Genomic DNA, 448172 nt, shown 5'->3' with positions numbered 1-448172 from the left:
AAACCCAACTTGCCAGATTAAAAGTCCACCTAACCACTATACCAAGCTGGCTCTCATATGATAGGTTATTATTATGTCAATAATAAAACAAGCACAAGTTTCATTTAGCCTGCCTTGATTGACAAAGCTGTATTCAACATTGCTTCAACTTATTTGTTTTCTTCATCTAGTTGCCTAATGGGAACCCAAGGCAGTCTCCATTTTATCTTCACAACAACCCTGTGAAGTAAACTAGACAGTGTGTAAGCAGTCCATGGCCACCCAGCAAGCGTCTGTGGCAGATTGGGGATGTGAACTTGTATTTCCTAGATCTTAGACTGACACTAATGGCTACATCACAGTGGCTCTTATAGGTCAACTTGAGAAATTAAAACGAGAGACTGCCACAGGGTTTAATTTTTTAACAATAGTCTCTTAATCCCAGATATATGATCACAGACTCTACTTATACAGTGGGCAAAAAGAGTACTTTGCACATGCTCAAGGCAGTTTATTATTACGTTGCATGCTCTAAAGACATTCAGAATGAATTCTGGTGATGGGATTTGGCTAAAATTAACTCTTGGGTACTGACGATACAATTTCTCTTTCAGAGTCCTTTTAGATAAGTTCTTTTGATCTCTGTGGGAAATAGACTGCCTAAACTTTAACAAAGAAATTACTGAATCTTTAAAAACTCCCTGACTTTGCTGTTACAATATTTGACTCGTTATTGTATTCAGAAGAAACAAGTACTCTGTTAACGCTAAACTTTTGCCAGGAATTCTCCCCATCTGCTCTTGGGTCCAGCATTTGCACTTCAGAGGTGAAAAAATAACAAGCCTAAACAAAATGTGATCACTCTTCGCTGTCTCACTAAATGTGGTGCATTTGTGTAGAAAGATCACTTGCGCTGATTTAGCATGGCCATTAGTAGCATTGTGCTGTCCCTGAAAGAAAGGAAAATAGCTCCATTTTGGTGTGCTGAGGGATAACTGCAGTAATCATAGAAATTAGAGGTAGGGGAAAATAGGTCATCTTGTCCCTTGCTCTTTCCCAATACCATTATTCTCTTTGGTACATTTTCTAGTGATTTGTAAATGATTTGACCATTTATATTTCACAGAAGTCTATTCCGCATTCTGTCTCCTGGTCAGAAAGTTACAAATTACCTAGTACTGAGGTATTCAGTTTGATAGCTGCAGCCTGGAAACAAAATGACCTTGCCTATGGTTTACCAATGTATCTGTTCTTATCTTTTCCAGGGAAGAATGCAGTAGAAAAACAAAGAAACTGAGATAATTTTCCAATAAATCATACATTTTTTAGGGGCAGAGAATATTATGCTGGACTTCTAATCTTTAAAATATTGCAGCTGGACCACAATATTTCTGCATAGAGTGCTAAACTGGTCGTAAGAAGAAGAGTTGTTTTTTATACACTGCTTTTCTCCACCAGAAGGAGTCTCAGAATGGCTTACAATAGTCTTCCATTCCTCTCCCCACAACAGACACCTTGTGAGGTGGCTGGAGCTTAGAGAATACTGATATAGTTTGCTATATCACCAAACTTTGGTTTGATGTTGCATGAGTAAGCACAACCTTTGCAGCACAGTAACTTTTGACTTAGAGACATATATCAGAAAAAAATGTTTTTCACTCAGAGTAGTTTAGCAGTGGAACCAGCTGCCTAAGAAGGTGGTGAACTCCCCCTCACTGGCAGTCTTCAAGCGCTGGACAGATACTTATCAGGGATGCTTTTGGCTGATCCTGCATTGAGCAAGAGGTTGGACAAAACAGCCTGTAAGGCCCCTTCCAATTCTATGATTCTAAACCATAGTTTGCTATTCCGGGAGGCAGGAAGGAAGTACAAACCAGGGTTGAAACCAGCTTTAAAGTATCATTTGCAGTCTTGGTTTGGAAGAGTAATACAAAACCATAGTTTACTGGTCAGGTGAACTATGGTCTATGCCAGTTGTTCTCAACCTTCCTAATGCTGGGACCCTTTAATACAGTTCCTCATTTTGTGGTGACCCCCAACCATAAAATTATGCAAGTGTTCTTTCACAGAAATTACACCAAAACTGACCTATGGTGTGAAGATCCATTGTTCATGATTGTATATAAATTGGTTATAAATTGTATATAAATTAGCGGGCGCCTTCAGGAGAAATGGCTAAAGTGGTGGTGCCCCCCACTGGCCAAGCTGCCCTCCCTGCCGCAACCCCTGTGAATGGGTTTTTGGGGGCCCCCAAAGGTGTCCTGAACCCCAGGTTGAGAATCACTGGTCTATGCTAAATCACTAGTCACTAATGAAAACTCTGTGAGCAGAGGGCATGCAAATAGTTTCCCCCATGGTTTGGCCTTGCAACTGGACCATTCAGTCCATAGCTTGGTGTGATTCCGTGCTCCTCCATATGCAGCCAGCTGGGTGATCTTGGGCTTGTCACAGTCCTCATAGGGCTGTTCTTTCAGAGCAATAATATACTTGTTTGTTGAGTTTCACTGCAAACCCCTCTAGGGCTTATTCCAGCAACAGACGGACAAATGGACAGACAGAAGGATGGAAAGTGGTATGGAATCATTTCCATATTCTAAATGCTAGAAACATAAGGATATTCCTTCCAACTGTGGTCCTAAGACCAGCTTCTTATCCTATTGCATTTCATGAATACACACAACAGTAACGCAGGTGCTGCTTAGATGCAGCAACTGTTCTCTGATCACCATGTCATAGCACTGCATCCAGGCCCAAAACCACATGGCTGTGGCCAACTGCACAGGTCTTTAACAGCCAAAACTGTCAGGGCAATTACTATATAATAGGAATCATGTCTTTGACCCCACCAATTTTCTGTGGCGGTTAAATTTGGAACTAGAGATTAGTGGGATATATGGAGCGCAGTTTAAAATATATATTTTTAAATTTATTTATGGTTTTACTGTTTTATTTATATTTACTGTTTTATTTATATTTGTTTGGCTCTCCTACATGTTGTTAGCCACTCTGTGACTTCTGTGAGAGAGGGGTGTCCTATAAATCCAATAAATAAATACCAAAAACAAAATTTAGCTTTGGTTAATGTGGCAATGCAATTGCCATAGTATTGGCTGATACTGCTTGAAGTCAAAATTATTAAAGCAGATTGAAACAGCCTGAAACTCGTTGTGTAAAATGAGCAGTGCAAGGTTATACTAGCCATTCTGCTGAGTGCTGTAGTTTAAGGCTCGACCTGCTTCTGATAGGGCAAGAAATGATTGTTTGGCCACGTTTATATGGCTTTCATATGAATTTTTCATATTAAACTATTCTTTACTTCTTTATGGTGGTAGCCATAAAGTTCTTTAATTCTCTGTGCATCATATTAAAGGAAAATAGTATGGGAAAGTTAAAAGTCTCAGTTTCTCAAACTGAGGAGCCAACTGGCAATGTGATTTGCATCAGAACAGATTTGGAGGAAAAGTTAGCAAGAGAGGAGAGGCTTGTGTCTAATAGTTCTTTCCTGCTTCATTAGCTCAGCTTAGGCAACTGAATAACTTGATGTGTGTTAGCCAGTTCACACTGGAAATATGCCAGCTGTGAATGTTCCTGTTGCTCTGTGGGGGTGCTAGCAACAGACTGTGTCCTTTTGGTCTAAGGTGTGAACCCCAAGAATGTAAATGAAAGTACACTGGGTGGCCCTATGCTAATCCAGCACTGTAGAAAAGCAGCCTAAGTTTAAATGTCAGTTTCATTATAATGAAATTAACACTTTAATTTGAACAGAAAAATACTGAACTTCTTATAAATTACTGTCCTTGGAAGGTAAAAAGGTAATGAATCTGGCTCTCTGTAAACAGCCTGAAGCATAATCTGGATTTTGCAGAAGGTTAACCTCTTGCTAAAGAACCTCCCACACCTGAGCCATCAGTACTGTCAGAAAAACAAGTACCCAACTCACCTGAAGCGCACATACCATTAGAGCAAAAAAGCTGCAGCAAAAATTTAAAGAGAAAAGATGTACAGGCTTGCTATTGCAGAAAACTGGAAGGAGGAGGGAGATCTTTGCAGGATGAACACTGAATGTAAAGACCCAGTTGCTGGAAGTAATTGTAGGATCAGGATTTGGGGATTAGGCTGCAGCAGACCAAATATCAGCATTCCTGGATGAAGCTTCAGTCCTAGACCCATCTTATTCAGGCTTCTGATGTGGCCATAGGATAGAAACACTGCTGGTCACCTTGACAGAGGACTTCCAGTGCCAGCTGGACTGAAGCAGGTCAGTGCTGTTCATGCTACTATACCTCACAGCAGCATTTGACAGAATCAACCATGAGCTTCTAGCTCACCTCTTTGTTGATGCCAGGATATGAGGGAAAGCACTCCAATCTCCTTTCTCCGGGGTCACAGACAGAGTGTAGCAATTGGAGAAAGAAAATCAAGTCACTCCCAGCTCACATGTGAAGTTCCACAAGGAATGGTTCTCTCTCCAATCTTATTTAACATCTATATGTATCTTCTTGCTGAAGTGGTACAGAAATTCAGGCTAGGATGCCATCAATATACAGATGACATGCAGCTCTTCTTCCTGATGGACAGCTACCTGGATTCACTCCCAGAATCTTTAGCTACTACAGTTGTTATTATTTGACATTATTATTGAACTATATTATTTTTATGTTCATCCATGTCCTATGTAAACTGCCCTGAGCTGCAAGGGGAGGGTGGTATATAAATAAATATTCATGCTCTATATATGTGGTTTGTAACAGCAGGTCAACGTGGGTGTAACATGAGAATATTGGACCATCTTTGCACAAAGATCATCTGGCCTGCAATCCTAAACATTGTCTGTTGGGCCTTTGTACTTCTTCTGGACCATGACTTGACCTCAATGTTTGGTCCATCCTATGACCATGCTCCTGATTGCTGTCTGCCCTGACCTTGGATTGTAAACAAATGCCATATTATTAAATGCTGCTTGAGTCAAATTCATCCAAAATCATTTGTATGTATGGTGGAGGGAGAACACTTTTCCATTCTGCTCCATCCAAATAAACTGTGTTTGGTTTTTAGCAACTTATCTTCCAGTAGGCATTTCTGGTTACAGAGCCCCACCAGGAATTTTTAAAAATACTTTTAAAATCAGTTTGGGTATGAACTACATGGACTAAAAAAGGGCTGATTTTCCTATGGATTTACTGCCATTAGATCTATCTTAAGTTGTTGGAACAAAATATATTTTATTGCTGCACCCAAAATAACAGGAGATCCTTTGTTGTTGTTGACCATTCAGTCATGTTCAACCTTTGGCTATTCCGTGGTACAGCCATTGCCACAATCCCTGATCCCACACTGCCGCCCTCAGACATTCAATGTTCTGGCAAGTGTCTATTCAGATTGCCTCCAACTACCGTGCCCTTTGTCAGCCTGGTTTCCTTTTTCCACAGACCAATCCTAGCATAATTGCTTTCTCCGCTGAGTTGGATCGCATGATGTGGCCAGAGTAATTGAGCAGAAGTTTCATGATTTTGCCTACCAGTGATATATCAGACTTTATGCGCTCTAGTATTTCCTTGTTTGTGATTTTTGCTGTCCATGGAACCCACAAAATCCATCTCCAACACCAGAGTTCAAATGAATCTATTCTTCTCTTGTCTGATTTTTTCATCATCTAACTTTCATACCCATAAGTGGCTACTGGAAATATGATAGATCTAACTAATCTATATTTGGTAGTCAGGCTTATGTCCTTGCTTTTCCATATTTGGTTCAAGCTCATCATTATTGAGCAATCCAGAGCAATTTAGTGTTCTATTTCCATACTGCAATCGCCACTCACATCAATTTGTGATCCAAGAAAAATTCTTGAATGCATTTGATCTCTTCATCATCGTTATTGTGACATGTATGTTTTTTGCAGTGGTCACTCTTTTTGTCTTTTTTTGTGTTTAAGAAAAAAGATCCTTTATGGTGCTCTAAAAATTAACAAATGTATTACGGCACAAACGTTTGTGAACCAAATAACAATTTGTTCATGAAACATTATGCCATAATAATTGTATTCAGTCTTGAAAGTGCCACAAGACTCAGTTTTTGGTTGCAGCAGGCCGATACAGCCACCCTTGGGGAATTTATCACTGCAGAAACTACAATCTGCTAGTATAATAGTGACACACAGTGGCTGGAGACAACAATACAGTTTCTTCAAGCCACTGCATCTCATATTTAGCTGAACAAAACCACACGGTGAAGGAGTCATATCACGTTAAAGATCAACAGATCAGGCATAAGGAAACACCTCTTATTGGGCTTATTGTTCAAAGTGTTCCAATGTGAGCTCTTAAACTGCAGGGAAGTATTATTCAGTGACAAACATTTGAAGCACAAACTGAAAATACAAGATAACATATGAGGTATACTGAATACAATATTTAAAAAACAAAGAGTCAAAAACAAAGGTATCCAAATCACACAGAGCTGGTAGAGACCACAAAGGGCCATCCTATCCAGCCTCTAACCTTCTCAGGGATTTAAAAATCACAGTCCTGACAGCTGTTCATCCAATCTCCTCCTAAAACCTTCCAACAAAGGAGACTCTACCATCCTCTGAGGCAAAATATTCAAAATGTCTCTCTGCCTCTGCCTGTGCTTGTCTTGTACACCTGTAAATAAAACCACACTACTATAAAGTCACCATAAATCTCCAGCATGCTCTTATCCACCCCCCCCCCCCGCCCTGAAATCTCGGTAGCATGAACTCCTATTACCAAAGAAGTAAGGAGTACAAAATAATATGGTGAATATATGACCTAATTTCAAACTGGTTTTCTAATCTACAAAAGAAAACAGAGAACACTGGTATTACATCAAAGTGTAATACTTTTGGCAGATATGTCCATAGAGAGTGCAAACAATGAGTGAGCAGAAAGAGATGTTACCAAGACAGGCCAGTCTAGAGAAAGATGCAATCAAGAGAGTGATGAATTCAATCCAACTGGACAAGGATCATATCCACTGCTGGATAAACCAAGTAGGATTAACAAACAAGCTAATGTAGGAAAGAGCAGGATGAAAGATGATAAGTGGATCCAATGAGAAGGTCCTAGATGTATAGCTGAACAAGCAAAATATTAGCATCTACAACAAGTCTTTGTTAAGACTAGGGTGAAAGAACTCAACTTCATGAATTACAGGCTGGATTCTTCTTTTGAAGTTCCTTCATAGGAGAATAGTGACTTTTATATCAACAATACAATGGTATGGAAGGTTGAAATATTGTCACTTATATCATATTTGCTTACACTTATTCTTTTTATGCAGACCTATTTGTCTAATGCAGAGAGTAAAATGATACTGTTGACACATGACAGCAGCAATTACCCAGGAGAATATGCAAGTTAAAGAGCCAGATATGATATGGTTTATATTATTTGTTTCTGTGATTATATTGCTTGGATATTTATGAGAACAAAGTTGTATTCTACATTTATTACAAGGCCTGGTAATAGATGTGAGAAGTTGCTTTGGGTTGACTATAAGCAAAAGAAGTCCTATAAGCAAAAGACTTAAGCTTGACTATAAGTGAAAGATACCCAAGGCTCATGAGCAAGACATGTCATTAACTAGGATATGTTGCAGGTGGGACTGGTTTGAGCAGCAAGCTGTAGGTGACGAATCAAACAGTTTTGTTATCTCATTTGGACCTGTCTTCCTGTAGGCCAAGGGTGGCCAAACTATGGCTCTTCAGATGTCCATGAACTACACTTGTAGTAATTGTAGTCCGTGGACATCTGGAGAGCCACAGTTTGGCGATCTCTATTGTGGGCTATTTCTAAACTTCACTTCCTCCAATAAGAACAAAAGGATAGTCCCATGGTACTGATGGGGTTTGCCTTATTGGAAAGCACCTACTTGGCATGCAGAAAGCCCCCATTTCAATCCCCAACATCTATAATTTAAAGGGACACGCAGCACCTAATATCAAAGTTTCACATAGAACACCTGCTCCATAATGGGGGCATAGTGAACTTGGCAGAGATAATGCAAAATGTGTGCTGGTGGCAGCAACTGCGATATCCCTAGTCTTTCTGTAGCACCACATATCTAGCAATTTAAGTTAAGCCTCCTTCAGATAGAGAAAAGCAGCATATAAGGACCAATTCTTCTCTTCTAATGGGAAAGTCAAGTACAAGAGAAAAGGTTAGGCAGGAAAGATGATATCTTGTTGGCATGGGCAGGGTATAAAATGATGCACTGTCATTCTTTAGATTGAAGTGGTCAGTTCCTGAGAATGGCTTGATTTTTTTTTAGAAGAAGAGTTGGTTCTCATATGCCGCTTTTTTCTCTACCCAAAGGAGTCTCAAAGCGGCTTACAATCGCCTTCCCTTTCCTCTCCCCACAACAGACACCCTGTGAGGTGGGTGAGGCTGAGAAAACCCTGATATTACTGCTTGGCCAGAACAGCTTTATCAGTGCTGTGGTTCTTATATGCCGCTTTTTTCTCTACCCAAAGGAGTCTCAAAGCAGCTTACATTTGCCTTCCCTTTCCTCTCCCCACAACAGACACCCTGTGAGGCAGGTGAGGCTGAGAGTGCCCTGATATTACTGCTCGGACAGAACAACTCTCAGTGCTATGGTAAGCCTAAAATCATCGAGCTGGTTACATGTGGAGGAGCTCGGAATCAAACCCGGCATACAAGATTAGAAGTCCGCCCTCCTAACCACTACACCAAGCTGGCTTTAAAAAAGAGCTAGTGGATAGAGAAATAGCCATTGCTTGTTTTCGTATAAATGTACTAGCAAGAAAGCCCATTGCAAGCAGGAATACAATGGGCGCTAGGACCCAGAGGACACTGGGAGGTTCAGATCTCTCTTTGTGTCTCTCTCCCTTTTGCTGCTGATTGTCTCAGTGTGCCTTGCAGCAGGAGGCAGAGCAGGTAATCAAGAGGCTGTTTTGTAGGTGGGAAGCAGTGCTGGTGTGCAGTTTGGGGCAGCTCTCTGTCTCTCTCTCTCCCTCCGTCGTAGCGGCTCTCTCTGTGTCTCTGTCAGCAGCTTGGGGCAGCATTCTCTGTATCTCTCTCTGCCTCCCTCGCAGCAGGAGTGATAGGAGGGAATGAGGGCTCGTGTTCGGCCTGGCAAGGCTCTGTGTGTCTCTCTCTATCTCTGGCATGTCTGAGAGGAACATGGCTAGGGTCCAGGGAGGGAGAGTGGGAGCTGTAGGGGCAGGGCCAATCAGGGTACAGCCAGTGTTGGTGGCTGTACCCTGATTGGCCCTATTCCAACTTTGACAGCTGGACACGTCCCACCCCCCACGCTGTTTCACAAATATAAAGAGGAACCATTGATAAGGATGTGAGTTTAAAATCTCTTGACTTAATATTGAGTCTGAGAAATAAAAAAAAGAAGCAGGTGTCAAAAAAAGTCAGGATTTATGCAAAGTGGCAACTTGACTAAAACCTCTGCAAAATAAGGGCAGACACGCAAGAGACTAGGAAATCCCCTACTTGCAGAAGACAGCCTGGTCTCAGTGCTTTTTGCTTTTTGCGATTTGAGGTTTTCCTGTAGAATGGCAACTGAATAACAACAGGAAATGTATCTGTTCGTGAAACAACACAACTTTTTCATTTGAAATACAGCTTTTTTATTCCTACATGATAAGCAAAACTATTCAAAGTTAAATTCTACCATCATGACACACTACAAGGCTGGAATTGTCCAAGCAGCAGAACACCAAAGTAAACATTTTGTTTGTGATAAGTTTATGGTCAACTAAACTTCATCAGTCCCTGGCAGGATCCCTGGACCTGGGGAACCAGAGCTACACAATGTGTTGACTCAGAAAGACAAAACAGTTGCATTAGAATATACAAGTTTTTAAACCGTTTTGTTCTTATCTTTGAAGATAACATTGAAGATAACACCCACTTGTAGACAGAGTGTTGATCATAATTAATGATTATACAATTAATTTAACAGACTGCAACCGAAAGCAAAATAGCCTGCACATAAGCAGTGCGGAACACATTCATTCACTCTTATCTATCACCTATTATTTGTCAACCTAACAAACCTCATGGGACTGAATGAACTAGGCATCTAAATAAATAATTCTAGTAATTTCAGACAGTACAGGATTTCTAACATGTAAACTAGATAGCGAGTTTCCACATGCCTGGCTCTTTTCCAATCAACCTACAGTCTATGATAGCCCTCTTTAAGTATTTGAAAGGTAGAGGAGGGCAGGATGCTGTTCCCATTGGCTGCAGAGGAAAGGACACGCAGTAATGGGTTTAAACTACAAGTTCAACAATATAGGCTAGATATCAGGAAAAAGTTTTTCACAGTCAGAGTAGTTCAGCAGTGGAATAGGCTGCCTAAGGAGGTGGTGAGCTCCCCCTCACTGGCAGTCTTCAAGCAAAGGCAGTTCACTGTGTGTGTGCCTGCTTCAATGTTTCCCCTTTGACTTTCTATCAGCCTTTGCTGGCAGATAGGAAATTCAGTGTGATTGGATTATGCTGTCTCTCCAACCACAGAGATGCAGCAGCTAAATCCAGATATACATCAACTGAGTAGTGGATCCACTATTACAACCCTACAGTATTATATTGATATTTTAGGGCCATTTTAAAAATACCCTGAAATCATTTATCTTCGGGGCAGGGGAGAGTTGTATAATTATGAAGCTAATCCAGTCACTGAATAGTGAGCTGGAGGTGTATAGGACAAGGAAAATAGAAACTTTATACACTAAAAACTCCCAAAATCGACTTCCAGAAAAACACTGGAGAAAAGTGGTCTCAAAAGGTGCGGGGGGGGGGGGGGACAAAACAACAAGATGAAAGCTAAAGGCAGGAAAATGGATGAGAAAATCAGGAGATAAACTGAAGCAGCATGGGATCAAAATACCCTATGCAAAAAAGAGTTAAATCTGAAGCATGCTGTCTACTAAACAACCTGACAGGGTACCTGAGGTGTCACTTCTTTCTTTTTCTCCAGAACAATTTTTAAAATTAAATGAAACATGTCAAGGAATGGATGTTCAGTGGTATGGATATACATGCTAAGTATTAAAAAGTACAAGTAGATGTCTTGTATCACTGCTAGATGGAGAGGCAAAAAAATAAGGGACTGAATTAACATTCAGTTCACTGATCAGTATGTCTATCACTCACATTCTAAATGTCAGAAGAAGCCAAACTCATTCTAGACAAGAGGGAAACAATACCCATGCAGAATTATCCTCAGACAAAGTGTGCCCAACACTGAAATCCATGCAGAGGAATAGGCACACTCTGAAAATTAAGCATGTTTAATTATGATAGGGGTGTTTTTCTTCATTTCTAATTCAGGAAAAAACTGATTCAATCAAAGTTTGGAAAACTCAGGTCTATAAGAATAAAGCTACCATCCTTTTTAGAGACTAAATCCCATGACTAAATTTGATCTGGAGTTTGTGGTGAAGTCCCATGTCAAAAGTCTTTTGAAAGTCTATGTATATAATGTCTACTGGATCACCATAGTCCACATGCTTGTTCATTTTCTCAAAGAACTCCCAAAGAATGGTGAGGCAGGATTTCCCTTTGCAGAAGCCATGGTGATTTTCACTGGGAACACTTTGTCCCTTTATGTGCCTAACAATTCTAACAATTTCTACTAATTTTCTTGCTTGGCCTATATTTGCCTGGACCCCTTTTTAAAAACTGGTGCAACAATTGCTACTCCAGTCTTCTGGCACAGCAGCTGAATTTAGTTATAAATTACATATACAGGTTAATAGATAAATTATCCAAAGACGCTCAGGACCCTGGGAAAGTCAGTTTTTAATTTTCCCAGTAGGTCTAGAACAACTCTGTTCACCCCCATTTGGCTTCCTTACTGAAAATTGTGTATGGGTATGTGCCTCACTTTCCACAGAAGCAAAAAAGTAATTGAGCTTCTCTGTCATCCGCCTGTCTTCCTTTAGCAATTCCTTGATTTCTTTATCATCCAAAGGTCCCACTACTTCTCTGGCTTGTTTCCTGTTCTGGATATATTTAAAAAATGTTTTGTCCTGATGCTTTTAGCAACTTGCTTCTCAAAATATCTTTCTGCATGCTTACTATTGACTAACATTTCTTTTGCCAGAGCCTCTGGTCCCCCTGTTCTATGTACTGGGGCAGACCTACTTTTTAAAATAAGCCCCTTTACTTTTTATAGCTTTCTTGATTTGCGTTGTTAACCATGCAAGCCTTCTTTTAGATTTGGCAGTGCCTTTCTTAACCCATGGAATCCATTCTATTTAAGCTTCAATTAGTATGGTTTTAAAATGCTTCCAAGCATTGATTCTGTTACCTTTTTATATTAATCTCCACAAGCCCGGTTCCCTTTCAGTTGAAGTGAAGCCCATCACTTTTCCACAGGTTCAGCTAGTCCTAGAAAGTTCCTCAATGCCAAACACATTAAACCCTTCCTCCTAGTACCATTTTCTTATCCACACTTTGAGCCCCATGATCTGTGTATGTTTAGTTGGCCCTGCATGTGGCACTGGCAGCCCTTCTGAGAATGCTGCATTTGATGTCTTGGCCTTTAACTTCCTGCCTAGTAAAATGTGCCAACATGCACCATGGCTGCACCCCCTCAGCACTTATCTATCAACCTATCTAGACAGCACATGGTGTCCCCAACCTTCCCACCAAGCAGACTCGTCACCATACAGTCAAAATACTGATCAAAGACTCCACTCTCTATACTCCTAATGGTTGAATCACCCACATTCCGAAGGCCACCTCCACCCAGGGGTATTCTCCGTATGAGAAGATATCAGTCTATCACCCGCAGAACGGGTCCCTTCCAAGGGATCTCACCCCTCCTTCTCAGACTCACCCACTCTGACCTCAAGATTCTCTCTGCACAGTTCAGCAGAAGAGCTGTCAGCACAGGACTGTTCTGGTACATCCCTGAGGGTCTCTTCCCCAAACATCTCTCTGCCTCTACTTCTCCAGGTTGGCAACCATAGCTCCCTGAGAGTTGAGCTCCATGCTGTGAGTATGCACCCACGATTTCCACCCATGGTAGATGTACATGTGACACTCTGCAAAATCCTGGACAGCTGTCACTCAGCTGCTGGCTTTCTGCCTTCCTAACAGGTTAGCGGTTCCAAAGTATCTAATTTAAATCCTTCGAATTTAAAATTCCTAGTTTTTTTTTTTAAGGTCCAACGCTCCTGCCTCTCTGGCTGTCCCACTCATGCACTATCTGGATGTTAACTGGTGCATGAGGCGGGCAGAAGTTGAGAGGCGTGCGAAGACTACATGGCCAGCCCACGTTGCAGGCTAGCCTCAAAGGTGGGAGCTGCTGGATTTGAAAGACCAAATGCTCACTCTCCCCATACATAACGCGTCGCCTCGCGCTCTTCTACAGTTACAGAGTGGACAGGCGGATGCCAGCCGGTGCAGATCAATCACATCGACGTTGGCAGCAACAAGCTTCGCGGGGCCGACGCTGGCTGTCTTACAAGCGTCTCTTCAGGGAGACGAGGGTCACTCGCTGTGAGGCTTGCCAGCGCCAGGGGGGAGCGAGAGCGGGGCGGGAAGCAGCGCGTCAGGGATCCCTAACGGCCTCCTGAGGTCGCAGTCACGTGGCGCGCGTCCCCGGCCTCGTGAAGGCCTCAGCCACAAACACCCGCGTGACGGAGCTTCCGCGAACTTCGCACGGCGGCTGCGCGGAGCCCGTCTAGGCTCGTTTGGGGGCTATTCCTAGAGTGCGTAATGACGGGGAAGGTGTATGTGTGAGGTGCTGTTCTTGGGGATCTGAAATATAATTATCTTCTCCTTTTGTATTAAAATATATAATAAACTCTCTACAGTTCGCAGTATTATTGTCCAGCCTGAGGACAACTTGTAAGAAAGTCGACCTCTTGGCGTCTAGATGTGTGACCCGTAACAGCATTCGTCTTGAGATGTACTCGTAGACAAAAACAGGAGTTTGTGAGGGGAAGAAGCTAAGGGGCCCTTTAGGGTTGTGGGAAGGCCTATCCGTAGTGCTTCGAAAATTGTGCGTACACTCTTCCTATAAAGTGACAGACACCGGTACTCTTCAGGGGACCTCGAAGGGTGTACTTTTTGTTAGGATTAAGTCATTGACGCTATGGCGGTTCTAGCTCGGTGGGCGGGATTAGCCGGTATAATGACGAAATAAACCACCAATCGTTTTAGAGGAGGAGAGCATGGGCGCGATAAATATGTGCTTTGTTCTGACGGACTGTGCTCTCAGCCAATGATAGGCGAGCTGGGGAGGAACAAGTAAGGGCGAGCGTGACAGGAGGAACACAAGCAGGCGCGCTCACCAATCGAGACTCGTGGTTTACACGTTGTCCAATTATTATCATAAACTTGCGAGGCGGTGCTTCTTTTAACGGGCAGCTCGCGTGCCTAATAGGTCACGAGATGGTTCAAGAGCCGCCCAATGAAAAATGGGAAGGGGATGAAAACGGGAGGCTGTCTCTCGACGGTCAGGTACCTTAGCCAATTGGTAGTACCGTTATTGCAGGAGCACCCAATGAGCGGCGTCGAGGGCGGGACACGGTGTGTTTGGGTTCGTGCTCCTCCAGGGAGTGAGACGGCGGCGACGAGTAAAGTTTATTTTTTTGGTGTGTTTTCTTCCCCCTCCCCTTCCACGAGCTGGCGGCTAGAATCCCCTGGCTGACTTTCCCCGGCGATTAAAACGGGCGGGAAGAGCGGGCCCCGGTTCAGCGTCACCGAGAAAGAAGGTGGGCTCCGCCTGTGCACGGCGGCGGGCGAAAAGGCGACGGCCGCGGCTCCTTGTCGGTGAGTGGCGAAGCGGGCCGCGAGCTCCCTCTCTCGTCGTCGCGCCGCTCAGCGCTCTCCGCACGCGCGCCCGTCCCTTCCCCCTCAGACCGCAGATCCTCTCACAGAAGCCTCCAAGTGGGCCCTTCGGCAGCAGCTCTGCTTAGCGGGAGGAACCGCAATGATCCCGCTGCAGACGGGGCTCTTCGGGGGACACCTTTCCAGCGTTCTTCCTGTGGCTGAGGCCGTAACGCGAAATTACAGCTTCGGTGGGGAGAACGGGGCTCCGGGGAGGGAAGGAGGGGGGAATGGGGCGGGGGGGGGGCTTCCGTTTCTGCGCGTGCGCAGTGGCACTTTCCCTTCTGAGGGAGCCCGCGGGTAAAGAGTCGCGCCGCTTGGAGGAGAAGGGTGGGGGGACGGGTCCCTTGTTCGAGAGTTGCGTGCAGATATCGTTGGGGAGAAGAGGACTTTCCTTTTCCCAGAGAGCCAGTGATCTTTCCGCAGCACGCCCAGATTCTTAGTTCAAACGGGGCGGGGTGCAGAGTGTGACAGGTTGCCTAGTTTGCCAAACCGTTCCGTTCAGTTGCCCGGCGGAGGCAAGGACTTCTTTTCTTCCTTCACCTCCCCCCCCCCGACCTGTGTTGCAAGCAGGAGAGGCCGTGGACTGCTAGTGAAGACTGCCAAGTGCCCAGAGTGTGAGCGCAAAGTCTTATTTATAGTTGCGCTGGCTGTTGCAGTTCCCGACGGTTTGAATGCAGCTTGAAAAATGATCCTAAAGAGTATAAATAAATATAACCGGCTGACTTCCTTCCCCTCCCCAAACGGGACTCTGCAAACGCTAGTGTCTGCCTTCAGCACACCTTCTGCACGTTTTTTTTAAAAATATATATTTGAAGCAGCTAAGGTTAAAAAGACTATTGTGAGGGTTTCCTCCCTTCATATCATCATCATAAGTAATAATAAAATTCCTTCATTCAGGAAAATCGTGGTTGTTTTGATGCAAGATGGTAGGCTCTGTAGAATTAGTGTGTATGTAAAGAGTGGCAAAAGAGGAAAGTCACACACTTTGACAGCACAGATTATTGGTGCTGTAATGAACAGCTGTTTCTGTGAGCAGTCTGTCAGCTAATAAAATATAGGCTGTTGCTCTGAATGCCTTCATGTTCTTTCTCATTTCTAATATTTTTCTGTGTCTTGCCCGTGTAGGATTCTGAACAGGGTGTCATCAAAATGCAAAAAATAAATGCAGGAGTCTAGAGGCACTTAAAGAACTAACACAACTTATTCCAGAGTAATTATCTTTCCTGATGGCTCACTGCATCAGGTGAATTGAGATGTAACTGAAAAGCATCTTACCACCATTTTAACCTATTTTTTGTTCCAAAACTATTTTCTCCTCTCTCCTGGATAATGGTTGATATTTGTGTATCTTTAGAATGAAATCCTAACATAGATTCATGTTGTATATAAAAATTATTGAATATATAAGAAGTTGTAAAGTGTGGAGTAGGAACTGAGAATGCTAAGATTTTTTTTTTATTCCAAGGTTCTACCTATTCTACCTGCTGAAATTAAGCTCTGTTGATTGGCATTATTGCATTCTATGTGTCAGCGGTTATAACACTTACAAAGTAGTGGTAAAAGGATATGCCTATTCTAGAGTAACTGGATTCTCCCGTTTTCACTGGAGAACAGAGGGTTACCCCATGTCATTCATAGGTTCCATAGGAAATGCTTTTGCTAGTTTGGACAAAAGATCTTTATTTTTGAATTATTACCTCCTATATTTTTATTCCAGAGCATGAATGTTAATTAATTTGCTGATTTTTTTTGCTTCGATTTTCTTATTTAAAATATTTTATTTAATCAACTTCAAATGCAGAATGATATTCCATTTTCAAAACTGAAGATGAAGTTTAATAAATAAACATGAGCAATTTTGCAGTGGTGTATTTTGTTGCTTTATATGTGCCAGAAAGAATATGGCTTTATTTATAACTTGATGATATCGTTTAGACCAGTGAAGAAGAAGAAGAGTTGGTTCTTATATGCCGCTTTTCCCTACCTGAAGGAGGCTCAAAGCGGCTTCCCATTCCTCTCCCCACAATAGACACCCTGTGGGGTGGGTGAGGCTGAGAGAGCCCTGATATCACTGCTCGGTCAGAACAGTTTTATCAGTGCCGTGGCAAGCCCAAGGTCAGCCAGCTGGTTGCATGTGGGGGAGCGCAGAATCGAACCTGGCATGCCAGATTAGAAGTCCACACTCCTAACCACTACACCAAATTGGCCTTTCTAAAGCTGCAAACTGGTGGTGGTTGGGGAGGGCAATCGTGCGGCCACGCATGCGCAGCAGGTCCGCACATGCGTGTTTGCGCCATGCGTGGTCGCAAACGCGCATGCATGGCACTGCCGTGCATGCGTGAAACTGCCGTGCATGCGCATTTGAGGCCGGGCATGGCGCAAACGCACATGCGCGGACCCGCTTCCCCCCCCAAACGAAGCTTGCCAGGCTGCAAGCTAGTCGGCCGCTTTTGCGGCCAATTTGCTTGCGGCCTGGGAAGTTTCTTATTGTGGGGTGGGGGCGGGGAGAGGGAGCCGCGGCCCAGTGTTTGGGGACCACTGGTTTAGACCATGCAGCTTTAACTTGTGATTGTGCAGGCTACTGTTTAAATAACAATAATAAAAAATGGCCAAATTATGCTTTTAATGTCATATAAATTGAAAGGCTGTTGCTCAGTGGTAGACTAGCATCTGCTTTGTATGCAGAAAATCTCAGGTTATATCTCCTTCATCTCTGGTTAAAAGCATTGGTTAGTGAAAGACCTTTACTAAGCCTTTGGGAAACTGCGGTTAGTATGAATAGAATTTTTATTTTTAATTTAGAAATTTATATGTTTTCTCTCAGGAAACCAGCTTGAGGTAGCTTACAAATAAGACCAAGATGATGCCATTAAGTCAAGCTAGGACATAACAGCATTGTAACATGTGCATCAAACAGATTAAAACACTGTATATAAGATGATGTGCACAGGCCAGCAACAGGCCATAAAGCATTCCAGATATAAACCACCTTGGCTAGCCTGGGTAAAAAGGTGCCAGGCATTCCAAAGACAAGGCATCACCACTGGCAAAACTCTGTCTCTAGTTGTAAGCATCACATTTCTGAAATAGGGCCTCAGCAGATGATCTTAACTGGCAACATGGGCAGGCTTTCAAGTACCCTGGCCCCAAGCTATTTAGGGCTTTAAAGGTCAGAACCAGCTTTTTGAATTGGACAGAAAGAAATGGGCAGCCAATATGGATCTTTTGGTGCAGGTATAGAATCATAGAATTGGAAGGAACCTCCAGGGTCATGAAGTTCAACCCCCTGCAGAATGCAGAAAACTCACAACTGCCCACCCACCCGCAGTGGCCCCCATTCCATGCCCAGATGATGACCTCCCCAAAAACCCCAGTCAGTCTGGCTTGGAGGAAATTCACCTCCCGACACCAAAGTGGAGATTTGCATTTTCCTAGGCATGCAAGAAAAGGCCACAAGAGCCAAGCCCTGACACAATCCCTTCTGCCCACCCACTTACAATTTGCCTAAGTGATAGATTCCTGCTTCTGACAACAACCTGACTGCTACGTTTTGGCCTAAAGTACTGGCCTGGCTAAACTAGTAGTATGACTTGGCATAATACAGGTTTCATGTGTTTGTAGTAGCGTTTATAAATGGACTCAGAACAATATGTGTGTCTGAATTCTGCTTTTCTGGTTTTTATGACATATTTGTTAATTGATTATATCAGCAGATCACACGAATTATTCTGTTGATTAAACAAGATTGGTTTAAGAAGCTGCTGTTATAATATGTAGCACATTTTGGATGCTACACAAATCTGTTTTTTTTAGACATTAACAGAAGGTATTGCCTTACTTGAAGAATTTGATCTTCATTATCACTTACCATGTCTCATCAAAGATGGTTAAGCACTAGTCACTGCAACTGGTAAACCATCCAGTGACTCTGGTAATTAGGCAGATATATGTTAGATCAGGAATATAACTTTAGATTAATATCTGAAAAGGTAAATGAAGTTTTTTATTAATCATAAAGAAATCTAAAAAGAGCGAATCCAGAGCAGTATGTATCAAGTCTGCACAGCTATTTTGATGAACTATGAAAGACCGTTTTAAGTGGGTAGTCGTGTTGGTCTGAAGTAGCACAATAAAATCAGAGTCCAGTAGACCATGTTGTTTCTGGTCATAACACCACCCAAATTTCATGGCTTTGAAAAGGATGAACCTGAAAAGTTTCTGTCAGAAATTACTTTCTAGTGTACCGAGCTATAAGGAAATTTTTGTTGCTGATGGATTTTCAGATATCAGAGAAGAGGTCATTATAAGACCATGTAATTCCACTCCAATCCAATATATGAGCTAGCAGAGACAAGATTGGTGCTGCATGTTAGAGAAAGTCAATTCAACACAGTTCTGTTTGCAAGAGAGAATGGATGTATGTTAGTATTTTTCATTGTGCACACTGGCCTCTGAATAATGTGTATGTTGCAGAAGAGGCATTGAATTCCCATAAATGAAGTATTCAACAAACTGCCAAATAACTTGGCAACCGCATTTGCTATCCTCTCTTGTACTGACTTGGTGTGACACCGGTGTCCTACATACCAAATACCATTAAACATTCACATTGAAGGGTCTTCAGGTGAACCGTCACCTACTTGATAAGTTGGGGAAAGGAGAGCTCACAGATCAAGGAGTTTGCATGTAAACTATGCAGTGTAAAGGAAACTGAATTAATTGATATGGTAATATATCACATTTCCAAAGCAGAAAATTAAAAGGATTGCCACCAAAAAACAGCTCTTCATTTTCACTTAATGTGCATGTGCTATGAAGCCATGATCTAAAACAATGCTTATTGTGCCATTCCAGAACTTTCAGTGGTATGAGCTGGAAACACTGAAAATCAGTTCTGCAGTTCTTCTGATGTGTTCAAACTCCATTCCAACTAAATGTTTGCTACAAGAAACCAATTACTTCCCATGCAGTATGTAACTCCAAGACTGAAATGCCTTTTTAGTTAATGGTTTTAGTTAATACTTAAAACATTTTAAAGCCTTACAATTATATTCTAATTGTCTTGGTAGTGGCGGAAAGTGCCATCACCAAAAGCTGATTTATGATGACCTCTTAGGGCTCTCAAGAAAGGTGGTTTCCTGGCTGTGCCCTGCCGGCCTTCATGTCACAACCCTGGTATTCCTTGGTGGTCTCCCATCCAAATATTAGCCAGGGCTGATCCTGCTTAGCTTCCAAGAATGGATGAGATTGGGTTAGCCTATCCAGAGCAGGACTAATTATTTTTTATTATGCCGTTCTAGAATTTAGCCTATGCCTGTGTTCAGAGTGGGTTACAGTAAATTAGGTAGACATTAACCACCAAATGCCTTTCAGAAGAAGTGTTGCATCCTTGGGAGAAGCAATCATGGTTGCTTTCAGATCTCTTCCAGACTACATCTCATATCTCACAAATCCTAGTTGTAACAGACTGGAAGTGCCAAATAGAAGGATTCAAAGGCTGTGTTGGGAGATCCAAGTTGGCTCATGAGTTCGTATTGGAGAAAAGTAATCCTTCAGGCATGTAGGTCAGAGATTGTGAAGGGCTTTAAAATAAAATCCAGCACCTTGAATTGTGCCCAAATATTGTCTTAAGACGCACAAGTAAATTAACACTGGCAGGCAGGCTGGCAGAGTTTGCATGAGGTGAAACTTCTGAACTGTTTTAAACAGAAGTCTGTGTGTAAACTGTTACAATAGTCCACCTTAGAAGTTAACAGAAGCCTGGATCATCATGGCTTGCTAGCTGACCAGGGGACAGATGATAAAAAATAATTACAGAGGGTAGTAATGACTTGTAGCAACTGTGCCACCCTATCTCACAACATGGCATTCAAGAGAGAGCCCCCAAGTTTTTACCTGATTTGCTACAGATAAATGTACTAGGTCCAAGATGTGCATGTCAGTCTCTGAAACAGTATCTTTCCCCTCTAGCATTTAAGCTATGTGAGAGCGCACTTAGAAGCTGTTCTGCTTTTTGTTCTACTGACCTCCGTCTTGTTTATATATTAAAATATTTATACCTTGATGCTCTTTCTTGGCTCAAAGTACTTAGAGTAATAATTACTTAGAGTAATAATTAAAACAATGTAAGTTAAAACCCAAACAAAATAACCACAAATATTTATTCCACCGCCAATCATTTTTTTCTTTATTTTTTGTTCAGTTCATACTTGGACTGTATACATTTTGAGAAGAAAATGTAAATCCTTAGGATGGTTTATGTATTACACTGTGCTGGTCCAAGAATCTATATGTGTAGAGGTCATAGAACTTTCCCTTATTCTTTTTTTCCTGGCTATGCCTACCCCTTAAATGTTGATTCTCAGGGTTGGAATACACTGTTGGGTGGATTGGTGTAATGCCAGAAAGATGTCACTGTCAGCATCTTCTACTGACAGATTGCTGTATTCAACTTAAGTTTTTATTCAAATATTTTTATGCTGGAAAATTTTAATGCTTCAATATAAAAATACTGTTAAGCATAACTGGCTTTAGTGACAGACCTGCCTGTTTTTAGTGGCTTTAGTGACAGAGACTTGCTTGCATTACTTTGTGAATTGCCATGCACATTTATGGTGCTGTACTAATAAGGATAACATAAGTACAATATCATCTTATTCAACTCAAAATTCTATCAATTTATATTCAATCAGTTTCTGGTTTTGGTGGAAAAAACCATTTTCCAGGATTAATTAGTACCTGGTATTCTTCAGATCTCTGCTTTGTGTTCATAAAGTTTTGGGTACTTAGATGTGCACAAAAGTTATGTTAGCTTTATGTTCTCTGTGCCTCATTGAATTTTTCAAACTGTGTATGAAATTTTTTTTAATCAGCTGATGCTGCATAACAGGAGTGCTACATGATTTCATATACACGTGTGATATTTTGAATTTGGGACTGTGATTAGATTTACTGAAACTCTTGGAGAAAGATGTTTAAAGCAACTATACTCAGAAAATCATTTGCTGCAGTGACAGTTGAATCTTGATTGTGTGTTTTCTTGATTTAATACACTTGGTGTTCCAAAATTTTCACGGATAATGGTAGTAAATAGGATTGCTATGCCTTTGCCCAGAAAATAGCAGCATTATTATGTAAGGTTGTACCCATGAAATGTCCTTAACTGGTCCCTGCCCGCCTAACTTTGCCACTCTAGTCAGTATATTTCAGCTTCTGACACACAGCAGGAAGGAGAGCCTCTAAACAAGCTGGAGGCTTTGAATCTTAAGTGCTATTTTCTTTGACACATTCCTCACTAACTTAATCTAATAGTGTACATGTGAATACAGTTGATGGTAATTAAGGAAACTACTACTAGTGGGCAATGTAACTATCCCAGGCTTAAACACACATATCCTGAAACTGCTCTGGTTCCTCAGTTTCTGCCTTTATAGTTCAGAAATCTGTTTTTCTCAAACTATCGCTCTGCTAGTGCAGCTGCATTATTTTTAACTGTAGATGTAGATGTAGATAGGGTTTACAGATGAAGAAAACATGACATAAAAAATGACCTGTAAATCCTTTGGTGTGGAGAGTTGAAGTGAGGTCTCTGAATCCTGTTCTATGTTCTAGCCACTGAAGCACATTCCTTAATTACTAATTGGCACCTCCCCAACAAAGTGTAACATTCACAAGCTTATGAGGCTGCCCTGCATGGGCCAGTAACTTGTAACTGCATTTTTTCTTTGTCAGAAAGGTAGGGTCTCTATAGCAAGCCCCCCTTTGGGAACTGATTTAAAATGTGTCTCAGCATAACTTCTTGGATGGAATAACTTAAACCACAGCTTGATTCATGTTTTTCATTAATGTCAGGCTGCTGAATTATATGCCAGTGCCTGCCACCATGGTTTTTCTGCTTCCCTCATTTGACTTTCCCCCCCTTTTTGCTGATTAGGTGCTACAGGGTGTAATTTAGTATTTGATTGAGGAACTGTTTGATCTTAATGGGTAAAATGCATTGTGACTGTAATTTTATTATGCAAATCTGTGAGATAATGTAATAATGCAATATTTCTGTCGATTGCCAGTTCTAAAACAGCACGTGCAATCATGTTACTATTGATTTGCTGTTCAAGATTTTTTATGGTCCTTTTCAAATGCAAAGATACAGACTGCAAAACAATTACCTGCATTGTCTTCCTTTAGAGAAGGCCCTTGAAGGCTTGCATGTCTGCACATTTATGCTTGTATGCTGTGTTACCTGTCATGCTTGTACGTTTTGAACAGTAACACTGTGTTTCTCTCATCTTTTAAACAGGGATTTGACTTATGCACTGAATGTAGCCAGGCTGGATCCTTTTGGGCTTCAATAGCCCTAAGAAGCTGTCAAGGTAAGTGTTGAAGCATAATTACACTTGTTAAATATAGGAATGGGAGTTGAGGGTGAAGGTGATTAGAGAGTAGAGAAAATAAACGTGTACTGTCATTTTACTGTTATTGGCTCTTGTAAGGGATATTATAATCATGAATTTATTTAGAATGATTAATTGGCCTCCTTGAGCAGCTCAGGGAACTCCCCACTCAACGGAGAAGCTGATAATGTCCCTGAGCTGATCTACCTTTTGGCCACCTCCCTTGAGGAGCCAAGACGGGCAGGGATCAAGGGGGCGAGTAGCAGCCCTAACCTTTCCCAGCAACTTGTCCACTTTGGGTAATGAGAACCATCTGAAGCCATCAAACGTCACCTCCAGAGGCGGCCAATTGTTGCAGGAAGGTTGCAGTGGACTTACAAGACTTTATCTGCAAAATAGCTCGCTAATGCCTCACAGCTCCAATTTACTCATATTTTTGCACCCTTCCTCCAGGGTGGTAAGAGACCGAACTACCCTAAAGAATTGAGCTGGGCGAGAGCTTGTGGATGCAATTTCTGTTGCAAACCCCCCCCCCCCCCGTTTTGCCACTTTCACTGCTATCTCATATGCCCTCATAAGTGTGCAATAAGATGTTCTGGCAGCCTTGTCATGAGTCTTCTGCTACACTCGCTCTAGTCGTCTCACTTCCCTCTTCTTCTCCTGGAGCGCCCCAGTATACCAGGTTGCCCATTTGAGTCGAGGGCGGAGAGGACATCTAGGGGCAGTCTTGTCTATAGCAGGTCCGTCAGGCAGGACTGTCAGTCCTCCACCGTTGCTGCCAACGAGACGCCAGGAGGCATCAGAGCATTCCCGCAGAGCATTCCGGAAGCCAATAGGATCCATAAGTCTCCATGGGAGGGAACAAATGGGCCCGCCACCCCTGGGGAGGGGGTGGTATTTTGAGCCAAGCCCGCAGGGTATAGTCATCTGACCATGTTACAGCCAAAGCTCTTTCCAGATCCACCTCTATCCTTGCACCAAAGAGCAAGTTGAGGGTGTGGCCAGCCTGATGAGTGGGCCCGGCAACAAATTGGGAGAGCCCTAGTGTTGCCATGGATGACACCAGGTCCGAACCAAGTCCTGGGGGCGGTGTGTTGGCCATGAACATTGAAGTCCCCAAGGGTTAAAAGCCTGGGGAACTGCAATGCCCAGGCAGCAACTGCCTCCAGCAGTTTTGACGGGGCATCTGGCGGCGAGTTGGGTGAATGGTATCCCAACCAGACAGCCAAGCTCTCTACCGAGTCCCAACTAATACCGACACACTCCACTCCACTAATCTCCAGCGTGGGAAGAGCCCCGTGGGAGAAAGCCTCCTGGGCCACAATAGCCACCCCCCCTACTATGAGATTGGTGCATGACTGAGAAACCAGTTCTCCTATAATGGCCATTGTTCCCTTCCCCTGCATTGCAGTATCCTTTAGTGTTTTTAATTCAGCAGTTGAATATTGTTAATCATTATAATATCATAACAATAACAATATGTGAATCAGTTTCTTAGAATTCCATACTTTCATTTTTAAAAGGCAAGTCTGTAGCCCCCTTTATATATCAAGATGTAAGGGGAAAGACATCTCTGCAACAGAGGTGGCTAGATTATTTTTTTAAATACCGCCGACAACTTACTTGTGGAGTCCCACAGGGAGCGGTCCTCTCTCCTATCCTATTCAACATCTTTATGCGCCCTCTTGCACAACTGGTACGGAAGTTTGGGCTGGGTTGCCATCAATATGCAGATGACACCCAGCTCCTCCTCCTGATGGATGGCCGCCCTGACTCTCCCCCAGAAGCATTAGCCAGCTGCCTAGAAGCAGTGAAGAGATGGCTCAAGCAGAGTCGTCTGAAGCTCAATCCTTCAAAGACGGAGGTTCTGTGGCTGGGTAGAAAGTGCCCATGTGAGGAAGCGTGCCTGCCTGCCCTGGATGGTGTGCAGCTCTCTATGGCTCACTCCGCCAGGAACCTAGGCGTGATTCTGGACACTTCCCTCACAATGGAAGCCCAGATCACAAAGGTAGCACGGCTGGTACAAAGGTATCACAAAGGTAGCACGGCTGGCATTCTACCCCCTCCGCCAAGCCAAGCTACTAGCGCCCTACCTGGCCCCTGAACACCTAGCCACAGTGATCCATGCGACGGTCACCTCTAGACTGGACTTTTGTAACTCGCTCTATGCAGGCCTGCCCTTAGTCTTGACCCAGAAGCTACAGCTGGTTCAAAATGCAGCGGCCAGGATCCTCACTGCAACACCGTGGAGGTCCCACATCCGGCCCATTCTCCATCAACTGCAATAGTTGTCAGTTGAATTCCAGATCAGACTAAAGGTTCTGGTAATTACCTTCAAGGCCATACATGGTCAGGACCCAGTGTACCTGAGGGATCACCTCCCTGCCTACGCCCCCAAAAGAGCCCTGCTTTGTTGTTGTTAGGTGCTAAGTCATGTCCGACCTATCGCGACCCCATGGACAATGATCCTCTTGGCCTTCCTGTCCTCTACCATTCCCTGGAGTCCATTTAAGTTTGCACCTACTGCTTCAGTGACTCCATCCAGCCACCTAATTCTCTGTCGTCCCCTTCTTCTTTTGCCCTCGATCACTCCCAGCATTAGGCTCTTCTCCAGGGCGTCCTTCCTTCTCATGAGGTGGCCAAAGTATTTGAGTTTCATCTTCAGGATCTGGCCTTCTAAAGAGCAGTCAGGGCTGATCTCCTCTAGGACTGACCAGTGTTTGCCTTGCAGTCCAAGGAACTCGCAAGAGTCTTCTCCAGCACCAGAGTTCAAAAGCCTCAATTCTTTGACACTCGGCCTTCCTTATGGTCCAACTTTCGCAGCCATACATTGCAACTAGGAAGACCATAGCCTTGACTAAACGCACTTTTGTTGGCAGGGTGATGTCTCTGCTTTTTAGGATGCTGTCTAGATTTGCCATAGCTTTCCTCCCCAGGAGCAAGCATCTTTTAATTTCTTTGCTGCAGTCTCCATCTGCAGTGATCTTGGAGCCCAGGAAAATAAAATCTGTCACTATCTCCATTTCTTCCCCATCTATTTTCCAGGAATTGAGAGGGCCGGATGCCATGATCTTTGTTTTCTTGATGTTGAGTTTCAAGCCAACTTTTGCACTCTCCTCCTTCACCTGCATCAACAAGCTCTTTAGTTCCTCTTCACTTTCTGCCATTAGAGTGGTATCATCTGCATATCTAAGGTTGTTGATATTTCTCCCTGCAATCTTGATCCCAATTTGTGACTCCTCTAATCCCGCCTTTCTCATGATGTGCTCCGCATACAAGTTAAATAGGCAAGGCGACAGTATACAGCCTTGCCGAACTCCTTTCTCAATTTTGAACCAATCAGTGATTCCATGTTCAGTTCTCACTGTTGCTTCTTGACCTGCATATAAATTTCTCAAGAGACAAATAAGATGCTCTGGTATTCCCATCTCTTTAAGAACTTGCCACAATTTGTTGTGCTCCACACAATCAAAGGCTTTAGCATAGTCAATGAAGCAGAAGTAGATGTTCTTCTGGAACTCCCTAGCTTTCTCCATGATCCAGCGTATGTTAGCAATTTGATCTCTAGTTCCTCTGCCTCTTCAAAATCCTGCCTGTACTTCTGGAAGTTCTCGGTCCACATATTGCTGGATCCTAGCTTGTAGGATCTTGAGCATAACTTTGCTAGCATGAGAAATGAGTGCAATGGTGCGGTTGTTTGAACATTCTTTGGCATTGCCCTTCTTTGGGATTGGAATGTAAACTGACCTTTTCCAATCCTGTGGCCATTGTTGAGTTTTCCAAATTTGCTGGCATATTGAGCATAGCACTTTTACTGCATCGTCCTTTAAGATTTTGAATAGTTCAACTGGAATACTGTCACCACCACTAGCTTTATTGTTGCTCAGACTTCCTAAGGCCCATTTGACTTCACATTCCAGGATGTCTAGCTCCAGATCAGTAACTACCGCATTGTGGTCATCAGGGATGTTAAGCTCGCTCTTGTATAGATCTTCTGTATAATTTTGCCACCTTTGTTTAATCTCTTCTGCTTCTGTGAGGTCCCTACCATTTTGGTCCCTTATCATACCCACCTTTGCATGAAACGTTCACTTCATATCTCCAATTTTCTTGAAAAGATCTCTGGTCCTCCCCATTCTATTGTTTTCTTCTATTTGTTTGCACTGTTCATTTAAGAAGGCATTCTTATCTCTTCTACCAACCAGATAAAGGTCCCTGGCCCTAAAGAAGTCCACCTGGTCTTAACCAGGGCCAGAGCATTCTATGTTCTGGCCCCCACCTGGTGGAACGAGCTCCCGGAAAAGATCAGGGCCCTGACGGAGCTTAAACAGTTCCGCAGGGCCTGCAAGGAGGAGCTCTTCCGCCAGGCATTCGATTGAGACCAGATATATATAACCAACAGTGACCAAAGGGCCCCTACTCCCCGCCCCCCCTCAGAACACCACCTATACACTCTGGACCTGTTTGTATGTTGCACCGTTGTATTGTTTAATGGTTATACAATTATAATGTTATATGTTTACAATTATCAGTTATTGTTGCACGGTTATTCAAATGTTTTATAGACTGTTCCATGTATTGTTCTTGTGTTATTATGTAAACCGCCTTGAGCCCCCGGGGAGGGCGGTATATAAATATAATAAATAAATAAATAAATAAATAAATAAATAAATAAATAAATAAGGAAAGCTGGGAAGTCAGAACAAATTGGTTGAGGGGGGAGGGAGGAAATGGCTGTCACGAGTTCTGGATCAGGGAAAGTGGTTGCTTGACAGTGGGCAAGATCAGGAAAATCAAGTTGCCCCCATTCACATAGCAGCTGTCGAAGCTTTGTTGAGATATTTCCCAAAACTTCACAGCAAATCTGGTTTGAAAAAACATGGAAGGTGTACAAATATGCTATAATGTTGCGTATGCTTTACTCGGACCTTCCCCCCCCCCCCCAAATGGATTGTTCTATAGCCTTTTGTTTTGTTTTTTTTACCTGCTTGACTGAGCCTGTTATTTGGCTGTGGCAAATGTCCCAAACATTTGCTGACTGTGGTCAGTTTAGCCTGCAACCTGTTTCTTTTCTTTTAATTGCCATATATGATTTAAGATACCCCATGCTGGTCTCCTACCACACAGGTGTCAGTCTCACCTCTTCATACCCTTGGGCCTCCATTCTGTCCTCTCTTTTCTTTTTCAATAGCTCAGATCTGACTCCACTACTGCTGGTGAAATCACAGCTTCTGTCCTACATTTGGATAGCAGACTTCAGAAGCAATTATGCATACTCCTTACCTAGTATATCCTTCTGTTTCAGAAAAGACAGTTGAAGCATTTTTTTTGTTCAGTAAACTGTATTACAAGATCTGGAAGTGTTTGTATATGTTCCTCCTGTACAAATGTATTATTTAAAAAAAATGAAATTAGTTGTTTGCGCAACAAGAGATTTTAAATACGTTTTGGTTTCCAGTTCAATTTAATTTATGGTGTGGTGTTTTTCTTGCACTAGCAATGAGTTACATTTACTCATTTATAAAGGAACTGTACATTGATACTGCAATTAGGGTTGGTTTCTCAGGACAGATAACTCCTAAAGATGAAAGGAGTTCATTCACATACAGATCGTGGCTATTCTTGGAAGTTAAAGAGAAGAATCAAACAGTCTAATAAATTATTGAATACTTAGTCTAAGTATTAAATTTAGTAATGCAACAAATTAGTTCTATATACACTTACTCTGGAAGAATCCTAGGATTCTTTCGGTGAGGAAGAACTAGCAATTTTAACTGCTGTACTATACTTGTTCTACTCAACATCCCTTAATCTCTTAATAGCAAATGTTGTATATCAGTTTATCAGCATTTAAACCTACTTTGCTCCTTTTATGGGGAGATACTGCCCCTGATCACAGGTCATATTTGTTATGCTGGATCAAATATTCAATATTTCACTGTGCAATATGACCTCAAATAAAAGCTCAAATTCCAGTATAACTTCTTCAATATTCCTTCCCCTTATTTCTTTTAGGCAGAACTTCATACTTCAGCAGAGTTTTGCACAGATTCTGTTTCCATGCAAATTGATGAGGGAGAAATTTTGGAGGAAGGCAGTTCCAAGGTCAGTGAGACAGTAGGATGAGATTAGGGGAAATAGTCATAAGAATATTAAAGTTAAAATACAGGTTAGAAATTGATGCACAGATAGAAAATGAGAGAGAAACCTGCTTATCATATGCTAAACTTGATGTGCCAATTATTCATAGTGCTTCTTTCACTGGGATAGTTGTATCTTGGAGACTGTGTGTGTGTGTGCTGTAGTAATTCTAGATTAGTGCACATATTAAAATGAGATTATAAATAGCATATTTGCTATAGACAAATACAGCTTGCTTTCAGGCAATTGGGCATGGAACCTTTTGTAAATTTGAACAGATAGATTTTTCCCTTTTGAGGCCATTGATATAGTATAAATGACATGCATATACAGATTAACAGCTGGGTAACTTTTTTGTAGGGTTCTGCCTTTGCTAGATTGACTTAAAATATAAAACATATGTTTATAATTAAGCTGGCAGCAATTACATTGTGCTTGCTTTGTTAAAAACCATTATGTGTAAATGTGGGATAGCTTTAAACATTTTCTGAACTACTTGCTGTATTTGTTCCTACACAAGGGAAGATAAAGTTAGCCATGTTAATATAGTGGGTTTATATGTCCACATGGCATACTGTTTACACCCCTTCTGCATGATTTAGAACTCTTCTTCTCTTGCCTGAGGGACAGATTTCATGTTGCAAATTACTGTAATAACATAATAATTATTTCTGTAGTAATGAATCAGGCCTTTTAAACATGATGATATATGGGAAACTGAAGTCCATTTTAAAAAGTGGTTCAAATTTGTATTGCTGCTACTACTTAAATCAGTTTGTTTTCGTATAAATGTGTAATATACTAAAATGGAACCTTTTTAGGTTCTGTACAAGAAATTGCAAAGCAGTGCCTCTTAATGCTTAATAACTTGTTATAGTTTTCCATCCAAATTTTGGAAGGGCTGTGTAAGACCCTTCCCCTGTTCACCAAGATGTTCCTGTACTTTTCATCCAGCACAGTAGTTTGTTTTCCTGTTCTTTTGGAATGTCTCTTTGTACAAGAGGGATCAGAAGTGGTGTAGAAGAGGTTGGTTGTTGAATCGAAATGTCTTACATTTTTTAATTACAATACTAATTGTTGTACTAGTCTAAATGTCTATAAATAAATGTCTTGGTCTCATATAATGCTTTCCTTTTTACAAAGTTTCATTACGTGTAATTTGTTTCATGTGATTTACACACAGACTCTAAAAATGCATAATAGTGCTCTTACTAAACAGCTGTATCCCTAAATCATGAGTTCTTTAAACCAAATTACTCAATATAGTCTTAACTAGACTGAAGACCGGGACAGTAAGTTTGGGTCCCTCCCTTCCTTTTTGTGATCAGCACCCCATAGGCTGACATCACCTGGGGTCATCTATTGAGGACATAGACTGGGAGCAGAAGAGTGGAAGCTCCATTGGAGAGAATAGGGTATTGTTTTATTGCCGCCATTGACTGTGCTGACTGTACCAAATTGTATTGCCCCCAATTGCATTGGGGTTTTTAATGGTGTTTATATTTTTATTACTGTAAACCGCCACAAGCCAGCCTGGCCGAGAGTGGCAGTCTAGAAATTCAATAAATATATATTTTTTAAATAGAATTACCAGACTCACTAATTGCTTACCCATCACCTATAATATATCTTATAGGCAGCATTCCATTAGACATTGTATGCCCTATAATAATCTTGGACAATTAAATGAGGGTTGGAGCACCTTTGTAATGAGGAAAGGCTGACAAGTCTGGAACTTTTCAGTTTTCAGTGATGACTGAGGGGGGAATATGCTAGAGGCTTATACAGTTATGTAAGGGGTAGAGAGAGGTAAGAGAAATTTTTCTTCCTCTACCAAAATACTAGAACATGAGGGCATCCAATGAAGGTCATGGGCTGTATATTGAGCATGAACAAGAGGAAATATTTGTTTACACAGTGGAATTTGCTGCCATATAGTGATGGAGATTGCATTGAGATTAAAAGATTACAATGATTTGTGGATGATTGTCAGTGGCTACTAGTAATTGTCAATGGTGACTGTGGGAAGCCTCCACATCAGCTGTCCTGAGGAACTGGTTAGCCACTTTGTAAGACAGGATGTTGGATTAGATGGACTATTGCTTTGATCCAGCACGATATACAAGTTATTATTACAAACCAAATAGTTATAGTAAAGAATAAAGATAAAGGTATCCCTTGTGCAAGCACCAAGTCAAGCCTGACCCTTGGGGTGATGCCCTCCAGCATTTTCATGGCAGACTCAATATGCGGTGATTTGCCAGTGCCTTTCCCAATCATTACTGTTTACCCCCCCCTCCCCAGCAAGCTGGGTACTCATTTTACTGACCTTGGAAGGACGGAAGGCTGAGTCAACCTTGAGCCGGCTGCTGGGATCGAACTCCCAACCTCATGGGCAGAGCTTTCAGATTGCATGTCTGCTGCCTTACCACTCTGCGCCACAAGAGGCTCTTATAGTAAAGAATATCTAAAGAAAAACAGGAATGTGGATTACAAACAAGGCTCATTTATAAATATATGAAGCTAAATACAACAGCAGGTCTTACCCTTGGGCATTTTAACAAGGTTATTTACTAATTTATAGAACAAAACCTTAATTTCTTCTTTTAGCATTCTATAGTAGGATATGGATATTCTTCCCATGCCTTAATAGGTTCTCCTTAGTTCTTTTCAAGTGTCAACAGGAACAGCAATACAAAATAGGCTGTTTCACCTATTCAGTTTCCTCTTTTTTCCTCTTCTGTACTCCTTGATCTTTCCAAGTTTTATCAAGAAACTGTATGCTCTGCTGTCTTTCACTAATCAGTTTTCTCAGGTCCCTCTAGGTCAGTGGTTCTCAACCTTCCTAATACCGCAACCCTTTAATACAGTTCCTCATGTTGTGGTGACCCAACCATAAAATTCTTTCACAGAAATTAAACAAAAACTGACCAATGGCATGAAGATCCATTCTACCCCACATGGCTGTTGTGTGGATGGTGCCCTCTCCCCAGCCAAGCTGCTTGCCCTGCTGCGACCCCTGTGAAAGGGTAATTCAATCCTCAAAGGGGTCCCGACCCCCAAGTTGAGAACCACTGCTCTAGGTGATGCGCTAGTACAGTGGTCCCCAACTCCCGGTCCGGGGACTGGTGCCAGTCCGTAGCTCAGTCAGTACCGGGCCGCGGCTCCTCCTCGTCCTCCTCTCTGGCTGCTGCTCATCTTTGATGCTCTCTGGTGGCCGCCATGGCTGAGGCTCCCCCTCGGCATGGCACTGAACAGCTGCTGCTGGCAAGAGCCCCCCAGTGGACAGCGGGAAGTCAGGGGCGCCAGCAGGAAAGCAAGTGGAGCAGGGCTCAGGCGGTGGCAGTAACGTCCCTCGGCAAAAGACTACCCCCCCCCCGGCCTCAGTAAAATTGGCAAGCGTTGACCGGTCCCCGGTGATAAAAAGGTTGGGGACCACTGCTCTAGTAGTAGCATTACAGTCATCTGGGACCCTCTCAGAAGATGGTAAGGGCATGATTTGAGAGAGAGCCATCTTCACCCTAAGAAAGGCCCAAGAAGTCACAGCCATGGCCATTAGGGCTTCCTTGACAATCTAAATAGTCTCAAGAGCATACCCCTTATAACATGTTATAAAATCTTACTGTTTTACTTTGAACAACAAAATGCATAATGTATGACAGCATATAGAATTCCATTTATGGAATTTATCCTGACCCCGCCTGTGGCGCCACGGACTAAATAAAGCCATAAAGCAGGCTCTGTCTGGGATGAGGAAGGGTGCCAATTGGCCCCTTCCTCCGGACAGACCATCGGCGGGGCCAATCGGCAGGCGCAAAGCTCCCTGGCCGGTGTCAGGCTGCCATGTCCCACGTGCCAGTGGCCTGCAGGCTCGCCGGCACCGAGACCATAATCTAGCGCCCGCTGTATTGTGAGTACAGCGGGCTTGATTCTTAGTAAAAGTTATAAATGCTTAATTTTTCTATGAGCAAAATAGGAAATATACATAATACTTGAGAGAAAATGGCAGCAATGCTACCTTATATCAATAAGCTCTTAGTTACCCTGTCTGCAGTATGTATATCATAATTGTTTGAGGGTGAGCTGAAAAGTGAAGAGTCAGGTCAGAAGCACAACAAGAAGCATGCAGCAGTTGAGAAGCTGTGAAAGTCCTACATGTTCCTCTCATGAAGATTAGGTAACCCTCTGCAGATGTGCAGAAGTACATCTTGAAGTGTTATATGTGTCTTTAAAAGCATTTCACTTATAAAAGGTTGGGGTTTTTTTTGACACTTCTGAAAATTTTCTGTTTTTCAATCAGAAAAATGAGGTGTAGAGCTTGGAAAACAAAGTGTATTCTTCAATTTCCTCTCAACATCGAAATCTCTATTTAGGACTGTAGTTCACTTGTATTTCTTCTGCTAAAACAGAGATTCCCAACCAGGGGTCCATGGGAGCTCTGGAGGGGATCCACAGCATTTCATTTCCTGCCTTAATAGACTCAGCCACAAGATAGGGAACTGGCTGCTTCCATTGCTTTTCTTCTCTAGAGTGAGAGGTCTCTCATGGTTTCTGCACCTGGGAGGGGGCAAAGCCTCCATGCCTTCTCCCACCTTAAATTGTGTCCTCTCCCCCCGCCCCCCTCCGGTCCTCCTCAACTCTGTTAACGCAGGTGGTGATGTCTCTTCCAGTGACATGTAACTTCTGAGGGGCATGGCAGGGAGGCTTGGCCAACTGGCATCACTTCTGGGGACTCCTCAAAGTCTGAAAAATTATTTCAAGGGCTCCTCCATGATCAAAAGGCTGCACTAAAGTAATGGCCAATCCTCCCGAGTGAAACACTCAACAAGTTGCTTTTTATAATAGCTTTAAAATGCTGCTATAATCAGATTGTATGGATGACAAGTCTATAATCTTTTGCTTTAAAATCCTATTTAGTCAGACTCCAATTGCTATCCATTTGCTCACCAGGGAAGGCAGGCGGTAGCTTGTTGAGAAACCCTTCTAAAATAAATACTTTTATTAAACAGTTGGAAGTATTTTCTGATTCCTTTGAGCTGTTTTGGGAGAAAATATTTGCCTGAAAAGTAGAATAACAATGACATTGCATCTCTTGACTGGTGAAGTTGCATTTGTCTATGCCAGCAAGATTCTGTTTTCATCATGATAGAGTTAAGCTTCCTTAACCATGCTCTGGCATGCTGTCTGAATTGACTTGCTCTGAAACTATGAATTAAAATAATGCTTAATTCATTGACTTACTTTGCTTTTCAAAGTCAGTGCTGTGGCATCTGATATAATACCGTACTTATTAGAAAGTTTTCAGGTTATGTTTTGTATCCTATTCTTTATTGCTTGAGGAAGAGTGCTTTCATCTCTGGAATTTGTTTAAACAAATTAGAATCTGATTTTTTTTTTAGAGAGTTGTACACCATTTTTACAACCTAAAAGAATCTCAAAGTGGCTTACAATTGCTTTCCCTTCCTCACCTCACAACAGGTACTCTTGTGAGATAGGTGGGGCTGAGAGAGCTCTGAATTGTGACTAGCCTAAAGTTCTTGTCCTCTTCCATGCAAGTTAGTAACACAGGAGAGTTGTAAAATTGGTCATCTTATATTGTGCAGCAAAATACTGAATATCTGCTGGGGGTGATAAGAGTTTATCTCTTAAGCTCAGCAAGGTTTAGGCTCTAACTTCAGCAAAGAGGGAGGGAGGTGTGTGTGTGTGTGCGTTGACTATTCTAGCAATGCACTAAAGATGAAGAGTTAAGAAGTATGGGAAAGCAGACTGAATAAAGTGAAATTTTGAAGGTGAAGATTCTGTTAAGTTCAGTAAACAACTTAGAGCAGGTAAAGAAGTGATCATGTTCTGAATTATCTGTGGCTTAAGAAAGAAATAGTATCATGTGTATTTTCTCATTCCCCTTTAATAAATTGCCTCCCAATTGATTATTTGGGAAGAATTCTAAGTGATGATTTTGACCTATAAAATACAAAATGTTGCAGAATGAGAATATTTTAAGGATTTCCTTCCTAACCAGCAGTTGATCTGTTCGTTCTGATGGCCTAGTGGTAAAAAAAAAATGATTGCAACCTTCTGATTGATCATACAATTATTAGGGATTCGCTATAATTCTATATCCTGGTCCGCCACCTTCGAGACTGGCTTGTGGCAGGTTACAGAATGTCCACCAAAACCACCAATAAAACCCCATTAAAAACCAACAGTACGGCAAAAACATACACTTGAAAAGCAACGTTAAGTTGTAAGCTATAGGGGGGAAATCTAACTCTTCCCGTTATCCATAATTTAAACCATGTCATTAAATATTTGTGTACAGTAGTATTAAAGTAATGAATTTAAAAGAATTTAAAATTTATTTCACTTCTGTTCTAGTAAAATTGTCTAAAAGACATTTGCTATAGTGATACCCAATCCCTTCCCCTTGTGCTTATCTTTAGTCTATGCCCAGTTCTTCCTCCTGTAGTTGCCTTTCTGTCTTCCTTTATATTTCTTTAAAAATGACCTGATTGCTGGTGCTGTGAGTAGGGAGACAGTTTGGAAGGAGAGCTCCACAGGGGCAGCACTTATCCTTTCCATTGTGTTGTGTCCAAACCCTTTCTTCACAGACCTCAGCCAACTGCTTGTCTGGTCCTTTATGATTATCCCACTCACTGCTAGACAATTATAGATAGGAGCCTACTGTTGCAGTATGCGGAACACACAAACTCTGAAGTCTGTATTGGATTCACAGCTTTGCTGAATGTGCTGAAAGTACTTTGGAAATACCTGAACTGGATCTGTATGTCACATGCTGAAACAGGGGAATTCAGACAGGTCAGCGTGAAAGTGGTGTCAGCAGGCAGTGTAGCAGAGACTGTTTCTGGCTGGCCTTATGAATAATACGATAAAAAGTAAATTGGTGCTGTTGCCATAGGGAGTGCATGACATAGGTTCCATGTCTGTTGCATAATATCAAAATTCCAAAATATTCTAGCATTACAAAATGTAGGACAATTTTTCAAAAGTTCAGCTACAGAAAACCTTGAATTTTGAAAATCTCATTCAGAAGCTAAAATAAAGGTGTCCTTTTGATATAAAATTTGTGGTTGAGAATGGGCATACTTTATTGTTAGCTTCCCTTCACTCCATCCCCTTATGTGTATCTGAGATTAAAGATTTTATAAATCATATTTTAAAGGGATTGAATCAGGTTTGTAGTCAGGAAACAGTCCACAGTTTTGGATATCACAACCATTTTGTCTGAGTGTGTCCACACACTAATGTTCACGCCTTGAATAAATCTATGTTGGTCTTGAAAGTGCTATTGGACTCAATTTTTGTTGTACCGCCAATTGAAGTTAGTTTCAAACTTGGAAGTCTTCAGTATTTTATTTTATTATGTCAGCTATCTTTCACACAGTTTTTCAGAATTTTAGACAGCTTGTGCCCCTCCCCAAAGCCACCTTTTAAAAATACCAAATTCCACAATGATAGAATAAATCATTGTAAAAACAGTAATCTTAGTTGATAAAGTAGCACTTTTGTTTTAGAGTTTGGCTTTCTGACTTTTAGAGAAAAAGAAGCCAAAAAAACTCCATCCATATATGTATTTAGTTGTGTATGCCAATTACAGTTCTCATATCTGTTCATTCTTCCCTCTGCTTGCTTTTATCTTAAGAATGGACAAACCTGGGAAAATGTACTTGAATGGTAACGTGAGTCTGAGGATGTGCATTTGTTAACTACAAATGACAATCTCTTGGTTAATAGGGATGAGAAATGACAGTTTGTTAAGTGCTGACAGGGGTAAAAGGACCACTTAGAATGGTGTGTATTTTGCTCCATCAATGCTGACATACAATGCTTGCCTTCGCAGATGGAACATGAGGATTTTGTAATGGAAGGGCATGGCAAGACTCCACCTCCTGGTGAAGAAAACAAACAGTGAGTCACAAGTTTATTTAAAAAGGGCCATAACAAGGGTGTATGATATAAAAAGCACTTGTGAATTAATGTGCTTGAAGCATTGCTTCTTTTCTAAGGCATTCATCCTTTAGTTATTTCAATATTAGATCTTAAGTAGCCAGGATAAGTGTACTGAATATATAATAGGCTCTTTAAATTTAGAATGAAAAATATCAGTTTTGATGGAAATGACTGGAGGTATGATGAAACCGCTCGTAAGTAGGTTTCTACCTCACTGTACTAGAACGAATACAGAAGTATGAAAGTTAAGATCTGCTTGCTGATCTATTCCCCTAGATGGATTTTTGTATTTCAGTCTTAAATAAATTTACCCAACAGTCAGGATCATTAAGTGACAAATGCAGGAGTTTCTGTATTGCCCTGTTCATTCTGATTTACCTATGCAAATATTTTGATGAGAAAGTCTTTTTGTATTAAAAAGTTTTAATTCTTTGTATATACGTATGTTAAAATATGGTTTATTTTATGGTAGGTTTTAGGTTCATAAAAATTGCAGTAGTGTTCTTAAGGATATATTTTATGGATATGACTGTAACTGATAATACCTGGCAGGTAGGGACAGCAAGAAATAGTGCATCAGAAAAATATGGTGGATGACAATGGATTATTTTATTATTGATTTATTTATTTATCATACTTATATACCGCCCTCCCCGGAGGCTCAGGATTATGGGACAATTGGTCCAGGTTTACTGCTAGCATGGCAAAAGGTTAAATGGATAATCCATGGCAAGTAGGTTTGGCTGGAGAAGCTTTGTGGACTACTTGGTATAGTGGTTATGAGTGGCAGCCTCTAATCTGGAGAACCAAGTTTGATTTCAAGATGAATGACACAGTGCCTTACCTAGCTCACAGAGTGTGTGTTGTTGGGAGAGGAAGGGTAGATGATTGAAAGCTGCTATGAGATTCCCTTGTGTAGTAAAAAGTAGGGTACCAAAACCAACTCTTATACTGAGGTAGACAAGATTCTTGGCAATTATAACAAATAAATATATTTATTTATACATTACCCTTCCCCAAACGTTCAGGGCAGATAACAACATATGTGATAAACAACAATAAGTCAATGCAAACAATAAAATCATCAGTAATTTACTGTTAATTTAAAATGAATCATTCTAAGGCTCCTCTTTTCTGGGGGAAAGGGTGATTGAACTAAACATACTTATGTAAATATACTGATCATATAGTGGTTGAGAATCACTGTTCTAGACTACAAAGTCTAGACTACACTTGGAAGGAGGGAAATATGGATGTGCACATGAGACAGTCTCTAAGAATCTGCTACTTTGTATTCAGTGCATTTCTGGCAAGGAAAGATTGCCTTTTATATAATTGCTGTGGGATTGCTGTGGGATGGGAAGGTATGGGAAAGCATTGAATACATACTGAAGTGCAAAATACATGATACTTCTGGATATTCAGTGAATCTAAAAGGCCTTGGACTCAAATGATAGTTCACAAACATTTGAAGACAATCTCCATGTATTGTGTTAATAATGAAATCTTTACAAAATAGTAACAAACAGGGCCAGGATGATTACTTCTACTGTTTGATTTTTGCAGTTTACTGATAGTTACTGAACTAGATTTGAAAAGCAAAAGCTCTAGAATGTCACCCTTAACAGTAACAAATGTCTAGTAGCATGAGCCTTTCTGAGCTTTAAACTGTCATGAAGTAGGCTCAGGCCCATAGAATCATACGTACTACAAATTTGTTTTAAGGTGTAAGAGGGCTATTCCTTTATTTTGGGCACCACAACTAAAGAAAGATGTAGACAAAATGGAGCATGTCCAGAGGAGGGCTATGAAGATGGTGTGGGGTTTGGAGACTAAGTCATATGAGGATAGGTTGAGGGAGCTTGGTCTGTTTAGAGAGAGCCAGTTTGGTGTAGTGGTTAGGAGTGCGGACTTCTAATCTGGCATGCCAGGTTCGATTCTACGCTCCCCCACATGCAGTCAGCTGGGTGACCTTGGGCTTGCCACAGCACTGATAAAACTGTTCTGACTGGGCAGTGATATCAGTGCTCTCTCAGCCTCACCCACCCCACAGGGTGTCTGTTGTGGGGAGAGGAAAGGAAAGGCGACTGTAAGCTGCTTTGATCCTCCTTCGGGTAGGGGAAAGCGGCATATAAGAACCAACTCTTCTTCTTCTTCTTCTAGCCTGGAGAGAAGACAACTAAGAGGTGATATGATAACCATCTTCAAATACTTGAAGGTATAGAAGATGGAGCAGAGTTGTTTTCTGTTGCCTCAGAGGGTCAGAACCAACAAATTGAAATTAAGTCAAAAGAATTTTGAGAGGAAGTCCCTTGCAATTCGAGCGGTTCCTCAATGGAACAGGCTTCCTCGGGAGGTGGTGGGTTCTTCTTTGCTGATTTTATGAATTTAGGCAGATTGTGAGTGAGTGGGCAAGAAGGAATAGTGTTTGTCTCTCGTGGCCCCTCCTTGCATACCCAGGGAATTGCTGGTTACCACTGTGGGATGGTAGGTGAATTTCCTTCAGGCCGGGGTGGATTTTGGAGATTTTTTTTTTGGTGGAGGGATCACTTGGGCATGGAATTGGGGTCACTGTATATGGGCAGGTAGTTGTATGTTCCTGCATTGTGCAGGGGGTTGGACTAGATGACCATGGAGTTACCTTCCAACTATCATTCTATGATTTAGTTTTGAAGAAATATACTATTGCTATTTCACAATTGAAGCTTGGGAGAGGGATATTTTCCCACCTCAAGTGATACTTTTAGAAATGTCATGCCGTTTGCAGTTTTTCATCTTATCCTTTTGGACTACCTTTTGTAAAATGCATACTATTACATGAAAATGCATTATAATTCCTGTAATCCTTCCAGCTACGAGCAGCTATGTGAGTAATGGAGGGATTAATTCTCCTTTCTTTGGTCTGGGGAGAGTAGCTACTTGAAGACAGCCGGACTTTTGTAACGATTTCTTTGAAACATTCGTTTTGGCTATTGAGAAATGCTTTGGAGCTTTGAAATTCAGGTTAAATATTATTGTATGTAGATGTAGATGTGTTGATTGATACATCGAAAGAGCATCTTGGTCAAAGAGTAGCTTTGATTGCAACAAATCAAATCAAGAAATTTAAGCTGTACACCAGGCAAAATATCAACCTATATGTGTGTGTAGAAATACTATTTCTCTTTTAACTTTGCATAATGTTTAGTCTAAGGTGCTGGAATGTTGAATGGCTGTTATCGATAGAACATTAGAACATCCATTGCAGAAAATTGCTAGAAAATGTTTTAAAACAGGTTGAAAGATCTTAATGTGTTTTCCATTACCCTCAATAGTTTCTGCTACGTGTGCAATCCAAAATTGTGGGACTGAATATGCTAGTTTCTATAGGCTTTATAACAGTTAAATCAAGCTAATTCTTATGGATTAGAATTAGATTGTACTAGATGTCATATGAAAATCTAATTTACCTTTTATTTTCATTAGAGATTTAAGCTGTAATCTAGAATTGTGTTAACCAGCAGCAAAGAAGATAGTGCTACAGCTTTAGTCTTTAACTTGTGGTTTGCGGTGAGTACCTGGGTAGTGATGAACAAGAATAATCTGTATTGCCAGTTGCATGACTGTTTATCCTCTTCTCTTTCAGTAAGGGAAAGAACATTGTCACAGATACATAGCCAGGAATATAGGGGAACAAAAGAAAAGAAAAACAATAATTAAAGATGTTTCTGTGTACAGAAACCAAGATTGCCTGATCTTTCAACTCAGTCCACATGAAGAAACACCATTAGTTTCTTGTAGAAATACACCCAAAGCAAACAAAACCAAAATTATTGCAAAATTATTCAGGATTGCATTTAATAAATTTCAAGAAGACACAACTTTTTGCCTTTTGGTTTTGTTTGCTTTGGGTGATCTTTCAACTCAACATAACAAAAAGGGAGTTTAGAGATTCAAAATGTAATAGGCCTAGAAGATGGGCAAGAAACAGAGATACAATTTTATTTTCTGGATTAGAAGCTGCTGAATTTATAGCAGTAGATATTATTTGTTAAGCTGGGTCACCTGGATTGGTGGTATTAAAATCTAAATAATAAATAAGGAAGGACAGATGGACATACCAGGTGCGGAAGTGAATGTCCAATTTCATAGAAATGAAGATGTGGTTCAATGATCCTCTTGGTTGAGAAACGTGTAATCACTATTTGTAACTAGACTTTAATATTTAAAAGAAGCAAGAATCAACTGATATTTTAAATGTATTTTAAGAAGTATGTATAACCTTATTTAACGTTTGAAATAACGAGTTAGCCAAGCATGTATGACCTTGCCAAGTGGGACAGCTAGCTATTGTTAGGAGATGATTTTAAAATCCCTTAAATACAGGAAGTTAAATTGATTGCTCATCCCACTACCAAAAAAGGTGACTCAAAAAACTATTCCAATTATTGTTCAGTAGCCCTAATTTCTCATGCTAGTAAGATTCTGCTCAAAATCATACAACAATGTGTATCAACGACCATTGAAAGAGAATCACCAAATGTTCAAACTGACTTTCAACAAGGGCATGGCACTTGTGATCACATAGCAAGCCTGAACTGGATTTTGGAAAAGTCATAGGAATATCAGAAAGATGTCTACATCTGTTTTATTGACTACAAGAAAGCGTTTGATTATGTGGATCACAAATTGTGGAAAGCCCTGCAAAATTGAAATTTTGTGCCAGTGCATTTGATCAAACTGATGCAGTCACTCTACGCAAACCAAGAAGCCATTATGCATACACCATTTGGTGACACTGACTGGTTCAAAATATAGGAATGCACGAAGGTTGTATTCTTTCCCTCTTCTTGTTTAACTTATATGATGTGATCATTATGAGAGAGATTGAAATAAAAAAATCAAACCCTAGAATTAAGATTGGAGGAAGGATTGGAAATAATTTTCGGGGTGCTGATGACACTGTCCTCCTGTCAGAAACTAAGGAAAGCCTAGAACAGCTGATTACAAAGATCAATGAAGTAAGAAAGCAATTTGGCCTTTTCTTAAACACTAAACAGACAAAAATAATGACCTCTGCAAAAATCCAGATATGTCACAATAACAATTGATGGTGAAGAGATCAAATGCATTCAAGAATTCATTTTTCTTGGATCACAAATTGATGTCAGTGGTGATTGCAGTATGGAAAATGGGTTGCTCAGCAATGATGAGCTTGAACCGAATACAGAAAAGCAAGGATGTAACCCTGGCTACTAAATGTAGATTAGTTAGATATATCATATTTCCAATAGCCACGTATGGGTGTGAAAGTTGGATGATGGAAAAATTGAACAAGAGAAAGATCGATTCATTTGAACTCTGGTGTAGATGGGTTTCGTGGACAGCAAAAGTCACAAACAAGGAAATACTACAGTGCATAAAGTCTTGATATATCACTGGTAGGCAAAAACACAAAACACATGCTCACTTACTTTGGCCCTATCATGCGATCCAACTCAATGGAGAAAGCAATTATCTTAGGATTAGTCAGTGGAAAAAGGAAACTAGGATGACAAAGGGCTCAATAGTTGGACATGATCGGGATGGACACTGGCCAGAACATTGCACGGCTGAGGGAGGCAGTATGGGATGGGGGATCATGGCGACAGCTGTGCTATGGGATCACCAAAAGTCAGACATGACTGAATGGCTGACAACAACAACAAAATTGATTGAGAGCTTCTTGAAAAAGGCTCCTGGCTTGTGACCTGCTTATATTTTGGGTAAGATACTTTTATGGACTCCTGTAATTACTCAAATGTAATTATCTATGTAACAATGCATGATAGTATAATTTTCTTTTGAGTTAGTGGTAATTATGCAAAATGAATGCTTACAATGAAGCGCAGATTCTCTGATAGTGTTAACTTATAACGAACCTAGTAAATCATTATTGAAGGGTACCTCTAGCCTCCAGGAATTGAATGATATGATACAGGAAAGCTAACTAGATGCCTTTGAGTTCTTAAGTGCATGCCTATGCCTGAAAGAGATGGACAGTAAAGTTATCAATAGCAGTGTCAAAGGTGAAATTACTATGTCCTTTGTTGCATGCTGGGGTCATGCGTCAGAAAACCTTGAAGTCTGCATAAGCCTGCACTGTCTGTGGCCTCATATGCACACACAGGAAAATGAGATGGTAGAATATGGAGGAAGATGAAGGGGCTGTACTTCTTCAGACTGCAGGTGGAAGAATTCTAATTTTAAATATGCCTTCTCTTTTTAAACTATTCCCTGATAATTCAAAACTTAAAATCGTAGGTAAAAAGGCAAGGACTGAAAATCTGTGCTGATTTCCCATTTGTAGGAAGTTTCTGATACAACCAGCTTTGAATCACATCATTTCTATGAAGTTGGTCATTCTTGCAACTCTGCCCCTGGCTTTTAACAAATAATATCCATTTGATAGCTATTGCTTCTAATATAGAAACTTTAAAGTTTGAAAATATGATTGTCTCCTTGCAGTGTCCTTGCATTGTGAAGTCATATAGGCCAGGGGTAGTCAACCTGTGGCCCTCCATATGTTAATGGACTACAATTCCCATGAGCCCCTGCCAGTGTTTACCAGCAGGGGCTCATGGGAATTGTAGTCCATTAACATATGGAGGACCACAGGTTGACTACCCCGATATAGGCCATTGGATAATTTTAGAGTACTGCATGAATAGACCAGGCCTATCATAATTTCTATGGCCATTTCTTTGTACAAATACTGATTTCACTCTTAACAATATTGTAAATTATACCAAGAGGGAGATTGTTCAGATGTTTCTGTTCCTCTGCTACAAACAAAAAAAGATGGTTCAAAATTAGAGAGGATCTTTTATCTGGGATTTCTAGGCTGTGTTTTTTTTCCCCATTGTGTTAATGAGATCGGAGCTAGAAATGTGAGTTTGGGACTCATTTTGGGTCTTGGCATGTATAAGAGAGCAAGAGAGTATTATTGAATAGCACTATGGTGATTGTCCAAAGCTATTCTTTTGGTTTTGTGGTGAAGTAGGACTTTGGATTCAAATATGTCACAGCATTAGTTGGCACCCAACATTCTCTCTGATATGCATGAAAAAGCTTTGTATATATATGTTGATTTAAGATAAGTAGAACAAACACAGCATTGAGGTGACCTTAATGGGCAATTGTTGTTCTGATTCATATTTATTTGGTTTTTAGTGACTACTAATGCCAGGAATTAAGACAACTGTCACACATTTAAGATGCTGCTGGAAATAAAGCAAACAAAAAACTCAGTGTCATGCTAGGAGGCAGGCTTTCTTAGCAGAAAGAGCATCTTCCCTGCTTATTTATATATCTCTTGACTGATACAGTTCAGACATTGGTATGTTATTCTGTGATGGGGAAACTGTTTGAATGTGTGCAAGCCTTCCCCCCTTTTTGATTTTAATATCCGGTAAGGTGTTAATTTCTGCAATTTAATTTTAATTAAATAACACAGATGTATTTTGTTAGAGTGATTGCCTCCTTCCACAGCTATTGTACTTACAGATCTCTTTGACAGAATGGGTAATAAACTTGTAGGTTCATATAGGTGCTTGTTCATTGTCTTAGTGGAGGTAGAAGAAACTTGATGCAGTATAGATGATTTCACTTTACAACAAACTGGAACATGTTCAGAGGATGTTAACAAACTGGAACGTGTCCAGAGGAGGGCAACAAAGATGGTGAGGGGTTTGGAGACCAAGACATATGAAGATAGGCTGGGGGAGCTTGGTCTGCTTAGCCTAGAGAGGAGACAACTGAGAGGGGATCTGATAACCAGCTTCAAGTATTTAAAAGGGTGCCATATGGAGGATGGAGCAGAATTGTTCTCTCTTGCCCCAGAGGGACAGACCAGAATGAATGGGACGAAATTAATTCAAAAGAAATTCCATCTAAACATCTGGAAGAAGTTCCTGACAGAGTGATTTCTCAGTGGAACAGGCTTCCTCGGGAGGTGGTGGGTTTTCCATCTTTGGAAAAATTTTAACAGGCTAGATAGCCATCTGACAGAGAGGCTGATTCCGTGAAGGCAAAGGGGTGGCAGGTTACAGTAGATGAGTGATAGGGATGTGAGTGTCCTGCATAGTGCAGGGTGTTGGACTAGATGACCCATGAGGTCCCTTCCAACTCTATGATTCTATGACCCCAGTGAACTGTCCCTTATGACCAGTGTGCTACACCACACCGCAATGATTTTGCAAATAATTTTTCTTTGCTTAAAGAACTGGCTGTTTAAAGGGCTAACATACTTCTGCTTAGCTGATATAAACAAACATAAATGTATTGATTTGTGTGGCAAAATGTCCCCCTCTTGCTATTTCAAAAGGATGCAGGGTTTTTCCTCTGCTGTGGAGAGATAATCTCTTGCTCATCTCCCTTTCAAATATTAATTGGCCTGGCCAGGAAGCAGGTACCTGGAGGGGGGGGGGAGTTTCTTCCCAGAATTCCTAGGAGAGGGACTTCCTGTGGAGAGGTATAGGATACTGACCAGAGAGGAAGGGGTCTTTTGCCTCCTGACCATCAGGATGGGAACTTGCTCTTTGGAGAAGAGGTAAGAAGCCATCTTGGACATGTGGCTTGGGGTAAGCTGATAATGCTATTCAATATTGAGAAGTCTTTAAGCCAGCGGTGCTTGCCCTGTATTTAACATCAGATAGGGAATGTTTTAGCAGAGGTACAGAAGGATTGCATTGCATCCAGTTTCTTTTGCTCCTTTTGCGTAACTCTGTGTTGTGCTAAATATCTGTTTTTGAACCTTGTTCTTTTAACAAGAGAGCCAGTTTGGTGTAGTAGTTAGGAGTGTGGACTTCTAATCTGGTATGCCAGGTTCGATTCTACACTCCTCCACATGCAACCAGCTGGGTGACCTTGGGCTCGCCACGGCACTGATAAAACTGTTCTGGCCGGGCAGTGATATCAGCGCTCTCTCAGCCTCACCCACCGCACAGGATGTTGTGGGGAGAGGATAGGGAAGGCAACTGTAAGCCGCTTTGAGCCTCCTTTGGGGTAGGGAAAAGCGGCATATAAGAACCAACTCTTCTTCTTCTTCAGGGGTCTTCAACCCCCGGTCTGCGGCCCGGTAGCGGGCCAATAAGGCCATGGTACCGGGCCGCCAGCGGCCGCGCCTGCCTCCCCCCCCCCGCAGCAAGAGGGGGGAAGAGGCAGGCGCGGCCGCTGGCACGCCAGCAACGCAAACGCGCGGAGCAGCTGTTCTGCGCATGCACGTTAGTGCCACCTAGTGGCGAAAACGCGCATGCGCGGCAACTGCGCGTGCGTGTTTACGTGCAGGTGCTGTGGCTGGGCCGCCGGCTCTCTCCCACCCTCGGAGGCGGTCCCCGACTACAAGAAGGTTGGGGACTGCTGTTCTTCTTCTTCTTCTTCTTCTTCTTCTTCCTCTTCTTAATAAATCTGTTATACTTTGGAAGCAGACCATGGTTCTCTGATCAATGTAGTGCTCCCCCATCTTGGAAATGGTAGCCCAGTGCAAAAGGAAGACTTAGGGCTAAGGAAGGGAGCTTGGCAAGCAGCTTCCCTTCTAGAGGGGTGTACCCATGGTACTCACGTGTTGGGACTGTGGGAGACCACAGAGGCGAGGCCTCAGGAGGGAAAGGGGTGGCAAGGAGTCCTGGTTTTCCCAGCTGCAGCCCTGTACTACAATCAGGTGGTAGCAGTGTGTTACCCAGAGAGAGTCCCTTTTGCCACCCTCCTGGAGTTGGTTGCAAGGTAGAGTGGGCAAGGCAGAACCAGGACTATAAGGCAAAATCTGGCCAGTTCCATCAGAGCTTGTAATGGCAAATAGTGCCAAGAATTAAGGTAACATATATGTCCATGAGTATCTGTGTAAGGAGAAAGCTTGAACTCCTAACATGCAAATCAGCTTAATATAAAACATATAGTCCTCTCAAATTTTTAGTTATTTAATTTTCATTTTATTATTGGATTGATATGATGCCTCTCCCAGCAAGCTGATTTGGGACAGTTAACATAATAAGAATTGCAGTATAAAACAGTTTTATTATGATAATAGTTGATTAGGGAAAAAGCAATTTAAAACAATTCCTTAAAATTCTATTGCCTAGCAGTTGCCAATCCATAATTACACATTTCCAGGGGAGATCACAGCAGAAAGGGGCTAATATAGATGTTTCTAATCAATGGCCCCAACCAAATCCTGGCAGAAGTGCTCCATCTTGCAGGCCCTTTGAAACTGGGCTAGCTCTTGAAGGGCTCACGGCTCTTCTAGAAGCTCATTCCACCAGGTAGGAGCCAAGACTGAGAAGGTCCTAGCCCTAGTAGGGCCAAATGTCCCTTTTGAAAGCCAGAAATCACCCGCCTGTTTAGTATTAGCTGAGCACAAAGTCCTTCAGCACGTAAATTCAGTCAGGTGGTCCCTCATGTACATAGGGCCCAGGCTGTGTATTGCCTTAAAAGTTAGGACCAGAACCTTGAACCTGATTCAGAATTCAACTAGGAGCCAATGCAGCTGCATAAGGACAGGCCTGATATGGGCTTTCCATGTTCAGAACAGAGACACCCTGGAAGCACACCTGGCCTTGACAGTGGCCAGGGCCTTTTCAGTCCTGGCCCCTACCTGGTGGAATGAGCTCCCTGAAGAGCTGCGGGCCCTGTCAGAGCTCTCTGGGTTCCACAGAGCCTGCAAAAGAGCGCTCTTCTGCCAGGTGTTTGTCTGAGGCCGGATGGTGGCTCGGGCCCTAAGATCAGGCCCCTTCCCGCTAGGGACAGAAGCCAGTACTATACTGGCCTGGATTCTCAGATTGATCTAAAGGTAAAAGTATCCCCTGTGCATGCACCAGGTCATCTCTGACCCTTGGGGTGACGCCCTCTAGCGTTTTCATGGCAGACTCAATACAGGGTGGTTTGCCAGTGCGTGCCCCAGTCATTACCGTTTACTCATTTTACTGACCTCGGAAGGATGGAAGGCTGAGTCAACCTTGAGCCGGCTGCTGGGATTGAACTCCCAGCCTCATGGGCAGAGCTTTCTGACTGCATGTCTGCTGCCTTACCACTCTGTGCCACAAGAGTCTCTAGATTGATCTATCCTATGCCTAATTATCCATCTGCCTGTCTTCCAACCAGTATCCTGTGTGGGTACAGTTATTATATTGTCATCTTTGTAAATATGCATTGTTTTATGGGGGTTTTAATGGGGAATTTTAAGTGGTTTTAATGTATTGATTTGTATTTTAAATATTGTAAACCGCCGTGAGCCGGTTCTCCAAGAGCGGCAGTCATACAAATATTATAATAACAAACATTATTATTATTAATCAAAATAATGTGGTGCTCATAAGCAAAAACTCCATGTAGCAGCTCTCTGAATCGGGAACATGTGTGTTCCTGACTTGATGTGTGAAATAAGTCAAAGTTAAGTGGTAATGACTGGGGAAGGCACTGGCAAACCACCCCGTATTGAGTCTGCCATGAAAACGCTGGAGGGCGTCACCCCAAGGGTCAGACATGACTTGGTGCTTGCACAGGGGATACCTTTACCTTTACCTTTATTTGTTATTCTGATCAGGTGGAAATTCATAGAATAAGATAAATGCAGGTGGAAAACCCCTTACAACTGAAGGCTAGGTTTTTTGTCAGATACCTGGCTCAGTCTACATATCTGCAGGGCTATACATATTTTGGTAGTAGTCCCCCTACTGCTAGTAGTCAGTGAGAATGAAACAAGAGCTACATACTTCCTCTGTTTCTCTCTCATCCTTCAACATCTTCCCCACCACCACCACCATTTTAGCTCTGTCTTTGAGCACTATGATTTAGGATTCTCTGGATGAGAGGTTTGTTTATCCTGCTGAGATCATATATTGAACTGCATGAAGCTGGTGCCATTAAAAGAAATTGTTGGTTTTCTTTTTGAGTTACCTGAGGCAAGTGTGGCAGAGCATGACTCTGACAGGATAATAGAGAATTATTCAAATATTGGGTTTGTGTGTTTGTTTTGGGGGGACACGTGCAGAAAAGTGCCGGTTTTTCTATAATATAAAGAATCTATAAAAGTCCTGCTAAAATTCAAGTAGTAGCACCTCTTTGAGCTAATAACCAATCTAAATAATTTATTATTATTATTATTTATTTGATTTGTATGACCGCCGCTCTCGGAAACCGGCTCGCGGCGGTTCACAACATTTTAATACAAAAACAATATATTAACCATTAAAATTCCCCATTAAAACCCCATTAAAACAATGACTAAGTCACAATGATGGCGATTAAAACTATTCCCGTACAGGCCCACTGGATGAGCAGAAGGGAACGGAGGATAATTGGGCATAGGATGGAACACTCTGGGGAACCAGGTCAGTTTAGTACTGGCCTCCCCCCTCCGGGGAGAGGGGTCCGATCTTAGCCCCGGGCCATCACCCGGCCTTAGACAAACGCCTGGCGGAAGAGCTCCGTTTTGCAGGCTCTGCGGAACTCAGAGAGCTCCGACAGGGCCCGCAGCTCTTCAGGGAGCTCATTCCACCAGGTAGGGGCCAGGACCGAAAAGGCCCTGGCCCTTGTCGAGGCCAGGCGTGCCTCCCGGGGTCCTGGGATCATCAGCAGATTCTTACCCGCAGAGCGAAGTGCCCTGCGGGGGGCATAAGGAGATAGGCGGTCCCTCAAGTATGCAGGACCCAAGCCGCGTATAGTCTTAAAGGTTAGTACCAAAACCTTGAACCTGATCCGGAAACAAACTGGCAACCAGTGCAGCTGCTTCAGCAGAGGCTGAACATGGGACCTCCAAGATGATTTAGTGAGGACCCGTGCAGCTGCATTCTGTACCAGCTGTAACTTCCGGGTTAGAGACAAGGGTAGGCCCGCGTAGAGCGAGTTACAGAAGTCTAATCTAGAAGTAACCGTTGCATGGATCACAGTGGCCAGGTGTTCCGGGGGCAGGTAGGGTGCTAGTAGCCGAGCTTGGCGTAGATGGAGAAACGCCGTCCGGGCTACCTTAGTGACCTGGGCCTCCATGGAAAGTGAGGCATCCAGAATCACTCCCAAATTCCTGGCTTGGGGCACAGATGACAATTGTACCCCGTCCAGGCAGGGAAGACGCGCTTCCTGTTCCTGCTCCCTTCGGCCTAGCCAAAGGACCTCCGTCTTAGAGGGGTTGAGTCTCAGGCGGCTCTTCCTGATCCATCCAGCCACTGCTTCCAAACAACTGGCGAATTTTTCTGGGGGGAGACCTGGCCGGCCATCCATCAAGAGATAGAGCTGGGTATCATCAGCGTACTGGTGACACCCAAGCCCATAACTCCGTACCAGCTGAGCCAGGGGACGCATATAGATGTTAAATAACGTGGGGGAGAGCACCGCTCCCTGTGGCACCCCACATGGGAGTGCAAAGGAGTCGGATAACTCCTCCCCCACAGCGACCCTCTGTGATCTGTTCTCTAGAAAGGAGGATAGCCATTTAAGAGCCACCCTTCCAATCCCAGTATCAGCGAGGCGGTGAACCAAGAGCTCGTGGTCAACCACATCAAATGCGGCTGACAGGTCTAATAGCACGAGAATGGCCGACCCGCCCCGGTCCAGCTGGCGCCGGAGATCATCTGTCAGGGCGACCAGCACAGTCTCCACCCCATGGCCAGGACGGAAGCCAGACTGGTATGGATCAAGGGCCGAAGTTTCCTCCAAAAATGCTAGGAGCTGGTCCGCGGCGGCCCTCTCAACCACCTTGCCCAGGAATGCAAGATGCGATACTGGGCGGTAGCTGGCGGGGTCCCGCGGATTCAGCAATGGTTTTTTCAGAAGAGGGCGAACCACTGCCTCCTTGAGCCGCTGAGGGAATTCTCCCGATGTAAGGGAGAGGTTTATAATCTCCCTCAGGGGAACACCTATCCGTGGGTCGCTGATCTTAAGCAACCACGACGGACAGGGATCAAGGGGGCAAGTGGTCGCCCTCACCGACCCTAGCAATTTGTCCACTTCGGATAAAGAGAGCCGCCTGAAGCCATCAAACCTGATCCCCCGTAACGGCCACGGAGCTTCTAGTTCACGAACTGTATCAACTGTGGCAGTAAGGTCACGACGGAGCGACAAGATCTTATCCGCAAAATAGCTCGCAAAAGCCTCGCAGCCTAGTTCCAATTGACTACTATTTTGATGCCCTCCTTCGAGGGCAGTAAGGGTCCGAACTATCCTAAATAATTGGGCTGGGCGAGAGCTAGCGGACGCGATTTCCGCAGCAAAGTAGTCACACTTTGCCGCTTTCACCGCCATCTCATATGCCCTCATAAGCGTGCGATGAGATGTTCTTGTAGCTTCGTCGCGGGTCTTCCGCCACACTCGCTCTAGCCGTCTCACCTCCCTCTTCCTCTCCCGAAGCTCCGCGGTAAACCACGGGGCCTGCTTGAGGCGAGGGCGGAGAGGGCGCTCAGGAGCTATCTCGTCAATGGCGGCCAACAGGCGGGACTGCCAGTCCTCCACCAAGGCCTCCAACGAGACACCGGAGGGCATCGGGTCCCGCAGAGCATTCAGGAATCCTTCGGATTCCATAAGTCTCCGTGGGCGGACTAAAATGCGTCCGTCACCCAAACAGGGGAGGGGTGGCATCCGTAGGCGAGCCTTCAGGGTATGGTGGTCAGACCACGGAACGATGTTGTTAGCCACCAGATCGATCTCAACACCAGCACCAAAGATCAGATCCAGGGTGTGGCCAGCCTGATGAGTGGGACCAGCAACAAATTGCGAGAACCCCAGTGTCGCCATGGCCGACACCAGGTCCAGGCCAAGTCCTGGAGCCGACGAATCCGCATGGACATTAAAGTCCCCCAAAATTAATAATTTGGGGAACTGCAATGTCCAGGCGGCCGCCGCCTCCAGCAGGCCCAGCAGGGCATCGGGCGGGGCAGTGGGTGAACGGTACACCGCCCAGATGGCCACGTTCTCGACCGATTCCCACGTCAGGCCGACACATTCAACTCCTGGGATCGATGGTGCTGGGAGAGCCCTGAAGGCATAGCTGTCCCGGACTAGGATCGCCACCCCACCCCCCCTACCATGGAGCCGGGGCTGATGGAGGACCGAGAAGCCGGGTGGCGCAAGATCTTTAAGGGCGACTGTTTCACCTTCGCGCACCCAGCTCTCGGTGATGCACGCCAGGTCTACCCCATGCCCTGCGAAATAGTCCCGCAGGGTTGAGGATTTGTTCTTGATCGACCTGGCGTTGCATAGCATCAGCACCGGCTCCGCCCTAGCCCTCTCTCCTACAGATTTGGGGATGGGACGGAGGTTTGAAGGACAGCGAGCACATCGACCAGGCCACCTACCGTGTTTCCACGGTCGGGGCCTTTCTGGACCTGCGTGTGCCGCTCTCCCCCTATTATTGAACCTCCTCCCACCGCCATACCTCCCTTGGCCCAGAAGTGCTGGAATAATTCTCCCAGGTTGGGTTATAACCCCCTCTCCCCTTCCATGCCCACTCTGTCGTTCCTGTCTGGCAGACCATGCCATGTCTAGCCACGTCCAGTAGTGCCCTGTATATTGGCCCCAACCTTATCTAATTACTGCAATACTTTGGGTAGAGCGGCTGTAGCTCCTCCCTCTCACTGGCCCTAACCAATCTAACTAATCTAATTTAACCTAGCTGCTACCAATTCCCTCCCTAACCCACCCTAACCTCACCCTCCCTACACAGCCCCCTACAAAAATCCCCCCTAGCCCACCCAACCCAACCTGACACCTAACAGCTGGTCTAACCTCACAGAGGAGAGGATCTGCCAGATCCCGCCTTTCGGGGCTCTCTAGCTTCCCCTCTCCCCCACAACTCCACTTAAGGCCACTCCAGCCGCCCTAATAATTTTCTCCCAGCATCTCCCACAGCTCCAACAACAGCTATCAGATTTTTTGGCTGTACTAGTTCTTCTTTATCCCAGAAGAATCTTTGTCGCCACAAGAGGGCGCCAAGGAACAAGTTTCTTCCTCAGTTCCTCTCGGTTCCTCTCGGTCTCAAATTGTTTTGGTTTTTCTACATAAATTCTTTGTCTTTAATTATATTGAGAAGTTACAGAAGGTATTTTAGACTGGTACAGACTACCTTAGCATTAGCTATTATGTTTCAATTGATCAAAAGTATTATTTTTCTGCATTTGCAAATAAACTTATACATACAACTTATTACAAAGGAGTAAAGTAGAAGAAGAGATTATTTTTGCTTTTCATAGTCATTGTGGACACAAGGTTTTATATGAGCTTTCACTGGTGGTTGAAAGAGCTCTAGAATACCTTTGTGTAGGAATTTTGATACTGTGGCTATCAACAGAGGCATGGAGTGTGTATCATCTTCTAATACAGTAGGTGCTGTTGTTGTCAACAAAAATTATTAGAATAACCTCTTTGAAATTTTCTTCTGATAAGCTTATTACTGTCAAGGTACTTGTATATTTAAACACTTATATCTTGCCTTCTCCCTCTGAGGGGATGGCATCTACCTCAGGTTGATTCTCATCTGTTGCTAGGGAGGTAGGAGGCAAATCCATAGGCCTGGTAGCTTCATCTTGCCCTGCGGAACTGATTTAGGAACTGGTATCAGCATCAGATCTTGATTTGGGCAAATCTTCTGATGGTCTAACATAATCTATGCTGGTGGACCAAAACCAGCAACCGGAAGCAAGGCAAAATTTAGGAGATGGTAGACAAAGGCTGAATGTTTACAGATGCAGGCCTTTGGAGCTGGTGCCTGACATGACCGGATCTATCAGCCCACAGTCTGTGGGTCCCAGAGGAATCCAAGCTTCCAATAAACCTCTTGGAAATAAGACCCATATTGATTCATTTTGAACAGAAACGCAGGGGGAAGTCTCTGCTGATAAGCACAGACAATACCACAAGCAAGACATATATAAAAAAAATGGGGAATCCAGAGCTACCCTCCTACATCAAGAAGCAACCAAATTTCTGTCTTGGGCACAGAAGAACCTAATATCAATCAGGACCAATCACATAAAAGGAAACCTCAACATCCAGGTAGACTGGCTAAGCCATTGCAGAATAGCAGTGGGGAACTGGTTACTCAAATGAGAATTGTTCCAGGACATCATGCAACACTTTGGGAGATGGGAGTGGACCACTTTGTGACACGCAAAAATAATCAGGTTCCCAGATTTTATTCCAGTTCAATCTCACAAAGCAGAACAACCTGATGCACTCAAATCCCAGTGGCATCCAGGGCTTCTGTTTGTGTTCCCTCCATTTCCCATGTTACCAAGGCTCCTCAAAAAACATTTTCAACAAAAAGCAGCCATTTTGGTAGCTCCATTTTTGGGCAGGAAGACCTTGGTTTTCATCCATTCATCAGATGATGGAGGGCCCTTATGTTGCTCTACCAACAATATTGGACCTGCTCCATCAGGGTCTGATTTGGCATCTAGACCCAGAATTTTTGAGACTAACAACTTGGAAGCTTAACAGGCTCCTCTTCTGACACTTGGTTACAGTTCCCAGCTACAATTCTGGCCTCCAGGTAATAGTCCACCACTCGTATCTATAACTGTTCCTGGAAAGCATTTGTTAGGTGGACTAGATGGAAGAAAGTGGACTACATGCATCCTATGATCAGGGAGATTTTAAACTTTCTCCATGAGAGCCTATAAAGGGGACTACAACCAGCTACTTTGATAAGGCAAATAACAGTTATGGTGACCATCATTCCAACAATCCAATGGTTTCCTATCTCTAGACACCTTCACATTGACCCATTATGCACAGCCGCCGAAACGGCGATTTCGGGTCACATGGAAAACGCGGAGGGGGAAGACGCGAAGCAAACCGGTTATGCATGGGCCGGGGTGCGACGGCGGCAAAACCCAGAGCGGCGGGTGTTGAGGCATCGATGCGGAGCCAAGGGGAAGCGAGGCGAGCGCACCGCTGCATTGGTGAGCGTCGGAGGTGGAGGCCAGGAAGGGCAGAAGCAGCCTGCGCAGGCGCAGCCTTGCTGGGTTTGTCGGGCACAGAGGGGGAGGGAGCATGATTCCCCTTCCCCTTAGCTTACTCCCAGTTCGCCTCTCCCCTTCTTTGCTGCCCCGGTTCCTCTGCCCCATAGGTTTCCCCTACTTTAAGCTTCGTATTGAATTGTATATTTGTGCTTTGTTCATTCACACTGTTTTATAAAGTTTTTGTATTTTCTTAGAGACCTCACCTCTGTTCTCATTTGTGGTTGGGGAGGGGTGTTTGGGAATGGGTGGGAGGTGGGTGGCCAGCCTCTCTGCCTTCCTTAGCCGCGGCGATCCCCTCGCCCCCCTCCACTGTGAGCTCTCCGGCCGCCTTTCCGTCCGTGTTCCCGTGGGTTCCCCCCGGCCTGCACCGCCGTTCGTTCCAGCAGCCCTTGAGCGGTCGCGCCACCTCCGACCCTCCGGCCTCCCCGATTATGCACGCGGTCAATTCGGCGCCGCCTCCGGTAGCACCCTGGTCTCCCGGGAAGCTGAGCTTTCTTCCGCATTCTGCTAACGCTGCTTTTTCGGCGGCGTGCACCAAATCTGCAGCCAGTTGCAGCCGACTCCGTGCGTTATCGGTGATTTTAGTCGCCGCCATTCCACCCCGAACGCGCGCTAAAACCCCCGTGCATAATGGGTCATTGTGAGGTTCCTAAAGGGGATGGCAGCTAGGGCTCCTTCCCAGAGCCATAGATTCTCCTTGTGGAGATAAAGCGTGGTCCTCAAATCCCTACCTCAGCCACCTTTTAAACCATTAAAACAGGTAACATGTCAAATGTTAAAAATGAAAGCTTTATTTTTAGTTGCAATTATGTCAGTTAGATAGGTTTCAAACGGGAAACCTTATCAGTCAGAAAAAAATCTCTGTATCTTTCACAAAGACAGGGTGCTCCTCAGGACCGACCCAACCTTCTATCCAAAGGTCAGGTCATCTTCCTACATTTCACAGGAAATTTACTTACCATTCTTCTATCCTTCTCCAAAAAGTCCCAAGGAGAAGGAATGGCACAAATTAGATGTCGTAAGTGTACTTACTTTCTGTCCTATTTTGGTAGTTTTTATCAGGAAGAAAGAGAGTTTGTTTCAATCAGTCCATCTAACCTGAGTATAAAAATGCCTACAGCACTTATTAGCAGGAGCCTGAGGTCCTGCATTGAGGCTAATAGAATTCAAAGTTTACCTATTCTGCAAGGAATTATGGCTTACTCCTTTAAAAGTGCAGCTACCAACATGGCCTTCAGGAATCAGGCTTCAGTTAAGGAAGTGTGCAGGGTGGCTATTAGTTTTTTTCCACATTCATTAGCCACTACAAGCCATAGTTCTGCTGACCTGCCTTGACAGAAGGGTCTTAAAACATGCCATGAGTCCAGGACACGGTGATTCTCCCAGGATGTAGCCATTGCTTTGAAAAGGCCCAATGCAGATGCCCTCTTTTCAGTGGGAAAACAACCATACACAGAGCACCTTTTACTTTGCAGTCTTCCTTTCTTCTGGTTCTCTGATTCAGTTTCTTTACTGCTGTTGATTTTTTATTGTCATTGTATTTGTTGTTAGTACATGCTCCTTAAGGATTCTAGAATTTCATACACTAGGTTGGTTGATTCCCACCAGGAAACAGGAAGTTAAAGAAAAAAGAATTTGCCTCCTGCCTCCCTAGCAACAGGCAAGAATCAGCTCAACGCAGATGCCCTCCTACCTCAGAGGAGAAGGATCTTTCTCGGTAGGTAACCAATGGTCATTTCCTGCCATGTGTGGTAGCTTACTTGGTTTACAAAACCCTACTAAGCACATTAGTAGCCAGTTTGGTGTCGTGGTTAGGAGTGCGGACTTCTAATCTGGCATGCCAGGTTCGAATCTGCGCTCCCCCACATGCAGCCAGCTGGGTGACCTTGGGCTCGCCACAGCACTGATAAAACTGTTCTGACCGGGCAGTGATATCAGGGCTCTCTCAGCCTCACCCACCTCACAGGGTGTCTGTTGTGGGGAGAGGAATGGGAAGGCAAATGTAAGCCGCTTTGAGCCTCCTTCAGGTAGGGAAAAGCAGCATATAAGAACCAACTCTTCTTCTTCTTCTTCTAATGACACTTGCAACTAGCAAAATAGGCTGGTTCTAAGAAACAAAATAAACCACCTCTATGCCTTCCCTAGCATAAAAACATTTATATTCTTGCCACCAAAGGCACGTCTAAATATCTCAGGCTTACCATATTTATGAAACCAGGCCAATCTATAGGCCTCCGCTCTTCTTCAGTGAGAGCATTCCATAGTCTGGCACTATTATCAAAAGAAAATGTGTCCAAGCAGTGGTTGATGAGTGGACTCTGGCACAATAGAGAATAAGCAGCCCTCTGAGGGAGATGGTCAGCCTCTCCGTGTCTTCCGGGAAGTTCTCAGAGACACTGAAGGGGATGGTAGTTCATCCTCTACTGAAGAAGCCATCACTGGATCTGCAGGATCTGGTCAGCTATTGCCCAGTCTCACATCTTGTATTTCTGGGTAAGAAAATTGAAAGGGCCACCACGGACCAGCTCCCGGCATTCTTGGAAGAAACTTTGGTGCTCAATCCATACCAGTCAGGCTTCTATCCTGGCCATGGAGTAGAGATGGTGCTGGTCGCCTTAAAAGATGATCTCTGGTGCCAGCTGGATAGGGGTGGTTTGGCTATCCTTGTGATGTTGGCCATATTTGACATGGTTGATCAATGCCCACTGCCTTGCCAGGGCCGGGACTTGGGGGACAGCGGCTATGCTCCTTTCTCCAGAACTGAACACAAAGGGTGGTGGGGGAATGTTGTCACATCCCTATCATCTCCCTTGTCAGGGCACAGTCCTTGCCCCTACACTGCTTAACATCTATATGCGTCCTCTGACCCAACTGGTACGGAGCTATAAGCTGGGTTGTCACCAGATGCAGATGACAACCAGCTCTATCTCCTGATGGACAGCCACCCGAACTGCCCCCGGATACATTTGCCAGATGTTTGGAAGCCATAGCTGGATGGATGGAGCAGAGTCACCAAAAACTCAGCCCCTCCAAGGCAAAGGTCCTGTGGCTGAGTAGGAAGGCGTCAGATCAGGAAGTGCACTTGCCTGTCCCAGCCAGGGTGCAGCTTAAGATATCACCCTCAGCCAATAATCTGGGTGTGATCCTGGATGCATCATCAATGGAGGCTCAGGTCACTGAAGTAGCCTGCACAACGTTTTTCCATCGGCACCAGGTGAGGTTACTAGCACCCTATCTGTCCTTGGGCCACTTGACCATATTGATCCATGCAACGATCGCTTCCATGCTTAATTTCTGCAACTCACTCTACGCAGTCCTACCCTTGTCCTTGACCCGTGAATTGCAGCTGGTAGGGTCCTTACATGTACATCATGGAGGATCCATATCCAGCCTATGCTGAGGCAGCTGCACTAGTTGCCAGTTGCAGCTCAGATCAAGTTCACGGTTTTGGTAATAACCTTTAAGGCTATTTGTGGTCTGAGCCCCACAGTTGAGGAACGGCCTACCTCTTTGTGACCCCCACAGGGTACTTCACTCAGTGGGTGTGAATTTGTTGAAGATTCCTGACTCAAGGCAGGTTCGCCTGGCCTTGACCGGGGCCAGGGCCTTTTCTGTCCCAGCTCCAACCTGGTGGAATGAGCTCCCAGAAGAGTTGCGGGCACTGACGGAGCCATCACAGTTTCACAGGGCTCTTCTGTCAGGTCTTCTGTCAGGTCTTCGGTTGAGGCCAGGGCAAGTAAGATCTAGGGCCCCTCCCAGAGTCTATCGGTATATTGGGTTGCTTCCCATTAACCCTGAGGCGAAATGCAGCCTCTTGAGTGGGAGGGGAAGGGGATAATAACGCCCCCAGGATGGGCTGAAGTAAATGGATCTATTGTTTTATGCTTAAGGAAATTTTATTGTGGGGTTTTATGATTGTTCCTGCCACAAGCTGCTTTGTATTGGAGTGTCGGGCTATAAATCAATCAATAAATAAAGTGCAGTGAGTCATGGTGATTTGAACTGGATTTGGAAGCATAAAGATAACTAGAGACCTTTTTTCAAGATAAGAGTAATATGTTCCTCTCTCCAGACTTTAATCAGTAGTCATATCCTTCCGATTGTAATTTTTGAAATGTCTTCAAGGAAGCCCCATGTTGAGTGCAGTACATTAGTCCCAGAGGTTAGCACAACCAACAGCAGAATTGGGGAAGACAAAACTGTCTTAGTGATAAGTGGAGTCAGAAGGATTAATTCTTCACAACTGCTTTTACTTAATCTTCTGGTCTTTTGATAGCAGCATTGAATATAATAAATAATTAAGCAGTCAGATTCAGCCCCATACCACTTGGGGTGGGAAAACAGTATCTTTCAAAGTAAATACTTTACTTTGTCAACATTGCCTGTTTCTACTCTGGATTCATTTTGTTATCCTGCAGCCTCTTCAGCTTTGTATCCAGACTCAGTATGAAAACTGTTACTTGTGGTCATTTGTTGAAAGCAAGGAGTCTTTGGCATACTGATGACATCAACCTCAAAGCTTTGGATGGTTGTGTTGAAAGGTCTTGCATATAAATTAAACAGTATAAGCAAAAGGATCGAACTATGCAGGTTGCTGCAGGACAAGGCTCAAATCCCTGATGCTATCATCCACAATGACCCAAAGTATCACAGTTTTTAATTAGCATTGGAGTATAAATCAGTTGAATTTTAGCACACCTATTGGTTAAACATATTAGTTTTTCATTTTGATGTTGATGTATTCCGATTGCTGGTAGCTTAATCTGGTTCCTCTGATCCTACTTTACAGAAACCTAAGGCCAGTAGGACTTCCCAGCAGGAATAGAACAAAATATTAACTGCAAAATGCCACAAATTACAAGAAATGTGGTGTTAGAACAGTTGCTTTCATTTTAGAGCTATTTGTGGAGGAAGTTTGCCCCCCAAAATTTACTCTTATATTTTGAACTATAAGACTGTTCACTCGGTCTCATTTAATAATTGTTTTAAAAGCAAACATTTATGCGAATATTGTATTGCTGTGCTAGTAGCAGACAAATGTTTCCTTTGCTCCTGGAATGTTGATTGTGTGTGAACAGTCTACAAGGTTAAGCATCTGATAAATGGTGAAACAATTTAAAATTTTTATAGCACACAGCCTGCATATTTTATTGTTTACTCATATGTGGCAAACTTGGCCTGCACATTTACAATCCAAGCCAAAATCCATGGAAACTGACTCATAGAGGAGCATGCTGTGTTTTTATGTAGCCCACACCAACCCGTAACCAATCCATTACTTGCATCCAGCTGCAATAAACTTTTAGCTTTCATTTTTCCACTTAGTGTTCTCTTTTTGGCCTAAATCATACAGATCCTAGTCCAGCACTCTCATCTCTGCCCCATACTGGTTGTCCGTGCAGGCCCACTATCTCGTCAGAGTATGAGGTTTTCTTTTTCAGCAGCTTTTCTTGATTCTGTCAGAAAAAAGTGAGCTCCGTAGGTCTCTTTGCTGCCCTGAAATTAGTGGTTCATTAAAGATAAATGGAATAAACAATAACCTAAAGATGTTGTGAAAGAGACCCGATGTCAAAATTCCTCCTGGTTTTCCTGTTCCTAAAACACCATTTAAGCATTTCTCTCCTGCCTTTTTTCCCACTGGAGACTGTGTAGCTTTCAAAATCTACCTAAAATATAATTTACAAATAAATGTATATAACTCCAACATCTAGAGATGGATCAAGATCTACTGACCTAGCTCAGTGCCACACTCTCCATGCCAGAATCCTTTGGCTGTTGCCCTTCCTACCCAAAGGCTCTCACAAGTTTAAGGGTCTAGACTCTAGGCGTTTAAAAAAAAAATTCCCTCAGAGAGATAACAACTTCTATAGGTCATTTCCTTCCTTAGAGGTCAGATGCAAGGCTGCTACTTGGATGTCTGAACATTCCTTCCTTCACTGGGCACTACAGGATTGATGAATTAGCTTTGGCAGAGACTGCATTTGGTATTGTTGTTGTTGTTATTATTCAGTTTGTTACTTGCCTCTCCCCGGAGGTTCGAGGCGAGTTACAGTACATAAAAGCCCCCAATAAAAAACATACAATAAAATCCATGAAACAAAGTATACAAAAATACACAGTAAAACAGATGCAGCAAAAAAAAAAAACCTCTAACCTTATCTATATCACTCCAAGATTCCCGTTTGGTTTTGTTTTTTTTTTGGGGGGGGGAGAAGAGTTTGCTGGTTGAAGGGTCCTGCAGTATGTCCTCTCATTATGTCCTTCCCTAAGTACACTGCTTTTCTATGTCCCAGAAGTTGAGACTGCCCCACCCCAGACCACTGCTCTGTTCTCACTCCTCTTACATATGACTCCTTTCTCTTCTGTTCCCTCTTCAGGTTGTCTTTCCTCCTTACCTTCCCTGCACCCATCCCTGACTGTGTCTCTCATCTCCGTTTTATTTTCTTCCCCATTCCCACTCCTCCTTCCTTTATCCCCCTCTCCCTGAGCTTTCAGCTGCTCCTTTGTGCCCCACCCTCTCTTTTCCCTCCATGGCTGGCTGTTTTGCGTTTCTGTTTGGCTGGCCTGCTGACACAGTCTTGCCTGACCAGCCTGGGCATTTAGGATGTCAGAGCCAATGTGCTGGCTACAGCCAGCTTTCCCTGGGATCCTGCTTGCTCTGGAGCTGCCTACTGCCTCCTTGAGCTCTACATGGGGGCTGAGCGCTGTAACTCTTACCCGGAGGCTTCTCCCCACGCACACTGGAGAGCCGGGCCTCAACAGTGTCTGCCTTGGCTGTGTGGCAGCAGTGTTTGCCTCCTGCCTCCTGTGGTAGCTATTCCTCTGCCGGGGGTGTATGTGTGGAGTGGCTGCAGCAAGTGGCTACTGAAATGTGGACTTTGGTGATGCTCAGGTGAATCCGAACAGCTTGAGCGGCTCCATGGTCAGGGAAGGGGGGGCCTCCCAGAGTCCCAAGGAGAAGTCTGGGACAGCAGCGGGGAGGCCCAGATAAGGAGGCACTAGTAGTGTGGCTTAGGACCAAGGTGGGCAGCAGGTCCAAAATGTTTGGGAACCATTGTGTTAGAGGTTCTTTTCTGGTCTCATAATTTTCTTCAGTGTGATCAAGGTGGGGGTTGGTGCTTGGATGGTTGCGCCTTTGGAGAATGGGGTACAATTCTGTGGTCAGTTGTTTGATGGTGTCTCGTTTTAATTTAAATGTAAGTGAAATTACACAGCATTCCCTTGATCATCAGAAGGATTAGAACTGTGAATATGCGTAAGCCAGATATTTAAAAATGCGGGGGGGGGGGGTGTTGAAAAGACCAATGACTGACATACTTTCTTAGAAGGTAGCTGTGGTCTACTGCTCATCCACTGCACTATAGTTGCAAGAGACCTCGGGGTGTATTTTTCTGCATGCGCTCTGCTTTTGTAAAGTGATAGTGGATTCTCCTTTTTTGGAAGTTTTTAAACAGTTGCTAGATAACCATCTGACAGAAATGCTGATTCTGGTAATCTGGGCAGATTGTAAATTCGGGGGGCAGAAGGGATTTTGTTGGTGCTTGGCTCTTTTGGCCCGTTTTTTAATGCCCAGGGAAATGCCAGTCACCACTTTGAGGTCAGGAGGTGAATGTCCTCCAGGCCAGACTGGCCAGGGATTCAGGTTTTGGGGGGGCATCATCTGGGCATGGAATGGGGTCACTGTGGGTTGGCAGGCAGTTGTGAATTTCCTGCATTTTGCAGTGGGTCAGACTAGATGATCCTTGGGGATCCATCCCTTCCAACTCTATGATTCTATGATTCCAATAATATGGAGGTCATACTCCTCTGAAGTTCCTAGAACACACCCAGAAATGTTTTGCCACAGTTGGAGCTTCTGTGATGGACAAATTAGTGTAGCTACTATTTAAGGGTGGGTTTTATGAAATGAGGCACTTTCTGAAAGAGTGGGCAGTTTTGTAGGAATAGCAACAGATTGAAAGCTTTTGAAGGTACATGAAACACTGGGGGGGAGGAGTGGAAGATCTTGGGGAGAGGGTTGAATTATACTTTTTGGAGTTTGATTCAGGTGGGTGTTGGTCTGAAGCAGCATAACAAAGTTAGTCCAATGAAGTTGGTCTTAAAGGTGCCGCTGGACTCACACTTGGTTCTGCTCTTTGGAGTTGAGGATGATGTTGCATAATAAACGATTGTGGTTAAAGTTATGGACATATTATACTATTGCTAATGCTGTCTCCATATTTGGTGGCCATGTGTGCTACTAGCAGTGAGAGTAGATTGTAAATTCAGGAAAAAAATGTGGTATTTGGAGCATATTTTCTCCTTTCTCTAAGAGTTTATGATAGTGTATTGTGAAGGTATTGTGTTTCTGCTTTATACATTAGTCCTGTAGAAGAGGTTATGCTTGAGAAGCAGTGATTGACTCAAAGTCACAGTAAGCATCATGACTTTGCATGATTTACACTTAATCTCCCAGGTCCAATTCCAGCATTCTGTCCAGAGAGGTGGTAAAGTTAAGTAGAATGCTTGAAGCCTACTTGCTTTCAAGAAGGCACCCTGGATATTGGGTATTAATCCCCTGTGAAGTCCTGGTTCTGTGCATAATATTCTTGAGTTTTAGGAATGATACATAATCAGAGATTGGTGTAGTGGTTAGGAGCATCAGTTTCTAATCTGGCGAGCCTGGTCTGATTACGTGCTCCCCCACATGCAGTCAGCTGGGGGACCTTGGGCTTGCTACAGCACTGATAAAGCTGTAATAACAGGGCTCTCTCAGCCTCACCTCCATCACAGGGTGTCTGTTGTGGGTGAGGAAAGGAAAGGCAATTGTAAGCTACTTTGAGACTCCTTCCTGTAGAGAAAAGAGGCATATAAGAACCAACTCTTATTTTTTATTATTCATGAATAAAACCATCTAGGTACTTTAATGGGGCTGGTTTTGCATAATAAATACAGTACTTGACCTAGAGGTTCGGTATTAGATCTCAATTTGGCCTTGGGTTCGGTGCTAAAGATAATACTGGTGCAGGGTTTGTTTGATTTGGACAACTTAAACAAATTGTCCATATAAGAAAACTATTTTGGCACTATTTGGAAAGCAGAATTTTTGAAGCTACTTTCTCTGTACAAAAAATAAACTTTCCATTATAATTTACTTTAGAATTAAGTTATTGGTATTGTCTACTTTATATTTCAGTCATTTAAATGTTACATGTGATGACTGTATTTTGTGTTCAATGTTACAGTTAATGCTGTGTGTGAAACTTTTGGGCTCTGAATCCAAATATAAAGTTTGTAAATATGTGTATCAATCTCTGTTCCAGTATAGAAGTAAGATCAAATTTTAGCACAGTTTAAATGTTCCTTTGGATTGCATATTCACACCTGTGTGCATATTATATGGGTGTAATGATAATGATGCCTCTTGTTCACATTTAAATAAAGAGAAGCCTCTGTCTTCTTTCTCTTTTCCTGCCCCTCCTTATTGACAGTTTTATTATATCCTAAGTTTTTAGGTGGAAAATAGGCAGAGGAAAATAGAGAAAATTAAATTCACTGGGGGGGAGTTGGGAACGTTCAGCATTCAGCTAATGTAATTCCAGGAGAAAGAACTTTAAAAGTCTCGCTAGATTTATTTTAAAATGTAGTATACAATTGTATATTTCGCTGAGAGATAATGGAAAAGATATTCTGCTGTAGGTTGCACGTATCAGCGAATAAAGAGCAGAAACGCTGCTTGTTTAAAGAAAAGTTGCGTTCCCTTTAAGATTATAGCTTTCCACCCCCCTTCTGATTGACAGCGTCCTGAGTCACGTGTCCTGCCTCTGTTTGAAGGTCACAAAAACCTGCTTCCTTTATAGAGACTGAGGGGGAAAGCGAACGAGAGGGAGTGTGTGTGCGCGCGCGAGGGAGAGAACGAGTTCAAGTCAAAATGGCCGACGGAGTCTTTCCTGGTTTTTGAACATTTCAAACTGAGAAAATTAGAAATACAGCAAAATTATTCGGGATCTCTTCACTTCCATTTTTACCTTGTATGCCTCAACTTGCTGGATTTTAAGCACTGTTGCACTTTATGAGGTTAGTAATTTTATATCTGTGATCCTTTAAAAACCTTTTTTTTTTGGTACGTTTAATTTGACCGTTTCATCTGATGTTGCATCAGTGATGCATTGCTTCGCATAACGAATAATAATAATCGCTTGAGATCTTGGGTCTAAATCAATCGTTAAGCTTTAGAAAAATCCGTATAAGAATTTAAATCTGTTTTAAATTGCTTGGATGCACTAGCTGTAAAACGCTTGGTTATATTAAAATCTTCGTTTCATTCTAAAGATTCTATTCACATGTTATCGGCTACACAGTCTTCAGGCTTTTAATTCTGCTGCAAAAATTAGCATAAATTAAATGGGCTTGCATTCTTTCTTGATGCTAGGATTGGACAGAGAGGAGGGAGGTGCATATTTTTATAATAAACTGATACTTAACAGAGATTGGGAGCTAAAAATACAGCATTGCAATTTACATCCTTTGAAATCACTGCTTTTTTCAAAGCTGTTTGGGATTCTGGAAGATTTCTGTGGTTTGTAATCCATAATGCGAAATGTATATTGGTGCACAATTTCTTGTGTGCGGGTGTCTCCCCCCCCCCCCCAGACTGCTTCCCCTCCCCCTTTCCCTGTAACCAGATGCATTTCATTTGAATTGCAGCTTGAACTAAATGGTCATACCCTGTAAGCATGGCATTTAATAGTTTTAAAGAGGCTGCCTGAATAATTAGTGCTAGTTTAGAAATGACATTCTCTTATAACATTTTTAAATTTTATAAATCTGGCTTTTCTGTGGAGATGTAAAAGATGAATTTGTTTATACTGATTGGATTAATTATGTTATATATAAATATTCACACAGCTGAATAAAAATGATATATTATATGGATTTCAGATGCTGTTCCTTTAAAATGAAGTCTTGTGTCCCTCCAAAGGAAGCAGAACAGCAGCAGGAGACCATTGTAAAGCTTGCTTTCTATGGGCAAGCCTTTCCCCCTGCATTGTGAGAATGTGATGTAATGCACCTCTCTGTAGGGTGAATTTGAGTTGGACATTGTACATTTTGATTGTCATGTATTTTTCTCTTTCTGAAAGGCCTTGTGTTCAGTTTGTTTTGTGATTCTAATTAGATTTTTTGTGATAAATTATCAGATAAATTATTTCTTTCTTGGTGTATACCTTATTTAAGCTTGCTTGCTTTCATGAACTTACCACTGCATATTTACAGCACAAATTAAGAAAAAATTGCGCCCTTCCATCAATGTTTTTGCATAGCATTAAGTAAATTGTGTCTTTTTAAAAAAATCACTTTCTTTAAATTGTGCTGGGTTATGTGGCATGCAGAAAACTAATCTTTGTGAATCTGAGTGAAAATGACTATTTCATCTTGTGAGCGTCTGTATGCTTATGTAGACACATGTGAGTGTATAAACACATCTTCTGGGTGACCTACTTGAGAAATGCTTTATTGTAATGTTGTTCTTGGGAAACTGGGATTTCTGACCTGTTGTGATCTTCCCTCTGTTGCTTGTTTGCAGCTTTGCCCATACATTTTTCTGCCAGCTGAATGGAATACTTCATGCACCTGACAGCGAGCTCTAGCTAACAAAAGCTTATGCCACAATAAATGTGTTAATACTGTAAGACCCTTTAACACTTGTGTGGTAGCAATAATATAACATGATTGCTCTTCTGCAGCTAAGAAACAATGCCACATTTCCTGAGTCTAGACGAGGCTTAATAGGTGAAGGGTATATTGTCATTCTTGTTGTTGTTGTTGTTGTTTTTGTCTTGTAACTCAGTCATATTCTTCTTATAGCATTAATCATTTTAAAATGATAATTACGCTTTGGGGCCTCAGGAAACATGGTGAGTGTTGCAGGTTAACATGTGCTGGGAGGAAGGTGGATAGATTGGAATGGGAGCATTCACATTTTGAAATCCATCTATGTCCTGAATGAATATTTGTTTGAAAGCAAGCTCAGTGGAACAAGGTGGACATAAATGTGCTAGAGTTGAGTTGTAAATGTTCAGAACTTTCCAAAAGCAAGGTTGGTAAGCAGTAGTTTGAACAATGTTTCTGCACACTGTTATTGGTGTTCGGTAAAGAATATCATAATTATTTTTATTTTTAACTTAAGAACATAAATACATACAATTCTGATAGCTGGACAATGTAAAATAGATGTACAAGATCATTTGTATGGGTTTTGTTGGTACAGTTTTATGTAGTTCACTTAGCGGGGACCCAAGGAGGTTTAAATAATTTTCTATTTTACCTTCAAAACAGACTTGTGAGACAGGTTATGCTAAGAGTATGTGACTGGCCCAAAATCGGTGGTACAGTGGGGATTCAGACTTGGTTTTCCCAGATTCTAGTCCAGCTCATTTGCCCTTACAGCACTGTGGTTCTTTGTGTGGCAGGAGCTCCCAAATCTTTGGCTCTCTAACGGATGTCTACCAGGAAATATGGGACATGACTGTGTCAGTTGTAAAGATACATTTATTTATTGGTTGTTCTTGCAACTTTTAGCTCAGTCTGCTTAATATTCCACAATTCAGTTTTAAGTACCAACCTCTGCATTCATAATGGGCTTAATTAGAGACCCTTTTATGAGTACCAGTGCCAAGAGATGGAAAACTACTAGAGGGAGTTATGGTCTCTGGAATATATACCTATTAAGGAGCACTTAGTATTTCTTTAATGGTGTTTAGGCACTAGGCAAAACCTCTTATGTGGGAACCTGGTCACAAATACCTGTGACACTTCCTGCTGGAGGAACGCTGTTCTGTTATGTGGTTATAATTTGTCACCTGATACAACTTTCCCACTACTCTTGGATTTAATTGTATTGAGATTTTATGATAGTATTTCTTGTGATAACTTCAGTATATGGAGTATAAAGGAGAATTAGAAGAGCAGCTTTTGTTTATTTATGTATTCAGATTTTTACTTAAAGCCTGTTCCAGGGTTGTTGCTTTGGGGCCAGCCTAAGAGTAGCCTTGTGGAATCTTAAATACCCAAAGGGTACTTGTAAATGGTTCAGCATCCTCTTGGAGAAGAGTGACAAGTGGAGTGCCCAGAGACCTGTTCTTGGGCCTGTGTTGTTCAACATATTTATAAATGATTTGGATAAGAGACTAGAGGGGGTACTTATTAAATTTGCAGATGATACTAAACTGGGAGGGGTAACAAACACAACAGAAGACCGAATCAGAATACAAGATGATCTTGACAGGCTCAATAACTGGGCTACACTAAATAACATGTAATTAAATAGGGACAAATGTAAAATTCTGCATTTAGGTGGGAAAAACCATTTACACCAGTATAGGATGGGGGAGACTTGTCTTGGCAGTAGTATGTGCGAAAAGGATCTAGGAGTCTTAGTAGACTATACATTGAACGTGAGTCAGCAGTGTGACTCGGTGGCTAAAAAGGCAAATAGTATTTTGGACTGTATCAAACAGAGTATTGTGTCTAGATCACGGGAGGTGATGGTACTGCTGTACTCTGCTCTGGTTTGGCCTCACTTGGAGCAGTGGTCCCCAACCTTTTTATCACCGGGGACCACTCAATGCTTGATAATTTTACTGAGGCCCGGGGGGGGGGGTAGTTTACTCCTCTACTCTCAACTACTGCCTAACATCCCTTCAAAATAAGATACAGACACGCCACAACAATGAACATAAGGAACATTTTATTTTCATGGAAATTTTAACTCATAACAATGACAAATCAATGGGAACCCTAAGCTTGAGATCGCTTGAGATAGTCCCATCTGGGAGTGATGGGAGACAATGACACCCGAAGTGTGTTGTAAAGGGCTGGGGGGGGGGGATGAAGTAAATGGCCCAGGGAAGGCGTCCTTTGCAACCCATCTCCAATTAGTCGACGGACCACATATGGTCCACGGCCCACAGGTTGGGGATTGCTAACTTGGAGTACTGTGTTCAGTTTTGGGCACCACAGTTGAAGAGGGATGTAGAGAAACTGTAACATATTCAGAGGAGGGCAACAAAGATGGTGAGGGGTTTGGAGACCAAGACATATGAAGAAAGGTGATGGGAGCTTGGTCTGTTTAGCCTGGACAGGAGACGACTGATAGGGGATCTGATAACCAAGTATTTAAAAAAAATGCCACATAGAGGATGGAGCAGAATTGTTCTCTCTTGCCCCGGAGGAACGGACCAGAACCAGTGGGATGAAATTAATACAAAAGAAATTCCATCTAAACATTCGGAAAAAGGTTCCTGACAGTTAGAGCGGTTTCTCAGTGGAACAGGCTTCCTCAGGAGGTAGTGGGTTCTCCAACTTTAGAAATTTTTAAACAGAGGCTGGGTAGCCATCTGGCGGAGAGGCTGATTCTGTGAAGATTCAAGGGGGTGGCAGGTTACAGTGGATGAGCAATAGGGATGTGAGTGTCCTGCATAGTACAGGGGGTTGGACTAGATGACCCAGAAGGTTCCTTCCAATTCTGTGATTCTAAATAACAGCAAACCTGTTCTGGTTCACAAAAGCTTATACATCAAACAAAAGCTTATACATCAAACAAAAGACTTAAATAAGTAATTCAAATAATAATAAGAAGAAGAAGAAGAAGAAGAAGAGTTGGATCTTATATGCCACTTTTCTCTATCCAAAGGAGTCACAAAGCGGCTTACATTCGCCTTCCCTTTCCTCTCCCCACAACAGACACCCTGTGACGTAGATGGGGCTGAGAGAGCCCTGATATTACTGAACAGCTTTATCAGTGCTGTGGTGAGCCCAGGGTTACTCAGCTGGTTGCATGTGGGGGAGTGCAGAATTGAACCCAGCTCACCAGATTAGAAGTCCACACTCCTAACTGCTACACCAAGCTGACTCCTCTGATTTTATCCATCCTGCTAAACATATATCCATTGCCCTGCAATCCCACTGCTTTCTTAGATTATTTACCCATAGGTGGATTTGATGGTTCTTTCGGTATAAAAGTGAATATGAAAAATAGCAGTTTTTGTGCCCCTGCAGGAGATTCAAGAAATCACAATGGATTTTTTAAACCTTACCTGCATTAAAAAGCTCTCTTGAATAAATCAGTGCTGAATAGTTTGCAAAAATTCAGGAGAGTGGGAACATTCTTAACCTCAGGGCAGGCTATTACACAAAGTGGACACACAGTGGAGAAGGCATGTGTATGAACAATGGTGATTTTGCATGTTTACAGATTAGGACTTATAGAAGGCCCTGATCTCACAATTTAAACACAATTTAATCACAAAGGGAGAGGCTGTCTTGCAGGTCCATCGAGGATTTTGTTTGTGATAGCCAATATTTAAGAGTCCAGTAAGGGCAGCAAGTGGAGAGACCATACAATGGGAGTAATATACATGCTTTACCCAGTTCGTTATAATAACCAAGCCGTGACATTCTGCACCAACTGGAATTTCCTAATTGATTTTGAGGGGGAGACAATGTACAATGTGTTATTGTAGTCTAGTCTTATTATCTTCATGGCGTAGTTCCAGGTGGCCAGATCAGCATTCTCAAGGTAAGGCTGTTTTTTGAGGTAGGTTGAGTTGGAAGAACACCTTTTTTGCAACTGTGTTAAGGTTTCTCCAGCAATGAGGGTTTCGCAAGAAAAGTCATGCCAGACCAACCTTATCTCGTTTTTCGAGAAAGTGACTACCTTGCTGGATCTGGGGAATGCTGTGGACATAGTTTATCTGGATTTCAGTAAAACCTTTGATAAGGTTCCACATGATATTCTTGTTGACAAGCTGGTAAAATGCGGTATGGATCCTAATTTTGTCAGGTGGATTGATAACTGGTTGACTGATCACACCCAAAGAGTACTAGTTAATGGTTCAGCATCCTCTTGGAAAACAGTGATAACTGGAGTGCCCCAGGAATCTGTTGTTCAACATATTCATAAATTATTTGGATGAGGGATTAGAAGGGGATACTTATTAAATTTGTAGATGATACTAAACTGGGAGGAGTAACAAACACAACAGAAGACCGAATCAGAATACAGGATGATCTTGATAGGCTCAATAACTGGGCTAAACAATAAAATGAAATTAAATAGGAACAAATGTAAAATTCTGCATTTAGGTAGGAAAAATGAAATACACCAATATATGATGGGGGAGACTTGTCTTGGCAATAGCATGTGCGAAAGACCATATATTGAACATGAGTCAACAGTTTGACTCGCTGGCTAAAAAGGCAAATGGTATTTGGGGCTGTATCAGAGTATCGTATCCAGATCACGGGAGGTGATGGTACCGCTGTGCTCTGGTTCGGCCTCACTTGGAGTACTGTGTTCAGTTTTGGGCACCACAGTTGAAGAGGGATGTAGAGAAACTGGAGTGTATTCAGAGGAGGGCAATAAATGGTGAGGGGTTTGGAGACCAAGACATATGTAGAAAGGTGGTGGGAACTTGGTCTGTTTAGCCTGGAGAGGAGACGACTGATAGGGGATCTGATAACCAAGTATTTTAAAAGGTGCCATATAGAGGATGGAGCAGAGTTGTTCTCTCTTGCCCTGGAGGAACGGACCAGAACCAATGGGATGAAATTAATACAAAAGAAATTCCATCTAAACATTCGGAAAAAGTTCCTGACAGTTAGAGCGGTTTCTCAGTGGAACAGGCTTCCTCAGGAGGTAGTGGGTTCTCCATCTTTGGAAATTTTTAAACAGAGGCTGGATAGCCATCTGGCGGAGAGGCTGATTCTGTGAAGATTCAAGGGGGTGGCAGATTATAGTGGATGAACAATAGGGTGGTGAGTGTCCCATGCTCCAGGAGGTCCCTTCCAACTTTATGATTCTACTAGTAATCAAGCCTGCTGCGACTAATGCAGCGGGCGCTAGGGCAGGCAGCCCCCGGCAGTCTCGCAGAGCGCGGCTGCCGGGGGCTGCCTCGGTCGGCGGACTGACGCGGCGAGAGGCGCTTTGTGCCTCTCGCCGCGCCAGGCGGCCGGGCAGCTCCGCGCGGCTCACAGTTGCTTCCTTGTGGGAAGGGCGGGAATCGGACTTCGCACCTGCCGATTGGCCCGGCCGATGGTCTGTCCGGAGGAAGGGACCAATCAGGCCCCTTCCTCATCACGGACAAAGCCCGCCCTAACTCCTCCCCCAAAGCGCTTAGCGCTTTATTTAGTCTGCGGCGCCCGCACCGCGGGTGTATTAAGGATGAACTAAATAATGTCACAAGTTAGAAGCATCCTCCCAGAGCTCCACCTTTCCATCCAGCATTATTTCTGTCTTTCCAGTATTCAATTTCAGTTTATTCACTCTTAGTCATTTAACCAAGGCTACCAGGTATATTTTTGCCATTTAAGACCTTTATTGCATCATAGATAAGGATATATGTAGTTAACACATAACTACATATAATGATGACAGTCAACTTCAGACAACTGCACACTGATGGCAGCTAAGTTCAAAACAATAAATGATTTGGTCTAAGGCAGGGGTAGTCAAACTGCAGCTCTCCAGATGTCCATGGACTACAATTCCCATGAGCCCCTGCCAGCAAATGCAAATGCTGGCAGGGACTCATGGGAATTGTAGTCCATTGACATTTGGAGGGGTGCAGTTTGACTACCCCTGGTCCAAGGACTAAATGAAGATGGAAGAGCAAGCATTGTGTCCTGTAGGATTCCACATGGTAGGTACAGCACTGATGATAATTTGGGTCCAATGGCAACCTTTTAAGTATGGGCTATGAAGAATGATTTGAACTAGTCTAGTTCTGCCTCTAGGACCCTCTACAAGATGGCATGGTTCACTGTGTTGGAGGCAGCAAATAAATCCAGTAGAAGCAACAGGGAGGTCTGACAGTTGTCTTCAGTTAGATGGAAGTCATCAACTAAAGCTAGCAAGGCTGCCTCTGTCCCAGAGCCTTGTCTGAAATAAAAAAGGTCTAGAGTAGATGAGTTATCCAAGAAGACCTGGAGTTGATCCGCTACTGCTCTCAATCAGTTTGCCTAGGAAAGGCAGTTGATGATGATATTATCCGTTCAGTCATGTCCAACCCTCAGCCATTCTATAGGAAAATTTCTCCATCTCTCTCAATGACTGCTTCTTACAGTTGGTTCATGGTCATCCCTGTATTGACTTTGGTAGTGTCGAATCAGCGGATTTTTTGGCAACCACATTTCCTTTTGCTGCTGACCATGCCGAGCATTAATGATTTTTCTAACAATTCTTATTGCATGATGTGTCCAAAGTAAGTGAGCTTTAGCCGTAATATCTTGCCTTCTAATGACATCATTGGTTTGCTCCTCTCTAAAACGATCTTGTTGGTAATTTTAGCTGTCTATGGTATTCGCAGCAGTTGTCTCCCACACTATAATTCGAAAGCATCTATTCTCCTGTCTTCCTTCTTCAGGGTCCAGCTTTCCCATCCATAGGTTGTTATGGGGAAGACAATGGCATTGACTAGCCGGCACTTTGTATTAAGGCTGATATATTTACTCTTCCATATTCGGTTCATGCCTAACATTGCGTTCTGGCCTAGAGTTATTCGCCAACTGATTTCACGGCTGCATCCACCACTTGGAATGATCATAGAGCCAAGAATGATGAAATCATCAGGATATTCAATGTTCTCATTGTCAGTCATGACTTTGGTGCAAATTTGCAATGTGGTCTCTGGTGCCACGACCATATCGAGAACCAGTCTGGACATCCGGTAGCTGAGCATCAATGGTTGATTTGAGACGGTTCTGGATGGTCTTCAATAAGATTTTAGTCGCGTGGGAGATCAGGGCTTTCTTTTAACCGCTCGGGGAATATAGTATAAATGATTGGTTAAGGGCTAAGTGGGCGGGGCCAGTCTGGGTTCGGGCGCAATCGGAAGGCGTGAAGCGCCTTGTAGTTGGGTATTCACCAGGGCAGGCCAGAGTTCCAGCCAGGCGCAACAGCGTGAGTACAGAGGGAAGCATTCCACCCAGGCCCAGAAGCACACCCGGGGCTTAGAAGAGGCCCCAGGTGTACGTCTAGGCCCAACAGAAAGGCCGTGCCACTGCCGGGGGGAGGGGGGACAGAGGCCTTCCCCCCAGGCCCAGAAGCACACCTGGGGCCTCAAAAAGGCCCCGTGTGTGCTTTTGGACCCAACCGGAAGGCCTGGGGGAGGGGGGCCGGGGGGAAGGCCACACCGCTACCAGGGCTGGGCAGGGGCAAGAAGCCCTCTCAAACCCTTATCTTTCTCTTTCTTTTGTGCCCCCACTCCTCTCCATCTGCTGATACCTTTCTCCCTCTCTTCTCCATTCACTCTTTAACTCAGCCACCTCTGGTCCACCCCCTTACCCTGCGTCTGCCTTCCACCCCCTCTGCATTCTTCCATTCTTTTCTCCCTCCCTGCAGATCTGTCTTCTTTATTCACACAACTCTCTCCTCCCATCCACCCTTTCTAGCGCCTGTTGTATTTACAAGTACAACAGGCTTTAAATCTTGTAGGGCAATAATTGGCAATGTCATTTTTCTTTAGGGGTGTTTTTTTTTTAAATAATGAACAGGTATCTGAGTGGTGTAAAGAGAAGGTGCCCTGAATTAGTGATTGATTTTATAATAGATATACTAAGAATAAGAATTTTTAATGTGGTCTTTATGTGATTTTAGAAGCCAGGATGGGCAATTATCTTAGGCACAAGCAGTGGCCTTCCCAGGAATTTGTAACATCCTTCATGGAAACTGGGTCAAAGTGCTCCCTAAATAGAACATGCAGTGTTATCAGGCAGTTCTTTCAGTGGGCCTGTGTTACAGTAAGAATCAAACTCAGAGCAAATTCTTGATATTTTATCAGCAAGTTTGTTTAGTTGATGACATCTCCAAGCTATGTTAATGCTAAGGCTAAAATGTGCATAAAACAGCTGCTTCAGATACTCCGTTACAGCGTACTTAAAACAGTGTGCTATAAGTGCTGTTGACATCTTCAGGAAAGATACTATGTTTATGAGTTCTTATCTTCATTCATATGAGTTTGAAACAAGATGTCATAAGGTCCCATTCTTGTGCTTGGTTTAATTGAATCTTTAACCATCAACTTCTTTTACAATAATGGCTTGCCATTATTAACAGCGGATTTCTATATTGCCCCATGCAAGTGTTGAAAATTTGCTATAAAGCACTGAAAATATGTTATTAAGTTTTTGAGGTTTTGAGCAAGTAATTTGTAATTTTATTTTTATACATATACACACACACACACACAAGAAATCAAAACCGCTGTATGAGTAATACAGTGGGCAGTAGGTGTCCAGGCCTCTGGCAAAGGGAGCTGTCTGTTTGCCGGGGCTGAAGCCTCCCAGCCCTGTATGGTTGCAGGGCTTTGTGGGCGGGGCTGTTCCTGTGCCGGCTCCCAGGCAGCCATAGTGCTTCGAGGCTAGCGGGGCTGTCCTCTTGCTGGGGGCGAAGCCTCCCCCTGCTGCCACCTCCACCAGGCTGCCCCGGCCTGTCGTTGCACCAGGCAGCCTGGTAATGGCAGTAGTGGGGGGAAGGCTGCCAACGTTGGGGGGTGGGCGGGTCGGGAGGCGCTTTGCACCTCCCAACTTGTCAGGCCGGGGCCAATGGGCACCCTTCCCCATCCCAGACTGGGATGTATAAGCCACCTTTCTCCTGACTGGCACTCAAGGCAGATAACAATAAAAGCTTGCCGTGGTTTGCATACATGCCACTCCCCCCATACAGTTAAAGATTCCTGGTTTTCCATGACAAATGTATACGGTTTCCTGGCTGAATCAATGTACTTGCCACAAGCCAGAACTGCAGTAAAGTTTTTCGGCTTGAAGCTTACATTCATATATTACGGGGAGCTGGAAATGTTTCAAATCCAAAATCCTTAATTGTTATTTGCATTTGAAGAAAAGAGAGAGGTGCATTGGCTGTTATAGTAACAAGTCATGTTACTGTAGTCATGTTATGAACATCTCTCCTTAATTGGAGCCTATTATGTCATCTCCAGCCATAACCGCTTGGATAATCTCTTGCCCTGAAATAGTTTGCTCATTATTTAAAACACCTCCCCTGATTGTCTTTGCAAATGTGCACTGAGTAGCTTGAAGTGCTATTTTTTACCAACATGTTCAAGAGAAGTTACATCAGTTATCAGTTTGTTGAACCATCTGCATCATTCTTACTGTATCCAGCAGATAACTTGGCTACATATCTGGAACCCAATACTATATCTGCTTTTGGCTGCTAAATCTTTTATACCAGTATTTTATACTAAAGCCAGTTTGGTGTAGCGGTTAGGAGTGCGGACTTCTAATCTGGCATGCCAGGTTCGATTCTGCGCTCCCCCACATGCAACCAGCTGGGTGACCTTGGGCTCGCCACGGCACTGATAAAACTGTTCTGACCGAGCAGTGATATCAGGGCTCTCTCAGCCTCACCTACCCCATAGGGTGTCTGTTGTGGGGAGAGGAATGGGAAGGCGACTGTAAGCCGCTTTGAGCCTCCTTCGGGTAGGGAAAAGCAGCATGTAAGAACCAACTCTTCTTCTTCTTCTTAAGTTTAATATCTCAGATTCCTTTTGTGGAGTATTCTGGAACATTTTAAATTTGGAAAATTAAGAAGAAGAGTTGGTTTTTATACCCTGCATTTCACTGCTTGAAAGACTCACAAAGTGGCTTACAATTACCCTTCCTTCCTCTTTCTTCAACAGACACCCAGTGAGGTAGGTGGGGCAGGGAGAGTTCTGAAAGTAGTGCGACCAGCCCAAGGTCACCCAGCTGGCTGCATTTGGAGGGGTGGAGAACCAAACTCCAGATTAGAGGCTGCTGCCCTTCACCACCACACCACGCTGGAACATTTTAGCTTTTGCCTCTCCTAGTATACAAAGCACCTTGACTAATATTCCTAATGGAAGAAAAGAACTATTACAGTTTTTCACCTTAGTTAATGAATGTGTTGTGAATGTGTACTTCACACTGAGGAAAAATATTGGAGTGGAGGGTAAAAGTTGAGTCTCAGCCTTACTGGAAAATGAATGGCCAGCGGTTACTGAAAGTAATAGTCGCAGTGATCTTCAAAATCTGGGAAATTGAGCACCATAGAAACAGGTAATAGAAATGCCATATTTTAAAATTACAGCAATGTAGTACCTGAAAGATGGTGGTATAACTGCAGTGACTCACCTCATTTAGCCCAGCAGCTGTTGAGTTCCTACATTAACTCTACAATAGGTAAAGGAGAATAGCAATGACATGATGGTGCAAAATTTGCCAAAGTTTAGTCTCAGAGGATGAACCTGTTTACTTATAGCCAGCTTGATGTAATGGTTAAGAACAGTGGCCTCTAATCTGGAGAACTAAGTTGGATTCACAAAGATTCCTCCAAATGCAGCCAGCTGTTTGGCCTTGGGCTAGTGACAATTCTGTTATAGCTGTTCTTGCAGAGCGATTCTGTCAGCTCTCTCAATCCCACCTACCTCACAGGATATCTGTTGTGCAGAGAGGAAGGGAAGGCAATTGTAAGTTGCTTTGAGATTCCTTTGAGTAATGAAAAACCAAATCTGTACTGGCATAGTTTACAGGATTAAGTATTGCTTTTTTAAAGATTATCAACCTATGAATACTCTTCAGAAAAGTTTTATTTCTGTTCATCTCTCAGTGTAACATGCTCATCTAGTGTATCTGCATAGATTCCTGAACATAAGTGGCTCAGTGCAACATCCTAGACTTACTCAAAGTAAACACCTTCACGAGAAGTCTTCAGTAGTCACACACTAGGGCAGGGGTAGTCAAGCCGCGGCCCTCCAGATGTCCATGGACTACAGTTCCCATGAGCCCCTGCCAGAGAATGCTCCATGTACTCTATGGACATCTGGAGGGCTGCAGTTTGACTATCCCTGCACTAGAGGATGTGTGTGCATTAAGTGCTGTCAAGTTGCCTCCAACTTCCAACCCTATGAATTAATGACCTCCAAAACATCCTACCATTAACAGTCTTGCTCAGGTAAACTGAGAGTCATAGTTTCTTTTATTGCAGCCTTTCTCAACTTTTTATTTTATTTGATTAGATTTTTAGCCTTGAAAACCCCTTGAAACATTCTTCAGGCTTTGAAAATATGGCGTAAGCATGCAGAATATGGTTGGGACGTATACATGTCCACCAGGTGTTCCTCAGCATTCCATCCCCTCCAGGCCCATCATTGGCCATTTGGGGAGAGGAGAAGGTTGATATGATTATATATGGTCATATCACCCAATAAATGTTTAACAAATTTAAAAAATATGTTTTAAAATTAATTAAATCCCACCCATTTTGGAAACCCAGGGCTGCTAAGAAACCCCGGCTAGTAAGAGAAACAGCTACTTTACCTTGCATTTATTTTCCAATAAAAACCTAGTTGCTCATCCTGATGCCATTGTATAATACTGAAACAAAGAACAAAATAATGCAAATGCACTTAGAATGCCTTTGTAGTATTGTAATTTAACTTTCATTAGCTAGCTAATGAAGTGTAGAAGAAGGTACTTCTGATGAAAGATTGATCTTCAGGGAGACTGAAGAGGTTTCCCTGACATTTGGAATGTTGTGCACTGTCCTCTTAAATGGTGTTTCCATCCAACTTTCTAGAACTACTTTGGGTTTCTGTATCTCTATCAGGTTAAGATATTTTTAGTTAATGCAAATTCTCCAGTATGGAGGTGTTGCTGTAATTAAAAATAACTTTATTATTCTGCTTCTTTCATTTACACAGATCCTTTCTCTTATGAGAGAACATGGTTTCATTTCTGCTTGCAGCAATAATCATTCACATAATTCAAGTCCAGTTATGTCCTGCTTCATCCTTCTCTACTTCTATGACACTGTGTGGGAGCAACATGGGTTGTTGCTAAGGAAACAAGATCCCAGCAGCCTTGATTGCAGGGAGAACAGGGTGCTAACACTGTTGAATGTAATAATTTAATGGATAAAATTATTTAATTTCTACATTACATATAGGAATCAGCCACATACCAAGGGGAGAAAAGTACTTCATACCTAATCAGAATGCAGGCAGTTGCTGGGATGCAGAAGAATCAGAACTATGTATGTACATCCCCAATTTCTGGGCAAGGGCAGCCTGGCTTGGAGCCCTGAGCCAACTGATGTCTAGGGCTTTGTCTTCTCCTTACAAGGCTTTCTGTGGTGTTTGAGGGGATGTGTCATGTTCCTTCCCCTTATTCAGATTCTCTCAAGAGAATGGAACAATAGGACAAACTGTGCTAGTTCAAGTGGAATATCATGATTTGTATTACCTGTTGAACCGCAACACCGGAGAAAAACCAACATTGATGGGAAAGAGTTTTAGAAGGTCTTTTAATTAAAAAACAAGAGTTCTCCCCCAGAGGCAGAAAGACATCTTGGGTGTTTTTATCCCTGATTTTATAACATTTTTCTCCTCTTCCTGCTCTGGTGTGGGTGTGCCTCTTTGCTACTGTTCTTTCCTGCCTCTGACCAAGGGAGGAAAGCTTTTCGCTATGCTAGCAGGCTTTCTCAATTCAATATAAACTTTTCACCTTTTTTCCTATTCCTTTCCCTCCTACTACTTACCTCTCTTCTTCACTCTGTTTGCACTTCTAACTGACCTCTTATTTCAAAGCTATTATCCGAAGGAGACATTTTCCTCTTGATTCCATGACTTCCTGCTGAGACTACAGACCTTCCCAGTAGCCTAGGAGAGATGCAGCAAGATCAAAGGTGGCTTAATGGCTTCATGGAGAGAGGAGGAATTCCTCTCCGAGGAGGATGTTTCGGCAACTGCGTTAGAGGGGAATCTGTGGTTCCCTGGGCCAGTGGGCGCGCTCCCAGAGGCCGTCCCGTGTCTTTGCCATTGTCAACTCCTCCCAAAAAATTGTGTGCAGATATGATTGCAGTGATATTTATCCTGATATCTGTTAGGCTACATCTTTTAACTGAGAAAATTTGGCTAATGTTTTTATTATCTTTTCTGTTAATAAATTTATGCCAACTGAAACTAAGTAAACGTATCATAAGTAAACTAGGTAAATGAATATAGTTAAATACTAGCATTCTCAGGTATTTGTGATCTTAGGGAAGATGTTTGTGATTGAATAGAGTTTTCCCCCACTTTGAACTTGAATTTTTCTGCATTTCAATCATCCATGCTCCTAGAGAACAAAATAGTAGATTTTCCATGAAGGTTCTTTTTACTTGAGGAAGAAGAGGAGACTGACACTTTGGTAGTTTACTACCCATATTCCTGGAAGACTGGAAATGGGTTGATTATTCTGTCTACAATTCAGAGACTTCTGTAGCTAAGAGAGTGGCTTATCAAAAATGAACTGTGGCTGTATAGTTGAAGGCACTTGAAAATTGAGCTTTGTACATAGGGATAATGTGTAGAAAAAACAGTTTTAGGAAGGTATTAACTGTATTCAAAGATTAACAGTAAAGAAGAGAAACAACTGGACTGCCCTTGATCACTCTTCCCAAAATAGATTAGGTCCAGATGTGAATGGGGGGATTTAATTTTTTAATTAGTAATATTTTTATAAGTAGTGGGGAAGAGGGACTAGTTCCTACCTGGTGTTGCAGCCCAGCATTTTGGTCCTAGTATAGGCTGGAGCAGGCTGCTGCTTTCCAGCATGGTGAGTCCATTTGGGGGATTGTTTCAGGTTGTTTTTACTATGGGTGGTTGGGCTGGATGAAGATAAGAGGGAGTGATGTCATCCAGGCTAGGCAAGTACACTTCCTGATCTGACCCCTTCCCATCAAACCACAGGAGCTCCGTCTCCGAGGGGTTGAATTTCAGCCAGGTTTTCCTGCACCATACCACCATTGCTTCCAAACAACTGGCAAATATTTTCTGGTGGGGGAGTCAGGATGATGGTGCATCAAAAGAGAGAGCTGGGTATTATCAGCATACCACTGAGATTCCGGACCAAAACTCTGCCAGGTGGCCCAGAGGGTGCATAAAGATGTTAAACAATGTGGGAGAGAGTATCACCCAATGGAAACCCCACAGGATAGTTGGTGACTATGTGATTGAACCTCCCCCATGCTAACCTCTGTTACCTGTTCTGAAGGAAGGAGATCGTCTGTTGATGGGGCTGTACCTCAAATTCTGGCCCCGGTGAGTTGGTATGAAAATAACTTGTCATCGACAACATCAAACACTGCTGATCTAATGGCACGAGAAGGGCCAAACCACCTCTGTCTAGCTGGTTCATCTATCAGGGCGACCAGCACTGTCTCCACCCCATGGCCAGGACGGAAGCCAGACTGGTATGGGTCAAGGTCTAAAGTTTTATCCAAGTATGCCAAGATCTGATCTGATGTGTCCTTTTCAATCAACTTGCCCAGAAACGCTTAAATGCAAAACTGGGCAGTAACTGGCCAGGTTGTGGGGCTCCTAGACTGGGTATTGTAGCTAAAATCTAAATTTGTTGATGTATTTAAACATTTAAAAAAAAACTAGAATGGGGCAGCTCTGTCTTACTGCTGCCATAATCTTTCCAGTTTAATTTCTGTTTAGCCTCAATCTGAATATCTTCCAGCTGGTCCCCCATGTAGCTTGGAAACCTTGAAGGGTTTCTTCAAAGTAGCTTTTTAAAATCTTTTTGACCATGGAGGAACCCCTGAAAAAAATTCAGGCTTTGAGTAACCCCAGAAGTACTGTCAGCTAGCCACATTTCCCTGCCATGTAACCCAGACATTCCCACTAGATGTGATCAGGCCACTCCCACCACTACATCACAGGAAGCTACATTGCCAGACCTCCCCCTCTTCTCCCCCATCTCTATCTACATTTTACTGTTCTATATTAATGTAATAACTACATTGCTAGAGTTGCTAACCTCCAGATGGGGCCTGAAGAGCTCTGAGAACCACAACTGATCTTCATGACTAGGGTTATCAACCTCTAGGTCTCCCCACAGCCCCAGCATGGGTCCTGCAAGGGTACACCCCTCCAGAAGAGAAGCTGCTTGCCAAGCACCCTCCTTATACTTGGTTTTCCTTTTGTCCTGGGCTAGCATGTCTGAGATGGGGGGGTACTATGTGGATCACAGAACCATAAGCAGCTTCAAACTATAAAAGATTTATTTATATGTATTAAAACAATGTTCATAAGCAGATCTTTAGCACAGCACAGCACAGAGTTAAGCAAAAGGGACAAAAGAAACTGGATAAAATTTGCTTAAGGGGTTCCCAAAGTTTCATTCCATTATCATCCCACCCTCAGCTTCATGATGATGACTCCCAGGCAACTGCCTCATGGCAGGTTAAGTTATCCCCACAATAAAAGCATAAAACCCCCAACCTTTAAAATACAGAGCACACAAACAGATGGGAACAATCCCATCCCCCAAACCCTCCCAAATCCCGAACTCCTGGCACTCCCTTTGAAACCTGTGCTTCAGGGAAAATAGTAGGGAGATCAAATAATTGGATCATATAATCGGATAGTGTTGTAGTTAAGCCAAGGAGGCTCTGGCCTCAAGTTAAGCCAAGGAGGGCCCAACCCTTAATCGCTCTCGCCTCAACCAAATGCCTAGTGAAAGAGCTGTGTCTTGCAAGGCCTGCAGAACTGAGAAAGCTCCTGCAGGGTCCTCAGCTCTTCCAGGAGCTCATCCACTAGGTTGGGGCTTAGAGAAGGCCCTGACCCAAGAACCACTGACTGATTTGTACCTGCCTAGTGATGGGTCCTGCAGGGGGCATGGGGCAATAGGTGGTCTCTCAGACATGTTGGACCCAGACATCGGAACACCACCTGTAGCCAGAGCAGCTGCCTCAACACAGGCTGGATGTGGGTCCTTCAAGATGTCCCTGCAAGGACCCTAACAGCTGCATTCTGTACCAGCTACAATTTCCTGGTCAAGGATCAGGGAGGATGGCTGCCAAGTTGGCTGCTCAACTCTTCTCCCAAGAGCAGACTTCTACGATGATGGTAAGCAGGTAGTAGTCCTCTTCCTCCTCTGGTCAGCATCCTATATACCCTTCTGTCCCCTTCAACTGGAAACTTTGTTCCCAGGAATTCTGGGAAGAATCACACACACACACACACACACACACACACACACACACACAGAGAGAGAGAGAGACTTCTGATTAGAATTCACTTCTTCATTTTAGTTCATATCACCCTTATAAGTTACGGAATGATTTACTATATGGCCAGTTCCTCCATTGCAAGTGGAATAGCAGTTTTATGTTTGCAAGGTTATCCAAAAAGAGTAGTTCAAAAAGCTAGATCTAGAGCTGACACTATTAGCAAGCCATCTCTTTTTCAGACAAAAGTGAGAGATTGGAGGAATAATATAATTTTCTCATTGGAATTTTCCAACATAACCTCTGCTGTTAAAAAGGATTATTTGTAAATATTGTGGATTGATACAGAACATTCCTAGGTGTGAAAATCCCCCTTTCATAGGTCTGAAAGGGCATTTTCTTGTTCACATGGATTTTCAATTGATTAGACATACGGACCATTAAGAGTTGTCATCATGTGGGGCTTGTATAGCCTCTGCATCTTTTGTCCTGTTGGATTCCGAGGAATTTCTCGGAAGAAGAAACATCCCCCCCCCCTTCCAGGTACATTCTTCCTGGCCAGATCAATTAACAATTGAAAGGCAGATGAGCAAGGAATTAGTCTTTTCTTTCCTTCCCTCTCCACAGCACAGGGCGGAAAATATCCATATGAAATAGCCAGGGGGGGGGGTCCGCTACACCATCCATTAGGACCACATGCATAAGTACTGAGGTCTTTTTTATTGGCAGCCTATTAGAATAATGATCTGGAAATGGTAAGGCAAACACCTCCTCTTGAGACGTTCTGTCAAGGCTGTATGACAGCCATAGAAGAGCTTATGGGCCACATTGAATGGGCTCTAGCTTAACTTTTAATATTGATTTTTAAACTGTGTGATTTGTAGATGATTATTTTTGTACTTTGTCACCTACCTTTGGTCCTGACTGTTGGGAGAAGGGTGGGTATAGCTGTTGTGAATAAACCTGCACCGTCACCTTCTCAACTGTAATATCTATATAAATTTAATATGCCAAGAGATCATAGTGTGTCTTTGATTTTTTAATGTGCATTCATGCTTGGGAGTAAATCTTATTGACCTCTGCAATTATATATTCTAATAACATGTGGCCCTATCTGCAGGATATATAAATCAGTGGATCAGGGTCATACTGATAGTAGGCAGATTCTTAGGTAAACTTGGGGAATCACGTGGTTTTATAGAAAAAAATAAAAGCTGTGTTTCCCTAACATATTCATGTGTGTCTAGCTTTTCTTTGTCCTGTTCTTACAATACTCCCGGTTTATTGATGAACTCTACCTCCATCTTATTGTTCCTTTTAATCCCATATTATAAATTGTCATTCTGATACTTCAGTTTGATCTGCAAACAGTGTCACCATCCAGTCACCTTGGTGTAGTGGTTAAGAGCAGTGGCTTTTAATCTGGAGAGCAAGGTTTGATTCCCCACTTTTCCACATGCATCTAGCTGATTGACTTTGGGCTCATCAAAGTTCTGTTAGAGCTTCTGCTAGAGCTCTCTCATCCGCACCTAGCTCACAGGGTATCTGTTGTGAGGAAAGGAAGGAAAGGTGATTGTAAGCCTCTTTGAGACCAATACTACTATTATTCCAATCTGATTTTGTCAGCAAGTCTGGCTTTGCTATATATTCTCCCATTTCTGCTTTTTCTGTGTCCATTGCTGTTCCTGTAGAACCTGGTGAAAATATGCCTCTTGCTCTCCCCCTTCCCCCCTGGTGAAAATTGTAGTTTATGCTTGAATAATTTCCCAGTTAGGCTTTCCATTTTGACAACTTGGCTGTCAGCACTATGCAGAACGCTTCCACTGAAATAATTCAACTTTTGTTACTCATGCTACATGAGATACTATTCTTAAATCACTACCCTGTCTTTTTATTGCTAGTTTGTAAAGTGGCGTGCTCATTAATAGAGGTAATTTAAAGAACACTCTGGCATTTTAAGTAAGCATGCATATCAGTTTTTCTTACAGGATTAAGTTCTATTTTGCAAAGTTTATTGATAACCTTTTATAAAGCTCTTGGGTAGAAAATAATCTTTAGAAAATAGACCCATATGTATAATTATGCTATTTAGTCTAGGGACAGCTATTTTTTGAGAGAAATCACCTAATTGGCAAGAGTTGCATGAGAAGTAGTTAATGCTTAAAACCTTGAAGAATTAATTGTTTAGAAATTGGGCACATATTTTTTCTTTTATTGTGCTCTGCTTTATAACGCAAATATTTAAATTTTAAGTTTGCATTGGATTTTTGCTACTCAAACCTAGTTTCAGAGATCTGCTAATTAATTTTTGCTTTCTTTACAGCTTGGATGTACTATAGAATGCTATTTACAATGCAGCTAACCCCCACACACATACTCTACTCATAAATGCACCATCTTCACAATAAACTTTGTATTAATGTACATGGGTTAAATGAAAATGTTGTGGTTTAATTACAGCAGTTCTAATGCCAGCTGTTTTTGTGGTTCAGTCTCCAGTCTTATAAGGAGATATATGCAGAGCTTTTGTACACTGTCCTGGATTTTACTGGCTAACCTCCTTAAAACTTTCCCTCTGCCCTCTTTATCGTAACAGATTAGATGACCATTTCATAAAATGATCAGGTGTTTTATTTTCCTTTTTTTAATCTGTAGTATCTTTCCTTCAGAGTCTTAACACCTTGCTGTCTACACTTACAAATCACAAGATATAAGGAATTTTGGGAAATAGTGGATTATAACTTTTTACAGTTGTAGCACAAATACTGCTTTTTTATTTGTAATTGAGAATTTTATCTTGTATTTTAGGCAACAAAAACACCTAGCATTGCTAGTATACAAAAATAAACATTAAAACCAATAATAATGTGCATTAAAACTGGAATACAGCAAGCTTTAAAAAAATTAGGACATAGCTTGCAACAGACACATTAAACCAATTTCAAGCCATAATGAATAAGTCATCTCTGGAATTATCTGTGATTTCAGAGGCTGGCATGGATAAGCTCCCCACCCCAACTGACACTTGATTTAGAATCATAGAATTGGAAGGGACCTCCAAGGTCATCTAGTCCAACTCCCTGCAGAATGCAGGAAATTCAGAACTACCTGCCCACCCACAGTGCCCCCAATTCCATGGCCAGATGATTTACATCCCCCCAAAAAATGCAGAATCCCTGACCAGTCTGGCCTAGAGGAAATTCATCTCCCAACCCCTAAGCGGTGATTGGTATTTCCCTGGACATGCAAAAAAGGGCCACAAGAGCCAAGCATGGACACAGTCCCTTCTGCCCAGCTGTTTACAATCTGCCTAAATTCACAAAATCAGCATTTCTGTGAGGTGGCTGTCTGGCCTCCGCTTAAAAACTTCCAAGGAAGGAGAAACTACCACCTTTCAAGGAAGCCTGTTCCGCTGAGGAATATTATGAAGTATTGTGTGGTTCTTCCAAATTTTAGTCATGGTACAGAAAAAAAATACCTGAAAGGAAGAAGAGTATCCTGAAAGGAGGAAAATTGTTTTACATTTTCACCTAATAGAACTGGTGAGATATCAGAGTAAAATCAACCCTCCAGCTGCATGAGCTCAGTCCTGTGTACTGGTGGTTTCTTTGGATCTATGTTTCTATTATGTTTAGTTCAGAGCCACTGTTTAGATACATTCAAAAGTAGGCTCGTGGTTGGATTGCTGTGCTTATTGTAAACAGCCACGAGTCCGCAGGTCTGAGAGCAGCGGTATAAAAAAAATAATAAATAATACATTTCAAATCACAGTGGCTGTACTTAATTAAAATGTTGTTTAGTGTCTTACTGAGTCATGGAGGGAATTATGTATGTTATAGGTGGGCTAAAATGGGATTTTGTATGTTTGTATTTTAAATTTTAATACATTTTAAAATACAAATAATGTTGTGTTCTAAACTTTTAATAGAGAGAAGGAGCAAGAAAAGGAAGAACAGTTAATGGAAGACAAGAAAAGAAAGAAAGAGGATAAGAAGAAGAAAGAATCTACTCAGAAGGTACCCCAAGTTTTTGACTGCCAAATTTAAGATAATTTATTTTTTATGTTGACTAGTACAAACACCAGCCCTTACTTCAAGAGGTACTCTACTTAATACTTCTGTTATCATGCTAGTGCCTGTTCCTCTACCTCCTTCATGATGCTGTGTTTATACATCAGCTTCCTTCTCTGCTAGTCAAAAAGATCTACTAGCTTTTGGATGATAAATAGGAAGAAATATACTGAATTGTACATGCAGTCACATCAGCCATCTTAAACCTGAGTCAGTGCAGGATCCCACTGCACTTGGAAATGGTTCATTCTGGTCATAAAAATTATTCTGGAATGCTTTGCAATCCAATTCTTAGGGTATAATAGCCTAAATGGAATTACAGTGCTTAGCAGTTTTAAGAACTATAAATATTTAGATCTAGGAGGGTTATTATTATTAAATTCAAAAACGCTAACTGTAGCTTGTTTAATCTGATACATTGAACACAAACCAGTAAAAAGGGAGAGAAAGAGATTATTTGTTCAAGGATTACATGTACATATAAGAATATTAATAATTTTCAGTTTATTACTAAGTAGCTTTGAACTGTTTATTGACATATGGTTACAAGAGCTATAGAAAATGTGGTGAAATATGTGCGTCACAGTTGCCTACTAGTTTCAGGTTGGTTACAAAATCATTTTATTGCTGTCACTGAAATATAACTCTGTTGCCCATCATAACAGAAAATTACTGTTTCAAACACTTCTTCAGAAGGATTCAGCAACTAAGTAACATTTGAGAATTTTATGGGGGGGCACAGGTTATTGCTTAACAAAGGCATATTATTGCAGTGATATTTAAAAGTAGCCAAGTGTGGGAGAAATTGACCAGAGCAAGTCTTAGCAGATTAAGCATTTCTATAAATGCTTTCTGAGGGCATTGTACATGAACATTATAAAAGTAAATTCTATAGATTGGCAGGCTGATGTCTGAAGCATTGTTCTTGCAATTTTATTTTTTATGATGTACATTAATGTTATATTAGAACGTTTTTACTATTATGCTCATGTATGAAGAACCTCTGGGGGAGATTTAATTCATAAATTTGGTGAAGTCCATTGGGAAAAGTGATCAGACAAAAAGGAGATGGATAAAAATATAGGGCACTTATTAATAGAAATTACTATTCTTTACTAGGGTTAAGGCTTTTTTCCAGAAAGCATCTTCATGACCGTTTACGCACTGGAAACTTCACTGCCCCAGCTCCCATGCAGGAGCACAAATCGTGGGTGGATGAGGCGCACCAAATGCTCCACCGTGTGGGTGCAAGAAGAGGTGCACCCACAACTAAAACTCCAGCCTGCAGCCTGGCATGAAACCTCCAGTGCATAAACAGTCTATTTGAGCCAAGAGGAAGGGCCAAATTTTTACAGATTGATCAAAGAGGAATAACTTTTTGCCCTCCAGAATTAAAACTATTGAAGAATAGTTCATAATAGATTCTCAACCTTTATAATAAGAAATGCATATACAGCAGCCTGTTAGATGCAGTGGAGCTGATGAGGAAAAACAGGCAAGGCAGAAGGTCATCTCTGCCTATCAAATTTCTTAATCAAATTTGTGAAACATTTGGCACAATTTGCACTATGCAACTCATAATATTGGTCCATAGATAATATCACAACCACAGTGTTGAACACCAGTTGTACAGGTTTCACACTCACTCACACACACACACATACACACCATATCTCATAGTTCTTTATGTTTAGCATTCTCTGTTCTCACTGATGACAGAGACCAAATATTTAGCTGCCGTTAGGGCATGTACCAAAGCTACCTTTTATAATAAAAGTAAAGGTAAAGGTATCCCCTGTGCAAGCACTGACGCCCTCTCGTTTTCATGGCAGACTCAATACAGGGTGGTTTGCCAGTGCTTTCCCCAGTCATTACCGTTTACCCCCCAGCAAACTGGGTACTCATTTTACCAACCTCTGAAGGATGGAAGGCTGAGTCAACCTTGAGCCGGCTGCTGGGACTGAACTCCCAGCCTCATGGGCAGAGCTTTCAGACAGCATATCTGCTGCCTTACCACTCTGCGCCACAAAAGACTTACTTTTGCCTACTTTTTATAAAATTTGAGAGCAAATGTAACATTTGCTTTCTGCTGATCATTGTCTTGACTACTGTTACAAAGTATTCTAAAAGTGTACAGGTACAACTTTTGTTGTGAACCGGTGAAGATATCGTATTACTCTTTTAATGAGAGCATAATGGTCCTGCTGAATTAGATCAGCGTTCTCTATAATGCACCATGTTTTTTTTTCCTGAGGATAACAAACCAGGTATCTCCAAGAACCACTTAAACATGAATGACAGGAATAATCCCTCCCTGTTGTTTGTCCCAAGCATCTGGTATTCAGAGACATACAGTGTCCTTGAATACACAGGTGACACTTAACTATTATGGCAAATACTTCTAAGAACTGGCTTCCATGAATTTTTCTAATCCCGTTTTTAAATCTTCTAAACCAGTAGCAACTGCTAGGTGCTATTGAAATCTGTGTTCATCATGCACTGTGTGAAGTTCTTTCTTTGTCTCACCTGACTCTGACCATCAGTTTAATTGGATGGCCTTTGAATTCTAAACAGCTCTCTTCTGTGCTTTGCCCAGAAAATAAATTTCATAATAATTCATAATTCTTCAATCTCTGTGTCCCCCATAATAAGGTTCTAAACTACCTAATTTCAAACCCTTTAGCCTTTTTCATTGCAAAAATGTTTTATCCCATTGATGATTATTCTTGCCCTTTATTTTCCCCTTTCTAGCTCCCTTCTTGAATCTGGCCCTCTAGGAATTTGTCTTCTGCTATGTTCTAGTGGCTTTAAGAAGGGTGCTGCTGGCCGCAGGGGTGGGGTGGGAATCTGCCTGGAATAGATGCTTCTGATCCATCTCAGCCCTTTTTGCCTCAGATAACCATCTCTCTGTGTGAAAGAGAGCTTTGACGCTAAGGAGCCCCTACAGCTTTGTCCTTCCTGTCACCCAGGATCAACCAAGCCAAGATAATTGTCAGAAGTGTTCCCCGCAAGTATAATCACTGGAACAGTTGTAAGATTACTTTGTAGTTCCTTGGTAGAATCTTGGAACGGGGCCTGCAGGAAATTCACAACTACCTGTCCACCCACAGTGACCCCAATTCCATGCCCAGATAATGTCCCCCCCAAAGAAAACCAGAATCCATGTCCAGTCTGGCCTGAAATAACTTTGCTTCCCTACCCCAAAGTGGCAGTTGGCATTTCCATGGGCATGCAAGAAAGGGAGACAAGAACCAGGGTCACACGAGCTGGGCACCGACAGAATCCCTTCTGTCTACCCATTTACAATCTGCCTAAGTTCACAGAATCAGCATTTCTGCCAGACGGCGATCTAGCCTCTGGTTAAAAACTTCCAAAGAAGGAGAACCCACCACCTCCCAAGGAAGCCTGTCCTACTGAGAACCACTCTGTCAGGAACTTCTTTTGGCTGTTTATCTGAAAATTCTTTTGAATCAATGTATTGCCATTGGTTCTGATCCAACCCTCTGGGGCAAAAGAAAACAACTTTGCTCCATCCTGTATGTGAAAGCCCTTCAAGTACTTGAAGATGGCTACCCTATCACCTCTTGGTCATTTTCTCTTCAGGCTAAACAGACCAAACTTCCTCAACCTTTCCTCATACATCTTGGTGTCCAAACCCTTCACCATTTTCGTTGTCCTCTTCTGGATTCACTCCAGTTTGTCTTTTCTAAAACAAAACACAGTACACTAAGGGAGGTCTAACCAGAACAGAATAAAGCGGTACCATCACTTCACACAATCTCAACACTATAGTTTTGATACAGCCCCAAATTCCATTTGCCTTTTTAGCCACCGAGTCACATTAATGACTCATGTTCAGTCTAAGACTTCTAGATCCTTTTTGCACATACTACTGCCAAGACAGTATAATGATGCATTTGCTTTTTCCTCCCTAAATGCAGAACTCATTGGTTTCCAAACTTTTTGAAATGAACCCACTTCTGAACTTTCTGTATTTCTCATATCTACTAGTAAAGTAGTTTCTCCTTTTTTCAAATTAGAACAAAGGAATCTTTTTAGTTAATATAGGGAAAGTTTATTTATTATATTTATATGTATTGAATTTATTGACTGCCACTCCCAGATCAAGCCAACTCATAGCGGTTTACAATAATAAACCTCTATAAAGTACGATAAAATACAGTGATAAAACCTCTTGCAGTATAATCCCTTTTCCCATCCGGTGCGGGTTGAAATCATTGACTGCCAGTTTGTTGTACTTCTCATGTTTAGTACTTCTAAAGACATAGACTACTTAGTTCATGGAGTTTTTTCACATTATGGAGTAGCAAACTCAAATTTGTCATTGAACTTTCCAAAGTCTTCTTGCAGCTCATTCTGTTCTCTCTCCTCCTTCTTGGCATCACAGTCTGCATGCAAAAAAGTTGTGACCCACTTTTGAATTAAGATTCACAGTTAGAGAACAACTGGCCCAGCTATTATGTCCAGATCTATTGTTTTCCTCCCTGGAATGAACTAAGCAGGAGCCAGATGAACCTTTTAGTTGAGGCATTTGAGGAGGAGGAACTTCACTTGAACATATTATTGCTTATGTTTGGTGTGTCCTTTAAAATTGTTACATTTCTATTTGAATTACTAGTTCCCTTGTAGTATTTTGAGTGCTGCTTGCTTGCTGCTTTGGATTGGAGTCTGCTTTTAAGCTATTTGGAATCTGCTTATAACCTATTTCAGATGGTAACTAGCAAAACCGGTGAGCTTTTGCTAACTAGGGCTCTGTGACTAAAATGCACTCAGTATAGATGTTATTGGGCAGCTCTGTTTCAGATACAAGGGTATGTTCTACTTTGTTTTGCACAGTTGGAAGAAGAGAGGGTTGTTTCTGTGTGTGTTATTGTAAATGAGAGATTTGATTAGGTTGCTTCAAACAACATTGTACTTTCATTATTATAGACTGCAACTCTGCACCAACCAGAATTAGGGACTGGCTCAGCAAATTCTTTTGGGAGTTATCCGGAAGCATGACACATGATGATCTGAGGGATTTCACTTTATTATGTGAAGTACTTGTGACTGGCAGGTTCAGAATTATATAGCTTCATGTTCCTAAACATAGAATGTCAGGGGATCTCCTAGAGGCATATTTGACATTATTATATAGTAACTGTAAAACTTACATAATAATAGCACAAACTGAAGCCATTTCATCTTTAGTTCAATTCCAGTTCATCTGTATCTGAAATTGTCTGTAAATTTTGAACAATAGTTATTCATACTGAGACCAACTTTTATTTCAGATCATATAGATTAACAGTAAAGTTCTGATTTGTAGGGCTTTAAAAAAAAGTAATTATTTTCTTCTATACTATCTATACTTAGAAGCTGTATTTGTATGATTCCCTTTCCTGAGGGTGTGAACAATGGGAAGATACTGTATTTTATGGTGCTTGGTACCTTCCCTGAATAATTAACAACTGACCAAATTGGAACCTTATTGGGGCTAGATTGGACAGTTTAACAGTTTTAGAACTGTTGTACGCCACCCCAAGATGGTCTTTCTGAGAGGGGTGGTATAAAAAGTTATGAATGAATGAACGAACGAACGACCCTAATAGATGCAGTCTTCCTTCAAAGGCTTATTTAAATGATTATGCATTTGCTGAACTTTAGATCAAAGTTTAGAATACCTTAAGGTATCAGTTTATACATCACAGGGAGTAGCTGAGTGTTAGCAGCATGTGGAAAGTATTATGGAATGCATAGTTCTGGCCTGCTTGAGACAATGGAAATATAAACCATGGCTTGAATGACCAGGAACAACCTTGCATGAGTCTCCTTTCCTCATAATGTAATTCCTTCCTCCATCTCCCAGTTCCCTTTGATCAGACTAGGCAAATTATCATTAGTGCTAGCCAAACCATGATTTCCAAACCTATTTCAAACTGTGTCTTAGACATTCTTGTTTTGGGGCTGTTTGTTAAAATTTGCATATGCCTAAACAAGTTACCTTTTCATATATGAATAGTTTCACCTTGAAAACAGGCTGAACTTAACCATAAGAAATCTCTTTTATTTTTTTATTATTTAACTTACAGGTCACAGATCAAAAAACCAAAGGTAAGAGACCTTTATTTTTCTACAATTATAAGAACTTATCTTGGCCCTTGAATAGGCCTTATCAAAATTTATGTACCCTTATTGGGGAAAATATTATTCTATTCTACTAATATGAAGTAACATTGCATGAGCAGAGCATTGGACAAAATAGCTAATCAGAAGCCATGCACAAATATAGGTTAGTCTGTTACAAAGCAGAAACCACAACTCACCAAACTTACTGTAACATAAGCATTCATGATCAGAGCACAGTTCATCAAATGCACTGACCTGGGTCCTATGAACAAATTTCATGCATGCTAGATAACCCTCTACTGTGCATTGTACCTCCTCTCCTGTTAGCTTTTGTGAGAGCATTAGAGCATTAGCAACGGTGGTTTGCAGTCAGCACTTGTATCAATGGAAGTGCTACTAGAAGCACACTCCTCAGCAGAGGCTATGTTATGTACCTGGAAATTATTCATAGGATTCAAGCCATAAGGTGTTACTCTCAGATTGTAAAACTGTGTGCCTACGTATGTATTCACATGTGCGTATATGGCTACACATACAAAAGGGGGCTGTTAAATACAACAAGGAGGATTAGCAACCCAATAGATAGGTGTTGCCATTATTATGTAGAGCACACTTGAAAACAAGATCCAAAGAAGCAAGTCCCTTGTTTAATGGTGTCTGGAGAGAATCTTGACAGATAAACATCATATTCCTGATATATAGAATGTAATGGTGCAATTTCACTTTACCAGTCTCAAAATATACTTAGTGCTGGTTAGGCACCTACATTTTTATTTGATTTATATGAGTACCGGAATTGTGGGGGGGGGGGGGGCAATCCTGGCTCTACTTTGGGGAATTAGTGGTAACTCTTAATTGGTTAATAAAAATTATATTATAATGGAAAATGAATATGTTTAGTGTTCCTACTGATCTATACATTTAGGCCTGCTTTGCAGGAATCATAATCCACACTGAAACATTTTTATTTAGACACAGGCCCTCCAATACTGTAGAGCAGGAATTTCCAGCCAGGGTTCCAGGGAACCTGAAGGTTGTGCAAGAGTTCCCCAGATGTTATATGGCTTTTCCCAGAAGTTCAGGTAGTTACTGACATCACTAGATGCCACTGGAGCCAACTTTCCCTGTTGCTCTCTAGGCCTGGTCTCTTTTTCCACCATCGAAGCAGTAAATGGCTGACTCCTGCATCTTATTTCCATGCCCACTTCTCTGAAGGGGCATGTGACCATTTCCAGGGTTCCTCAAAGCCTGAAAAATATTTCAGGAGTTCCTTCAGTCAAAAGTTTGAAAAAGGCTGTTATAGAGCGGGGGTCATCAACCCCTGGTCTGCGGCCTGGTACCGGGCCGTGGAGGCCTTGTTAACGGGCTGCTGGTGGCCACACCTGCCTCCCCCCCTGCAGCGAGAAGCTCACCAGGCTGTGAGAGAAGCGGCTGCTTCGCTCGCGGCCCAGCTAGCTTCTTGCTGCAAGAGGGGGGGGGGGAGAGGCAGGCACGGCCTCCGGCATGCCGGCAGACACAAATGCATATGCGTGGCGCCCAGGCCACTGGCTCTTCCCCACCCCCGGAGCCGGTCCTCAACCATAAAAAGGTTGGGGACCGCTACGATAGAGGAACCATAACTTAAACACTTGTTTATATTATATATTGATATATGTTGATTTACTTAGCTCCCTTTTAAACTTGTTCTGCAACCCTGTGGCCTTCTATTGTGGTTCTAGAATAAAAGATGAACCGTGTGTTAGCTCCTTGTATAATTCACATATACAAGGTTTCATAAATTTTGGCTTAGCATAGTTTTCAGCTGTTATTTCATTTTTTGATGAAACCTATCCTGGAGAACTCTGGCTCATGGAGATAATTACCGTGTTTGCCGGCGTATAAGATGACCCCCCAACATTTCCACTCAAAATACAGTACTATAGGCCACTATGGGCCTATCCCAACTGAAGTGCACCCGGCGTATAAGACGACCCCCCCACTTGGAGGCGTGTTTTTCAGGGGGGAAAGTAGTCTTATACGCCAGCAAATACTGTAAATAGGAAGATGGGTATCACTTACTTTATTGTAAACTTTGGCTAGTAGGCTTGTGTGATTCGGGCGCTTCGGCAGCCGTTCCCTCCAGGCGCAGCCAGCACTGCACTGTGGGGGGGGGGCTGCGTGGTTCCGCCCGCGGCGCGGCGCTGGCTATGCCCGGAGGGGGCAGCCGAATCGTACAAGCCTATTGGCTAGTGTCATTATTATGTAATAAATTCTTGATATTATAACCATTCCTGTTTGTTTTTTCCTCTTGCTTAATAAATTTGATGCATAACTTCCTAATTTCATTCCACTGATGTTTGCAGTGAACCTTATACTATGACTTAAGATGTAGGTAGTTTAAATCTATTCACTTTATGTGGCTATTATTGAGGTTTTGAAGGAGGGTATGTCTTGTCTGTTGTGCATCACTTTATATTTTAAACCATATTTGCTACCTGTTACTCAGTTTGAGAATAGCTTTTGTTAATTTAGAGTGTCCGCATTGTATGTTCCTGTGCAATTTTGCATCTTCTGTAAACATGACCATCTCTTACTCCAAACTATTTATGATTGAGTATATATTGCTGATTTCTGTTGAGATTCACAGTAGGCATTATACTGTTTGTCTACACTACTTTGTAAAAGCTGCTCTACCTGTTAGCTTTTTAAAGATTGGGTCACACATCCATGTAAATTTCTGTTGATTACCTTACATTTGATGACTTGCACTCTAGTAAAGTGGCTTCATTACAATGTATTGTGTCTGAGTGGTATGAAAGTACTAATTGATGGCGTACAGGAATCAACATTTGATATTATTACAAGTGAGAATATGTATGTGTGAACTAGTTAATATTCAAAAGGGTTTTGAAAGTCACTTCCATTTAAATTTCTCCAAAGTTTATTAAGGCAAGACTTCATTAATGTTTTCCAGTATCGTAGTATGGCCATAGGTTTGGACCACAAGTTTAACTTATCAGATCTGCATCTTCATCTTTCATTACCTCTAATTGACATCATTTGTCAGATGTATTCTTACAAATATCTGGTATTGAACATCATGCTTCCCCCATGCTACCCTCACGAAGGCCTTCCTGTTTTAACGAGGGCCATGGGATTTTTGCCATTAATTAAGATTTTGTGTATTGGGATTGGATTTTAATGGGGGGTTTATTGAATTTAATTGTATGGATTTTCTTTTATGTTACCCGCTGCAAGTCAATTTTCGAGAGCAGCAGGTTATAAATCCAATAAATAAATAAAATGACCAGTGGCTTACCTGTGAGAGGTCCTTCTCCCCAGTGGTGAAGAATGACATCTTTCATGTTTTTCACCCCTCTCTTCAGGATGGCAGGTTTGCTTTTTACCCTTCCTGTTCTGGTAGAGGGTGTGACTTCTTGCCCCAGTTCGAGACTTCCGTGGAATCCTTGAGTTCTGCACAAAAACTAAATACAAACTCTATAACAGGTATTAGAAACATGAGGGATATAATCTTTAACCACTCCGTGTGAGCGGTATAAATAAAGCAGTAAGGGGGGGTGGGCCCAATTTGGCCCAGACTGAAAAGTGGAGGGCCCAATTGTGGCTGCCGATTGGCCCCGGACTGGGCCCACCACATGGCTGCCAACACGGCAGGTAGGCTACCAGCTGGCCCAGCCTGCCCTGTGGGCCTCGGCCAGGAGGCGGGGGGGGGGGGACTTCGGCGCCGGTGAAGGAACTGGCAGGCCTGTCCCTTTGCTGGCCCCGAAGCCAGAAGTTGCCCGGGAGCCGGACGGGAGAGCTTCAGGGCCGGCAAAGAGACAGCTACGTCGCAGATGCGGCGGGGCTGTCCCTTCGCCGGCCCTGAAGCCAGAAGTCGCCCAGGAGCCGGGCGGTGGAGGGAGCTTCGGGGCCGGCAAAGGGACAGCCTTGCCCTGTCGCAGGCACAGCGGTGCTGTCCCTTTGCCGGCCCCAAAGCCAGAAGTCGCCCGGGAGCCGGGCGGGGGGGAGCTTTGGGGCCGGCAAAGGGACAGCCCTGCCGCATCGCAGACGCGGCAGGCCTGTCCCTTTGCTGGTCCCTAACGCAGAAGTCACCTGGGAGCCGGACAGGGGGGGGAGCTTCAGGGCCACCCTCTCATGCCCTGCCGCCCCTTTCAAAACCCATTTTTAAAATGGGCTTTGATACTAGTCATAACTGTATTACAACTCTTGGAATACAATAACAGAAAACTTAAAACAGCATAAGAGAAGATCATGGTAAAAATCTTCTAGGAGGGATGGTCTTCCTGTACCTCTGGGGAGAAGGACCCCTCAAAGATAAGCTACTGGTTGTTCTCCCCCAGAGGCGAAAGACATCTTTGGGACCTCCCTGAGCAGCTCCTCATCAGTAAGGAATCCAATATCAGATCTTATCTTAGTGTCACTGCTGAAGGATGGTCATGCTCACCACAGGGCTGAACCTTCTTTTCCTAGCAGCTTTGGTGGGCCAGGAATGTTTGGAGTGCGCGGTATCAGTATCGTGCCTACAGGGGGGTTGGGGGAGAAGAGTCCAACTTGTTCCTGCCCCTGTGCCTACTTTCTAGTGCTTGTCAAATAGATTGCATATGCTTAGCAATAGCAATAGAAGCATTAATGGCATTAATAATATCAGAGGAAACAGAGGATTGCCCATCTGGCTTTACTGTAGTCTCCCGAGAGGTCTCATCAGTGTTTGGCTGTGAGGCTACTTGAGGAGGAGGAAGATAGGAAAGATAAGAATAAGAGTAAAAAGTAGTAAATGCTGTTAGAGCTCCAAAAAGCCTAACCTCCCTGTTTGCGAGGCAGAAAAGAACTGGGGCGAGAAGTCACGCCCTCTACTGGATCAGGAAGGGGAAAAAGCAAACCTGCCTCCCTGTGGAGAGGGGTGAAAAACACCCAAAGATGTCTTAAGCCTCTGTGGGAGATTACTGGGTCATATATTTGAATTTGTCCCACATCTTCTGTGTTGAAGACTAATGCAAATAATTGCTATAACTTTTCTACAATTTTCTGGGCTATCTTTCTAAACTCCTGTAATAGTCTTATTATCAAGCAATCCTAATACTTACCTGGTTGCCTTATTTTCTTCTTTTGCATTTGAAGAAATTTCTGTTCTGTTTTACATCTTTAGTGCACCAGATTTCTTCTTGGGTTGTTTTACTGGCTGAATTAAGTGAGATCTATGGGTATTTTGTATTGGCATCCAGTATCTCCTTTGAATATTAAGACAGATGTCTTTGAAGGTGATACAGATATTCAGTTCTTTGTTTCAAGTTCCCCTTACCTAATATATCTACCTCTTTGTGATAAAGGACAGGAAATAGTTTGATCGTTATGATTTGATAATTCAGTGCCTGTGATAACCTGACATGACAATACATTCTAAACAAGATAACCCACAAAAAAGTAAAAAGGTCTATCCATTGACACCTATGAGAGAAATTTCAGCATAAACCGAGACTTTGCAGAAGCTCCCTGCCTGAATGCTATTTTGCTTACCATAGGCAAGCAAATGAATACCTGTTTACAAAAGCAAGTTAACTTTAATCACTCTCTTTCTTGCTGTTCTTTTATCAGACTTTAATTTCTCCCTTTCTTTTTGTCTTCTGCATTGATTATATTTATGGTAGGAGCTAGGGAGGAGCTCCTCCATGACACCCTACGGGCATGGTTGTATTCACTTTCCTTTTATTTCTGTCTTGACTGTGCATTGTGATAGAATACCAACCTACTTCCCACTATACAAAACTGCCAAAGATTATCAGAAGTTCTGTTACCTATACGGATTGATGTTGGGGGTTCACCAAGGTGGTTATCTACATTCACAGCCTTCTCTTTTCCAGACATCTTTCCTGAAAGATAACTAGGAACTCCATGGATTAAATAACCATTGGAACCTGGATGGTGCTAATAGCCATCTTTAATTGGTACTAGTGTAAAATTGAGTGTTTTTCTTGATATATTTCTTTCTTATATTTATATATACTGCCCTTACCTCGCATCTCAGGGCAGTTTACAGAGAACATGGAAGTCATAAGACTGATACAATATGGTTCAGTGATAGCATCAGATAACAGCAACAGCAATAATAGTAATAAAAATAATATCCAGTAATAATGATAACATCACTAAGAATTTGAATGTTAACATGATAACTGTAACCCCATAGGTTAGTCAACTCAGGATTGCCCTTTAATGTGCTTAATGGGCATATCTGTATGGGAGAAGGGGTTCTGGGGGCCTGATACATGTTGTTGATTCAGTTGATTTCAAAAATATGGGAAAGTGCCCTATGATAAACTTTTTGCACCTTTTTGAACTCACCTGATAGGGTGTGTGGCCTTTTTCTTTTTAATTCTAACGTACTTTAATGGTAAACAATGGTTTATTATTAAAATGGGAAAATCACAGATCATGTTGGAAAGACAATACATTAAAAGAAAAATCATCCATATCATTTGGTCTGTAGTTATAATTTAGATAATTGTTTCAACAACTTAGAACTCTTTTCCTTTTTCGTTTTAGTGCCCGAAGCGACAAAACCAAGTTTAAGCCAACCATTGACTGCCAGCCCAATTGGCAGTTCTCCATCGCCACCAGTCAACGGTGGCAACAATGCCAAAAGGGTGGCAGTGCCGAACGGTCAACCGCCAAGCGCCGCCCGCTACATGCCTCGGGAGGTGCCGCCGCGATTCCGTTGCCAGCAGGACCACAAAGTGTTACTGAAACGTGGGCAGCCCCCTCCGCCATCCTGTATGCTCCTTGGGAGTGGAGTAGGGCCACCTTCTTCTCCAGCACCTGGAGCAAATCCAAACAACGCACAACCAGTGACGGGAGTGCTGCTGCCGTGTGACAGTGGGACTGCAACCGGTATGAAAGCTTTAATTGGAGAGAACAAGCAAATCAAAACATGAGAAAATATCAGTATCATTTCTTTTTTTTAAAGTTTGCTTCAGTATTCTAATTATGGCTGGCAAAATAATGTGTATAGGCTATTCTTTTGATTACTCCTTTGCCTTGCAAACTGAATATTGGATGATGAGTGGTAGAGTAGGACAACCATTAAATACTTTATCTAAAAAGTTGTACTAGCTGAATGGTAAGCATGTGTCACTATGCAGTTTGATTGAATTGAACCTAGATCAAGGAGTTCCAAAATACTAATGGAGCTTAAATTACCATTGCCACTCCTGCTGTTTTGCTTATGGGGTTACTTGATTGTTAGATTGAGGTTCTAAATTAGAATTCATAAGTTAAATTATTTTTCTATTAATCTGTATTGGCTATGTGAAATTATTGAAAATTCCATCACTTTGGTTGGAACAGAGAAAGGACATGAAGGGACTATACATTTCTTTCCTTCTGCAAGAGTCTTGTCAAAAACAGTTTTCTGATAGAGCCAGTGGCAGCTTTCAAGTTCTATGGGACAAAATAAAAAGATACACTCAGGGATGCCATCAAGATAAGTCCACATCTACAGCTGCTGACTCTAGTTTCTGCGGTAGGGGATACATCCCCTTCCGTTTTAATGGATAAGAATGTAAGTAGTCAAATCCTGTCCCTCTTCCATACACTAATGACTCCAGAATAAAGTACGGTGCAGGTTTTTGTCTTCTAAGTCAGTTGAAGCCTTTTCAGTGTTTTTCAATAGAACCATAGTTCAAAATCGGTTTACTAACCTCTGTTAATCTTAAGTATGGCTTTGAGTGCTGCATGAATGCACAGATAGCCACGCATTGTGACTGAGCTTGTTAGCTAACTATTACTTTCTAGTTAACTATGAAATCCAATCCCAATACCACATGGCCTACAGCAATAAGAATTCTTAGACTGGTTGGACTTTATACTGTGTAAGTTTAGACACTGGTATATCCAGATTAAAGTAGCATGATCTGTAGTTGACTAGGGATGTGCATAAACTGGGAAAATGTCCCAAACCCTATTGCACTGCCAAACCCGTATGAGATGTGGGGGAGGGGTAGCCCCCAATGTCTTAGAAACCCCAGAATCACGGGGCATCTCCAGCTGACTCTCCTCTAATTGTCCACCAAGAAGATTGCCCCCCTCTTCATTGAGCCGATTGGGCTACTATTGGTAGATTAAAGAATACAGATCAGCCCCTCTGCCCAGCCCGGGGCCTTTTAGTGGATAGGATTTGGTTGTTTTCCGCCGCAGAGCACTGGATGGTCTATATTTTCGACTGTATGGCTGATTGGCTGGGTTTAGATTGTTTTAAATTTTTAATGGGATTTTATTGGGGTTTTATGCGTATTATTAGCGGCTACAAGCTTCCGCAGGAGTGGTGGGATATAATAATGGTAGTAATAATAATAATAATAATAATAATAATAATAATAATAATAATAATAATAATAATAATAATAATAGGGGTCAGAATTATGGACACCCGAACAAGTTACCCCTAGGAAAAAGGTTGGGGAGGTGTCAGGCTGCATGTCTATGGCCCACCCTCCCACCACAGTCAAGATAATTACTGGACTTGACCAATCCTCTTGCCCTGACTGGGGCCTGGGATGCACCCGTATTATTGCAGGTGGATGCATCTCCTTGTGCCCACCCTTTAATTGCAGTAAAGGTGACTGCAAGCAGAATCACCTCTAGCCAGGAGCCACCTACACACTTGGGGATGGCTGCTTCCTTGGGTCTACCTACCCTCTGTGGATAGACAATGTTATTACCAGGCAGGACCAACCCTCCAGCCCTGCTTGGGAGCTACCTGCACAGTTTTGGGTGGCTGCATTGCCCTGGGCCCTCCTGGCTTGCACAGACATTTAGTTCGCACATCCTAACTTTTTTTTCTTTTTTTTTTTACACCCAGCTGCATCTGGTCATCTTACAGAAAATACATCACAATTGTAATATCAGGGCTCTCTCAACCTCACCTATCTCACAGGGTGTCTGTTGTGGGGAGCCGTTTTGAGACCCTTTCAGGTAGAGAAAAACAGCATCTAAGAACCAACTCTTCTTCTTGCCAACAGGATGACCTTAGTTGGGCAAGTGATGCGCCCCAACACTGACTAAGCAAAACAAAGCTAGGAATAGTTCTGGAATGCAGCCCAACCCTACCCCCCTCCCAAACAGCCCAGAAGTGTTTGGCCATGTCCTGTAATGACCTTGCCAGTAAATGGACTGAAAGCCATGGAGTCCCCCTGCTATATTGATAGTCCTTGCTGGCCACTGCAGACTAGGACATCACAACATCCCACACCAGAGGTTGCTGTGGCTCAAGCCATCATAACAAGTTGCCACATGCATCAAGTTTTCTTCACTGCTGTCTTGATAGTCTTGGCCTGGTAAGTGCCCTGCCTGTGAAAGGTGAAGATTGCTAGGAGGCCCTCATTACACAAGGGAAGGTAGCTGAGACTTGGGGCCCCAAGGGAGCAAAGGGAGAATGAGGGAAAGAAGAGCAAACAGGAAGAAGTTCCTGACACTGTTTCTCAGTGGAAGAGGCTTCCTCGGGAGGTGGTGGGTTCTCCATCTTTGGAGATTTTTAAACAGAGGCTCAATAGCCATCTGACAGGCTGATTCTGTGAAGGTTCAAGGAGGTGATGGGTTACAGTGGATGAATGATAGGGTTGTGAGTGTCCTGCATAGTGCAGGGGGATGATCCATGAGTTCCCTTCCAACTCTGTGATTCTATGAAAAGTTACCCAAGCTTCAGTACAAGTCATGTGGTCATGGCAATCACAGTGATGACAGTTGGTGCTCTAGTGTAGTGCTGCTGCAACAACCAATGACAAAGGCCCAAGGACAGGAAGAAAAAGGGGCATAGATCCTGAGCCCTGCAAACATTTGCCCTTTGAGCAATGTGGATAAAAGAGGATGGATATGAGAGGACCGTGTGGCCTGGGCAGGGAAAGCATATATGACATATATAACATATATGATGACAACCATAATCAAACAACTCATTATATGCTTGTCTGCATATAAGAATAACTTGTTTAAATTGTTAGTGAAGAATTCTCATGTGATGAATTATCTCATTTATATGTGTAAATTAGTTTTTTTCTAAGTTTTAGTCTCTTTAGGGATTGTACTAATAGATGCTTCCAAGACAACAGTGTTTGACTTGAGAGGGAGCCAGGTGATGGTAGAAAAATCTATACAAATTTAGCTGCCAGGTAGCTACATTTGATGTTTTTGCTACATGAATAAAAATAGATGCTGAGCGACAAGAATTTTGTGCTCCGCAGAAAGTCAGGTCTTGGACAAGACCTCTCTCAAACATCCACTTTTTAGAAATTATAAGTTTTACTGTCTTAACTCAGGTGATAACCCATCTGACAGGTAAGAATGGTGCTTTAGTTGTATGAAAAAAATGTAGTTTTCAGTATGAGCAGTATGGGGATGAATGAATGCCCCATGATATTGTAAATTTAAACTTTTACAGATTTAAGGATTGTTTTTAGTTGGAACAAGTGATCTCTAATGGAGTGTCAGATATGTAATTTTAATAATTGTCCATTTAGAGGTTCTTGTGCAAGATCATTTCAGATCTTGTTGTAGCAGAACAACTAGGTTCAAGTCCAGTAGCACCTTAGAAACCAGCAAGATGTTCAGAGTATAAACCTCCAAGAGTGAAAGCTCAAATCTGTTGAAGAAACTTTTTACTCTTAAAACCTTATATCCTGAAAATCCTGTTGGTCTGTGAGGTTACTACTGGAATTGAATCTAGTTTTTTGATTAAGATATGTAGCTTTAATTCCTAATGGTATTTTTCTACTTTTGAATTGTGGGAACTAAATAGTTCTTTGCCGCCAACTATAATGTTAGCACTATTTTATCTGCTTGTGAATTGATACAAATATAGTTACAAATTAAACTAAATAGTGTTTATTCTAGTGTGCATGTATCTGTGCTAGAGACATGATAATTAATATGATATAAATAAACTTTATTTTTATATCCCATCCAAATCTACAATGTTTTGAGACTTATTTAAATTTTCCTTCTGGGTTTAAGATGCTGTCTGTATGAAACCTTGGACTAGTACTAATGCAGTTCATACCAGACTAGAAAACGTTTTTTTATTATACAGCATTTTTTATATATTACGAAGAAAATAGAAATATAGTAAGAATTAATAAGATTCCCTCCATACAGATACTAATTATTCATCAATAGTAAAACAATGTGTAGCCTTGATAATTATAAGAAACCTGTTGGATCAGACTAAGAATTCTAGTCTTTTTTCCACCAACAAGAAATCTTGTTTCCACCATGTCACTGGGAAGTTTGCAACAGCTGCAAGCAACAGTCCTTTTCAGTTTTGTTTCTCCTGGAATGTGTTCACAGGCTTATGAACTAGCCATTGATGTTCCATTTCATATTCATTCTGTAGAAGTAGCCATTACTCTTCCATGAATTTGTCTAATCCATTTGAAAAAGCATTTTAAAGCTAGTGTATTCCATTTATAATATAAATGACATCTTAGAAATAAACATTCAGATGCTGAATAGAAACAATAGCCTGTTCTGTTGGAGATCATTTGTGTTCTTATGAGTAATTGTGATCATGTTTTGTTTTTAGATTCAACAACTGGAGGTGCTGCTGCTTCAAATTATGCAAATTCCACTTGGGGTCCTGGAGCCTCCTCCAACAGCACCAATGCCAACCCAACTCATGTCTGGGACAAGGTGATTGTAGACGGGTCTGACATGGAAGAGTGGCCTTGTATTGCCAGCAAAGATACTGAGTCTTCTTCCGAAAACACCACAGACAACAACAGTGCCTCGAACCCTGGTTTGGAGAAGAGCACTCTGCCAGGAAGCACCACTAGCAACAAAGGAAAAGGAAACCAGTGCCAGTCTGTAAGCTCTGGTAACGAATGTAATCTTGGGGCCTGGAAATCTGACCCTAAGGCTAAATCTGTTCAATCTTCCAATCCTGCAGCAGACAGTAACAATGGTCTAGCAAGCTGGAGGAACTTAAGTGGGCAGGACAGAATTGGCCCCAGCTCTGGCTTCAGCAACTTTAACCCAAATAGTAACCCATCAGCTTGGCCAGCACTGATTCAAGAGGGAAATTCAAGGAAAGGGATTTCAGAATCTGATAATGGTAGCTCCAATGCACAGATTAGTACAACAGGTCAGACTTCTAGGGAACAGCAGTCAAAGATGGAAAATGCGGGTGTTAACTTTGTCTCTGGCAGAGAGCAGGCTCAAATTCACAACACTGATGGACCAAAAAATGGAAACACTAACTCTTTGAACTTAAGTTCACCAAACCCAATGGAGAATAAGGGAATGTCCTTTGAAATGGGCTTTGGGAACGCCTCCAGGAGCACTGATGCCCCTTCACAAAGCACTGGAGAGAGAAAGACTGGGAGTGTTGGATCTTGGGGTACAGTAAGGGGGCCTTCTGGACTAGACGGTGCCTCTGGTCAAAGCAATTCTGGAAATCATGGGAACAATGGAAAAGATAGGGAGGACTCATGGAAGGGAGCTTCTGTTCAAAAATCAAATGGATCAAGAAATGATTCTTGGGATAATAGCAACAGGTCTACGGGTGATGGGTCTTGGACCTTTGGCCCTCAACACTCTAGTGAAAGCAAATGGAGTGAAGGGAACAAAATGACATCAGGGGTGTCTCAGGGAGAATGGAAACAGCCGTCTGGGTCTGATGAACTGAAGATTGGAGAATGGAGTGGTCCAAACCAACCAAATTCTAGCACTGGAGCATGGGACAATCAAAAGGGCCACCCCCTTCCTGAAAACCAAGGCAACTCCCAGGCTCCCTGTTGGGGAAGATCTTCCAGCTCTACAGGAAGTGAAGTTGGAGGTCAAAGCACTGGAAGCAACCACAAAGCAGGAAGTAGTGACAGTCACAATTCTGGACGTAGATCATACAGGCCTACACATCCTGATTGCCAGGCTGTCTTGCAAACTTTGCTGAGCAGGACTGATCTGGACCCCCGAGTGCTTTCAAATACTGGCTGGGGTCAAACTCAAATCAAACAGGATACTGTTTGGGATATAGAAGAGATGCCAAGGCCTGAGGGAAAGGCTGATAAAGGAACTGAGGGGTGGGAGAATTCTGCCATACAGACAAAGAACTCAGGGGGCTGGGGAGATGCACCCAGCCAAAGCAATCAAATCAAGTCTGGATGGGGGGAGCTCTCTACTCCAACAGAGTGGAAAGAGCCCAAAAACACTGGAGGATGGAATGATTACAAGAACAGCTGTTCTAATTGGGGAGGTGGAAGACCTGATGAAAAGGCAACAACAACTTGGAATGAGAATTCAAGCAAGGATCCAGGATGGAATGGACGACCACCTAATCAAGGGTGGTCTTCTGGAAAAAATGGCTGGGGAGAGGAAGTTGACCAAACAAAAAATAGTAATTGGGAAAGTTCAGGAAACAAGTCAATGTCGGGTTGGGGCGAAGCTAGTCAAAATGAGATTGGAACTTGGGGTAATGGTGCAAATGTAAATTGTTCTTCAAAAGGCGGGTGGGATAATAATAATAAAAGAACTCCAGCGTGGAATGATACTGGTAGACAACCTAATTCCTGGAATAATCCGCAACAACAGCACCATCAACAGTCAGAGGCACCTAGCTCCTGGGGTCCACCTCCACAGCCCCCAGGTAATGGGAGGACACCAAATCCTAACTGGAATAGTGGGCCACAGCCAACTGCCTCAAAGGACGAGGAACCAAGTGGCTGGGAAGAACCATCCCCCCAATCAATTAGTCGGAAAATGGATATTGACGATGGCACTTCAGCATGGGGCGACCCTAACAGTTACAACTACAAGAATGTGAACCTGTGGGACAAGAACTCACAAGGTGGACAACCTCCACGAGAACAGAACCTCCCTACTCCAAGGACTAGTAAATCTGCAACCTCAGGTATTCTATTTTATTTTGCTTTTTATTGTATTGCAAACTATGACTAGTAAAGTAAAGGTAAAAGATATCCCCTGTGCAAGCACCGAGTCATGTCTGACCTTTGGGGTGACGCCCTCTAGCGTTTTCTTTGCAAACTCAATACAGGGTGCTTTGCCATTCCGTTCCCCAGTCATTACCGTTTTACCCCCCAGCAAGCTGGGTACTCATTTTACCGACCTAGGAAGGATGGAAGCCTGAGTCAACCTTGAGCTGGCTGCTGGGATTGAACTCCCAGCCTCATGGTCAGGGCTTCAGACAGCATGTTGGCTGCCTTACCACCCTGCTCCACAAGAGGCTCTTCGTAAAGTATTACCCAGAATTCTAAATATAGTAACGAGACACTTCGAAATCTGTAGGTAGTTCTGCATCATTTAAACATATCATGAAAACCAGCAGTTCTATAGAGCCAATGTTTTGTGCGCATGTGCTCTATGTGAGTTTAAGAACTGAATAATTGCACTGCCTATAGTTATAGCTTTTTCGTTGAAATGTTAACTGTATGTATGACTGATGTGGTAGTCAAATGACTGAGGAAGCTCAAGGTGACTTCCTGTGGCATGAATATTGTGGTAGAGAAGGATCTAGTTAAACTATTGCTCCCACCTTCATCTAGATACCAACCCAGAGCTGGTATTATACCAACCAGAGTGATGTAGCAGCTAGAGTGTGGGAATAAAATCTGGGTGACCTACTTTCAAATTGTCACTTTGTCATGGAATCTTGCTTGGTGGCTTTGGACCTGTCACTCGGTCTCAGTCTACACTATCTGAATCCCTTGCTTTATTTGTGTGTGGTGCATAGTTAGTGCAACCCAACCTGTGCAGATGCCCTTTAAAGAGATATTATTGCAAGCTTCCTTCCTACCTTTCCCTTTAGGCATGTTCATTCATAGGAGATTTGTGCATGGAAGTAGGCTTCTGTATATGGATAACCCACTGGATCAGAAAATGTGTATATACTTTGTATGGATGTAGTCCATGTTTAATCCTCTATGTGTAATCCCTAGTTCATGACCAACTTCTCTGACATGATGCCAGGGATAATAATTTTGTCAGTTTGTCTACTCTTGTTAATATCAGATCAGCTTTTGTCCAGTAAATATAAATGAACAAATTATGTTACTGATAACATGTTTTCCTGGTTTTGGCTTTTCTCAGAGGGGAAAGTATGGTTCTGTATATTTTGTCTCTATATTCTGACAAAATTTGGAGTGAACTGCTTGCATAGTTTTGTATGAAGAGTATTGTATAGGAAACTGTTACGTTGGACATGTAATGAGACTCCACCAGTCACTTCTCTTTGGCATTAGAAATATGAGGTAGTACTTAACCTTTTTCCCTTTTAGCTACTTCGCCCCCTGAAAAACCATCCCACTTGTTTTTACTCCCACCAGTATTCCAGACTCATGTTTTCTTTGCATACTGCAGGTAACAGTATATTAAGTACAGTAGCACAGCTGGCTGTTTCACTTTTATAAAGTCATTTTTCTGATCTTGTTCAGCTATACCTAACAAGAAACATCCACCTAATATGTTCTAATCCTTCAGTATTTTGAACTGTTAATTATTAACTGAAAAATATGTATTGAGTGTAAGATTATAATCAGTGAGATTCAAATGAGTAGCCGTGTTGGTCTGAAGTAGCACAATAAAATCAGAGTCCAGTAGCACCTTTAAGACCAACAAAGATTTATTCGTGAGCTTTCGAGTGAGCTTTCGAGTGCAAGCACACTCTTCGTCAGACTAAGAACTGACCATCATAACAGTAGGAATATATAATCAGTAGTATTTTATCACACTTATTTGAGAGTTGCTTCTTAGTGCTAAGAATCAAGCAGTGTCAAAAGAAATACTAAAGTATGAAATAGCAGGTTAGCTGTATAGGAAGAAGGTAAGAATTCCCCCTCTTCCAGTAATGCTATACTAAGTATTAGAAATCATCAATTTTACTACATGAATTGTGCATAATGAAAACTCTTTCTGTGTGAAGTCTGGAACAAAAGCACACCTCCTGCTCCAGATAATGGTACAGCTGCTTGGGGTGAACCGAATGAAACCAGTCCTGGATGGGGTGAAGTAGATGATGCAGGGGCTTCTACCAGTTGGGGAAATGGACCCTCCGCTGCACCAAATGCCATAAAACCTAGTGAGTACTTGTCAGGTTCCATTTCTGTAACAATCCCATGTAGCTTTGGATAAAATCTATATATTTTGTGATTTCACATTCTTAGGACTAATATGCTAAAAGCAGTATGGGAGCTTTTGATTTCTACAGAAGTCTGTCTTCCTTGCTGGGTTAGTTAATTTTTTAAGAGTAAAACATGATTTTCACTTGAAGGGGGGAGGACACATTGATGATTGGGTATTCACCTATGCACAGTTCCTGGAAGCAGGAAGTAAGTTCTTACTTCAGTCTGTAGTGGGGACAGAACCAACCTCAGTTCTGTTTTCCTGTCCCCTCCTGAGAGCAGGCAAGGAAGGAACCTCCTGTTTCTTCATTGAGCTCTTTGGTTATTTCTTTCTTTATATGCCTTTACTTATTAGATCTGTGGACTCCTCTTCTCTGGCCTACAAATCAAACAAAACACACACACCCAAACATCCTGCTTCTTTTCTATTTTCAGCAGCCTACTTACCTGTTCTGTCAGACACTGCATCATCCTCTATGGGAGAAACAGGTAGCCATCCCCTGGCAGTGAAACAAAAGGCCTGTACAAGCCCAATCCTTTCCCTACTTTTCAGCAAAAATAATACATGTGCAATCCACAAACTCTGAAAGTGACATTGGCAGTCATTTGAACTTTGGCAGCCTTCAAGTTACCTGGAAGTGATGTCAGCTGGCCATACCTCCCCGGAAGTTAAAGGAACCTCAGCCAGCAGAGATTTAAATGGCCGAGATCCCTCCCCTTCCTACCCTTTCCAGGCCCATTATTGGCCACTTTGAGAGAGGGTGAGTCAACCTACCCAGATAAGGGTAGAATTAATTTTTTAATTTTTTTTTCAAACCCTTTCTTTTTTCTTTGCTCAGAGCCAGAAATGACAGTCACCAGGTGGTGCCATTTTGAAAATCCCCTATGCCATAGTACCATTGAACGACTGCCCTGTACAAGAGGCTTTTTAGCTACAAAACCTCTCGGGAGCAGGCCTACACATGTGCAATCCTCATGTGTTTTTGCACAGAAGATACTCAGCAAACAGTTACAGTTAAGCAACCTTGCAGCAGCCTTGGATCGAATGGTTTTAAAAAGGGCTCTTCTTTCTCATGCTTTCACTATGGACACTGCACGTATTCTTACAAAGCTTGACTCAAGCACCTTTAAGTATCTGAAGTTTGTTTGTTTGTTTTTATTTTTTCTTACAATATCCCTTATTCTCAAGATGCTTTTTCTAGTAGCCATAATTTTGGCCAGAAGAGCAGAAATTCGGAGCACCATTTATAATGGAAAAATTCTTTGTTACCACAAGAACACAGTGATTTTGCATATTGATCCCACCTTTATGCTAAAAGTGAATTTGGCTTTCTGTCATTCATACTGTCTTTTTTGTCGCAAACCTGTGTATCTACGTCAGGTACACCTCTCCTTTCAGAAAGCCAGATAGTCTGTGGCTTACCTTTCCGCAGTGAAGGGGAAAATGTTTTTAAAACCCTAAGCTCGTGAGTTACGGAATGTATATCTCTAGCATTGTCTTCTCAAGGTCTACAGAGTCCGCAGCTCAGTCAGAAGTGCAGCATCCTCTGTGGCTTTCAACATTAGTGCTTCAATCTCCAGCACCTGCGAAGCTGTTACCTGGACTTCAGCATGCATGTTCATCTGACATGATAAATAGGTCCTGATGCCTCTGCTGATACAAGAATCCAGAATCCCAAAATATTACAGCAATATAAATGTGCAGCCTAATGCTATGCATATTTTAAAATATTCACAAGTAGAGAAATGCATGTATTTATTACAAAGATAGTTAAAAACACTATAAGGCCTCAGTAATAGCCTCACATAGAATACAAAATCAGTACATAAAATATGAAATGACGACCAAATGACTTAGACCAATGCATTTAGATGCATTAGCCTTGTCAGGCATACATGCATAGATTACAGAATAGTTCCAGACATAATAAGTATGATCAAAATAGAAAAAAATCCAGTAATAGTTGTAAAGGGAGAAGGGGGGGAGAAGAAGGGAGAATTGTCAGTGTTTGATTCAGCACAAAATGATTTTTAAATATATATATGGTATAAAAGAGAAATTGTTTTAAAGTTTGTTTTGAATTTGTTTTAAATAACTTACTAATCTTGTAAACTGTGACTCAGTGCTAGGTTGCAATTGCAGAGGCCTCTTTATAGATGTAGACCCTGGTTCAGTTGTTGTTAGGTGCGAAGTCGTGTCCGACCCATCGCGACCCCATGTACAATGATCCTCCAGGCCTTCCTGTCCTCTGCCATTCCCCGGAGTCTATTTAAGCTTGCACTGACTGCTTCAGTCACTCCATCCAGCCACCTCATTCTCTGTCGTCCCCTTCTTCTTTTGCCCTCAATAGCTCCCAGCATTAGGCTCTTCTCCAGGGAGTCCTTCCTTCTCATGAGGTGGCCAAAGTATTTGAGTTTCATCTTCAGGATCTGGCCTTCTAAGGAGCAGTCAGGGCTGATCTCCTTTAGGACTGACCGGTTTGTTCGCCTCGCAGTCCAAGGGACTCGCAAGAGTCTTCTCCAGCACCAGAGTTCAAAAGCTTCAATTCTTTGACGCTCGGCCTTCCTTATGGTCCAACTTTCACAGCCATACATTGCAACTGGGAAGACCATTGCCTTGACTAAACGCACTTTTGTTCGCAGGCTTCAGTAGTAATTAGATGATGACTTCTCTCTGCACCTAAACAATAGTTTAAATACTAAATTTAGAAAAACCCTGGAAAAAATGACGAAGTATGTGTTTACTTTCCTTGCAAGATCCTGATCAATAAATTATGTTATAGTGTGGTGCCAATAGCATGTAATGTATGCAGAAAAAGTAGTGCTAGGTATATGAACCGTTATATACATGGGACAAAAGTGTGATGCAATTAATCCCCCCCAATTATATAATTATTTCCTTCCTACCTAGTTATTATTGTTGTTAGGTGTGAAGTCATGTCCGACCCATCGCGACCTCATGGACAATGATCCTCCAGGCCTTCCTGTCCTCTACCATTCCCCCGGAGTCCATTTAAGTTTGCACCTACTGCTTCAGTTACTCCATCCAGCCACCTCATTCTCTGTCGTCCCCTTCTTCTTTTGCCCTCGATCACTCCCAGCATTAGGCTCTTCTCCAGGGAGTCCTTCCTTCTCATGAGGTGGCCAAAGTATTTGAGTTTCATCTTCAGGATCTGGCCTTCTAAGGAGCAGTCAGGGCTGATCTCCTCTAGGACTGATCGGTTTGTTCGCCTTGCAGTCCAAGGGACTTGCAAGAGTCTTCTCCAGCACCAGAGTTCAAAAGCCTCAATTCTTTGACGCTCAGCCTTCCTTATGGTCCAACTTTCGCAGCCATACATTGCAACTGGGAATACCATAGCCTTGACTAAACGCACTTTTGTTGGCAGGGTGATGTCTCTGCTTTTTAGGATGCTGTCTAGATTTGCCATAGTTTTCCTCCCGAGGAGCAAGCGCCTTTTAATTTCTTTGCTGCAGTCCCCATCTGCAGTGATCTTGGAGCCAAGGAAAATAAAATCTGTCACTATCTCCATTTCTTCCCCATCTATTTGCCAGGAATTGAGAGGGCCGGATGCCATGATCTTTGTTTTCTTGATGTTGTCCCTACCTAGACAGTATTTTAAAAACAATCTACACATCGCATAGGACGCATTGCCGTAACCCTTTTCGGGTTCTTGATTCAGTTTTTGGGGTTAAGATTTTTTTCTTCTTTTTTCTTTTGGTGGCCTCAGCTGATAACAACATTTGGGCAAAGGGTTCTTCAGCAAGTGGTTTGATTCCTCTGCCTTTCTGACTGGTGGGCATTCTTCATCCCTCCCTGATCGTGGGTATACTGCTTGGTAGTATCCCAGTCATCCAAGTGTCTTCGTTGCTTCAAGTGAAAATGGAACATTAGACTTACTATGAATGTTTCTTTTACTTTAAGAAGAGTGGGACACTGGACCCACCCTGGAGTCTTTTTTGTGGGTGAGGGGGTCACTTGATAAAATTCAGAACTCTTTGAGGGATAAATTAATGCTTGTCCAGCTTTTTTTAATTGGCTGCTGTTCATGACTAAATGTTTTGTTCCAGTTTATGCTTGTCTTTGTTGCCTGAGACCAGTTTTGGTGTAGTGTGGTCTATTTGTGAATACCTTCTCTTACAGAGTTGCGTACTCTGAGCTAGCTATGGAAGAGGTCACACTGAGGATTGTGAACACTTCCCCATCCCCCCAGTGCTGTCATAAGGAATACCAGGAAGATCATTTTTAAATGATAGAAATACAGCCTTATTCACCACGTAGATCAGTAAAGTTGCAATAGGACTCTTAACTCTCTGGAGTAATAATTTGGAAGTTTTAAGACATATCTTGATTAACAAAGTTCAGTAAATTATATTATTTAACATAACTAATAAGATACAGTTTTAAGCATAGGAATAAAAAACAAAATAACGTTTCTAAGCTTAATACTTCCCTTAAATGGCAGACTCGTTCGATTACTAAAATTCCATAGCAAGGAGCAGTCATTTCTGAGGTGTGAAATCCGTTCCTCTCTAGTATCTTGGCAAAAGGCAGAGCATAGAATTCAGCATGAACAGCTTCCTTTCATTCCAGACTGACAACACTTTGTCTAGTTATATTCTTATTAAAAAAAAACTTATCTGAAAACAAGCCACAGAATTCAGCTAAGTGTTACATGAAGGCCAGGGAGACATTCTTTCAGAAAGCTCTCACAAAAGCAAGATCCTCTGTTGCTTCCTTGTCCCAGCATGCCTATAAACAGTATATCATTGCAGAAGTCTCAGAACCAATCCAGTCAAGCCTACACAATTTCCCTCCATTATAGAATTTCCACCAAATCAAAGGCAAGGGCTTAACAGCACTTCATTTTTCATTATGAAACAGCAAACTTCCTGTGGAATTCCTTTAACATGTTACGAGGGGACACTATTATGCTTGGGTCCTCTCCCACCCAAAACCCCTGGAGGCAGGAAGCAGGTTCTAATCACTGACTGCCCATTTGTTTCCATATAGAATCAGAGAGCTTGTTTTAATCTATGAAATCCTAAATCAGACATATCAAACATATGGCCTGGAGGCTGGAATTAACCTGTTCAGGACTCTTATCTGGCCTGCAAACAACTGGGTTGGAAACCAGTCTGAATGTGGACCAGAAGGGCCTACATTAGGGTATTATACCTTCCCCATATGCAAGGACTCCCAAGGATCTTTCCTCAGATGTTCAGGACTTTCCCAACCCAGAATTGGCAGTGGTAAGAGATGAGAAGAACTGGGTTGGCCACAAGCTCGGCACAGCCACTCCCCTTGGGGCCAGTAGGCTGCCCTTCCCACAAGCTAGGGAACTGGCATCCATTGCTCCCTCTCCCAAGCATGTGTTCTCTCTTGGTTTCTGTGCCTAGGAGGGAATAGAGACTGCATGCCTGCTCTCACCTTAAACTGCCTCCTGTCTTTCCTCCCTCAGTCCTCCACGAGCATGTCTGTTAATGCAGGTGGTGATGTCACTTCCAGTGACATGGGACTTTGGGGGGAGGTGTGGTAGGGAGGCGTGGCCAACTGACATCACTTCCAGGGCTCTTTGAAGTCTGAAAATTATTTAAGGGGTTCCTCCATGGTCAGAAGATTGAAAAGGGCTTAGCTAGAGCATGTTGGGCTTCTGCTTGTGCTTATTGGACTGCTGGAGAGGTGGCTGACTGCTCATGTGTAGAAGGCAGAATCTTTGTGGCCTCACCTCCATGAGCCCGGCCAAGCAGCTTACCACATCAAGGCAGCCTGGGAAATGCTCCTCTGGACGCAGACACCCGTAGAAAGCCACTGACCAACTTACCAAACATACCTCATGTGAACATGTGGACAGAACATCTGACCAGGCTGGGCACATTGTGCGCAGCATCCCAGGCAAGAGAAAAATGCTTTGGGGCACAATACACGCAGAACACTGAAAGTTGGGGGCAAAGGTGGCCCGCCATGTTGGATGAGCTTAACCCTACTGACACAAACGTGCACGGCTCATTTCCTGCCTCCCTGCCTTGGCAGTGCATGGAGGATGAATAAATGAAGCTGAAACACATGCTCCCTGGATTCCCTCCTTGCAAGCACTGCCTTATGTAACAGTCTGAATGGAAGCAAAGGAGGAGGTGGGAGGTACGGCGCATGTCAGGGATGGGAGCAAATATGCAGAAAAGCATGATGGATTTGCACATGGCAGAGGCAGGTGCTGGATGTGTGTTTGTGCACTTGCACAGAAGTAATATTTGGAGTGATTGGATAATGCAATTGAGCTGATAGGAAATAATCTGCAAAAGGCAATTAAAGTAGAATTGGCATCTTTTGAGAGTGGCAGCGCTTGGAAGTTTCCTTGTGGGAAGGCTTTGCAGTTCCCCGTTATTCAGGTTTGTTGCTGAATTTGGGACTCTGACAGGGAGGTGTGGGATTGTGCAAGTGTCTCACACACCTGCCCTCTCCAAAACCTATTGACCATAGCAGTTTCTTTAAGATAGGGCTGGTTGAGTTCTCTTGGTTGATGCCACTTGGCCACCTGTCTTTGGCTGCAGCAACAGAATGTATCATTTCATGCTCCAACTACAGTATTTGCTTGCGTATAAGACTACTTTTTCCCCCTGAAAAACATGCCTCCAAGTGGGGGGGTCGTCCTATACGCCGGGTGCACTTCAGTTGGGATAGTCATAGCTGCCCATAGTACTGTAATGTAATGTAACAAACTCTATATTTTGAGTGGAAATGTTGGGGGGTCATCTTATACGCCGGCAAATGCGGTAATCAGAAGCTTCTGAAAAGTGTTAGCCTTTAAAGAGCTACAAGAGTCTCCGGTTGTTGCACGTTGACTATCAGACAATAGCTGTCTGTGCTGTTCAAAATTTCTTGTGTATATCAATCAAAATTTCTTGTGTATATCCCTCAGTTAGATGCTGAAGGAAGGTGTGGGTCATGGTCAGCAGTAAAATACCTTCAGTACCTGACTGGGCCTGATGTTTCTGTTTGATCTGGCCCTTATAACAAAAGTATATATTTGACTCCTATGCCCTAAATGGCTTGGAACTTGAGTACCTGAAGGGTCACTCCTTTCCATACTGTGCAAATCCTTGTCAAAAGCCGTCCTCTTAAATCCATTGACTTCAGTGAATTTGAAAGGGTGTAACCCTGATTAGGATTGCCCTACTTGTTACTTTTGTAGGACTGGTTAGAAGAGGGGTAAAAATTGTGAAGCATGTTGTAGTTCTTGTTTTATTTTTATATTTATTCATTATTATGTTTATATACTGCCCTCCCTCATACGTAGTGCTTCAGGAATATTATACTTCCTTAGAATAAACTCACAGTTCTCTTTGGGATGGAAGGCCTGGGTGACTTTCAGGTATCTAGAATGATATATTTGGGCATAATCATTGGGAGCATTTTTGCTAGTATTTGTTAATGTGCAATTATAGGAAGCTGAGGCTACAGTCTTTTGCATATTTAATTGGGAATAATTCCTCATGGGTCAGAAGGGGACTTGCTTGCAGGCATCCATACAATCAAGCAACATGTAAACCATGGGTCATGTTGTTGTAAACTGTTTTGTTGATCTAGTTTTCTTTTATTAATACTTGGTTTACTTTCAAAGGTAACAAACCATCTCAAGATGGCTGGGGGGAAAATGATGGGCCAGTACCTGGAACACGTCATTCCAGTTGGGAAGAGGAAGAAGAGGGAGGAGTCTGGAACACAGCAGGCTCTCAGGGAAGCAGTTCCTCCCATAATTCAACAAGTTGGGGACAAGGAGGAAAGAAACCACAAATCAAGGTGAGAAGTTTGAGGCTAGATTATAGAATTTCAAGCAGATCAGTGATCATCAAAAACCACCTCTTACGTGTTCAATGAAGTATTTCAATGTATCTAGCGATCAGGGTTCCCATCAACTCCATCACTCCATTTGCTGTCCATCACACTGGCTCCTCGGTGGTTTACAATGCTGTTCTGTACTCACCAGTGCCAGAGAAGTGAGCAGGCCTGGCACTTGACTGTTTGGTGAATCTTTGCCCCTGTGGTGTTCCTCCCTTCAGCCTGACGATGCATCAGCAATGGGCCAGGAAGCCACAAGGGAGTGATAGCCCCAGCACCAAGGCCAGGTGGAAGAGCCTTGGATCATAAGGCCAGAGGACCTTACAAGAAGGGAAAGGGGAAGTCAGAGCCAATGGTGGGTGGTCTGGGGTGTTTCAAGCTTTGCAACGCCAGGTTCTGCTCTCCCACCAAGTGAAGTCCCAGAGAGAGCCAGGAGGCACAGGAGCAGCTTCATAGGAAACAGAGGATCTGGGTGATTTACACCCCACTTCTTTCTGCATCAGTGGCCAGAGCTGGGGTGAAAGGACAAACAGACTTCAGCCCCACCCATTGAAATGTGGGACTTGGGGCTTTTTGAGGCAACACTGTGACCACTGATGGTAGTGAGGTAGTTTTCATCTGGAGTGAAGACAGGGAAGTTTGATTGGTGGGATGCAAAGTACTTTGAAAGCCATAATGGGTCCAACTGATTTCAGTATAATATTTTTCCTTTAGTCCCATGAGCATATTTTTGATTCCTCATTAGTCATTTCAAAAACAGAGAGAAGTTCATCAGCAAAAACACCTCTGTTCAGAGTGCATTCAGTAATTGATGCAGCAAGGAAACACAGCAAGATTTGCCTTCTGTGCTCTTAGTGCCCCATTATGAAAAATAGACAAAAATATAGTGTCTAATAACTGTTAAAACATGAACATAAGCATAACCATCTTATTTCTACTAAGTTACACATGCTTATTTTTATTGAGCTTCGGCCTCAAGGATGCAGTGAAAAACTGATAATTGTCTCTTTGCTTTTAGTGTTCATTAAAAGGGGGCAGTAGTGATTCGTGGATGAATACTTTATCTGATCAGATTTCAAATATGGGATTGCTGGTAAGGCTTATAAAATGTCATAGTTTGGTTGTTTCTCAACATTATATTCTAATATTAAACAGGCTTCTAAGCAGTTGCTTGCCTGGTTGGTTTTAGTAAAGATTTCCTGTAGAAACTTTTGTAAATTGGAAATGAGCGGGTACATCTTTCAAGCCACTAATGTGGTGCAAGTGGCTAGCACAGGCTGGTAATTTTCTGCTGATTTACTTACAGAGCTGATCTGTAAAAGAATTTAGATATGCTCACTTCATTTTGAACTAAAGTGTAGAAAAATAAAAGATTATGGTTATCTTCTATCTGTATTAGCAGCCTAATTTAATACAAAGTATGATCTTGTAATATATGGTCAGTTCTGACCTCGTATGAATTCCTTTTATTTCAGTACCCTAATAGGGGAACTAGGGTAGTAGCATTGTTGGAACGACTATGCTTCATTCAAATGCAGTTGTCTCTACTTGGCACAGACTGTGTTTGCGGAACTTGAATGTTTGAGGAGTGCAGAGATGGTCTCCATATTTGATTTTGTACAAATACTTGGGAAACTTATTGACATACAGAATAATATTTGTATCCATATTTTAGATAGGGAAGCTGAGATATATTGAGACCCATTTTTGAGAGACAGAGAGTGAGAGACAGACAGATAGAGAGCACACACTGAACAGCTGCTCTGAGAAATTAACCTCTATCCTTATGTGATGGTCAAGGGATTATATTCTGAGAAGAGCAGCCAGAATGTTACCTTATCCTCTACTCTTAAAATAAACTGCCAAGTAATTATTCTATTGATAATTTGGGACACTATGTTCCAATAACTTTGAAAAGACATAACTTTGGAAAATGTTAGAGTTTGGATTCAAATCTATGAACAGCTTATTTTCAAATTGACCCTGAACCCGCCTTAAGGGGAGATGGGCAGGTAAAAATCTAAAGAAAGAAATAATAAAATATTACAGTACTACTATTTCTGGTTGTATCTTTTGAGACAATGTTTTCTTGCAGAATTGTCCCATAGTAGTTGGTTAAGCATTAGTGTTCATTTTTTCCCTTTCAGAATCAAACTGAGGATACTCCAGGCAATAAGATGGACTTATCTGTAGGTGTGTATTTGAGATATTTGTCAGGGTTAGTGTGTTGGACTTGACTGAAGAATGTCTGCGGTTGGGACCTCATTGGAAAGAACTGCAAACTGCATAGACCTTGGACTCATCAATCTCTTTTAGCCAAATTTATTTATTTGATTTATAACCCGCCACTCTCAAAGATCAGCTTGCAGTGGGTAACATAAAAGAAAATCCATTCAATAAAATTCATTAAAACCCCCATTAAAACCCAATCACAATACACAAAATCAATGGCAAAAATCCCATGGCCCTCCTTAAAACAGGAAGGTCCTTGCGAGGGCAGCATGGGGGAAGCAAGATGTTCGATACCAGGTGTTCAGGTACCAGTGCCAAGGCCTACTTCATAGGTTGTTGCGTAAATGGGGACTCCATCTACATACACTATCCTAAGGGGAGGAAAAAATGGCATTTTGAGTTGGGATGTTAAGGACAGGCTGGTGATTCAGAGCCAAACTGCACATTGTGTTGAGACTCCATATCCTTCAATGTATATTTGAGCCTTAAAAAGTGAGGGACACGGGAGATGGGGATCAGAGCAGAAACATCAGGGAAAACCAAATTCTTTCTTCCCCCTCTACTGTTCCTCAAAACTCCTACCACACATGCGTCCTCTCCTGAAAGTTCCTATATGACAACTGGGTTTTCCTGTATTGAATAATCCATAAAGATTCATACACAAAAAGATCCACGATTTGTTATAGCTATGCTGTTTTGGTTAATAATATTGCACTGAGAAGGATATTTACGACATTCTCTATGTGTGTATAAATGAGAACACAGTAGTTATACATCAGAAGCCATAATTAGCTCAGTTAAGTCTTCTGTTCAGTGAATATTGTTAAATCCTAGCAAAATTATAGCAATTTGAAGAAGAAACATATGCTGATGTATAAACACATGCTGTCTGAAATCTCAGGATGTTGGGTGTATGTTCTGTTGTGTACATGGTAATAAAAGAAAAATATTTAGATTTAGTAATTTTCCAGCTGTTACCACAAACACATAACCATTGGCATGAGTACTTCATTTTCTCCTTTTTCCATTCAGGTGGCCTTCAGGATAAGAAGTTTGATGTGGACAAACGAGGCATGAATCTTGTGGATTTTAATGACATAATGAGAAAGGGCCGATCTGGTTTTCGTCCTCCTAATTCCAAAGAAATGGGAACCCCAGATAGTGGTCCTTATTTTGAAAAGGTAAAACAAATTTCCTGGCTTAGATTCTACTACAAGAACTGTTTGCATTCTGTAAAGTAGTGCAGAAAGCTGGAAAACAAGAATGCTTTTGTGGATTAAAATAGTATAGCACAGAAAGCTGAAAAATAAGAATACTTCTGAGTTAAAAGTAACTAGCTTCCAGTTTAGATCAGTAAATATGGGCAAAGGAAATTCTATGCCCTTTGGTATTGATAGTTCTGTAATCTTGACAATTCATCTTCTGCCAGAAACTCTTATAAAAACAGGAAAGCATAATCAACCTGATGTAGATAAATATTGTGCATCACATACACAGCTAACAAAATCTGGGAGCACTTTCATAACCCGATTATCTTTAGAGTCTCTATTATACTTGGCTGGTTGCATGACTATTAGCAATAGCAGCTTTTAAAAATATCTAGCAGCCATCTTATAATATAGAAGTTATTTTAATAGTCCTGTTTTGTTTGTTTTTTCATTATAAGTTATTTTTGGAGGACCCAAACAGCAGTGGGGGCTAAACAGAATTCTCATTAAAGGTGCTTCGCTTCAGTCCTATTTGTGTTCTTGTTTAATGGAGTCTCTGGGCGTTAGGGTTCAAACTAAAAATATTAAGGGCAGTTTTATAGATCAGAGCATTCCTCATGTGGAAAGAAAGCACTTCTGTGAAAGAAACACTAGTCTATAAAGCAGCCTTAAACTGTCTTGAATTGGTCTTGATTCTAACCTAAGCAATCGAGAAACTAACCTAAGAAGTAGAAGAAGAAGAAGAGTTGGTTCTTATATGCCACTTTTCTCTACCCGAAGAAGGCTCAAAGCGGCTTACATTCGCCTCCCCTTTCCTCTCCCCACAACATACACCCTGTGAGGTAAGTGAGGCTGAGAGAGCCCTGATATCGCTGCTCAGTCAGAACAGTTTTATCAGTGCCGTGGCGAGCCGAAAGTCACCCAGCTGGCTGCATGTGGGGGAGTGCAGAATTGAATCTGGCATGCCAAATTAGAAGTCTGCACTCCTAACCACTACACCAAACTGACTCCCTAGAGGAACCAGTCATTCAGAACAGATGTCAGTCTTAAGATGAAAGGTATAGAGTTTTCTCAAAATTGAATCCTGGTCTTTGGACTGTCCAGGAGGTGTGCTGTTTCTGTTTCCTGTTAGGACAAGCCTTGTCAGCACCTATGTGCTGGGATATTCTTTTTGTTATTCCAGTAAGCTGTTAGTGACAAAATACTGAACTGTGTGTGTAAGGATATCAGTTCTCTTGCTTTGGATCAGAGGTGTACACCCCTGCTTTCATACTATAAGACAGGGGTAGTCCCATGAGCTCCTGCCAGTGTTTGCTGGCAGGAGCTCATGGGAATTGTAGTCCATGAACATCTGGAGGACCACAGGTTGACTACTCCTGCTATAAGAGATGGAAGGCCAAATCCCTTAAATAGTTAAAAAGCAGGTACTCTTAGCAATTAGTAGAAGTACTTAGATTGAAGAAGGAACTTTTTCTTCATCATAGCTATAATATAATGATAGGTCTCCTGAAGAGGCTGTTCATAAGAAAAAATTCTCATATATTTCAGTCAATATGTTTGCTTTCTTTAAGCAGCCTAGTGATTGTCAGAGAGGGTTTTTAATTAATGTGTGGGTTGTTTTGGCTCTGCTTTCAGGCCACATCTCCAGACATAGCTTAGTCTATCAGAATTACCCTTTTACTGGTTGAAAGTACATAACTAATTTTGCATATGCCTGGTCATTCATAGTCACTCTTTCTCTCTTTGCATTCTCTTGCTTCACTAACCAACTCCTGCTGATTGGCTAACTGCTGCTTCAGCTGACTTTGCCTTTCTCCAATCAAGATGGGTGCCTTGGGGATGAGGCTCCCTGCTCTCCCTTCTCCCCTTCTCCCAACTACAAGCTATCTCCCTCTGGTTCCACACTACCCAACGTCTGCCTTGGGGCAATCGGCTCAGGGCTCAACCCCCAAAACTTCGCTGCTAGACAAGTAAGGAGGTTGCTTCTTGGATATAATGCATCTTGGCTGAACCCTGTGCTTAAATTCTGGTCAGCTTGTTTTCCACAACTTTTTAATTAAAAGAGGTTTTATTCAAGGAACTATACTAATTAAGTCTGCAAGCTTTTCATTCAGGAGTCCACTGGTTTCTCTGTTTCCTTCCAGTCATTCAGTTTGTTGGTTGTAACTGTTACTTTGACCTCTTACTAACACTTTGTAGCAGTCTCTGTGGATGTGTAAATATTGGAATGTCCTGGAAAAAAGCCTGCTTTCTACATTGCTGTAAACTTGACCTTAGAAACCATGCACCAAATTTTCATACAAAAATCTTTGTCTAGATTTCATCCATTGAAATTAGGAGTTCTTTATTTTAAAAAATCCTGTAACAGTTTTGAGAAAGTAAAAAGAGAAGATTAAGAATAATATAAGTTTGGAAATCCCTGGCACAAGCTATGGCTGTGTAGGAAAAAATATTCTTAGAGGATTAACATGTAGAGTGAACTTATGGGTGGCATGGGGTTATTGGAAAAATAAATCACAGTCAGTAATAAGAAACAAAGCATTATACCATGAAATGTAGCCTTGGCTTTTGGGGGCTAGCACTGTTCATGTTCAGTGTATTAGGAAAAATTATACTGCACATAGATATTTCTAAAGGTATTTTTGAATGCAATGTGTAAACTTTTAAATGCTTCAGAATAATTTTTCTTAGAAAAATAATATGTATTATTATATAGCTACACGTCGCATAGAAATAGCTATATATAGTATAGAAATGTTCTCATTCATTTTTCCTGATTTGTTCTGTTACTGAATTTAATTTTTTAAAATTGCCATCTACAGAAAACATATAAAGTACAAAGTGACATGAAAATCAAGTATGAAAATGTTTTTAAGCTTTCCTCTGCATCTTTTACTCTACTCTTTAAATGTGCATTATATGAAAGCAAAACTGTAAGAAGAGATATAATAAAAAAGATGCAAATAAACAATAATTAGTATCTTCTAAATATTAGAGGCACAGTTGAACCTCCATTGAACCATTACTATTTTAATATTATCTGAATCTCTAAGTGTTGAAACAATTATTCTCATCATTTGATTGAATTTTATAGGGTGGCAATCAAGGTCTGTTTGGAAACAGCACAGCACAATCGAGAGGAATGCACCCACCAGTGCAGCCACTAAATCCTTCCCCCAATATCCGGGCACAAGTGCCTCCCCAGTTCCTTTCTCCCCAGGTAAGTAAGAGGTTAACTGTAGATGATGCATTGTAGTCTATTTTGCAGTTTCATGTATTGGGTTGAACTTCTTGAGCAAACCACAATGAAATCTTCTTGAAAACTCTTAACAGAATGAGGCAGAACCAGCCTTTTGCCACAGCTGCCTGTTTTTATGCCCAATTAGGAGCCAAGTGACAGATACAGTACTTTCTTTTGACCATGTCAAGCACAGAAGCATTCTCCGTCTGACTTTGTAATCTCAGTGATAAGAATATGGGTTTATGTTTGAAATTTCAGCTGATGTTATCAATTGGTTTAGGTGATTAAGAAAGTCTTTAGACAGCAGGCACTATCTGCTTTATGGTACTAAGGGGCAGTTTTTAAAAAATTGAATTCCCTATCTTTCCATGGCCATGAATTATATTTTTCCTCCCTGGATGAGGTGTACATTGTAAGAGTCTCCCCAGTACAATGCATATTTATGATTTGCTATGTATGTAACATAGCCAGGAGAGCCAAAGATTGTCTGGCAGCCAGGCAAGAGACCTGATTTGCCATTGCCTGTGCCACAACCCTGGTATTCCTTGGAGGTCATTCTTCCAAATGCTAGCCCAGGGCCAACCCTGTTTAGCTTCCCAGATCTAATAGGGTAGGGCTTGCTTGGGCTATCAAGTTCAATGCAGTATAATTAAGAAGGCTAGTAAGAAGCACACCAACTATCTTAAGACCCTAAGTTAGGAGAAGATGTTGGCTGCTTCATCGTCTGACTGGTCTGTCCTATTCTGCTTCTTCCAGTCCTCCTAAAATGAGATCCAGAGCTGTTGCTCCCCTAATTCTGACTGTTCATTGGATAGCCCATCCAGCAAAGCTTTGCTGAACATGACTGCCACTTTTGAGTAACTATATAGTCATCTGTCCTGTTTGCCTCCCTCCCCTTTGATGGCAGACTGTTGTGAATTAGCAGTAGAAATGGTAATGAGCAGCATGATAATGGCTTCATTCTTCATCCTTTCTAAAGGTGTAAAAGAGTCTGGTTGATGGTATAGATACATAGATTGCCTTAAATGGCATAAAAATTCAAGTAGATACAGATAGCCACAACTCAGATGAACATAGGTAATGTACACTAAAACCTGACACAGTCCACCCCCACATACAAACACACATACACACACTTGAGTTGGGATAGAGAGTCAAGACTTCTCTCTGAATGTCTTCATAATTCTGTCAGTTCTGGATGAAGTATGTGTGTTCTTTTTTTTTTTTTGTACAGGTGTCTGCCTCCATGCTCAAGCAATTTCCTAACAGTGGTCTGAACCCAGGTCTTTTCAATATGACGCCTCAACTTTCTCCTCAACAGATTGCTATGCTGAGCCAGCTTCCACAGATTCCTCAATTTCAGCTTGTAAGTACACGCGATCCTTCTTTTTCAAGCATTTTTAAGTCTCTTTTTGTAGGTTTGAAAAACTTGGGAATGTGTAATGTCTTGTATATATTGTATGATTCCTCCCACCTTTCCCCACATTGCAGCCCCAAATGCCCCTGAAATATTGTTTCTAGTGGTTAGAAAATTGTACTGATGCTCAGTAGGATCCAACCCACAGTAATGAATTCTTTTTTTTTGGGGGGGGGGGGAGAGATTTGCAAACAGTTGGCAAGAAAATTCAGTACAAAGTAGTCAGGTGTTGATAATTCATCTTATTTGTACTTAGAAATGTAGAATTGCTAGAAATTTTGAAGCTCCGGAGGAGTAATGTTTTGGTGGTATTTTGTTTTTGTGGAGGAAAACTGAAATTCAGAGGGAAATTGAAATATATAAAATACGGTCCTCTAAAACCTAAACCTGAGAGTCAGCGTGCTGTACTGGTTAAGAGCAATGCCCTCTAATCTGAGAACCAGGTTTGATTCCCCACTCCTCCACATGCAGACAGCTAGGTGACTTTGGAATAGTCACAGAACTCTCTCAGCCCCACCTACCCCACAGGGTGTCTGTTATGGGGAGAAGAAGGGAAGGTAATTGTAATCCACTTTCAGACTCCTTTGAGTAGTGAAAATTGGGGTATAAAATCCATCACTTCTTTACTGATTTTGCATTATAAAATGCATCATTTATAATTCATGGAATTTAATATATACTCTGGTTTCTCTTCAGATTGCATAAATATAAAGATATGTTTCCTATAAGATGAACTGCAAGTATACCCAGTACTTGTGAAACATATTAAAATGTTTTGCACCATATGTATCAGAACCAAGTTGGTTCTGCCAAATAATTGTGCTTTTACTGTATAAACTTCCATCCTGTTCCCCCCATCCTCTTTGTTCCTATGTGCCTGGGAACAGCCTATGATTGTGAAACTACGGCTGGCCTTGAAACCTATGGCTTGCCTGGCCTGAAATTTCCTGCGTAAATTTATTTCTCATAAATAGTCTTCTAGTTGCCAACCATGACATTGATTTAGTGGTCATGTTTAGTAACAACTCCCTTATTGTTCAGTTGTAAATCTGTACATATCGATACAAATGTGTAGCCCCAGGAGCAAGCGTCTTTTAATTTCTTTGCTGCAGTCCCCATCTGCAGTGATCTTGGAGCCCAGGAAAATAAAATCTGTCACTATCTCCATTTCTTCCCCTTCTATTTGCCAGGAATTGAGAGGGCCGGATGCCATGATCTTTGTTTTCTTGATGTTGAGTTTCAAGCCAACTTTTGCACTCTCCTCCTTCACCCGCATCAACAGGCTCTTTAGTTCCTCTTCACTTTCTGCCATTAGAGTGGTATCATCTGCATATCTGAGGTTGTTGATATTTCTCCCTGCAATCTTGATCCCAATTTGTGACTCCTCTAATCCCGCATTTCTCATGATGTGCTCTGCATACAAGTTAAATAGGCAAGGCGACAGTATACAGCCTTGCCGAACTCCTTTCTCAATTTTGAACCAGTCAGTGATTCCATGTTCAGTTCTCACTGTTGCTTCTTGACCTGCATATAAATTTCTCAAGAGACAAATAAGATGCTCTGGTATTCCCATCTCTTTAAGAACTTGCCACAATTTGTTGTGTTCCACACAATCAAAGGCTTTAGCATAGTCAATGAAGCAGAAGTAGACGTTCTTCTGGTACTCCCTAGCTTTCTCCATGATCCAGCGTATGTTGGCAATTTGATCTCTAGTTCCTCTGCCTCTTCGAAATCCTGCCTGTACTTCTGGAAGTTCTCGGTCCACATATTGCTGGAGCCTAGCTTGTAGGATTTTGAGCATAACTTTGCTAGCATGAGAAATTAGTGCAATGGTGCGGTAGTTTGAACATTCTTTGGCATTGCCCTTCTTTGGAATTGGAATGTAAACTGACCTTTTCCAATGCTGTGGCCATTGTTGAGTTTTCCAAATTTGCTGGCATATTGAGTGTAGCACTTTTACTGCATCGTCCTTTAAGATTTTGAATAGTTCAACTGGAATGCTGTCACCACCACTAGCTTTATTGTTACTCAGACTTCCTAAGGCCCATTTGACTTCACATTCCAGGATGTCTGGCTCCAGGTCAGTAACTACCCCATTGTGGTCATCAGGGATGTTAAACTCGCTCTTGTATAGCTCTTCTGTATAATTTTGCCACCTTTGTTTAATCTCTTCTGCTTCTGTGAGGTCCCTACCATTTTGGTCCCTTATCATACCCATCTTTGCATGAAACGTTCTCTTCATATCTCCAATTTTCTTGAAAAGATCTCTGGTCCTCCCGATTCTATTGTTTTCTTCTATTTGTTTGCACTGTTCATTTAAGAAGGCATTCTTATCTCTTCTAGCTTTTCTCTGGAATTCTGCATTCAGTTGGGTGTATCTTTCTCTTTCTCCCTTGCCTTTCACTTCCCTTCTCTCCTTAGCTATTTGTAAAGCTTCCTCAGACAGCCATTTTGATTTCTTGCATTTCTTTTTCTTTGGGATGGTTTTAGTTGCTACCTCTTGTACAATGTTGCGAACCTCCGTCCATAGTTCTTCAGGCACTCTGTCTATCAGATCTAATTCCTTAAATCTATTTGTCACCTCCACTGTGTATTCGTCGGGGATATGATTTAGTTCATACCTGAGTGGCCTAGTGCTTTTCCCTACTTTCTTCAATTTAAGCCTAAATTTTGCAACAAGAAGCTCATGATCTGAACCACAGTCAGCTCCTGGTCTTGTTTTTATTGACTGGATAGAACTTTTCCATCTTTGGCTGCAGAGCACATAGTCAATCTGATTTCTGTGTTGACCATCTGGTGATGTCCATGTGTAGAGTCGTCTCTTGGGTTGCTGGAAAAGAGTGTTTGCTATGACCATTGTATTCTCTTGACAAAATTCTACCAGCCTGTGCCCTGCTTCATTTTGTACTCCAAGGCCAAACTTGCCTGTTATCCCGGTTATCTTTTGGCTTCCTACTTTAGCATTCCAATCCCCCATGATGATAAGCACATCATTTTTGGGCGTTGCTTCTAGAAGGTGTTGTAGGGCTTCATAGAACTGATCAACTTCATCCTCTTCAGCAGCAGTGGTTGGGGCGTAGACCTGGATCACTGTGATGTTGAATGGTTTGCCTTGGATTCGAACTGAGATCATTCTGTCATTTTGGGGATTGTATCCCAAGACTGCTTTTCCTACTCTCTTATTGATTATGAAGGCTACTCCATTTCTTCTGCGAGATTCTTGTCCACAGTAGTATACCTGATGGTCATCTGAATTAAATTCACCCATTCCTGTCCATTTTAGTTCACTGATTCCTAAAATGTCGATGTTCAATCTTGTCATTTCTTGTTTAACCATGTCCAGCTTGCCTTGATTCATGGATCTGACGTTCCAGGTTCCTATGGAATAAAAATCTTTACAGCATCGGACTGTCTTTTCGCCACCAGTTACTTCCACAACTGAGCGTCCTTTCGGCTTTGGCCCAGCCGCTTCATTCATTCTGGCGCTACTCGTACTAGCCGTCTGCTCATCCCCAGTAGCATATTGGACACCTTCCGACCTGAGGGGCTCATCTTCCAGCGTCATATCGTTATGCCTATTGGAACTGTCCATAGAGTTTTCATGGCAAAGATACTGGAGTGGTTTGCCATTTCCTTCTCCAGTGGATCACCTTTTGTCAGAGCTCTCAGCTATGACCTGTCCGTCTTGGGTGGCCCTGCACGGCATAGCTCATAGCTTCACTGAACTACGCAAGCCCCCTTGCCACAACAAGGCAGCGATCCTTGAAGGGGGTCTCTATTTGTACTTGTATTTATAATAAGCCTGATGCTAGAAAGGCCAGAAGGGAAAAATTATATTCCTCTCGAACCTATACCTTTCACTATAAAAATGTCAGAGCTATTCATATTTGCCAAAATATTATGTATGTTTGTCAGTAGTTAATTCCTTTAAGGGTTGTGGCCAGAATAAGCCAACATCTTTTTGTTACTTGCCTTGCAGGCTTGTCAACTTCTCCTCCAACAGCAGCAGCAACAGCAGCAGCAGCAGCAGCTGTTACAGAACCAGAGAAAGATTTCTCAAGCTGTACGACAACAGCAAGAGCAACAGGTACAGCATTGCCTGATTCATATACTTGGTCTGCACAAGGTGATGTGCATAGTGTAACTTAAGCCCTAATACTAAAATTGTATCTTATAAATCTTATTATATAAAGCTTATTATGGTATGTTTGTTTCCTTGGCTGCAGCTTGCCCGTATGGTGAGTGCCCTTCAGCAGCAGCAGAGGCAGCCTGGCATGAAACATTCTCCATCCCATCCAGTTGGGCCGAAGTCACATTTAGACAACATGGTACCTGGTAGTCTGAATGTAGGTCTCTCAGATTTACAGGCCAAAGGGCAGATTCCTGGATATAGTTCAGGTAAGCATTGCAGATAGCTGTTACTGTTTTCTAGATTTATTTATTATGAATCCAGATTCTGTTAATATTCAAGTGCACCAAAAACCAAGCATTGGATTTGTGGTTTGTTTCAGTTTTCTTTCTGAAACTGGCTTGTAGAACAGAAGTCTAGCTTTGCTTTCTTCCCTACAGAGTGTTGCTCGCTGTTATGCTGATTCACTAGTTTTATTTTAAGTCTTGTAACCTTAATGTTAGATAGTATTTCATAAGTAGTTTATCATAAACCATCCTCACAGTGATACTGGGACTATACTATCACTGTGATTAATAATATTTGACAGCCTAATTGGGAAACCGCTAATTAAACTTGAGTTAATTAATAGAATTCTGGCTGCATTTTCTTAACCATTACATTAGCCCATCACTCATATTTCAATATTTGCAGCCCTTTGTTATATACATTGTAGAGCTGATATACTGCAGTGCTCTGAAATGGAAAAGACTTAAAGTCAAAGCATTTGTTTGGAGATTAGAAAGGTCTTGATTTTTTTTCTGACCAGTAACCTCTGTGGTAGTAGTACTTAGCACTTAGTCTCTCTGAATATTGATTCAAGGAATATTGAACTTTCCTTGCAGTGTAAAAAAATACATATTGGTACCTTATTTACACCAATATTCTATACAGACGTCCTTTATAGTTGTTGCTTGTGCATTTTCAAATACCCTGCCCTCAGCCTATAACAATAAATGGGCCTTTCACAGAAAGCGGACAGTCGTAGCCATGAAAGGCCCTTTAGTTTTGCTATCCAAATTTTATCAGAAGGGAAATAAAAATCTTTGGGCTGCATTTAAAAAATGTGAACTTTATCCCTCAGATCCCTTGGCCATCTTTGGAGAGAACACTGATTAACTTCAGATGACTCACATTGACTGAAGTGAACAGGATGCTAATGGCAGCGAAGCCAGCCACATGCCCTTTAGACCCATGCCTATTATGGCTGTCAAAGACAGCCGATATAAGAATAGCGGGCCCCCTCCAGGAAATAATCACCCTTTCCCTGTTAACGGGAGAATCCCCAGAAGGATTAAAAGAGGCAGTGGTTCGCCCATTGCTTAAGAAACCATCTTGGGACCTATGAGAGCCCAGCAACTATCATCCTGTCTCACAGCATTTCTTGGAAAGATGCTTGAAAGGGCTGTCACAGAACAATTGTCAGCATTCCTGGAAGAAGCCTCAGTCAGGTTTCTGGACCAACTCAGGTCGGCACTGCTTCTGTTACTAGACCTCTCAGCAGTGTTCGACACAGTAGACAATGAACTTTTAGCTACTTGCCGATGCCAGGATACAGGGGACAGCCTTTCAGTGATCGATTTCCTTTCTCCAGGATCATAGACATAGAGTTGCGGAAATCATCAAGCCGCCACCAGCTTTCATGCAGAGCCCCTCAAGGAGCAGTCATCTCTCCAGTCCTATTTAACATCTTCATGTGCCCTCTTGCTCAATCAGTGTGGAAGTCTGGGCTGAGATGTCACCAATATGATGATGACATCTTCCTCTTGATGTATAGCCACCATCATTCTCCTCCAGAAGTATTAGCCAGTTGCCTGGAAGCAGTGACGTGATGGCTCAAGTAGAGTTGTCTGAAGTTCAGCCCTTCAGAGGCTGAGGTCTTCTGGCTGGGCAGGAAGGGTCCAAGCGAGGAAGCATGACTACCCAAACTGGACGGAGTGCAGCTATCAGTGGGTCACTCCGCCATGAACTTGGGCATGATCCTCAATGCCTCTTTAATGGATGCTCAGGTCATGAGAATAGCGTGGCTGGCATTCTGCTACCTTCGCTAAGCAAAACTACTAGTGCCCTACTGTCAGAATCATGTGTGCTATTGTTTAGAATGTTTATGTAACTAGGATATATAGAGTTTCATCCTGTGTAGGAGATGGGAGCAGTTTCTCTCCTTTGCTTTATCTTATGACCCGGATGTTCTTTCCTGCATTTACACACACACCTCTTCTCACCTATAGGCTGGATTCCCATCTGCATGTAAAGACTGTTTGATGTTTCCCTGTCCTCTGTGCTGGCCCTCACCTGGTGCAATGAGCTCCCAGAAGAGATCAGGGCTCTAATGGAACTAGAACAATTCCGTACAGCCTACAAAAGATAACTTTTCCACCAGATATGTGGTCGAGAGCCAGTTTGGTGTAGTGGTTAGGAGTGCAGACGTCTAATCTGGCGAGCCGGGTTTGATTCTGCGCTCCCCCACATGCAACCAGCTAGGTGACCTTGGGCTTGCCATGGCACTGATAAAACTGTTCTGACCGAGCAGTGATATCAGGGCTCTCTCAGTCTCGCCCACCTCACAGGGTGTCTGTTGTGGGGAGAGGAAAGAGAAGGCAATTATAAGCCACTTTGAGCCTCTTTTGGGTAGAGAAAAGCGGCATATAAGAACCAACTCTTCTTGAGGTCAACCAGAACCAGCATCTTCCACTGCCCCACCCCCTGAACCTTCCTCCCATGAAATCAGCATCCTAAACCGACTAATCATGGGTCCATCTAAGTATCGGTTGAAAATCCACTTCTTGGCCAATTTGGGAAGCCTATTATGTGGCCTGTTAAGTGATTCTTATTATTGACTTGGTACAGTATGCAAGCTTAAAAGTATTGGTTTAGACATTGTGTGGCTTTTGAATCACAACAAAAAATATATACTCAAGACAATTGCACAAAGATTAGAGAACATTTAAATTCAAATGCTGAGCTCTACCCTATGTAATACTTGCTGTCCTATGTTCTGGGATATCTGGCCAACATATAAAGCCCTATCTCTGTACTTGTACTCGCTAGACTCAAGTCTATTTAGAAGGGCCTTTTTAGTGGCAAGAGTAAACTCTTTCAAACATGCTGTGTAGTAGGTTCCACCAAAACCCTTCATCAGAAAAATACAGTTTATACATGTAAAGTCCAAGGCACATTAATCCTTAGGGTATTGGCCTAGCCAGCCTTACAAGCTGCAATTCAGGATTACCTCACAGAATCATAGAGTTGGAAGGAGCCATACAGGCCATCTAGTCCAACCCTCTGCTCAACGCAGGATCAGCCCAAAGCATCCTAAAGCATCCAAGAAAAGTGTATATCCAACCTTTGCTTGAAGATTGCCAGTGAGGGGGAGCTCACCACCTCCTTAGGCAGCCTATTCCAAAAGTAGCCTATTAAACTACTTGATGTAGTTCAATTCAAGATGCAATTCCAAGTTCCTTACTATAAAATCAATGTTATGCGAAAGAGATTTTACCAAGCTTGCTAAACTGATTATTATGGTTAATGAGACCTAGATAGCAGACATTGGTTAACTGTTGAACAAAGTGAAATACTGACACAGAGTAAGGTAAGAATCAGAGTAGTAGAATAAACAGAATACTTTACTAAGTTGTTTTGATGTAGTCTTTAAGTTTTATTGACTACTGTAGTCACAGATACACACTTAAGCAGTATTGATGTTCTATGGTATTTTTTCAGGTTTTGGCTCCAGTGGTGTGGATTATGGTATGGTGGGAGGGAAAGAAACTGGAACAGAATCTCGCTTCAAACAGTGGACTTCTATGATGGATGGATTGCCCTCTGTAGCTTCCCAAGATGCTAATATGCACAAAAATGGTGAGAGATTCTATATTACAGTGTCATAAATGGGAACACAAAACACTTTCATAATGTTGCTGTAATAAAACAATTGCTAGAATAAAAACAATTGCTGACCACAGCTGTTGCTCCCTCCTTCCCATGTTTATAATATTTTTTAAATATTACTAATAATAATAAGCACCTGTTTCCTCTCATGGTCAAAATGTTTAAATCCATTTAGCAATTCCTTTTTTTAAAGCATTTATGTTTCTTTTGAGTGTCTTAAATTTGAGTGGCGGGGGGGGGGTCATGTTTGGCATGAGGCCCAGCCAATTAGTTCTCCGCGTGTCCATATTTTTCCCAGTGACAAAAAGAAATAATAGGTCATGGGTTGAGCTTGACATTTGGTACATCTACTTAAACCATGTGAGCATTTGGTTGGGATCTACCCTGATTTTCCTATGTCAAAATGTTTTTCAGGCACGATTGTGCCCCCTGGAAAAGCTCGAGGGGGATCACCCTACAACCAATTTGATATAATCCCTGGTGACCCGCTGGGCAGCCACACAGGTCATGGTGGTGATAGCTGGTTACCTGCCAAATCTCCACCAACAAGTAAGATTGGAAGCAAATCCAGCAATGCCAGTTGGCCTCCAGGTAATTTTACTATGCTGCTTGAAATCCTTTTCTTTAGCTGTCTATCCATCTTGTGTCTGAGGGTGTATCTTTACTACCATTACAAAATTATAAGCAGGGCTGCATCTCCTTTGTGGGTTTAGAAAAATTAAAATAATCCTCCAAGGAAAGTTAAATTATGTGATCTATGTAAATTAAATCTAAATTAGACAGTTTCCTACTGCAGACCAATGCAGCTACCTATCTGAAACAATTTGACTTCCAAGGGTTCACCAAGCATTTGTCTTCCCCGTGTATTTTCAGTACCACAAGAGTTAAAAACTTGATTCAGCTTTCATCTTCTTGTGCAGCCTTACATTGGAACAGCATTTTTGCAGACTGGCTGTGGGATATTTTCTTTCTAGCTCAAAAATTCCAAAGAGGGGATGTCCCACTGTTTTTGGAATTGACACATTTATGGGATTTCTGCCCAGCGAGTCACATACTCCATAGGCAAGCACCCCCTTACCTAAGTTCCATTTTTCGAACGATGAGGATAGGAAGTTTTCTAGCACATTTTGTTGATTTTCTTCGTCATAGTTGTGGATGAAAGAAGACTGCTTTTCATCCACTAAGGACTCGTTTGCATTTCTTCAGTAGTCTATTGGTCTGGGCTGTCCCTGTTTGTCATGCTTGTGGTCCTTTGTCATGGCATTTAAAATGTCCATATGGTGTTTTAAAAAATATGAAACAAAAATTATATACAGTGATGAGCGTGAACTCTGCCTTCTGTGCTTAGAAGAGGCTTACAATGTTGGAGCCTGTTCAGTTTGCCAGTGCTTTACTAGCAAAGGCTCAATCAGAAGACCTATAGGCTGAAAGCTGCACTGTGGGAGAAGGCTTTGTCTTCCTTGGTTCCTTCCAAGGTGACTTTGAGCTCATGTCCCACTATCTTAGGTCCATTTCCCTTGGCTCTGACTACTGAATCCCATTCCAGACCTCCATTGGTTCATTCAGTGCGTCCCAGCTATCAGGACAGCACCAATCCTTCCAAAAAGAGTTACTTTAGTCATTCTGGAGGCAGAATCTAGACACTCTTGTTTGCTTTCTCGGGGACTATTGATCAAGAAAGGTCCAGTCACATTCGGAACCTCCTGCAGGTCGTTCTTGGTATCAGCTTTCTGGTTGGTCTTTTTAAAAAATAAATCTATTTAAAAGGGGACGTTATATGTACAAAAACAATTGAAAGTACACAATACAAGACTCTATTATAACAATAATAAAAATCCTATAATTACATCCTGAAATATTATTGTTGACATTTTTGTATTGCTTTAGATCAGTGGTTCTCAACCTTCCTAATGCCATGATACTTTTAATAGAATTCCTCGTGTTGTGGTGACCCCCAGCCATAAAATTATGCAAGTGTTCTTTCACAGAAATTAAACCTAAGCTGATCAGTGGTGTGAAGATCCATTGTTCATGATTGTATATAAACTGTTTTTTTTTTCTGAGGTTTCTCAGTTCAGTTCTGCTCTTGTCCCGCCATGCCGATCTTGCTCTTTTCCACTGCTCCAGACAGAGGAACACTCTATCTTGATCTACGCTGCAAGGCAGTTTTGTGGATGGTACACTCCCCCCCCTGCCAAGCTGCTTGCCCTGATGCGACCCCCGTGAAAGGGTCATTCGACCCCCAAAGAGGTCCCGACCCCTAGGTTGAGAAACACTGCTTTAGACCATATAGAGCTTTCTGGTCAATCTTACCACTGTTTCACCTGTGTGCCTTCCTAACCTATATTCAAAGTATTGTCTAACCACTTGAATCTCTGTATGGTCAGTAAAGTTGTCACCATTTCAAAACTAAGATAAAGAAAGGCGAATTAGTTGAAGTAAAAAAATTAATAGAATAGTCATGGAATACCACCTATGTAGAATTTTTCATGTTCTGAAGTGGGTTCCTGTTAGTTTCACGGCACAAATCATGTAGCAATTCCAAGGGATTGCAGCCAAGACTGGGTTTATCTTGTTCCAAATCATACAGGTTTTGTATTTAAAATGTAGCATGTTGAAATTCTTTTTCCTTGTAGATAATTCCATTTCTCCCCATAATTGTTTTCCTTACACAAAATTGCGTTTTCCCCATAATAAATTAAAATAATTTGTTAATGCTTGATTGTAATAGGAGGGGGAAGGGCATCTGATTGTTTTGATGAAAATAGGATTGTTTTGATGAAAATGCTATCATATTTTATTTGTATTCCTTCACAGTCTGCATGCTTTCATTCCATAACCCTTCTCTCTGTAAACGTTAAGCTATAAATGCTTACAAAATAATGCTCACTGTACAAAATCCTGAGATTTTTTTTATACCCCAGAGCATACCATAGCCAAGAGTATATGTATAGTAGTAAAATACATGCTAGAAAATTATGTTTGAAATAGCATCTAACAGTTGCTGTTCTGTTTCAGAATTTCAGCCAGGAGTGCCATGGAAAGGTATTCCAAACATTGACCCTGAATCTGACCCCTATGTGACCCCAGGAAGTGTACTGGGGGGTACAGCCACATCCCCCATTGTAGATACTGATCATCAACTTCTGCGGGACAACACCACAGGTTTGTTAGCAATACACATTTTGCAAAAATACAGTATCTTGTTTTGACTAAGGACATTATTATGGTAGTTTTAATAATAATTTGTTAATGGGGGTGGCTGGATCAATATCAAGGGCTCAAGGCTGCTTCTTTTACCTAGCACTGCCATTAAGGTGGCGCTTAATCTCTTTTTGGAATATTGTATAACGATAATTATTATACTTGCTGTGATTTCATTGAATTATTTTTGTAGGAGCTTTGTGCAGGTGTGTGTAGTAGGATGGATATTCTGATACATTTGATTGTTGGTTGGATGTCCTTGGATTAATGGGGATGGTGATGCTTGTTCCTATGTTACAACAGTAGGTCCTAGTGGAGTACTGCACATATGAGGGCCATATGACATTAGGTCATGTATTGTGATAGTGGATTGAACAGAAAAACAAATTCTGGTTTGCTGTCCTTCTATTGCTGGAGGTGTATTGACTTTACTATAACTCTTCTCTTTAAACCTTAATATTGTGTAATGCCAGATCTGTAAAAGAAATAAATCTCAATTTTGCTTGATGATCTTGTAGAGGAGAAAATTGACTGATGGAGGCTTGGCTAGAGTAGCGATCCCCAACCTGTGGGCCACGGACCACATGTGGTCCTTAGACTAATTGGAGGTGGGCCCCAAAGGACGCCTTCTCCCCCCCCCCCCCGCGGCACTTTACTTCATCCCCCCCCCAGCCCTTTACAACACACTTCATTGTTGTGGCGTGTCTGTATCTTATTTTGAAGGGATGTTTAAACATTACCATAGCAATCAGAGAGTGCTACGGCAGTGGTTGAGAGTAGAGGAGTAAACTACCCCCCCCCCCCACCGGGCCTCAGTAAAAGGCGTTGAGTGGTCCCCGGTGACAAAAAGGTTGGGGACCACTGGGCTAGAGGATTCTGAACATGGCTCCTCACTCTAAAGTTAACATTTTTCTGGTTGCTTTCACTTTCCTTGCTACTAAGGACAGAAAGAGTTATAAGTGTTCTTGTACCAAGGCAGGAGAGAATGTTCCGCAGGAACACCATGTCAGTTTATCTCAAGGGTGATTAGCTGTAAATATTAGCACTGACAGGCCAGTAAATAAATATTTCTTTGGTCTCTTTCCTAGCTTTTCCTCAGTGGTGTGACGAGGAAGTGAGGTGTGGGCACTACTCCTCAGTTAATCTCAGAATCTACACAATACCATTGTGAGGAAGGGCAGTGGGTTCAGCCAGGGTTTTCTCACCAAAAAGCCTCAACTCATAAGATGTTGTCACTATGGTGATAACACCCAGCATTATATCTGTTTTTTTAAAAACCTTCCAGAAACTGATGTTTCTCTGCTGTTCCATTGCCTGGGTACTATGGTCAAGTGAATGGGAGCATACTGAATCTAAATGTATTTAAATAAAGGTGGTGCTGATTGTTAAGGTTGATGTTTGTGAGGATATTATGCTACATCCTTTGGACAAGGCCAAAAAATTTTAACAGGCTCAATGAAGAGCTTTAGGGGGCCTTGTTGGATTCAGACTTCTTGTTGCGGAAACAAGCAAATATGGTGGCCAAATATGCTTTTTGTGTTACATCTAGCACTGAAACTCTTTCCATTAGGATTAAGCAACACTGACCCAGGTTACATTAATCCTAAAACCAAGACTGATGCAAGGCTGCCCTTGAAAATAGCACAAGCAGATTCAAAATGTGGCAGCCCAATAATTAATTGAGACCAACTACTGTATACCTGTGCTACCTCACAGCTTCCATGTTCAATTCATATTGGTGGTTCGCAACCTAGAACCCCACATACCTGAAGGGCAGTTTCTCCCTGTATGAACCTGTGTGGCAGCAAAGTCTTTTAAACTTCCTGCCTAGAGATTTTTTAAACCAGGTGCTGCCTAGTACTGGCTTTCTCTATGCCTGCCCCTGTGTTATAGTACAAACTTCTAGAGTTTGTTTGGAAGGCACCTGCCCTCTTGCTCTTTAGGAAACAGAGCATGACAAAAGTATTCAGGAGAACATTTGAGGTAGCATGTAGTTATTTAGAAGGCTGGCTTCCCCGCTCCCCAACTGTTATGATTACTGTTTTTAATATGCTCCCATGTGAATTTTCAGAATTCTCTGTATGTTTTCTTGAGTCTTTTTTGAGGGAAGGGTAAAATAAACCATCCTTAGCCATTGTTGTTCCTCTGTATAGTTCTGAAACAGCCTAGTGGGTGGGACGTGTCCGGTTGTCCAAGTTGGAATAGGGCCAATCAGGGTGCAGCCAGCTTTGCCCTGATTGGCCCTGCCCCTGCAGCTCCCGCCCTCTGTCCCATCTTTGCTCTCAGACGCCTTAGTGCCTGGAGCCAGCAGCAGGTAAGGGGAGAGGCCCTGGGCAAAAGATTGTGGTGGAGGGCCTCCTAACGAGGGCCTCTTGGCCTGCTAGTCTGGCCCTGCTGATTGCTCGTTAAGAACTGCTAAGTTGCTGACTAGCTGACTGGAGCTCTGTCCCAGCCTTGCTAACGAGCTGCCCAGCCCCCGCCCGCCCCACTTGTTCTGGCTGTGAGGTGCTACCCAAGGCCACCTTAAGCTGCCTGGCTGGGGTCCAGGGGAGGGAGCCCTTTCAAGGCCTGTTCTTAGGAACAGGGTTTGAAGCTAGTTTAGAATAAAACCAATAACTACATATAACATTTATGGAATTTTGCAGCTAGGAACTATTTTTCCTATAAGTTTGATGGCCACCTTTTATAACTAGCACACTTTTCTCTTCACTTACTTTATCACAGGGTCTAATTCTTCCCTCAACACCTCGCTGCCTTCACCTGGTGCCTGGCCCTACAGTGCCTCTGACAATTCCTTCACAAATGTTCATAGCACTTCAGGTATGTTAGCTTCCATTTACCACATTTCTGATGATGAAATTTGTGAATTTAAGAACAGCGCACATGACAGAGGCAATAAAAAATCTAAATAAAGAAAGAAATTAAAAATAAAATTCAGTAAATATATGTTACTCTAATTTTACTTCATTTTTTTCTAAAAATACTTTAAGTAATGATTTGTTTGAGACAAATTTATGAATCACAAACCCAGTGTTATAAAGTTGAGTGCAAAGATTTCAGTAGTACCAACATTAATATTTTACACTTCATTAGAAGAGAAGCAGAACTTGTGTTTGAAGTTCAAAGCCAAGTGATGTAACACATCTGCAACAACATATTGTCATTATACACTATTTGCCAAGAGTGACCTGTTAATGATTCTGGCTATTTGTCACATACAGCTTTCTCAGCACCTTAACTGCTCAAATGATAGCTGAGTTTACATACTGGGAAGCCCCAATGTGCACAACTACCTCTGTGAGTGTGCAGGACCTCTGGCAGGCTTATAGCCTTACTGGGAGGATACACTGATACAACATGATATCTACCTGGTGTACACCTGGTGGCTGCAGTGTACATAATCATAGTAGGATCTCTGTGTGATTCTGGCCAGGCTGCCCGTAGCTGTGACAGTTAAAATATTCTTTACCATTTTGTGTCCTTCATAATACTTAATTGGACAGCATCTCCTTGCTGCAGAAAGGATATAGAATAATGTTGGATACTACTTGTGAATTATGTCTAGTCTCAAGTGGGTAGCCATGTTGGTCTGAAGCAGCAGAACAAATTTAGAGGCCAGTGGCACCTTTTAAGACCAACTGACTCAAAAGTTTTGAATAAAACTTTGTTGTTCTTTGCGTGCTAATTTAAATAGCAAATCCTTGTTTGTTTTTATATCCTTTATACGTTTATTTATTTATTTATTATATTTCTATACTGCCTTCCTGTGAGGCTCAGGGATTTGGATTTGATTATCTTTATTAACATAAATGTGACATTATACGGCTTTCAGAAAATAACACATCAGAATGAATTATTTCTCACATGATTGCAACAGATTCCAGAAAATAAGAGATTGCCTCTCTGCCCAGAGAAAGAACTCTAAGAACTCATCAGTAGCCAAAGCTGAAAAGCCACAGCTGTTGACTTTTTTTAGGTTGGATTCCTTGAGACATTGCCCTATTTAAAGGTACTCAGCTAGTAGGCTGTTATAGAAGGCCCAAGTATCAGATTTAGTTAAGTAATTTTAAGTTAAGTTGCATACACTTCAACAGATTTTAATTTCGGTCTTCTAAAAAGACATTGTGCGGCTTGCCTTAGCTACTGTCTTTCTGGAGCAATGACAGACAGTACTTCTGACACACTCCCAAGTTTTTCACAATATGGGCAGCGTCATTGTAAAGCAAGGTTTATTATTGGCTGCCTTCATTCAAATTAAATGGTTTTCAAAGCAGCCATAGCCACTATAGGATTAGGAGGACTAGTAAGCACCCATGCTTTCCTTAATCACTGTATAGTTTTATTCCTCCTTCAGGCTTCCCTTCTTTTTATTATGCCCCTTCTCTGTCTTCCTCCCTTGGGTTTGTTTAATTTCTTTTGCCATTATGGGGTAGAGAATTCCAAAGATAGCTGCAAGCTCAAAAAGGTTTAGGACCCCTGGTATAGTTTTCTCAGTTTCTCTTTGGGAAATGATCTAAAAATTCATGCATTTTCTTGTATAATTTGTGATCAATACACTATTGACAATAGTTCTGTCAACAGCGGTTCTCTGCAACATGCTTTCACATCTAGGAACTATAGTAACAAACTTCATTTAATCAGATCTGTGAAATGTGTTTAGGATGTGAATGAGAATAATTTGTGATAGATACACTATTGACTATCTCCTGGTGGAAAGGAAATGATATAAATCACATTGCGTGTATTAACTAGTTCTAATGACTGCCTTTTTCGTATCTTTAACTTAGCAAAGTTCAGTGATTATAAATCAACATGGTCCCCGGATCCCATAGGACCCAATCCCACTCATCTCTCCAACAAGATGTGGAAAAACCATATTTCCTCAAGAAACACTACAGGGCTGCCCCGCCCACCTCCTGGTCTGAGTAATCCAAAACCATCCTCTCCCTGGAGCAGCACAGCACCCCGCTCAGTCAGGGGGTGGGGGGCACAGGATTCGAGGATGGCCTCCGGTAAGAATGATCTCTTAGTAGTATCATTATTTCACCATAAGGAGAGTATGTGTTCCTCAGGATTAGTTGTGTGGATATGAGACATTATCTACTGAATGTTTTTGCTTAACAAAGAAAGACTTTGGCTTTCATAAATGGACTTGAGTTACCTGAAATATCCTCTGGAGGTTGCTGGGGAAATTTAGTGAAATGTTCTAAATACTATTACTGCAGTAATTGAAAGGATAACAGATGAGGATCATGTATTACTTTATTAAAAAGCAGTCTGAAGAAAACAACATGCATGTCAAATTTGTTGAGTGAAATAATTTCTCTAAAGTGAAGTACTTCTTAGGGTTTTGTATTTAAAATAAGGTTGTGAGGTAGTTCTTAGCCAAATAATTGGCTAAGCACAGATAATTGTCAGAATTTAGATGTCAGTTTCTCATAATACCATTACTTTTGCTGTTTAACAATTTGCAGCCTCTACCTGGAGTGACGGTGGATCAGTTCGCCCTAGCTACTGGCTGGTTCTTCACAATCTCACTCCTCAGGTATTCCTGTCTTTACTTCCAACAGTTGATGGAAATTTTGAACTTTATACAATTTATTTAGTTATTATATGTATATAGCACGCTCCCCTGAGGCTCAGGGCAGTTTACATAAAACTTAGCAGAACAGGCAACAGTACAGATAACTTAGTAGTTATAAATGGTAACACTACAGTGATAAAAATTGGAACAATATGATAGAACAGTGAAACAATAGTGAGAACAGTAATTCAAACTACAACATCCTGACGACCCCTTGGGTTGGAAGAATTCGTGGTGGTTTTCATGGGAGGGAGGCTCAGGGGCCAATGGAAGGTGATTGGTTCAGGTCAACCTCAACCAAATGCCTGGCAAAAGAGCTCCCTTTTGTACGCCCTGCAGAATTGTTCAAGTTCCATTAGGGCACTTATCTCTGGGAGCTCGTTCCACCAGGTGGGGGCCAGAATGGAGAAAGCTCTGGCCCTGGTTGAAGTCAAGTGAGCTTCCTTTGGGTGAGGGATCACCAGGTAAATGGAGATAGCATAAAGCTCTTTGAGGGGTGTAGGCAGAAAGGCAGTCCCTCAAGTACACTGGGCCCAGGCCACATATGATTATTGGAACCTTAAGCCAGATCTAGAATTCAACTGGAAGCCAGCTCAGTTGTTGAAGAATGGCTGAATGTGGAACCTCATTGGGCTTGAGTGGATTCTGGCCACTGTATCCTGGACCAGCTGTAGTTTCTGGATCAAGTTTAATGGCAGGCCTGTGTAGAGCGAGTTGCAGAAGTCCAGTCTAATGGTGGCAGTTGTATGGATCACTGTGGCTAGGTGTTCCGGGGCCAAGTAGGGTGCTAGTGGTTTGGATTGGTGACGGTGATAGAATGCCCGCTTTCGTGACCTGAGCCTCCATCAAGAGGGAAGCATCAAGAATCATGTCTAAATTCATGGTAGAGTGATCCACTGATAGCTGCACTTAGTCCATGTTGGATAGGCGTACTTACTCTCTTGGACCCTTCCTGCACAGCCACAGGACTTCCATCTTTGAAGGGCTGAAATTCAGATAACTCTGCTTGGGCCACCTTGTCACTGCTTCCAGATAGCTGGCTAATGCTGCTGGGGGAGAATCAGGGAGGTTGTTTTGTTTTCCTTGGGTACATGAATACCAAACATAGTGATTATCACCCAAGACTCCAGCTTTTTCAGAACACTTCCAGAACTAGGCAGAACAGCCCTTCAAGTACAGTTTAATTCAGCTGTGATTGAAAGATAATGCTTTTATTTATGCTAGGGAAATTATTGAGTTGAATATTAAACATTCATTTTTCTTGGGAGCACAGAGGCTTTATACAGTATCTCTGATTTGCCATATTTCCTGATTAAGGGGAAAATGCTGTTCAAACACATTACAAAGATGACCTGACCCTAGTGGTCACAAGAGAAAGACATTTTACACGTAAAAATAGAAGGACATCTTACATTATATATTTCAGTTATCGTGAACAGTTTAACTTCAAAGACAGCAGCACAGCTACCGTTCCAAGTCTATGCAAGAGGTAGAAAAAGAGCAGCTGTATATTACAACATCAAATCATAGAGTTGAAAGGGATCTCCAGAGTCATCTAGTCCAACCCCCTGCAGAATGCAGGAAATTCAGAACTACCTGCCCATCCACAGTGACCCCAATTCCATGCCCAGATGATACCCCCCCCCCAAAAAAAAACCCCATAATCCTTGGCCAGTCTGGCCTAGAGGAAATTTATCTCCTGACTCCATAGTGTTGATCAGCATTCCCCTGGACATGCAAGAAAGGACCACAAGAGCCAAGCATGGACACAATCCCTTCTACCCACCCACTGACAATCTGCCTAAATTCAGAGTCGGCATTTCTGTCAGGTGGCTATCTAGCCTCTGCTTTAAAACTTCCAAGGAAGGAGAACCCACCACCTCCCGAGGAAACCTGTTCCATTGAGAAATCGCTTTAACTGTCAGGAACTTCTTCCGGATGTTTAGATGAAAATTCCTTTCATTCGTTGGTTCTGGTCCTGCTCTCTTGGGCAGCAGAAAACAATTCTGTTCCATCCTTTATGTGACAGCCCTTCAAGTACTTGAAGATGACTATCATATCACCTCTTAGTCTCCTCTCGTGGCTACACAGACAAAGCTCTTTCAACCTTTCCTTATATGTCTTGGTCTCCAAACCCCTCACCATTTTTGTTGCCCTGCTCTGGACATGCTCCTGTTTATCTACATCCTACTTCAATTGTGGTGCCCAGAATTGAACACAGTATTCAAAATGAGGTTTAACCAGAGCAGAGTAAAACAGTACCATCACCTTGCATGATCTAGACTTCTTTTGATACAGGCCAAAATCCTATTTGCCTTTTTAGCCACCAAGTCGCACTGCAGACTCATGTTCAGGGTATGGTCTGCTAAGACCTCTAGATCCTTTTTGCGCATATACTACTGACAAGATAAGTCTCCCCCATCCTATAATGATGCATTTGATTTTTCCTACCTGAATGCAGAATGTTACATCTATCATGATTGAAATTCATTTAGCCCAGTTTTCCAGCCTGTCATGATCATTCTGTATCCTGATCCTGTCTTCTGTTGTGCTTGCTACCCCCCCCCCCCAGTTTAATATCTGCAAATTTAATAAGCAACCCCTCTATTCTTTCATCCAAATAGTTTATGAATATGTTGAACAACACAGAGCCCAGGACAAATCCCTGAGGCACTCCACTTTTCACTCCAAGAGGATGATAAATCATCAACAAGCACCCTTTAGATGCAATCTGTCAACCAATTATTAATCCACCTAACAGCAATAGGATCAGTACCACATTTTACCAACTTATCAACAAGAATATTATGAGGAACCTTATCAAAAGCTTTACTGAAATTAAGATAAACTATGTCCACATCTGAACTTCCATGCTCAGATACACGTGCTTCCTTGTAATCATATACATTCTTAACCTATATTTCTACTCTTCTCCCCTTCTTTATTTATCTGTCTCTTTTAAATAAGTTGTAAAGAGATGAAACATTGAACATGAGTCAGTAGTGTGATTTGGTGGCTAAAAAGGCAAATGGGATTTTGGGCTTTATCAAATGGAGTATCGTGTCCAGATCATGGAAGGTGATGGGTACCTCTTTACTCTGCTCTGGTTCAGCCTCACTTGGAATACTGTATTCAGTTTTAGGCACCCCAGTTGAAGAGGGATGTAGACAAACTGGAGAGTGTCCAGAGGAGGGCAACAATATGGTTAAGGATTTGGAGACCAAGACGTATGAGGAAAGGTTGGAGGAGCTTGGTCTGTTTAGCCTGGAGAGGAGGCGACTGAAAGGGGATCTGAAGGCTGCCAGAATAAAGGATGGAGCACTCTCTCTTGCCCCGGAGGGACGGACCAGAACCAGTGGGATGAAATTAATTCAAACGAAATTCCATCTAAACATCTGGAAAGAGTTCCTGACAGAGTGGTTTCTCAGAACAGGCTTCCTCGGGTGGTGGTGGATTCTCCATCTTTCGAAATTTTTAAACAGAGGCTGGATAGCCATCTGACAGAGAGGCTAGATGACCCAGGAGGTCCCTTCCAACTCTCTGATTCTATGAAACAGAAGGTAACCAATGACCAAATAGGCTCAGCATCTAACTGATGAGAGCGTGGGAACAACTGCCAAGTGTACCTCAGTGAGATAATTATTTAACCCTTACCCTCTCAGATCCTCTTGTGAGCAGAGTCCAATAATTTTATGCCAGTAATCCATAAAGAACAAACGTTTGTCGATAGTAAGAAAGCAAATTATTCAGTGATGATAGCCCAAAGAATAGTCAACTAAAGAGAACATTCACATCCAAAGACTATGCAAGGAGTCAAGATTGGGAGAGGTTATGCTCAGTTTGCTGGTGTTTCTAAGAGACTAGTCAGCCACTATTTAAAACAAGATGTTTAACTACATGGATTACTGATCAATCCAGGAGTATCTTATTGTCCTTTTCATGAGATAACTGGCTATAAACAGCTGAAAATAACCTGTAAGAAATTAATGTGAATTCCTGAATTAGTTGAGAGGAAATATGTAAACTAAACAGTGACAACTAAGTTATTTTGTAAAAATTTGCATTTAGAACCGCATCTGACTACTTCTTTTCCCAACACCTCATTGAGTAGTTTACATAGAAATCAAGAGGAAGTCACAGTAGTGCTTAAGATATATTTCTTCTCAACCAACTAAGGAGTTCACATTAATTTCTTACAGAATTTACAATATACTGCTTGATATTACTGTGTATGAGGCATAAGTTTTGGGGCATGGTCTCATGATTTCATAAAATATGCATTACAAAGGAAAAAAACACCTCTCTTTCCTTTTATTTCTAAGATTGATGGGTCAACCCTGAGGACCATCTGCATGCAGCATGGTCCACTGCTGACATTCCATCTGAACCTGACCCAAGGCACCGCCCTTATCCGATACAGTACCAAGCAGGAGGCAGCCAAGGCCCAGACTGCACTGCACATGTGAGTAATATACCTTTTCTCCCTAGTGCTCTAAATCAGTGGTCCCCAACCTGCGGGCCGCGGCCCGGCGCCGGGCCGCGGCTCCCTCTCCCCGCCCCCCCCCCCCCCCCCGCGCAGTAAAAAACTTCCCGGGCCGCAAGCTTGTGGCCCGGGAAGCTACTTACTGCGGGAGGGCGGGGAGAGGGAATCAGGGCCGGGCCGCACCCGCTCGGCCCGATCTGCGGGCGCGGCCCGCGGGTGCGGCCCGATCAGTGGGTGCGGCCTGTGGGCGTGGCTCGCGGGCGTGGCTCGCGGGTGCGGCCCGATCCGCGGGTGCGGCCCGCGGGTGCGGCCGGGCGCAGCCCGAAGTATGGGCGTGGCCCGCGCGGGCGCGACCCAATGCCCTGCCGGTCCCCAGCCTAATAAAGGTTGGGGACCACTGCTCTAAATACAACTGACATTCGAATGCATGTGTTAGTTTCTTTCTTTATGAAAATCATTTTCCAGAGATTGACTCAACTGATCTCATATAGCAACTGTAGCAGAAGTGTACTTTTTAAAATGGGTGGAGTGGGGAACTAGTTGGGACATATTGGCAGATTAGTATCATTTGTTCATGCTCATGAAAATCCATCATTCCAGTAAAATATTAATCTTCAGCCTTCAAAGGTAACCAGTTGTGTTTGACGTTTGATGGTTTTTCCCTCTCTCATGGACATGCATGATCTAAATTGTCTGTGACTGCTTAGGAAATACTAAGGATTCTTAGAGAAGTTGAAAATAAAAAGGGATACCATGGATGTACACAGATTTTTTCTGTTAGTTTTCTCAGCAATTTTTTTGAACCTGTCAGTTCTACTTAAGATGCTTGAATTTGTTTTTTGTTTCTCCTCACTCTATCCCCTTGTTTTTGTAGGTGCGTTTTGGGAAACACTACCATCCTAGCTGAGTTTGCCACAGACGAGGAGGTTAGTCGCTTTCTGACACAAGCTCAGCCTCCTACTCCTGCAGCAACACCCAGCGCACCTGCAGCAGGCTGGCAGTCTCTAGAGACAGGACAGAATCAGACAGATCCAGTTGGACCTGCTTTGAATCTTTTTGGTGGGTCAACAGGGCTTGGGCAGTGGAGCAGCGGTGGTGGCAGCAGCAGTGGGGGTGACCTTGCTGGTGCTTCATTATGGGGCCCCCCAAGCTATTCTTCAAGTTTGTGGGGGGTTCAAAGCGTAGAAGATCCCCACAGGATGGGAAGCCCTGCTCCCTTACTACCTGGAGACCTTCTAGGCGGAGGGTCGGATTCAATCTGAACTTAAAACTTTCAACTCTGACCTCGTGACCTTTTTGGAACAGCAGCAGCACTAACTTGACCTTTTCTTTTTTTTCAACTTGCAATAAATACATTTTAAAAGGAAAAAAGAAAATGGAGAGAGAAAAAAGGTGGGTCATTGACAGGACTGTCTGAGCACATAGTTGCCTCCCTTATAACTTCAGTTTTTTCGTTTGGAATATGAATCCAAAAAGAGAACATATCACTCTTGAAATACTTGAATCATGAACGCCAACTTAGAAAGACAATGTGAAGCAAGTACACATACCATTTAAATCTAAACAAAAAAAAATTAAAAAATTAGTTTCTAGTTTTTCACTTTTTCATGTTATACGGAAGTTGTTGCTAAGAAACATATATACTGAAAAATAGCTTTTTAACTTTGTTTGCACTGGGTGTGTTTCCGTCCTTAGGTCTACCATGTTGGGATGGGACGGGGTGGGATTCAAAAGCATTGGGGGGTGGGGTGGGAGGGGAAGACTTGACGGAGCCTCACTTTAAAAAACAAAAAAGGAAAAAAAAACACTTTGTGATTGGCTGGTTGATATATACCAGTATGTTCTGGCACATGTAACTGCCCATGTATGTGTGTTTCTGTGCATGTGTGTGTGTGTGTGTGAGAGAGAGAGAGAGAGAGAGAGAGAGAGAGAGCACATGATTGTGTGTACGGTTGTATGCATTTGTCTTGGAAAGCTGCATTGCTGTTGGTCAGCAACCTATCTGACTAGATTTAAACTTAATTATGATGGTGCCTGTGACTGATGCAAAATCAAATTGACCTGTTAACAATCTGTCAGTTGGTGGTATTTTTATTTTAGCAGGGCATTCAGTGCAGTATGGATCTTGTCTGACCCTGTCATAGAGCAACACACTGCCATATCCTAAGGATTTGGTGAAAGGGTGCCAGTGTGGGGGTTTCCAGGGATTGGGGGGGGGATGTTTTTGCTGAAGGGAATTCTGTTTTTCCTAGAAGTGTATTCTTGTCTCAAATGAGATTTTTCGTTTGTTTGTGAACCCAGGCTTATGTTTATGACAAAGCCTTTCTCCTTCCAGGGAGACCAGAGGGAAAGGGCATCGCATATTTTTTTGTGACAAAGACCAGTGTAATGGTTGAGGCTTCTATGGTTGTTTAAAAAAAAGCAAATCTTATACCTGTTTCTAAAGTCTGTATATGAAGATTGTTATCTATCTCTGGAAAACCCACCAAAAATCCAGGCTTAACTGTATTTCTTAAATGATCTGCTGTTTGTGTTGAAACTAAAATGTCAGTAGTTTGCTGGCCTGTCTCATATTGTGAAAGCTCATGCAGCAACTTTTGTTCTCTTTCCTCCACGGTGAGCGTTACCTGTGCCAGGCCTAGGTGTATTACAGCACCAGACCATCACTGACAGAAACGTTTACTTATGAATGTTCTTAAACCAGTGTGTACTTTGAGTGTTTTTATTTCTCTGTGTATTTTCCTGTGTATGTCTTGCTTAAGTTTTTCTTAGGCAGGCATATGACTAGCAAAGACTTCTTTTGTTTATAAAGTATTGCACCTTTATTATTTTTACTTTTCCCTGTACTGTTGCTTTTTATTGTCTGTATTTAAAAGAGAGGTTTGTGTTGATTTGTTTTTTGTTTTTTTAAAAAAAACATCAGTGTAGTAGTACTCTGGGCAGGATAGGGAAGATCTATAATTAATTCAGAAGATTTGCCAGTGTGTGCACTGGGAATAGAATTGCTTGTTGTGAAGAAAGTTGTAGCAAACATTGCCTTTACACAAAGCAGTTTGGGGGAAGGGCAGGGAGGAACAGAACAGGAAAGGAAAGGAAAGGAAAGGAAAGGAGATTCAGGCATTCTTCTTTGAAGTGTTAGAACGTAGCTCTGGCTTTTCACTAGCTCTGCTTATGTTTGAATAACTAAGTGCTGCCATATTCTGTACCAGCAGATACTTACCTAATGCAACACTTAGAAGTATCAGATCATATTGTATGGTATCCCAGCAGAAGTGTCTTTCTCCTTTACCGTTTTCACTGTAAAATACAGTAATATCTGGTATATAAATGTAAGGTTGACAGCAGGTACAGCAAAATTCATTACACTCATGTCCAAAGGGAGAAAGAATGTGTGGATTCTGTATGTAATGAACCCAATATCACAAAGACAATTGAATAAGTGGAATGCTACATTTACATCTGCCTGTTTTTGTTTTTTTACATAGTAAGTCCAGGTGGCGATGAATGTAGACAGGTGTGTGTACTTAAATTTCAGCATCTGCAGCACATTATGTGGACCTTTAAAAGCATTTTCCCTTATTTCTGTTTCTGTCATCCAATTTCATTTGTTGAAACAAAATATGTTTTTTCCCAGTTCCTGACAATTGGGTTTCTTCTGGCCATTAAACATGCCTGCTCCTAAAATAGCTGTATTTGTCTCTTGGGCCTCAGTGCTGAAACCATGCAGGATAAATGATAGAAAAAGCCCTGAGCTAGAAGAACATGCAGCACCTCATGGTCTGGATAAGCAGCTATGTGTTCCAACATGTGACTTGACACACAGGCTGGTTCGCAACTGTTACCACTCTCTCCTGCCCTATGGTCCCTTTGCCTGCACTTTGGATCTGTTGAGTTCATTATACTACGGTGAAAGCCGGGTGCTAGAGCCCCTCTTGTTTACAAGACATAATGAGGGATTTGAAATTATTTTTTAAAAATGAAAAGCTAAAATGTTCTTCCATCACAAGCTTAAAGGGAAAAAAATAAAACTTACAAAAAAAGACCAAAAAGTTTGTGTGCGCATATATGTGTGTGTGTGTGTGTGTGTACACTCTCACACACATATATATATATAAAGATGAAGACTAACTCTGGGAGCATTTAACAGTGTTTTTGTGTTTAACATTTATTTTCCTGCTTTAAATTTGCAAGCATTCTCAGGAATTCTAGGGTAGGAAGCCAGTTTTTGAAGATGGTTTATTTAACCTTATCCTAGATAGGTGGCTGTTTCTTTGTTGTTAAACTTTTACAAGTTCCTGAATCTTCAAAAAGTTTAATTTTTTTTCTTTACAAAAAGCAAAAAAAAATTGAAAAACAAAACCTAATACACACAAACTTCAATTGTTGTCAAAACTGGGGATCAAATTTTTAAACATAAGTACAAATTGAGTACAAAAAAATTCTCAATAACAGCAACAAAAAGTCATTATATCCTTAAAAGTCCAAGTTGTGAGAAGATTTATACTTGTAGAGCTTAATCTCAAGTGGGAGTGTGTGTGCAGTTGTATGGAGAAGAGGATTGTGTGTGAATGAAACTGTAATCACCTAGTTATTTCACAGTGAATATTAACATGAAATCTTCCTCCAAGCACCTTTTTTACAAAAGAAAAACAAAACAAAAAAACAATATATATATGTATAAATGCAATTTGGTTTGAATGAATAAGTCAGACACACTTAAGAGGAAGAGGTTTGGAATAAAAGATCGTGTTTCTTGAAACTGCTTTTAAAAGTTATAAGTGCTATATAAAAGCAGTATCTTTATGGCATCCAAGTAATGGAGCAGTTTTAACTTGTATTCATTTTAAACTAGTAAAGGAGAAAGAGAAATTACTATGGAAGAATCCAGTGAAGTGTATGGGGGGTGGGGAATTGGCTACTGGTTAATTTTAATCATTTTGATATTTGTTTTCTTCATTGTTTGGCCAGAGATGCTTAGATAGAAGTTTTGGAATGTGGGGAAGGAAAGGTAGTTAGCCATAGGTGCCGGCCATCAGGACTCCCATCTTTTGAGAACTAGTTTACTAAAGCTCTGTTCTGGGATGGATAGCCCCTAGCTCCCAGCACAGAAAGGGAAGGATTTAATCTGCTTGAAGTTTTTTTTAGATAGAATGAGATCACAAAACCACTTTAGTGCCTTTGTAATATACCCATGCATCCTAAAAAGTTGGAAGGACACATGCAGTCCAGTCATTCCAAGGAAATGACTGAACCCATTTTCCTGTTAAATTTTAAAGATTGCTCTGAGCATTCTCTGTAAATGCCTCAAAGGCCTTTCATGCAATGGGTTACATACAAAGCTGTGTAAATGTTATTTTCTTGGAAACTCTAAGGGCATCCTCATGCATTATCTGTATTTTGTTTTGGAAATTGTAGTTTACCAGAACGTGTCAAGTACAGTTCAAGAGTATTTTCCTCCAATTACATCTACCTGATCGGTGTTCTGATAATTTAAAAAAAAAAACCTCATGCTGCATTCCATTGGTCATTGAATTCATATTTTCTTATCTCAGTATGGGGGGAATTGTAATACAGTGCTCTTTGGTGTTAGCCATTCTTTATAGCTGTCTGTTGTGTTGTTTTCATCAAGTGCACATTAAAAAGATGACCAACTGATTCCAAATGTGGTCAATCAGTGAGAAGGTTCCTTTTTTTCTTTTAGGAAGGAAGCTATTTATAAATGCTATTTATGGCTGATAGACTCTCAGAATTATTTTTTACTAAAATCAGGTCAAATCTGTTACTTGGCAAATACATTAGCTGGCAATTGCTGAAGAAGAGAGAGCCATAAATATCTAGGTATGTCATGCTATATTGAAGAAATCTTTTACCTCTCAAGCATTTCACCCTATGCAGATTAAAGTTGTTGAGTCACATTGTTTTAAAAGTCAACCAATACATTAGAGTAAATCTTGATAACCTTCCATCCCTGGACATCTGAAATGTTTGGTTGTCATCTTGGATCATGCTAGGAACACAGCTTTGAAAATACTGTTTCTGCTTTGTATCTGAAACACACTTTCTGGCCAGTGTGAGGTTTGCAAGAAGCACAAGTAGCAGACTATACTGAAGAACATGGATAGGCAAGTCAAGAAAGAATTTACAGTAAGTGGTTCAATATGGATTCAAGAAGGAATCAGAAACTACACTAATTAGAGAAAAAGTTTTCAGAAGCTATGTGAATGGGTAATGTTAACATATTTTGTTTTTCTCTATTCTCTACATAAAAAGACAAAAGCACTATAGGGGATTATAGACTTGGCAAAATTTTTGCTATATCTGCAGCTTCGTTCACAAAGAAAAACCAGCATAACTGTTGCTCTTCTTTCTCACAGCAACACAGGTTTTTCAGGTGGTTTTCCTCTCTGCTTAAAATATGGCCTACCTTCTCAGGTTCCAGAACTGGATTTGAATGGGTTTGGCCTTCCTATAATAATGTTATGACATACTCCTGTAAGGCTGCTTAATATGGCATCCTGATACACTTGGACAGTCTTTCCTAGCACATCTGTATAAATGGATGCTGTGAGGATTTCCTGGTCCTTGGCTCCTTTTTTTAAAAGAAAGACTTTGAAGCATGTTTTCCCTTGCCATTTCATGTGAAACTAAACCTCACTGTAAACCTTAGCTGCTTTAGCCAAATTAGAACCTGATTTACCATAGGGGTATCCCTTTTCTGCAGTTTTTGAAATATATTTATCAGTATAGGTATACATTTCCATTTTTATTTCAGTTGCAGGCACTTGAACGGATGGATGTGATAAGTGTTATCACTGCTTTAAAGCCAAGTTTCTCTTTTTATGTTCTCCACTGCATAAGCAAGCATTGCCCTATCTTTATCTTACGCCTTTATTGTGCTTCCTAACAGTACTGTATAAATTAGTTTTTTTCTGCTTTGAATCACTCCTTTCATTCTAGGGCCACTTCTGTCAATACCAGAATATAAAATAGAAACTCATAATACCACCCTAATTGAGAACGTAATGTATATATACTTTAACTCTTCTCCCTGGAATCAAATTATAGTTGCTCTCTTAAGAACTATATACATACAGAAAAAGGGGCTTGCAGGTTTGAAGAGAGATGGTGCTATTAATACAAGTACCAGCACACCTGCATTCCATTAAAATGCTCAATTCAATGTAATCTGAGTTTTCATTTAAAATTTTTCAGCATTATTTTAGTAATGACCATTCAAGATACAGACTGTTATTCTCTGGGAAGGTTCCATTTAGCTGGAATTTATTGTTTATTATATACATACAACAATAAGCTGCCTGCAGATCATAAAATGCTACCCAAAATGATGCATGCTTTCTGCAGTGTACATTGATCTGGATTGTATTAGTTGAAGGGAAATGAACAGAATGAAACTATAGATGTCATAATTTGGGGCTGAATCCTAATGTCCTGTTCTGCTACCAATGGAGTCTTCCAGCTCCAGAGGCATCCTAAGCGCAAGGCTCCTTATGTTAAAAGACAGCTCCATAATTCGTAGAAGAGAGATGTTGGATGCAGCTTCAGGTCTCTTTGTCATCTATACAAGATTTGGGCAGCAAAGACCTAATACTGTATAATCTACTTCGCAGGCATTTTGCAAAATCTCGTACTGTAGCAGTCTGTCTCAAAGTCTGAAACCCTGTACAATGAAGTACTGCAAAAATGCAACATCTTTGAATCAGATCCCTACAGTTTTGGTCATGCAACTGTTAAACATACAAGGTTCTGGGAGCCTGCAGTGCTCAAGGCAGGGTGAGAAGACTATTGGTTAAAATCAGTAATAGCCAAACTAAAGGGATGATTCCCTCTCCTGGGCTACAAAGGAGAACGAAGTTCTAACCAGTGCTTTTGACTGGCCTGCTTCACTAAAGTACTTATCAACTGTCAGACTAAGAAAGGTGTTAGCTACATATTAATTCCAACCATGTGGGATTCTTTGGGGAAGACGTACTGTCTGTATTGTCCACACTAGCTGAATGATTTGCTCAATTGTATGGGATCTATTCATTGATAATAAACAGTTTCTGCACCACTGGGAGAGCATTTAGACCATAAACCTTACGATGTGGTCATATCTGATCCTTGTTTCTGTAATATGGGCCATAGAAGGATAAAAAGAATTAACCTCAACTAGGAGCCAGTTTACTCTTCATAGAGTAGTTAATGGGGATAGCTAGAGTTAGTTCCTTGAAGAATCTTACTGTTATTTAATCCATAGAGTTGGAATGTGTTTTTACTTGAGCCTGACAGCCATCCATTTAACACAAGCCAGCACATTCCAGATTCTTAAAGTTAAATATCTGTGCCAGGCAGCCTGTGGGTATATTTTGACACTGAATTGGTTGTGTGTGAAACAGAAGAAAATAGGGAGATGGGGGAACTTCCCATAAATAAACAACACAAATGGGCAGTGTTGAATTAAGAAGTGTTTCATTGAAGCGCTTAGTGCCTCATCTTAGTGTACCAATCAATGCATTCAAAAAACTAAATTCCTCATTTTTACCATTTTAACCAAGAAAAATAAATGGATGTTTTCTGTATTAAACCTTTTTAACTATGGGTTCTCCTTATACAAAAATTGCTTAGCTGGATTTATTTTGTGTATGCGCGCGCGTGTGTGTGTGTGTGTTTGGCATTGGTTGTGGTATCAAGTGCTTTTCTTCTCTTCCCTTATCCCAGCCAGATTGGCTCACCCTCCTTTACTATGTAAAAAGTGCTGAGTACTTTGCAGTTTGGGTGGGAGGGGACAGAGCAAAAGGAAATGAAAGGGAGCCAAGGTAGAGCAGCCTTACTTTAGGGAGTAGCCTTACAACAGAGCTTTATAGTGAGGGTGTGCTGTATTCCAAATTGTGTAAGCCAAAAATGAAAACAAAAAAAATCATTTATGCAAAAAGAGGAGTTAACTTCTTTAAGAAATATATACCTTCTGAAGGTAGAGTAGGGTCTTGCAAAATGATACATTGTGATGCTTTTTGCTGAGTCAGTAGGTATGGGATTCGGGATATAAGCGCTTAACATTCCCTTGTGGGTATTTTGTTTATTTTTGGTCTTTGGTTTTAAACAAGCAGTAAGTTAAATGTGGTATCTCTGAATGTGCCTTTGTGAGTACGTGAATGTCAGTTCAAGATGACTTGAACTGGACAGGGGGGAGATTATGGTCAGTTTATTTTCTCTAAAGGTCAGATGCAAAGATTCCAGCCTGCTGGTACCTTTTGACAAACAGTGTCTTTTGGGGCTGGTCTCTAAGCTGCGCGTTATGCAGTTGTGTATGGCAGATGTATCCAGGTGTAGATGGGATGTAATTTGCATACGTTGACATTATTTAGGCTAGCTTTCAGTTGCTGGTTGAAATTGTTATCTGTATTATGTATCTATTATGTTTGTGTACGTGGCTTGCTTTAACGTTTTTTTTTAAAGCACTGGAAAACTGAAACACAATGATGCTTGAGACACATTTATGCATGTTAACGAAGGTATTTTGTAGCTTCTGCCATTTGTGGGTTTAGGCACACTTTTGCCCTCTGTTAGTGTCCTGGTGATAGAAAAAAAAATTCTACCCTATAACTTCTAGCACACTTAATGTTGCCATTTAAATGAACAGGGTATTACACAAGAAAATAAGATGTTTTTTGAAATGGTGAGGAAGAAGGTTTTTTAAAAATATAAATCTATTCTTTGTTTCTTTGAAACTATTTGTAGCTAAACATGGGAATCTGCAGTGTCTCCTTTCATTGGTTCTGACATATATAGTCCACCTCTTCTCCTCCCCACATCAAATCAAAGGTGTACAAAATCGAGAGCTGCTGTAGCACCTCAGCTCCTTTCTCAAGTGAAAGCTCCAGCAGGCTCTCTTCAGCTCCATTCAGGAAGGGAAAAAAAGAGGAGAGATGCTGCAGCTTTCTTTGCTTTGCTCTCATTCCTCTCTAATGGCCTTGAAATGTATTATTATGCAAATGTGAATTTTGATACTGAACTTTAAGAAGAGGTTGTTTCTTTTTTCAAACAAACAACAAAAAAGGTCCCATATGTGGTCAGCATTGCTTCTTTATCTTGTAAGTGAATTGTAAACTATGCATTCAGCCAGAGAGGGTTCGGGGGAGGAAGAGACAGCCCTGCTTAAACTGCTGAAACTGTTTCTGTGTCCATTGAATTCCCATGTTTGTGTAGGAACAAAGAGTTGATGTCACTGGAGGTCTCTTGGGAACCTGTCTTTTCAGAAGTTGGTTTCTTTCATTGCTAGGTAAATTGGGGATAAAAAGGCATGAGATTGGCTTCAAATGTTCTGCAGGACTATGCATTCTTGCCATGCAGTGTTAGATCAGGACCAGCAGCATGACACGAAATATTCCTGTTTTTTCTAAGGAGAGATTTTACCAACAGCTCCTCCTCCATCCTCTCTTCAACCTCAGGAAATGGCACCTCAAGCACTGTCGTTTGGGACTTGCTCTCTATAACTGCCCTTGGTTCTCAGGAGAGTTGAACTGTGGCTTCTCCCCTTTTGCATTACCAAACTTTATTCCCTAATTTTTTTCTGCCAGTTCCCATGATAGTTGCAACTCTTAATACCGGTACCAGCCAGGAATTTCTGTAGAATATACACTTTACTGACACTGTTAATTTCTCCTTGTCCAAAGCTGTACAACTTACGTGGGCTAGTACTACTACTAATTGAAATAGTGGCAGGCAGTAGTACTAACCATGAGGGTAAATTCATGATTAGTGTAGAATGCAAACAAATTTAAAAAGCCTTCTGGATTTAACTGTCCTGTTTTACCAGCAGGAAGCTGCTGTAAAAGGCAAATATATTTCACATCCTTCTCTCCAGAATATAGAGGTTGCTTTATGGGTTAATGGTGATGTATTGCCTTGACTGTTTCTTTTGTTTGTTGTGAACTGCTTTAGTTCATCTTGGCATTATCTTGAATGCAGTATCACAGCCAAGAGTTTCTCCTACCTGTAAATCAGTGTTCCATACAGCAGTTTTTGTTGGTGTTCACAGTACTGTAATGAACGATAGACTTGATCATTCATTCTCACATGCATACTTGCCTTGTAGATGTGATCTTACTGGGATTCTACTTGGATAGATTGCCTTTAAAAATGTTTCAACTGTTTGTCACAAAATACCTCGTGGTGCATATTTACCTTTAGTGTAACCAGTCTTTCAGAAACATTGTGTTGTTTTTCATCATTAGTGAGATGATACTCTTTCTGGACATTGCCTCTGAAGAGCAGCCTGGAGTAATTTGAAGACTGGATTGAGAGGCTGAAACTCCTAACTCTAGCCTCTTTTAACCTTGGCAAGATAAACTTTGCCTCAGTTTCCCCATCTGTAAAATGAGGATAATAATACTTAACCTACCTCACAGGGGTTTTGTGAGGATTGGCTAATGTTTTTATAAAGTGCTTCAAAGAAAAAGTACTTTTTTATAAGTATTATTATATTATATATATGGAGATGGAAATGTAAATAGCAAGATGCTTCTCTCCCATGCTGTTGGAGAGAGCAAGGAAACTATAATTATTTTAAAGCCATCAGAAACTCATAATTTTTAACTATTTTCAGCAACTAGGAAGGAGTTAAGAGTTGAACTATACACACTACTTTATCATCTCCTTCCCCTTTGTCAGTTGCATTTCATATTGACTTCCACATTTAGCAAATAGAAATGCCAGTCTTTAATAGATGCATTTTCAAGAAGAAAATACTTTGAATTTGTCATCAAAGGCAATCTATATGTGGGATGTAGCATGTCTATTTCCCTTGTTTTTAATTAGCTAGATTTATCCTATACCAGAAGGGGCGGCTTTCTCTTCTTGCCATTGGGAAAGAACAACAAAAAGAAAAGTCACTGTACAGTTTGTATGAGGGTTGTAAAATTACACGATTTGTTCAGTAGTGCTTCAGGAGGGGGAAGGAGGCACTATCCCAGATACCATCCCTGTAAAAATGTGTTAAACATGCTGCCTCAATTTCCCAGTACACACAAGCCATTGTATGCCAACAGAACACAGAAAAAGATAGTGATGTTCATTAATATATGCTGCTTGTGAATATGCCTTACAACCTTCCCAAAATCTTTGGGGCGGTAGTTAAAGAAGAGGTTTTGGTGAAGTCTTACAGTTATCAGGGAGCCTTTGCTACTTTTCTCCCTTTTGTGATCCTGATCATAATGTAGTCATTCTTTATGCTTTCAAGTGCATCTCAGGGATGTGCATATTGATTTCAGGATTTGGATTCTGACCTTGGAAAACCTAAGATTTGGTCCTATTCTTTATTTCAGTCTTAGGATGCTCTCCTGGTCTTTTCTATCCTTTGCTCCTCAGGAAGCAGCCCTGCTGCTTCTGATCCCTGTGTACAACTTCTAGTAATGAAAGATCAAATCTGATGTGATATGCCCATAGGATCTGTGAGTGTGAATGCTCATTCTATATTCTGCCTTCCACCAGCCAGGGAAAACACCTAACACATACAAAACACAGAAATTGCTTTACTAATCATTCTGCACTGCTTCCTTTAGAAAATGTATTAGCATTTTCCAATTTAAAAAGAAACATTTATCTTGAGGTGGGAAGGAGAAAGCCGTAAAGGATTTAGAGCTACTTTAGCTTCTGCTGTTTAGATAGAGACTTGCAATGCTGCTTTCATTTCAGGGCTCCTAGGGGGCTATGTTTACACAGAACTGATCTGGAAAAGGAACAGTCCTATGAATTTTGCTTCATTTCTGATGAGCAAGCCGTGTGGTAGAAAATGTTGAAAGGAAATGGAAGAATGGTGTAACTCCATCTAAGCCTTATCTGTGAAGCAAAATAATTCTTCATGCCCAAAACATCTGGATTAGAAAAGGCAGCTTTCCTACTTTTGCACATAAATAGATAATACGAAGGTACAAGCTTAAATGTCCCTTCACCGAGCAGGCGTACTAGTGGATACATGTATTGAGGCTTTTTTGCAAGATATACCTATAAGTATTTTTCCGTATACTTGAAGTAACTTCCCCATCTCCATTTGTCTGTTGAGCATCCACAAAGTACAGTGCAGTGGAAAATAGGAAAAGGCACAATATGTTTTTTCATACTAGAGCATAATCTTAATTTCCTCCCATATCTACTTTGTTTCAGTTTACTTTTTATCTTATGGATTCACATGGACACAGAAACTCAGCACTTTATGTGCTCTTACGTGGCATGCTGCCCTCCCTTTCTCCCTCTCTTTATTTTTATTTTAGTTTAGTGGTACTTAAAATCACTGGTTCACTTAAAAAGACAATAAAATGTTTAAACTCTACTAATGTACAAATAAGCTGAAACGTTGCATTTATGTGTATTTTGCCATAGCAGGTACTGTATTTCTCATGCTGGATTTCAAACCAACAAAAGGGTGATGTTTTATTGGAGTGTGACAAGTTAAAGAGTAATAAGGAATTAAGTCGTCGTCATTTCATTGAAATTGAGAGATGGTGTAATACATATATTATGTTTTCTGAAGGTTTTTTTTTTTTTGCTTTTAAACGGCTTTTTTGTTTTGTTTTTTTGTTTTTTAAAATATGATTGTATTATGTGCAACTCAGTTGCTTACATTATAACTACAAAATATTTTTTGGGTTCCTGGAAAAAGAAAGACTAATAAATGTGTTTGGCTGCTAAGCATTTAATCCTGTGAGTCCTTGTCAGTTTGTTTATTTCTTGTCTATGCATTATGGTCTTAGTCTTCTGGATTCTGCACCACTATGACAAGTAGTTAATTCCCATTGTTACCAGGTCTCTTAGCAAGTCACATTGATAGTTTTACCTCCTTCCTTCAAGATCTGCTCTGAGACAACCAAATTATACGTGAAAATAGATTTCCCTTTTATCTGCACTGATTGCGTCCAAATAGTGATAACTTTTCAGAACTACAGCTGAGTTCTATGAAGAAGAGCAAAATGGAGCCACATCCTATTTTAAGAACATCTGCAGTTACAATGTACAAGAATTGTTGAACCAACAAAAAACACATTTTGGGTGGGGGGAAAACTGTACGTGTTCCCAAGCCTCAGGATTCTGCTGCTATTTGTATGAGAAAAGTATGCAGTCCACACCATCTCCTGAAATCTGTCATTGTGTTTTCCATTCAAAATCAAATGGTAGTATTTCCACAGCTCTCCTTAGCCATTGTTATGGCCCTATTTTATTAATGGAGTGAATTTGTACTATTGTGCCAGTTAATCTATTTATTTAGAAACACTATTACATTGACCTGTTTTCTTTGACCAGCAACACTTATTAACCAAAATAGAATCATAGAGTTGGAAGGGGCCATACAGGCCATCTACTCCAACCCCCTGATCTACGCAGGATCAACCCTAAGCATCCTAAAGCATCCATTTTTTTCCTGATATCGTTGTACTATATAGCCTATATCGTTGTACTTGAAGTTTAAACCCATTACTGCGTGTCCTCTCCTCTGCAGCCAACAGAAACAGCATCCTGCCCTCCTCCAAGAGGGCTATCATGTCCCCTCTCAACCTCCTTTTCTCCAGGCTGAACATTCCCAAGTCCCTCAACCTATCTTCATAGGGCTTGGTCCCTTGGCCCCAGATCATCCTCGTCGCTCTCCTCTGTACCCTTTCAATTTTATCTACGTCCTTTTTGAAGTGAGGCCTCCAGAACTGCAGAATTTTTGAAGGTGCTTACAAATGAAGGTGCTTACAAACTCTAGGAATAAGCATTTAATTACTGGAAAGTCACAGATATTCATCCAGGACAGCAAGCAACAAAACTAAAATAAAATGCAACTTGTGAAAGTGTGTTACAGCCTTAATTTTGGTCATAGTCTATGTAGTATAATTGTCAAGGGCCTTTTTTTCTATGACTGTTAAGAGAGACAGATAAATTTATTTTTTTGTTAATATGGGGGGGTTCCCTAGGTCCTCAATTTGTCTCTACCACATTCTCTTTTTTCCCTTGTGCATCTCTCCACCACTTCTGATACACATACCTATGTACTTGCTCCTATCACTGTCTCTGCTCCTAAGAAAAATGTTGTCATATTGATTTTGTTGCCTAGGCATATTAAGTGACTTCAAGCATTGTTCTGCTTCCTAAGTGACATTTCCTTAGCTTATCATGGTAGTGTTTGATCATTCCTGTGATAAAGAGTATTCCAGCAGTTTTAAAATTTGACTGATTTTTCTTGGAAGCCAATGACTTCAGACAGTGCACAAATTGAGTGGGTACCATCAGATCACTCTGCCAAGTCCCACTTGACAGTGCAGGCTGTGTAAACTCAAGTACTGTTTAGCATGTATGCTGTTGTATACACTGGAAGGAAATCACCTTCATGCTGCAATAAAATGTATTGGATTTCTATCATGCCCAAAAGAAAATCAACTGGGAATTTCTTCTTCAGCTAGGGAATTCAGAATCCTCTGGTCATCAATAGTTGTGTCATTAAAGCACTAAGATGAGTTAAGAAAGTCCCATTTCCCCCTGTTTAGAAAAAAATTACTGTCCTGGGTAGCATGCAGATTACCATCTCTCATTCTTCAATAAAATACATTCTAAATAATATGTGCAGACAATTTCCGTGAACAATTCTAAGCGATCCCTGTCCCAAGCTATACACAGTTACAACAATGAAACAGAGAATGTAAGTTAGTATGGTACTAATGCTAGATTCAAATCAGTTCAAATAAGGTTCATTAGCAGCACCATATTAAACCAAACTACATGAATGACACTGCTTAGATGTCCTTGTGCTTAGCATGACTGAAATTAAGCAAAAAATTGTTCTGAGCTTGTTGGAGGAATGCAACAGTAATAATGAAAAAGAAGTGATATTTAATTTATGAAACATGTTCATATCAATTGGAAAAGCATGCATGAGTTTAAAACTAAGTTAGCCAAACAAATCTTTTACTGGTCCTTTCCTAAAATCCTCTGTGCTATAAAATCAAACAATAATTGCTGAATCTGCTCAGCCCTTGCAAATAACTTGTGTGCAAAATGATAAATGGTATTTGCAAGAAATCTATTTTACAGAATTGCTTGCTTCATTAGACAAAAGGTCTAACACAGATCTGTCTCTTTTACACCCTTTTTACCTCTACAGCAGTGGTCCCCAACCTTTTTATCACTGGGGACCAGTCAATGCTTGACAATTTTATTGAGGCCCGGGGGGGGATGTAGTCTTTTGCCGAGGGACGTCGCCACCACCTGAACCCCTGTTCCACTTGCATTCCCGCTGGCACCCTTGACTTCCCGCCGTCCGCTGGGGGGCGCTGCCAGCAGCAGCTATGCAGTGCCATGCCGAGGTGGAGCCCCAGCTATGGCGGCCACTGGAGAGCACCAAAGTTGAGCTGGCGGCAGAGTGGCAGGGCAGCCCCCGAGGCAGCAGCCAGGGAGGAGGACGAAGAGCTGCGGCCTGGTACCGACTGATCCACGGACCAGTACCGGTCCACTGCTCTACAGTATCCTGTCGGAGATGAGCAACAAAAAGACTACACCATATTCTTAATTTAAACTATATTTATAGAATAGAATTGTTCTCTTTTAGCCTCTAACTTGGATTGCCCAACGTTGTGGAAGGAGCCAGTTTTCTTCACTGAGATAATTCACTCTCAGTCAGCATGGATGGACAAAATAGTTAATGTTTACTTAAAACAAACACCACTGAAATGATTGGTGTTGAATCCACTTACATTTGTCAATACTTGAACTCTTTATCTTTAACATTCCCGTTCCAGTAGCTTACGGATTTCTCCTATCTGTTTCCCATTCACTCTTCACTCCCTGATGATGACGTCGGCAATTTCAGAGAGCAGACTCTGTTGTATATGAGAGATTCCAAGTGAAATACCTCACCCCCTCCAAAAGCCCCACTTCTAAGTAACCAGAAATGTCATAGTCTAGGTTAAAACATTTCACCCTGGTGATAATTTTTATTTGTAGGGAACTCAGATACGGGGAATTCCCTCACAGCCCATTCCTTCACCTAAAGCCACTTTCCCACACTATTTTCATCCACATCCACACTGTTTCATAAACCATGGAGGGAATGAAGAAGCTATGTTTTAAAATGTCCAGAAGCTCCCAGCACCCTATTTTGGGATGTCTCTTTAGAAACAAAAGACAAACTCTTGGCATCATGACTTCTGAATCACAGAGCTGGAAGAGACCACAAAAGGCCATCCGGTCCAGCCCCCCTCCTTCTCAGGGACTTAAAAATCACATGCTCCTGGTGGGTGCTCATCCAATCTCCTGCTAAAACCTTCCTTTCCTTTGTGGCAGCCTATTCCATCTACAAACAGCCCTCAACATCAGAAAGTGATTTCCAATCTTTAAAACCGGGGTAGTCAAACTGCGGCCCTCCAGATGTCCATGGACTACAATTCCCAGAAGCCCCTGCCAGCATTCGCTGGCAGGGACTTCTGGGAATTGTAGTCCATGGACATCTGGAGGGCCGCAGTTTGACTACCCCTGCCTCATTTGAACCCATTGCTCCTTGTCCTTGTCTGGAAAGCGGCAATAAACAAGCTGGCCACCTCTTCAGCATGTCTACCTTTCATGTACTTAAATGCAGCTACCAGGCAAGACGCGCGTGGGGCTCCAACACCACAAAGCCACTCGGGTGGCCTTCAAGGAGCTGACAAGGCCGGCGGGAAATGAGCGGGCAGGCCAGAGCCTCGGGGGTTACGCTTGACCTACTATTCTTAGTCCCCCTCCTTTCCAGCCCAGAGCAGCGGCTGCCGCAGAGCCTCCGAAGCAGCGGGCGGCGCTGTGAACCAGCCGTGGCCCGCAGCTCGCGTGGAAAGGGGCTGAGACTGAGGCGGCTGGGGCGGGCCTAGGCGAACCTTTGCGTCTCCCTTCGTGCAGTCCTGCCGTGGAGGCTGGCGCGGGCGCTGGAGTCGGCTGCTGGGGGTGAGGAGGAGAAGCCCTTCTTTCGCAGCGTCATTGCCATGGCGACTCCGGCCTCCGCTGGCGAAGAAGATGCTTTCAGCCGCTACCGCTCCCCCCTCGTCTCGCGCTACGCCAGCCCCGAGATGGCTTTTAACTTCAGCGAGAGGAAGAAGTTCGGGACTTGGCGGCGGCTCTGGCTGTACCTGGCTCAGGCGGAAAAGGTGTGTGTGAGAGGGAAGGCTGGAGGGGCCAAAAGGGCCATGCGGACAGGGAAGCTTTGGCGATTTACAGTAGAGCAGGGGTGGCCAAACGGTGGCTCTCCAGATGCCCATGGACTACAATTCCTATGAGCCCCTGCACCGTGCTTCTTCCAGCTAGTTGCCCTGTGCCGGGGGGGGGGGGGAGGCACAGGAGCCTTCTATACCTATGCACCTCCCTGCTGGCCTGATTTTGCTGCCAAAGAGGAGCACCAGACTTTGCCCTATCAATGGCCATGCTTCCTTGCTCAGCCTAGCACTGGCCAAAGCCAGGGACTCCCATGGCCACGGTCCTTGCCAGCAAGGCATCAACTTCCTTCTCTTCACTGATCATATTGTACCTAGGCACATACATGCCTTTGCTATGCTGGTGCTTCTCTATGCACACTCCCCCTGCGCAGGGGAGAGAGGAAGTCCATCCAGCAAGCATTATTACAAAGAGAATGCATCTATATCTTTAACTGCAATACACTGGAGCCAAACGGACTTAATTTGGAATGGGATTTGGCTTGCTTCCTGTAAATAATGTGTAACACCTGTTGGATTAGTTAACTATAATTGGCATGCTCACTGGTGGGGGCAAGGTCTGTTAAAGGAGGATCTCAAAATATGATGAGCACAGAGCCTGTGATAACTAATACGGGATGGTGAAAATATAACTAAGGTAAGTAATAAAGAATAATTGCTGTGGCACAAGATTGGAATTTAGTAGAAGGTTGTTACAAATAGATTTGTTATATTATTATTGTTGTTTTAATAGGGCCACAATCACTGACGAAGATAAGGAAAACGGGGGAGGGTTTACCTGGGAAACCGTTTTGATTGTGTGTAATTATTTTGGATGATTAAGAATATTTACTATTATTAGAATACTATAAGAAGAAATTAAAGAATTCTTTATTGGATTTTGAATAGCCTGGATAATTCCTATTTTTTCACGGGACTGTGATATCACAAGGAATTGACGGTTCGATAGGTGTAACTGATCTCTGTAGGCTGTTATGGGCCACCCTATGCCATCTCCTAAGAGCCTCTTGTGGCGCAGAGTGATAAGGCAGCAGATATGCAGTCTGAAAGCTTTGCCCATGAGGCTGGAAGTTCAATCCCAGCAGCTGGCTCACGGTTGACTCAGCCTTCCATCCTTCCGAGGTTGGTAAAATGAGTACCCAGCTTGCTGGGGGATAAACGGTAATGACTGGGGAAGGCACTGGCAAACCACCCCGTATTGAGTCTGCCATGAAAACGCTAGAGGGTGTCACCCCAAGGGTCAGACATAACTCGGTGCTTGCACAGGGGATACCTTTACCTTTATGCCATCTCCTACTATGATACAGGCAGCATGTTTCACCATCCTAAGGGGCATTAACCAGTGTGGCTTTGTGATGTTGCAGCCCTACACTGTCTCACCTGGGATTGTAAACAGTTGATGTCAGGGGGATTTATTTATGCATAAATAGATGTAAGTATACTAGTTATACAGAACAGGCCACTAGGTAGGGTGCAACTGTTAGCTCATGCAATGATAGGAACCCTATCCCCTGGACACCCATGCTCAGTTCCATGTCATACACACCAACCTGTTTCTGCAGTAGCCAAGCTGGTGCTTCTGAAAAGTTCCTAAGCAATGTCTCCTCCCCAAATTGTTTTTATGGTGGACTTAAAGGAGTTGCAGGAGACATCTTATTCACACACACACTATTTTCTTTCTCCTTTCCCTTGAAGCTCCTATGACCTCTCCTCTTTTCCTGGCCCCTCTTTTTCCCAACCACCACCCAACTTATATTTGTTTCCCTATCTTAATCTTTTCCTTCTTGCTTCCCTGTTGTAACCTCTACCCAGGAAAACTATGGCCCAGTTATTCAGTGCCAGAAGCCAAGCCAGGCCCAGTTGCAGTGGGGGACTTGCTAGGATTTGCAAAGGGACCTTTGTTTTCCCCGTGTCCCCTTTCTCCACATCATGTATTATCCTTCCATCTTTCTGGTGACCCCCCCATATCCTCATCTTCCCCTGATCCTCCTTCCCATTCACCCACCTTCTATCTGCTCCCAATCTTTAGCAATATTTATTATTTACTTTATATATATCCTTCCTTTCTCCATAGTTGGAACCCAAAATATCTTATATCATTCTCCTCTCCTCCATTTTATCCTCATAACAAGTCTGTGAGGTAAATTAGATCAAGACTTTGTGATTGATCCTGTGAGCTTCCATGGTAGCACAGTGATTTGAACCTGGGTTTCTCATATACTAGTCTGAAACTAACCATTACACCACACTGGATTTCATGGAGTGGCTGCTGTATATGATTTTATTTAGCAACCTTGAAAGACATAATGTAAATGAATTTGATTGACGTTCTTGGAAGCCATCTGTACAGGTGGTTATCACCATTATTGTTGCAGTGAGTTTGTTACTTATGTGATATAGAGTACTTTATTTTGTTAGTCTTGAATTTACTACCAGTCAGCTTCTTCTGATGTTATTCTGCAATGATTCGTAGATATCTCATTCTGCTTAGAGCACCTAAATTAATTTTGATATAGTTGAAGAGAGACCGTAGCTTCGAATTCCCAAAAATTCCCTTGAAGTGGTTTTATAGTCAAATTAATTTTATTTTCAGTGAGATAGAGATGGACATTCCCAACAATAGCAGAAGAAGAGTTCTTTTTAAGGATGCTGTCCGTTTTGAAATATTGGAACACTTGCTGTAAGAAATTGTTATTTGTAATTTTAGCATCCTCTTGTGAAAGGAAAAGGTACTGTGGCACTATAGAACTATTAAACTGCTCAGCAATTATAACACTTTGAAAGTAAAATACTTACAGAGCATTGCTTTTACATTTAATGTATTATTTCATTTTCTCATTGCCAGATGCGGATTCTCATATTTAAAGGATTTTTTCTTTATTTTATGTGAACTATACTTGCATGTAAGTCTAAAAATTGGAACTAAGGGACCAATCCTAATCAGGAATCCTAATGAAGAATATAATGGGGTAGGTGCTTTAGGATGGCAGTGCCATCCTAAACAGAGCCTTTCAAGGCCATTGGCTTAGCATTGTTTACCTAACTACAAGTTCAGTTTGGAATATTGTTTGGAAAAGAGGGATCGCCCTTAGGTTTTGGAGTGAGTTCAGCACTCCGATGTCCCAAATAACCAAAGCTTCAAGAATACTTCTGGATTCAGAAACACCAGTCCATTGCTCTACTGAGTGGTTTAAAATTCTGCTTATGTTCCTGCTACAGTTTGTATTTATTTGTTCTCGGACAGTGTAATCTATTCAGGTGAGTAACCATGTTGGTCTGAAGCGGCAGAACAAAGTTTGAGACCAGTGGCACCTTGACCAACAACATTTTATTCAAGGTGTAAGCTTTTATGTGCATGCACACTTCCTCAGATGCAATGAAATAGGAATTTACCAGTCGATGCATATAGGAAGAAGGTGAATAATAAACTAGTAAATAGCATAATGAAGATGTTTAACAGATTCAAGGACGATACAGAAATAACAAATTTAAGTTTATACAGTTATCATTTGTTTGTGTTCAATTCCAGGGGTAAAGCATAGTGAAGGAAATATATGTTAAGATTGGAAAGATGCATCCCCAATTGGACTAATGGACAGATGCATCTCCAGTTGTGGAACATCAAGAGTAATCAACTGAGAACCTGTCACTGCACTCCATCCGTCTCCCCTCCCCCAAGCATCCTCTTTCCTGACGTGGAGTGACCAGATGTGCAGAGTTATGTCCCCTGTCCTCAGAAAAGAGAAATACATTCCAATCTCTCATTCCAAATTACATTGCATTCTGCTATTCAGTACGTTATACTTCAATCTTTTAGAACTTTCAATGGGTAAACAAGTAGCTGCTTTATTACAAAGGAATTTCAAGAACAGGCTGGAAAGGGAAACTGCTGATTTGCAAGTTGAGTCAAAAGAATGGAATCCCCAGGACTCAACAGGGGGATTGGTTTCTTATTTCACTACACATGCTAACCTCATTCAGCCCTTATATCTGAATTCCAAATGTTGTGCCCTCTTTGTCTTCCCCAGTTCCCAATTAGGAAGAAAGGCAAGGTCTCAAAAGAAAAACAGCATAGTTTATTGGGCCAAGAACTATGTGGACGGGTTCCGTCTTTGCCAAGGGCTCAGATGGAATGCCGTACAGAGCATTTACCATGAGTTGTACTTATACAGAAAATCCATCCATTGTCCATTAGTCATAAACTTAACATAATCAACACATAGTCATAAGTGAGCCATGACATATACCAGGCCCCTTACCATCTTCTATTTTCCATTGACATTAGCATCTATCTTCTACTGATACATGTAACTATCTTATCTCATACACCCTTTTAACATACCATAGAGCATCATTAGTCTTCCTATACCATGCAGTGGCATCAATCTACCTGCATTCCATTCTGGCATTCCGAGGGTCCTCTGTCTCTTATTATTAGTCTTTAATAAGCTGGTGAGCTGTTAGTTTATCTATCCATTAGCTTCTATGTGAAGACTTCCAGGCCTGGGGCCTCATGTCTATATTGAGCCCCTCACTAGGATAGTGACCCTTGGTTCACCTGCAGCCTCATATCTTAGAAAGAGAGAAAGAGGCCCTTTGGGCTGGAAGCTGACCAGAACAAGAAATGTGCTAACAAAGCATCTATTCCTATTAACAAAGCATTTCTAACTAGTGTTTGCAAAGGCTAGTATTTTAACATGTCTATAAGAGATTTGCAAAAATAATATCTATTGGCAGTACATCTCATAGTAATACAAAATGTTTCCTATCACTATCATGAATATGCGGGGTTTTCAAAAGCAGTTGTTTGATTCAATTCTTTTCCTTTTGGACCCTTCACTAACAATCCCCTAGAAAAGGCCATACATCCCCCTCATTTTATTTTCTGAATTGGAAGAATGCGATTGAATAGTAGATTGCAATGTAACATGATGAATGTAATTTGAAATGGGATAAATTGCAAAACCTTTTCATGCAGCTGTATGTCTGATGGAGCAATCCTAACCAGATTTATTTGGCGATAAGTCTCACTTTGCCAATGGCTTTTATTCTTCTGCATCTTCAGTCACACAAGGAGATGTTTGGCTGTGTTTTTTGGGTTACAGCTTATGTTTTGCGTGACCCATTGCTTAATTGGCTCAGAGAAGGCTGACCTTTTCCCCCTGCAGTGTGTGTTTTACCTCACTAAAGGATTTCATAAACCAAAAGCAAACAAAATGTTTTTTTAATCTTCTGACCAAATGTTTAAATCCTTTTCAATTCATAGTGAGATCAGCCACTTTCCCAGAAGCCTTTATAGAATTTATATATTTCTCCCAACTAAAGTTATTCTTTGTGGCCTAGTTAAGCTCAGGGATATCTCAGTGAATAGGAGAGACTTGGGATACCCATGTGATCTCTAGACGGTTACCTACCAACCCCTGAGTCTGCTCTAGCGGAGAGGGCAGTTTATAAATCGAAAAAAATAAAAATAAAGATAACCCATAAATCAAAATAGCCCTGCAGGTTGTCTGCTACCAAGTCAGATTTCTAAAATTTGCTAAGACTCTGAATGCTTCTAAAACAGGGGTAGTCAACCTGTGGTCCTCCAGATGTTCATGGACTACAATTCCCATGAGCCCCTGCCAGCAAACCATAGGCATCTTTTGGGGGATAAGAGATATTTAGGGTTTTATTCTGTTGCTTTCAAATCTGATGTTTTAACCATGACTTGAGTAGGATGTCTTGAGCCACAAGGAAAGTCTGGATATAAATATTTTAATAAGTAAGTTTTAAAAATGAGGGCAGGAAACATTTGAGAGTGAAGAGATTTCTGTGGACCCTAGAAATGGTACTTTAAGTTGACTTGAGTAACTCTGCATAGACTTGCAGAGAAAGATAGTGAGTAGGTGTCAACTATCTGTAGAACTGTTTCCATAAAGTACAGCATTAGCAGTTATAATATATCTTAAGTCCTCTAGTCTGAGACCGGAGTCCGTTATTTTTATCTGAAAGTTCACATTCCTCAGGAGTTACAACTCCATGATCTTGATCCTCAGCTGGCATTCGAGAGACAGTTACACCACACACCTGTTTGCTTCATCAAGTCACTGTCAGAGGGCTAGTTGTTATCACCAATACTTTTTCCTCTTCACTCTGTTGTGGGAGATGATATTTCTGGGTAGGGTTGGGATAGTACACTGGGGAAAGTAAAGAACACCTCTTGTTTATTTACCTTGTTCTGACTGAGGAGTAATATCAGGACTCTCTCAGCCCCACCTTCCTCCCAGGTTGTCTGTTGTGGGGAGAGGAAAGGGAAGGCGACTGTAAACTGCTTTGAGACTCCTTCGGGTAGAGAAAAAGTGGCGTATAAGAACCAACTCTTCTTGATTTTTATATTAGCCACATTCGCACTTTTTATTTAAACCTCATGATTTATTCAACTGGGGCACTCCCATGGGCTTTGTCTGAGTGGCAGAGCAGCTGCTTTGCATGCAGAAGTTCCCCAATTCAAACTGTCATTTTTTGGGGGTGGGGATGTTAAGCAGTAAGTATTGTGATGTGCCCCAGGGGAGCTGCTCCAGATTAGACAATACTGAGCTTGGTAGACTTTATGTTGTTGTTGTGTCTGACCCATTGTGTCTGACCCATGGTGACCCCATGGACAATGATCCTCCAGGCCTTCCTGTCCTCTACCATTCCCCAGAGTCCATTTAAGTTTGCACCTACTGCTTCAGTGACTCCATCCAGCCACCTCATTCTCTGTCGTCCCCTTCTTCTTTTGCCCTCAATCTGCAGAGGAAATGTTCCCTTTAGAACGCTGTAGAAATCCTTTTCCTTGTAAGTTAGGGCTTCAGAGAATATTTCCACAGTAAAGTGATAGTTTGTGTCTGAGAAATCCAGCTCTTCTTTTGCCATGCTTCCCTTTTCAGTGCTGTTTGAGGGGGATGAAGAAGTATTTGAAATATGAATGTACTAGAGCAGGGGTAGTCAAACTGTGGCCCTCCAGATGTCCATGGACTACAATTCCCAGGAGCCCCTGCCAGCGAATGTTGGCAGGGGCTCCTGGGAATTGTAGTCCACGGACATCTGGAGGGCCGCAGTTTGACTACCCCTGAGAAATACTGGATTGGATCCAGAGAAGGTCTGTCAGTTATCCCTGCATTTATGCCTTGAAAGGTTGATTTTCAAGAGATGCTTTTGATGAGAACCAATCTGAAAAGTCGTACTTGTTCAGCTAATGATGCACTAAATCCATTTGAAGAGGATCCGGGATGAGTTATATTTGTAAACAATGTGGTCCTTGTGATTTCATTGGCGCTGGCTTCTGAGAAATGAGATCGTCTGTTTGGTAATGTTCAAAATTTTCTTTCTTATAGTCACTGGGCCTATCCATCACAGATGAGCAAATCCAGGAAATGGAAGCAAATCTGGACAACATAGACTTCAAGATGGCTGCAGAGGAGGAGAAGCGGCTGCGTCATGATGTAATGGCCCATGTACACACATTTGCCCACTGTTGTCCAAAGGCTGCAGGAATAATCCATCTTGGAGCAACTTCCTGCTATGTGGGAGATAATACGGTAAATCAGTGTTCTGAAATTCCTTTTTGTGCAGTTGGTTTTAATCCGTCAAATTTTGGATTACTTAAGAAATTTAATCACATATTTGATAGACATAATATTATTTGAACACTTCTGACAGATTTAGTCTTCAGCATTTTAACCAATATTTATGTTAATTTTTTTTAATTCTTTGATTTGTACCCTGCCCTTCTTGACATTTTATGTTGTTTAATCCAAGTAACCTGGAGAAAAACCTCTCAAAGTTATCAAGATGCTGTGGCTATGATATCACTAACCTGTTATAACTGAGTTTGCAAGCTTACCAAGAGTTCAAGCACTTTTCAACTGTCTGTGAACTCTCTTGGACAGTTGATTAAAGCAGTCGCAAAAAAGAGATTAATTTCTTTTTAATAGCAGTCAGATTAGCCTTCTTATCTTGCTGTATCAGACATAACATGCACATGCTGGTTGGCTTATTTATCCTTGTGTCGATTATCTGAAAGTTAGGAACCAATCAATTAATTACATGATTATGATAGAACAGATATAGAGAAAAATAAGATGGATTAAAAATAAATAAATATGCACTACCGTGACAAGCAAATTGGATTTCTTTGGAAAGAAGTCTCAGAAGACAACTAGGTGAGATTTCCGTGTGTGCCCTTTGGATTTTTTGATAATCCCTTAACAAAAGCAGAAATGTAATTTGCTTTTTAAACTACTTGCTATACAATAATTAATGCTAGGAACATTGATTATATTAGTATTCTTGACTGTAATTATAGGGTTAATCTTTACTTTCTTGTATTATTTTCTGCCTTATTTAATAAAGAGAATAATTTCTTATATCAATAAGATACAAGTTTCTATAGGTTTTCTGTCTGGTTTGCTGGTTTACAGTTGAAACAAAGATCCTTTAGATAAATCCTGGAGAGCTCTGCTGCTAAACTGTTTATAGCCTTTAGAAAGTGTTTAATTCAGGATATCTAACTGAATGTGGGAGGGAATTTCTCATTACATGTCCATTTACCAAGAAGCATTACTTCCATAAAATCTCATGGCTGCAGGTGCACACTACTTTGGCTGTTGATTAAGATGCAATATTTTTTCCATTCTTAAACAATTACACTTAAGTCCTGCATGTTATTATCTGACTTGTCAAAAGTTAATAATAGTAATAGGAGGTAGGTGAAGAAAGAGCTGCAGAACATGTTGGCTATGTCAGTTGAAACAAACACTTTTGACATGTAGAACATGCAGTTCCAGTTTTATGGAATATCTGCCTACGTCCACAAGGATAAAAACCTTTAAGCAATCGGCGTGGGGGATGCAATGAAGATAAGATTTCTTGTGTTTGTTCTAGAATCGAAAAGGTCAAATATGCCACCTCTCTGTAGTTCAGTGTGCTTTAAGCAAAAAGTTAAATATGTAAAGCCCTGCTTAGGATCTAGTCTTCCTGGAAGGCCTTCTCAAGCAGTGAGTGAGGGATGGTGCGCCAGATTCCAAGTTTCTAGTCTCCTCGTGCCACTTCTTCCACACTTTTGTTATCTTTGGTTGTCAATTGGAGCATCCCTTGAAGATCTGGGTTTGATTTAGGAGCCTCCAATTGCTAACCCCCTATGTTACAGTCTAAATATATATCTTTGACAGAAAGCATGTAGCTGTTTCTCTGCAATCAATACTTGACAGATTTAATGCTATTAAACTAGCTGAGCAATTGAGAAGAATGGCCTGCCACTCTTCGTATTAACTTTCTGGCTTCTGGCTTCTCATCTTGTTTTGACAAACCCTACTACTACAGATCTCTAGGTAGTCTTGCATTTTGTTCTCTGTTCTGGAGGTTTGCATATGATTTTTTGGGTTGGGGGGGACATGAACTACAGCTACAATTCTAAGCCAGTCTTTAGTACTAGAAGGAATTTTTAGCTATATTTGAATATTTGATAGAAGCTGCAATCTCTGCTGAAATTGTGAATAAAACGGTGGCTGTTCAATAAAATTGCACCTGAATGTTTTGTGTCTCTTTTTATCTAGGACTTGATTGTTCTTCGTGATGGATTGGATTTGTTACTTCCCAAGGTGAGGCCAAGTATATAGTTTCTGAAGAATATGAATAATATTGTCCAAAATTTAAAAACCTTATAATGTGCGTGGTAATATTACATACATATTATGACTCCGAGAGGCATTCTGTTCAAATAAAATCTGTTCATTCCTTGGATTTGTGGGATTCTTTGGCTTTGAGTGAGAAAAGTCAAGGGGATGAAATCAACCCTTTCCTTAGTGGAGCTGTACTTGCAGTATAGGAAGTAGGAGCCCCTTGTCCCAGTGGTCCCCAACCCCCGGTCCGGGGACTGGTACTGGTCCGTGGATCAGTCGGTACTTTGCCGCGGCTCCTCCTCCCTGGCTGTTGCCTTGGGGGCTGCCCTGCCACTCTGCCGCCGGCTCACCTTTGGTGCTCGCCATGAGTGGGGCTCCCCTTGGCGTGGCACTGCACAACTGCTGCTGGCAGCGCCCCCCAGTGGGCGGTGGGAAGTCAGGGGCAGGAAAGCAAGTGGGAAAGCAAGTGGAGCAGGGGCTCAGGTGGTGGTGATGTCCCTCGGCAAAAGACTACCTCCCCCGGGCCTCAGTATAATTGTCAAGCATTGACCGGTCCCCGGTGATAAAAAGGTTGGGGACCACTGCCTTGTCCCACCTCACTCTAGCCCCATCAACCTGTTCTTCTGAGTAAGTCCTGAAACCTTGGGAATCATCCTTCCAGGGCTAAGAAAGGGCTGTAGAATGTGAGGAAACTTTCATGCATGGAGAGGTAGGATACTGCCTATTGTTTCCCCTGCCTCTTCCAGTCATGCTTGAACATTTTCCAGCTGAACTGTATAGAACAATTCAAGACTAGCCACTTTTCTCCACTACATGGCCTTCTTTTTTCTTACAAGTTTTTCTTGTTTTCTCTAATCTCTTCACTTTCTTATAGCTTGCTAGGGTGATCAACCGCCTGGCAGATTTTGCTGAGAAATATGCCAACTTACCAACCTTGGGCTTCACTCACTACCAGTAAGTAATTCATAGATTTATTAATATGGTGTTGATATAGCTGTCATTTCTATCTTCTTTTTCACCCCCAGCCTCTGATCATATTCTGTTGAGTTAGAGTAAGATAGGAAGAGGTGACCAGTTGTCAATGTCTGATTTTTGTCTTGATTCTGATGGTGTGCTGAGCTGGGTGCTCTCAACTTGAAGATTTCTGTTTCCCAATCAGCTTTTTACAAAAGCTAAGGGCAATGGCCATCAGAACACCATTTCGGGCCTATGCAAAACACACAAATTGAGTAATCAGTTTGCTGTTCCTTAATCAGCAAATATTTAAGCCCTTCTTCATCCCCCACCTCTTTTTAGGTTTGCAAACATTAATTTGGCTTAATGCAATGAGCTCCGATTGCATAGCAAAAAGATGGCTGTCCTAGTACTATCTGCTAGCAAATAAGCTGTTGTTAGGGAAGCTCAAAAGCTAAGAGAAAACTCTCCTCAGATTGTGCCGCTATCAACACAATACATGAAACAGATCATTCTCCACATTCCCGGTTTGTAACTAATTTGTATATAACTTCGTTATAGCATCGTAAAAGGTACACTCTAAAATCCAAGAGAGTTTTATGCTTTTTAAGGAAAAGTATATAACATCTTCCATAGTTACTTCTGTGCTGCATTGCCTACCAGTGAACAGGTAAACTCATGCTGGAATTTTATGCAGAGTTACACCAGTTTAAACCCACTGAAATCCAGGTTTAGACTGAATAACACTGCATCTGTCTACATAAGAAGAGACTTGCTGGATCAAACCAGTGGTCCGTCTAATCCAGCATCCTGTTTCACATAGCAGCCAATCTTTTGTCCCAGAGGACCCCTAAATAGGGCACAAAGGCCTTTCTCTGATGTTGCTTCATAGCACTACATTTCACAGGTTTACTGCCTCTGAATATGGAGGCTCTCTTTCCCACTGTGGCTGGTAGCTATTGATGGACTTTTCCTCTGTAAATCTGCCTCACCGCCTTTTAAAGCTGTCTACATCTATGGCTATCAGTGACTCCACTTGCATAGTTCCACAGCATAATTATTTGTGGAGAGAAGAATTATTTCCTTTTATTTGTCTTGTACAATTTGCCTATCACCTGCATTGAGTGTCCACAAGTTCTAGTATTCTGGAAGCAGGAGAAAAATCTCCCTCTATCAATCACTTTTTGTGGGGGGGTTTCTGTTCCTTCTGTAGCAGCAAGGGAAATCATTTTGTGGTAACATATGTAAGGACTTGTCCTTGAATTGTATTCTTTCTATTGCTTATAGGCCTGCACAATTAACCACTGTAGGTAAACGCTGTGCCCTGTGGATCCAGGATTTGTGCATTGACCTGCACAATTTAGAGCGGGCACGAGATGAGTTGAGGTTTCGGGGTGTGAAGGGCACCACTGGCACCCAGGCCAGCTTCTTGCAGCTCTTCGAAGGAGATCATGACAAAGTAAGTAGTTCCCAACAAAGAACGGCAGTTTGAGTTGCAGTCAGTTTGGGAGGCAAGGGCCATGGTTTGAGGAAATGAAATTTGCATGAGATTCTATTGGAAAAACTCTGATACCTAAGAGAGAGTAGATCAGAGTTACAGGACAAAATGGTGCTTGGATCAGCAGCATGCTGGTTGGGCTCTCAGTGCTGAAGGAACTGGAAATGTGTTCAAGGTGCAGTCCTTGGTCACACTTGATGCCTTCTGAGGTTCTTGTCTGTTTTTCCTTTGAGGTGGAAGAGCTAGACAGGCTGGTGACTGCAATGGCAGGATTTAAGCGGTAGGTAAAAAAAAAAAAAAACCACCCCAAAACAAACAGTACAAAGAAGTGCTAATGGGGATACTTGGGAAGGGAGCTGCTTTATGACATTCTGTGTGAATTGGAATTCTACTCTGCAATGAATGCTTATTCTGCTAGAGCTAACCATTAAGTTCTATTAGGAGAGAGTGGAGCTTTACAATATATGCTTTGTGATGGGCTTTGCAGGAACTCCTTCCGTCGTGGTCCCAGCACTGCTTCTCAGCCTTGCTCTAGCTTCCCTTTTCTCTGTGACCTCCAACTGCATGCTAATCCAAACTGCATTGCCAGACATGTGATTTCTCTAAAAGGTTCCAGGCATTGGATCAAGGAGCCAGTTGATGCTGCATGATATTTATGCAGCACTTATGTTTTCACAGCCTTGTTGAACTTCATGATGCTTTTGTATGCTTGTTTTGTTCCAGAGCTTATATTGTCACAGGCCAGACGTACAGTCGCAAGGTGGATATTGAAGTCCTGTCTGTTCTGGCTAGCCTAGGAGCATCTGTACATAAGGTAGGACTTCCTTCAAGCTTCATATTCAAAACACAGCTGAAAAAGTTTAAACCATTCACTGCTTCTCTAGATATATTCAAAGTAAGACTAAATTTTCCCATGTAGAACATTTGCTTGCCAGTTCAGGCTTTTCAAATTGCTTAACTTATTTTTGTCCAGGATGCAGATATCCCTGTTTACTGAATTACGTACATATAGACAGAAACTGACAGTAAATTCAATGGGAAATCTTGCAAGTTAAGTGTTTGGAGCACTGTGAACTGAATGTTCATTTGATTTTTCTCTAGATCTGTACTGATATTCGCCTCCTGGCAAACCTTAAAGAAATAGAGGAACCTTTTGAGAAAGAACAAATCGGTATGTAACGAGTACAGAAACAGGATTTTACTGTTTTAATTTTTCTTTTAATTACTTGTCTTAATGTTAACCATGTTTACAGGTGACACAAAAATTGGAGATTGTTCCTCTCTTAGATTGCAGACACATTTACAGCACACGTTTTTATATAAAAGACGTATGTACAGAAATAGAGTGTCTAGAATGGCCACTGAAATGAAATGGGATTGTCTTAAGCTGTTGCTGCAGCAGCCATTTAAAAATAACTGTATGGTGTATAAATCAGTGGCTGATTTCCTAAACCGTACCTTGAGCTGCCTCATGCCCAGCAGGCAGACCATGGTTTAGAGCTGTCTGCTTTTGTTTCCCATGCTCTTTGCACTCAGCTTCATAAATTCACTCCTCCCTCCATAGGATAGCAGCCTCTAGAAGTGGAGCGGTGGCTGCTACTGTAGTGTGTTAATTCAGATTTCACACCATATGTAATTCAGACATCACACCATACTTAGCCCCATGAACATAACCCAAATTGACCTACCTATGGGACATTAGTTATCAGGTTAATTTATGTTCTGTGTAAACCGCCCTGAGCAAATTCTGGTTTCCTGGCCAGTCACAAACCATGACTGATCAGTTCAGCTGACATGCTTAAGCTTCCTTAACTTGCTTTGAATTGAGCCAGTATGCCAAATAATTTCGGTCTTTTAGTTTCTGGGAAAACATAGTCTATAAATAAAGCTAAGAATTTTTAAGACATTTTACTGCTACACTTGACAGAGACTGTAGTTTATAAGTAGTTTAAAGATTTATAGGAGGTTAGGTTTTTGCTGCTGTTGTCGTTTGCTAAACAGTACTATTGCAACATTATTCTCACCATTTTAAATATCTTTGCATTCAACGATTGTTTGTGCGGGATTACAGTGGGCAAGCAGCATGTTTTCTAAAGTTATGAGTAATGTTCTGAGAAAGGCACACCATGCTAACACTCTGTATTGCCTTACTTCATTCTTGCATACCCTCTCCTGTTGTACAGGATCCAGTGCCATGCCTTACAAACGGAATCCCATGCGTTCAGAGCGTTGTTGCAGCTTAGCTCGCCATCTTATGACTCTGATCCTGGACCCCCTCCAAACAGCTTCTGTGCAGTGGTTTGAGCGAACTTTGGATGATAGCGCAAACAGGTATGTCTCCAACGTATAGTGCTGGGCGTGGAGTTCAGAGACTGGAATAATTGCAAGGAACAGGTAGTGTGACTTGTACAGCAATCAAAATAACTTTTGGAAGTAAGTGGGCTTGTTCAGAGGAGACCTATTTCCAGATAGGCTGACTTGTGATCTCAGTCTTTAGACGTTACATGGAAGCAACTCTGACATGCTATAGAAAAAACAGTATTTTCCTCTTTAAATATTATTTATTTTTGTTTTCTTAATGATTATACAAATTGAAATGCACATTTAGACTGCATTTAAATAAATTAAATATCTCTTGGAGTCTTCAATTCATTTCAGTTCAGGGATACTTAAATTTATTTATCGATTAATGCTGCATAATACATTTGACACTGCAGATATCAGATACATACACGAGACCATCATTGAAGAACCTAATACCTGCAGCTTAAACTCAGCAAAATATAATTCCAAAACCCAGGGGTGGGACAATGATGGCAAGCCATAAATGGGAAGGGGGGAGAGGGAGTAATCATTACTGAGCTGTTTAAAACATCTCTTTCTGTGTGACCACTACACTTTTTCTCTTATAGTACTTTTTTCTGTAATCTTCCCACAGACGTGTGTCCTTAGCTGAGGCCTTCCTCACTGCTGATATAATTCTTAGTACCTTGCAAAATATTTCTGAAGGTCTTGTGGTATACCCCAAGGTAAGAAGTAGTAAAATCAAAGAATGTGCTTGTAGTGACTTTCAAACTTAGTTCCAGAAGACCCTGGGATTTCTCACTGAGAAGACCACTAATGGCAGAAAGACAGTCAATGAGAGTGCTGGGTATACTTCATAGTTAGCTCAGCCAGGCTGTGAGGACTACGAGGCCTCATCAGCAACAAAAATGAACTGAGTGTGAGCCTAATACGCTCCTTAAAATATGCTTCAATACAGATAGGGGGAGGTGGAAGGGGATTTCTAAATGCAGAAAACTGGTTTGACAATTACTGCCTAAACCCCCCTCCCCTCCAACACTGGGTGAGAATAGGGCTCTTAGAATAATCTCATTTGTATCTGTTGTCTGATTTATGGTGGCTGCAGAGATGCTGTGGGAGTAGGCTTGCCAATCTCCAAGTGGGAGAAAGAGATTTCCCAGAATTACAGCTGGTCTCCAGGTAAAAGGGATCAGTTTCTCGGGAGAAAATGGCCACTTTGAAAGGTGGACTTTATAATATTATACCCCACTGTTGTCACTCCCCTACCCCCCAAATCTTTAGGAATTTCACAGCCCAAATATAGTAACCTTAGGTGGGAGATAGTCCCTACTGAGCGGGCCATTATTCTCCTATCCTCCATTTTATCCTCACAACAACCCTGTGAGGTAGGTTAGGTCAAGAGTGTATGCCTAGCCCAAGATTACCCATCAAGGCGCAAGCGCATCTCCCAGATACTAGTACGACGTTCTTAACCACTACATCAACACTGGCTTATGTAGTATTAGGATGTTCACGGATGGACGGACAGACAGAGTGAGCTTACCTGCAAGGGTCCTTTCCAGTCATGGAAAGCATAACCTCCAGTACAATGACTCCTCCCAGTGTCTTCTGGGAGGTTCGAGCCCTTTTTCCAAAGGGTCAAGTCATTCCTGGCCTCGTGCACAGAGGGAGCCAGCTCTGACAAAGCACTATTTGACATGATGAGATGGTTTTCCTCTGAGAGCAATAATACTGGTCAGTGAAAATTAAAGCCAGGACCAGAAGGAATTCCAGTGCTTTGGGTTTTCTCCCTCCCTGACCTCAGTAGAAATCTGTTCCTATTATCCAGTTTGACTTGGAGAAAGGGATAATGGCTCCATTAACGTTTAAAAAGTTGAGAAAGGCTGGTGTAACTGTTACTTTGATTTTGGCTTTAGGTGATTGCAAGACGTATTCAACAGGAATTGCCTTTCATGTCTACTGAAAATATTATCATGGCTATGGTGAAAGCTGGGGGCAATCGTCAGGTATGTTGGATATTAGGCTCCTTCAGGTGCTTAACTCAAGAATAGAGGGATTATAGGATAGATTTTGAAACCAGTTTATTGGACACAAATCTTTCTAGCGCCATTTCCTAGAACCGTTAATCATATTATCATACCTTTATTTTGTTCTTTTTATGTAAAGGCAAAGAAAACACTGGCTGTAGGGAAGTGTTTCTCATTGTTCTGTTAATCTAACCAAGAATGCATAGATGCTCTAATCTGTTGTACTGTCAATGGTAATGTTGCTATAAAAACAAGGCAATTAATTAACATAACAATATGACTCTTACAAGTTACAATAATTACAAGGCAAAACAATAATGCTTCTTTATTAAACTCACTCCCATGTTTTATTGCTTGATGGTGCTTTAACTTAAGATGAATGATAGAAAGCAATTCCCTGTCCTCCCTGGACTGATGAAGAACAGAGGGAAAGACCATGCTGGGTCAGACTAAAGAACCATTTAGTCAGCATTCTTTTCCCACTGGCATTCAACTGGAGGCCTACAATCAGGGCTTGAATGCAGTAACCTTTCCCACTTTTGCCTGCCTCCGGACTCAGCAAATGATGTGTCACGGTTTATTGCCTCTGCATAGGAAGGCTAATAGCTGTTACTCTATTTGCCATTAATGTGTTCCCTTGACTATACATTAACTACTTTGTCCATCCTGAACCTGTCAGTCGGTTTCACTGGAAAACTCCAAAGCCCAACTATGGGGAAGGGAGGACAAGCTCTGCCTTACACCATGTATAATTCAATAGTGTCAGAGGCAGAAAAAACTCACAATAAGGCTTCTATAGAAAGAAAGCTTTAATTGGAAGTAGATCTGAATACTCAAACATCTCAAAGTCAAGACTGTTCGATATCGGGGAAGCAAGCAGATCAATACAATTATCCCGCCGAAACCAGACCCGTTCCCAGGGGAGGGTGTCATCCCCCACGCAGGTGGTATCCTGGGCTTCCTGCCAAAGTGTCTCTGTTGGCACGGCCTTGGTCAGCTCGGTGCCTCAAGCCGCAGATAAGATGTTTACAGGGGCACTGGTAACAAAGTATCACAGCAGGGAGAACATGCAGTGTGAAAAGCGAAGGGGGATCAAAGGAAGGTTAGAGGATCAAACAAAACACTACAGAGCCCAAAGCACAATGGTTACATGGGAAAAGCAGCAGAAATAGCATACACACAAAAATGGAGTCTCTCTGGTTCAGTTGGTACAGACATGGCAGAGAGCAGGAGACTGATCCTGACAAATAGACCCCTGCCATGGTGACCCCCTCAGTATCATAATTTTAGACAAAGGGAGGTACAAACCAGAAGAAAGATCCCCCTACCAGTGGATTTCAAACTAAGTAAAATTAAACAGTTGGTCCTTACTACAGGCCATTTGTTTTGACTACTTAGTATGGATGCATTTATACTGAGAGACAGCAGACAATCTAATATTGATCGACTTTAGACATTTCTATTCCCGCTTTTCTCCTGCTTGCAGCATCTGAAGAGACTGTTGGGAGCTTGGAGACTGTAGCTCATGCCAAGAGATATGTCAAACCGGGAGGGTTTGTCCCTAGAAATATTCTATATCTAAACCGCATTTTAAAAACAGGACTAAGTGGATCTGTTCTTTGCATCGCTTCCTGATTTTTTTGTCCAAGCCTAATGAGTAGTTTTCTTTAAAATGCTCTGCACAGATTTTTATTTTATTTTTTTTGGGGGGGGGAGGACATCAAGCTACAACTGACTTACGGCAACCCTCTGAGATTTTCAAGGCAAGAGACATTCGGAAGTGGTTTGCCATGGCCTGCCTTTGCTGCACAGCCCTGAATTTCTTTGCTGGCCTCCTGTATAGATACTAACCAGAGCTGACTTGATCTGATGAGACTGGTCTAGCCTGGGCTGTCCAAGGTGTTCAGAGAATTCCGTAATATATCGGAAGCACTCCAGAAAAAAATTGAGGGGGGTTACCACCTCTCATAGAGAAGAAAGCATCCACCTTATGTTGCTCTTAATAAACTTAAAAAAAAGAGAACATCCATCCTCTGCAGTTGTTCTGTCATGTATAGTTCAAATGCAATACCCTTTTAATTAGACTCTGTGGCCAATGTATGCTCCTCACTCTGCAGGTTTAGTATGTTTCCTGATTTATTAGTAATGGGATATCCACTTCTCTCTGGGTTTTTTAGGATTGTCATGAGAAGATACGGGTGCTGTCCCAGCAAGCAGCTGCTGTTGTAAAACAAGAAGGGGGTGATAACGATCTCATTGCTCGTATCCATGCTGATCCTTACTTCAGCCCCATCCATGATCAACTGGAAATCCTCCTAGAACCTAAATCCTTTACTGGACGTGCCTCCCAACAGGTTAGGAATGGAGAGTAGTCTTTTGTTCTCATGGGGTTGATATGTTTTGAAACTTTTCAGGCTAATTTATCCATGGCCTGCTCATCCTTCCTTATTGCTTACTTGGAAACATTAACTGAATGCCTCTGATTTGCAGATGGTAAAGCTGAATGAATCCCAAAGCCTTATTATTATTATTATTATTATTATTATTATTATTATTTCCCTGCCTTTCCTCTGTGACAGGTGACAAGATTCCTGAAAGAAGAGGTCTACCCAGTGCTGACCCCATACCAGAGCAAGATGGGTGTAAAAATGGAGCTTACTCTTTGAATTAAGTTTTTATTGGGGTTTATGTATCATCAAGGATAATAAAGCATTTTAAAAACTTAAATGTATGAATTGGTTCTTGGATAATTCTAGGTGAATATAGTCTAAGATGCTGTGGGAATGTTTCTGTGGCAGTTCTAGGAGGTCACAAAGTCACTCATAACCTTTGCTAGAGGATATGCAGTTCATTTAAAGCTAATAGCTGCGTAATGATTGTGGTTTTTCAGTTTCACACTCTTTGTCATTCAAAAAATGCTATATCAGTTTGCAGTTCCACTACAATTGGAAAATGGTATAAACATGTATGGTACCATCATTTTTTAGTCCCTGTGCAGTGTGTTCAACTTACTGGCTATTAAAAAGTAGAGGTGAAACAATTCAAAGATATTGAGTTATGTACTGAACGAGCTGTACTGAAATCAAGGAGAGGCTGGGTATAGTTTCCTGTGCAGAATTCCTTTGCAAAAAAAAAAATACAGATGTAATTCGCTCACACAGTCTATGAGGAAATAGAAGATTAAAATGATTAAGTGTCCTGGTCTGAAGTGCTTGATTTTGTAATACATACACCTGACACTCATAATACATTAATTGCCATTACATTGTTCTTCAAAAATTATTCTTCAGCAGACAGATCAGAATTTTTTAAAAACATGGGGAACTTCTGCTTGCCCAAAGGTAAAATATATACAGCTATTTACAAACTTAATATTTCCTTGCATTGTTGAAGAGTTCTATACTATACTATTCTATAAGAGTTCTCAACTATACCGAAAGGCTATTTTGTATCTGGAGGGCCTAGTTTTATTGTCCTCCTGATAGATTCAAGTAGGTAGCCGCGTTGGTCTGAAGTAGAACAAATTTTGAGAACTTGGTCTGCAGTGACAGCCCCTGGGAGTACCATGGGGGATCTGGGCCTGGTATTCCCAGGGGCAGTCATTCCATTCTTTGCCTTCCCATTCCAGGCCCAGAATGGAAAATGTATTCCATTCCATGTTTTCTTTGCAACTGTTTCTCTACTATAATGTATTTCAATGGAGCACATGGAAGTCAATGGGGATTCTTGCCTGCCATTATTTCAATGGGTCTTTGACCATCTCCTATGGTTTCCAGTGGGCATGCTTGTCATTCGTTTTTGTACATCCCTTTCTGCCCAACAGAATGAAGATGTTTATCAGATACGCAGCCTCTAGCTCGGGGGTAGTCAAACTGCAGCCCTCGAGATGTCCATGGACTACAATTCCCATGAGCGCCTCGCTGGCAGGAGCTCATGGGAATTGTAGTCCATGGACATCTCGAGGGCCGCAGCTCTAGCTGGTGTTTTAAGAAGCCACCTTGTTTTACCACAGACAAAGAGCTCGCACACAATGTTTATAAACTCTTAAAAACCGCACAAGTTGCGCTGCCATTGAATAACAGGCGGTTCTTTGTGGGGAAAGGAACTCTGTGTTCCTTGCCGAGGTTCCCAGCCACCCCTGGAGACTCCGTTACTTCCTGGCCGAGAAAGCTCTTCGCCGCCCGGCTCTGGGCTAAGCTCCGCGGGTGCGGCTAAGGCTGGAAGCGCCGCCTGCGCACAGCCCGGCCTCGGCGGCGTGGTCGCTTTGGGGACCCGGGCGAGGGGCTGCAGTTTTGTAGGAGGCCTGCAGGGGCCGCCAGCGAAGCAGGAAACGGTCCACCGAAATCCCGAGAGGGCCGGCCGCTACCGGAAGAAAGCGTAGCCATGACGTGGAAAGAGAGTTCTCCGGGACTGCAATTCCCATAGCTCTCTGCGCCTTCCTCTTGCTGCGCGTGCGTCGTGCTTTAGGTCGGCTCTGACAGGAACTTGTTGAGGGGCGAATTGAGAGCGGGCAGGAGCGCAGTCCGGAGGTGGGTGCCTGGAGCTTCTGCGCGAGGAAAGGGAGGCTTGCCGCCTGGGACGCCCCTCTCTGAGGAGGATGAGGGGTAAGCGGCAGCGGCTCCGAGAGGAGAGGGGTTGGGGTCGAGCCATATGGAAGAGGCGGTCGGCGAGAAAAAGGCGTGAAGGGAGCGGGGGGGGGGCTGCAGGCTGGGGTTGGGGGGGGGCAGCCACAGAGAGGCAACCGGCCGCAGGATCGGCGCAGGCACGGCTGGGGAGTAAGCAAAAAGGCGGGTGAAGAGCCGCGGAGGGCGAGTCACACGGCGTCGGTTTGGGTTGGGAGCCCAAAATCAAGACCCGTTTTGAGGGTGCCTAGCGAGCATTTGCTACAGCTGCTGCTTCTGCTGCTTCGTTGAAAGGCGAGAGATCCGGGGGGTGGGGGTGGGGGTGGGGGGGGGGAGAGAAGGAAAAGCGGCACTGAAGGCTTGCCAAGAATCTGGTCCAAATGGAAACAAACATGCGTGTGTACATTTTAGTCGTCTCCACCAGCCCCACTGCAAGATCGATGGAGATGGGTAGCCTGCTAGTCCGGCAGGTAGGGGTCCTCTGCGGCTCTCCTCTTTGAAAAAGAATGGTCCCTAATTTACATGAGTGTGTGTGTGTGTGTGTGTTTGTGTGTGTGAAGTACAATTAAGCCAAAACTGACTTATGGCGACTCCTTAGGATTTTCAAGGCAAATGACTGCAAAAGGTGGTTTGCTGCTCCTGCATAGAGACCCTGGAATTCCTTGCTAGTCCCCCATCCAAATGTTAAGATCTTGACACTGCTTAGCCTGGGCCACCCAGATCAGGGCACTATCAAATTTGCATTACATAGATGGTTAGTAAGTGAAACATTTTTTTTGGGGGGGGGGGACCTGAAAAACACTACATTCATATGTTTCCATGACTCAGAGCGAGAATGACTTGACACACAGTAGCCTGGGAAGAGCTTTTTTCCTGGTTCTGTACTGTAGCATCTCTTACCTGTGCAACTTCCTGTCTCCTTTCTTTACATGTTTATAATTTACTACTCCTTCAAGAAACGCTATAGCTATGAATAACTTTTCCAAGAAGAGAGCATGCAGAAGAGATGCTTATAAGCATGTTATTATAGACATTTATTGCCACAGTCAATGCAGCAAAATCTCCGATTCCCAAAACAAGCTGTTCCAAGTGCAAGTACAAGTCAATCCATTCCATACAATAACATTCAATCTACTCCCGGTAAATTTCCAAGTCCCTTTCCTGTCTAGTCTTCCCTGCTGATATATACTTTAATGCCCTTCCTTCTTTCCAATTACTTTGAAACGTCTTGGATCCCATTCTTGCTGCAAGGATCTGTTTGGGCTTAGAATTTACTAGAACTGCAACTGCATGGTTTGAATTTTAATGGATCTGTTGAAAATTTTCCAGATCAAGGTCTGGCTTTGATTTTTTGTAAATTCTGAAGACTGGTACATGAGAGAATGAAAATGAAATTCATGAGTGATATTATAGTTTACAATTTAATTTTATGAAATGTGTGTGTTTCACCTTAAACTGGAGTGATAACAATCTTTTTTCATATGCCTCATTGAAAGTTTTCTTTTTATATTTATCTGGTGACTCACATGTCCACACTGCAATTCTCTGACTCATTTTTTCAAAGCATTGTCAGGTTTAATTGAATTTGTTCAGAGCCTATTTATGCTCTGTTCATTTTTCTTTCTGTGTTTCCAGACTCTCAGTTCCACACCTGTTATATTGTCTGTTTCCCTTTGACATTCTTTGCCCTAAAAAACTATGTGTTTAAAGTTTAATGCACATTTACTAAAAAGGAAGTTCCCTGGAATTAGTAGATCTTGTAATTGAACAGAACTGTGGCCTAATGATCTGATCCCTTTTTCAATGTTACTTAATTCCTAAGATTGCAGTTCCGTTTACACTCACTTGGAAGTAAGTCCACTGAATTCAGTGTGCGTACTTGTCTTCATTGGCAGGGATCTCTTTATCTTATGTTAGAATCGGAATAAAACTTGTTAGCTATTAAAGTGGAATAATAGCTCTTTTATGGCTAAAATTGCATAAGATTAACTTGCACATGTTTATATGGGTAGCTGTGTTGGTTTGGATCAACAGAACAAAGTTTGACTCCAGTGGCATCTTTAAGACCAATAAAGCTTAATTCTGAGTAGAAGCTTTCATGTGCATGCACACAAAAGCATATACCCAGAGTTAAACTTTGTTGGTCTTAAAAGTGCCACTAGACTCAAACTGTTATATTGTTTATAGTCCCTATTCTCATTACTTTGTCTACTTAGGCTTGAATAGGAATAAATTTCAGAGGTCTGTATAAACAGTGAAATTAAACACTTTGCAAATGCCTAGGCAAGAAAATACTAATGCAGAGTAGGAAAAATATCTATATAAATAAAATCATGACCTTAACAAAATGCTGAAGGTTCCAAAGCCTCCTATTGGTGGAATTGCCCCCTCCTCCAGGTCCAACTGCTGCTCTTGCTCAAGATTCTGCACTCCCCCCTCCCTTCAGGCCTGCTGCAAAGGAGCTTCTAACAACCCCTGACTGTGGTGAGGGAGGCGTTTCTGCGAGCAACACAGGGGAGTCTGAGGGCATGGGTGTGTTTTCCTTTTGAGGGGGAAAGCTTTCCCCTTCTGCCTAACAGCTGGCTGACAGGGAGGCCACAGAAAAGCCCCTTTGCACATAAAATGCTGCTGTGGCCAGCCTTGCTTCTGGAGGGAAGACGCAGTCAAGCCATGAGTGTCTCTTCTCCATCACTCTCTGGCTATTTGGTGCCTACCATGCAAGGTTGCTGTGGAGATGAAATACATGAGGTCTACTGCACAGGGTTGCGGTGGGGGGGGGTTGCCTCCTGTTTTATCTGCACAACAACCCTGTGCAGTAGGCCTCAAGTATTTAATCTCCACAACAAACTGTGTGGGAGGCCTCAAAAGTTTCTTTTACACAACATCTCTGTCTACCCCCAAAGCAGCCAGTTCTGTTGGAGAGCTGATCTTTATAGTCTGGAGATGAGCTGTAATTCCAGGATATCTCCAGGCCACACCTGTGTTAGAAATATTCCTTGAGGTTTGAAAGAGGGGCCTCAAAAGGGTATAATGCCTCCACAGCCACCCAACTAGTCACATAGTGCCCCTAGCTATTTCAGGTCAAGAAAACATTGCAGCAAGGAGATGCCTGATAGGTGTAGGTTTATGTTCTGGAATTCCACACTTCCTAGGTGTGCTTGAACCTGTTTTTGCTGTTGTGCACAGAGAGACCTTCTCTTAAGGTTGCCAGCTTCCAAGTGAGGCATAAAACCCTCACCAAGCCATGAGCCCATTGTATCACAGCACACAACGGGCTTTACTACTAGTATTGGAATAACGTAAAATAACTTTACTGAGGCCAAATACTAGTACAGTTGTTCCAAGCACCTTAAAGGCCATATGAGGAAGTTATTCTGATGTGGTATGTATATGGTACTTAGTTCCTGAGAAATTAAGGAAAGCTGAATTTCAGAAATTGCTTGGTTTCTTTAGATGTCAATACAGTGTTCTCTTGTAATCATGTTGGGGGGAATAATGTAAAATCAACTGTTCTCCCTTAAGAGGTCAAATACCTTTTCCTCCTAAGAAACAAGGCAAAACAAAACAAACTGCTTGAGACAGAAATAGATTTTCTGTAGCTTCATATTTTTATATCAGTTTGGAAAACTGGAGGCCTTATTCAAATGGGGGGTTGGAAAAATCCTTGAAAAGTTAGCACCTAGGATTTTGATATGGTTATCACCATTAAGAAGAATTTGTGTATAAAATGCTGTTTTGGATATTAGAGAAAATCTCTGGGGGAAAATCAGAGTTTTGCATAGTACCAATTGAATGCCTGGAATGCTCTGAAACAGGAATCTTTCTTCCATGAGAAACTTCAAAAAAGAGAGGAAGAGATCAGCTAAAAAGAATTGACAGTTAAAGTACCATGGTGGAGTTTGTTTTAGAGATGAGAGATTAGCAGCTAATTTTCAAGATAAATTTACCAATTTCATTTTAGTGCCAGCTTATCCCACTGGCATTATGAAGACTGTGGAGGCCTGTCTTGTGCCAGCATTAGCTGGTATGATGCAAGGAGCCAGTTTATACAAGATGCAGCTCACAGTTCAGACATAAGTTGTAGCCTTATATGCGCCATCTACTAGTTAGGTCAAACTATAATTACTGTAGTTTAGACACATGAGCACAGGTAGTGGTCAAGATTTAGTGAAGACAATAGCCCTTCATTTTCCTCTCTGTATAGTTCTTCAGGCTCCTACCCTCTCTTACAGTTTATGACAATCTAACAAAAGCATGCTGATCATGTGATTATCATTGCATTTATTTTTGCTTGCAATGTCTCATTTAAACATTGGTATAAGACTTCTTGGGACTCTAAGCCTATATAAATGTTATGAGTTGCCAGAGAAAAACCTGAGGATCCAGATGATCTTGAGGAGTGAATTGAGAGTGGGCAGAAGCGCAGCTGGGCAGCTATGTTGATTTGAAACAGCAGAACAAAGTTGGAGTCTAGTGAAACCTATAAGACCAATAAAGTTTTATTCATAATGTAAACCTTCATGCACAGGCAGACTTTTAAAGATATTATATTCTTCTAGCAGCAAAGGCCATTATATATAGCATTACAACAGGCACTAGCTACCTACCACGGGCAGGACAGCCAAGCCCTGGAAAGGCCTCGGTGGGTGTTTTTTCAGGGCGAGGAGGGTGATAGCCGGTGGGGATCTGGCTCCACCCACCACCACCTGCAAAAGGGCTGCCGAGGAAGGCGGAGGCTGTGTACATCTTCCAAATGGAAGAAGTTGGAGGGGGACACAACCAGAGGTGGGACTTCCTTTCTGATTGGCCATTCATTAGACAGAAAGCCAATCAGAAATGGGACAGCTGGGACAGTACTTAGGCGGTGAAGCCCACCTCCTCCTACCATCCCTTAATGCCTTTATTAATGGTAATAGATTCTTGAGATATATTATCAAGTGTACTTACAAATGACAGTTTATTTCTTGAATAAATGTCTTTGGTCTTAAAGGTGCCAAGCAGGTATCCATTCTTACCTATTAATGCCATTAATTGCCCAAGTTAGTATTTGCTTTTTGTAGGTAGAAAAGAAGTTATGTACCTAACTTCAGTTAAATTAACATCGTAGAAGACACTCCTAACAGATGGGGTATAACAGGATTAAGGAGTGGCTGAAACAATTCCTTCAGTTGGCGTAGTTTATCTTTTGCAACATGATACTTAGTTTTTTTTTTTTTTTTTTACAAATTTCACATGTCAGGTTGAACAATTTATATTGTTTGCATAGGTTTGGTTTACTCCAGGAAACACCTGTGTTGACTGATAAGAACTGAAGATTTTTTATGCCTTATATTGAATCATTCTGTTTCATATATTTTAACAAGATCAGGCTAAGACTTGTAGCTTATTTTTTATTTATATCCCACTTTTCTCTCCAGTGTAGACCCAGTTGACTTCTCACATTGTTCTTCTATCCTCCATTTATCCTTACAAAAGTCCTGTGTGGCCAGTTAGGCTAAGACTGTGTGGCAGGCCCAAATTCCCCAAGGGAGCTTCCGGGGCTGACCAGGTATCTTAATTTGGTTGTCCCAGGTCCTAGCTTGACACTCTATCCACTACATGTTGATAACATGAAAAAGCAGTTAAGTGAATGCTTATCTTACTAAAATTAGTGGGATCTGCCTAGGAGTGCAATCCTGTTAATTTCAGTGGGCTTCAACTAAAGCAACGCTGAAGAGGACTGTACTATAAAGTGTCTTCTAAAGATTCCTAAATCCATCCCATTATAAAGACAAGCTTCACTGAAATCAGAGGGCCTTACTTTCAACTTAATGTTTTGCTTTTGTTTATATAAAACAAACACTTCACATCTTTTATTTCCACATGTGTAGTATAGCCAGGAGAGCCTATGGTTGTCTGGCAGCCAGAAGTTCTATCTAGTTCTTTAGTGCTATCCAGGGTGCACCATGAGGAGGCAACCTTGATAAACACCAACAAGAGGCCTGAAGGATTTGACTTGCCATGTAAAGTCTAATTGGATATGAACAGACATTGGCAGTTTTGCAGACCTGTTGCTTAAATGGGGCAAAATACCAGGATCCAAATGCGAGTGAGGTGCTGGACAAACTATTTTTCATCTGTCACAGGAATGTAAGCATTGTGCTTTCTAGGGTGATGTGATGGATCTCTTTGACCTCTCCCCAGCTGTGTATGAAAATTTAGATATTAGTACTTAGGGGGATTGTCCCATTTATCTGCATGCCTGTTATATCAGCAGTTACATATTTTATATTATATGTTTCCTATCATTTGTTTATGACACTGGCATCTGATAGACTTTCAGAAACTACCCTGTTAGTTGTTCATTTCCATGTCTTCTCTCTTAGATAGCTGTGCTATTGAACCCTGACCAAGTTTTGGTTCATATAATTCTGGGAATGTAAATTTTAAAAGAGCAAAACATGTACATACTTTTTAATTGTGCTTTTAATAGCCCTTTCAAAAAAACTTGCTATTTTTTGTTCAAATTCTAGGCATGAAACCTTGCTTCAGAACTGTTCAGAGATCCACAGAGTTGTAGTTTCAGGGCTGGCAGAGTACCACAGATTGGATTTATGGAAAGAGCTGCCCCAATTACTTTAGTGGTCTGAATATATAACGTCGTACTGAATCACATTTTGTCTGAGACAGGCCATTAGTGTTTTCCATCTGAGAAATGAGAATCAACAGTGAGAGTGAGTGACTAGACCATTTGGAGAGTCCATGGGAGATCAAGGATTTGAATTCAGGTGTCTCTGCCTTTAATATTGCATTTTCATGGTGAAATAACAGATAACAAACCAAGGCAGGGTGGAATGCATAACAACTTTAATGTGAATTCTGATCTTAATCTGTAAAGCTGGCTAACTGTTCCTGTTTGGACTAATGTTGATGTTAGGAAGCCAAACCCACACACATGAACTTATGCACCAACTTGGATCAGCTCTACACACACTTTGGTGATCCACTTGATTTAGCTAGCATTTTTAATTGCAGCTAGGACCCATGACTTTCAGGTATAGCACAGACAAAGGCACAACTCATATTGGGACCACATTAAAATGTGCTTAAGCCTTCCCCTGTACCATTTCCCTAACTTCCAACGTCCACAGGGAGCCATGTTTGTTGAGGAAACTTGTATGTAATTCATTGATACATATGTAGCATGCAGTAAGTCAAACAGTGCTCCCAGGGGGTTTTTTGGTTAAGTCCTGGAAGCGGGGTGACTGAAGCCCTCTCTTCCCACATGACATTGCCCCTGTAGAAATTGAGCCCCCAACTGCTTTGGAATCAGGTTTCAACTGGGAAATCCCAGCATGCTTCAGTTAGACAGTTTCTGGGAGAACTCATATGATTAGAGGTGGACCTAAGAGTTTTCTAAACCCTCCCCCCGCTCAGACACCCTTCCATGACTGACAAATCTGACCTGCCCAGGGATTGTCATTGTTGTTCTGTTAAAAACACCATTCTGGCTGTCATGTTATGAATATGTTATGCCATGTTTTGTTATTTGTTAATTATTGCATTATCTTTAACCGCTCCTAGCGGAGCGGAAGAAATAAAACAGTAAGGGCCCCGAGGGCGGGCCCTGTCCGGGATGAGGAAGGGTGCCAATAGGCCCCTTCCCCTGGACTAACAAGCGGAGGGCCCAATCGGGAGGCGCGAAGCGCCTCCCGATTGGGCCCTCCGCTTGTCAGTCCAGCCCCAAACTGTCAATCAGCAGCCGCGCACAACGCGGCTGCTGATTGGCTGTTTGCCTGGACTACAGCCAATAGGGAGGCGCAAAGCGCCTCCCAACCCGCCCCATCCCCGACGAGGGCTACCCTTCCCTGCACGGCGGCCATTACTCTGCTGGCCGCCGAAAGGGAAGGTAGGCCTGCGGCTCCCTGTGCCTTCCCCCAACTGGGGGAGTACAAAGGATTCTGCGGGCCCGGGGACGGCGCAGGGCGGCTTGCTGAGCCGCCCTGCGCCGTTCCCGGGCGCTCAGAAGCCTTTGCCGCTGGGGGGGTAGGAGGGGAGAATGGCTTCTGCGCGCCCGGGGAGGGCGCAGGGCGGCCAAGCCGCCCTGCGCCCTTCCCGGGCGCTCAGAAGCCTTTGCCGCTGGGGGGGTAGGAGGGGAGAATAGCTTCTGCGCGCCCGGGGAGGGCGCAGGGCGGCCAAGCCGCCCTGCGCCCTTCCCGGGCGCTCAGAAGCCTTTGCAGTTGGGGGGCTGGGAGGGGAGAATGGCTTCTGCGCGCCCGGGGAGGGCGCAGGGCGGCCGAGCCGCCCTGCGCCCTTCCCGGGCGCGCAGGAGCCTTTGCAGTTGGGGGGCTGGGAGGGGAGAATGGCTTCTGCGCGCCCGGGGAGGGCGCAGGGCGGCCGAGCCGGCCTGCGCCCTTCCGGGGCGCTCAGAAGCCTTTGCGGCTGGGAGGGGAGAATGGCTTCTGCGCGCCCGGGGAGGGCGCAGGGCGGCCGAGCCGCCCTGCGCCCTTCCGGGGCGCGCAGAAGCCTTTGCAGTTGGGGGGCTGGGAGGGGAGAATGGCTTCTGCGCGCCCGGGGCGCGCAGAAGCCTTTGCAGTTGGGGGGCTGGGAGGGGAGAATGGCTTCTGCACGCCCGGGGAGGGTGCAGGGCGGCCGAGCCGCCCTGCGCCCTTCCCGGGCGCGCAGAAGCCTTTGCAGTTGGGGGGCTGGGAGGGGAGAATGGCTTCTGCGCGCCCGGGGCGCGCAGAAGCCTTTGCAGTTGGGGGGCTGGGAGGGGAGAATGGCTTCTGCACGCCCGGGGAGGGTGCAGGGCGGCCGAGCCGCCCTGCGCCCTTCCCGGGCGCGCAGAAGCCTTTGCAGTTGGGGGGCTGGGAGGGGAGAATGGCTTCTGCGCGCCCGGGGAGGGCGCAGGGCGGCCGAGCCGCCCTGCGCCCTTCCGGGGCGCTCAGAAGCCTTTGCAGTTGGGGGGCTGGGAGGGGAGAATGGCTTCTGCGTGCCCGGGGAGGGCGCAGGGCGGCCGAGCCGCCCTGCGCCCTTCCGGGGCGCTCAGAAGCCTTTGCAGTTGGGGGGCTGGGAGGGGAGAATGGCTTCTGCGCGCCCGGGGAGGGCGCAGGGCGGCCGAGCCGCCCTGCGCCCTTCCCGGGCGCGCAGGAGCCTCTCCCATGTTCTCCCACCCTTGCCAGCCACCAAGCGCTGTCCCCAGGGACAGTAGCTAGCGCCCATTTTATTCTAATATAAAATGGGCTTAAAATCTAGTTATAATATATTCCACGTAAGCATTCCACAACATTTAATGTAAACCGCCCAGAGCCGTAGGGAAGAGCAGCATAGAAATAAACAAACAAACAAATATATTCATGGTTAATATATTTATATTCTCTTTTGTGAACCAGTCCATCATTTATATTTTTGTTATTAATGTGAGTTTTCTGCTGAACTTATTGTCGGTTGCTCTGATCACAGAGTGAGAAAGAAGTGTTCATCTAAATGAAATGGTTGTCCCAGCTCTTATTCACGAAGAAATATATCCCTTGTATCACAGTAACATTCACAGACTCCAGTCTGGGTCCCTGAAAATCTTCAGTCCCAGGAATGTCTGGTCTTAGCCCGGAAGGAGAGCAGTTGGTGGACCTCTGAGGCCTTGTTTTTCAGGTCTGTGTTTTTATTTGCTTGCAGACACCAGCTAATAGTTGCAAAGTGAAATCTGGGTGGGAAATCTCATCTCACTTTAATGTCTGTGATACCTCTTGGGAAAAGGAGATGCTGGGAATCTCTTGCTTCCTCAGAGGATAGAATTTGACCGCTCACCATTTGCCTATTACTTCCTTATTAGCCACAAGAGTGTAGGCAACTTAATCTGGTTAAAATATGCTGCCTTAATATTTTAGAGTGAAAAATTTACCTTGCCCAGAAATAAATAATTTAAAGGAAGACTTAAACTTAATTAAAGAAACCAACACAAAAATCAGCTTATATTAGACAGTTTTGAGAGCCAGCTTTGTGTAGTGATTAAGAGCAGCGACCTCTACTCTGGTGAACCTGGCTTGAGTCCCACCTCCTCCACAAGAAACCAGCTGGGCGACCCTTGGGCCAGTCACAGCTCTCTCAAAGTTCTTTCAGCCTCACTGTCCTCACAGGGTATCTGTTGTGGGGAGAAGATGGTGATTGTAAGCCACTTTGAGACTCCTTCGCGTAGTAAAAAGTGGGGTAAAAATCCAGCTATTCTTCTTGTATCTAAACTATTAACAAAAAGAATTTAGGGTTCTAGCTTTTCTTCTGAGTTTGTGATAAATGTAAATCTGTCAAATGCATTTGCATCACAACCTTTCTCTAAGAAAATCAGAGCCCACATGCTGGGGCTTATCCTATTTTATCCTCAAATTGAGCCATGACCCTTTAAAGTTAATTAGGCTGAGAAACTATGATGGCAAACTTCATGGTGAGAATTTACACTCTGGTCTCTGACTCCACATCCAAGTCCCTAACCATCTATAGTAGCAACTGACTGTATACATCATCATTGCAGGGGTAGCAGTAGTTCTGAATAAGGGGTGTGTGTCCTAATTGGGAATCAGGTCGGAGTGTTCTGCATATTTCATCCTAAGAGCTAATATGTTTTGTCTTTTTTTGTTGTCTGTTTTGCCTCCATGTATCATAACAGGGCTGTGACTTCTTGGAACCTAACTTCCATTGTCTCCATTCCTCTAGCACCATGTCAGGTAAGGCCTTTATAAAGTTCTACCACTTATGATCTAGTCATCAAAGATTTTTAACAAAAACTCAATATCAGAACAGTCATACACTTTTTATCAAGTGATTATCAGTTGATTCCCTGATTATGTCTAACCACCGAGTTGTTTTTACTTAGATTAATTATTTTGTACCTTTAGAAAATTATTTTGCTTCCCTCATTCTGTTACCTCAGCCTGTAACAGGCTGGCCACCCTTCCTTGAACCACAAGCTTCCTTTCATATGCTTCTTTCAAGCGGAAAACTCCGGAAGTACCTGCATGATTACTAACTGTGTTTGTATTAATCATTATCCACAACATGAAATCATGACTGATTGTAACTATGCCAGAGACAATAGCCAATGACAGTTTGAAGGTTCTCGTGAGGCTCCACTGAAATAACTGTTCTAATTAGTCTTTAACAGTTAAAAGAATTGGAGTTGGCATGTATTTAATGGAGTGGCATTCCTCCTGCCCTTAAAAAAAAAACACTTTCCAGAATAATAGCTTTCCCCATGTTAGATAAAACCACATTAGACCTGCATGCACTTAGCAGTCTTTGAGTTGTGTACTTTATTCTATGTCTCATATAATTAAACTGCTTTTCCCTATAATTTTCTATGTGGTCCTTCTCTTGCATCATTAGCAGGCAAACAAGTGTGGTTACTATCTTATTTTCACTGTATATATTGACTGTGGATAGCTGGTGATTACTTGTAAGTTTTGATGCTCAATCCCAGAAGTAGAAATCCAGCTGCTTTTATATTTAACTGTTGTTTCAGTTTCAGAATCCAGTTTTGGAAATAAACATATCCATGTGCACGTGAAAAGTTCTTCCTCCTTGGGGTGGTTATACCTGATGGGCAGGGCAGTGCTGAGCAGTTGTAGTGGTCATGAGATGGGGCCCTTCCTTGATTATCTATATGGAGTACAGTTGTCTTGTGCCTCCAGTTGGAGGAGAGGAAGCTCTCATTGAATGTATCTTCAGATGGGAGAATCTGTACAGGCTCCAAGCAGAGCAGAGTCATATACTACAAAAAAGTTTGTTCTCTCTCATTGCTGCTTGGGTTTAGTACTCCCTGTTGTGCAATTTAGCTCTCCTGTAGAATTCCAGTTAACAAAATCCCTACATATGAATGACAGTCGCATCTGACAATCCTGTGAACTGATGACCTCCTATCCTTAATAGCCTTGCTCAGTTCTTACAAACTGAGGGCTGTGGCTTCCTTGACTGAGTCAGTCCCTTTCATGTTGGGTCTTCCTTTTTTTCCTCTGCCTTCAGCTTTTTCTAACATTATTTCCTTTTCCAGCAATTCTTGTCTTCTCATAGTGTGACCAGAGTACAGGAGCCTCAGTTTGGTCGTTTTGGCTTCTAAGGAGCATTCAAGCTTGATTAGATCCAGAACCCACTTATTTGTCTTTTGGCAGTCCATGATATCCATAACATTCTCCTCCAACACCACATTTCAAAGGAATCAACTTTCTTCTTGTCAGCTTTCTTCATTGTTCAGCTTTCACACCTATACATAGTAATAAGGGATTCTATGGCATGAATTAACTTGATCTTGGTAGCCAGAAGCACATCATGACACTGAAGGATCTTTTCTAGATCCTTCATGGCTGCTTTTCCCAGTATGAGTCACTTTTGGATTTCTTGGTTGGAGTTTCCCTTTTGTTTCAAAATGGAGCCAATGAATAGAAAATTTTCATTGTTAGCCTTAGAAGTTGTGTGATTTCCTAGTAGTCATTACTTCTGTCTTCTTGATGTTCAGCTGTAATACTACTTTGGCACTTTCTGCCTTAACCTTAAGCAGTATTGGCAATACCATTTTAAACAAATGTTGCAATTTTTAGAAATTGTGCAGGAGAGTACACGTGTGTTATTGATTTATAAGGGAAGGAACACAATGACAAATACATATAATCCAAATAAAAATAAGGCTATGATTTCACTATATTAGCTGTGTGCCCCCCCCAAAAAAATCCACATCATTGCTCTTACCTTAGGTCTGTTTGACAAGGGGATATGACCTTTTGTTCTCTTGTTTCGGCTGTCTAGAAACCCATGATAACAGGATACCTTTTCCTATGTCATTATCTGCTGGAACGTGGACTGTGTGACTAAATTGGTCAAGAGGATGGTGCATAGACAGTGACTTATGATTTTCACATTTATTTGTTTCTTATGAGTCAGCCATGCTGGCTATCTACTTCTTATGTTTACCTTTTTTTCAACATATCCAATTTCCTATCATGATATTTGATCCAGAGTAGTACAGATACAGAAGTTAGTAATATAGGTCGGGCATATAGGTCAGAGGCTCTTTAAATATGTTAGGATTGACTAATAGCAACTGTGCTTTTGTGGTTCTCCTGTGCCTCATTTTCTATTGTTTGGTTTTATTTACAAATAGGTAGCTGCACTCCTACTGCTGGTGGGCCCTTCTCTGCCCTCACTCCAAGTATATGGCCCCAGGAGATCCTGGCAAAATACACCCAGGTACAATCAGTACGGAAGATAACCAGTTTTGTGCTTCATCTTTCCTCTTTTGTTATAGAAAAATAATATCTTAAACAGTGATTGGATATGAATTCTTTATGCTGATATATGTCTCCAAGTACGTTCAATAGCATATATAGCATTCAGTTATTAGTTCAGTAGCTTCATTATGAAATCATCTTTAGGTGTCTCTAAGGGTGTCACTGACAAGTTAACCATGCTATGGAATAATCAGATACCCAGCCCATTGATAACTTAACAGGGAGAATTTAATGGAATTGTGAATTGGGAGACCCAAAGGCAACTTAAAGCATATCTTTACTTCATGTTTTCTTTTTTGTACTGAAATTGGGGCAAATATGCATGCCTGAACAATGTGCCTGCCATTAAAAAATATTGAGTAGCTAGGTCTAGGCTGTTGCCTATTAGCTTGTGTTTTGATATGTGAATTTGGATGCTTAAATTTAGAAGAATGGTTGTATTAGAATAATAAAAATGCACACCCATCTGTGGCAGGGGAGCATGTATTTATTTACATGATATATAGTCCATCTTTCTTACTGGAACTCCAGGCAGTTGTGTGGGCCTCAGTGTTTCCTCTGCATTTCACGAACGTACAAATAGAAGCATATATAGCAGCGGTCCGCAACCTTTTGGCTGCCGCGGACCGCTGCTCCGGAGTGGGGGGGAGAGGGCGGCCCGGGGGCCCGTGCACGCGTGGCAGCCCCAGCGCAAACGCGCGTGCGCGGACTACTGCGCACATGCGTTTGCGCGGCAGTCCACGCATGCGCGTTTGCACTGCCGCCATGCCGGTGGCCACGGCTCCCCCTCCCGGCCCCTCCGGGCCGCCAGCAAATCGGCCGCCAAAGCGGCCGATTAGCTGGCGGCTCGGCAAGCTTCTCTTCCCCCCCTCTTGAAACAAGAAGCTTGCCGGGCCGCGAGCGTCTCGCTTCGGTGGGGGGGAGGGAAGAAGGAGCCGCGACCCGGCGCCAAGGCCTTTCCGGCCCGGCACCGGGCCGCGGGCCGGGGACCACTGATATATAGAATGTACTGGTAGTAACCAGGTCTGCAGCCTCTCAGATCTTAGGTGTGGTTTTGATAAAATGAAGGGAGTGAAGATTAGAGGAAACTGGCAAAAAACTGCCAGAAACATCCTCCAAACCTACCTTCTTGGATTTGCTGAGTGCACCATATTTCTATGCCAACTTGTTACGCAAATGTTACTAATGTAATGCACATAAAATAAAACAATATAAAATGCAATATATACAAGGACTGAAACATCAAACAATAAAAAAGCAATATGAAAAGCATTTTTCTAGTTGCATTCTAAATGCTTGGGGAGTAATCCTTTCAAAGGTCTCTAGAACGGCAACCCAAGAAACTCTGCTCCTAGTAGATGCTCGTCTTGGCTCCCAGAAAGATGGCATCAAGTAGAGCCTCATCTATGAATCTTTAAACCCTTGGTGGGGCAGGGGCTGCTATGGGAGATGGCATTTTCTGAGGCTTCACATTATGCTGATATGAAAGATCAAAATCAGCACTTTGAACTGTGCTTGAAGACCATAATGCAGGCAAATGACTGAAAGCTGCTGTAATGTTCTTGCCAGCTCACGCTTGTTAACCAGCAAGCCATGTGACTCTGGGCCATTTTCATAGCACCTTCTGCTTTGGACAGCATTTTGCTGGGCCCAAATCTAAATACATCTAGGAACAAAAAGTATAGAGGAAGGCTATAGCGTAAAAGTGTTCTCTGTTTTTACTGTGCCCGTCAGCAATGTGCAGAAGCTTTGCATTTGGTCAGCTGTACCCTTTAATGGCAAGCAGGGAAAACCAACTCTGTTCTTCTGTTTTCCAGCAAGAAGAATCTGTTGAGCAACCAGAGTTTCGATACGATGAATTTGGCTTTCGAGTAGACAAAGAAGGCAAGGTCTCTTCATTTATGTACTGTGATAAGTGACAAGCTCTAAATCTTGTACTACTAGCCATACAATTCTTTTCTTGTGTGTTGAAAGCACTTTCTTGTAAAAGGCAAAGTCCTGGAGGAACAGTAGTTTTAATATGCCCCTTTTAACGGAAGGACTCGGCAGACTACAGTAATAATAAAAACCATGATAAATCTGTGTAAATCAACCTGGACAATAATAATATCACAGTAGAAATGAGGCCAAACTCAACAATAATGCAGAAGGCTTGTTGACATTCCCAGGGATGCCATGTTGACTTTCAGTTACATCCCACCTTTCTCCAAAATGGGGATCCAAACCAGCTTACATTGTTCTCCTCTTCTCCATTTTATAATCACAGTCTTGTGAGGTTGGTTAGGCTGAATGTATGTAATTGGCCCAAAGTCATCCAGCAGTCTTTCATGGAATTTAATCTTGGGTTTCCCAGATTCCAGTCTAAAACTGCAAGCACTACAGCATGCTGGCTAGAGGTCATTACTGGGAAAAGCTGTGGACTGAGCAGAAATCATTCTTACCTGCCTGTAGGAGGGAAGCTGTAACCGCCCTTGATCCAGAGAGTGTCTCCATCATATAATGGTGGACCTGTAGATGTCAAATTTGTAAGCTGCCAGTTAGAAAGGTACACATGTATGCAAACTGCAGATTTTTCTCCTAGAATCATAGTTGGAAGGGACCTCCTGGGTCATCTAGTCCAACCCCCTGCACTATGCAGGACACTCACAACCCTATCACTCATCCACTGTAACTCCCACCCTTCTGAAGTACTTTAATTTGCCAAGCTTAGACACTGGCCAGTACATCTGACTGCCTGATGTTACATCGCATGCCGTGTTGGCAGGATATGGGCGGTGGGATGGGTATTGGGGAGTATTTTCTTATTGTTGTCCGCCATCTTGTTGCTATTCAGTGTTTTAATACCGTTTTATGTTTAATTGTGGGGAGTAGATTTTACTGTTTACTGCACTGGGCTGTTGTGCCTTTTTTGTTGGGAGGGGCGGGGAATTAATTAATTAATTAAAAATACATGAAAGTGACAGTTAGGATCAGAAGTCTGTGCTTCCATGTGTGCTGTAACCAAGTACAGGGAATCCTGGCAGAAACCTCTTCCCACCCATATGGCAATAGCCCTCTGCTTTTCCCTTGCCCAACATTAAACACAAAAAGGGTTTTAAGTCTCTCAGTATGCACAATTCATAAATTATGTAACACAGATGGACTTCATGTTTAGGAATATGTTCTAGAATATAAAAAGTTTTGTGAAGAGAATCCCCATGTATTCAGATCTTTGCATTGAAATAGTGATTGTATTTTCCTTATTTTGCTGCATGCATTTGAACTGATTTATATAAAGTCACCACACGAGGAACTGTTTGCTATAATGGTGATTGTGACTTATTTGTATCCTGAAGTTAGGAAGTCACTGTGCCCATATCAAAAGCCCTTGTGACTTTTTTCCATTTCTGTACATTGAAAAATCTGTGCATTTGGATCTACCCGAGGTGAAAATATATATGCGTTTTCTCCAGAATTGGGAGAATATCCTGAGAAAATCCTAGATGTATTCAGGAATTTCCTGTAGATCTGAAAACAGAAAATAGAAAGGAGGAGATTGATCCCTGGGCTGATTTATGCAGTCCCTTTAAAGAAAATGCATAAGCCTGCCTGACAGACAGCTGAGAGCCAGGAGCAATCTGAGTAGTGAGGAGCTAAGAATTCCTTGCCAACACAACTCTGTGCTGCTTTCCCCTGCTACTCAATTTAAACCAGGTGGCAGAAGAGAGCAGCCCAGCTGGCATCAGCTGTCTGCAGGAAAGCCAATTACTCTCTACTGACGTCTTCTGCAACTCAGTTTAAACCAGTCTGCACGAAAATCCAGGCCAGCCCCAGGATAGGGCTGGTATTTTTTTTACTGGTATTTTCCTTTTTCAAGATTTCTGAAAAATTCTGGATCCAAATACCAATAGTTGGATGTGGAATTTTCTGGGAATCGTGAAAGTTTTGGGAGTCCAGTAGACCCGGGTTGTTACAGATATAGGAGGCAACTGCCACCTTCTTCTTTCCTTCCCCCACCTAAAACTTGCGTCTTTTGTTGCAGATGGAGCCGAGCCAAACTCCAGCAAGCTCCTGGGGATCCCACTGACGGAAGAGCCGCAACAGAGACTGAAATGGCAAGCCCATTTAGAGTTCACACACAACCATGATGTGGGAGACCTCACTTGGGACAAGATTGAAGTCACACTTCCACGCTCAGATAAACTGCGGTTGTTGGTGTTGGCAGGCATTCCACACAGCATGAGGCCACAGGTGAAAGGGCTTTGGATAATCATGGAAGGGGAAAAGGTGAAGAGGAGAGTTCTAGTAAGATTTGTCTCAGAACTTGGTGTCTTATTTGTATCACTTCTGTTTTCCTCAGCTATGGATGCGCCTTTCAGGAGCCCTACACAAGAAAAGAAATACCGAGATGTCTTACCGAGAAATTGTGAAAAACAGCTCAAATGATGAGTCCATCACTGCCAAACAAGTAGGTAATTCCCTGTGGGTTAGTGCTTGAGGTTCAGAAAGGGCACTCTGTCAGGTTGAGGGTGTGTGGGTAGCTGAACAAAAATGGGAAAAAGAGAAAGGGTTACCCTGTTTTAATGAAGAGCGGTTTCTCAGTTGAGGTTGATGCCCCTTTTTCACATTGAAGATGAACTTTGAAAAGAATGGGTCACAGTCTTCCTCCTGATACAGATGGGGAAAGGATTTACCTCCGCAGGGTAAAATAGTTGTGGAACAAAGTAAGCTTGTGTGTGCATGCTATAGGAGGCAACTGCCACTAACTCTATCATGCATTGCAGAGAACAAGAAAACACTTACCTGTAGAAAATGAGAACTTTCCAGGTTAGTGTCTAGAAATTCACTTTTGTTACAAAAAGATGAAATTAAAAAAATTACATGTCTCATGTAGGAAGGAGGAGAAGCCTGGAAGCACAGGACAGTTCTTGAAACTGAGGCAAAGGGACACAGTTGCTGCCATCGAAGATGGTTGAAGAGAAGCATAGAGAATGTCAGGGTCTGTACTCTGCACAGACCCTCATGCCAAATATCATATGGCGTATATTTACAATGCATGTGTGCTAAAGAGCTTCTCTCCATCTTGAAGCAGGCCACTTAAGATTAGAGATTCCTGAACCAGTGGAAGGTGGTGCACTCTCTTGTGGGCCTTCTGTGCCAAATCTAATTGGAAATGTAAAGCTCAAGGCTTAAGGCCGTCTTTAGCAGGAGATTCAGTGAAGGTTGGAGGGGTACCAAATGAAAAGACAGTTAAATGGCATATTGGAAATTTAATTTCATGATGGAATTCTTGTTATTTGTTAGATTGAGAAGGACCTGCTTCGCACCATGCCCAGCAATGCCTGCTTCTCCAACATGAACAGCATTGGAGTGCCACGGCTACGCAGAATACTACGGGGGCTGGCTTGGCTGTACCCAGAAATCGGCTATTGTCAAGGCACTGGCATGGTAAAGGGGCTTTGAAGGCTATAACGTAGATTCCTCTTGGGGACTTGTTCCAGAGTCTGAGTAGGAGTTCTTGGTTACCAGTACAAGCAATAACACACACAGTGTTAAAGTGAATAAATAAAATGTATTAACTTTAGGATAGCCTCCATGCGATAAATAAAATATCACATGAGTTTGCCATAGTGAGTGTTCCAGCCCCTGAATTATGATACATCAAATGGCTTATGTCAGGAATCGCTGCCATAGTATAGGCAATCTCTCTTCCCTCTGGGGATCCATGGAGTGTCATGGGGGTATGGTAATGCATGTTCATCACAATGAGATACTCTGTACACTACACGCCATGGAGCAGCGTCCCCATAGTCCACGTAATTTGTGCTCTGATTTGGTCTTTGACTATAGAAGGAATAAAGAATAGACACTTACTGCTCCTGTACTTGCAGCTGGCTCTGGAATATAGAATCAGAGTTGCTGTATGAATTTGCCCTATTTCACTCTCTGTAACTGGAAAACAGAGTGTTTAACATCAGGGGTATGACCAAGTGCAACACACAGAATATTGTTTTATCAGAACACATTTATGTTCTGGATTCCCAGCTGGTCACACATCATGGCAGTATCCTCACCCTCAGTTATGCAGAAAGGCAAATTCCTCCCCAAGAGTCAAGAAGTAGTTAAACAGTGCTCAAGATCACACTTTTAACATTTCAATACAAAGTGGAAAGCTGGTGATTTTTAAAGTCCTATTATTTCGGAAGTTTGTACTGCCCCAATCTTGTCCTGTGACTGCAGATACTAGGCAACTTCCTATACAAGCTAGCCACTTTGAAACAGCAAGTTGGGTCTAAATTCTTTAAATAAATAGATGGCTGAAAATTGCATTTCTCAAAATGTGATGGAAACATCAGTGGGGACATGGTGGTGTAATTGTATCTTTCCCATTGGGTCTTCCCTTCCTTCCTGCTAGGTCGTAGCTTCCCTGCTTCTGTTCCTAGAGGAGGAAGATGCCTTTTGGATGATGTGTGCCATCATTGAAGATCTGGTGCCTGCTTCCTACTTCAGCACCACTTTGATAGGAGTGCAGACTGACCAACGTGTCCTGCGCCATCTCATTGTGCAGTACCTGCCACGGCTGGACAAACTTCTCCAGGAGCATGACATAGGTGAGAGTGCTCCTTGAACCATGCAGCTGGTCCCACCATGAGCCCACTCTTGTCTCACAAGTTGGGTAGAGCGAAAGCAAGGCTGCAATTCCTTTCATTCATTAGAGGTGCACATTGGGGATTTTGTTATTTGCTGGAGAAACAGGAAGTAGTTACAATTGAATGGAGAGCTCTGCAGTCCTTTAGACCAGGGGTATTCAACCTGTGGTCCTCCAGATGTCCATGGACTACAATTCCCATGAGCTCCCACCAGCTAACACTGGCAGGGGCTCATGGGAATTGTAGTCCATGGACATCTGGAGGACCACAGGTTGAATACCCCTGCTTTAGACCTCATTTTTTAAAATTTCAGTGCGGGTGGGGCATTGAAGCGGAAAGCTGGTGATTTGCTCACTTGAGCCTCCTCACTGATGTTTGGGCGTCAAGATCTTAGCAAGATCTGTTAATACGAGCATTACTACCTGTGCCACTTGGGTAAAACTGTGATGTGGCACACAATCCAAACATGCTTTGTTTGTGAGGCTGGAGTCACTTGCAACTTGGAGTGGGTAGGTGTGCAAATGCTATTTGAGCCCGAAGAGCTATAGTGTACCTTCGTGTAAATACGTGGCTTTTTCATCTGAGATTTGTGTGTCAGAGAGAGGGAAAATATATTTACAATCCCTGTGTGTATGAACTATGAACATGCCCTCTGAAAAATTTAAAAGAGAGCCTGGTGAGGACTGTTTGTTGGTGGAATGTGCTGCCTTGGAGGGTGGTGAACTCTCCTTTGTTGGAAGTTTTTAGGAGGAGATTGGATGAACACCTGTCGGGAGAGTGTGATTTTTAAGTCCTCAAGAAGGTGGGGTGGGGGCTGGACTGGATGGCCCTTTGTGGTCTCTTTCAGCTCTGTGTGATTCTGATTCAGGATCTGCTCATGATGTGGCTGGCTTACAGGAAAGAACAATGACATGTCTTTCTTGATCCTAAGAGTGGAGGGAAGGGACTGGGAAATGGGAGCTGCATGCCTTTCTTCTTTGTCTCCACCCACAGAGCTGTCCTTGATCACCCTGCACTGGTTCCTTACTGCATTTGCCAGTGTGGTGCACATCAAGCTGCTGTTACGAATCTGGGACCTCTTCTTTTACCAGGGCTCCATAGTTCTCTTCCAGACCACACTGGGCATGCTCAGCATGAAGGTAACTAGCATTCGTTCATCCCCAAACTATGCACTCCGGTTCGGGAATGAGTGTTGCGTATGAGGTTCTTTTATCGTTAAGAGCAGGGGTAGTCAAACTGCGGCCCTCCAGATGTCCATGGACTACAATTCCCAGGAGCCCCCTGCCAGCAAATGCATTCGCTGGCAGGGGGCTCCTGGGAATTGTAGTCCATGGACATCTGGAGGGCCGCAGTTTGACTACCCCTGGTTAAGAGTCTTCTGAAGATGGCAGCATAGGGCAAGGATGAAAAATGTACGCTTTCAAAAGCACACACTGTGACTTGGTTTGGCACTGGTGCAAAGGTGCATGGAAGGGGTCCCCAATGTGGTGCCTCCTCTGTTTTTAGAAGGTGGATGGGGCCAGGTAAGAGCTTTTGCTTACCAGGGCTTCTGATGGGCCAGTGGAAAGTAGAGTGGCTGAGCAGATCCTTAAATGCTTTGGCAGAAGCAGCTGCCACTACAACACAAGGCTCTTCACTGCTTAAGTGGCTGCACTCACCATGCTGTGTCAGAATTCCAAATGGGCCCAAAGGCACAAAAAAGGTTGGGGTCCTCTGGGGTGTTGGAAATATAATCTTCCCTGGAATGAAATAAGCAAAAGGGGAATAACAAAGGTCTGTACTGCCTTCGTTTCACTTGTGTTGTGGAAATAAGCACAACAGGGTAACATTAGACACAGATGCTGAAACAGGAAGAAATGTGAAAGCATTTTAGACTGAGCATGATTAGCACATAATATGTGGGACAACTTTTTCCTTCTAATACAGGAAGATGAACTAATCCAGTCTGAGAACTCCGCGTCCATCTTCAACACTCTCTCAGATATCCCTTCTCAGATCGAGGATCCAGATGTGCTCCTGCAGGAGTCCATGCGTGTTGCTGGATCACTGACAGATGTGGCAGTGGAGACACAGCGTTGCAAGCACCTTGCGTACCTCATTGCAGACCAAGGGCAGCTGCTGAACTCCGGTGCTTCTGTTAACCTGTCCAAGGTAGCTTGGGAAAGCCAAAGTACTTCCTTCCTGTTGCTTCGTCTTGGCTTCTGCTGTTTGGTTGCCTGGAGGTGGTAATCAATAGTTCGTTGCAGAGAGGTCCCAAACTTTGATTCCTTGGGGTTCTCCTTATTGTTTACATTGATTTGAAAGATTTGGATCTTGCCTCCTCCACTCATCTGAGTTTCCAGTTGGTGCACAACAAGTAACTGAAAGCAGCAAGATACTGTTAGTCTCATTCTTGGTGAGACAGCAAAATGACAGCAAATTTTCCTCCGATACCCTTCTCCATGTCTGTAGCAGAAAGCACACATCAGGAGAATGTGGCAGCAGGTGATGGTTCCAGGAGACTGGGCATCATCTGCCCTGCCAGGATATAGAATGCACTGCAGCCCCTCAGTGGTGCCCAAGTGCTGGGGAGAGGGAGACGGGAGCAATCCTCCCGTTCTTGTAGAACCCCTCCAGTGGTGCCCAAGTGCTGGGGAGTGGGAGATGGGAGCAATCCTCCCGTTCTTGCCACCAGCTCTATCTGGCCCTCCTGCCTCCCATGTGCTGGCTGTAACCTTAAGGCCGTTAAAATATCTGTTTTCCCATATCAGCCAGTCTGTATATTCTCTTTCCTTGCTGTTTCCTTCCCATGCAGATTGTGCGACGCAGGACACAGCGCAGGAAGTCTGGTATCACCTCGCTGCTTTTTGGTAAGAACGGATACATTTGGTGGTGTGTTTTTTTTGGGGTGGAGTGACTAGAGCAGTTGAAAGATTTGAGACAGGGTGAAATGCCATGTATGTCTCTACAAGAGAGAAGTTCTGTGTAGAACATATTGTACCAGGCACCTACTCACCTTTTGGGTGCCCGTGCCAGTTTTTCTTCTGCCCCGTTCCAAGATTGATCTTTTTGGGAAATAGGAAAAGTACAGGCATGCAATATACAAGTGGTGCACTTTGCTATAAGCAAGAAACAGGTTGTCTTGTCAGTGGCTGTGGTGAAGCCCCAGGAGGTATTCTTGCCTTTATAAAAGCCCAAAGAAGGAAATTTCTGAGACAAACACACAAGAGGGAATGAAGACACCGACCTCCTTGCTGGTGGACCCACTTGTCAGTTCTTCAACTCAAGCCTCTTCCACAGCAATCCTTTCTGTAAACTGAAGTCTTTTGTTCAGCCACTGTGATGGTGTCATAGGGTTTTAAGCCTCTAAAACCCTTCCATGATACATTAAGTTTGCAGTAGAGACACCCCCTTATTTGACTCTGGCTTCGGCATTTTCTCTCTTGTTAATTTAGTTTTATATTAAGAAAAAAGAAATGGAGGGATACAAAAGAGAAAAGGGGTTACATATAACAAAATTATATTATTCAAAAATTACTATACATTGCAAGGTATGTAAAGCAATGTCTCCCCAACATCCTCCTCATGAAAGGTAAATCAGTCAACCACTGTGTTGGTACCTCCATGTACAGAAGGGATATTCTTTTCAATGCTAGATGCAGAAACAAGCCAAGGAAAGCCTTATCACCTTTTCACCCTGCTTGAGAAATTTCCTTTTCTTTATTTCTAGGAGAAGATGATGTGGAGGCACTGAAGGCTAAGAACATTAAGCAAACGGAGCTGGTAGCAGACTTACGTGAGGCAATCATGCAAGTGGCACGGCATTTCCAATGTGTGGACCCCAAGAGTTTCAGCATAGTAAGTGGGAGAGGGACTCCTGGGCAGAAGAATTTGACAAGGCCTGAGCTTATTTTGATGTGAGCAGATTGTATAATGCTAAGAACCTGAGGAGAAAGAATCCCTTTATTTCAATCTACTTTGCCTGAAGATGGTTAACTCTTGTCTTTTTCCAACCAGGATCTGACTCCAGATTATACTATGGAGAGTCACCAACGAGACCATGAAAGCTACGTGGCATGTTCCCAGAACCGGCGGAGACGTGCCAAAGCACTGCTGGATTTTGAGCGCCATGACGACGATGAACTGGGCTTCCGCAAGAATGATATCATCACAGTATGAGTGTTGGCATGGGAGCATCATGCAGGGAGTGTGGGGAAGGGGCATTTGGAATTATACTCGTAGAAAACAATGGATTTTTTTAAAAAAATCTACAGCATAAGGGCAATATGTCATTGCTAAGAATCTGGCCCCTCAATTCTTTAATGTACATATGTATAAAAATTTAAATATACATTGAGCACATAGAATTCAAATGGAATTTCCTGACATCCAAAATAGCAGAGGATGAAAGATCCAGAGAAAGAATTAAAATCAAAATAGTTATGGTAGAGCAGACTCCAAAAAAGAAATTCAGATCCTTTAACATCAGTTAGATCAAGACCCTCGCTTCCAATGAAAGAGAGTTCTTGGCCCCAGTCAGACAGTGTGTGTGTGTGGAGGGTTTGAATTCTGTATCGCCATCTTTTAATGTTAATGTCAATGTTTATTGTATACCTTAAAGGGGTTTTAGGGGTTTGGACTGATGTTTTATTGTTTTATTGTAAACTGCCACAACTCCCAATGGAGTGCGGCAGTTATATCAGTACAAAAATAAATAAAATACACAGTATGGACGATGACAGCGGACTGGAAGCCATTGAAACATGGTGTCTTAGGAGAATTAGGCAAGTTGAATGGAAAAAACTAATTGCAGAAACTGGCTGAAAGGTGGGTAGGGGGGGAAACAGCCCCATTTCAGCCCTCATAATTATGGTCATCTTCAGGACCAGTAGCTTGTGACCTTCCCCAATGATGGACAGGGGTACTCAAATATCATTACAGTTAGGCTGTGTATGCCAGCAAAGCAAGGTGAAAAATGGGTGTCACTCTAGAGACAGCTTTTTCCTTATTTGCTTCTGTGTTTCACTGTCTGTGATCTGTGGCCAAGTCATCGTTTCTCTTTTCAAATTCTATAGATAATTTCCCAGAAAGATGAGCACTGTTGGGTGGGAGAGCTGAATGGCCTGAGAGGTGAGTGTAAGCACAGTTGGTTCAAGAGTAGAAAGGTGGCTCCACAAGCCATGCTGCATCTCCCCCAAGGATTCTTCTCCCTAATAAGTTTGGGGCCTGTTCTTGTGCACAGGCTGCCCTTGCAGCCGGTGGCCTAAATATTGCTTGCTCTTTTTAATCAGAGGCTGCTGGCAGGGTTTTTCTGGGGATTCGCTTGTCGTAATAAGCAGGTGCCTCATTGAAAGAGGTCTTCCTCTTTCCTGTTCTTTTTAGGCTGGTTTCCTGCAAAGTTTGTGGAGGTCCTAGATGAACGGAGCAAAGAGGTAAACATTCTTCCTGGCTCTTGAAGGTGCTAGAGGTGCCCTCCTTGTGCTAGAGTCTGTTCAGACCAGCATCCATTACTGCTTTCCATGCCTATGGGTTGGTTGTTTACAAGTCTTGCTGGTGGGGCTGATGACATGCAACGGAGACTGCATAAATGTATAACAGATGAATAAATGGAGGAGTGTCTAGAAATCCTGTGCAGGATGAGTTCGGAACTGTAAGAAACCCAAGGACAGTCTGTGACTCCTCATGAAAACAAAGCCTTTCAATACAGCCTCACTCTGTGGAAGCTCAACGTATCCTTTGCCTTAATGGCTCTGGGAAGTAGGCAGTCTGTGTATTACCACCCACAGCAAGAGAAGCAGAAGACATAGAAATAAGTGACAAATCCATCTTTGCACAAGTTCTGGGGAGAAGAGGAAGAATTTAATGGGTTTGTGAGAAACAGAAGATTTGCCATCACCCACTTGCGGAGAATGTGAGAACGAAGCAGTGAACAAAAGGCAAAGGATACGTTGAGCTTCCATAGAGTGAGGCTATATTGAAAGGCTTTGTTTTCAAGAGAGCCAGTTTGGTGTAGTGGTTAGGAGTGTGGACTTCTAAACTGGCATGCTGGGTTCTATTCTGCACTCTTCTACATGGAGCCAGATGGGTGACCTTGGACACTGATAGAGCTATTCTGACTGAGCAGTAATATCAGAGCTCTCTCAGCCTGACCCACCTCACAGGGTGTCTGTTGTGGGGAGAGGAAAGGGAAGGTGATTGTAAGCCGCGTTGAGCCTCCTTCGGGTAGGGAAAAGCGGCATATAAGAACCAACTCTCCTTCTTCAAAACGTTTTGAAAGGCTTAATCCACAAGCTCACTCATCAGAATGATGGCACTGCCTACTCTGGGCATGGGCATCCAGTCGTGAAGCAAAGCTAGGCACGTGGAACAGCATCTGCGGGTGGCCTGGCCAAGATCTGTTCACCTGGCCTCCCTGGAGTATTAACAGCAGCCTTTGGCTTTTTCCAGTATTCCATTGCTGGAGACGACTCCGTCACTGAAGGGGTGACAGACTTGGTTCGGGGAACACTCTGCCCAGCCCTCAAGGCCATTCTTGAGCATGGCCTGAAGAGGCCGTCCCTGCTGGGGGGCCCCTGCCACCCCTGGCCTTTTATCGAAGAGGTAAGAGAAGCACTTGCTGTGTCGGAAAGGGTCTGGCAAACACACAAATTAAAAATCCAACTCTGTCTTGACAGTCCCAGGGAGGAAGATTGCTGCCGATCTTGTGTTTGGTGTCACTGGGATTTCTGAGAGTGGCAGGATAAACAAATCAAATAATAAATAAAGATGCAAAGAGGCATTTGGTCTCTCAGAAACAGACAATACTGGGAGAAATACTTTCCTGGAAGATCAGTTACCAGGAAGAGCCCTTAGATCAGATTGTGCTCTGTTCTCCTCTAGGCTGCTGGGCGTGAAGTGGAACGAGACTTTGACTCTGTGTATTCTCGTCTTGTGCTCTGTAAAACATACAGGTAAAGGTTTTGTGTTCAATCAAACAAGTCAACCATTTTCTGTCTACCCAGTACCACTCTGCTGCTCCTTGTATTTCACATTTCCTTGTGAATGGGGGTGGAATGGAATAGCCAGTGATAGCTAAAGTGATTCATAATTGGAGGAGGCTGTTCTGCTTAGAGCTGTCACGTCCTCAAAGGATTTCAAGAGAAGTCTCTGGTGAAATGTCCATTGGCTACTGAGAATCTACTTAGCGTTGAGTTCCCGTCATAGAGTTTGATATTGGGCAGGGAAGGATGCCATTCATGATATATGCTAGATCTCTCTCTGTTTTAGGCTAGATGAAGATGGAAAAGTTCTAACTCCAGAAGAGCTGCTTTATCGAGTGAGTATTTTGGTCCCTGAAGGCAGTGCAAGTTCTCAAGAAGGTTTTCAGAGAAGACAGTATCTTGTGTTCAGTCTGTCCCTTCGCACTAGAAGCCCACAGGAGACAGTGCCAGCTATTTCCAGCAGATGGCACTGTAGAGGGAGGCTAGCCCTGCTGCTTCTAGAGACTCTGCTGTGTGGAATGTGGGGGTTATGTCAGTTGTGAGCTTCCCTGGTTGCAGTAAATTACACAACCAAGATTGACTGTACAAGGATGTGAGGCTACAAATTAGAATCCAAATAATTCCTTTTTTCCCCCCGGCAGGCTGTGCAGTCAGTAAATATGTCACACGATGCAGCACACGCTCAGATGGATGTGAAGCTTCGCTCTCTCATTTGCATTGGACTCAAGTAAGGCGCAGTCTCTTTAGAGGCTAATTTTGTTGGCACAGAGCAGGAAATGAAAGTGGGGAAGGGGTGCCGATCACGTATCATCAGAAGGCCGTTGTTTTGCTGTGGTGTGTGCCTGCAGCTTTTGGTTAACTCTCCCTGTGGCTTGCTTTGCAGTGAGCAGGTGCTGCACCTGTGGCTGGAGGTGTTGTGCTCCAGCCTGCAGTCTGTGGAGAAATGGTTCCATCCCTGGTCATTCTTGCGCAGCCCTGGCTGGGTACAGATCAAGTGTGAGCTCAGGTGGGTTTGAGCCTCTTTCTTCTTCCCTTGTTCTGCAGTCTCAAGCTCCTCTTCTGGGATGTGCCTCTGGTAGACAGAATGCTGCATCCAAACCTAAGCCAGTTTTTGGCTTCCTGACAGAGATGGCTACAGCTGCGAGATTGTTTTTCACAGCTCTTTGCCTCAGAAAAGGTTAATCATGTGGGACAGATGAATCTGAGATTCAGAGGCTGGGAAGCTGAGCAGAAAGGAAGTTCACAGAATCACAGAATCATAGAGTTGGAAGGAGCCATACTGGCTATCTAGTCCAACCCCCTATTCAACGCAGGATCAGCCCAAAGCATCCTAAAGCAGTGGTCCCCAACCCCCGGTCCAGGGACCAGTACCGGTCTGTGGATCAGTCAGTACTGGGCCACGGCTCCTCATCCTCCTCCCCAGCTGCTGCCTCAGGGGCTGCCCTGTCACTCTGCTGCCGGCTCACCTTTGGTGCTCTCCAGCAACCGCCATGGCTGGGGCTCCCCCTCGGCGTGACATTGAGCAGCTGCTGCTGGCAGCGCCTCCCAGTGGGCGGCGGGAAGTCAGGGGTGCTGGTGGGAAAGCAAGTGGAGCAGGGGCTCAGGTGGCAGCAACGTCCCTCGGCAAAAGACTCCCCCCCCTCAGTAAAATTGTCAAGTGTTGACTGGTCGTTGAAAAAAGTAGCTTGTATACAAAACGCAGCTTTTTCAGAATAATATCAGAATAAAAATGTTTGAATACATCAGATCCATTAATTTTGGTATTTCAGTTGAAATGCTTTGATTGCTAGCATACCCATAATCTTGGTTTAAACCCTAATGGGCAGTATACTCTGTTGCAGAGTCCTCAGCAAGTTTGCATTCAGCCTCTCACAGGATTGGGAACTCCCTATCAAGAGAGAGGTAAGCTAGTGATCCTACAAAATGCAATGGAGTTAGCAAACAGCACTGCCCCTACTGTTTACTGTGACCCTTATGTGGGTTAGGAAGTTTCCTCCCATCCCTCTTTTGGTACGCCTTTTTGGTACCCTCTTTAAGGTATGCCTCGGGAGGAGGGTATGGCACCTGCACCAAAGAGCATATATTTCAGCTTCAATTACTCAAAATGCTCAGTAATATTTCTTGCAACCTTTCTCTTCCTGTCTGCAGGAGAAGGAAAAGAAACCACTGAAGGAAGGTGTTCAAGACATGCTTGTGAAGCACCACCTGTTTAGCTGGGACATAGATGGGTGACTCCCTACTGCAGTTTAGACTACTTAGATGGCTTCAAACACCCAGCATATGATCCACCTCAAGCTGTTAGTTGCCCCTTCATGCACGGCATAGCCCTGCTCATGGCCACCAAGGGAAAGGGTCTCTCTTAGGAGCTGGTCCCACAGCAGGGTGATGGGGACTGAGGGTGATGGGGACTGTTTCTACTGTTTCCTTGGTGTTCTTAATGATTGGGCAGAGCTTCACCAAAGCAGCCACAACTCTCATTTGTACCCAGCAGAAGGGGGAGGAAATCCCCTCTTCCTTTGCAGAAGGGCATGTGTGGAAGGGGGGGAGGGATAAATAGCTGTGTTACCACCAGGGAGGGGTCTGCCCAAGAGTGCACAGAAGAGTTGCCAAGTTTCTCTGATTGAGTTTGCTATTAAGCAGGCTCATCTATTGGAGGCCCCTCTTTCACACACTTTGCTGTGAGATCCACCCCTCAGCCTTGACAAGGGGCACCACCTGGCGGTAGACTGCTTTTCTGGTACAGCAGTGCATGAAGGGGCATGGCTCTGCCACTAAGTGCCTAAATGACAAATCCTTGGGCTCTTCTGGAGGAAAGCTTGGGGTAGTGGCAGCACCCAGAATAGAAATCCACCCTTTAACTTTGGGTCATAGCTGGGTAAAACCTGTTTGATGCCATTTTGGCCTAGAGCCATTTTTTTAAGTAACCAAAAGATGTAAATTATATCCAGAAAGCTCTGTATATTTTGACATTTTACTTCAGGATGTAAAGGCAAGACTGAGCTGGCTCAGGGATGATAACGGCGCCCCCTAGCCCCTCTGGGGACAGTGGCGGAAGCTGCACACCATGGGGGGGGGGCAGCACCAAGAGGGTGCATGTGACAATGGAAGCACTTGATGGAGGAGCACAATCAATTCATGAAACAAAAGGACGTGTTAGTTTTGTTTATAAATAAATTGCACATCTTGCGACTGTCTTCACTGCAGGAGAGGAAATGGGACTGATCTTTCATAAGCCTTATTGTTCGTGCCAGTGTGGACACTTCTGTGAAAATAAGAACCATTACTCTGTTGGTTGCATACACTTTAGGAATTGCATACCATGTAGTTGTTTAGGTCATGGAATTCTTAAGGGGGGTGGTTGCCATCCAACAAAGGAAACCCTGTCAGTGACACAGTAGCGATTCATGATGTACAGTAGTGCCCCTTTGACTCATGGGACTTCCTCTTAAAAGGGGAAGACGTGCCATTGGAGGACTGCTTTTCCCCATTCCACATGTTCATTACACAGGTTCAAGGCAGGGCCTGTGTTTTCACCAAAGTATAGTTATCTGTAGTGCTGAAACCAATGATCAGATATACAAACATACTAGAACACAATTTTTTTAATAAAATGGATTTTTCAAATATCTGTAACTGAAAAAATAATTTGATTTGTCCACTCTTTTCCCAGTAACTGCACCTTCCATGCCCTTTTCCAGTTGTGTGTTTATTCTAGGTCCAATACTACTGCACTGCACTGCCCAAGCCTGCTTTGCCTATGCTGATAACCCATTCATTGATGCATAGTGGGGGGAAAGTGTGCGTGCTAAATCAAATACAAGGAGTGGTTATCAGCAGAAGAGCAAGTACATTCAAACTACAGGCAGATCCTTAGGATGGTGATTTCGCTGTGGGTACAATAGAAGAATTTAGGGAAGTTTTTTTTTTAAAGCTCAGAGCCATTGGCTTCATATACTGAAGAAAAAACGCTCGTATCTTAAATTTTCCTGTTCTGTGGTAGCTGAGCAGTGTTTCAAACAAGCCCTGCTACTCTTTGTTGCTAAGTTTAACATAGTGTTGCAATCCAAGTTTGCCATATTGCTATAACTCACTTTACTCTAGAGGAAAACACGCTTTTCTTCTTAAAGCCAAGTAGCTGTTGAGATAGCACCGTTCTGCACAAATACCACCTGCTGCCACCACCAAAGATAATTTCACTTGGCCCAGGAGTATCTAAGAAGTGTAAATACATTTACTACGTAGTGGGAGCAAAGATGTTCTGTTTATATGGGAAGATTTGCTTTGCAAGGCTGTCTATACCACAAGTAACCACATAAGTCTAGCCAAGTTACCCAATTAGCTGTGGACTGAGTGATACAATACACAATGAGAGGGCATGGAGAGAATACAAAGGTTAATATGCAGGGCTTTCAGCCACTGTACTAAGCTGATTTCTAACCAGGGATTTTTACTGGAAGAAAAACACTTTATGTGCAGTTGGCCACTGCTACCTCCTTTCCAAGTCCCTAGGGAAACCCGATATGTTCTAGTCCCTACAGCATGAGAGAAATGTGGAAGGGTTCCTGGACTGCTGTGAAACTAGAGAGATCAACCTACTCCTTTATACCACAGAGATGGACATCAGTGCCTCAAGCTGCATTAACCATCCTATTTTTTGATGAGAAGGGAACTGACTAAATAAGCAGTATGATTTCCTTTGAGTGACATGTGCAATAAGGCGAAAAATGGTAGTCCAAGGACCAAGTCCTCTTTCCCACCAAACCACAGGCTAGAAATATTGGCTCCTGAAGAGTTTATACTCCAGAAGAACCTTGAGGAAAGTAACACTTTCAGATGGGTTATGTCATTTGTCTTCCAAAACAAGCAGTTTTTACAGGGCTATATACAGATATTTTACCAGTGAGAAATGAAACCAGATGCCAAGAGGCAAGACTGTGGTTCGGAACCGTTCACAGCAGCAAGGACTATGGCTACAGGACATTTCCTTTCCTCTGTGCAATGACAGAAGTCAGCCATGCAGGCCGAAGCAGACACTTGGCTCCTTAGCAAGCACACAGTGAAAAGGGCCCTGCCTCCGGTAAGAAGTTGGTACTCATGCTCTGACCAAGGCCCTACTTGAGGGTGTGTGTTTTTAATGCTTCTGAGAGCAGCTGTCAGCTGACTTCTCTCCAAGAAGAAATACCTCCACAGCAGCCTCTGCGTAGAACATATAGACTTCCCCTGACACAGCAGAAGCACTGCTTTCACACACACAAAATCTCCGGGTGTGTGTATTAAATCAATGAACAGCAAAAGCACCAGGAACTGCAAAGTGTAGCCGAGATGCTACAGATTGTTTATGCTGCCACAGGTCAAGCCACAAAAAGGCCAAAAACATTCATAAACTCCAGCTGCATGTTCTAGCTGACTAGGGCTTCGTATCAGAGTTACCAAGAAGAGGAGGGAATCAAGCGATTACTGCAGAATGTGAATGACATTCCCTCAATACAGTTGACTTGGTCTGATTCATGGTCCGAAGAGGACAGCCCATCACTGCCTGGGACATGAGGGAACGAATGCCAGCTGGATGAAAGCTCATCTTGGCAGGCTGCTCTTCGTTGGGCCATGCCAGGGACAATGACTGCATGCAGGAATCACTGCAAGCTGAGGAACAATGGCTGTTACCTAGACTCTGGCACAGAACATGGGCTAAAAAGCACCTATGCTATGGCATTAGTAGGAAAAGGCTCTTTGAATCAGATGCCCAATCATATAACAGAGGGCAACAGATTCCTCAGTCCTGTACTCTTCCCTTCCTACCCCCCAGAAGCACATCCCACCTTCTAAACCCAAGGAAACCTTCCTTATAAAATAATCCAATTAACTTTTGCCAGAGTTTTTAGAAAAAAATCTTCCTAACTAGGCAAACTCAAGACCAGGAGGGAACACTGGCCTCTCAAGTAATAATCCTTCCAACCTCTTATGGATGCCTGGCCTTCCACTAAGCTCCCACCCCGGCCGCATCACTGTATAGTAAAGGAGAAGCAGCACACCATGCTTAATACCTTCGACAACCTGGGGTGGCCACACCGGAGGGAAGGGGCCACGCCTCGCCTCACCACAGGCCTTAAGATTGGCAGTCGCTTGCCAGAGGCTGAACCATCATTCAGAAGACATAACTGGATTGATTTCCTCTGCCTCTCTGACTTCACAAAAGCAGGTTGACATTTGGGGATCTTAAGATAGACTGACACTTTCACTTAAGCTCCCACCCATATACTACACCCACCCGTACCGCTCCCTTCAGTCTGCATGCTTAGAGAGCTATAAGCAAGAATCCCAGTGCAGTTGCAGGTCATGTCCATCGAGAAAGTCTGTGGAAAAGAGGCTAGGAGTTGCAGTACTGAGGGGGGTGAGGCTCATCACTGGCCCTCCAGGCAGCTCCAACCAATCCATGCTGTCCAAATTAGCCTCAGCCAAGTCTAAACTTGGTCCCCCAGAGGGCTCAGGGGCAAAGTGCAATTCTGATGTGTCCATAGGTGAAGACGGGTGGTCCAGGATAGCGGAACTGCTTAGCATCTCACTGTAGAGGTCAATCAGAGAGAGAGGCTCCAGTCCGTCAGGGCCAGAGGTCATCAAGGGGAGACCAGTGCTGCTCTCCAAGAAGTCTTCCAGCCTGCCTGCTGGGGAAGGGTGGCCCAGGGACCCCTGCAGGGGGAGCTTTGAGGAATGGTGGCTGCTGGACGGAGAAGGGCATCCGGGAGAAACAGTGCTGTCTTTCCTTGATGGGGAAGACTGCTCCTTAAACTGAGCAGAAATCTCTGTGAGAGGGAAAAAATGCACTTGAGTATACCAATATAGGCAACATTACCCCATGTGGCAAAGCCCAGGTAGCCATCACTGGCCATCTTCAGGGCAGTTTACATACATACATACATACATACATACATACATACATACATACATACCGCCGCTCCCAGTAAGGTGGCTCGTGGCAGTTCACAATAAAATATCATCAAAGTACTTAAAAACATTGTTCAATACAATCTTAAACCACCCCTCCCCCTGCAACTCATAGCTATGGTCAGCAATAGGATTACAGTTATAATGCATTTGTATTGGAAAGACCAGGGAACAGATTATCGACATTCAGGCCCAGTCTAATACCGAGCCCAGGAACCAGAGGGAGGGGAAACCCAAACCCCAGGGCCTCCTCTTGGCCTCAACCTAACCCCTGGCAGAAGAACTCCGTTTTGTAGGCCCTGCAGAATCCTGCAACCTCTGTAAGGGCACACAGCTCTTCTGGGAGCTCATTACACCGGGTAGGGGCCAGGACCGAAAATGCCCTGGCCCTGGTTGAGGCCAGGCGCACCTCTTGGGGTCCCAGGACCATCAGCAAATTCATACCTGCAGAGCAAAGTGCTCTGCGAGGGGCGTAAGGAGGTAAGCGGTCCCACAAGTAGGTAGGGCCCAAACCACATATAGCCTTGAAGGTCAAAACCAGGACCTTGAACCTGACCTGGATGCAAACTGGCACCCAATAGTGTGCTTATACTAGACCTATGGAATTTACCAGCAGAATGACATCTTACGATTGACTAACATGTTCACTAAGAGGGTCTGTAGTTCATTGGTAGAGAAATTACTTGGTATGCAGAAGATTCCAGGTTCAATCCTCAACATCTCCAGCTACAAGGATCAGGCTTCAGGGGATGTGAAAGACCTCTGCATGACACCCTGCAGAGTTGCTGCCAGTCTGAGCAGACAATACTGGCTCTGATGTGCCAATGATCTGATTCAATATAAGGCAGCTTCATGTGTGACAATATGTGGTGCTGGTGACTCTTCCCACATCCAGTGAATACAAATCTCTGTTGCTTGGAACAGAAGCTTCTAAGTGCATTCATCCTGACGGCCAACTCCAATGTATACCAACCACAGAGACCATCAGAGAAAATAGGAGGTACCTGATATAAAGCACTTGTTCCCCTCTTACCTCCATGCTCAATTAAAATGTCGAACAAGTCATCCATCTGCTGACTTGAACAGCCATTCTCCTAAGAAAGGGAACACGCTTGTTTAGAGATCACATTCAAGGGACACGGTGCAACTTCCAGCTCCTAACGACTATAAATCTGCCTGCCAAACCGCCCATTCACCCACCGAAGATAGATATTTACTCAGCAAGAATGGCACAGACATCCAACCCCCATGGTATCCAGAGTAAAGGTAAAGGTATCCCCTGTGCAAGCACCGGGTCATGTCTGACCCTTGGGGTGACGCCCTCTAGCATTTTCATGGCAGACTCAATACGGGGTGGTTTGCCAGTGCCTTCCCCAGTCATGACCGTTTACCCCCCAGCAAGCTGGGTACTCATTTTACCGACCTCGGAAGGATGGAAGGCTGAGTCAACCTTGAGCCAGCTGCTGGGATTGAACTCCCAGCCTCATGGGCAGAGCTTTCAGACTGCATGTCTGCTGCCTTACCACTCCGCACCACAAGAGGCTCGGTATCCAGAGTAGACACCCCCAAAACGTGGCAAGACCACTCCAGCCTGCATGCAGTTCAGCATGTGCCTCAACAAGTGCCTTTCCTGACTTGAGGGACAGTGGCCATTCTCACCTCAGGGGCCTTTGGTTGTTGCTTCACAGCCTCTTCATAACCTGGTGGCTCTTTCATCAGCATGGAGGACGCAGGGAGAGGCAGTGGTGGGGCAGCAGCAAAGAAAGATGAGCTTGGCTGTTCAAGTTCCATGTGGGATGGTGATGGAGGAGGTGGAGAGCCTGGCTGCAAGAGAAGCTGTGGGGGGACAAAAGAGACCATGAAAAGGCAAGAATTGTCTTCTCAGATGGATAATTTCTGTGAATTGCTTGAGATGCAAAAATTACCCCAATTCAGCTAATGACGGGCCCAACTACTGTTACAACATCTCGTTTCCCTCTTCAGGGGCACTACTGCCCTTTACACCACCCACCACATGCATAGTACTGAAAAGTATACCATACAGACCACACAACCTGACAAGGACTGTTTTTGAACCACAAAGCTCTGCACTCCATTTGACCCACAACTGTAGACTGTTGCATGGTAGAAGTTCACATACTGCATGTGGCCTATTTGTTCACTATGGTATTTCGTATCACCTACATGTCATGATGCAGGAATTCTCTAAGAATACAATAATTATCATCCATTTGACATAAAGACACCTGTCATACCATGAAGAACATGGCCACTTGCTTGTCAAAATTCACCCCGCCTGTCACAGACATATGCAGGTGAACTCCTAGCTCTGGTCTTCTCACCACATCCTAGCTTCATTATTTTGCTCTTCTGTAAGACAACTGGACAGGCTGCTACAGTGGGATGCTAAGGATGAGCAAATGAGTGGGAGGGGGGGAATGAAAGGAGGCCTTCCAGAGTTGGAACAAGTTCGCATCTCAAGTCTGGCCACTCAGAGCAGATGAGTCTCTAAAATGCTCAAGAGGTACTGGGGGTTTCAAAAGCCCCCTCCCTCCCTCTTGATTGGTCTAGATCTGCTAACAAATGTTCATCCAGGGAAAATGGAGAAATTTCAAAACATCCCTGAACCTAGTTATTGCCCACAGCCTGCCCCCTATTCAAAGCTGCTGCTTTCCTCTTAAAATTAAGATTCTTCCCAAGGCAATCACATAGGCAGCAGGAAGATACTGTGCAGGCAGTCATAGGAGGCTGTGTGACGGAATCATGAGGGCAAGTCAGAGGTGAAATTATGTTTTCTGCCTTTGCCCTAAGTGGATGTTCATATTTAACCCCTTCTCTTCCAAGTAAGCACCAAAACAAACTAAAAGTGTGTATTCAGGGTGGGGAGAATCCCTCCAGCTGCAGCTCAGTCTTCTTAGATGTGAAAGCTTGCAAGAGGCTTGCACTTGACTCATGGACAGGCAAATCAATACACATCCTTCTAATCTCCTTCCCCTGACCTATCAGTAAGGGCTATGTCAGAGGCAGCCTCATTTCAGTATGGCAAAGGGACACAAATCCCTGCAGATGAGGCTGGAACATCAGTTCGGGTCCTCTCTTCCCTGTGCAAAAGAGTCATCTGCCCCCCAGTCAGGCTTGCTGACTTGTGTACCTTTTGGGGCACACTAGGCTGGCCAGCTCTGCCAGGAACGTTGGCTTTCAGGGGTCCTTTGCGGAAGCCATTTAGGTAGAAGGGCTGCAAGTTGGGAGGTGTTGAGAAAGACAAGACTGTTTGAGGAAACTGCCTACTGACCATCGGCAGATTTGGCTTCGGACCCTATGGAGAGATGCAAAGTTAAAGAAGAGAAATGCCAGATTTCCTAATTAAAGGGGGAGGGGAAGAAGCCAATTTGGAAGCTAAGGTGTCTTGTGATGCTGTATAATCAAAAGGAATCCACAGCACACAGGAACAGCCACGCACCCTCTTTGCCAACATGGATTCTGTGCTGAAGAAACACTCTGGACGCAAATCACAACACTGACTATCCTGCTTCTACTCTACCCTAGGTTGCATTGTTTGAGGTTTTGTATCATTCAGAATCTACTAGAAAGGACTTAGGAGGGTAAAGGATATACAGAAAGAAATAATGGAAATCAGGAAAGTAGAAGAAGCAAAGCCATAAGTTGGGGTACAAGCTCCAGCCCCACAAACCCTTTTCAAGGCTGCCCTTTCCGGAGCCCCTTTATGCACACACACACCCATTCTCAAGCTTTATTCCAACAACTGATTTAAGACAGTTGGGGTTTATTTTAGAAAAGAGGTACAGAATTCAAAGTGTACAGCCCAAAAATATGGCAACATTGCAAATACTGACAAGGTAATTTAGCAAAAGACCCTAAAAGTAATTGGGGGCATTTATTTTCCTATCACACTGGAAACACTGAATCTGCATTCCAGTTCCAAAGTAAGAGACGTCAAAGAGTGCAGCAACTATCAGACTATCACTTTAATTTTTTCACACAAGTAAAGTAATGCTCAAAATCTTGCAACAAAGACTGTTATCATACACAGAATGAGAAATGCCAGGTGTACAATCTGGATTCAATAAAGGAACAGGTACTAGAGGGCATACTGCAAGTTTATGCTGGTTACTAGCACATACAAGAGAATTTCAGAAGAAAATCAGCTGGTCTTTCATAGAGTACAGTGAAAAACTTTACTGTGTGGATCATGAGCCTTCGGGGAGGGCGGGATATAAATATAAATAAATAAATAAAAAGCTGTGGTTGATTTAAGAGACAATGGTATGTGAGAACACCAGATTGTTGTGATGTGTAACCTTTACTTTGGACAAGAGCCTACTGTTAGGATGGAATATGGAGAAGCAGAATAGTTTCTTATTGGCAAAAATGTCAGACAATGATGCATCTCCCTTTCTCTAATCTATAGGCAGAACATACCAAAAGGAAAGCTAGATTCGATTTTGATGAAGGTAGAGTGAAAAATGGTGGAAGGAAGGTTAACAATTTTAGATATGCAGGTAACACCACAATACTGGCAGAAGACAGCAAAGACTTGACATAACTACTGATGGTTAATGCAGAAAGTGCCAAAATCAGGATGAAAGCTGAACATCACAAAGACAAAACTGATGACTGCCAAGGAATTACATGACTTTAAGGCTGTTGAAGAAGAAATTGAAGGATTTTCTATTCCTTGCTCCATCACCAACTAAAGGGGAGAAATCAGAAGGAGACCGAGACTGGGAAGGACAGGAGCTGGAAAAGATTCCTGAGCATACAGATGTGTCGCTGGTGATTAGAAACATCTTCCCCGTTACTGTGTTGTATGGGTGTGAAAGATGGACAATGAAGAAAGTTGCGATGTTGTGTTGGAAAAGAGCTTTACAAATATCATGGATGGCCAAAACAACAAGTACATAGGTTCTGGACCAAATCAATCCTGATCTCTCCCTAGAAACTAAAATGGCAACCTTGGACTTTGGTCACATTATGAGAAGACCAGAATCACTGGAAAAGTCAATAAAAGCTGGGACAAGTCAAAGGCAGCAGGAGATGGATTGACTCAATCAAGGGAGCCATGGCCTTCAGTCTGCAAGACCTGAGGAAGTCAGCGAAGTATAGGATGTCTTGGAGGACATTAATTCATAGGGTCTCCAAGACTCAGTACTTCTCTCTCATACACATACTGTCCCACTACAGTCTCTACATGACAAACAATGCATATCTATATGACACGTGTGCCATTCAAGCAAGCAAAAGCTCTGTCACAGCATTCTATCACAGCATGACCAAGAAACAGAACCCAAGACAGCGTTGTGGCAACTCAGAGAAGGCTCAGTGCTTAATGGCAAGGAAGGAACAGGTGTTGCTTCCACCCCACAATGCCCCCAAACACACCACATTCCTTCCCACAACATATGCCAACGGCTGCTGTGTGTTCTTGTAGGGAAAAATAAAGCTATGCACAGACTCCTTCCCCATCCAGGACATGGGCAAAGCTGCATCAAAATCCCATCTCAGTAAGGTCTTTGGGCCCTAAGGGTAACACATTCCCATTTCGGCTCACCCCTTCCACTCCCACGTCCCTGTGGCCAGTTCACAGTGAACAAGAGAAGCCAGGACTCAAACACAGCTGGCCCACCAAAGGCTTTGAGCTCATCCTGCGACTGCATCCTAACCACCCACTTCCACACTGAGGAATATGCCATGTCAGTGAACAGGCAGGGCTTTTAACCCTGGAGCAAAAGGAGACAGAACTGCTGTTTCCAGGGGATCCACCTCTCCGCTGCAGCCAGTGGGTGAGGGTTTATGAGCGAGCTCAGTAGGGAAGAGGACATCTTGCCTTCCAAGTCCCATATGCAGCAGCCAATTTGCACGCCTCCTCCTCCCCTTTCCATTCACCCCACAACGGAAACAGGATAGGCAACTACCTTCCTGACAGGTTCACTTTGTGTCTGTTGCACAGGAGGTTGAGAGCTGCTTACAGGTTGCTGGATAGATGCGTTCGGAGAAAGTGGTGGGACTCTCTGAAAGTGAATGAGATGCAAATGTTTTAGAGTTTTAATAGAACCCCCCCTTTCCCCCATGCACAAACCGTTCCAGAGAGCCAGAATGGGCACAGGCTATGATGTGCACTAAACTCAGCAGAAGAACGTCTCTAGGCTCAAAGGATACTTCTTTACAAGTCACACAGAGGCTCCGAGGAACTGCCTTTTAAAGAATGGCAGGGGCCTGATTCTGCTGGGACCATGATCTCCTGCCTCCTCCACCCCATGTAATTGTCTCAGGAGGGCATTTTGGAGCTGCATGTACAGTATTCACACATGCAGGGGACCTAGATCCAGCTCACGGAAAGTCATAACGTCTAGCCCTGAGCCTGAGGCTTAGACACATCTGTCTATTAATGTCAGTGTGCCCCGCCAGTATGTGCCTGCGCCTTCTATGGGATAAGAGCCATGCAGAGGGATGAACTGGAAGACCGATGCTGCAGCAGCAGCAGCAGAAGAAGAAGAGTTGGTTCTTATATGCCGCTTTTCCCTACATGAAGGAGGCTCAAAGTGGCTCACAGTCGCCTTCCTATTCCTCTCTCCACAACAGACACCCTGTGGGGTGGGTGAGGCTGAGAGAGCCCTGATATCACTGCCCGGTCAGAACAGCTTTATCAGTGCCGTGGCGAGCCCAAGGTCACCCAGCTGTCTGCATGTGGGGGAGTGCAGAATCGAACCCGGCATGCCAGATTAGAAGTCCGCACTCCTAACCACTACACCAAACTGGCTCTCCAGCAGATCCACGGGGTAGGGAAACGATGGTGTGCTGGGGACTGAGTGCAAACCCAATGGGGTTTCTAGATGTGGGGAAGGATGAAGCAAGTGAGAGGATCTCCACCGTCCTGAAGGATGCACAGACTTCATACCATTTAAGACACCCTGGTTCTGACTTGCTAAAGAGACTGAGTGGCTAGGTGTTTGTTATTGGAGAGCCATCCCCCCCCAGTGCAAAGTGCTACGTATATGCCTACCTTTTGTGGCAAAGAACCATTCCCCGCCTTCTCCTGATGCGAGAGGCCCTGCCTCTCTGCATTCTGATTGGTCACTGTGAGCACTATGTGAGTGCCGGTGGAATCCGTGATGAGGGTAGGGGGAGGCGCTCCTTTGATGAGGTCAGTGAAGCCCCGGCTTTGCTGGCCAAGGAAAAAGTGGGAGGCTTGATGTGGGGACTCCGTGGCTGCTTCTGGGACCTCCTGCTTCACCATGGCTGCTTTCTTTGGCACAGAGCTTGAATCCGAGGTGTCCATTTGGCTAGTGGTCTGTGTGGGCTTTACTTGATCGGTGGGGCAGCTGGGGGGGCCCATAAATTGACAACTCACAAGCCTCTTTTCATTCTTAGTGGGGGCGCCAAAGGCGGGTGGCTCAGGGGCTGGGGCTGGAGCTGTGCCTTCCTCCCCAACGACCATGGCTGACAGAGGCTGCTGAGACCGTTTCTCTCGCTCCAGCTGCAGCTTCAGCATCTCTACCAGCTGCTGCTTCTGCTTCAGCATGCGCGTGAGTTCCTCAATCTGCTTGTCTTTCTCTTGCAGCATCTGGTCTTTGTCCTGGGCCTCCGTGTCCTTGCTGCGGTTAACACAAGGCTCTCCCCATGGCGTCCCGTTAGAACTGCAGCTGATGGCTTTGGAGCTCTCTTCCTTCACCAGGAATTGCACCGGGGATGCTTGGAGGGTGAGCTGAGTCAAAGGAGAGGTCACCATCTCCCCAAAGGCATCGCCGCTGGTTGAGTTCTCATCCCCGGCACTCAGCAGCGAGCGCTCAGAGGGGGTGGGAGAGACCGGAGGGGTGGAGCCTGTGCTGCCGAACTTCATCACGCCATTGCCGGCCACTGTGGCCACAACCACCTCTGCCGAAGTGATGCCAGCGCTAACCAGCGCTGGCCCCGCGCCCAGCCTGGCTGCTGGGAAGGCTACCACCACTTCCGCAGCTTTGGGGAGAATCGCCGTGTTGGGCTTTGGAGCAGCGGCTGCATGGGCGGCTGTACCATTCTGCTCCTGATAGGCCTTGAGCCGCTCGATGAGATCTGTCTTGTTCCCTGACACAGGGAGCGCCCTCAGCTTCAACTCCTGCTTCAGCTCCGCCACCTGGAACGCGCCAGAATTAAATCAAAAGCTGCAGGACTTCCATACAAACCAAACCAGAAGGATTCTGCCCTCCACTTCGGAACACCTTTAAAGTAGTGACAGAACCTTCTGCCAGTCAATATCAACTCCACCCTCCAAGTATTTATTTGTTTAGAAAATGTTCAGGGATCCCACTTTTCTCACTGCTGCCCCCTCCTCCATGTTATACTCTCAACAAATAAGGCGGGTCAGGCTGAGAGTGTGTGGCGGGTCCAAGGCCACACAGGGGGCTTCCCTGAGTGGGGGATCTGAATCCAGCTCTCCTAGACTCTGGTCTGATATTTTAACCAGTACGCCAGGGGTAGTCAAACTGCAGCCCTCCAGATGTCCATGGGCTACAAATCCCAGGAGCCCCTGCCAGCGAATGCTGGCAGGGGCTCCTGGGAATTGCAGTCCACGGACATCTGAAGGGCCGCAGTTTGACTACCCCTGCACTACACCTTACTTATTCAACCCGTGGCTATTTCAACAGCAGCACTGAGCTAAATAACTGCAGCTCGGCAAGCAGCAAGGACACTTGTTCCGAAGGCTTTCTGTCCCCCCCACCTGCATCAGCGATGGTCGCAGCCGCCAGGGCTTACCTTCATGTCATCCAGATTGCTCGGGAGAGTTCCTGGCTTGCCCGCTGGAGCACTGCTGCTTTGTCGCGTCAACCCGTTAGAACTGGAAGAAACAGAAGAGGTGCTGCTGACAGCTGCAGAGAGACCACGCATGGGCGGGGCAGCACTGCCACTCTGCTGCTCTCCAGGAGGCCTGAGGGGGAAGGAAAGGCTGGACTGAGTATTCCATGGCAAGGCTGATGCTGGGGCCCCTTCCCCACCCCCATCCCCCGGGAAGCCTCCACCCCTCCTCACAAGCCGCTTCCAAGACGCAGCACGGGCAAATGTCCCTGGCTTAGCGACTGCTGGGAAAATTCATTTTGGCAGCTTTCAGTGTCTTTTGCCTGCTGGTAGTTAGGGATTCAGATTCTTACTACAATACACTAGAAAGGGGTTTTGCCCAATCATCCATTGGCTGCTGACTGTGAAATATGTAACGTGTACGGCACAATTAAGCAGAAAGCTGTATGCTGAGTCATATATACAATTGTTTGTGTGTTTGAGGTTGTTTGTTATACACTGCCCCTCTCGGACACTGCTGTCTTGGGGCGGTGAACAACAATTCAGATAAATCATAATGACACTAATAAAAATTTACATAACATAACATTGAATAAACTTTAAAATCACAGATAAAACCACTGTCAGCACCAACAATTCTAGATTGATAGTAATTTCAGTCATCTGAATGTACAGAGGAGGGAAAAGGGGAGGGGGGGGGAGAGAAGGGACGGGAAGGAGGCCCAGAATTTAGATGTAAGAGTTTTTTGGCTGGCCCAGCAGAACAGCTCTGTCTCACAGGCCCTGTGGAACTTAGCAGGCTCTGACAGAGCCCTGATCTCCCCAGGGTGTGCTATCAGATAAGCAGCAATTGGCTTGCATCCTGCTAAGTATTCCCATGGTCAAGGAGGTGGGGGAGATCTGTACTAATTTCCCCCAAGCCATTCCTGAGAATCCCCTGGGAGTTCCCTGTCACTTGCCCTCCTTGTGCCCAAAGAAATACTAGCCAGGACTGAAGTCACTGCCTGTCACTGGACAGAGCCAATTAAATAACCTGCAGCTTTTATTAAAAATTGATTGGCCGGGGGGGGGGGGGGGAGAACATTAAAACTGCCAGGCACTTTTTAAAGGGCTTATGTAAATATTGCCCACATCCAGCCTACTGACAGTTTTGCCTAACGTGACCACTTCTACAGCAACTCTGCAACATTCACTCAGTAAGACGGCAGGTCATGTACCCCTCTTGATTCAGAATGTGGCTGATTACAAGAGTGATTTGTCCCCAGAAGGAGAGGACAGCATGACCTCATCCCCACTGCTCATCTTGCAACGAGCCCCCATTTTCTGCTGAAGATGAAAGAATAGTTAGGCAGCTGCAGCTCTGAGCCCCGTGAAATGGAGAAGAACCAACTGCAGGAGGCAAGAACCCGTACTTTGGTGGGGCTGGTAAGATGGTCTGATAGTTGTAATGCTGTTGCTGCTGCTGATTCAGAATCTGGAGCTGCAGAAAGAGCTGCTGCTGTTGCAAGATTTTGGCATAAGATGAATCCATGGGAGGGGCTCCTTTGTCCTGCTTTTGGTCCGGTGGAATATACTGATGGTATTTCAGCTTCTTGACTTTCGGCTTCGGCTCCTTGGATTTCTTGCTGCGCTGGGATTTCTCACAGGAGGACTTGGACTGGCTTTGCTATTTGAAGTCAGAAAATAGAGGGATCAGGTAAATGCCAGAGATGGTGACAGCATGAATAAAGGGTGCAAAGGCAGAGACAGCAATGATTAGCCCATTCATCACATTAGCCCATTCATCATCCCCTTAAGAGATTTCCAGGGACAACCTACATAGAGATTCTCACGTACCTTTTCATTAAAATATACCAGGCTCTTCCAATTTTAGAATGCCAATGATATAATCATATAAAATAGCTTGTCCTGAAATATCATTCACTGATCTTTTTCTGGAAGAATATAAAATTCTTAATAATTCTCTAAGAGCCATTTTTTGTCCCACACGGGCAGTATTTATAATTCCACCAGTAGATTACTAGGAGCACAAGAGACTAAAAGGGTTCCTGTATTAAATCCTCCAACACAAGCTTAAGAGGAAGAATTCCTTTCCTACCCCAAGGCCCTACTACCACAAACAGCTGCATTTTATTAGGACCGGTGCCAATGGGAGAGTAAAGGCAAGTTCATAGGCTTAATTCCTCTTTTAATCCGCTCCTTTGTAAATGAAGACCACCATGTTATAATGCTTAGGAGGAGACAAGAAAGGGGATCTGAAGAGATGCTGATAGTCAAGAGCCGTCTACTCAGCATCTCTTGCTGAACCCATAGCAGAGCGGATTTGATGACTGTTTCCAGTTCTTAGCAGCCCCCTTGTTAACCTCTGCATGAAATCTACCTTGATAAGGGTTGGAAGTGGTTTGGCAGCGGGAGTCACAACTCCGTTGGTGAGATGAGGAGGCACCAGAGGTGGAAGCGGTGGCAGGGGAGTTGGTGGCTGCTCAGGTGGGAAGGGGGCATCACAGAGATCTGCACTGGCTTTTAACTGAGACACAACCTGCAACAATAAGCCAGAGGACACACATCCATAGTAACAGGGCGACACAAGGCAGTGATTATTTTAGGGGGACATGGCAAAGAGATCATGGCTGCATCCAGACTAGAAAGGGCAAAGCAAACAAAAGGAACGAGCCAGGCGGTACCCAGGCCCCTCCCTCTTCTCCTCAAGCCTCCACACAGACTGATGAGATCTTTGGATCAGAACTAACAACAGTTTGCTGTGATGTCCAAATTTAACAAACAGAGATTTTGTGTCTTGCTTACAAACCACAGCTATATCATAGTATACAGGGGTTTGTAGGCAAGAAACAAATGATGCAAAAAAGGAAAAGAAAACCGTATTTTGTTTTGATGTAACAACACATCTGATTAGTTCTATACCAGCCAATCTACAATCTGAAGCCCAAGGATGTCTTGGTTTGTTCTCCTCGCAAACCAACCACAGAAAGAGCAGAAAGTGATACAGGCCCCAGGTGTTGCTTGATTGGTTTGTTTGTTTGCTTCTTTCTTTACATTTTCTCAGACTCAGGTTTATACCCAGAAATACGTTTCTCTGAGCAAGCATCAAAGACCAGGGCCAGGAGCCCAGCCCTCTCTCCAGCTGTTATCACCCAGCTCACCTTTCCATCTGCTATCCTCCACAAATTGAGCCCTTAGTACCATTTTAAGGTTTAGGCATCAGAGAGTCTTTGCTGGTTTGCTCAGCAAATATGTTACTGCCACTGATCATGTGCCTGGCATTTCTTCTCAAGGGCACAGGTGTTGCTTGAGAACACTTGGGGCTGAGGAGCGCAACAGGAGCCAACAATGCACACTCTCACCTGAGCAGGCGATACCACTGTGCGGGTGGGAAGCAAATCGCCCACCCGGGCATCCATTGGGGATGGCACAGACCCCTGGGATTCATGGCTGGCCGGCTGTTCTGGGGACAGGGCATCACTGCTGTCCTCGTCGAAGGAGGAATTATCTGCCACCTTTGGGTAGTTTACTTGTCCCACTGAAAACAATAAAAGCCAAGTTCATTCACCATACAACAGATGATACGAGTCAATTGTAGCTAGTATGAGATGTGTCCTGACCATGCTAAAGGAATTTAGGAACGAAAAGGAAGCAAATGTTAGGTATCGCCTTTGCAACGGATACCATCGACTGGCAAGATATGGCTAAGCTGGCTGAAAGATGCTCTTGTGCCTCTGCGTAGCAAACAGAACAATACTTTTGGTACATCCAGGCATAAGGTCTGACTTGGAGATGCCCAAATCATGAAGAATAGACAAGCATGCATGTGTGCAAGCACTGGAAATCCCGCACCAATCTTTGAAGAAGCTGTCACAATGGATTATTGTTCTCCGTGTCAACTATGCTATGTAGCTATTTCCTTAGTATCCAAAGAGGTTTACAACCAAGAGAAGCTGCTTCACAACAACTTGCATTCTTCTGACAGCTGCTCTGAACATTCGCCCCTCTTGAAATCACAACAGAGTTAATGATACTTAGGGAAACTGCAAGGCCTGGGCTGCTATTTGTACTTGCAAAATTTGCACAGGATCTCTCAAAAAAACTCCTGTCTTTCCTCCCAAGTTCCTTCCTGTGAAACAGGAGAGGCTCTCAAACAAGATCTTCAGCAGAAAAAGGGCCCACAGTTGTAAACGGACCATTAGGGAACCGAGGCCTCTGGAGTTCCTTCACTCTGGGCTTATTTGTGCCACTTTTCAGCACTTTCCTATCCTGTTTCATAGAAGATGTATGGTCTTAAGTTAATACACAAAATTATTTCTGCCTCTTTCTTTCCAAAGGATAATGCAGCAACTGTACAAACCAGTCTACAAAGGAGAAATCAGACACTCCTTTCAAGCAATTTCCTTAGCCTTCCTTCTTGACCGGGGGCAGCATTCAAGCCCCACATCTGTCCAACTATATTTTTCAAGGAGCTACTATTTGGCTTTCATCTTTTCCCCTACCTGCTCATTTGTGTGTTACGCTTGATTCTTTCCATGACTGGGCCAAAACATCTGAGATTAATGGCTGCTAACAAGTAGACAGATTTTCAGGTAAGAAAGCAAAATGCAGAAGACAAGGAAGATAACCACCTTACTGTAGCCATGGAGATAGCTTTGCTATACTTCTGCTTGGAAGAGTGTTTTGCACTTCCAACTGAAACCGTTAAGAAACTATTCTGTTGTTTTCCACATATTGGGAATGGCTTGTGACTTGCCATTGTCTCCAGCACATGCACATGGACCTCTTCTTGCCACCAACCTTACCAATGAGAGCTTCCTTCAGGCTAGATTCCACTGGCAGAATGTTCTTCTCCACCAACTCCATGGGACCTGGCCGCTGGGCAATCTTCTCATTGAGATCATCGGCCAGTCTGGCCCTCTTCAACTTCAGCTGCTTGGCCTGCAGGGATGGTTCAGCAGAGGTCTCTGCTCAAGGGAAGCAGCAACAACGTGATCAGTGCAGGACTTGCAAGTGGAATCACAACCCACCCTCTCCTGAAGCAGACCTCACTCTCTAGAGTCAATGGGAGAAGCCCACTCCCTCAGCCCACCTCAACATGCATGACTGTCTTTCACCATGACACCAGCCCTGTGTGTTCAAAATAATTATCCAAACAAGTCACAGCATTTGGAACCTTACTAACAATGAATAAATTGATCATTCATAATCAAATGGATCCCCTGCTTTCATAAATATGTAAACATCTTGTACTTCACACACTTTTAGATGGGTCTCTAGTTCAGGAGAAGTAATTCTAACTAACATTTCACTTTGCCCGAGTCCTTTTCCTCGCAACTATCTCAGGAAGACCACAGGGCAGCTATTTCTAAAGCAAGGGTTTCATTTTTGTTAACAATACAATAACACAAGCTATATTCCTGCGGAACCTTTAAAACAATGTACTGCCCTTGGTCTACTGCTGCTGCACCCTGCTGGGACTTCAGAAATGTGGAATGAAATAAATAACATGCACAGGACAAGCCATTAAGACACTGGTAGAATCATAGAATTATAAAGTTGGAAGGAATCTCCAGGGTGATCTAGTCCCACCCTGCAGAATGCAGGAAATCCATAACTACCTGCCCACCACAGTGATCCCAATTCCATGCCCAGATGATGGATGCCCCCCCCCCAAAAAAAAAACCCCGAATCCCTGGCCAGTCTGGCCTGGAGGAAATTCACTTCTCAACCCCAAAGTGCTGATCGGCATTTCCCTGGGCATGCAAGAAAGGGCCACAACAGCCAAGCCCTGACACAATCCCTTCTGCCCACCCACTGACAATCTGCCTAAATTCACAGAATTAGCATTTCTATGAGGTGGCCATCTAGCCTCTGCTTTAAAACTTTCTCCAAGGAAGGAGAAGCCACCACCTCCCAAGGTAGCCTGTTCCAGTGAGAAACCACTGAGATGAGTACCACCTCGGTTCCCTTCACTCACTGTCCATGTGTTCTTATGACACATGCTTCAATGAATAAGTGATTACAGGTCTGACAGGCTGCTCGTTCAAACAAACCTATCTGCAAGATGCTGAAAGAATGAGTTCTCAATCTCATAGTCCAATTTCCAGACCCTATTCATTCATTCCCTAACTGAACAAAAACAAGGGAAAAGAACCACAAATGCCACACTGGCAACCAGTGGCCAAGTTTACCATACTTGGAGCTTACTAGGGACCATACCTTCCAGAATGTGCATTCTCACCAACTCCGATCTCTCTGGCCGGGACCGGATCTTCCGTTTCAGGTAGTCCTCTGTCTGCAGGCCAAACACAAGTCATGCTGATCCAAGTAGAACAACAAGAATTTAATAGCTAAAAAGCACACCTTGGATTAGCTGGCAAATGGCAACAGCTGTTCCTTCAGGTTCTAACTAGACCTGACACTGGAGAATGTAACAGGCACAGAACAATCTTGTTCTCTGGTTAGGCAGGCTGATTCTACAGCACTTGACTGAAAAACCTGAGGAAATCAGATTACCAAACTTAACAGCCAAATGTTGTCTGAGATGCTTACACTGAAGTATGTAAAATATATCTTTCCAAGATGTTTCTGAAAAATGGAAGCAATCTATTAATAGGAAAACTCAGATGAAACCAGTCCTATATCTTGAAAGACAAGTCTCCATAACCTTTGCAGGACAGCAATTAATTCACCCAAGCTCCAGTTCCAATGGTTTCAAATGAAAATAAATTGTCCAGTAGCCAAAGCATTCCCAGATTCATGCAATGGTTAGGTAACTGGACTAGACTGGGATTTGAGAAATCCAGGTTTAAATCCCCAAACTGCTATGAAGCTCACTGGGAGGCTTGGGTCAGTCACTCTTAGGTGATCTGACTCAAAGGGCTGTTGTAGGCATCAACCGGGGAAAGGATCACAGAATCATAGAAGGGACCTCATGGAGACGCATATACACTACTCCAATCTCCTTGTAGGAAGCATGTCCTAAAATTTTACTTTCAGGCAAAAATGCTGTTCTCATCCAGCTCTCCAGGAGGTCCTGAGTTCCCCAAAGAATGGCACCTGTGTCATGCTGCTTCTCATTTAGTTTCTGTTTTATCAGGCCAATAGGCATGGGCAGAATCAAACAAATTGTAGGGTAGGTAAAGAGGGGCACTTTCTCAGGACGAGGGCTTTGGGTTTTGAACTCTAATTCACGTGATGATATCAGTCACAAAAGGAATAGGAGACCCAAAACCTATCACTTCAAGAGGTGTGCAAAATGAAAAACCCAAGATCCTCAAGAGAAAATCAGCAGCTTAAAAGAATTTTGGGCCCAGATTTGGAAGACTCTTAAAAGAAGTGTTAGCTTACCCTGGCCCGTTCCAAACTTCTCCTCTGTTCGTGAAATGCAGCTGGACTTTTCAGAGCTGTTGGGGGAAATAACAAGGAGTGAATTACACAAGTTAGTCCCCTCTTGTTTCTAAAAGTGACCCACACTCATTTAAAGTTATCCATCAAGGTACAGGGAGTACTTCCTGCATATGCTTAGCACATGGACCAGGTCTTTAACTGAATTAAACCCACATCTTGGTGGCTGGCCAACCTAAACCAGCTGAGAATGCAGCATATTTCCAAAGGAACACTCTATGTTTTAAAGGGATATGCTATTGTTTAAAATAAATGCAACCTTTCCTCTGTTTGACTGCCAAAACAAATGACCACCAGCCTATTCCATGGGGGACAGAACAGAACACTTCAACGGGATACTGCACAACACACAAGATGCACAAAAAATCCTGACACATCTGCACTCACAAGACATACAACTGCCTCTTGTTAGGATGATTCTTCAATTTGATTTAATAATTTAAAGTAGAGTCACATAAAAGGGAGGAAAACAAGCCAAGTAAGATCATTTCTCGACCAACACATTAAAAAGGCAGAAAATCCAAGGAGTAATTTTCATTCACAGTGAGTATTTCTCCTCTTTGTTTCTTTCCCCTCCCCTGGAGCATGGCCAAGACAAGACCTATTTTAAGACACTGATCAGCAGCTGCCCAGCACTAGACAACTTTGGAAGAGCCCTTTGGCAGGGTTTCCCCTATGCCATTCTAATAAGTTCACTAATAATACTGATGCCAACCAATGCAGTTTTCCTCAACACATTACAGTAGTGAGTGTCAGCCGTGTTCTGCATGTAGCAGCGCCATTATCTTTCCAAAGAGGAACAAAAAAGAAAGTGATGCTATTGCAAGGATGCTACACTAACGCAGCCTATATTACTGCTTATGCAAGAGATGTACTGGAAACTGTGCATTAAGGATTCCAACAGAACAAGAAGATGCAAACAGCTAGAACAGTTTGCTTAAAATATATGTAACTAGGGTAATAACATGTCAAGATCTATCTTGGCCTAGACTGGACTAAAGATGGACACAGAAAGTAAAAGGGTGGACTGAAGTGGAGACATTTTCATGTTGTGGCCATAAATTATTGTGCAGGCACTGCATGTGAAAGATCTGCAAGGCTATGGTTTCTAATCTGTTACAAATCAACAGGGATTCAATTTTTTAACATGTCATTGCATATATAACTGGAAGTGTTTAAGGTGGATCATTTCCACACTGTACAGGGAACGCCTACAGCATTCCTCTCTCCGTTCTGCTTGTACACTTATATGTTATACATACATATAGTGTTTTGTTTGCTGCCTTGGGAACCCTAACTGGTTGAAATGGTGGCATATAAATGTTTTAACTAAATAAATATACTAAGCCACATGCACTCTTAATTTCATTTCTGTGTGCACTACAGACTGACCTTTTGTCATTTCCAGCCAAGAAGATTCTCTAGTGCAGCCTTTTTCAACCTTTTGACCATGCAGGAGCCCCTGAAATAATCGTTCAGGCTCTGAGGAGTTCCAGAAGTGATTATCAGCTGGCCACGCCTCCCGATCACACCCCCAGGAGTGACATCACCACCCACGTTAACAGGCAAGCTCAAGGTGAACTCCATGGAAAAGAGACAGGAGGTAGTTTGTGGAGGAGACATGCAGGCACATTAACCACGAGAGAACTCACTCATGCTCAGGAGGGGTAGCAATGAAAGCGGCCGGGTCCCTAGCTTGTGGCTGAATCCATTAAGATGGGAGGGGAAAGGTCATGGACCCCCACCAGAGCTCCTGTGGACCCCAGGCGTCCACAGATCCCTGGTTGGGAATGCCTGCTCTAATGACTACAACGTATCTGTAAGAACATCAATTAGAAAATGCCAAGCAAGAGTTTTTCTGCATTTTCAAACATTCTACAATGAAAACATATGGGTGCAGCAGCATGGGCTACCTTACTGTCATTAATGATTCTAGTTACTCTTAAAGGTAAAGGTAAAGGTATCCCCTGTGCAAGCACCGAGTCATGTCTGACCCTTGGGGTGACGCCCTCTAGCGTTTTCATAGCAGACTCAATACGGGGTGGTTTGCCAGTGCCTTCCCCAGTCATTACCGTTTACCCCCCAGCAAGCAAGCTGGGTACTCATTTTACCGACCTCGGAAGGATGGAAGGCTGAGTCAACCTTGAGCCGGCTGCTGGGATTGAACTCCCAGCCTCATGGGCAAAGCTTTCAGACAGCTGCCTTACCACTCTGCGCCACAAGAGGCTCTAGTTACTCTTGGACCTAGCCAAACAAATTAGCTACTGTAATGGCACTATCTATCATATACTGATCTGAACTCTTAAGCAGCTGCCCCTTTCAACATACAAGTGTAAACTAGGGGAAAGCAGTGGGCAATCAGTGTGAACAAGGTAGGGTGGACCTATGGTTTCTGTTCAATAAATCTCATCTTCCTTTTGAGAAGTCCAAATCTTATACAAGATTTTAGTATTAAGGCTTCCATGGTACATTAAAAATCCCCAATTTGACTGTTGTTGGAGGAGAATGCCAACAAGATACCATCAACTTGTGGTGACTCCATAGGGTTTTCATTGGAAGAGACTTCCTCTATCCAGGGCCAAACAGTTCCAATGGTTATCACTTAGCTTAAACGCCTTCACTAGCAAACACAGATGATGAACCTGCAGGCAGTCTCAGAGGGCCTAAAAAGCCACTGAGGTAAAATACAACCAACTCTTGCTCTTAAATCTTGTTTTATCAAATCTGAACACTGCATGATCTTGCCTTTCTCAACTTTTTTACCATTGAGAAATCCCTGAAATATTTTTCAAGTTTCAAGAAACCCCCAAATTGGCAAGATCATGCAGGATATGGTGGGGAAGCATAGCTGTGTACATGCACCCCCAGGGCCCCTCTCCTCCCCACCCCCTTCCAGGCTCATCATTGGCTATTTTGGGAGTGGGGGGGGAGGTTGACATGATCACATATTGTCATATCATCCAATAAATGCTTAACAGATTTAGAAAATATATTTAAAAATAATTAGCTCCCACCCTCGGGTTTCATGAAACACTGGGTGAGAAAGCCTGCTGTATTCACAAGAAGAAGAGTTGGTTCTAATATGCCACTTTTCTCTACCCGAAGGAGTCTCAAAGTGCCTCAGTCGCCTTCCCTTTCCTCTCCCCACAACAGACACCCTGTGAGGTGGGTGAGGCTGAGAGAGCCCTGCTTGGTCAGCGGGTGAGAGAGAGACCTGCTTGGTCAGCACCATGGCTAACCCAAGGTCACCCAGCCGGTTGCATGTGGGGGAGTGCAGAAGTGAACCCGGCTCACTTGATTAGAAGTTTGTACTCTTAACCACTACACCAAAGGAGAATCTTATGTTTCCATGTATACATGTTTATTCAAAACAGCTTTTGAGTTCAAAATACAGAATTAGACTAACGGTTCACTGAATGCCTGAGACAATGTTTAAGAGTTTTGCTATACTTCCGATGTGAGGCTACATGGCTGGAAAGAAGTGCCAAAGGACTCTCTTCAAGATTCCTCCACTGTGTCCCTCCCATACCAAATTTTTAGAACAACCTGGAGGTAGAGGCAGTAATAACCCATTTGATAGACAGGCAGAGAACTTACTGAATGAAAGCTTATGTGCTTTTCCTGCAGGGTTAGGGAAGAATACCTACCTGATGGATGCATGGTGACAGATTGAGAAATTTCAGTGCTACTTCTCTAGAATTTGTTATATACCACAACAAGACATGCAATTTCCTCAGTAGTTTGAGGACTAAAAAGTAATGATGACAAACCCTACTGCCCTATCTTCCTTGTTCTCTGCAAAAGCCCTGCTCTGTGAGCCCCTACTTTTGGAAGGAAGGCAGGTAGCAACCATATAAAGGGTTTTTTTCAGCGGTGGCACCTAATCTGTGAAATGCCCTTCCTCTTGAGGCCTACACTACTTTCTTTTAGGGTAAATCTCCCTGTTCATCCAGGCTTCTAATAAAGATGTGATTAATTCATTAATTACAATATAAATAAATGAATGAGCAAGCAAACATTATTTTACAGTCTGTTTTAGCCTGAACAATATTTATGACCCTTTTAAAGCATCTCCATATTTGGTATTGTTTTATGGTGCTGGGCTTCAATAGCTTTATGTCATTTTATATTGTATGTAAGCCACCTGGGGCCAGTTTCCTGAAGAGGTGGCACAAAAATTTTCTAAGTAAATACATATATACAAAAATAATCATGATGATCTTTTAGTGTATACCCCAAAGGCAGATTTTAGCCTGATTCATCATAATCTCTTATGGGTATTTCTCCAGAGAAACACTCTAGTTTGTACTTCTCTCCAGTGCTGGCACTACGTCAAAGTACAGAACTTTCATATTTGACCTCTGAAAATGCCAAAAGGGAACAAGTCTCTCTTTACTTCCCCCTAACATTCTCTTGGAAGAAAAACATATCTGAAAAGGATCATTGCAGCAGTATCAGACTTCATCCAAACTAACTAAACAGTGTACATTTTTCTTGGCTGCCTAAAAAGTACATAACAAACAGCCTGGAATTGTCAAACAATTATACCGTGTCAGTTATGAGGCCAAGAGACTTTTTCCAGTGCAGTCTCAAAATGTAATCTAGATGCAAGCAACCATATTTATGAACTGCAGTAACCCACCCACAATGACAGTTGAGAAATGAACTGTCGTTTTCAGTTTTCCATTAAAAAAAACCTTGGTCTTCAAGATTATGTGAAGTTTTCAAAAATGTGAAGTTTTCTTGATTCAAAAAATAGTTAACATATGAATTCAAAATTCAAAATTGATGCATTGTAGTATTCCTGTTTTGTTGATATTTGTTCATATTTCCAATAGCCACATGGTTGTGACAGTTGGACAATAAAAAAATCAAGACAAGAGAAAAATGGATTTGTTTGAACTCTGGTGTTGGAGAAGGCTTCTGCGGGTTCCATGGACAGCAAAAGTCACAAACAAGGAAATATTACTGTGCATAAAATCTGATATATCACTGGTAGGCAAAATCACAAAACTCCGGTTCACTTACTATGGCCATAACATGCAATCCAACTCAATGGAGAGAACAATTATGCAAGGACTGGTCAGTGGGAAAAGGAACCAGGCCAACAAAGAACAGGGTGGTTTGTTGTTGTTGTTATGTGCAAAGTCGTGTCCGACCCATCGCGACCCCATGGACAATGATCCTCCAGGCCTTCCTGTCCTCTACCATTCCCTGGAGTCCTTTTAAGTTTGCACCTACTGCTTCAGTGACTCCATCCATCCACCTCATTCTCTGTCGTCCCCTTCTTCTTTTGCCCTCGATCACTCCCAGCATTAGGCTCTTCTCCAGGGAGTCCTTCCTTCTCATGAGGTGGCCAAAGTATTTGAGTTTCATCTTCAGGATCTGGCCTTCTAAAGAGCAGTCAGGGCTGATCTCCTCTAGGACTGACCGGTTTGTTCGCCTTGCAGTCCAAGGGACTCGCAAGAGTCTTCTCCAGCACCAGAGTTCAAAAGCCTCAATTCTTTGACGCTCGGCCTTCCTTATGGTCCAACTTTCGCAGCCATACATTGCAACTGGGAATACCATAGCCTTGACTAAACGCACTTTTGTTGGTAGGCTGATGTCTCTGCTTTTTAGGATGCTGTCTAGATTTGCCATAGCTTTCCTCCCTAGGAGCAAGCGTCTTTTAATTTCTTTGCTGCAGTCCCCATCTGCAGTGATCTTGGAGCCGAGGAAAATAAAATCTGTCACTATCTCCATTTCTTCCCCATCTATTTGCCAGGAATTGAGAGGGCCGGCTGCCATGATCTTTGTTTTCTTGATGTTGAGTTTCAAGCCAACTTTTGCACTCTCCTCCTTCACCCGCATCAACAGGCTCTTTAGTTCCTCTTCACTTTCTGCCATTAGAGTGGTATCATCTGCATATCTGAGGTTGTTGATATTTCTCCCTGCAATTTTGATCCCAATTGGTGACTCCTCTAATCCCGCCTTTCTCATGATGTGCTCCGCATACAAGTTAAATAGGCAAGGCGACAGTATACAGCCTTGCCGAACTCCTTTCTCAATTTTGAACCAATCCGTGATTCCATGTTCAGTTCTCACTGTTGCTTCTTGACCTGCATATAAATTTCTCAAGAGACAAATAAGATGCTCTGGTATTCCCATCTCTTTAAGAACTTGCCACAATTTGTTGTGCTCCACACAATCAAAGGCTTTAGCATAGTCAATGAAGCAGAAGTAGATGTTCTTCTGGAACTCCCTAGCTTTTTCCATGATCCAGCGTATGTTGGCAATTTGATCTCTAGTTCCTCTACCTCTTCGAAATCCTGCCTGTACTTCTGGAAGTTCTCGGTCCACATATTGCTGGAGCCTAGCTTGTAGGATTTTGAGCATAACTTTGCTAGCATGAGAAATGAGTGCAATGGTGCGGTAGTTTGAACATTCTTTGGCATTGCCCTTCTTTGGGATTGGAATGTAAACTGACCTTTTCCAATCCTGTGGCCATTGCTGAGTTTTCCAAATTTGCTGGCATATTGAGTGTAGCACTTTTACTGCATCGTCCTTTAAGATTTTGAATAGTTCAACTGGGATGCTGTCACCACCACTAGCTTTATTGTTGCTCAGACTTCCTAAGGCCCATTTGACTTCACATTCCAGTATGTCTGGCTCCAGGTCAGTAACTACCCCACTGTGGTCATCAGGGATGTTAAGCTCGCTCTTGTATAGTTCTTCTGTATAATTTTGCCACCTTTGCTTAATCTCTTCTGCTTCTGTGAGGTCCCTACCATTTTGGTCCCTTATCATACCCATCTTTGCATGAAACGTTCTCTTCATATCTCCAATTTTCTTGAAAAGATCTCTGGTCCTCCCCATTCTATTGTTTTCTTCTATTTGTTTGCACTGTTCATTTAAGAAGGCATTCTTATCTCTTCTAGCTTTTCTCTGGAATTCTGCATTCAATTGGGTGTATCTTCCTCTTTCTCCCTTGCCTTTCACTTCCCTTCTCTCCTTAGCTATTTGTAAAGCTTCCTCAGACAGCCATTTTGATTTCTTGCATTTCTTTTTCTTTGGGATGGTTTTAGTTGCTACCTCTTGTACAATGTCGCGAACCTCCGTCCATAGTTCTTCAGGCACTCTGTCTATCAGATCTAATTCCTTAAATCTATTTGTCACCTCTACTGTATATTCGTCGGGGATATGATTTAGTTCGTACCTGAGTGGCCTAGTGCTTTTCCCTACTTTCTTCAATTTAAGCCTAAATTTTGCAACAAGAAGCTCATGATCTGAACCACAATCAGCTCCTGGTCTTGTTTTTATTGCCTGTATAGAACTTTTCCATCTTTGGCTGCAGAGTACATAGACAATCTGATTTCTGTGTTGACCGTCTGGTGATGTCCATGTGTAGAGTCGTCTCTTGGGTTGTTGGAAAAGAGTGTTTGCTATGACCATTGTATTCTCTTGACAAAATTCTACCAGCCTGTGCCCTGCTTCATTTTGTACTCCAAGGCCAAACTTGCCTGTTATCCCAGTTATCTTTTGGCTTCCTACTTTAGCATTCCAATCCCCCATGATGATAAGCACATCATTTTTTGGCGTTGCTTCTATAAGGTGTTGTAGGGCTTCATAGAACTGATCAACTTAATCCTCTTCAGCAGCAGTGGTTGGGGCATAGACCTGGATCACTGTGATGTTGAATGGTTTGCCTTGGATTCGAACTGAGATCATTCTGTCATTTTGGGGATTGTATCCCAAGACTGCTTTTCCTACTCTCTTATTGATTATAAAGGCTACTCCATTTCTTCTGCGAGATTCTTGTCCACAGTAGTATACCTGATGGTCATCTGAATTAAATTCACCCATTCCTGTCCATTTTAGTTCACTGATTCCTAAAATGTCGATGTTCAGTCTTCTCATTTCTTGTTTAACCACGTCCAGCTTGCCTTGATTCATGGACAGGGTGGTTAGAGACAATCAAAATGGACACCAGTCTGAACAATACACAACTAAAAGAAGTGGTGCAAGATCGGTGACATGACCTCTCCTCTCCCCCTTCCAAAATGGCCACTGATCGGCCTGTAGGTGGTGGAATGGGAAAGCCCTTTTTTAATGGTGGTGTCTTGCCTAAGGAATGTCCTTCCCATTGAGGCTTGCCTGGCACCTACCCTACTCTCTTTTAGGCAATAGGCCAAAATGTTTCTTTTAACTTAAGTTTTTTTAATGAGTTTAATCTTTTTACAACATTCTGCATCATTCTGCTGCTAGCCTGACAACTGCTTTAAAAGACAGATTTTAAGCTGCTCAATGTTTTATGCTGTTCTTCAACTCCAATGAGGTTTTGAATGCTGGATTTTTAATAGCTAAAATGTTTTATGGGGGGGAGTTATGTTTTAATTTATGATGTTTCTGGGCTTTTTCAAAGCCTGAGTAATGTTTCAGGGGTTTCTCAATGATCAAAAAGTTGAGAAAGGTTGTTGTATAGATTCTCTGGAAAGACAGGAAAGAAATGTTCTTTAAAAATTAATCTAATTTGTTCAGTAACAGCACATTGTTTACAGACATAAGCCATATTGCAATCTAATAAAGTTAACAAATGGTATTACTAACCTCAAGGATAAGAAACTGAACAAATTTTTTTTCTAAAGAGCGGCAAATTTCCTAACCACTTAATGATAGGAAGACAACAAAGATGATTACTAGAGAAGGACTAGTTGGCAACACAAGTCTTTGCACCTGTACATACACATTTAAAGGAGTCGTGTACAGACCTGAGGGGAAAAGAGTTAGTGGTATCACAAAATTGAGGCAAAGCAGATTATACATGGTTAATCCATGTAACAGATTGCCATTAGATATAAGGAGGGCAGACAGTATAATTAGATTTTTAAAGGATTTATTGAATCCATTACAAGGTATCAGACAAGCTGGTCAAGGCATGTATTTGCACTGTGAAGGTGTTCTTATGCCTTTGATTGCCAGATGGCAGGAATGCGTTTTTTAAAATTACATACTTATCCTGAACAGCATCTGTTGCATTAGAAAATCCAAAGCCAGAACTCATACAACAGTGTGATCACTAAAAGCCTGAAACATATTGTCTGCATTAACTCAGGGGTAAAACTATATATTATACTGAAAATGGCAGCTATACACTGATCCTTTCCATAACATCTGGTAGAATCTACCCAGGTGTTTTTAGACTCTGAATGTGATGATAACGTGTATTTCAAATCCAATGCTACTGCTTGCTTTTAGATTCTCTCCTGTTGAACCCATGACTCCTTGTCTTCTGTCCCAAAGTTGGCCCAGACAGCATCATTGCTGAACATCACATTCCATGAAAATTTAAGAATTTTATCTTGTCCTGAAAGACTTAATATTATTTTTCTTTAAAAATATTTACCATGTCCAAAACCACGTTTCAGTTGTAATTCCACACTCATGACAAGGCTCAGGTTCAACAATTAAAGAGCTGGTTCTGTGGGTTCTCTTCAAGAGACAAGTTGCTCTAATTCTCTACTGTAGGGGTAGTCAACCTGTGGTCCTCCAGATATTCATGAACTACAATCCCCATGAGCCCCTGCCAGCAAACTTGCCACCACTGTTACAGTTTGATGGTTTTTACATTTCTTCTCTTTAAAACTAAGAAAAGAGACAAATTTGGCTGCTTCCTCCACCTTCTTACAGCCAGCCATGTTGTAAGGTTATTTATTCATGCAGGTCCCCTACTCTTCACAAGTTTTCACTCACATAGAGTTGCTGAGGAAAGAAGCTGTTGTGAAAAATTTACTCTGTTAGTGTGATCCTTTGGTGCTGCAAAGGATCCAACCTTTCCAGTGCTTAAAAAAAAACAAGGAACAGAAACTACAGTCTAAAAGGGATTGTGTGTACAATGAGGCATTTATTAATTATGAAACTTTAAGATTTGATGCTACAAGAAGAAATAGCTTTGGAAATTCCCCCAAATGGATTTTAGATTGCCAACTTTTGATTGGGAGGGTGGGCATTAATGGTGCTGTGAAGAAATGCATGTTTGATGTAGATGGCTGACCAGAGTGAAACATTTACCAGGAAGTTTTAAAAGTTTTTCTCTCTGGGCTGAAAATAGATCTAGCAGGAGAGATAATGGGTGGCTCAAGCTCTCCCCCTTCTCCAATCAGGGAACAAAGATTTGGAGGAAAGGCTCCAGGAACAACCCCCAAGGAGAATCTCTATGAAAAGCTTCTCTTACCTCGCCTAACCTGATCAGTGGATAGGAAAAAAGAGCAGATAGAATTCCTGAAAACAAGGAGAAAGGGGGGGAGGGGGTTGTACTGAATCCATCAGAGCAGTCAGAGCTCTTAACTAAGATCCAGAGGACACAGCTATTGCCATCTGCTGAAAAATGAACAGCAGAGTCGAAACTGAAAAGTATAATTCCTGTTCCAGAATGTAAGTTAGAGAATTGAAGCATTCATTTTCAAAAGTAAATTTTCCAAATTCAGTTTTCACAACTGAACAGCATCCAGTATAAAACTGTTTCCAAATTAATGCTTCCTCAAAATTTCATTCTGAAAACTTTCATTCTGAAAATTTTTGACTCAGCTGTTCGTTTTTCTGGAAAAATAGAGCATTAAATATTTTTCACTATTTTGCTCTCACGGTTTGTCATATTTTTTACCTATACTGTGTGGCCCATTCCTTTCACATTACCATGTGTTGCCTGGACAGCTGAAAGGAGCTGCAGGGTAATAGAAACTCTGTAATCTATAACTAAGGAGCCTGTCTTATATTTTAACAAATGACAGGGCCTGTATAGAGAGAGGGATAGAGGAACTGCATTTTACCCATTTCTTTTCAGTCTGGTGCTATGCTGTGAACATTTTCACTTTAATAAATACTTTTGATGCTGGTAATGGTTCTCTGTAACACAGAGACCCCCACTGTATTTTAAAAGGAGCACCAGGGGAAGGAAGGCAGTTGGCAACTGGCCATTCTTCCAGAGTTGCCCAAGGCAATAAACAGTCTCCATGGTGACTCGGCATTGAGCAATGGTTGACACTAAGACAAGGCCTCAGACTTCGAAAGGAAAGCTGGGAGTCCTGACCCTCCCAGCAAGCCATTCCTTACAAATTCAGGTAGAGGCAGAGAAAATAAAGCTTCTCCAGTTGTTGGGAAAAGCTTGGAGGGCAGACTAGAACAGGGCCTGCAGGCCACAGCAGGACTGTTCTGCCACAGAAGCTTTCAAAAATCTGCCCTTCTTTCTTGTCCTCTCTTTCTTGTCCATCCAGCATCCTCAGACACTTCGAACATTAAGAAAAAGCTCCCTGTAACATTTGGTATGTGTGACCCTGCATGACTGAACCAGGAAGTACGAAATGGCTCGGCTTCACAGGACAGCAGTGGTATTAAAAACAAAAGTACTTCTCGGCCAAAGGCCTCTGAATTAGCCTGTGTAATGGGAACACTCAGTACATTAAACTTGGCATAAATCATTCTTCAGGGTATCTTTGCTATTCATATTTAACATTAACTAAGCTATCTTTCTCATCTGGCCAAAATGGTGAGTAAACAGGGCACAGAGAACTTCCTTTCATTGATAAAATTAATGACACAGCCTAAGAAAGTTAATGTTGCTTGCTACTGCTGTTTATCACTTTGCTCCTGAAATACATACATCCAAAATCTGCTTCTGAGTGTTAATAGCTTTAGGAGTCATGGAAATCCATTGATTAGTGCACATATGTAAAATACAGATTGCACGCTTTCAGTAAATTTCCAGGGGATGGAAGAACTACTGATCATTATGTCCTTGCTGATATTTAAATTACATTATAGTGAATTGTTGCATCCCTGCTTTGGCATCAGTTTAGCTGAGCTCCAAACAGATAAGTGCATCATTTCTGCAGAATGCTTTGCCCTGCTATTTCAGATATTTCACGCTGTCTTTTGTAACCAAGGAAGAAAACACCTGCAGCTGTTCTCCATAAGAATATAGCAGCTCTGCTGGATCAGACCAGTAATCTATCAGTCCAATGCCTGCTTAACACAGTGGCCAACCAAATGATAATATCTGAACAGGATGCCAGATGGAAAGACTGTATAGCAACATTAACTAGTGGCAGAAGACCAGCTGCAAACTCATCCACATCAATGTCTCTTTCTCCAATGTACCCACTGTGAGTTCTTCTACTCTACAAAATTTATTCTCTCAAAGCTGTCCTATGGGCCTTTACATGAAGTCTTTTGTGTTTAATCCCCAAATATAAACACTATTTTCCATACTGCACAGAGGGTTTATTCAGACAAGCAAGAAGTGATCATCATTCAGCTTGTAGAAAATAACAGAAAGAGACCAGAATGGTATCAGAGTCCAGTAGCACCTTTAAGACCAACAAAGATTTATTCAAGGCACGAGCTTTTGAGTGCAAGCGTGCTTGCACTCGAAAGCTCACGCCTTGAATAAATCTTTGTTGGCCTTAAAGGTGCTACTGGGCTCTGATTTTATTGTGCTACTTCAGACCAACACGGCTACTCATTTGAATCAGACCAGAATGAAGTTAGACAAAGTGTTCCACATAAACTGCTATAGGAGGCCTAAGGGTGGTAAACTGCAATTATCTTGGCATCCACATCCAAATTTACATGGCATTAAAATAAGACAAGGAACAGGCCATTCCTGAATTTTATCCATTTGCAAGTTCAGTCACAAATAGATTGGTGCAACAATGTGAATAGCATTAAGGAATATTGAGACACATGTTGCTACTTTCAAACAAAGTACTAATCACGAAAGGGCACTATAGAGCAGCATAAGGGCACCCTTATTGGTGTACCGTTGCCCTCTCCATTCTGCTTGTCCCAAGACAAAGGAGGAGGCTTACTACAAGTACCAGTGCCCTGCGTTTGCTCAGGCTATGGTTTCACAATCAATCTCTGTGGATTTCCTGCCTGCCTGGTGGTTTGCAAGTGTCGACAGCATCCAACAACCTGCAGATTGCACAGTGGAAGACCTCAACACATGCATCTCAGGGCTGTACTGAAAATGGACACAGGATAGATAGATGTGTTTTATCTTGCGACTGAATCACACATGCTCTATGATACAGACATGAAATACTGTCTTGGAAGATAAATGGCATTTTGAAATGTCAGGAAGAAAGAGAGGCAAAGAACTCCACTCATTGTAGGGGGCATGTTATCATTAGCAGGATGTCTAGTAACCTTCCATTCCATGCACATGGGAAAGACATCAAGGAAAAATGTATTTTTAATTTATTTGTACCCCAACTTATTGCTGTGAGGCAGGGCAAATCACAAACATGTATTCAAACAGTGTAAAGTAGGTATTCCCAATGTGGCACCCAACAAGTGGTGCTGGAAAGTGGAATTTCTAATAATCACCTGCCTATAAAATTTATACGTGCTCATCTGGACCAAGGCCTGCTTTAGAAACATGCCTCAAAGAATTTTATCTGGGCTCCGGGTCCATAGAATGAATTAGTAAGTAAGCTTTTTGAAAGTTTTCCCTAATTGATTTATATTGTATTATTACAACACAGCTTTTCTTCTCCTTTTTTCCAGAGGCCCTTAGTGTCCTAAATATTAAACATTTTATATTACTGTATTTAAAGGAGCCTACTGTATATTTAATATTTATTTCCCTATATTTTATGTATGCTGTTCACATCTGAAACATGTCTGGCCAGTGGAGGCATTAGTATGAATGTATACAAGTATTTTAATGAGGCTCTATTTTAAGCCTTGGGTTTTTAATTTTAATAAATATTAATATTCAATTTTACATTATGTTCTACCTTACAGAGGCTTGAGCACATTTTACTTATTTTGATCCACCCCCTTTTTTTCTTTCTTTTTTTAAGTGGATGGCTCCAGGTGGCAATTTTACCCAGCAGGACTTCTGATTGGCTGTGCAGATTTTTTTTTAAAGCACACTGCTTTGGCAGCAGCTGCCACCACACCACAAGAATCTTCACCGCATGACTTGTGCACAGGCAAGAAAAGGTTTTCAGTAGGTTCATCTTTAATCTGTTAAGCAGAGGTTCTATCTGAAATGTTGACATGTTGATGTGTTATGCACAACCTCACTTCCTGACATTCTGTGGCTGGCTCTGCCTCCTGTGCCAATCATTTTGTGTTGGGCTCCACCACACTGTGGCAGAATTCCAAAGGACCCACAGACTCAAAAAGTTCAGGAACCTCTGCCTTAAGGCATCAATGAACAATGCATTGACAATGAATGACAATATCATAAGACTATACAAACAAGCCATTAACACCAGACATATAAAAAATACAGGACACAAACTACAAAAGTCGAAGACAAGGCAGAAAAGGACATACATACCATAAACAGTGCAAGAGATGTGTTAAAAAATCACAACAGCAGCATCAGCAGTCTTAATTTATTTTCTGATCTTCTGTAGCTAGAGTATGGGTTGGGAGCATCTTTTTGATAGGGAGGGCCTGGTCGATGTTACTGCTTTACTGGCCCCAACCTAAAGCCTGGCAGAAGAGCTCCATCTTGCAGGCCCTGCAGGGCCCACATATGTTCTGGGAGCTCGGTCCACCTGGTAGGGGCCAATATGGAAAATGTCCTGGCCCTGGTTGAGGCCAGACATAACTCCTTGGGGCCAGGGACCACCAGCTGGTTGGTATTAGTAGAGCAAAGTGCTCTTCGGGGAGTGTAGATACAGAGGTGGTTTCTTAGATATATAGGACCCAGAGTGTGGATGGCCACATGGGTAAGGACCAAATCCTTAAATTTGATTCAGAATTCAACTGGGAGCCAGTGTAGTTGTTGGAACACAGGTCAAATGTGTGCCCTCCATGGTATACTCATAAGGACCCTGGATGCTGCATTCTGGATCAGTTGCAGTTTCCAGAGCAAGCATAAGCGTAGACCTGCATAGACCGATGGCCATCCTATTTTGCCTTCATAAAAATGCTATCCTGAACATATCTGTTTGCACCTCACTCCCAATAATAACTAGGCAGCAGTGTTCTGTAACACTTGGAGTTTCAAGTGGACTTTGACACTATAGAATGTATTACGGTAATCTAGGTTACGATATGTAGGGGAAACCCAACACCTGTAGTAAAACACCAATTTCTAATAACCTTCCATGTTCTTCTAGTAGGTAGCCAAACATGTAACTGTTTTATCTTCCTCAAAATGGTGCATAATTTTTACAAAACATTTTTATAATGTGACTGAGACCCATGGTGCATATTCTGCAGCTATATTGTGACCTTATCATAAAGAATTAAACATTTTCCTTCTACATGCACTTTTAAATTAATAGTTATATTGGTGACAGATGCTATGCACTTGGCAATGATTGTCTATTGAAGCACAGATTCATAACATTATATCCATATTAAATTATTTGTTCTACTTAATATTTCTGGTTCGGGCTTGGAGGAGGAGCTGGTCTCATAGCTTATACCCACTCAGGGCGGCGGTCCCACCCGAGTGCTTCCTCTTCCAACCAGCTTGCCTGTCTGTCCAGTGGCCAGCCAATCGCCTTCCATCCCCTACCCGACCATCTCCTCCTCCTTCCATTTCCCTCCAAGGCTCGGAGGCTGCAGATCCCTGCTGCATGAGGGCTTCCCCTGCCGGTGAGTTCCCTGCCCGGGGGCTGACAGTCTTTCCATGTCCTGGGGGAAGGGAGAGGCCATCCACAGAATTCTTCCACCCCATCTCCCTAATGTAGTGCCCACTGTATTCCTGAATGCAACAAGCAGGAGCTTCTAAGTCTTTTAGAATTTGTCAAATTGATAACACTGCTGTTATCAAATCTCTCATTAGTAACCTAGCAAACAGTCAATATAATATTAATAAAACAAGACTTCGGAGTTCATAATGCAAAAAGAAATCATACTCTGTCATCCACAGTTCAGCAACAACCTTAGCGATCTATCTTGTGAAAGAACGCATGGAAGTGACACATGGTAGGATAGAGCACCTGATCTCTCTCAAAAGCAAGGTAAAGGAATGTTTAGCAAGATAAACTGAACCTTTCCCATGAGGAACAAGAAAAGGACATGGATAAAGAAATGCACACATTCTAGTTAGAGGAACAGGAACCACTCTGTAGCAGAAAAAGAAACACTGCCTTGCTTCTGAACTTCTTATATAAGAGATCATGGATTAGGACCATCCTATTTTCCAGTGCTGAAACTCAGTGCTCCACAGCTTCCACGGGAGCAAAGAAAACCTATTTGAGAATAAGTACAGACTGAGTTTCATCTTATTTACCAGGATCAGAAAGGGCAGGCTGAGCATCCATCCAAACAGCATCCAGGGATACTTTTACTCTACTCCACATAAGTGAATAATTGTCAATCACTGCTATCAGGGGACTGCAAGGAGAAGCAACGGTGTGATGGGAGGGGGCTAACCCAGAGCTGAAAACTGGCACCCTGAGCTTTACTGACTCCATGGAAATGTAAAATATGTGGATTACACACTAATCCCCTGTACCTCAGCAGTCCACACAACAGACACCCTCCTTTAAACAATACACAAGCATACTTATAATGATGGGCTGTTAGATACACACAATCCAGAATGAAACACCTTGTAACTATGTGCTCAGAATCCATACACTTCAGAATGAAACCTAAAGTACTCAGACCATGCGAAAGAGACTGCTCAGAAAAAGGAAGCTGTTACTAGGCTACAGCCTTTGTGAAGGCTTCAGGGGAAATGGAGACAATGCCAAAATGATTCACATGTGCTTATGTTATAGTGGCTGATGCAGGTGACACATTTAGGCCTACTTCTATCGTAACTGTTCATTTCAATGAAAATCTGTTTTCAACAGGAGGCTGACAGTGCAATGCTAAACAGAGTTATGCCCTTCTCAGCCCAGAGAGTCTCAGGGACTGAGGAGGGTGAACCTGTTTAGAGCTGCCCCGTGAGCCTGCCAGCCAGAAACTGCTAAAATAAAGTGTGAAAGATTTGCACAGCCCTGTATAAGTTCACTTCATCAACCCACGTTGCCCACTGACAGCTATAGGACATGTCATCATTCAGCAAAACCCACCATCTACACGTTTTTGCTTTGGTGCAGTTCTACAACATTAGAAATGGAAAGCTGCTTTGTACAGTGGACACTTTGCCAGTCAAGGATTCACAACACATACATGCCTTCATCCTCCAGGCTCAGGAATGACAAGGAGAGTGCTCAAGGCAGGAAGTCTGCTAGGAATATGATTACCACATATACAGTGTTTCAAACATTTCTAACGTGGCAACATCCTTCCTTAAGAGTTCTTTCTGTCAAGAAACTATTTCTTACTCTGGGCAGCAGCTAAATGCCACAAGGCAGATGCTAACATGCTGGTTCAAGAAACGAAGAGTCACTTTATTGACCCAGGGCCCTCACATTCCAAACACAGGCTTTGAAGTAGAATGGATTCTGCAAGGACAGACATTTTTAAATAGATACAAAACTACCTTTCTCTCTGAATAAAGGTACGGTGTATTCGGACTGGAAGGAAAATTTAAATAAATTCTACTTACGAGGCATGATCCCTTGGCTCACCAGCTCCTCCCGTGTCCGCCGCTGCTGGAGCTTCAACTGTAGCACTGCAAGGCGGCAGACAAAAAAATAAGTTGAGAACAGGTTGCTGTAGCGTGCCACACTACAGAGCACATTTTCCAGTACATTTTCTTCTAGCTGCAGAACATTACAGAGGACCGAAGCCCTGTCATCCCCACCCAATTCTAACTCTTGCAATTGCAGAAGTAGCCTCAGGCACCAAGGTTTCCGTAGTCTGCTGCAGACAGCAGAGAGAGGAAGTTGCAAGCAGTTTTAATAGGTTGATAAAAATCCACAAAGTATGAAAACAGGGCCTGTTGCTCAAGATGTTCTATAGCATCTAGCCCTTCGTAAGCCATGCAAGTTTTAAAAAGGAACAATAAAGGGACACCGTTCTGATGGGTATAATCAGAACTCTACATTCACATAGTGTTTGCTGTAATTTAACGTCAAAGGTTATTCTTACACATGAGATATGATTTACCTTATCCCTTAAAAGGCTGCATTAACACAACTGTCAAAAAAAAGGGTTCTTCTATGAAGAACCTTCACAGATTAAAGGAATCTCTGTTTCAATAGTCCTTGGAACAAATCTGACATCCACAGAATATTCTGAAAATACAATTCCTGAACACCCTGAAGCATCCCTCACAGACCCCGCCCCTTATCACTGTATTACATCTTGCATGAAATTTGATGAGCATGAGATTCTGCTGCAGCCGGCTGGAAGTGTCCCACACCTCCTCTAGCTGAACCAACTTATTTTTGGCCTGGATCTTGTTTCATAACTCTTTATTTGTAAACTCCACCCCTTCAACTCAGTATATAGAATCCTAATGGATATATATTTCTATGTATCTGAAAAAGTGTACTCTGATTCACAAAAACTCAAGCTGAAATAAATTGTGTTAGGCTTTAAGGAGCTACTGGATTTATGTAATGCCAGATGCAGTCTGAACTGCAGAGATTCTTTATATCTTATTAAGGAATCTTAGACTTAGTTGGTATTTTCTGATTGGGGTATATTCGGCTAAGAGGCCAAATACATTCTATTCTGTTTTCCTGGGGCTGCCATTCTAACTTTCACTGCTCATTCCAACTATCTGACCTTGATGGTGAGCATAAAGGGTATTGCCCAGAATTTCTCAAAGCTGCTTGTTTTTTTGGTTTGTTTTTATTCATATGCAGGAAATGTGATGCTATTTCTATCAACTTCTTAAGGGTATGGCGAGATTTTGTGCAAGAAAGGGAAAAGCACTATTAACTACTCCCAGGCCACAACTGGTCTCAGGGGACAGAGGGACTGGTGATAACGCAAATATAGAACTGGTTTGATTTCAGTGTCTTTGTATGGCATCCAATTTCATGAGCAACATTCTGAGGAAGGTCTTTGTGAATTCACAAGGTTGTCAAATCTACAAATGCTATCGTGAATTTTGCAAGACCTAAAGGAGCCCACCTGGCTCCTTCAGCTATAAAGAGATCTGAAGCCAAAATACTTACACAAATAATTAATAGTGAGGAAAAATGGGGACTGGAAATTATTAATAAGTTATAGATCAACATTTTACAGATACTCACCTCATTCTACCCATATTTTATTTCCTTTAAATTCTTCACCGGCTATGGTCAATGTATTATCAAACAGTGGATCAGATGTCCAATACTGATGGTACATACTGGACTATTGCCCTATATAAAATCTCCTAGAGCAGGATTCTTGGCACCATTTCTATGCAGAATATATAACATAAGGGAGCCTATGAAAATGTATCTTCCTGCTGATATGGAGAGAGCATGCAATTCACAATACTACTCAACACTCAGAGTGCAAAAGATTCAAAATATAGGTTAGCTGACCATTCTATAGCTTTACTAATAGTAAATTGTTTACCTGGTTTCATGTTTTAATTTGCGTTATATATAGCATAGTTTTTATTGTTGTACATAAGAACTAAGGGATGCCGTTCATCCTAGTATTGTGAAGTTTATGTAAATCATGCCATGAGTATGTGCACATAAAAGAAGCTGGTAAAAGTCAACTAAATCCCTCAGTTCCAATTATACTGGAATAAAATGAACCACTTTGTTCAACCATTCCATCTAAAGGGCTTTGGGCTGTTATGGCCGTAGAAGATTAGCAGCACTAACTGAACTCATTTACTCAGATTCCTAACCATCCCCAAAGATGGCTCAGGATGGCTCCTTTTCCTCCTTCTATCCAACATAACAATGCCAAAACTATTTCTGAGTCATATAAATCAAACTAACAGTACTTTACTGTTCCCTGCAGCAAAACCTCCAGAAGTTGTACACATGGTAAAGTTCTCTGTTGCAGGATATGGATGTGTGATGTACAGAAGCTCTGAGATCTAGGCAAAGACAAAGAATGTAGATTGTGGATGGTCTGGCAGCGATTTATGTCTATCTCAGTGGCAAAAAGGGAACCTGCTTGGTACCTTCCAATACTCAACATGGAAAATGAATCTATTAAAAAGCACTTTTTAGAAAAACATACAGGTGGACAATCAACAATACAAAGTATTGGAAATGTTTAGAGTACACTGGAGCACAAAGGGTTGCATGCCATGTATGCAAACGTCATAACATACTATGCCAGTTTCAGAGTTATTCCATCATTCACCAAAGAAGAAATCACACTCTATTTTATCTCCAATAATTTTTAGCAATTGCTAAAACATACTGGCCATGAAGTCCATGCTGATCCCCACAACTTTCAGTTTCTAATTAAGCTCTAAGACCATTCTAGATATGCAGGCTATATCTCTAGTCAGAAAGCAAACAGGACTGTGAATCATATAGCCCTAGATAGATGGATAGGGCTTCTCCTCCAAATGGGAGCAACAGAGTACCTATCCAGAGGGACACTCTAACGCCCTATGCCCCTTGCAGAGCTTTTAGCTCTGCGAATTCCAATAGGCTGGTGGTCCCTGGCTCACAAGAAGCTCATCTGGCCTTGACCAGGGCCAGAGCCTTTTCAGTCCTGGCCCCTATGTGGTGGAATGAGCTCCCGGAAGAGCAAAGGCCCCTGACTGAACTAACACAATTCCACAGGGCCTGCAAGATGGAGTTCTTCCACCTAGCATTTGGTTGGGTTGAGGCTGGATTGAGAGGAAGATCTTGAAACCCTCCTCTAAAATGTTCCAGGTAACATCATTGCGTGGAAACAATGCTGGATGGGGGGGGGGGTGTTTGATGACTATCGTTTGACTGTTTGTTATGTTTTTTTAATATTGCATTATTTTTATGTTAGTTGCTGCTAACATAATATGTGGCTGGGCCAAGAGTGGAGGCCTACAGATTCAATAAATAAATAGCCCCAAATGGGAGGATCAGACAGAGCACCTATCCATGGGAGGTGGTATGATTATAAAATCTTGAGGGAAGATTTTGTCTTTTGTAGGACCAAGCAAGGGAAGATGAGTCCCTTGCGTGATGTGCCCGTATCAGTCCAATATGCCTCAAGATCCATGAAGGACTGCAAGCCATGAAGCTACGGATCCAATTTATTCCTGTTAGCTGCTATATTATTTTATTGTCTTGCCTTCTCCTATGTGCCTGTATCCTTCCCCAGCTCACTGTGCCCATGCAAATAGTTATATATGGCTTCCCCCCACTTCTTTAAATTTAGAACAGCCTCATGGGCAAAAGGACTGAGTTCTGTGTATGGCAGCTCTAAGCTAAGACAAACTAAATGCATCTGCACAATGACAGAGAGAGGCGGAAGTGGTATTGTCAGATTCTGCCTATCTCTAAGTGACATGCATGGTGGCAGCTACTCCTTGAAAGTGAGGAGCTACTGCGTCAGGGGAAGCAATACCCAAACAGCTTTAGGGAGGCTGGAGAAGCAAGGTGCTCCATTTGTTTTTCCCCTTACTTGAGAAGCTCTTGAAATCTCACTCCATTCCCCTCCCCCCAAAAATTCCTGTTCTCTAAGAAGTAACTGGACTCAAATCTACCTGCACCCTGAACATACAAGAAAATCAAAACATCCAGAAAGTCATCCAGAAAGTCAAAACCAGGGATCTCTGCTTACTAGCTGAACAGCATCTGAAACAGAAGAATCAAGTCTGTCATTGACCAATTGTTTTTAACATCATTTAAAAACATTTTAGGCTAATATGATTGGCAACTATTGCATACGTAGTTCAAACTGGACGCAAACTTTTTCAGATTCTCCTTTTTAAGGATTGCAGAAACCTTTCTACATACAACTGCCAAAATCTGTCTCACTAGAGAAAATCATCTTCTTCCTCAGTTGCTCACCAGTGAAGAAGAGAGCCCAATCTTTGGTCCAAGAGAAGTGGCATTTCACAATGAATTAATGGCTGAATAAACCTGTGAGGTGAGGTGGTCACCCCTGCCTTGAAGTAGGCAGTAGGGCATTCACATCTAAGGAGACCACAAGAACTGAGTAACTTCTCAAATATATAATTCTTGACCCAACTGATTGAACAAGGAGCGGCTGGGCACCTTAAATGCTTGCAAATGTTCTTGGGAACCCAGAATTAGATAGAAAGGTGGTATGGAAATGTTTAAAAATAAATTAGCCAGCTGGTTTTTAAGAAAGAGAAAGCATGTGGGGAGAGGAGGCTAACCTCCATGATCATCAGAAGAATAAATCGACAATTTTAACTATTTAAATACTACATATCCCACACTTCTCAGAAAATACCATATCACGAACACAAAAATATCAGTTAGTAAATCTAGCTATGCAAGGGTATTGCAAAAAATACCTAAAGTTATTCTGCACGATGGCCTCATACAAGCATATGCTTGCATTATTGAGAACCTTTTATCGGCATCCAAACTAGGTCTGATCCCAACTAGGTCTGATGACCTCCAAGACAAATGTATGGATCAAGGTGTTTCGACTGAATGAATTCATAAAGAAATGCTCTCTTCCTCAAAACTACACAAAACTTGCTGCCAGAACAAACTAGCAATTAAGGGAAGCCACTGATAGGGTGGGTCAAAAGAGCCAAATTGCATAAACAGTATGAAAAGGAAGTGAAAACACCCAATATAAGCAGATGAAAGTATATAAGGGAAATGTCAGGTGGGATGAATGTAATTTCAACTTGCAGTTTCAATGCTACAAAGGACAGAGGCTGCACTTTTAAAGCACCTTTTTCAAAACAAAAATGAACATAAAGTAGCTGTCCTGATTTTAAAAGTTATGATGTATTCTGAGTTGCACATAAAGCTTGCTTCTAGCCAAGTATCTACTGATGGCTTGATTACTAATCAAGCTTCTGTCCATATATTTACCAATAAAGGTCTTCTGCTTCTGTCCATGGTTTCCACCCAAGTATCTAATTTTCTCCTAATGCTTAGCCTTACCTTTTGTTACAACATGTATTGGGCTCTGTTCCTAGAAATTTGTGCTTCAGTTCTGGAATACTACTACTAAAGCACATGGAATCTGTTTTTACTACAGCCATTTTAAAAGTATTTCTTTAAATGATTTATATCTTGCGTACTTCTCAAAATCTGCCCAAAGCAACCAACATCATAACAAAATACAAACCTACGTATTAATAATTAGAATAACTCAACACATGCAGACATGTCCTGCTAAATAGTCCCTCAACTTCCTTATGCATCTCTGACCTCATCTCACTGCAAGAAACAATTTATTTTCATCCACAAATGCTCACAAAGTTTATTCACAACAGATAAATGTATAGGATATAGGTTTGTCAGACATTTGAGAAAGATGCAAACACACACACACACACACACAAAACTCCAGGGGATGTGCCTTAAACTTCAGCATGATTGTCTAAAATGTTTTCTTACAATATAATGTGCCAGTGCAACAGCCAAAATGAGATCGAATCTCTGAAGCACTGTATGCTGCTTAGTACAATGCACCAAAAGTTTCAGTACTTTCTTGCCAGATACTCCACAAGCTCAGATCCACGGCCGAATGGGCATCAGTGCCCATCAGCAAACAAGTTTTTGCCTTGTAAATGAAACACGGTGCCATATCGGAATAACCTCAGAGTATAACACTTTAATCCACTGATGGCTGAGAGGGAATGTGAACTATCTATGCACTCTGGCAGCCTGTGCCGTTCATAAGCATATAAGTGAAGCAGACTGTAAAGGACATCAAAATTAAAGAGATTATATGGCTGCCTATTCCATCTCAGGGAAGAAACCCTGTAATAATTGATGCTATAACATGGCACCAACAGGCATACGAAGGAAAGCCGAGATAAATTTCAACCTTCCACTGCATCAGAAAGTACTTCTATGATGCATGCAAAGCACTCAAATATTGAACTTAAAAGCATTTTGCCACATAAATAGTTCTGTGGAACCTGAAGGCTTCCTATCTACATTGTGATGTTTTAGCTGGTTCTGATAAAAGGTTTAGAGTTCAGTGGCACTTTTAAGAACATCAAATTTTATTTGAGGTATGAGCTTTAATGTGCATGCATTGTATCTGAGGAAGTGTGCGCGCACACAAAAGCTCATACCGTGAATGTTGGTCTTAAAGATGCCACTGGGCTATAAAACTGTTCTGCTGCTTCTGATGAACACGGCTACCCACTAGAACAGGGGTAGTCAAACTGCGGCCCTCCAGATGTCTGTGGACTACAATTCCCAGGAGCCCCTGCCAGCATTCGCTGGCAGGGGCTCCTGGGAATTGTAGTCCACGGACATCTGGAGGGCCGCAGTTTGACTACCCCTGCACTAGAACCTGAGGAAAGGTGTTATAGCACTGCTGTCTCTGGGTTTTCTAATGGACCAAAAGAACTACCCACTATTTTAAAAATTCAATTCACTTCTTTATAGCTTTCACAGTAGCTACAATCAAGACAGGGGAAACACTTGTCAATTCAGTCTAAAATTAGCAGAGGAAAAGAAACCCATATTAATATCCTGGAATATCGTAACACTAAGAAGCAACACTGCAGTAGCTTCCTTATTTTAAGTTCAATACAGGCTTGCTGTAGCTCTTTAGGGTCAATCTAAGTAATATGCAAAGTCTTTGCAACTAAATTTGACACCACAGACCTATGATGAACAAAAATCTATGCTAAGACAGAATTTTAGGCTATATTTGACACGGCTAAATTTGTACAGTCCCCACCCCTGGGGGAACCACTACTTCAGTTTAGCATCTCTTTGCTTTCCTCCTGGATTGCTCAAACCAATCCAGTGTCTTGCCCAAATACAAAGGAGAAACTGACAGGAGGTAGTGTAACTGATGTGTATAAAGGTAATTTAAATCAAGAAAAAATGGTCATGCACAAGAAAAGGCTGCAGCAAAATCTATGCCTCCCCAGCTAAGTGGAAGCACCTTCTCTGGAATAGATGCATGTCACCTTAAAACATGAAGCTTCATGCCAACAGGGAAGGGATAAAAAAGAATGAATTGGTTATATATTTATTTAAATCATGTCAAATCAAGTTAAATGCTCCCACTACAGCCAGAAGTCACAAACCATAGTTAGAAATGGGTTTCTAATTCTGGTTTAGAAAATGAACACTAACCACAGTCCCTTAAATGGAAAACACAGCAAACTAAGCCGAAATGAGGAAAAGCATCACACAAGGGGGAGAGGAAGGAAAGAGTACAAATATTGGCAGGCAAGTTCCAATTGAGCCACTAAGTTACGGAATGCCTTTCTACATAATGAATGAACCATGGATAATCAATGTTTATTATTATGGTCATAAACAAGCACATCCGAATATAATATAAATTAGTTCCATGCATAAGACAAAATTCAATGGGAGGTAAATGTTCAGAAGGACTACCTCTTAGGAACATTAAAATACTACAATGTATAAAAAGACTTTAGTCACCAGTAATTGGCAAATTCTAAAAATGGTCATGCAAAACTTTGCAGTAAGTGAGGACACATGTGGATTTCTATTGATAACTAGCAATTTTGTGTACACCAAGTCTGTTCAGGCAAAAGAGCTCAGCTCAGCTTGCAGGGTGTGCGGCCACTTCCCCTGCAGACTTTCCATGCGGCTTTCCCTCCCCACAAGGACAACTGTGCTTGGCTCTTCAGCCAACTTGTCTCCTTCCCCAAAACAGAGTGCTCAGCAGTACCTCTTTCTCACCAAGGGCAGTCAAGAACACCCTTGCCAGCTTTGCACTCCCAGCAGGCCTGAAAGGGGGGGGGGCTGGCGTTTGTCATAGGCTAGCTAGCTTTAATAGGAGACTACCCCATCCAAGATAGGCTGCAACCTTACTCCCCAATGGACTTTATCCCTGACCACATGCATTTTTTTTGGTCTGGATTAAACTCCGGTTCACTTCTCACAACCAGCTGTTCACTACCTCTAGAAAACAGTTTACAGTCAACACTACCTCCCTGGATTCAGAGCAGTGTCATCAACATACTGCTGGAACTATACTTCAAAACACACAACTTTTCCAGGTTTCATCTGGCTACTAAAAATCATAGGTGGTAAAATGGAACCCCACAGCACCCATAAACCAAAGCACAGGACAGTAATCTCTCAGCATCAATTTATGATACCTCTGAATTAGACATATATGAGTGAACAACTGCAAAAAGAAGCTCATTTCGCGAGGTAGGGGCCAGGACAGAAAGGTTCCTGGCCCTAGTTGAGACCAGACGTTCTTCTCTAGGTCTAGGAAAAACCAGCTGGTTCATATCAGCAGAGTGAAATGCTCTTCAGGGGGTATAGCCAGCTTGGCAGTCCCTTACATACGCCAGGTCCAGACTACAAGTGGCCTTGGAGGTCAATACCAGAACCCTAAACATGATCTGGAATTCAACTGGGAGACAGTTGCTTAAGAATAAGCTAAACATGCCCCCCCCCCCCAAATGCTCTTTTGAGAACCTGTTGCATTCTGGACCAGTTGCAATTTAGGGTCAAAGATAAGGGCAGGCTCAAGTAGAGTGAAGGGCAAGAATCCAAGTAGTGCCATACACCTGTCCAAGGATCTTCTCCTGGGGAAAAGAATCTAAGCTGCAATTGATTTATGGCAAACCCATAGGGTTTCCAAAACAACTGACTGAGGCCTGTTAGCTCTTGCGCATCAACTCTGGACTTCCCAGGTAGTCTCCCACCCAAGTACTAATCACGGCTGACCCTGATTAGCTTTCTTGATCTGACAAGAACAGGCTAGCCTGGCCATCCAGATCAGGGCAAATTAATTATTCTCCTGTCAAATAAAAATGCACACAGGCACAGCTCAGCAAGGTAACTCTTCTCTTACCACATGAGAAAGCAACAGTCAAGTCACTCACAGAGCACAATATAAAATACACCAAAGTGAGAGTTTAGACTGAGGAAGATTATGGATGCTTTTATGATTAAGGGCGGGGAAAAGGCTTTAGCTCACACCCTAAAATATCCCTTAATCTTGCAATATAGCTCTCTAGTGAATGATATTATGCTGGAAACCATCTCTACTAAGCACATTTGCAACAGGAAAAAAGGTTATTGATTCCACATAGTAATTCCCCAACTGATCCTTCACAGGAGCTAGGGATAGAAGAGGATACTTTATCGGGAAACCACCCATGACCAAAATATTTCCCTCCATAGCACTATAAGTTCTTTGTAGCTTGAGCAGGTCAGTTACTGCCATATCCACATTTGGCTGATTCTCAATTGCTCTCCATATCTCAAGTGCATGCCCAGACTCTGTTTCAAATGTTGTATGGGAAGGAACTGAAAAAGTATCGACAGGTAAATTTCCCCAATGAAACTGAATGCAAAGCAAGTAGGGGTTATTTAACCATTTAAGATTATATTCCTTTGGCACCATTTTTTTATTAGCATAAACCATTCATTTTACTATAAGATGCAGCAATGTAATAGTTATTTTTTCTATTTATTTGTTTTATCCTGACCCTCGAATCAAAGCAGGGCTTGGGGGGGGGTCTACTAAGGTAACAGTACAATAACAATAACAATAAAACCATAATTTAAATAACATCAGATTAAAACTGAACACACAGCTTTTGGCATAAATATCCACAGTGTTGTGGAGTCCACCAGAATTAAGTTAGCAGAATGCATGATGGAATAATTGTCTTACATGCCCTACAGAAAGCAGAGAAGTTCCACCGGGTAGGACTTTCCTCAGACAAAGAATTCCATTGGATCAGGGCCAAGATGGAAAAGGTCCTTGCTCTTGCTGCTTTCATAGAGCATCCCTGCATAAAGTGAACTGTGGTAATCTAGTCTGAATCTGAAAGGCACATGAATCACTGTGGAGATGCCAGACCCAGATAAGTAGAGGGATAACTGATGGGCCTGGCAGAGGCAGAAAAATTCCTGTTTCACCTAGAACATCTGCTTCCAAAGGTAAGCAAAGCACCCAACCAGACCCTCAGACTCTTCCCAGAGTCCACTGAAATATCCTGAACACCATTTAGAGTAGGCAGCCACAACCCCCTACTGGACCAGCTAGCTCCCACCACATGTCTTCAGTCTTAGTTGGATTCAGCTTCAGCCATCTCTTCCTCAACCACAGCATCTAGACACAGTCAGGGCTGAGAGGGCCATCTTGGGCTGTTTATCTGGTATGAGAAAGAGCTGGGTGTCATGATTGCGTCTGACTCAAAACCCTCTGACAAGTCCTGCTAAAGGACACATATAAATATTGAATAACACTAGAGACAGGACTGAATCCTGTGGAACCTCACAGCCTAGTGGATGCCTGGTCAAAGTCCTGTCCCCAGTGGCTACCCTTTGAGTGTGCCCCTGGAGGAATGAGGGGAACCAAGATAAGACAATTTCCTGCTATCCCAAATGAGGCTAGGCATCTGGCTAGAATTGAATGATAAATTGTGTTGAATGCAGTTGGTAAATCTAGCAATATAAGCAGCACTGATCTGTCACAATCAAGCTGGAGTTGGAGGTTATCTATGAGAGCTACCAAGGTCATCTTCAGTATCAAGCCCAAGCCTGAACCTGGTTTGAAATGGATCAAACGCAGATGTCTCATCCAAGAAATACATTACATACATGCAAATACATACTATAAGACTCACCAGAGAGATGGTTCTTGTGTAAATCTTTCAGAATAAAGGGACTGGCTTTCAATAAATTAATCAAGACAGGAAATAAGGATGGTGAAAAAGGTTCACATTTTGGACACCTATAGAGTCTTGTGTATAAACAACATTGTGATGCTCTTCATACTGAGAAATTGCCTAAAGGGTCCAAATTTAACAGAATTGTGTTCCCTTTGATACATTGCTGAAATTATCTGTTTATGCCAAAAGCAGAGATTGATTGTTGAGGCTGTCTCTGGACAGAAGCTTTCATTTCCACTTGCAAGAGCTACTTTTCCAACTAGGATATTTCTAGCTGACAGATAAATGAACTACAAAAATGATGGTAGTCCTTAAATTGACTGAGTAAGGATTCAGATCATCACAAACTGGGTATTGTACACAGGCAGTAGGTTTTCTGAAATTCATCAACAGAATATCTGCACAAGAATTCAGTACTAATCAGGTCTACACAAACTATGATCACCTACACTTGTTTTCACCGAACAAAAAAGCAATCACAAGTGAAGTCAATGCTCTACAAATATATCACAAATCAATTTATACATATCACACAAATTCTCTTTGATAATCTGTAACCGTTTTCATTGTCTGGTGTACAAGAATGAATGATATATGTAGTGAAATGATTTTAGGTAATTAACTAACAGTTCTATTTTGGTATGTTTGTAAGCTATAATAAAAGTTGAGTTCAATATTTAAGTATTGCATAGAGAGGGACTTGCCAGTTGTTTAGGGACTTGCATCCTTCAGCGTGGAAGTATATGATACTTGCAAGCAAGCACTGGTTGTGATACAACAAGGAGAACCCATGGTTTGAGACTGCACTACAGTTCTCTATCTGTCCCTTGGTAACCAAAGTCATGCAGTCAATGGTTTGCAGACTGGTTGAAACAACAACCTATGGTTTGCCAAGAAACAAGCAGAAAGGAAATCGCAACACTGGGGGGGACACATATGCAAATGATTGGTTCTAAATCAATCGACTTGCAATGGGATGGGGAGAGAGAGAGAGACAGTATAGCATCCTGCCCATAGGCTGTGTCACATCTCTAAGTTGTGGACAGAAATGTCAATAGCAAGTTTCATAATGCTTTCTCTGAGTATTGTTACTCAATGCAATAGTGTGAGACCAGAAATTACGGTCTACAAAGGATTGGCAATTCCCCACCCCTGCACCGACATATACAAGAGGTGCAATTTCCTCGAGTGCAGGGCACTTCCCTAGAGCTTATACCATCAGCCTCCACAAACACATTTCACAAGCACAATTGGTATAACAGGCATGCAAGGGAAAACAAAGAGCAGCAGTGAAACAACTGGGTGTCACCGGACTCCAATCAGCTACCCAGAATTTTAATATAAAATTTCCAAGTGAAGTCCTTAATAGCGATTCTGCCTTCAGAATATCTGATTGGCTGCCAAGACTTATATTCTCAGTTATACATGACTATTTATTTAATTTTCTCTTGCCCCCTCGAGCCTTGAATTTGCAACTAGAGGGGGAAGTTGGTGGCAATTCAGGGTTAATTACTTGTGAATACCTTTCCTGGTTTCTGCCCAGGTATCCCAGTTTCTGCCTAGTGCTTAACACTAAACTTTGTTATGTCCTGCAGCTTGCTCAGTTCCTATTGTAAGTTTGTACTTAGATTCTGTCAAACAACCTGTTTTCACTGCATCATTAAAAATGTATCTTAATGTTTAAGAGATTCATATCCTGTGCACTCTTCAGAATCTGCACAAGATTACTAACATTTTAACTACATTAAAAAAATTCAAAACCAAGCAACAATTAAAAGAACTCAATAAACGAAAACAGCACCCAGAAGTTCCAGCAGTCATCAGCATAAAAACAGGCACACCCAATTTGTTGCTGGCCCCACACATCAAACAGACCATACCCTGAACTTGATTTTTGAGTTGGGGATAAATTTTGGCCTGGCCCAATCAACCAGGGTGCCATGGTAGGACAACTACACCCTGAAGGGCTCAGACTGACATACCACAGCCTCCCAGAGGGTTTACCCTCCCAGAGAACCGATTTACACTTGTCCCAAGGGACTTATGGATCTGATTGGATTCTGGAACGCTACACCAATATCTATCCACATCCCCTTCTTGAATAATTTCCCCAGCATAATTGAGAGAAGTATCATTAGAAAGCACAGAAGGGGTAGAAGCTTAAATGTTGGCCTGATCTTGAAATTGTGAGCAAATCCCTTCCTAAATGCTTCTATCTTATATAGGGAATTGGGTTAGCAATACTAGCCCTTGTCCTCTTTGTACAGATTTCTATGATTACAATACAACAGCACCTATGTATATAGGGACAAGCTTTTGCAACTAAGACATTCAACTGGACAATTTGTTCCTCCCCTGGGCTTAAATGGCCTCTCTAATTCATTTTATTTATTTATTATAAGATGACTTAGGGTCAAGACTGGTGATGTCACAGTTCAGCTGGCAACCTTGGCTATAATCAGAGTCAATTCTGGCATTCCTAATTTAATCTATATGGTTTGGGATACAGCCCAGGAAAAATAACCTTGTAGATTTTCATGTATACTAAACTATTAGAAAGGTGAACATCATTCAATTAATAAAGGAAGCTTGCTTTCACTCTCAGCATTGTTTGCCTTCTGTTTAAGCTGAATGACACATCTCAGGCATGACAACTACAACTCTAAAAACATGGCTTAGGATGGGAATAGGAATCTGTGTAGTAAGATGATCCAGCATCCTAGATCTAATACTGAGTTTGGCCAATTCTCTGCTTCTCAACATTGCCTAAGCCCAGTATGTCCAAAATCCCTTTCTAAAATAATGTTTTTTCTCACCTTCAAATTCTATCTAGACTCTTCATAATTCCAATAAACCATTTCAAATGTTCTATTTTGTAGCATTTGTAACTTCACCATTTCTCCTAATGTGATGATCCCATTTGTTTGTTTATCCTGCTTTCTTCACACCATCTCCCTTCTGTCATCATGCATTCCACTTCCTTCAAACAAACCTTTTACAGTTCCTCACACCACTTACAATAACATGAACGCCATTCAACTGGGAATGTTGGTGGCCATTTAATTTGTTTTAACTGAATTTTAAAATTGTAATTCTTAATTATTGTTTTAATAAATTATATACATTAACTGTAATGTTGTACACCACCCTAAGATGGCTTGCTGGAAGGGCAGTATAAAAATCAAACAAAAAATTCTGCTCCTGGGTTTTATTTCACAATTTTCCTTTCTCATAGAATCTTAGAGTTGGAAGGTACCTCGAGAGTCATCTAGTCCAACCCCCTGTAGAGTGCAGGGAATGGCCACAAGAGCCCAGCACCTAGCCCTCCAGATGTCCATGGACTATAATTCTCATGAGTCCCTGCCAGCATAGTCCATGGACATCTGGAGGGCTGCAGTTTGACTACCCGTGACCTACACAATCCATTCTGCCCACCCACTTGCAATCTGCCTAAGTCCACAGAATTAGCATTTCTATCAGATGGCTATCTAGCCTCTGCTTAAAATCTTCCAAAGAAGAAGAACCCACCACCTCCCGAGGAAGCCTGATCCACTGAAGAACCGCTCTACCTGTCAGAAAGTTTTCTATAAACTCTGAGAATCATCATACTGGGATGTTCACAAGCGGTCTATATTCATTACTCAGCTTGCCACCCTGCCTCTTATAAAAAGTCAAAGTCCTCACTATACTACAGCTACTCCCCAGGACACTGAAACAGGTGCCGGAGAATTCCCCGTATTTGCCCTAAGAATTAAGTTTTCCATGTATTCTGAAGAGTACTTCATAGAGTGGAATTAAAGCCTCCAATAGAAGCTGGAAGGCATCGCAAGTATCACAACCCTACTAACATACACTAATTCATTGGGCATACCAGAGTTATTAGTAATGTAGTAGAAACACCACAGATTTGCCAAAGCTTGGTAAACTGGCTGCAAACAGGCAAGAGGACAACACTGCTACAAGACCCCAGTAGCTTCAATGTGCACGCTATTAAAAACGGCCAAAGGCAAACAGGACAAAGCTTACTAACCTTCCCGCAAGCTGTGGTAAGAATGCTGGCCCAAGCCTACATTCTTCCCTTCCTTTGACAGAATTTCTGGAAGAGGAACAATCACGCCATAAGTGGGCTGAAGGGTTTTGGTTTTGTCCAACATACTGCAAAATCTCTCAGGTCCCTCTCAGACCTGTGGAAAGCCGTTTAAATCCAGAAAGCCGGGGAAATGTAGAACTTTCACAAAGCTCTATCAATGCCCCACTCTCGCCAGAAATTATTCTAGACCGCCATCATCTGAAGAGAAGAAATCTGTGAACCCCTAGCCAAAAAAGAAAGAAAAAAAAGCTTGCCAAGTAGCGGATTCACTTATAAAAATGACTTCCTTCCCCCAAGGGGGGAGGCACGTATCCATGCACACAGTAAAGGGGCTACAGAGGACGAAACTTCAAGCTGCCCGGCTGTGCACACTGACAGATGGATGGATTCCTTCATGAAGCTGCTTGCACTAACAGCTAACCTCACTCACCCAAAATAGTACGCAGTTGGCTTCTCTACTCAGACCTCAAACACTTGCTAAGTAATCGTTATCAAATAACTCTCTCTCCTCCTCCCAATTCCCACCTCTGAATCCTAAATCTTCTGCCCAGAAAGTTAAAAGGGAAATATTTAGATCAGAACGCATTTCATCTGGGGCATTGTTTTAAAAGCCCTTAGTATCTTTTGATATTATGGATCCAACACACCTGACTGATCCCCCTGCACTGCAGAACTCACTTCCATAAATGCATTTTGAGATGAGAAAGGAAGAATGCCCTCTTCTCCCTCATGTCATAACCAATGAAATCTGATCAGAGGATTATCAAATCTACCTAATACAAAAATCTAACTATGTAACCCTATGCAGAGTTATTCCAGTCTAAATGCACTGAAACAAACAGGATCAGACTGGAGTTAACTTTGCATAGGATTGCACTAGTGCAAGAGTGGCAAACCGTGGCGCTCCAGATGTCCATAGACTACAATTACCATCAGCCTCTGCCAGCATGCAATTTGGCCACTCCTGCACTAGTAATTGCCCACAATATGTGCTCCTTTACCCTGGCCTTTAAAAACTGCATATCAGGAGATACGTCGTCTTCTGCTTGCTTGTGGATTGCCATAAATCAATCCTCTTTTTGCAAACAGAAATGATTCATAATAATTACTACACAAGGAGACTTAAGTGCTTGTACTTCACAACAAACAGCTACATGACAAAGATCAAGACAAGTCGGTCTTGATCCAACCAGGCGAGAACAGACTAATTTTGCTCCTGAGAACAAAAAAAATATCTTTTGCCTACTGAGAAATCCAAGGCTCTTGTTGAGCAAGGACAGAGGACTGGATAGGACTAACTAGTTCTTAAAAATTGTCCTTATACATCTACATTTTACAACAATCTTTGCAAAAATCAAGACCTACATAAATATCTATACCCGAGTAACTGTAAACACAAAAGGGAAATCACAATTCCATTCTGACATGACTACCTGAAACTACTTGTGCATTATCACACGCATACTACTTAAACTTGGGATGTTCATAGGAACCCAACTTGCTGCCTACAATGACCTTCCATGAGACTGGGTAAAACTGCTAAGTATGCGGCACTGTACGTGCCTGCCCAAAGTGTGCTGCTTATAAACTTATCCTTCCAGGCAACTGGCCGCAGCTGCTCCAGCAGCTCAGGAGCTACCTAGCCATGATGGACAGGTGGCCAAAAAGAAACTCTACTCACAGTTTGTCTTAGGGGCAAGAGTCAGCCAGCCTGGGAATCTGGATATCTGCCCAGCTGCTACAAGGCTTTATAGCAGCAACCCCTGCCCCCATAATATGTGTGTGCGCACACACACACAGGGGGGATGTACTTCCACCCTAACTTTAGGCTGCATTCTGCAACTTCTGCATAAACTTTAAATAGCATGAACTGTAGGTGCAAGTATAGCTGCTGAAGCCTGAAAAACTCCGAGCTTCCTCACATCTATACTCCTCCCCACTTCCTTTCCCATGGTACTTTCATTACATCACAAGGTTTTAAGATTTTACAACTGCATTTAAGATTTTACAACTGCCAAAGTGTACTCTAAACCTAACAGACAGATTGCCACTGCCCTTCAATTTTACGATGCATCCATTCCCCAAAGGACATTCAATTCAGCCTCTGTGGAAACTTATTTCAAGTACTTGGGGTGTATATACTAAAGCAAGCCACCCTTGATCAAACAAACTAAATGCAACATTTATTTCAGTGCTTCATCTACACAGAGGGTGGAACCCCTTCTGGCTGTTCTGGAGTCTCACTGGATTGTTTCCATAGCCCCACAAGTTCCGAGCGATGTCAACTACCTTGATTTCGCTCTAAAACCAATACCATCAGACAGAAAGGCCAATTCCCATGTTGGAAACCTTTCTGACTGTGTGTATCCACACAGGATATTAACATTTAAAATCTGCTTACTATGCTGATGAGCAGGTCATGTGGAAAGTCTAAATCAGGGGTAGTCAAACTGCGGCCCTCCAGATGTCCATGGCTAGTTGAAGCTAGTTCAGAATAATGTTCTGTTAAGTTGCTTGTTCTGTATTTGTGCATGGAATAAATTCTGGTTCTCCTGTGATTTATTTACAAAGTCATGTACATCAGCTTCATGCCTGTGGGAAAGGGGGTTTAGAAATCTACATGATCTAGATCAGTGGTCCCCAACCTTTTTATCACCAGGGACCACTCAACTCTGGGGACCACTCACCGGGGACCACTCAACGCCTTTTACTGAGGCCCGAGGGGGGGGGGTAGTTTACTCCTCTACTCTCAACCACTGCCCTAACGCTCTCTGATCGCTATGGTAATGTTTAAACATCCCTTCAAAATAAGATACAGACACGCCACAACAATTAACATAAGGAACGTTTTATTTTCATGGAAATTTTAACTCATGACAATGACAAATCAATGGGAACCCTGAGCTTGTTTCTCTGCAACGAGATAGTCCCATCTGGGAGTGATGGGAGACAAGGACACCCAAAGTGTGTTCTAAAGGGCCGGGGGGGGGGGAGAAGGTGTCCTTCAGGGCCCACCTCCAATTAGTCGAAGGACCACATGTGGTCCGAGACCCACAGGTTGGGGAACGCTAATCTAGATCACAACAGCAATTGTTGCACAGCCTCTGTCTTGTGCAATATGAGGAAAACTCTCCATACTTGTGTAACCGTGAGCTCTGACTATAGCATGGTATTCTCTATCTTGGAGACAACTCAGCAGATCCAGCAACAAAAGACAACCATTTTCTGTCTCTTGATCAACATAGCATAGCTAGTTTTGCAGCAACAATACTTATTGTCCAGGTTCTTCTGGACCTAATTAAGTTGTTGATTGCATGGAAGACTTTCACAGTCAAGATTCCAAGACCCTCTATCTTTGTCTGAGCTTCATTCAACTAATGTCAAGCCCTACTTTATATTCCCCCATTACAGGAAATGAAATTCTCAACTGCTAGGAACATAGGTTTTCTATTTAATAATCCCAAGGCTCTGAAATAACCCCCCCAAGTGAGATCAGAATCTGTTTCTCCCTCTTAATTCTGAAGGTTTAACAACAACAACAAAATCTATTTCCCCTGGTCTCCAGTAGATAATACAGGGCCTCATTTTCATTGGTATGCTACAGAAATCTGTTGTGTGTGAATGCTTACTTATTTAGTGCTTAATGTTCTATATATTCTATGTATTTCTTAGAAATCTGCAATGTATTCATTTTATTTTTAAAAGTTTGCTGCCTCAGCAAAGACCTTTCTGAAGCAGCTATTTTCCATCCATTATAAGTGTTTTTATTCTAAACAACTGAACTTAAAAATACCTTTATGCTAAAGCTTTCCCTTGTTTAAAAAGAGTTAATTTATCAACAAGACTGTTCATTCATGCAAACAGGTAGCACTGACAGTTCAATCCTATGCAGAATTACTTCAGTCTAATCCCATTTATTTAATGTTTTTACTTGAGAAATCCTGCATGGGATTGCTTGTAAAACACTTATGTGGGAAGGGGTGACCAGCCAGAGGTGTCCCACTGACCCTTTTTATTATGCATTAGAGGCAGCCAATATATATAAATTCATGCTCAGTTATGGGCAATAAACTTGGGGAAAGTCAGTTTTACTTCCAGATATGTAAACTAAAATAACAATCTGATTCATAAACTTGAAAGTAAAAGGTACTAGCTAAAGCACTGGAAGGCTTCCACACACTGGAATAAGGCTCTCCATACCATAGCACGCCTAGGAATGTTATATGCATTCAGAAAGGTGAACTGAGCAGAGTTCATAACTCTAATTGGGGAACCGACCTGTTCCTTTTCTGTGTGCCTAGTATCACTTCCAGACGCCGCAAAATGCTAGCAGAGGTGCAGCTGATTGTTTTCTTAATTAAAATCTTCCTTTTCTTGTGTGACACAGGGACAGAGGGGGGGTCCACCCTGCCATGTTCCCCCATGGGTCACTCACTGCCTATGGGTCACTCACTTCCAAGTTCACAGCCTACTTGTGTGTGTTTGGACAGATGGGAGAAAGTTAAAACCCTTCTCCTGCCCACTGATTCTCCATCAAAAATGGCCCTCACCTGCTCCCAAACAGGGACAAGAGAGAATCAAAAAGCTATGGAAACTCTAGCGTCTTACAGTGTAGGCCTTATGCAGAGTTAATTTGTTTTAAAGGAAATTAAATAGACATTTCTGATAAATTGCAGACTGTCTACCATTACTAGTTTTTAGCAAGACACAATCAAAAGGGAGAATTAGCTTTATGCTATTACTCACCTATATTTATTTTTAAAGTAATCCTCACATTAGTTCAATTCAGATGACATACCAAACCATGGTTGACTTTACACCAGGGATAGTCAACCTGTGATCCTCCAAATGTTCATGGACTACAATTCCCATGAGCCCCTGCCAGCAAATGCTGGCAGGGGCTCATGGGAAGTATAGTCCATGGACATCTGGAGGACCACAGGTCGACTACTCCTGCTTTACACTATCTATAATTCAGGTGTCAAACTACGGTTTCAGGTTCTAAACATTCAGAGAAATCATGATTTAGAACAGCCTGCCTGCATCTGTTTTGCATTTATAACAGCATGTCTGTCTTTATTATGAAGCCTTTTCTAGAGATGGAGCAATCACTATAATTAGCAGAGCTTTTAAATAACATTTGCCCAGTAAAAAGGGGAAAAATAATTAAAAAGCTGGATACAAAGATGCTGGTTAGATACGCTCAGCTGTTCTGGCCCCAAACATGCGGAGGACTAATCTATGCTCGAAATAACTTTGTGTGACTGGACAAACTAGTGAGTGTCCAGGTTGTGCCAGATGTCAGTTTTTTTATCTGTAAAATATTTAAACAAATCACAGCATGCCTGTGTTCTCAGAATACATTTTTCAAGTGTTCAACAAGCCAGACCAAGATTCAAATGCCCATTGTGATCACTATTCCTTGTGCAAGTCATTATCAGCTTAACCCATTTTACAGGGCTTTTTTTAAAGGATAAACAAAAGAAGTCTATGTATATGTTTGTTTATTTATTAGATTTTTTTACCCGCCACTCCCAATGGCTCGTGGCGGGTCACAAAACGTCTGTGTAAAATCCCCAAAGGCGTACAGGCGTATTAATACTGATATTTATATTTCTATAGCAATGATATTTTCTTATGCACATTTGGGCTTGCAAATCAGGGAGGAAAAAGAATCTTCAATTACAAACATGTGGAATGAAGACACCATAGCTTTACCTCTAAATACTTCAGCAGTTTCTTGGACTGCTTTCCTTTGGTGGCACTTTAGAACAGTTCCTGACTATGGGATTGTATTTGAGCCAGTGCTACATGTTTCACGGTTCCTCCTGCAGAACTTCCCTGGTGATAAAATCCAGATTGCCAATAAAATATTCTTTTACCATTCAAACTGTGCCAGAAGAAACAAGTCTGGTTGCTGAGGATGGCACACTGGACAAGTAGGTAGAGCTACGTTTTAAATAAAACACTGGGACAGCAGGGGGTGCTCTAGACCCAAGAGGTGTGTTAGCATAATACAAGGAATGCAAGGGTATCCATGACAAAGTTGTTAGACTGTGAGACTCTCTGGAGTACTGAGCAGTATAACCAATTCTATTTCCTACACTGTGCCATCTTTACACCTAGTAATAGGAGAAAGCTTAACCAGATGTCTAGAGTGTTACAGAATTCTCCTCTGAGACCTATGAGAAAAGTCTGGCTAAACAGCTGTAGAGATATTTTCAGCTCAGGATTTCCTGTTTTAGGAAAAGAACTAGGTCATCTATTGGGTTGTTTCCAGCTCTCTAATGTTTTTTACTCCGTTAATAATTACACTACAAGCAATAGACTGTCCAGAATCATTCAGATCCGTTACCAGTGAAATCACTCTGACTCCCCCCCCCCGCCCCAAGCAAGTTAATTAATGAGACCCCATAAGGGTAGCATCTAAGTATGCTTCCTTCCTTTATCAATAAAAGTAATCCAGGCAGTTTTGAATGCATGTTTAATAAATACTCCATTCTCTCTAAAACTTTCAGTAGAGCAGGATAGAAAAAAAAACATTAAGTTTCATTTAGGCTATCACATAGAACTAATGAATCAGAGTGGAAAATCTGATAGACAATAATATCCATAAATAATAATATTTATTTTCACAGTGAAAGGAATTGGAAGGGAATTAAGGAATGCCTGGCCAATGAATAGCTTTTTCCTTTAATCTATCACAGAAACAATGAAAGGCTTGGCACACATAGATTAAGGGAAATAAAGCTAGTAAAATGCAAATATGTTGTAGATGGAACTACTTAATAAATTGTGTAGAGCTGATACTCCATTTCTTGTACAAACACAGGAGTTCCATATTGCTGATATGAACCAGGAAGTTTCAACCATCACAAGAAAGAATTCTGCTGCTTCTTGCTTGGGAGAGCCCAACAATTCCAGCTACTGATCACAGGCATGCTTCTAACACAGGAAAGTGGAAATAATCTTAATGCATCATGGTTCAAACTCTGAACAGATGTGGCCATATACTTATTGCAGTGATAAGAATTCCTCCACCAGCAAAACAGTGCTTCACATTTCATGCAACTATCACACCTGCTGCAACTACATCCATATTAATCACAGAAAAAACATGTAACAGTGGACTGGACATTCATTCACATCTAATATATAGCAAAAACATACAAGGAAGCTGTTCTCTGATGCATGTCCAATTAAACAGCCATTGTCAACCAGGACTCACAAATACCCTATGAACTAAATGTTTTTGGATGACAGCAACAAATGCAGATTCAAGGCAAATGCAGATTCAAGGAATTGCACAAGATAAGCAGCAGAAATTATTCATTTATGATATTTAGAGCCTGCCTTACTCACTGGTACTCAAGGCAGATAACAAAGAATAAATCAATAAACAGGAAAAAAGTACGGCACGAGTATGACTATGACACATTAAGTAAAAGCAGTCATTACATTAAGCCATCTGATGCCATATGATAATTTTTTGCTAAAATGGCTTAATTTGGATATTATGACAGTTTACTAATTTGCCACAATTTGCTTTTGCCTTATATCTCCATAGTTATGATGGCTGTTCATTTAGTCAGAGGAAGATGCCTGCACTCAAAAGCTCACACCTTGAATAAATCTTTGTTGTTCTTAAAGGTGCTTCAGACCAACACAGCGACCCATTGGAATCAAACATTACATAGTACAAATCTATGCAGTTCAGAACCATGTAGCACAAGCTTCTTTCTGAACCATATTGTTACAGTGCAGCCCTACCTCCTGCATAAAAAGCCCTCTTAAATAGCTCAACCTTGCACGCCCTTCTCTGACTCTTGCAGATCTTATCAGAGTAACATTGGATGTGGCCAAAGGCCTCTTAAGAGAATCTCAGTGAACAAGGAGGACAGAAGCTCATTCACAAAGCAAGACAGCCAAAGTGATGTAGGGATTAGTGCTGGATTAGGATTCAGGAGATCCAGCTTCAAAACACCACTTTGCTTTGGAACCTTGCAGGCTGACCTCAGGCCAGACACCATTTCAGCCTCACCAGCTTCACAAGGTTGTTGTGAGGGTAAAATGGAGGAGAACGATGCCGCAAACCACTTTGATCTCCAAAGGATACGACTATCATCCATCCATCCATCCATCCATCCACAGAGACACACACACATATATATAATATAGACCAACACTATTCCCCCTTCACACTCTTTCCTTCTGAACAGGCTTCATGGGTTTGAAGGATCAAAGGTTATTTGGCAAATCAGCCAATCTAATACTGGTAAAATAATCAGGGCACTTCCACAAATCGAAAAAAATAGCATTACACCTCTGGCCAATCTGACCTTCTTGTCATCTCACTACAGTCTGCCACCTTTTTTGCACTTCTTACACCCCACAAGCGTGGCTGGAAATGGCGGAAGAAAACAATGCTGTTTATACGTGACTCTCTTCTGCCTGTCAATCAAGCCAGACAGCCAATCCCCTTAATCAATAGTTTTCCATTGAAATGCTTATGCATCTAATCATAGATACATAGTGCTTTTTATAATGCCACCTGATTATGGAATCACGAGTCTTGAATCATTTAAAAATTAATCTTGTTTCTGATTTTTGGGCGGGTGGAAACTGTAGAGAGACATGCTTTGTGTGGCAACTTTGGGGGGGGGATTTTTTTGCCCACTTGTATGCTTATTCATTGCTCCAGGCCATTTGCTTAAAAAAAATCCCATCCCCGGGAGAAGGGAGGCGGGTGCGAGGGCAGGACATTGAAGGCGGAGATAACGCTTCTTCGCCTCCATACGTTTCTTTAGCGTGTAGTGTGCTGGTTGTCCGCTGGGGGAAAGTGCTTTTAGTTTGGGGAATCCACTTTATGCAATTCCCCAACTAGCGCTTTAAAATGGAAGATGTAGTCAGCTGTTTGCTGCCTGGACACTGGATGTTAGCAATGTCATGCAAATCAGTCGGAATATAACGACTACCTAAGGTAAGCATTTCACTATATTTAACAGGTGCGGAATGGCTTCCTCTATTGTATTTGTTATTGGCTTCAGGGGATGTTTGTCTAGCATCAAAACCTGTCCTTAACTACTAATTTTCAGACTTTTTGCTGAGAATTCCCATGTCCTGTTCGGAATCTTGTTCATGGCTCAGCATGATGAGCCAAACACACTGATATGTTATTTGAAAGTGAAAATGAAGATTACTAAATGCAGTCTGATTCAAATTTAAAGGAAAGCTTTCACCTTCAACCCAGGGCTAAATATGTAAGCTCTTTATATTGCTAAAGGAACTTTACTCACACTGTGTCCTCTGTTTTACCTCTAAAAATGCAAAATAGATTGTCACAGGGTATCACCTAACCAGTCTCATTTGTGAATGTAAAATATAAATTGTCACTATACAAAGGCCTTTTATACTATATCAAGAACTGTTTTCAGTCTATGTGTTTGTATCACAGTTTTGGTTCTTTATCTTTCTATTAACTTTATTGGCTGGAAGATTCACCTGATGCTCCCATTAACAGATAGTTTCACCTACAGAAAAGGGGGGAGGAGGAGTCATTTAAGTAGAGCATAGTCAATGCAGGAAATAAAAGAATTTGAACAAGCCGACTCAGTTCGAGAAAAAGAATTAGGGACTGCTTTGAGAGAGATGTATCCAGGAACAGCTTCTTGGATACAAACTAATTCCATTTTAATCTCCTACCATGTATTCCTTTGTGTGGATGATGGTTTTAATCTCCTTTTACACTCTGTGTAAATGATTCAGGATGTTACTGAATGTTCTTAGAAGAATTCAGAACAATTCTGATGTATGGTAACTGTCCTAAATTGGTTGGATGTCTGACCTAGCATACTTGAATGGTGAAACTAAGGTTTATACAGTTTATTAGACTGCTCAAACAATCTATTAATTCTCAGATTTATTTTTAGCAATCTTGGAGTGCAGTATAAGTCAATTCTAAACCTTGCTGCTCAGGAATCTGTGACAAATGGTCCTTCCTTCCTCACCCCCACCCCAAAAAAATACCCCATTGTTCTTATAACATCCTAAACTCTAGTTGCATTAAGAACTCAAGAAGTTTTAATCAATTCCCCACACACACAAAAAGTGCATACAATAAAAACAACCTTAAACATTCAGGCTTTCCAATCATAGCAGCAGTTCTTAAGTTCAGATACTTAAGAGTAGTAACAGATCTCTTTAAAGTAGGGATGCAAACAGAATGCCCTGTGCAGGGCAGAGTTCTTGCTGAAGAAGAGGAGGAGGAGGAGAAAGGGTGGGGGGAAAAGAGTCAGTCATCCTAACTTATTTCTCCCACGATTCAGTTCCCCTGAAATGTATTTGCAGGCCCTTATCTGTGGAGATAGACAATGAACTACTTTATAGGTCTGTTGTAATGATGACAAGAAAACATATGAGAGGCATTCTTAACAACAACACTCTCTATAAAAATCCAATGCCCTGAAAACCAAATACTACTCAATATCATTACTCTCCCAATTTTGTATATACATGAGATCTCTGCAGGGCCCCATAAGGCCAGAAGAAATTTGCCTCTGAAGTTAGCAGAAAGAAAAGTACAGGATGGGAGAGGTTCAGCAGGGGACATCAAAGGCTTCTACCAGAGTCCTTGGAGAGTCTCTGCCTGTCAGAACAGACAATACCCAGTTTGGGGGACCAAGGACCTGACTCAGCAGAAGGTAACTTCATGTGTAGACATGTAGGAGTGACCGCTGGAATGATCGGAGCAGCCACAAAGGTTTATGCTGGGAGCAATGGTCCTTCAAGTATGTTTGTCTCAGGGTGTTAAAATAACCAGCTCCTGGAATGGAACAAATCAATGACCAGCACAAAAATCTCAAGACAGCATAATATGACATGGTGGTTCATTCCAGATAATATAGGAGCTGCCACACTTTGGACCAGCTAAAATTTCCATGCTGACTTCCAAGATGGCTAGAAATTTCCAGGCAGCCCCAGAGAGGGTGTGTCACACAGTAATCTGCCATTAAGGTTGCCATAACATGAATCACTGTAACTAAGCATGCTGTAAAGGGCAATTTCAACACTAAATGAATAACTCCTAACATACTCTGCCAGAACCAGATTTGTTCAATTCAGAGTGGGCATTGCTCTTCCTGCTCTCAGGGCTACCAACCAACACCACTTTGTTCTCCCTCAGACACTTGACCATTGCATCCAAGCATTAGCCGAGAAAGTTGCTTATTTAGTTCGTACATGGATGCTACAGCCCTGACCTGGATAGCCCATCTAGTCCAGTCCCATCAGATCTCAGCAGCTAAACAGAGTCAAACCTAATTGGTATTTGGATGAGAGATCCAGGGTTGCTATGCAGAGGCAGACAAGGGTTGCTATGCAGAGGCAGACAAAGACAGACCACCTCTGCTCCCCTCTTCTCTTGAAAACCCCAATGGGTTGCCGTAAGTTAGCTGCAACTTGATGGCGATTTCCAGCATCAGGGATGAATCACAAAGTTATAGTTCTATGTTACAAAGCTACATCCATTCTGAATATTCAAGAGCAAGAGAAAGGATAATAAATCACATCTCCTCTCCCCATACTTATGAATGCTGTCCAAAGAAGGGAGATAGCATCTTTCATCCTTAAGGTAACTCCTGGGGGAAAGAAGCATGGACCATTTCTTCTCTTGTTGTTTCTCCTGAGTGTCTAAAGGAGCCTTGAGAAATGTTCCGTTTGCCACTGGTTAATGCCTACATTTTATACATGTAGAAGGAGTCTGTCAGTCTATAAGTGGAAAAAATTAGTGTGGGCATTTGTGGTTTGTGAGAAATGTGGAGAATGTCTGAAGTGGATTCAATCGCAACAACAGCGATTTCCTGAGCTTTAACTGTACATTTTGTACAAAAGAAGACAACCAGAGGGGGGGGGGAGGACACGACTCAACCATTCAAAGAAGCTGAGCCAAAAATCATTATAATTTTAGAACGTAGCAGTTTCTGTAAGAATCCAAAGCAATCTTGACAAAACTTGGTAAATTGTGCCGGCATTATCCGCAAATCACAGATGCATAGCTGAGGCTAACAGAAAGTCATATCTAAGCATGGTCAATATTGTCATGTCTAAGTTCAGATTTTAATGGAACACTCATGGTTCATGCATTCAAGCACCAAGCTGCGTTGTTTCAGTGAAACAGCCTGGCACTGTTCGTGCACAATTCTCAAGCCTGATTTAGATTTTTACTAAGGGCAGCTTGCATAGTAGACTGGTTGGGGTCTGGGAGGGACCTTGGGCCTGTTGCATTCTCTCATTTGAACCTACCTCACAGGATAGGCTATAAGGGTAAAATTAAGGAAGGGAGGCCAAGACCTTGCTGTCCTTGGAAGAAGAGCCGGAAATGGTGTATTATGTGTACTGGCTTTCAGTGATATAGTACAAGGGAAACCAAGGCGCAAATCTCTATTCAACTATGAAGCAAACTGTAAAGCTAGCTACCCTTGTGGCAAAAGATAAGATGGGGAGAAAGGGAGAATCAGGTACACAGCATTCCAAGATCCTCACAGAAAAGAGAGGATTAAAAATAGAAGATTTCTAGTTGTCCCTAAATATACATTTCAAGAAGCCTGCTTGCAATATTAAAAGTAGCTAATATTTGTGATATTTATCGTACACTATCCCATTTGTAGAACTGTGGTAATCTCATAGCTTTTCAGCAATCATCTCTATCTGCATTGGGCACAGACATTATGATGATTAGATGCTCATGACCCTGAAAATTCTTCTGCACTGGCCTCTAAAAGACTCCCATTCAGTATCAAGCGGGTCACAACGCTTTTGAAACAAGTTTTGCTTCCTCAACACCACTTCTCCCCATTGTTATAGTTAGCAAAGGATGCCATCAACAATGACTTGTCAATTATCTCTTAGTCATGACTACCACTGTCATTTATACTTTCACAAAGATACTTAAGTTTTGTTATGTGGCAACACTAGCCTTGACAATCTGCTGTTTGGAAAATGCCTTCCATGAAAGAGTCAAGGGTGAGAGGATTCCACACTGATCATCCTATTTGAGAAATTCCAAGGAAGTGCCTCATAATTGTGCAACTCTTTCTGGTTAATCTAAGATAGAAGCATTGATTTTCAGCATTAGACAAACAGAGGTTGAAGGACAAGATTTGAGGAAGAAGCAGCCTGGGAACCAACAGTGTTTAAAAATCCCACACATACTAAATACATTGGATATGCTGGGAATCTTCTGAAGAAAAAACAAGAACAAATCAAATTAATCTGCAGAGGGAACTACCCCCACATTAAGAATCTTTACATATCTCTGTTTCCCCCCATCTCATCAGCGATGTGTAAAAAAAATACCAGAATCACAGCAAGTGGGACTTTTAGACAATACCATTTTTCCTAAGCAAGTTTGACTACAAGACCCAAAACACAAAGAGAATCTGAGTAAAGTTGCTCCAGAATAATTGCAGCATATTTATGTTGAGTGATAGAATACTTTAGCAGGACGCAGCATTCAGAGGGGCAGCACTTCTGGTAACCTATTCACAGCCATCATTAGCCAAGTGTGGCAAGGTACAGAAAGAACACTTTTATAAGAGTACAAATACTTCTCAATTCATCACATGCCTCAGAATAGAAATCCTTGAATGGTTAAGAGCAACCCATTCAGAACTCCTCCATGACTGCAAGAATTACCTTTTGCTAATATGCAACTATCACTTGGGGGGGGGGGGTGAGACTTCTGCCATTATTTTCAGTATATACAGAATCAGAGGCTGTCCTCCCGGGAAAGGTCAATTCTGGATGAGGACAATTTGCTACTAGAAAGACTCAGCAAAGGAAAAAGACAACCTTGCCATAACCAAAATTCTAGGGAACAACCACGAGTCCAACATGGACAGTGAGGCCTTCCTTTAGGTTCAGTGGGTCCTTCTGGATCAATTTCTCTTTATCTTTTGGCTTCATGTACCCATCTCTATAATGGACATATCAGTATACCTCACAAAATGTGAAAGTACAAACACTGCACTGAAAATGATACTAAAATAAATGATAAAAATGAGTGATAGTAGTTGTTTCTAATTTACCATACAATGAACTTAAACTTGATCATTCCCGTGAAATTTACCTTGCATCCTGAAGAAGACCTGGGGCTAATACAGCAGAACACAGAACAAGGAAGTGAACTTCATTTTAAAAAATCCTCTTGTATATGCAAAAGAGGACTACACTTAAATAACTGGAACCAATTTTTTTAACTGGGAAGCTGACAACCATGATACATTCAACATGACAGAGTAACTTCTCCATAAATTTTAACCACATAGAAACAGTGTTGCACCACTGAAGTAGTTTTAAACAACAACCAGTGAGAACAACCAGTATCACCTCTGTTTTTCAGCTATTCCACACCTTGGATCTTCAAGTCCACCTTCACATAATGCCTTACAACTAAGAGCATCCCCAGAATGGATGACATAAAGAGAGAATGGGCAAATTCTTAAATCCATGCACATCATCCTGAGTTCCTTGGAAGACCAACAGCATATAAATATGACCAGAGTCCAATAGCACCTTTAACATCAACAAAGATTTATTCAAGGCATGAGCTTTCAAGTGCAGGCACACTTCCCCACACTAATGGTAGTTCAGTAGTCTGGGGAAGAGTGCCTGCACTTGAAAGTTCACACCTTGAATAAATCTTTGTTGGTCTTAAAGGTGCCACTGGACTCTGATTTTGTTGTGCTACTTCAGACCAACACAGCTACCCACTTGAATCTATATAAATATGAGAAATGGATATATGAATTTTAACATCACCACAGGTAACCTAAGGTTAGCTACAACAGATGTGTAACACCTGTCCTGTTGAACACAATACTTTCCCTTCCTGCATATATTTCTGCTTACCACTGAAGGAAAGTGGTCTATGCTACTCTCATGAGATGAGTTTATACCGCATATTCTCAAGGCCCAGCATTATCCTCATCTTGAACTGAGAACCCAACATAAGAACTACACTGATTTGTTGTTGTTAGGTGCAAAGTCATGTCCGACCCATTGCGACCCGATGGACAATGATCCTCTAGGCCTTCCTGTCTTCTACCATTCCCCAGAGTCCATTTAAGTTTGCACTACACTGATAAATCATGCCAAACAGGCAATGTAGTCCTCCGTTATGCCTCCATCTTAAAGCAGCTAAATGCCTCTGGCAACAACTCTCGTCTTCATTTCTTCTACCAGGAAGCATGTACACTTGCTACATAGTACTTGGCCTTCTGGAAAATATCTTGCACCTTCCCATTCTTTCAGCAGTCTTATATATTGCCTGTTTTTAAATACTAGAACCTACAAGCAATAAGATACCAAGAGAATATCACAGTATCAAAACAGATTAAACATTTTTAATTAACCATGTTGTGCATTGAGAAGAATACAATAAAATTGGATACAAGAGAAAAAAACTACAGAAGTAATTTTCACAAGAATTTATTTCCAATAGCTCCCTGCAAAAATATCCAAATCAAAAACTCTTCAGTCATCAAATATATAACTAGTGATTAGAATGGGACTTCTACACCCAAACTTCAGCATCCATTTGGTCTGAATTTCAGAGAAATAACCATATTGTTCTCTTTATTCAAAGTATAGAACATTTTTTTCTATGAAAATTTCGAGGTTGAAGTAGTGGAAATATTTACAGTACTTAAGTATGCCACCTATTTCTGTACAGCACCAGGTATTCTGCTATACCCCTTACAATACACAAGTGTACATAACTTTAACAATGTTTAACTAGTGAAGTTACCTGATTGGACTGCCATCATCAGAGTTTCTGGTTCCAGTAGGATCATATGGATTCGTTCTCACAATCACAAATATCCAGAAAATGAAAATAAAGTGAAAGTAAAGAGGATGGCTTCAGATGGAAGTAAGACTGGTATCCTTTTTTAAAATTAACCCTTACATATTATGCGATGATCACTGCAAACTCCTCATTCTAGACAGTTCTCAATGTATCTACTCTGCAGGCATAATCAGAATCAAATATCTGTTAAAAAGAAAGAAAAAAATGCCAACAAGATCACAAGAAGCAAAGATCTCTTCTGGACTTTATCTCCCGGAGAGTCTCATTCTTTCTACAATCACTCCTGTTTTAAAAAGGAAGAGGAGGTTACATGTGAACTCTTGAATTCCCCAGAGGGCTGTACTGATGAGGCAGTCCTCTTCCAGGAATGCAAAAAACAGTGGGACTCTAAATGTAGACTTTCACATAACTTTATAGTATCCCTCCTGCAAATTACGCATTTACTATGACCCAGGCTACATATTTACAGATTTAGAAAGCTGACTGTGAAATTTATTAACATAACAAGTAGAACAAAGTTTGCGCCCAGTGACACCCTTAAGACCAACAAAGTTTTATTCAAGTTATAAGCTTTCATGTGCATACACACTTCTTCAGATCCAGTGAAATAGAATTTCATGAACCATTACATATGGGGGGGGGGGTAGTTGCCACGAAGGCAATTATAGCTGAGATTTTATTAAGATGGCTGATTAAGATGGCTGGGTTCAAACTTTGTTCTGCTGCTTCAGATCAAGGCAGCTACCCACCTGAATCTAAAATATTAGTATCAGCAGTAAATTACTGTTCTCTAGGGTAAATTCCAGCAGGGTAGCTGTGTTAATACACCACAGCCAAGTAACTACCATTTTAAGGATTATCATCTGATCTGAATGGTAATAATTGGGTTGAGGACATATACGGATCCATGGGACTAACCAAGTACTGCTGGACTATACGGAGTTCCACTTCATGTGACTTCTTACTATACGAAGTTCTGATTTCCCACACATGACATTATAGAACTGCAGTGTAATATAATTACATATATCTGGTAGGCACCACAGTCATATAAAATACTGAATTAATTAGCAACTGACATTTTAATTGCTAATTATATGTAGATCACCATAAGAGCAGTCACCTCCCACAGTGGAAACTGAACAAATGGCTTCATAGAAGTTGTGTGGTTATGTCCTTCAACAATGAAGCAGTGTTCAAATTTACGTATTTTAATGTGCAAATTAACTTCTGGCAAAATTCTCTATTTCTAGGACAGGGGAAAGATATGCTACCGCCTGGCAGCTTTCAGCTCTCTGGTTACAAGTGCAAGTCACAGATTCTATACCAAACATACCGTTTCATTTTCACACAGTGCCTTGGAAGGACAATAAATGATGCAAAGAATATGCAAGCACAAGCTGAGGCCCAGCAGAAACATCTCAGACACACTACTACAAGTCAAAAACAAGTCAACAACTTGAAGTTTTGTTTTTGTTTTTTAAACACTAAACTGTCCAACCAGGCTTTCACAGAGATCTAGTAACTATAACTTCTTCAGCATCATAAATGTATACTGTGCACATCCACAGATTGGAAGCCTGCTTACAATCAATAGCACATGGGTACAGTGGTAGCTATAAAATGCACTTTGCACATTAATGGTGCTGTACTAGCTAAGTAGGAGGAGGCAAACTCAAAACGTTTTATATGTTGCCAGCTCCAGAAGAACATACTCCATAATGTCACATACATTCAAAAAAGCCCACAACCCATCCTTTGCAGCGGTATGGAAAATCTCCATCACCTGGAGCACTGCGTTCCTTACACAAAGTATCTCAAGACTAAAATTCCATACATTCCCAACTACTGAGTTTCCTTTTTTCCCTGCAGTAAAAAATCCTCAACTGTGTATGTCAATGGAGATTAACAAGCTGATGCAGGTTCGTGTTCTTAAATATCTCTCTGACTAACAATACATACAGCCTGGACAATCATTCAGGCTGCCATGAAAGAGAAAGAATCAAGGCAGTCCCAGACAGATACCATCACAGGTCTTAGAGCCTCTAGGCAGATGAAAGATTTAACTTCTGTTGATGAGCAAGACTGTACTGGGAATGAACACCAAGGAAATGGTGATGTGACCCTCTGATGCAAGCAACAGCCGAACCCACCACTATCCAAGAGCTCTAGTTTTACAGGGCTAGAAATAGGCCAGGCAGCCCAAAACCCTAAAAGTTACAAAACCAGAATTGATATAGTATCTTATTTGATCCAATCAAAACATGACAAAATAATATTTAAGTTTTTAGGTTCTCCCGAACTCTTCATCAGGCTGCATCTTTAGGGGCAGGGAATTGCTTCAGTCCATGACAGAAAGACTTCTAGTCTGCAGCATCTATGGGATTAGTTACCAACTTCACAAGATTAGGTTCTGCTGAAACCAAAGTTATACCAAGCCTTCTGTGATCAGGGATGCAAAAACGAGAGAGGAGAAAACCTAAATATTAAGAACCAGAAATGTTAAAGAAATTCAAGATCCCAATAATGTTGTATCTCAATATATAACAAGTGTGTTATCAAATATACATTTATCTATTCTAAATAAATTAAAACACCGGCCCAAATAATAACCTTAAATCCAAATAAAGTCATACAATTATATCAAACATAGATCTAATGCAACCCTGACCATATGCATTTCAGCCAAACGCCCTTCTTCAGTGGCCAAGCACAGTAATCGCACAGTGGCTCCAGACACTGCAATAATAATACAATAGTTCCTAAAAATTGGACCAAGTTGAAATTGTTATATTCAATATCTGTAACACAAGGTGGAGATATAATTTCAGATGCCTCATTATTTATAACTTCTGCCCTGTTTAGCTACACACGCCTGGAATGGTATTCTAATAGTATTGTCTTCCTATCCTGGTCCAAGGAAATATAGTGCAGATGCAGTATTGGGCCAATGTTTTGTAGCAGTGAAGCATGTAGTAGTAGTAGTAGTAGTAGTTGGAATGGTACAAATGACCTAAATAAAATAAAAAGGCTGCCCGCAGACAGAAACCTTGGTAGACCTTATATTAATAAGGCTGGAGATGAAATTAGATGGTGCACTATAGGCAATGGAAGCTAAAATGAATAATATTATATAGTAGTTGGAAGGCAAGAAACTGCCCGTAAGCAATTTTCCATCTTGGATCAACTTTGTTCAGTTGAAGAGTTCCTTTCTGATGGGGTCAAGGGAACTTAAAAGGATATGCAGTTTGGACAATACAAGAGAAAGTACTGCCACACTTATTTCCTTTAAGTCACTTCAGGTCAAATCTGCAATCAGCAAATTCACACAATATAGCTGTCCACATCTGAAGCAGGCAAAAGCTGCTCACACAAACAAAAAGGTATGCGGTGTAAAGTCTCCCAGTAATTAAATCAATTCAGCATCATTTGATTAGGAATGAGAATGTTACCAAAACATGGCATTGTAGTTGATCATTTGAAATGATGGTTGTCCCAGCATGCAGCAATTCATCTAAGTATGCAAAAGCAAAAAAGAAAAAGAAAAAAAGTAGGGGGGGAGAACCTACTCTTAAATGGTGACATATCCATTGTTGCTATGACAACGAAGCTTACATTTTTCTACCTCTTGATCTTCTTTTCATCTTGAGCCAATCACCTGTTACTCATAGGCCCCGATAACACAGTTTGGGGGCAATTTCCAGAATAAACTTAAGCTACCAAGAGAACAGGCAAGAGTGGAAACACCCAACCTGATTATATTATAGCTACAATGGCACAAAAAACAAGCAAAGATATATTCCAGGCTTCTGCAACCAGGATTTCATGAAACCCCTGGGTTTCTTGATGCCCCCAGAAGGGTTTCCTGAATGGGTCAAAATTAATTTTTAATATATTTTAAAAATTTGTTAAATTATTGGGTGATGTGAAGAAGAAGAGTTGGTTCTTATATGCCACCTTTCTCTACCTGAAGAAATCTCAAAGCGGTTTACAATCGCCTTCCCTTTCCTCTCCCTGCAATAGACGCTGTGAGGTAGGTAAGGCTGAGAGAATCCTGATAATACTGCTTGGTCAGAACAGTTTTCTCAGTGCTGTGGCAAACCCAAGGTCCCCCAGCTGACTGCATGTGGGGGAGCAGGGAATCAAAGCTTCCCAGATTAGAAGTCCATGCTCCTAGCCACTACACCAAGCTGGCTCTGATATATATGGGTCATGTCAACCTGTTCCCCCTTCCCAAAATGACCAATGATGGGCCTGGAGGGGTTTGGGAAGGGGAGGGGCCCCATATGGGCATGTACACAGTTGTGCTTTCCTACCATATTCTGCCTGATCATGCCTCTTCTAGGGTTTCTTGAAGCCTGAAGAATGTTTCAGCAAAATGTTGAGAAGGCTGAGATATTCAGTAGAAGCATCAAAAGTTCAGAAAGCTGTTAAGACCTTTAGTCAAAATATTACATCTTACATCTTCCTATCCATGTTTAACTGCCTGCACTTGCTTGGAAAATTCCTGAAGATTTGGGGGAGCTGCCTGAGATGGGTGGAGTCTGAGGAAATGAAAGACCTCTGTGAGTATGGGATGCCATGGAGTCTACACTATAATGTTGCTATTTTGGACCTGGTTTCTGTAGTCCAGGGGTAGTTTTAGTTCTGTGAGAACTCCAGACCCTACCTGAAGACTTGCAGCCCTATATCCATGGCCCATTCCTTCCTAATTAAGGAGATATGGGAGTTATCAGCCTCTTATCAGTTTGGAGTGCGGACTTCTAATCTGTCACGCTGGGTTCGATTCCTCTTTGGAGGAAAGAGGTCTGAAGATATGCCAATACACTGCATTAAGAAAAATATAAGTTATACCACCAGCGACAGTTGCTACTGCCTGGGAGCCAGCTTGGTGTAGTGGTTAGGAGTGTGGACTTCTAATCTGGCGAGCTCTGTTTGATTCCACGCTCCCCCACATGATGCCAGCTGGGTGACATTGGGCTTGCCACAGCACTGATAAAGCTGTTTTGACCAAGCAGTAATATCAGGGCTCTCTCAGCCTCACCTCCCTCACAAGTTGTGTCTGTTGTGGGGAGAGGAAAGGGAAGGCAATTGTAAACTGCTTTGAGACTCCTTCGGGTAGAGAAAAGCAGCATATAAGAACCAACTTCTTTCATGTGAACCTACCCATTTACTCCAGTAATCTTTGGAGGCCCTGCTTCAGTTGTCCTTGCTATTTGAGGCTACACAGGTAACCCCCCCACCCAAAAAAAAGACTTCTTTGGTTATAACTCCCTTCTCAAGGACATTAATCTGCCTCCTAGCAGTGTCTTTCACCAGTGGGTGAAGACATTTTTATTTAATTTGGTATACCCCCAATAACCATTATTGCTGCTCCTCTCTGGTTCTGGTATTGTTTTATTGAATTGTATAATAATTGTAAATATTATTTTAATTGTTTAAAAGTTTAATGTTTTTAACGAGCAGAGCCTTAGGGACCCTACTGGGTAGAAAGGCAGCATAAACTTTTTTAAATTAAAAAAAATAATAATTCAGAGTTTCGCAGGTTTAGTTAAAATACTTTTATGCCACCTTTCCACCCAATTCAGGATCTCAAAGGCAGGAAACATTACAACGTTTTCCAACAGTAAAAAGTATTTAATACCAATATACACACCATTTCTTGGTCTTCTGGCTATATACATTAAATATTTCAAATAATTAAATATAACATATTAAATATAAATATAAGCCAATAAGAGAGTAAGGGAATGCCAAACCAAAAAGAAAAAAGTCTTAAATCTTCTGGAAGACAGCAATGAAAACAGAATAATCTCCCTGATGAGAGAGTTTAGAATGGGAGTTCCGAAAGTGGCCAGTATGCCACCCTGCAGGCAGTTGAAGTATCCAGGGAGGCAGTGAAGAAATCTGGGGGCCATGAGGGGGGGGGGGCAGCAGTCTGACTCTTCCTACTGAAACTATATTTTCCTAGAAGGAGACATTCCAAGGTAACTTGCCATTGTCTGCCTCTGGGTAATAGCAACCCTGCACTTCCATGGTGATCTCCCATCCCAGTGTTGACCGAGCCAACTCTGCTTAGCTTCCTGAAGAAAACAACACCCGCAGAAGGTAGGCTGGATTTGATCATATTTTTGATGAGCTCCTTCCCTTCCTCAGACACTGTCCTTCCCAAGCTCCACCCTCTATGTCTAGGAAGTTCTTAAAGCAGGATTGGCAATCCTCTCCCCCCCCAAAATTTTTTTTTCTATCTTTGGGAAGCTGGAAAAGCTGTCTCCTGCTAGCTCCTAACCATGAGCTTTTCCATTGCTTTCTTCTCTCTCACCCCCTTTCTCTCTCTCCCCTTCTGTCTTTCTCCCCAATGAGCTACTTAAATTGTGTTGTTTAAAAAATAATCCCTTCTTCAGGATGATGTATAAGCATAACAGAAGCCATTTTGGATCAACCCAATGGCCCAGCCTTTCTCAACGTTTTTCCATTGAGAAACCCCTGAGACATTCCTCAAGCTTTGAAAAACCACAGAAATGGTGCAATCATGCAGAATATGTTTGGGAAGCATAGCTGTGCACATGCCACCCCCTCCCGGCCCATCATTGGCCATTTTATTTATTTATTTATTTATTTATTTATTTATTTATTTATTTATTTATTTATTTATTTATTTATTTGATTTCTATACCGCCCTTCCATATGACTCAGGGTGGTTTACATACAACATGGGGGATACATGGAACATTTTGAAAGAAAGGGCTTGGTCAACACGACCATATGTGATCATATCACCCAGTAAATGTTTAACCAATTTTAAAAATATACAAAAAATTAATTCCCACCCACCCATTCAGGAAATCTTTCCAGGGCCATCAAGATACCCCTAGGTTTCATAAAACCCTGGTTGAGAAACCTGCAATGGCCCATCCAGTTCAACACTCAGTCACAGCATAGCCAAAAACCAGGCACCATCAGGGGGACCAGCAGCAGGACCAGATCTCCAGAAGTCTTTTTATTGCTGCTCCCCCCAGCACCAAGAATATAGAGCATCGCTTCCCCAAACAGAGTGCTCCATCTGTACCTATTTGCACTCAGCTAAAAAAGGTACTACATTCAGATAAATGTTAATGTGTGTAATTAAGGTCCCAGCCCAATTTTTTTTTGCATTGTCCATAAAAGCAAAGCATATTGAGTAAGAACTTAGAAATGATCCAAATTTCTGCCACAGCCTAGAATTTTTGAACTGCAAAGCTAACAGTGAAGATTAGCATTGAACCAAGTTGCATCACCAAGCCCTCATAAATTTGTGTTTTGTCTCTAGGCAATTCATGTAGCTCAACATATTGTAATGTTTTGAAAACTTGTATATTTAAGTTTCTGTCTTACATTTGTCCCTCTTCTTATAATTTCCTATTGCTGCAAAGGACCAAACACTGGGAACAGTTTTAATAATTGCCTAGGCCAGGGGTAGTCAACCTGCGATCCTCCAGATGTCCATGGACCACAATTCCCATGAGCCCCTGCCAGCATTTGCTGGCAGGGGCTCATGGGAATTGTAGTCCATGAACATCTGGAGGACCACAGGTTGACTACCCCTGGCCTAGGCAACTGAGTTTCCTTAAGAACAATGTCACCAATCTGCACTAGTAGTGTTTGGTAAAATCCATGAGGACTATGAAAAGTACAATTATGAGATGTTCAGATAATGGAAGGTTAATCTTAGAATAGAACCAAGTTGCATGGCCAAGCTGTTATTAAACATTGAACCTAAAGATTTTTTATATTTAGCCATTTCCCACAGCTAAGTTAAAACACTGTTTTCTCCTCTTCCATTTTAGCATCACAAAAGGTAGGATAGGCTGAGAGTGATTGGCCCAAGGCTGCCCAGCAAAGTTTCCATGGGAGAGAGGGAATTTAAACCTGGGTCTTTCAAATCATAGTGTGACCCTCTCTACACCATGCTGAGTATTATTTCTCACTGCTAAAGAAACACAGCTTTCATGTATTTGGGGAGGTAGGATTTTGACCTCCATGTGAAGATGACTGCATGAATCATGGGGAATCAGAAGTCAAAAGTTAATCATTCATTAATTTTTTTTGCAAACACTTTCATTTGAAATCTTCATGCAATTATGCACATATCATGACCCTCTCCAAACTGTGAGACTGGAGCTCCTGTTTAAAAGTGCTGAGAGTTTCCAGATGTCTAGGGTCTTCTCTACTTAGGTTTCAAGACTACCTGCTGCTATAACATCTCAGTTGAGAGATACTGGATGATTGCGATCTGAGAGTTTTAGGGAGCAATACAAAGCAGGATTTACTCCTAAATGTACTTACAGTATTCGGTGTGGTTTTCTCAAAGAAAGGTATTCTTAGGATTATATCCTTTGTGTTTAAATTTCTATAATCCCTCTGAACACTGTGGCCACGTTTTAGCAAGGGAATCATGGGTTTACTGCCATTCACTGAAGCTGAGTAGAATATCTGTGCACATCAGATTTGCAACATTTCTGCACAAACAGGGGGGAGCACACAAGTACCAATTCATGCGGTAAAGGCCTCAAAAAAAGTTCACATTCGTTTATATGCATGATCCTCCTTAAAACAGCCACCTTACAATTCATCATTACATCTAAGGTAGCATTAAGAACCATATTAGAGGTTTGCTATTCTTTGAGAGAGGTCAACTGTGCCAAGATCTAATACCCTTCCAAACTACTTTCATTGTGGAGCTAATATTCCTTCTGACATGACTAATTATTAGAGGAATTTGCAAGAATGAGAGCTGCTTAGAGTCACAAGGCTGCCATATTGCCTGGAGAAGGTGGGGTTTCATTAAGGGTTTTAATTTTTTTTAATAGAGGCTTAACTGGACAGTTTTATATTATCCCAGATAGCAAACCTAGTCATCTAGCAAAGCTGATGGAACTAGTTAGAAAATATAAGGATTCTACAGGTAGACTGAAGGAATGCGGAATCTATGCCGTCCTAACATTAAAAACAATACCTGCAAAGGATCTATGTTTTCAAGAGTTAAATGTTACCGAATAGTAACCCTTTGCCTGTTTGCATACCTGGTTGACCAAAGGAATGCCAAAAAAGGATAATACAGCTAGCATAGCAACTCTCATATAAAAAGTGATGTCTTCAATTTATTTACTTGTATCAGATCTAGAGAGCTGTATTGACTGAACAGACACATTTTTAAAGAACTCAGCAAAACACAAATGTACATGGACATAAGTATGGAAACATTTACTTCTTTTATTAAATAGCAAAACAGTAAGCACGAAGGAGCCAAACATTTCATTTATCAAACATGCTTCACAAATGGCAGACTTCCCAAAACAACTGCATTCATGACCAGACCATAGAGAATGAAGTCAAGATGGACTCCACATCAGGAGCACTGCTATTCTACTCTCTTGGGAAAGCAAAAGAGGCTGGACAGGTATATCAACACCATTTGAAGGGACCTAGCAGTAAAAAAAAAAAACCCTCCGCCGCACAAGCAGGAAGGCAGCATCACAATAGTGGCAAAGCAAAAAAATAAAACCTGTTACAGCCAGCACTACTTCTTAAGTACCAAAATGCGTCACACTATGCAGCTGCTGACAAATGCCAAGCTAAAGAGAAGCTGCACACTGGGTTCCCTAAGCAGCTTAGGGCCACACAGGCAGTGTGATGCAACGGTAAAAAAGGCAAATGCCATTTTGGGCTGTATCAACAGGGGCATCACATCAAAATCACAAGATGTCATGGTCCCATTATATACAGTTCTGGACGCCTCACTTCAAGAAGGACGTAGATAAAATTGAAAGGGTACAGAGGAGAGCAATGAAGATGATCTGAGGCCAAGGGACCAAGCCCTATGAAGATAGGTTGAGGGACTTGGGAAGGTTCGGCCTGGAGAAAAGGAGGTTGAGAGGGGACATGATAGCCCTCTTTAAGTATTTGAACGGTTGTCATTTAGAGGAGGGCAGGATGCTGTTCCCGTTGGCTGCAGAGGAAAGGACGTGCAGTAATGGGTTTAAACTACAAGTACAACGATATAGGCTAGATATCAGGGGGGGGGAAATTCACAGTCAGAGTAGTTCAGCAGTGGAATAGGCTGCCTAAGGAGGTGGTGAGCTCCCCCTCACTGGCAGTCTTCAAGCAAAGGTTGGATACACACTTTTCTTGGATGCTTTAGGATGCTTTGGACTGATCCTGCGTTGAGCAGGGGGTTGGACTAGATGGCCTGTATGGCCCCTTCCAACTCTATGATTCTACCTCAGATACAGCCCGAGATTCTGTTAAGAGCTTCTGGTTTTTGTTCTTGCAGCCTTTTACTGTTTGTACTTTTAATCAAAAAGAGCTATATTATCTTCACTGTACCCCAGAAAGCATAGTCTGTGATCTCTCATTAAGATGGCTCAGTCGATGGGTTTACACTCACCTGGAGAACACAAACACAAGTAGTTATTGTATTCACAGAACCCATTTTGTTGAAAAAAAGGACAAGTTCTTAAGTTAGCAAAATTCTTATGAATCCTTTCTGCTGGAAAAGAACTTCTCCAAAAGAACTGGGATTACCCCTTCCTGCCCCCCACTGTAGACCGCATAGCATTAATGTAAAGTTTTAGAAGGGTGGATGACTGAAGGGTAAACAGAAGTTTATTCCACCAATGGCCCTCTTCTCACAGTACTTTGGATTCAATGAACTAATAATTACAGATAAAAACTTAATCATGTAAAGACATGAATTCTAGGAACAGATTACAATACACCAATATGTAGTAGGACAGTATTGATGCTTTTAGGGCACAAAAGGGTTAATCTGTTGGGTGACTGCTTTGTACATAAAGATAACTCAGATCTGAGTCAGCTGTCTGTCTGGAGTTAAGAACAAAAAAGAACCCTAAAACACAACATTTTTCTGTCACTTCAATAGCTCTGACATTCCACGCCTAGCAGATCCTCCCCATTGCTCAACATATACTGAAGGGTTAGTCATGCACAGAGTCTCACTCCACTGTACGAGGTGAACTCAATCTGATAATGTTGGAAAAGTTCAAACAATTAACTGCAGCCCATTTGCACAGCATTTCCGGAGATTTACAGCAGAGTTTGAAATGTAGTCACACCTACACAGCAAACATTCACGGTTATCCGTTAAATTATACCATTTGCACCAGTGCCACTGTGCAGCCTCCATGGCAAGAACTCAGTGGAGATTATTATAAGTACCGAAAAAATGCTAAATATTCTCAGATCTCTTAAACTGGGAACCCTGTTATAACCTTATTTTGCATATTTCCTTAAGCACAAACATGAAATATGGATATATTTTACCATCATCCCCGTAAGTTATTTATCTTGTAACTAACAGTAAATACAGATGTAATGTTCAGAGACCTTCCCTGAACTACTTTCCCTGGAAAAACTAATCATAACCCCAGCAACACTGGGATCATGACCCTAACACAATGAAGTTAAGGGGGAGCCTTGATTTAGGGACTGTTAGTTTAGCAAATGCTCCAACAGTTATCCAGGGATAGTTCAAAGTGTTTGGAATCTATCAGCATCACCACCTCTTTAAAGCAGTTGTTCCCAACCCCCGGTCCGGGGACCGGTACCGGGCTGTAGATCAGTCAGTACTGGGCCGTGGCTCCTCCTCATCCTCCTCTCCGGCTGCTGCCCTGCCACTATGCCGCTGTCTCACCTTTGGTGCTCTCCAGTGGCCGCCGTGGCTGGGGCTCCCCCTCGGCATGGCACTACGCAGCTGCTGCTGGCAGTGTCCCCCAGTGGGTGGTGGGAAGTTGGGGGCGCCGGAAGGAAAGCGAATGGAGTAGGGGCTCAGGCGGTGGTGACATCCCTCGGCAAAAGACTACCCCTCCCCCCAGGCCTCAGTAAAACTGTCAAGCATTGACCGGTCCCCGGTGGTAAAAAGGTTGGGGACCACTGCTTTAATGGATGCTGTATTAGTGTTGATTGTTAGGAATGTAACTTCTCGGAGATTAGCTGCCGAAGGCTCTTGGCCAAGTAGGGTAGTAGAGAATGCCTCCTTGACAATACACGTCTAAACACATATGCAGACACATTATGTAGCACTAAATACTGTTTCACATACCGTTTACACAATATATTCTAAATTACTGATAATGAATTATAGGATCATTATGTTTTTCTGCCATATCTTTCAATAGATTCTTCCTTTGTCATTAAATTAGCAGAAGTCAGGCTATGCCAGAGTAAATATAGAAGGTGAAATAGATCTTTCAACTCCGTAAATTGGAGGTTGAAAACCTTTGGCAGATATAGTTGAAACAAGAATACACATTTCCAACTGGATTGATGGGAGCAGTGCCATACCAACAGCCAGATAGGGGTGTGGTCCACCTTAGGTGCAGCTTGAGTCAGCTGAAGGGCCCTCAAAGCTAGCATCCAGCTGAATGTCTCCTTTTATTTTTAAGAAGATGCAGTTCTGGTTGAAGCCACAAGGGACATAGGGAAGTCTGAACCAGAAAAAACACTCAGGTCATTTTCTCCAATAGTCTAGCCTTTCTCTCTTCCATTCCTTGCACTAAACTCAGCCAGATTTTGCAAAGCGGTAGTAAGAGTGTTGAAGCAAAGATCAAACAACCCTTTCTTCTCTGAACATCTCTCATTTTTCTATATATTTCTCATTAATTTCTGTCTTCCTTCACCTAATTTTTCCGTGTCCCCCCCATGCCCCATTTCTATTTCTTGGTCTTCTCATCCCCAATCGGCTTGATGACAGAATTAATTAAGAGTAATATAGCAGCAAACCTTTGTTAATATTATGAATGGAAGACACTGGTTTTCTGGGCTTCCAATCCCCCCTTGCTTGGACTGTGATTCTGGCTTGACAGCTAGAATTGCCACAATGACACTGGGTTCTGCTGAGTACTCTGTGACTTCACGGGCACTGCTGGGCTTGCAAACATGACACACACAACCCACCGTCAGTTTCTACCACGGAGAATCTCCAGTTTGACTTTAGTCGTTCGGAAACAATGGAGGATGGGAGTACCTTCTTTGGAGGGTAGTTTGTTTCTTAGCATCCAGTCCAATGAAGCTTGCAATCACTATTTTGTGATGCTTTGCCCAGTGTTAGACAATAAAAGTTAGTACAAAGATAGACACTTAGTTCATAAAAATGCCTTGTAGTATGGAATAGTCATTTTGGGGGCTTTAAAATGGAGAACAGAAGCCTTCCCAAGTGCTGGCTCGGAATATAAGTGGTGGGCTTTTTTTTTTTTGCTATCAAGTCACAGCTGACATAGCAATCCTGTAGGGTATTCGAGGCAAGAGAGATTCAGAGGAGGTATGCCATTGCTGCCTCCACGTCAGCCCTGCTTAGCTTCTGAAATCTGGTCAGGGAGAGGCTGAGAGTAATGTGACTGGCCTAAGGTCACGCAGCAAGCTTCCATGGTACGAGTGGGGATTCAAATCTGGATTTACCAGATCCTAATCTGACATTTTAACCAATGTATCACATGGCTCTTATGATAGAATAGGATGTTGGAATTTGATTCTTTTTTTACTACCATGATTTCCTATTTATGAAGTTAAATAAAAGAACATTTACACTGTGTTTCTTTTCTGGCATTTTATTTCATGATTTCTGAAAATATTATTTGTCATATTAAGGAGGGGCCCTGACTTGAATAGCCCAGCCTAAGCCTGATCTCATCAGATCTCAGGAGCTTAGCAGGGCTGACATGGAAACAGGCAATGGCAAACCATCTCCAAACATCTTTTGCCTTCAAAACCCTATGGAGTCACCGTAAGTCAGCTGTGACTTGACAGCAAAATAAAAATAAAAACAGAGGAGGGAGGTGTTAAAAAATTATCTGCTCCAGACACCAAATAGGTTAAGTATGCCACTGGGTAGGAGTGGTCTTGTTGTAGTAATAAATTCATTCTCATATACACACACTCTTTCAATTATCAGATATTCATGCCAATTATGAAGCAGAAAAATGACTGAAATAATTTTAAAAACCTAGCATTTTATTTTTCCCATGACATTTAAGCATATATACATCTGTATTTATTTTACCTTTCATTAAAAGCCCTTGCAGAACTCCACCAAATAATAATATTGTGGAAAATGTCCTTTGGGACAATAGCCTCCTCAAGAAATGGTAACTAATCATGTCAAGTACTCAATCTTTCCTCCTTTTCATACCCACAGATTTTAATCTGCAATAGTTTCCCATCTGGTACTCAAAGGATCATCAAGCAACACTTGACATGTTTAGTGCTACTCAGGTAAATCAAGCATGGGCATAGTTTGTCCCCTGGGACCACATACAGGTTTCATCCAGAACACTGCCCACACCTGGACAAACCCATCACGATTTCTAGGGTCATTGTTACACACGGGAAATCTCATCAGTACATTGTTAAAGGGGCTAGCACATTAGCATACCCCAAAGTTATATTTCCCTATAAATTAGAGGCCAGTACCAATCTATGTGTGTTCTGAAACACTCTGCACACCCCTGCTACATGTGGGTCTGCCTTCCTCTTCTGTGTGTGTGTTCTGGACATCTTGCACACATCACCTACTTGCACGTAGGCATTCATCCTTCCCACAAAGTGCAGGTCATTTTGATGAATTCACAGAATTCCTTCTTCATGTTGTGATGAAAATATTGCCTTTCCCCCCAAAAATACTATCGCTCTGCACTCCTTGCTTCTCTTAGACTTCTTGTGTGTTTTACATGTTTTGTGTGCTTGTAAACCTTTATTAGAATCATAGAACATTTCCAGGTTAAACCTGACTGGTTTATTTAGAGTTTCTTAAGGGAACAAGCCAGTATTCATAACTGGAGATCCCATAGTTACCTGCCTCTTGCTAAGTCTCCAATTAAATAGCTAATTTCCCCAATTAATTCAGGAAACCTAAAATTTGGGTAACCTTAAAGGTAAAGGTATCCCCTGTGCAAGCACCGGGTCATGTCTGACCCTTGGGGTGACACCCTCTAGTGTTTTCATGGCAGACTCAATACGGGGTGGTTTGCCAGTGCCTTCCCCAGTCATTACCGTTTACCCCCCAGCAAGCTGGGTACTCATTTTACTGATCTTGGAAGGATGGAAGGCTGAGTCAACCTTGAGCCGGCTGCTGGGATCGAACTCCCAGCCTCATGGGCAGAGAGCTTCAGACTGCATTTCTGCTGCCTTACTACCCTGCGCCACAAGAGGCTCTTATTTGGGTAACATTATAGCACCTTTATTTATTCATTCATAAATTCAAACTTCCAGATTCTTGCATAGTCGCTTGTCCAAAATCCTACAACAACTCTACAGGTGCTGAAGATATCGGTCTTATACCCTGTAGTCACATAATTATTTAGAGGCTTTAAAAAGTCACCTAATGATTCATCTATGTCATTTTCTACTTTATTTTCCTTAGAGTGAACTTTGAAAAGCATGCTCACTCACAACTGCCTGTAGCTAGTTGTAAAATGCTGAGTACAGTATGCAGTACTAGTTTTATGAGCTAGCCTCCTTAAAACTATACTTCCTTTAACCAGATACACAACAGAAAAGATTATAGGTACAATAATGTACAAAGGTAACTAGCTAGCAGACTCAGGACATTACCCTGCCTAAAGCAGGAGCCTCTGAGCTCATCTCAGGAAGTCCTGTGTATGCAACAGGATTAATTCAGGCACAAGAGCCTGAAACATTAAGATTCACTTGAGGGGCTCCACAAGAATACCCTCTCAACCCCACTCCATACCAGAGACAATGTTAATGAATTCATCTATCCTACAAATGAACTGTTTTAAGGGATCAAGGGCAAGACTACTTATGTGTCTTCCATTCTGCAACTCAAAACAGAAGAACACACACTCAAGACACAGAATATAACAGGCATGATGAAGAAGCCCATTAATGGCGAGTGTACATTCAATACCACATACAACAGACTGGTCTACAGAACAATCAGTACAAAGGGATCAGTAGATGAGAGTAACAGTCCTAAACACCACAACCTTGTCCAATTCAGAACCCACCGCAAAGTGCTGACACAGCATGCCTATGGATGCAACTAGGGTTGCATGCTCTGGCATGCTTCAGCAAACACCGAAGCCTGAGGCAGCCAGTGATGTGGTACGGAGGGGAGGAGGGTCGGCAGTGCACCGGCCAGCACTCGTATGCAGGCAGAGACTTCTGCGCGTGTGTGCAGGCACCGACTGGCGTGCCACCACTACTCCTCCCCTCCCCGCTGCTAGCCACCTCAGGCTTTGGTGTTCACCAAAGTGTGAAAACCTGGTTGCAACCTTTTTTGCTCAACCTTTTTTGCTCAATGCCACATCAAAAAAAAAACATTCTGTTTAAATAACAGAAAAACAGAGAGAAATGTCAAACAATGAGCCTTCTGCTTTGCCACTTACCATTCTTCCTCTCACTTAGCGGAGGAAGGTTGGGGTTTCGACCAGGATGGAGGCTCAGGGTCAGCTCGGGCTGCAAGGAGAGCTCCTGCAGCTCATTGGCAACAGCTTCACTCTGAGGGCTTGGTGCCGCCGAAAGAGATACAAGCACCGTTTCATCCTCATTTTCGCCAGCCCCTCCTCCGTCCAGCCCATTTCCAGCAATGACGGAAGGGGGCAGGCACAGCACACCAGAGAAATCCACTTTGGCTTTCGTGATGGCAACCTGAAGGAAGAACACATTCAAAAGATAAGACATGGATACACAAACTATTATTTTAAGTACATGTAAAGTGATTATCATCTGCAGTTCCTACCTTGCACATATATTACAGTTACAATATTAGTTAAATAATAATAATAATAATAATAATAATAATAATAATAAACTTCAGATTAAGTTTGTCAGCTTTTAAAGAGGCATTTTATAAGCAGCTGCAAATCAAAGCAGCTATAAGTCTAGTTTCAATGCTCCCACAGTAGAATCATATTCACAGCATTACTCCCAGTTGAAACTAACCCTGGATTATTAATTTGTCTGAAGATATGCCAATACACTGCATTAAGAAGAATATAAGTCATACCACCAGAGACAGTTGCAACTGCCTGGGAGCCAGCTTGGTGAAGTGGTTAGGAGTGCGGACTTCTAATCTGGTGAGCTCGGTTTGATTTCCTGCTCCCACAAATGCAACCAGCTGGGCGACCCTGGGCTTGTCACAGCACTGATAAAGCTGCTCTGACCTAGCATTAATATCAGGGCTATCTCAGCCCGGCCCACCTTTCAGGGTATCTGTTGTGGGCAGAGGAAAGGGAAGGCAATTGTAAGCCACTTTGAGACTCCTTCTGGTAGAGAAAAGTGGCATGTAAGAACCAACTCTTCTTCTTCTTGGGTCTACTCTAGAAAAACCTGGCAGACCAGAAGAGATTCCAAAATCCAGAGAATGGATGCTGCAAAAGCCCAGAACATCCTTTGGATGTGCACAATGAGACCATGAGATACCAGGTGGTTCTACGTTTATGTATGTGAGCACAGAGTTCTGATGTATCATATGGTTAATGACAACATCAGTCTGCTGGAGGACATCCCACATCTGTAAGGTCTGGCCTACCAAAGGATTTGCTCATGTTATTTTGAGACAAAATTCATAATCTGCAAACAGCTCTAGAAAAGGATCTTCATGTTACTTTGAGACAAAATTCATAATCTGCAAACAGCTCCAGAAAAGGATCTTCCTCAGACACCAGGATTTCAGATCAGAATCCAGTTGCAGTAGAATTTGATGCCATCCCCACCATGTACCAGTTTATATTTGGGACCTGTAATTTTCCAAACGATTTACAGCCTGTCTTGGACCTCGCAAGCACTCATTCTCATTTTACAGGATGAAATGGCAGCACACTAATTTACCCACAGCTACATAATGAACCCATGGTAGACAGCAGATTAAATCCTACACATACCCCAATTCAAATTCAACACTAGCGCCTAATGAAATTAATTCTAGCGTTACTATGAATACTGCTAAATTTCCATACTCAAAATCCACCTGAACTACATATTTCTGTACTTTGAACCATGAGCTAATTTTTAAAAATATTTTTTTAAATTCATAAACATTTATTGGGTGATATGGACATATATGGAGGTGCCTGGATGGAGTCACTGAAGCAGTCGGTGCGAGCTTAAATGGACTCTGGGGAATGGTAGAGGACAGGAAGGCTTGAAGGATCATTGTCCATGGGGCCGCGATGGGTCGGACATGACTTCTGAATTAACAACAACAACAAATGGACATATATGGTCATGTCAACCCATCCACCCTTCCCAAAATGGCCAATGATGGGCCTGGAGGGGGTGGGGAGGGGAGGGGCCCAGTGCAGAATAGGTCTCAGGCCCATCTACCTTACAGGGTGTCTGTTGTGGAGAGAGGAAGGGAAAGATGTTTGTAGGACTCCTGTGGGTTGTGAAAAGCAGGGTATAAAAACCCAGCTTTTCTTCTTTGAAAACCTTGCAGTAAGATGAAATGCTTAACAGAATTGCTTCTTCATGTCCACAGAATATATAGTCTTATGCCTAATCTTCCCCTTGGGAGTTGTTCCTTCACTTAAAGTGAAGCAATACAATTGTTCTTTGGAGTTTTTTCCTTCTCTTTCCCCTAGGTGTGACCTGTACTGTACTGTCTGCTGTTCCTTTCGCTGGCTAGGCTCATTTACATTTGTAGAGTACTGAGATTATTAATTCCCTATAGCTTTCCCAATGCTAGTTGTTAGCCTGCAGAAAGGCATCTTAGGTCACGTAAAGGGTATAGTCCCAGTTATAATTCTGGGGTGATTTCTAGGGTGGAGCATGAAATATTGTTTTCCTTTAAAACTAGATCACAAGAGCTTTAATAAAGCTCTGTAAAATACTTAGTGGACTGTAGGCTGCAAACAGCTTGGTCTAGAAATTAGTTTCTTTTTTACAAAAAAAAATGTGTACAGATGGAATACAATTTGTGTCCTAGCAAAATATGAGTTCTATTCAGTTTTATGTCATCTCCAAACAGTAAATTGGAAGAGGATTAATTAAAAAGCTAGTTATATTTTCAGAGCGCTGAAAGCCAGCCTGGATAATATCAAACATTCAGTTCTGACAGAATGCCCAGAATAAGCTAAGCAGTAACACAGAAACATTAATTGCATTTTCAAACAAAATGTTCTAATGCAAGACGGTAGAAGGACCAATTCCTCTCTCTGGCTGGCAAAAACTGTACTTGGACGACCACATAAGACATGGTAGCCCATGGCTCTTTGCATGCCTACCTGTCACTTTCATACCTTGCAAGAGGGGTGGCAGAGCATCCCATGCATTGCATCTGGCCTAACCAGCATTATCCTCATTTCACATGATAGAACTGGTATGTAAGAAGAGTGCACCACAGCCTGCTTTCCAATATGAAATTAAAGTGCAGATTTGTGCCATTTGCAGTAGTGCAAGGAACTTAACATACACTTTTTATACCCTTTCTTATCCTATCCCTTAGCCAGCAGGTTCACCTCCTCGCATCCCAGCATGCAACAGCTAAGCTTGCCAGCAGTGGGCTACAAACAAGCTGGGTAATCAGAAGGTATTCCTCGTCACCCCTAAGCCAGCTCATGGGTTACTGACCTATAGATATAGTATCCTCCCTGGTTTTCTATAAAACAAACTCTAAAGATCATTTTTAGTGTTCTAGTGTCCAGGAAGTGGAGCGATTATGCAGAATATGGTTGAGAAGCATAGCTGTGGACAGGCCCACCAAGGGGCTTTCCCATTCCCACCCCCTCCAGGCCAATCAATGGTCATTTGGGGAGGGGTGGGTGGTCATATAAACCGATACATGTTTAACAGATTTTTTAAAAATATACATAAAATTAACTCCGATCCATCTGGGAAACCCCTCCAGGACTGTCAAGAAACTCCAGTGTTTCATGAAACCCTGGTTGAGAAAGCTTGGCTAAACATAAAACTTTAATTTTGAGCCACCCATTGAGATATTTATACAGTACAGAAATTCTAATGTAAAGGACTAAAAAAAAATAAAGCAGCATAAAATAGCTTTGCAGTTTGACAAAAGCTATTACTCATTACAATGAAGAGCTCTTTTCTTCCTTAAAGCGAGAACACGTCTGATGGTGGGGGACAGGAGGGACCTGGCCATCTTGGTACCTTGGGAGCTGATGCTGGTTTAAAGGTTTATGAGATTATATATTTTTATGTAACCCACCTTGGGTCTTAGGAGGAAAACTGGCTATAAATGTAATTAATTCATCATCATCATCGGTATCTAAAATTTTCCTATCAAACCTTGAAGGCCCATCATATCATATACTCCTACACAGACATGACAAAGCTTACTATTGCTAACCAATAATTCAGTGAAGCCCCTTCCCTATTCTCTGCTCTTTTAAATCATTCTCTATTTAAGGAAGGCGTTACTAAGGTAATGGCAATTTCCTCCTCATTTAAGAATTGCTAAGCAACCTGCATCAACTAGCAGCAGCAGGTGGCATGCAGGGGAAAGCTATTTTGGGAAGCAGTCACTACTTTTCTTTCATTTAAAAACAGCCATCATTTAATGACTCGGGTGAATGTAATCAGAAGGCCAAAAGAAAATGTAATCTTTGAGCACAGTGGTGTTAAGTGGACCAAGCTTTATACCGAGCAAAAGGGGGGCGGGTGTTGTATTATGGCTAGATACGGCACACTCTCCTTGTGATCCCAATGACAAAATGGCAGAAAACTACAAAACTGAGAATCAGGCAGAAATATTAAGCAAAAACACTACCATATTACAACATACACTCTCTAGACCTCAGGCAACATTACAAAAGGTGCAGAGAAGAGCCATCAGCAAGGTTTATCACTAATTTTTACACATTAGATAAGGTATCCTTTGTAAGTTTTAGAGGCAAGACTGCTAAGTCTGATACATGGTATAATCATTCCAGAAGGAATGACTGGTCACCTGTCACCTGAACCTTTGGTTAGCTCTCAAAGTGAAAAGGTGAAGTTGTGAACTCCTGTACTGTTTTTATTGTCACCTTCTACAGTTTAGGAGGCAAAGCAATTGCCTCTTGTCTTGCTCTCTCTCCAACAATGCTGCTTACAGGACAAAGGGAGGAAGAAAATTCTCTATGAGAAGTAAAATATGGGAAGAACTGGATGGAAAGTAGGCAGGGGAATGGAGAGGCTGCACTTCCCAGTCAGCCAGGAAAGTCAGAGCAGTGCAGTGGTTGCCAGACTAGGCCTGGTGAGACCCAGGTGCAAACTGATTCAGCCAACTTCTCAACCTAGCTTATGGCTATTGCAAGGATAAAATAAAGAAGAGAAGTTAGCTACACTGAGCTCCTTGGAGGAGAAGCCCAACATACCTTACTCAGGTGTGGTTTACCCCCCCTTTATTGAGTTTATTATATACTAGTATCAAATCCCATTTTAATGGGCTTTGAAAAGGGAGGCAAGCAGGAGGGCATGAGAGGGTGGCCACAGCTCCCTTTAGGCCACAAAGCAGGCTAAAGGGAGTGGAAAGCCCCCCTCCCCGGGCTAAAGGGAGGCTTCAAACTCCTCCCCCCCCGGCGCCCTCCCAGCAGGAGCATACCTGTCGCTGCCTCTCTCCTCCTGGGTGAAAAAATAATATACAATATAAAAGCTTCTATTTCCCAAGAATTGGTAAGAATCCTCTTGATTAAAAAAGGTCTTACTGGTGGCAGCAAAAAGGAAACAACTGGACAGGGGGAAATGTGAGTAGTTTTAATGGACACTCCAATAATAACCTTGTGCAGGTAAGGCTACAAGAATGTGACTACTGAAAGATCTGATACATGCCTGAAAACACCCGATATACTTTGCTGAACCTAGGCAAGTCTGTTCCCGTATGAGAGCTCACCTGGGACCCTGTGTACACTGGCTTGCAATCTTCTGAAGAAAGTTAGAACACAAACGTAATAAATTAGGTCACCCAGTGAACTGTCCGGGGGTTTTAATCTAGGTCTTTCAAGAGAGATGCCCAGTACCGCAGTGCTAACTATACCATACTGCAATGACAGAATGTTTATCAAGTTATAAACATAAATTAAAAACAGCAAATGAGCTAACATTTTCTTCTGCTTATTGTATGCAGCCATGTGTCAAATATTAATATCCATTTCTTGTGTCACTCTCCTACAGGTTGTTGCTTGAGGAAAGTCAAAACAGGTTTCACAATACAGTGACAGAAGTGTGATAAGAATTTGACAGGTGGTGCCTGAAATACTGAACCTTGCCTTTTCATTATCTTCAAAAGAAAGGGATAGAAATCTACAGTGACCACTTGAAACAATCTCCTTGCTGCCCTGAGCAACGAGACAGTAAGAACCATGCAAATCATGTCAGAGAAAAGATACAGCAGAAATATTACTTTCCCAAACCCTAGCCACAAAAAGACTAATGTTATGAATATTTCTTTAAGTTACTGAGCCTTGGGGTGTTCCATCCTTTTACAAGCCTTCCTATGTCACACAGAGGAATGAACTGTGCTTGTTTCTTGTAGCCACATACAATTAGAAAACTACTGACAGAAGTACTCAGAGAGTTGTAGGAAACAGCCATATTTCACTCCTTTGCAATCTGCCTATGTACAGCAGGGAGCAAAAAGCTGACAGAAGCCAAAAAAAATTTTTTTACAGTTAAAAACAAAAATTTTACATGCAAATTTATCTGTACCAACCTATAATGATTTTAGGACTAGAGTAAAATCCTCAACCATTGCCTTAAGTAAAACTGAGCCTTTACTAAGATAGGGTGAGTGATCAAATATTAGTACAAGATATAAGGAAAGATCTCCCCTCCCAACAGAAAAACCACGGCATAGACTATATTTCTGACAGCCAAGCCATTGTTGCACTCTTTCAGGTTTAGCATCAAACTTTACAAATCTGAACAAAATAAAAAGATACTGATGAATTGCTACAGTCATAATTAAGTAGATTCAGGAAAAGGCTTTTAAAAAAAATCCAACAGAGTAGATCTTTTTCCAACCAGCTTCTATTTCATAGAATTTTTCTCTGTAATTCTAAACTGATAGTTTCATTTACAGTATTATGGACAGAATAAACTTGTTAAATATGTGCGGAGGAGAAAAACTTGGGATGTTTTTCAATACTCAGAGGTAGCTCTCATTCAGAGGCTTGTGATAACTGTTATACAGGCAACAAGCAACTGCTGTACTAAGTGGGATCTGACTCAAAGTTTACAAAACAAATTCAGAAATCTGGAGAACACTCCAAAGGTACCTTTTTAATGAGCTGAAAGCTTTTTTGATGAAAAGGTTCACTCAAACTGTGTAGTTTAAAGTTTTTTCGGTACTGGGAGATTTTACTGAGTATACCACAGATATTTTTCAAGGAATATTTTCAAGGAAACAGAAATGTCGGTTTGAAAGATGACTATGTCCACAACTCATATGCTATAATGTGCATAATACACTATTGATGATTTCAGTATGTTCTACATTAAACATTTAACTCCATATCCTAATATATAGTTCATGCAAAAAAAGCATTGTGTACTTCAGAATTTGTTTTTGTTTTTAAACTTTTTTATTACCTTTCAAATGGCAAACATTCCAATGCACAAGCCTAGAGTACAGAAGTTTGCAGCTCTATGAAGCAGTGGGTGTAATAACAATTTTGCTTGTAGAGAACTACTTTTACAATTTTAAAATGTACAGAGTAGAATCATAGAGTTGGAAGGGGCCATACAGGCCATCTAGTCTAACTCTGCACTTACTGTTATTGAATTGCATCTTGTTCTTATATAGGTACTGAGCCTTTCTGCTTTATCTGGGCCGCATTTACTTATGTTTGCTCCTCACATCTCTGAAGAAGTTTTAATTGTTATAATGCAGGGGTAGTCAAACTGTGGCCCTCCAGATGTCCATGGACTACAATTCATTTACAGCAAATGCTGTCAGGGGCTCATGGGAATTGTAGTTGGACATCTGGAGGGCCGCAGTTTGACTATCCCTGTTATAATGGGCTTCCCTGGCCAGTCTCAGCTTACTCCCAGCTTCAGCTCTCTGATGGCTGACCTACAGTGCTTAATAACCTGCAGATACTCTTCTTTAGAGATCTGTCTTTCCTTCCATTTCTTGAACATTTTTCTTCCTTAGCTCCTCCTGAAGTTTTCTGTTCATCCAGTGGGCTTCTTGGCTATGTTTCTGCCTTGCTGGAATAGTCATGGCTTGAGCATGCAATAGCTCTCGTTTAGGAGAGCCCACCCATCAGTCGCTCCTTTTTCTTCCAGCATTCTTACCCACCAGATGACTCTCATCAAGTCTCTGAGTTTATTAAAGTCTGCCCGAACATGTCTGACTACGAGCTTCCTTGCCCCACCCCCCCATCTCAAAGGGAATTCTAGGTAGACTTGGTCACTCCCTCCCAGAGTCCCCATCTCCTTCACCCCATCCATCAGTTCTTGCCTGCTGGTCAGCATTAAGTAGAGTATAGGCAAGCCTCTCGTAGGTTCTTCCACCATTTGATATAGGGGTAGTCAAACCGCGGCCCTCCAGATGTCCACGGACTATAATTCCCATGAACCCCTGCCAGCATAATGGGAATTGTAGTCCATGGACATTTGGAGGGCCGCAGTTTGACTACCCCTGATAAATGAAACGGACGGCCAGGCAGGTCAGAAACTTGCATGACTCTGAATGTTTAGCGTAATAAAAACATATCATGATTTATAACTGAGACATTTCATGTTATGAAAATCTAAACTTTGTTTTGATTTGATAAGAAAATATTACGTATGTTACTGTTATCATTGTCCCCAACAGAAATGACGGTTTCAATGTTTCTAGAAGTTTTATATCTCTAGTTTAGGAATGGGTTGATCCAGAGTTCTAAATAAGGTTTGAACGATGATCAGGGAGAAAATTCTAAGAAGATGGGCCTTTTGTCAGATTCAGCAAGCATATCCAGATTTTCTGACAACTATGGACATCAGCAGCTTACTGAAAAAATCACTGGGTTCTGAATAGCTATCCTGTTCTTTGATGGTAAAATGCTTTACCACATGCCCCAAATTGTAAGTATACAGTTCGAGCAATCACATGTAAGCAAAATAACTAGCGTAAGGGATAGATCATAAGTAAGATACCAACAACAAGAAGTGTCAAAAGAGACAGAAGGAAATTCTCAACATACCTTACAGTTTCCTCAGCACAGTCCAATTCAGTTCCATGCCGGGAGTTCCAATCACTGCAATAGGAAACAGAAGTCATACATTTAAGTGGTACAGTCAAGAAAGCACTCAGTTCATCTCACTGGTTGTGCTAGTGCAAAGGGCAATGACTACTCTTATGTAGGAGCAAACATGTTTAAAGCCAATACATGACCCATTAATTATGTCAGATACAGGTTCATATGTGCCCACAGAATTGGACAGGGAAGCATAAAGGGTATTGTTTAAGAGGATTCATACACATGAGGAGGCAAGGAGAACTAAGATTGTTCAGGAGTATATACAAAACATGTCACAATCAACTGCTAGTTAATTCCCAATGGACAATCAGCTCCCTCCTGACACTGGAAGGGCTGTGCTATGATAGGGTGGAAGCTAATAGCTATTCACATGCAGACTGTTTGCTGCCACTGCCACCATTCACCAAAGAAAAGAGATGCATGCAGGTGGTATCTGTATGCAGAAGTCCCCCCTCACTGGAACTTGGTTCTAAGATAATATGAACAGGCTGCAAGCTTGCTGTGCATGTATCTTACTTAAACTCTATATTCAGAACTGGCCCTCTTTAAGAAAACCAATACAAATAGATCAATATGCAAGTCAATGACTCATATGACCCCACTAAAGCTATGACTAATTCTGCCTCAAGCCAGAATTATGTGACTAGCTTTAGAAGGAGAGTCAAAAAAATAATGTTAAACCCCAAAGATCATGCATGGGGTGCAGGTGGGACAGTCAGGTTCTATGAACAGCAATACAAATTTAGATCTTCAGAAAAAAAGTCTTTAAAAAGTCCATAAAAGCTGCCTCTCAGCTGGTAAAACAGATTATCAAATCAGACATCTCTCTCTGAACATCTATATCATACCTTCTTATTATTCCTCACCTTTTCCAGAAAAGCTCTGGCTATTAGGTTGGCTCCAGAGAATGTACAGTGCTATCAGACAAATGGTCCAGCCACCATGATTGCCCAAAGTTTTAAGTTCTCAAGATTCACTCACCCCCAGAAACTTGCTTTGAACTAGAAGTCACAGGGAATATGGTTCTGCTTAGAGAACTTCAAGCTCAAGTGTCTTTTTTTAAGTGGGAGGATAAGAAAATTAGTTTTGAATTCAGTAGCACTTCAAAAAGTGACAGAGTTTCAGGCTGTAAGTTTTTGAGTCAAAACTCCCTTGTCAGACACAGTAGAAGTGGAGATCAGAAAGTCAGAAAGTGGGAGGAGAGTTGTACAGAATGCTTGTAAAGGATGCAAGATACAATGTACATTGTAATCAGCTTGATTAGAACAGAGAGGAAATGCTTGAGGGCAGAGAATTAGCATCTATGAAAGATAAAAATCCTATGTCCCTATTCGGCCCCGGGGGAGGGGGTGAGTCCATTGTTCTTAGCTTGTGAATTAACTTGAGTTCAGCAATCTCATGCTGCAATTTCCCTTTGAAATGTCTTTGTTTGAAGACTGCCACTTTTAGTTCAGCAATGTGATGACCTAGAAGACTAAAATGTTCTCCCATTGTTTTTTCCACTGTTTTTAATGTAACAGTTATGTTCTCAGACATTCTTGGAATTACAATACCTACCTAATATAATAAGGAAACCTATCAATAAAGCCAGAATGATACCAAGGGATAACCCACTACAAAACAGGCCCAAACAAAATAGCAACAGACTACCACGGATGGACACATACAGCCCTCAACTCAGATTGGTTCAATGTATCATTAGTAACCTACAATTTATGCTGGATAATGACACAGGCATAGAATCTTAATAACCAAACAGAATACCTACAAGTTACAATATTGATCAGCCACTGCACATTCAAAAAGAGAGAAGCAAATGTTCAAGTTAAAGAGAGTACTATTGAGACATACTTGCTATACCACCCACCCCCCACAAGTCTGATGTGGCTGTGTTGATACTGTGCAGTAAAGAGATGTTCTTTACACACAAGGCATATTTCCTGATTTATTAACAGGCTTTACTAGAGAAACTAAGTTGCAAAAATGCTACCAAAACTAATCAACAAAAAATAGAGTCAGATTCCTTGGTCTTGCCTGCTCATTGAATAATTAGATTTGGAAACATAATAAGCAGAGGGCAAACCAAGGCATTATTGCATATTCATAAGGCATTTGCAAAGGTATGGGGTTGGTTCAGAATTAAATTAGGTTTGAACTGTTCCCTTGCATGCCAATATTCCAGCACATAGGATTTTGTGGAAGCCCTTCAAATAAAGAATTTCTGAAGTATAATAGAAAGCCTAACGAACACTAGAATTTCAGACTTTCTTAAAAGCCATTAAATCATGAAGAACTTCACCAAAATGGTGAATTATCTTCAGATAGGAGTTTTATTCAATCCAGACCAACAGAGTAGAATATCTATCACCCCTTAAATAGATTTAAATTATTTTAGGCCAAATTGAATCATATAGACTATCTATTGGATACTCAAGAATCAGAAATGAAGAATACAACTGATATGAACAGTTAAGTAAAAGGATTTACAAATTAAGATCCCTGAAAGACTTCAGCAAGAACTGCATAAAGATGGGATTAGGATATCAGTTAATACAGGGATCAGAGAAAATACCACAAATATATAGGTTAGGGTTGGGCACCTCCCCCCCTCCCCACACCGCAGCACCAGCTGCCAGAACAGCCAACCCTAGGGTTGTATCTCATGCCTGAAAAGACTGCTACAATAGAAAGAGGCAAGCCCTATCTGTGCTGGCAATGCAATAGGGAGGTTGAGACCCTTTTCTAGACAAGGCAGCAATGCCTGCTGGCTCAAAAATTCTGGAACAACATACTAGGGAAAACTGACAAATGGCCTAAATTGCAAATGGCCGCATGACTCTAAGATAATCTCACTAGATATTTTACTGCATAATCTTTCAGAAAAAGAAAAATACCTAGTTAAAAACTTGTTGGCTGCAGCAAGGCAGCCGCCGGCAAAGTTTCAGAAGTAGCCAAATCTGCTGCTGTAGATGAGTGGGTGTGCAGGCTATGGTATGTAGCTATAAGAGGAACTGGGGGGAAAAGGGACTTCCAGGAACTGTTAGTTGAACTTTGGACTTTAATTATTAGATACTGAAACAGACATAGGCAAAAAAAGAAGTCAAAGAAGCCATATTAAGATATAGCTGTTCTAGTGAACTTGATAGAAACTAAATAAACACAGCTTACCTGGGCAGCCACATTCTGGACCAGCTGCAATTTCCAGGTCAGGGCCAAGGGTAGCCCCATGTACAGCAAGTTACAGTAATCTAATCTGGAGGTGACCATTGCATGGATCACTGTAGTATGTTCTTCTGGGGCCAGATAGGGCACTACTAAGTTCGCCTAGCACAGATGGTAGAATGCTAGGTAAGCTACTTTTGTGATGTGAGCCTCCATAGAAAAGGTGGCATCAAAGTTCACCCCCAAATTCCCGACAGTGTGCAAAGTTGTCAGTTGCACACCAACAAGGCAGGGAAGGTGCATTTCTCTCCTGATTGCTTTTTCCCCAGCCACAGGACCTCCATCTTTGAGGGGTTAAGCTCCAGACAGCTCTATTGGAGGCACCTAGTCATGGCCTCTAGACACCTAGCCAGAGAAACTGGGGTTTGGCCACCCATCAACAGATAGAGCTGGATGTCATCAGTGCGCTGATGATATTCCAGTCCATATCCTCAAACCAGCCGCGCAAGGGGCCACATATAGATGTTAAATAGCATCAGAGAGAGAATCAGACCCAGCGGCATTCCACATGGGAATGGACAGTGGCCCAACATTCTTCTACAAATTGACCTCAAGCTTGTTTCAAGGTTCTAACAAGGTAACTGCAGCTACTGTATACCCTTGACTGAAGAAGGATACATTCTTTCATCCTCTTCTACTAAGAGTGTGGCTTAGGAAAGGAGGGGACATCGACCTAGGCAATCATACCAGCTAAATCAACCTCAGCAATCAATGGCATGACAGATGTTGCATCCAGATCACCCTCAAATCTAGTTGACTTACCCATCTTTTAGACCAGCAGCATAACAGATTTTTCCCCATCTTTGTTTTATTTAAATTTTTAAGCTACGACTGTACTACAAGCAAAGTTGCACAAGTTTCATTTTTTCCCCTCTGTGAACATAACGTCATCTCTAAGAGATGCTGAGGTCTTGTCTTACTAATAAATTTCTTAATTCAGTGGAAATGTTTATACACCATTGTTTACAAGCCCAGGCCAAACTATTGCTGTTCCAGCAATTACAATGGGTTATCTGCCTCCACTGGTGGTGACTCAGAGCTTAGGAGTAGTGGAACAACATGGAAAATCTCCAGCTGGCATTAAGAAAAAGTCTCTAGTCTGAATGTGACAACTGAAGTTTTATCCTTTTCCCCATCATCCCAAATCTCTGCAACGTGCCTCACCTATTACCTGTTCTAAATAAGTAAAGAATTAAAACACTAGAATCTTCCATGTACTCAAAAAGAAAAAAGAAATGACATGTTCCTATATCATGTACCATATCAGGGAATGAGCCTCTTATGCCAGCCTTCCCCTAACCCAGTGCAGTTTAACATGGGACATCAGGAGTATCCTACAAATCTCAGATGCATGCAGAGTATGACAGCCATTTCTCCTGACTTGTAATCATTTCAGACTACCCACAGAGAATAGTTTTATACTGCACATTTCATCCCTGGGATAAATCCCAGATTTATCCACCCAGCACCTTAAAAGTGGCACAGTGCTTTTTTTTCAATCGTATGACATGTGTGTTATGTAGCCAGGCAAGAGACATTTGAAGGTTATTTGCCATTGCCTGTCCCCATGTCATGGCCCTGGTATTCCTTGGAGGCTGCCCTTCCAATTGCTAGCCAGAATCGATTCTGCTTAGCATCCGAGATTTGACAAGACTGGACTTACCCAGGTTATCCGGGTAGGGCTTCAAGTAGTACCCAAAAAAACAGGGTTCAGCCATCTATGAACTGTGGCTCGGCTTAATGACCAAACACAGAATGACTTGTCAGCTGAAGCAGCTAAGTAATGGTGAATCAAGCCGACAATGGCAAAAAATCCTTTCAAAGCTTTTATTGCATCAATCAGAGTCAAAACTAGCCCCAGGTCTTAGAAACTCATTTTAAACTTTTAACGTCTTCCTCAGTGACTCTACAATTCACTGCGGTTTGATATGAGACATATACATATTAACAATTTACTTGATTTTTTACAGAGGAGCATTAAACATGGAGGATTGAAAACACTGAAAGAAAATTACATTTGCGAGATAACTAACACTGGTAGGAATAAGATTTCACAGAAGCAATCTTTGATGTACATTAATTAATATGGATTTTGTAATATGTTAATTTATTAATGGATTTATTTTGAATTGTAGAGTTACTGAGGAAGATGTTAAAAGATGAAAATGAGTTTCTAAGATCAGGGGCTCATTTTGACTCTGATGCAATAAAAGCTTTGAAACGATTTTTTGCCATCATCAGCTTGGTTTACTTTGTTACTTGGGCTTAGTGACCAACTTATTTTCCTTCCAGCTGGCTGCAAACTCCACCGCGGTATTACTTGTAGCAGTATGATAAATCATTCACCAATCAGACAATATGCAGTCTTAAGAGGAAAGCAAGTCTTTAAACTTAAAAGGACTGAACATGTTGTCCCCACAATTATTTACATGATATGGGTTTTACTTTTAAGCTGTAAATAATTTTGTAACTCATTGGTTTTCCCTTTCAAATTCTTTAAAAGAACAGTTAAATTATTAACCCAAAACTATAGAAAAGGCGGCTAACACTTTTTGAGTAGCAGAAATTCAGAGTGTGCAATCAGGCAAGTTTTCCAGATTGCACAGGGGAGACCGGCATGACTGCACAAGCTTGGTGGTACCCCTAAGCTGCATGCAAAATATTTTCCCAAGCTCAGTTACTGGCACCTCCAGGAAAAAAAGATCTATGGCTAAGACTGCCAAGCCCACTTCAATAGGCAGCTGAATCACATTATAGCTATATACATCCTGTCCAAAGGTTGCTTCTAAAAGAGATTACTTCTTCATTTTGACCTTAGCAACAGAATTTGAAATAGTTGCAAGTCTGGTATTCTCATTAGAGTATGGATCTAAAGGAACAACAGTGGGATATATAATGTAAAGGTTAAGGTATCCCCTGTGCAAGCACCGGGTCATGTTTGACCCTTGGGGTGACACCCTCTAGCGTTTTCATGGCAGACTCAATACAGGGTGGTTTGCCAGTGCCTTCCCCAGTCATTACCGTTTACCCCCCAGCAAGCTGGGTACTCATTTTACTGACCTCGGAAGGATGGAAGGCTGAGTCAACCCTGAGCCGGCTGCTGGGACTGAACTCCCAGCCTCATGGGAAGAGCTTCAGACTGCATGTCTGCTGCCTTACCACTCTGCACCACAAGAGGCTCTAGTGGGATATTGTCCTGTTAATTAGATGGCAGTTTACCAACTTGAAGATTAAAGGAAACATGACGACAATTACTTGGACTTAAAACTTTTAAAGCATTATATATTGTTCTATTATTCGATAGAGTTGGAATAATATTTGGGTGCAGATTCAACTACCTCCCAAAGCCTTGATAACATCATATGGAATTTTTGTGTATTGAAAAGTTATTTGCACACATATGAGGAAGGCATGAAATTAGCACTTTACCAAGACCTTAATTTTTTCTTTGTGTATATAATGTTTAGGGACACATAGTGTTTTATTCCACATATCCTTTGCCGTGCATAGATATGTCCCTCTTGATCCTTTTTTCTTTGGCTGATACTGAGAGCCTGCTTCATCCTTTTTTCCATTTGAAAAAAATACTAGGACAGAAAGGGAAGAAGTAAAGAACCCAAAAGGTAGATGAAGTTGTCCTGAGACATAGAGCAACATGGGCCAAAAGTGAGTGGAAAAATCAGCTGCAAGCCAAGAACTCCAAAGCTCTTAAAGCAAATTCCTGTGCTGAAAAGCAATCATCAGGAAGAAAAACTTCCTTGCTGTTGGCAACTTGGAAAGTGTTTGTGTAGAACACTTAGAGGGGACATTCAATGATCACGTTACATACCTGGTATGCAGTAGTGGATTAAAAGTTAAGAACTATTGTTCTAGACCTAACCATGTCCACCTTCCTCTTCAGAGTTGAAAACGTAGTGTAAGATATGTACAGCATTTCTTCAGGCCCCTACTGCAGGGGTAGTCACAACCTGTGGTCCTCCAGATGTTCATGGACTACAATTCCCATGAACCCCTGCCAGCAAACACTGGCAGGGGCTCATGAGAATTGTAGTCCATGGACATCTGGAGGACCACAGATTGACAACCCCTGCCCTACTGTACACTCTGAATCCACCAACTTTTAATGTTTTGTAAGAAACAGGAGGAACATTTCCTTCAGATTTTCACAAAACAAAAGCTAACCTGTTTCTCCAAGAAAGCATCCATTATTACTTCCAATTCCAAATCAAGACCTCTAAAATACCAGAGACCTTTAAATGCTGCTTTCAGATGAGAAATTATAACGAATTGCAGCATGAACAAGGACTGGACAGAAAGGAAATTCACAGCAGCACTTCTCAAAGTTCTGCAACCCAACAGGATCCCCATCCCCCAGTGGTCTTCAGCTATAAATGTCAGGCCTACTTGGGAGAGATTTTGTTTATTTTAGGCATGTGAAAATGGGAAGCCTTCTGACAGACAAGTTAATGAAGATGCAAGGCAGAGCAAAAAGCCAATCAAAAGCTGTCAGCTCAAATCCCTACTTGTTTCTAAACAGCCAAGTCAAAAAAGGAAGAAGAGCTGGTTTTTATATCCCTCTTTTCTCTGCTCTAGCGAGTGCCAAAGCAGCTTGCAAGCATCTCCCCTTCCACTCCCCATAACAGGCACCCTGTAAGTTAGGTCGGGCTGAGAGTGTTCTAAGAGAAATGTGACTGGCCCAAGATAACTCAGCAGGTTTCATGTGGAGGAGGAGTGGGGAATCAACCCCAGTTCTCCAGCATAGAGTCTGATGCTCTTGGCTACACCATGCTGCATTTTCCCAACAAGCCATAGTTCAGTCTGAATACTGGGGAAGAAAATTCTGCCCATAAACAATAACAAGTCTGACACGTGCATGCTGAGGGTGAATAGATCAGGGCTTCCTTTTGCTTCCACTGTTCTTCTGAACACTCAGACGCAAACTGTGTGAGCTGCATCCTATCGCCTCTCTTCAGACACCAACAACAGTCAACTTGTTAAATTAAAGCCCCAAAAGCTCCAAGGAAAAGAAAGGCAGAAAATAAACAATAGAAAGTATTCAAGGTAGTCACACCTCAAAACTGGGAAGAGAGATAAGGAAGTGGCTTTGCAACTTATGCTCTGTTCCGCTCTTCCAAGGGAAGTGCCCAAAGCAATGGTGCATTGGCAGCCTGCAAGCCCATGTTATTTATTCCTTAGCACTCTATTCTGCTTTAATCAAAAGTGTATAATAACCCTTCTTGCACTTACAGCAGAGCTTACCAAACCCTATGAGCCAGACTGCTACAGCATCTATCAGTTTGTGGCACCTAGCTTTTTAGGTACCAATAACTAGACTAGGGTTGGCCCCTTCGGCCATTCCGCGATGGCCAAAGCGGCCGAAGCACGCTGAGGTGCCCAACCCTAAACTAGACAATATGGGCATATCTAACCCTGAAATACAAGCCTAAAATACAAGGCTGGCTTCTAAATCCAAAGAAAATTTGTCAAAGTGAAAAGATAATTCATTAGTTTTCCTACTCCAGTTTAATTGCTTGCTCTAAGGAAGGGACCAAAAAAACCAATCCTAATCCTAAAGTGCCTTGACCAAAGTATAATGTGGAAAAAGCACACAGAACATTTATATGCCCGTACACCAAAACATCTAGCAAAGTAATGCTATGACTGAAGGGAGATACAGAGAAGCTAAACTTTAAAATTATTTATTCTATAACCCAAATTAACTTCACAATATAGCTGCTTGAGTGCTTGGGGTGAGTTTTCTGTATGCATTCATCCCCAGGCAGGATTTGGTTTTAGTACTGAGAAAATCTTTTAAGATTAAAAACCAGATACTCATAACAACTCCAGAACTCTCATTGAAGACTCAGCAATACAGCTTTCATAAATACTATTAGTATCATATCCATCTATATACTATTTGCCAAGTATGTTCCCTATCTGTGGATACCTAAATCTACACACCTGCTCCAAATACGTTTTTCTGCAAACTTAGGTGAACCCCTAGGTTTGCAGAAAAATCTGAAAAGCTTAAAAAAAATACATTGGGCAGCTTAACCCCAATAAACCACTGAGCAAGTGAGTGGCCCAGCGGTTGCTGCTGCAGTATTGGCAGCTGCAGTGGTGACAGAGCATCAAAGATGCCAGCAGGCCTGGCCATGGCGGCAGCAGAGCCCAGGAGCTACTAACAGGCCTGTCTGCAGTAGCCATGGAGACTGGGAGCTGTTTTTGGCTTGGCTTGGGGCAACTCCCAGACATCACCACAATGGCCAGCCTGCAAGGGAGTCCTCCCTGATAGCATGAGTGGGGAATGAGATCCCCCTCCAAAGTTTTGTGGGGTCACCACTTGTTTCATTCTATTAATACTCATACATTTGCTTTCTTTCTATGCCACTTCTCTGTTGCTCAAAATAAAACCTAAGAGTTTAAAAAACAACCAGCAACTGGCATATTAAAAAAATAACCAAAAAACAAGAAGAATCAAGTCAGAGAAAAGTCCATTTAAGCAATATGGCTACACTGAGCCATATCAAATTATTAAGAGGGTAAGCCTCCCTTCCCTCAACTGGCAAACAACACCATAAGGATGGAGCCATCAAGAAGAAATTATTGCTCTTTGGGTCACAGGTAGCAGAAAGAGAAGTCTAGATGCAACAATATTAGGGTGCCCAGTTTCATATGGGGAGAGGTGATCCTTCAATTACATGGGATCCAAACTGTACAGAGTCTTAAAAGAGATACTATACTTAGTCAAGTAGGTCACCATGTTCAGCAGGGTGGGCACCCAGAAGGCTGGATGTTATTCCTTAAAGATATTTTTAAGCCTCTTAAACTCATTTAAGATTCAAAGCAAGTCTACTATTAAACATATTAAAATTACAAAAAAATAATTCTATATTACTAAGACTTCTGGGCCATGTTCCTATTCGTGTGACAATTCTTGTATTTCTTTCACCGAATGGTTATAAACCTTATTGCTACCGTATCTTATAACCCATTTACTGACTGGTCTTATACGCTTTTGTAACCAACTTATTGACTGCAAAAGTTTATATCACACTTTTAATCCACCTTGAGTTTCAATAGGAAAGGTGGGTAATGAATCAAAAGAAGAAGAGTTAATTCTTATATGCTGCTTTTCCCTACCCAAAGGAGGCTCAAAGAGGCTTACGATCACCTTCCCATTCCTCTCCCCACAACAGACACACAAATTCACAAATTTGCTAGTGGAATTTGGGATGGGTGGGATGGGTGAGGCTGAGAGAGCCCTGATATCACTGCTCGGTCAGAACAGCCTTATCAGTGCTGTGGCGAACCCAAGGGCACCCAGCTGGCTGCATGTGGGGGAGCGCAGAATCGAACCCGGCATGCCAGAGCAGAAGTCCGCACTCCTAACCACTACACCAAACTGGCATTAAAAAATTAATGCTCTAAAAGTAATCCCCAAAAATCTCATTTATCTCTTGCCCCAATGTTGTTGAAATTTCAGGTGCATTCAAACTGCTTCTTGCTTTAATGTTAGTACAGCAATCCCACAGGCTCCCCAATGAAACCCTCAGCATTCATCTGATCATTTTTGCACTTCGTCCCATTTCCTATATACATCCTCCTCACACATGGGTAATCAAAGGCAAGCACATTAAGTTCTCTACTCATGCAGCATGACTAATAATCCCTATGAAAACTCACTCCGGAGAAGGCAGCTTTACAACATTCATAGCCAATTATAATCATTCTGGTTCACCCAAGACCCACTAGTCTTCTCTTTTCCACTAGCAAATTTGTGACAGGGTCAGTAAGAACAGTGCAGCAAAGAAGCCAATCAGCTTTTAGACCCAAAGCATTTGTTCTGCTGAGTACTTGTTAAAGCTAATGAAAGGTGGGGTTCACTTGGCTCCAAACCAGGTAGGTGACATATTACATAATTAGAGGGAGGAAAAGCTACTGGGAAAGGGAGATCAGAATAGCTGGAAATGCGGAACAGAAGAGGAACCAGCAGTATAGTTACTAAGATTGTTTGAATCTCATTCAGGGAGGAGCACATACCTCAACTGGAGCTTCAGATTTAATAATTCTTTTCAGCCTCTTCCAGTTATTTATTACTATTTTATTAGTTAAATTTATATGCCACCGCTCCTGGCCAGCCAACTCACAGTGATTCACAACAACAGTTCATAATAATAAAAGACAATCATAAATAAGCAATAACATTTTTAAAGTCCCCATTCCATTCCCTCCCCAACCCATTCTAAGCCTTCTGCCACACATCCATGGAACATCAGAAGAGAGGCTACAGATCTTTCTGAGCCTGGCTTCAACCAAATGCCTGGTGGAAGAGATCCATCTTGTAGGCCCTGTGGAACCAAGTCAGTTCCATCAGTGCCCTTATCTTTTCCAAGAGCTCATTCCACCAGGTAGGAGCAAGGACTGAAAAGGCTCTGGACCTGACTGAAGCCAGGCAAGCTTCACATGGGCCAGGGATCTCCAACCTACTTGAACTCACAGGTCATAATGCCCTGCACGGGGCATAGGGATTCAGATGGCCCCTCAAATACACTGGGCCCAGACCATGAAGGGCCTTGAAGGTCAGCACCAAAATCTTGATCCAGTAAACAACTGGTAACCAATGCAACTGCCTCAACACCATGTCAGGGATGTTATATTCCTGCTTGGATTCCAAAGCACAAGCAAGCCAATGATGTTGTAATAAGACTGTTGGGAGTAGGGCTCATAAGACCGGGATTCAAGTCCCTACTCAGACATGCTGTCATGTGCCAGGCCTGCCTCATGTGTCAAGGTGGTCATTTTCTCCCAGGCTTCAGTTGTACTCCTAGTGGTGCCCCTCCCTGCTCTGTGCACAGGGATTATTCTCCAGCTCTCTGAAGTGCAGAGCATTTGTTTGTTGTGTTAATGTCTTACCTGGCTGATCTTGGCTAGAATGTAAACACCTCCCTGCTATGGCCTCCAATACCTGGTTGTACGCATATAGTTTGTTCCTTCTTTTCACAGTCTTACTGATCAAACAGACTGACTGTGAAGACTGATATTCCTGCAAGAAATATGGTGATTTGGGGTGTGTGGGTACAAGGGCATAATTATTCTGACTGTTTGGGGCAAACGTCTTCAACAATGTTTTGTCTGTGTATGATCTCTTTTGATGCACCCTGATTTTCTTCAATAAATATTAACTTTGGTGTTATTCCAGTGCGAATAACTGTTTGTTAGTTCTGAGGAGAACTGTGGACTGCACTAACATGCGCCTCACTAATTAGCCCTGGGCCAATCATAGTGTGGGTGGGAAGATTAAAAAAAAAAACAGTGAGGGAAACCATGTTGCCTATTCTCTGTTCCTTGAAGGAAGGACAAAAAGGTAGAATTGAAAACACTTGGTTTCATATTTGATTTAAGTGGTTTTTCCTGTTAACTACAGTATTTGGAAGCAGCACTAGATCGTAAAAGCCTAGCAATCAAACACTTCAGGTTGTGAAACTATAATCACTTCTGAATTTAAAATATGCCAGTTATTTAGCCTTGAAATAGCTAACTACTACACATGACAAAAGCACAAATGCTAACACTAACTTACAATTTCCAAATACAGTTTTTCTTCTATTTGCAAGCAAAGATGAAGCGTTCATTAAATTGTACTATAAAATGTTTACACACTACACTTGTCCTTAGCCCAAGGGCCAAGATGCTTATAAAATTTTGCCTTAGACATTCATATTTTAAGAAGTGTTTGCCTCTTCAGGAGGCAGATAACCGAAACAAGCAACTGAAGTTCAGAATGAAGATGAGATCATTCAGAACTCTCAAATGTTGCCCAGCCCTAAGATTTGGCAAAATGAAGAGTTTAAAAGCAATTCTATAAGGGTTTACATCTTGCATCAATGCTTGAGAAACGGTTAAGGAAACAATTTAAAATACCGTCAAATACGCCTATACATATTAGAGAAAAACAACTGTCAAAATACATGTAACCAGCTGCATTTTAAAAAGAGTTTTAGCTGACCATGTACTGCCAAACTAAGAATAGAGCCTGAATTCATCATTAATTCTTCTAGTCCTACGCGAAAGAGTAAATGGAAGAAGGAAGAATAAAACTGAGATTAAAAGCACAGGCCACAAAAATGACTTCAGCACACAAGGAATGGGTAGTTGTCTGCAGAGCTATACATCTGGGATGCTGGAAAGGAACCCAGTACCCCATACTATTTATCTTCCTTTATTAAGACACACAAAGCATCCTATACTACCCTGTACAGCTGAGGGATGGAAATTCGGACATTCAGCCACGAGATCTCATTTTATTTCACAAGCTCTTTAGTTCTACTTATTGCTTTCCTACTTATACACATCTAAAAACAAAGTGCTGCATTCAAAGGCTTACTCACAGATTTACAGGCTGTCTCACTGAGATTCATGCAATCTGGTATTAAGAGGATGATGCAGTCGGAGACATCTTCCAAAAGCCATGAAGTGCCTGGAAGCTCATTAATATATGGAATAAAAGCTTCAGTTCAACTAAAAGGCAAACAAAGAGGAAGGGGCATCTTTAAAGGATAGGGAAAATTCTTATACCTTATTAATAAGAAACTGAAGTTTTCAGCCAAGACAAAGCATCCAATGACCAGGGAACAGAATGATGGAGGCTTACAATTAATGAGTAGAAATTCTCTTCAAAAGCTGAAATACTGGGTCAACTAGCGGGACAGAAGATTCAAAACACAGAAACAGCTCTTCACAAAACTGTGGAATTATTTGTCACAAGTTGTGATGACCACCAGAAAAGACAGCTTTTCTTTAAAAATGACAACATTTTATTTATTATATTTGTATACCACCGCTTCTAGCAAGCTGGCTCGCAGCAGTTTACATCACATTCAATAAAATTTCCAAATATTCCCAATATACAATAAAATCCCCATAAAATCATGCCCCATACAAACCACTATAACAATGACTAAAACACCAATACAGTTGACATTTAAACAACTAGCAAGTAACAATCAACAATTAAGACTGTGGGAGTAAAAGCCAATTGCTCCCAGGCATTGGTAGAGTCGTAGCACCACAGATGGAAGGAGGATAGGGGATAATGTCCTTCATTCAGGCCTGGTCTAACACCAGGCCCAGGCACAAGGGGAAGGAGATGACCCGATCATATACCTTGGGCCACAGAACAGTCTATGTCTTATAGGGCAGGGGTAGTCAACCTGTGGTCCTCCAGATGTTCATGGACTACAATTCCCATGAGCCCCTGCCAGCAAATGCTGGCAAGGGCTCATGGTAACTGTACTCCATGGACATCTGGAGGAGCATAGGTTGACTACCCCTGTTATAGGTTATCTAGTAGTTGACTAGTTGAAGTCTGGACAGTCACTGTCAGAGAATGTAGCCCTCTATTGGTACTTAAAGTTCATTATGGCAACGTTAAAGCAATATTTAGAATGACTTTCAACTCTTCAGTCACACACTGTGTCCTAAACTAAAGAAGCCAGAATGTAAAATACACCATCTCCAGGAGCCTTGACTGAATTCAATTAAACTACATGGGAGGGAAAGAAGCAACAGAACAAGGATGCCCCATCATGGAAATAACCAACATTAGCCCATCATATTCAGGAGTCAGGAACTGTTATACCCGTAGGATAAAACTATCCCAGGGCACAAAATACATGAAGGAGGTTTGATGAAACTATTGGCATGACCCCATGCATATGCAGCAATCCACATAAAAGGCAGTCAGTCCACAGATCCACTGGATAATTTCAAAATGGATGCTTTCTTGCATTAGTGTGCCATCCTTATATGGGAGTAACAGCAAGCCTCACAGGGTTATTGCCTAGGTAAACACCAAGATCATAAAAGCATGCACATTAAATATTGTTATCAGCCTTAGAAATGATCATATTAAATGTTTATGGAGCCAGTGTTGCAGGACACAGTGTTACAGCGGTAAGTGTCCACTCCATTTATGGCTGTGATCTTATGGCCACTGTACTGGCAGTAAGCCCCACAAAACAACATGGGAGCTTCTGATTAAGATTGCTCCCTAAATCTCCAAGCCTTCTGAATGCTGTTCCCGCTGTCAGCAAAGGAAAAAATATACCCCTCCACAAACACAGCAGGAAGCCGAAGTTGCTGTCTCACCTGTCAAATGCTCTATTGTACTTGATCGTGTATACAGCTAATATAAACACAATGTATATTCCAAGAAGACCTATGCAGTATGCTTAACAGGTTTACATTGCAGAGGGGTATGCATCTCATAGGTGTTTAAAAACATTTAGTACCAAAAAAGTACCAAAATCCATTGCAGAACAGAAATGGTCAAGATGCATTTAAAGGTAAAAAATGTATTGCCAGTTTCTTTCACAGGAGCTACAGGTAGCAGAGGAAGCTTCCGTTACGGCAGCAGAAGGAGGAGGTCAGTATCACCGGCACTTCCAAAGTGCTATAGCATGTCATTCCTCAACTTACATATTAAACTTCTTCCATTGTAATCAGCAAACAGACTATTTTTGCTACATACAATTCTTATTTGTAAGATATGAGCCAGGCAGGTAAGGTCTGGAGGCCAGGCCCAACATCACAGAAAAGGCCTTTCGTGATCAGAAGCTGATTAAAAGTGTGACTAGCAGTTCTTAGCTCACATCCAGGAATTGCTTCAGGGCCTCATTCATATCTATTCATCCACAGACACTTAGGAAGCACTGGCGCATCTATGCTGATTACTCAGAGGGTTGAGGTACAAAGGCAAGAATGTGAAGATCCATACTGCTTGCGGAAAAGCAAACTGCGGAGATGAGTGTGGAATGGAAATCCCCACAGAACACACCTGGGAGTTCTTCCAGTCTTCAAGTGCCTTCAGACAATGAATCTTTATAGTTTCTCCATCCACCTATACCTACACACTTCGTATTCTTTCCATATGATCTGATTGCCCCAAATCCCAAGTGTACCATTTCCCCCAAACACTATACTGAGAGCTGGTGAACTGTGCCTTGGATATCACTCTTAAAAGCCATCAGCAGACTTATAACATACAGCAGGAAGGAAGGAATGGGTTGGAAGAGAAATAGAGATGCCAGCCTATAGGTGGGGCTGTAAATAGGGCCACAGTCACAAAACTATTTAACAAAGAACTCTGGCAAGTCACTTCAATGTCTGGAAACAAACAGGAATGAATATGTGATCTTTAGATCTTGACATGTTTCTCAAATGGGAAGGCCAGGGATACTCCCATACCTTAAGACATGGGAAGCAACTTAACAATGAATTATTTAATGGATCCAGAAGTGAGTACATTGAAGTGAGTGTGCCAGCTCATTCAAAGGGCCATCAGATACACAGCATCTGCAAAGAGCCAGTGTTCCTTGGCTTCCACTCCAGAATGAAGAGTATATACATATGCACTTCAACTTGGATGTTCCTTAATACATACAAAGAAGCATGATTTTTTAAAAAAATCTTCCCAACATATTTCCCAATCCTGAATGTGCTCATGAATGCACACAGAAAGCTCATCACACGTGTCCAGTAGTCCTAACAAACAGGCCCAAGTTCACAGTTCAGCACTCTGGAACAGAATCAGGGGCTAAGTGCTGCCCTGAAATTAATTATATATGCAACTCACCAATATATATCCCCTATGTAGCTAAAGCTGAGCTTTCCAGGAGAGCACAGGCTCACTGAGAAAACTACAGGGGTGGGGGAGGGAGTTATCAAATCATGCTAACAGAAAATTCACAGCAAAATAAGAAAATGCAACAGCTTAAGTTCTGGCAAAGGAAAGACAGATTGGGGAGGGGGGATTGGGAAGGCAGAAGCCGGGCTAAGGAGAAGAGGGGAGGGGAGGGACTCAGCTGCAGCTCACCACAGCAAACTTGCAGAATGGAGGAAACTAGGAGGCCAGAGAACGCTCCAGGGGCACGCTCAAGTCGCACAGGCCGAGCCTCAGGCCCGCGGCGGGAGGGTCGCCCCGGCCAGGCTCTCCCGGCCTCTGCCAAAGGAAATGGGGGTGGGGCGGCCGGCGGCACCTCAGCTGGGAGGCTGGCTGGAGACGAAGGGCGCGGTTGGGAGCGGGTGTTCTGCCCGAGCCCCAACACCACGGGCAAGGCGAGGGCCCCGGCGTGGCGTGGCGTGCCCCGCCCGAGCCCCAGGCAGGCAGGCAGGCGGTGCGAGCAGCCCCGGCCCGCGTCCCCCCGAGGGGCGGTTCCCTGCCCCGTCCACGAAGGGGCCCCTGCGCGGAAGAGATGAAGCACCGGCACGCGCCGCGCCCCCGGAGTTCCCGCCTTCCCCTCACCCGATCACGGCTCCATCCCAGGCGCCGGTGCGGCCCGCCGTCCTCCCTTCCGGAGCGCCCTCGGCCCCCCGGCTGCAAACTTCCCCGGCGCAAGCGGAGCGCTGCTGCCCTCCCCACCGGCTCGCCTCAGCTCAGCTCCTCGCAGCCACGGAAGCTCCCGCCCACCAGGCTCGACGCTGCGGAGACAGGCGGAGCGCGCCAGCCAACCAGGAGGGGCCGAGATGAGTGAGCGCCGCGCGCACCCGTCAAGGGCTGCCGTGTAACTCTGGTTACGGACGGCGCGAGAGGGAGAGGGGGCGGGGCAAGAAGGCTGACTGAGGCGGCCGGCGGCCAATTAGAAGATAGAAATTATGTCATCGGCTGGAGGCGAGGAGGGAGGGCTGAGCGTGGTGTTGGGGAGGACGCCGGGGGGTGGTGGGGGGAGCGGCCTTAAAGCGGCAGTGCGGCGGGATGTCACTTTCCCTCAGTCGCACACCGTCACGGGCTGCCCGGGCACCATCACTTCGGCGTGCTTTCTTGGGCAGGCATGCATGCATGCACGGGCTTCCCGGCAGCGCCTCGGGGATTTCTAGGGAGCAGGGTGTTGCCCAGTATGGAGATCAAGTCAAGTCTTTATTATTACTGTACTAGATCAGTAGTCAAATTACAAGATACATAAAAACATCTGGCATTAACAAGATAAAAGAATCACTGATAACTAAAATATTATAAAAGATGTGCATGGAGACCTATATTCTCCCATCACAGGGCTAAGAATCACCCCAAAACGTGACACAGTTTGAGTCGTCTCTTTAAGTCTCACTTCTTCCCTTCCAGGCTTTGGCTCAATGAAATTATTACCTCGATCATGCAGGGATTATTTCTTTTATAAGATCAGAGTCCAGTGGCACCTTTAAGGCCAACAAAGATTCATTCAAGGCGTGAGCTTTCGAGTGCAAATACTCTTCCTCAGACTATGAACTGACCATCATGACAATGTTCATAGTCTGAGGAAGAGTATTTGCACTCGAAAGCTCACGCCTTGAATGAATCTTTGTTGGTCTTAAAGGTGCTACTTCCACGGCCACTCATTTGAATCTATTTATTTTATGACCACTGTTTCTTTTATTATTATTATTATTATTACCATTGTATTTGCTTAGAAAGGTTTCTATTCCAGCATTAGGGCTCCTTCCGGTTTTCCTGGAGTATTTGAAATTAAGGTTGTAGTCCTAGCAAAAAAAAACATTCAATTAGAGCTGCTTGGAGGGGGGGCGGAAAGTCTTAAGCAGGTCTAATATAGGTTTAATGTTTAAGTAGGTTTAATGTTTGGTAATATGTTAAACCATTTCTTCACCTGGTAAACAATATCGGTTAAGCCTATGGCAAAGGGGCAGGACATTTTTTTTCTCCAGGCTCATTATAAGTATATTATTTTTTCCAATACCAGTTTGTGAACCCTTTCAATGTAACTAGCAAATTAAAGCTGGTGAACATCATCTATAGATGGGATTGATAAAAGTCAGGTAAAAAAATGTCTTGCTTCTTTAATAGAGGCTTAATTGGATGGTGTGATTTAGTTCCATGCTATTAAAAGCTTCAGTTGCCTATTTCTAAACATTAAGCCACCATTAAAGGGACAGGATATTTTTTTCTCCAGGTAGTGAGCAACCCTAGCTACATATGTTAAATTAGCTCAGCAGAATTAAGGAGGCTGCACTATCACTATTTGCTACTGTTTTGCATGGTACTTTCAGGCCAAAGCTCAGTCAATTGTTAGAAGCTTGAGTGCCCGTAGCTTGATTTTTCCAGAGGGATTCAGTTTCCCCCTGCCCACTGCTGCAGGGTGAGGAAGCAGGGTTACTGGATCCAGGTTGGAAAACTCCTGGAGATCTGGGGGAGAAGCCTGGAGAGGACAGGGACCTAAGTGGGATCAATATCATCGAGTCTACCCTCCAAATCATTCATTTTCTCTAGAACTGGTATCTGTAGTTTGGAGATCACCAGGCCCCACCTATAGGCTGGCATCTCTATTTCTCCTCCAACGCTTCCTTCCTTCATTGTATATTTATTTATTTAATTTTCGTACTGCCTTTCTCTCGTGGGCTTAACTAGGCCTGATAAACTGTCTTCTGCTCCCATTTAAGTACTGAAGTTCTCAACAGGCCTAGACAAAGATGTCACATTTCTCAATACAGACTTAATGTCTGGAAATGCTATGAAGAGGCATCGCTGAAGGTTGTCTTGGCAGGGGGGAAATCAGCATCCTTGTCCCCAGGATTTTTTTGCCCCTCTAAGCACTTGGCAAGCCTACCAAGTAGCATTGATTTCTGGTGCTGGGAAAAGTATAATAGTATTGTAGTAGCCATGGGCATTTTCTCTCCCTAATTTCCTTGTGTTGACCAAGTCTTGCTTACTTGTTTTTTAGTTTCAAAACATACCAATGTTTTATTTTAACTTCTTGAAGCTTTTTATTGGTTTTCTTGACTAACATTTCTATATAAAGAAAATTGACACTCATGTTGTCTAATTTTAATACACCAAAATCATTCTCACCCTTTGATGCTGTAGTCTCAATCAACGTGTTCAGTGTGGTGTAATGGTTGGAGTCTCAAACTAGGATGTGGGAGAGCCAGGTTCAGATCCCCTTTCTGCCACGGAAGCTTGCTGTGTGACCTTGGGCCATTCATCTACTTGGGGTTCTTGTGAACATAAAATGGAGAACAGCGATGTAAGCTGCTTTGGGTCCCTAAGAAGAGAAATGTAAGGGATAAATGAAGTAAACACATAAGCAACTATCAGAATTCACCTGTGAGCCAAACATGCCCTAAAAATTTGGAAAATATCCTCCCTCTTCCACTTTAATTTAATAGAGGCATTAAATGCAGTTAGTCACAGGGATTGCCAACTCCAGGTTGGGAAATTCCTGGAGATCTGAGGGCAGAGCCCGAGGCGGGAAGAGTTGTAGTAGGAGCAGGACGCCATAGATAAGGGGTGGCCAGACTGTGGTTCTCCAGATGTCCAGGTACTACAATTCCCATGAGTCCCTGCCAGCATCTGTTGGCAGGGGTTCATGGGAATTGTAGTCCATGAACATCTGGACAGCACAGTTGGCCGCCCCTACAAGAGTCTACTCACTAAAACAGTCATTTTCTCTAGGGGAGGTTATCTTTGTAGTCTGGAAATTCCTGGAGAATGCCAGGCCCCATCTGAAAGCTGGCACCCATGCTTGTTACCATTAAATTATTATTATATCTTAGGTCAAAGTTTTTTTCAGTTTTCCAAGAGGATTCCTGCTGCAATGTATGGATGTGGTAGAAAGTACCATCGGTTTTCAAGGCAAGAGATGTTCTGGGGTGGTTTGCCATTGGCTGCTTCTTGATAGCAACCCTGGACTTCCTTGGTGGTCCCCCATCCAAGGACTAACTAGGGCTGACCTGGCTTAGTTTCGCAGACATAAGGACATTTGGCTAACCTGAGTCATTGAGGTCTGGGTGCCTTAATATATAATAGCTGTGTATGTATTTTTTTAGTGTCTTCCGCCCTCTTGTGGTCATACTGTACTATAACAAAATCCCAACACGAAGGAAATCTGAGTAATACCTTCATACCCTTTTATTGAACCAATCAAATTAGTACAAAATGTATGCAAGCTTCTTATCTTAGCAGAAGTTTTTTTTTAATCTGGTTTTATATTACTCCGTTTTATGTGACTGTAGGTTAACAGACAAAATCTTCAGGACATGATATTAAAGTCTGGTCTTACAGACATCCTTTCTGAGATGCCCACAGGCAAAAAGCTTCTTCAGTCTGTTGCTGAAATGTACAGTTACAGTATAAGAACATCATTAGAGCCCTGATGGATCAGATCACTGGTCCATTCAGTCCAGCATCCTGTATCTCATACACTGGCCAACCAGGTATTCCAGAGGGCCAACAACAGAAGCCAAATTCTTTCCTGATATTGTCTCCAGGTACTGGGATCCAGAGGTTTACTGCCTCAGTGTAGAGGTTTCCTTTAGTCATCATGGCTAATAGATAGCCACTAATAGAGCTATCTTCCATGTATTTATCGAATCCCTTTTGAAAGCTGTCTATGCGTGTGGCCATCACTGCATCCTCTGGCAATGAATTCCATATTGAATTCCATATTATTGAGCCTATGGATGCATTTGGAATTCTGACATGGCAGAATTGGGCACAGTAACAAAATGACTGCTCTGGAATGGCTGCAGGAGCCACAAAATGATTGTCACAGCTTAACTTGAGTCTCCCAGTACAGATCCTTGTGGTAGCAGCTGCAGCCAAAGCAGCATTTTGAAAAATCTGCCCACCCAATCAAATCTCCAGCTGTCAATCAGAAGCCTTGCTGGGCTTTTTAGAGATACCAGGCCGGTTATATCCTGGCCTAGATAATCCAGGCTAGCCGGATCTCATCAGATTTCAGAAGCTAAGCATAGTAGTTGGATGGGAGACCTCCAAGGAAGACCATCCTTGAGACATGGAGGCAGGCAATAGGGAACCACCTCTGAGTATTTCTTGGGGTTACTATGGCCAGCTGTGACTTGATGGCAGTTTTCAGTAGGCCTATTACAAATGGTACCTGAGGCTGGCAGATTCTAAGCTCCATGCCTTTGTCTTTAAGACCTATATAAACTTAACAGAATGGGAACATATGAGCAGAAATATGGTAACCTTATAGGGACATTGTACATAGACTAATAGAGTTGGAAGAGACCTCATGGGACATCTAGTCCAACCCCCTGAACTATGCAGGACATTCACAACCCTATCGCTCATCCACTGTAACCTGCCACCCCCTGAGGAAACCTGTTCCACTGAGAAACTGCTTTAACTGTCAGGAACTTCTTCCAGATGTTTAGACAGAATTTCTTGTGAATTAATTTCATCCCATTTGTTCTGGTCCGTCCCTCTGGGACAAGAGAAAACAACTCTGCTCCATCCTCTTCATGGCAGCCTTTTAAATACTTGAATACATGTTCTTTCATAGAGACTCATTGGATATATGTTTTCTCGTGTTATTTAACTGTTTATTGATTTCTTTTATTCTTGGAACTTTATGTTGCCTAAAGTAATGTCTTAAGCTTCTTTGAAGCCCTAAGTTGTGTAAAAAAACTCTTTAAATCGGGGGTAGTCAACCTGTGGTCCTCCAGATGTCAATGGACTACAATTCCCATGAGCCCCTGCCAGCAAACGCTAGTCCATGAACATCTGGAGGACCACAGGTTGACTACGCCTGCTTTAAGTAACATAAGCAAACAGCAGAGTTTTCAAGAACCCTTCCTTTTCCTGCCTCTAGATGGAGCCAATGTCACACATATCTGCTGAAAGGGTTCCACAAGAAAACAAACAGGAAAGACATTCTGTCAGTAGCTAATTGTAACCAATTTGCAGGCTTATATGTTTTTTAATTAGGTAGGGGGGAATCTGTTTTCTGTATCGTCTGGGTTAGAGCCTACACAGATCCTTGGGAGATAAAATCTGGATGCAGAATTGTAGGTCTTAGAAAACTCTAAGACAGAAAACTTAAATTCAGGTGGGTAGCCATGTTGGTCTGAAGCAGCAGAACAAAGAAAGGCAAGCATTCTAGAAGTGGGGCCAAAGGAAGCAGACACAAGTGTCTTGGGAAAGCAGGGGATCGCTTACATTCCTTACTAACTTCAGAGTTTACTTCAAATGAAATCCAGCTGAGCCAGCTGTCCAGATAAAGTCCACCAGCACGAATGGAACTGAAGCTTGGCTGGTGTCGGTAAGCCTCTCAGGCTTTGAACTAGTGCAGCAACAAAATTACAGCTGCCACAGTACTTCGGGGCAAAGGTTATCATGTATTAATTTCTGTCCTGGTGAGCAATGCTGGAGAAGGAGTGCCTGTAATTTGTACACCTCTCTGAGCAGGGTCAAGCTTCAAATCCTACAGGAGGTGATCCCTGTTCTGAAATCCCCCAGTCTTTGCAACAAGAGTATGCAAAATAAAAACAACCTTTATAAGACTGAGATGCTGCTCTAAATCTCTTGACCATTGGGATCAATGTTAGCAAACTCTGATCCGACAGCCAGCTTGACTTCTCCCACTGAGTACTTTTTTCTGTTAACTTATTCCTAGAAGAAAAGTAACTTTTTAACCAAACAGATTGCAAAGTCTAAAGAAGATAAATGGACACACAGAGCACAGGAGAGTCAAAATCTATTGCCAACTTTCTATGGGTGTTGGGGAGTTGAGTCTGGGGAGGGCAAGCTTTGAAGAGGGACCTTAGCAGGGTATAGTGCTGTGGATTCCACCCTCCAAAATTAGCTGTTTTCTCCAGGGAAGCCAATATCTGTAGTCTCAGAGATCACTTGTAATTCCATGGGATCTCCAGGCCCCATCTGAAGGTTGGCAATGCTATCTATTTGCTTTTAAGGGAAGTATTACAGAGCTGGGAATGGGATACTGGTAAGAAATATGCTCAAGAAAGGGCCCCAAAAAGGGGGTGAAACAAGAACAGGTAGAATGAGCAGTAGAAAGGTATAGAAACTTAAGTCACAGTCTCTTTTTGCTGGCTTCCAAGGGAACAGAAGGAAGAGCATAAATTAAAAATTATCTTATAAACCTTCTAAGGGTCCAGATTATTTCCTACCACAAAGAAAGATTTTAGCAAAAGGAGAATTTTCTTGCTCCACAGCAACAGTGTTTTAACTTCTTGGTCACTAAGGAAACAGGCAGCTTGAGGGAGGAGCTGTTATGTATCTGAGTAGGTTTCTCGTGAACAATAAAGCTGTTGGATTTCTGCACAACAAACTAAAGATTAGTTTCATAACAAACAGTGCAATCCTAAACAGACTTACCATTTTGTACATCCATTCCCATCCATGGGCTCAGCAGGTTTTAGCTCTGTTTAGGATTGTATTCTTCCTATTCCAAAGTAACAAAATGTGTGCACCAACATCTGACATTCCAGATGAATCCAACGTGCCAAAGACACAACTCAAAAGAAAAAAACTTCATTGTCCAATGAAAGCCACCTTAAAAAACCCAATTAAAATATCTGGAAGTAGTTAATTTAGGTAAATCAAATTGGTATGCAAGAGAAGGTGGGATTATGGGTACTATTACTACAAAAGAGAGTGACTGCAGCCTTTTTACTTGCCTTCTTGAGTCTAAGATGTGGCAAGCAAACCACAAATTCTAGTATCCAGGTACTAAGATAATTATTCAATCCTAAACATAGTAACACCATTCTAATCCCACTGACTTCAATAGACTAAGGGCACTTTCACACCTGCTAAATAAATAATATACTTTCATAAAATCATAGAATTGTAAGGGACCTCCAGAGTCATCTAGTCCAACCCCCTGCAGAATGCAGGCTACTCACAACTACCTGCCCACCCACAGTGACCCCAGTTCCATGCCCAGATGATACCTTTCTGCTCACCACTTACAATCTGCCTAACTTCACAGCATCAGCATTTCTGTCAGATGGCCAAGTAGCCTCTGCTTAAAAACTTCCAAAGAAGGAGAACCCACCACTTCCCAAGGAAGCCAGTTCCAATAAGGGACTTTTAATGTACTTTAGTGATAGTTTGCATACAGATTTTGACATTCCACACAGGAAAATCCGGTTGCAAAATGCATTGAAAGTGTATTATCCAGTGGTGAGTCGGCTTTTCTGCATGCTCAGTGTCTTACGTGTTTACGCATCTGTCATTACCAAGCATTGGAATCAACTTGGGTATGGTTGGTTCACATGTTGGTTCACACTCTCTGCATTACTTCTAGATGCACCGAAATAATCAAGAGCAAGAGTGCTGATATCACTGGTGGTATCATTGGTCATATCTCAGCATTAATCCTTTTTCTAAAGAAAACTTACTAATGCATTATTACGATGTACCAACAAAGCAGAGGAAAACCAAAGTGCACCCTATAGCATCAAAGCCATGCAGAAATCAGCACAACCCCCCCCCCAAAAAAAAAACAACAACAACTTGAAACAGGACCAATGAACCAACCAATGAAAACCGCCAGTTCAGAAAAACTCTGTGAAGGGTGTAACACCAGCTTAGTCTTGTTCCTTACTCACCTGTAAATTATTCCCCCAAAGAAGAACAGGCACTCAAATATGTATTAAGACAATCAATATTGTGTTACACGGCTTTTCCTCTCTCTTTTTTTGCAGTAGCCCTGTTCAGATATAAGAGTTTATAAAATTTACATCTCTTTCAAGAATAACTGAACATAAGTTGGAAGGGATCCTGTAGCCCTCTTACACTACCTGTACCTGCAAAGCAAAAATTCCTTCACATATATTACAGTTGATGATGATACATACTTACTTGGTCTTTTGTTTGACACACACCCTCTGATTTCTCTTGGCAGCTTTTTCCATTAGCAGAATGTTCTTTCTGCTGGTTCGTTTTATGAGATTTAGGCTTCAGATACTGCCATTCCAACACTGAAGAAGAGCTCTTTTTTTGTACCCCCCTTTTTACTGCTTGAAGGAATCTCAAACTGGCTTATAATTCCCTGCTCTTCCTCCCCCCACAACAGACACACTGTGAGGTAGGTGAGTCTGAGAAAACTGTGGCTGGCCCAAGGTCACCTAGCTGCATGTGGAGGAGGAGTAAGGAATCAAACCCAGTTCTCCAGATTAGAGACCACCACTCTTAACCACGACATCAAGCTGGCTCTCAATCACTGGCCTTCTCATCTTTCTCATCCATCACTTGTGGGCAGTGTTCAAATTATGGTGGGGGGTAGCTCATTCCCCTACTTCTTCTGAGCTCCTTTACCTACTGTTAGAGAAGGCTCCAGGGGTCTGGACTCTTGCCTTCAAGGTCCCGTGGTCCCCTTTCCAGCATCTCTCTGTCATATCTGTCTCTAGCTATGTGACTGCTGAAGGAGACCAGTTTAGCTTCCAGCTCTGCCTTGCTTCATGTGTAGTCTATCCAGCTGTATCCATTCAATGACTCCAATGAAGGTCTATCTTCAGTCTGCTGGCTGGCTGGCTGGCTGGCTGACTCTCCTCCCACATACATTTATTTGGGTCAAAAAAGGGCCTGTTGTGAAGATGGGGAGGGGGGCAGTTGGACCAGGCCTCACATTGATGGAGTACCTCAGACTTTTGACATTATCTCTAAATGAGGTTATACATGCAGGCACAGAGATACATTGACAGGATTGAAAGAAGATATTCATCATACAGCTTTAAACTTGTATCTCATTACTAGATCATATCACATTTTTGTAACCCTGTTTTGACATTTGTTCATTTTTTAATATCTACAAGGGACCTGTAAATCTGATCTAGAGAATTTCAGGTAAAGAAGGGGAAGCTGATGGACTGACTTCAGCAGCAGAATGAGTAGAATTGAAATGGGGAACTGAAGGGTCTGGGAAAGAAGGAATTGAATCAAACCAATGCTTGTTAAAATAATAGATATTTGTGATACTTAATAGGAGACATTTATGATATTGTGTTTGTTAGAATTCAGCCCCTGAAAGCAGGGGACTTGTATATGCTGTGTTAAAAATACTATTCAGTCTTTAAGTAGGAGGCCCCTCTAAGCAGAGGATATATATAAATACAAGCCTCTGGACTAAAAGCTTTCTCAGATAACCTAGTGACCTATTACAGATAAGCAGTCTGTTACAGAAAGCAGAGGGCCCCAATGTCAGAACTGAATGCAATTAGATAGATGATACAACCTGATATAGTGAAAGGTGTTGTTAGAAGAATATTGATAGTGCTATATGTTATAGGAAAAAGAAAGGTAATGGAAATACCTTGGTTAGCAGAAGATAGATCACTAGAGAAATAGTAAGAAGTCTGGTTTATGTCAGGGCTTATGTCTGACATACATTGTGGTCTATGTTTAACTCAAGACAGATAAACGTTTTGTATAAATACAGCCAACTGACAGTGTCCTATATGGCATTTTCTCTCTGCTCTTGGTGGAGAGAAGACCCATCCAGCCAATCCACCCATCCAGACCCATCTTGGCCGATAAACAATGCTGTTTTTCTGAGATCTTGCCTCCTTCCTGATTGGGACTGGAGAAGAAAACGGGGCACAACACAAGGACTGCTGGTGACTATGAGGGGCTTTCCGCACCGGGATCCTTATAGCAAATTGTTTGCTGAATGAAAAATCACCATTTAAAATAGTGGAATTCGTCGTTATGCATACCTGCCTTTGTAGTGGAATCCAGTTGCGTTTCTATTGTTTCCCACAGGCTTTGGCAAAAATCGCTAGAAAGGAAGCGCTATTGCCAAACTCGTCCCGCCCCTGGCCGTCAAGCAGCCAATGGGCAGCCGGTAGAATGCTCCCAAACAGCCCCTTTCCCTTTAAGAAAGGTTTAAAAAAAAAAAACCACACAGACCCGTTGCAACAAATATGCGTTGCTTTGTTGCAACGGAGAGACCCATCCAGCTGGCAGGTGTGTTTGAGCTGCCGTTTCATCGTTGCCACGCTCCCCCCGAGTGAAAAAAAAAATCCCCCCCCCTCACGGGCGTGATTTTCGGCCGAAAACAGTGTGAAAAATAAAGGGAAAATAAATCAGCAAATGGGCTTCTCTGTTGTTTGTGCTTAGTGACTGTAAACAGCTCTGGGGAGGGACTGCAGCCGGGGAAGCCTCACTGGCTAAACGGAGGCTCGCTGGTGCGTTGATCTCCACTCGCTCGGAGAAAAAAAATGGCGATCGCTTCGCCGGAAGATCAGAGGAGAGAGCCAGGGGGAGGGACTTTGTAGAAACCACAACAATGGTAACGCACAGAACTTTCCCACTAGTGTTGCAGATTGGTTGCAGGAGTGTAGCGCTTTCCGGAAGGTGAATCCACTTTTGGGGATTTCCCTGAAAGCGCTACAAGGAAGCGCTTTTTGCAGATCGGTTTCAGGTGTGTGGCAGATTGTCAACGACGTTGTGCATAACGGCAAATCAGTGGCGTTTTCAATTGGCAACCATTGTGCGATTTTGAAGGAGTGCAGAAAGCCCCTGAGAATTCATCCCCGCTACAGGTGCCTGGAGGACTCCAGCCTCACCCTGTATCTAGTAACACTATTCTCTCTGTGTGGAGTAGACCAGGGGTAGGCTCATGGGAATTGTAGTCCATGAACATCTGGAGGACCACAGATTGACTACCTCTGGAGTAGACAATAACTATTATTCCTTTTTGTGGGTGTCTTTCCACTATTTAATGACCATTGCCACAGGGAGATTAGTTCAGACTAAATATGCCCACTTCCTTCATCAGTTCTGAAATTCAGTATGTTCCTTTTGAAAACCATTATTTCTTGAAGGCTGAGGAGAAAAGTCACAGTAGGTTCATTCATAGACTGAGATGTGCATTCCATTTGTCTGTAATTTCAGAATGCGGAGCATGGTATGTGATACAAAACCTGGCATTCTTAGGCAGCAATTCTAAGCAGGTTTATTCAGAAATAAATCCAGTTTATTAAATGGAGGCTTAGTCGCAGGTAAGTGTTCTTAGGACTCCAATCTAGAAAACAGTTGAAAAGTAAAATTTGGTTATATTATAATATCACTACATTGAGAACAAAATTAATGGATTTTCATAATCTTGGAATGCATGGTTCAAACTGATCACAGCAAGAGACCAGTTTCCTGTAGCTCATATTAAAAAAATAAATTAAAACTTTACTGCAGAGGTAGAGGGGAAATTGGGAACCGTATCTGCAAAGCCACAGAAATAAAAGAGGTAGGAACTGGCAGCAATGGCTTCTGGCAGTTGAAAGATAAGCATTAGGAACTGTAACATTCCTTTTTGCTTGTAAGTCAATATTAGGTTCCTGCATTCTGGTTCATACAGCAGAGATGAGATGGGAAGAACTGGTTTCAGAACAAGGCAGCTCATGCACTGTATACTTTAGCGGCCAAACAGAACTAACTGCATAGGGATTCCGCTCCCACAAGAAAAAGAACAACTCACAGAAATATCAGAGAGGAAGCAGAGCATTCAGTTGTGATATATAGTTAAATACACCAACTCCTGTCCTCCTCCAGAAATTTTTTCCCTACTGCCACATTCCCATAAACCCAAGCCTATGGGTCCAAATCCTCTCATTTCATGGCTTGGAGGAAGGGAAAGCAAACTTTTCAAAACGCTGATGGAAGCAGAATATATTAGGACAATATAACCACATGATATATAATATATCATAATATATCTACCATAAAGGCTGTATTTCAGGTGAGGATAGGCCCACGGTTTCCCAAATCCTTGTGGCCCACCCAAACACACTACGCCAAATGCCAGTTTGCTTTTAAACTAGCTTCCGTTTGTCCAAGGCGAAATTAAAGGATGGAGTCACTATCATGATACAGGTGCTATAGGAATGCCCTCCCTGTTAATCACTACTGCACCTTTATGTTTTGTATTAATCAAGAATAGGACCCTAGACTCATACTATTGCTAATGAGCACTGTAATTTCCCACTAACTCATGTGTGTTAATTGTATCCTCCCTGTTTTCTGTAAACCGCCCTGAGCCCTCGGGGAGGGCGGTATATTAAATAAATAAATAAATAAAGTGCTGTCACTTCTAACTTATAGTGATCCTATCAATTAATAGCCACCAAAACGTCCTGGTGTTAATAATGTTTTTGTGTGCTAGTTTTCCACTTAGTGTACACATTCCTACATTGCTGCTCAAGGAAGACTCTTGTTGCAAAGATATGTTTTAGTAAGCCAAAACACAATGTTTTGTTCCCAGAAAAAATGTACTTTCCCCAAATAGAACATTTTATTGATGTATGAAATGTGGTGGACATTTAACTCATGTATTAGTGAAGACACAACCATTTGTTTCCTTCTGGTGAAAGACAACCTTTTAAGCCTTTATAATATCTCTGATCTATATAGTTTTGAAATACTGCCTTGCAAGATTAAAATCAGAATTCTGCATCATAAAATCTGCTTGCTATAACACCAAGTTGTTCAACTTGTTTTCTTCTCAGTATTAAGCAATAACAACTCCCATCCTTGCTTAGTGTCTAATGAATGATGAAATTACCTTCTTCGGGGTTTGGTTTAAATTTTGAAAAACATTCCTTGCCATCATGGCACTGAGAAAACTATTTATTCTTAAAATAATTAGAAATGGCAAAGAAAGATAGGCAACATCCAAAGCTGAAACTGATGACTAAAGGCAGCTAAGAAATCCAAGAGTTTCTACTGTGTTAGTAGCAGTCCTACCCCCCAGCCCCTGCCAGATGCTCAGGGGGCCTTGCCACCCTATTACTGAGTAAACTGAAGATGAAGATAACTGGAAGGAATCCTCATTGCTATATGTACCCTGGTTTGTACCCAGGGGATAGCAGTGACAAAATCCTGAGTCCATTGGATGTAAGGGCCCTTCACACAATTCCATGCCAAACATTAAGAACATGGGTTGGATCCAGCATATATATTTTGCTAGCAGTAGCACTTTCCTCTGGCAGGAGACCCAAACATTCAAAATGGCGGGTACTGAGAAAAACCGAATGCCCACGTTTCCACACTGAACATCCCCGAAATAGACCCCATTAGACCCTGCTTCAAAAAGTGGCAACTGGGGATTCCTTTGCTGTAAGGCAAGTAAAGGGGCAAATTGGTTTCTGCATTTGAAAAGGCGAATTTCAGTGTGGAAATGGACAAAAAACTCGACCCTTTGAATATGCAAATCTGAGCAATATCTCTAGTGTGGAAACTGTCTCAGGGGAAAGTGCCTCCATTAATGGAATGGAGAACAGCTCATCTAATCTAGGGATGGTCAAACGGTGGTTCTCCAGATGTCCATGGACAGCCCATGTTGGCAGAGGGTCATGGGAATTGTAGTTAATGGTCACCTGGAAAGCTTCCTAACCATATTCTGCATGATTGCACCACTTCAGGGGTTTCTTGAGGTCTGAAGAATGTTCCAGTGGGTTTCTCAATGGTAAAAATGTTGGAAAAGGCTGTGTTAAACAATGCAGAAAATGATATTACATAAGTTGAAATAAACTACAGTGAACACAAGATAATATATACAGCAACAGATAATGCATATTTTACACAATCCCATTGGGCTACAATCCCATTCTCTTTAACAAAGCATCTTCTTGAACCATTCCATTATAGCATAACCTTTTCACTTTTATAAAAATGTTCTTCTGGACAATTCTGTTTTACATACTTTCAGGAATTTGAGAAGTGTACAGACCTTTCCTGACTTCATCAGGCCATTCCACAATCTGGGGGCCACTACAGAGAATGCTGATGTATTGGCAAGTTGTTGACCTAGCTCTTTTGCAGATAGAGGGCCCAGATCAGATGAGTGATGCTGTTGTGATGCATAGGAGAGGCTATCCTGTAGATATAAGGGTCCAAGATCTTGTATGTGACAGGCAGTACCTTGTATTGATGGGCAGATGTATGTAACGTTCATGATCCTGATAATAGTTCATGGTAATAACCAAGCTGTGGAATTCTGCACCAGCTGAAATCCCCAAGCTTGCCTATGTAAACAGCATTACAGTATTGCAGTCTCAGTACTACCATGGCCAGGTGGCCAGATCAGCCAAGTCGAAACAGGGGGCCATATTTCATGCTTAAGTTGAAATAATGTTTTTCATTGCTGCATTGGGTCCCATTAACCTATCATGGCTAATAGCCAATAATGAATGTATCTTCCATTAATTTGTCTAATCTTCTAATATCTAGCTCAATATTACTGTGTGGCTGGAAACTGGATACTTGAATCCATCGTAACTGCTTTAGATAGGCTAGGGAGCAGCTTGCGGAAAGAAAACATCCAGATACAGGCTCTACAGAATGCTCATGTTTATGGAATGTTATCAAATTAGTGACTAAACTGAGGTTATCATATTTATGGTGACATCATGAGAAGACAAGACTCACTAGAGAAGACAATAATGCTAAGAAAAGTTGAAGGCTGTGGGAAAAAAGAAAACCCAGACATGAGAGGGATGGACTCAATATATGAAGCTACATGTATGCAAGATCTTAGCCAGTCAGTCAGTCAGTCAGTCAGTCAGTCAGTCAGTCACCTTTTATTGGCATAAAAAGATCTTAGCAAAGCTGTTAATGATAAGATGTTTTGGAGGGCATTAATTTATAGAGTTGCAGTAAGTCAGCTGTGACTTAATAGGGAATAACACACATCAGATCAAGAATAACACACATCAGATCAAGTGTCAAGAATAATTATTCCATTAACGAGTAGTACTGTGAGGGGTGGAGGGGAACAACTAAGACACTTTTTATAATTCCCAATTATTTGGTTTATCCCAGCTTCGATGCTCCAAAATTAAATCACTGAGGGGTGGTGGGTAAAGGTAAAGGTATTCCCTGTGCAAGCACCGGGTCATGTCTGACCCTTGGGGTGACGCCATCTAGCGTTTTCATGGCAGACTCAATACGGGGTGGTTTGCCAGTGCCTTCCCCAGTCATTACTGTTTACCCCCCAGCAAGCTGGGTACTCATTTTACCAACCTCGGAAGGATGGAAGGCTGAGTCAACCTTGAGCCGGCTGCTGAGATTCAATTCCCAGCCTCATGGGTAGAGCTTTCAGACTGCATGTCTACTGCCTTACCACTCTGCGCCACAAGAGCAGTAAAAAGGGGGTACAAAAAACGAGCTCTTCTTCAGTGTTGGAATGGCAGTATCTGAAGCCTAAATTTCATAAAACGAACCAGCAGAAAGAACATTCTGCTAATGGAAAAAGCTGCCAAGAGAAATCTTACCACTCTGCGCCACAAGAGGCTCTCTGGGGTGGTGAGTAGGGAGGTTTAACTTCCTCAGAATAAGAAATAGCCAGAACAGTGTCAACAGTGTGCAAGAAGGTTTCATTAGCCTTGACATCCTGTTTCTGGGCTATAAAATACTGCTGCTTGCACAAGAACAGTTTAGAAGTGTTCTACTTCCCAATTCTGTGGCTTCCATGCAGCAGTCAACAATACATTCTAGAAGCCTGGGTTGACAAAACCATACACATATTTCTCAGCGGTAACTCACCACACCCTTCCACAACACTGTTTAATGTATTAGGGAGAGAATAAGCCCGTACAAGTCCCTGGGCCAAGGTTCAAATACATGCATGCATGTGAAATATAGAACCAAAGTGAAAAACAGCCTCTGGAAAAGATTATAAGAAGGTCCCTTGGAGTATACAGGTACTCTTGGCAGGGGAGAAAAGGGAAACCATTGCTCAACTTCCACATGCACAGGCTAAGATATGGAGCAGTTCAGCTATTTATTGTCACAAGAGTACCAGATCATAGCAGAAGATTCTGGAGGGAACACACAATTTGCATGGGAAACTTTCCAGGGCAGAAACATTGTAAAAGCTTAAGTAATGCTTCCTGCATGTTGATTGTTCTCCGTCCCATTCACTCCCTGAAGCTAAAATCTGTACTTTTACTGGTAGATATTTCTTTATTTGTTTAAAGCATGACATATTTTAAAGGATTGTTTCTCTGTAATATACCAGTCTAGGTTTCATAAAAATGCTCAGAATACCTGCCTTGGAAATTCAGAGCACTGTGTAGAAAGTAAGAAAAAACACCTACAATCGAAATGAAACAAACCTTACGCATTATGAAAACACTAACAAAAATCCCATTGTAATTAAAAATGCAATGGGCACTAGCCTCCCCCCCCCCCCAGGCATGGCTGCTGAGGCCTGTAGGGGCTGCAGCAGGCCTTTTCGGGACAGAGGGGAATCCTGTCAGGGACTACCTTTCTCCCTCCCCCCGCTTCAAAAAGGCCTGCTGCAGCCTCTCCAGGCCTCAGCAGGACTGCCTAGGGCAGGAGCCCTGCCAACGTTTGGCAAGGGAATAGCTGGGGCTGCTCGGGGTGGCAGGAGTACTGGAAGGGACTGGCTTTCTCCCTCCCCCTGGCAGCCCCATTGAGGCCTGGTGAGATCACAGCTGCAGCCGCTGGGGGCAAGCACTGGTGGTGGCGCCCTACCTACTACGGGGCCCCAGGTCCTCCCTCTTCCTTCCCAGCTCCCACTGGCTGCCTAGCTTACTGAGGACTGGCCCTTCTTCCACACAGAAGAAGTTGGAGGGGGATGCAGACAGGGGCAGGATATCTTAGCTGATTGGTCATTCATTGGACAGACGACCAATCAGGGACAAGACAGCCAACCTGAATGGCAGTTAGGTAATGAGTCCCAACTCCTCCCACCACCCCATTCCCATTTTATTTATAGGGTACAGATGTCTAAAGGAGTCACTTAAACAGAATAATGTAGGCTTTTACAGCAATAGAAAGATATCAGGTACTCTTGCTTTGTAATGTGTATGCTTTATGAAAATTGTTCTCATAGGTTTAACAGTTAAAGTGTTAAAACACTTTTGTTATCTTCTGATATGGGTTTAGTGACTAGCATCTGTTGCTGACAGAGAACATGAAAATGTGGATTTTATTTATTTATTTATTACATTTATATACCACCACTCCCAGTGTGCTGGCTCATGACGGTTTCATAAAACCACATAAAACCATAAAAATTACATAAATTTCAAACATTGAAACCCCAAATGTCCTGCAGGAAGCATCAGAGGTGTGTAGTTAGTGTATTAAAAGTGCTCACCAAAACATGCCAGAGCATGCAACCCTAATAAGGCTCTCTCCTGTGTGAACTCTTCAGTGTCGATTCAAATCACTTTTCATCTTAAAGCTTTTCCCACAGTCTACACATTGATAAGGCCTATCTTCTTTGTTGCAAACTTAAATGGACTCTGGGGAATGGTAGAGGACAGGAAGTCCATGGAGTCGCGATGGGTCGGACACGACTTCGCACATAACAACAATCTTCTTTGTGGCGTTTTTGGTGCAATGAGAGGTTTGAATTGTGCAGAAAGGATTTAAAAAACCCAACCCCACAAGATCTTATGTTCCTGACTTCATACTCAAACTGATTGAAGACAAAATTTAAAACTACTAATAAAAAATTCAATAGCATCCAGTCCTTTCCCAGATATTCCTGAGGATGCAGCTGAACCCTGTTTGAACTGTTTGCAGCAAGACACAGAGCTCTGCCATCACTGCTCTGAAAATAATTCTTCCTGAAAATATTCCTACGCCATTGTTGATGGTGCCGATTCCAATCCAGCTGTTGTCATGGATAATAAAGCTCACTTATGGTTTGCGCTCGGCATCAAACGTTCACAAAGCCATTTCAGCAGAGCACGAGTGAGCATATGGCTGTGTGCACACTGGCGGCATGCACAGAAACTTGATGCGGATTTCTCTTCCAGTGCTAGAAGAATGGTATTTATTTTTTAAGTCTCCATTAATTACCTTGAGAAAATTTAGTCAACAGGCTGTCAACACCATCAACATTTCCCATGGAATAGTTCCAATTTGCTGTTTTGAAGTGTTATTACAGCTTGGCACTCTAAGACTGTATGGAGAGATGCTTCATAGAAATCTGTGTATCATTGGTTTCAGTTTATAATAATTTGATCCAGACGCAGCTAATTTTGTTCTTCCCATTTCGACTGAACACTATAAATAGTAGGTACAACACTGCCTGTAAAACACTTAAATAGTTCACTGTAGAATTTACTCTATGAGTTTGTGGCAGAAAGTATGAACAATTTGAGAGAGAAACTGATTTAGTGCTTTGAATTCTTCCACTATCTATTTTTTAAAAGCTTTCCCGCAAACCTAGAGGAAAGCATTTTATGTTGCTATTTTGAGACAAAGCATGAGAGAGACAGTACAAATGGGAGGTTGGGGAATTAGAAAGAATAAGAGACTATAAAGCCCAAATTTCTAATTTAGCCTGAAGGCATATCCAGATATTCAGTGTCTTGAACAATCAGTACAGGAAGATTTTCTGGTCATCTGATGTTGTCCACATGGAGCACATTTGTGACATATAGCAGAAATTTCCCCAGTTCAGGCTTGCTATTACAGTTGCCAGTTTTTAAAACAGCATTAAGTATATTTGTGTGGATTTTTCTTGCAGGAGTATAGTGTTGGCAGCAGTGTTCACAGCTGTTCCACACCCCAGTATTATTACTCCATGAACAGGCTCTTAGAACCATGCTTAAGCACATAGCAGAGTTCCCTTCACTGATCGTCCAGAAGGGTGATGCATCCTTTTAATTTTATTTCTCTATTTGGCCTCGACCAAAATTTGGAATAGTATATTGGAATGTATTCTGTAATATGGCGGCGGGGGGGGGGGGGAGAATACTGCACAGCAAATTACATAACTCGAGGTGAGGGTGTAATGCAATGATTAAAAAAAGACACACGTGTGTGAATGTGCTCATTCCCCCACACATAGTTCAAAGGTAATAACAGTATCTCAGTTTCCTTCACTGTTTACCCTGAAATTCAGTCTGAACAAAGGGAAGCCACATAACGTAAGCTTGTTATTGCATTTGGCCCATATGCTTCATCAAAAAGAAACAGCTTGGTGTAATGGTAAAGACTAGTATCTTCTAATCTAGAGAACTGGGCTCAGTTTCACACTCCTCTGGGTGACCTTGGGCTAGTCACAGTCATGTCTGAGCTGGGTAGTTTCTCTCAACCTCACCTACCTCACGGAGTATCTGTTGTGCTTTGAGATTCCTTCACGTAGTAAAAAGCATGGTTTAAAAACCAGCTCTTCTTCTAATTCCTGACTGATCTACCAAAGAGGTTTAAAACTTTTGACTCCAACACAGTCTGCTTTGAGAAGTATCTCATTTCACCTTTAATCTTCATACTTTTGGGGTATAAAGTTAGCCCAGGTTAGTGTGGTAGCCGTTGGTTTCCACCTCAGTACTGAGTTCCAGCAACTGGTTCCAGAATCCCCCTATGAGAATGTGTAGTGGGGAAGGTAGGCAGGCCTCTGCATTGGCCCTGCTGTCCCAGAGCAGGTGTCTGTGAAGACAGTGTTCAGTTCCTCTACCTCGCCCTCTCCCATGCCACTTTCTCCTTTCTCTGGTGAACTCTACAGCAGGGGTAGTCAACCTGGTGGTGAAAACGCACGTGCGCGGAGCTGCCACGCATGCACGTTTTCACCACCAGGGGGCGCTAACGCGCATGCACAGCTTCCGGGCCGCTGGCTCTTCACCACCCCCGGAGGCGGTCCTCAACCTTAAAAATGTTGGGGGCCGCTACTCTACAGGACTTTTTTCACCAGGCAGAAATTTCCTCAGTAATCAGAAATGTATTTGTGCAGAGCTAGAAAGTGTGCAGGAATAGACATGTTTAAGAAAAATGACTCCACTTTATCTGTCAGAACTTTGTGTGTTCACCCAGAAGTTTATAAATTAATTTAATATGCAGATATTATACTTTTGGTCTTTTATTAAAGCTCTGTATCAAAAGCACAGGATGAGCCTTGCGGGAAAAGCTCAGAGGGTTGGCAACTTTTGGTTGTGAAATTACTGGCACCACTGGGCAGAGTCCTAATCTCAAAACCCACACTTAGCAGCCTGAAAACAGGTTAAAAAACTGATGGAATGGGCCTGCTCTGCCTACAGCCCCTGTTCTACCCTGGCCTCCAAGACTTTCCCCACACCTGGAAAGCCTTTTCTCTTTCTCTCTGGTAACTCACCACTCAAATACTTTGGCTACCTAATGAGAAGGAAGGACTCCATGGAGAAGAGCCTAATGCTGGGAGCAATTGAGGGCAAAAGAAGGGCCAGTACATAGTTAATTGGCTGCCTCCTCCAGACCTCAGTTAAAAGTTCTGCCTGCTCTGATACAATCAGCACCCTTTCATCTCCCACTGGCCAAGTTAGTCCAGATCAAAGCTTTTCCTAAATTCTCCAGAAATTTCTTCCTGAAGTCTTTCTAATATTTAATTCCTCCACATCCGGGGGGGGAGGGGGGGCTTAATTATCCTAATGTCTAGGCCTATTAGCATTTGTATGAAGGTGGGCTGAGATAAGTCTGGAAAGCAATTGAACTGACTTCCTCCGTCCTGCCTGTTCTCTACAGAGAGAGAGAGAGAGATAAACGACAAACAATCTTTTGCATTAGATACAGATAGAAAGTAGAAAGTTTAAAAAAAAAGATACATGTGGTAGTGGGTATACTGATTGTCTGCAATTTGGGAGGTGAAATACAAGATTTTCACTAGGAATCATTGAGTACATTAAATTTCTAGGAACTGAACAATGATATACTACTGCAGCAGATTCCTGCTTGATCTGTGTAAAATATATTGAACCTAAGCTAAGTCTTTATTGCCTGTTAATTCCTGACACGAAATCCTGATAATGCCAGTGCAAAAATTAGTAACACAAAGAATTTGTTCCAAGAAGCAGATGTTAGTAACTTTCAAAGACAAACAGTTCTTGGTTTAAGAACCTTAAATATGAGCAACCAATAAAAACTATGGAATCTTTTGCACACTTTCAGTCAATCTATGGAAAGTTGATTATAGAGTTTTTGTTTTCATTTTATCCACCATTTCTTAACATGGTTTTGAAACAGAGCTGGACAGTGATTATGCCATTTATCCCCTATGAAGAAAGAAGTTGAAGTTGGGGTGTTATCTAACTCTACAAGAAAAAGTTGTTCCACTAAGTAGATTTAAAGATTTTCTAAATCTAAAGAAAAAAAATTCAAAGAAGACTACAGAGCAAGTGGTTTTACAATATTTAGGTATAAATTAATTTTTTTTTGTGAATTGAAAGTGAAGCCATAATTCTCCATTATGTTTGGTACATGATGGAGTACAAGCAAATGTTTGATATATGGTGTACAAGAAGGGAAAACGAGCACAGAATATTTTACCTCAGATATCTGATGATGGTAGTTTTCTAGTTGCTTTAACTCCAATAATTGGTATCTATTATCAAATATTATCACAGTGGAGGAAGTTGGTAAAAAATGTAGGTTAGAACAGGCTTTCTCAACCAAGGTTTCATGAAACCCTAAGGTTTCTTGACAGCCCTGGAAGGGTTTCCTGAATGGCTGGGAGTTTATTTTCTATATATTTTTTAAATATATGAAATGTTTATTGGTGATATGACCATATATGGTCATGTTGACCCACCTACCCCTCCCAAAATGGCCAATGATAAGGGAAGGGGAGGCACCTACGTGGGCATATGCACAGCTATGCTTCCCAACCATATTCTGGATCACTGTACCACTTCTGGGTTTTCTCAAAGCCTGAAGAATGTTTCAGGGTTTTATCAATGGTAAAAAAGTTGAGAAAAGCTGGGTTAGAGCACTCAACTGATAGCAAAAGTAGCAACACATTCTGATGGTACTCATACAGGACCTGCCTTCTTCTATACTTAGCTACCAGGCACTAACCGACAACAAAGTTAGTTCTTCTAAACACTCACATACCATAAAGAACAACAAAATAAAGGTTCATCCAAAACAACAATCCTCTATGAAGTATTTTTAATAGACCAGTTGTGAGACAGATTATACAATATCAGATATGTGACAATCTGTCAGCAAGCGGAGAATGAAGAGGGGAGGATATTTTAAATGAAACAAATGCCATGAGGAACACCCTTATTCCCTTTACAGAGGAAGTCAACCTCCCTCCAAGGAGTTTATGGACTTCCATCTAGTCTAGACAATGAAATATTTCCCATTTCTCTTCCTAAAACAAAATCTCCAAGAAGATTCTCTAACTATCATAAATCAACTGGGAACTGATGCTTGCAGGTTTCTCTTCAAGCTTCTTCTTCACAGAGATTCTGAAGTGCTCCATGGGAATAAAAATATAGTTTAAAATATATTGTGGATTTTAGGGAATATTCCAGTCATTCCTCAGACGGTTTTGTGCTTCCCAAGAACTTGTTTCCCTAAAGTGAGTGAGATGTAGAAGCCAGTAATTCAGCGCTTCACTGGCTGCTTCAACCGCATGACTGTGAATGTAGCAGCAGCAAGTTTTTCATAGACGAGGAACATCAGTGCAGCAGTGAGGACGGTTTGCAGCAGCTTTGCCTCAAGCCCTTTATAGAGTCCTACTAATCCAAAGCGCCTATCAACAACAAAACAAAACACGGTTTCACACAACTAGAAGTGTTTTCTTGGCTATAAAATTACAATTTCTCTTCCTTTCCCCAGCAGAACTTCAAGAACTTCAAGAAGCAGAGTTTCCTCCACCCCAATTGAGAGCAGCCCAGGATTCAGAGGCAAGGGATGTCCATAGGCTGGTCAAGCTACAGGCATGGACAATCATGAAAGCAGCTAAATCAGTGATTCTGCTTGGTTACTCATAGTGCTATTCTTGGTAAGATATTGTATGCAACATTGGACTGTATTAAGTCTCACTGCTTTGTAGTCACTGTAATTGTCCATTTGGTAAGAAAGGTAGTGATTGAAATGAGACTGAAGGCACAAAAAAGATACATAAATAGTTGAGAATGAATGAGCTGTACTTACTCAGCATTTTAAGTGCACAGAACTAAAAAGCCTCCACAGATAAAAATACTAATCTTGAATGAAAGATGCAACCATCTACGATTACATTTTAAAATTAATAATTAAAAACACTAAGTAATGACATGCTTGATTTCCAATGGTTAAACCAAGGATGTTGACCTGAATAGTAAGTGAAGGATGCTTGTTGCCACATTTTTTTTAATGTACAACTCACTTTATTCTCTGCTGAAGAAGGTAGAGAATATTCTTAAGACTGCCTAATCTCTTGTTTTCTGGGTTCAGTCGGTGATGTCCAAACTAAAAAAAGCAGAAAGGTTCAATTAGCATCTCCTATACTATAGTTCCTTCCCCCTTCATCCCTCTGTACAGGATGGGAAATGACATTATATGAACCTGTGGAATTTTGCAAGGTCAAATATAACAGAGCAAAGCAGAAGAGCAGGAGCAATTTTACAATTCTGTTCTTAGTTTATCTACACACACTATAGATCACTGTAATGAATCAAACAGAATCTACCCACACTATAGATCACTGTAATGAATCAAACAGAATGAATCTTGTAACTGAACTGGCCCAGTAGAAGAAGAAGAAGAAGAAGAAGAAGAAGAGTTGGTTCTTATATGCCGCTTTTCCCTATCCGAAGGAGGCTCAAAGCGGCTTACAGTCGCCTTCCCATTCCTCTCCCCACAACAGACACCCTGTGGGGTGGGTGAGGCTGAGAGAGCACTGATATCACTGCCCGGTCAGAACAGCTTTATCAGTGCCATGGCGAGCCCAAGGTCACCCAGCCGGTTGTGGGGGAGCGCAGAATCGAACCTGGCATGCCAGATTAGAAGTCCGCACTCCTAACCACTACAGCAAACTGGCTCTCAGTAGTCAACTAGCTCTTAACCCCCTGATTTTTCTGTGGTGATTTATTCATTGCATGTCCCTTGTACTCTCAGTGCAAGATTTTCCTCAAAAAAAAGCTCAAAACCCTGACCAAGGAAACTCAGATTCTGCATCAAAATTCAACAGATCACTAGGGCTGTGTTGAGTGCTGAAAAAGAGAAATCCTCAGCTGTTAAGCCTTCTCCCCCCTCCCCCCAGAAGATGACATAAATAAATAAACGAATAAATAAACGAATAAATAAATAAATAAATACATACATACATAAAAAGTTATGTTTATATTTCTAGACTGCCGCTCCCAGTAGACTGGCTTGTGGCGGTTTACAAGAAAAAAAAACCATACTATCCCATAAAAAAACATACACAATAATAAATATCTTAAAACAAACTTCAACAAGACACAGGATGGCGGTTTCCAGTCTGACCCAAAAGATAGTCCCTCCCCATGCTCCAGGAATCGGTCTTGGGGCAGATAAAATTGGGGTTGGCCGATAGGATAACATAAGGCTCCCAGCACCGTCTAGTATTGTGCACAGGAGGGGGGACCACCCGATCACATACCATGGGGCTTCTACCCATCCTCAACCAAACGCCTGGCAGAAGAGCTACATTTTGAAGGCCCTGCAGAACTCAGAGTCCCAACAGGGCCCACAGCTTGTCCGGGAACTCATTCCATCAGGTAGGGGACAGGACCCAAAAGGCCCTGGCCCTGGTCGAGGCCAGCCACACCTCCCTTCTTCTGTACAACTGACCTAGAATCTTCTATTGCCTTCTCATGAAAAAGAAATCTAGTTCTATTAATGTTCAATACACTGGATACATTATTTTAGACATGTTGCTAAATTTTAATTATTCATACATATGAACTACTTCCCAAAAGCTTCTCCAGAGGGGCTTTTGTTACCACCACCACAAATTAAGAAGCATCAGATAGGATGAATTATTTTTGGCTTGCATTGTAAAATGCTGGATGAAGGCAATTATACAAAGGAACAATACACGGTAAAGTGATACTCACCCGCAAAATTGACTGCACTGTCTGCATGGGGTAAGTGAGTGTAGTGGCGATTGCTTTGGCTATTGCTCCAATGACAAATACATCTAGCGAGGAAAGCTGTAATGACAAATGATAGATACACAATTGCAAATACACCAATCTGGGATTACTTTTCATGTAACCAAATAAGAGTTAAACTTCACCACACTTACAGGCTATTGCGTCTTACCTGCATTTGCTTCTTCAAAATCTTCCGCTTAAGCCCTTCGTAGAACATGAATTGTATGGCAGGATTGAACACCAACAGCAATGAGGGAAAAGTGCCATTCCACAAAGCCAGGATTCCTTCATCCCTTATTATCTGATGAAAAGCATCTGATGAGAAAGATGGAGAGGACATTGACTTGGCTTGCATAGGGTGCTATTTAGTCACATGTTTTGCCTATCTATCATTGTCCAGAATACATGTCCCACACCTGCTTTGCAAACTCATCAGGAAACTTAACAACCCATCAGCTTCTAAAGAAACAGCAGTGGTCAGCTGCCTCAGGGCAAGTGGGCTCCTCCTTTCCTCAGCATTTCCTTGGGTGGGGGATAGATTTACAACTCACCTCCGTCACTGTTGATTCTCCCCCGCCCCTGTAAATCTGGACAGTTCTCCCTCCCCCTCACAGTTTGTTGCAAAATACCCTTCACTAAACATATCCCCAGTCCACAGATGTAAGTATCCGCAGATGGGGCCAGGTTGACAATTTAGATATATAGATATCATTCAACACCAGCAATAGACTACCCACTAAAGATACAAATCCCCAGATTACCAAACTGGAGAGTCTTCAGTCATTGCCAACGTGAAACAAAGAGAAATGGCAGCAGCAATTTTTTACCTGCAATGCCTTTGTAATTGGTTGGTATAATGTCTTCATTTCTGAATTTTGCCCCCTGGAGCTTCAGGCGGGTGTTCACTACCCAGAGTGGAGTAGTCAACAATACGTTCACTATACCTATGGCAAGACAAAGGATGAGAAAAGGGGCCTGAAGTAAAATTTTATATTAACAGAATGAATATTTTCTTTAAGTTTCATTGCACAAATATAAGTATGGTAATACTTTCTGAAATCGCTGCCCCCCCCCCCCCCCCCGGTTAACATCGACTAGAGTAATGATGACTGAGAGCAGCAGAGCCGGCAGTCCGCAGGGGAGTTAAGCTTTGATTGTGCCACTATCGAATGTATTTGGATGTTTTTATATTTTATGTAAACCGCCATGAGCCGGGCCGAGAATGACTAAAAACAAAACAAAAAGTCCATAACAAACACCAAGATGAGAAACAATGAAGATCTGATCAACAGAGATACAAGAGTCTTGGCTTGCGTTAATTCTTCACCCTAGGAAGAGCTGGGAAGGCACCAGATGAGGAACACAAGCTGTTGAGTCAAACAGGAAAAGCAAGTTTGCTTCTCATAACAGAGACACACCCTGGCACTCACAAGTATTTTCTTTGGGTTTTATGAACGCTCCCCACTTTGGTTTGTCTTGAGATGGTGTAATTACAGATGACAATCAGAATCCATTAAATTGTGTAGCTATCATGTTGAGACATATAAACCTACATATTACTCAAAGAGAGAGATGACAGCAATACAGACTCATAAAGTGGCACAGGTCTCATAGAATGCAACACAGAGGCATTGGACTGGTTCTGCAGAAAATGCCAAGGACGGGAAATATGTATGGAGAAAATTCACAAGTGTTACAAATTTGGCCACCTCATGAGAAGGAAGGACTCCCTGGAGAAGAGCCTAATGCTGGGAGCAATTGAGGGCAAAAGAAGAAGGGGACGACAGAGAATGAGATGGCTGGATGGAATCCCTGAAGCAGTCAGTGCGAGCTTGAATGGTAGAGGACAGGAAGGCTGGAGGATCATTGTCCATGGGGTCGCGATAGGTCAGACATGACTTCGCAACTAACAACAACAACAAATTAGGAATTATTCATTTATCTAGACTCTGAAATGCAAACTTTATGCAAAATTTATCTAGACTCTGAAATGCAAATTTTCACAAAATTAAATGATACCATCATATAGTCCAGTGGCCCGCTGCCAAGGGGTAGGGGGAGAGGGCGACCCGGGGCCCGCGGCAGGTCCACACATGTGCGTTTGTCCCGGTGGCATGCCGGTGGTCGCGCTTCCCTCCCCCCCCCCCCCCCGCAGCAAGAAGCTAATATTTGCTCGCAGCCTGGCAAGCTTCTCGCTGCGGGAGGGCAGGGAGAGGGAGCCGCAGCCGCTGCCGAGGCTCTCGCGGCCCAGCACAGAGTCCCAGACCAGTGGTTGGGGACCACTGATATAGTCAATATCTCATTAGCTTACTTATGTAATTAAAAGCCTTAGAACCTCTCTCTTGTGCACAAGCTAGATGTTTCTCATGCATTAAGAAATCAGAGTTTTTTAGCACCATTGACACTGAATATTTGTGACACAAGGTGTCTATGCTTCCATTGTACTGGTGTGGGATTCCTGCACTCCGCTGGTGAGAGGGAGAGGGGCACTTGATCTACAACCTTCTCTTCACTGCAGGTACCTGTGTTGGGTGGATTTTTTAAATACTTTTCAGTACCTGAAAGAAGCCAGGAAAGTTTCTATACTGTGAGCCCCTCTGAATAGCACGCTCCGAGGCATCACAACTGGTAGGATTCCATTACCTGCAACCACCCCAAGAGTCAAATCTTTTCCTGTGGTGGAATGGTGACCTTTGACCCACACCGCTTTTAGACTGTTAAATGTATAGAAATAGACAAAGTTGGAACAGCAAAGGCTGGAGATGACAGGGAACCACCCTCGATATGGAGCCACGCTAAGGAGGAAAAAGAGAAGAGCAAAGTAAAGGTCATGGAGTTGCCATTAGTGAGAAGTAAAGCAACAGCAGCTGCAGCATAATCCAAAATCCAACAATCACAAAAACAACTGCTTCGAAAGGTACAACTGTGAACCCAAAATTGCTCATATCACTAAAGCGGCTTAATCCCTTTGGGGTTAAGCCCCAATGCTGGTGAAGCAAAATAACCCACCCCAGGACACTACTGTCATACAGCATCTTATTTAAACTGGATTGCTACCTGTGGACAAGTGCTATGTGTGTCCAGTTAGCATGCCAATAAAAACACCCGTCATACAGCTGAGTTCTTTTGCTTCACAACATGCTGAAATCAGCCCTTAGCCTCATTTAATCCAGTGGGATCTACTTCCAAGCAAACATACCCAGCTCACAGCTGTCTCTAAAGTGAGGACTGCACCAGGGATTTCCCACCAAGAATTATTCCTTATCACATAGAAAAGTGCTTAGGGGCCAGTTCAACTTGAAGGTCTAAAAATGCATCTCCTTCTGGCCAGAAACTTGAAGCTGCTGGTGTCAGCCTTCTCTATATGCCTCTGCCTTCCGAGAAATCCATTTTTTCCAGCACAAGAAAGGAACAAAGAAGTCAATGTTGCATTAACTCTACTACTATGGATTACAGAATTCTTTCCTTTTGCATGGAAGAAGAGAGGTTAGGGGGGTCGGGATTACAAAATGATGATTTTAAGTATGAAACTTGGAAACACAAATGCTATGCAAATGAAGACTTTACTGCATCAAATAGACAGGCACACTCAAGATTAATGAAGAACACTGGTAAAAATTCAGATTCTGCTCTCTGAAAGTATCTCCACTTACAGGCCTTCTTCCTTTATGATTTCCAAAAGAACTGTATGTGTCCTCTTGGATTTGCGTTTTTCATCAACTGGAAGAGAAGACACATGTTTAATCCTTGATGAAACAAAACAATTTTCTCTCTTATTTCTCTTTTGTTCTAAGAACAACTTTAAACATGATGGAGAAACCAAGCAAACAGCAATGTCTCATACTATATGTCCTATCTAAAGGCTTATGAAGCATGAATCTTCACTGTCCTTGAATGGGGAGATGTACAAGTTGATCACCAATCAAGAAACGGTGACAGATGTCAAAACTGTATTTTGGAAAGTATGGAAAGCACACTGGTCTATATCCTGCCATTCTATTCAGCAACGCATGAAGCCTTCTTCCAGCCTAAGGCACATTCCTCTAATTTAAGAGGCTCTTTTATCAGCAGAAAAGCCTCTTAAGTTGGAGGTTCAGATTTAGTTGGTGTGGTGTGAATCCAACAGCACTTCAGAACACCCCCGTATTTCACAAGGTCACTTGATATGTGACCCTACACATGTAGATTCTTCACTTCCAAACATATGGACTCAAACCTATTATTAAGACACCTCATCTAGGAGCAGGAACTCTCTCAGATGCAAGTCCCACATAATATCAGTATTATGTGCTTATTAATGTGTAGTATATAATGTATTCAGGCATGTCAGGGTGGGCCACTCAAAATCACAGAAGTCTTAACATTTTTTCTGCTGAATGGTTCTAAACAGATCTGCTACTGTATAAATAACATACAGCTGTCAAAGCCTAGAACAATTTCAAATTCCTAAGTGCCCAGGAATTTTCAGACCCTGAAAATATCAGTTCTGAAGCAATGGATCCTTTTCTGAGCTTATCATATAGCACTGAGGAGGTGACACTGTGGCCAATTATACACTTGAGAGACTTCACCTTCATTTTGATAGTTCCTGGTTGCTGAAAGAATAACAGCGTCCACATTTGAAAAAAAGTATTTGTTAGTTCGCTGGTATAGAACCTGAACAGGAGAGCCCTCGGTACAAATATATGCTCTGCAATGAAACTAATTGGGAAGTAAGTGGCTCTCCAGTTATCTTAAGTTGCTTTGATCTATAGATTTCTACTATTTTATTCTGGAGAGTATAAAATTCATTGTAAGGTTCTTTCTAGGAGAAAGGTGGGCTACCAAAGGTCTTAGATTAATGTACGTGCTTACCTTGAAGTCTTAGCCTAGCTGTATCCAGGGGGAAAAACACAGTCATTGCAGTCATACTACCCTAAGGAAGTAAGTAAACACAGAGAGTTAACTTCATTGACAATGCCAGCCTGAGCAAACACCATTCTAAGCCCACTGACTTCAGCAACACCCAGCATTGCACAACAGAAAGCAGCAGGTACAGCAGCCCTGATGTTATGTACTTTTCACAAATCACCCTTTAGAAGGAAAGCTGCAGCTGATGCTTGTATAGAATAAGGATTTACCCTTAGCTATATTAATAATTATTATAGAGGGTAACACTATTTATGGAAAAAGGCACCTCACTGATTCACTAAAAGTTCTACTTTCATTTTCCCCCCTATCCCTGACTATAAACCCTTTGATTGGGATACTATAGCGCCTCTGTGTAGCATATAATGTTTAGCACCAAAAATGTACCAGGTAACAAGAATATTCTTAATTAAGAAAAGGAGACATAACCTATGAAAATATGCTCACTTAAACTACTGGCCATCATATACATTTGACAACACTTCCAAATTGCTACTATTTATAAATTAGGACCTTTGTATTAATAAGGAACCCAAGGCAGAATTGTCTACAAAACAAGGCAAATATACAAAACATTTATTTTAGCATCAACCAGAGAGAATCATACAACAGTGTATTAACCTTAGAGATGCATACAGCACCCTAAATTCTCCAATAATTATCAAGGCTCTACATTCATACAGCTACGGAAGAGTTTGAAATTGAATGTGGGGCACTATTGCAAAGTTTTGGAAGATATTAAGATGTGGTTTTGCAAACTTGGTATCAATAGACAAGTACAAATATTCTAGTTGACTCCCACTCCTGTCTTACTCATACCCATAGAAGCCTGAACAAAAGATTGTGTAAGTTATGAGTAAGGTAAATGGCAGAACTGATACTAGTCAAGTAATTTCACCGGTAGGTCAGTTTTGCATTTCTCTAGCCCCACCTTTCTCAACAGTATTTCAACTTCTGTAATACCATTTTCTGCGTTGTTTAACACAACCTTTCTTAACTTGTTTACCGTTGAGAAACCCCTGGAACATTCTTCAGACTTTGAGAAACCCCAGAAGTGGTGCAACTGTGCAGAATCTGGTTACACACCAACCTGGGGACCCTCCCCTTACCGTTCCCTCCAAGCCCATCAAGCCATTTTGGGGGAGCAGGTCAACATGACCATATCTTGTCACATCACTGAATTACTGTTTAACAAACTTTAAAAATATAGAAAGAATTAATTAACTCCCACCCATTCGGAAAACCCTTTCAGGGCCGTCAAGAAACCCCAGGGTTTCATGAAAGCCTGGTTAAGAAAGCCTGCTCAAGCACTATTTTTGTTTTTTAGGATCATTGGGGATTGTTTTTAGAATTATTATTAAGGATGTGATTTATTGTATACTCATTTATTCTCTTTGTGAACTGCCACAAGCAAGCTTGCAGGGAGTAGTGGTATACATGTTTAAATATTAATAAATAAATCCTGGGTGATTAGCTCAATAGTACAAAACTGCCATGGTACTTATTTCTGTAGGAAGGCTGCCACAGTAGTCACTTTTTTCAGATAGTCATAAACTCTGTATGTAATGAGGATGAATAATCTCAGTTCCTATTAAAACTTGGGTATTGGTTAATCACAGTTTTGAACAATGTTCTTACATAAGTACGCTGACATTTTTAAAAAAAAGAAACTTTTTAGTCATGATCTTCACTTCTTCCATAGCATAATTTTGAAAAAGGGTCACAGGCAAAACACCAGAAGAACACCCCCCCCAAAAAAAATAGAACAATACATTTTAATAAACTGAGGTTCCACAACTAGTTTTGATTCAGAGGAAAGAGCAACAAACATGGGTCTTCCTTCAGACCCCAGACATAAGCATCTCAAAGGAATGCTACACAAACCATATTTTAAGCCTTAACTTTCCACAGCAGTCAACAATTGGTAGGCCTCACAATGTTTGATGTTGCCTTTGAATGTATGCCTTTGCCAGCATAAGGAAGAGCGCATGTGTCTTGTCTCTGATGCAGTGCTGAGTGTAAGAAGGCACTCAAAACAGCAAGGAATTTCTCTGCTTTCAATAGTCTAAAGTCCATTATAAGGTCAAGATGAAGCCCATACATTTCTCATAAGTTCCAGGCTCAGGGGAATGCTCATCCCTGACTTTGTGCTGGCCTTTAGAGGAACTCAGCAATATTTTCATCATTTCAGGGTGCCTCAGAAGCACAGGAACACACCTCTGCTTGTCCCTCCCTGACCAACAAGGAGGGGGTAGACTCCCCATGTGTATAAAATAAAAGTAATACTGATCTGCTTCCCAGACAGGATTACTTTGTTGCAAGGATGAACTTAAAATAAGCAGTGATTCAAGGCAGACTGTAGATCTAGTTCCTCTTGCAAGTTTGTACATTTCTAACAGATATTTCCAAACCAATTGAGGCTTTGAAGTTTACAACACCATTTGAAATTTAAAATGTTTGAAGTATGAAATATTGTGTTTTGCAGAGAATGTTTTGAGGACTGCAACGAAGGGGGGATGTTGTAGAGAAAATTCTCCTCCTGTTCCATGTTTGATGGTGTATGAGTTGTTGTGTAGCTCCTCCTTCTTTCTTTGTGTCCCCTTTACTTTATCTTATTTTACAAAATAAAAATATTTAACCAAAACACACCCACAACAGTTTACAACATCACTCCTCCTCCATTGTATTGCCCAACAGCCACTCTAGGCTGCATGACAGTGACTGGCAAATGTTCTCCCAACATATTTCCATGATAGAATGCAGATCTGAATACGGGTTTTCCAGATCCTGGTCGCTCAGGGCATTCAATAAATACAATTGTAACCATGAGTTAAATAACATTATAAATTAAAACGTTTTGTTCCAAAATATAGCACCTTTAGGGAAAAAGAAAGGGTAACCCACAAAGCCTGACTTGACTCCAGCTGCTTAATTCTCTTAGTAGTAAAACTTTGGGTACTGATATATATATATACACACACACACACACACACAGAACAAGATGCACCACTGTATTTATCATTGCGCAAAGAAACCCTAACCTGTAATACCAGGGCATAAATATGGACAAAATTCTGCATAAATCCATGAACTACATAATCTGGTTTTCAGCTAAGAATGTGGCATGTCCCCCAAAGTATCCTGTAAATCAGGAATGCATTTGTAGCGCTGGGGGCTGTGAAGATAATTTACATATTCAGATGTCAGACAGCAAGTTCTACTTCTGTCTCAGAAACAGGTTTTAGTATGGTAAGAGTGCCTCAGGGCCATCTAATCCAACCACCTCTTCAATGCAGTAATACAGGGTTGCAGTGTCCTGCCCTTGCATTTAGTCTGTGTGAAACAAGTATGGGCTATGTTAGCTTAATTATTTGCTTGTCTTTAAAAAAAATTCTTGAAGGTGAGTTTCTACATGGATAACTGCATTTAGACATAGATGTTTCAAATACAGAATTCTATTTTTCATCACAAATCTCCAGACTAACATGACAAAGAAGTTCTATGTGAAATCTTGAACTCTCAAACCAACCCAAAATGTAAGTTTGAGCCTTCCTATTAAGAAATGAGGCTAGTAATATCTGACAGCAAATGTATAAAGCAGTTCTAAACAGATCTACTCCTTTATCTACTCCAGTGGTCCCCAACCTTTTTATCACCGGGACCACTCAACGCTTGACAATTTTACTGAGGCCTGGTGGGGGAGGGGTAGTTTACTCCTCTACTCTCAACCACTGCTCTAACGCTCTCTGACTCTGGTCGCTATGGTAATGTTTAAACATCCCTTCAAAATAAGATACAGACACGCCACAACAATGAATATAAGGAACATTTTATTTTCATGGAAATTTTAACTCATGACAATGACAAATCAATGGGAACCCTGAGCTTGTTTCTCTGCAACGAGATAGTCCCATCTAGGAGTGATGGGAGACAATGACACCCAAAGTGTGTTGTAAAGGGCCGGGGGGGGGGGGGGGGGAGAAGGCGTCCCTCGCAACCCACCTCCAATTAGTCAACGAACCACATGTGGTCCGCAGCCTACAGGTTGGGGATCGCTAATCTACTCCATGAAAGTGTTTTCAGGATTGCACTTCTTGACCATGATTTTCAACAGCCTGGTCTCTTACTCCTAAATAGACATCCAGTGAAATTAACGCAGACAATTTACTATAATGTGCATTGGTTCAAGCTGTCTTCCTGTGATATCCAGATTCAAGGGATGTGGAGAATTTTACCTAAACCACACAAAAGGGCGGGGGGGGGGGGGGTGCTGCTGCAGGGTTACAATCCTCCTTACCACTTGGCAGTAATCTCTGATTACAGCCCGATTCGCTTACGCAGGAGAATGAAGCTGGAAATGTCCAGGGATGTAAGACCAACAAGCACCCACTCAGACAGCAGATGCGGGGTGGCAGTGTGGGACGGTCATTTTCATTTAAAACTCTATGCAACTAGTCAACTGGCCCGGGGGGGGGGGGAAATCTGCCTCTCCTCTTTGCGCTTTGTTTGCAAGCAGCTAACACCAGAGGTGAGCATTCCGGACTGTAATCCCCCATGATCCTGCACCATGAGCGCGAATCGGTGCCGCCACTTCAGGCACGCGTGAACCAGGCCCCGCACGTCACGGTGAATGATTAGCCCTCCGCATTCAACCGACGACTTGGGGGCCGTTTGGGTGCGGAAGCGGACGCCTGATGCAGAAAGCACAGAAGCACCCGAGGGGGGTAATTTAAAACAAAGCGGGGGGAAAGAAATCTCCACGCGGAGTGCACTCCATAGTCAGAGAGGAGAGCCCCGCAGGGAGGAGCGATTCGGAGTGGCCGCAAAGTTGTGCGAATGAAGCCCGGAACACTCCCCCCTCCCTGACCATCCCGGGACCCCGACCGCCCCTCGCCCGCCCGCCCTCCCCAGGCGCAGCCGCTCACCACAGCGCCAGCCACCGCGTGGACCAGGCTCTCGTAGGACAGCACCCCGGCCATGGCTGCAGCGCTGACAGGCTCCGTCCGCCGCAAACTTCCCCGGCTGCATGAAGGGAAGGCGGGGCGGAGGGGAGGAGAGGCAAGGGGGACGGACCGCCCCGCCCCGGCACATCAGCGTCGCGTGACTTTGGCGTCCGCCGTTCCTTCCTCCGCAGCCAATCACACGGCGCCCCGGCGGCAGGGCGGGCTCTTCTGTCCCCAGCCGGATTTGAGCGCCGCCCGCCCTTTTCGAAAAGTCTCTCTGAGCCACTCCGGCAGAGGCCGCAGGAGCACGGCTGCAGCCAGCCAATATAAGCTCCGTGGCGGCAACTGTGGCTGCCGCACAAGCCCTCCCTCGGGAATAAGCGCCACACATTCATGGAGTTTACGTCCTCATGTTGGCGAGGATGGAAGTCTTTGGCACTTAGGAATCACCTGGAAAGTTTTAAACAGAGGCTTGGATCTGACAGGGAGGCTGATTCTGTGAAGGTTCAAGGGGGTGGCAGGTTACAGTGGATGAGTGACAGGGTTGTGTGTGTCCTGCATAGTGCAGGGGGCTGGACTAGATGACCCTTCCAACTCTATTATACTATGATTCTATGGAAGTTTGGTCCACAGCAGCACACCCTATTCTTTCTCTTACCTTCCGAGCTGTAGACCTATAAAGTTTATACTCAAATCTTGTTGGTTTCTAAGGTGCTATTGGACTTGAAACCCTCATGCTCTTTATGTTTACCCTGGCACCTTCATACTAAAAATCCCTGCAGTACCTCATGTAATACATGAACCACCCTTAGCCCCAGGGGAGGGTAGTATTTAAATATATAATAAATAAAATAACCAGACTAAATTGGAATTCTAATGATATACTACTCAAGCTCCACCATTCACCCTGCATTGCTTGCACTATCTACTGAAATCTTGTGCAAATACACTCGCATTTCCAAAAGGAAAGTAGTAATTTCTTTGTGATTTCTTTTCTGTGAAAAGGCAGGTTCAATTCCATTAAACTCAAGTCTGTATGTCTCACAAATGTGCCATATGACATTTTGAATTATGTCATGGATAACCATACCACGCCATTAGTTGAATATTTGAAGGTTTCTATGCTTCCTTTCTATGCTTCCTCTAGAGCCTCTTGTGGCGCAGAGAGGTAGGGCAGCAGATATGTAGTCTGAAGCTCTGCCCATGAGGCTGGGAGTTCGATCCCAGCAGCCGGCTCAAGGTTGACTCAGCCTTCCAAGGTCGGTAAAATGAGTACCCAGCTTGCTGGGGGATAAAACGGTAATGACTGGGGAAGGCACTTGCAAACCACCCCGTATTGAGTCCGCCATGAAAACGCTAGAGGGCGTCACCCCAAGAGTCAGACATGACTCAGTGCTTGCACAGGGAATACCTTTACCTTTATGCTTCCTCTATAGAACCTATTCAAATTAAAACCTAAACACTGTAATAGTTGACTTTAAAAACGTATCCATAGTACAAAACACAAAGCAGGTCTTAAGGTAAAGGTAAAGGTATCCCCTGTGCAAGCAACGAGTCATGTCTGACCCTTGGGGTGACGCCCTCCAGCGTTTTCATGGCAGACTCAATACGGGGTGGTTTGCCAGTGCCTTCCCCAGTCATTACCGTTTACCCCCCAGCAAGCTGGGTACTCATTTTACCGACCTCGGAAGGATGGAAGGCTGAGTCAACCTTGAGCCGGCTGCTGGGATTGAACTCCCAGCCTCATGGGCAAAGTTTTCAGACGGCTGCCTTACCACTCTGCGCCACAAGAGGCTCATCAAGCAGGTCTTAAAACAACTAAAAGGCACCTTAGTTTTAAAAATATTTTGTCTTCTCATGTAAAAGTATGGTGGGTGCCCAACAAGCCTAAAGGGAAAGAGGCATTCCAAACACAAGGTATTGCCACTGAAAATACCACCCACCTCAACACAAAAGTACAGAATAATCATTTACGCACTGGAGGTTACATGCCAGGCTGCAAGCTGGAGTTTTAGTTGTGGCAGGTTGCCCCACCTCTTCCTGGATAGATCCTTCAAATACTGTACCCTGACCTCACTGTTTCAGAGCCTGCCCTCCAGGCTTTAAAAAACAAGCATTTTGTGTTGTACCCAGAAAGAGACAGGCAGCCAACGTAGAACTTTCAATGCAGGAGTCCTAGTCCCTGCACCCCAACCTTGACAGTAGCCTGAATGCTGGAAGCTGTATCAGCTGAAATTGTCAGTGTGTTGGCCTACAACTCAAGCTAATCACAGAATCATAGAGTTGGAAGGGGCCATACAGCCCATCTAGTCAGATGATCGTCAGATGATCTAATACTTGGTTTCTAATAATATTATTATATAATTATTTTCATAATTACAGCAATAGCACCATAATTTCTCATTTATCATCCCAGCAGAGTCCTCCCATCTGAGATTGTGCTTGTTACTAATAACTCACCCTTGGTATGCAAAGCAGCCAGTTAGTCAACACAGTCAACTATTACAAAACTCTTGTTGTGCAGGAGGCAGTTTTAGGTTAAACAGCCTAAAGATGGGTTGGTGATAGTGCAAAGTGCCATCAGTTCACAGCTGCCAAAGCAACCCTACACTTCCTTGGTGGTTTTTCATCCAAGTAGTACTAAAATCCAACACTGCTTAATTCCTGAGATTGGCTTTAGCCTGGGTCATCCAGATCAGCGCAAAAATGGAGTAATCATGTGAAACTGAGTCCACTGTCCAAATATCTTTTACATTCAGGATTTATATTTTTAAAAACCTAGGATTTTTCTGCCTTGCATCAGTCTCAGTTGAAGCGTGTTCTGTAAATGATTAGCACTTCAATAGTGCCCAGAAGAAATCCCAATTAACTTCCCTGTTTTCAACTTGAACTGCTGCAATACCAAACCAACAATGTTGCTGGTGACAATAAATCTCTCCTACCTACCAGAGCAGTTAAGATTTCTTTCTTTTGAAAGAATTGTTGATGTGTGCATATAATATGAAAATGAAAAACACCTAGTATTTTAAATGCCTTGTACCAGTGTACAGTTCTCTTTAAATTAAGACCTGAAACGGTTAGCAATATATCAAGTCAATTTCATCTCTCAAATAACTTGTACTACATATGAAGAAGCAGTTGCTACCTTGGCAAACATGATAAGGGGATCAGACAGGCTTCCTCCTGCAACCAGTGTCCTATCCCATCATATATATACCATGATCAAATCAGTAGTGTGGTAGCGCAGTAATGTTGGGAGAAAGATGATATCAAGTTTGGAATAATTCTGGGCCACCTCTATTAAAATGGTACCCAAGATGCCCTACAGGAGTTAAATACCTAAGGTATCTGTTCACCTTTAGAGAGTTACAGAAAAGATTTTTAAAGGTTTTTTTGTAGTACTTACAAAGGATCTCAGTATATTTTCTCCTCCTCCAGAAATATTAATTGCTATCCCAATCTATCCAACTCTTGATCCCAATTAAAAGTAATACCTTCTTCCATTTCCATAAGATACTGTGACTTAGGTGTACTTGAGAGCATAACAGCATTCCCTTAATTTGTTTTAGCAGCTTCAAATACAGCTTATACAAGGATAAACCAAGAGAATTCTTCAAAACCAGTCTTTATTTTTAAAGGCAACTAGAAGTATTTTCAGAACTATTTATTAAGCAAAATGAATTCATCTTTTAATTTGACAAGATAACTGATAATTGTTATATGAGGGGGACAAAATCTGCTTTTAAAAAACAATCTGAGTTCCTACACCAGCCCAGGTTTAATTAGAAACAAAAAAATAACATTGCTTTTGGATTTAGACAAAATTACAAAAGCAGAGAACAAGAAACATTCAAAAGCCCTAGAAGAGACCAAGACCTAATTATAATAAGCTTTCAAATATTTAGAGCAGGAAATAAAATTTTAGAGTAGACAAAAACAATTTTAATCTATTAGTTACCCATGAACCTTTCAGCAAAACGTTCAATGAATTATCATGCTGTAATTATATTTAAGATGTGTCATTTTCAGCAAAGACCTGCATTCTCTCCCTTCCATACACAACCTATAAATACAGTATTAACCAGAAAACCCATAAAATCAAGGTAAGAGAAGGACAAATGGGGTATAAAGAAATGGAAAATTCCTCTACTGTATGAATGGGACTGTAAATCTTACAGTTTTGGCCAAGGTATTTATTATGACCCTCATGACTTCAGAATCCAGAACTCTTGCAATCCTTGGCAAGATCCATTGTGATTTCTTTATGCAAATGAACTCAGACTGAGAGGGAAACCAATTGCTTCCGACCCACAATATTAGGTGGTTAAGCCAGGAAACGAGTTCAACAGTCATCAGCAGGAGTAATATTTCAGCCGTCTGCCACAGAAGGAACCCAGCTCAATATAAACATCATTCTCCTTATGCACTTTGACAGAGGTTACTAACATGTTACTCCGATCGACACATTAAAAGTAATCCTACATCAGCAGCATTTGTACCAACACTCCAAAAGCCAACTGCGTGACAGGAGATGCTTCGCACTACTAAAGGGCTCTGATTTAGGATGAAGTGCTTTAAGTCACATTTGTGAATGTAAAAATGAATACAAATCTTATTTGTTCCAGGTAAAAATAATAAGACACTAAGCCCCCTTACTTCCTTGCATATAGAACTAAAGCAGTGTTACAACCTTTAATTAACAAATCCAGTTATTGGGAAAGACCCCAATACCATTATAAAACCCCTCCACACTTTTTTGGTACAATCTACTGGAAGATTACATTTAAGAGTTTTCAAAGAAAACTAATACTGTTAAGTAAAACTCCAGAGCAGAGATGAGAAAGGAAAGCACATGTTTTGAAATAAAAGCTGAACACAATCATGAACTGACTGATATTCATTACTGAAGCATGGTGGGGGTGGGAGGGGGAAGAAAGAATGATTCTATCTAGAACACCCTAGTTCTCTTTTGAGAATCAGAGGTACAATGGTTTGTGTTATTGCAACGTATGGTAAGTAATCAATATTTCCCCCACCTCTTGCAATGAAAAGGGGACTTTATGGTTGTGTTCCAAATTTGGCTGAGAGTTTGCCAATGAGATTCATGACTTTGGGGTTATTCTGGTACTTAGACACGTTTGCTGGATTCTGAGCAACATCTTGGAAAGCAGCCATAACTTCTGGATCCTGTAAAATCAGAAAACATATTTGACATGTATAATGAGAAATTAATTATTCCCTTCCTGCAAAATAACAGGGAATCGATAGGTGGTTTAGAGATTGAAATGCAGCCAGCATATCTGCCAAGTTCACACCTGATAGCTTCAAATTATTGCCCATTATGATCAAAATTCACAATCTACTACAAAATCAAGTATGCTGAAGTCCCAAATCAGGACCTTAAACCACCACCCCCTAACTTTCAACTCAGAAACTGAGGAACACGCCACAGGTGTACCAGTGGCCAATTTTGGGACCAAATAAGAGGTGCAGCTGGAGGGTCCTGGATAGGAAAATAATTAATTTAATTCAGACCAGGGAGGCTATTATTACCACAGGTTGACAGGGTAAGGCTCCCTCCCCCCACACACATGATCTTCTAACCCCACAAAGGACAGCACGATAGCAAAATGCCCTTATGAGTCCCCTCAGGAGACAGAATGGCTGTAACAGTTTGCAACCCAAGCACGTTTCTGTTCATTTATGCAAGAAATCCAGATCAGACAGTGGGATTAGCCACTGATTTAGAGGCAAGGAGTCTGTGATTTAAGGCCAGTCTTTTGTCATCAGTCAAATATTACTTTTTGGCAATTATTTTGCCTTTGACAGCAACCTAATCCAATGGTTATTTGAGAGCAATGTGCCATGCCATATTGAAATACACATGAAGTGCAATTAGTCAAGAAAATTGTATCTCAACTACTCTACTTCATCTCGTCCAGACAGTTAAATAATAATGATTGTAAATGATGGATATTTCCATTATGGTGAATATTTAAACATGAGGGGAAACAAACAGAAAGGCAATATCTACTGAATACAAAAAAATTGCAGGACAGTTCTCTGGAATGAGCAACTGCATACCAAGTTTGGCAAGAGTTCATATCCCCACCAAGTGATACCACTTACAAAGAGATTGCTAGAAGGTTTCATTTGTTATTATGAACATAAAGAACTATGGATCTTAAGTATTGTGAGAATGATGATTAACTGCAAGCACAACTGTGACTCAGAATCATAGCATCATGAAATCACAAGCCACATTATGATTTTTACATGTTTTCTGTTCTCACCTGCATCGCAGCAAGAACTTCAGGGTCACTAAGAATTTCATTGAGACCAGGCATGCCCCCCATTCCAGGCATGCCACCAGGCATTCCCCCAGGAAAACCACCTGCAAATATAAGGAATACACTTAGGCAACTTACAGTACACTATTTGATTTATAAGTGCATGCTTATTTATACATGTTCCCATCCTTTGGAAGGCTCCTGCAGCAGTGGAAGCAAATAAACAAGACCTAATACTGACCAAAAAGCCAAAGCTTTATTAAAAGTGAGTATGGTTAACAGTCTGCTGCAATGCACACCTAGCTCTACGCAAAATCAATATCCATAAGTTTACAGTCATAAGTTACCAGAACCAAATTTCAAAGCACTTTTTTAGAACAGCTTTTTAATCATTTGACTTGGTCCTACCATAAATGTACACTGTAAGCTACCTTCTATTTTCAGTTCAGTGTTGCAATACAGAATATGTATACTCAGTGAGATGATGCAACTCAAGGTGGTGGGAAAAGTAAAATAATTCTTAAAACTATTTCTCGTTTGCTAAAATACAAGGATGCAGTTTTCATTTTTGTCCCCAACTAAGATTTTAAAAATGTATCACCCCAAATTCATAATAAAATTCACTTGTCTTCAGAATGTATCAATTCTTTAAAAACTGAACACATACCTGGGAAGCCGCCAAACTGAGCTCCTCCTCCTGCCTGCTGCCGAGCTTCTTCCTCCTGCAAAACAATCATAGAGGCACACCATGAGGTGTAACAACTGAAGTCTACTGAAACCTAAGGAACTGTACCAGGATCTGAATCCCTACAGGTAGAGGCCAGTGATCACCTATGCAATCACCTAGGGCAGTGGTCCCCAACCTTTTTATCACCGGGGACCGGTCAACGCTTGACAATTTACTGAGGCTCGGGGGGCGTCGGTTGTCTTTTGCCGAGGGACATCGCTGCCGCCACCTGAGCCCCTGCTCCGCTTGCCCTGAAGAGCAATAATTTCAATACCTGTGAAGTCTTTTTAATTCTTTAAATTTCTTTTGCTCTCCCACCTAAACAACTGGCAGCTTCTAGATTTCATACTATGTATTAGCTTGTTTTAATGTTCTCTGCAACTAGGCACAAGTTCATTTAAAACTGACACTAAAGTAGAGTCTAATTTTGGTAATCGCAGAATAACATCATAATTATTAGAACCAGGTTGTGTGACTGTTGGGATGGCAACCCCTACTTTGTCACAAGCCTATTGTGGTTTAAACAAAAAGGTTTATGGGATTCAAAGTTAGGAGAGAACAGAGATGCTATGCTATTTTCCTTTCATAGTCTTCATTATCTCACCCTTTGAGCTCTCTCATGTTCCTCTCGGGCTTTCTTCACCCTTTCCATCCTTTCACGGATTTCTTTTTCTTCACGCTTTCGTTCATACTTTCTCCTGTGTTCTGCAATCTTTTGAGCCTGAGACACAGGGAAACAATATTCATTGTATGCCATCAATTCTTCTACATAGCTAGTGTTAACTGACATGTACTGTGTACCCATTTTAATTTAAGTGTTTCAAACCAAGATAGATCTAACATTTCCTCCTATCATGACTCTTCAGACAACATGGGGCCCAGTAACACTTAAACACCTCAGAGATTTATAACCTATACACAATAAAATGACTGCACCTTTTTGGAAAGATTTATTTTTTCGCCAGGTTTTGTCATATTATGTAGTTAAGTACAGTTATGTTCAGACATATGATTCAAAGCTGACTGTTCCATTCTCCAAATAATTTTCAAAAAGTTTTAAAATGCTATTTTCCAGGGCTTCCTAAACCAAGATTTTTAAGACAGTAGATTTTAATGCACCTAAAACCCCATATAGATGCTTTTGAGATTATGTAAAAGACACAAAAGTTTGACTCTACTGATCACTACCTTAAGCTTTATATTACAAGATACCAAATCCACAGCAACTGTAAATTAAGCATTCAAAACCATATTTTTGATCATGTAGTTTAGTTTGAAAAAAAAAAAAAAAGTAGAGCTCTGGAAAGATGGCTGGAGAGAGTGAGAGAAATATCTTATTTTTAAACAAAGCTGGCAGCGCTCCCTTGTGGCAGGTTAAGGAACAATCAAGAAGTAAAACTGCATTGCACCCAACACTGATTCCAGGATTGATTTACACTTTTCACAGCAGATGTTGCATTTTTTCCATTATCTTTCCCCCAATGAACATAAAGTTGGGAGGTGAAGATATGTCTGCATATACACAGAGACATGTGCCTCCATTTCAAATATTACATGTGTTTATGGAGAGATACATGGCAAGAACGTAGCAAGCTTATCTGCTTTGCAGAATAAAAGAATCATTGCTCACTAGTGATCTGGAAGTCAGAGGATGGAACCACAGTGCCATTCAATAATTCTCTGGCATTGCAAGTTTATATATTCTCAAATGGGCACTGTTTTCCAGAACAAGATGTCTAACACCAAAACATGAAACTATGAATAAAGGTAAAGGTAAAGGTATCCCCTGTGCAAAGACCGAGTCACGTCTGACCCTTGGGGTGATATCCTCTAGCGTTTTCATGGCAGACTCAATACGCGGTAGTTTGCCAGTGCCTTCCCCAGTCATTACCGTTTACCCCCCAGCAAGCTGGGTACTCATTTTACCAACCTCAGAAGGATGGAAGGCGGGGTCAACCTTGAGCCGGCTGCTGGAATCGAACTCCCAGCCTCATGGGCAAAGCTTTCAGACTGCATGTCTGCTGCCTTACCACTCTGCGCCACAAGAGGCTCTGAAACTATGAATAGGGTAGATTATTTCTCCAAGTCTCTCTTTCTCTGTCGTTACTCACTCGTGGTTGGACCTCCTTCAGCATGGTGCTAGCATCTTCATCATAATCCAGTTTACAAGCTAATGCCAGATCATGTGCAGCCTCCTCCCAGTGACCTAGCAATCTGGCAATAACAAGATACCAATTAATACTGATATTTTCAAAATCGGACACAACCCTAAGACCTGCACAAGAATAATTCAGTTATTGAATGTTGTACAAATATCTGCAAATAGACTAATTTATTTTAGGATTAAAGGGGAATAGTATCTACGCATAACTGTAAATTAAACAGAACCAAGTTTGAGTCCATTGGAACCAAACATGCAATTTGGGATGGTAGACTGCTATGTATTTCTCTGATCTGGGAACAGGGGAGGTAACTACACAGCCAATCACCTCACTTAAAAGAAGACGCTGTAGATATGCCTCCATGCTTGAGATGAAGTGGATAGGGTGTCAGGTTTTAGTTAATGACTTTCAGCATTCCACAGTTAAGCATATATCTGCCCATTAATCTCCAATTTTGACATATTTTCTTCACCCTTCACTATGTTTTCCCCCAGAATACCCCCGAGCTATCACAGTAAGGGGCAGTATATAAACCGAATAAGTAAAATAAAGTTAAACCCAAGCAAATGGTAACCTTATAAATTAAGCCTGTTATTCCTGTTTGGTCCTTGAATCTGTTAAACATCTTCATTATACTGTATGCTAATTTACTGCTCACCTTTTACCTATATGTAAGGTAAGGTAAGGTAAGGTAAGGTAAGGTAAGGTATCCCCTGTGCAAGCACCGGGTCATGTCTAACCCTTGGGGTGACGCCCTCTAGCGTTTTCATGGCAGACTCAATACAGGGTGGTTTGCCAGTGCCTTCCCTAGTCATTACCGTTTACCCCCCAGCAAGCTGGGTACTCATTTTACCGACCTCGGAAGGACGGAAGGCTGAGTCAACCTTGAGCCGGCTGCTGGGATCGAACTCTCTGCCTCATGGGCAGAGCTTTCAGACTGCATATCTGCTGCCTTACCACTCTGCGCCACAAGAGGCTCATACATATATGTATTGATAGGTAAATTCCATATTATTGTATCTGATGAAGAAGTGTGTGAGCACACCAAAGCTTTCACCTTGAATAAAACTTTGTTGATCTTAAAGGTGCTACTGCTGCTTCAGACCAACATGGCTAACCCACTACAATGTATATTACATAAGCATTCAAATACATTTTTTAATTGTGTAGTTTAGTTTGCATATAAAGGAGTGGTCCCCCAAAGTCTCACTTCCCAAAAACTAATAAAGTTTAATACAACAGACTAAAACATGGACTAACTGGTCAGGAGACTATGTGATTAACATGCAGATCAAACCATGGCATTGCATCAGTGGTTGTTTTAAGAGCATTTGGGGCCAGTAGTTTAATACTCACAAAAGTGTGCACATTTCATAGAATGTCACCCACAGAAATTCATAATAGAGAACTAGACCAGGTTTCTTTTTCCACAAAATATTTAAAAGAGGGTTGCAATTCTTTACCTGTGTGCTTTCCCTCGCCATTTATACGTCTGCGCTGAATCAGGATTAATCTGTATGGCTCTATCACAGTCTCTAATGGCAGCATTTGGCTTCTGCATTTTCACAAAAACACTATACAGGGCAACAAAGAAAGCACACATAAGGCACAACCCAGCAGCTCTTTGGAAGGGACACTACAACCAGTTATAAAGTGATTAGTTCTTATTTACCCAGTTCTCCAAGCACCACAAAGAGTTATGAGTGGTTCTACTGCTTTGTAAACATCCTACTCAACAAAAATGTCAAGTTTGAAATATTCATTTTAGAGCAGTAATAGTCAACCTGTGGTCCTCCAGATGTTGATGGACTACAATTTCCATAAGCCACTGCCAGCAAGAACTGGCAGGGGCTCATGGGAATTGTAGTCCATGGACATCTGGAGGACCACAGGTTGACTACCCCTGTTTTAGAGGATTAACACCAACTACTAGAGGCAAAGGCTTTTGCATACTGAAAGGCAAGGGGGGCTAGCCCACGGGCCATTGTGAGATAGTCTCAATTGCTTGAGAATGCTTGTGAGTTTTAAAATTATAATGTGGACTAGCCTCAAAGCCCGCTGTAGGAAAAATACAGCCGGGCCCTTGGGGGGGGGGGAGGCATGACGCTGGAGGGGCAGGAAGCAGATGGCTGGCGTGCAAGGGCAGAGGCCTACCTGGGAGTTTGTGGCGGCCTCAGGGAGGTTGTGGTGGCAGAGGCAGGAGATCGGAGGAGGCAGGGCATCCTGCTAAGCGGGTGTCTTTGTGGCAGCGGGGAGATATGCGGGAGGTGGCCGCTCCTCGTGTTGGCGTCTGTAGAAGGGGCAGGGGCAGGTGGGGGGCTCTCGCTGCCTCCAGTGACATTGGGCAGGTTGTCTTGCAGGCACCTGTGATGCAGGTGCCGGGGGCGGGGGGCCAGTGGGGTGAGGAGAGCGACAGCAACAGCATCCATGTGCATAGTGGCCGCCTGGCCTTTACAGTGAGCTCCCCTGCAGGCGGGTGGCAGACGGCGGCAGGAGCGGCTGGAATGGCTCGGCCCCAAAGGTGACATGTGGCCCCTGTGGCAGCGGGAGGCAAGGGTTGGTGGCGCAAGTCACCGGAGGGCGCATTGGAGAGGTACCGAAGCAGTGGCTGGCGAGCCAGGGGCTCCGAGACGTTGGAGAGCCCCCCCGCAACGGCGGCGCAGCTCAGGAGCTCCCAGCACTCTGTTGCTAACTGCTGGGGTCACAGCAGAGAAATGGTGAAGGGCGCGAGGTGGGCAAGCGGCATCCTCGCCAGCGAGGAACCTTCTGCCCCGGAGGCTGGGCAAGCAAGCTGGCACTCGCCTGATGGAGGCGGGCAATCCAGGGGCCGGCCCAATCAGGACGCGGCCAGCTTCACTGGGCGGCCAGCACATCTGGATTGGCCCGCTGCCCCTGGATTCCTAGGCTGGGACAGACCCGGACATCAGAGTTGAGACTCAGACAGCGCCGCCCAGACGGCTCTTTCAACTTTATTTAAGAGCCAATGATTAAGATTCTTATAGCTGGAACGTTTCAAATTTTATACTATTTTAATTATCAATGATTCTTTTATGTATTTTGTAATTTGATTACTGGTCTAGTACCATAATAAAGAGGATTTGGATTTGGAGAAAATAAGCTTTCCTCTTCACAATAAACAGATAAGATCAGATTTTTTAATACAGTCCAAAACCAGCAAACAAAGTACATTCAATTATTTGATTATTAACATACATCAGATAAAAATGTAAGTATTGGCGGTGAGAGTACAAAAAGACAGCCACACTAAAATTACCCATTTTGTTTAAATAAAGCTTTTCGTTTTCTCGTTGATAAACAAAATTTCACAAATGCATTTGAAATCACTTTCAACTGACATCCAAAAGGAATTTTAGCAGGTGCCCTGCTCATATTTCAGAAGCCTCCAGGTATTTTCCAACCCAGAGATGGCCATCCTTTCCCCTAAAGCAGTCCTTCCTGAACAAACTTTCTTAAAGCTGCCTTATCCTGAATCAGCCTCTTGGTCCATCAAAGTCAGTATTGGCTACTCAGGCTGGCAGCTGCTCTTCAGGGTTTCAGTGAAAGCCTGGCTCCAGCTAGCATGTCTGTGTTTCTACAAAGAGGATGGGGGAGGCATATATAGGCATGCTCAGCTGTGGGAGGGAGCCAAAGGAGGACCCATCAGAGGCTGGACATTAGCAGGGAAAAAATACACCTTGAGAGTACTCCCCCCCCCCAATCCACCTGGATTTTTGATTCCCCCCCCATTTTGGGCTGCTATGCTGGGGGGGGGATAAAACAAGCAACATTTGGGACGACCAGGGCCATGCTCACAGATGGGGTTGAAGGAAGTAGCTGTTGTCGATGGGGAAGGGGGGCAAGCACTGGGAATGAAGATCTGCCCCCCTTTCCTGTTGGCTGCCTCCAGCCCACAATGGGTTTCTGGCCTCGGAAGAGAGCCAGAAAGAGCCCTCGGCCAGAAGCCTCTGGTATCAGCTCAAAATGGAGGAGAGCCCCACAGCCACCATGGTGAAGGTGGAAAACAGGCAAGAAGGAGGCAGAGGAGGAGGGCAAAGATGACTTGCTATTGGTACTGAGTGGGAGATATTTGCCCAAAAGTTAGCCAAACTGCTTTTTTTCCTATTGGGCGAGTATCCCCCACTCAGAGACAATCGACTCCAGTTTTAAACCAGTGTGTTGCCAGGGCCACAAACCAACTTTTATTAGGTGGAAAATACATTTCAGTTTCCAGGACCATAACAAGAAAGAATCAGTGACATCAATTGCCAAATTTACACCGATCTTTAGAAAGGCATTCAGTGAAAGAGACACTAAGAATCTCAGTTAACCATCTACCACCATTAACAGTCGTTCTCCAGAGTTTAAAGGAGAATGCCCTGTTAACATGCGTTTTCACATTGTATTTGCTTACAAGTAATAATGTAGTTAAGGAAGCATGTTAATTGAGAAGACATAAATCCTTAGCAAACCAGGAAAGCAAAATTAAAAGCTCCTTCCCTCTCCAATACACACTGTTCTGTCAAGTTTTTACCTTTTAAACATTTCTACAATAGCAAGAACCAGGAAAATATTATGCTGCACTTGGCATTTTAAGTGATCGACAGCACGTCAGAGATTCAGGACTGTATAATGGCTGAGGGGCCATGATGAGTACAATGAGTACAATAAAACAAATGTCATGTTAAGATTCTTAAACAAATAGCAGACATCTTGTGGCTGGTTTGCCAAAATGCCAAACAGCAACTCCTGGGGAACAATACCTCAGAAGTGGCTGAACACATCTGGAAGCAACAGTTATTTACTGCACTGAAATCAAAATCTCACCAATAGCTCATTTAGTGAGAATTGTGGAGATAACTGCAACAAACCAGAACTCAGGATTTCATATGACTAGATTATGACCATTGTATTTGAAGGATTGCAATCTGTCTTTTCAAAAGCATGACTTCTAAAACACTTACCTGGCTCGTTTGGCATACAGAATAGCCAGATAAGGATTCAACTTGATAGCTTCTGTGAACAGATTAATGGCTTCCTCAAGTTTACCTGAAAATATCAATAGTTTAAATGATAGCCCAAGAAGAAATGCAGTTTGCAGATGTGTTTTAAATTAGGAGAAAGGCAGCATAATCCTAAACTCATTGAGTTTATAATCCCAAACTCATTGATAAGAGAGGAATTAGAATCGTGCAACTCTGCTTAAGATTCTACGGCCAGATAAATAAAAGTAAAATATCTTAGGTAAATTATCCAGCTCTTTTCAAGATGAAGAAACAACTTGCCAACCTATAGGGTCATCACGATATAATACTTTATGCAATATACTATAAAAGCAGAAAAAAAAAAGTCAGGCCTCAGCCAGAAGCACAAAAAGGAACAAAGAATAGGATGCAGTGACTTACAACCTTCAGCTAGGTCTAATACTAAACTGGATAGTTAATGTGGATAACAAGAATACCATGACCAGTTAAAATTAAAGGAGGCTTCTCCTGCACATGCACTTTTCCCCAACTAACTGCCATCCCAGCACCGTTTCCTGATCCTTTTCCTGTTTATTCAAAAGCAAGCATAAGAGTTTTAAAATATTTGGTCCAAGATAAATCTGGCTGTAGCTGCACAGCCAATATTAAGAGAGATTCCCTCAATTTCTTACGGATTACATGCTCGTACCATACATTATGGACATTATGGAGACATTATACATGTAAGACCTCAAATACTAATTTTTGAAATAAAAAGCCCAATTTAGCATACAAACACACACTTATGTTTTTGTTAATTCAGGTTCAGACTGATACTTCTGTATCACAACAAAAAAACATGGTATGCATGAGACAAGGGATGTGCACAGATTATATGTAGCATTCAAATGCGTTGAAATATATTCTCTCTGGCAGTGGTCCCCAACCCCCGGTCCGGTGACCGGTACCGGTCGTGGATCAGTCTGTACCGGGCTGTGGCTCCTCCTTGTCCTCCTCCCCGGCTGCTGCCCTGGGGGCTGCCCTGCCACTCTGCCGCTGGCTCACCATTGGTGGTCTCCAGTGGCCGCCATGGCTGGGGCTCCCTCTCAGCATGGCGCTGCACAGCTGCTGATGGCAGTACCCCCCAGCGGGCAGCGGGAAGACAGGAGCACCAGCGGGAAAGCAAGTGGAGCAGGGGCTCAGGCGGTGGCGACGTCCCTCAGCAAAAGACTACCCCTCCCCGGGCCTCAGTAAAATTGTCAAGCATTGACTGGTCGCCAGTGATAAAAAGGTTGGGGACCACTGCTCTCTGGGATTCCATAACCCTATTAATGAAAGACAATGTATCTCATCTATCAAGTCAAACCACTATATGTTTTATTTACTTCGTATCAAGCATTCATTGTTCTGACTTGGTCTCACTTGATAAGCAAACTAAGGAGATCTTACAGCACCAGAACAGTACACCTGAACAAAATGCTAAAGGAAGATAGCAAAAGTTACAATGTCCTTTTAGGATTAAGTAGCTAAAAGAACAAGAGACATGAGCCTCAATAATGCATTTGCTTGCAAAACAAGCTTTGGCGCCGTGATCCTTGTTGCTGTCAGCCAAGGGCCTGGCTATTTGAACATCTGCCAAAAAACATGGCAAGATCCTACTTAGGGCAGGCTCTTGCTTTCTGTCATTTTGAACGCAGGTATTAAGCTCCCCATATATGCTACAATATCAAACAAGACTCTTATCCTTAATTGTAATTTGTAAATCTTTAATAGATTCACAAATGACAAGTAAGAACATTAGAAAGTGTTAGTTCATGAAGCCAAGCAAGAAGAAATTAATGATACAGAGCTTGGTGTAGTGGTTAAGAATGGTAGCTTTGAATCTAGAAAGCCAGGTTTAATTCACTGCTCCTCCACATGCAGCTAGCTGGGTGACCTTCAGCTAGTTACAGTCGTTAGAGCAGTTCTGTCAGAGCTCTCTGTCCCACCTACCTCACGGTGTGTCTGTTGTGGAGAGAGGAAGGGAAGCAAGTGTAAGCGGTTTTGAGACCCTTTCAGGTAGTGAAAAGTGGGGTATAAAAACCAACTCTTCTTCTGGTCAGTCTATACAATTGTTGCACTAAAAGTAGGGGAATAGCCTATCAGAAAGCTAATTTTCTAAGCTTTGAATCAAAGCTTTAATGAGTTCACAATCCACTCTGTAAAATAACAAGTATTTGTGTTTCACATTTTTATCAGGAAAATGCTTCTAAAAGTATATCAGACATCTGACTCTACTAAATCATCTGCATAAGGAAAAGCCCTCACCTTCACCTAGTGCATTCATAGCTTCCATCTTCTTTTCATTGGCCTGATCCATCATTTCATCTGACACCTGGAAGAGGGAAAACCAAAACCAACAAACTTGGAAAACATTAGTCATTCTAGAGTTAAAATAGTAAATTCAGTAGAGTGTGAATCTCTCTATATATGTGGGTGTGTGTATACACACACAAACGGCTGAATAGTATCTCCATTAGTCCTTAAGTATTGTACAAAATGACACTTGAATCTCACCCAAGCTCAAAGTTGATATATTTTCTCTTTCATCTTTTATGGAAACTGAGTGTTTAGTTGTGGCAGAAGAGAATTGTATATGTGTTTCCTAATATATAACAAGGAGTTCAAAAGAACAATGTGTGGTTCACAGAGCAAGCTCCAAACTCAACATTACCTCAATATTTTCATCTCCCATTTCTTGAGGCTCATCCTTGTCAGGTTCAATTACTCCTTCGTTGTCAATTTCTGCAAACAGAAGCTTAAATAAGAATCAAAGTTTTTCCACTGAAGAAGCAAAAGGGAAAAATCAAAGCTGTACATCGCTACATGAAGCAAGCTAGGCAAAACTAGTGGCTCACCCAAATCACTTTCTTCACTTTCAGGCTCAGGGGGCGGCTTTGGTGATTCTTCTGGCTTCTTTTCTTCTGCTTTTGCCTAACAAAAATGGTATCAAATTAAAGGGGGAGATCCAGAATCATTATGACATTCAGGTTATGTAGTTTCTGTTTTCTACCTGAATCACTGGAAAATCTAGCATTTCAACTACTCTGAAATCTGCAGAGATCTGCAAGCATCTTCAGAACAAAAGGAGCGTATTAGAAAAACAGAAGGCATTTTAAGTGACATGCTCATTAACAGTTCCCTAGATCATTTTAGCCTCTTGCTGGGATCCAAGGAATGTGCCCTAGAGGACTCTGGGTTTGTCTCTACCCAAGTTGGGTTCTTCCCTCTTCCTCCTCTTACACTTTAAAAGAGCAACATGGCAAATTACTGACATTGAAGAGACTTCCAGAAGCAAACTATGATATGATGGAGAATCACTTGTTCAAAGGAAAAAATCCAGCTGAGCAAGCTCAAGTTCTAAATAATCAAAGATTTTAGTGTTGGGTATTAAGTGAGCCCCGTGGCTTGTTAATACAAATCTGAGGTTGCTTGTATTTTAATGCTTTAAAAGAGCACGGCTTTGAATTTGCATTGCCTTAATATTTTGCGAAACAGCTATTTAACAAGGACCTTAAGACAAGTTAAAAATCTGCTGAGGCCACAGAAGTCCTGACAGGAAGCAGTGAGGTTAAACTCCTGAAAGGTCTCGTGAATAAGCTAGGAATAAAAAGATAAGCATCAGGTGAACCAAACTACCAAGAACAAGTTTGGAGGCATGTTGTGAAGTAATTATTATTTATTATTTAAACTTTTATTCTGCCATAGACCCCAGGTAGGATAAAACCGAATGTGGCCTTTCTGATACCAGTTCAGAGTATTATTGTGACAGAGAAACAGATTCTACTTGCCTAAGAGCAATGAAATCAAAGTTCAGTAAGAAAAGAACAAAAGTTGCCAAGGTCTGAAAATTGTACTTAACTTCTAGCCATAATTTTTAGTTTAAAATTACCAAGCCCCTTTATTTCAGCAGGTTGAGCCATCACCTCCCCAAATGGCCAATGATAGTCCTGGAGGGGGTGGGAAGGGGAGGGGGATCTGGATATTTAAAACCTTTGCAGCCCAAGGCTCCTCACTTCTGGGGGGAGGGAGGTATCGCCAAGCTGACATCACTTCCTAGTTCTTTGAAGCTTGAAAAACATTTCAGCTGTACCTCCATGGTCAAAAGGGTAAAAGAGGCTGAGTGAGAGTGTTAGATTAGGATCTGAGAGACCCACATTCAAATCCCTACTCAAGCCTAACCTACCTCACAAGGTTGTTATGAGGATAAAGTAGAAGAGAGAAGATAGATGTAAGCTACTTGGGTCCCCACTGAAAATAAATGTGGGGAATAAAGTAAAATACACTACATTCGCCCTTTGTAAGGGGACAAACCCCAGGAGGCAGGGGTGCTCTGTGAAAGGGTAAACATGCAAGGCATTCCAAGAATGCAGACAGTATCAAGTAGGGATGGGCATGAACTGGCTGACAAATCAAGTTCATCACAATTTGGTCTGTTTGGGGTTCACAAGCTAGAGTTCTTGAGCTGAAGATCTAGGATGATCTAGAGGCACTTCACCCCCACCTATTTGCTGGGAATGCCACTCAGATGCTTGATTTAAATAGCTCTGAACCATTTCTACTCCTCCTGGCCCATAAACCTATACAAACTGTTTGGTTAAAGAATGGCACATTTGGTTGATTTATGGTTCAGTCATGATCCATGAACTGAAACAAAAAAACATGGTTCATGTCTATCCCTAGTATCAAGTCCCTGCCTAAAAAGCACAAAGGCAAAGTAAAAATATTTCTATCAGTACACTGAGGGGAATTTAAATAGAGGAAAATCTTAGTTTGGGTCTTAGTAGAACATCTCAGCAGTGCAAGAAAATGAGGACACAGCCTCCACATGCAAGACAAGAAAAGTCAGGTTAATAATAATAGCATTTTCACCCATTACACCAATAAGGGAATGGAAATAAATATGAGGGAGTGGAACAGAATTATCACAGAAAATGCAGATGTACCTTAAAAGAGGAGCAACAAAGGCATTTCAGTTGTATGCATACTTTCCTTAGCTCCTCAACAGTCACATGTTTGGCCTTAGAAATGACAGTCCCCCTTCTCACAACATGCTTCAGGTAGACTATTAAGCAGGTGGGGTACCTAAGGACCAGGTATATTTATTCTAACCATTGATTAAGTTTTTCACTATTAAAATAAACTTTGGATCTATTCCCAAAGGGAAGATGTTTTCACAAATGACAAAACCATCAGCCAATCGGCACTGTCCAAAGTCTGGCTTTAGACGGGGAAGGTCCTTTATGACAGCGGTCCGCAACCTTTTTCTAGTTGCAGACCACTGCCAAGGGGTGGGGGGAGAGGGCGACCTGGGGCCCACATAAACGCACATGCGTGGACCTGTCGTACATGTGTTTGCGCCCAGCGGGGCCGCAAACGCACACACATGGCAGTTTCGCGCATGCACAGAGCTTCCACGCATGCGTGTTTGCGCTCCCAGTGGGGGCGCAAACGCGTGTGTGCGGCAGCTCTGCGCATGCGCAAAACTACCACATGTGTGCGTTTGTGCCCCTGTCGGGTGCAAACACGCATGCACGGCAGGTCCGCACATGCGCATTTGTGCCGGCAGCTACGCCTCCCACCCACTCCCCGCAGCAAGAAGCTTGCTGAGCCGCAAGCTAATCATTTTGTCTTTTGTTAACGTATGACACTAGGTAGCTGGGATACTCTCAGCTTCTTTGCAAGGAAAAACAGGATTAAATACAGCCAATACATAGCTGCAAGGGAACAGCAAATAACCAGACAATCTGTATGTAAAAAGGTTGGAGTATTTCTTAATCAGTCATATTTGTTGATAAGAGGCGTTAAATTTGTGGCCACCATCTACATGTCAGCTGCTGTACTTTGTTGTGTCATAATATAGCACCCAAAGCATCAAGTTTAAGACCACCTGGTCTGCTTCTGTCCAAGTCTCAGCAGCACTTATTTTTTAATTTGATGCCTATCCCAGGAATTGTTTATTATATATTTAAGCATACTCAAGAGTTCCTCTTACCTCATCAGGCTTCTCTGAAGAATCAGTGTTGCTCGGAACCACCGGTATTGTACCTCCCATGCTTTATAACAGAAAAGAAAGATCAATTGAGAAGAGTTTTCTGTACTGTTCCGATTAAGATAAGCATTAACAGAAGAAACTTTCAATTAGGTGACACACTGCCAGGAATGTCTACTCAGGACTTCAAGAAATAATTACACTGTCTTTTACCTTGAGATGAAATAGCTCAATTTGGCTTCTTGCACTTTCAGGAATGTTTCAGTACTGCCACTAAGGGGGTCTAAGTAGTTTCTTGTCAGATATTAGAAGGTGGGAAGCTGCTATGGTTCCTACATAGAGGCAGGCAATGGCAAACCACCTGCTCATCTCTTGCCTGAAAACCCTATAGGGGTCACCATAAATCAGCTGCAACTTGGCAGCAGTTTGGCACCACCACCAAGTAATTTCTGAACTGTTACAATTAGGGCTAAAGCTTGCTTATGTGCAGCAAAGGTGGATTTCTTGCCTCTTCATAGGCAAGACATCCACAGCAGTTAAAGGAAGGAACACTCCTAAATAATGCTGTACATTCAGATCCCCCAGAGTAATGAAAAATAAAGGACATACACCATTACCTTTGCTGAAACTTTTGGCAAGACTTGGGATAAATTATGGAATAACATTCACAAGACATTACAAATTAATTAGAAAGTGCTGAGCTAGGAGCCATTTTTATTACTGCACACAAGTAGATATTAAGCAGCCTGATCCATTATTTTCCAACTAAAGAAGCATGCAAGAGATGACTGGGGGCCATTTCTGGAACTAGCTTGAAATTCTACATGTCCTGTCCTACCAATATCAAAGAAACTGTACTCAACACATATTTCCACTCTAAAATACATATTTGTTCAGGCCAGAAAATGCACGATACACCAACACCATAAACACTCTTTCTGTAATGTGGAGGGGAATGCAGAATAACCCAATCAGGTTTTTTGTACAAGAATTGCAGATGTTTGGCTTGCGCTATATTATGTTCCATATTTCATAGAATCATAGAATAGAGTTGGAAGGGACCTTATGGGTCATCTAGTCCAGCCCCCTGCAATATGCAGGACACTCACAACCCTATCACTCATCCACTGCCACCCCCTTAAGCCTTCACAGAATCAGAATCATATGTTATTTCTGAAACATTTGCTTTGCTTACCCTAGAATGTAGAACAAATGCTTCTAAAGATTCTTATAGCTATGCTCTCTGTCCCTTTTTTTATACAGTTTTCTAACAAGAGAATATTTTGGCAAAATGCAACTGAAAGAGAAATCACAGAAGTACACCTTTTATTCCTAAAGAAGATGCCAGGAGACTAAACACCAAATTAAGACATTTTAGTGTCATCCTGAACAGAAGTACCCTTAAGTCAACTGACTTTAATGGATTTAGAAAGGTGCAATTTTGTTCTAGATGACACTGTATTTATCCAACTGCTAATCTCAAAACTTATTTGTGAAGAAAGGTTAAGAGTTTTGTTTCTCATGCTAATTCAAACACACTTAAACCTACTCACTTATATGAGCATATGACACTTAACTCAGCACACAATACTAGGCTGTTAACTAACTGGTCCAAAGTAAAACTCACTTCACAAAACCAAAGAATGTGTAGCTCAAATAATGGCCCTTTACCAACACTGGTTGAAAATCCATTACGGGGTCACAGTGACAGAGTTGTCATGGTGCATGAATGCTTTCTGCATTACCCTAAAATCATACTTTCATTTCATTAAAGAAGCTAATGCAAACCCAGCCTACTTAAAAAAAAAAAAAACAGAACATCCTTTGGGTCTTTGTTATGGATTATTAAACAGTAATTTTGAGTTCTTTCTATTATTGTCTTGTACAAAAAAACAACCTCCTTAGGCATTCTTGGCAACACAGCATTGGCTACTTCAAGCAGTATCTGACATAATGAATTGGATTTTCAAGAAGAGGCTGGAAAATTTTCACAGCCATTTTTCCTGCTGTGCAGATCGAGATAGGTAATCCAGTTAAGTGCTTTAGAACCTATAATCATGCTTACCCAAACTGTCTGATACAGTAACATCAGTTATATAGAAAGACTAACTAAATGCTATGTTATTAAACAGTAATTTAGATATAGGAATTTTGCATTGCATAGATTGGATGATTAATTTGACATATGCAGTTCTATTCCCTCCACACACACACACATACACATAAAAAACCCCTAAGGAGCATAACATTTAAGTCTACTTCCAAGTGTATGCTATTTTCTGTGAACAAAACCGTAAGAAAACCATACATATATTGTTTTAATTGCACACACGAGCTCAAGAGCACCAACTGATTAAGGTGCCACACCACAGTTCAAAAAGTTAAGCAGATACCCCTGCAAGCACCACCGCAAATTACATTATCCTCCCACAAGACCTCTGAGCCTGAAAACGGCAAATATTCGGAAGTAGTCCTAAAGCGGGAAGGTTTGCTGATCATACGTTTATCTTATAAGAGGGTGAAATCCTTCCTTCACGAAAACTCGGGGAGGGGGGGGGAGGAGCGGCGAACAGAAGAGGAATTAATAAGGGGCGAGAGAAATGTCAGAAGAGTAAAGCCACCAGGAGGCCTTCGCTTCAGGAATTCGATGAGAAACCCTCCAAATGGATTCTCAGAGGCAGGCGGAGAAGCAAACGGAGCGGAAACCAGGCAAGACAACCAAACCCCCTCCGAATGAGTTCTCCGCGACTTCCAGCCGCCCAGAGCTGCCCCCCCCGGCACTCCCCCCCCCACCCCCATCCCGGGAACGCTCTTCGGGCTGGCAGGCGACCGACCCGAACATTTGCTCCCCGGCCCCGCCACGCCCCAGGGTCCCCCCGAAGGAAGCGGCTCGGTCCGGAGACGCCAGCCCTACACACAAGCGCGCTTCTAGCAGGGGGCCGGGAGCAGGACGGGGAGGGGGCCGACCCGCCCCCCCCCTTCCCGCGCCCCCCAGGCCGACCGGGCACTTACCTCTCCACCCACTCGCGGAAGAAGCTCAGCTCCTCCGCGTGCAGCACGGCCGGGTTCTGCTTGCAGAGTTTCACGAAGGCCCGCAGCTCGCTCACTTTCCGCAGGTCCATGGCTGCCCCGGCGCAGTCGCCCGCCCAACAATGCCTGGCACGACGAGAGCAGCTCCCGCCGCCGCCGCCGCTGGGACTAGGCTCTGGCTTCCCTCGCAGAGGACTAACGAAAGTTCCCAGCCTTCTCCGCTCGCGCTCCAGGCCCCACCGTCACGCACGGCGCTACGCACCACGCGCCCACCCCACCCTGCCCCGCCCCCTTGTCAGGCTCCCGTCGCGCCCCCCGCCCCGCACGCCCGAGGAGCGCCTGCGGCCGAACCCCCCCCCCTTTCCACTCCACTCCCACTCCCAGTCCTCAGCTCGGGAGGCCAGAATCTTCCAGAAACGACAGCCCGGCTGTCCTTAACGCTGCCTTTCCACACACGGCCAGTCACTCACACTGGCCGTCAACATTTTTGCTTGCTTGACTCGCTGTGGGGAGAAGAGAGCGTTAGTCCATCGGCAAGCCTTTCGCTACGCGTGACGGGGTGGCGGTGGGGGAATGAAATGGGGTTGCTCTTATTTAATCTGGCGTTTTGATTAGGCAGCTAAGTAATGAGTGTTTCCGGGAAAATGAGAGGCAAGAGACAAACGGCTCCTTGGAAACGGGCGTGGTGACGTCATCACGCTGCGCCTCCGGGCTGCTGAGGTCCTCTACACATGCAGGGGAGACGTGCGAGCCTGGCGTAGGCTGGGAAGTTGGCCATGCGGGAGCGTGGGGAAAAGAGTGGAACACAGATGGGTTGGGGGGGAGTTGGTTTCTTTTCAGAGATCGCCCTGTAGTGGTAGGTGTTGTTCTTGCAGGCTGGGGGCTCAGCCATGGTGTGGTTCCCATCACAGAGGCTTTTGCCAGCTGTAAGGGGCATGTGCAACTTTTCAGGTCAGAGACTTTCTTTCCTTCTAAAGATGAGTTTTCTTAGTCCCGGGAAGGGTAGCATATACTCGTGTCAGGTACCTGCTTCCGTATTGTGTGCTCTGTAGCTTCGTATTTGCCTTTCTGTCTTCATCACAGGCGACTCACCTCAACACAAAACCAAAAAGGAATTTTGTGGCATCATAAAGTCTAATAGATCACCTGCAGCTGCAACATAAGCTTTCGTACGTCTTTAGTATGTCTTAATATTTAAGTGCCGTAGGACTTCTGTTTATTATTTTTGCTGTAACAAGATAATAGGAGTACCCCATTAGATTTTTTTACTTAGGACCTATAACTGTGTCACTGGCCCAGTTAAAATGTACCTGACTGCCGTGATAAGCTATAGAGTCACCAGAAAACCCTTTTACTTTAACCAGAAATTTTCATTTAGAGACAAAATATAAGGATTTAGAATGATTAGCTGTGCTTCAGATTTTAAGTCTATGACAGTGAAGCTTCATTTTTAAACACAAGGTGCTAAATTAGTCAAATCTCAAGCTGGTAAAAAAAAACCCACTTCAGAACTTTCTTATTGAAATCTGATTGAAATCTCATTTTATTGTGACCACGAGATAGCCAAAGCTAAGCACATATAAATACCATTGTCAGTGATGCATTTAAATGTTTTGCATTTGACATTAATGAATCTTTAAAAGATTTAACTTTATTTGGCTTCACTGTGGCTTTCTGTTTATTGAAGAAAATTATATATAAATAGCAATTACATGTATTCAAATTTATATTATCTGAAGGCTTTGACTGTCCCTTGGGTTTTCCAAATAAAGTCTGTTCTTCAATCTATACCTTATCTGTATATTTGTGCAGCTATACGAAATAAAAAAATTTTAATCAGTCAAAAGTCTTCTGTATCTTAATATGCATTGTCAGCCATTAGAATAGATTATGTGGTGGTAATAATATCAACCTCTTGCATCAACCTTCAAAGAAGTCATTTTAAATTAAATGTTTTGGTAAGACTTCTTATATATCTTGTACTTTTTTCTCACTAAATATAAATTCTCATCACATTTGCAGCATGGTTTAGTGCTTGACTAGGATCTGATATATCTTGGTTTGAATCTGCACTCTAACATGGAAACTTGCTGGGTGACCTTGCGCCAGTCACACATTCTCAACCTAACCAACTTCACTGGTTTTTTGTGAGAATAAAATGGAGGAGGGAAGAAAGATGTAACTCACTTTCAGCTCCTAGTAGGAATGAAAGTGGTGTTAAAAATTAGAAAGTTAAGTGCATCATCACATTTTTAATTCAGAATTTAGAAAACAGTATATGGAAAGAAAATTTAAAAAACTTTCTGATGCATTTTAAATACTCTTTAGGATAGACTGCTAGGACAAAACTTTTTGGGGGGCAATGAACTGAAAGTTGGTTACATAGAATAGCTCTGGCATAAAACACTCCATAAAATAAGGTACAAGGCTGCAGTCTGATAGACACTTAACCTGGAAGCTAAGTCCCACTGTGTTCAATAGAGCATATTTCTGAATACAAATCCCTAGAATTAGGTTGCAAGTCTCCAGTCCCAGAACCTTTTGGAAATACTTTTGAACTTAGTAGGATTTGTGTCTGAATACATGTGCGAGAACAGACTGAGAAGTGCACAGACTCCATACCAATTTTCAGTTACATGTGCAGTCTTATCTGATGCATGTTTACTCAAAAATAAATCTGCTGAGACACAAAGGATATATTCTTGGATTGCATCCCTCAATATGTTGATTTCAAACTGGATAATGTGTTGAATAGTAGCTATGTTGTAATCTCATGCATACTTCTGTGTGGTTTGCTTATTAAGGATATAGAGTATGAAGCTATAAGCTTGGGATCCTAGGCACTGAGGAATTTAGGGAGTAAGTCCCACTGAAATCATTGAAGTGACATTTCTGTCACAGGGAGGTCCCAATAATATCAGTGATGGCATGAAGCCCAATCCACTGCATGCTTATTCAGAAATAAGTTGCACTTATGTTCCCAGGTTCCCAAGATTGCAGCTGCTTTTGTACAGAGGCACACCTAAAATCACTAGAATGAATATGTGCAACAGCATATTAGTTGTATCTGTATTGTATTTTTATATAGTTGCTGGGCTACTGACTTTAATTATTTCAACTGTTTAGGCCAATGTACTGTACTGGCCAATTGTAATAAATGTGTAATAAAATGAAATGGTATTTTTTCAAGTTCTCAGATCCCAGTTTATCTCAGTAAAATCTTTGTTGGCTCAGTACTTAAGAACTGAGTTGAAAAATGTGTAATGTTAAATAGAAATACTATTCACCTTCAAAGAAAAGAAATAGTACCTTTGTTCTAACAGAATGAGACCAGAGTTACGCTGTTGTAAAATAAATATTAGTCAATCTTTTATTTATTATGTTTGTATCCAGTCTTCCTCTGGGTTTGAAGGTGCTTGGATGCATCAGGACTTGAACCCAACAGAGATTCCCACTGAATGGAGTGATATTTCTCCATCTCCCCCTTCTTGCTGCAGTCAAAATCCCTTCACCCAGAAATGGGGGGGGGGGTTTACAGCATCAAGGGCAGAGGATCAGCAAAAGTTTCTCTCTCTATGCTATTTCCAATCCATAGTCACAGTCTCTTTCCTTCTTACAAGATGTCATTGGAAGCAATGCTAAATATGTCTATTTGGTAGTAAGTTTCATATTCAATGTGATTAACTCCTAGGAAAATGCTCTCAGGATAACCCTTAACTACCACTGTAGTTTTGGAGGAATAATTAGTTATTATGATAACCACAGCAATATGCAATATTTCCATTTTGTTGAATGACTAATTTCAGTACCACTGGTAGAAAATATTCTAGTGTTAGAACTTCTTACTGCCCAAAACACTTGGCCACAGTGATCCATGCAACAGTCACTTCCAGATTAGAGTTCTGTAACTCGCTGTACGTTCTGTAACTCGCTTGTCCCTGACTCAAAAACTGCAACTGGTACAAAATGCAGCTGCTGGGGTCCTCATCAGGTCATCTTGGAGGGCCCATGTCCAGCCGTTGCTGAGGCAGCTTCACTGGTTGCCGGTTTGCTTCCGAATCAATTTCAAGGTATTGGTCTTGACCTTTAAGACTATACGTGGCCTGGGTTCTGCCTACCTGCGGGACTGCTTGTCTCCTTATGTGTAAGGGTGTAACACTCTGCAGGTACGAATTTGTTGAGGATCCCAGGGCCTGGGAAGCATGCCTGGCCTTGACCAGGGCCAGGGCTTTTTCAGTCCTGGCCCCTACCTGATGGAATGAGCTCCCGGTAGAGCTGAGGATTCTGGGTTCTGCAGGGCCTACAAGACGGGGCTCTTCCGCCAGGCTTTTGGTTGAGGCCGAGCTGTACACTGGGCTATAAGATCGGGTCCTCCCCCAACCTTGAGGGGGGGGGAATCCTCCACCCTCCCCATAACTATCCATGAAGGGGTTTATCAGATGGAGTTGAGTAGCCTGAGAGGGCCCAATGATCTTAACAGACCCTCAACTGAAGTCCTGGCGGAAGAGCTCTGTTTTACAGCTCCATCAGGGCCCTCAGCCCTCCCAGTAGATCATTCCACCAAGTCAGGGCCAGGACTTAGACAGGTCTGTTGGGGCCCTCAGTTCTCCTGGGAGCTCATTCCACCAGGTCAGAGCCAAGACCGAGAAAGCCCTGTCTCGGGTTGAAGCCAGGCATATCTATCTGGGGCCAGGAACCCACAGAGTGAAGGGCTCTGCAGGGAGCATAAGCAGACAAGGGGTCCCTCAGATAGGTGGGGCCCAAGCCATGGATGGCCTAAAAGTCAAAACCAAGACCTTGAACTTGATCTGGGCCATGACTGGTAACTAGTGCAGCTGCCAATGTTTATAACTTGTCCATAACTTTTATTATAAAGAATGCATGATCTGTTTTGTTACTGCCCAAGTATTGATTTTTGACACTATGTTTTAGGGTGATCAGGTAAAATTTTGGAGTTTTATCTTTGTAAGCATGGTGCAACTTGACTGCTTTGATTTCTGGAAAGGGAACAATCTCTCAGCCTGACACGATTCAGATGTTTTCTTTTAGGTTGCAAATTCTGTTTCCTTCGCAAACTATCCATTGAGCCTGTTCAGCAGAAGAAGATTCCAAATCGGTACCTTGGCCAGCCCAGCCCTTTCACACACCCACACCTACTCAAACCAGGTGAGGATCCATAAACAGTAGCTGCTGACTAGGGAACTTTATGTATGAAGAAGTAATTTGGAAAAGATTGTACTTAGTGGGATTCTTATTCATTACTTCCTTATGCTGCAGCTCAGAAAGTGTTTCCTAAAGGCAAGCTATGTGCAAAAGTGATATGTGAACCAAACAATCATGGGTATGGTCTGCAGCCATTTCTGTAACTACAGCACCTGGATCAATGCTACAACACTTGCAGCTACTCATGTAGTACATTTGTAAATTAGGCCCCATCTACTCTAGTGCCTTCCTAAACAGAAATGCATTATTCTATTACATTGTTCTGTTGGAATAAGTAGGCTTAGAATGGTTTAACTGTATTCAGGATTGAACTCTCAGCCATCTTTCTACCAAGAGCTTTAGTTTCTTTGTATTGTTTCTTTGCATTTGGAAGTGTAACCTCCAAGGAATACCAGGGTCATGACATGGGGGCAAGCAATGGCAAACCACCTGCAAATGTATCTTGCCTGCCAGCCAGACAATCTTAGAATCTCTTGGCTACATTACACGTATGCCTTATAATTAATAATAAATAATAGTCTTTTGATGGCATTTTAATATCTAACATTTATTGTGGTGTGTAAACTGTAATGAGCCAAGGCCCACTTTGGCAGATGTATGAAGGGTTACATTCAGGTGTCTGATAGATTTAGATCCAAACTACAAACAGTAAAAGATGAAGAGGGAGGAGGATAATGCAAAAAAGAGGTCCAAAAGCACTTTTTCCCTAGGACAAGGTATGTTACATTGTATGGCAGAGCACAAATGAAAACAAACTTGTATCCTTATGAATTAGTCTTTAATGGTTGCAGCAGGCTAACATGGTACCCCTCTGGAGTTCTGAAATTCCCACCAGTCTGTCAAGAAGAGTTTTGTGCTTTAATCTATAATAAAAATAGTATGCTGTGTTGTTAAATCAATAAAGAGTTTGAATAAGGTGACCAGATTGTCCCACTTTTGGAGGGACATCTGGGGGCACCTGGCAACTTTTACTTATGTTGAAATTAAAATATGTATATTACTATACTATTTTTGCATTCTGTGCATTCTATGAAAATTTTTGTTGCTCCATATAGACCACATTTTTAATAAAGAACCCCCCTGGTCAATGGTGTCCCGCTTTACCAATGTTAAAATCTGGTCACCTTAAATTTGAAACACCCTGCAGCTATTACCTGGGAATTACCTGGGCCAGGTAATGGAAATTGCTAGTCATCCTAATTTACTAAGGGTTGCTTAGGTGATTCTAATCTTATGTAAATATCATCCCATCTTATCTGCACTAAAGAAAATGTCAATTATTTGTCTTTTTGATATACAAACTGATAATGTTGCTCCAGCACTGGAGTTTCATCTCAACTAAAAGAGTCTACCTACTACCCAAATATGAAACATTCCCAGTTCATTCACCCCTTGTGGCCCACATTGTGCGGCTGCTGATGCTTCACCTCATGGCCAATTTGGGCAATCAAGTTGCTTTATGCAAGAAGATACCGCCTCCCCCCCAAAAAACAAGTACTTTCATACAATTTATCAGTTTTAATTAGAGTTCCTGCCTGGAGAGATGAACAAATATCCTGTTTATGTATCAGAGATTTAATAGGATATTATTTACCAGGTGAAATTATTTACCTCCATGCCATGAAATGCTTCAGCTTCATTTCCATACATTGAACCTCTCTTAAAGGGGCTGGACATTTATGTCCAGGTATTTGGTAACCCTAATATTAACCCCAAGTTAGTCCCAGTGTAAGAAGTTTTTTCACCCTTTTGGGGAAAAAAAATCTTACATTTTGCCTTGACTGGTAATCACATGCATGTATTTATATGTGTATATAATACAGATATTAGTAATACAACTGGTGTTTGGAAAAGTTGAGAATAGATTTCAGTTTAAGTATTGGCTCCATAAAAAAGTCAAATATAATCTTACAGTTAGTTTGATTTTGACACATATTTATCTCAAAATATAGCTGTCCATTCTATTCCTCTGCTGGTTTACTATTAAATATTCACCATTCTCTCATAATACAGTGCAAAGAAAGAAATTTGAAACCAGAAGATAATGATGTACAACTTAAATATTAGGTTTTTAAAGGCTTGATAATAAGGGCTTTACAACAGTAACAGTGCCAAGTTGTCAGTGGACTTAGAGGGGTAACTCTACTTAAAATGGCACTGTAATACTATTGTATAATTATTCTTATCTGGAACCAGGATTTTCAACTGCTCTAGAGAAGAATGTCTCTTTAATAGAAACTTAATATATGGAAATGAATTGCTGAAGATTTTCATAGCATGGGGTGAAATAATGTCCAAATAATGTCTAATTAAGCCTCTGGCACAAGACATTTTTTTTCTACTGGCAGTTAGCAACTCTATTTGGAAGCATTCAGTGGTGGCATATATTTCCCAGTAAGGAAGTACAGCATTGAGCCTCCATCAGTCAATTGAGAATTAAGTCCCATAACTTAATGCAGGACTGCACTTAGATTATGCCAAGTACTTACCTGTTTTACAGTTAGCACCATCTTGGTTGAAATATTCTTGTTTTCTTGTGTTTCTAATTCTTTACAGATAAAATGGAATTGAAAGATTAACCTACAGTTCCAAAATATTTTTTCCCCATGGTGTCCTTAGGTATATAGCCTGTAATACCAAAATCAGTTCTCTTTATCATTCTTTGTTAGAAACTTGCTGTTTCATGGATAAATTTCCTCAGGCAGTTAAATATCCCATTGGCTTCACTTTAAAAGGGTGTAAGCAACCCAGCTGCTTTCTGTTCAATGTCCAGAAGCCATAAAAGTTTAGTATTTCTAGTGGGTTAAAGTTCATCCCTTGCTATTCTCTCGTATAATCGCCTGTTTGCACAGTTTGAAGATTAAAATTTCTGTCTCACTTTAGTCTGCCCCTGGAACTCCTGAAGGAGTTCAGGTTTGCTCAACAACACATTTGCCCAAATGTTAATAATGCAGAAGTTAGTTGATCTACAATGAGTTTTCCCTCCTCCATGTGACAGGATGTCAGGAGAACTGAGGATGTCAGGAGAAGGGAGCAGGGAATAAGAATAACGAGGAGCAAAATGAGGGGTGAGGAATGAAAAGGAAGCTGCAACTGAGAGGGACAGTAATGAGAAAAGGAAAGAGTATAAAAGTGTTCAGCAGTATTTTCTGGAACAGGAATTGTATTTTGTGTTTAATGTTTTTGTTCACAGGGGAAGTGACACCAGGGTTGTCTCAAACAGAGTACTCTCTCCGTAGACACAAGTTGATGGCTCGGATACAGCAAGAAGTGCCTGGGATGGACCACACAGTGATTCTGCTATCCAATCCCACCTACTATATGAGCAATGATATTCCATACACTTTCCACCAGGACACTAACTTCCTATATCTGTGTGGGTTCCAGGAGCCTGACAGCATCTTAGTGCTGCAGAGCCTGCCTGGCAAACCGTTGCCATCCCACAAAGCTCTGCTGTTTGTCCCCCGGCGGGACCCAAGTAGAGAGCTATGGGATGGACCACGGTCTGGTACTGACGGGGCAATAGCTCTCACAGGTGTGGATGAAGGATATACCCTAGAGGAGTTTAGACATCTGGTGGCTAAACTGAAAGGTAAGACAAAGGAGACGAGATTCATGAAGTGGCATGCAATTTCACAGGGTCTTTTGGCTGTTGACCCTAGCTCAGAGGTACTTGTATCTAACTCTATAGTTGCAATTTCCTCACTTCTTAGTCAACAGATGAGAAAAAATAGTCAACCTTGCAAGTGCTCTTTTGCCCATGTGGTTGCCTGTGGGGCAATGATCTTTGCTCAGGCAATGGAAAAATGAAAGGAATTACTGCTGCAGAAACATCCTTTTGTTCTAAGGAGAACTATTAAGTTACTGTCTGTAGTTCACTAAATCCCTCTCTCTAAGAAGTGACCATTAAGGTGGAGTGATGTACTCAGATGATAGGTTTTTAAGGCCAGCTGCTCAAGTCATTCAATTAGAGGAGCTTTTTGTGTATTAAAAAAAACTCATTCTACAATATTTGATCCAAAAAGCCTATCTATGAAAGCAGAAAATGCATTTACCTTTTGGAATCAGATTATTCTTGAATATAGGAACTTTGACATGAAATAGCTTTTCTTAGTTTCTACGTACAGCTTCCTTTTTAAGGAGATGATGTGTTAATGGAATAGAATAGTTTTAGCTATAGTTGCCAGGATTTTTTTCAAACAGATTAAAAAATATAATCTATACTGACAAGGCAAAATAAGATTGTCTGAGAATTATGTCATCTGTTTTAAGGATATTAATAATTACTATTACTTTACTAATATTCCATAAAGTCTGAATCATTATCAGAAATTTGGGGAAGTTATCTTGTTCAGTTACTCATTCAAATTCTCAGCCTCTGTAACTCAGGAATAACTTGCAAATTCTGGGTTATTTCCCATGGTTGCCATGTTCCGTCCCCTTAGCAGTCCCTTCTGATTTTAGGATTACCAGCATTCCATGACCCACCTGTACTGATAGCCATGTGGGTTGGAAGGGCTGCAATGGCAAAGGGGAAGGAGGCAAAATCTTGACTCCACCCTCTCCTGTTAGTGTAGCTCTATTGACAGAAGAGCAAAGGGGAGGGTGGCTATTTCTGGTGGGTCAGGGTGGCTATTTGTCCACATATCCGCCCCGTAACTCCACAAAATGACTTACCTGGAAGGAAGGGATTGAGGCAAAGATCTGTTGGATCTCTAGACCCAAGTCTCTGAATTCCTGAAAAAATACATATCATTATGCAAATTATTCTGTGCTTGTGTTCTGCTTCCTAGATGAATCTACAGTGGTGTGGTATGACTTTGCCAAGCCAGTGCATCCACAACTTCATTCTGACTACCTTCTGCACCTGGCTGAGGTCAAAGCTAGAAGCAAGAACCGTATCCGAGCCATCCGGCCCCTAGTGCAGGGCCTACGGCTAGTGAAATCCTCTGCAGAGATTGAGAGGATGAAGGTTGCTGGAAAGGTGACCTCACAGGTATTAAATAATACAATTACAGTTACTGCAGATTTTTGAGAAAAAGTGGTTTGGAGTCAGAGTTCCTGCCAAATGTTGACTTGGAACTGGTATGTAGTTTCTTTTGAGAAATGATTCATGTACAAGGATAGAAGAGCAAGATTCCAGTGCATTCATACCTTGAAGACCCACAAGATTTCCAGGGCATAAGCCTTTGAGAGTCATTGTTTCCTTTGTCAGACATTCATTAGATAACAGACCCTCAGAAACTTATACCCTAGCAATTGTGTTGGTTTTTAAGATGCTACTGCACTTGAATCTCACTCTTCTACTGCAGACCAGTCCACCTGAAATTTGTATAAGGATTCCATGCTAAATGTTGTCCCTTTCAGTTTAATGGGACAGCTTTTGAAAACAAACATATTCTACTGGGCTGTAACTAACACAATTAGAGTAGTCTTGTATGAATGAATGTAACAAAAGGGGCTGAATATATCTAATATTCCTCTACAGTACTTAATTCACAGTTAATAGCAGTTGCATCTTTGCATGTGACATGTAGTGACTTCCTATGGCTTGTTTTAGAGTAGGAAGACCTCAATCAACCATTAAAGGCATTGCTTGTTATAACATAAGAAGCAGGACTGGCTAAGACAAATCTGCAAGAGTACATTATTGAACTCACAGTGGATGTCTTTTTGTCCAACTCAGATTGTTCAAAAATAGCACCTTCGATTATGGTCATTTGTATAGATAAATAAAAAGTTATCACATTTGTAATTGGCTGTATTATTATGGCTTTTGTAGAAGAAGAAGAGTTGGTTCTTATATGCTGCTTTTATCTACCTGAAGGAGGCTCAAAGCAGCTTACAGTCGCCATCCCTTTCCTCTCCCCACAACAGATCACCTGTGAGGTGGGTGAGGCTGAGAGAGTCCTGATATCACTGCTCGGTCAGAACAGTTTTATTAGTGCCATGGCGAGCCCAAGGTCACCCAGCTGGCTGCATGTGGGGGAGTGCAGAATCGAACCTGGCATCCCAGATTAGAAGTCCGGACTCCTAACTACTACACCAAACTGGCTACTCCTAACCATTACACCAAACTGAATTATGAACTTTATTCATGGTGAATAGTTTTCATTTGATATATTTCACATTAATCGATACTTGGTTAACTGCTATCCTTATCCATGGTTCCTCTATATATTTGTGAAACAGCTGGGGGGGGGGTGGAACGTGTCCAGCTGTCCGAGTTAGAACAGGGCCAGTCAGCATGCAGCCAGCAATGCAAGCTGCACCCTGACTGGCTCTGCCCCTGCAGTTCCCACCGTTCCTCCCTGGACACTAGCCACGTTCCTTTCAGATGCGCCAGAGACAGGGAGAGACACACAGAGCCCTGCCAGACCGAACATGAGCCCTCATTCCCTCCTATCACTCCAGCTGTGAGGGAGGCAGAGAGAGACACAGAGAGAGCTGCCCCAAGCTGCTGACCAGCCCTGCTTCCCTCCTAAGAAGGGGCCTTAATTACCTGCTATAGCTCCTGCTGCTATGGAGAGAGAGACACAGAGAGAGCCTCCCCTGCTGTGACGGAGGGAGAGAGAGACAGAGAGCTGCCCCAAACTGCACACCAGCCCTGCTTCCCTCCTACAAACCAGCCCTGATTACCTGCTCTGCCTCCTGCTGCGAGGCACATCGAGAGACACGCAGCGAGAGGGAGAGAGACACACACAGAGAGATCTGTACCTCCTGGTGTCCCCTGGGTCCTAGCACCCATTCATTCCTGCTTGCTAGTTGTTATATGCTGCCTATTTTCCTGCATGGCAAGAAGTTCTGTGGCACAGTAATACCGGGATTAGTTTCCTTTTGATGAGAGAACACTGAAGAGTTGCGTTTGCATTATTTTAAAATAGAGGCGCAGAGGACAAGTGGAAGTAAAGAGACACTCCTAGAACGTTTCAGGTGCCAGAAATGGAAATGAGCTCTATACCCCATCTTGTTTCACCATCAGTCAACTTTGCTTTCCCCCCTGCCCCGTCACTTCCACATTTCTAACCTCCTGCCCCCCCGACACACTTGCCCACCTGTCCACCCACTCCAAAGCACTCTTCTCACCAGTTGAAAAGCCCAATTAGGAAATAGCTGCTTATCTTCATGTGTTGCAACTTACTCTTTTAGGTGTTTTGTTTTTTAAAATCATCAGATATGAAAGAATTTAAATCAGTCGGGGAGGAAAGCATACATTGCAGATTCTGAGGGGGGTTTGATGCACAATATTGTACTGATGGAAAATGATATTTTCTTACCTTTATCTTGAATATTTGAATGTTTTATGCCATTACCGTGAATATTTTGACTTGGCTAGCAAAAGAGAGATTCATTCTTCAGTTCCTTGAAGATTCTTCACCAGACATTTTTGTTGCTGCTTTTTCACAGGCATTCATAGAGACAATGTTTGCCAGCAAAACTCCAGTGAGTGAAGCATTCTTGTATGCTAAGGTACATTTCTTATTGGGCTATGAAAGTACTCATTCTAATTCATAATTTATTAAAATATTTGTATTCTGCTCTTGGGCACAGATACTTCTTCTTCCACAGCAAATTAGTTAAAACCTAATGTCACAGAAAAGGGATCTTAAAAAAAAATTAAAACAGTTATGTTGATTTTAAAACATCAGCTTATTTACACACAAACATCCCCACAAGCATCTCTCTCCACAAGTAGTTGAGCTGGCATGATAGCATGAACCAATGGTGGGACACAAATTAAAAACCCATTTGAATGATGGTCTACCAGAAGACGAGCAAGGAAAGTGTGCCCTTGGAGATGACAGCTGAGGTAACGACAGAGAAAGCTCTGTTCTACTTAACCACCCATTGAAACTTGGCAGATAAATATAAAGCAGGGTCTTCTCAGGTGACCTGACTGGCCAGCAAGCTCATAGAGGAGGAGGCAATCATTGAAAGTACCCAGGTCCAAGACTCCTTAGGGCCTTAAAGGTTGAAACTCACTCCTGGAAACAGGCAGCCAGTGAAGACATAATAGCAGAGACATAATGTAGCTTGCTTTTTGTCCAAAGTAGTTTTGAACCATTTGAAATTTTCAAGAACTTTTTAAAGGCAGACCCACATCATTTTACAGTTCTCTAATCTGGATGTCACCAAAGAAATAAAATGTGCAGGCCAGTCAAAATTTCCCATAAATCATTTACTGCTTGTATAGCAGCCTAATTGGTAAATGACACTTGTTGGCCCCAGTTGCCACAAGGACGTCCAGGAGCAATCCCAGATTTTTGCATTGAACTCTTAGACTTGGCTCTTAGACTTTCTTTCTGCTTGCACTCCTCTTCATACATTGCAGAGCGACCCTCCCCTGCAGAGTGTGCTTTCTTTGGTGCTAGGTGCTTCCTCTTATACAAGGTCAGTGTCTTTCAAGGAGCTGAAAAGTACCTAGCAGGATAGGAGTGCATTTCATAACAGGAGTGCTGCCTCCACAACAGGCAAAGGTGGCCGTAAATGGAAATTCTAGGATCTACTCCAAACTTTTCACGTGAACCTGCCATAAGAGGACAGCAAATGTCTTGGCTCCACTGTACTGATTATGCATCTTTACCAAAACAATGCTTAAAAAAATACAAGGCATGGAGCCTGTCATGGAACAAAATGTTTATTCAGATTCAAAGCATTTCCTAATTTTTTGTGCTTGTTCTACCTTTTGCAGGAAGTGCTTTGACTGACTTGACTGACAGTGCCTCCCTTAGAACCTTTTCCTGGAAGTAACTCCACTGAATAGACCTGCTTAGGAACATACTGTTAAGAATCCAATTCCAAGCAGTAGAAATAGGCTCAAATTAAAATCAATATGGAACCACTTAAATGCAATGTATAGGAGAATTGACAAAGGCTAGTTGTAGAAATCAGTTTATGAGTTCCAGTAGCTTTTCTTTACTTACATCCTCCCAACCCTTTGCTGTCCCATAGAAGATCAAACAGGCTCTTTGGATTCATATTTTGTAGAGTGGTTGGCTTACTTACTTCATTTATCACAGTTCTATCTTTCCTCCAAGGAGCTTAGTTATTCTATTTTTCCTTACAACCAGTGAAGTATGTTAGGTTGAGACAGGCTTGAAGCCAACCAGGGAGTTTATGAGTGAGTACAATTTTCAACCTAGATCTCTGTAGTAGAAATTCAGCATTTTCTCCTCTGTATTTATGTCTGAGCTGCTCTCCTATGTACAAGCCAACAGACATTACACATGTGCTGTGTATTATTGTACCAGAATTAACAGAGTCCCTGTTTTCTGACTTATTTATTCCAGTTTGAATTTGAGTGTCGGGCTCGTGGTGCTGACATTTTGGCTTATCCCCCTGTGGTTGCCGGTGGCAACAGATCCAATACTTTGCATTATGTGAAAAACAACCAGCTAATCAAGGTAACTAAATGTATTGTAAAATTTCTTACTGTAATTTATTAATGTTATATCCATATGGGATCCTTATAAAACTGTTTGCATTTTTTTTTAATTGAGGGCTTTGTGTGTTGTGCCACCCCTAATTGCTGAGAAGGGTATCTAGAACATCACCTGGCATTGGTAGCATAACACAGAGCAGATTTCTGTTGAGGATTGTGCCTCAGCAAACGCTAGACTGTAGAGTTCCACTTTTGCTGCAGAGATATTTCATTGCTACATCTGTATGCGTTTAATTCCTAGCAGTGGATTACCATTAGAGAGTTAATTTGTCATTTTGTTCCCGTACAACTACTTTGCAGCATTGATCCTATTAAAATCTTTAATTTGACAACTGAATCATCCATGTCCGACAGTTGTGAATGCTTTCAAAGAGTGCCTGTGCATCAACTGGTGACTGTTGCTAGTATAGATATTATTGTTTAAAAGCCTGTATTCTAAAAGGGTATGTTCTTGCCTATTGTTAGGAGTGGCTCTCCTTCCACATCCAAAGGCAGTCATGATGTGTTGAGGCACCATAGAACTCCTGCCGTAGTATTCCATCCTACATGTGCCTTGCTTTGCTCTGTGCTCAAATTAGGACCAAAGCTTAATGTCCCAAGTCCTGAGAATTACATGTCAAAAAGCCATTTCTAACTTTTTAAGTACCACGTAACAACTTCTTCAGTGACCGAGAATTACTTTAAATGCTTTAGGATATGATTCTTGTTTCCCATTTTGAGGAGAGATTTACAGGTGTCTCTATTTAAGACTTTTCTGATAACTATGATAACAACTTTGTACCAGGTGCTGACTGAATTTTATCTCTCTAGTGTGGGGCTACCTTGGCAGTTTTGTAGTGCAACTGGTGACCCCAGTTTGTACAAATGCCTGATTTTAGATTTTTCTACATGACTGACAATGCAGTCTGACCACACTATGTGATTTACATGAACCACACGACCTCTAGTAACTGGTGTACCTTAGGCTTAATGTGTATTTGCTTTCTAGGTTATGTGGAAGTTATTCCTTGACAGAATGAAACTATCACTGAATCATAAATGTCTTCATATTTATTTATTCATTCATTTCCATTTCTATTTCTAACCTACTACTCCCGGCAAATGCCAGCTTGTGGCAGCTTACAACATTTTAAAATATGGATTACAGTACAGAACAGCCTTTAAGACTATAAACCAATATCAATAATAATTAAAACAACATTAATAATAGATCAACAGCATTAAAAACAACAATCTGCAACCAAATGGATGTTCTTTGGTGGTAGCGGAAGTAATGAGATGTAAATTCCAGGTTTCCAGTTTTGAGGTTTCGAGGAGTCACTGAGGAGTGAACTGAGTCACTACCCCAGGCTCAATCAAATGCCTGGCAGAAGAGTTCTGACTTACAGGCCCTGTATATATGCTTTCCATCTTGGTGGGCTGGCAAAAAAGAGTAAAAGGATGGAGCAAGTGGTAGTAGAATCAACTTCAGTGATAGACTAGAAAAATATTTCCTGTAAACTATTTCAAGATTAAAATTCAAAATATTCTGCTTGTGTTATCACTATTTATTTAGCTTCTCCAATGGACTAGGTCACAATTCTCCAGCCTTTTTCAGCCCGTGGGCACCTTTGGAATTCTGACACAGGGTGGTGAATGTAGCCACAAAATGGCTGCCCTGAGAGGTGGAGCCAGACATACACACACACAAAGAGGAAGCCCAAGTACAGGGGAGAAGAAGGGCAATTTTTAAAAAATAAGGAAGAGGAATAAAAGAGAGACTAAAACCAACACTGGTAGTAGCCACTTTAGAATTTTTTTTATGTGCACAGTGTTTTAATACTGTGATTTTTATTTGTAAGCTGCCTCAGGCAGGACTCTGAAGAAACAGCACAGCAATATTTTCCTGTGGCCAATCAGATGACCTCCAGAGGCCTCATCTGGTCCCACCTACTTGGCAGGACTCAGGAAAGTGTCAGCAAGTGCCATGGAGCCTACGGGCACCACATTTGGGACCCCTGAACTTCATAGAATCATACAGTTGGAAGGGGCCATACAGGCCATCTGGTCCAACCCCCTGCTCCAGGCAGGATCAGTTTAAAGCATCCAGGATTTCTGTCAAGCCGCTGCTTAAAGACTGTCAGTGAGGGGGAGCTCACGACCACCTTAGGCAGCTGATTCCGCTGCTGAGCTGTGAATTTTTTTCTCTGATATCTAGCTGGTACTATTCTACACATAGATTATGCACGGTACAGCAGGTGCTATCCTCTGCTACCAACAGGAACCGTTCCCTGCCCTCCTCCAAGTGTCAACCTCTCAGATACTTAAAGAGAGCAATCATGTCCCCTCTCAACCTCCTTTTCTCCAGGCTGAACGTTCCCAAGCCCCTCAGCCTTTCCTCATAGGGCTTAGTCCCCAGGTCTTGGATCATTTTTCTCTGCACCTTCTCAATTTTGTCCACATCTTTGTTGAAGTGAGGCCTCCAGAACTTCACACAATACTCCAGGTGCAGTCTGAACAATGCAGTATACAGCGGGATTATGACATCTTGTGATTCTGATGTGATGCCTCTGTTGATAGAGCCCAAGACTATATTTGCATTCTTCACCACTGCATTACACTGCCTGCTCATATTTATCTCGCAGTCCATAAGTACCCGAAGATCTTGTTCACACACACTGCTACTCAGAAGTGTATCTCCCATTCAATATGCACTCATTTTTGTGGCCCATATGTAGAACTCTGCACTTATCCTTATTGAATTGCATCTTGTTCTGTTTCCATGATCTAGTAAGGCTGTCACTCAGTCAAAGGAGGAAACCAGGTTGGTCTGGCAAAACCTGTTGGAGACAAGTCTATGCTGACTTCCCCAGATCACCAAGTTATCCTTCAGATGTCAGCAGATCATCCCCTTTTGTATCTGCTCTATTCCCTGCAACTGAGGGCATTTGCACTCTATAGTTTCCTGGGTTATCTCTCCTCCCTGTTTGGAAGACTGGGATAACATTTGCTCTCTTCTAGTCTTCTGGCAAATATCCAAGAGGTCTTGAAGATGATGGACAACGGTTCCACAAGCTGTCCAGAAAATCCTTTGAGCACTCTCTGGTGCACGCCATCTGGCCCAGAGGATTTGAATTAATCCAGTGCAGCCAGGTGCCTCTCAACAACCTCTCTGCCATATCAACCCGCCACTCAGATACTATAGCTTGTGTGCTACCATCCATAGATGTGTTCATATTCTTCTGGGGGAAACGAGGCAGAATAGGTACTGAGCCTTTCTGCTTTCTCTCTGTCTTCTGTCAGAGTTTCTTCATCCAAAGGCAGGCCTATTGCCTCATTTACCTTACATTTGCTCCTCACATATCTGAAGAAGCTTTTCTTGTTATAGTGGGCATTCCTGGCCATTTTTAGCTCATTCCCTGCTTTGGCCTCTCTGATGGCTGACCTACAGTGCCTAGTAACCTGCATATACTCTTCTTAAGAAGCCTGTCTTTCCCTCCATTCCTTGAACATTTCCTTTTTTCCCCTTAGCTCCTCCTGAAGTTCTCTGTTCATCCAGATAAGCTTCTTAGATCTCCTATCATGTTTCCATTTTGCTGGAATAGTCATGGCTTGAGTGTGCAACAGCTTGGTGTAGTGTTTAGGAGTGCTGCCGTCTAATCTGGTAAACCAGGTTTGATTTCATGCTCCTTCACATGCAGCCAGCTGGGTGACCTTGGGCTTGCCACGGCTCTGATAAAGCTGTTCTGACCAAGCAGCAATATCAGGGCTCTCTCAGACTCACCTACCTCACAGGGTGTCTGTTGTGGATGTAAGTGAAAACAATAGCAAGCAAACTCTTTCTGGTAGTAAAAAGTAGCATATGAGGACCAACTCATAGAATCATAGAATTGGAAGGGACACACAGGCTCATCTAGTCCAATCCCCTGCATAATGCAGGAACTTACAACTACCTGCCCACCACACTGACCCCAATTTCATGCCCAAGTGATCCCTCCACCAAAAATCTGCAGAACCCAGCCTTTCCTCTCTTCTTGTTTAACGAGAGCCCACCTTTTACTTGCTCCTTTCTCTTCCAGCATACTTGTCCAGAAGATGACTCTCATCATGTCAATGAATTTATAAAAGTCTGCCCTAGGAGAGTCCAACATGCACGTCTGGTTACCTCCCCCCCACACCCCATCTAAAAAGGAATTCCAGGAAGACATGGTCACTCCTGCCTAGGGTCCCCACCTCCTTCACCTCATCCATCAACTCCTGCCTGATAGATATGAACAGAAGAGGTAGATGTGCTAATTCTACTTCTAAGCAGTATCCTCTGAAATCTTCAGTATTACAGTCCTGTATTCACTGTGAATTGCAGCTCAGTTACATGCTTTGCTAATAATGTGATTTGGACAGATTGCATTTTAATTGTTCCCAGTCCAATGATGCTGACAATCATCTGGGTTGCAGTTCTGGCAACTGCTATGAGGTGGCCTGAAGTCTCCACATAAGCAGTTTTGCAAAAGCTGTAATTCCTTTAAGGTGGTGAGTGAATCTGGGCCTTTGAGAGAAATTAAAGTGTTTTAAAAAGAGCAAGAGAAAAGACTCTCAGAGTTCCCTGCTCTATGATGTGACTATTGCTGGACTAGAACCCACACTATTTCCTTTCAAGGGTTCGCTTGTGCTTACAGGTGACTGTTTTTGCTCTCCAATGCAGAGCAAATAAGATATGGAATACTCCTTCATGGTCCAGGGAACAGGATTCTTTGCAGGGGCAGGGAATAGAGAAATGTATTTTGTAAAGATTATGTGATAAACATACATATAATGCACATTCCCACTTGAATGATGCCTCCTCAAAACAGCCCTGGTTACCTTTATTTTTGTGAATGTAAGCCTGCAATGTGCTATTGCATTGTTCAGGCATTTCTCAGTGGTCTGTTTCCTCAAAAGCAGATATTCTCTGTCCCAAGACACCCTTTTTAAAAAAAAAAATGAGGAATGCGGCCACTTGACACCTGTCAGTCTCCAAAATCATGGCACTTTCTAACAGCTGACTAATAATCAGTATAAAAGGGGGAGGCTGCTGTGAGGGTGGGGAACCTCTCCTGTTTACTTTACTTGGGTGGAAGGAGGGATACAGGAGTGGTAATGAACAGCTGAAGCATTCGGGCACTGTGGGACCTCCTTGTGCAAGAGAGCAGGTGTACGCTTTCTTCGGTGGCAGACTATCGGTGGGAATTGAATCTTAAAATAAATGTATCTGTCTCTGTTCTCTTCTGGAACTTAAGAACCCAGCTCACAGTTGTTTCACAGTGGATTCTGAAGTTCATCAGAACAGCCGAGCCTTTTGTATGCACCCCATCCAGTTGAGCTCAACTGTCTCGTCGATCACAGACAGATTAAAAAATAGTAGGGTTGAAACAGGTGTCAGGGGACCTGGGCAGAAGGCAGGACCTCTAACAGATTATTCTTGTTAAATGTCAGGGACAACGGAACATTTTAAGAGTGTCTGGGAACATTCCCATATTAATTGGGACATTCATTTAGCTCTGAAAATTGGGCCTTTTGATACAAATAGTCTCTGTTTTAAGCCACTCCTACTAATAATAAGTGCATGGAGGCAATGTTGTAATGGTTGCGGAGCATTTCTTTTGCATGGACATATGACACATATGAGACACTGCAGGATTTAATTGTGCAAGCCTGAGAATCTATCAGAACAGAATTTGTTCGTGATGTTTAAATGCAGCCTCTATGATAGAAGTCTTTTAACATACTTCTGAAAGAACATTTCTATTTTTCTAGTTCCAGTTGAAAATTGTGTATGAAAGCTGGGATTATATACTAAGCGCCCTGACTTTAGTGGACTTTGGACTGCCCTGTAAGAGATACAAAATGTTCATATGTTCTACTGAACAAACTTGACTGATTAAAACTATGAAGACTTTCTGATTTCATAAAGTTATGTTAGGTAGAACAAAAAGGGTAGTCAATTTTTCACCATAGAAAGGACCAGTCTAATATCTGGTGCAGAGATTTTAGTTCTTGCAGCTAGTCCTAAACACAAAACATTTATCTCTTGCAGCTAGTCCTAAACACAAAACATTTATCTCTCTTCAAATGTATAATTCAATTTTGAGTAGAAGACTGTTGGGTATTGTTGGCTCGTCAATCGTTGCAAAAGGCCTAGTTAATTTTAAATAATTCTGCCAGATAGTTTTGTGCCACTCCTAACCCCACCCAAACCTACAGCAGCAGAAAATGTTTCCTTAAAGGATATTATCAGTGTTGTGCCTCTTACTATCTGGAACAAACATGACAACAGCTGTTGAACATATTTTACCCTGGAGAGGGGAAGGGTTATCTTCATAGGACAAAATGGTCCTAAAGTTAAAAACTGTAGTTTTAACCTCCCTGAACTACTGCCCAGTGAGAAATCTTGGTTAACTTTTCTCTACTAGGCAATGTATTTTCAGGGTGGAAAGAATGTTATCTTTTTTCTGTCTGGGCCTTAGGGATGCTCTTGAATATCATGGCGTATTGTCTGGTCACTTTTCTTTGCTCCAGGATGGAGAGATGGTTTTACTGGATGGAGGGTGCGAGTCTTCCTGTTACGTCAGTGACATCACTCGCACGTGGCCCATCAATGGCAGGTAGGCTCTCCTCTCAGCAGAGAAAATCTCATGTGCCATTCTTAAGAGGCTGTGGAAGGTGCATTGCTTTCACACGGAGAAGGGAGGGAGAGGCCAAGTGTAATTCCAGTAAAACTGTGGTTCATTTGCTGTTGCTTTAAAGGGGCTCTTTTCTGTTTCACTGCATTTCCAAGGCTTTCTAGCCATGCCATCCTAAGCAGAGTAACACCTTTTCTAGGTCAACTGAAGTTAATGTGCTTAGAAGAATATAACTCTGCATAGGACAGCAGTGGTAAATTGCTTATATGAATAATCTGTATTACCTGATTTGCTTCACAGACTCCAGTGGAATGGTTTAGAAATGTCGTGATGCAGAGTCTCTGCACATACAGAAATATCACATGATATTGGAATGTTTTAGAATGCGCTGGAGCAAATCAGTCAATTTAATCTTCTCCCCTTTTTAAAATCTAGCAGTTCAGGAGAAAGTGTTCCTGCCTGGCCTTCTCCCTAATATGCTGATTTGTTTATGCACAGAATGGATTTGACACGGAGGGGGAAGATTTAAGAGATACAATCCCGCACTTGCATTCCAAAGAGGAATCAGGCCAAAAGAGCCAGAAATCTTGGTTGAACCCTTTAACGAATGGCTTTTCCTATCTGCTTAAATGTGGTGATTGGCACTTGTCTTGCATTCTCAGATTCACGAGTCCCCAGGCGGAGCTGTACCAAGCTGTACTAGAAGTGCAGAAATCTTGCCTGAGGCTTTGCTCTCCGGGTGTGAGCCTAGAGAACATATACAGCTTCATGCTGACCTTGATTGGACAGAAGCTAAAAGATTTGGGAATCCTACAGAAGAGCACCACCGAGAATCACCTCTTCAAGGTACTTGACCTCTCTTTAACTAATAGTCAGCCAGCTTCTATTTCTCTGTCAGAGAAAAAAATAGTACACAGGATTAGGTTAAACAGACCATTCCACCTGTGAAATGCCAGCCTATATACCTGTTGGCGGGATTTTTAACATGGTTGCAGAATGATCCTGTAAAAACCAAGAGTGTGTTTTTGAGTGTATCCAAGCCACTCTTCCACAATACCTTACTGATATTTTTCAGGTATTCTAAAAGCCAAATACATATTGGAGAATCTGATTGCCTACTGATATATCAGATCCTGAATGAAGCCAATTTTGAGTGGTATATTTGGCTGTGCCAGATAACTTGTGGTGAAGAAGTTTAAAGGGCTGCAGATAAACTCTCAGTTCTATCTCCTCTAGGGCTCTCTCCTTCCTTTTGCTGCTGATTTCTAGGGGGAAATAGCATCTCTGCAGCCCAGTGGTACCTTAGGGAGAGCTACAGCCAATCATTGCAGTGCTTTTGCAAATGGTATTGCTTTGCAGGTCTGCAACTTGCAAGGTTGTTGGCTTCAAAAGTGAAATCCAAAATCTACTGTGCTTTCCCCACCCATTTCTCAGGGAGCAGGAGAGATGGAGGAAGGAGCAGTGGCAATTTGGCAAATCAGATTTCAGGTTAGGGGGAATCTCTTTAGCCAATCACAGAAGCTTGCTCTTTTTTGAAATTCTTCTGTGCATAGGCAAAGAAGATAAAAGCAAGGGTCTGGTTGAGCTAGACTCCATTGCTGAGAGGATTGGAAATAATGCACTGATTTTGGCTTTAGTTGCTGCTCTGGCTCCTGCTGCCTATGATCCTGCCTGCCTGCTTGGAGAAGAGTGAAGACAGCAACTGGATTGGCTGAAAACATTTTTTAAAACATTTTATTTTATTGTTAGTTATTCTTTGGGCTTGGTATGTAGTAGATTGGGGGTGGGGGGTTGAGGCCAAGGACTTGATGTCCTTCTTTGGGGTGCCTTTTTGATTAGGTCTTTGATTCTTCAGGTTTTGTGCCTTGTAGTTCGGAGTTTTTATTTATTTATGTTTAGATATATACGACTGCCACCCCTGAGAAGCTGGCTCTGGGTGGTTAACTACATTACATAATACATAAAAACATTTAAAACAATAGAACAATTAAAATAGTTTTTAAAATTTTCATTCAATTCCATTTTAGCCGGGGCCTCTTCTACTCCAGGAAAGGGTTCCTGTAGAAGGGGACCAAATTGATGATGTTTACTATTCATTGGCCCCAACCAAATGCCTGGCAGAAGAGCTGTATCTTGCAGGCCCTTCAAAATTGGGCAAGTTCTTGAAGGGCATGCTGCTCTTCTAGGAACTCATTCTACTCGGGGAGGGAGGCAGGACCGAAAAGGCCCTGGTTGAGGCCAGACATATGTCTCGGGGGGCAGGGACCACTGGTTTGACTTGGCAGAGCACAGTGCCCTTCATGGGATATAGTCTTGTTTGGTCCTGATGGTTGTGTAGAGGTAGTGAGGCCAAGGGCCTCGGGTGTTTGTTTGCTTTGGTTTTATTCTTAGGTTTTAGTTTTTGCTGGCTTTGTGGTTTGCAGTTATTTTTGTGGAGTTTAATAGTTGCTTGGGTCTGATGGTAGATCGTCTGGGAGGGGAAGCCAACCGTTCCATCCTTCTGCTTTGGTTCTTTGATTAGAGTGGGTTTAAAACTTGGTTAGCTTATTCATTTTTGTTTTGGAGGGGATTGTGTATGTGGGGGTTCTGCTTGGGTTTTAAAAATATATATAATTTTACTTGAATTGCTCTCTCGCTCTCTCTCTCCCCACCCCCTGCTAATCACTATTGCACTGGTTCTGCTCTCCTTGCAAATCCCGTCCCCCACACTGGGATTGTGATTCAGTTCTCAACATCAGTCCAGTTGAGCTGGCATTTGCCACAATGGCACTAGGTTCTGCTGCTGGGCACTCATAAATTACATTGGTTCTGCTGTCCTTGCAGAAACGCTCCCTCCCTCAGTTTGTACTTTAGAGATTCTAAGACTTGACCTGAGTCCCGTTGGGTTTTGGCACAATGGCACTGGTTCTGTTGGGCACATTGCATTGGTTCTGCTGCTGACCTTGCAAAGATGCCCATGCGTGTGTGCGCACACACACACACACACACACACAAACACACACACGTTCTACTGCAGAGATTCTCTGGGACATTCTGCTGGGTTTATATTACCTTGCTGGGTTTGTATTACCTTGGAAACAATGGAGGATAGAGGCACCTTTTTGGGTGCGCATAGAATTGGACACCCAGGTCCAATGTTTTTGGAACTTGGGGGGGTTCTTTTTAGGAGAGGTTCCAGCAGCTCTGCTGCAAATTTGGTACCTCTACCTCAATCTTCCCCTTCCCCAGACCACTGAATGTACCCCAGGATAGATTTGCCATTGACTTTAATGGTGCATAATGAACCTGAAAGAAATTGGGATTCCTAAATATTACAAAATCTGAACATCATACTGGTATTGGGATTTAGAATATCAGGAAATGCTAATATTTTTCATTTCCAATATACCTCAATCAGTAAAAACCCGATTTTTGTTTCTTTCACACCCGTAGTAAAAACCAAGGGCTGGTGGCAGTACCTCTTTCACTCAGCAGATGGCGCATCATTTAGGCATGCAGCTGTTTTAAAAGAAGGATCAATTTAGTGGGGTGGAGAATAGAATGGGAGGGACTGGTCTAACTTGTCAGTGAGATCCTTAAACAGAACTGCCAGACTGTCAGAGAGGAATGCTTCATTTTGTGATGGTTTTGAGAGGCTTTTTTTTGGGGAGGGAGGGGGATTTTGTTCTTGTGATTCTGAATCTGTTTGTGACTCTTTTTGATTCTGAATGAGCTGCGTATTACTGAATGTAACAGATGTGCTATCTTTTCTTTGATAGACAGATGGAAGTTCAAATAACACTTCAGATTATTCTCACTTTATTATAACCAATTCCTTGAATATTAGGGATGGGGGTCAGAGTTTGTTTCAGTATAGCAGGTGTTTTAAGGTAAAATTTCATTCTCGTGTTGAGAGAAATTTTGTCAGCAATGATCCCAAGATTTGGATCTGGACAGCTCTGCCCTTCATAAATGAGAACAAGCCAATGAGCTGTAAGGATACCATCAAATTCTGTTTTGGTTGGCAAATTCACACCAGGATTAAATTTCACGGTGGAGCTGAGACCTTATCCTGTTGGGAATCACAGTTATAAGTTATTTATCTTTGTGTGGACAGTGAGCTGGACAGTCTAAATGCTGCTTTGAATGTGGTGGCTGTTCCTTTATCAAACATTGGGGTGAGGGGTGGTATTTCTGGCGTTAGAAAAATTTAGCAGACTGGTATAGCGTGCATGAGGAGAAGATTTACTTTCCTGTGAGATTATCAGGCTTGGGGAAGGTTACATGCATGTATGTGTACATATCTACTAGTGAAGAAAGAAGAGTGTACATGTCATATGGATGTAAAGCTCTGAATCTGGCCTACCTGTCCTTTATTCCTGCACCTGACAATGAAATGTGCAAGGCAATCTCAAAGCAGAAGAGAGGAACCTTGGAAATAACATTATATGTATTGTTAGTGCCCCCAAGTATGCTTCCCTACTCCCATGAAAGCATTTCATAGTAGGGCCCCAAACAAATTTCCCCTCTGGGTCCCCTCCTCACATCACCCACATACAACTATAATATCATTTGAAACCACATGAACTGGACAGCGCCATGGTACCCTAGCCCCCTGTGATTTTATCCCCCTAGCCCCTGTTCCAAGGCTACATACAACTGAGAACAAAAAAACAAGGATAGGAAAAAGCTTAACCCTAACTGAATTAAGAACCTAAAGGTTAAGAATATATGAGTGTATAGACCCCAAAATTATGGAAGTTAAGTTATCAACATTAAATATTGAAAAAAAAACATACAATTTGATTTGCAGCTGAGGCTGTCACCAGGGCCTGTATCTGTTATTAATTTATTTTGTAATAAATACACGTAGATTTTTGTATATTTTTCAATATTTGATGTTTTTAACGTCATTTAATTTAACTTAATTGTGGCTGTAATCTCAGATATTCTTAACTTTAAGGTTCTTAAACCAAGGGCCTATACAGCATGTATAGAGTACAACTCTGTAGGACTGATTAATTTGGAATAACTACTGTTTTGGTTTGCTACTAACAATTACTAATGTTAGTTATCAACTATAGTCCAGCCACTGAAAGAGCAGGAAAGAATTGTGTGACATAAGCAACAAATAGAGGTGAAGGGTACATGACCCCCTCACTGGTCTCCATATTGGCTTCCAGAAAGAGAAAATGGTTACTAATACAGGAAGCAGCATTGACTGTTGACTTCTTCATTCCACTCTCACAGAGGAAGACCAGGGTCACCGATCAGGTCCTGCATGTACCTTATATTCATCCCAAAATGGTGGTTCTGCCTGCTTTGATTGGGAGTGGCAACTGCCAATCCTTGAGATGATACAGGGTTTACAGGGAGAAGATGCTGTTAGGAGTATTGGTCTGTTCAAGGAGAAAGGAATCAATGTGCTTACTTCCTTGTAAGAGAGAAGGTGGTTTGTATTACCTTGGAAACAATGGAGGTCCACCACCTACCTATGTTGGTTAGCGGAAGAAGATAGTAAGCTTGACCTCACACAGATTCTTCTTGAAGAGGCTATTGTGTGAATTAGGTTATTTTTGTAAGTGATCCATCAGATCTGTGGTCCAGTGGTTACCTCGGAGAGATTCATAAGTAAGCATGTATTTAGGTGGTTATCCGTCTTGAAATGGACCAAGTCCTATGAGAAGAGGCTGAGGGACTTGGAAATGTTCAGCCTGGAAAAGAGAAGGTTGAGAAGAGGACAAGATTGCTGCATAAGTGTTTGAAAGGTTGTCACTTAGAGGAAAGCAGGGAAAGGTTAATGCTGGCAGCACAGGACCCGCAGTAATAGCTTTAAACTACTTGTAGCACAGTACTGGCTACATATCGGGGGGGGGGAATTAAAAATCAGAGTATCTGTTCAGTGGTAGAATCGGGTGGCTAAGGAGGTAGTGAGCTCCTCCTCACTCTTTAAGCAGTGGTTGGACAGATACTTACCAGGGATGCTTTAGTCTGATTCTGCATTGAGCAGGGGCTGGACTAGATGGCCTGTATGGCCCCTTCCAACTCTAGGATTCTATGAGAAGAATCCCAGATTTTGTATTTTTAAGTCTTGTGATTTCTTGACCTTCTTTCTTGAGGGACTGAATTATTAGTGGGATCAGGCTTTCAGTTACCCAAACTTAGTAGAAAGTTTAGTTTTGAAAAGAGACTCATGTTTTGGAGAAACGGAACATATTACAAGGTGTGCAGTCAACCACTGAGTCCACATGTCCATTGTACTCAGTTGAAAGTGGCCTGTCAAATCAGCAAAAGAGTTTAGGGAACACAGTTAAGGATTGCGCTTAATTAATCAATCTTAAACATTTAGAGATATATTTTATGTAAATTTATCAATCAAATTACTAATATTTTTGTACTAATCTTAATGTTGTAACCCAGATCTTATTGTATGACTGAGTTTTAAGTAATGTGTTTTGGTTTTTTGAATTTGGTCAATGACCGTAATAATAACTCAGTTGAAAGTATAAACAAGAAATTGTTTCCTGTTTTTTTTTTTTTAATAATTCAAATGCGGACAAACCATGGTTCACTGTTATGCCAGCTTGCAAGAAGAATTCTCAGGATCATGCACTCCCCCCTTCCTTTATGTGGTTTGATAATTAAATGCTTCTGGTTTTGTGGCAAACTATGGGAAAGCAGCACTGGAGAAATGTCTCTAGGACTTCACCAACTTTTATTCCACCACCAACTTGACCATGAATCAATCCGCATAAGAAATCCTTTCTAGACACCACTGTACATGTACATATGGAAGCATAACTGACACTTTATATCAGAAACCTCCTGATCAGCAAGCATATCTATATGCCTCCAGCCACCATCCTAAACACACCAAACGATCCACTGTCTATAGCCAAGCTTTGCACTACAGTCGCATCTGCTCCTATCCCTCAGGATCTACAATAGACATTTTTTGGAATTACAATCTCCACCTAATAAACAAATCAACAAAGTCAGAGGAGGAGCTGCGGGCCCTGTGGGAGCTTCAGCTTTCTGCAGGGCCTGCAAAATGGAGCTCTTCCGCCAGAGGCTGAGATCTTTCCCTGATGTTCCCTCCTGGGCCCTAGGATTCAGAGATATACTGCCTTTGATCATGGAGGTTCCTTTTGGGCACCATGGTTGGTAGCCACTGATAGACCTATCCTCCATGATTCTTGTCTAATCCTCTTTTAAAGCTGTCTATGTCTGTGCCTACGTCCTAGTTTAATCGCTCTCTGTGTAAAGAAGTCCTGAATCTACAGCCCATCACTTTCACTGGATACGATCAAGTTCTAGTATCTTGGTTGCTTGCTTCTGTACTTTTTTCCATTTCTGTAATATCCTTTTAAAGATAAGGCAACCAAAAGTACACACACTACTTCAAATGAGGGTGCACCATAGATCTATACAAAGACATTATAATATTGGCAGCTTTATTTTCAGTCCCCTTCCTAATAATCCCTAACATGGAGTTTGGTTTTTCTTAAGTGCTGTGGCGTGCCATGCCAGTTTCAACAAGTTCCAACTCAGTTGACATAGTTTGTGATTCAGATGTAATCATAAATAATATTGGCACAACAGTGGAGGTAGTTAAGTCATGCATTAGGAGAGGGGTGTGTGTGAATTGAAGGATCTCCCAGTTTCATTCAAATCACGGTTCATTATTGTATCAACTATGCTCGTGTACATTTCTACTATCAAGCTCAATGCTGTTGTTCATCCTGGACAGATACCTGCACTTGCTTGGCTTGGTAATGTGTTGTTCTTTGTTGCCTTGTAGGCTGTTCGGAAATACTGCCCACACCATGTAGGACATTATCTGGGAATGGATGTTCATGATACTCCTGACATATCCCGCTCAATCCCCCTCCAGCCAGGCATGGTGATCACCATTGAGCCAGGTAAAAGGACTCAGTATTAACTATTCTGGAGCAAAGCATATAAACATTTTCAATCACTGTGTATGTGCCATGTGATTGCCAAATATGGTATTTTTAAAAATTACTGTCCTGAAATTGTGCGTGTGGTTTTTAAAGAATATTTCTGAGCTCTGATGAACGAAGTGAAATAGTAGAAATGTAGATAATATCTGGTAAAATTTTAGACAGTAGCAGGATAGTAGATCAAGTTTTCAGTGGTCAATCTTCAGATGTCCTGGCTATACTACACCCATCATGTAATAAATGCTGTATGCTTTTATCCAAATGCTTAGAGCACTTTACATACATTTTCTTACTAGTCTTTTCTATAACACTTTAAGGTAGGTCCAGTGATTTCATTATAATTTCCAAGAAAAAGGTTCCACGGTCTTCTTCCATTCCTGAAAATCTATGATTCAGTAGTTTAGATACATAGTCTTCTGTAAGAAGGAAACCCTCAATGCTCTTAATGAGAAACTCACCCAGCAAGCAAGTGTCTATACTGGCGGGACTCTAAATCCCATCCATGTACATAATATCAGTGCACATGTTTGGCTCTCAACAATGTATCATATCAAAAGAAATTTCGTAACAGCTGTAGAGACTGCCAGTCCTAACAGCAGCTATAGGTAACTGTACTGATCTTCATGGCAGCCCAACGTCTTGTTGATTTTTGCCAGAGAGAATAAAGAAATCCCTGTCCTGACTCAGCATCTGTGTTCTCACTACAAAACAGAGACCCATTGCACTTCTGTGAGGGCGGAAGAGCAGTGGAGCATCTTTCATAGGCTGAAATATGTAGCAAGACAAGAGATGGCAATAGGCCCACTGTTGGGTGCGGATGGACAAACTCTAACGGAGGATGCAGAGAAAGCAGAAAGGCTTAGTGCCTATTTTACATCTGTTTTTTCCCACAGGTCAAAGGGTTTAGGCACATCTAGAGATGGCCGTAGCCAAAGGATAGTGTCTGGGTGGCAGGTTAACATGGATAGAGAGGTTGTAGAGAGGCATTTAGCTGCACTGGATGAGTTCAAGTCCCCTGGGCCAGAAGAAATGCACCCGAGAGTGCTCAAAGACCTTTCCAGAGAACTTGCACAACCCTTATCCATCATCTTCGGGACCTCTTTAAGGACTAGAGATGTCCCGGAGGACTGGAAGAGAGCAAACGGTATTCCAATCTTCAAAAAAGGGAGGAAGGATGACCCAGGAAACTACAGACCAGTGAGTCTGACCTCTGTTGTGGAGAAGATAATGGAGCAGATATTAAAGGGAGCGATCTGCAAACATCTGGAGGACAATTTGGTGATCCAAGGAAGTCAGCATGGATTTGTCTCCAACAGGTCTTGCCAGACCAACCTGGTTTCCTTTTTTGACCAAGTAACAGGTTTGCTGGATCGTGGAAATTCGGGTGATGTCATTTACTTGGATTTTAGTAAAGCTTTTGACAAGGTTCCCCATGATGTTCTGATGGATAAGTTGAAGGACTGCAATCTGGATTTTCAGATAGTCAGGTGGATAGGGCATTGGTTAGAGAACCGCACTCAAAGAGTTGTTGTCAATGGTGTTTCATCAGACTGGAGAGAGGTGAGTAGCGGGGTACCTCAGGGCTCGGTGCTCGGCCCGGTACTTTTTAACGTATTTATTAATGATCTAGATGAGGGGGTGGAGGGGACTACTCATCAAGTTTGCAGATGACACAGAATTGGGAGGACTGGCAAATACTCCGGAAGATAGAGACAGAGTTCAACGAGATCTGAACACAATGGAAAAATGGGCAAATGAGAACATGATGCAATTTAATAAAGATAAGTGTAAAGTTCTGCATCTGGGTCAGAAAAATGAAAAGCATGCCTACTGGATGGGGGATACACTTCTAGGTAACACTGTGTGTGAACGAGACCTTGGGGTACTTGTGGATTGTAAACTAAACATGAGCAGGCAGTGTGATGCAGCGGTAAAAAAGGCAAATGCCATTTTGGGCTGTATCAACAGGGGCATCACATCAAAATCACAAGATGTCATAGTCCCATTGTATACGGCACTGGTCAGACCACACCTGGAGTACTGTGTGCAGTTCTGGAGGTCTCACTTCAAGAAGGACATAGATAAAATTGAAAGGGTACAGAGGAGAGCGACGAAGATGATCTGGGGCCAAGGGACCAAGCCCTATGAAGATTGTTTAAGGGACTTGGGAAAGTTCAGCCTGGAGAAAAGGAGGTTAAGAGGGGACATGATAGCCCTCTTTAAGTATTTGAAAGGTTGTCACTTGGAGGAGGGCAGAATGCTGTTTCTGTTGGCTGCAGAGGAGAGGACACGCAGTAATGGGTTTAAAGTTCAAGTACAACGATATAGGCTAGATACCACTCAGCTCTAGGCAAGCTTTTCTCCTTAGCTTACACAGCTGCTAAATCCCCAATTATTAGGTCTGTACCAGACAAACATTATGATCAAAAATTAGAGACCCAATGTGGTAGAATGGACTCGAATCTGAAGAACCTGGTTCGATTTCCCACTCCTCTACATGTAGCCAGCTGGCACAATTCTCATAGGGCTGTTCTCACAGAGCAACTGTTAGAGCTCTCAGCCCTTCTTTTCTCATAGGGTTTCTGTTGTGGGGAAAGGAAGGGAGAGTGATTATAAGCCACTTTGAAACTCCATTGGGTAGTGAAAAGCGAGGTATAAAATCAACTTCTTATCTCACAATGAAATAGTATGGTTTTTGACATCTTATCTTTTGCCAGCAGAACAAAGAGAAGACTTCTTTCCGTTAATTATTTTATTTAAAATAAACCATAACTTTTCTATTAGGCAACAAATACGTAAGTATAAATGGGTGCTATTTAATACAGAAAAAACACGTGCAATAAAAACCAGGTCTCCTAACAGTTCTCAATCTTAGCTAAATGGTTTCTGTACCTGGGAGGGTTCATTACACTTTTTCTAAGATTAAGGTTTCTAGCTCATCATCATCATTATTTATTCACAGTCATTGACCAATAGTTACAAAAAGCAAAAATATATATACAAAGGGATTAAAATCAGGTCAATCCTCTACATTAAAATTTTAAGAACTTTCAAAACAGTAAATTACATTCTCCCAATTTTTAAAATTCCCTAAAGAGATGCAGTAGACCAAGTACTTTATGTAGCATTAGCAGGTTTCTAGTTGGTTGGCAGAATGTTATGTAAAATATGGAAGCCTCGAACATGATTTTACTTACCTATATAAGATCTTCCTTGATTGAAGGCATCAACAGAAAGCCCAATTGTGGTGCAGGGTGGTTAGGCAGCAGACATGCAGTCTGAAGCTCTGCCTATGACGCTGGGAGTTCAATCCCAGCAGCCGGCTCACAGTTGACTCAGCCTTCCATCCTTCCGAGGTCAGTAAAATGAGTACCCAGCTTGCTGGGGGATAAATGGTAATGACTGGGGAAGGCACTGGCAAACCACCCGGTATTGAACCTGCCATGAAAATGCTAGAGGGCGTCACCCCAAGGGTCAGACATGACCCAGTGCTTTCACAGGGGATACCTTTACCTTTATATAAGATCTTCCTTGATTGAAGGCATCAGCAGAAAGCCCAGTTAGCCCCCTTCCACTTCACATTCTGTAGATACAGTGACAGGAACAGAAATAAATCTTTCTAACTCTTAACACACGATTGTCCTCTAATAAAACAATTGGTCCCTAAAGGGATTATGAAGATAAGCAACAGGTAGACAAGATCTATCTTGATAACTCTCATTAAATGCTGAAAGCAAGATTATAAGTCTAAAACTGGCACTTAAGAGCTATCAAGCTATTTCTTTAGCTACACTAATGATCTGTCAAGTTAAGAGGCAGTTCTGTACTTTTCCTGACCAACTCCTGAACCTTACACGAGCGACATAAGAGTACGCATACTAACATGTATACATGTGATAAAGATCATGAACATGCAAACACATCCTTTGAAATATTTCAATACTATCTTGTCTTAATTTTCTTAGCTCTCTGCTAATGATTTCTCAGAGTGTAAGCAAGCTTCTCTGCAGAGGTATGGATCACTGTGAGGTGATTATGTGAGCCATATAATCCATCCCACAGTACCTTAGGTATCTGTGCTGTCTACCTTTATCTTGTCCCAACTGGCATAGTACAAAAGGTGTTCTCTTATTGATTTGTCCCACTGATTCCTGGTGCAATAAGCGAACACAACCTGAAATGTAGAATTATACAACTAGAAGGGGTCATACAGGCCATCCAGTCCAATCTCCTTCCGAGTGTTCCTGGATGAAGAAGATTGTTCACATCTCTCTGGTTTCAGGCCAAGCTATAGGACTGAAACAGGATTGGTCACTCTGGTAGATGACCTGTGCCAGGAGACAGACAGAAGGAGCGCACCTCTGTTGGTTCTTCTGGATTTCTCAGTGGCTTTCGATACTATCAATCATGATATCCTTTAAGACTGCCCTTCCAGACTGGGAGTGGAAGGTACTGTTTTGTGAAGGTTCCAACCTGATTGGAGGGTAGATTTCAGAACTTGATGCTGAGGGACTGCTGTTCAGCCCCTTGGACTCTGACAAGGATCCATCTTGACCCCTGTGCTTTTCAACATCTACATGATACCACAAGGCTTAGGTCATCTGGAGATTCTGACTGGTTTGCTACTAAATACATGGATGACACTAGGAATGTAGTTCTAATTTGTATTGTTAAAAGGTTGCGTTTTACGCCTTCTCCAACTCTCTAGGACAACCCCTATTCTGCCATGTAAGCTTGCTGGGTGACCTTGGGCCAGTCACACTCTTAGCCTAATGTACCTCACAGGGTAGTCGTGAGGATAAAAAAGAGAGTACAGGAGGATAAAGTAAGCTGCTTTGGGTCCCCATTGGAGAGAAAAGTGGAATCAAAATAAAAATTTTAGAACTTGGCCATCTTCTCCCCTCCCATCCCACTTTGTTATAAACCATGCATGACAAGGCTGAGCAAGGAAGTGGAAGGCCACATCATATTGACTTTTGCAAGGCATACTAACTAAAACTGACTAGACTGTGTTTAGAGGTCTCCTGTGACTTGAACTGTCAAAACTTGAGTCCATAACAATATCATGTGTAATGTCTCTTCTATTTTCCATTAGCACAGATACAAAGACATTGTTCTATTAGAATTTTAGAATGTTTTCCAAGTAGTATAAGTGAATATACCTACTTGTCAGCCTTTTCTTACATTTTTCTAAACCATGGAAGACTTGCTTCTTAAAATGTAATCGAAGTCCTTCCTTTGGAATAATCTTATTCATTTCCAGGCATCTACATCCCTGAGAATGATGCAAGTGCCCCTGAAAGATTCCGTGGCATTGGTGTACGCATAGAGGATGACGTTGTGGTGACAGAAAACACACCACTGATTCTGTCAGAAGATTGTCCAAAGGAGATATATGATGTTGAACAGGTCTGTGGCTCTTGACCACTGTTCAGCACTTCTCAGGTACAAATCAGGAAATGTGCTCCTTCTTAAGTAAATACCTTCATTTATATTTTTATATTAATATATATTAAAGAGTTACAGGATGTCAAGACTGATGGGTAGGTTGTAGAGGAAACGTTATTGGGAAGAATTATCTTGGACAGAAAAAATGAAGAAAATGTATTTACATTTGGCAAGTATTCTACTTTATTGCTAATGTTAAAAGAAATCAGATGAAGAATCTGTATTCCACCTTCCACTATTTGGACTGTGGGCATGTTCTGTAATAATTTTGTTCACTGCTTGTAACGGCCCATGTGCCTGAGTTTCTCGCAGACTGGGATGAATTCTGGCTTTCATGCAGATCACCTTTTATTTCAGTTTGGAAGAAGGACATAATTTTGCTTTATTCTCCTTAAAATAATATTTTCAAGATATAAGTACAAATGTTCTGTCTGATGGATGGTGCTTTATAGAGGATTACCAGACAAAAACATCAATGATGTCAGTTGCTTCTTCTAGATGGTAAAAGAAGGTCTTTTGCATTAGGGCATACATTGAAATTGTGGTGTGTTATGCCTATGAAATACATTTAACAACTTGATCTAATGCAGAATGATTTTCAAAGTCTTATGCTTGACTAATTCTGCACACAGTTGTATTTGTAAATTAGTAATATGCAGACAAATATCCATATAGGGTTTGTGAGCTAATTTAATGGGTCTGACTAGATTCAGAATTCTGTTTGGTTTGAGTGAGTTCCTTTCTTGTCTCCTCACATCTTTGATTTTCTTTCTTTTCATCCGCTCTCTAGACATGAGTGAAGATGTTAGGGATTACATTGGGATGTGCGGATACCCAGAAGCAAAATATTTGCAAACTGAAGCTGTTAAAAATGGTATACATACTTTAAGTTGCTGTTTTTCTTGACAAAATACACAACAATAGTGACCAGGAAAACATCAGACTCCTATTTCCAGATTTTTTTCTGAGAAAGGTAGAGCATTAAACATATATACAACTGTTAGGTGAAGGATATTATTTTGAAGTATTCCTACCTTCTAAATACAAAATATAAAGTGAGACTTGAGCTTTAGACAATTGCATTCTGTGAAGAAGTTTAGGCCTTTCTTCTTCATGAAACAAAGAGTCCCTGTTTACTTCAGCTTCTGATAGCATAATGATAGGATAATGGACTAATTTCTGGAAACGGAAAAGTGAAAACAGATACCAACATGAATTAAATGAAAATGTTGTATTGATTTAGTTAGATCAAAATACAGCTTTTGTCATGGATTTTTTTTAAAGGAGGAAATGTCACAGAACAATCAAGCAACTAGACTATGTAGAGCTCTTCCGTGATCTCTAAATAGGAGGTATTATATTCGTAAAGAGAAATATATATTTTATTCAGTTAAGTATTCAGCTAAGTATCAGAAGGAAGACTGGTAGAATTTTTAAAAAGCTTTAAAACTCAGAAGTATGAGATTGCCAGTGAGGGAGCTTTTATATGCATCTGTACCCCTCTTGCGATAATTCAAGGAAAATTGGCTAACAGCTTTACCAATAAATTGATTTTCAGTTGTTTCAGTCTTTGGTGAGTCTCTGCTGTCTAGTGAAAAAGAGATCAGTCACTAGATAGACAGGTTTCAAGTGCAATTTTAATGGTTGGTGAGGCTACAACATGCATAATACACTCAAAAAGCAGTTCCATGTGATTCTAATATCTCTGTAGCAGCCTAATAGTGGGTGACTGACTGCTCATGTTCCTCCTATCACAATACTGTGCCACAATATTAAGTCACTAGGTTGTTTGTTTGGTCCTTTAGTTGTAAGGAGGATGTGGTTGGATAAGCATGTCAGCATAGCATCTTCACTTTGGGAAAAATCCAGGGCATAAAGAAGCTGGACAGTACGCAAGGATTTTAATCAATAGGGCTAATATCACTGTTTTTATAGGGGAAGGAAGGATACTCAAGAACAGCATACTTTTTCTTTTTGTTAAAATTATTTTCTTTCAAGGCCTAATACAAAACTATTTTTAGGTATAATAGATCTGCTAATTAGACTAAATTGGGCAGTTTTATTTTGTTATGTAGACAATATTCTAGACAAATCAATGTCACATCAACAGTCCCAAGTAAATATATATGTTCTCCTGTATTTCAAATGCCTTTTTTCTTAGAATTATATGAGTTTTAGCACCAGTTTTAATTAGCCCATTTAAAGTAACAGCATAAGTTCTGAGTTTTTAGTGGGGCTTTGGTTTTCCTTTTGTCATTATGTACAGCTACATTAGCTAACAATTCAGTTTTTAAAAAAAAATCAAACATTATCAATTGGGTCTGCATTCTGCTGAAAAGAGGGTACTTTTTCTTTAACAACCGTTTTTACAAAGCCTTGGTAAAAACCTTGAGCAGCTTTTTCCATAAAACTATGTTGAAAGGCATATTTCTTAGAAAAGAAGGTTCCTGAGATTCTTAAAAGAAGCTGTGCCAGTCATCCTGTTGAATATCTTCAGTGCTAATTTTATGCCTGTAGTCCTTGTAAGGTGCACTGTTGTAAACTATGAAATAATCTTTACTGGATTTTTATTTTGTATTATTTTGTATGAAGTATTGTGTAATATAACCATGTCTTCCATCTGAATAAAATGCTGTTACTTTTCCTCAGGTATTGTCTCCCATTTTAAATCCTTAAAGTTCAGACCAGATCTGAGCTGTCGGTAAACAAATTGTTGTACATCATATGCAACTGTCTAATTCTTACCTGTTCTGAGACAATAGGGCTGAATAAAAAAACAAGAACCTACTAAGGCTTCGGTTGTGAACTGATTTACACACAGGTGGGCTATCCACACTAGTGCTTTATTGTATGTAGTCCTGAACTGAGACTCGTGTAACATATTTGGCTTTATCTGTAATTTCTGCCCTGTTTACCTCTACATTAATTTACTTCCTATGCTTAGGGTGCTAGTTAATTTGCTGCTGCAACTCTTAATACCTAGGTAAGTTAGAAATTACCTGGCACAATTCACACAAAAAACACTGCTGTTTCTAAATCTCCGTTTATCAATCCCTGAGTTTTGCTAAAAGTTGCATATTTCTATGATAGATTGTCATAACTATATAACTTTTATCCAGAATTAGACACTGAAATAATAGATTCTAAGTGATATAACTCTTAGATGTTTTTGAATTATGTACCTGGAGACAATTATGGAAAATACCATGGACTGCAAGAACAAATCCATCTGTTCTTGACCAAATTAAACCCAATTGCACTCTGTAAACAAAAACCTTCATACTATGGTCACATGTGTACTAACATGATTATGCTTGGTAAGATTGAAGGAAGCTGAAGAGGTAATACTTGAAGGGCTATCATATAGAAGATGGAGCAGAGTTGTTTTCTGTTGCCCCAGAACAAATAGGTTGAAATTAATTCAAAAGAATTTTCAGCTAAACATCTGGAAGAAGTTCCTCACAGAGTGGTTCCTCAGTGGAACAGGCTTCCTTGGGAGGTGGTGGGTTCTTCTTCTTTGGAAGTTTGTAAACAGAGGCCAGACAGTCATCAAACCGAAATGCTGATTTTTATGAACTTAGGCAGATTGTGAGTGGGTGGGCTGGAAGGGCTGTGCCAGAGTTCATCTCTTGTTGCCCTTCCTTGCATACCCAGGGAATTCACCATTGTGCAATGGTAGGTGAATTTCCTCCAGGCCAGGCTGGATTCTGGAGATTTTTGGTGGGGGGATCACTGTGGGTGGGCAGGTAGTTGTGAGTTCCTGCATTGTCCAGAGGGTTGGACTAGATGACACTGGATATCCCAATTCTATGAATTTAGGTAGACAAAGAACAAGATGGATGGATAGAATCAAAGACATACGTAAGTAGATTATCCTTACAAAAACTGAATGAAATGACTACATACAGAGTTGCATGGCAGGTCTTTGTTTATAAAGTCACCAGGAGTCTGGTGAAACCTAAAAACAATAATATTCTGCAGAGAACAGCACTGCTAATCATACAGTAATACCAAAGAAGCAAATTCTACTGTATTCAATGGGACGTTCCCAGGTAAGTGCGCAGGATTGCAACCTAAGCTGCATACTTGTTTATGAAATGGTTTTGATACCTGGAAAGCAGCTATTTAAGAGAGAAGGGTGTTCATATGGCAAGAAGGGATTGGAAACTAGTAGGAAGAGTTTGTTAATTTGTGTTTAGTTCTTATGACATGTTAGCTATTTTATGTAACTGCTCTCTTACCAAATCATTCACAGTATAAGAAAAGTTAGAGGGAAAAGGACAGTTTTAAAAGAGGTTAATGCTTTAAAGTATTTTCTGAATAAAAGATGCATACATTAAAGACAGGGGGCATGCTGTAATGCATCTGTGGGTGTGGGGAAGATAAGTAATCATACATGCATGTAGACATAGATGTATGTTAATGCAAAAATAGTCGCTGAAATAGGCTGCAATCCTAAGGTAATTTTTCTGGGAGCAAGCATCAGCAGAATTGGTTAGGATTGCTGTTAGGGTTATCCAACAGTAGATCTTACTCCAATATAAGCATGTGTAAGCATTAACAGCAAAGTGCCATGCTGGTTTTAAGTTCTAGCTTCCTTTGTTAGCAGCTTTATTGGCTGCTATCAAGGATCCAGTCAGCATCAGTGGCAAAAAGCTTGAGGATTTCTCTTTTGCTAAGTTCTACTCTTCCTGCAGTCGGTAAAATGAGTACCCAGCTTGCTGGGGGGTAAACAGTAATGACTGGGGAAGGCACTGGCAAGGCCACCCTGTATTGAGTCTGCCATGAAAATACTGGAGGGCGTCACCCCAAGGGTCAGACGTGACCTGGTGCTTGCACAGGGAATACCTTTACCTTTACTCTTCCTGCAGTGTTGGGGGGGGGGGAATGATCCTTCAGACACATGAAAAGTGAATCAAGGAACAATTAGCAATTTAAGATGCATTGGCCTAACTTTTGGGAAGTTAACTGAGATTTTCAGATGCTCTTCCTGTCTGCCTTGCCTACAGACAAGCACAAGCTAGAGGCCTTTAGGAAAGCTAGGAGGCAGGTGGGAATCCCAAAAACTTGCCCTGGAAGATTCTGCAACTCCTCAGGGGCTTAATATCCTCCCCCACTTGTGTTTCACACAACACGTCCACGTCTCATGAAGCCCGCTTGGTTCTCCAGGGGTCCCACTTTCCCCTTCCTTGTTGGTTAATTTGCGTGGTCGTATTTGTAGCACACCTGGAGAACCCTCAGGCAGGTAGACCCGCAAACCGTGACTGCGGAGGGCCTGGATTTGCCGCCCGCCCGGTCGTCACGGGGGCCCAGTCGCTTTGCTGGCCCGAGGAAGGGGCGCGCAGCCGGACTCACACCGGAGGCGGCAAGGCCCGTTTCCCGGTCGAGCGGCACAGCTTCCAAGCCGGAGCCTGTTTGGGTGCCCGCCCGACTGCGAGTTGCCTGAGGGGGAGTCCGGCGAGCGCCCGGCCAAGCCCCGCCACAGGCTGCCTGGCCACGGGCTGCTCTCGACCTTCCCCGCAGACAAAGGGCAGGGCGCAGAGGGGGAGGGGGCCGGGATGCCACCCCCCAGGGCAGTCCCAAAGAAGGAGGAGGAGGAGGGGGGGTCCTCCGGGGACTAGGAGCGCGGCTAGACAGAGGGGGCGGGCAGCGCGGGGGAAAGGGGGGCTCCTAGCAGCCCCTCCCCCAAGGAAGGCTGCGCGCCTGCGGAGATGGCCGGGCCTGGCAAGAGTGCCCACGGGCGGCTGGGAGCGCTGCTTGGCGCGGAACTCGTGGTCTTGAAGCCCTGGGCGAGTGGCCATTTCCACCCTTTTTGACCAGCTCCCTGACGAACTGACATTCATGAATTCGCAGCCGCCCCTTTAAAAGAGCCTCTCCCTCCACCTCCTCCTCCCCCCCTCCCCTGGGTTGGGCAACTCTACCCGGAGCGAAGACGGCCCAAAGGCCTACATACGGGCTCCGCCCTGACTAGCGCCTTTAAGAGATCGCGGGCACGTGATCAGATCCCCACATTCTCCCCCCTCCTTTTCACACACCTGTTTGTAGAGGGGGGGAGATAGCTATGATGGAGTGTCGGAGTAGGGGCGAGATATCGCGAGGCCGAAAGTCTCGCGCACGCGCGTTAGGGGCCGCCGGTTGTGACTGTCTTATCCAAAATGGCTGCTGCGATGGATGTGGACGCTCCGAGTGGGGCTAACAGTAGTGCCGGCAAGAAGCGCTTTGAAGTGAAGAAGGTAATCTGTGCGGGAGAGTCAGGCAGGTTCAAAGGCGTGCCGGAGACGGGAGTGTGGTGAAGCCAGGAGGAGGCTGAGTGGTTTTCTTCTCAAGAGCCCCGTTCTAGTTTCCTGCTCTCTGCCAGAGAGGAATACGTAGCGGGCTGGGACTTCCAGCAGGATGAGTCTTACTCTGGGCCAGCGGCTGATGCTGCAGTGGGTGTACGGGAGTGGGGCCGGTGTGTGGCTGAGACCTTTTCAGCGGCAGGGGCATGTGAGGAAGATGAGGAGGGAAAAGAAACGGGGGTGGGGGTTGCTTCTGTCTTTTGTGGATATGTTTAGGTGTGCACGTTTCTGGTATTGTGATGTAGTTGATGAAGGCCTGACTGCAAATCCTACTCAGTCCTAAAGCTCGTTGGATAGTCCTGGACAAGTAGTTTTCTCTCAGCGTAATCTCATTTCAGGACAGAATTGGAGAGGGGACGGTGTACCTCTGAATTCTTTGAAGCAACGGTAGGGTAAAAATGAATAGGCAGAATTGAAGAGTCAATTCACCCCCTTTCTGTTGAGGGGCCTATGATACAGAAATGAATGAATGAATGGTTTTTACTTCTATTCACATTGTATAGCATAAAAAAACATAAGTTGTCCAGAAGGTAAACCATTAACGCTCAATCCTAAAGCAAGTTCTTCCAATCTAAACCTGTTCATTCAATGGGTTTAGACTGTAGTAACTACACAGGATTGTACTGTAAATCATTTAGTTTCCTTTAGTTTAGAACTTTGGATAAATTAATATAATGGCAAATATAGCTATAACTGGGTGGAGCAACTTATTGCTCCACTGTCATGTATGCTGCTTTGTCTTCATTTAATTGTGAAGAAGCATAACTGTTTTGATAATGGTTATTAGATAAAACGTCCAAGTTTTAGTGCTTGAATGTTGGATATCACTGAGTTATGGTTATCTTGAACACTTCTAAATTAGAAGTCAGTCAGTCTTGTCTTTGCACCAAGAGTGAAGAAACATGTGAGTTCAGAAGTGACTTGTCACTAACAAATCAAGTTTGACTGAATACAATCTTTATGGTTTTCATTTGCATACAGTGAGTATGATAGGTTGTAATGTAAATTATTGTTCTGTGTGGAAAGATTCTTGGGGAGCAAGAAGTGCTGACTGGTATTTGCATGCAGTCAATGACATTTGTTTGTTTTGTACAGCTCAGCTTTGTGAAATTATTTTTTAAAATAGTAACCTTGTGGCATTTTAAACACTTTTTCTAGTGTAGTTTTGTGGACTAGAGCTGACTTCAGCATGAAAGCTCATGGTAGAATAAAATCAGATTATCACAAGATTACTGTTTAGTTTTGCTACATGTTAATTTATCTTGTAAACCGCCACGAGCTGGCTGAACCAGGAGTGGTGGTCAATAAATAAAAATAAATATTTTTTAAAAACATGTAGTATGTACACTAGAATTGAACAAGGAAACTTGGCTCACAAGCAAGCTGTCACATTTGTGTGACTGAAAATAAAATGGACATTAGTGTTGTAAAAGAATCCAGTTTCTAGATGTGTAACAGAAAAGCCAGTCACTGCATTGAAAGGCACGGGATGGCTGAGAGTAAAAATGAAAGTAAACTCCAGCATAAGCCATTGATATACACTTAGTGAATGTTTCCTCTTTTTATAGTGGAATGCAGTAGCTCTCTGGGCTTGGGACATCGTGGTTGACAACTGTGCCATCTGCAGAAACCACATTATGGATCTGTGTAAGTACTGGTGGTCATAGGGAGGGGATTTCAAGCACTAGCTATGGATGTGCAGAGGACTGAAGGGTTAATGAGAAAATAATCATGTGGCTGTTTTGGTTCCTGGCAGATTTTGATAATGGTTATTAGGTAAAAAGTAAACCCTAGTTTTAGTGCTTGAATGTTAGACATCACTGAGTTATGGTTATCTTGAACACTTCTCTTGTCTTTGCACCAAGAGTGAAGAAACATGTGAGTTTAAATACCTTTCTTCTCCCCTGTGAGGTCTGTGGGGCTGAGAGAGCTCTGACAACTGACTAGTCCAAGATCAGCCAGCTGGCTGCATATGTAGGAGTGTGGAGACAAACTTGGTATTCCAGATTAGAGGCTGCTGCTCTTAACCACTACACTACACTGGCTCTCCAATACACTTTTCTAGCCCTTCCCTTTAGGACTATTGTCCACTATTGTCCTACAGTTTAATCTTATAAAGATTGGCACTAAATGTAGCATGTGGTTTCTTAACATTTCCCCATGAAGAAGAATAAGAAGAGTTGGTTCTTATATGCCGCTTTTCCCTACCCGAAGGAGGCTCAAAGCAGCTTACAGTCGCCTTCCCATTCCTCTCCCCACAACAGACACCCTGTGGGGTGGGTGAGGCTGAGAGAGCGCTGATATCACTGCTCGGTCAGAACAGTTTTATCAGTGCCGTGGCGAGCCCAAGGTCACCCAGCTGGCTGCATGTGGGGGAGCGCAGAATCGAACCCAGCATGCCAGATTAGAAGTCCGCACTCCTAACCACTACACCAAACTGAAACAATCTACTGCATTTTACTTTTTAATTATAATTAAATGAAGAAGAGCATTATAATTATCTGTTGTCCAGAAAGAAACCTGGGGAGCTCACAAACTTTGTTTACTATGCTCGGGGATAAAAGGAAGCAAATTCCATGGGCTGCATTCAGTGATCTATTAGTGGATGGTTCTGAAGAAGAGAACAATTTCATTCCTCCTCTCTGCAGCCTTCTAGCCTGCATGGCTTTTATTCAGTGCAGTTCTGCAGCCCTGGGAATAAACTTTTGAATGGGCTTCTTAGGTGAGGAGAAAGTGAGGAAGTGATCCTTGAGGTAGAACCAGCCCACTGCTGGGAATTACTGTGGAAATGATTGAAAATAAAACACTAGGTATCTAATGCTACTTAAATCCTTTGTGAGGCTACGCTTAAAATACTATGTGTAGCCCTGTTCAATTCAGTTCAAAGAGGATATTACAGAGCTAAAAGGAGCCATGAAAAGATCAAGGGAAGGAGCACTTCTACTACAGTGAAAAGTTAAGATGCTGTGGTTGGTATCTAAAGGTGACTAACAGATAGGACAGAGATTTATAAGCTTTAAGTGTACATATTTTCTTTCTTCTAGTTTTGTAATAGTAGATTTTAGGACCATCTTACAAAACTAGCAGAAGTATTTATTCAGCAAAGCACAAACAACATGAAACTTGCTGCCACAAAATATGATTAGTAGCTGTTGTGAGTTCCAAGTTCTTCACTTCATTTTTTAAAAGATAACTTTTCCACCAAGCCCCCTAGGCTGAACCAGGTTATCCCACTTCAGAAACCACATTCCCTTTATAATTCCAGGACACTCAGGTGTATGGTGAGGATATATTCATTGGACCACCTGATTCCCACAGGGACAGAACTGCTCTAGTCTCCCTAGTTATACTGAGCTCAAAGAACCATTTTCAGGCCCTGCATGGTAAGGAAGAGTAGACAGGCAGCAAAAGTGCCCTTCATCACATTGGGGATATAAACACTGTGTACCTTCAGTCCTTTGTTGTCTATAATCTGATGCCAGAGCAATTTCTGCTACACTGATAAAGCTGGTGAACTATACAGATTTGTTGCAACTCAATGTGTGCATACAGTGAAATGTGTTAACCTCATACTTATTTCCATAGGCATAGAATGTCAAGCTAATCAAGCGTCAGCTACCTCTGAAGAATGCACTGTTGCATGGGGCGTTTGTAATGTAAGGAATCTATTTCTCAACCTTTCTAAAAGACCTGACCCTTTCCACTTCTGCCTAAAGACCTAATCCACCAACAAGCAAATTTTTGGAACTGAAGTCATGGGGACTTTGAGAAAGTAAGAGGCGATTAGTGGAAGTAGGTAGAAAGAAAACAAGAGGGCAAATGCATCCAGTTGTAGTTAATTGTTCTTAATATAAACTAATTTTATGTGCGCTTCTCAAAATGACTTGAAAGCTGATCATCAATCACCAGGGAAAGCATGATGGCAGCAGTCTATCCAACAATTAATATAAATTTCCTTTGGAAGAAATCTAAAGTCTATGCTTTAGGTTTAAAGGACTTCAGGGGGATTTTTAAAAACTGCAAGTTCTTAGCAAGGCTTACAATTTGAAGTAATCCTTTAATAATACATAAGGGAACTCAGTGTTCATCCAGAATTGCATAGGTTTCACTGCTGCTGTTCATGGAATCAGATATTCAGTTAAAACAGCTTGCTATAACAACCAGGAACTGAAATATTTGAAAACGGCACATAACACATGCTTAAATATCTGCCTAAATCCTAGCATAGGCCTATGCTGTGGTAAATACTGAGAAACATGTTACAGGAGGTGGGCTAAACATTAATGGCAGAGCAGAAATGTATTGGGCAAGATGGGATTCTGTGTAGGGCAAAAACTGGCCCTTACACTGGAAATTGTTGCTTCCCAAAGTTTGCTCCTTTAAATATTAAACGTAGATGTTGCTGCCTATGGCACGCTGTATCATTCTGCAAACTAAATGGATGTAGCATTAATATGCTCCTTTACTACTTTAAACCATTGGGTTCACTGGAAATGTACCTTACCAGCCTTTGTGGTGCTATGCTGGATGGTGATGTCTCCCTCTTGCCATGCTGTTCCTTTTATAATTTCACAACATAACTTTACTAGACCTATACATACAGGTCTTGGCCTGTTTCAGTAACTTGCAAAAATTTTTTCCAGCATGCTTTCCACTTTCATTGCATCTCTCGCTGGCTTAAGACTCGGCAGGTGTGCCCGTTAGACAACCGAGAATGGGAGTTCCAGAAGTAAGTATCCTGTGCTGTAAACCAGAGGTAGTCAACCTGTGGTCCTCCAGATGTCCATGGACTACAATTCCCATGGGAATTGTAGTACATGGACATCTGAAGGACCACAGGTTGATTACCCCCTGCTGTAAACAGTAGAAGCAGAGAACCATCCTTAGTGTTGGCTAAACACTGTAGTTGAAAAAACTCTCCTTCATTTGAAGGCAGTCTGAAACACGCCTGTAGTTTTGCGTTTAGGTTAAAGTGTGGTTAATAATGTTTCTTAGTTTTACTCTTTAGATAATGGAGAAAAGGACATTGTGCAGAATTCTACATCAGGAGAATTAATTTTCAAATATTATTTCATTTGCTTGGAAAAAAACAGTAAAGTTGATCCGGTAGACGATTTTTCATTGTGAAGAAATAGAAGTTGTACTGGGATACGTCTCTATGCTCAGTCCTGTAGCTAAATTAGCCGAAGTGCTGCTGTTCATGAGTAGAGATTGTAAAAAGCTAACCTCTTCCTTGCAATAAAGAAGCATGGAGGCTTAATGTAATAGTATCCCCAGCAAATATGCCATGCAGAGTAACCAGCCTATACCAAATAAATGTGAGTCTGATGCTGGAATGAACTCTTCCTTAGGAATGAAAATCCTCTTGATATAGCTATTAAAGAGTGGTGATTTTTTTTCTTCTAGGTATGGGCACTAGCAAGGAAGACAAGGTCGCCAAGCTGTAATGTTCTTGCATTAGTTAAGGTTTCATCTGCCAGAGGCTCATTCCTGGGAATCCTGCATATGCTGTTATCCATCTGTATTGTCGCTTTGTTTTCACATTAATACAGTCATTGTGTATAGTAATAAAATTTGATGGTTGTCCTGTTTTATGTGTTTTCTTAGCTGGACTAATCTTGTATTGAATGAGAGTTCTTGTGATACATCATTGGGGGGGTCTTATTTAGTGCTTCTTTGTGGTCTGCACAGTTCTTGACTTCAAAAGGCGCTTTATTCAGCAAGCCTTTACCTGAGAAAGCTGCCTCCTTGTGCTTAATGCAAAAAGACACCTTTGAACTATGCTTTTTCTCATAACTTTGCAATAATTATCTAGCAGTAACAGGAAGATGTTCATGAGGTTCTATGGAAGCAAAATTACTTCATAAAGTGGCTGTGACCCAAAGGCACAACAAATTACTGTTACAAGTTTGTTCCCCCTGATGAACTGCTTGAGGTCCCATCTTTCTTAGCTAATAGATTTTTTTAAAAACTTCCCCTCCTCAACAGCAGATAGTAGAGAAACCACAATTTCATTTCTATTTAAGAGTAATAGTGACAAATTCTGCTTGTACAAACACATTCAAAATTGTAGTTTTTGTAAATGGCTTACATAAACAGCCATCTTGAGTGTGCTTACATGTGATCAGTCTATGCATACCACCCTCTGAGATTCTCTACAGATGCATAGCAACATTAATGAGCAATTGAGCTAACAGTCTAAGGGAACAAAGATATATATGAATGGACGTAAATTTCAGTTCATGGTCTGTGGTGTAGTCATGTACGTGAAAATTATGAATTAGGACCACAGCTTGGAATTGGTCAAGTGGTCTGGCAGGAACTGGGGCTACAACTGCCCCTCCATAGCTGTGTGCATTCCACCCAGAATACATGTTCTGAAGGAATGTTTCTGTGTTCTTAACCCTGATATTAGTCCTCTCATAAATTGGGTTTGACTTTCAACATGCAACACACTGCCTGCTCTGTTTGTTGGCCTTCCAGGATAACTGGCTGACCACTGTGTGCAACAGGCTTCTGGATTAGATTAACCCATTAAAGCAGAAGAGTGGGCTTTACTTCAGTTATTAATCTGCTCATTATACCTGAAGTAAACCAGCCTAGAGTAAATGCTGTGGTGGAACATAGAGCTGTGCAAGTTGTCTTCCACTAACAGTCATATGTGTCCAGGTAATAATATTTGCACCCCCCCTGCCCCATAGGGCTATATGCAGATTGATGTAGGAGTTAAAGGCATAAGTATTATATATTATACAGCTGTAATGTAACCAGGAGGTCCTAAGATTGTCTGGCTGCCAGGCAAGACATAGAATCATAAAGTTGGAAGGGGCCATACAGGCCATCTAGTCCAACCCCCTGCTCAATGCAGGATCAGCCCAAAGCATCCTAAGCATCCTATTCAGAGGTGGTTTGCCATTGCCTACCCCCATATCACAGCACTGGAATTTCATGGAGATTGCCTTTCCAAGTGCTAGCCTCCAAAATCTTAGCTTCCAAAATCTGGCAGCATTCGGTTGGCCTGAGCTATCCAGGTTGGGAATGTACATAAAGGTTGCAATTCCTAATGTACTCTGTAACTTTAAAATAGAACTTTTAATATCTATATTTGTAAAATAAAACAGTAAGGGCATTGTGGGTGGAGAAAGGGGTGGGGCAAGTCCGTGATAAAAACTTGTAGGGACCAATCAGGAGCCGCAAAGCGGCTCCCGATTGGCCCATCCGAGTGTCAGTCTTGGGGCTTCCTGGCCAGGAAAGGGAGCAGGGCCACCACGTCAAAGATGTGGCGGCCCTGCTCCTTTCCCAAAGCCGGGACCTTGGGCAGGGAGGGGGTGGGGGAAAGGTTTTGACGCACCGAGAAGAGCAGGCCTGCTCCTTTCGCCGTGCTGAAGCTAGGATCTCGGGGGGAGGAGGGAGGCTTTGCCGCAGTGAGAAGTGCAGGCCCGACATGGCATTCCTGCTCCTGTCGCTGTGCCAAAGCCAGGACCTCGGGGGGGGGGAGGGAAGGGGGTGGCGGGACAGCACGGTGGAGGGACCTGCCAGCAGCCCTGCGAGCCCACCAGGCCCACCAGTCCCCATGCTAGCGCCCATTGTATTCCTAAATACAATGGGCTTTGCATCTTGTTTAAAATAGGCATCTTGTTTAAAATAGGCATCTTGTTTAAAATAGGCTGCCTAAGGAGGTGGTGAGTGCCCCCTCACTGGAAGTCTTCAAGCAAAGGTTGGATACACACTTTTCTTGGATGCTTTAGGATGCTTAGGGCTAATCCTGCGTTGAGCAGGGGGTTGGACTAGATGGCCTGTATGGCCCCTTCCAACTCTATGATTCTATGATTCTATGATTCTATGATTCTAAAATATAGTCATCTTCTCCTGATCAACAAGATACAAAAGCAGCTTACATTAACAAATATCAGCTCAAATACAAATAAAAGGAAGCAAATCAGCCAGAACTCTCAAGAGCTACTAAAGATATGAAGAGAAGGTGCTTTAACACAGTCTCTGAAACATTTGCGGGGTTGGGGCCTCCTTTCTGATGTGTTTTATAGCCCATGTGCAGCCACAGAGAAAGCACAAGCTGTAACATGTTACTGGGGGAATAGGTAATAAATCCTGGTGTAGTGGTTGCAGCTGTATAGAAAGCCAGCAGAGCAACCAGAAGCTTCCAGGTTAACAGAAACACTTTGCTTTTCACTTTAGTGAAAAGCCACTTTAGTCGAACAGTTAATATTTGATCATTTCAGTAGCAGGTATTTAATGGTAGTGTTATGGAAACGTTTTAATACACTCATTTTAGTATTTAATTAGTATGGGACTTTGTTATCATATAATTCAAGTCCTTAATGAAAATAGTTAACATTGGCTGAGCTAAGAAATCCTTCTGATGAGTCAGGAAGGAATGAAAGCCGGTCTCCTCTATGCTTCCTGTTCTTCAGGTGTCTTGTACAGCAACTTCCTCTTCCCGCTGGCCCCGTTCCAAGCTCCTGCAAAGCTGTTGACAAGCCTTCATTTTCAAGTGGGTAGGCTCTATGCAATTCCACCAGTTCTGTAGGGCAGAGTAAACTATGAATCATCCAGTGACTGAAGAGAGAAGAGGTCTTAATCTTCCTGGAGTAATTTGTACTTCTGATTGTACATGCAACTACTCCAAAAAAAAACTCTGGTCATTCTCTCCCAGTGGTAATAATACTTATCCCATATCAGAAGATAGTAGAGTAAAAACTACATTAGAGATCCAATACAGGTTGGCTGAAGAATGGAAATTTGTATAAGACAGAAGACAAAACACTCTGTTATTTCCAGAAAGGTTTGCTTTTAGAAAAAACGTATATCCCATCAGAATATTCTACTCCTTCCTGTCTTTTTCATCTCCCAGAAACTCTAAGCTTGAAACAAGCATATAATCGTTCCATAACTAGTAATTTCATTCAGTACTATAAGAATGCTTGAAAGCACAACAGTATATCAAAGAGTTGCAGTATTCATGATAAGTGGGGGGATTTTAGTCCAGGTAAAACTACTCCTAGGGATAACTTCTAAATCTCAATTTTAATTTTTTTTAAATAGGATCCTTATTGAGTGGTGAACTTTATCAGGTACTATTTCAAACTGGAACATATGGGTTTTTCCTTTGCAACAGAAACACCTGGAACGTTGGACGGCTGTGATGGTCATGGCTGCTAGAAATTGTATTTGCATCCCTTAAAAATAAACTGGTAGTTTGTGAAGTGGTTGAAAATACTTGGCAGAGTATGTAAATTATATTAAAGTAGCTTGGAGACACTGCATGTGAATTGCTGGAGGGAGAATACTGTTAATCCAGCAATTTAAGGTAGTGGCATCAAATCAATTTCTAAATGCCCTGCCACAGTTATGCAGAACTCTGGCAACACTTAGAGCACTGCAGTCTGGTTTGTTCGGTGCCTTCAGGACTAGTATATTTATTGCAGAATAATGTTTTGAGGACAGTATCCTAGTGTCAGATGCATGAAGTAATCACCCTTGTGGGTAGTGTACAGAAGAGTGAAAAGGGCCACAATAGCACAGGGAGGATGCATACAGGCCTGCCCCGGCCTAGCCACCAGTGGTGGCCATGGCAACTGTGTTCTCCTGCTGCAGGCCATCTGAGGCCCTGAGTCAGGCCAGGGCGAGAATGGTGGCAACGTTATGTGCACATGGGGATTAGCCCCACTTCCCAGCTTGGCCTTTCTGCCTGTGCATAATCGGTCACTGAACAACTTCAAATAACAATTGGGGATTAAAAGCACACTTAATTGGTGTTAAAAGATACCTTCACTAAAAGCCTGAGCGAACAGATACATTTTGCCCTGGCACATAGAACAGCAGTATAGGTGCTGAGCACACCATAGAAGAGGTGCCACTACTAAAAAAGCACTGCCTCTGATTCTTGTCTGCTAGAATTGAATAGGACAAATCAGTGGTCATAATGTTCTTTGGTAACAGGTGTCCATAATTTTGCTACACTTCTATTGTTAGGTGCGAAGTCGTGTCCGACCCATCGTGACCCCATGGACAATGATCCTCCAGGCTTTCCTGTCCTCTACCATTCCCCGGAGTCCATTTCTGTAGATTGCCCCAAATAAGATTCATTAGTTTTTTTCCTTTCAGGAAGAGGCTTGAGGATCTTTTTCAGATAGCCTTAGTCCACCCAACCATTTAATTTTCAACGGCCATGTCATGTCTCTCCAAGAAGTCTAGCTTTATCCCTTGTCATTAAAGGATGAAGGATCAAAGTGTAGTGGACTTTCAACAGAACTGCAGCTCTTCCTTCCCAACAAATATAAAGATTCTCCTAGGCAAAGCTGCTTAGTTACCCATAAAATAACAATTTGTGGATGTCTCAATAGGTGGCATTTCTAGTGGCTTCCTCACCCCTTCAGATGACTTCCACAAATTTGTAGTACTTTCTTTACCGGACTTCCCTGGGCAGATGTTTTTCAGGTAGAAAAACAAAAACACACTCTTGAGTACTTTCATTAGTGGTTTTTATTTTAAAGGTTAAAAAAACTGAATTTGGGTGAGATAATGAAGAAGAAGAGTTGGTTCTTATATGCCACTTTTCTCTGCCCAAAGGAGTCTCAAATCGGCTTACAGTCGCCTTCCCTTTCCCCACAACAGACCCCCAGTGAGGTAGGGGAGGCGAGAGAGCCCTGATATCACTGCTCAGTCAGAACAACTTTATCAGCGCCGTGGCTAACCCAAGGTCACCCAGCTGGCTGCATGTGGGGGAGTGCAGAATTGAACTCGCCAGATTAGAAGTCTGCACTCCTAACCACTACACCAAACCACTCACGAAACTGGGGGCGTAGCAGTTCAATTATTAAAACTATATTCGGTTGGGTAAGCCATGTTGGTCTGAAGTAGCAATGAGTCTAGTGGCACCTTTAAGACCAACAATGTTGTAGTATTCAAGGTATAAATGGGAGGGTGGTATAGAACCAAAATTAATAAATAAGCTTTCGTGTACAAGCACACTTCAGTGTTCTTGGTCTTAAAAATCCCACTGCATTCAAAATTGGTTCTGCTGCTACAGTTGTATGCTAAGGGGCATTATCAATCCAATTGTACAATCTCTGTTTCCATCACAGTTTCTTCAACACACTCCCCCCAAGTTCACAACTTTATTGCTATTGTAACTACTGGACTGAGCGGGCAGCCATCCCTTTAGATCAGGGGTAGTCAACCTGTGGTCCTCCAGATGTCCATGGACTACAATTCCCATGAGCCCCTGCCAGCGTTTGCTGGCAGGGGTTCAGGGAACTGTAGTCCATGGACATCTGGAGGACCACAGGTTGACTACCCCTGCTTTAGATTACAGCTGCTTTCCTGTGGCTAATGAGGGATTTCCCTGAGTGTTAGGCTCTGTGTAGCTGCCTCAAACTGTGTCTGGGCTCCTCCTCCTGCCTCAGAAGGCTTCACTCTCCTCCCATTCAGGCAAGGTCTTCTCATGGTCTATTAGGTAGAGCTTCTTAATGGTTCTGGGAAACTTCTCTGTAGCTTTTGCTCAGTCAGTTTTCACTCTCCCGCTGTGACTTTAGGCATACGGGTTCTGCACATGCACGGCTAACTGGTGGTCAGGTTAAGGGCATGATTAGTCCTAGGCAGAAACATTCCTGGCAGTTGCAAATTGTTTAGCTTTGGGAATTTCTAATATTGTGTTTTCGCAATTTCATAGTATTGGGAGGAAAGAGTGCAAAAACATCCCTCTTCTATTAAGTGTGTGAAGAAGTTGATTCCACAAAACACTAACACTTGATTAGGACTTTAATTTCCAAGGTGTGCAAACAACGGAAAGTGCAGAGAAGTTGTTTGTAAGCATATTCATCCTGCTGTAAGCATGATCATGCACCTGTGAATAAGCCGAAGTATGACTAAACAGGTAATCATATCTAGAGGCCCACTTTAATGTAAGCAAATACATTTGACATGCATAGTTTTTAATGCAGGGGTCCCCAACATAGTGCCCACCTAGTATTTTCAGAAAGTGGGTAGGGCTTTTGCCCACCAGGACTTCTGACTGGCCATACAGATTTAAAAAACATTGGATAACATCACAGTGCAAGGATTTTCACTATGTGATTGGAGGTAAACTGCAAACAAGAAAATACTTTAAAATAATATGTTCATTTTAAAGGGCAGAGTGCTAAATAATATGTTCAATTTAAAGGGCAGAGTGTTAAATACTGAAAAGCCACTGTTATAATTATGTATAACCATTTTGTGGTTGCACTCATTCTCCTATGGTAAAATCCCAAAGATTTGTGCAGGTTCTCAATGGTTGAGGAGACCTGCTTTAATACCTGCTACTCAGCTCTGTGTACACAGGCCTTATACTATGAGGCATTCAGGTCCTTCAGAAACATGTGAAATGAAAATCAATGTAACTTAGAGCAATGTGATACCCATTGATGGGACTGACTGATGGAGGAGAGGTCTTGAGGTTGCAGTGAACAGCTTCATGAGAATGTGGCCTGCAGTGTTGTAACAGTGGAAAAGGAAAATTATTAGGAAAGGGTTTGAAGCAAAACAGCCTCTATTATCATGCCTCTGTGTAGTTCTGTGGTGTAGACATATTTCGAATGCTGTGTACAGTTCTGCATGCTGCCTTTCAAAATGGGTATCATCCTAGACCTAGAAAAGGTGAAGACAAAGGCCACCAAAACAATGAAGGAGCTGGAGTTCAGGCTTTTCAGTTTAGATTGTAAAATTACTAAATGGAGCCATTATAAATTGATACAATTATGCAGAGGTGTCAAAAGTGGTTGGAGAGACAAGACATCCAGATCATGAAAAAAAAGTTCCATCAATAGCTGCAATGACTAATTTCCAGAGGATGGATCACTGCTCTGATCCAGCGTCACGGATTTTACGCTTTTAAATGCAAACATTCAAAATCTGTAATAAAACATACGACCGGCTCCGGAGGGTCAGTTAAACGAACGTTTTTTTGCTCGTGTATTTATGTTCAGGTTATTTTCTTTTCGGGGGAGGGGGACCGGAGACCACGGATAGGACTCCCCTTAGGAAAAGGTAACGTTCCCTCTTTCTACCAGTCGAGAAACATCAGGCGTAAAAGAACAGATCTTGGCAGCTACTAACCTGCAATTAACCAGCTCCCTATGGGAGTTGAAGTGGAGCTTCAGGGATAAATCTGATTGGCTGAGGCACAAATCACCAGTTGTCCGACTGGCTGGAAGTGAAATTGCCTGTAACTTGATTGGCCGTCCTCGCAAATGGCAGAATGCATTATCTTTTCCCTTCATGCCTTTTAGAAAGGGGCGGGGGGGGGGGAGAGAGAAGCACAGACTGGATAACAATCACATCTGCTCCTGCAGCCTACCCAGCCGTCTATGAAAGCCAGGGCTGCTGTTCACGGTACTCGGCTGCAGTACTTTGTGAGTGGGAGGGAAGACAGGACGTTACAGAGGAAACCTGAGATATCTTGTCTGAAGGGAGCGCTCTGATTCACGAGCTCACGAAGCCTCGCCCCAGCCCTTAGCGATTACATAAAAAGGGAAGGCAGCCCATTTCTTAAAGGGGCCCCGACAAAACAGTTCGGTCTAAACATAGCGTGTCTCCCCCCACACCTCTCCACTCTCCTTTCCTAATTTTAAATGAAATAGTTTCATACCAAACACAATCTCTAAGAAGTATCTTGGAATATAGGATTAATAGTCAATGGGCTCCGTTTTTGCTTTTGTTTGGGGTTGTTTTTTTCATTGCATTGCATTGCATGAAGGCAAGCAAGGCAACGTTAAAGTAGCCAGCCCTAAAAGTGAAAATGCTGAGAAAAATGCAAAATGGGTAACGAGGGTGGGAGCAAGAGGGTGGGAGTCTGCTTGCTGGTGAAAGAGGCACAGCTGCCCCCCAGGCAAAAGGAACGTGGTTGTTTGTTTGTTTTCCATTATAAGTTTAGCCAGAGCATTTCAAAATGCAATTCCTTTTGATTTCTAAAATTCTATGTTTAGGAAACTGAGGCCTGCTGTAAATCATCATCTCTTTCAAGCCTTTATCTTAGGTTAATGGGATTACTCGGGGAAGGAGAAATACACTCTGTACGCTCTCAGGGTGCTTTCTGGTATTGCTTTACATGGCCGGCATTGAACCAGGTTCTTGGATAAGCATATATGAGTGTTGACAGAAATTGGGCCATTAAGTTCCCATGTTTTGCCACTACAGGATGAATTTACGGCACTGTTTGAAGGGGGGAGGGGCAGAGAGGAGCCTGCAACATGCAACAACTGCCCTGAAGTACAGATCTCATAGGGGATCCCCTTTTCCAGCCTCCTGTCTCTCGGTATTTCTCTCTTTCTTTCTTGTTTCCAAATGAGTTCCAGGCTAAAAGGCTGGTGATGTCATTTTGAAGAATTCCAATCTAAAGGGAAGGGGGATGGGCAGTGTGGTTTTGCATTTTGGCTTTAAGTGTGAACATGTCTACATCCAGCATTCAGAAACCTGTAAGTTATGCTGGGGTGGGCAAAGGCCCACTGCATGGGCTAGCTGGAGCATTGCTTCCTGTCTTCTGTGGCAGAACCCTGGTATTTAAAACAGTATCACGTCTGGCTTAAGTAAAACTCTGATATATCATTCATACATTGCTCATATTTTTACACAGCTGGTTCTGCTATAAAGCTGCCTCAGACCACAGATGCAGAACAGTATTGAAAGACAGTAAATTGGCAAGTTTCTTATTTATTTGAAATATTTATATACCACTTTTTCATTTTGCTCAGGGTTAAAGCAAAATAGTTCATCAAGCATAATGTAGAACTTTTACAACAGCTTCTGAGAAGTAATTGTTAAGCAATAAGTGCCAAAAAAAACATAATAGCTCAATCAAAATTCCTTTTTAAATGGTCTCAGGGCTTTGACTCCGTGGAAGTCTCTTCTTGGCATGCAGAAAGTTCCAGGTTCAATCCCTGGCATTTCCAATAAAAGGACCAGGCAGTCAGTGATTTGGAATACCTTGGCCTGAGACCCTGAAGAACCACTGCCAGTTTGAGTAGATAATACTTATTATTATTATTATTATTATTATTATTATTATTATTATTATTATTATTATTATTATTATATTAAATTTGTTACCCACCACTCCCAAGCAGGCTCTTGGTGGGTTACAGGTATCCAGTTAAAACTCCCATTAAAAACCCATTAAAATGGACAAGAAATACTGATACAGAAACTGGACTGAAGGGTCTGATCGAGTAGAAGGATGTGCTCATGCACTACACACTTTTTCCTAGATGCAACAAAGGTATCATAGCCCTCACTTCCTTGGGCACTTCCCTAGGAGTGGAATTGCCACAGGAAAAACACAATTCTTGTTTGAGCTGATATAGTTTTAGCCTCCCTTATAGTAGAGAGCGATCCCAGCTATTAAGAGTGGACTGTCTTATCAGGAGAGATGGTCCAAAGAGTATATGGGTTCTGTGATATTTAGAGCTTTAAAAGTTAAAACCAGGATCTTCAACTGAACCCAGAAGCACTCCAGCAGCCATTATGGATATTAAAAAAATATCAGGATTATGATTAGTCTTACTGAACCCAGTCAGGAGCTGAGCTGCTACACTGGATACAGTTGCCCTGGCCATACTGATCGTCTAGATTGGAGTACTGTACTGTGTTCTATGTAGGGCTTCTCTTGAAGATAAACTTTGACACTTAGTTTTCTTCAAGAGGAGCCCCACATAGAACACAGGACAATAATCCAATCCAGAGGTTTTTTGTAGTATTAGATCAGTATCACTGTGCAATTTCTGAGTCAGTTGTAGCAGGAATAAATCAATTCTAGCAACAGTACTTACCTGCTTCTCCATCTCCAAAGCCAGCTCCAGAAATATCCCTAAGCTCTTGATGGAGTCTGCCAAGACCCAAACCTTATCCCTCTCAGGGCATTGATATTTCTTTCTTTATCTGGAGTAACTTGTTCTTCCTTAACCATTTCATTCAGTTTGCAGACCACATAGAGTCATAGAATCAGAGAATCAGAGAATCATAGAGTTGGAAGGGGCCATACAGGCCATCTAGTCCAACCCCCTGCTCAACACAGGATCAGCCCTAACCATCCTAATGCATCCAAGAAAAGTGTATATCCAGCCTTTGCTTGAAGACTGCCAGTGAGGGAAAGTTCACCACCTCCCTAGGCAGCCTATTCCACTGCTGAACTACTCTGACTGTGAAAAACACCACTGACAACAACTCTTTGAGTGCGGTTCTCTAACCAATGCCCTATCCACCTGACTATCTGAAAATCCAGATTGCAGTCCTTCAAATTATCCATCAGAACATCATGGGGAACCTTGTCAAAAGCTTTACTAAAATCCAAGTAAATGACATCAACCGAATTTCCACGATCCAGCAAACCTGTTACTTGGTCAAAAAAGGAAACCAGGTTGGTCTGGCAAGACCTGTTGGAGATAAATCCATGCTGACTTCCTTGTTATTCAGATAACTGAATTTTTCCTTCTTAAATAACAATGTGTATCAATCATATATTACCTGTATGTGTGGTGGAATTTTCATCAGGTGCAAAAATAGAATGTTATTGTAGAATAATAAGAAGAGTTGGTTCTTATATGCCGCTTTTCCCTACCCGAAGGAAGCTCAAAGCGGCTTACAGTCGCCTTCCCATTCCTCTCCGCACAACAGACACCCTGTGGGGTGGGTGAGGCTGAGAGAGCCCTGATATCACTGCTCGGTCAGAACAGCTTTATCGGTGCCCTGACGAGCCCAAGGTCACCCAGCTGGTTGCATGTGGGGGAGTGCCGAATTGAACCCAGCATGCCAGATTAGAAGTCCACACTCCTAACCACTACACCAAACTGGCTCTGTAATATTGTAATATTCTTCATAATATTTTAAATTATATTCAATTTTCCATTACATGCTCTACTGCAGTTTACAAAGCAGTTTACAAAGAAATATACGAATATAACATTAAAAGCCAGAGAATTTCAACATTTAAAATGAGCAGCTTAAGACAATTAAAAGACTGTGTATCAAAATATAATCCAAATAAAGGGGGAGGGAATCTTAACTCATATTGAAAGATATCAGTACAATGTGTCTGGCAAGCCTTTCTGGAAAGAGAATTCAATCAGCTGCTCAGTTATATTTGTTATAAAAGTACTGGCACCTGAAGCAGCCTGTCTTCCAGGTTATCAATGCACACTGGAGAAAGTACAATAGAAAAGGAAAGAGGATGTGGAATGGTATAGTAGCCCAATCTCAATCAGATCTTAGAAACTAAGCAGGATCAATACTTGAATGGGAGATCGTCAAAGAAGACTTTGCAGAGGAAGACAATGACAAACCACCTCTGTTTAATCACTTGTCTTGAAAACCCTAGGGCAGGGGTAGTCAACCTGTGGTCCTCCAGATGTTCATGGACTACAATTCCCAAGAGCCCCTGCCAGCATTTGCTGGAGGACATCTAGAGGATCACAGGTTGACTACCCCTGCCCTAGGGGGTCACCACAAGTTTTGATGACACTTTATGCACACACAGAAAAGAGCCTGAAGAGGGTCAGGTAATTTAAGATCTGTTTTTCTGAATGAAATCATACCTTGGCATTGGATGGAACAAATGCTAGTAAACTTAAACACATTGAAATGTGAATGCAGCAGACTAGCTATAGGAAGTCCAGTTATTTCTACTTCATTGGGAAAGGAACAATAAGATGCAAAGGAATATGTTAAATAAAATGGGCAACAAATTCAAACTTGGTGGTAGAGTTACTCAAGATATTATGTGAAGTGCAATGACTCAGCAAGCCCCAAGTGGGAACCACCTCCAAATAAAATGATCAGAAGTTTAGTAAAGTTGAATGGTAATTGGCAGTTCAAGGTCCATTTTGTAAGGGTATTATAGACATACACTTTGGGTGATGTGGCCCTAGTAACAATTTAAATGACAATAAAATACTTTTCGTATTTTCCAAAGTGAGATTACATTAGTTAAGAGATACATTTACTTTATACAGTTCCAAAACTTGGGTAGCTGAATATGCTTGTTTTCTTCTTCCTTGCCGGTATCCTTTTTCTTTTGTGCTGTGTGTATTAAATTATAGGAATCTTTTAAAATTAAATACCATCTTGGATATAATGGCAGAAAGATGGGATATAGATGTATCAAATAAGAAACAAATTACTTTTTCCTATTCTCAGTCCCACATTAAAAATATGAATGAAAGAATATTTGTCAAATAAACTTCATGGCAATACCCAAAGAAGCATTTACAATGCAAGTTATTTTCTTTCTAATTCTTTTTAACTATTTTTGGGGAATCATTGCTCCCCTACTTCATTTTATACTTGTTTTTAGATGGTGGTCATCCTAATCCATGTTTTTCATTGGTAGTATGGAACAAAGAAGGTGTAGTTATCCTGGGTTAATTAACATGGATTACACTACAGCAATGTAATCTCATTTATGTGAGGTTAGGATCCAAAATGGTTCAGAGTATAATGTTTTGTTGGTAGATCGTGGTATGGAACACTATTCGCAGCAAACCTTTTATTAAGCAGGAAAAATAATGTTGCTTTTTTGTTCTTCCTGTCTTCAAACTTCTGTGCATACCAAGAAACTGCTAACTGGAGAGCCAGTCTGGTGCAGTGGTTAGGAGTGTGGACTTCTAATCTGGCATGCCGGGTTCGATTTTGCACCCCCCCCCCCCACATGCAAGCAACTGGGTAACCTTGGGCTCGCCAGGGCACTGATAAAACTGTTCGGACCGAGCAGTGATATCAAGGCTCTCTCAGCCTCACCCACCTCACAGGGTGTCTGTTGTGGGGAGAGGAAAGGGAAGGTGACTGTAAGTCGCTTTGAGCCTCCTTCGGGTAGAGAAAAGCAGCATATAAGAACCAACTCTCTTATTATTATTATATTCTCACAGTACTGTTATACGTTTAGAAGATATACTCTGGACCAGCTTGGAATTGGCCTGGGCCCCATGAGACAAACACTGTAGTCGTTTTCTTAGAGTAGGAAACTTTGCATGTAACATTCAACTATTTAATCAACTCTAAAATTATTTTTTTCAATGTTTTACTGAATTTCTCCAACCAAATATTTATCTTTCTAGAAGATTCATATTAACCACACCTCTGAGAGTTCATTATTTAATAGAAAGCTGTCTTCCATCCCAGGCAAACATTATAAGATGGCTTTTCTTAACTTCTAGGTGGTTACCAGCCACCAAATAATCAGTATTTTAAAAAATCTCTTATGTTACATACTTAACTGAACAGCAAGAATTGAAATATAAAGAATCCAGAATAATGTCTACTTCAAATAGGTGGACCACAAACAGATTGTTAAAGCTGTGCTCAGTTGCCATAGCAACCAGACTTCCAAAGTGATGCAATGAAGAAATTGCATCAAAGAGTATAGCTAAGTCAGAGGCACAAGCAAATCAACATAGTGGGGAGGTATCGTAGTCTCTTTGCTGCAGGAAGCCACACCACATTGCCTGGCTTTGCAGTTTGCAATATAAATTGGTGAATGGGCATAGGTTGGAAGTATATGTTAACCATTTATAGTAATGAGGCACAGGTGTTTGAACAGTTCAGCACATTAAATTGTAGATCTGGATGGAGCAGTCAAGTTGTGTTGTCAAGCACTGAAGATGAACATAATATGAGAGACTGTAATGTTGAAGTTCTCACTCTAATATTTGATTGGGGGTGGGGGAACGTTCCTTCTGCATCAAGTAAACAAAGGTTTTGTGCCTTAGGAGAGCAAATCAGCTTATCGGTTCTGATAACAACTCATTGCAGACATGGATGAAAGAAACAGAAAGGAATATACAGTGCCATCCTAACCAGAGTCATGCCTGTCAAAAGCAATTGAAATCAGTGGTCTTAGAAGGATGTAACTCTGGTTAGGATTGAATTGCCAAATACCTAGTGTGCTTGAAGGATCATATATGGTGACCAGGGGTGGGAATCTCAATGAACAGGATTTATACAGTGTTCCTAGGTTAATCAAATGTGATCAACCATTGCCCTTGCTTTCGTCCTAAGGAGGGTCTGTAGTTAAAGACTGGTCTATTGAATGCATACACACAACTTAAAGGTTCAGAGAAGAACGAACAACGCTACAGTGGTTCTGCTTGGTTCCCCACCTTCATTTTAAAAAAATATTTATTTGATCTGTTTATATCTTGATCTTCCTTTACCCAGCTTGCACGGTTCCTGTTCAGCTCCCATTCAGGTGTAGGTCATCTAAAAGATCAGGTGTTTACAGACTATTAATCAGTTTCCCTGTCCAAAAGTCTATCTTTTTCATTATCTCTTTACCTTCCTTATGCACTTTAATTGACATTCTTGTATCCTGTTCTGAATAGTCGAGTCTCTTTGCCCACTCCAATTAACAGCCACCTCCAAGGTATATTAACCAAACTAGTGTGGTGTAGAGGACTTCGCGTCTAGATGGGACTGAGGACATCTGATCATCACTTGGACATGAAGTTCACTAACTGGTTTGTGGCCTGTCATATGATCCAAGCTTAATCTACTTCAAAGGGGTCTCATTAAATCAAAATGGGAGATATACAAACATGCCTATTGTGAATGCAATCCTGAGTTACACATGAATCATAAAAAGGTCATGCCTACCAGTAATGGCATTTGCCTACTAGTAGTGGTATCTGACAGCAGGTATGTTTAATTACTTCCATCTATCTCAATTTTCTTCCTTGTTAGATTTCAGTCCCTTCCCACCAGAGAGGATAAGAGTTCAGTATACACTGACAAAATCTAAAAAGAGATATGTGATTTTGGCATGAAGCCTTCTTAGACGTCATATCATTTACTTTTTTATCTAGCAGTCATAAGAACATAAAGAACACCATCGGTGGATCAGACCAGTGGTTCATCTAGTCCAACATACTGTCTCAGTCTTTGGCCAACTGGTTACCCTGTAGGCCTTCCTCTAATGTTACCTTCCAGCTCAGGGATTTAAATGTCTACTGCCTCTGAATGTTGAGGTTCCCTTTAGTCAGCATGGCTAGTAGCCATTGATATACCCATTCTCCATAAATCTATCTAATCCCATTTTAATATAATCTCTGTCTGTGGCCACCACTACATCCTCTGGCAGTGAATTCCTTATTTTAATGACTACTGTAATTGACTAAAGAAGTATTTATGTTTATCTGTCCTGAATCAACTGTGCATCTACTTTGTTTAGTATCCACAAGTTCTAGTTTTTGGGGAGACTGAGAAAAAGTTATCTTTACCCCAGGTGTCCCCAACCTGTGGCCTGCGGGCTGCATGATGCCCCTGACCTCTTTCTGTGGGGCCTCCAACCTGCTTGTCTGCTGCTGGATACAACAATATGCACCATGCTTTCCCACTGAAGAATTTTACTACATA

At 42.3% G+C, this 448172-nt stretch overlaps 8 protein-coding genes and 1 long non-coding RNA gene across 34 annotated transcripts in view; 6 read left to right on the top strand and 3 right to left on the bottom strand.

Moving 5' to 3' along the window:
- The first annotated feature begins 14349 nt into the window (after window positions 1–14349).
- TNRC6B (trinucleotide repeat containing adaptor 6B) lies at window positions 14350–160575 on the top strand. Of its 17 annotated transcripts, none has more exons than XM_077339410.1 (27): window positions 14350–14765; window positions 23122–23194; window positions 29231–29320; window positions 37215–37282; window positions 56896–57004; window positions 87228–87315; window positions 93462–93483; window positions 100039–100383; window positions 105068–107389; window positions 109418–109573; window positions 117236–117414; window positions 118472–118546; window positions 119601–119646; window positions 120718–120866; window positions 122693–122863; window positions 123988–124113; window positions 125369–125500; window positions 129531–129638; window positions 129778–129949; window positions 133443–133580; window positions 134025–134201; window positions 136629–136775; window positions 139539–139634; window positions 141602–141826; window positions 142289–142359; window positions 146721–146860; window positions 147756–160575. In XM_077339410.1, the coding sequence occupies exons 4-27, from the start codon at window positions 37246–37248 to the stop codon at window positions 148141–148143; spliced, it is 5619 nt and encodes a 1872-aa protein (XP_077195525.1). In that variant the 5' UTR covers window positions 14350–14765; window positions 23122–23194; window positions 29231–29320; window positions 37215–37245; the 3' UTR covers window positions 148144–160575. The 17 variants fall into 17 exon arrangements, with proteins under 17 accessions (XP_077195525.1, XP_077195526.1, XP_077195530.1 ...); XM_077339412.1 differs by lacking the exon at window positions 14350–14765 and adding an exon at window positions 14870–15013; XM_077339411.1 differs by lacking the exon at window positions 29231–29320.
- Window positions 160576–164723: 4148 nt separating this feature from the next.
- On the top strand, window positions 164724–184238 carry ADSL (adenylosuccinate lyase). 2 transcript variants are annotated; one of them, XM_077339427.1, is made up of 13 exons: window positions 164724–165021; window positions 172443–172646; window positions 174663–174707; window positions 175603–175682; window positions 176970–177141; window positions 177414–177460; window positions 177904–177994; window positions 178282–178351; window positions 179364–179511; window positions 180119–180209; window positions 181401–181490; window positions 183689–183865; window positions 184091–184238. In XM_077339427.1, exons 1-13 carry the CDS (start codon window positions 164860–164862, stop codon window positions 184175–184177), a joined length of 1464 nt encoding a protein of 487 aa, XP_077195542.1. In that variant the 5' UTR covers window positions 164724–164859; the 3' UTR covers window positions 184178–184238. The 2 variants fall into 2 exon arrangements, with proteins under 2 accessions (XP_077195542.1, XP_077195543.1); XM_077339428.1 differs by lacking the exon at window positions 164724–165021 and adding an exon at window positions 165548–165721.
- Window positions 184239–185897: 1659 nt separating this feature from the next.
- Window positions 185898–216174, top strand: SGSM3 (small G protein signaling modulator 3). Of its 2 annotated transcripts, none has more exons than XM_077339407.1 (23): window positions 185898–186040; window positions 195654–195763; window positions 196773–196830; window positions 199257–199342; window positions 201201–201267; window positions 203405–203613; window positions 203723–203830; window positions 204667–204810; window positions 205778–205973; window positions 207006–207151; window positions 207939–208163; window positions 208807–208861; window positions 209722–209849; window positions 210009–210164; window positions 211067–211121; window positions 211374–211423; window positions 212439–212591; window positions 212871–212941; window positions 213258–213306; window positions 213613–213698; window positions 213855–213977; window positions 214813–214873; window positions 215120–216174. In XM_077339407.1, the coding sequence occupies exons 3-23, from the start codon at window positions 196824–196826 to the stop codon at window positions 215201–215203; spliced, it is 2259 nt and encodes a 752-aa protein (XP_077195522.1). In that variant the 5' UTR covers window positions 185898–186040; window positions 195654–195763; window positions 196773–196823; the 3' UTR covers window positions 215204–216174. The 2 variants fall into 2 exon arrangements, with proteins under 2 accessions (XP_077195522.1, XP_077195521.1); XM_077339406.1 differs by having other exon boundaries at window positions 185960–186115.
- A 381-nt stretch (window positions 216175–216555) lies between these two features.
- Window positions 216556–327605, bottom strand: MRTFA (myocardin related transcription factor A). Of its 7 annotated transcripts, none has more exons than XM_077339403.1 (17): window positions 327398–327605; window positions 309814–309867; window positions 301072–301333; window positions 253623–253688; window positions 236057–236112; window positions 234926–235001; window positions 233509–233670; window positions 232066–232241; window positions 231084–231242; window positions 230116–230369; window positions 228665–228836; window positions 226935–228044; window positions 225847–225942; window positions 223065–223229; window positions 221573–221749; window positions 220947–221007; window positions 216556–219771 (listed from the first exon to the last, which is right to left on the bottom strand). In XM_077339403.1, the coding sequence occupies exons 4-17, from the start codon at window positions 253627–253629 to the stop codon at window positions 219275–219277; spliced, it is 3168 nt and encodes a 1055-aa protein (XP_077195518.1). In that variant the 5' UTR covers window positions 253630–253688; window positions 301072–301333; window positions 309814–309867; window positions 327398–327605; the 3' UTR covers window positions 216556–219274. The 7 variants fall into 7 exon arrangements, with proteins under 7 accessions (XP_077195518.1, XP_077195520.1, XP_077195519.1 ...); XM_077339405.1 differs by having other exon boundaries at window positions 327523–327589; XM_077339404.1 differs by lacking the exon at window positions 327398–327605 and adding an exon at window positions 326969–327224.
- A 22124-nt stretch (window positions 327606–349729) lies between these two features.
- Window positions 349730–362684, bottom strand: SLC25A17 (solute carrier family 25 member 17). The gene is made up of 9 exons (XM_077339397.1): window positions 362526–362684; window positions 357547–357607; window positions 356346–356412; window positions 355336–355487; window positions 353520–353636; window positions 352862–353007; window positions 352654–352749; window positions 350958–351040; window positions 349730–350339 (listed from the first exon to the last, which is right to left on the bottom strand). The coding sequence occupies exons 1-9, from the start codon at window positions 362577–362579 to the stop codon at window positions 350192–350194; spliced, it is 924 nt and encodes a 307-aa protein (XP_077195512.1). The 5' UTR covers window positions 362580–362684; the 3' UTR covers window positions 349730–350191.
- A 3468-nt stretch (window positions 362685–366152) lies between these two features.
- ST13 (ST13 Hsp70 interacting protein) lies at window positions 366153–386017 on the bottom strand. The gene is made up of 12 exons (XM_077339396.1): window positions 385727–386017; window positions 382718–382778; window positions 379581–379656; window positions 379397–379467; window positions 378991–379057; window positions 376684–376768; window positions 373186–373296; window positions 371672–371774; window positions 370165–370281; window positions 369501–369555; window positions 368837–368937; window positions 366153–367730 (listed from the first exon to the last, which is right to left on the bottom strand). Exons 1-12 carry the CDS (start codon window positions 385834–385836, stop codon window positions 367602–367604), a joined length of 1086 nt encoding a protein of 361 aa, XP_077195511.1. The 5' UTR covers window positions 385837–386017; the 3' UTR covers window positions 366153–367601.
- Window positions 386018–386336: 319 nt separating this feature from the next.
- XPNPEP3 (X-prolyl aminopeptidase 3) lies at window positions 386337–423225 on the top strand. 2 transcript variants are annotated; one of them, XM_077339393.1, is made up of 10 exons: window positions 386337–386695; window positions 390794–390910; window positions 394161–394559; window positions 395761–395963; window positions 398375–398437; window positions 400258–400371; window positions 406944–407029; window positions 407710–407893; window positions 414828–414948; window positions 420254–423225. In XM_077339393.1, exons 1-10 carry the CDS (start codon window positions 386635–386637, stop codon window positions 420412–420414), a joined length of 1509 nt encoding a protein of 502 aa, XP_077195508.1. In that variant the 5' UTR covers window positions 386337–386634; the 3' UTR covers window positions 420415–423225. The 2 variants fall into 2 exon arrangements, with proteins under 2 accessions (XP_077195508.1, XP_077195509.1); XM_077339394.1 differs by lacking the exon at window positions 386337–386695 and adding an exon at window positions 386712–386913.
- A 3289-nt stretch (window positions 423226–426514) lies between these two features.
- Window positions 426515–432367, top strand: RBX1 (ring-box 1). Its single transcript, XM_077339395.1, has 5 exons — window positions 426515–426671; window positions 428345–428423; window positions 430362–430432; window positions 431420–431505; window positions 432183–432367. The coding sequence occupies exons 1-5, from the start codon at window positions 426594–426596 to the stop codon at window positions 432193–432195; spliced, it is 327 nt and encodes a 108-aa protein (XP_077195510.1). The 5' UTR covers window positions 426515–426593; the 3' UTR covers window positions 432196–432367.
- A 7724-nt stretch (window positions 432368–440091) lies between these two features.
- LOC143839117 (uncharacterized) overlaps window positions 440092–448172 on the top strand; it is a 10225-nt gene continuing 2144 nt past the window's right edge. The window contains exon 1 of the long non-coding RNA XR_013231622.1: window positions 440092–440168. This is a non-coding gene — a long non-coding RNA (uncharacterized LOC143839117). The remainder of the gene's footprint in view (window positions 440169–448172) is intronic.

Source organism: Paroedura picta, chromosome 5, assembly GCF_049243985.1.
Source record: "Paroedura picta isolate Pp20150507F chromosome 5, Ppicta_v3.0, whole genome shotgun sequence".
NCBI classification, from domain to species: domain Eukaryota; kingdom Metazoa; phylum Chordata; class Lepidosauria; order Squamata; family Gekkonidae; genus Paroedura; species Paroedura picta.
Note: the sequence above shows the minus strand (reverse complement) of the source record. Positions and strands in the feature narration are given on the sequence as shown.

Bases quoted from the DNA above. Each gene is read 5' to 3' on its own strand.
- RBX1 (XM_077339395.1), top strand. From the start codon at position 426,594: ATGGCTGCTGCGATGGATGTGGACGCTCCGAGTGGGGCTAACAGTAGT. The intron at 428,424-430,361 runs GTAAGTACTGGT...TTATTTCCATAG, and splicing joins AAACCACATTATGGATCTGT to GCATAGAATGTCAAGCTAAT. The intron at 430,433-431,419 runs GTAAGGAATCTA...AATTTTTTCCAG, and splicing joins TTGCATGGGGCGTTTGTAAT to CATGCTTTCCACTTTCATTG.
- TNRC6B (XM_077339408.1), top strand. From the start codon at position 55,053: ATGCACAGCCGCCGAAACGGCGATTTCGGGTCACATGGAAAACGCGGA. The intron at 55,228-56,895 runs GTGAGCGTCGGA...GATTCCCACCAG, and splicing joins GCGAGCGCACCGCTGCATTG to GAAACAGGAAGTTAAAGAAA. The intron at 136,776-139,538 runs GTTTGTTAGCAA...ACTTTATCACAG, and splicing joins TCTGCGGGACAACACCACAG to GGTCTAATTCTTCCCTCAAC.
- ADSL (XM_077339427.1), top strand. From the start codon at position 164,860: ATGGCGACTCCGGCCTCCGCTGGCGAAGAAGATGCTTTCAGCCGCTAC. The intron at 177,142-177,413 runs GTAAGTAGTTCC...TTTTCCTTTGAG, and splicing joins TCGAAGGAGATCATGACAAA to GTGGAAGAGCTAGACAGGCT. The intron at 179,512-180,118 runs GTATGTCTCCAA...ATCTTCCCACAG, and splicing joins TTGGATGATAGCGCAAACAG to ACGTGTGTCCTTAGCTGAGG.
- MRTFA (XM_077339398.1), bottom strand. From the start codon at position 268,867: ATGTTGGACAAAACCAAAACCCTTCAGCCCACTTATGGCGTGATTGTT. The intron at 228,045-228,664 runs GTAAGCCCTGGC...GGCGCGTTCCAG, and splicing joins GCAATCTGGATGACATGAAG to GTGGCGGAGCTGAAGCAGGA. The intron at 219,772-220,946 runs GTAAGAGGGGAA...TCCCTCTCACAG, and splicing joins CATTTTAATTGAGCATGGAG to AGATTTCTGCTCAGTTTAAG.
- ST13 (XM_077339396.1), bottom strand. From the start codon at position 385,836: ATGGACCTGCGGAAAGTGAGCGAGCTGCGGGCCTTCGTGAAACTCTGC. The intron at 379,058-379,396 runs GTAATGTTGAGT...TCCCTCTTCCAG, and splicing joins TGGGAGATGAAAATATTGAG to GTGTCAGATGAAATGATGGA. The intron at 376,769-378,990 runs GTGAGGGCTTTT...TGATATTTTCAG, and splicing joins TATGAATGCACTAGGTGAAG to GTAAACTTGAGGAAGCCATT.
- XPNPEP3 (XM_077339393.1), top strand. From the start codon at position 386,635: ATGGTGTGGTTCCCATCACAGAGGCTTTTGCCAGCTGTAAGGGGCATG. The intron at 394,560-395,760 runs GTAAGACAAAGG...TCTGCTTCCTAG, and splicing joins TCTGGTGGCTAAACTGAAAG to ATGAATCTACAGTGGTGTGG. The intron at 400,372-406,943 runs GTAACTAAATGT...TCTTTGCTCCAG, and splicing joins AAAACAACCAGCTAATCAAG to GATGGAGAGATGGTTTTACT.
- SGSM3 (XM_077339407.1), top strand. The intron at 209,850-210,008 runs GTAAGTGGGAGA...TTTTCCAACCAG, and splicing joins ACCCCAAGAGTTTCAGCATA to GATCTGACTCCAGATTATAC. The intron at 210,165-211,066 runs GTATGAGTGTTG...CAAATTCTATAG, and splicing joins GCAAGAATGATATCATCACA to ATAATTTCCCAGAAAGATGA.
- SLC25A17 (XM_077339397.1), bottom strand. From the start codon at position 362,579: ATGGCCGGGGTGCTGTCCTACGAGAGCCTGGTCCACGCGGTGGCTGGC. The intron at 352,750-352,861 runs GTAAGACGCAAT...TTGTCATTACAG, and splicing joins TTTTGAAGAAGCAAATGCAG to CTTTCCTCGCTAGATGTATT. The intron at 351,041-352,653 runs GTGAGTATCACT...TGCTTTTTTTAG, and splicing joins CAGTGCAGTCAATTTTGCGG to TTTGGACATCACCGACTGAA.